Here is a 576,716-nt window from a genome sequence, read left to right on the forward strand (position 1 = left end):
ATTGTAAAAGTACGCAAACAAAAACTCTGTGGCCATATTACAAGGTCTTCGGTGCTCACAAAGACATTCCTTGTATGTTTAATATTTTTTTTAGATCAATACATTTTTGTAATTTCTAATGTTTATTTTATACCCTTGAAGGTCTAAGAGAATCTTTATTACATCATACATTTTCCCGCTATGTACATAAATCAAAATTTTGCGGTCTACCAAAAATCACGGGCTAACATAGGTTTTACCAGCCAAACGAGGAGGCACAAAACCCCAGTGCAAGGCCATCTGCCACCTCGACGACAAGGTGGTCATCATCGAACCACGAAGGAAGAACTAAATATAATTTAAAACTCTTCGAAGCATTTCATATCTAATGCTTCGTTGTACTAAATATTTTGATATAATGGTCTGTCATTTAATCATGTGTTATCTAAGAGTAACTAAATCCATTTTATTTTGCGTAGTATATGTGGTTGTTTGATTTTACATACTGCACGTTGTATTTCTTTTGCAAGTCAACTTACCGGGAAAGTACCTATTTAATCCATAAATACAAAACTAGATCTAGAAATCTTGATATGAATTCTCACCACTTCTTTTCAATATTTTTCTTAAAAGGATAATGAAAGATGCTCACAACGGCTATGAAGGTACCGGAAGGATTGGAGGAAGAAGAATTACTAAATTGCGTTTCGCGGCTTGCAGGAAATGATAACGAACTAGCTGACTAGCTGAATTCCGTAACATAGGGTATGTCATTAAATGCTGACAAAATTCAATTAATAAACAATAGCAAAAAGGTCTATAAAATAGGCATCAGCATTGGAGTTGACAAGGTGACAAGTTTTAGATACCTCGGAGCTGTCGTATCAGATGAGGGAACCAAACCCGAGCTAGTGGCACGACTTGCACAGTCCACAGCAACACTTGCAAAACTACTTATCAGTGAGCCAAACTACTTATCAGTGAGCCAAACTACTTATCACTGAGCCAAACTACTTATCAGTGAGCCAAAATTTCTCTTTAACGAAACTCGACCCTTGCTGCGTCTATGAATGAATACTCGTTCTTTTCTAACATAATAATATTAATAATATAAACAGCTGGGCCGTCCCTGTGCTCCTTTACACGTTCGGTGTGATCAAATGGACTGACACCGACCTACATGACATTGACAGACTCACTAGAAAATTACTAACCAAGTTTCGATGCCTACACCCCAAGTCCTCCACCATAAGGTTATACCTGCCCAGAAAGGATGGGGGTCGTGGATTGCAGAACATCTTCAAATTGTGTAAGATGCAAGTTTTAAAAATACGATCAAAACTGCTCGCCTCCAGCAACAAATTAGTTTCCTTCCTACGGAAATACGACTCCGATGCAACCCCTCTGAACCTACACAATGCTGATGTCAATATCGGTTTGGACGACGCAGGGCATGAGATTCGCCAATGGGAAGAAAAAACACTCCACGGAAAATTTCCGGCTTCATTACATGGGGACAACATCGACAAGGCTGCTTCCTTAACATGGCTCAAAGCAGGTCATCTCTACCCTGAAACAGAAGGCTTTGTTACAGCAATACAGGACAGAGTAATCAGGACAAAAAATTACGAGAAGCATATCCTGAAACTCAATGTTGTCGACAAATGCCGAAAATGTGGAAATGTGGGCGAGTCGATTGAACACATTATGGCAGGATGTCCAGCCCTATCAGAATCAGACTACCTAGGTCGCCATAACCAAGTTGCAAAGTTAATACACCAACACCTGGCTTTGACGTACAAATTGATCGGTAAGGACACTCCCCCTTATTATAAATACTCTCCGCATAGCGTTCTCGAGTCTACTGAACATCTGCTGTACTGGGACAGGCCTATTCTGACCGACAAAACGGTAGATTTCAATCGCCCGGATCTGCTGTTCATCGATAAAAAAGAAAAAACCGCTACCATTATCGATATCACCTTACCACTGTCTCATAATTTGAGAAAAACTGAGATAGAAAAACAAAGAAAATGTGGGAACCTAGGCTTGTAGATTAAGCGTCTATGGAAATTGTCCAAAATAACAATATACCCCATTGTTATATCAACCGAGGGGATAATAACAACTGACCTCACAGACACCTTCAAGGCCCTTAACATTCCAAGGAACATCTTCGTTGCCTGTCAGAGGGCGGTACTGCAGCAGACCTGCCACATCACCAGAAAATTCCTCAGTGGAAACTATTAAAGGGACTACGATGAATTTTGTTTCTCTTTAGCGAAACTCGACCCTGGCAGCGCCAGAGAATGACTACTCGTTCATTTCTAACATAATAATAATAATAATAATAATAATAATAATAGTAACAATAATAATAATAATAATAATAATTATATTATATTATATATGCCCAACCTGCGATCGCGGCTGTGTATCAAGGATTGGCCTCTTTAGTCACACAAAAAGTTGCAAAGGGAAAAGATCGTCTCTCGAGACTTAAAATGCCACAGAAAAAAAATGCCACAGAATAATAATGATAATTATAATAATGATAATAATACTTGTCTTCGAGTCCAAAGATTAATGAGGAATGCAATATTTTCCACGGCTTTGCTCGGCACAGGCATAACAATAGTCCGCCGGTGGTCAATTTAGAGTTTCCATTCGCAACTTACGTCTGTCCTCGGCAGCGGATTTTCTATTGAGCTCAAATGTGAGATGTTGTAAAACCATTGAGCAGTAGGTCGTGTTACTGGAAAGTTTGAAGTTTCTTTATTTTTGTCTTTTGCGAAATGTATCTCATTTTAATCGATATCAATGTCACTCTATTTTTTTTAAAATTGTTATTTACTTGTTGTTTTTACATTTCTTAAGTTAATTCTTTTACTTTTCTTTTTATTTGGTTGTTTTGTGCGTCTATTAGCACTAAAACCTTTTCCTCTCTGCCTTTGAGATTGTTTGTGTAATTGTTTTGTAAGACACTAAATAAAATAATTTGTAAAATACTTTGTTTAACTAATTTTAATTGATTAATTATAAATGTACAATCGAATAGAAAGTACTTTATATAGGTCTTGTCAATGGTAGACAACAACTACATTGCTTTGAATGGAATTAAGATCAGTAAAAAAATATAGAAATGTGTGCATATTTTTGCAATGTGTTTGTTTGAGTGATGGCAGATATATTTAATTTCGCCACTGATATTTTTTTTTTCTTTTTCTATTGACAGTAATACCTATCATTACAACAGTAACACCAACACTACATTGTAGCAGTACATAGACATGCAAATATACTACAAAACATGAATACACATTTTCTTATAAAAATAACAAAACTCAAACAGATTATAATTTCAAAAAATAATTTTATTCATTTAATATCATTTCTGAAACAAAACCACATGTAGTAGATATTTCAATCACCAACACAAACTTTAATAAAGTAAAATATTAACATAGCAGCTGTAATGCATGTAAAAGAGACAATATGACATCATAATCTCTTTTTTTTTCAATTAAAAAATCACAAAAACATAGAACGAAGAAAGAGTGACACAATCAAAAGATAAAAATCATGTGATGAATTTAGACCCTTTAAATTAACTTGTGAAAGATGGCCCCAAAATGTAGAAGTCATTTAAAACAATATGCAGATTTTGCACATTTAAGAGTGTGTGTGTGTATGTGAAAGAAAAGTGTGTAGTCTACGTGTGTAAAACTAGAACTTAAATTGTATAAATATGACAATGACTGAAACACTATATGTGTAGGAGCCACAAAGATTTAGTGTCGATGTGTCTATGTGTCTGTGTTTACATGACAGCATGTATGAGAGACTGTGTAGGTGTCTCTTTGTGTATGGGTATTAAGTGTGTTTATGCCAAAATTTTGAATAAATGAGTTTTGTATCTAAAAATCTATCTTCTGAAATGAAATGTTGTTTTTTTTGGTTCAGAGGGTTAAATATTTATAATATACATGTTCCATGATGTAGTTACATCACAAGATCTTTTTCTTGAAACTCTGAGACTTTAAGAAAAGAAGACAAAGACCTTTTTTTAAAAACTATGACACTTTAACAAACAAAGACAAGACTTTTATCTTGACAATTACAGCAAACCAATGTCTGTAGAGAGATGATACACTCTAGTTGTACTTTCTGACAAAAACAAAGTTAAGAAAAGATGACAGACAGACAGACAGACAAAAAACGGGGAACAATAATGAGAGTTATTTAAAAAAAACACAAAACAAATATACATTTTAAATGTTTTAGTATCTAGAAAACAGACTAAGACAAATATATATAGGCACACACACACATATATACACAGACATACACACACACGCACAATGACTTATTACCTCTAAGTAGTTTGATTCTATGGTCAAAACGTTTTGAGTTGCTCAGTAAATTGATCAGACTCAGAACTGAAAATCTTTTTTTAGGATCAGCTTCCAAAAGACATGACAAAATGTCCTTGAAAAAAATGGTGATAAATTTACACTTTAGAGTTGTACACATGGCCAATTATTCAAGGATTGTATTTTTGTTTCTATTTGTAGATCTAACTATTTCTATCACTTCTTGTTCAAATGTAAAATCTTTGTTGTAGTGATATTTGTTTAAAACAAATGTTCTTCACTACGTATATAAAATTAATGTCGATGTTTTGACTCACCTGTCGATATCTGGAACGTGGAATGTTTGTAAACCTATCGTGAGTAGTGGCTCCTTGGGCTTTATGTCAATCACATCTACCCTGTATAGCATGCACCAGTAGACTACTCCAAGTGAGTACATATCAGACTACAATAGCAAAACAAAAAGAAACAATATATTGTGTGTTGTAGATATTTAATGCTTATCAAAATATTTATAAGCAAGTTTCTAATTTTGTTAAATAGGTCATCAATTTTTTTACTTGTACACATACTACTATGCAGTTTACATTTGTATTGATTGACTTCAACAGCAAGTAAAACATAGTCCTTTAGAGTTGTATTGATTTTTTTAAATATCGTTTTATTTACTGTTCCAATTACAAATGCTAATGTTTATTTTTTTTTTAAATCCTGAAATCTGCTTTGAGAATTTAAAATGTGATGAAATAAAAATTTTTTTTAACAATATAGTAAACACATTTTATAAAGATATCTGGATTTTGGCAATAACATTTGGTGCAGTATATAGTTTTTTAATTTTAATCGTTTAGATTAAATGTATTTATTAATCATGATTGGTAAATATATATCATGACAAAATGCTATTATGCACAAAGCAGTTTCAGAATTCTTCGGTTTTATCCAGTAATTTATTGATTTTATTATGTGTGTATAAAGTAGGCATCATAGTTTAAATAGCATGATGGCTAATGATGTCCGAAATTAACCATAGATTATTATGAAACAATAAGGCAAATAGAGTACTTAGGTAGCTAGAGATTTAAACAAAGTACAGTAGGATAAGACTTGACTGCTGACTCTATAATCATTTAAATTATCTTTAAAAAAAATCCATTAGACTTACATTAAAACAGTTAAATGGCTCTTCGCCCTGCTCAGGAGATATGTGCATGTATGTTCCTTTCTTCCCAGTAACTAAAGGCTCACGTCGCCAGACGTAATCTCCCAAACCAAAATCAGCTATGACCACATTCTTTTGCATAGTGAGTAAAATGTTGTCAGATTTCAGGTCCCTGAGAGCGACTCCTCTGTCGTGAAGAAACTTGATTCCACAGCAAAGCTGCACTAGGCATTCATCTCTCAACTCATGGGTCATCGTTGGCAGTACTTTGGTCAGCGTGCCCTGCTCGTAGAATGGCATCACGAAGCAGAAGTAATTCGGAAATGATGCGACGTTGTCAAGGCACATGATGAAGGGATGTTTGAGTCCTCTGAGTATAATAACTTCAGTCAAGAACTGACGTTCCGCCGAAATACCTTTCTGTGTATTGTCTAAGTAACACATTTTTACAGCCCACTTTCTGTTGGGATCGAGTGTTTTGTGAACTTGTATAAATTTGGTAGGATAACAATCCTTTATAACTTTCTCTATCTCTATCTGAAAATTATACACTTCACAGACATCTTTTTGATACTCTTCCATTTTGAAGACATTTTCTATGCTGTCCGACATTGTGAATAGAATAAGAATCAAAATAAATAAAAAAATAAATAAACTAGAACTGTTTTAACCAAACACAAGTTGTAAATATCGAGACTACAAATGATTTAAATACATGTTGATCATTGAGATTTTCAGAATATTTCAAGTAATGAATATATCCTCCTGACTTATTCGCTAATGAAGCTCCTCCCCTGCGATAATTTGGCGCCTTTCCTTTTTCAAAGTGGAACATGCTTTCATCTCTTATCATTTTGCCCAGCAATGGAATTTAAGTGAATCTATTGTTTGTAGTGGACAGTTTATGTTTACTTAAGGACAGCTGACACGTTTTTATTTAGGCTGGACAAGAATGAAAGCAATAGGAGTGGCCGAGCCGATAGCGCTTTGACGCGCTGTAACTAATGAAGCTATTGTTCGGCTCCTCTGAACACTGCGATAGTCTACGCCGAAAAAATGTCCTGGAAATCTCCGGAAATTATTAAAAATCTTTTGAAAACTCTTACAAATCTCATGAAATATATTGACAAAATTGTCATTTTGGAGTGTCATTCAATATAAAAAACGCCAATCCTACAAGCGATAAGTAAAAACGGCATTATGCATTACCCGTAATTGTCTAATCTGGTGAAAGAAGTTTCTTGCGGCTAAAACTAATGAAGAATTTCTTGAGGTTAACAATTCTCGTAGATAGATTGAAACATTTGATAATTCTTGTTATTGAGAGTGATCTATGTAGGAAACAGAATTATTATGATGTACTGTATGATTGCTACAAGAAAGGCTCGTAAAGTAATTCTGTGAATAATTTTATAAAAATCAGGTTACGCCCTTGCAATAAAAGTAATGATATAATAGATACATATATATATCTTCCTTTGTAGACGAAGATGAGCACATTTCCTATGAACTTGACTATGGCTAGAGAGTTCATCCCTCGCTTTAAAATGCCGCCCTCATTAATAACATGAATATCGTCTGCTACAGTAATACGTGTATTTGTTAATACACTTTTGTAAGATCATTTCTACTTTTAAGATAATTTTAATTTTGATACATTGTAGAAGTAAAACATATGTTTTCTCTGTAAGGTCGATAAGTTTGTATTTTTTTTCTATAAAAATATACATAAATTGTCAAATTTCTAGGAAAATCTTAGCAGTTTAGGAGATCAATGTCTACCACCCTCCAAAAAAAGACAAGTTTTAAAACTAATATATGGAATTCCAATATTTAATATAACAAAATTTTCATTCATACGTTATTTATACCACCCCTCCACATCCCAGTCAAATTTTACTCTTTCCCGCAGACACACAAACTCACACATTGTTTACTTTTAGTTTACTTCAATACTCCGTAAACAAACAAATCATTCGCTTGAACAACAAAGAAATCAACATAATAGAGACCCGGCGTAGACTATCGCGGTGTCCAGAGGAGCCGAACAATTGCTTCATTAGTTGCAGCGCGTTAAAGCGCTATCGGCTCGGCCACTCGTATTGCGGTCATTTTTGTCCAGCATAAATAAAAACGTGTCAGCTGACCTTAAGTAAACATATACTGTCCACTTCAAACAATAGATAAATAACTTAAACATTCTTGTGAAATAAAGGTGTAAGTACAAAGTTCTTCTTCTTAGATAACTCTATTTTTTTACTTTATCTTTCAACGTCGACTTATATAGTTTGTAACATAAATCTCTTGATGCTCGGGACAATACTATCATTTATTTGGCTAATGTCCAGCAAAAGAATCCAAGTTACAGTTCCAAGTGTACTGGTAGACATTCAAAGCACACAGTCGACATAGCTTATCTTATTTTTGTTTAGGCTGTGTAGGAATGTTGACCTAAGGATTGGCCACGTAATACATTTAATGAAGTTATTGTTCAATGGTACAGGACACCATGAATGTCAACGCCAGGTCTCTAACACGTAGATGTTTTTGTCGGTATAGTTCACTGTCTGTTTAAGTCACGGAGCGTCAAAAAGAACCTAAAAAAAAAAGTGTGTGTATGTGTCTGTTTTTGTACGAGGGTGAGGGTTGAGAGTTATGACTGGAGAAAACTGCCCAGTTTCTAGAGTTATAACTTTTTTAAAAATACATATGATTTGAAATTAATACTTTATTCATTAAATGTTTTGGTACTTCCAATTTTTTTACAAGATTTGAATCTTTTTTTTCTCCTTTAATGTTAAAAAAAATTAGTTAGACGACTGATTAAATAACGTACCCAACTATTCCTTTAAAACTATAAAATTGATAATATAATAATATTTCTTTTACAATTGAGAATTATTATTATTGATATTATTCTGGGTAGATGATTGACAGCTTTTCTTTTTCCATGACATGTAGCTAACTACGATGTCATGTAACCAGTACAACATCCAAGTATCTTTTCATTTCACCAACTAATGTCTGATACCCAATAACAATACTAGAATGGAGAGTATAAATATATAAAATGTAGTTTAAACTAGAGTACAAGTTTTACCTTTTTAAAATATGTGAGCTGGGGGGGGGGGGGGGGGTTTTGACAGTCAAATCACTTTTTAATTTGTTCTATTTTTTCTTTAGGTAATAATTGACATAAATTTTTATCTAATGAATTTTTAAAGGGATTAATTAATCAAAGTTCTACTAGCGATCAAACAAAGCTATGTTAAGCTTAAAATAAACATTTTCTATTTCCTTGCACCACGCGTACATTTTACTACTGATACAACTCAACAATGAACAACCGTCTATCAGAATTTCATTATTTTAAAAATCATTACACGTTACTAAAGCCTGTTATTTTGTTTTTTCATTTGATCTTTACTGATTTAACCTTTAACTTAATGCAGTATTAATAATAACTTCAATAGAGAATGTTATTATATATATGTGAAAGTATGTGTCTTTACTATATGGATAAAATCAGGCTCACTTTTTATACTTTGGGGAGGTTTATCGTGTTATTGATTCACTCTAAAGAAAGACAATGATTTGTGATTTAAATGTGTTCTTTAGATGTTTAGACAATAAGCTTTTATTTAGGAGCAAAGAATTATTTTTGTTGCTTGCGTGTCTAGCAATGCATTCTCAATAAATCCTATGACTTAATACAGAGTGTTGTACATTTGTGTTATACTTAGAAGTATTATCATATATTATTGTTAAATGTTTTTTCTAAAATTTATTTTGATTTTAATAGATGTTTGCACAATTTTTTTCTATTGAACATTCAAACTAAAAAAAAAAATTATTTAAAAAAAAACAATAACAACAATAACAAAATAAAACAAAACAAAGATTTTTTTTTAAAGATTTAAAAGACAAAAACTTTATTAGAATAATTGATGATCTGTGGTACAGAGATTATATTATATACAAATTTACAATTAAGTTTCAAGTCCTGGCTATGACGTCACATATTGCTTGAAGCAAAGAGAACAGTCTTTCGTTTGGTCAAAAGGAATCTACCTTGACATTTATATAAAGCGTTGTTCTGCAGAAGACAAAGAAAAATACTTTGCGTTTAAACTTAGAATGGAAATAAAATAAAAAGTAGCAATTTGTTGATATTATAAACAGGTGTCCAAAAAGAATTTAAAGGTTTGAAAAATAATTTGTTAGGTTGATAAAAGATTTAAAAACTTTAAAATATATAAACAGCCTACACAGACACTGGACAGACTAAAACATTGATGACAGACTGATAGAACATTTTTCCATTACCTCTAAGACTGGCTATTCTGTCTGTAAAACGATATTCAGGCTGCTCCAGTACGCAGAGAAGATTGTAACAGGTTAACCTGTCGACAGGGCTCGTGTCCAAAAGATTAGTCAAAACCAGCCTGAAAAAAAAAATAATTGTCAAATTTCAAGGAAAATCGTTACAGCCGTTTTTGAGAACCGTGTCCATCCAGATTGTGCACACTCATTCAGAATGTTCGACTTGAATAAAAGTATTGTAAAAAGCTGTACAACATATTATTCAAAGCAAAACAAGATTGACAGTTTTTAACATTTAAATTTCAACTGACACATGAACAACTCTAAATAAGATTTTTATGTTTACTTATTAATAAAAGTCATAACCAAATATTGAATATGAATGCTTGACTTACCTGTCTATACTAGTATCACATAAAGTATTGACTGATTCCTTCATTTGCTCGCTGCTCTTCAAATCAAAGACATCGACTTTGAAAACCATACACCAGTAGACTACTCCTAGTGCGTACATATCACACTGTAAAGAAAACAATACAGAGAGTATGAGATCATTGCCTTGTCGTTTTGATGGTATATGATATATCAAAGCAACATATTTATAAGGTGAACCAGATCTAGATCAAGATTTTATACAGATCAAGAAATTTTAAATCAAGATAAAACTAGTACAACTTGTTATTATATGCATAGTGTTTTATAATAATTACATTTTATGTACAGCCGAAATGTGGTGCTTAATATTAACAATGTAAAACTAGCTTAGTTCAAAAAAAAATACTGTCCAAAACGGGACATACTTGATCAAATTAAATAAAAAATTATAGACTATATTAAATATTATTTATAAATGAAATCATAAAAAAATTAATAGAATTTGATAGATAAATAGATAAATGGATAGATAGATAAATAGATAGATAGATAGAAAGACAGACAGACAGATAGATAGATAGATAGATAGATAGATAGATAGATAGATAGATAGATAGATAGATAGATAGATAGATAGATAGATAGATAGATAGATAGATAGATAGATAGATAGATAGATAGATAGATAGATAGATAGATAGATAGATAGATAGATAGATAGATAGATAGATAGATAGATAGATAGATATATTAAATATTATTTATAAATAAAATCATAAAAAAAATTAATAGAATTTGATAGATAGATAGATAAATGGATAGATAGATAAATAGATAGATAGATAGATAGATAGATAGACAGATAGATAGATAGATAGATAGATAGATAGATAGATAGATAGATAGACAGACAGACAGACAGATAGATAGATAGATAGATAGATAGATAGATAGATAGATAGATAGATAGATAGATAGATAGATAGATAGATAGATAGATAGATAGATAGATAGATAGATAGATAGATAGATAGATAGATAGATAGATAGATAGATAGATAGATAGCACCGAGCAATATCCGCTGAACTTTTAAAGCTCTGATGAAAACTAATTTTACTTATTACAGCTCGTAGATTTAAAGTAAATAACTTGTGTTTTAAATAGTTCCATCTGAAACGGAATGTTTATTTGATTTAAGCACTTAAGTCTTAAGGAACTTTAAGAAAATATAAAATTTCACTTACTTTAAAAGCGTTAAATTCTTTCTGGATAAACTGTTCTGGGGAAATGTACATATGGGTTCCTTTTATTGTGCTCACTGGCGTATCAATAGTGGGCAAGATTTCCGACAAACCGAAATCAGCAATGACCACCCTCTTTTCCTTTGCTGTGATCAAAACGTTGTCCGTTTTCACGTCTCTATGAGCGATTTTATGTCTATGGAGAAATTTAAGTCCTGCACACAGCTGCACAAGGTATTCATCACTCTTCTCCTGATTCATGGTCGGCAGTGCCTCGGTCAGAGTTCCTGTTTCGTACAATGGCATCACGTATGCGAAGTAACCAGGAAAGATACCCATGGTATCCATTCCCATAACATAAGGATGGTGGATCTTGGTGAGTACTGATATTTCTGCCATGAATTGCCTTGTTGTTATTTGGTCAACATCAGTATTGTCTTTGAAATAAGCTTTAATGACTTTCTTCACGTTGTGGTCTTGTTTGGATCTGACTTGAAAAACTTTGATCGGGTGATGGTCTTGTAGTAGTTTGTCCACCTCGAAGCCATATACATGGCATGCATCTTCTTGGTAGCTTACAAGTCCGTCTTTCTTTTTCTTTGAGTGATACATTGTAGAATAGATCAGAATTGAGCTATCAGACAATAAATGCTGATGTAGATCCCAACAGTACGAAAATAAATCCAAGAAATAGAACACAAACAATGTAGAACCACAACACTTAAAGTTCGCAAAGAGAAATCACTATTTTGATTAAGAGAATGTACTGTTACTTGAACTGTGAAAGTTGATATAGTCAGCCGATGGCTGTAAGCCCCTCCTACATACCTGTGGGTGTTTTAGTAAAATGTTTTGTGATAGGTCGAATTTCTGAAAGCTACAGGTGAGCCACTCCTTCCTAATTGTCTTTGAAGTTTTTGACCTGTGTATGACACTCGCAGATGCCATTGTTCGGGGGTACATACGTCAGCAGACGACCAAGGTTTGGGCAGCTGTACGAATTAGTTACTACGCAAGGATGACCATAATGGCGATTGAAGTGCTGAGTGTCTCTGATAAGAATGTCAACAATCTTTTGTTTTCTCTGTACGCGTTGGGCAACCGCCGCCGTGGACAAAGTCACGGTCAGCCGAAGAAAGAGCAGGGGATTGTGGAGAACAAAGCTGAATGAAGTAAATGTTTGTGTTAGCCTTCTGAGAGTGTGTCAATAGTGTATCACTGCCCTTCCCTCTCTATTTTAAATAACTATTTCAAAGAATAGATAAATGGAAATAGATAGTTACAATGGAGATTTCACGCTTTATTCCAACATTTTAATAGATATATAATTTATAAAATTTGCTATTCGCTATTGAGATAGCATTTGTCCCAAAATGCGTATTTTGTTAGTTTTTGTTCACTCACAACTTGTTTTATTTGTTAGTTTTTGTTCACTCACAACTTTTTATATTATGTAATTATGGACACTGATAAATTTATGAAATATTTACAAATAATATATTCAGATTTTCTAGGGAAATCCCAAAGTTATAAAATTTTAAAAATTGTAAGTCATATAATTGATATTTTTAAGAAAAAACAACAACACATTATTTCTATAGAAATGATGTGTAAATGTATAACGATACAGAAGTATTTGATTTATTTAAATAAACAGGAGTCTAATTGTGATATAATTTTGAAATAATACACTACAATTATTTTAAACCAGATATACTTTAAAGTTTAATATAACTGTTTCTACCGCAGTCACCCACTTGCCTTTTAGAGCTTTATTCTAAGTAAAAACCCTGCCAGCTGCCATTGTCATTCGAAGTCTAGGAGTTAGTCAAAGTCAAGGAGGCATGGACTTGTAAAACAAACAAAATTGATAATCAAGCGCAAACTGCATTTGTTGGTAGTTATTTTTAAGAGATGAAGAATTGCAATTTTAAGTGTTTAATCTCAACACCTCATTAGAAGTGACCGAGCTGATAGTGCTTAGAGCTAAAAGACTAAAAACTGAAACTTGTTTAGCTGCACTGAAAAATGTGATTGTTAAAACCGAGTTTCTATTACCTAGCTCCATCTCTTTGATAAAGCGAATTATTTTTTCTATATGTTAGTAAAGCATTCAAAGGATACGCAAACCGTTTTGTGAATGTTAATCAGGGATGAGGATTAGATGTACATAGATGTGCAAACTGATTTTTTTCCAATGATTTCTACTTATACTTATAAATTGTATTGCTTTCTTTTTTTTTCTATTTTAAAGCCGATAAGTTAATTTTTCTAATAGCAATCTAAAATATTTTTTTTTTAATGATTGGAAGCGAAATATTCGGTGCAGCACTGAACAAGAGCTGACACCAAGCTGAAAATATTGCCATGTGTAAACATTTTTTTAACAAAGCTTAGATTAACTAAATTTTTATGTCTGTCTGTCACTCTGTCAAGATTCTTAACAAAAATAAATGACATGTTTTTATAACTTGTACACAATTTTCAATTGTTAATGACAACACATAAATCAATCAGAAAATTATCTAATTAATTAATTAGTTAATTAATGAATCGTTTAATATAGAAAAGGGGAATAAGTCTTTCAGTATTGAGAGCAACAGCATAATTTTAACGGCGTTTTTCCTTAAATACCCTTTTTATGTATATTTAAAAATAGTTTTCTTTTTTTAAACATATTGACAGTTACAAAAGTAGTTTCAGTGCTACTGTTAAAATTTGAAAACGTTGCACGATCGTTTTATTACCTGCGAAATATTAAACCGTATTTTCAGCTTCAGTGCAATAGCAGACTGATCATATTCGAAACAACGCTTGGTTTTAATTGCATTCTTGCTTTTTTGCAAAGCTCAATGTCTAAATAACGAACTCACACTTTTGTTGTGAAGTAATCGCCTTTTGTGTAAAACAAAGGTGAAATAATCAAAGTTTCTGAAAGGTGCCTAAGGATCCTAACCCTAGCCTCCCCCCCCCCCAAAAAAAAAAAACCCAGTCTGCACCAGGATATGACCCGTGACCCCCGGTTCCGAATCCAGCGCTTTACCACTCAGCTATCGCGCAACCACAATAACAATGATAATAATAATAATATTTCAATAAAAAATATGACCGACAGCAAATTTGTATTTTAAAACCGAACAAGTATGTTGTGAGCATGTTTAACGTAGACAAGTTTGATTTTATTTCTGGTAACAGTACTGTGAATATTGTATTAAGTTTTCTTAAATGTATAAGGATAATTATACTAATTATTTTGTGTTTCCTTATGTGTGTCAGTTGATTTAATGATGTTATTATTGAAAAGAAAATTGTAATCAATCTACTAATTCCATTTTCCGTTTGAATTAGTTTTATATGTATAATTGCAAATTGTTATAATAATAATATTTCATAATAATTGCTTTTGCCTTACTAGTTAATAGTAAGTTAATCATTGTTAAGAGTTAATTGTTTAAATTTCGAAGCATTTAGGAAGACGAGCTATTTTACTAAGGTACTTATATGTTTATGACGCATGTCGATGAAAGCCAGAGGCATCTGGAAGTCAACAATTTAAAGATTATCATCTCTAACGCTGGAGATTGGATAGGTCACACCCTTCGCAAGCCTGCATACAACATAACAAGACAAGCCCTAACCTGGAACCCCTAAGGAAAGTGGAAGAGTGGATGGCCTGGAATACATGGCGCCGCGATTTGGAAGCAGATGCCAAGCAGATGGGCAAGACGTGTTAACAAAATTAGTTGAATTACAATACAATGTTTATATTATGTCGCTACACAGTCAGGTATCTTAGCCAATTCGGTGAAGTGGAAGGGGGTGATTTGCCAATATGTTGGGTATCTTATCTTTTTAAGAACAAATCGGTTGTATTTGCAATGTGGTAAGGGCCTGTAAATTCATATTAAAATATTTTTCAAGTAAAACTTTTTTATAGGATGAATAATGAGCTCCAGATGTTATGAAAAAGCATTTCTACAGTGAAGAATGCAAGAAAACGATACAATGCTCCCCCAGCCCTCCTAGCTTTCAAGAGAAAGGCCTCAAAATGTATGGGTTTTTTTTTTCGCCGAAGGCTGAGAAATAATTCTTTTTTAACATTATAATATATATATATATATATATATATATATATATATATATATTATAAAGTAGAATGTGAGGTGTATGTATGGATGTATGTTACTTATAGACATCAAAACCGCTTGACCAATCTTGATAAAACTAGGCAGGAATGTTCCTTGGGTACCAACTTAGACCGTAGTGTATGTATTGTAGCCCTAAAACAAACTTAAGACCCTCAAAAAAAAGTTGTCCGACTCTATTACAGCTATAGTATTTTATGGATCTAGGCCATGTCTACAATGGTGGCATGAGAAAAGATAGAAAGGATTTAGACCTAGATCTAATTTTAAGAAATACACTTTGCGCAGATAGTTTTTTACTTTGACACATGAAAATACAAAAGAAGATCCATTGATTTCATTATATAATAAAATTAACCTTCAATTTTGTGTTTCAAAAGCATTTTTTACATTAATTAGTTCCTTATATCTGTGATTACAGATTTCCTGACGAACATTCTTTCATTAGACAATACCGTAATGAATCGCGTACTAAATATTAATTCGTTTAATTGTTTACATTATAATCCCATCCCTAGATCTAAAACTCTAATTCAACTCTAAGATGATAAAACTTCTCTTCGCACAGATAGTTTTATACTTTAATACATTAACATATTAATTAAAGTCCATTCATTTCATATTTTGATCAAATAAACATTTAAATTTGGTTTTCTAAAGCTACATTCGTTTACAAAAGCTGCGAAGCCGAGTTGAGATAGGCCTAGATCTATATTCATTCATGAATCGCGTACAAAAAATTATTTCGTTTAATTGTTACTTTATAATCCCATCCCTAGATCTAAAACTCTAATTCAACTCTAAGATGATAGAACTTCTCTTCGTACAGATAGTTTTATACTTTAACACATAAACATATTAATTAAAGTTCATTCACTTTTTATTTTGATCAAATAAACATTCAAATTTGGTTTTCTAAAGCTACATACATTTACGAAAGCCATGAAGCCGAGTTGAGATAGGTCTAGATCTATATTCATTCATGAATCGCGTACTAAAAATTATTTCGTTTAATTGTTCACTTTATAATCCCATTCATTTAACAAAGCTATCGCTCTTTTCGTTTTTAATAGATAAGAATGTATCGACCTCGGGTAAACCCATTTTCGCAAAACTAATTTTATTTTCGTAACGAAAGAGAAATTATGTGAAAGGATTATTAGCTAAGTTTAACATACATCTAAATCCAATCCACTAGATCAGTGATGCCCAACATAAATCGACCTGCGGGCCATTTTAATTTCCGACATTGGTGTCGCGGGCCACATAAAGGAAAGGTACAAAAACGAAATGAAATTGACCTGAAACTATTTGATTAGAAACCCGTGGATCTAGCACTTATATTCATTAATGGGATATTATTATCTCATGCGTCAGAAAACGGTTTCATTTCTCTACTACAAATATGAGCTACAGTGTAGCTAGCTTTACCAACGACTCATATTCTTGACTATTTTTGGTAAATAACATTAACCTTCCAATCTCTAGACGTAGTTTAACTTTTTTTTTTATTCAAATGACGTCAAATTTGTTTTATAATGGCGTTTGTTTAAAAAAAAACAACAAACAGCTACACTTTATTTGCAACTCAACTTATTATCATGTTCTGCCAAAAATGTAAAGGTTGTTTTTTTTTGTGTTTATGATGAATTCTACATTAAGAGTCTCATAAAATCACAAATGTTAGTCATGGTATCAATCATCGGAGAAAAATTGAGGGCCCTAACGTAGAAAAAGAGACATTTTTAAACCTTTTCTTTAGGGGGGTGGGAGGGGTAGCGGATCTTATATACTTTGTGCCGACATTTCGGCGGGCCGGATGGAACCACGTCGCGGGCCGGATCTGGCCCGCGGGCTGTATTTTGGGCATCACTGCACTAGATTATTCAAAAGCATTTTTTACATAAATTAGTTCCTGATATCTGTGACTACAGATTTCCTGGCGAACATTATTTTATTAGACATTACCAATGGTTACACATTAACACATCTCTCTACTGAGTCTATTCCTAGGCCTAGGTCTAAAACTCTTATGGAACTCTAAGATGATAAAACTTCTTTTCGCAAAGATAGTTTTGTGCTTTAACACATAAATATACTAATTATTGTCCATTCATTTCATATTTTAATCAAATTAACATTCAAATTTGTTTTTCTAAAGCATTTTAATACATTCGTTCGCTGTTCGCTAAAGCTGCGTAGCCGTGTTGAGATAGGCCTATATTCATTCATAAAAAAGGTCACGCATGCACAGCACAGAATAAACTCTATAAAAGCCAATGTTTAACTCTAGATTAGTGTAGATTTAGATCTATGTCTACCTCAATATATACTTTATACTTTATACACATGAACATATAAAATTTAGTCTATTCATCTCAAATTTTAATCAAATATATGTAGGCCTACAAGCAAATGTTTTAATTTGAAAAAAAAAAAGATTTAAGCCTATTAGCTATTTTGATTTGATAGCTTCATTCACACTATTTTTATATTGACACATTTGCTTTACTTATTACATTATTATTTCGTTTAATTGTTTACAAAACACTCTCAGTGACTATATCAACAGTAATGCGCAAATAAAGACCCGCGGGTCGCGGGTAACATATGTCTAGTACATATATATTGTTCAAAATTCTTGATTCTTAAAAATTTATCTTTGAAATTCCACAATCAAAGATTTTAAATAAGACGTGTATATTTCAGTAAAGGAAAATGATGAAACCAGTTTTCACTGGCTTGCCTAAAGAAATTAATATAGAGTTGAAGCTAGGTGCTGAAACAAATGTGATACATACATATATTAAACATAAATGAACAGCAGCGCCAGGGACCAAGTTTTTAAGTAGTGAATTAACTGCTACGAAAATAAGGGACTGCACCGACAGAGGCTTAAACCAGTGACCCAGGAAACGGCTACACCGACTAGCGATAACGCACTAAGCGAACTTAACCTCTAGACTATCCGAATGTCCAAATTTTATTCTTCTGGTTTAGAGTCACTTCGCCCGTATGCAAATTACCACCCTCAGTGGTCAAAGGTCACATGCCCAAGCTAGCCCCTACCCCCACCTCGCAGCATCCGTTCACCCACAAGTTGTGGCAAACAAAAATTCTATCTTCCACTCTTCATTAGAAATATTAACAACAAAGTCACAGTGAGTATCATTCAACGAATATAAAAATGTCTTCATTAAAATCCCATATTAATCTCGACACCTTGCCCCTGCTAAGCCAGCGGATACTGCTGTGGTACCAAACAAAGGAATGTTATGTTTCTCAATCTTTAAGTACTTCTCGGAACCCGCCAGTGTTTAAGGAACTAAGCTACCATTAGTTTGATCACTGTGGTCATTGAGTCAATGATATGTTTGATATTAAAAGCAGCTTTTACATGCAAATGTAAGAGTTTATGATTGGGATATTGCTATTTAATTTTATTAACAACTTAATGTTATTCTCAGTCAAAACACGGTTTCATCAGTTGTTAAGCTTGCCATCTTGTTGCATACCAACCCAGGACTTTCAACACAGATCTTCATAGCATTGAATAAATGCTGGCCTGAATTTGCACCTTTGACTAAATGGCATGACATATTGTCTATCACAATAAACTTTGTGTACTTAATTTATCTTAGAATGGCTGTATAGACAACGTTTTTAATCTCCTCATCATAAGAATGAGAAGTTTTAATAATTTATATAGATATTTTAAATTACCTCTTTTTACTATATATGAATTTTAATATGTATACTCTGTGGGCACACATAAATTCTGCAGCTATTCGCGGGCCGCATAAAACGCTACGGTGGGCCTAATGTGGCCTGCTGTTCATATATTGCCCACCTCTGCTTTAGTGTAATCTTATGAGCTTGGATGTTAAATATGTGAATTTAAAGACATTTACAAGTTAAATAACAAATATTGTAACTTATGTTAACTTCAAACACACTGATGTGTACAATCAAAGAAGAACAGATATGCATTGATATTGTCTTTGAGTGGAAATGAGAGAAAATTAAATTGTAGACCATATATTTTTCAGAATGTTTTTTAAAAAACATTTTGAATGTAGAGTTTAATCATTCATTTTTGATTCACAATTTTTGTGTCCTAAATACATAACATCTATTAGAACAACAACAACTAACCAATGACAACATGAAAACTTACTAAGGCAAAATGAAATAAAGAAAAGATATAAGTTTCTTTTATATTTAATTCATTTATTAAACATGTAGAAGCTATCTCAGTCACAGACACATTATTAATGTAAAGATATAATATAACAGTTTTAACACATGTAAAAAATGTAACATGAAATTATTGCATCCATTTTACAACTACAGAATCACACAGAGACAAAACAAAAGAGGGACACATGTAAAACAAACAGACAAAAAGATTTTGTGATGTATTTTGTTCCCCAAAATATAAGATACTGTTGTTGTTGTTTTATAAATGTATTACATTTATCTATGAAATAAGAGAAAGATAATTGTATAGCCTAACATCTTAATCCTGTTAAGTTGGTGTATTATGTGATGTATTTTGTTCCCCCCAAAAATAGACACATTGCTTAGTAAAGAAATTAGTCGCAAAATACGAGTTAAATAAAGATTAAACTTAAAAATTTAAACTCTGTTCAGTTAGAGGATTTAAGTTCTTATGACTTTGACTCATCAAAGACAAATGACTCAAAAGTGTATAATTAGTTTCATTATTTCCCGTGATTCTTATTAGTTTTAACCATAAGTTTAACTAGTCTTTAATTTAAAAAAAATATTTCATTTAGAATTTAAAATACGATTTTAAAAAGACATAATAAACTAATGTTGATGTTCCTCATTTAAAACAATTTAAGGTCTTATATATTCGTAAGAGTGAGTGTGTGTGTGTGTAAAAAATGTGTATGAATGCCAAGATTTAAATATTGTTGCATGTATACAAGTATATCTGAGCCACGCAGTGTATCAACCACTGAGATTTGCTGCACATGTGGAAAACTATGTGTGACAATGTATATGTGCCAATGTATGTGTCGTAAAGTATATGTGTCTATGTTTTTAGCCTGTGTGAAAGCGTGACATATTTCTGAATTTCTATCTAACTATAAATGGTTTCTTTTGGTACAGAAAATTACATATTTTTTGTGTACAAGATGTAGGAAAAGCTATCATCACAAAATCTTTTGAACTCTTTTTGAGACTTTAAAAAGAAAAACATATAACTTTCTCTTGACAATTACAGCAAACCAATGTCTGTAGAGAAAAAATACAATCAAGTAGTACTTTGAGAAAAATAGAAAAGTTTATACAAGAAAACAGACAGACAGATAGACAGAAAAACAGAGAGAAAAAATTTGGAAGAGACAAACAGAAAGATTGTTAATTTTTTTATTTTTTTTTACTTTTGAAATTAGTTTTACATTATATTAACACAAGTGTCCAATATATTTTGGCAATAAACATATAGACAGATTGATTACCTCTAAGCATTTCAATTCTATGTTTAAAACGTATTGAGCGGTTCAATAAATTGATCAGACTCAGGACTGAAAATCGCTTGGTAGGATCAGCTTCCAAAAGACATGACAAAATGTCCCTGAAAATAAGATCATAAAGTTACATTTTATTATTAGAGTTCTACACATGGCAAATATTTCAAATATTTTTTTTTTATTTCTAATTTTCATTATTTCTTAGTCATATTTCTTTTACTATCCATATTTTCTTGTTTAAATGTAAAATCTTTGTAACAGTGACATTGGACATAGAAAATTGTTATTCACTAAGTATACAAAATCAATGTCGATGTTTTGACTCACCTGTCGATATCTGGTAGGAAGAATGTTCGTAAAACTATCGTGAGTAGTGGCTCCTTGGGCTTCAGGTCTATGACATCTACCATGCACAGCATACACCAGTAGACTACTCCAAGTGAGTACATGTCACACTACAATAACAAAACAAAAACATTACTGTATTTATTTAATTCTGACTTAATTATTTTAATTGTTTAAAATATTTCGACGATTATTTTGCACCTATATACACTATTAGTCAGTATAGTTTTGTGTTTTTATAGGTTTAAACAGCTAGAAAATAAACTTGGTTCCATATTTTTTGTATTTTTATTCTTTTTTTCTTTCAAAATGTTCAATCCCCCCCCCCTCTATCTATCTCTATGTGTGTGTGTATGTGTTTTTGTGTGTTTTAAGGTCTATGCAAAAAAAAAAAATAAATCTGTGTTCAGACCTTATGGATTGATTGTGTCATATACAACGCTTTAAAACAATTTAGTGAAGATATTTTATATAGACATCTAGATTGGCAAACGGTCTCTTTGGTTTCAGTACCTAAACATTAGCTTATTAAAGTGGGATTATCTATACGTGTATAAAAATGGCAAAGAATGCTAGTAGATTTAATCATTCAAACTTTTTCATTTATCTGCTTAGGTTTGGTTAAATGTACTTGAACTTTTTTTACATTGTAATTGCATTTCAGTAGAACTTGTTTCACTTTTATTTCCCTTGTGTATTGCGCACAAAAATTATAATAAAATAAAATAGTTTATTAAAAAAAAAAACTTTTGCAGAAAGCAGGATCAGATTTCATCGAATGTCTCTAGCGTTTTTTTCGTGTTTAAATAACGTGTATAAATTTCAGGTTGGATATTTATGCCAGAGTTTAACCCTTTACAACTAGGAAAAAATGATGGAAGTAAACTATTCAGTAGGTAAGAGATTCAAGCGCCATACGTAAAAAAAAAAAAAAAAAAACTGTAATGGTTAAAATTTACTACTAACTCAGTACTCCTAATGACATACTTTTAAAAACTTCAAGTAGACTTACCTTAAAGCAGTCAAAGGTCTTGTTGCCCTGCTCAGGAGATATGTGCATTACTGTTCCTTTTCTCCCGGTAACTAAAGGCTCAGATGGCCAGACGTGGTCTGCTAAACCAAAATCAGCTATGACCACATTCTTTTGATTAGTGAGTAAAATGTTGTCAGATTTCAGGTCCCTGTGAGCGACTCCTCGGTCGTGAAGAAACTTGATTCCACAGCAAAGCTGCACCAGGCATTCATCTCTCAACTCATGCGTCATCGTTGGCAGCGCCTTGGTCAGCGTGCCCTGCTCGTAGAATGGCATGACGAAGCAGAAGTAATTTGGAAATGACGCGACGGTGTCTAAGCACATGATGAAGGGGTGTTTGAGCTCTGCCAGTAGTCCAACTTCTGTCAAGAACTGACGTTCCGCCGAAATACCTTTCTGTGTCTTGTCTTTGTAACACATTTTTACAGCCCACTTTTTGTTGGGATCGAGTCTTTTGTGAACTTGTACAACTTTGGTAGGATAACGATCCTTTAGGACTTTCTCAATCTGCATATCATAGACTTCACATACATCTTTTTGATACTCTTCCATTTTGAAGACTTTTCCTTTACTGGTCAACATCGTGAATAGAAGCAGAGTCGAAATAAATAGAACTATATAACGAACAAGATCCGTTTCAATTAAACACAAGTTGTAAATATTGAGAGAAGAAATGATTTGAACACAAGCTGATCGTACGATGAGATTTTTAGAAGTAACACAAGTGTCTTAAGAAGATTTAAAGTAATGAATATATCCTTCTAATTTTTTTGCCAATGAAGCTCCTCCCCTCAATAATTTGGGACCTTTTCTTTGTCATGTGATTTGTGACAGAAAGTTGTTGTTGCGGTTGAACTGGCTTTCATCTATTTAACGCAGTAAGGAATTTAAGTGAATCTATTGTTTGAAGTAGACATTATATGTTTACTTAAAGACAGCTGACACGTTTTTATTTAGGCTGGACAAGAATGAAAGCAATAGGAGTGGCCGAGCCGATAGCGCTTTGACGCGCTGCAACTAATGAAGCTATTGTTCGGCCACTTCTGACTCCGCGATAGTCTACGCCGGGTCTCTATCATGTTGATTTCTTTGTTGTTGAAGCGAATGATTTGTTTGTGTTTACGGAGTATCAAAGTAAACTAGAAGTGTATGTATGTGTGTTTGTGAGTTAGTAAGGGTTGGAGAGGATAGTCTCAAAAATGTATCAATAAAATATATATAATATTTTTCATTATAATTTTTTTTTATTAGCTTGGATTGGAAATATTTCTTTAGTGGAGTGTGGTAGACATTGATTTCAAAAACGGCTCTAACGATTTTCCTGGAAATTTGATAGTTTATATATATCTTTAAGAAAAAAAAAGCTGATTAATAGTTTAATACCCCCCTTCCGGCTACTCCCATGTAAACAATAATACATTTTATTCTCTATAATTTTTTATTATCACTGCTTAAATTTTTAGTCTTATGTCCTGGGTGTCTCTAAGTTGAGTGATTTTATGTATGGTGTTATAAATATAAGAGTTAATATTACAGAAAGTACTATATACATGATAGTACTATATACATGTTAGTACTGCATATATGATGGAATTTTGGTAACGAAAAAGTAAAGCGCCTTGTTTCTGAACCAGAGTTTTGGATTCGAATCCTGGTGAAGACTGTGAATTGTAAGTTCTGGATCCTTAGTGCGCCTCTGAGTACTCCAAACTCCTGTGGGTACCTGCCATTAGTTGGGGGACACATCAACCTATGTGTCCGCAGTGGACCCCGTACTTTCATAGGACCAGCGCTAATTCTAGGTGTAAAAAGTATTCAATTAAACACTTTTAAAACATATAACAGATTTCCCGCTCCTGCAAATCTCCGGAAATTGCAAAAGTATACAAAAAATGTCCTGGAAATCTCCGGAAATTATTAAAAATCTTTTGAAAACTCTTACAAATCTCATGAAATATATTGACAAAATTGTCATTTTTCAGTGTCATTCAATATGGAAAACGCCAATCCTACACGCGATAAGTAAAAACGGCATTATGAATTACCCGTAATTGTGTAATCTGGTGAAAGAAGCTTTTTGCGCCTCAAACTATTGAAGAATTACTTGAGGTCAACAATTCTCAAAGATACATTAAAACATTTGGTAATTCTTGCTATTGAGCGGGATCTATGTTGGAAACAGAATTATTATGATATACTGTATGACTTTGCTACATGCAAGGCTCGTAAAGTAATTCCGTACGTAGTCAAGAATGAATAAAACGCTTCCCTACCCAAACTTGACCCCGCGAAATTCGTTTCGCATAGTACTCCACAATGGTTAAGTCTGGGCCTGCTTGTTCTCTTTCCATGACTTCTTGGTCACATTGGTCAAGTCCGGCCCTGCTATGGAATGACGGGTCAATACTACTTGTTCCCCCCCCCCCCTCTTTTTATTCTCCTCTTAAATTACGTAGAGTAACTCTAGTCCGACCGACTTGCAAAAATAAAAGACTGATCATTCCTTTACGTTGTGTACAAACTCTTGCGCCATATATATATTTGTCTAGGGTTAATATATTAGGTAGAACTACTGGAATAATTTAACTAGTTGGCTACGACGTGATTTAACCTCTGTTATCAGCAAAGTGTCCCGCTAAATACTCAGAATTTGCAAAGTGTCCCTATAAGGAAAAAGTTTGCGAAACACTAATCTAGGCCTATACGGTTATACATTGTAGCAAAAAGTGTTTTCAATTAATTTTAAATCTTATTTCACACCCCCCCCCCCTTTTCTAATCATTTTTTTACAAATTAAGCCTAATAACTTTTTAATTCACTTTTTAAAACTAGGAAAAACTGAATGAGCAACTAGCACCCCCACCCCAAACATAGAGCTGACTAATTTAAAACGATCTGTTTGCAGGGGAGGGGGAACACACGTAGATACCACGTAAGTACTTTAAAGGCATCAAGCGTAGATTGACAATGACTTCAAAAAAAAATATCGCGTCGATAGAGTGACCCATTACAAACATAACATCTTTTTATCTCAGCTACTCTTTGTCCTTTTTTTGTTGTTGTTGTGTTGTGGTGGACTTCAGCCAGTGTTACATCCAAGTTTTGACAGACCCTGCATCCCACCCCAACCCACCACTGCTACGACCACAGCGAACCGACGCGTTCAAGCAGAACAGTAGCACAATATAAAAAAATATCTTTAATGTACACAATTTTCTAATGCTTGGACGAAATGAAAATCTTCAGGACTAGAACAAAACAAAAAAAAAAAAGGTTAAAACATTCGGCCTACTGTTATCCAATTTCTTTTATTTCTATTACTTTTTTTTAAAATCTACAATATAATTAACATTATTTAGAACTATACTGTTTACTAGATAAGTAAGACTTTGCAATCCATAAGGCTGATGATGTAAAGGTCATCTGTTACTATGTCCGAGGATGTCATGCGGCCTGCACAACGACCAATTTCCTTTACTTACCCCAACTAATGACAGGTACCGATCAGATGTGGGTGGACTTAGAACTAGATATCGTAAAAAAAAAAAAAAAAAAAAAACAAACGTAAAATGCATCTATTCCTATTGTGCGTTAAATATTTTTAGTGGCCCCGAAAGGGGAAAAGACGCTATTAGTTTTTGTGAAATGTCTGTCCGTCTGTCCATCCCGTTTAGATCTCGTGAACTAGAAAAGATAGTGAAAATCCGACATCATAATATTTTAGTCCATTCAAAGTTCTGATGCAACGGCTCCTTTTTTCTTTTCTAAAAGCCAAAAATGTAATTTTTTTAAATCACTTATGCAAGCAGTTTTTTTTTTTATAAAGAATACAGAACTTTTACAACTATTCCCTATTAATAGTAACAAAAACGGGAGACTCTATGGTAGGGGCAATGACTATGTATCCAATATTTTACACATTTATGCAAATGGTTTTACATTTTTTGCCAAAATTTAGTATTTTAGCATTTGTATTGCTAAGTTAAGTAAGTTCTGTCATACTAACTACTACATTTACACACAAAAAAAGGTTATTTAGTATGCATATAAGTTGAACATAATTTAAAACAACAATTAATAAGTAGTTTGTCATATTATCGCGTCCATCACAACTATAGAACACGAAAGTAGAAAAGTAAAGGATGTTTTATTTTACGTATTTATTTTCTTGAGGTTCAGAATAAGAGATTAGCCTCTTTCCAAAACAATTAGATTAATTAGATATTCATTATATGACATCAGTTAGGCCAGGTTCGCATTTAACTTCACATTCACTTATCCTTTGGTCCACCCCTGAGTCCATTCTTCTCTGTCATTTGTCTTTGATAGAATTTCATTCTGATGTTCTTATGGAAATTTTTAATAGCTTGGGTGGACCATGAGTTCCTTTTGGTTCTACATTATTTTATTATTATTATTGTTATTATTATAGCGCTATTTTCATGCTTACAGCATGCTCGGAGCGCTTTTGGTCCAATTCATTTGTGGACCAGTGGGGGGGGGGGTATCTAGGAGTTGGTTTTCCGTGCTGCCTTTAGGCTCAGTAAACACAACTCTGCCCGAGTCGGGTGTCGAACCTCGAGCCCCCCTCTAGGTAGCCAAGCCAAGCCAAGTTCAAGCCTCTCGACCACGCTTCCTACATTATTGCAGAAGCTTTTCGGGGGCATTATATAAGACAGAGAAAAGAAGTGCAAGTTGAGTTTCTAGAGTTGAGTACATTTTGGAGGAAGCTCAGTATAGAGAGTTACAGTCCATTGCCGTGAAATGCAGAAAAGTACATTGAATTACAAAACAAGAAATGTGAATTACACAGAGGTACAGAGAATTACAGGGAAGCACTGTGAATTAGAGAGAAAAGCAGTGAATTAAAGAAAAGTACATTGAATTACTGAGAATTACAGTAAATTAGAGAAGTACAGTGAATTACAGAAAAGTACAGGAAATTACAAAGAAGTAAGTACTGTAAATCACAAAGAAGTATAGTGAATTCTAGAGAAGTCCAGTGAATTACGTTAACCGTTGATTTTTTAAAATCTCTGTATCCTGTGATATCAAGTCGTTAGTCGAACAATAAAACTGTATCTCTAACACTTTTAACACGAGAACGTCTCTTCTTTTTGTATCTTTTTGTAATTGTCGATAGTTTGTAGTTCATAGTTTCTGATATTCTTTCTAAAAATATTGAAACCTGCCTTTTGAACTGCATGACCAAGCCTATTCGTGGACAATTTTGAGTTTGTGTTTCCACACTAACTGTCTTTGTAACATTGTTCTGTATTGCATTTACTATGGAGTTAAATCAAGCGTAGGTATAGTAATTGACTACTGCAAGAGTTCGTGGAACACCTAGTCAGGCCTCGCGGAACACAGTTTTGGTAACACTTTCCTAGACAATATATAAATCAATGTTACTTGATTCGGCGCCTTCACGGAGGTTACGCTTGATACCAACAAGTGAGATTATTTATTCAGTATTCACAGATGTAGTTAAATATATTGAGTTTCGTCTCCTTAAATAATTGTACGCTTTATTTCACTCACAGCCATTATCGGATCAGATTGAAACACTATACAATTATTTATTGTAACTAACAAAACATGAATCAATTGGAAAAAAATAGTTGATTTTATAATTTTTTTTAAATAATTATTTTGTCTTATATCTAAAAATCGAAATAACGTCTACATTCTTAGGAAACAGTTGCAATTGTGGAGTTCTTCCCCTTAGATAAGCCTCTTCTATGGAAATTTTTATTTCGCTTGTTCTTTGTTTTACTTTATCTTTAAACATTGACTCATAAAAGTTGTCATAGAAATCTCTAGATGTTCTGGACAATACTATCATTTATTTGGCTAATGTCCAGCAAAAGAATCAAAGCTACAGTTTGAAGTGGACACTATTGATAGACATTGAAAGCCCACACAGCCGACATATTTTTGTTTGAACTGTTCAAAATATTTGAAATAAAGAGTCTCCGAGCCACGTAATGCATGGAATAAAGTTCTTGTTCAATGGTACAGAACACTATGAAAGTCAACGCCGGCTCTCTAACACGTGGATTATTATGTTGGTGTAGGTGTAGAACACTGTAGATGATTGTCTGTTTAAATTTTAGCGCGTCAATAAAAAACCCAAAAGAAAACAATTGTGTGTGTGTGTATGTATCTGTGTATGTTTCTTTGTGTGAGGGTGAGTGTTGAAAGTTATGACTAGTGAAGACTGCCCAGTTCCTAGCGTCATAACTTTAAAAAAAAATGATTTGAAATAAAACTTTATTATCTAAAACTTTTTATGCTTGCAATTTTCTACAGGCTTTCATTCATTTTGTTTTTGTTTTAATGCTAGATTTAAAAAAAAGATTAATGTACTAAGTTTTGTGTGTGTGTGTTTGTGTGAAGTACTGTAAATCACAAAGAAGTATAGTGTGGGGGGTAATGTGGACATATTCTACTACACTGAAGTAACTTCTTATTTAAATACTTACAAACTATGCATTAAAAAAAACTACTCAGACAACTGATTAAATATCTGTACCAAACTATTCCTCCCAAACTATGAAATTAATAACACAATATTATTACTATTACAATTGAGAACTCATAATTAAATTTTTGTATTATTTCAGAACCTCTGGTCCATTACTATAATTGTAATAATTATTATTATGTATAATATCTTGGGTAGACGATTGACAGCTTGTTTCTATGACAGATAGCTAACTAGGGTGTCATGTAACCAGAACACCATCCAATTACCTATTCACCTCAACAACTAATGGCTGCTACATAATAGCAATAAAGAAAGGGAGAGTATAACCATATTGGTAACTGGAGTACAAGCTTTACATTTTTAAATATGTTAGCGGGGGGAGGGGGTAGTCATTTCACTTTATAATTAGCTAAATATTTTGTTTCTCTTTAAGAATTATTTTACATAATTTTTCATTTAATAATTTTTTAAAGTGATTAATTAATGTCATATAAATGCTAATATATAAAGCTATGTCAGGCTTAAAATAAATATTTATGTATCCTTGCACTATACATCCACACACATTGTGGTGTATTTTACCTATAGTATACTTTACTGATATTGACGTCATTATTACTTTTTCATGTGATCTTTACTGTATCAACCTTTAGTTAATGCAGTATTAATATTAACAGAAAAAAGACATTATGTATGCAAAAGTATGTGTTTTTAGTATTAGCATAAAATCAGGTTCTATTTCCGAGCTTTGAGAAAAATTATTTTATTTTTAAAATATTCATAAATGAATTAAATGTGTTATTTAGTTGTTTAGAAAATAAGCTTTTATTTGGGTGCAAAGAATAATTTTCTTTGTAATCTGTCTAGCAATAATTTGTCAATAAATCATATGTCTTAATACAGTGTTACGTAAATTTGTGTTATACTTACAATTATGAATAAATACTATTGTTAAAAGTTTTTTCTAAACTTTATTGTTATGTTATTAATAGATGTTTATCCAATAAAAAAAAAAATAAACTTTCAAAGTAAAAAAAAGTATTTTAAAGAACAATAACAACAATAACAAAACAAAAGAAAACAAAGAAATTATTAAAATTTTAAGACAAAAACTTTATTAGAATAATTGATGATCTGTAGCACAGGAATTTTATTATATACAAATTACAATTAAGTTTCAAGTCCTGGCTATGACGTCACAGATTACTTCAAGCAAAGAGAACAGTCTTTCGTTTGGACAACAGGAACTGACCTTGACATTTAAATAAAGCGTTGTTCTGCAGAAGACATAGAAAAAAATTTGCGTTTAAACTTAGAATGGAAAAAAAAATTAAAAAGAAGCAAGTTATTGATATTTTGAACAGATATCCAAAGAGAATTTTAAGGTTTGAAAAATAATTTGTTAGGTTGATAAAATTTTTAAAAGCTGCTGACAAACAATGGACAGACTAAACATTGATGACAGACTGATAGAACATTTTTCCATTACCTCTAAGACTGGCTATTCTGTCTGTAAAACGATATTCAGGCTGCTCCAGTACGCAGAGGAGATTGTAACAGGTTAACCTGTCGACAGGGCTCGGGTCCAAAAGATTGGTCAAAACCAGCCTGAAAAAAGAAAGCAAGAAATTAAAAAATTGAAAAAAAGGATATAATAAAAATCACAAATAAATAATAAATATCAGTTTTAAAAGAAATGAAACATATTTTATCCCATCTTTTTTATTCTCACCTCTTTCCACGGGGAAAAACTAATTAAAAAGTTTATAATATTCAAATAATAGACCTGTGGATCTAGACTTAGAAGACGATGTGGAAATAAGTTCTTGAAAATAAATTGAATGAATAAGGTCTATATGCGGGACAACTCGAAAGCGTAAAATATTTTTAAGAAAAGTTTATTTTCTTGTCCTCTTGCCAAATTTAAATTTATTTATTTACTTTAAACATTCATAACACTCAAATGTATCCCAGATTTTCCAAATAGCAAGTATTTTTTTCCCAACGACATATATCCATCGTCAAATTTCTAGGAAAATCATTACAACCGTTTTTTTTTTTACCGTGTCCACCCAGATTGTTCCCACTCATTCAGAATGTTTGACTTAAATAGAAGTATTGTAAAAAGCTGAACATTCAAAGCAAAAAAAAAATGACAATTTTTTACTTTTAAATCTCAACTGACACATGAACATCTCTAAAGATGATTTTAATGTTTACTTATTAATAAAAGTCATAACCAAATATTAAATATGAATGTTTGACTTACCAGTCTATACTAGTATCACACAAAGTATTGACTAATTCCTTCATTTGCTCGGTGCTCTTTAAATCAAAGACATCGACTTTGAAAACCATACACCAGTAGACTACTCCTAGTGCGTACATATCACACTGTAAAGAAAACAATACAGACAGTATGAGATCATTGCCTTGTCTTTTTGATGGTATATCAAAGCAACATATTTATAAAGTGAACCAGATCTTGATCAAGATATTATACAGGTCAAGAAATTTCAAATCAAGATAAAACATGTACAATTTGTTATTATATGCATAGTGTTTTTTAATTATTACATTTTTATGCATAACCGAAAAGGGGTAGCTTAGTTCAAAAAAATTACAGTCCAAAACGAGACATACTTGATCAAATTAAATAAATAAATAATCTACTATATTAAATATTTATAACTAAAATGATAAATAAAATTAATAGAATTAGATAGATAGATACATAGATAGATAGATAGATAAATAGATAGATAGATAGATAGATAGATAGATAGATAGATAGAAAGATAGATAGATAGATAGATAGATAGATAGATAGATAGATAGATAGATAGATAGATAGATAGATAGATAGATAGATAGATAGATAGATAGATAGATAGATAGATAGATAGATAGATAGATAGATAGATAGATAGATAGATAGATAGATAGATAGATAGATAGATAGATAGATAGATAGATAGATAGATAGATAGATAGATAGATAGATAGATAGATAGATAGATAGATAGATAGATAGCAGCGAGCAATATCCGCTGAAGTTTAAAAGCTTTGAAAATTCTACTTATTACAGCTCAAAAATTAAAGGAATTAACTTGTATTTTAAAAAGGTTTCGTCTAAAACCGAATTTTTATATGATTCAAGCAATAAAGTCTTAAGGAACTTTAAGAAAATATAAAATTTCACTTACTTTAAAAGCGTTAAATTCTTTCTGGATAAACTGTTCTGGGGAAATGTACGTATGGGTTCCTTTTATGGTGCTCACTGGTGTATCGATAGTGGGCAAGATTTCAGACAAACCGAAATCAGCAATGACCACACGTTGTCCGTTTTCATGTCTCTGTGAGCGATTTTATGTCTATGGAGAAATTTAAGTCCTGCACACAGCTGCACAAGGTATTCATCACTCTTCTCCTGATTCATGGTCGGCAGTGCCTCGGTCAGAGTTCCTGTTTCGTACAATGGCATCACGTATGCGAAGTAACCAGGAAAGATACCCATGGTATCCATGCCCATAACATAAGGATGGTGAATCTTGGTGAGTACTGAAATTTCTGCCATGAATTGCCTTGTGGTTCTTTGGTCAACATCAGTATTGTCTTTGAAATAAGTTTTAATGACTTTCTTCACGCTTTGGTCTTGTTTGGATCTGACTTGAAAAACTTTGATCGGGTGATTGTCTTGAAGTAGTTTTTCCACCTCGAAACCATATACATGGCATGCATCGTCTTGGTAGCTTAGAAGTCCGTCTTTCTTTTTCTTGGAGTGATACATTGTAGAATAGATCAGAATTGAGCTATCAGACAATAAATGCTGGTGTAGATCCCAACAGTACGAAAATAAATCCAAGAAATAGAACACAAACAATGTAGAACCACAACACTTAAAGTTCGCAAAGAGAGATCACAATTTTGATTAAGAGAATGTACTGTAACTTGAACTGTGAAAGTTGATATAGTCAGCCGATGGCTGTAAGCCCCTCCTACATAGCTGTTTGGTGTTTTGTGATTGGTCGAATTTATGAAAGCTACAGGTGAGCCACTCCTTCCTAATTGTCTTTGAAGTTTTTGACCAGTGTATGACACTCGGAGACACCATTGTTCGGGGGTATATACGTCAGCAGACGACCAAGGTTTGGGCAGCTTTAAGAATTTGTTGCTACGCAAGGATGACCATAATGGCGATTGAGGAGCTGAGTGTCTCTGATAAGAATGTCAACAATCTTTTGTTTTCTCGGTATGTATTAGTCAACCACCGCCGCCGTGGACAACGTCACGGTCAGCTATAGAAAGAGAAGGGGATTGCGGGGAACAAAGCTGAACGAAGTAGATGTTTGTGTAGGCATTATGAGAGTGTGTCAATAGTGTATCACTGCCCTCCCCTCTCCATTTAAAATAACTATTTCAAAGAATAGATAAATGGAAATTCATACTGACAATTTAGATTTCATGCTTTATTCCAAAATTTTAAAAGAATATATAAGTTATAAAATTGACTATTCGCTTTTGAATTTGTCCCAATATATGAATTTTGTTACTTTTTGTTCAGTTAGAGCTAGTTATAATTTCCAAATTACTGACTCTAACAAGTTATTTACATATTCACTAATAATAAATAAAAAGTTGAAAAGGAAATACCAAAGCTGTGAAATTTGAAAGATTATAAGTCATATTAGTTGAACTGATATTCTAAAAAAAATATTTCTATACAATTCATGTGTAAATGTATAAAGATGCAGAAGTATTTGATGTATATAAATAAATAGAATGTGTTTCTAATACAATTTTAAAATAATACTCTACATTTTTTTAAAACAGACATACTTTAAAGTTTAATGTAGCCATGATATATTGCTACCGCAGTCACCCACTTGACCTTTAGACCTTTTTCTAACTGCGAAATCTGGCAGCAATATTATAGGAGTTAGTCAAAGTAAAGGAGGCATGGACTTGAGACATGATTTTTTTCTTTCAAGACTTGTAAAACAAACAGTACTGGCTTTAACACTATTTGTCATCTTCTTTTCAGTCCTACTAACCAGCGCTTTTAAATTCACGGAAGATGGAATATATATCCACAGTAGATCTGATGGAAGGCTTTATAACCTGTCGCGTCTTGAAGCCAAAACGAAAAGACGTCGTATCTTGATTAGGGAGCTGCTGTTCGCCAATGATGCGGCCCTCATATCTCATTCACAAGAAATCTACTGAAGCTAGTGAATGCCTTGACAGATGCTTGTCAAGAGTTTAGCCTTACAGAGCTAGAAATGTGCTGCAGATTACTCATTGATTTTTTAAAACATCTTTTGTATTGTCATTACAAGATTTTTATAAAACCAAACATCTAAATTAGGGTGTAACTAATTTTGAAATATTTGTTTTCAAAATATATTTGTTGTTTTTTTTTAATTAGAATTAAATAGATATACACAAGAAAATAGTTTTGTATATTCAGAAATAATGGAGAGGACAACATTAAAAGCAAAGTTCACAGTTTGGATTCCAAAAGATTATAAGAGACATAACCGTGTTTATTTTTTTATTTTCTCCTTCAGCAAATTCTTTCCCTTAAACTCAATTCTGACTTGATACTAAGAGTTATCCATTTAAGATTCTTATCAACTATCGAGGATGACAAGTGGCATGCAAATAAACTAACAACCCAAACTGCACCAGACTAATGTACCCATAGAGTTGGATGGACTCATCGTAACGTTACTCTCGCTACTAGTAAAAGCAATCTGCAAAAATGTTTTGATATGATGGGAAGCGGAATCACCGCATCACTGAACAGGAGCTGACACCAAGTTGAAAATATTGCTTAGTGCAAACAAAGTTTATATTCACTCACTTCGTCTGTCTATCTGTCTGTCACGATTATTAACAAAACTAAAAAAATATGCATATAATAATACAAATTACATAATTATTTCTTGTTAATAACAACACATAAAACAATAAAAAAAACTAATAAGTTAAATTATTATTTGTAATTGAACTTTTCATATAGAAAATGGTAAACAAATCTTGAAGTATTGTGTGCAATAGAAGAATTTTAGCATTTAATTAATAGATAAGAATTCTTTTATCTATATTTAAAAAAAAAAAATAGTGTGTTTTTTAAGTAAGAAGTCCGACTGTTAACTATTGAAACAACGAATGGTCTTGATTACATTCTAGCTAAGTTAAAAAGCGCAATGTCTCAATAACGAACTCACTCTTTTTTTTATTAATGCAGCGTACATAGCTTGCAGAACTAAGAGAGTCAAGTTTTAGACTGAACGACATATCCTTCCTTCCATGCTTAGAAATTATGTCACATAACAGAAAACACACAATAAAAACTGCACATTTTTAAAAAGGTGAAAATTGTTTAAAATAATTTTCATTATATTTTTTTTTCTATTTAATCGATTCACAAAAACAACAACGATAGTTCCCAAAGATCCCAAAAATAATATAACCCAATCTGTTTCAGTTTATGAACCCTGAACCCCCGATTCGAAATCTAGCGCTTTACATCTTAGCCATCAATTACATTAAAAATAGTTATGAATAGAAACAGAGTCGAAGTATATAGAAATATACAATGAACTAGATCTGTTTCAATTAAACACAAGTTGTAAATATTGAGGGAAGAAATGATTTAAACTCAAGCTGATCACAGGATGAGATTTTCAGATGTAACACAAGTGTCTCAAGAAGCTGAGTATTTCACGTAATGAATATATCCATCTGATTTATTTGTCAATAAAGCTCATTCCTTTGAATAATTTGGCGACTTTTCTTTGTCATGTGATGTGTGACAGAAACTTGTGGATGCCGCGGAACACGTTATCATCTGTTTAACTTTTTGCGCAGGAAGGAATTTCAGTGAATCTCTTGTTTGAAGTGGACAGTATATGTTTACTTAAGGTCAGCCGACACGTTTTTATTTAGGCTGGACAAGAATGACAATAGGAGTGGCCGAGCCGATAGCGCTTTGACGCGCTGCAACTAATGAAGCTTTTGTTCGGCTACATTTGACACCACGATAGTCTACGCCGGGTCTCTGTCATGTTGATTTCTTTGTTGTTCAAGCGAATGATTTGTTTGTGTTACGGAGTATCAAAGTAAACTAGGAGTAAACAATTTGTGAGTGTGTGTGTTTGCGGGAAAGAGTAAAATTTGACTGGGAGGTGGAGGGGTGGTCTAAGTGACGTATCATTGAAAACATTTTTTAATATTTTTGGAATTCCATATATTAGTATAAAAAATGATTTTCTTTGTTGGAGGGTGGTAGACAATGATCTCATAAACTGCTAAAGGTTTCCTATAAATTATTTTGAGGAAAAAAAATCGACCATACATAGAAAACACTAGTTATACTACTACAATTTTAAAAAAAAATTGAATCATCTTGAAAGTAGAAATCTTACAAAAGTATTTTAATAAATACAACGGTATTTGTATTTGATAGAATTTCATTCTGGTGTTCTTTCTGAAAATATTGAGACCTTCCCTTTTACCTACCTGGGTGAACCACATCGGGGACCGATTCTGAGTTTGTGTTTCCACACAAACTTTCTTTGTAACCTTGTTTTAAATTGTCTTACATTTAATTTTCAACGTTTTATTGCTTATAAAATATATTGGACTTTAAATAGTGTATGTCATGAAGTTATCATGCCATCTTGATGAAAGAAAAAAAAAGTTTTTTTTTAAACTATTAAAGAGATGTAACAAGGAAACACGTTGCTTGAGCTGGGTCAACATAAAACTGTTAACCCATTCTTATTAAGTGAAAGTTGTTTTAATATCACAATTCCATAGGTAAAGTACAATGATTGACAATTTTAGTCCTTATTCATAACTATAGAGAGCTATTTTCAGATGAAGATTTTAGTTATAAATGTAAACCTATTGGCAAACAATATATCACTTGCAAGTAGTAAATAGTTGTTTTTTTGTCCATAACATTTGCCAGTGAGGATAGCATCACGTGTAACTTAATAAAAAGCTCTCAACGTACACACGACATGGGCACACACCTTTACTTAATTAACAGTTGAACTTTGATTGAAGGGAAACAATTACTGCAAGAGAGACCGTGCACAATTAAATTCTTTTATTTCTATTATAGTATTAATGATCTTTTAGCTTTACTTCGAAATGACTATATTAATTTTGCAATTTTTTTTGTGATTTAAAAAAAAATACATTTGGCAAAACAATAGAAATGATTTTTTATAATATAAACAAAAACAAAAACATTTACTACCTCAATAGATACAAAAATGTTAATACATTAGTAGTTATAATACTTTAAATATACTGCACAAAAAGTACGCTTTTTTATATTTTTTAATTTTTTAATTTTTTTTTTTTTTAAATTCTTTAATCTTGTCCTTCCATGCTCATTAAGCGAGAAATATATTTGGGTAAGGAGCGGTTAACATTTTCGATAAGCTTTCTCAATGCTTACATAAACATCTTATACTGTCCTTTTGTTCCCCGCAATCTCCTGCTCTTTCTCCGACTGACCAAGGCGGTGTCCACTGCAACTGGTCACTAACTCGTCTCGAGAAAACAAAAGATTGTTGACATTGTCGGTCCTTCAATCAATAATGTGTTCATCCTTGCAAAGCAACAAATTATGACAGCAGCCCAAACCTTGGTCGTCTGCTGACGTATGTACCTCCGAACAATGGCGTCTCCAAGTGTCATCCACTGGTCAAAAACTTCAAAGACAACGAGGATAGTTCGGCGCAACTTCAGCTTTCGGCCAATCACATGACGTAAAATTAAACATTTATAGCTCAAGGATTGTGGGAGGAGCTTACTTGGCTATAAAAATCAAATTTAAAAAATTAACTCTATCATTTATCACTGAGCCTCCTCTTACATCAACTTTGAGATCTCTCTTTGAGAAATACAAGTGTTGGACTTATTATATTTGTGTTCTTATTTCTTTGGGACTTTGTGTTTTCGTATTGTAGGAATTTAATTCATCCTCTATTTTCGGATAGCTGTTTTCTCTAATTCTATTTTAAAATGTATCATCTGGAAAGAAAAACACTGGAACTTCAAAACTACAAGGAAGAAATATGCCAAGTACATCACTTCGAGGTGGGCACACTGCTTCACTACAATTACCCGATCAAAGTTTTTCAAGTCAGATCCAAACTAGACCACAACGTCAAGAAAGTCATCAAAGCTTATTACAAAGACAGCACTTATGATGATAAAAAAATCGTAAAGCATTTCTTATCGGAAGTTGCAGTACTTGCCACGATTCACCATCCTTTTATCATGAGCATGGATTTCATGGGATCCTTTCCTCGGTACTTCGCATACGTGATGCCTTTCTACGAAGAAGGCACTCTTACCAAGGTACTGCCTTCCATGCACCAGGAGATGAGTGATGAATACTTTGTGCAGCTATGTGCAGCAGTTAACTATCTCCATAACAAAAAAGTTGCTCATCGAGACTTGAAAACGGACAACATTTTGATCACAGATAAGAAAGTTGTCATTGCTGATTTTGGCTTATCGGATATCTTGCCCACTGAGGATACAATGGCGACCAAAAGAAAAGGAACTGTCGTGTACATGTCCCCAGAACAGTTTTTAAAGAGGCCATTTGACCCTTTTAAAGTAAGTCATTTTTTTACTATATTTTTAAAGCTCCTTTAGATTGAATTATAATTGTCAAATAAATATTGGCAAACTTTCTTAAACTAATGAACCATAACTTAACTAAATAAATATTCTTTGTCATATTCTTAGTTATAGCCCTTTCCTTTTAAATGGATAGCTTAAAATCTAATATTTAATTAGGTAGAATAATATATATATATAGAGAGAGATAGAAGATTCTGATGTGCGCATGAAAACTTGTTTATATTACACATGTGAAGTAAAACGGAATCGCCCATTAATTTATTGTTAATATAGCATGTCTAGTCTGGTAACCCTTGGAGACTTGAACATGTCCGTGTTTGTTACATTTGGTAATAAATTAGTGAAGATCATTTTGTATACTTTCAGTTATCTTTAAATAAGATGACCGTCATTTTATATATATAATATAATTTCCACAGTTGTTTAATAAAACTCTTAAGTATGAGTATAACGATAAAAAGCTTTTGTCAATTAGTATAAGACACTTCATTAATTAATAGATAATTAACTCTCGCCCCCCCCCCAACAACCCCCTAATCAAGAAAACACACCTAAAATCTAATTGTAGCGATTGTAGATTTTTAAATTAGATTTTAGGTGTTTCCTTGATAAGGGAGTTGTTGGGGTGGAGGGAGAGTTTATTAATTATAAACTATAAAATATATTACATGTATAATTTACTCATGTAAAAAACTAATCCCCATAGTTTATAACTTTATATTATGCTGAAATGTGTTTACAAACCTGGACCCTGAGACGACGAATTATATAATTTTGCCTTAGAAATATTATTGAATTAAAATTACAGTTTAGCGGTAATTAAAATTATATCTATTTGTTTCTTTACAGTGTGACATGTTCGCTCTTGGAGTAGTCTACTGGTGTATGGTTTTCAAAGTGAATGTTTTGAATCAAGACACCATGGAACCAATGATGGAAACAGTCAGAACTAAGTTGTCGCCTACTAGTATAGACAGGTAAGTCAAACAAATATAAGACCTACATACATAAATATATTTAGCATTTTTCCATCGAACCTCATAAAAATTATGCATTATTGCGACATTAATTCTGAAATTTAAAAGAAGCTATTTAATTAAATACATGCAAGTGCATTATTTAAAAATGTGAAGTTATAGCTTTTATATAGCGCTACTTTCATGCTTATAGCATGCTCAGAGCGCTATGACCTAATCTTATTTGTGGACCAGTGGGAGGAGGGGAGTATCTAGGAGAAGGTTTTTCCATACTGCCTTTAGGCGCTCAGTAAACACAATTCTGCTCGAATCAGGTGTCGAACCTCGAGCCACCTTCATAGGTAGCCAAGCCAAATTCCCAAATTCAATACGTGTCCATTTTAATATCTGGTATTGTTTAATAAAATGTTTAGTATAGCTTTATAATGTCGTTTTTTGTTTTAACGTGTTTCAGACTCATTTTGACCAATCTTTTAGAATATCAACCTGAAGAAAGATTGTCCATCTTTGAACTCATCTTCTTGATGGAGGAATCTTGTTTCTCACACAGGATAGCCAAACTTAAAGGTAATATACAAGTATTCTATTCGTATGTCATATTTCTTTTAGTTTCAGTTTTAAAATTGTCGGCCTTGTTCTCAGGCAATATGCTAAGGGAAATAATTATATTCATCAAAAACAATAACTCAGTAAAAAAAAAATACTTAAGTCATCCATGACGCTATCAGTCTATAATATCTAGAGATTAAATATTTTTTTTTTGTATGTTTAAAAATACTTTTTTGTCCAAACGTGATGTTTCAATTTCTTCTTTTTGTTTTGTCGTCTGCAGAGCAACGCTTTATTTAAATGTCAAAGGTCAAGTTCTTTGTTTCTATACAAGAGATTTCTTTGGTGAAAGTCCTGTGTGACATAAAACTACATGTGCATTGTATATAATGAAATATCAAATAACTTGAGATACAATATCCCAATAAAGTATTTTTCTTTAAATTAATTTTATTTTTATTTTTATTTTTTGTTTTTATTTTTCTTCTGTAGATATTTATGTGTCACGTAAAATTAAAATAAAAAAAAATTATAAAAAAAAAATAAGTAGGGAAAAAAGTGACGTAATGCCATTTATTAAAAAAATGAATATAATTTTCAAGAGAACAGAATGTACTTTCTCATTGATATTTGATAATACACCATTTTTTTTTCTATTTTAAACCTAATAAAAAAAATAGTAACTAGTTATAACCATACTGTATAGCTTTTAAAATTCACAAACATGGATAAATTTTTATCTTCAAAGTGTTAATGGAAATGATGCATTTGGTTTCTATAATCAAAATACTTTAATAATGACAAAGACCATCAGAAATATATATATATAATTATTTTAAAATAATATCAAGTACACCAATACACAGACGAACAAAGGGAGACATAATCCAGCTACTTATAATATTGAACAGAAAAAAAAAAGTTTTCTTAGCATTTAATTCCTTTTGAACCTAAACTAAATAATAGGGCCTCATAAGAATATAAGGAATGAGTAAAGTAAAGATGTAACTTTTCCTTTCAGACATTAGCGTCTATAATTAGGTCATCTGTTTCTTTGGCCCACGCTTAACGACCAACCGCCTTTACTTTCATTAATTAAAGCCAAGTACCCATTAATGTTGGGTAGACTCAGGAGCAACCTTAAAATGCAGACATTCAAAATCCCAGACTTTACCAAGATTCGAACCCAGGTCCCTTGTTCGGGAAGGCAGGTACTCAGCCAAAGCCCCTTCCCAATGAAGAGTATGCATTTCCAAAATTTAGGGATTTTCTTATCTTCTTTTTTTTTTTTAATATCATGAGTATAAGGTAAAGAAAATGTTTATCGACATTCAGAGTCCTCGGTTCAGGTTACAGTACAAAGTAAAGATGGCTGCCTGGTCGTGCGGATTTATTGATGGTCCAGGGTTCAAACCCTGAACGCTCCCATCCCCCGTCGTCCTGCGGGAGGTTTCGACTACGAAGTAATTATCTTCAACTCTGAAGGAACATCCGAAACATGTAAAACATTTTACAAGATCTAACAAGCAAGATTTTAAAAAAAAGATAATACCAAAAGAAATTGTATTTAAGGGAAAGAACTGCATAATAATTGTTGAATCTTTTAGTATTGCGATATTTACCTCCCCATTTTATATAAAACAAAATTAATTTAATTAATTAATAGGTTATGTTTTATTGATTTAATATCTACCACAATGAATGTATGTTCCAAGTTTCAACTTGATCCGAGAAAGGAAAGTTGTGAAATAACGTGTACAAGATTTGTATCAGACAGAGTGAGTTATCTAATATTTCTTACAAAAAAATAATTAAAGATTAAGATGAAGGAAAAGAAAAGTAAAAAGACTATATTTTCTTTATAAGGTGTTAAGCAATGATGCCTAACAATTAAAACATATATTTATAGATATCAAAGTCGTGGTTTCTTTCTATAATTCATATCTACTGTCTGATTTGGAATTGCAATTATTGCGTATAACAGTTTTAAAATGTACAGTAGTATCCCATATGGATAAATGGGAAATTTGAAATTGAATTTATTTTTTTCTTAACAAAAATAGTTAAGTAAGTAAAGTTCCCCTTTTTCAGACCTTGCGATCTATAGGGCAGATGATATATTTCTGTGCGAACAATTAACAAGTGTGTCATGTGGCCAGCACAACGATCAACCTCATATATATTTTTCCCCAACGAATTTCAGGTACCCATTAAAGCTGGGTGGTTTCAAATGTGTATTAAATATCCCAAAATTCAAAATCCCAGTCTTTATCGAGATTCGAACTTTTACTACTCAGCCATCTCGCCTCACTAAACAAAAGTCATCTAATCAATTTATTACCAGACAATATTCCATATTACTATATGTCAGCACGATGATAAGGAATTAGTACTTAAAAGGTCTTGGTATTAAACACATACTTTTTAAGCCATCAAAGTTACTGTAAAAAAAAAAAATATTTCTTTGTTTCAAAAACAATATAACGAACACCAACATTGAATTTGAAGGCATCGAGGAATTGAACTCTGCCTCTATTTATAAATATCTTGGAATAAACCAGAATGCCAAGATAAAACATAAGAAATTAAAAGAGGACTTTCTTGGTAAATATAGGCAAAGAGTTAATAAAATCCTCAACACCAAACTGTCTGGCAGTAATCTCATCACAGCAATAAACAGCTGGGCCGTCCCAGTGCTCCTTTACACGTTCGGTGTGATCAAATAGACTGACACCGACCTACATAACATTGACAGACTCACTAGAAAATTACTAACCAAGTTTCGATGCCTACACCCCAAGTACTCCACCATACGGTTATACCTGCCCTGGAAGGATGGGGGTCGTGGATTGCAGAAAATCTTCAAATTGTGTAAGATGCAAGTTTTAAATATACGATCAAAACTGCTCGCCTCCAGCAAATAATTAGTTTCCTTTCTACGCAAATATGACTCCGAAGCAACCCCTCTAAACCTACACAATGCTGATGTCAATGTCGGTTTGGACGACGTAGGGCATGAGATTCGCCAATGGGAAGAAAAAACACTCCACGGAAAATTTTCGGCTTCATTACATGGGGACAACATCGACAAGGCTGCTTCCTTAACATGGCTCAAAGCAGGTCATCTCTACCCTGAAACAGAAGGCTTTGCTACAGCAATACAGGACAGAGTAATCAGGACAAAAAATTACGAGAAGCATATCCTGAAACTCAATGTTGTCGACAAATGCCGAAAATGTGGAAATGTGGGCGAGTCGATTGAACACATTATGGCAGGATGTCCAGCCCTATCAGAATCAGCCTACCTAGGTCGCCAAAACCAAGTTGCAAAGTTAATACACCAACACCTGGCTTTGACGTACAAATTGATCGGTAAGGACACTCCCCCTTATTATAAATACTCTCCGCAAGAGGTTCTCGAGTCTACTGAACATCTGCTGTACTGGGATAGGCCTATTCTGACCGACAAAACGGTAGATTTCAATCGCCCGGATCTGCTGTTCATCGATAAAAAAGAAAAAACCGCTACCATTATCGATATCGCCGTACCACTGTCCCATAATTTAAGAAAAACTGAGATAGAAAAACAAAGAAAATATGGGAACCTAGGCTTGGAGATTAAGCGTCTATGGGAATGGTCCAAAATGACAATATATCCCATTGTTATATCAACCGAGGGGATAATAACAACTGACCTCACAGACACCTTCAAGGCCCTTAACATTCCTAGGAACATCTTTGTTGCCTGTCAGAGGGCGGTACAGCTGCAGACCTGCCACATCACCAGAAAATTCCTCAGTGGAAACTGTTAAAGGGACTACGATGAATTTTGTTTCTCTTTAGCGAAACTCGACCCTGGCAGCGCCAAAGAATGACTACCCGTTCATTTCTAACATAATAATAATAATAATGATAATAATATTTGTCTTTGAGTCCGAAGATTAATGAGGAATGCAATCTTTTTCGCGGCTATGCTCAGCACAGGCATAACAATTGTCCGCCGGTGGTCAATTTAGAGTTTCTATTCGCCACTTACGTCTGTCCTCGGCAGCAGATTTTCTATTGAGCTCAAATGTGAGATGTAAAAGCATTGAGCAGTAGGTCGTGTTACTGGAAAGTTTTAAGTTATTTTATTTTTGTCTTTTGCGAAATGTATCTCATTTTAATCGACATCAATGTCACTCTATTGTTTTTAATTGTTTTTTATTTGTTGTTTTTACATTTCTTTAGTTAATTCTTTTCTTTTTCTTTTTCTTTTGTTGTTTTGTGCGTCTATTAGCACTAAAACCTTTTCGTCTCTGCCTTTGAGATTGTTTGTGTAATTGTTTTGTAAGACACTAAATAAAATAATTTGTAAAATACTTTGTTTAACTAATTTTAATTGATTAATTATAAAAGTACAATCAAATAGAAAGTACTTTATATAGGTCTTGTCAATGGTAGACAACTACTACATTGCTTTGAATGGAATTAAGATCAGTAAAAAATATAGAAATGTGTGCATATTTTCCAATGTATTTGTTTGAGTGATGGCAGATATATTTAATTTCGCCTCTAATGTTTTTTTTTCTTTTTCTATTGACAGTAATACCTATCATTACAACAGTAACACCAACAATACATTGTAGCAGTACATAGACATGCAATTATACTACAAAACATGAATACACATTTTCTTATAAAAATAACAAACCTCAAACAGATTATAATTTCAAAAAATAATTTTATTCATTTAATATCATTTCTGAAACAAAACCACATGTAGTAGATAATTCAATCACCAACACAAACATTAATAAAGTAAAATATGAACATAGCAGCTGTAATGCATGTAAAAGGGTCAACGTAACATTATGGTCTCATTTTTTTTAAATTAAAAAATCACAAAAACATAGAAAGAAAAAAGAGTAACACAATCAAAAGATAAAACGAAACGAAAAAAAAATTGTGTATTTTTTCTTTAAATTAACTTGTGAAACATGGCCCCAAAATGTAGAAGTATTTTAAAACAATATGCAGATTTTGCACATTTAAGAGTGTGTGTGTGTATGTGAAAGAAAAGTGTGTAGTCTACGTGTGTAAAACTAGAACTTAAATTGTATAAATATGACAATGACTGAAACACTATATGTGTAGGAGCCACAAAGATTTAGTGTCGATGTGTCTATGTGTCTGTGTTTATAGGACAGCATGTATGAGAGACTGTGTAGGTGTCTCATTGTGTATGGGTATTAAGTGTGTGTATGCCAAAATTTTGAATAAATGAGTTTTGTGTCTAAAAATCTATCTTCTGAAATGAAATGTTGTTGTTTTTTTTTTGGTTCAGAGGGTTAAATATTTATAATATACATGTTCCATGCTGTAGTTACATCACAAGATCTTTTTCTTGAAACTCTGACACTTTAACAAACAAAGACAAAGACCTTTTTCTTGAAACTCTGAGACTTTAACAAACAAAGACAAAGACCTTTTTCTTGAAACTATGACACTTTAACAAACAAAGACAATACTTTTATCTTGACAATTACAGCAAACCAATGTCTGCAGAGAAAGGATACACTCAAATTGTACTCTCTGACAAAAACAAAGTGAAGAAAAGATGACAGACAGACAGTCAAAAAACGGGGAAAAATAATGAGAGTTAGTTTAAAAAAACACAAAACAAATATACATTTTAAATGTTTTAGTATCTAGAAAACAGACTAAGACAAATATATATAGGCACACACACACACATATATACACAGACATACACACACACGCACAATGACTTATTACCTCTAAGTAGTTTGATTCTATGGTCAAAAAGTTTTGAGTTGCTCAGTAAATTGATCAAACTCAGAACTGATAATCTCTTGATAGGATCAGCTTCCAAAAGACATGACAAAATGTCCCTGAAAAAAATGGTGATAAATTTACACTTTAGAGTTGTACACATAGCAAATTATTCAAGGATTTCATTTTTGTTTCTATTTGTAGATCTAACTATTTCTATCACTTATTGTTTAAATGTAAAATCTTTGTTGTAGTGATATTTGTTTAAAACAAATGTTCTTCACTACGTATATAAAATTAATGTCGATGTTTTGACTCACCTGTCGATATCTGGAACGTGGAATGTTTGGGAAACTATCGTGAGTAGTGGCTCCTTGGACTTCAGGTCTATGACATCTACCCTGTATAGCATGCACTAGTAGACTACTCCAAGTGAGTACATATCACACTACAATAGCAAAACAAAAAGAAACAATATATTGTGTGTTGTAGATATTTAATGCTTATCAAAATATTTATAAGCAAGTTTTTAATTTTATTATTATTTTACTTGCACATATATAACTATGCAGTTTACATTTGTGTTGATTGACTTAAACAGCAAGTAAAACATAGTCCCTTAGAGTTGTATTGATTTTTTTAAATATCGTTTTATTTACTGTTCCAATTACAAATGCTCATGTTTATTTTTTTAAATCCTGAAATCTGCTTTGAGAATTTAAAATGTGATGAAATAAAAATACTTTTTAACAATATAGTAAACACATTTTATAAAGATATCTGGATTCTGGCAATGCCATTTGGTGCAGTATATAGTTTTCTGATTTTAATCGTTTAGATTTAATGTATTTAATAATCATGATTGGTAAATATATATCTTGACAAAATGCTATTATGCACAAAGCAGTTTCAGAATTCTTCGGTTTTATCAAGTAATTTATTGATTTTATTATGTGTGTATAAAGTAGGCATCATAGTTTAAATAGCATGATGGCTAATGATGTCCGAAATTAACCATAGATCATTATGAAATAATTAGGCAAATAGAGTACTTAGGTAGCTAGAGATTTAAACAAAGTACAGTAGGATAAGACTTGACTGCTGACTCTATAATCATTTAAATTATCTTTAAAAAAAGTTTAATTAGACTTACCTTAAAACAGTTAAATGGCTCTTCGCCCTGCTCAGGAGATATATGCATGTATGTTCCTTTCTTCCCAGTAACTAAAGGCTCACGTCGCCAGACGTAATCTCCTAAACCAAAATCAGCAATGACGACATTCTTTTGCATAGTGAGTAAAATGTTGTCAGATTTCAGGTCCCTGTGAGCGACTCCTCTGTCGTGAAGAAACTTGATTCCACAGCAAAGCTGCACTAGGCATTCATCTCTCAACTCATGGGTCATCGTTGGCAGCGCTTTGGTCAGCATGCCATCCTCGTAGAATGGCATCACGAAGCAGAAGTAATAAGGAAATGATGCGACGTTGTCTAGGCCCATGATGAAGGGATGTTTAAGTCCTCTCAGTATAATAACTTCAGTCAAGAAGTGACGTTCAGCCGAAATACATTTATGTGTCTTGTCTTTGTAACACATTTTTACAGCCCACTTTCTGTTGGGATCGAGTGTTTTGTGAACTTGTACAACTTTGGTAGGATAATGATCCTTTATGACTTTCTCTATCTGAAAATTATACACTTCACAGATATCATTTTGATACTCTTCCATTTTGAAGACATTTTTTATGCTGTCCGACATTGCGAATAGAATAAGAATCAAAATAAATAAAAATTAGAATAAACTAGAACTGTTTTAACCAAACACAAGTTGTAAATATCGAGACTACAAATGATTTGAATACATGTTGATCATTGAGATTTTCAAAATATTTCAAAAAATAAATATATCCTCCTGACTTATTCGCTAATGAAGCTCATCCCCTGCGATAATTTGGCGCCTTTCCTTTTTCAAAGTGGAACATGCTTTCATCTCTTATCATTTTGCCCAGCAAAGGAATTTAAGTGAATCTATTGTTTGTAGTGGACAGTTTATGTTTACTTAAGGACAGCTGACACGTTTTTATTTAGGTTGGACAAGAATGAAAGCAATAGGAGTGGCCGAGCCGATAGCGCTTTGACGCGCTATAGCTAATGAAGCTATTGTTCGGCTCCTCTGGACACCGCGATAGTCTACGCCGTGTCCCTATCATGTTGATTTTTTTGTTGTTGAAGCGAAAAATTTTTTTGTGTTTACGGAGTATCAAAGTAAACTAAAAGTGTATGTAGGTGTGAGTTAGTAAAGGGTTGGAGAGGGTAGTCTCAGACATGTATCAATAAAATATATATAATATTTTTCATTATAATTTTTTTATTAGCTTGGATTGGAAATATTTCTTTAGTGGAGTGTGGTAGACATAGATTTCGAAAACGGCTCTAACGATTTTCCTAGAAATTTGACAGTTTACATATATATATATATATATATCTTTAAGAAAAAAAAAGCTGATTAATACCTCCCTTCCGGCTACTCCCATGTAAACAATAATACATTTTATTCTGTATAATTTTTTATTATCACTGCTTAAATTTTTAGTCTTATGTCCTGAAGTGTCTCTAAGTTGAGTGATTTTATCTATGGTGTTATAAATATAAGAGTTAATATTACAGAAAGACCTATATACATGATAGTACTATATACATGTTAGTACTATATACATTATAGTACTATATACATGTTTGTACTATATCCATGTTAGTACTGTATACATGATGGAATTTTGGTTACGGAAATGTAAAGCGCCTGGTTTCTGAACCAGATTTTTGGATCAAATCCTGGTGAAGACTGTGAGTTGTAAGTTCTGGATCCTTAGTGCGCTTCTGAGTCCTCCAAACTCCCGTGGGTACCTGTCATTAGTTGGGGGAAAGGATAGACGGTTGGTATTTGTGCTGGTCACACGACACTCTAGTTATTCCTGTGCTACAGAAACAGATGATCTTTACAACATCTGCCCTATAGACCGAATTGTCTGAAATGGGAAACTTTACTTTTCATAATGTCAGGAATTTAAAACCTTTCTAGAAATCTCTTTCTCGAATGGAGTTCGATGTTGATACCAAAGATGCTGAAGATTGAAAAAAAAATGATTTAAAAAAAATCTCTGTGTACTCATAGTTTTTGTTGAATTATATACCCAAAGAGTCGACCGGTGGCGTAGCATACGCCGCTATTTTCCAGGCCACATCAACCTATGCGTCCGCAATGGGCCCCGCCTTTTCATAGGACCAGCGCTATTTCTAGGTGTATAAAGTATTAAATTAAACCCTTTTAAAACATATAACAGATTTCATGTGCTTCCTGATTTACCAGGAGCTCCTGGAAATCTCCTGAAATTGCAAAATATACGAAAAAATGTCCTGGAAATCTCCGGAAATTATTTAAAATCTTTTGAAAACTCTTACAAAACTCATGAAATATATTGACAAAATTGTCATTTTTCAGTGTCATTCAATATAAAAAACGCCAATCCTACAAGCGATAAGTAAAAACGGCATTATGTTTTACCCGTAATTGTGTAATCTGGTGAAAGAAGCTTCTTGCGTCTCAAACTATTGAAGAATTACTTGAGGTCAACAATTCTCAAAGATACATTGAAACATTTGGTAATTCTTGCTATTGAGCGGGATCTATGTTGGAAACAGAATTATTATGATATACTGTATGACTTTGCTACACGCAAGGCTCGTAAAGTAATTCCGTACGTAGTCAAGAATGAATAAAATGCAAAGACGAATTTTTTTTCTAATACGAACTCTTAAATTTCACTTCTTATCTTCTTCCCTACCCAAACTTGACCCCGCGAAATCCGTTTCGCATAGTACTCCACAATGGTTAAGTCCGGGCCTGCTTGTTCTCTTTCCATGACTTTTTGGTCAGGTCAAGTCTATTGAATGACAGGTCAATACTACTTGTTCCCCCTCCCCTCTTTTTATTCGCCTCTTAAATTACGTAGAGTAACTCTAGTCCGTCCGACTTGCAAAAATAAAAGACTGATGATTCCTTTACGTTGTGTACAAACTCTTGCGCCATATATATATTTGTCTAGGGTTAATATATTAGGAAGAACTACTGGAATAATTTAACTAGTTGGCTACCACGTGATTTAACCTCTGTTATCAGCAAAGTGTCCCGCTAAATACTCAGAATGTGCAAAGTGTCCCTATAAGGAAAAAGTTTGGGAAACACTAATCTAGGCCTATACGGTTATACATTGCAGCAAAAAGTGTTTTTAATTTATTTTAAATCTTATTTCACACCCCCCCCCCCCCAAATCATTTTTTTTATAAATTAAGCCTAATAGCTCTTTAATTCACTTTTTAAAACTAGAACAAACTGAATGAGAAACTAGCGCCCCCCCCCCCCCCCCCAAACATAGAGCTGACTAATTTAAAACGATCTAGTTGCAGGGGAGGGGGAACACACGTACATACCACGTTAGTACTTTAAAGGCATCAAGCATAGATTGACAATGACTTAAAAAAAACAACATGGCGTCAATAGAGTGACCCATTACAAACATGACATCTTTTTATCACAGTCACTCTTTGTTCTTCTCTTTTGTTGTAGAGTTGTGGTGGACTTCAGCAAATTTTACATCCAAGTTTTGACAGACCCTGCATCCCACCCCAACCCACCACTGCTACGACCACATCGAACCGACGCGTTCAAGCAGAACAGTAGCACAATATAAAAAAAAATATCTTTAATGTACACAATTTTCTACTGATTGGACGAAATGAAAATCTTCAGGACTAGAACAAAACAAAAAAAAAAGGTTAAAACATTAGGCCTACTGTTATCCAATTTCTTTTATTTCTATTACTTTTTTTTTAAATCTACGATATAATTAACATTATTTAGAACTATACTGTTTACTAGATAAGTAAGACTTTGCAATCCATAACGCTGATGATGTAAAGGTCATCTGTTACTATGTCCGAGGATGTCATGCGGCCTGCACAACGACCAATTTCCTTTACTTACCCCAACTAATGACAGATACCGATCAGATGTGGGTGGACTTAGAACTAGATATCGTAAAAAAAAAAAAAAAAAAAAAAACGTAAATGCATCTATTCCTATTGTGAGTTAAATATTTTTAGAGGCCCCCGAAAGGGAAAAAGACGCTATTAGTTTTGTGTGAAATGTCCGTCCGTCTGTCCATCCCGTTTAGATCTCGTGAACTAGAAAAGATAGTAAAAATCCGACATCATAATATTTTAGTCCATTCAAAGTTCTGATGCAACGGCTACTTTTTTTCTTTTCTAAAAGCCAAAAATGTAATTTTTTAAATCACTTATGCAAGCAGTTTTTTTTTTTTTTAAATACAGAACTTTTAAAACTATTCACTATTAATAGTAACAAAAACGGGAAACTCTATGGTAGGGGCAATGACTATGTATCCAATATTTTACACATTTATGCAAATAGTTTTACATTTTTTGCCAAAATTTAGTATTTTAGCATTTGTATTGCTAAGTTAAGTAAGTTCTGTCATACTAACTACTACATTTACACACAAAAAAGGTTATTTAGTATGCATATAAGTTGAACATAATTTAAAACAACAATTATTAAGTAGTTTTTCATATTATCGCGTCCATCACAACTATAGAACACTAAAGTAAAGGATGTTTTATTTTACGTATTTATTTTTCTTGAGGTTCAGAATAAGAGATTAGCCTCTTTCCAAAACAATTAGATCAATTAGATATTCATTATATGACATCAGTTAGGCCAGGTTCGCATTTAACTTCACATTCACTTTCATCTATCCTTTGGTCCACCCCTGGGTCCACTTTCTCCATTCTTCTCTGTCATTTGTCTTTGATAGAATTTCATTCTAATGTTCTTATGGAAATTTTTTAAATGCCTGGGTGGCCCATGAGTTCCTTATGGTTCTACATTATTTTATTATTATTATTGTTATTATTATAGCTTTTATATAGCGCTATTTTCATAGCTTACTGCATGCTCGGAGCTCTTTTGGTCCAATTCATTTGTGGACCAATTGGGGGGGGGGGGGGGGGGGAAGGGGGTATCTAGGAGTTCGTTTTCCGTTTAGGCTCAGTAAACACAACTCTGCCCGAGTCGGGTGTCGAACCTCGAGCCCCCATCTAGGTAACAAGCCAAGTTCAAGCGCACTTGGCCTCTCGACCACGTATCCTACATTATTGCAGAAGCTTTTCGGGGGCATTATATAAGACAGAGAAAAGACGTGCAAGTTGAGTTTGTAGAGTTGAGTACATTTTGGGGGGAGCTCAGTATAGAGAGTTACAGTCCATTGCCATGAAATGCAGAAAAGTACATTGAATTACAAAACAAAAAATGTGAATTACACAGAGGTACAGAGAATTACAGGGAAGCACTGTGAATTAGAGAGAAAAGCAGTGAATTAAAGAGAAGTACATTGAATTACTGAGAATTACAGTAAATTAGAGAAGTACATTGAATTACAGAAAAGTACAGGAAATGACAAAGAAGTACAGTAAATTACAAAGAAGTAAGTACTGTAAATCACAAAGAAGTATAGTGAATTATAGAGAAGTCCAGTGAATTACGTTAACCGTTGATTTTTAAAAATCTCCGTATCCTGTGATATCAAATCGTTAGTCGAACAATACAACTGTATCTCTAACACTTTTAACACGAGAACGTCTCTTCTATTTGTATCTTTTTGTAATTGTCGACAGTTTGTAGTTCATAGTTTCTGATATTCTTTCTAAAAATATTGAAACCTGCCTTTTGAACTGCATGACCAAGCCTATTCGTGGACCAATTTTGATTTCGTGTTTCCACACTAACTGTCTTTGTAACATTGTTCTGTATTGCATTTACTATGGAGTTCAATCAAGCGTAGGTATAGTAATTGACTACTGCAAGAGTTCGTGGAACACCCACTCAGGCCTCGCGGAACACAGTTTTGGTAACAACATTCCTAGACAATATATAAATCAATGATACTTGATACGGCGCCTTCACGGAGGTCACGCTTGATACCAACAAGTGAGATTATTTATTCAGTATTCACAGATGTAGTTAAATATATTGAGTTTCGTCTCCTTAAATAATTGTACGCTTTATTTCACTCACAGCCATTATCGGATCAGATTGAAACACTATACAATTATTTATTGTAACTAACAAAACATGAATCAATTGGAAAAAAATAGTTGATTTTTTAATTTTTTTAAAATAATTATTTTGTCTTATAACTAAAAATCGAAATAACGTCTACATTCTTAGGGAACAGTTGCTATTGTGGAGTTCTTCCCCTTAGATAAGCCTCTTCTATGGAAATTTTTATTTCGCTTGTTCTTTGTTTTACTTTATCTTTAAACAATGTCCAACAAAAGAATCAAAGCTACAGTTTGAAGTGGACACTATTGATAGACATTGAAAGCACACACAGCCGACATATTTTTGTTTGAACTGATCAAAATATTTGAAATAAAGAGTCTCCGAGCCACGTAATGCATTGAATAAAGTTCTTGTTCAATGGTACAGAACACTATGAATGTCAACGCCGGCTCTCTAACACGTGGATTATTATGTTGGTGTAGGTGTAGAACACTGTAGATGGTTGTCTGTTTAAATTTTAGCGCGTCAATAAAAAACCCAAAAGAAAACAATTGAGTGTGTATGTATCTGTGTATGTTTCTTTGTGTGAGGGTGAGTGTTGAGAGTTATGACTAGTGAAGACTGCCCAGTTCCTAGCGTCATAACTTTAAAAAAAAAATGCTTTGAAATTTAACTTTATTATCTAAAACTTTTTATGCTTGCAATTTTCTACAGGCTTTCATTCATTTTGTTTCTGTTTTAATGCTAAATTAAAAAAAAAAGATTAATGTACTAAGTTTTGTGTGTGTGTGTTTGTGTGAAGTACTGTAAATCACAAAGAAGTATAGTGTGTGTGTGTGGGGGGGGGTAATGTGGACATATTCAACTACACTGAAGTAACTTCTTATTTAAATACTTACAAACTATGCATTAAAAAAAAAACTACTTAGACAACTGATTAAATAACTGTACCAAACACAATATTATTACTATTACAATTGAGAACTCATAATTAAATTCTTGTATTATTTCAGAACCTCTGGTCCATTACTATAATTGTAATAATTATTATTATGAATAATATCTTGGGTAGACGATTGACAGCTTGTTTCTATGACAGATAACTAACTAGGGTGTCATGTAACCAGTACACCATCCAACTACCTATTCACCTCACCAACTAATGGAACAGGAAAATTTAGCTATTAGGATTAAATGGGGAAAAGATTTAAATATAACAGATTTTAAAGACACTTTTACTAACCTTCATAACAAATACATTGCAACAAAAGCTAAAGAAATATCTTACAGACTTATCTTTGGGATGACTCCATTTTCAAAGAAAAAACCTGGTGTAAAATATTGTAAATTTTGTCAATCTGTTAATGGTGACAATGAAAAGCATTTATATCTAGAATGTTCTTTATTTAGTAATGTTAGAAATACTGTAAGAGATTTATTAGAAGGAAATTGTGAAACCAATGTGAATATTAATTTATCTATTCTCTTAAATAAGTTACCTAAAACTAAACACAAGATGATACATAATTTCAACCTAATAATTGTATCAGAATACAGAAACTTAGTATGGAACAGTAGACTTAAAGCTGTGTACCATAATGCCATTTTTAACCCTAATGATTTAGAAATAATATATAGAAATATAGTTGATTTTAAAATTGAACACTATAAAGGCTAACCCCAAATGTAATTTTACATTGACCCATTGTATGTACATATGTTACATATTAAATTAAGGTATTTATTTATTTATTTATTTATTGTATTCTTGTTCAAGGAATCCTTTATTTTCTATCAATGAATTGGTAGATTCCATTTGTATCATAGATTATCAATTTACAAAGTCTTTTTAAACAATGAAGAAAATAAGTTTGAATGTATGGGTGTGTGGTTTTGTATAAGTAATAACTATTAAAAATTTGCATGTGCATGTATTTAATACATCATTTATTTGCTTTAAAATTATAATTACTAAAAACTACCTATAAACTATTTATTAATTTCTTTTTTCAACAAGAGAGACAATTAGGACTGGAAGATGCAAAGAGGAAATTTCTTTTGGTTACATCCCTTGACCAAATTAATAAATCTTCAAGACAACCCAAACAGGACAGGATTTCATGAAAATGGACCAAATGGACTACTAAATTGTTGAAAAATAAAACAGAAACGGAAAAAAAACAACACTATTACAATAAATAATAATAATAATAAATCTAATCTTAAAATGAGTTATATGCCAAAATGAAATAATTTTTTAAGCTCTTCACACACACACTTACTTTGTGATCTGTACTTAAATAGAAACCAATTTGCTTCATTATATGTACATTTTTGTAACTCTAGCAGACCCCAGAGAATGTCAAAGGATATAGGATAGAGGTCCTTTGTCTTAGGTTCTTAAGGGAAAAATTGTTGCAAAAATAAAAATAAATATAAATATAAATTAAAATGAATGCTAATGACTCATAAGTCTTTAAAAAAAATAATAAAAATTTAGTTTGGCAATACTCATTTTAAGGAACACCTTCAAAATTTTTGTGAATATTTTTTTTTTTTTTTTTTTTTTTTCACCAATTTCTGGACATTTGCTGTCAACATTTTATGGACCGTTGCTGTCACCTATTTCTGGACATTTGCTGTCAACATTTTATGGACCGTTGCCGTCACCTATTTCTGGACCTTTGCTGTCATCATTTAATTGGAACTCTGCTGTCATCATTTTCTGGACCCATTCCTGTCACCATTTTATGGATCTTCGATGCAGCCTACTCCGCGATCATACTGAAAATCCTGGAATATGACTTTGATAAAAATGTCTTTTTTTTTATTTATTTATCTATTTTTTTTTTATTTTTTTTTTTTATTTTTTTAATGAAATTTTCCTTGTGTTAATTATTAATTTAGAATGATGTTTTGTGTTTTTTCTATGAAAAAAAAAAAAAAAAAAAAAAAAAAAGAAGCCCAATAAAGAGGCAAGAGCCCAAAAAAGAGGCAACGCCCAAAAAAGAGGCAAAGAAAAGAGGCAAAAGCCCAAGGATTCCTAGGATGTACTAAGCTAGACAACTGTAGTCAAAAGCTAAAAAGCTGAGGTTTCCTAAAACAGAAAAAAAAAAAGAAAAAGAAAGAAAAAAAGAATAAAAAAAGAAAAAGAAAAAAAAAAAAAAAAAAAAAAGAAAAAAAAAAAAAAAAGAAATAAAAAAAAAAAAAAAAAACTAATGGCTGCTACATAATAGCAATAAAGAAAGGGAGAGTATAACCATATTGGTAACTGGAGTACAAGCTTTACATTTTAAATATGTTAGCTGGGGGGGAGTAGTCATTTCACTTTATAATTAGCTATATATTTTGTTTCTCTTTAAGAATTATTTTACATAATTTTTCATTTAATAATTTTATAAAGTGTATTAGCGTCAAAGCTATGTCAAGCTTAAAATAAATATTTATATATCCTTGCACTATACATCCACAAACATGTCGTCATAGTATTACAATAGTATACTTTACTGATATTGTTATTAATAGGTGTTTATCCAATTTTTAAAAAAATAAACTTTCAAAGTAAAAAAAAGTATTTTAAAGAACAATAACAACAATAACAAAACGAAAGAAAACAAAGAAATTATTAAAATTTTAAGACAAAAACTTTATTAGAATAATTGATGATCTGTAGCACAGGAATTTTATTATATACAAATTACAATTAAGTTTCAAGTCCTGGCTATGACGTCACAGATTACTTCAAGCAAAGAGAACAGTCTTTCGTTTGGACAAAAGGAACTGACCTTGACATTTAAATAAAGCGTTGTTCTGCAGAAGACATAGAAAAAAAAATTGCGTTTAAACTTAGAATGGAAAAAAAAATAAAAAGAAGCAAGTTATTGATATTTTAAACAGGTATCCAAAGAGAATTTTAAGGTTTGATAAATAATTTGTTAGGTTGATAAAATTTTTAAAAGCTGCTGACAGACACTGGACAGACTAAACATTGATGACAGACTGATAGAATATTTTTCCATTACCTCTAAGACTGGCTATTCTGTCTGTAAAACGATATTCAGGCTGCTCCAGTACGCAGAGGAGATTGTAACAGGTTAACCTGTCGACAGGGCTCGGGTCCAAAAGATTGGTCAAAACCAGCCTGAAAAAAGAAAGCAAGAAATTAAAAAATTGAAAAAAAAAAAGGATATAATAAATATCACAAATAAATAATAAATATCAGTTTTAAAAAGAAATGAAACATATTTTATCCCATCTTCGTTCTCACCTCTTTCCACGGGGAAAAACTAATTATAATATTCAAATAATAGACCTGTGGATCTAGTTTTAGAAGACGATGCGGAAATAAGTTCTTGAAAATAAATTGAATGAATAGGGTCTATATGCGGGACCACTCGAAAGCGTAAAATATTTTTAAGAAAAGTTTTTTTTCTTGTCCTCTTGCCAAATTTAAATTTATTTATTTACTTTAAACATTCATAACACTCAAATGTATCCCAGATTTTCCAAATAGCAAGTATTTTTTTCCCAACGACATATATCCATCGTTAAATTTCTAGGAAAATCATTACAACCGTTTTTTTTTTAACCGTGTCCACCCAGATTGTTCCCACTCATTCAGAATGTTTGACTTCAATGGAAGTATTGTAAAAAGCTGAACATTCAAAGCAAAACAAAATTGACAATTTTTTACTTTCGAATCTCAACTGACACATGAACAACTCTAAAGAAGATTTTTATGTTTACTTATTAATAAAAGTCATAACCAAATATTGAATATGAATGTTGGACTTACCAGTCTATACTAGTATCACACAAAGTATTGACTGATTCCTTCATTTGTTCGGTGCTCTTTAAATCAAAGACATCCACTTTGAAAACCATACACCAGTAGACTACTCCAAGTGCGTACATATCACACTGTAAAGAAAACAATACAGAGAGTTTGAGATCATTGCCTTGTCTTTTTGATGGTATATCAAGCAACATATTTATAAAGTGAACCAGATCTTGATGAAGATATTATACAGGTCAAGAAGTTTCAAATCAAGATAAAACATGTAAAATTTGTTATTATATGCATAATGTTTTTTTTAATAATTACATTTTATGTATAGCCAAAATATCGTGCTTAATATTAACAAGGTAAAACTAGCTTAGTTCAAAAAAATTACAGTCCAAAACGAGACATACTTGATCAAATTAAATAAAAAATAAATAATTTGATTCAAGCACTTAACTCTTAAGGAACTTTAAGAAAATATAACATTTCACTTACTTTAATAGCGTTAAATTCTTTCTGGATAAACTGTTCTGGGGAAATGTACATATGGGTTCCTTTTATGGTGCTCACTGGCGTATCAATAGTGGGCAAGATTTCAGACAAACCGAAATCAGCAATGACCACCCTCTTTTCTTTTGCTGTGATCAAAACGTTGTCCGTTTTCACGTCTCTGTGAGCGATTTTATGTCGATGGAGAAATTTAAGTCCAGCACACAGCTGCACAAGATATTCATCACTCTTCTCCTGATTCATGGTCGGCAGCGCCTCGGTCAGAGTTCCTGTTTCGTACAATGGCATCACGTATGCGAAGTAACCAGGAAAGATACCCATGGTATCCATGCCCATAACATAAGGATGGTGGATCTTGGTGAGTACTGAAATTTCTGCCATGAATTGCCTTGTGGTTATTTGGTCAACATCAGTATTGTCTTTGAAATAAGTTTTAATGACTTTCTTGACGTTGTGGTCTTGTTTGGATCTGACTTGAAAAACTTTGATCGGGTGATGGTCTTGAAGTAGTTTTTCCACCTCGAAGCCATATACATGGCATGCATCGTCTTGGTAGCTTAGAAGTCCGTCTTTCTTTTTCTTGGAGTGATACATTGTAGAATAGATCAGAATTGAGCTATCAGACAATAAATGCTGGTGTAGATCCCAACAGTACGAAAATAAATCCAAGAAACAGAACACAAACAATGTAGAACCACAACACTTGAAGTTCGCAAAGAGAAATCACTATTTTGATTAAGAGAATGTACTGTAACTTGAACTGTAAAAGTAGATATAGTCAGCCGATGGCTGTAAGCCCCTCCTACATACCTATGGGTGTTGTAGTAAAAAGTTTTGTGATTGGTCGAATTTCTGAAAGCTACAGGTGAGCCACTCCTTTCTAATTGTCTTTGAAGTTTTTGATCATTGTTAGGGTGTACATACGTCCGCAGACGACCAAGATTTGGGCAGCTGTAAGAATTTGTTGCTATGCAAGGATGACCATAATGGCGATTGAAGTGCGGAGTGTCTCGGATAAGAATGTCAACAACCTTTTGTTTTCTCTGTACGCGTTAGTCAACCGCCGCCGTGGACAACGTCACGGTCAGCTGAAGAAAGAGCAGGGGATTGTGGGGAACAAAGCTGAATAAAGTAGATGTTTGTGTTGGCCTTATGAGAGTGTGTCAATAGTGTATCACTGCCCTTCCCTCTATATTTAAAATAACTATTTCAAAGAATAGATAAATGGAAATAGATAGTTACAATGGAGATATCACGTTTTATTTCAACATTTTAAAAGAATATATAACTTATAAAATTGGCTATTCGCTATTGAACTAGGATTTGTCCCGATAAGCGTATGTTGTGTGTGTGTGTGTACATACTAGTAGTTTTAATTTCCTATTACGGACACTGATAAATTATTGAAATATTCAATAATACTAAAATTTTAAGAAATGCAAGGAATTTCCTAAAATTGTGAAATTTGAAAGCTTATAAGTTCTATAAGTTAAATTCTTTAATGTCTCCACTAGTAAATGTGTTTAACTTTCAGTATTGCAATCTATAGCAAATTAATTTGAAGAGTTATACTATGCATACTCCTATGAAAAAACAATTATAAATAATAATATGTAAATGTATAAAGATAAAGAAATATTAAAACATTTTTTTTATAAATTTAAGTTTGATTGTAATGTGTTATTATATAATAGTAAACTGATTTGCTACAAACTTTTAAACCAGACTTACTTGAAAGTTTAATATAACCATTATGTGGTACTACCGCAATGACCTACTTGCACTCAGAGCTTGTTTCAGTATAATACCAGACAGCCGCCATTTTCAGCCGAACTCCAGGGGTTAGCCAAAGACAAGGAGGCCTGTACTTGAGCCTAAGATAATTTTTGAAGAAATTTGCGAGACTTGTAAAACAAATAAATTGATTATCAAACTCAAGCTGCATGTTTATATAGTTATCTTTAAGAGATGAAGAATTTCAATTCAAAGTGTTTAATTACAACAAGTTATTAGAAGAGACCGAGCTGATAACACACAGAGTGACAGCACCAAAAAATAAAGCTTTTGTTCAGTTGCAATGGACACTGTGATTGAAACGCAGTTTTTTTTTATCTAGCACTTTCTCTTGGATAAAGCGAATTATTTTAATTGTTAGTGGAGCATCAAAAAGAAAAGCAGTTTTGCAAATGTCGAGCAGGGGTGAGAATTGAGTGTCAAGGGAAGTAATTCAAATAATTGACTATTCAGAAAATAAACAATTATGAGATTCAAAAGATTATTAGGGATATAACCGAGTTTTTTTTTTAGTATTGTCTCCATCAGTAAATTATTTCCTTTACACTCAATTACGACTTGATCCTAAGAGCTATACATTTAAAATTCCAAATGATTAGCGAGGGTGACATGTGGCATGCACAATAACCAGCAACCTCTACTGTACCCGTCTAATGTACCCATACAGTTGGAGGGATGCAATGTAGAGTTGGGCATTTGGAAATACAATTTTATTCATCGAGATACAAACAGAAGACCACTCGTTTCCATAGATAAACTCTTTTCCACATTAACTACAAACGCCACAGATATGAATTAGATCCCTGTCCAAACATCTCGCATGTTGGTGGCAGAAAGGGTTTAAACCCGGGGACCATGGACAAATCGCGTACAACTTGAATAAGCATTCGCAGTGGTTTTTCAGTTTATTGGTTAGATGATGTACAGCGTATCTGTTCCTATGGCCAATTGTTACCGAGCAACGAAAAGCCTTTAATTGTTCTCAACTAGATCTAAAGTCAAGTGGACAGAAATATAAGGACAATAGAGTAATAAATATTCTTGTCTTTATATAACTGGAGGACATTGTAGTCAAAACTTTAAATTTCACAAATGGTAAAAATCTTTAAAATTTAAAAAAAACTTAGTTTCACAAATATTTATTAACAAGTTTTACAATAAATGTATACAACCAAAGCATAAGTTCAAATCTGAGATACTGCTCAGCCGAAGTAGAAACCAGGCTGATAACTTTTATGACAACACAAGTTCTTAACAACTCCAACCTTCCCCCCCCCCTCCCCAAATACACAAATACAAAATAAGAGTATAATAATTTTTTTTTTATATAAACAAATTCTCAAACTTCAACAAGCTCATTTTGACTTTTAATGCAATGATTTCTTCTTATATGTATAAATTGTATTGTTCTATCCTGTATATCGTCACATACTAATATATAATAATAATTATTATTATTCTATTACGTTACTTTCGCTAAAAGTAATAGCAATCTACAAAAATTGAAACCCGGGACCCACAGTTCAAATTTCAGCGTTTTACCACTCATCCATCGTGCCGACACAATTCCAATAATAATGTTTCACTGATAAAAGTTGACTGATAGTAGTGCTACTTTCCAAACAGAACAAACAAGTTTTCATGTCTGCTTTTTTATAACTGGTGTCTACCTGGTAAAATTTTAACAATGTGACCCGGAGAATTGTATAATTGTATAAAATATGTATAGCTTTCTTAATAATCAAAGTAAGGTTTTTCATAGCTGTCTATATTAATAACATGTATGCTTTTGTTAAAATAAAATTTAGATTGACAAATATAACAGGTACTAATACTGCAGATGTGAGCATGGTAAACATAGAAAAGTGTAATTCTATTTCTGGTAACATTACAGTGAATATTGTATCGAGTAATCCTACTTCCTCTTTGTATGTTTTAAAATGAAATTAATAGGTTAAATCAAAATATAAAAGATGATGAAGTAGCCCTTTTTAATCCATCAAAAGTGGTTATAAATTCAATTGTATTATGTTGAATATAACAGTTTTCTTGAATCTATAAGAATGATTATGCTTTTTTTTTCTGTTGTTTTTTTTTTTTGTGTGTCAGTAAATTTAAAGGTAGTATTATTGAAAGAACACTGAAATCAACTACTAATTCCATTTTGTGTTTGAAATAATTTTATCATCATTATTGTTAATTGATAAAATAATAATATTTAATAATAATGTCATTTGTCTTACTAGTTAATAGTAATGGAATCATTGTTCAGAATTCATTGTTTAACTTAGTCAGACAAGCTAAATTACTAAGGTACTTATATGTATGATACAAGTGATTTTAGTCTCATGAAACGCAGCGTGTGTTATCTGAAGTTTTATTTTATTTGATTGCGTTACAACATATTAAACACTTATTGAATGAATTTGAATACTTCAATAGTTTAATTCATTTCTTCGTCCGTAAAAAACATTATGTGACTTAAAAGACAGTTATAACTTAAATATTATATATTGTTACTTTCATATTAACTTCAAACACACCGATATGTACAACCAAAGGGGGGAAGAATTAAACTTCGCTGTTGTGTTTAATTATTTCTTTGAGTGAAAATAAGATAACAAAAGACTTTAAACGTGGACCGCCTTCTAGAATTCTGTTTGTTTCAAAGTTGTATCTGAATGTAGACTTTAATTATTCATTGTTTAATTTTTAATTATTTATTTTTAGTTCACAATTTATAGATTTTAAAGGTGAATTTAAAGTTGAGATACTTTGTTTCTAATTCATCGCTAGTATATGAATCAACATATTACAATACAACAACAACAACAACAAAAGAACAACTAAATAAAAAAAAGTATTTAAAAAAATGAAATGAAAAATATATGTGAATTTTAATTATTTTTTAATTCATTTATTTAACATGCAATAGCTATCTTCATTCACAGACACATTTATAATGTAAAGATATAATAAAATAGTTGTAACACATGTAAAAACTTTAACATAAAATTCTTGCATCAATTTTAAAATTAAATAATCACAGAACCAAAAGACACTTTTAAAACACAAACAAAATTTAAAAAAAAGATTATGTGATGTATTTTGTTCCTTAAAAATTTCATCAATTTCTTTTTTTTTTCTTTTTAATAAGCGAGTAAAAGTTGCAAAATACGAGTTAAATGAGGATAAAGTTTTAAAATTTTTATTCTGTTCAGTTGGAAGATTTCAAGTTGTTATGTTTTTGACACACCAAAGACAAATTGTATATCTACTAACAATAAATAGTTTCTTTTGGTACAGAAAATGACAAATTTATAGTGTACAAATTGTAGAAACAGCTATCATGACAAAATCTTTTTTTAACCTCTGAGACTTTAACAAACAATAACATAGAACTTTCTCTTGACAATTACAGCAACCCAATGTCTGTAGAGAAAGGATACACTCAAGTTGTACTTTTAGATAAAAAACGTCTTGAATCGTTCAGTAAATTTATCAGACTCAGGACTGAAAATCTTTTGGTAGGATCAGCTTCCAAAAGACATGACAAAATGTCCCTGAAAAAACAACAACATAAAGTTATATTTAAATATTAAATTTCTAGACATGGCAAATAATTCAAAAATTTCTTTTTTTTTTTCTATTTCTAATTTTATTATTATTTATTATCTTTTATTCACCTGTCGATATCTGGAACATGGAATGTTCGTGAAACTATCGAGAGAAGTGGCTCCTTGGGCTTCAAGTCTATTATATCTACCTTTTATAGCATGCACCAGTAGACTACTCCAACTGAGTACATATCACACTGCAATAACAAAACAAAAACATTACTGCAATTACTTAATGCTGATTTGTCAATTTTATATGAGTCAATTTTCTTATTCTGCTCAGGAGAGATATGCATGAATGTGCCTTTCTTCCCGGTAACTAAAGGCTCAGATGGCCAGACGAGATCTGATAAACCAAAATCAGCTATGACCACATTCTTTTGGTTGGTAATTAAAATGTTGTCAGATTTCAGGTCCCTGTGAGCGACTCCTTTGTCGTGAAGAAACTTGATACCACAGCAAAGCTGCACCAGGCATTCATCTCTCAACGCATGCGTCATCGTTGGCAGCGCCTTAGTCAGCGTGCCCTGCTCGTAGAATGGCATGAGGAAGCAGAAGTAATTCGGAAATGATGCGACGGTGTCTAGGCACTTGATGAAGGGATGTTTGAGCCCTGCCAGTAGTCCAACTTCTTTTAAGAACTGACGTTCCGCCGAAATCCCTTTCTCTGTATCATGTTTGTAATACACTTTTACAGCCCACATTCTGTTGGGATCGAGTCTTTTGTGAACTTGTACAACTTTGGTAGGGTAACGATCCTTTATGACTTTCTCTATCTGCATATCGTAGACTTCACAGGCATCTTTTTGATACTCTTTAATTTTTAAGACTTTTTCTTTACTGGTCAACATTGTGAATAAAAGCAGATACGAAATAACTAGAAATATAGAATGAACTCGATCTGTTTAATTAAACACAAGTTGTAAATATTGAGGGAAAAAAATGATTTGAACACAAGCTGATCACAGTATGAAATTTTCAGAAGTAACACAAAAGTCTCAAGAAGCTGAGTATTTCAAGTAATAAATATATCCTTCTGATTTATTTGCTAATGAAGCTTTTCCCCCTACATAATTTGGCGCCTTTTCTTTGTCATGTGATTTGTGACAGAAAGTTGTCGATGCGGTTGAACATGCTTTCATCTCGTTAACTTTTTGCCCAGCAAAAGAATTTAAGTGAATCTATTGTTTAAAGTGGACAGTATATGTTTACTTAAGGACAGCTGACACGTTTTTATTTAGGCTGGACAAGAATGACGCAATAGGAGTGGCCGAGCCGATAGCGCTGTGACACCGCGATAGTCTACGCCGGGTCTCTATCATGTTGATTTCTTTGTTGTTCAAGCGAATGATTTGTTTGTGTTTACGGAGTATCAAAGTAAACTAGGAATGTGTGTATGTGTGTTTATGTGTTAGTAAAGGTTGAAAAAGGGTTGGAGAGGGTAGTCTCAGACATGTACCAATAAAATATATATAATATTTTTTCCTTGGAATTTTTTTAAAGTACCTTGGATTGGGAATGTTCCTTTGATGGAGTCTGGTAGACATTGATTTCGAAAACGGCTCTAACGATTTTCCTAGAAATTCCATAGTTTATATATATCTTTTAGAAAAAAAAAAGCTTATTGGCCACGCAAAGAAAACTAAACTCTGATTACTCCCATCCCTCGGATCTGCCATGTAAACAATTATACATTTTATTCAGTATAATTTTTTATTATCACTGCTTTAATTTTTAGTCTTCTGTCTTTAAGTATCTATAAGTTGAGTGATTTTATCAATGGTGTTATAAATATAATAGTTTATATTAAATAAAGTACTATATACATGTTAGTACTATATACATGTTACTGATGTTAGTACTATATACATGATGGAATTTTAGTTGCGAAGATGTAGATCACAAATAATTTTCTGAACCGAAGTCTTGGATTCGAATCCTGGTGAAGACTGATATTTTTAGTTTCTGGATTCTTAGTGCGCCTCTGAGTACTCCGAACTACCGTGGGTACCTTTCATTAGTTGGGGGAAAGTAAAAGCGGTAGGTAGCTTTGCTGGCCACATGACACTCTAGTTAATCCTGTGCTACAGAAACAGATGAGCTTTACATCATCTGCCCTATAGACCGCATTGTCTGAAAGGGGCAACTTTACATAATGTCAGGGATTTATATCCTTCCTAGGTTCTTTTTTGAAGAGTTCGATGTTGATACTAAAGATGATGATTCTGATGATAGAAAAAAAAAGCTGATTAAAAACATTCTCTCTGTGTAAAGCATAGGTTTTTGTTGTTGTTGTTGAATTATATACCCATTTATCTAGACCAGTGTCTCCCAAACTGAGTTGCACGAAATCTTCTTATTCCGCGAAGCATGAATAGATGTTGGAAGAACTACTGGAATAATTGAACTAGTAAACTACTACGTATTTTAACCTCTCTAAATACAAAGTGTTCCGATAAATACTCAGAATGTGCAAAGTGTCCCGATAAGCGAAAAGTTTGGGAAACACTAATCTAAGGCTAAACGGTCATACATTGTTGCAAAAAAGTGTTTTCAATTAATTTTAAATCTTATTTCAACCCCCCCCCCCATTTTTTAAATAAATTAAGCCTAAAAGCTCTTCAATTCACTTTTTTAATGAGAAACTAGGTTCCTACCAAACATAGAGCTGACTAATTTAAAATGATCTAGTTGAAGGGGAGGGGGGAGTACACGTAGATACCACGTTAGTACTTGAAAGATATCAAGCGTAGATTGACAATGACTTTAGAAAAAAAAAACATGGAGTCGATAGAGTGACCCATTACAAACATGACATCTTTTTATCTCAGCCACTCTTTGTTCTTATCTTTTGTTGTAGAGTTGTGGTGGACTTCAGCCAGTGTTACATCCAAGTTTTGACAGACCCTGCATCCCACCCCAGCCCACCACTGCTACGACCACAGCAAACCGACGCGTTCAAGCAGAACAGTGACCCACTTGGTTGTAAGTCCATCCCTTCCCAATCCCCCCTCTCTATCCAAGACATTAGAATGTATTTTTTTTCTTGTCAAGTTAAATCTTCTATTCATGCTTGACATTCTATGTATGTTTACATAAGGACTGCTGACATGTTGTTTCTTTATTTATTCTGAAATGTAAACAAAATGTATTAGTAGTGGCCGAGCCGATAGCGTTCTGACGTACTGCACTCAAACAATAATTTTGTTTTTAGTTAAATCTGATATCTGTATAACATCTAGAATAAATTCTAGATTTATGATGCCCAAATTAAGACCCGCGGGCAATATCCGATCCATATCTGTGTCGAATGTGTGTCTCAAACTACTACGTGTATGAAGAAGCCACATAGGATCGATGCCGACAGTGTCGGAAACAGTATATGATCCCAGGGCACAAGAGTGTGGGTACAACTGATCACGGATATATCATGTTTTATTATGCAATCAAGTAATCTTCCGAGGCGGTCCAACACCCTTTGTAAAAGTTTCTTAGTTTTAAATAATTTTACAACTTCTGAAGAATATTAAACTGCCTTTAATGTACAACATTTTCTACTGTTATTATAAAATGAAAATCACCACGTCTAGAAAAAAACAAGAAAACAAAATGTTGAAACTTTACTGCTTTACAATTACTTCTATTTCTATAGTTTGTAATTCTATGATCTAATTGACATTATTTAGAACTGTACTGTAAACTAGATAGGTAAGATATTGCAATCCACAAGGTTGATGACGCAAAGGTCATCTGTTTCTATGTCCGAGGATGTCATGTGGCTTGCAAAATGACCAACTTCCATTACATACCCCAACTATTGTAAGGTACCAATTAGAGGCGGGTGGACTCAGAACTAGATACTTTAAAATAAAAACGTTAAGACATCTATTCTTAGTGCCCATTAATTTTTTTTATAGTTAAAGACTCATAAAAAACAAGGTTACAAAGACAGTTTTTGTGGAAATCGGCCCCCGAAGTGGTCCACCCAGGCAGGCTTCAATATTTTCAGAAAGAACATCCAAATGATATTATATCAAAGACAAATGAGAGATAAGAATGGAGAAAGCAGGTTGACAGATCTTGTGTAGTGCCCCAACGGTCCAGCAGATCAAAGGATAGGTGCAAGTGGATGCAAAGTTAGATGTGAACCTGGCCTAACTAGTTTCCCTTGTGGTCTATAGGGCAGATGATGTAAAGTTCATCTGTTTTTTACAGTTAACGAGGGTGTCATGTAGCCAGCACAACGACCAACCGCCTTTACCTTTCCCCAACTAATGTCAGGTACCCATTAGAACTGGGTGGATTCAGAGGCGCCCAAGGATTCCGAAGTTGAAAATCCCAGTCTCCACCAGGATTCGAACCCGGGACCCTCGTTTCGGAAGTCAAGTGCTTTACCGCTCAGATACCACGCCTCTCCTGACCTAACTGAAGTCTTATAATTAATGTAATTGTTTTGAAAAGGCTCAAACTCTTATTCGACTCCACAAAGAAAAAACCATTAAAACAAAAAACATTTCCGCCAAAAAAAGTTCAAGAAAATGTAGATTACAAGATTACTATTTGTTTTATAGATAGATACTAAATTGATAGATAGATAGATAGACTAGTGTATGTGCGCATTCGAATGTTATGTTTAGAATCACTTAATCTAATCTTTAAGTTATAGTAACTACCTAACAATACTTTAATGTTTTAGGTTTTAGATTTGACTCGTGCGTAAAGTTACATTCCGACATACTAGCTGATTTCAAAACATTGATAGCAATAATCAAATTACTTTTGTTCATTGAACCAAATGCGTGACAAATGTATCTTTTTGTATTTACTCTTTCCTACGTAATATTTAAGTCACTGAACGCTACTCTGAGTGACGCAAGATTCTGCATAAAAGAGCATTACCAGAGTTAATTATAATAAGGTATTTAAATGGTTTTACCTTTACCTTTACCTATCCCTTAGTCTGTCGAACTGTTGGGGCTCCATGCAAGATATGTCAACCGTCTTTCTCCATTCCTCTCTTTTTGCCTTAGTTAGAACCTCTTTCAATGGCAGGCCCGTCCATTCTTTTATGAGAAAGTTATGGGAAGACAACATAAAAGAATGGGCGAGCATTTATTATACGCATGCAAGAAGGTTTTTTATGACAAAGCTTAAATTAATTCCATCTGTCCGTCTGTCTGGTAAAAAGAGTGTACACGTTATTTCTTCCACACCCATTCTCGGATCAAGTTGAAACTTCGCATAATTATTTACTGGCATAGACAAGATATGGATCAATCAAATAAAAAATAATTAATCAGTCAATTATTAGCTTTTTCGTTTGATACCTACAAGGGACACTTCACTATTCACAGATATTGCTAAATTTGTTAGGTTTAGTCCCCTTAAAATAATTAACGCCTTTTCTACCCCCCCCCCCTCCCAAATCCATTCTTGGATTAAGTTGATACTTTAAACAGTTATTTAATGTACCTAACAAAACATGAATAAATAAAAAAATAACTAATTTGTCAATTAATTATTGATAATCAATTATATGTTACATTCCGAATAAGAGAAATTGCTTGTATATGATTGATATAGTTTTAAGATTTTACCCTTTAGTGGTTTTTCTTAAAGGATTTTTTATAAAATTTGCTTGTTTTTAAAATACTTTAGTAATTTCGCTAATTACAATTTACATACAATTTTAAGAATAATGACGAGGGGGGAAAAAACACCAAAACTATAATGATACGGCTGCTAGGCTTTTGCTGGAGTTTGATGTCACTGAGAAACTTATTTAACACCTTGTCTTCTTCCACCCCGCATCCCTGCCCCCCCACACACAAACACTCGGCATTTTGTCCGTCTGCTTCACGTGGCTATAAACAATGCTTTGGTCAGCCCAATCAACAACTATGACAATCAGCGTGGCCAGTAGAACTGAACAATAGAACAATCTGGCGCAGCTCTATCAGGTCTGTCATTTCAAATCAGGTCCCCTATCCTCAACAAAAAATAGAAATAGGCCTATATACTTTAGTAACTTAAACGTTCACCAAGATGGTCACTTCGAACTTTGCTTGACTTTGATTGTAACCCCCCCCCCCCCAACAACCCGATCTGTCGCAGTTCCAGGCAATCTTTAACCTTTGTGACCTTTCTGACCAATCAAACGTAGTAAACGAAAAACTATATAAACTATGGTTTCCAGTAAATCAAAGTTCTGGACAGTATCTACGTTCTGGATAACTACTAAGTGAGAGAAATCTAGTTACTATATAACAATTCTCGTATTTCTAAATTCCTTTCCTCAAGACATTTCGTTACATCTGAACATTTCATCTTGTGATAAATCTGTGTTTCAGCATTTCGGATTTGTGAGTGTAGGAAGTAGTTTTTTACATCCGTTATACTTGATACAGCTTCGAGTCTGAAACGACAATGTTAACACAAAAAGGTAATTCATTCAGAATGAGAGAATATCGTGGAGGCATCTGTGAGGTCTTTGGTGTAGATATTGAGCACGTGCTTCAGAACGAGAAGCTGAAAAAAATTGCGCAAGTGAAAAACAGACAGGATCCCAACATCAAGCGCGTGTTAAAAGTTTGTTACAAAGACGAGACCGAGGAAGGAAATGTGGCCGCAAGTCATTTCTTAACAGAGGTGGTGCTTCTAGCCGGGCTCAAACATCCGTTTATCATGAGCATGGAGGCCGTGGGTTCATTTCCCAAATATTTTGGATTTGTGATGCCATTCTACGAGCAGGGCACACTGACCATGGCGCTGCCAATGATGACGCATGAGTTGAGAGATGAATGGTTGGTGCAGCTTTGCTGTGGAATCAAGTTTCTTCACGACAGAGGAGTCGCTCATAGGGACTTGAAAACTGACAACATTCTACTCACTAGTAAAAATAATGTGGTCATCGCTGATTTCGGTTTAGGGAACTACGCGTCTTCCACTGGACACTTAGTTACCACTATAAAGGGGACATACATGTATATATCCCCTGAACAGTGGATATCACAGAAATTCGATTGCTTTAAAGTAAGTCAACTTTTTTTTATTTTTAAAAAATAACTTAAACATAATTATGTAAGTAATATTTTAGCAAAGATGAATGAAAGTTTAATAGAGTAATATATTGTCTTTTCAATTTATAAATTGTAACTAGAATAAGCAAAAAAAAAAAGATACTTTAAAAAAAAAAAACAAAGCTTATCTAAGAAAAAAAGCGCTAATTACTGCCATTTATCTGAAAATTGTAGGGTTTAGCTCCCTTTCTTCCACATAAAAGAAAATTAATTAATTAATTCTAAATGATTAACTACTTGGTTAATACTTGGATTATTCGTGTATTGTCATGGACTATGAATAGTTGTGTAACATTTCAGTTTGATCTGATAATGGGAAGTTGGAGTAAAAACGTGTCAAAACTGACTCAAAAAACAATATAGGAATTAAACCATATATACATCCACAACTCTCATTAAGCTGCATTTATTCCCCTTTTTTCGATATGTATTATTATGGTATGTAACGTCATCTTTTAAAATAAAATTCTTTAATGTCGAAGGTGTATAAAATTGGTATTTACATTATTTATTGGTACAGCCATGGTACGATATATATATAAACTTTTCGCATGTAAATTATAAGTGAGTCGGATGTGAATGTATATTTTGGTTCTCTATAGTTATAATTTTTGTTGGTGTTATGCACTAATTGTAAGACGAATTTCCTTATGGATTATAAAGATTATTATTATTATTATTATTATTATTAAAATATAAGTGAAAAAAAGAATCTGCTTACTAGAAATGACCTGCCTAACCCTAACCCTAGCTACACAAGTAATAGGATCGATTTAAAGCAAGGAAATAATTTGTTGCATAAGGTTGTATCGAAAGAGAGTGCTTACGAATGTTTCTCTGGTCGCAAACACTGTCTTATATGTAATATAACATACTTCTGCATGTTAAGATTTTTCTTGGCTTAATCTCAATCGTATGTATTAGAGGAAAGTAAATAATGACAAAGTTTAATACAACCTAGTGGATTAAATTATTGGTTGGCTATCTAAAACCAACTCTTATAGAGCCTTCAGGGATACACTAAATGAATCCCACTATTTAATCAACGTTCGAGACAGTTAAGTGGTATTAGTATTACCTTTACCTATCCCTTTAATCTGTTGGACCGTTGGGGCACCATGCAAGATTCGTCGACCGTCCTTCTCCATTCCTAGTAGGGGACATACTTCAATAATTTCATTGAGCCGTAATAAAGATAAGAAAGACTGTGAGTTATTGGAAAGTAATCATTTGAAATAAATACTGGGCAATCGATAGACACACCTGTCTATTTGTAGAAATTAAATTTTAATTTAAAAAAAATTACTAATTATTTAATGAAAAGAAATTACTTTCATTGAACTGAGGGGAAAAAAAGGAAATGATGTTTGTCGATCTGTATTTCAAAAGTATTTTTCTGAAAAGATTCGTACTGTCACGGCCGACGACCACCAGCTTAAGACCGTATTGTACGATCTCTTAGACTATACAATTACCGTAGGACTACCATAGAAGTTAACAACTTAGAAAACGGGATTTGGCGTACGAGGGCAATACGAGGTGTCAACGTGATTCAGTATATATTAATAAAGACCCATTTTTAGATGTGTACCACGCGCCAGGTTTTAGATTGGGAACAAGACCGTAATATACGATATATATAAACTTTTCGCATGTAAATTATAAGTGAGTCGGATGTGAATGTATAATTTGGTTTTCTATAGTTATATTTTTTTTTGGTGTAATGCACAAATTGTAAGACTAATTTCCTTATGGATAATAAAGATTATTATTATTATTATTATTACAATATAAGGAGAAAAAAGAATCTCATAACATAGTCTTAAAACCTGCTTACTAGAAATGAGCTGCCCCCCTAACCAGGGCCGGTCCTACAGATTGCGAGGCCCTATGCGAAACGGATTGTGCGGGACCTAGTCTGGGTAGGGATAAGGAATATAAGTGAAAATTAAGATTTTGTATTAGAAAATAAATTCGTTTTTTCATTTTATTCATACTATAAGTACAAAATCACTGTCAAATTAACTTCATGAGCCAGATAGCAGTTTTCCAGCTAAAAGCCGATAAAAATTCAGATCTGCCTTTTACATATACTATCGACTAGCATCGTATTCGTATACTGTACCAGGCTAACCGTGCGGGACACGACATTTATGTAGCGGCCTCTTGAGGGACGTTGACAGATCGCCGCGGGAGCTTTTTTACATCCCCGCACAGTGCAACAGTGCAATGGAGATGCTCTCGCACCACCTTAGGCACTCCCGCCGGAGCCTTGTTTAGCTACCCTTTGGCCTAGTCGTACCCTCTCACGACCGTTTCCCCCCGGGCGCCACTATGAGGCAGGACAGCAAGCCCGGGAGGCTATATGCCAGTGACTATTAAAGTAAATTAAGTATTTGAACTTCTTGTATTTGTTAAAATTAGCCTTATTATTAGATTTGTATTAATTGAAAGCTGACAATGCCCTTTAGTCTTTAAGCACGCGTAGGATTGGCGTTTTCCATCTTGAATGTCACCCCGAAATGACAATTCTGTTTGTTTTTAGGAGATTTGCGTGAGTTTTCTAAAGACTTTAATAATTTCAGAAGATTTTCGTGCCTTTTTTTCTATATTTTGCAATTTCGGGAGAATTCTAGGAACCCTTTAATAAAAAGTTAAAATGGTTTGATTTAATAATTTACACCTAGAATTCGCGCGGGGCCTATAAAAGTGTGGGGTCCACTGCGGCCGCATAGGTTGCAGTGGCCTAAGATCGGCCCTGGCCCTGACCCTAACTACACAAATAATAGGATCCATTTAAAGCAAAGATAAAAATAATTTAACATTGCATAAGGTTGTATCAAAATCTCAGAAATGATCAAGCTTGTTGCTAAAACAAAACAAATCAATTATAAAATATTCCAATATATAAAGCTAGTCCACAGTAGTAGCTTTCAATGTTAACACATTATACCCTCGAGTAGAATATTAAAAAAAAAAGTATATTACAATTTATTGAACCAATAGTCGGTGAACTAGATGTTAGTATAAAACATTACATTTTTGGTGAGCCAAGTGCTGGTGAACAAGACCTATTGTCTTTTGAATCAATGGTCGTAAATATAACTATCTGTACAGTACTTTTTTGTCGATTTAAAAAAAATAAAGGGGGGGGGGAATTCAAGATTACAAAACAAATCTAGGGATAGTTTGATTTGATTTGAATAAATTTTATAATGTTTTTTTCATTGGTCTTCTAGTGTGACTTGTACGCCCTTGGAGTCGTCTACTGGTGTATGTTTTACAAGACGAATGTCATAGAGCTGCAGCCCAAGGATCCACTTCTAACGATAGTTTCACAAACATTCAACGATCCAGCAATTGACAGGTAAGTGTCATTAAATTGTTAAGATTTACATAATTTTTTTCCCAGCAAACTACATCTCTTATTTGCAGAAGCGAGACGTAGCAATATGAAAATGTAGTATTTGGTTGAATTGAATTCAATGATGCCAGGATGTATGTATTCTAATTTCTAATCAATACGGTGACCAACAGTATGCTGTCCATGGCAATCTTCATGCTCTTAAGATAAATAACAAATTGTAAATTTGAAATATTTTCGGTAGTGTCCAACTGACATGACACAACTTTACAAAATAGAATAATTTAATGATTCAAATACAAATAGTGAATAGATTAAATACACATTATATATCAAACATTAATATACTTTTTAATTCAAATTCAGTACAAGAATTTAAATTTACAATAAACTAAATTATGAAAGTTGAAACTAATGAACTAAATGGAACCTGTTATAAGCTTGTCTCTACTATGTGTAGTTTTCTTCAAACTGAAATGTCTAAATTAGGTAATATACTTCTCTTATTATTTCCCCTTACAATTGTATAGTATTCCGTGTAAAAAAAAAGTCTAATTTCCAAAAGCCAAAGGGTTAAAAACTTCCTGATAACATTTCTGTAGCAGCCATGACGCATTCACCACGCGGTTTGTGGGAACTGTGAGTCAACTTCTGTTTTCCAAGCAGTACAGATAGTGCAATACTTATCTTGATATGTACAAAGAGGTTAAGAGGCCAGATTGTCAGCTTCCGAGACTCCAAATAGTACCAAATACTGCAAGACACATAAACATGTGTAGTCAGTTCTTTACATATAATATAGCTTCAAGATTATTTATAATGTACCACTGTATGTCTGTATCACGTTCAATTGTTTCTTTGATTTATACACATTTATTGTGACTTCATATTATTCAAAATCTTTGTTGGTGGTAGAATGATAAAAATGAGTTTATATCTATTAGTGGTACAAACTACTTTGTTGCTGACTTGATTTCCTAACCGAGGGGGTTTCGAGTAAGAATCTAGTATGAAAATGAAGTCCTGACTTGATCACGAACCAAGGACCTTCCAAGACTTTTCAGCCTAGGTTTCCGTGCTGCCTTTAGGCGCTTAGCAATCACAACTCAGATCAAGTCGGGTTTCGAACAGGTGCCCCATTGATTGGTAGCCAAGGGTTACTAATTATATCGACCATATGACATTCTCGTTTTATTTTTTATTTTCCAAATGAGACAAAAAAAACATTTTTGCTAAAATTTACTTTTGTGTGTGTGTGTGTGTGTGTTTTACATTAATCTAACAAATATCTTTTCGAAACGTAAAATATGATTTTGAAAAAGTTAAAGCAAAATGTGTATATGTGTATATAAAAAGAAGTAACGTCTGTATTTTATAAGATAAGATAAGAGCGAGCAATACGAAATATTTGCATGCACAATTTTATCTGCTTTAATTGTTCTAATCACTTTGGACTTTCTTCGTTTTTAGGGAAATTTTGTTCTGTCTCTTGGAAGAGGACCCTGCAAAGAGATTTTCAGTGCTGAGTTTGATCAATTTACTGAGCGACTCAGAACGTTTTGATCACAGAATTAAACTGCTAAGAGGTAATCAATTCAATCTATCAATTGATCAATAAATCTGTATTTCTTTAGTCTTTGGATATCAATGTAGGAGTATAAGCTATAAATATATTTTTTATTACTTATGATTATCAATGAAACATTTTTCCCCATGTTTGGATATGGCTACAAGGCAGCAGAGGTTTGAATTCAGTTTTCTTTTCCCTAAATGGATAGCCTTCCAAGGCTAACAAGCCGCTTTGCCTGAAGCTTACAGGTTTAGGCACCATTTACTCGCCTTTGTCATTTCTCCATAGCTATAACCCATATCTATAGTTGCTTTCGATTGAAGGAGGCCATACATACAAAAACAGAACCTCTGTAACAATCTGGATATGTTTCTCTTAACACTATTGAAATATATGTCTGATGTCTGAGTTACACTCTGAATATGTTTACTACAAACATTCTAAATGTGTGACTTTGATACAATCTGTATATGTGACTTGTCTCCCCAATACAAAACTGTCTTGACTTTATTCATCAGACTCAGACTTTAATTTTGATTGAAAGCATAACGTTTGTGCTATTCTTCTCCACAGAGATTGGCCTGCTGTAACTGTCAAGATCACGTTCTGCCCATGAATATGACACTGTCTCATTTCGTACACACACACACAAATGTGCTTGTTATCTTCAGTACATTCGATGCATAATTCTTTTATATTTCTAGGTCAGAGAACAAATCGGTTATTTAAAACAAAAAAAATATGTAATTACACATGAATAAACTTATTATACACACTGGGCTTTTTTTCCTCTCTCTCTCTCTCTCTCTCTCTCTCTCTCTCTCTCTCTAAAAAAAAACACATATACACACATAAACACACACTTTCTCCTCACACTTGATGACAGTAAAACTTTGCTTGTCATGTAGACAGTGTTTAAGCATTACACATCTCCAGACAGTTTTGTCTTTTCATTTTGAACTGATATGAAAACCATTCCACGATATTTTCTTCTTCACTGACCCATTTTTATTTAGATTTAACTAACTTTAGAAATAAAAAAATAACAACGTGTATTTAATATCATGTGCACATTTTAATTGCTGTCTACGGTATAGTGGAATCTGTTGTAAGAGCTTGATTCTGATTTAAACATATAGGCATTACTTTAAAAGTTACATTTAAATTATTTATGTTTCAATTTCGTGAAAAAGTGTAGAGTGTTTTGAATGCATTGCAGACTGGTATGTTAACTCTATCCATCCTTATTTATTGTCCATGTTCAGAAGGAATTTTACTTTTCCCATTAGTATTTCACTAGCCTGTTAGGGTTAAACTTCAGTAATGGTTTTCTTTTAACCAGAAAATGTTATAAATCGTATAGATCTAGATAATTGTATGCATTTTTTTTTACATAACACAAATTAAAGTTTACAAACCCAAAAAATTAAGTTATTCTAGTGGGGTCAAATCAAAGATGGTATCGTCAATCAGTAGTATTTGGGTTATTGATTTGTTGATTACAGTTGTGTATTTTAAAAAAACAAAAAGTAATGAATTGTACGTTAGTGAACTGAATGTTAAACAATTTAAGTTAAAGATGTTTAGTTAAAAGAACCTTTTTAAAGACCTGTTACAATAGTAATTATTATAGAACTTAAAGAACTGTAATTAAAAGCACTGTATGCTGAAATATATGTTGTCGATATAGATAGCGTTTAGGTTTCACACTTTTCAGACTTGTTGGCCTTTATGTTATTTAAATTCAATAAACGTGTTCAAAACAATATATTTTTGTTTGTCATTTTTTTTTCTATAATCGTTGTCAAACTGGTTTACAAATTAAAAAAAATAAAATAAATGTTAAAGATACATTCTCAAGTCATTGCTTTAAATTATTAGCAATAATAATAATAATAATAAATGAAGAAGTAGGTATTTGATAATGTGACACTTTTCGAAATGAAAAGAAATACCAGAAGTTAGGCCTACAGAAATATATTGCATCCATTAAATTATTATAAGAGATGATAATTATTATACAAATAGAAATAAATCTTAAAAAATCTTATGAATAATCAAAGAGAAATTGTGTTGAAAAGCAAACTTAGAGGCGGTCCACGATATAGTCATGTTTCGACATTTTAAGCAGTAAATAAAAACAACAACGTTACAAAGACAGTTTGTGTGGAAACACAAACTCAAAATCGGCCCTCGAAGTGGTCACCCAGGTAAAAAGGCATTTTTTCAATAAAACAATATCAGAATGAAATTCTATCAAGGGTAAATGACAGAGAAGAATGGAGAAAGAAGGTTGACCGATCTTGTGTGGTGACCCAACGGTCCAGCAGACCTAGGAATAAAGAAAGTGAATGTGATGTTAGATGTGAACCTGGCCTAACTGATGTATTATAATGATTGTCTAATTGATCTAATTGTTTTGTTAAGGGTCAATCTCTTATTTAAAGCCTCAAGAGAAAAAAAACAACATTTCCGTAAAAAAACAAACAACTCCTTCAGTTAAGAGTTCCATAGCTAAGGAGCAGCTCCGCAGTTCATGCGATAATATAAAAAACTACTGATTAATTTTTGTTTTAAATTATGTTTATTTTATTTGCATACTAAATACAAATTTTCTTTAAAAAAAGGTAAACTTTTTTGTGTGTAAATGTAGTAGTTAGTATGACAGAACTTACTTACAGAACAATACAATTGAAAAAAAAAAAAAAAATTTTTGACAAAAATCTAAAACAATTTGCATTAATGTGTTAAAAATATATTGAGGGCCGCTAAAAAATGGTACAATTCCCGTCCCCGCCCCCTGCCAAGAAAAAAAAATCCTTTTTAAGCGAATGTATAAATCTACTAGACTTTATAATATTCTAATGATAGGCCTTAAGCAGGTTTTTATTTTTCTGCGATATTCCAGAAGCTTTTGGGGGCATTATATAAGCCATAGAGCAGGGGTTCTCAATCTGTGGGTCGCGACCCCCTTAGGGGTCGATTAACGATTTGCTAAGGGTCGCCAAAGACCATCGAAAATATGGATTGTTATAAGTGTGTATGGGGGGGGGGCGCGGCAGAGTGGGGGATTGTAAAAAGGGGTCGCCGAGCATAAAAGGTTAAGAACCGCTGCCATAGAGAGAACGTGCAAGTTAAGTCTATAGAGCTAAGTACAGCTCAGTAATTATGAAAAAATTAATCAATTAGCACTATTTAAATTATGCATTAATTTTTTTACATCACAAAATGTGTGACATTATTTTTATTATCGTATCTTGCGTCAACGGGTCAATTTGATTGAGAGTTATATAATCGTCTAGTGTTCATGTGCTAAAAATTATGAGAATTATTATTATAGTTATAACTGTTTATTTTATATAGAGCTTTTTAAACAAAACAAAATATAGGCTTAAGGTGCTTTGAAAATATATATGTCATGGATGTTCGTGTACGTACAGAGTGTGTAGAATCTAATTTTACTTGTACAGGTAGTTCTCGGGTTACGACAGTCTCGACTTTTTCATGGTTCTTTTTAAATGTAGTGAAGTGTGTCTTGTCTTTAATGTTCTTCTTAAATGTAGTGAAGTGTATGACTAATCTGAACTCAAATGGGAGCGAATTTCTAAACCTTTGCTTCATGTAGAGAAAAAAATTAAAAACTTATGATTTTAATATTGCGGCACAACTAGAATTGTTAAATCCATGGATAGGGGGTCTCTCTGGTGGACATATAGATGGATCAATGTACTAGGGGATCTCTTGGTTATAGATGCACTGATGACCAAAGTAGCCTCCTCTGACTTATAAGTCAGTGTTTCAAAAGAATACATGTTCAGTGTTTGGTTTATCTTCATTACAGTGGCACTGAGAAACTACGATAATGAGAATACAACTGATGAAAAAACTATCGATGAAGACAAAGCAATGGTCAAAGGGTCGCTCTCTGATTTTATCTGGAAACTCGCAGCCACCTTCGTCGCCGTGATAGTGCTCGGCGTTATCGTCATTGCGGTCTGGGACTTGAAGTCATTGAATAGAATGTACAATACTTTTCATTCGTCTAGTCCAGAAAGTAAGCCCAACCAGGAGGATGTCATAGCATCGGAAGTATAGGTATTACATTCAAACGGGTCACAGGAAATAAATTGACGAAAATTAACGCGACAATTAAATATTTCACAGATTTTCTCAAATTTAAACAAAGACACTTGTTTAACTGGACTTCAAATATTATTTCTAATTATAAAACATTGTTGTTTTTTTTTACTTTTTTGTATAATAAATATTTTTTTAACAAAAAACGAACTAATACAATTTTATAAATAAATAAAATAAAAAGTTATCACTTTTATGTAGACCAGTTAAAATTGAGTTTTTATTTATTTCATATAAGAATTCTGAAAAATTTTTATCGACAAATCAATGGTTTTTAAATATGATATTTGCTGTAGGGACAATATGACGAATATAGAGAATTATTGTCTGTCCCTACCTTCGTTTTCTAGCAGTAAATCTGATCAACAACAAAAAAAAAAAAATCAGCTCTGGAAACTTCATATCACTTAAACATTTTCCATTCTGGTTCGTATGCAGCCTTTAGTGATGAAATTTTTTAAGGTTGTTAGTCCGGGTCCCGTTAAAAGTTGAAAGTCTACCACCTCCAACGCCTAAGGCGGATCTTTAAAATTAGGTGACAAGATAAATCAGATCAGCAGCAGACGCTTTGGCTGGCTTAGCCACGTTTATAGAATGTTAGAAGGTCGACTTCCACTGTTTCACAAGACATTCTGTATGGTGATCTAACAGAAGGCAGGAAAGCCGCTGATCGCCCACCTTTACGGTATACGGATGTATGCAAACGCGACATGAAAAAATCAAAATCGACACTAGCAGCTGGGTAAAAGTAGTTCTGGATAGATCCACACGGAGAACGAGCTAAAGGAAGGCTCCTGTTTCAATTATGCGTGTCAACTCGTTGCTTATAATAAGTTAACCTTTGATCCTGTCAATGAAACACATTCTATTCGATTAAAGTATGTGTATCTGATTCTGAAAATTCTAATTGTCGGTACGTAAGTATGATGTTCGCTAAATGTTTGACTAAAAATAAAATATCTTTGTGTATACAATTTATGTATAAAACATGTAAAACATTTTATGTATTAAAATTTCTTATTCCATTTGTCAAGACCAGTTCATGGAAGTACATGTTTATTACAAAGCTAATACCAACTGACTCTGTACATTAATCAGTGGTATTAATTATTTGACACGTTTTTCGAGCCCCTCCCCCTCCCCCCAGCCCGCAATAGGTTTTTGCATTATGTCCGTCTGTCAAACGTTGATTTAAAAAACTAGAGGAGAACTCACAAATCTTATTTCACCATCTGTTGTGGCTGTTAAAGTTAATGTGCAATGGCTACTTTTCTTTGCTTTCTGAATGAGTTTGGACCCTTTTGGGCTTAGACAAACTCAGATCTTAATCACAGACGAATCCATATTAATACAGGGACAGTTTATTGAAATACCCATAAATGGGAAACTTTAACCAATGTTTGAACTAGGAAAGCACGATTCTGATTATAAAAACAGTCTTCAGTTTTATATTCTGCATTAGCAATCATTATACAGAAGTAGCTGAAAGTTTTCCATCTTTTTATTCGGTAAAACCTTGATTCGTTGCAGTAATGAGACTCATCACTAATGGAAGAAACCGACTAGAAATTTGTGCTCGTTGAGATTTGCGTTCGTTACTTACAAACATTTGAGGCGCGGTGGCTGAGCAGTAAAACGTTTGCCTTCTTACCCGGGGCCCGGGTTCAAATCCTGGTGAAGATTTTTTAATTTCGTGATCTTTGGGGGCCTCTTAGTCCACCCAGCTCTAATGGGTACCTGACATTAGTTGGGAAAAAGTAAAGGCGGTTGACCGTTGTGTTGGCCACATGACACCCTTGTTAACCGAGGACCACAGAAACAAATGACCTTTATATCTGCTGCCCCATAGATCGAAAGGTCTGAAATGGACTAATTTGGGGTATATAAAGAGCCCCATGGGTACAAAACGTTTTATAACCTTGTCTTCGAGTCCGAAGATTAACGAGGAGTGCAGTATTTCCGTGGCTACGCAGCCCCAGCTGTGACCTACCAGGGCAAGCATAACATTTGTCCGCCGGTGGTCGATTAAGATTTTCTTTTCGCAGTCTTCGTCTGTCCTCGGCAGAAGATTTTCTTTTGGTCTCATTGTGTATCCTGCGGCCTTCATGAGTGATCTCCAGATGTATCTTTCTGAAGCCACATGCAGACAGGTGCTCTCTTCTATTTCAGCTAAGGCAAGTTGGCTCCTAAGCTGGTCATCCTTCAACGTTTTCGTGTGGCACCTCTGTTACGTCGACCTGCTTTTAGCTCACCAACAAGGACTGCTCATGATTTACGAAATACCACTGACTGATCACGAAATATTACTGACTGATCACGAAATACCACTGACTGATCACGAAATACCACTGACTGATCACGAAATACCACTGACTGATCACGAAATACCACTGACTGATCACGAAATACCACTGACTGATCACGAAATACCACTGACTGATCACGAAATACCACTGACTGATCACGAAATACCACTGACTGATCACGAAATACCACTGACTGATCACGAAATACCACTGACTGATCACGAAAAGATATTGCGTTTTTTTAGAGAAAAAAAATACCAAGAGAATGTAGAAAGGAGAACGGCAATGTGTAAGAAGGATCAACTTTTTTTTTTAGGGGGGGGTATAAGTAAAAGTGCTACTAAAACTAACGGGATCAAACTATGTCGTTGGCGCATTTTGAAGCGGGTCTCTCCAAATCAAGTCAAAAGTTTATGTGGGAGAAATTACGATGCGCAGGTAAAAAAAAATAGAGGTTCCAGAGAGAGAGAGAAAGAGGGAACAGGAGGTGAAATTTCATTGTAACAGTAATTAATTCACACTAATTCACGGGCTAAAAAAAAGTATATTAGGTTGATTGTTAAAATGAGGTCCGTTTATTAAAATTCAAATTGCTTATTATTTTTATTCATGTGCACTTGTGTGACAATTTGAAATGTATGAAGCATAGTAGATGATATTAGGAAGTCTAACAGGAAGGGGTGAAATGTAGCAAACAGGTTGAAGCTCTATGAGAAACGGGAATACTCACAAGATGCGCAATCGAACTTTCTCTATATTTGTATAGGTCTACATCCGGAATTAAAGACTTCAGAAACAAAAGCTATTTATCTAGATCTAGTCTAGGTCTAATTCTAAAATCACTAGATTTATTGACAAGTAGCGTGTTAGATAGATAGATAGATAGATAGATAGATAGACAGATAGATAGATAGATAGATAGATAGATAGATAGATAGATAGATAGATAGATAGATAGATAGATAGATAGATAGATAGATAGATAGATAGATAGATAGATAGATAACCTCTACACTTTGACATATAAATCTACATTGTATGACAGATAGATTTGAACTAAGAAATGATTTCACTGTGGATACTTCAAATACTTTTCTCCGCCTTCCAGTTTCCTATGACAGGTAAGTAGTGATACTGTAAACTAGTGGCTCTAGTCTAGGCATAATTCCTGCTCTGTGAACAATGTTTTGATTAGTGGTATTTGAATAAATCAAGTTCTATATTTGGAAGCGAGAAAATAAAAGGGAGGCTATACTTCATGAACTGGAAACAGACAAACAAAAAATTGAGGCGATTAATAACCAAATAAATGAAAGTAAGTTAAGTAAAGTTTCCATTTCAGACCTTGCGGTCTATGGGGCAGATGATGTTAAGGTCATCTATTTCTATGGCCAACGGTTAACGAGCAGGGTGTCATGTGGCCAGCACAACGACCAACCGCCTTTACCTTCCCCAGGTACCCATCAGAGTTGGGTGGACTCAAGGACGCCCTAAAAATCCCAAAATTGAAAATTCCAGCCTTCAACGAGATTCGAACCAAGGACCTCAGGTTCGGAAGCCGAGTACTTAACCACTCAGCCAGCGCGCTTAAAATAAAGCAGTTCAAAAATATTGCAATAATTACGAAAATAAAGCGGAGTAGAGAATCTAAACGTACTTTGTGTTTCTACTACAAGAACAGGATCATTATTTATTGTTCTACTTTTAGAGTGTAAAAAAACAGATTTTATTAGTTCCATCTACGTGTCTCAATATACAATTCAATGACAATATCTACCAATAGCCAAAGAATGTTGTTTTTTTTTCTAACCGTCTCCTCAATGACATACTGCCCAGAAAAAAAAATACACCCCACCCTTCTCCAAGCAGATAAGGTGTCCATAGCAACACCAGGTGCCGATACAGTTTTGGATCATCAGTCAGGATATAGTCCTGTGTGCTCGAAACTGCTTAAGGATTCCAGGCTCCTGATTTCTCTCAGCGTTGACCCCCGAAGCCTTTCCTTGCTTGGGGTATAGCCGCAAGGAAGAAGATGTACCTTTGATTCTGTTAAAAAAACAACACATTTCGTTAGATTGTATTACATTTATTAATCAAGATAGTTAGGAGTACTATTCATCCTATCATTATGCAGTCCGACAATATGTATAGCCAACTTTTCTCACCCAGAAAGACGTCATCAAACTCCACACTACGTAGAGGACTAAATTACTGGCGGGTAGAAATATTGTTCCGAGAACCTTACATTAGACATGAACTAATTAATATCAACATTTTAAACTTTCCCTGAAGCATTCTATAGAATGTGGAATTCATCTCCTACTTGGCCGGAAATGTTTAGATACACGATAGGATTCTTAGACATTACACGGAATGCCGGTTTTCTACTTTTTCGTAGCTCAATGCCTGTTTGTGAACCCATGCTGTCCTTTTATTAATCAAAAAGAAAATATAAACAGAAATTAAACAAGATTACAAAGAGAGTTTGTGTTTCACACGCAAACTCACATGTACTCCCCCCCCCAAAAAAAAAAAAAAAAGATATAAAAAAGAAGTGTCCGGTGTGTCGACTGAAATAAAGTACATGCCTCTAGCAGTATTAATAAATGAACTGTGTTAATGGTTTTAGAAGTGGTGTTTTTTTTTTAAATGAAAAAAAAAGATTGCATATCTGATTTTACACCCAAAAAAAGTCGCTTTCAGAAGATAAAATATTTTGCACTTTTTACACAAAAACTTTTCCATTAAACAGGAATATCAATACCTTTTTCTAGTTTTTATGATCTAAACGTGACAGACGGACAGACATAAAAACTAGTAGACTGTTTCCAAGGTCGCTAAATGTGTAATGTTTGTTATAGTTCTGTGTTAAAAGGCTACATCTAAAAGCTAAATAAACATATCAAAGGTTAGTTAGATTAATAATAATATGTTTTCGATTCATTTTAAATATGAAAATAAATAAATAATTAATCTTATATCAGAAATGCATTGTAACACTGAACTAGTCTAGTATCCGAGATGGACTGCACAGTAGTTTCCAGATATCCACATTATTTCTTTTTCTTTGACCTGGATTTATTAACCTTCATATTTCTACACTAAAAAACCCAGATCAATGTCCTAAACTCAATCTACCTAGAGGAACTGTAAGAATGAGGAATAAAATCCATGCAAGGTTTACCTGTGACACTGGCCTACAAATATTTGGGGATGAGTTTGCAACATGCATCAACGGAATTTGGAGTGATCCCCCGCCCTTCTGTTTTGGTGAGTTATCATTTCACTAAGTTAGTTATAAAAGTGATTATTAAATCACTACATTTGATATAGGCCCACGAAATGTTAATGCAAAATTAAAGTGTGTTATTTGAACCATAAATAAGTATCAAATAAATATTTTCTTTGAGACCGAACAGTCTATGCTGCAAGAGGATGTCTCGGTAGCCATAGGCAGACGTGAATGACGTGGGCTTCAATAATGAACGTATCTCTTACTTGCTTCCAATAGATGGAGCATTTTAGAAGTGACAATCTTTTACTACTAGTTTACAGAAGGAAGCCTTTCTATTCGCTAAAAAACATCTAAAGTGTTTGCTTCGACTTATGATCTTTACTCATGTACAGATTAGAAGTGGGTTGGTTCAGTTACGCCCAAAATGCCAGAAGCCAAGCTAGAAATCGAATAATAATTTAAGCGCTCAGCAGTATCACTTATTCGGCGGCTCTTTTTTCTAATTCAGCAAACAACTGTACCGCCCCTGTACTGACGGATACCAACATGAGAATCGAGACATATTTCGGCGGTGGACTGCTCCAGTTTAACTGCGCCCCTGGCTTTGTGAGAGACGGCCCTGAAAAGCATTTGTGTGATGGTCAGAAATGGATACCGGAGCCCCAAACCAAGTGCAAAGGTCAGGTGATGTACTAGAAAACAAAATAGTACTGACTTTTTTACTCCTATTATTCAGAAGCCTTTCTACTGGTAAAAAAACAAAAACTTCATTTATTTATGATCGTTACTCTTGTACAGATTAGAAACTGCAGGAAATCAGAAGATACTTCAATTGATCTCTTATAGAGAACTATAAAAAAATAGCCCTAGAGCTATTAGGGCATGGAATGGGTTGCCTGAGCTAGCCAGGAAAACCAGTGACTTGGTAGAATTTAAGTCATTGGTTAATATGCATGACTAAATGCATGACGCGTAGGACGTAATCATCTTCTTGTTTGAAGTAACGTCTTATTATATAACATAAGATAAGAAAAGATATCTTTGCTCAAGATCACTTTAGAAAAATATGATGCACTATGTCATCGCTACATGGAAGGGTAGAGTTGCGGAAAATGGAGGCGAGGGCCGCACAGCTGACTTCATTCAGTTTGTAAAACTGATCTATTAAAAACAGATTCACAACATTGACTTTAATAGTAACTTTATCATGTGTTGTTGTTTTTTCGTTTACCCGCTTGTCATTGTTATGCAAATATCAGCAAATAACTTTATTTCTTGACTAAAAGCCTTTATATAGATCTTTATATAGATACAAATAGGTGTGGCCGTTGTTAGTACATTAGAAGTTCGAATATGATCAACCAGGCCTAACAAATCATGCCATCAACAACTCTTTATTACAGCCAGCCAATCTGTCGTGAATTGCTAGCCCTGCCTGTCACTAAGGTTGGACAGTATACACACAACTGTATGTCTGTTGTCAATATTGTTACGCAATCTAAAATTAACTATGACTGCAGCTATGTGCATGTTTGTTTGCCCCTGTACCAATAAATATAGAAAACTAAAAGTGTTCGTTCACTCATTTTGAACACCATATAGTTAGTAAGTAAAGTTCCCCCTTTCAGACCTTGAGATCTATGGGGGGCAGATGATGTAAAGGTCATCTGTTTATGTGACCCACGGTTAACAAGGGTGTCATGTGGCCAGCACAACGATCAACCGCCTTTACTTTTCACCAACTTATGTCAGGTACCCATTAGAGTTAGGTGAAATCAGAGGCGCCCAAGAATCAAGAAATTGAAAATCCCAGTCTTCATCAGGATTCAAACTCGGAACCCCCGGTTTGGAAGCCAAGCGCTTTACCGCTCAGCCACCTCGCCTCCGAGCACCATGTAGGGAACATCGGGCTTTCAATAGGCACTTTTTTATATGACAGACGAATGAATGTTAAAAACAAAAATGGCGGATGTTTCGTATGTAGACTTGAAAATAAATGCAGCCATTATATTTTTTACAACGTCACCAAAACGTGATGCGGTTAAAGTGTGCCTAGGTTTTATTACCCAATAACACCGTTATTGTCTTCCAGCTGGGATAAATAATAAATGCGACTTTGAGGACGGCCTCTGTGGATGGACGGACGATTATTCAGACGATTTCGATTGGACTAGAACCAAGGGCGACATGCATACAAAACAAACAGGACCCTCATTTGACCATACAAAAGGAGATGAATCGGGTACGTCTTGACCAAAAGTCGCTTAAATAACATTATAACTTTTTAGTCTTTTTTTAAAACCTGGATCTAGAATGTCACGTGTCCTATCCAGCAGAAGTCTCAGTTAACGATGAAACAAAGCATGTTCCTTTTTTTTAAAACCATTTGTAAGCCTCCGTGCACTTAGGCCCCGTCCTGAGATTAAACTCTTATTCCACGGTCCAGGTCTCCTACAGGTAAAGACCCCGCATGCACCAGTTCTATCTGTTCCAAGGCTAGTCGTATCTTGGAATGTGTTTCTGAGCACCTGCAATCGTAGAGGATGTGTTCTACTCTTCCGTCTACCGTGTAACTTTGTCGACATCTGGGATCGTGATTCTCTCGTATCCTGGCGAAGTAGGCTCCTCTGCCAAAATTACCTGATCCTTTTATTTACACTAGACGCGTTGTACAGTTTCAGCAGCATTGTCAGAGTGGTTCTGAAACTTGTCTCCGGTGACATTCTTCGTTGGTTTTATTTTAATGCCACGACGAATGTTTTTTATCTACGACCTCTAAGCAAGCTAAGTTACGTTAACGCCTTATAGTAATTACTTTTTTAAATCCCTTGATGTACATTGAAGCTACTATTAATAAAAAGCTGCAACGTACATTACGCTATGGACATTTCAACGAGCTTATATTCAGTGCCGAATGTAGTATTGGAAATGTCCTAAGCTAATTGAGAAGGATCAATTAGAATGTGTAGTGTGACAAATAGCGTGTGCTGCATTTTGATATTAGCATGGTAGGACTTACCTTAAGGCAACGTAAGCTATAGTTTTGAACCCTCAAAAAATATTTAGTTCTGACATTTAATGTTAGGATTTATAAAGTGACCCATAGGGACTTAATATCTCTAATATTTTGGCTTTTGAAGTCTCAATAGGGCACTGCAAGTCACCAACTTGGTTAAAAAGGTTAGTGATTTATCGAGAGTCAATGCTCATGGAAGAGTTCCTATAGAGATGTATGTATGTAAAATCCACCTGGATTTCTTTAGTACGTGTACATAGAATTATGTATTAACACATAATGAATCTGTTGTAATTAATTTGTAATTCTATTGTCACTGTTCTACTAATCAGGTTATTATATCTACGTAGAGTCGAGTGACCCAAAGAGACAATGGAAAAAGGCCAGATTTCTCTCTCCTTTCTACCCCAAGTCGTTAAAGACGGACAAATGTTTTGAGTTTTACTACCACATGTATGGAGAGAATGTTACTACTGGTAAATATACGCAAGGATAATACACGACAAATACACGAAGGAGGGAATGAGCAATTTAATGCAAATCGTTTTAGTCTTTTTATTTTTGTTTTAAATGGTACAGCAGAAAGACCCCGTTTAATTATTGCCCAACTTCTTATGTATCCCCTGTTACCCTATGCTGAGTATCGTGCCTTAATGTTACTTTTTACAAAGCTTAGATTAACTTACTCCGTCTGTCTGTTTGCTACGAATCTTGTACACGTTATTTCTCCGCCACCCAATCTCGGATGAAGATGAAATCTTGCACAATTATTTTTTTTAACTGACAATACAAGAATCAATTAAAAAAAAAGAACTTATTAGTTAATTATCTATTGGTAATATATTATTTTGTTTGGTATTTCAAACAAGAAAAGAAATACTACTTCACTGAATTTGGAGTATTAGAATTAGTCCTTTTTATTTTAGCTTGTCGTCTGAGTAAACACAAACATCAAAAAGAAACAATAGATACAATACAATCTTCCATGTTCCTAGACTTTTTCTAGCAGAGTGGTTACCGCGTTAGCTTTAGAAGCCTAGGAAGGCTTTAGCCAACAAGTTCGAATATTAGTCTTTTATTTTTAAAATACATTTAAAAAGCCATCACCCAGATACCCTGCTCTTTCTCCCCCTACCCATTTCCAACTGGTCTAGAAAAGTGATAAGATCATAGCATATTGAGAACCTAAAAGCATGAAATTGCGCTAAAAAAAACAAATGGGAAAAAAAATAAACTCTAATTGCACAGATTGTTTGTTTGTTAGTCTAGATATATTACTAATTTCATAACATGGATGATGCAAACTAATTGATACAATTAATATAAACTTTTTTTTTTTTTAAAGTATTTTTGTATTTTGCTTGTTTTATATTTTGCTTGTTTGATATTTGCTTGTTTTTTTTTTTTAATATTGATTAAAAAGTTGCTACATGTAAAAACACTTTCATCATTTGATTTTAAGTACAAAAAAAAAATTTGCATTGTGCTTCTAGTTGTACAAACGGACTGCACAAAGACAATTTCGCCCATTCCCTCTTCCCTTTTCTTTTCCCTAAATGTCAGAACGAAGAAGAAAGGCAAAGAAGGAACAAGAATAGAGAAGAGACTTTTGAATAACACTTTCTTTAAATATTATAAAAATGTTTTATCGATTAGAATGATTTTCTTAAAAACTTCTTCAAAGGTCTATGAAGCATTTGAAATGAAACAAACTCATCAAAGGAAATTATTTTCAAAACAGCAAAAAAGGATTCGTTAAATGTTCGTTATTGTAAAAATACTGAAAGAGTATTTGTGGGAAGCGCGGTCGAGAGGCCAAGTGCGCTTGGCTACCTAGAAGGGGGATCGAGGTTCGACACCCGACTCGGGCAGAGTTGTGTTTACTGAGCGCCCAAAGGCAGCACGGAAAACCAACTCCTATACCCACACACACACACACACACTGGTCTCACAAATGATACCAAAAGCGCTCTGAGCCTGCTATAAGCATGAAAGTAGCGCTATATAAAAACTATAATAATAATAATAATAATTTGCTTTGCATATTGTTTTTTTGTGTTGTCTTATTGTGAATATCATTCTCTTCATTCTATCTGGACAGGTTTCGGAAGCCTTGAAGTGTTTCTAAGACCACAATATGCAAAAACTTCTTCTCTGGGCGTCAGGAACCGAATATTTTATAAGTACGGCAATCAGGGGGACCAGTGGATTAGGGCGTATAGAGTCCTTCCTATACAAAGTAAACCATTTCAGGTAGACGTATTTACGTTCTTATAACTTCACCGTTCATTTGTTTTTGTTTTTTTTTCACTACTGAAGAGTTCTTGTCTTCTTTTCTTCTTTGTAATTGCCTGAGCCTATGGAAACTCCCCTCCAACGACTTGTCCGAAGAAATCCTACCTGATTTAAATTTGTTACATCCCTTTAACTGATGGCTCATATCCCAAAACGCTCAGGTTTAAGGAAAGGCCGAGCACACCGGGGAAACTCCACCATATTCATTCACTGTACCACATTAGTGGAGACACAAGAGCATGAAATTGATGTCGGTCCTGGTAGAGATCATGTTGATAAATAAATGCCGCCTCACTATGTTTTTTATTACAAGTTTCGGATGTTGTTGCTTTTTTAGAAATAAAATTATTAAACTTAGTTCCAACTACCAGCGGCATGGCTTAAGCTCAGAACTATCATAACGACATTCTGAATGTCATATCACTCGACCATGCAGCCATGTTGCGTTAGATTTCAGGATGTAAAGAAAAGGTCAGTTTCATAAACAGCAGTCGTGTCTAAATTTAATTCCCGATCAACTTATAGCAAAAGTTACAATGAATAAAAACTCTACGAAAAAGCTAGTTCACAATTAGGTTTTGCGTATACCTTATATATACGACATAATACAAAAACACACACACAAAGGTGGGTTTTTTAAATCTATTACCTAGTCTGTAATACGCAGCTCCTATCAAGTTAAGCTAGACAATGACTTTATTGACTTAAACTTTTATTCAGATTGTCTTTCAATTCACAATGTCAACAAGTTGGTTTCAGGACACTGCTATTGATGATATACGTATAGACTACTGTTCCAATTGTGAGTAATATTTTTTTTTTATTTACACAATAACAAACAAATATTATAGATAAATATAGAAGTAAAAAAAAAGCGATATACTTAACAATATTAATAATTATAGAAATGTCTTTTTTTCCAATCTATAAAAATAAATATTGTAACAACAATAATAACAATAACTCTATCGAAAATCGAAACCATAGCAATGACAATAGTAGTGTGTGACACTATGGTTTGAATATCTCGAGATACAGGAAATATGTTGTCTGAATGTGAATAGGGGACTTCACTTTGCCAGGGTGTAGTACTGTGTGCCGTAGGCTTCCTAAGGTCGCCGACTCCTGATTTTTTACTCAGGGCCTTTCACATTTGTGGGTATTTCTGAAAGACAGTGTAGTTTTGAATTCAGAGTTTTCCTTCTCCAAGGTTAACGAGCCCCTCCTGCCCGAAAAAAAAACAAGACATAAAGCTTAAAACGCTTCTGTTTGTTAGCAAAGCTAATTATCACTCAGCCACACTAACCCCCAAACCTATATTGATTAATTTATTGTAATTATTCGCACAGAGTAACAAGCAAAACATAAAATCAATCTTTTAAAAAGCAAAACTTATTAGAGGGAAAGAATTGCACTACCATATATCTCAATACTGCAGGAATAAGCTCCCCTTTTTCTATACAAATTGAAATTAATTAATTACCACGAATCGATTAACTAGTTGTTGTTTTTTTTTTACTGATTCATGTATTGTCATCGAATAAGAATTATGATTCATCTTGATCTGAGAATGGGAAGTGGTAGAAAAAAAAACGTGCAGAAAACGTAATAATGGAAATAACTCCACATATACAGCCACATCCCTCAATAAGTAGCATATTTCTCTTTTTCGATACCAAACAAAATAATCAATTACCAATAATTTATTAAATAATTGGTCAATTATTGATTGATTCACACAAAATTGTGTAATATTTCTGTTTGATCCGAGAATTTGAGTAAGAGAAATAAGTTAATAACGCTTAATGTATCATCTAGTGTGATAATGTTTCTCTTTTCCAGTTGCAGCTCCTATAACAGATCATGTGGCAACAGCAGTAACTAATCCCAAACCATCGTCCAACAAGACCGCTCACCCTGAGGAGATTTTCACAACCACTGCCGAGTCACGAGATTATGATGCCTTAAATGTTTCAAAGTCGAATGCAACAAATCAGGCACATGTGACGCTTTCCGGAACGTCTGCAAAGGCTACCACCAATATGTCTTCCTTGGCGCATGTGGCTCTCAGTAACACCAATACATATTTCATCAACAAAGATAACTCGTTTACGCTGAGGACACTGACTTTACTTGGGCTGAAAATAGTAATATCGGCAGTCGTTGGGTCTGTGATTTATATCACAGCAAACGTGTTTTACTCGATACCGAAAAGAAAAAACAGAATGAAAAACGATATGCTGACGCTACCCGAGAAAAGTAACATCAAATAAATTAGTTGTCAAAGAAATAATCGACGAAGAAGCAAACGTTTGGGTGTCATTCTTCAATAAATTATCGTGTTGGAATTAAGAAAATAAACTTGTCGTTTTATTTTTAGCGGCCCCCGTAAGGGGAAAAAGCCGCTATTAGGTTTGTGCAAAATGTCCGTCTGTCCGTCTGTCACACTCAGATCTCGAAAACTAGAAGAGATATGAAAAAGATTATTTCATCATTAAATGCGGCTTCAAAAGTTTAGGTGCAACGGCTACTTTTGGTTTTCTAAAAGCAAACCGTTTAATTTATAAAATTAATTATGCAAGCGATTTTTTCATAAAAAAACACCAATTTTAAAACAATTACGTAAATGTAAGGGAGGCAATGTTACAATATGCTAACAAAGATGGACAAATTTTGTGTATTTTCAGTATCACAAAGTCAAATATATTTTTAAAATGTACAGGAAATGTTTACAACAAATATAAATAATAGTTAAAGATGTTTTTTCTGGTCAACTAGCTGCTAAAATTAAAAGAAAACATTTCTGTTTGTTTATAAAGGCTAATAATGCACTTTGTATGTAAATATCACGCACATTTTTTTAAATGAACTTTTTATGCAGCGATTTTCGTGCAGTAGCGTAACGTCGCAACATGATCAGGTGCTAAACCAATTCCTTAAACTTTTTTTTTTTAAATCAGATTTTATTTTTTTTTTTGTTTAGTGCCCCCATCCGAATAAAAGAAGATTATTTTTGTGCGTTTTGTCTGTTGGTCGGTCTGTCCGTCACGATTAGATTAAAAAAAAACTAGAACTCTAAAAGCTATTGAAAATCTGATTTACCCTTTAATGTTCCTCCCGTAACATCTCAATAGTTTTAAGTATCTAAAAATTGATTGTTCCGGATTTTTTTTTTTTGCAAAACTAATCAACCCCAACAAATGTTTGTTTGCTCTTCTAATTTATATTGCATTCAATTTCCATTTCTAAACGTTGCAAAAACACATTATCATTAATATGTTGTTCCGTTTTTTATGTGACTTATATTTCATTAAGTGTAAAAATGTTCCGGATATTGTTTTATAAAACATGAATTATGCCTAATGATTGTTTGAAATCGCATAATTTACTAATATTACACTTATATTATTTGACAATGCGTCACTATAATTTGGTTATCAATATCAAATTGTTCCGTATTTTCATTCTTAAACAAATTTTAAAAATATCGACAATAGGTTGTTCAGGGCTTTAAAAAAAAGTAATTTACTAGAATTGATTACTGAAAATTACTTTTTAGACATTTAATTTTCTTGCTGAAACATAACATAGAAGTTTTGTAATCGATAAAGAATGTTCTGGATTTTGTTTCTTACAAATCGTCGCCAGAAATTTAAGAATTTATTTAAAAATCTACTAACGCAAAATAATTGTTTTAACTTCTCTCTTCTAATTAATAAACAAATAATCTTCTCATTTACGAAATAATGTTTTTTCGGATTTTTATGAAAAATATTTAAACTCACTACTCTCTTACAGTACATTTAACTTTCTACCTAAAACATTAAAAAATCTAATTATCGTTAATATTATATTCCGATTTTTAAGGAAAACAGAATCCAAACACCAAAGTAAGGTATGAAAATCTCTCCACATGGCTGTAGTACATCTAATTTTTATACGAGACCATCCACAAAATTTAATTAACGGTATTACATTTATCTGAAATTCTCTTTTTCTTTTACTATTTATACAAACATCCGGAACAATCTATTATATAAACTTTTCAATTGTGTTCATACCTAAAAATTATTGCGATGTTTTGAAACGTAAAATAAAGGTTAATCAATTTTTAATAACTTTTAGTTGTTGTTTTTTTTATATCAAGATGACGGACAGACCAACTGACAGACAAAATGCAAAAAACAATGCGGCTTTGATTCTCTTTAAATAAATTCTATTAGAACTGAGTCCACCAATGTATATGAACCCTCGTCAAATATCTCGTGTAAAAAAAAGACATTTTTTTAGGGTACCGGTACTAGCCTATTGTGAGGTAATGGAATTTTTTTTCTTTGACGTCATATGAATGGACTCTTTAATTTAAATGTAATGTTAAAAGAACGCACTTGGTGCACCAATGTCTATGAACACTCGATAAATGGCTCGTATTGATGAAGGTAATTTTAAGTCTAGCTAGGCCGTGTGACGTAGTGTTTTTTTTTTCCTTTGACGTCATATGGAATGAATTCTTTATAAGAAATGCTAAAAGAACGCACTCGGTGCACCAATATCTATGAACACTCGATAAATGGCTCGTAATGATGAAGGCGATTTTTATTCTAGCTAGGCCGTGTGACGTAGTGTTTTTTTTTTCCTTTGACGTCATATGGAATGAATTCTTTAAATGAAATGCTTAAAGAACGCACTCGGTGCACCATTGTCTATGAACACTCGATAAATGGCTCGTATTGATGAATGCGGTTTTTAGTCTAGCTAGGCCGTGTGACGTAGTGTTTTTTCCCTCTGACGTTATATGGAATTAATTCGTAAAATGCAATGAAAAAAGAACTCGGTATAGTAATGTTTATAAGCCTCGTTATGTAACTCGCGTTTAAAAAAGGAATATCTTGATTTAGATCTAATCTAGATTTTTTAAACTAGATCTAGATTTTTATTACAGTATATCTAGATCTGGATTTATATTCTAATTAAAATTATTTTAGAGTCTAAATCTAGAATTTCTAGATGTAGTTTAGACTAAAATAGACTAGATTAAGATGTAGAATTTCAATTTCTAAACTTAAAGTGTAAAAAAAAAAGTGTAGATTTTCATTTCCAAACGTTTTGATCAATATTGCAATGTTTTAATATACTAAAACTAATCTAAATTTTTTTATTTAATTTAAATTTAAATTTACGGCAAATGAATCTTTGAAACATTATTACTTTTGACCATCAAAATTAAATCACCTCTTGAATATTATTTGCGAATATGCAGATCCGACAGGGATCCGACTTCGACGGGGGCCGCCTCTGAGTTTGTGTAACACAAACTCTCTTTGTAATCTTGTTGTTTTTTTTTCGTTTTAAATAAAGCGTAAACTATGAAATTGTAAGAACAATCTCTCTAATCTGCATATGTATAGTCTTTTCATTTGTAGGCATTCATAAGTCAAGAGGAACAGACACTGTCTATACTACACATAGTATCATAGATGACATTAACAATACATGAAATGACTTCTATCTTGTTCTTTGAAAAAGTTCCTTGCGTTGCTAAGCATAGTTTGTGTCTTATTAAGCGAGAAAGTTGTCAAGTCTTTCGCCAACTTTTACTGCAAAATAGAAATATACAAAATCTAGATGATAGTTTTAATATACTATTTTATTAATCTATATTCCTATCAGTGTTTCTCAAATTTTTACTACTAGCGCACAATTGAAGAAATAATATTGTTCGTGTATTTTTTTTGTTCCCACACCTTGTAAGAGACGAGTAGGCATTTCTGAAAAGTATGCATAGATTTTCTGCATAACAAGGCTCGTTGGTTATCGAAAGGAAACTTCATAAAAACGTTTTGCTTCACTGGTTTTTCTTTCTTGAACGATCTCGTAAACTAGAAAAGATAGTGAAAATCCGACATCATAATATTTTAGACCATTCAAAGTTCTGATGCAACGGCTACTTTTTTTCTTTTCTGAAAGCGAAATTCTAATTTTTAAAAAAATCACTTATGGAAGCAGTTTTTTCATAAAAATACACCACTTTTACAACTATTCACTATTAATAGTAACAAACACGGGAGGCTCTTTAGTAGGGGAAATACTTATGCGACATATTTACAACACATTTATGCAAACGGTTTTAGATTTTTTGTAATAAACATTTTTTTTTTACATTTTTACTGCTAAATTAAGTAAGTCCTGTCATACTAACTATTACATTTACAAAAAAAATGTTTACTTTTTTTTAAGAGAAAAAAAATCTATTTAATATGCATATAAGTTGGGCAAAATTTAAAACAACAATTAATAAGTAGGTTTTTATATTATCGCGAGAACTGTCAGTTTCAAAGACTCCAGTAAGACACTAAACTAACGGAATTGTTTTTTCTTTTTAAAGGAAATATTGATTTTTTTTTAGGAATAAGAGTTTGACCCTTTACAAAACAATTAGATCAATTAGATATTATAAGACATCAGTAAGCCAGGTTCACATCTAACTTCACATTCACTTTCTCCAATCCTTTGGTCTGCTGGACCACTGGGGCACCACACAGGATCTGTCAACCTACTTTCTCCATTCTTCTCTGTCATTTGTCTTTGATAGAATTTCATTCTGATGTTTCTTCTGAAAATATAGAAATCTGCCTTTTTACCTGCCTGAGTGTGCCTTTTCAGAAGCCGATTTTAAGTTTGTGTTACCACACAAACTGTCTTTGTAACCTTGTTTAGGTTACCTTTGATATTATTAAGCTTGTTTTTTTTTTTTAATAAATGCAATTTTTACGTACACAAGGATATTTAATGTACTGCTTGTTAAACTTAAACATATTTAGTAAAGGTAAGCTTGAAATTGTATATTTCCTTCTGATTACTCTTTTTAAAAATGTCTCTACTAAAGTATATCTTAAGTGTTAAGAAAAAAAAGGCTCTTTCAATAAACTTACATTTTGTAATTTGTTAAATTTTGTTATTTTTGGATGACAAGTTTGTTGAACACTGGACTACTGTAACGTGACATTAGTGTATTGTTTAGCTGCACTCTCTGTAAACCTGTACTGCAGGCATGTCAAACACGACCGCTTTGCATGTGGCCCGCTTTGCCACCTAAAAAATTATCAAAATAATCTTAAACTATCACGCTGGAAAATAAGAGATGACAAGCTACTTCAATTGTAAAATAGTATTTGTTAAACTGAACAACGAGAGTGAGTCTGCAGTGAAAGCAAGCTACATTTTGTCAAACTTAATTGCAAGCCATAGCAAAGCATTTAGTGAATGTGATTTTATGAAGGCGTGTGTCGTTAAAGCGGAAGAAATCTGTCCAGAAAAGGTGAAAGCATTCAAAGAAATAGCATTCAAGCTAGCTAGTCTAACAACGGATGGCGCACCAACCATTGTGAAATGGTTTTAATGCAAAGCTACTTGCAAAAATAAGAGAGACTAATGCCAATTTTAAAAATGCTCATTTTCAGTGCATCATTCACCAAGAAACATTACGCACAAGGCAATTACAATTCCAACATAAGATAAGACCGGTTTCAGTCGCTATCAATTTTATTCGTGCCCGTGGCTTAAATCATCGCCAATGTTCAATGTTTCTAAATGACATTGGACATGAATTTTGCTGGCTCTCCTGTCATAAAGTATTGAAGAGATTTTTTGCACTGAGTGAGGAAATTGTATTATTTCTGAACATGAAAGGTGAACCTGTTGAACATTTGCAAACTGAGGAATGGGTTCAGGATTTGGCATTATCAGTTGATCATGTGTAACTAGAGCTGATAGAATAGCAGTCAGATTCTTTGTTGAAATCGAAGTATATAGAAGTGGCTGTACCAAAATTTTACTGTTATTTACCTGAACGGTACCTTGAATTGAGGAAATTTGCAGCTAGAATTTTTGCTTTGTTGTAAGCACTGATCTTTTTAGAGAAGCTCTTTTCCATAATGAAAGCTACAAAAACACATCACCGTTCGAGATTATCTGATCAAAATTTGTCATTAGTGATGAAAGTGTCAGTGGCAAATAAACTTCAACCTGACATTAATAAAATGGTATCCCAGACAAGATGTCAAGCATCAGGACAAAGAAAATAATGCGTAATCATAGTAATTTAAATTTTTGATTACCAAATAGAACTACAAATTTAGCAAAATGACAGGTATGCCATTAATTGTTGTATTCTATTGTATTGTTTATAATTTACATAAAACTAGTAGGCTGTTTTGCAACTGATTTTTGACTGCGGCCGTTCAGGTCATAGTAAGTTTTTATGTGGCCCATACACCTTAATGAGTTTGACATTCCTGCTGTACTGTCTCATCGGACAAACTTGTCGAAGGGGAGTAATCTCGAAATAGTTATACACATAAATGCATGTCCTGATTACTTCTCTTTGGTAATGTCTTTAATTTCATTCAGTGTTTGCGTTAGTCGTTTTGTGTTGATAATTGTACACATTTTTTGCAATTTCTACTATAAGCTTACACTTTCTTCATTGGTGAATGTGTGGACTGATATTTAGAAATTTGATAGTTTCTATACATCTTTGGAGAGAAAAAATTACTTCATTGTCAACACTGTTTAAAATTCAGCAGAGATTTATCAATCTGGACTGAAATGTTTGTCAGTAAAGGGTTGAATAAATAAGTAGACATGCATAAACATCTTCAGAACAGTCTTATATTAAAAACCCCATTACACACACACACCCATACATACTTATCAGTGGCGTAGCCAGGGTGGGAGAGGGAGATAATTTTAAAATCCACCCGGGCCCCCACTTGAGGGGGAACCCAATTGAGTGTTTTTATATTAAATATTACGCAAAATGCAAGGGCCCCCAAAAAGAGGTCAAGCCCCCCCGGCCCCCCAATGATGGCGTATTCCTAGCTACGCCCATGATATAAATATACAGTTTGGGATCAGCAGCGTCGCAGGTTCTGCCATGGTGTTCTGTAAACTGCCTAAGGGTGCTCGGCTCCTGATTTTTCCTCGGGGTTAGCTCCTGATTTTTCCTCTGGGTTAACTCCTGAAGCAGAGGTTTGAATTCAGAGTGTTCGTTCTCCTAGATGAGTAGCCAGCTATGGCTAACGAGCCCTTCCTGCCCGAAGGCTTATTTAGACGTCAGTTACTCGCCTTCGCCTCTTCTCATGTTAGTGAAAACAGTTCCGCCGGACTCAATATCTGAGCCACACATAAACGCAAGGAGTTGGACTGGTTGTCAGAGGCTATTTGAAACTCATGTCATTAGTAAGCATTTTATATGTAGGGGAGTTCTTATATCCATTACCACTTCCTGCAATGACAAGCCCTAGTTGACTTAAGCCTCAAAACAAATTCTCCCACTTATGTAGGACGAAAAAAATACCTCTGGCAGCTGAGGTTAGAGTTTAGAGCAGTGATTCCCAAAGTGATTTATATAAACCGCCAGGGGTCTACGAAGACTTCCAAGGGGTCTACGAAAGTGAAAAAATAAATTGGTCTATGAGTTGTCCACGGAGGTCTACGATAAGTCTACGATTTTAACTGTTTACATCTCATTAATGTAATTCTTTTATACACTAATAAATGATTAATCTTTTAAATGTTTATCCTGCTTTTCAAAAGAAAAATTGTATTTAAGTTCCATACTTATTTAAATAGCTTAATTTTGTCTACTTGTGACTAATGTTCAATAAAAAGAAATGTAGACTGTACAGCATGGATAATTTAAAATTGGGACTCATTCCTTTCTTGTCAAACAAGCGGTTGCTTAAGTGCCCTTTTTAAGACGACATGAAACCAATTATGCTGGAGGATCATCTGATACAATTCCACCCTGACAAAATAGATAAAGATCTGAAAAGATAAAGTTCAGAATAGACCCACAAAATTCCACATCATACAGAGCAGTGATTCCCAAAGTGGTCTATATAGACCCGCAGGAGTCTATGACAACTATCAAATGGTCTACGAGAGTGAAAAAATGAAATGGGGGTCTACGAGATCTAAATGGGGGTCTACGATAGTGGATCTCATATAAGCAGGACGAGTCTTTAAACGTGTATTTCTTATTAATGAAATTAAGTCATAAACACATGATTTGTGCCTAATTAATCTTTTGAAATAATCCTGATATTTGAATGAATTTTTTTTTATTTGTTAATGTTAACATTTTAATATCTTAATTCTGTCTTTGTGAAACATTGCCAAATTCATAAAAGAAATGTAGATAGCACGGTGTTGACTATTTGAAATTTGACTTCATTCCTTTCTTCATTGCCTATGTGTCTATTATGCAACAACGTCATGACACTATGAAACCTTCTAAGCTTGAGGAGCATTGGAGACGATAATAATAATGGCAATGTCTTCCATTCCGAAGATAAGTGCAGTGTCTCACAGGACTACGCAAACCCAGTTGCGACATTCATATTTTTAAGTGTTTTGTTTCGACAAAGTCGTTGTCAGTTTTTAAGTTGCTGTTTTTTTTTTCGTCTTCTATTCTAATGTTCTGATAAAGCTGGCCTCTCCACCAACAGACCAAACATTCAACGTTTTCATCCCCTTCCCCCTTGGTGTCGCCCAACGACCCCAGACATACGCTTGAAATTAGTAGACCCTAATGCCACTAGTCGAAGTCGTTCATCTAACGACCTTCAAATTCTAGCACTAGAGACCATTAATGTCTTCAATCCCAGTGCTATTTTCGCATACACTGATGGGTCGGCATCAATAGATTCTGGAAGAGAAGGCTATGGAGCCTACATCGACTTTCTTGGCTCTCACTCAGTCAAAATCTTTCGACCATGAGGTAGTGTTTGCAGCTTTGATGTGGAGACCATGGCAATCTGTGAAGCCTTAAAGTCATTGACTCTCATCTCGGCTAGGGACATTGGAGGGCAATACAGATTGTTGTGGTCACTGACTCAAAATCTGTACTACAAGCTTTGTAAAGCCCTGGACCATGGCCCCCCAATATCGACACTGTCATCATGGCTTCACACAACATAAAGCAGAGCTATGGGACCCCTGTAATAATGCAGTGGGTACCGAGTCACATAGGTGTGACTGACAACACTATTGCAGACTCCTTGGCCCACCAGGGAGGGCAAATTCCACCCACTGAACAGGCTGTAAGTTTTCATCATGCTCTGACTATAATTCAAAAAACAGAAATGGAAAAGTGGTTTGAGTGCTGGGACAAGTCCCAAAAAGCCCGTCAAGTCTGGGAGCGCATGAGGCGCCCTGACCGCACTTCCCGTGGTGGAGGCTACCCAGGCCGAAGCAAGCTATTATAGCACAGTGCAGGACAGGCCACTGTCCTGTTGGCTCATATTTCTCACGACTATGGCCAAATTTCGATTCACGGTGCCCCGCTGCGGGTAAGAAGAGGAAACCGTGCCTCATGTTATGTTTGACTGCCCCAGACTTGCTTATCTCCGCCTCGACAGGTCTGGGAAACCAAAAATTCTCGACCTGTATGGTGACGTGAATGCACTACGCAAGACAGCAGGGTTTCTATCCAGGGCTTTTGAAAGAGAGGATTTAAGCCCCCCAAGCCCTCACTCAAACTGAGTTTGATGATGATGATGATGAATGTTCAGCTCAGGTTTTACGAGACTCTGAATAGGGTCAAACTTTAATGGATAATCAATCCAAAAATGATAATATAGGAAAAACGGATGCAACATTACAAGAACTGCTTGGATTAAGTACTAATGAAGAGCTTAGAGTACAATTTAAAAAATGAAAATCTGCTCTTTTAGATAATACCTGATACTTATCAGACTATCATCACAAAGATTTTTTATTGTTATTCTATCTTCATATCTAGGGGGAAAAAGGTTTCAGCAAGGTTGCCAATCTTCTAATCATAATTCTAAAAAATCTTGACATCACTGTGAAGTTTTGATATTAAACCTAATTAAATTACAGGCTAAATTGGAAATTTATCAAAGCAGCCAACTAATAGGCATATATTTTTTGTTTTGTAAATTCATTTAATAGCTATTACATTTTATTTATCTTCATTTTGAATTATTTCTAAATACACACGACTTAGAAATAAGTGAGGAGAAAAAAAAAACAATTGATGTCGATGAATTTTGAAAAATGTATAATTAGCTAAGCAGGGGGTCTACCGAAAACAGAAAACATGGTAAGGGGTCTATTTGACTAAAATGTTTGGGAACCATTGATATAGAGAAAATGATGGTTTGTGAGCGTCTTACAATATCTCTTTACTTATTGCAAAATACTATAGGTCAAACATTGGTGTTACCAGCCGTTTTACACAAACGTACATCTGATATTAAAAGAATTTTATTTTGGCAACAATACAGTTCAAGTGCACGTCAGTGGGATGAGTTATAAAATTAAAAAGCTTCTAATGGAATTCTTTTCAAACAACATATACAGTCTGGGATCAACAGCGTTGCAGGCCTGCCAGGGTGTAGCGCTGTGTGCTATAAACATCCTAATGGTCGCCATTTCACATTTTTCCTCGGGGTTGACCCACGAAACCTTTCCCAAGTTTGGGTATAGCTACAACGCAGCAGAGGTTTGAGTTCTGTTTTCTTTCTGCAGGGTGTGAGCCCTTCCTGCTCGACGCTTACTGGTTTAGGCTCCAGTTACTTGCCTTCGCCCCTTCCCCTGTTAATGAAAACAATTCCGCAGATTCAATATTTGAACCACACGTGAAAGATCAAGAAATACGTGAGAAAACGCTCTTTGCGAAACCCTTTATAATGATGTTTAAGGCAAACTAATTAACTAATTAATTAATATTTAATATTGGAAGGACTACTTCAAAGAATAACAAATTCAATATCTGTAGCAACGGATGATAAACCTGAAAAAAAAATATTCCTGTGTGTTTGGTGATTTTAATTGGTTTAAACTGGAATTTTTATCATAAAAAAAAAGAAAGATCTCTTTAACTTAATATGTAGTTTTAAATTACATTTTCACTCTTCAACTCACTACAGTTAGAAATTTGTTTAAAAAAAAAAAAGTTTTTGTAGAAAAAATTTGCAAGCTAAACATGGGGTCTACCGAAAACTAGAAAACATGGCAATGGGTCTACGAGACAAAAACGTTTGGGAACCACTGGTTTAGAGCTTTCCTTCTCCTGGGGGAGGGGGGAGGGGGGTAGCCTGGAAAGGATAAAGAGTTCCTAGTGCACAAAGTTTACTGGTCTATGAATAACAGATAAAATAATTTTAAATCCAAAACACTACATAATTGGTGTCCACTTACCGAAAAAATAGTTTTACATCAATAAACCTTTTAAATAAACTTGGCATACTACACCTTGCAGATAATTAAACATCAATAAACCTTTAAAATAAACTTTGCATATTAAACCTTTGCAGATAACCTCAATGATAAATTACATACAACCTTACAGGCAACCTTACTTTCAGGCTAATTATCATTAAATGATGATTAAAGATTAAAAAAACAAATTCTCCATTATTACGAAGGATGTAGCCTCTGTTTGTTTGCTAGAGTTGACTTGACACTGTCAATTTAAACAGCCCCCCATCTCTTGACGTTGCAGGCTGACCTTTACGTTCTAAACGCATGAAAACACTACAGTGCCTAGTGTCCAACTACTTTCAACCAGGACTCTGATTCACTGAGATTGTCTTCAAACTTATCATAAAGTGACTAGAGTGACACCTCCGTCATTGTGTCTATTAAAAGCGTGTTATTGTTTCAACATTTTCTTGTGCGGGACTAGAAAACACATCGCTAATTATTTGTACAGGCTTAATTTTAGCGGATATGACTCTCTTCGAGTAAACAGAAAGGCATCTCTATATTCTTTAAAAAGTACGTGACATGTTAAGTGTATTCTTGCTAATTATAAGGGTTCACATCCTTAAGGCAGGTAGTTCACAGATAAATTTAGATCAGTAGAGAAGAATACAATATTAAATCATATAAAAGATAGCTATGAATTATATTAGTCATTATGCAATAACAAAAAGTAGTTGTGTTAAAATAAAAGTCTTCTATGACGTTTAGAGCAATGCTGCCCATTTGCTTTGGTATTATACTGCTTACAACATTGTGTGTTTACAGCAATCCAATTGGTGAGTCTATTAAATGAATTTAGGTTAGATTTAGCATATTATTGTATATTTGTTTATTTTTAGCGGCCCCGAAAAGGGAATAGCCGTTATTAGTTTTGCGTGGCCTGACTGCGAGTTACATCTTAAAAACTAGAAAAGATATTGAAAATCCGTTGTAATTATTATTCGATACATTAGTAATGCCACTTCTAGTAGTATTGTACAAGAATGACACAACAGTTCACGATAACACATTAGACACACACGCTGACCTGGACACCAACACATTTTGACACATAAGAACAGATCAGTTCACAACACACAACAAGAAACTTAATTACACAACACAACTCTTGTATTTTTTTTTCTGAAAGGGAAAGATTTAATTTGTTAAATTAACTATGCAAGCATATTTCATAAAATTATAGTATTATTACAACTATTCCCTATTAACAGTAAAACAACACCAACAACAACAGGTCAGACTATACTAGGTAGGAATACATTGCAGTAACCGCTCTTTATAAAGTTTCTATCAACTCACTCTGTACTTCTGTCTGGTAAAAGTTTGTACATGTTATTTCTCTCACACCCATTCTAGAATCAAGTTGAAACTTTTCACAACCATTCATTGGCGTAGACAATAGATGAATAAAAAAACACAAATTAACCGTTTAGACCATTAATTAATGGTTATTAGTTATTTTACGCAATGCCAACAAAGGAAATTAATCCTTCAGTACTCACAGATATGGTCAAATATGTAGGGTTTTGTCCGCTTAAATAATTGTACACGTTATTTCTCGCACACACATTGTTGGATCAATGTAAAAATTTAATCAAATTATTTACCTAATAAAACATGAATAAAATAAACTATTAACCATTTAGCCAATTAACTGTTGGTACTTACTACTTATATTTGATATCAAATAGGGGAAATAACTTCCTCGTGAGATAAATCGTTGTAAGTGCGGAGTTCTTCCCTTGTATAAGCTTTGTTGTTTTTTTTTTAATGAATTTCTTATATTTAGCTTTTTTTTCTAAAAATATTGTTACAAATTAAGGAAGCCTTATAAGTCTTACATTACTTACATTGTACATAATTTGTTCACTTTTCTTTAAAAAGAAAAAGAACGCATACAGTATGCATATAAGTGAAATATAATTTATAACAACAATTAATCTAAAGTGTTTAACATTATAGAAAAAGGGTGTATTTAGCTATAAAAATATAAAAAAAATAGTCGACCCACGGCCCACGGCTGAAATTTAGGAGGGCCGGCCTTAGGCCGATGCAACCTATGCGACCGCAGTGGGCTCCGCACTTTCAAAGGACCCGCGCTAATTCTAGTTGTAAATTATTCGATTAAACCATTTTATAACTTATAACAGAATTCCCACAGCCTCCTGATTTACCAGAAGCTTCTGGAAATCTCCTGAAAGTGCAAAATATACCAAAAAGTCCTGGGAATCTTCGAAAATTATTAAAATCTTTTGAAAACTCAAAAAAAAAATATCCTGAAATACATAGACAAAAAATTGTCATTTTGGGGCGTCTATCAAAATGGAAAACTCCAATCCTTTTATGATATACTGTATGACTTCGCTACACGCAAGGCTCGTAATGTAATTCTGTACGTAGTAAAGAATGAATAAAATGCAAAGACGACTTTATTTTCTAATACAAATTCTTAATTTTCACTTATTATCCGTATCCCTACTCAATCTTGGCCCCACCAAATCCGTTTGGCATTGAGCCAGCCCCACAACAGTTGAATCTAGCCCTGCTATTTAGTGACGGGTAGATTACTTGTTCTCCCCACACGCACACACACACACTTTTTATTCGCCGCTAAAACTACGTGGGGTAGAAATAAAAAAGAGTGATCTTTCTATGACTTCTTGGTCACAACGGTTAAGTCCGGCCCTGCTATTTTGCGACGGGTGAAAAATACTTGTTCTCCCCCCCCCCTCTTTTTTTTCCCTAGGGTAACTCTAGTCCGTCCGACTTACAGCAATAAAAGAGTGATCTTTCCATTACATGGTGTCCAAACTCTTGAGCCATGAAGAAATATATATATATCTATATAGATAGATAGATAGATAGATAGATAGATAGATAGATAGATAGATACATCCTTTAAAAAAAATTATCTAAGGGGGAAGAACTCGATCCTTAAAACTATATCTACCAATAATGTACAAGTTGTTTCCCTTATTCAACATCAAAAATTGATATCAGAACTATACTTTTCAGACCCGCCGTGTCGCAAATTAGACTTACCTAATGGTCACTTCAGCTACCGCAGACAAAGATCGAATGCTCCCTATGTTAACTTCACCTGTAAACATGGATTCCAGCTGCTTGGTGCTAATGTAGCCTTGTGTATCAAAGGAGAGTGGACCAACCCTGAACCTAAATGCATTGGTAAGAATTACAGAGAGTGGACCAATCCTGAACCTAAATGCATTTGCAAGTATTACAGAGAGTGGACCAATCCTGAACCTAAATGCATTGGTAAGAATTAGAGAGAGTCGACCAATCCTGAACCTAAATGCATTGGTAAGAATTACAGAGAGTCGACCAATCCTGAACCTAAATGCATTGGTAAGTATTACAGAGAGTGGACCAATCCTGAACCTAAATGCATTGGTAAGAATTAGAGAGAATGGACCAATCCTGAACCTAAATGCATTGGTAAGTATTACAGAGAGTGGACCAATCCTGAACCTAAATGCATTGGTAAGAATTAGAGAGAGTGGACCAATCCTGAACCTAAATGCATTGGTAAGAATTACAGAGAGTGGACCAATCCTGAACCTAAATGCATTGGTAAGTATTACAGAGAGTGGACCAATCCTGAACCTAAATGCATTGGTAAGAATTAGAGAGAGTGGACCAATCCTGAACCTAAATGCATTGGTAAGTATTACAGAGAGTGGACCAATCCTGAACCTAAATGCATTGGTAAGAATTAGAGAGAGTCGACCAATCCTGAACCTAAATGCATTGGTAAGAATTACAGAGAGTCGACCAATCCTGAACCTAAATGCATTGGTAAGTATTGCAGAGAGTGGACCAATCCTGAACCTAAATACATTGGTAAGTATTACAGAAAGTGGACCAATCCTGAACCTAAATGCATTGGTAAGTATTACAGAGAGTGGACCAATCCTGAACCTAAATGCATTGGTAAGTATTACAGAGAGTGGACCAATCATGAACCTAAATGCATTGGTAAGTATTACAGAGAGTGGACCAATCCTGAACCTAAATACATTGGTAAGTATTACAGAGAGTGGACCAATCCTGAACCTAAATACATTGGTGAGTATTACAGAGAGTGGACCAATCCTGAACCTAAATGCATTTTTAAGTATTACAGAAAGTGGACCAATCCTGAACCTAAATACATTGGTAAGTATTACAGAGAGTGGACCATTCCTGAACCTAAATGCATTGGTAAGTATTACAGAGAGTGGACCAATCCTGAACCTAAAGGCATTGGTAAGTATTACAGAGAGTGGACCATTCCTGAACCTAAATGCATTGGTAAGTATTACAGAGAGTGGACCAATCCTGAACCTAAATACATTGGTAAGTATTACAGAGAGTGGACCATTCCTGAACCTAAATGCATTGGTAAGTATTACAGAGAGTGGACCAATCCTGAACCTAAAGGCATTGGTAAGTATTACAGAGAGTGGACCAACCCTGAATACGTACCATTGCCTCTAGGTTCAGGAGATAAATCAGTGTAAATGAGGACGCTCTCACAGTCTGTAAAATATCTTTTGGTCTCCTCTGAGATTTCAACTATATAATCATTTTATTTTGAAGTGGATATACCGTTTGAATGGTTTGTGACGAACACACTTGCCGGGGATTATATTATCAAACTTGACAATTCAATGAAATGAAGAAAGAAACATCTCTCTGTATTTTCTTCGAACTTCTTTAATAACTTCTTCAACTTTCACATCATATTAATTTCTTAATTCAATAACAACTTAACACTTCATAAATAAAACTTAAAGATACATAAAACTTCACTTAGTATAACTTCAACTACTAAAACTTTACTTAATGGACCCGCTAATATCACAAAACTTGTTACTAATCGAAGACTGAGCGAGGACCATCGCTCTACAAGAACTACTACTATGCGAGGACCCCGTCTAACTGACTTTCCCCTTATTTATACTTTCTTTGATCGTACGTTCCAGAATCATGGAACTTTCTCAGATAATTATTTTAGTAACTTTGACCTTCTAGAAGCTGACGTGTGCTATTTTTTCCCTTAACCTCTTTCTTTGATTGGATATCTAAAATTAACTTGTTTACGCTGGACACTTGCACTGGTTTGAACTTGCTTCTAGAAACTGGTCGAAATAGGTCACAGACTCGACTCGTGACATGGTTTAACGATGAAACAAAATCCAACAATTGTGTGGGTAACCAGAAAACATTTGAGATAACTTGCAATCTGTATGTAACTAGAAATATCTGTATAACTATAAATATATAGGAAATTAGAAATATGTTAGATAACTAGAAATGTGAAGGCTTCTAGAAACGTGCAGTTATCTAGAAATGTGAAGGCTTCTAGAAATGTGTAGTTAAGAGTAAATATGAAGGTTTCTAAAAATGTATATCTAGATCAGGCTGGTTACAATCCATTGTCTTTTACCACCTGCCTATCCCTAGCAGAGAAGATATTTGTTGTTGTTGTTGTTTTTTTTGTGACTTTCTAGGGAATTTTTAGTTCTAATGGAAAATTACTTTAGTTTCTCGAAACAGTTTCCCACATCTCTTGAGAACTTGTCGCTTACATTAAGTGGCAATATGCAGAATATACTAATAATTTTAACTCACTTAAAATAGCTAGGTCTCTATAATTGTGTGCAGGTGTTTTGATACTATCAAAAATTTAGTTACTTGTATAATATTAGGGCCGGCCTTAGACTACTGCAACCCATGCGGCCGCAGTGGGCCAGCACTATCATAGGCCCCGCGCTAATTCTAAGTGTAAATTATTAAATTAAAACCATTATAGCTTATAATGTTTCCCTCTGCCTCATGATTTTCCAGGGCCTCTTGAAAATCTGAAATTATTAAAATCTCCTGAAATTATTAAAATCTCCTGAAATTATTAAAATCTCCTGACATTATTAAAATCTCCAGAAATAATTAAAATCTCCTGAAAACTCATAAAAATCTAAAAAAATATCAAAATTGTGAATTTGGGGTGCCAATCGTACGCGCGATTAAAAAAAAATGGTATGTTCAGCTTTTAGCTACTAAGAATATTGCAAAGACAAATGTATTTCTATTTAAAAATCTTAATTTTGACATTATACTTATCCCTCACCAGACTGGGCCCCGCGCTATCCGTTTGAACTGTTAGGGCCGGCCTTGTATATTATTATTATTAATATCTGCTTCAATTTCATTAAGATCACATGTAATTATTAAACATTAAAATGTTTGTTAATTTTTGTATAATGTTTGAGACTCTTCCCTATTTCAAAACTGTTCACCTTCAGCTGCCGGGTGTATCACGCCCAGTGTTGAGCCTCCTCTGTCAATACTGACATTTCATGGCGGTGCCCTGCTACAGTTTGTCTGTGATGTCGGGTTCAGAAGAAAAGGTCACGAAACGGTTTATTGCAACGGAAGTCATTGGAACGAAGAGCCGCCATCATGTGAAGGTTAGATAACTCACTTTGTTTGATGTAGCATTTAAAAATTCACTTGTTAGTCTCCCCTTCATAATCATCATACACGACGTTGCGTTGTCTCTCTCTCTCTCTCTCTCTCTCTCTCTCTCTCTCTCTCTATCTATCTATCTATCTATCTCTCTCTCTCTCTCTCTCTCTCTCTCAGTCTTCTTTCTTGCTCCTTTTATTTTTATTTTTTCATATGTTCTTTCCTGTTACCTATTTTTATTCCGATTTTTTAAGTACATCTTTTGAACGACCACTGTTCTATGCTCAACGATATAGGAGATAGCACAAGAGCTTTTCATGCTAAAGAAAAGGCGGTATAGACAAATGTGAGGGCAATGTAAGGAATCCTATGAAAAAAAAAGTTTGATTTTTTTATTTTTTTTCAAAAGGCAATGAAGTAGAGACAAAAATAAACAAGGAAGCTCTCTCTCTTCCAGTTAAATAATATGAGTTATTTTTAGCTACAAAAAGTGAACAGTTCAGGAATCTGCAGTACTCAAAAGTGAAAACAAATTATTAAATGATCAAAAACTATATTTTTTATCAATAGAATTCTATACACCGAGGGTGCGTGTTGGCTGAGTGATAAAGCGCTTGACTTCTAAACCGAGTAGTCTCAGATTCAAATCACAATGAAGACAGGGATTTTAATTTTCGGGATTTTTAGGACCCTCCTGAGTCCACCCAACTCTAGTGGCTACCTGACATTAGTTGGGGAAAGCAAAGGCGGTTGGTCATTGTGCTAGCCACATGACACCCTCATTAACCGTGGGCCACAGAAACAGATGACCTTTACATCATCTGCCCTATAGATCGCAAAATCTCCAAGGGATATTTTACTTACTCTATACACTGAATACACTTGATATTGTTGAAAAACATCTCTACCCCTCCCATCACAATTTAAATGAGAGTCACACCAGAAAGGAATTAAAGTAATAGAAACCTAGGTATGCAGTCTAAGGAGTAACTGTAGTCTAGAAATGAATCCATTTTAATTTTTAATGTTTTATAATTAATGTTTTATTACCTCTCGTGAATGTTCTTATTTCTACCAGTTAACCAAAGCCATGGATGCAATTTCGAGGACGGACTTTGTGGATGGAGCCGCGACCTAACTGGCAACATCACGTGGATTCGACACAGGGGCAAGACGCCTACTCCAAACACTGGGCCATCTGTAGACCACACGACGAACAAGACTTTTGGTTCGTTCATCACCAATGTTGTTTTACCTTTATCTTTTCCTATCCCTTAGCCTATTGGACCGTTGGGGCACCACGCAAGACTCGTCGACCGTCTTTCTCCATTCCTCTCTGTCTTAATGTTAAATACGCATGTATTCTATCTTTTAATTGTATCGTACTTATCTAAAGGTGTCAGAAACAAAATTTAGTGACTGTAACAGAATTGAGGACAGACATTTAGGTTTTGGTACCTGACCTTAATAACCTGTAGTGGGACCAATCACAACATACTGACAGGCTGGACTAAAAGAGAGTTGTTAATGGTATGATTGTTAATATGTCAGTGTGTAATGCTTTAGGAACATTAAGAAACAGGATATATATAACAGCTTGTAGTTTTTTAATAACGTTAGTTGCTGTTATTTGCTTAACAGTGAGTTTTCTCATTGAGTTCAGAGGCAAGTTGGACGAATGAAGAGAACCTATTATAACCGTCAGCCCATCGAATAAATAAATATACATGGCTCTAATATGACACCCGCCCAAGGCCGATCGCGCTGCTAAGGCTGCCTCTGTTGAGATGCTGGGAGGACCTTTTGATTAGGCCATAAAGTTTTAAATTGCTATTGTTGTTGTTGTTGTTTTTTTAAATTGGTCAGCATGTTCTTTTGGGGTGGGGTCCTGTTTCTATTTCCCTCGTTTATGATGCTGTCTCTGTAGGTGATACCTAGGATCTATCTAAATCAAAGATCATGGACACACGGCGACAAGACTGCACTACAAACAGCGATGTCCTTGCGAATACCGGTATGGACAGTATAGAGGGAATTCTTATGGTCGACAGTTACGCTGGGCAGGGCACGTATCCCGTAGGGGGGACGAACGTATGCCAAAAGCAGTCTTTTTTGGTGAGCTGAAAGGTGGTGACTCAACAGAGGTGCCCGACAGAAACGTTCTAAAGACCAACTTAGGCGCCAACTTGCTTTAACAGACATAGAAGAGAGCACCTGGTGCAGACAGCTGGATGTCAATTAAAAAGGCCGCGGGATACACATTTGACACCAAAAGAAAATCCGCTGCAAAGGACAGACGTAGACGGCGAAATAAAAATCTAAATCGATCACTGTCGGAAAATGGTTTTGCCTACGTTAGATGGGAATTACTGCATTCCTCATTAATCTTTGGACCCGAAGATAAGCCTTATTATTATTATTATATCAAATAATACATGACACAAACATCAGATTGAGACATTTTTATCATTCTATTAAAAAAAAAACAACTCCCGAACTGTTTGCCGTATTTACACAACGCTCGTGCTTGGTCGCGTAAGCTCACTAGCCTATACAAACCATCGTCTTAACATGTTTTTAATTAGTTTTTACTTCTTGTTCTCAGGTTATTACCTGTACATTGAGTCTTCAGTACCAGAACCAAGCGGTAAAGTGGCCAGGATACTGTCGCCCTTGTACTTCGAGCATGAATTAGATGGTCTCTGTCTTGAGTTCTTTTACCACATGTATGGTGACGATGGTGAGTTATTTTATTTACTACTATAGACGATTAACAAGATTTTAACTCGAGTATGGTGATCGAATGGTAAAAGACTTAGCTTTTTGTTCAAAGTTCTCATTATCGTGGATGTTAAAATAACTAATTATATAACTGGTGTAAATTGCGCACTGGCTTCAACAGGCAGCTCCCCCAGTGGCGTAGCTGTGTATATAATGCCCCGTGCGGACAACACCACCAACTGATTACACCTCCGAGTTACCCAATCAGTTTTTATTCTTAAGGTGTTGTGTTTTTTTTTTGTTTTGTTTTTTTCGGAGGGGGGGGGGTGGCAGTATTTTACTTCGGGTCTATCGATAGAGCATGCAACTTTAGAGGAGGTGATTACATTCTCTGGTGACTCTCAGCACCGAAGCATTTCGTTAGTCCTAATTTTCATCTTCCATTAGTGTGTTGTTTTTAGTTTGTTGTTTCCATTTCGGAGGTGAAAAATTATACGTTTGATAGTATCGAGCTTATAGTAGGCCTCAATGTCAGTTTAAGAACTTGTCCATTTTTAGTTTCTTCTTATAAATTACAGATGTTACGTCAAAAAAAAGAAGATAATTACGTTTCTATGCGCATCTATGATTGTTAATCAGATACTTTTGTTTTCTTGGCTGATTCAGGCAACCCATTACATGCTCTAAACGCACTGGGAAGAAGGAGCACTTGTAGGAATATATCCTAGCATTTGGCATAAGAAATGTATCTTTGTGTATAGGGTACCTAGCTTGAAATAAGGAAAAGAATTATATTGTTTTAACAATAACTCTATTCAATTTAGAACTTCATGGAACTTGAATGCTGATTCCCAAAACGGCTCTAGAAAATGAACAGTTGAAGTATAGCGCAGTGAAAAAAATTATTACCTCGTTGGTGACACGGGGAAAACTCCATTTTGTCCGTTATAATTTTTGTAAAAAAAAAAAAGAAATACATTTAAATTTGGCTAGTAGATCTAGATCTTGATCCGAAGTCAGTCTTGAAAGGACTAACCCTTTCTGGAAAGGACTATTGTGTTTGGGAATTTCCGAATGTAAGGTATTGATTCAAGAGGTCAATCAATTAATGTGTTACGTCTTCTAAGTCTAGATGTAAAGGCTTATCTTTGGAATATTATAAAGTGTAGGAGATCTATAGATTCGCTTAACCAAGAGTCTTCCTCAAGGGCCAAGGTGGGAGGGGGCTCGGTAAAAAATGTTCCATTGTTTTTTTTTATCTAAAATTCATTAGTTATCAAGAGAACAACACTCGCCCTAGAAGCTATATAAAGGAGGTATTGTCTTTTTAAAAATATACTATTAATTTTGTCCTTGTTTCTGCGACTGACAGTAAAAAGGTTGTTTGTCATTAATGTTTTACATGTTTCGAATGTTCCTTCAGAATTGAAGCATGCAGGATTTGAGCCCTGCACCATCGATAAGTCCGAACGACAGTCCAGTGCCCAAACTGCACTATAGTATAGACCTATGTTATGCAGACTCCAGGGCTGGCCTTAGGTATAGACAAACTATGTTCTAAAATTGGTGGCTGCCTTGCATAAAATTAAAAAAAAATAAAAATAAAAAAGTTAAGTATCCACTTTTAGATCTATGGGGAGCCTCGCATAGGTCTTTTAAAAAATTCGAGAATAAATTGTTAAGCTTAGAACAAATTTGAAACATAGTACATCCCTATGACTGTATGTTTATTAGTGTAACTGTCTCTAGTACGGAAATTGTGATATACGAATTTCAGTTACTTGTCGATTTAGATATAGATCCAGACGGGCAGGATCTTAATAAATTGCGTAGTTTTATTTTTTCGCTTTTTCTTTTTCTTAAAATTTTTATTTTATTTGTGGCCACCAAATTCACTTCGCCTAGGGCCTCCAATTATCTAAGACCGGCCCTGCTGACACCTTCGTTAAATTGTTGGCTACAGAAGCACTTGAGCTTTGTACCATTCACACTTAATGTCACTCAGAAGCTTGAAGAAACTGTTGTTTATGATGGCGTCCGTCTCAGACTAGATCACATCTACATTTTAACAACATGTTAACAACATTAGCATGACTGAAAAGGAGACGGTCAACAACATAGAGGAATTCGAAGTCGAGAATTTGAAAACTCAACTTTAAAACTAAGTTCGTTAACTTTTTTTTTTTTTTTTTTGATTGTGTAACTAGGCCGAAATTATGCAACACAGGATGAAACGGATTGCGCATGTCGAAACGATATGCTGTGATGTGCAATGTGTCTTGTTGTCTCCCTTTATGCCAGTGTTCATCAACAGACGAAGAGTAACATAAAGAGGAAACTCTTCGAGTTGATATACTTCTTTAATACAAGTAGAAATAGATAAACAACAAGGCCGATTTACAAATACACACTCAGGCTTTATTCAACCATATTAGATAACGAACAGCAACACACACTTCCTAATCCGCTAAGGGACATAAATCTAACTCACCATTACATCATATATCATCCCTTGGTTGATGCTCATTATTTGAAGTATTAAATGATTTGCATAATAACAATGCATTGCATTAATCAGGTGTAAAATTATATATGTTTAAATTATGACTAAAAGTTTAAAATTGCACAAAATCAACCAGACTGGTTGACTTTAGAATAAGCTAGATGTAATTGGGAAGTCTACACTGAATCCTTCCTAGATCCTATTAAAATGAGGGTTTACTCTTAAATGTATTCAAGCATTAATTAAAAGTAAAGTATAGTAAAATTCCCCTTTAAGATCTTTCGATCTATAGGGCAGATGATGGTCAAGTCAACAGTTTCTTTGGCTAACGGTTAACGAGCAGGGTGTCATGTAGCCAGCACAACTACCAACCGCCTTGACTTTCCCCAACTAAAGTCAGTACAGTTTAGAGTAGGGTAGACTCAAAGGCGCCCTAAATTTCCGAAATTCAAATTCGAACTCTGGACCCAGCTCGGAAGCCAAGCTCTAACCCCCTCAGCCACCAGTATATTGTTACGAATCTCACTATCCAGGCTCTCTGCAAACTGCACCATGCACCACCAACTTAAAGAACTTGACAACTCAGGGCTCCAAAGTAACGTAACACTTTAATGGTTGAATAAATAACAGCCAATACTGTACAATTGGCAGCACGTAACACAAGACTGTACAAATATCTCTTCGATAACACCGTACCGCCGGATCAACTCTTGCACTGGCCTCTCCGTCTCGTTCCGGGCTTGCACTGGGTTCAACAGTTCAGGATTGACTTCACACACTAGGCTCGTTGTGTCGGACTCGATCGCAGACCAAGATCAAGACGCCAGTCGTCTCAACTGTACTTGACAGTACTCCGCACTGAACCGTCGTAATGCTCCGTACAGAACCACACCGCTGAACTGTGCTGTAGTCGACCGGACTGTAGTGAACCGGGCTCTGAACCCCTGCCGTGAACCTCCTTTCTGAACCTTCTCTCGTGAACCCGCTTTCTGAACCATCTTGACTGCGTCGCCTCCGCTCTTATATAGGGTCCCTACTGGCCTTCTCGAACCGGACAGAACGCCGCTCGACGTTTCTAGGTGGTCAGATGACTACAACTCTCGTGACGCTCCTGAGCTCTGTTCACGACGTCGATCCTTCCCGGACCGCCGTCGATCCTTCCCGAACCGCCGTGTTGACACTCGTCTCGGCTGATCGTAGTAGCTCGTCACGGTTGACCGCTCGTCTAGCGCTGGCCTGGGGCGATTTGCGTCGGCTGACTACACACACACCACTACCCCTCTCTGTGCCACCACCAAGTTTATAACAATATATTGCATTTATGCATTACATATCTTGTACATGTTGACTAGATGACTAGATATAGATAAGATAAACAAAGCTTATATCAGCTGGCTCTGTCTGTCCGGGTGAAATCTTGAACAACATATTTCTTCCATCTCAGACCAATTTAAAACTCAGCACAATTATTCATTACCGATTACACATGAATCAATGAAAAATATAATTATTTAATTAATCAAATAGTCGTAATTATTAAATTTATTTTGTTTTACTAAGCTAAAGCATGTTAAGCCTTGTGTAAGGGAATTGTGCTAAAACGTGATTATAAAACCGTCTAACTTGGATAGCTCAGTGGCTAACAAGTCGGCCTTCCAACGCGAAGGCTCGAGTTCGAATTTTGATTAAATTATTTTGAAAAAGACAGCACAGGAAGCTTCTCCCAGATAATCCACACACACACACACACACACACACATACACACACACCGTTCATAAGGAACAATCTGTGCATGACACACACAAACAACAACATTATAACTATAGAAAACAAAATACACATTCACACCAGATTCACTTCAAAGTTACATGTGAAAGGTTCATAGTTGAATTATATTTCATGAATTGATCGACAAAGGAAAGTTTGTGTCTGTTTGTTTTTGTAATCGGTGTCTTGTGTTTCCCTTAGAATGGTAAAATCATAGAATCCTTAAGTTTAACTAGTTGTTTTGTTTTGTTTTTTTTCGAAAATCTTCCAAGCTCTCCTATGAATGTTTTTCTCAAACAAGTGCACAAAATGGTTTAAACCGAAATCGATGCAATGTCGATGAATATTTTTTTGTACTGGTTTATTTGTGTTTCATAAGTTATTTTATTATTTGAGATCTCGGAAGTCTGGAGGTTTTTCTATTGCCCGTCAATGGGACGTTCGAAGAGTTGAACGCAAGTCAAAGAGTTTTTCTGGAGAAAGGCAATAAAGGAAATCGCTGGATCCGAGCAGAAGTTACCTTATCAGATCAAACAGAACCTTTCCAGGTGAGTGTGTTTTATCAGTAAATGAGACGTCCCTCATCTTAGAATCCCAACTCGAGCTTTTTTTTTTGGCTGAGCACCTAAAGGCAGGTGGGAAACTTTCTCCGAGATGCTCAAACCCACTAACATGCCCACAAAGATTGGAAGAAAGGGCAATGAGAATGCTAAAGCATGAAAAATACTCTATACAAAAACTTTTTTTGTAACCTGCTGTAGTTCAGGAACTGCTAGATCGGTTCAATATGTAGTGCTATAGGGCGCCATTTACAACATAAAATTAAATAATGGATCTGTTTGTCTTTACTGTCTTCCTACTTTAAAAAAGTAAATGATTAAATGTTTTCCCCTTGCCTAATTGCATCAACCTGATGGTTTGGTTCACACTTTGCCTCTTGTATTTCTTGTTACAGATAGTACTTCAAGCTACGCTGAGTCAAAGTGTTGCCAGTGACATTGCAGTGGATGATCTTCTCTTCGTTAATTGTTCGCAGAGTAAGTTTAAGACACACTTTGTACTGAACAAAAAAATGTAATAGATAAATATTCTTCACACCAAATTTCCACTTTTTATTCACTCCTAGCAACTGTCAGCACAGTGTTTACAACACAATATGAAGTGTCCAGTGATCGTCTAGCGGACTCAACATCTACCTGGGCAGCCACCACTGTGAAGGATCTGGTGCTAGTGGTGACAGAAGGTCAAGACGCAACTCTTGAAGACTCCCCAGCGACTGGTGCTGAAAATGATTCAACTGCTCCATTCACTTCTGAACAAACTGCCACAATTTTTCGAATTAACACTTCAATTACTTCTGGAGTAACGAAGATTTCGTCTTACGAATTTTCTGACTCTAGTTCCACAACTGATAGTTCTAACTCGTTGCAGGAATTGGATGCGCACATTTTATTCACTATTATATTCAGTGTCGTGTCCGTGTTGTTCGTGGGGGTTGTACTCCTCGGCGTTTCAGTATGGAGGTGGGCAAAGTATAAAGATAGCAAGGAAAATGTTTTGAAAATGATGAACTTTGATAGGGTTCGATTACAAAATAAAACTGAAATAGAAGCCCATAAATGATATTCGATTAGGCTAAATGAAAAGTTAAAGTGGTATCGTGAACTAAAAAAAAGTAAGATTTTGATCATTGCCATATTGTGTATATTTTAAGACCAACAGACATTAATCACAACTGGATAATGTTATTTGAGAGTCAATGCTGTCAGCTAATATTGGACTTTTCATGTCTTTAGATATTGAGCATGACTGACGAAGTGAGAGCCAACGTTTAGTTCAAACCGGAGAACCCTAAAAGGATTTGTTGATACAACGTTTTCGTTTATTTCGATTTTAAAACAAGCAAAATACACACAAAAATACTTTTTTTTTATAAAACATAGCTTATATGAAGTGTATCAGTTTGTTTGGATCAGTCACGTGATTAAATTTTGTAATAAGCCTCGGACCACAATCTATACAGGAGACTAATGCAGCTTATACCATCACTTTAGTCAAGTACTATTTCTTTCCATTGGAAAAGGGACTAACTCAGCTTATACCACCACATCAGTCAAGTGCTATTTCTTTCTCTTGTTTGAGATACCAAACAAAGTAATTTATTACTAATAATCAAATAACTAATTGGTTATTTTTTTATATTCTTGTATTGTCAGGTAAAAGAAATAATTCTGCAAAATTTCAGCTTGATCCGAGATTGCGTGTCGAAGAATTAAACTTTTGGACAGACAGACAGAGTCAGTTGATGTAAGCTTTCAAAAATACTCAATATCAGTGTGCATAATGTGTATATTATATCTGTTTTCTAAAGAAATGTCAACATTTATCTTTCTAAATTATGATGGACTTTATGGATGACAACTTCACACCAGATGTTTCAAATATCTAACTTACAGTGAATGTCTCCATAGAATGTGAATTTCTGATCTCTCCAAGTCAGAATTTGAAGATAATTTATTTACGTTATATGATGGTTCTATATGACTTTGCTTATGAGTGAATCAGTTCTAGTATAGAAATATGTGGCGTGGGTAGGTTTTAAAAATAGTAGATGCACTTTCAATGCATACAGCTTCTTGGTCTTCAAACTATACATCATGTCTGGAATTGATTATTTTGAGTCATTAAAAATTCTGTGTTTATAAAAGAGTTAATGCAACGTAAAGTCATTTCTTATACTCTTTAATTGTAATCTTAGAGCCGAGTCAGTGACAAATATTATATGTCTCTGTTGTTGGCCTACAAAGTTAGTTCTTTTTATTTTTTCTTAAAGGACTTCCTCTTTCTCGTAAAAAATAAGTAATTTTTACGATGGATTTAATGCCCTTGTAAAAACTGTAAGTAATTAGCCATGGTACCTTATTCGTAACATTCTTCTCAAAATAAACGAACGAACTGTAACATTTGTTGTTCTTGTTTTTTTTTTTGTTTTTTTTTTTTGTTTGTTTGTTTGTTTGTTTGTTTTAATTATGTTTACAATAGCTTTTGTATAGTGCTTGTTTCAGACTCTAATCTGCCCAGCGCGCTATGATCCAATCTCTTTCTGGACATATAGGACAGAGGTTCTCAAACTTTATTACTGGGAACACATTTATATAGTTAAAATTTGCCCACGGACCCCTAAGTTAAAAAAAAAAAGCTAAATAAATTCATAGTATATAAATTACAATTGTAAACAAAAATATTTCATTGAGAGAGTGTTTATTCAAATTATGACTTTTGTTTACAATAAATTTCATGAAATCAATGATTTGGATGAAGTTTATGAGATTTTAGGAGTGAATTTATATATGTCACGGTGTTTGTAAGTGGTAACTGCAAATCTAAACGAGTAGAAATTTTTAGTCCGTTTCTTTTATTTCTGATGAGTTTCATAAAGGCACCGAATTCCCGTTCTACGAAATAAGAAAAATGTTTGTAATATAACCCCCAATATCTTACCTAATCATTCCTTTAGTATGTTGGACCGTTGGGGCACCATGAAGGATTTGTCGATCGTCTTTCCACATTCCTCTCTTTCTATTGCGTTAGATAGAACCTCTTTCAATGACAGGCCCGTCCATTATTTTATGTTGTCTTCTCATCGCTTTCTCTGTCTATCTCTTCTTCTTTTTCCTGGTACCGTTCCCTGAAGGAAGGTCTTTGTGAGCCCCGAAGACCTTGAAATATGGCCTTACATATTTAGCTTTCGTTTTTTTTTACGATAGTCAGCAGGTCATCGTAGGGTCCAATCGCTGTAGTAACAGTGTCTCTAATCTCTTGGTTTGTGATGCGGTCTTTAAATGTGACACCTAGGATCTTTCTGTAGCATCTCTATCCCATTGCTAGGATCCTCTTCTCTAGTACTGCAGTGAGACTCGCAAGAATATATAAGAATGTGGCCATCGCCAGGGAGCGCATCAGTCTGATTTTTGTTCCGAGGGCTAAGCCTTTGTCTTTCCATATAACCCACAATGAGGATATAAAATTAGAGTCTTAAATTTTTTTTACCAGTATTCTACTAGTCTTGTTCGCACGCTGGCTTATGTTCCTTATTTGTGGATGTCTATAAGATGCTCTTCTATTGGCATGAATTCATCTTTGTTTGAGATCCGACTTTTTCCACAAAGAAAGAGTTCAAGACCCAATCAGGAAATATCGAAGCTGTCATCCATAAGGTTAGGTCGTCATAGAATAGTACACAGCATGACAAAACATATTAAACAGTAGCGATGGCGAGTTGATTATTATTAAAATTATCCGATCGGATAAACTTGCTTTTAGCGAAGAAGTTTTTTTTAATAGTATGTAATTTCCTTCTATCTGCGGACACCCTAATATCGTCTCGTGGACCTTTGGGGTGTCTGCGGACCACAGTTTGAAAACCACTGATGTTGGCGATCTGGGATTAGGTTGCCGTGCTGACTTTAAGCGATCAGAAAAAATTCTGCTCGAGAGGGGATTCAAACACGAGTTCTTTGATTGGTAGCCAAGCGCCAATTTGAGTGACTCAGCCAGACAATATTTACATTGTTGTCAGCCCCCCCCCCCCCCCCCCCCCATGCTTTGTGTGTATCAGATGTGGCAATATATGAAGGTACCGACTAGATCTGCATATTCAAGGGAAACACTGCACTCCTCTTTACCATTCGGACCGATTTTAGTACACTAAAATTAAATATATACAAACAGTAACTAAATCTCTTGTTTGATATATTTCCTCGTATTATAACCTGATGGCCATATTATAGAGCGATTAATTTGATCTTAGTAATTAGTAAATGATTATTAGTTCAAATAGTATGGAACGTTTTACCCCGTCCAATTCCCCCCTACCCAGGAACAAAATCATGGTTAAGCGTATGCAGGGCCGCCGCTACCTATTGTGCAATGTGTGCATTGCACGCAGGCGGCCAAAGGATAGGGGCGGCCAAATCATTTCTTCAAAGTTCTCTCTTTTTTTTTGTAAATATTAGTTTAATTTTTTAAAAATATTTATATTTAATTTTGATAAATTAATTGAATTTATTGCATAGTTCTAATTATTATTGCCCTTGAAAACATAAATAAGCAGCAACGACCTTCGTACTTCAAAGTTATTTCGGAATCAATAAAAAAAAATCACTCGTTCCCACTGTTTTTTCCAGAGATGCCACTCTATTCCTGACCTTGAGTTTTTGCGGTTAGTTTATAATATTTTAATATGTATTGAGTCTTATTTCAGAAATAGACCAGTCTACACATTTAAAAAAAAAAAAAAAAAATAAAGTACGTAGATCTACTACAGATAAATATAAATATTTTTTTTTATTGTCGAATGTATAGTATTTGTATAGTCTTAAATATTCACACTCTCATTTTGAATGAGTTACTAATCTCCAACTAATGAAGCAGAATATTTTTGGGTCATTATAGATCTAGAATAATCTCAATCAAGATCTTCACCTCATTTCCTCACCTATCCATTAGTTGGATGGTTGGGGCACCACACACGATCTGTTGACAGTCTTTCTCCATCCACATTTGTCCTTTGCCTTGGATAGTATATCTTCCAATGTGGTTCGAAATCAACATTTAAATATAGATCTAGATCATTTACTTAATTCTAATATTATCATGTTAAATCTTTTGTTCAAATCAGTGAAAACTTATTTATTTTATAGATACATTACGTCATATTGAATTACTATTATTCCGATTTTACGGCACCCAAATTAATTGTTATTTTTTAATTTGAAAAATGGTGCAGTGATTAATGGAATTCAAGTGAACTGTATTGAGTGGGTATAGTGGCTAACGTTTGCTAATTCGTTATATGTTAAATTGATAGATTGAAGTTTTTTAGTGTTTGTAAGTTAATTTTCATTTCAAATTTACCTCCAATTTTCAAAAAAATGGCAGAACGAAAAAAAAAAACGCTTATCAGGCGCTCAATATCGACAACAAAATCGAAGTAGAAAAAAGTTAAAAGGATCATTAAAAAATTTTTTACATCTTCTAAAAATACTGAAAGTGAAAAACATGGTTCCAATGATTGTGCCAATGTCGTATATCCAGTGCTGAAGTGTCTATTCCGTCATCATCGCGAGGAAAACCAGACAGTGAAAGTTATATACTTCCAGAAGAACAAGTTTTATGGAAGAGGATCAAACATTAATATCACAGACTAGTTCATCTCTATATAAACCTTTGGACAGTCAAGACAATCTAGGGTTCACGTTAATGTCAAATGATCCTAGTAAGTGGTCTGAAAAATGTAATGCTCATAATATTTAATTTTTAATTCAAAATTATACCAATCACATATCCAACATACCATTTCCACGCAATGAAAATGGGTGAAAATTGTCTCCATTTTATTATTATCGACATTTACTGAACAGTGAAAAAGGACACCGTCAATGGCTTCTGTATTCAGAGTCACTTCATTCAGTGTGCTGTGGCCCGTGTCGGTTATTTGAGGAAAACATTAAGATGGCATTGCGTGTACAAAAGGAGTTGGGGGCCATATTTCATTAATTTTGAAAAGACACGAATACAATGCAGATCATATAAAGAACGTTTAAAAAATGTCAGAACTATTACTTGCTCTTGAAAATAAAACAACAATAGATGCAACTAAGCAAAGATTGTATGAAATTGAAAAGCAGCATTGGAAATCTGTTATGAAACGATTTATTCTAGTAATTATCAGTCTCGGCAATGTCTCGGCAATGTCTCACTTTAAGAGGATCCTCCAGTCGTTTATTTGACACGGAAAAAAACAATGGACATTTTTTACAATGAAAACAATTTCCAAATTTGATACTATTATGGCAGAACATCTTCGGCGTAAACATTCCAGCTAGAATTTTTTTATAGAAATTGTAAATTCTTTGATTTAAATTAAAAATAATCAATATGTTAATTGTTTTATTTGATAAGAACTTCTAGTGAAAATGTGTTGATTTTTTTTTTCATGTGAAATATTTACTTTGTGAACCTATAGTTTGATTATTTAAATGATTAGCAACAAGTGTTCAACTGTTAACACTTGCACCTTTACATCCTGCATCTACATACAACTAATAAGAAACTCCAAAGTAAGAAATTTTTTGTTCTAGAAAAAAAACACGGGGCGACCTTTTGCACCCAGGCGGCCACAACCCTGGCGGCGGCCCTGAGCGTATGTGTAAATCTACTCAGAGTATATAAAATTGTAATGAAACGCATATAGATCCAGACTTTGAAGATGGTACGACAAATGTTCATGAATGTCTATTTAATTATTTAAGTCTTTATGGAATAAGTCCTATATGCACAGAAAAAAACAGCTTACGTATCTGTTCAAGATAAAGATTTTAAAGACCAAATTCAATTTGATTGATAATATTTCACAAAATTATTACTGTCAAAATAGAGTTTTATCCTGTACTAGTGATCCATTTCCCAAAGATATGCTTCAACTGTGAAGTTTCCAGGAAAATCGACATCCGTGTCTACCTATTTTCTCAGTTAGCATGAATGTGCAAGCTGAATAGTGGAGTTGTAATAAAGGTCATTTGAAATACTGAAAATTTCATACATTTATTAGGCTTTCTGCGCCTTGGTCAAGTAAGATCTGTCACAATGATAGTATTAATGAATTACATACTTGTGTTGAATAAAAAAAAAACACATTGGCAAAGATAAAACCCTACATAAGACAATTTCATAGAAGACCCAATTTAAAAGAATAAGTTAACTTTATTAAATCGACACCTTGATAAAATTCCAGGCCATACGTAAATAGAGAAGCTTAAATTATGACTTTGTTACCAGCTCACAGATATAAGGGAAGTGGGATATTAAAACTGTCGTCTGATGTTTTTGGACATTTTCACGACTAACTAAACAATGTCAATGACACTAAATTGAACTTCCGCGTTTGTCAACTTAAGAAAAAGGAACTGAGATCTAATGTTCACAATATGTCAATTCCTGAAAGTAGACGGCGAGACGAAAATCTAAATCGACCACCGGCGGACAATGCTCTAGTTGTGGTTAAAAATATAGGTCAAAGCTGGGGCTGCGTAGCCACGGGAAATGCTGCATTCCTCATTAATCTTCGGACTTGAGGATATGCCTTTATTATTATTATTATTATTATCACTATAATATTCGCATTAAATCCCCCTTCTTACCACTTGTTAGGTGCTCATTTTGTTTTGGATTCACATAGTGGAAGTCTAATACTATGTACCTACTAGAATCAGTTAGTGCTATCAACGGAAATAATTAGAAAATGTATGTCTGCAGTACTAAAAAGTGCACAAAAACTTTAATATACCTTTTTAAAAAAGATAATCAACGCCCTATTTTTTTTACACCAGATTCACCAAAAAAGCTAGCGATAGTTTTCCCGCAATGTATGAAAATCCCTTAAAGTCTACACAGCTTAATGCTAAGTCTATGAAATAATTAGATTAGGACAAAAATGAAAATCTTTTTAATTAGAAAAACAACTTTTTGATATGACAATCACCATTCAACACTTCAGACTGTACGGAACCACTCTCTACCAGTCACAAACACATTGTGTTAGGGGGAAAAAAGTTGTTAAGCGAACTTAACCACATGATCACCTAATTGTTACTGAATTGCGCAATAAGGATATCTGCCTGGTCGTGCGGTATGCTAGCTGGACTGTCGTTCGGTCGACTCGATGGTTCCGGGTTCATACCCTTCCCACTTCCATTCCTCGTCGTTCTGAAGGAGGTTAGGAACAGGAAGCAGATTATCTTTAACTCTGAAGGAGGTTAGGAACAAGAAGCAGATTATCTTCAACTCTAAAGGAGGTTAGGAACAGGAAGCAGGTTATCTTCAACTCTGAAGGAGGTTAGGAACAAGAAGCAGATTATCTTCAACTCTGAAGGAACATCCGAAGCATGTCAAACATGGAACAACAAAAAAAAACATTTGTACAAGCAATAAAACACGGGCTTCATCAGTTGTTACACTTGCCATTTTCTTCCTAGCCAACCCAACACTTTTAACACAGTTCTCCATAGCATTGAATAAATACTGGCCTGAAATTGTGTCTTTGACTGAGTATGTTTGGGAATTTACGGCTATTGCAAGAAACAATCTGTATAGAGAAATGCAAAACTAAAACTGGACGAAATTAAGCGAAATCGGTTCAGGCCACGAAGCCTTCGTTACGTACGAATAAACAAAATACTAAATACTTCAATTAACTCGTTATTTCCTTTCAGCAGTCATAGTTATCAACATCTGATACAAGCTGGAAATATAAAAACAACTTCGGATTTACTGTTTATGTGTGTCTGTTTTTAATTCAACGCCAAAACGCTGTGCAGGATTTCCTGTGTTTATATGTATTGTCAGAGAATGAAACTAAAGATGAAAAGAATAAAGCATGAAGGGGTTTTACACTTCAGTTTAATTATATTATACTGTCTTGTGACACGGAACTGATGCGTATAAGAGAAATTCCCAAAAACTATTTTTAAAAGATCTGGAAAATGCAAAACTTATCTGGCAGCTTCCGGAAGTAAATTGGGCATGGTTACTATGATAGCTAGAGAATGTGTATGTCGCAAACTGAAATTTGTGTTTTAATGTAATACTTGCTAATGAGAAACCCTAATACGAATGCATTGCAAGTTATGGTAATAATATAAACAGAAAAAAAATCACTTTTGTTTATTCTTGTTGCAATTGAAAAAAAAAAAGTTTTTTTTTAAATTTAAATTAACACAAAAATATACTTTGTGTCATTTAACTAAAAAAAAAAAAAAGAAAAAAAACGATTCTTAGAAAGAGATAAACCAATATTTTAATGTGTGAGAGAGAGAGAGAAAAAAAGAGAGTGTTAGAAAGAGGGAAAGAGAAAACGAAAGAGAGAGAGCGACTGATAAAGAGTGAGAAAGAGAGAGAGAGAGAAAAAAAAAAGATTTTCATTTGAACAGAACACAGCTACTCTAAGAAATAATTGCTTCGCACAGTAACTAACAATTACATTTTAAAATCTGCTTAGAACTAAAAGCTATGACCTCGTTACAAAGTTCAAAACAAACAGTTGCCAGGAAATATTAATGTAAAAAGTAACAAACATGAAGCAACCCTCCAGAGATCCACTCCTGGAAGTGATTTCTATGACGTGTATTTTTAGTTACCAGTTTGATCTGGCCTATCTCCTCCCCCCCCCCCCCCCAAAAAAAAAATTTCCATTCCACTTCTCTAGATTCCCACGCCAGGAGAACAAGGGAAAGGGGAGATTGGAAAGTCCATGCGCAAGTCCATGCGCGACGATGCCTAATGCACTAAGACAGCGCTTATTTAACTGTGGCCCTCCTACCCCCCTCCCCTTTGCAGGGAAAATTCAGACGAGATTATGTAGGCGGTCTTTTAAGGACAAAAAAACAAATTTGCTGCATTCGCTTTGTAGGTATAAATGAATAGGTAATGATTAATTATCAAAGGACACTATTTCCGATGATTTAAAAAAAAAAATTATAAAGTTAAATGATTTCGTTTAATTTTCTAAATAAGACCTTTCATACTGTTTTCTGGAGAGGCGTCTGTAGGAAGGTCGATTCAAATACTCCAATAAAAAAAATCTATACATTTACCTGCAGTGAAGTAGCTAGAAATTCGCTATCATTTTGGAGCCCGGGGGTTGGGGACTTAACCTCTTTGGGGGTCCCTGCATTTTGCGTAATATTTAATATTAAATATACAAAACAATTTCGAACACTCATTTGGGCTCCCCTCCCCAAATTCTCTCCCCCAAACTAACTACGCTACTGTTTACCTGTCTTTCTTACGTCAGACAGGTCTAATTTCTCCAAAATGACGTACCATCTTTCTTCTGACGTATTATTCGTGATTAAAACAGGCCCGCTACAATAGTTACATTTCTGAATACACGACATGCATGGAAACGCTTGGTGCCCAGAGCCCTGTCTGTTTATTATATTTATTTCCACACGACTCTGACATTTCTATTGCAGGCTAATATAGATTTTTGTTAAAACTAATCTAAAACTCTTGCTTAAATGACTTGAAAGAAAGATTCTCAGTGTACGGGAAGCAACACACTAAATTATCTAGGGCTGGTCAACATAGGTAGAAGTTTTGAAGGGCCGTACCTTGGACATAACTGACCCCTTATGCCTTACTAGAAAAGATAAATCCCAGTGAGATGAAAGGTCCTCTCTCACTATCTGGCTCTTCTAACACACATTCAGATTTTGAGAAAATATACTTTTGTAAAGGATATGGAGAGAGACAGAATCATGTGTAGTGCCCCAACGGTCGAACAAGCCATTAGGCAGGAGATATCGCTCTATTCGATTTAAGAAATGTTCCAAATGTCCATTAACTTTCATTTTAAGGGTGATGTGACAGTTCATGTAACCAAATCCTTCCACTTTTCCCAGTCAGCAAATGTTCTTAGCAGGATATCAAGAGAGAGGCCAGTCTATTCTTATACATTATCCCGCCAGCTTTTTTAAAGACCCTTTCTTCATGCTCCCTCCAATGTACATTAAAGGATTACTTTAAACAAATATTAACACGCTATTTAAAAAAAAATCGAATGCTGCGTTCATATTAAAGCGAGCCGCTTACAAACCAGGGTGTCATAGTTTGCTAACCCTTCCTATGGACTACTTGCCCGATTGTATGATGTACTCTTGCTGAAATTAGTTGAAAGTAAAGTTCGTCTACTAGTTTCAAACATTTCTAAGCTGTCGTTACTAATGCATCGCCCAGAGCGTAGCGAGTAGGACACTACGCCTACACGTAGGCCTATTAGCGTCTACGGAAAGTAACTTCATCACCAACACTTGAGAGCTGCCTTCTGCTTGACCACAATTATCTCCCCTTGATCTTACTCTACTCTTTTGAGAAGTGTTTCCGGTGTCCCGTTAAATACTAACTTCCATAATTTGGTTAAACAGGCCTATAGTTAAATTACTGTAAGACTTCAATTATTTGTTGTCTAACTACTCTTAGATTTCTTGTAGATGCAATAATAATTGTTAGGATAGTTTAGTTTTGATGAGCAACATTCTGCAGGATGGCTTTCTGGTTGTTTAGTAAGCTCTTTAGATTGTCGTTCGCAAGACCGGGTTTACCTATAGGCAACATAAGGCTATAGCTTAGGGCCCGCATTAAATATTCAGCACTAATATTTCTGGATTTATAAAGGAACCCGTGATAGTGTGTATTTTTTTATTGACTGACGTACTGACCTGTAATGTTGGCCACGTTACAGGTCAGTGTTCAGGACTATTAAGACTAATACGCACACTGACACACATACACACATATTTGGTGAAGGGAGAAGGTTGTAGCAGAGGCGGCTTTAAGGGGTGGCGAGTAGGGAAACCTTGGAGGGGGGGGGCACTATCAGCACATCTTACAAATATTTGTGGCTCTAAGATGATACTCGCCCATGGCCCCGCGCTCTGCTAAGGCCGCCTCTAGTTGTTTCCTAATCAAGATATTAGAAGTACTATAATGTGATACCTTTCCTCATTTCTTCCCTGGTATGGAAGTGGAGGAGCCAAATAATTCTAATGTTACTTTGCTCTGTATTCTAATCCGTACTATCCAAACTGTGTGTCCAGGCAAGAGCGTATGTGTGTTTGAGTGTGAATGGATTTGCGTCGTATTGTGCTGTTGTTGTCAAGTGTAAACATAGCCTACTTATAGTGTCAAATACTATTGTGTATTATACTGTAATAGAGAACTGAAGTACGCTTAGGGAAAAAAAGAGAGAAATATACCAACATCTAAAAGTGCAACTGGTAAGTAAAGAAACTTTTGCAGACGAATAAATAAAGAGAAATGTGTGCATGCTTAGAGATCAGTGGCGTAGCTAAGGTGGAGGAATGAGAATGAAAATCACCCCGCGCCCCCACTTGAGGGGGCCCCCAAATCATTGTTTTTTACATTAAATATTACGTAAAACGCCGGGGCCCCCTAAGTGGTCAAGCCCCCGGGCCTCCAAATGATGGTAAAAAAAACTTGGCTACGCCCCTGTTAGAGATTTAAAATAATAGAGAAAAGATTGTAATAGGTTATGGCTGAAATATGAATACTTTTACTCTTATACTGCTCATAACTGCTGTATAGTGAAATACACAAAATTCCCAGTTACAAATTGCGCTTGATAAAACTCTTTTGTTGTCCAGTATATATATTTGTATGTCTAGGACTACTGTGTTTTATATTCTGATAGAAGTACGCTTAGGAAAGGAAACGACTGTATCAACATCTTAAAGTGCAACTGGTAAAGAGAGAGATATTCGCAGGCGAACTAATGGGACGAAATATAATTTCCAATCATTAAAACGAACAGATAACTGAGAAATTAATCTGTTGACATTTCTAAATTGAGTCCATATCTATAGGGCAGATGATGTTAAGGTCATCTCTTTCTTTGGCTAACGGTTGGCGAGCAGGATGTCGTGTGGCCAGCACATTGACCAACCGCCTTTACTTTCCCCAACTAAAATCAGGTAATCATTAGATTCCCAAAAATCTCGAAATTCAAAATCCCTATTTTTAACGAGATTCGAACACAGGGCCGCAGGTTGGAAAGCCAAGCGCTTAACTACTCGGCCAACGCGCCTCCCTAAAGATATTGACCAATACGGTATTCTGGCAGACAGGGACAATAGTCTTTCACTTAGACGTCTAATATTTTTCAGAAAGTCAACATATTGAATAAATCAGTGTTATCAATCCATCAACAGAGCTCGTAGTTGGCAGGAGTTTTATAGTGAAATAGTGAAATAGAGAAATAATAAACAATAACTATGACCTTAACATAGTGTAAAGCGATTGGTTTCCGACCAGGGGGTCCCGGGTTCGAATCCTTGTTAAGAATGGAATTTTTATTTTCTGAATCTTTAGGGTGCCTCTGAGTCCACCCAGTTTTAATGGGTACCTGACATTAGTTGGGTAAAAGTAATGGCGGTTGGTCGTTGTGCTGACCACATGACTCCCTCGTTAATCTACCTCTAGTAAGAATCCACAATGTGAAATACAAAAGAATTGATTTCATTTATACATTTCGGACGCTGCTTCAGAAATAAAGACTTTAACGTCTTAAACCAAACCTCCCGCATGAAGGCAGCTGTTGGGTGCTTGGGACCATGATGGCTGCTAGGTGTTGTGGACGGTCGTTGACTTGTAGCACCAAACTGCTGGTAGACAACTAAACCGCTGTAAGCGTATTGTATTTTAACTTGTAAAACCTGAAATAACTTGAATGACTTCTTTGTGAACAAAACTAAATGTAACTTTTATAATTTAGACAAATGCAGGTCATAGGAGATCAAATAAATGTACTACATTTAAGTAATAATATATTTCAACTAAATCTAAGTCACTTCAGTAACACATCCTTTCAGTCTCACGATCTGGAGTCGTCTCTCCTAATTAAGACCGCTGACGACATGTCACATATCTTGCATCATTCACAGCCAACCGCTAACCTCTTCCCACCGTCACTATAGAAACATACACAAGGACTCCATAACACCTGGTCTCGCAGTATGCGCGCTGGACTTTCGTTCGGTCGTCTCGATGGTCAGGGGTTCATACCCTGCCCGTCCACTCGTGAGACTTGAACTAAGCTGCAGAGTATCTTCAACTCTGAAGGAACATCCGAAACATGTCAAACATTTGACAAACAAAATGTCGTGGTGACTACAAGACTAGGCAGCCATCGTGTTAGATCTAGACGTTGGGTGAAGAGTGTGTTGACACTAATAGATTGTTGGCTCATCCAAACACATGTGTGTCTCGTGTGTCTCGTGTGTCTCAGTATAATGACGTGTCTTGTTGACAAGCCAGCTAGCAGTGTGAGAAAGAGTGAGAGCCTTCACAAGTACTGGACCAAGTGTTGTTGTTTTCTATCTCGGCCATCGGTGGACACTGTACAGAGGGGCAGGGGGGGGGGGAGCTCTCAGTAAGTCATTCGTAATAACCCTCCAGTGCTTAAGACCACTGCAAAAAGACACAAGTCAGCTCTGACCACTCACTTAGTCAATTAGACTCAAGGGTTTGAGCTCACACCGACATGTCTTCGAATAACATCAGTTGACATACGCCCTAAAAAAGTTTAATTACATTTGTTCGGAAAATAATTATTAAAAAATAGAACCATAAAATTGTGTTTACTCTGTAGCGAAACTTAAATTCCTTCACTTCGATATTTCTGTGTAGTTAAAAGGCTACGAATAAGCTAGATCTAAGTTTTTATTTGACCTGGATACAAAGTCAGATAGTAAATGAATATATAACGTTCCTAATCTATTTCATTGTGTTCATAACATCGTCACATATCATTTGATATCTGTGATTCGTCAAACAGACGATCAAAATGAGGCTTATATGGATACACCTCGGGCTTTTGACATTATATTGTTTTGTCTTTGTGGACAGTGCACCAGACAACAAAAGTAAGTTCTTCAATAAAATAAGTCTATAACAGGGGTGGGCAAATTACGACCCGCGGGCCACATGTGGTCCACTGGAGTCTTTAATGCGGCCCGCGGACACCTAAAGAAATCAGATGTTCCCTCAGGTTATACATATTAAAAATGCAAATATTTTCAAAAATAAGTAATTCTAAATATCTATATAAATTTTAGAAAGTTCTGATTCTTATTACTTATGAGAAAGATGCTAATGAAACATGTCTCTATACATGTAATTCTAAAAAGTTTAAAGTAAACGAAGATTATTCTTATTGGCAATATTTCAAAACATTCAGTCAAAGACACAAACTCAAGCCAGTATTAATTCAATGTTCTGAAGAACTGTGTTGAAAGTGTTGGCTTGGAACAAGATGGCATGTGTGACAACGGATGGACCTCGTGCTTTGAGAAAAATAGATCAATATCCCAACCATAAACTCTTAACGGGAATTTTTTCGCAATGCTGCATTGGATATCGAACATATTATTGGCCAAATTGTATCAGTGATCAAACCTATCAGAGCTAAGGGACTTAACCACATGTTGTTCCTAAAAGTAAATAATGATTTGCAAGCTTAACATTCCGATGTTCGGTACCACAGTGGTGTCCGCAGGCCAAGCATGGGAAACACGGTATTGAGATGAATATGGTATCTCAAAGAAGAAATTATATTCCTTGAAAGACATTGACTGTCACTAATATTTCTAATGAAGAATGGAAGAAGGACTTCACTTTTTTCATCGGGAATATTGCAGTGGGTTGCTTCCACAGAAGCTGTATTTCCACACTTTAAAAAACTTTGCTGCTAAGCTTTCACATTATTTGGGTCCACAAACATCTGTGAACAAGTATCTTTTTTGTTTGAAAATAAAGAAGTGTAATCACAGGTCGATGCTGACAGACTGTAATTTGAAAGGAGAACAACTAGTAAACTCGTTCCACAGCTCAGGGACACTATGCAAGAGTGTCAACAGTTAAATACTTCACAATAAGTACAACTTTTCTATGCAGTGTTGTGATGTAAAAAGACCACATCAAAATTTAAAAAAATGTTTTTCGTAAAATTAGTTTCAGAAATGGCTCTTATTGTAATTCCTCAATTGGGAGGAAGTGTAAAAAAAATGTAAATGTATAACACAGTATAAATGTGAATTTAAAGATATTATACACCGTTAGCTAGCGTATTTTTCTGATTTGTAATTACATATTTCATATGCGGCCCCCCATTCCCAATTTTTTTTAATGTGGCCCTCGATGAAAAAAGGTTGTCCACCCCTGGTCTATAACATAAAAGTCTATATATATTTCTAAGTCTAGTGGTGGCTGAGTGGTAGATTGCAAAATCTCTAAACCAAGAGGTCTCCGATTTGAATCTCATTGAAGGCTGGGATTTTGAATTTCGCTATTAGGTCACTTCTGGGTAAACCCAACGTCTGAAGGGGGTACGTTTTATAACTCCTCTATTCAGCTTTTCTTTTTTATGGAGAAAAAAAACTGAGTGCGATTGCAAACTAGATCTAGAAAGAAGTAAAAGTTATTTGACTATGCAGTCTAAAATCCTAAGATGATTGAGGATTGTCGTAACTGAAACTAAAAGGAAATAAAATGTATATCATACATCTTGAATATATAGTCATGTGATTGATTGCCTCTTGTATTTAAAATCTAAGAAATATGGAGACTGCGATAATTCGAAACTTTGAAAACTAAAGATCATTAATTTCTGAGACAGAAGAGCGAGTTCCAAGATTCGTTGCCAATTTTCTTACAGCTTCAAAAAGTGATAGTGATACCTATTAAACGATTTGAAATTTTTGTTTTTTTCCGGTCTTGATATAATATATATATTATATATATATATATATATATATATATATATATATATATATATATATATATATATATATATATATATATATATGTAAGTCCATGGCCTAATTCAATTAACAGTTTACAAAATTAATATACGTACAGGAACACTTTGCGCGCTGTATTTGAAGTCTGGATCTCTAGGCCTAGCATTAGAATTGTAGAAACTCCAGTAGATCGCTAGAAATCCAAACCCTAGACAACAATCTGTTCCTACTTCCACCCATGGCAATCCCAATATAAGGACAGTCTCTCTAAACTTAATATAATCTTTTTGAAAGGTATTTTTTTTTATTTTGCCACTTCACTTTCTTTAATCCATGGGATGGTATAACTGACCTATCTGATACCATATAATGAATATCTAATTGATGTAATTGTTTTGTAAATGGTCTATCTCTTATTCAAAGGCTCAAAAGAAAAAGAAAACATTTTCTAAAAAAAATCCCATTAGTTAAAAAATATTTTTAACAAAAAATCTATAACTGTTTTCATAAATGTGTTAAAAATATAGTAAATAGTCTTCTCCCTTACTAAATAGCCTTTTGTGTTTGTTACTATTAATTGTGAATCGTTGTACAAATGGTGTATTTTGATGAAAAAACTGCTTGCATTGTTGCTGTTTTTTTTAATTAAATTTTTCATTTTTAGAAATGAAAAAAAAGTAGCCGTTGCATCAAATCTTTGATAGGCCTAAAATATCATGATGTTGGATTTTCAATATCTTTTCTAGTTTACGAGATCTAAACAGGATGGATGGACGGACGGAAGGACAGACAGACCACACAAAACTAATAGTGTCTATTCCCCTTTCGGGGGCCGCTAAAAAAACGGCATTATATAAAACCCGTTACTGTAGCATATGGTGAAAGAAGCTTCTCTTGCCTCAATCTAATCAAGTGGACAGCAATTCACGAAGATAGATTGAACAATTTGGCAATTCTTGCTATTTAGTCATTAATTAATTTGATCGTGATTTTGTATTAAGTAAAGAATCAATAAAATGCAAAGATGAATTTATTTTCTAATACAAAAGCTTAATTTCCATTTATAATCCCATATCCGTACCCTGACTGGGCCGCGCGCAAACCGTTTGGCATTGGGGTCAGCAGTTGTTAGGACCGCCTTGCTTAAAGCATGCCTCAACACCGACCTTTGACGTCGCAACCTGTGGGTAGTGGAAACCAATAGCAAAGTATTTGTCTCCCCTGATAACAGGTTGTTACGTGTTCAGGCCTACTAAGACGACTAGTCTAGGTGAGACTACAGCTTCGTTTACTTCTAACTTTTGTTCAGCTTTGAGAGTCTGCACAGTTGTCATGGAAGTCGAGGCTAAACTTAGTTTAGATTTCCCCACTTTTTCCAGAACGATCTGTGTGTGTGGAAATAAAGCGAAACTTCGAGTCAGGTCGTTATGTACGTAACTCTTTTTCAAGCTACAAGAGAAGTCACCAAGAATCTTGGAAATCGCTATTCTGTCTCAAGTAATGATCTTTAATTTTCAAAGTTATTCTAGATAGAAGAGGCTATTAATCACAGAACTACATAATAACGCCAATCTATGATACAAAACTTTTTTTTTTAGTTTCCATGGAGATAACATATGTCGCCGTTTCGACAATATTATATCTCAAGCTTTTTGATTTTAATCATCTTATCTTATATAATACAGACGTTAATTCAAAAAAGAAAATAATTATGTCCTCCGCGTCATGCATTTAGTCATGCATATTAACCAATGATCTAAATTCTGCCAAGTCACTGGTCTTCCTGGCTAGCTCAGGTAACCTGCTCTAATAGCACTAGGGAAGAAGGAGCATTTGTACAAATTTGTCCTAGCATATGGAATTAGGAATTAAATTTTGTTTTTTTTTCCATTTGAAGATTATGGTTCAGTGTTTTATGTATAATAGCTACTTTACTTTTAAGTCTTCTATCCTGAAGGCTTTCTAAATATAGTGTTTTTACAAAAGATGTTACTCTAGTCAAATGTGAATATTTGTTTGTTATGAATCTCACTGCTCTATTTTGTGTCTGTTCCAGTTTCTTAATGTTTTCTTGAATTGAGGTGTCCCAAACGGAGGATGCATATTCTATTATTGGCCTAACCATGGTTAAATAACGTTTTAGTTTTATGTTCTTATTTGATTTATAGAAATTTCTTGTAATGAATGCTTGGTTGGATGGGACGTAACAATTGTACAGCATTATAGTTTTAAAATAATTTATATCATGCATATTGTTTGTTATGTAGGTTAGGTTGAAGAAAAAAACTTGACTTATTCACAAACTAGCACCTTGTTTCAGGACATTAGTGTGCTGTGTTTGTTGATTGGTGCTTCCAGTCTAGACTTACCATATACACATGGCTGGATTGAAGGGAGCTAAGGGATTTTACAAGAAAGAGCGTCTCCACAAAAGAGATAAAAAAATATTTCCGAAATTTCAACCGGTCAAAAACTTACGCGTTTTTTTTTTTCTAACATTTTTTTTCTCATTTTTACGGCTGGAAAAAAAAAGTGATTAGAAAGTGTACGCTTGTAGCATGCTCGCAATACATCTCAGGGTTTAAGATAGAGCGTCTACTTAGAGCCTTACCCTTCGCAGACTCAAAAGTATACACTTTTAAAAACCAATTCTTGCATGTTAATCAATGACTATAAGACTCTCCCAAGTTGTTGGCTTTCCTGGCTGATTCAGGCAACCCATTAGATGTTCTAAAAGTACTAAGGAAGTATTTTTACATATTTGTCCTAGCGTATAGAATAAAAAAAAATTAGCTTTATCTTTGTGTTTTTTCGGAGTATTTTATAAGATTTTGTTTTTTTTTGTGTTTGAAGACTATGTTTTCGTGTTTTATATGTAAGTGCTACTGTACTTGTAAGTCTTCTGTCTTGAAGCTTGAAAAGTCTCTAAATGTAATGATTTTACTCCTAAAGGTTTTAGAAAGTAAACAAATAAAAGCAAACAATTATTTGTTACATTACTTTCAACATATTTCATTTGTTTATTTTTTTTTCATCCAACAGAAAAGACAGAAAAGAAATGTCCAGCATTGTCTCTACCTGGAGGCCGAGTTCGTTACAGAGGTGGCAAGAAATACGCAGCGTTCAATTGCAATCCGACATTTACCCTAGTGGGAAGCCAAGTTTCTGTCTGCACGGAAGGAGAATGGAGCGTACCAGTACCAAAGTGTATAGGTCAGTGAGTTATACTTTATTTATCAGAAGGAAATTAGGAAAATAAATTTTTAAAAAAATTGCTTTGTACTAAACGATGTCTAGAACGAGATCAATCATTGTAGAGGGCCCGAACACCGACCTGCAACGTCATAACCTGTAGGCAGTTTAGACCAATAGCTCGTTGCCATGTCACATATATGTCTGTATAAGTAAGCAGTGTTTCACATTATAGACGTGTAGCAAAGGTATAAAACACAAAGTCATTTAAATTTGACCAGAGAAGGAAAGTTTTTTTTTCTTGAGGACTTGAATGAGAGATTAGCCCTTTACAAGCCCATCAATTAGATAATTATTGAATAACATCAGTTAGGCCAGGTTGGCAATGAGCCATTTCTTCATAACAATCAATCAGTTCAGTGAATACATATGAATATTACCAATGTAATAGTAACACTAATCCTGTGATATCATGTCATCTGTCGGACGAACTGTACAGTAATAGCGGCAACAATTTCTATTCTTTCTTTTTTTTTAAATACAAATTAAACTATTTATTTAGACTATAAGTAGTCTCTATAACAAAAAACCGTTACTTTAGTAATACAAATATTTTTTATTACATTACTTCAAAAAGTAATAAAAACTTTTGAAAGATTTTGTAGTATTATTGCCGTGTCACATGTGCCAATATTACAATTTCTCCCTGTTTTACTATTAATAGTGAATAGTTGTAAAAATGGTGTACTCTTATGAACAAACTGCTTGCATATTTGAGTTTAAAAATTAAACGTTTCGCTTTCAGATTAGAAATATGTAGCCGTTGCATCAGAAATTCGCAAGGTCTAAAAATATCATGATATTGGATTCTCAATATATTTTCTAGTTTCTGAGATCTCAACGGAACGGACAGACCACACAAAAACTAATAGCGGCTATTCTTCTTTCGGGGGCCGCTAAAATGTCATTAAGTCATTAAGTAGGTTGATTTTTTTAATTTTTTTTAAACAATCAGCTTATTTGTTACATTTACTAATGATATACTTTTAGGTTCTACTTGTGATAAACCCCAAGTGGACGCAAACGTCGTGGTCGAGGAGTATTCCAATGGAGGTTGGCTTCACTTTTTCTGTCGTTCTGGATACATTCGTGAAGGTCCAGAAGACATATACTGTATAGGTACGAAGTGGAACAGTGATCCCCCAACGTGCAAGGGTAAGTCCTCAAAATGTCTTTGCATATCTTAATAGATCGCTGTATAATTTGAGGACGATAAAACTTCAAGTTCCCGTTGGGGACACATTTTTTTTTGTAAGCTCGTGTATCGTAAACTAGTAGTTGTTTCTGTACACACCTGTATCCAGGATGTGACGTCATTAAAATAGTCAAACATATTAAAACATTTCAAGAACATAGAAAGTAATTTTGAACAATTTACATTCTACCATTATGCGTGGCAGTTTATCTTTGTATCAAATTCTCTTTGTGAACGTTGTACACTAAGTTTTCAGTCATAGTGACAGTCTAATTCTTCCTTTATATTGAAATTATTTTGTGTTGTAAAAAGAAGAGCTTAGGACGTGTGATTATATATTGCTAAAAAAAAGTGCACAAAAATTATCCTAGCTTATCAGCACTTTTATTTTGTACTCCGGATACACCAAAAAGAAAGCTATTTATGGTTGTTTTTTTCCGCCATGTGTGAAAATCTCCACTCTTCCCGTAAATCGACGCAAGTCATTTAACGAAAGGCAATCCCTCTGAGTGATGTCCACAGTGAAAATGGTGATAGCATGACGGAAACACACACATACAAACAAGTGACATCCTAGAATGGGTTCGATTCGGCCACACATAGAATAGGTTCAAAGGTTCCTTTCTCTTGTAGCTTCTCTACACAGATATCTCTGTCATTGTTTTAAGACTGTCGAAGACTTTTTGAACCTCTTAGGTCATTGAAGCTACTCTGCATCTGCATGTGATGTCTGAACAAACTGTTCTGTCTAGGAGGGATCGAAGCAGATGTTTATTACATCCCTATTACTGTTGGCTCATATCTCAGGGTACTGAGAAGCCGAATGCATAGAAAACACGTGAAACTTCCCCATATTCCTTCTCTGTACCATATCAGCCGTGCGAACGACAAAATAACACCGACAGACTAATTCCGACTAAATAGCACCGACAGACTAACTCCGACTAAATAGCACCGACAGACTAGCTCCGACTAAATAGCACCGACAGACTAACTTCGACTAAATAGCACCGACAGACTAACTCCGACAAAATAGCACCGACAAAATAACACCGACAGACTAACTCCGACTAAATAGCATCGAATGACTAGCTCCGACTAAATAGCACCGACAGACTAACTCCGACTAAATAGTACCGACAGACTAACTCCGACAAAATAGCACCGACAAAATAGCACCGACAGACTATTTCGAAAAAATAGCACCGGCAGACTAACTCCGACAAAATAGCACCGACAGACTAACTCCGACTAAATAGCACCGACAGACTAACTTCGACAAAACAACACCTAAGTCGTAGCGCCATATTGCCAGACTTATTTGTTAAACATAATTGGTACTAAAATATAATAAATAAAGGCCATGGGCATGTTTTGTTTTGTGGAGACCGCTAAATTCTTCGAGATTAATATTTATTTGTCCTTCAGTGAATCATATTTGTAAAGAATGAAAGTATTTAAAATTTTAATCTTTTTCTTTATTTTGGTGTATTTCATATGCATATTTGGTTATAAATAATGTTTCTTATAAATGTGCGCTACTGCACACAGGTTGAGGCCGTGTTAATTTGTGTGTACGTGTGTTTCGATATAATCAAATGCATTTTGAACTATAAATAAATATAATGAAGATTTTCACTTAGTTCATTGACAATTTATTTACAATTTTACTATATTTTTCGAGAGTATTTACAGAAATTGAATGAAAAATAAGGATTTATATGAGCTTTTTTTTTATTAGGCGCTATTCCATATTTGGCGCTATTTTGTCATCGCTATTTAGTAGGCGCTATTTTGTCATCGCTATTTAGTAGGCGCTATTTTGTCATCGCTATTTAGTAGGCGCTATTTTGTCATCTACGATCGCTATTTTGGTCGGTAAACGTATACATATTATTTACATATATCATAGTTTTTATGACTTAAATTACATTAAATCTCCAGAACCAAAAAAAAAAAAATCTCCATTAATCTGTCCATCTGAGCATAAAAACTATTCAAAATGTGACAATACGTCATTAGGATTGTAGTTGATATGAAGTGTTATATAAATGTCAGACATCATGACGCCTAGGTCAAGTCATCACTTGTGGCTTTGTTTCTTCGATTGACTTCCTGTTTTAATTTTGTAAAGGATGTTAAAATACTGTAAAAATCGTACGCGAAAAAAAAACTTCGCATTACGAAAGTTTAATGCAATTTCTATAATGTATTGAATATACACACAAGTCATAACATATTTAGACATATAGAAAATATCCCCAGATGATTTTATTTCATGAGTGGTAATAGAGAATTTAATTACCAAAGATCATATTAAGCCTAATCAAGGTGTTGCTTTTACAGAAAATTCTCTACCAGCTTGAAAATAAGATATTTTTTATGAAATTGACTCCATGGTTAGGGATGACAATTGATATAGTTCTAATATCATGACCTGTAACCCAGCTTTAAGAGTTTCCTGAACCTAGTTGTAATATCATGACCTGTAACCCAGCTTTAAGAGTTTCCTGAACATAGTTGTAATATCATGACCTCTAACCCAGCTTTAAGAGTTTCCTGAACATAGTTCTAATATCATGACCTGTAACCCAGCTTTAAGAGTTTCCTGAACCTAGTTGTAATATCATGACCTGTAACCCAGCTTTAAGAGTTTCCTGAACATAGTTGTAATATCATGACCTCTAACCCAGCTTTAAGAGTTTCCTGAACATAGTTCTAATATCATGACCTCTAACCCAGCTTTAAGAGTTTCCTGAACATAGTTCTAATATCATGACCTGTAACCCAGCTTTAAAAGTTTACTGAAACTAGTTCTAATATCATGACCTGTAACCCAGCTTTAAAAGTTTACTGAAACTAGTTCTAATATCATGACCTGTAACCCAGCTTTAAAAGTTTACTGAAACTAGTTCTAATATCATTACCTGTAACCCAGCTCTAAAATTTTACTGAACCTAGTTGTAATATCATGACCGAGCTTTAAAAGTTTACTGAACCTAGTTGTAATATCATGACCTGTAACCCAGCTATAAAAGTTTCCTGAACCTAGTTGTAATATCATGACCTGTAACCCAGCTTTAAGAGTTTCCTGAACATAGTTGTAATATCATGACCTGTAACCCAGCTATAAAAGTTTCCTGAACCTAGTTGTAATAACATGACCAGCAACCCAGCTTTAAAAGTTTCCTGAACCTAGTTGTAATAACATGACCTGTATCCCAGCTTTAAAATTTCACTGAACCTAGTTGTAATAACATGACCTTTATCCCAGCTTTAAAATTTCACTGAACCTAGTTGTAATAACATGACCTGTATCCCAGCTTTAAAATTTCACTGAACCTAGTTGTAATATCATGACCTGTAACCCAGCTTTAAAATTTCACTGAACCTAGTTGTAATATCATGACATGTATTCCAGCTTGAAAAAGTTGAACTCAGATAAATGAATACGGTGACACTGCATTCATCTCATCGCTGTCCAGCTCTTGTCATGACTATAGGCTAATCCTCCGTATGGCTCCCTGGTCGTTTGGTATGCGCTACGAACTGTTACACCGATGGTCATTGACTCGAATCCTAACCATCGCCATCTTTGCAGCACTGCACGAGGTTTTATCTAAGGGACGTAATTCTAGACTGAATAGACAAACGAGACTTTTAAAACAAAACAAAGATATTTATTCGTGCAAGGGAGACGACTTCATTAAATCTTCTTACTGTCTTGTTTAAAACTATTTTAGAATATTCTCAGATCGAATTAATTTAAATTAATCACCTTTGAACCTTTTTTTTTTCAACCTAGTATCTATAAATAAAACCTTTTATTGTTATTCCAGCCGGTACAAGTAATGGTTGTGATTTTGAAGATGGGCTCTGTGGGTGGAGCCATGATCTTACAGACGATTTTAACTGGGTGATTAACCAAGGAGAAACTCCTACAGCTAATACGGGACCGATGGCAGACCATACTAAAAATGATTCCAGCGGTGAGTTCATATATAGACATCATAAATACTTCAAAATATTCACCGAGTGAGATGTAATGGTAGTTGTGAATGATAGTCATCTTCGCTATAACTTAACAATCTGTACCAAGTACCAAAAAACACTATTTGACTTAGACATTTTGGGCCTTTTAAAAGGTAACCATGGTTCCTTCATGGTCTCTCACTCGACCTTGATGGTGTGATCCAAAAGGAAAGCTTCGCATGGCATTTGGCATCACCCAAGTTGCAGAAGCTGCCGAAGAGAGTATCATTGTTGATGTTCGCGACGCATAAGGGGATCTATTCCAGGTTGTCGTTGAAACTTTAATACAGCAATGCAGCGGGGGTTAGGGGGGGGTAAGGTTCAATTACCTCTAGGTCTTAAGGTGAACGGCATCCGCTTTCACATTTCACAAGTTAGTAAGAGTCGTTTCGCCTGGATAAGTATCTCAGCCACAAGAGCATGTCAGGTTAGAAGCTATCTGAGACGCATGCCGTTAAAAAGTATTTTATAGAAAGTCAGAACTTATCCCCGTTGCCAGCCCCTGGTCGTGACAAACTTTGAAACCTTAAACACTATTTTTGAATGGATGTGTCCTTAAACAGTTGGCCCTATTCCAAATGGTATTTATCATAACATTTTTTGTCTAGCATAGAAATAAGACTTAAATAACCATTTATGTCTACTTTAGAAATAAGGATTAAATGACCTTTGTGTCTAACCTAGAAATAAGGATTAAATGACCTTTGTGTCTAGCCTAGAAATAAGGATTAAATGACCTTTGTGTCTAGCCTAGAAATAAGGATTATATGACCTTTGTGTCTAGCCTAGAAATAAGGATTATATGACCTTTGTGTCTAGCCTAGAAATAAGGATTAAAATGACCTTTTATTTGTCTTACCCAGGTCATTACCTTTTTGTCGAGTCTTCAGCGCCACAGACCACTGGACACAAGGCGAGGTTCCTCTCTCCGTTCTACAACGTGGAGTCTCTGCAAAACAAATGTCTAGAGTTCTACTATCACATGTATGGGGAGGAGGGAGAGAACAGTAAGTTTAGAGGGAGTTAACCTTTCAATGTAACGAGCTCAATTTTTGATGACATTAGTGGATATTATGTTTCCTTTTATGTACTGAGCCGATGTTGGCTTTTTATATCTAGGCGAGGTAATCGTGATTTAAGCATGTTGCTTAAACAAAAGATGATACGCTCTCTTGGACTGTTGACAACCATGCGTTGCACTCATGAACGCTTTATAAAAAAGAAGGCTAATCTCTATTGTGCTATCATGGGATGGTGTTTCTTTAATGCTTCTAATTCATATATGATATAGATTTATAAGGTTAAATCTAGGTGAATGCATTTATACATATGGGACGAAACGTTCTTAATTTCTAAGATACGTCTGTAATAATTATTTTTATTTGAAATATTAAAAAAAAAATATTAAGCAAATTAGACAGTGTGAACTTTGACACGAAAAATAAGGAATAATCAGAACCTGTCTCCTTGCATAGTACACTACAGAGGATTGAATTACATTCTAAATAGTTCTTTTGTATTCTTTTGTATATTAGTGACATCCTGTAATGAGTTGATAATAATTCATTAAATCTTGCATGTTGGTGAGGGTTCCAGGTCAGGGCCGCCTTAAGAATTTTGGGGTCCTATGCGAAATGGATTGCGAGCGACCTAGTCATGGAAAGGTAATAAGTAAAAATTACGATTTTGTATTAAAAAGTAAATTCGTCTTTGCATTACATTTTTATTAAATGAAAGCTGACAAAGCCGTTATCTTTTTATCGCGTGTAGTATTGGCGTTTATTGAATGACACCCCAAAATGACAATTTTGTCTATTTTCTAAGGACATTTTTAAGAGTTTTCAGGAGATTTTAATAATTTCAGGAGATTTCCAGAAGCTCCTGGAAAATCAAGAGGCGGAAGAACCCTATTATAAGTTATCATGGCTTAATTTAATAATTTATGCCTAGAATTTGCGCGGGGCCTATGAAAGTGCGGGGCCCACTGCGGCCGCATAAGTTGCAGTGGCCTAAGGCCGGCCCTGTATTGTGAATATTTATTGACCTCCTTCAGTCATAAGAGGACCTTTAGCTCAACTCGTGGAGAACAAGATGCCGGGAGGGGTGGTCACCCATACAGCACCCCCTTCGCCACGCCACTGTAGGGTTCAAAGGAACGGCAATAGCCAACACAGTTTGACGTCAAGCAGCGTCCCAGGATCTGTTGAGTCTAGCACAGTTTTCGGCATTCTCCCTAAGGGTTACCGTCTCCACAATTTTCCGACAAAATTGACTTTGAAAGCTTTTCCCATGTACGGGTTTAGCCGCAAACTGAGGTTTAAATTCAGAATTTAACGAGCCTTTCTGCTTAAAGCGTTCTTAGTTAGGCGCCAGATTCGTGCCTTTGCTAGTGTTGACAAATGTCGAAGCATGGTGAAACTTTCAAAATTTCTTCTTTTACAGATGTTGGTAGTTTGGAAGTATTTGTAAGACCACAGAAAATACCGACTATTGCACTAGACACTGACCATCAAATATTTTATAAAACTGGGAACCAGAGAGATAGCTGGATAAAAGCTGACGTCATCGTGCCGCAAGTCACAGAACCAGTCCAGGTAATGTCAGCTTGTTGAGTCTATACAATTATCCAGTTGCTTAATTATCTATAGTTATACAGAGTCATAACAGACCTTAAATCTGCATGAATTGTTTTGAGTGACCAACAGGAGAATCATCCATTTCAAATCGAAATGATTTTTTTTATACATTACTTTTAACTTCTTTACTAAACCTACATCGATCGCTGGATGTGTACCATAGTAAATGTGTCTTGTATCAATTATAATTTGTAATTTCTCCATCTTCCCATTTTCGGATAAAGTTGAAACTTTGCACAATTATTTAATGTCGATGACATCACATTAATCAATGAAAAAAAAAACCCAATTAGTTAAGTAAATAGTGGATATTAATATTCTTATTGATAGCGTAAAGGGTAATCAATCGTACAGTGTTAAGATATATATAAACGTACATGTTGAGCTCTTTACTTACAGACAGGCTTTGTTCTTATTTAACTATTATTTGTGTTATTTGTCTTGTTTATGTTTAATTTTAATAGATATTTACGTACTCACCCACCTGTTATTGCCTGGTAGTCCAGACGCCAAATTAATTCAAGACAGTATCGTTCAAATCTAAACTTTTTTATTTTTTATTTATTTATTTATTTTTTTTTTTTGCAATATATCTTATAATCAAAGATTTAAACTTTAGCTTTCAAGAAGGGTTTCTACCTCATACAGTCACCCGTGGCATCGACCCAAAATGTAATTAATTCTATCGTAGGAAGGGTCAGAATGAGTTGCAAGTAAGATCATCAATGTAAACAAACCGTCGTTATTGTTAAATAATTGTTGTTGTTGTTTTTTTTTACTATATTAAAAGCAAGCGCTTACTTTAAATACTCCACAGTTTGTTTTTCAAGCGACAATGAAAAAGAGTTGGCTGAGTGATATCGCAATAGACGATATTGTGATAACAGACTGTAGAAGTAGGTGACTTTTTAAATAATTACGCAGAGATAGATAGATAGATAGATAGATAGATAGATAGATAGATAGATAGATAGATAGATAGATAGATAGATAGATAGATAGATAGATAGATAGATAGATAGATAGATAGATAGATAGATAGATAGATAGATAGATAGATAGATAGATAGATAGATAGATAGATAGATAGATAGATAGATAGATAGATAGATAGATAGATAGATAGATAGATAGATAGATAGATAGATAGATAGATAGATAGATAGATAGATAGATAGATAGATAGATAGATAGATAGATAGATAGATAGATAGATAGATAGATAGATAGATAGATAGATAGATAGATAGATAGATAGATAGATAGATAGATAGATAGATAGATAGATAGATAGATAGATAGATAGATAGATAGATAGATAGATAGATAGATAGATAGATAGATAGATAGATAGATAGATAGATAGATAGATAGATAGATAGATAGATAGATAGATAGATAGATAGATAGATAGATAGATAGATTGATTCTTTCTTTTTCTTTCCCAATCTTGAATTCTTCAGGCAAGGTATCCAACAGTACTGACCTTGTTATTCTCAATGATCCATTAACAACTGTCTATGCGAAAAGCTCGCCAAGACGCACAGCTGTTACATCAGCGTTGACTCAAGCAGTAACCAGACCAACAAGAACAACTCCTAAGGGCACCAGGCCTACAAGGCAGACACCTGTGTCTACTACCAAGCCATCCACAGCAACGACAAAAGCTTTCATTAGCACAACTAGGCCCACCACTTTCAGCACCAAGTCTTCTACCCCAAAGACACTTTCAACCACAGTAAGAACCACAGTATCTACTTTAGCACCCACAACACAGTCGACCACCTTAAAAACCATCACAACGTCTTCTAGTACGCCAAGAACTACCACAATGTCCACCTCAATAACAACAACTTCGATATCCACGACGGAAGTCACAAGTGAAAAGAAAACGTCGTTGTCAGAAATAACATCGGAAGCTGCTTCACCCAAAACGGCTGAGACATCAGGACCAAGGACAGTGTCACCTTCAGGCGAGTTTACTCCAGAGACAGAGAACAGTCTGACCACTGATGTCCCAGGGGACTCCGTGACTTCGAACACCACGGATGCTGGAGAAGCTGACGAAACCGAAAAGGATTACACAGATATGAACGGGCTCAAACCGAGCCAGAACGGCGATGATGACGAAGACGAAGAGGAAGTTGAAAGGACCACTTCTCAACTGGTTGACATGCTAGACAACGAAACGTCGGACGCCGACGACGACCACGACGACGATGAAAAGACGTCGACGACTGAACCATCAGGGAGCAACGCCTCCGCCGGGAAGGTCCACGGAGGAGACGAGGGCTCTGGCATGAAGGAGTTGTTGCCACTGATCATAGGCGTCGTCTCAGCTGTAGTTGTCGGCGCCGTAGTCATAGGCGTCTTAACGTGGCGCTGGGCGAAACATCAGAGGATGAAGCAGCAGAAAGAGGAAGACGATCAAATGAACATAATTACCGAATACGTGGAGACGACACTGAATGTCTAGCGATGTTGTGCCAAATTTTCTAGTTTTCATGTCCTCAAAGTTCCGATATTCAATCGAAAGTAGTCTTATAAAGTACACTAGCCTGATCATTCAAAAATACTCTTCAATGTTGATTGTATTGGAGATTTTCTCGGTAAGGTAAACAAGCCCAAGAAACGCCAAATATAAATCATATGTACACTACTAAATTTCAAAAACTTAACGACGGAAGAACTTACCACATATAATTTTGCGGTGCTAAAAGGTGCACAATAATTATTAGAAACCTTTTTAAAACAAACATAGCTTGTCAGCAGTTCTTTCTTTTTGTATTTTGTTTTTTAGTTTTGCTATCATAGATGAATATCCCTAATAAATTCATTGCCTGTTTGACGGTGGTATAAAATTGGACGCTTTCGGTTTGTCAATATTGTACGCAACTAATTGCTTCCCTTTGATATGTCTATTAATAGACTACTTACTTCTATCATTCTTGATGTTTATCTCTCCACATTATAAGGCAGATACTTGAAAACATAAAATCGGGTATTCAGATCAAGGGACAGAAGTTTATCTCATTTTTAAGGTGCATTGTCGGGTGATTTTCAGGGTATACATTTCAGGAGAGGGTGGGGGGGGGGGAGAGAGAGAGAGAGAGACAAAGCAAAACAAAGTTATCTCCCTTTTAAACTCTATTTTTTTTAAAACTGTGCTGGCTCTAAGAACAGCGTTTGATTGCTGAGCTATGATTAGTATATTGATTTTAAAAAATTGAAACATGTGTTCATTTTATATAATGAATAGTTCTGATTAAGAATGGCATTAATACTTTACATATGGTCTGTATTATTTGTATGAATGAATATAATGACATTGCCTTACGAATATGCGTCTGAAAGTATATTTTGTTTTATTTTATGTATCTAATTGTAATGGACAATGTTGTTGCATTGTTGATGTTATGTAATTATTTTTGTTTCTATATTTTTATACTTGTATAAAACACCTAGATCTATATCTATATAAATTTCGAACTCTGAGGATCTAAATATTGCTTACATAGGTTAGTTTGCTGTACATATAAAACCATTCCAAATGCTGAACATTTCGGATGTAGCAAAGCTTTTATTATGTGTTTTTAATTTTTATCTTATAAATGTTTAACAGCTATAAAAAAAATACTTTAATTTTTTGTCATTATATATAGAGAGAGATATATCAACCTTGCAATTATAGGCTAAAGGTCATGTGTTTCTATGGCCCACTGTTTACGAGGGTGTCATGTGACAAAGGCGCCCTAAAAAATCTGGAAGCCAAGCGCTAAGCCACCTTTCTCTTTCTGAATGTATGAAAGTTGTTATGTTTATTGCTTAGAATATTCTTTGAAGGTGGTTTTGTGTGTGTGTGTGTGTGTTTTAATTCTATCTTGCTTTCTGTAACCATAGCGACCACAACGTTCCTTCTGGGACCATCTTGACATAATCCTCAACGAGCTTTGATTATTCTATATTTTCACTTTGTCGAGGAGATAAAGTTGATTTAGTTGATTGATTGAGTGATGATAAAGGTAATGATATTCATAGAGTTGGATGATTTTCATTAGGAAAGTATTATTACCTTCAATCGTAACAAAAGCGCAGTCGCTAATACGGTAATGTCAAAAAGTCGCAACCAAAATAGCGCGACAAAAATCCCACATTTTAAAAAAGGTTATTTCGATGTGCTGTACCGTACACTTGGAGTGGGAGTTGCCCTTTATCTTTGAATGCTTTTCCCTTTGTATTTTTTTTTTGGTTAACTTCTAAATGAATTTTATTTATTGTAATGTTGACTGTAATGACTGTTACACGTATATATCAATATATTGCAAAATGAAATAATCATTACTTCTTAATTGCACTGACCTTTGATATACCAAAATATTTTTAAAATATAAAAATACTTTATAATTGCTTTCTTTGAGAAATGCTTGTAGTATAATTTCCTAATTTATTATTTTGAATTGCTCTGACCTTTGAAATACTAAAACTATTTTTAAAAGACGAAAATACATTATAATTGCTGTCTTTAAAAAATGCTTCCAGTATGTAGATACAGTTTATTGTTTATTGTTTCTACTTAAGTAATAGAAAGAGTTTCTCAAAGACAAATTTAAATCTGATTAGGTTAATACTTGAAATTGTTATAAATTTCTAGTGTATAACTAATAACTTGTATGCAAATCATATCGCTATTGTTATTATATTTTGCATAATTTTTTTAGATTATTTGCTTTTATCGTCACAACAAGAAATTTAAATCTTACATTTTTTTACAACCACAAATGATTTTAATTTTTTTTTTCATTGCTTCACTCTTAGTTACAAACTTGAAGCCATGGCGATCATCATCATCATCATCAAGATCCATTTGAGTGAGGGCTTGAGAGGCTCAAATCCTCTCTTACAAAAGCCCTGGACAGAAACCCTGCTGTCTTGCGTAGTGCATAAATGTCGCCATACAGGTCGAGAATTTTGGGTTTCCCAGACCTGTCGAGACGGAGATCAGCAAGTCTAGGGCAGTCAAACAGAATATGAGGCACGGTTTCCTCTTCTTCCCCGCAGCGGGGGCACCGTGAATCAAAATTTGGCCATAGCCTCGAGAAATATGAGCCAACAGGACAGTGGCCTGTATTGCACTGTGCTATGATACCTTGCTCAGGCCTGGACAGCCTCCACCACGGGGAAGTGCGGCCAGGGCGCCTCATGCGCTCCCAGACTTGACGGGCTTTTTGGGACTCAAACTCAAACCACTTTTCCATTTCTGTTTTATGTATTATAGCCAGGGCTTGATGAAAGCTTACAGCCTGATCAGTGGGTGGAATTTGCCCTCCCTGGTGAAGCCATGACGATAAATATTACTACCGGTATTCAAAATGCTAAAAAATAAAACTTTAAATATTTTTGCAGGTTGCAACATTCCAATCAGTAGCAGGGGATTGTCTATATATATATATATATATATATAGATATACATTTTTCTTTGAAAATCTTATAAATAATTTATGTAAAAAATTTTGTCGCGATAAAAAAAAAAAAATAGAAATGAAAAAAACAACTTTTTTTTTTGGTTTACATTATATTAGTTTTGGTCTAAAAGAGGAAATAAAGTGTGTTTATCTGAAGTAGTGATTGTTTTTCTGTTATCTGAATATTAGTTAGTTGGTTGGTGAATGTATACTGTAACCAGACTTACATCTCATTAGAATGTTCTCAGAATTTTCAGCATTTGCTTCATGTACAATAATTCTTACATGAAAAAACTAACTAAACTACATTTCTCATACAATATGCAACCTAAACGTGGTTTAAATTACTTTGCCAAAATTAGTTAAATTTTTTTAAAATTAGAATATTAAAATAAAATTCAAAATTAATTTTTTTACTACAATACTTGAACATACGGAGGCGAAAGCGCATGGCTCCTGAACCGAGATCTGGGGTTCGAACCCTGTTGAAGACCGGGATTTTAAATTTCGGGATCTTCGGGGGCCTCTGAGTCCACCGAGCTCTAATGGGTGCCTGACATTAGTTGGGGAAAAGTAAAGGCGGTTGGTCTTTGTGCTGGCCACATGACACCCTCGTTAACCGTAGTCCACAGAAATAGATGACCATTACATCATTTGCCTTACAGACCACAAGGTTTGACAAGGGAACTTTACTTGACTTTACATGAACATACACAGATTAAGGATAATACTATTTTGGTTTGTTTCGGATTATCAACTGTCGACATCGAGCACGTAGCCCAATAACATGACAAAACAGATGACAAAAAGACATGACAGAAATATAGCATATGACATGACAAAAAGTCATTACATATTATGACAAGAGAGATGAAAAAAAAAAGGTGACGACAGAAAGTAATTACACAAAAACATGACAAATAAACATGAGAAATACAAGACCCATAAAGGGCATAAAGATAGGACAGAATTAACGTGACTTCTCCCCCCTCCTCCAAATTAATCACTCAGTCCAGTGGTCCTCGTCTTTTGTATTTAAGTCACGAAGTAAGCCTAAAATTAGTTCAGCAATAATACAACAAACTGTTATACACCCATTTTTTTTAAAGAAGAGATTTTAATTTAACTAGGACAATTTCAAGTGTTTCAAGTCATACATTTCCTCTGCCTGAAACGTTTTCCTCTGCCTCTCCCTCTCTCTCCCTAAAAAAAAAACACCTCCACTTAATTGGACTAGGAAACTCATTACATAGGATGCTATTATCTGTTGTACTCATGCCTAATTTTGTAGAATGGGAGCGCAGTGGCTGAGTGGTTAAACGCTTGGCTTTCAAACATGGGGTTCTGGCTTCTAGGGTGATTCTGGAGGCCCGACTGTTGACGCTGGAACTTTGGTGGCTTTAGCCCTGTCGCGATTTTGGTGTTAGTCTATATAATTAAGATATGAAACTAAACACCGGAATATAGTTAGAAACTATAGCTTTAAACTGTAACTTTATTTACACACAGCATATAATCTTCCAAATGAAACGTTATATACAGGTACATCAACTACTAAAACTAAACTCAGATCTCTAATGACTATGTCTCTAATCATGAAGTCCTTCTGCTATAGTTTTCTCGTACCAGATTAGGAAACGAGCAGGAGCGGGAAATACAACCGTCCGCTCTACAAGACCCACGCCAACTAACTCTCTCTTTTTCAGAGCAAAAAAAAACCCTCTCACGTGAACTACACCGCAACACAGTGGTTACGTCCCCTTGCATCATCAGTGACGCATAACCTCAGTGGTTACGTCTACATGCATCATCGGTTTCTGACCAGTGATGACGTAGGCCGCGCCAACTGCCCCTTTCCCCAGATCACCCCACCCTCGTTGTAGCCTAGGTACTCTGGTCCCGTGACGACAAATTACGTTCTGAATATAGTTTTCTAGATTCGCATATTTCTAACAATTGCGCTAATTGTGAGTTCATGCAAGCGAAGCTTTCTAAACTAAAGTTGAAGAAGAATTACTTGTGATCTGCGACAAATTTACGACTCACTAATTAGTAAATTCTGTTCAGTGAAATTAGTTAGTGGAAAATATTCATTTCGACAAATTTTCAGCAAAAAAAGCATGTAAGATTGATTTGTAGAAATTTGTTGCAAAATTGATTTTTTGTGAATAAGTAATACTTTAACAATGAATACACACTATATTGAAAAACAAAAGGAGAGCATAATAAGGAGCTGCCGCACTGGGCACCTAACACTTTAGCTACGCCACTGCCTACATTATGTTTGGGAATGTATCAAATCAGTACAGATATCTATCCCGATATATCAACAGTATTTTTTGTTTGTTTGTTGTAGTTACATTTGTTTGGTTGTTTGTTGTTTTTTTTTTGTTTTGTTTTTTTGTAAGTACTTAATACTGCTAAAAAGTGGTTTGTCTGAGCTCAATGGAGAGCAAGTCGCTAACAAACTAAAGAGAAAACTTTGACTCAACTATTTGTATTTTACCACAGAAAAATTTATACGTACATTTATATCTGCATAAAGTCCTGATAATTGAAATAGTCTGTGAATAGGTTTGTGAACCCCTGGTATAAATTTTTAATTTTTATTTTAAAATACTGACTGATGTGTTGTTGTTGTTTTTTTAGTGACTTAGTCTCATTTGGCCCACACTTAGATCCGCCACTGATTATTGGGGGTTATTTGCTCATGTAGACAACAATGAAAACTGAGTGAAACATTTGAGGCCGTAGGTCTCTACTTACAAGAACTAGGAAACAAAGAAATGTTTGCCTTCAAAAAAATCAAATTGTTAATGTCCGTTTCCGTTTTATGGTGCTATATTTCTGGAACAGCTTTACATGAGCAGGAACTTAAAAACACGAACCATAAAAAATGTAGGAATAATATAAATAGCAGACGACACTTCGATAGACATATTCAAATTCAATTGATGTTATTATTATTATCGAGTTCAGGCTAATGAGTTTCACTTTTGACAAGGTAACTTGGGTGCGTAGTGATTTAGTTACAAAACTATTAAATTCCTGAAAAAAAAGATAAACCGTTTATTAACTTATTCGAACTTTTCGTAAAGATTTCGCTCATTTGTTCTATTATCTTTTAGCCTACATTTGTGGGAGAATTCCAATGTTAAAGTTACATTCATTAAGCGAATCAGTAGATCTAGATCTAAAAATTAAATTACATGTTACATAGGTTAGGGGTGAAAAAAAAACTTTACTTCTTTTAACTACTTTACAAAACAACGCCTTGATCCAACTTTCTAAAATATTTTCACGACATTTTTTGAAGTGTTAAAAAATCTCCATGTCCAGTCTAGATATAGTAGAAATAAGTCTATGGCACTGACATTTACTCAAGGGAACTCTTCTATCTTGGAGGTGCAGTGACAATAAGCACAACAAATTCAATAATAGCCTTTTGAAAAGTTTTCAATGAGAAATATGTTTTTTCCATCTTTGGAGTCAATTTCACCAGATAACGAATATGTATTTTTGATGTGAAATAATACAAACAGATCAAGAAAGATCGCAAGCTCTGAAATGAGGAATTTTACTTGTATACTAGTTCTATTATAGTCCTCTTATAGGCCTACTATTTCTTTCAGATTTTCACACATTTCAGAGGCAGTTCGTCAAGACAATGTTCGCCTTTTTTATACTGACCTATATGTGTGTGAGTGTTGGCGGCTCTGGCCCAGATGACACAGAAAGTAGGTACTAATTTATTTATAGAGCCCAAAAAAGTGATTGATTACAGCTCTATAGATTTATGAATAATTATCGATTGTGGATATTTTATTAAAAATAGTTTGTAGCCACTCATCAGCTTGCGTGCGTAGCTGTTCAATACGTCTATGGCCGTGCTTGGTCTCGGTACAAGTAATGAAGTCTCTCTACGTATGTTAACTAACTAAGTCTACAACACACTGACCAAGTCGAATATCAACAGATTTATTAAGTGAATAGCATATAATAAAATAATATCACACTTGTGAGTGGTAAGTATCCAATAACCCATCGCTGGATCAACTAGAATACATACGATGATTAAAAGAATCAGTCGATCTATCCACAAGAAGAAAGATACTAATCTCAAACGAGTCACTTCGAGAAATTACTTTCAAGTCCATTAGTTCCAAAACCCAAGTTACCATTTCTACAAAGACTTCAAAAGCAAGTAACTAATAACCCTTCCCATCATCCTCTCAAAATGTTCACGTGACCTAAGATTTGTCAAAAATTCTCTTGTAGAATGATAATATGTGACCAAGATACTGTTACAATTTCTTTCCTACTAAAGCACAGTTCCAATTAACCACTGTGTTATTACCATATTGAAACACCAGTTTTGCGTTAGTGCTCTACTAGAGAAGAGTATACCCACATTTGAGTTCTGAGTTTTCAAATCTAGGTTTCAGTCAAGTATAGAAAGCTATCAGTGTCCATTTATATTAATCCTTATGTACTGTAACCATTTTGTCAGGATAAAATCCAAATATAGGTATAATGAATTGGGTCTGTGACATTACACAACAAAGACACAAAGCTAAAAGTATTCTTACAATTGTTATATTTTGAGAAATCATAATACATACATACATCCATGCATACATACATACATACATACTGTGACGATCACACTTGCCGGGGATTATATTATCAAACTTGATAACTCAATGAAGTGAAGAAACATCTTTGTATTTTCTTCAAAACGTCTTTAATAAGACTTCTTCAACTTTCACATAAAATTAACTTCTCAATTTAACAACAACTTGACTTGATACTTCATAAATAAAACTTAAAGATACACGAAACTTCACTTAGTATAACTTCCACTTCAACCTCAAGTAATATAACTTCAGATAATATTATTTCAACTAATAAAACTTTAATTAAATGGACCCGCTTATATCACAAAACTTAACTAAACCTTTACTAAGAGAGGACTTAAGCGATAACTAAGCGAAGACCCCATCTAACTGACTTTCACTTAATTTATGCCTTTCTTAATCGTACATTCCAGAATCATGGAAACTTCTCCCCTAATTATTTTAGTAACTCTGACCTTCTAGAAGCTGACGTGTGCTATTTTTTTTCCTTAACCTCTTTCTTTGATTGGACACCTAAAATTAACTTGTTTACGCTGGACACTTGCACTGGTTTGACCTCGCTTCTAGAAACTGGTCGAAATAGGTCACAGACTCGACTCGTGACACATACATACATACATACATACATACATACATACATACATACATACATACATACATACATACATACATACATACATATATATATATATACATACATCTAGATAGATAGTTAGGTAAATAGATAGATAGATAGATAGATAGATAGATAGATAGATAGATAGATAGATAGATAGATAGATAGATAGATAGATAGATAGATAGATAGATAGATAGATAGATAGATAGATAGATAGATAGATAGATAGATAGATAGATAGGGCCATGTGTAGGTCCCCATTAATATTGTGTTGCTTTTCGCTTTCCATTGTACAATCAGGTAGCGGCGATGACGCAATACAAACAGGCGTGTTTATAACAACAGAACTCTCAGAGTCACAACATAACCTGACCGTGAACAGTTTACAAACTCCAGAGCCAACCACAGTCATTGATTCAAAGTCTACCACAACATCGAATGATTTAGATTCAATCAAGGTGTCTTTCACCACAGCCATTGATTCAAAGTCTACCACAACATCGAATGATTTAGATTCAATCAAGGTGTCTTTCACCACAGCCATTGATTCAAAGTCTACCACAACATCGAATGATTTAGATTCAATCAAGGTGTCTTTCACCACAGTCAATGATTCAAAGTCTACCACAACATCGAATGATTTAGATTCAATCAAGGTGTCTTTCACCACAGTCATTGATTCAAAGTCTACCACAACATCGAATGATTTAGATTCAATCAAGGTGTCTTTCACCACAGCTATTGATTCAGATGTAAGCAAGTTTTTTCCCATCACAGCGATTGATTCAATTTCAGAGAAAAAATCTACCAACTGCATTGATTTAGAATGTACTACTTCTATAAATTTAACTTCCTATGATAAGTCTTCAAAAACTAGCACAGAAACAATGACTCCTACAGTGAATGACAAAAGTTCCGAGTTCTTAAACTCCACACATCAAACAACAACTGCAGCAGGAGAATCAAAGTCGACCCAAGTCGATGACATTAGCGCTAGTGTGACTTCGGTTGCAACATCGTCCGCAATGGCCAGACACTCATCGGGAAGATCTCTGTATGGAGAAACATCTTACACTACACAAAGTAAGTAAAACACTACTTTCAGCTAGAAATGTAGTCACAAAACTGTCTAAATGACTTTTTTGTTTGGAGGGAAGGGGGTGAGCTTTACCTTTACCTTTTTTTTTGTTATAGCTTTATTTTTAAAAAGAATGCTCCATTGTTTTACAATGTTACGTTTCAAGGCAATTGTTGTTGTTGTTGTGTTTGTTTTTTCTTGACAGTGTTACAAAGAAAGTACAATTACTTGCTCTCTCTCTCTCTCTCTCTCTCTCTCTCTCTCTCTCTCTCTCCCTAAAAAAAAAGTGGTAGAGGGAGGGATAAGTCAAAGTTCTACTAAAATTAACGGGCCCAAAATATGAGAGCGTGTATGTCTCGGGGGCACATTATAAGTGGGTCTTTCCAAATCAAGTCAAAAGTCTATTTTGGAGAAATTACGATGCGCAGGCTAAACAAAACAAAAACAAACGAGGGTTCCAGAGAGCGAAAAGAGAGAGAGAGAGAGAGAGAGAAGGAAAGAGAGCGGGCATGAAACTTAATTGTAACAGGTTTACTAGCTTAAGATGTAAAAATGTGGTCTGTTTATTAAAATTAAAAGAAAAGAAGGGAGTGTTATGGCCATAAAACCAAGAAATAGCCTTGGAACAAATCAACGAATCGATTTCAAATAAATAATAAATAGTAATAAATGCGTACTGCTAGTATTGTATAGTCTTGGAACGAAAGATTAAAGATCTGTGCAGTATTTCACATGACTAAGCAGACCCAGTTGCCACCTTCGTAATAGTGGAATCTATTAGTGTTCTCTTTTCTTTTGTTCTCTGTCGCGCCTTTCTTCCGCAAGGGGTTTCCTTTGGATATGTGTAAGTCTAGAAGACCTTTGTTCCTGCCATTCAAAAAAAAAAATCCTCACCGAATGGTGATGTAGTAGGAAAACATAAAATTTTATGTGTGTAAAAAAATGTAATCTTATGAACTGATCGCGGTAGAAATCGATGTATTGGTCGCTTTTACATAATCTCGATTTTTCAGGTTGTTTTTTTTTTCCTTCGCCGCTAATAATGTATGCTTGGAAATGTTCACGTTTAACATCGTTGTTGTTTTTTAAAGAAAAAAAGTTTTGTTCCATCATTTCTTTACTGAAGGTAAGTTGGCTTTTTTTTTTTTTGCTTTCTTTCGTAACATCGAAATTAAAATAGTAAAACTTTTTAACCTTGGTATTAGCCAATATTGGTCAATGTAAATCTAGTGGCCTAGCAACCATGGCGTTAAAGGGCTCAATGCACCTGGACCCAGTGCCGATAAGAGGCCGACAGAGATTTTGAAAGAAAAAAAAAATGATCTTTCAAACGTATCGATATCTTACATAATTTTACTTAGCATCCATTGTTGATTGATCTTTTTGTTTCTGATAGTGGAGATTTTCAACTTTAGCGAGGAAAAAAAAAACTATAAATAGCTATCTTTTTGGTGTATCCGGTGTACAGAATGAAGTTCGTGTTGATTGGCTGTTTAAAGTCATATGATAGCTTTTTAGCTTTACAGATTACAGAATCACATTTTCTAAACTCCTCCGTTAGTTGCACAAAATAATTTCACTACAGAGAAAGTATTAGACTTTCGGGGGCGCGATGGCTGAGTGGTTAAGCACTCGGCTTCCGAACCTGAGGTCCTGGGTTTGAACCTCGGTGAAGGCTGGGATTTTGAATTTCGGTATTTTTAGTGCGTCCCTGAAGTAAAGGCGCTTGGTTGTTGTGCTGACCACTTAACACCCTGCTCGTTAACCGTTGGCCATAGAAACAGATGATCTTAACATCAACTGCCTCATAGATCGGAAGGTCTGAAAGAGAAACTTTACTTTACTTTTTATTAGACTTTCACTCTAGGACTTAAAAACTGTGTTAAAACAAATGTACAACTAGCTAAGGATAGCAGAGGAGATTTGATGTGAAGCTTCACTACCACGCATTGAGACATTGTTAAAAGTAAAGCTCTGTTTTTTAAGTTGGCAACACTGAAGTTCCGTTGATACTTTTTGTTTATTTTATAGTGAACATCTCCAATGAACTCAGGTAAAAGATAGCACCTGCAGAGGCATGACGTCCTGTCAATGAACTGATACCTACTGTCTGACTTCTTTTGGGTGAATGGGAGAGGTGGGTATTATCGTGAACCTTGAACCCAGCCCCACTGGTACCATGTTACGCTCTTGTACAGGACATTTAAGTAATCAATGTTTACCATATGGAAAAAAAAAAAAAGATTAAAAAGTATAATCTGTTGTAGTGTAGCTTTAATTGAGTGGAGACAAGACACTATATATATATATATGGGAAGCGTGGTCGAGAGGCCAAGTGCGCTTGAACTTGGCTTGTCTTGGCTACCTAGAAGGGGGCTCGAGGTTCGACACCCAACTGGGGCAGAGTTGCGTTTACTGAGCGCCTAAAGGCAGCACGGAAAACAAACTCCTAGATACCCCCTCCCCCCTACAGGTCCACAAATGAGATTGGACCAAAGTGCTCTGAGCATGCTATAAGCATGAAAGTAGCGCTATATAAAAGCTATAATAATAATATATTTATATTAGACTAGAGGTCACTACAGCAATCCTTATGAAAATATATTCGTAAAAGCTGGAGATACTGTTGATCTTTTATTTTTTTTAACGAAATATACATATTATATGTAAATAAGTAAACACATTTTTAAAACATATTAAATAGGGAATTTTAGTAAAGAAATAACAGTCTATGAGAATACCATACGTATGTTAATAATATATACGGATTATTTATTTTTTAAACAATTTTTTAGATTATGTTGCCACCCCCTCTTACTTTCTAGTATGTTGGCCGATTTGATGGGTTGAGGGGCGAATGCGTCGATCTCGCCCCCCATCGACACTAACACTTCGAGTTGGGGGGGGGGCGGTCCATTTTTTAAAAAAATCAAAGTTTTTAGTTTTCTATTGTTATAATGTTTTATTTGGTGAAATGCATAAATTGTAAGAGAAATTTCCTTATGGATAATAAAGATTATTATTATTATGTTAGAAACAAACGAATATTTTCCTTCCTTCGAGTTTAAAGAGAGACACAGTTCATTGCAGTCCCTTTATCAGTGACCACTGAGAAATTTTCTGGTGATGTTGCAGGTCTGTAGCAGCACCGCTCTCTAACAGGCAAAGACAGGCAACGAGAGACTTCTTAGGAATGTTAAGGGCCTTGAAGTTATCTGTGAATTCTGTTGTTATTTTCCCATTTTCCCCTCGGTTGATGTAACAATGGGGTATATTGTTATTTCCATAAACGCTTAATCTCCAGGCCTAGGTTCCCATGTTTTCTTTGTTTTTCTATTTCAGTTTTTCTTAATTTATGAGACAATGGTAAGGCGATGTCAATAATGGTAGCGAATTTTTATTTTGTATCAATGAACAGCAGATCCGGGCGATTAAAATCTACCTGATTTGTCGGTCAAAACAGGCCTATCCCAGTACAGCAGATGTTCAGTAGACTCGAGAACCTCTTATGGCGAGTATTTATAATAAGGTTTATTATTATTATTATTATTATTATTATTAACAGAATTACTTACATATTTATATGATACAAGCCTCTTCATGATATTTTAAGCAATTTTAATATGTCGCCCTCATCTGGTATGTTAGCCGATTTAGAGTGGTGTGGGGGGGGGGGGCGATTACATCTACTGCCCTCCCCATCCAAACCCTTTGAGTCGGGTGGGGGGGTCCAATTTTAATGCAGAAACCATAGTTTGTGAACAGAATTAGTTAAATATGTCTATTTTATATAATTTGTATATTATACATTTAGCACTATAGTACGTTGACCGATGTGGAACAATCGAGATGAGTTTTCAACCCAAATAGTTCTCCTTTCCCTACGTTTACTCAATCTGAGATTTATCTATTGTATAAATACGTGGGGACTATTACTCACAATGTATGCATGAATCCTAACAATACACAAAATTTAGAGTAGAATCTAATCAGTCTACTTAATGTCTCCTCCCTCTTCCGAACTTTTTCTGTTCAGTGCCTTGTATTATAGTTCTCTAGCAAAACGAAGTTACAAACATATGTGTGGAACAAAATTAATCACTTATAAATCAAGCAAAAATTTGGTTCCATTTGCAATTTAGTTAGGGCCTTGAAATTCATATTAGAATATTTCTCAACTTAAAACATTCAAAATGTTCTTAAAAATTAGATATTTTGCTCGCATTAAAACGGTAAAAAAATGCAAAGAGAGTTAAACAATCGTTTTGTGGACGTCTTAAGATGAACAAAAAAAAGGACAACAAGATCTAGAAGAGGTCTGGCTTAACATAACGATAATGATAGACTAAATACGCCTAATAAACATATACTTACACTACTTTTACCTCGAATTCAGTCGAACTTCAGTATCGGCCCTTGCCCCTTGCCACCCCACGTTACTTAATTTTACTTAATGTGACCTGCCTTTTTAAATAGGATGAATTATGACCTTTAGTTGTCAGGAGAATGCGTTTCTGTTGTTGGCGTTCGGGGCGCGCGGAGCGCTGGGGAAGCTTACAGCACTCAACCAGACCCCCTAACTGTCAAGAGAAAGGCCACCAACGTAACTGTCTTTTTTTTTTTCGAAGCCATTAGAAACACTTCTCTAATTGCAATATAGACCAATGTTGTTTTTCTTGTATATATATATATATATATATTGGTATATATATATATATATATATATATATATATATATATATATATATATATATATATATATATATATATATATATATATATATGTTTGTATTTGTGTGTGTATAGGGTTAGGGTTTACTTGGCGTTAGGGTGAGGGTTTGGGGAAAAAATCATACACCCCCTCTCAAAGATCTGGATCACCTGAACTCTTATTGTTTTGTTGTTGTTTTTTTTTAGAATATTAACTACTAAATTTCTTGATCAGTTATAGTTCTAATGATGTGTTTTTCAGCTCGTGAGCAGTACGTGGATAGAATGTGTTGTAAAGACCAGCAGTCAACAAATACCAGTGCTATGACCTATCATTCTAATTCCATCATTGTTTTACGTCGTATATTATTTTATGACAAGTGTCTCTGTTGTTGTTTTGTGTGTGTGTTTCTTTTTTACCCTAACAAAACAGTTGAGTAATTTTACAATGATTTTTTTACTCTCATGTTTGTATTTAATGATGCGTTAATTTAAGAGATGTTTATGTCACGTACGGTTAGTTGGTTTTGATACGTCGTCTTCTTGTCAGTGAATAGTGTCGATTTACATTATTAGCCAGTTCAGAAATAAATACATGTGGTACATGTTACACCACTGTGAAATAATGTTACTTTAACAAACAATAAACATATATGTATATATACATGGTTTTATTCTTATTAAAAAAAAACACCCTGTACATATAATGGAAAAAGTTAGTGTCTATTTACTTTCTTCAATGATGGCTTTGTTATGGTTTAGTGCTTGTTCTTTTTTTTTGTTGTCTAAATATAGATTTAAAAAAAAATAAAGCTTGTCGTCGACTCAAGCAGAAAAAAAGGATGTTTTCACATCTGTAAAAAAAAAAGCGCAAAAGGGAACCGATTAGGGAATCTCATAGAAGCATTAGAGCGATGTGCAGTCAGTAAGAACAATGCATTAGATAAAACAAACAACAAAGTTACCACATCTTATAAAACTATCTTAATAGAAGAAGACCTCAGATGGAAATACATCAAAAGCATTATCATCTTCATCTGTTCTTTGACTTTTAGCGTAGGGGCGCTGTGATAGTTCGAGTCACCGAATCCCTCCATTTTATCCGGTTAGCTCCTGTTTTTAGTAGAATATCAAGAGAGAGGCCGGTCCATTCTTTTACATTGTCCAGTCAGCTTTTTCTTCAAACGATCTTTTTTCGTGCTCCTTGAAGGATGACTTTAAACATAAATAGCCAAATAAAAATAAATTATTGTCAGGACAGATTGCAATGTTCTATACTTAACTGAAGCATGTCTAAGAATTCTAAACGTTTTTGCATGGTAGGGGCGCGGTGGCTGAGTGGTTAAGCGCTCGGCTTCCGAACCTGGGGTCCTGGGTTCGAATCTCGGTGAAGACTGGGATTTTGAATTTCGCGATATTTAGGGCACAAACAAAGAGATTAGAGACAGTGCTACTGCAGCTATTAGACCCCACGATGACCTGCTAACTATTGTAAAAAATAAAAAAGCAAACTAAAACTCTATGGCCATATTACAGGGTCTTTGGGGCTTGCAAATACCTTCCTTCAGAAAACAGTACCAGGAAAAAGAGGAGGAAAGACATAGAAATCGATGGGAAGACAACATAAAAGAACGGACGGGCCTGCCAATGAAAGAGGTTCTATCCAAGCCATAAGATAGTGAGGAATGGTGAAAGACAGTCGACAGATCTTCGTGGTGCCCCAATTGTCCAACAGACTAAGGGATAGGTGGTGAAGGTGAAATTAGGGTACATAGCAAATAATTAGGTACATTGTTCTATGAATTAAAATTTGAGAGACCAAGAGAAATATATATAATATATAAAATATATATATATACGAAGTGTAAATGTATCAATTAGCTTGGATCAGTCATGTAATTCAATTTGTAATAAGATGTAGATAAACAATAAATCTTTGTGAGTAGAAATATTTTACCAACTGTTTTTTGTTTAGCGCAATCGCGTGCTTTTAGCTTTCTCTCGATCCTTTCACTTGTCTGGACCAGTTGGTAAAGGAGGGAGAAAGAAGGTGGTATCTGTGTAAAGGTTACCGTGATCCCTTTTTTTTTTAATAAAAAAAAAAGGTGTAAGACTTCAATTTGAACTGACGAGCTCAACTCTCCTTTAGCCAAAACATTAACCACTGTACCATGGAAATAGGTTTCGTAGTTATCAATAGTTAGTTTCAAAGTTTTAAGTGACGATCTAATTCTCTACTCAAAGTAAAGGGGACTAATTCAATTTATACCACCACATCTGTCAAATACAATTCTTTCCCTTGTTTGATACCAAACAAAATTAATTAATTACGGTAATTATATATAATTAATAAAATTATTTTGTAAAATGTATTCTTGTTTTGTTAGTTACAAGAAATAACTGTACAAAATATAGACTGGATTCGAGAGAGGGTGTGGGTGAAATAATGTGAATAAAAATTGAACCAGACAGACAGACATAGTGAGAGGATATAAGCTTTGTAATAAATAGTGGCACGTGAGTAGCCTAACTAAACTAATCTAATTAATAATGATAATATGAAAAATATACTTACACATGAACAGGAGAATCTTTATACGAAAAAAATTAATACAAACAGATACCAAAACAAAAAGAGTGTGTGTTATCACACGAACCCAAGAGTCGGCCCCTTGAAAAGTTCACCAATCGCCTCGCAATGTAGGTTCAATTAAAGCTTGATTGGTTGCGAAAATTTGAACTGGAGACTAAGATATTTTTCAGGTTAACAGCTGTTTGTAGTTCCTACCGTAATCCCAAGTCCGCTGTAAATAATGAAAGAGGCCAATTCTGTGTTAGGAAATGCAATTTACAATAAAGAATTTGGCGAGTAAACGTTTTGATTCATTTGTTTTATGTAGCGACAATAAAGCCATATTAATTACAAAGAAGAATAAAAGCAGTTGATGTCTTTGGTTAAGGTTACTTAAGGCAGAGGTAACAAAAAATTCCAGTTAATCAACTGAACAGGCGAATGGCCAACAATGATACAATCAAGAGTTGACGATTCAAACATTTGTTCCGATGCTGAAGGAATCCGTCTATGTCCTCTCTGACGCTCACTAAATAATGAATTCAAAGACAACTCCTTAAACCTTAAAGGAGTCCATACTTTACGCACGACATGGTGAAGAGGTGTCCAACAGTAGAAATAAAGGGAAATAATGCTATTGGAAAAGGGGGAATAAATACGTGATTAAATTAAAATAGGCTTATAGACGAAAAGGGAAAAAGAACAAATTATTCTAAATGCTTCACTATAAAAAGCGGAGTTTAATATGCAAGCTGTAGAGCATTGGTCACATTTACATAAATGTTTAACGTTGTACATGCATATTGAGCTACTATTGTTATAACTCTGCCAAGCGCACCGCCATCCAGGCTAGTGCAGAGGTGCGCACTGTTATAGAATTGACTGGAAAGGAGGTCAACATTAGGAAGAAGCGAACGATTTCCGCCCAAGGAGAGAGCCAATATGGAGAGATTGTGCCTAAGATAGATGTTTTGTGTACCTGTGATGTCGTGTGAATAAACGTCTATGTCTCTTTGAGTTGCCTCACTTAAGTTATTACACTATTAAAAGAGAACAAATAATGCATCATATGCATAATATACTATTTAATTAACAAACATTACCACCAGATACCCATGCTAGGCTACGGTTTAAATAGATAGTAGGCTTATTATTCACGGACGACTCTTCCACGCATGAATAAAACGGCCAGCATTACAACGCACACCCACTCCCAACACTATTTTCTAGTCTTCAGATTCTATGTCCCTATTTTGAACTTCAATTTTTGCTTTATCGACATTCACGGCTGGGAAGTACTAGCTCTCTATCCCCTTCATGACGTGAAGCTGTGAGTCTCGGAGTCTCAAGATTTAAAGCAAGAAGAGTGGCCAGGGCGAAAGAGCGCCGAACCAACAAAAAGTTGAGAGAAGAAGCAGGTCTGTCTGCAACTGACCTAACCCACCCATGCCACGAATGCGACGGCTTTTTGAAGCGCGGATTGGACTTCACAGCCTTCTTCGAGTCCATAGGAAATGAGAAATGCGCTCATCTTCGACCACGAAGGAGGAGGTATACATTCTATATTTGACTACATTTATGTGTGTATTTTTTACACACGTCAATATCTGGTGTCATTAAAATAGTTGCATGTTGTTGTTGTTGTTTTTTTGTAGCTGTTTTGATTTTGCCCCTTCGAATTGGCCTTCGTTTCCTAACCATGGCCACGGCTTTACATGTATTTCGTGTCAACAGGTCTTTCAATGTTGTCGAAATTCCTGTATAGGGTAACTAGTTATTTCTACTAGTCGCATATTTCTGGCAAAATGTCATCGAAGAAACTTCGCAAGATGGTTGTAAGCTTTGTTAGCGGACATTAGAATAACTACTCACGGAAGCACAGTTATTCACTCTACTCGACAATACGCTGTCTACATGAATACTTCCGGCAAATAGCGGCGTATGCTACGCTGCGGGTCGACTAGTTTTCTTATATTTTGTTTGTTTGATAAATTTAACAGCTAGGGCTAAGTTAAATGTGAATATGTTAAATCTTCGTATTTTATCGCCCTAGACAAGAGGAGAAATTTATTTTTTGTGTGAATGAGTTGTCAAGACCAAGAATTTTATATTGTGAATTGCTAATAAATGATGTATTCATCTTTAAATAATGTGCTAAATTCAATTTACTAAAATAAGTAATTTGGTGAAAAAAATCAAAATGTATTGACAAAGAAATAATTAAATTACATTTTATAAAACTAAATTGAACAATAAAGTTCTATTAAGAAATGTCAGTGCATAGTCGTCTTAGCATTGAAAATATCAATCAAGGCACACTATGAACAACTTAGACTTTCCATTCACACAATTTCTCCAAAGGAGTTGGTCTGGTGTGAAAATCATAAGCTTCCAGAAAAGCTGATCTTGTTTTATCCATCACATGATCAAGTGGTTTTTTTTTAATATCAAGTGCTCTCTTTGCACAATTTTTGAAATGCCAAATCAAAAGCGTACGACTATTGTATCATTGACGGTTAAAGTCATGTCTGCCTCAGAAGGAGTCTGGTTGTCATCTTGGTTTGTAATTTCTGGTATCAGCGGATCTTTGGAGTCGTTGATTAAGTCAAAAAGATTAGTAGTTATACCAAAGAGTTGATCATTTTTGCCTAAAGTTATTGAAGAGGCCGCCTCCCTGTCAGTCTTCTCTTCCTTTTGGATTTCAACGCACTGATCTTCTAATCCGATGTTAGTTTGTGCTGTGAGTGCGTTTCCATCAGCATCCTTTGTTTCGATGTTTTTATCTTCTAAAGATTTTGTCTGCAATTCTCTTATCTCATCCTTTGCTTTCGAAACATCTTTCATTTCTCCAATCTCATCCTTTGCTTTCGAAACATCTTTCATTTCTCCAATCTCATCCTTTGCTTTCGAAACGTCTTTCTTAGTTTTATCTTTTTTCGATTTACTTTCTTCCTTTTTCTTTTTCTTTTCTTCTTTCTTTCTTCTCTTCTCTTCATTCTCACGTTCTTTCTTTAGTTTCTTCAAATGTTTTTCATTCGCTTTTTTGTCCGTTGGAGCCTTTTGTGCATTGTCTGTAACTATCTCAGATTTTGACGACTCAACATGCTGCCCCTCTTCTTTTGGCATTTCGACGTTTTGGCCATCAGCTTTGGGCAACTGAAAGTCTTGCCCTTCAACACTTGCCAATTTATCGTTTTGTTCCTCAGCTTTGTGAAGCACCGCGTTAAGCCCCTCAGCTTTTTGTACGGCAACATTTTCAACATCATTGCTCTGCTGTCTACTGACACGTTCACTAATTGTATTAGCGGTTTCATCTTTTTGCTCTTGTTCTTTTGAAGTTCCTGCTGTTTCTGAATCTGGATTTTTATTTTTCGCAGACTTTGCGTCTTCCTTTCGGAATAGTTTTTTGAACATTAAAAATTTATGATCATTGGATTTTTTCTGAGTTTCGAGTAGTGGAATTTTATCTTCGGTATTTTTCGAGTCAGTTTTATCTATTTTTTTCTCGTCTTTTTTGTCCTCGACATTTCCATCAGTTGTTGACGTTAACCCAGTCTTTTCCTCCACTTTATTTTCTTGATCACTTTCTTTATCTCTATTATCTTTTGATCCTGATGATAATAAAGCTTCCACGTTTGCGCTGATAGTGGCTGAATCAATTATCTTGGCTTCAGTGTCTGGTGTTATGTTATCGGTTACAATTTCATTAGAGTTCGTTTTAAATTCTTCGTTGGTATTTGCGTCCAAAGTTTTCTTGGCATTATCGTCCTCCCGGTTATCGATCCTTTGCATTTCTTTGCTGCCATTATTTACGTCCTTATCGCTCTTGCTAGTGGCTTCTTCTTTTTCGACACTCTCCTTGTCGAAAGGATTCTCTGGTGGTGGCGAGGTGTCTGGCTTAGGATTGTTTGTGGCTTCTAGATCTGCTTTAAGCGTCGTTTCGACATTTCCCTTATCGGAAGGATTCTCTGGTGGTGGCGAGATATCTGGCTTACTATCGTTGACAAGTATCTCGTTCAGCTCATTCTCGTTCACCTCTTTAACGGCAGAAGAGCTTTGTCTCTTTCTGTTCCACTTTCTAATGCCTATAACCAATATAATAACAGCTATTATCACTGCTAATACAGATCCAATCAGGCCGGCTACGTACGCAGGATGGCGTCCGGGTTTTTCCTTCGACTTAGTTCTAGGGGCCTCGTTATCATTGGTATTGCTGATTTTAATATTATCAACAATAGTATTAGAATCCTCACTATTAGTATTCTCAGTAGTAAATCTTAAAATGTCTATAGTATTAGAATCCTCACTATTAGTATTCTCAGTAGTAAATCTTAAAATGTCTATAGTCGGAACAGGAGTGTTATCAGACGAGGGGTTCTCATCTGGGCCAGTGGTCCCAATGTATGTAGGTTCTGGTCTTTCAGTAACAGTATCATCACCGGACCCTACAAAACTAGAGAAATCTTCCTTCATTGCACTGACCATTGATGTGTCTTTTGTTGTTCTTTCTGTTACCATGGGTGGGGTAGTAATATTATTAATGGCTGTTACTGTGGGCAAAGAGAGTGCTATTATACCGTCAGTCGAAGCAATCTCCAAAGTTGCAGTTTCTGTAGACGACGCCGATGTTTGTGCTGGCTCAGCTGTTGTTGGCTCTTCTGTTGTTGGCTCTGCTGTTGTTGGCTCTGCTGTTGTTGGCTCTGCTGTTGTTGGCTCTGCTGTTGTCGGCTCTGCTGTTGTTGGCTCTGCTGTTATCGGCACTGCTGTTGTTGGCTTTGCTGTAGTTAGCTTTGTTGTGGTTGGCTTTGTTGTTGGTAACTGTCCTTTTGACTGGGTTTTTCTTGTTAATGTTGGCGGTTTCCTTGGCGTCGGCTTAACACCTTTCACTGGAGGACGTGTTGGTACTGAAAAGAAAAAATCAAATTGATTTACTCATTTACCTTTCATGGCAGTGAATAGCGATACACATATTTACAACAGATAAGGAAGTCAATGTCTTTATTCGAGATTTGAATACAAGGACGCAAATTTATAAATAGCAATCTTTTTCGCTGTATCAGGAATATGCAATACAGATTTATAAGCGAAGTATTTGAGTTAACCCTTTAATATGTGAAATCAAATTTCTAAGTTCTTTGCTTACAACAGGAAGTAATTTTAGCGGCCCCCGAAAGGGGAAAAGACGCTATTAATTGTGTGTGGTCTGTCTGTCCGTCAGTAGTATCTCATTAAGAAATGAATCGGATACGAACAGCAAAAGTACACCATTACTCGGTAACAAAAGGCCTACTATTCCTGATTATAACATTGGCCTGGGTCTAGTAATTTTAAGATTAAACGTGTAAAGTCATACGAGTTCTAGTCTAGATATAGACTAGTAGATTCTGTATCAGGATTCTATATCTATTTCAGATCTAGATCTAGACCTAGACTTTGATCTTGAATCTAGATTTAGATCTAGAACTAGATCTAGATCTAGGTACATCAAATGCTAATCATACTTTTAACACACTAGTTGTAACCACAAGTATGGTGAGACGACCAAAACGTGAATGTATTCTTTAATTTTTTTTATTTCATTAGACAAACTAAGACCCCTGATAAAACGTCAGCTTATCTCCTCTCAATCATTTATTCAATCTCTTTTTTTATTCCCCACTGTCTCTTTCTTTCTCTCCAGTTTACCTCTTGACCCACTCTCTCTTTTTCTCCCTCTCTCCTTCCACCTCTCTCTCTATCTCTGCCTCCTACCTTTCAACTCTCTCAATAACTTTCTCTCTCCTTCTTTCTCCTTCCCCTTTTCCCTCTTTCTGTCTCTCTTCCATTCTCTCTCTCTTTCTCTTTTTACCACTCTCTTTCACCTTCCCTCTTTCTCTCTTCCTCTTTCTTTCTCTCTTTCTTTTCATCTCTTTCTCTTCCTTCTTCCTCCCATCTTTCTTTCTATCTCTCTCCCTCTAACATCTCAAATCTCTCTCTCCCTCTCCCTGTCTCTCTAACTGTACAACATAATTGAAGCTTCAATGAGTTATGTCTACTTGTCACTAAGCTTATCTTCCTTAATACTCTCGTCTTATAATACCTTTACAATTGTAGATATTGATATCGTCCAAAGCAATATCTCCAAAAGCTCCTCCAACCGTTGCCTCAAACAGAATCTAAATAAACCAAGAGTGAATAAAGTGATTCATTTAGCGCCTCCAATAAATGTGTATGCTTAATTAGAATGAAAACTAATTAAAATTATAAAATCAACACATCACCAGTCATCAGATTCTAGTCATAAAACAAACAATATAAAGGTTTTGTAATATTGTTATCTTTTTAATTTTTTGAGCATTATTTTTGTAGAGTTGAGCACCAAGACACAATCACATATAGAATTTCCTTACTAATTAGTGAGGTGGTTGTTTGCATTATATCCAAAGACTTTAGAGTAGCCACATTATCCTCGAGACTACGGTAACGATCCACTCTTGTACCTAGTAATAATATGGGCATTGAGCGATTTTTCTTGAAACTAGGTAAACCCAATAGCGACCTGCATATTTTGCTACATCTAATGCAGACAAAGTCGTTGTCAGGTCTATTAAAGTTTTTCTTTTCTTGAGTCTCAAACATGTGTCTCGCAACCGGTTATTGCATTCAGGAGACATCTGCAAACAACTGCTTCACTTGAAAACAGTGAGAGCCAAATGGCGTCTTGGTAGATCAACATATCGATTCCCAGAGAACATCTATTTTACGCCATTCATTTAAAGCTTAACTTTGGCATGCGGTTATTTCCTAAGCGGGTTAGGTGTCCGACCCAGCGCGGCAGTCGAATGGTAATTACTAGTAGTCTTTAAAGTGTACGCTCATTCTGGAGCAGGATTGTTAATGGAAGCTTTCGAGGAGTCTTGGATGCCTTCTTTGGCGCACCCAGGTCTCAGAGCTTTACAGAAGTGCGGAGAGAGTCACATTGATTTGTGTTTGTAGGTGGAGAGATCTCTTCCGTTATACTCTAAGTGGAGGCGATCAGAGCGCTGCTGGCCTGAACTAGACAGTTGTCTACTGCTTTCTTGTTCAGTCAGACTGGTAAGAGGGAGCTCTTGCTGGCCTAGAGTTTAATTAATGACCCTTGGCTCAACTCTTAATGGCTAGTTCAAACAGTGAAACATTGTTGGACTCTGTGCTGTCTGGGTTCACGGGTATGTGAAGTGGTCGAAAAATATAAAGGAGGTTGTCAAACGCATCGATTTGTAGAGCTAAATAAGCTCCTTAGTGGGACATTTGTAACTTGACCTCCAGTATTCTTAGGATGATAGACACACCAAACGAGCTAACATCCTCGGCGATCTCATTGAGCCAATTGAATCTCCTACTCGATGAAGTATAGAGAATCTCAGCCCTTCAATGTTATTATGGAAGAATATGAATCTCTGTGACATTCAGCCCTTCAATTTTATTATGGAAGAATATGAATCTCTGTGACATTCAGCCCTTCAATGTTATTATGGAAGAATATGAATCTCTGTGACATTCAGCCCTTCAATTTTATTATGGAAGAATATGAATCTCTGTGACATTCAGCCCTTCAATGTTATTATGGAAGAATATGAATCTCTGTGACATTCAGCCCTTCGATGTTATTATGGAAGAATATGAATCTCTGTGACATTCAGCCCTTCAATGTTATTATGGTAGAATATGCGTCTTAGGTTAAATACGTCATCGCCGTAATTGCAGACATTGATGTGGATGTTCTCATGTAGACGGCGCCTCATTTTATTCCGCATTACTCCAGAGAATGTAGCGGAAACTGTTGGGACTAGTATAAGTAATAAACCATTTTTTTAAAGTAATATGAGTTTGACCTACAGCAAGATGGGTCTTGAAAGTAAGTTTCACTATTATCGAGCGTATGATTTATTTTGTCATATTATGAATGTACTTACATTATAGGTATATTGCTGTGCTCGTATTTCAGCAAAACCTCGAAACCATGTATCATTATTCAACCCATCACGGTCGAATATAACCAGTGGCTTCCCTTTGGTAGATGTTGGTTTTAAATGGACACGGAGTGCGCCAGCGTTTCCTAGCAACAAAATATTTTTTTAAAATAAAGTAAAAGAAGCTTGTTGTGCATGACAAAAATGTGAAAAGATAAAACTAAATCAATCATCATTTCTCTACATTCAAAATTAATAAAACCAAAATGATATTTCTTTTTATACCAAGATAAATCTAGAAGGGGAACGAGAATGTGTACAAAGGATAAACTTTTTGTTGTTGGTGACGGGGGACGGAGGAAGAGAAGCGGGTAAGTAAAAGTTCTACTAAAATTAAAGGGGCCCAAAATATGAGAGCATGTATCGGGGTGCATTATAAAGCGGGTCTTTCCAAATTTAGTCAAAAGTTGGAGAAATTACGATGCGCTGGTAAAAAAAAAACAAGCAATAGAAAAATAATACTTTTAAAAAACAAAGCTTGTGTAAGAGAAAGAACCGCTAAGTACTGCCATTTATGTGAAAATACATGATTTATCTCCCTTTATGTTACATAAAACTTAATTATTAATTAGCATTTAATGATTAACTAATTGGTAAATATTTTGATTGATTCGTGTATTGACTATGAATAATTATGCAAAATTTCAACTTCATTCAAAAATAGTAAGTGGGGGTGAAAGCGTGTCGAGATTTAATAAGGGGATTAAATCCATATAGATATGCACATCTCTCTTTAAGTAGCATTTATTCCCCTTATTTCGATATCAAACAAAAAATTCACCCAATAACTAATTGTTTAATTTATTTATTTGACTCATGTCTTGTAAGGTTTAATGAATAATTGTGCAAAGTTTTAACGATCCGAGAATGGAAAACGGGAAAAAAACATTTTCAAAATTTTAACTAATAGACAAACAGACAGAATGAGTTGATATAAGCTTTTTAAAAATGGGGGTTCCAGAGAACGAAAGAGAGAGAGAAAAGGAAAACGAGCGGGCCGTGAAATTTCATTGTAACAGTTACACTAACTCACGGGCCTAAATAAGTATGTTAAGTTGATCGTTAAAATGAGGCCTGTTTATTAAAATAAAATTAAAAAAAACAAGGTTACAAAGACAGTTTGTTTGGAAACACAAACTCATAATCGGCTCCCGAAGGGCAGGTAAAAAGGCAGGTTTCAATATTTTCAGAAAGAATATCAGAATATAGTTGCATAATTGATTTTAAAAATTAAATTTTCCGCTTTCGAAAAAAAAAGTAGCCGTTGCATCAGAAGTTTGAAAAGCCTAAAATATCACGACGTCGTATTTTCAATATTTTTTCTAGTTTACGAGATCTAATACTAATAATAAAACTAATAGCGTCTACTCCCCTTTCGGGGGCCGCTAAAAATGAGTTGGGAGAATTGGGGGGAGGGGGCAAGAAAGAGATATCTGGGTGAATTTTACCGTAATCACTTTTTTTAAGGCATTTATTTAAAAAAAAGAGTTGCGGGAACGACCTGAATTCGAACTTATGGCTCACGCCTCCTTAAGCCTACATACTAACCACTCTGCTAGTGAGGTGAATATGAAAATAGAAGATTGTATAGTTATCTATTGGTTGTTTCAAATTTACTTTAAAGAGGACTAATTCAGCTTACATCACCACTCCAGCGAAGTTCAATTTCCCTAGATTGAAATACCAAACAATTAATTTTTTATATACATTCTTGTGTTGTCAGGTAAAATGTAAAAAAAAATGATACAAAATTCAGCTTAAGCCAAGATTGGGTGTGAGAGAACTAAGGTGTACTGAAGGTCAAGGGGCAGAAGATGAAATATGGCTTCTTAGGTTTTGTGATAAATTGCTACTTAGATACAGTGATAATTGACTGCTTAGAAACAGTGATAAATGGCTACTTAGATACAATGATAAATGGCTACTTAGTTACAGTGATAAATGGCTACTTAGTTACAGTGATAAATGGCTACTTAGATATAGTGATAATGAGCTTTACTTACTTCCAAAACTATGATACCAAAATTCCACACACGTGTTTATGCTCTTTAATGGCGGGAAAGTAGGGGACATCAAAACAGCTTTTGAATTACGAAGCATGTCTGTTGTCTCAATGTAGATATAGTGACCTGATAATATACATGTCAACATGCTATTAATTTCTGACACTGGATACAGATCAAAATGTTTTGGTTTAAACACAAGTAAAATGAGACCAAGAAATACAGACAACGCATTATGAACACCTACATGAACAACTACATGAACATCTGAATGAACACCTACATGAACATCTACATGAACATCTACATAAACACCTACACAAACATCTTCATGAACATCTACATGAAATGTGATTTGACGAACATTTCTACATTTGTATTGTAAAATGTTTGTAAAATGTTTTACATGTTTCGGATATTCCTTCAGAGTTGAAGATAATTACTTCCTAGTCCAAACCTCCCGCAGGACGACGGGGGATGGGAGCGGGCAGGGTTTGAACCCGGGACCATCGATAAATCTGAACGACAGTCCAGCGTGCAAACCGCACGACCAGGCAGCCAGTATTTGACATGACTTTTTAAAATGTACCCAGAAAACTGTGGAGATTTTCTTTTAAGGCGGAAAAAAACAACTATAAATAGCTTAGTAATAGCTAGCTTCTTGGTGTAGCCAGAGTAGAGGATAAAAAGAAAGAAAGTGTTAACACGCCTATGTTTTGTAAAAGGTTTATGATCATTTTTTTGCATTTTGGATGCGCGGTGGCTGTGTGGTAAAGCGCTTTGCTTCCAAACCTGGGGTCCCGAGTTCAAATCCTGGTAAAGACTGGGGTTTTTAATTTCGGGATTGATTTTTAAGGCGCCTCTGAGTCTACCCAGCTGACATTAGATGGGGAAAAGTAAAGGTGGTTGGTCGTTGCGCTGTCCACATGACACCTTCGTTAACCGTGGGCCACACACTGGCGGATCCAGGGGGGGGGGGGCGGTAGGGGCGATCGCCCCCCCCCACTCGGCCGACCCCCCCCCCCCACCGGGGGGGGGGGGCGGACGAACTTTAGTATAGGATTCACACAATTTGTATACGAATTTATTACTTATGTTAAAAATATATACTAATTATTTATATTTCAACCTATTTTTACATTATTTCGCCCCCCCCCCTCTAGTATGTTGGCCGATTTGGTGGGGTCGGGAGGGGGCGATGGTATCATTCCCGCCCCCCCCTTAACTTTCGAGTGGGGGGGGCGGTCCAATTTATTGGTAGAAATCCCAGCTTGCTAACAAAATCAATTAAATATCTATATCCTTGTAACTTGTTATTGATATTTTAACCGATCTTTATATTATGTCGTTCCCTGTTTGCCGATTGGTGGGGGGAGGGGACGAATACCTCTTCTGCCCTTCCCACCTAAACCCTTTGAGTGGGGGGGGGCGGTCCATTTTTATTGAGAAATCATAGTTTGTGAACAAAATTAGTTGAATTAATATATAAATTTTATATTATGTCGCTCCCTTTCTGGTATTTTGGCCGATTCGGTGGGATGAGGGGGGGGGCGATTGCATGTACTGCCCTCCCCACTCTAGCCCTCTGAGTGCTGGGGGGGGCGGTCCTATTTTTGTGGAGAATCATAGTTTGTGAATAAAATTAGTTGAATATCTATATAATATAAACTACGTATTGATATGTGACCCATTGTAAATATGTCGTACCACACTCTAATCTCAAATTGTATCATTAGAAAATTTAAATGAAAAAGGGTTGTACCAGGTGGGAGGGGCGATACATGCAATCGCATTTCCCCCATCGGACAAATCAATACTTTTTCTTTTTTGTATTATAGTTAAGAAATTACAAAATTAAAAAAATCTGTCACTAATATAATTTATATATACTATAAATGAAATTCTTATATCGAGTCGCCCCATACCTATTCTATTAATGCCAAATGCAATCTTTAGCAGAAATTAGTAAAGGAGCGAGGATTAATCGTTTTCACTCTACCGCCATTCCCATTTCCAGACAGAGTTTTTGTAATTTCACATGAAGTTATCATAAGTATTTTAAGAAAGACTTTGCATTGGAAAAGTTAGAATTCAAACGAAATTTTTCAGTATAAGAGTCATGATTGAGATGAGTTCTAAACTCAAATAACGTTTTCATAGTCGCCTTTTCCCAACCTTTACTCAATCTGATATTTTTCTAGCTAAATAAATTTGGGACTATAACTCACATGCTAGAGTTTTCTTGAATACTATTTATCGAATAAGTTTTTTTTCGGCGGCGATCCTCAAAGCAAAAATCTAAATACGTGGGGTATCCTATCTTTTCAAGGAACAAATCGGTTTTATTTGCAATGTATTATGGGTCTATAAATTCAAATTAGAATATTTTTCAAGTACAACATTATTCGAAAGGTCGTTTTTTTAAAGTATGAATAATGAGCTTCAGGTCAGGAGAATGCGTTTCTACAGTGAAGAATGCAAGAAAACGCTTTTGGCGTCGGGGCTTCGCCCCGAACTCAATTTATGAGTAATGAGTTGTAGATGTTAGGAGAATACGTTTCTGCAGAGAAGAATGCAAGAAAACGCTTTTGGCGTCGGGGCTTCGCACCGAACTTCATTTATGGGTAATGAGTTGTAGATATCAGGAGAATGCGTTTCTGCAATGAAGAATGCAAGAAAAGCTTTTGGCGTCGGGGCTTCGCCCCGAACTCCATTGATGAATAATGAGCTGTACTTATCAGGAGAATGCGTTTCTGCAGTGAAAAAAGCAAGAAAACGCTTTTGGCGTCGGGGCTTCGCCCCGAACTACATTGTGAAGAATGAGCTGTACTTGTCAGGAGAATGCGTATCTGCAGTCAAAAAATCAAGAAAACGCTTATGGCGTTGGGGCTTCGCCCCGAACTCCATTGATGAATAATGAGCTGTACTTGTCAGGAGAATGCGTTTCTGCAGTGAAAAAAGCAAGAAAACGCTTATGGCGTCGGGGCTTCGCCCCGAACTTCACCAGAGAACCTTATAGCGCTGCCCCAGTTGTTTTGTTTTTCGCCGAAGGTTGAGAAATGCTGCTTTTTTTATTCTCATATTTATATACATACATATATATATATACATATATATGTGTGTGCGTGTGTGTGTGTGTGTGTGCGCGCGCGCGCGCTGTATGCACGTTTGTGCGTAGGGTTAGGGTTTACTGGGCGTTAGGGTTAGGGTTTGGAAAAAAATCGCCCCCCCCCACTCCAAAGTTCTGGATCCGCTAGTGGGGCCACAGAAACAGATTACCCTTACATCATCAGCCCTATAAACCTCATGATCTGAAAGGGGAACATTACTTTACTTTGTTAATTTTAAAAATGTTCTGTTTGTAGCTAAATTTATTTTAAATGAAGTTGGCCGCATTGAAGCTCAATGGGGTTGTTTTTTTTTGTTTTTGTTGTTGTTTTTTTTTGGGGGGGGGGGGGGGGGCTGGCGGTTGAGCGGGATATTTAGTTTATTTTGAAAATTCCCTGTAAAGGAATCACCAAAAACACTTGTGGATAACTAATAGAAAAACTGTTAGTTTTAAAGGTGGAGAGTTTATTAATAAAATTCAAATTTACTATATGGGCATTACTACATGACAATAAAGTATAATCAATAATCAATTGTACAATTTGGTAGAATATATGGACACAAACATTTTTTGGTGTAAGCCTACATTATATAGAAAGTATTGATTAACTATCTTTTTTTTTTTTTTTGAATTTAGCATTTTAGCATTGTAAAATCAAATTTCTAATCATTATTATTGGTAGCAGAAAATTATTTATTTTTAAGCATTTAGTTGGCAACTGTGATCTTTCAAATGGCGTCCATGCTACAGCTTAGTTTATTTATTCTGTGATCTCTCTCAATCTTTCCCTTTTTCTTATTTTATTTTGTTTTAGGTTACCTTATATCTCCCCATCACTTCCCCATATCAGTGGCGTAGCTAGGAATTTGCCATCATTTGGGGCCCGAGGGTTTGACCTCTTTAGGAGCCCCTGCATTTTGACATTCGACATCAGGACATTAGATAATGGCGTAATATTTAATATTTAATGAAAAAAAATTCATTTGGGGGCCCTCCTCAAGTGGCGACCCTTGGGGATTTTCAAATTCTCTCCCATCCCCCCCCCCAAGATAGCTTCGCCTCTGCCCCATTTGACTTGTGCTCTTATTTTCTAAGTTTTCTAGTGCTCAAATAATGAAAACGAATCTTAAAGCATCGAAACTTAAACAAAGCAAACATTACATCGTTTGATTTTGATGGTGAAAACTCCCAAAACCTTTCTTTTAGAAGTCTCGGATAGGGTTAATTGCTTTGATTGCTCTTGTCTTGTGCTATATAAGTCTATTTCGTGGCATAGCGTGCATCTGTGATTGCCAAAGCTCTGAATTACATGACTACACTTTTATAGCTAGCAGGAAAACCATTGACTTGGCAGAATTTAGGTCATTGGTTAAAATGCATGACTAAATGCATGACGCCTAGGACGTAATCATCTTCTTTATTGAAGTAACGTCTGTGTCATATAAGATAAGATAAAACATTAAGTTAATTCAATATTGATTTAAATAAAGAAAAACTCTTATTTGTAGCCTATTAAGTTTGAGGAGTTTTTAGCAGAAAGCGGGGTCCAGGGTTCCAATCCTGGTGAAGACGGGGATTTTTGTTATTTCGGGTTCTTCTGAGTCCGTGCATCTCTTATGGGTACCTATCATGAGCTGTGGAAAGGTAAAGGCGGTTGGTCGTTGTGCTGGGATTTTTAATTTCGGGATTGATTTTTTAAGGCGCATATGAGTCCACTCAGCTGACATTAGATGGGGAAACGTAAAGGCGGTTGGTCATTGCGCTGTCCACATGACACCCTCGGTAACCGTATGCCACAGAAACAGATGATCTTTACATCATCTGCCCTATAGACCACAAGGTCTGAAAAGGGAACTATGAAGTTTGAATAGAAGGGAAAAAAATGTAAGTTACCATTGGGGTTTCCTGTATGATCAGATGAAGGTCCAGTTCCGTCACTTAATGTTTTTCCGGACCATCTTGTCCAATCAAAGTCATCATTGATATCCTGAATCCAGCTACAGAACCCCTTGTCCTCGAAATCACAAGTGAAATTGCGTGTCAAGGTATCATCTGTGCAACAGATTAGTGTCAATAAGAAGTAGTTCAACTCTGGCGAATAATCTAATTAACTCAAATAAATGTTTGTTTTAGTTATCTCATATGGTTATTCTTTTTTTACAGGGACGGATTTACCTATAGGCAACTCAAGCTATAGAAATAATACTTTTTCACTTACAAATACGGCACTGCTATTCCAGAAACAGATAACAGTGAAAGTAATATCCTGCATCCCTTTTTACCAACCTTGTAGCATAATTTAGGATGAATAGAGGAGGATTTTGATTTCAATTTTCTTTTTATCTTTATAATTTTGTACATGAAATAGTTTATTTTAAAATAGCCAAATATAGCCCGCGGCCTGCAGGCCTTAATTAAGGTATTACTGATCTAGTAGACTGGATTTAGATGTATGTCAAACATGGCGAATGTTCCCTTCGCATTTTTAGTTTGCTACAAAAAACAGTAGAGTATGAAAATCTGAAAATCGGCTTACCCGTTTGCTAGACTTATTCATATGTTCAAATATAAATACTGTGAAAACGGATTTACCCGATTTGTTAAAAAGTTTCTCTCTTTAATAGAGATAAATGAGGTATTTTCTTTTATTTTTTGGGCCCTCCATTTGTGGAGGGACATTAAACATACATTAAAGTGTCGGCTATCGAAGCAGGACGTTTTGGCGCCGCCGTTTTGGCCCAGCCGTTTTGGAGCGAAGGTCGTTTTGGCGCGAGCCGTTTGGCGACGGGACGTTTTGGCGCGAAATACATTATGTACGTTTACTGTATTATTTCTTTTAAAAGAATTATTCATATCTATGTTTTGCATGAGTGTTTGTGTTAAGACATAGCCTATTTTTCACGTACTAAATGTAAATGTGTGTTTGTTTTTCACATCATTTTCTTTAATAAACATTTTGGCTCTTGTATGTGTGTCTACTAAGAGGCACACTTTTATTTTCAAAAATTTTTTTTTTAAGATATTACTTTAAAATTAAAAACAAAAATCAAAATCACAATAAAACGATGATAGACTAAAAATTGATTATTTGTTTACATTAACATTGGTTTATTTAATGACTGTATGATATTTCCAGCTATACATACCAAACACTTGCTAATAATAAGTAAAAAATATAATACATGTACCATGTTTCTCAAAATACTTTAAGGTAAGTATACATAGACACCATGGTTATTTGCCTAAGTCGCTGGAATTCAAGGGTTCATTAAAACGTTGTGTGCAAGTCCCTTAAGGTATTCAATGTTCCTTTGTTGAAAAGTTTGTACAATTACATTGATTCTTTTGTCTGTGTCAATATACTTTTTCGTTTAGAAGGCGGCTGGTCTCCCCGGATAAATTGTTCATATATAAGGTCACGGCCTTTCTGGACAGCTCGTATTCCATCAATGAATTTCAATATGGTTGGGTGGCTCATTCCAAACTCGGCTTGTAGTCGCCGATGAGCTGCTTCCGCAAAATTGTTTGTTCGATTATCTCCATTGAGTGTTCTCTGATCGACAGACCTGGTCTTGTCTTCATTTGTTGAACTCTACCTGCGTCAATGCGAGATGTGTCACCCAAATCACCCCTACCCAATTTCTCAAAATATATCTTTTCAAAGTATCTTAGTGTCGTGAATTTGTTTCTATCTATTGTCGCCCAGAGTGTTTGTTTATATTTGTGGATTCACGTTAGAGTTTGTACTGACCACATTCCGTATCTTGATCTTTACTATGTGTGGAGTTATTGTCATTCAGCGTAATAGAGCTTTAGATGTTAACATGGTTTTTGTTATATTAAAGTGTGACACTTAGCTAGTTCGTATATTACACTAATGTCAAATAAAAAAAAATCTTTTGGAAGAAATCCAAAAATGTCATCCAGTGCGATTAGCAGAACTCACATGTAGCATGTCATTACCATTCAGGAATCTGACTTATTATAGGCCTATATTCATGAAATAAGTAAAACCTTTATAATGAAAAAAAAAATTCGCTGAACGGTGTTAGAATTCATACTATAGATACAATATTATGGTAGAGTGAAATAAACATTGTTATAAAAGCTACTTGCTTATTAAATTATCGTCAAATGATTTCTCACGCCAAAACGTCCCGTCGCCAAAACGGCGGCGCCAAAACGTCACGTACCGGTCCGCTATGATCTAACAAAACATTTATACCAAGTTTTATCAAGATTGGTCAAACGGTTTTGATTTCTATGCGGGACACACATACATGCTTACGCCTTACATTAAATTATATATATAGATATTAGATATCGAAGCTGTGCTGTCTAGATTAGATTTTGAAACATCGTCAGAATAGAAAATGTTATCACAATCAAAATCATCCTAATGTTTGATGCTAATGAGGTTTTTCCATGATGGCTACATGTATAAGATCCATGTCTAGGTTTTCTTTATGGCAACTCTTGTTGTCCAGTTTATCACTTTCGTATCATAGCTTCATTGAGTGTGGTTTGCGCTCTGAACTGTCGTGTCAATGATCCTGGATTTAAACCCCGCCCGCCGCCATCTCCCGCAGTCCTGTGGAAGTTTCAAATCTGAAGAAACATAAGAAACGTAAAAAAAAAAACGAAACAGGAGAAACGATTAAATTTACTCAGGTGGAATAAAAATTACAAAATTAGTCAAATTTATTATAATTTTTTAACAAAAGTAAATATACAAAAACTTGAAAGTAATTAAAATTAAAGTTTAACCCACATTTCACACAGTTTGGTCCTACGCCACTCCATCGTGTCCCATCACACAGGACTCGGTCAGCACCAGACAAAATAAAGGTTGGATTGCAGGAAAAACTTTTGATACTTCCTTTCTGTTTTCCTTCAGAGACTCGGACATTTTGATTTATTGGGAGGTTAGGGCAACCACTCTCTGAAATATAGAGTTCACTGTTAACTAGATATATTTATCTAAAGTGGGGCAACTCTGAAATCTAGAGTTTACGTTATCTCGACAAAATAGCGCGAACAAAATAGCGACGACAAAATAGCGCGAACAAAATATCTTTCGGTCATTTTGAAAGAAATACTTTAGATATCGTAAAATATGAACAGAGACAATATTTCTTTATTTTAATGTTATCATTTTTTTCAGTCATTTTGCAGTAGATACTTAAGATATCTTGAAACATAAATATGCAAACAGTAAGCAAAAATTATAACAAGCAGTAGTGAGCAATTTCAAAATATATCATTCATTTACATTCTTTATCTTGTTCTCCAGCATTGTACCTCAGAATCTTGTTCTCAGTGTTCTCTTATTCTCTGAGGAAGTGAGAGATTAACTTGTAGACAATGTGATGACCGTCAACAGACAGTTGAAATGCATGGTGCCATCCCTCCACTGAATTGTTTGTTCGTAGTAGATTGTCCTGGACACGATTTCTAACATTTCATAATGCTATCGGAAATATTGGAGTCACTTTATTAAAATCCAAGAAGATAGAGATCTTAACAAAGATGCTGCCCAGGAGGTTCACTTACATAAATCCGGTACTTTTATACACATCTCATAGAAATCCGCGCTATTTTGTCTTGCGCTATTTTGTCGGGAAATTTCGCGCTATTTTGTCCGCGCTATTTTGTCGGGTCACCAAAGTTTACTGTTAGCTAGCTACATGTCATTGTCACACGGCGAGATACAGATATTTTGTATGTATGCATCTGTTTTACATTATATAGAACCACCATCAACATGCTTAAATAAAATGTTCTCGCATAGGCAATAAGATGCGTAGTCTTTGGGATACATGCTACAACTTATGTCTTACAGCATAATGTAAGATCTGCTAGCTTTTCATTGAGGAAAAGAATGTGATAAGAAGACAGACGGAACACTGTTCAGATATGTATAACTTTGAAATCTCATGAGATCCGGAGTTATTAAATGTCCCAGTAGTATCCAACATCGACGAATATCCTATTGTTCGTTTGGAAGTAACATCAGCAGTAAAAGCCCTGAAAAAGGGAAAATCAACCTTATTTGACAACATTCCGGGTGAATTTTTAAAGGCTGTTGGAGAAACCATGATAAAAGCACTTTTTAAGATTTGCAACAAGATATGGTAGTCAGGAGAATGGACCAAGCCATGGACCTATTCACTCATCATCACTCTTGCAAAGAAAGGCGATGTACAACTCTGTCAAAACTATCGCACTATCAGCCTCATAAGCCATCAAAGCAAAGTCATGTTAAAAATTATGTTGAACTGGCTAAAACCGATAGTAGACTCAATGATATCAGAAGAACAAGCGGGTTTTAGACAAGGTAGCAGCACAACAGACCAAATCCTAAACCTCAGAAAAAGTATGGAATGGGACACTCTGGGCAACAATGAAAAAGTACAACATAAGTAAATACAATAAAGGTTATTCAAAATCTCTAACAGGAGGCTACTAGTGCGGTGAACTTCAACAATAACATTGGCGACTGGATTAAAACCACAGTTGGAGTAAGACAACACCCTACTTTCACCAACTCTTTTCAATATCTTCTTTGAAAGGACAAAGGAAGATGCTCTCGAGGGCTATGAAGGTTCTGTAAGCATTGGAGGAAGAAGAATTACTAACTTGCGCTTTGCTGATGGCATAGATGGGACAAAAGAACTAGGCAGACTGGTATGCTCCCTGGTCATGGTCACATTTTTATATGCCTGCGAATCTTGGGCGCTGACTGCAGAACTAGAGAGGAGGATCCGAGCAATGGAATCAAGATACTAGGATCCTAGATATCACATTTAAAGACAGCGTCCTAAACGAAGACATTAGAGATACTGTTACTACAGCGATTGGTCCCCAGGATGAACTGCTAGGTATTGAAAGAAAAACGCAAACTAAAACTCTATGGTCATATTATAAGGTCTACGGGGCTTGCAAAGACCTTCCTTCGGGAAACAGTACCAGGGAAAAGAAGAAGAGGCAGACAGAGAAAGCGATGGGAAGACAACATAAGAGAATGATCGGAATTTAGTGACTGATTTTTGCTTAGATTCTATTTATTTTAGGTGAGATTTTAATATTTAACCATCACTTGCCCCAGCGCAACCAAGGGGGTTTCGAGCTCAAAACCCTCTACCAGTGGGTTTTGCAGTCAAAACCCCTTCTTCTATGAAACAAAATCGGAAAAAAAAAGAATGCAAACGACAATTCCCAATTTCTAAGGAAAATTTTGATTTTAACCCCCTCCGAAATTTAAGATAAAATCCCCTCTTCAATATAAGACTATCCATACATCAGTCACCAGATTCTATGAGCGTAGCCAAGTGTGCTTTGTGTTTAAAACCCCCCTCCAGTGGGGTTTGTCGTGCGCATCTTGTTTGGTATTTTCTTTTGAGCACCATAAGGTTTCGTAAGTTTCTGTTCCTAAGGATGCGCTATATTGGTGTCATTGTTCTCTTGTTTTGCCTTGAGATGGAGTTCTCTTGTTTTGCCTTGAGATGGAGTTCTCTGTGTGGTGTTCTTCCCCAGTATTGGGGACACAGGCTTGAGACTTTGCTGGAGTCGAGTCTGAGTTATAGGCTTGGTATTAGACTATTGCCCGTGGCGTTGGGTTGGCGTTGTGAGGCCTGATCGACTATGGCACCGAGATTAAGGTGTGCTAAAGTTCCTTTGAATGTAATATGTAATTGCTTTATAAATGCTATTGATAATTATTCGTAATGTATGCTTCATCATAAAATGCTTCATTAAATTGTTAAACGTACAATCTTGTTGTTAAATAATGTACATTGATTTACGTTGTCATTACTATTGTTCACGTTGAACAACTGTTGGTATTCACTACATGTTACATTGAAAAACCTGCTTTCAGTGTTGGCAAGTCACGGCTTCGATGCCGATATCAATTGCTTGGATTTAATTTTTCGAGGTGGGGAACCTGGGAACTCAAGGAACTTATGTATACCCCGGAGTCAACGAGCTGAAATCCCACCCGGACAGGGTTTATAGCATACTAACCACCTCTTCAATATACAAAAGCAAATTACATACTCAAAATTCTATGATCGTAGCCAAAGGGTTTTTGAGTTTATACCCATCTTCAGAGGGATTTGAAGCTAAAAAAATACCTCTTCCATATAAAAAAAAGCAAATTGCACACTCCAAATGCTATGATCGTAGCCAAAGGGGGTTTTTGAGTTTAAACCTCCCTCCAGCGGGGTTTGAAGCTAAAAAATACCTAACCACCTCCTCCTGAGGCCTTTTTTTTTAGTTTAAAATCCCTCCTGAAGGTTTTGAGTTTAGATTCCCCCATACATAGAGTTTTGAGGTTGAAAACCTCTCTCTTCAATTTTATTCTAAAGCAAATTACAAATTTAAAAAAAAAATTCCCCAGATTTTTTAGATTAACCCCTTCTCCTCCAAATGATTTTGACGATAAAACTTCCCATTTTGATAAAAACCTAAAGCAAACCACAGTTCCCTAATTCCAAGCGCCTGGCCATATAGTTTACCAACTTCTACCAGTGGCTGTGCTCCATTAATAAAGTTCAGTGAATAGTCATCTGCCGAAATTGAAAAAGACTAAATGTGGCTCAACAAAGATGGCTAGGACGGAGTTAAGAAGTCAGTTATGGAGATCGGGTCTCAATCAAGGAAATCCTATGCCGAGCTGGGAGTCGAAGACTTAGTAAGATTGTGACAGAGCGTCGCATGAGGTTTGCGGGACATGTTCTCCGACAAAATGAGCTACGTATACTAAGAGTTCCGATGACATGGAGGCCATTACGAGGAAAGTGCAAACAAGGACATCCTAGTACAGCTTGGCGCTACACTTTCATGGAGGTCCTCAGAGCAGGTGGCAAGAGGCTTCAGATATTGCCAGTGACAGATTTTTTGAGTCGTCCAATGAGCCGAACGGCGCGGGAGGATCTAAGTCAGTTAGAGGAGCACATAAGGTTTTTGAAATTAAAACTTTTTAATAGCAGGATAATGTACTGTAGATAAATCAGAATAAGCATTTTGTTGGCTTTTAATACCGGAAATAGTGCTAGGCGGCGGGGCTTCGCCCCAGACCCCCTTGCTGATAATGGTGGGAAGTCTACAATTTTTCCACTAACTCCAGGAAGAGCCTAATCTAGGGTACATAAACGTCTTCCGAAAGAATGAATGGATTAACACACACACGCACACACAGATATGATTTTTTTTTGCCCGGGGAGGGAGAAAAATACCCCCAACCCCCCCCCCCCCCCGAAAAAAAATCCTGGCTACGTCCATGGTATATGCTATTCATTGATATTGTGATAACCCTGCCTTGCATACCGCCATCCAAGTCAGTGCAGAAGGTGCGCTCTAGATCGTGCTCTGACAGAGACTTGACTTAGAAGGAATGCAAGAGAACGGAGTTTAGCCCAAGTCTAAGGCTTATAACGGTAGATGCCAATTACCCTTCCCACCAAGCAGACAGGTCCTTTTCTTTTGGGTGCGTATTTTAGTTGAAAAATTACGTATTATGTAAAAAATAAAACTCACTAAGATAAGTTACATATGCTATATGTTATCTTCTTATGACGCCAGCCCCCTCCGAATCTAATGTAAAATGCAATCATTAGTAAATAAAATAAATGAATAAATACAAAGAGAGGATCCATACCTGCTTATTCGTTTTCATTCTACCACACCCTCCCCTTTTGTGCAGGATGCCGAGCAAATACAACAAGGCCGTGTCAAATCTCAATTTACAACTCTGGTCTACATCGAGATTCGAACCTAGTCTCCATCATTAGGAAGCCAAGCAGTGTATGCCACTCTGCCACATGCTCCACAATAAACTACAACTACATTGTAGTCACTTACTTATACAAGAAGGTACTTCCGGTATCCACACGCCTCGATCTGTGCAGTATATGTATTGCGGACCATACAAAGTATAACCTTTGTTACATGACAATTTTCTTTTGAAGGCTGAGAGTTGTTCCACTTCACCATTTTTAAATTGGCTTAAAGATGGACAGTCTGAAAAACAAAGGATATATATATACGCTCCGGATTTGACCCGCGGAATGCGAACCTTAGTTTGGGTATTACTGATCTTCTAGTGGATTGGATTTAGATTTATATTAAACATTTTCTTTTTTTGCCACGAAAATGAAGGTAGAGTGTGAAAATGAGTTTGGCCGACATATTGATATCAAATATACAATACTGAGTAAACGGGTTTACCCGATTAGTTAAAAAGTTTCATTCTTTAACAGGGATAAATGTAAATTTCTATTTATTTTAGGACTTTCTGGTTGTGGGTGGGACATTAAACAAACACTACAGTTTCCGCCATCATCAAAGGAACATTTATGTCTATGTGAGTCATACATACATAATCCTAACATTCCATACATATATATATATACATAAAAAGAGAGAGAGAGAGAGAATTTATAGAGCGCTGTTAGCAAGCATGATGTAGGCTCAAGGCGCTATGATAACATTACAAACACAATCACGACAGCTAAAATGACAGACTTATCTAAAAAAGTTTTGAACAGATAGGTCTTAATGTTCTTCTTGGAAGAAGTGAAGCATGTTAACTGTCTGAGATGAATAGGGAAACCTTTGGTTCGTGCACTGAAAAAGCCCGCAACCCGTAACTTTTGATTGAGAAACGTGGCACCACTAGACTCGTTGAGTCCATGGAGCGCAGGGCTCTCTGACGGACATATGAAGCGATACGTTCGCTAATGTACAAGGGCATTTCTGTATTGTAGATGCACTTTTGATATATATACATACCTAAGTATGTGTGCAACAATGATGTAATTGGATAGTTAATACGTCCTGGTATTTTCAGAAGATATCAATGCCAAAAAAGAGCACGTTGTGATGAATAGAAAATAAAGGTTTTAATTTTAAATGAACGTCAGACAAGCTGGCAAGTGTCAGAAGTTTGAAATAACTCGGAGGGATTTAACGTTTAGTCGGAGAACCCAAACCTGGAGGATTGATTAGAATGGCATATTCCACAGCAGCACGTGCGAAGCTCGAGACACTATGAAAAGGAATGGGTTGCCAGGAATACCAACGACTTGGCAGAATTTAAGTCATTGATTAACGTACATGACTAGATTGACAAAAATGCGTTGGACGTAATTATGTTCTTTTTGAAGTAACGTCTGTAAGATATGATAAGACAAAGATATAAAGTCGGAGTGATGCTTTCCTTGGTCATGGCGACGTTTATATTTGCTTGCGAATCATGAACGCGTTCTACAGAGATACAGAGGAGGATCCTGGCCATGGAATCGAGATACCATTGAAGCATCCTACAATGACCGAAACACCTCTAAAGAAATTCGAAACAGGATCACGGTGGGCAGTGGCCATTGAGTTACACGATGGCCTGCTGACCACAGGCAGAAAACGCAAACCTAAATACTATGGCCATATCAGACGAAGGGCTTGCAAAAACATCCCTGCATGGAACAGTACTAAGGAGAAAGAAGAGATGGGAGGACAACCTACAAGAGATTCTAGTCCAGGCCCAAGACAGAAATGAATGGAGAAAGACGGTCAGAGATCATATTTGATGTCACAAGTGGGTCAAGTGCGATGACATAAAACTCTGCTTTCTAGAAAAGCACATAGATTTTAATAAAAAAGAAATGGCTCAATGCGTGACGTTGGATATTTCTTTATCAGCACGTCATGAGACAGTACAATTCTACGTAAGGAAACTTTTTTTTCGCTGACAATGCCGGATATAACAGTCTTGTAGAGAATCTAGAATCTAGACCTATCATTGGATCATAAATATTAACCTACAGTGGTAACCTTATAGAACACTATGACAACACGTCTCTGTCATAGGCTTTATTACACAAGAATAACAAGACAGTTCATAATAACACAGTGCACATATACACACACACACACATCTGACCTGGATACCAAGCCAGTTTGACACACCAGTAAAGATCAGTTCACAACACACACAAAAAGAAACATAACTACACACTGCACCTACCTTTTGTAATATTAGCACCAAATGTTGTGTTGAGAAGCAGTGGTGAAAGAAGCAGTAGAATCGAAAAACGATGCATTGCTACCAGTGTCAATTAAAAACACAGTCCACCCCGCATGACAAGCACTCTTACGGTCTGAATACTTTCGTACCAATATGGAAATTATTTTTTAAACTGTTATCCCATATGTTTTTTTAAATGGCAGAATGTTAACAGGATTACACCAAGCATTGCCTATTAACTTATTAAATCAAGTACTTAGCAAGCGGAACTAAAGTGGACGTGGGCAGCAGGGCTTAATCTGCGCACTTTTGTGTGATGCTAAGTGAATTGAGCTTATGGTAACACTTTATGATCATTCTGGCATAAATAGTTTACACTTCAGTTGAATTATATAATTTAAGAAATCAAAGTTTAATTGTCTAAACAATGTTTGCTATATACATATATGAGAGGAGCCTGAAAGTGTGTGTTTTAAACAAGGTTATTTATTTTTGCATACTTTATAAGCTTCCTCATTTCATTTTAAAAGGCCCGTTTTCAAAAATATTGATAGGGAATTAGGTTTATGATCAGGGTACTAACCAGGGCCGGCTTTCATACGCCCCGCACTAATTCTACATTTCCTGAATCTCCCAGAAAAATAGACAAAATTGTCGTTTTGGCGTTGAATATAGAAAACACTAATTCTACGCGCTATATAAAAAGTTATTGTCAACTTTCATTTAGTAAAAATATAATTACAGGGCGAATTTTAACCAAAACCGGAAGTTCCATTACTTTTTTTTTTAGTATAAGAGTTACTGGCATATACATATATATTTAAATCTATCTCGATCTCTTTTTTTTGAAGTTTTTTTTTTAATGTAACAGTGATTTTGTACGTTGTAAAGTATGAATAAAATCGAAAGAAGAATTTATTTCTAATTAAAATCTTAATTTTCATTTATTATCCTTATCCCTACACAAACTGGGCCCCACGCAATCCGTTTCGCAAAGGTACTGACACTATAGAGTATTTTGTGTTACATGTGTATAAAGACAAGTGAAGCTCACCTAGAGACGATACAGAACAAGCATGTTTTGAAAATGTGTTTAGAAAGTAAGCCTCTCCTGCTTTCCAACGTTAGTCTATTTTTTAATTTAATTTATTTTTTTTTGGACGTTAAAATTGTTTATTAGTGAGAAATGTGTATTTTAAATGTTAATTAAGTTATTCTGCTGCAGGACTAAAGACATACAGGCTTGGGAGGTTCTCTCTTTCTCTCTCTCTCTCTCTCTCGTAGTAAACAAAGGTTAGGACTTCTTCAATAGACCATGAATAAGATATTGGTCATTTACCGATCCTTTTGTCCTTAGGCCAGCCATCAATTAAATGATTATACGATCACATCCATTTGGCCCAACTTACACTGAAACAAGTCTTTTACCCATTCTCAGATGAAGTTCAAATTTTCAATAATTCATAGTCGATAATAGTACACGAATCCATCCAAAAATTAATCATTTAGTACAAATTAACTAATTGTGTTTTATATAGCAGAAAGGGAAATTAACTCTGTAATGTTCAGATAAATGGCAATACTTAGCGGTTCCTTCACTTAGATAAGATTTGTTTTTAAAAAGTATTATTTTTTTCTATTGCTTGTTTTTAAACTTTTTTTTAACCATGAATTTATGAGCCGTTATTATGCAAATAACACCATTGACGTCTGGACATATTATGCTTGACATCAACTAAAGAGTAGTCAAATCGTGTAGCTTACCACAAAGCGCCATCTAGGTACTTGTACATTGTACATCGTATCCTATGTAGAATCGCTAAGTGGCTACTCACGAGTCATGGGGTGTAACTCAATTAGCTGCTCTTTCAATGAACCTCTTGAAATTGTTCATCCGACCAGTCATTATTTGCATAGATGTATTTACCACTTCAAAAGCAAAAACCTTCCTCTTTAATAGAATTTTCCAAACAATGATTAAGATGTAAATATGGCACAATGAAAAAGGGGGTGGGGGATTTTAATTAGTGTATTATAATTATAAACAAACTTTAATTCAAATTTTATAAAATTAAGTTGTTTAATATTCATTGATAATAAAAGGACAAAACAAGAAGCCGATGGCTTTTTAGTTCAAACGAGCAAAGTAGAAGAAAAAAAACGTTCCTAATAACAAAACATAAATTGTGATCGAGTCTATTTCCAGATATAAAAACAAGTAAAATAGTTTTAAAAACTTATAAAAAAAACGTAGCTTGTATTGAGAGAAGTAGCATCAATTATTTTGAATCAATCATATAATTGTTTTTGTTTGGCGAATTTTTCATGCTTATATTAGCTCATTGCGTTTTCGTCCAATCACTTTTGTTAGACCGATAGGGAGGGGGGATACTTGACAGAAGGTTTTTGTGCTGTCCTTTCAAAACTTTTTTTTTTTTTTTTTGTAAAGTTGCTCGGTACTAATTCGAACTCAAAGTCTCGAGCCTAAAGATGGAGGGCTGACATGGTAACCACTGAGATATTCCAGTACCTATACAAAAAGAAGGTTTTATAGCTATCTTTTTTAGTTTAAAATTATTAACGAACGACCTATTTGTCTACTCAAGCCCTTATCTTTCTAAAAATAAAATATTAATCACGACAACTGATCAACTTATTGGTAAATTTCCTGATTGATTCCTATGTTATCATTGAAATGGATAATTCAGCAAAGTTTCCACTTGATCCAAGAATGAAAAGTGGGAGAAATAACGTGTACAAGAATACACCCAGACAGACAGAGTGACTTGATGTAACCTAGGTACAACATTCAGACTGGTGGAAGGAAAGACAGAAAGCATAAAACCAGTTGTGGCATTTTTTAAAAAGTTTGGTGAGTAAAAAATCTATTCGTATGAAATTATAAGAGTGGCGACTTCCATTTGCCGTCAAAGTTCCGACCTCAGGTTGAGGACTAGAAACGTCTAGATTTTACTAGTTCATTCAACGATGAAAAGCAGAAAAAAAAATTTCCTCAAAATCTAATTGTGCATGGGATCGAACCAAAATAAAGTGAATCATAGATCTAGGTGTTATTAGTATAAGTTTTCTTCATTAATTATTATTAGAGTGAGAGAGAAAGACAGAGAGAGGGGGGGGGGAGATTTCTGATCTTAGTGGTTAGACTTACTTACTTAGATCCTCCTGCGCCGTTCGGTGCATTAGGCGGCAAGCTGTCTCCACAAAGATCTGTCACTGGCAATGTATGTATCCTCTTCCAACCTGGTGTACACTGCTCTGAGGTCCTCCAGTAGACCAGTGTTCACCCGGTGGGCGATTTAATGAAATTGGGGGAGGGGGGTGGTAGGAGGCGCAGGGAGCCAAAAGGGTGGTAGGAGGCGCTGGGCACAATGGAGGCGGTTGGGGAGAGCTGAGCTTAAAACGGGAATGTAGAGATTAAAGAAGAAATTCAAGTTGCACAGAAACAAAACAGAAAATTTCTTCAAAATGAATGCTGGTCAAGTAAATAATACAAATTATAGTTAGCTTGCTTCTATTTGAAGAACAAAAACAATTTAAGAAATTGAGTTCGGGAATCCCCTTTTTCTATGTTTAAATTCTTACTCCGTTGCTTTAATCGCAGGGTATCTATTATCTTTAGTTCTTGCGTAAACGTTTATGATTTGATAAATAAGCTCAGTAATACGCTTTTTAGATTATAGTTTTTTTTCATCTACTTATGTTCATATATTAATACATAAATACTAATTTAAAAAAAAAAACGCTAAATCTAAAACTAAAAATAGAATAAATTAACCATTTTTTTAAACAATGAAAACATTGACAAAGTCTGTCGTGAGGAAAATACCAGATAAGGAGTATTTAAACGGCTTCACGAACATATAGCAATATCCCAAATTAATTTAAGAATATTCATTCACAATTTAATAACTTTCTACTATTCAAACAATAAAAAAAGGGCAAAAGCAGAATATGTTTTAGTTGCCCCCTAGGAAATTGCTAAAATTGTTAAAAAATTACATGCAACACAAAAAGACTTTTTTTATTTGGTAAGTGATGAAATATTATTTCAGAATTGTGTTGTTAGTAGCTTATTGCGACTTATGGGGGACCATCAGTGATTGGGCTCTATATATGCTTCAAAAGTAATATAGAATAAAGAAAATCCAGATCTAGCTACTATTCACAATGTGAGTGTGATACACAGGCAATATCTTGTTAGAATTTTAGTTAAATCTAATAAAAATTGTATATAAAATACAAACCCCTGCCGAAAATAAGTTCATCTTTTACAATTTTGTTAGAAAAAGGATGAGCAACATGTTCAACTCTTATTATACACTGAGGTTCGCTGATAGCTGGATTTCGAAAGGGAATTGCCTTGCTCGTTTTGTTAAGCTCTTAAATACAGTTTTAGAATTTGTTTTGAGAAATAAGACTATTCATCTTTTTTTGAAGTAGCGTCTGTATTATATAAGATAAGATAAGATAAGATGGACATTCTCATTACTTTGGCTAATTTAAAGCCAGACATTTTATTATTGTCAGACTGCAGAAGGCTCAATACTCCTTTAGCTTAAGTTCATTTTGTAGTGAATACGGCAATAAAGATTTATATAAAAAATAATACAGGCATACAGACAAAGTTCAAGAACCGCAAAACCCATATAGCATTATATATATATATATATATATATATATATATATATATATATATATATATATATATATATATATATATATATATATATATATAAACAAGCGGAAGTGCAAGTATAAAACCTGGCACTAACCTATCAAAATAAAACAATTTTTAAAAATACTATTGGGAGCGCCAGCTCTATATAATATAATATATTATATTATAATTTAGAATATATTATAATATATTTTTTTTTAGAAAATAACTGACGACGTGGCAAGGGTAGCTATGTGTGTGTTTGTGTGTGTGTGTGTGACCGGTCGACACAAGTGACACGAGTCAGCGTACTGTGGGCAGTCAAGCTTGACCAGGGACGAACCTTATGGAAGTTACGGGTGTAAACACTCCGCTTGCAAATCGTCCGTGAGATCTACATCTCATAATGCCGAAAGCACTGGCGAAGTGCCGCAGATTTTTTGAGCCTAAGCATTTCAAAACGATCACCATCTATAATTCTATATATATATATAAATTATCTTCGACGCTCGAGAGTTTGGACGAGTAGAAGAAGTAAAGGAAAGATTACTCTCTTATTTCTGCGGATAGTCACCCCACGAAAAAAAACAAGAGGGGTGAGAACAAGTATTCACCGGTCACTACGGATGGCTGCCTGGTCTCATATATTTATGTAATTCCCAGTTCCCCTTGCATTCGCTTTGTATTATATTTTAATAATGTGATGTTATTTTAATTGTTATATTCTAACTCTACGATATTTTGTTGCAGTAATGTCAAGATACAAGACAGCCTTGTAGACCTTAAATAAAGAAAGGGAATAAGATCTTAATGTTACGTGGCGATTGTTTACTTTTAATTTCATAAATACACTTCACATTAACCTTTCGGTGCAAGGGAGAGAATACATATAACTGAATATATCACAATACATCAAGAGTAAAGGAACCTGGATTAGCCATTTTCCGCGATAACTTCAACATACTAGTCTTCTTTTGCCACACGTCGTATTATCAAGTTCTAATTTTTATTCTATAGGCAGTAACATATATATTTGAATATAAAAAAAAAGATTAGTAAGAAGAAGAATATAATAAAAAGGGGGGAAAACACTTTGAGAGATTTGGAATAAATAGATAAAATAAACAATATCAAAGACAGTTGCAGTTCCCCAAAATCTAAAAAAATGACAGTTCTGCCTCAATAATAAATAGGACAGTTGTAGTGCATTAGTGGCGATGCTAAATAAGACAGTTTTAGTAGCTAAACGGTAGATAAAAGATTGTACAACGGCAAAACAATAATGATTGATATGTCACGTGATAGAAAATTATTTTTAAAACTAATCAACGTCTTTCTTTCAATTTCAGTTTCTCGGTTTTTCAAGCTAGTTGGGGTATTGCATAATGCTGTATTTTTTTTTTTCATCGCGCGTAGGATTGGCGTTTTCCATTTTGAATTACACTTCAAAATGACAAGTTTTTTGTTTATATATTTCAGAAGATTTTTTTTTAGTTTTCAAAAGATTTTAATAATTTCCGGAGATTTTCCAGGAATTTTTCATATTTTGCAATTTCAGGAGATTTCAATGATCTCCTGGTAAATCAGGAGGCTGCGGGAATTCGCGCGAGTCCTGTGATAGTGCGGGGCCCACTGCGGTCGCATAGATTGCAGTGGCCTAAGGTTGGCCCTGCAAAATAGCGGCGTATGCTACGCGCCGGTCGACTAGTAAGCATAATAAAAGGCCTAGACCTTGAGGAACGCGACGCATTTTTCTTGTACCTTTCTCCAATTACAAAAATTTAATATTTAATTTGTAGACCAAAACGTTCTTCAATAAAGCATTGTAACACCATGTATGTGCGCAATGGAACTTATACTGCATACGTGTATTGAGGCTATTGGTACAATAATTATAAAGCATGAAACATTATAGCTGTATTTATGTCCAAAGATCATTGTTTGCTTTTGTTAATCAGACTTTAGTCCTGTAGCTGTCGTGTGGTACTGTATTATTGGCTTTCAATGGCTAATGTTGTTATGATATGATTACAAAGAATGATTTGTTTATAATGTTGACTTCAGATAAAGAAGTTGACACTTTATGCCTGTGGTAAGGCTATTATACTTAAGCCGGACAAAATAGGCTGCGTGTTTGCGTCAGGGGTCCGCTAGTATTATATGGCTTTTAAAGGGTTCTCAGAACTGAAACAGTTTGAGAACCTCAGTGTAAGAATATTATCAATTGCGTGGACAAGTCTTTCATTACACTTAGGGTGTGTATATCTGAAAATGAAATGGACAATTAATGAATTAATAATTTTATATCACTTTATTTCATTAGTAGCCTATGTGGCATTACAATTTAGAAAGTGTGCGGAGCCGGGAAAGGGAACTTGTGGTGGGCACCCCAACTGTTTTTGGTTGCATACTATTTTCGCTCCTCTGTTCTCTGGCATTCTTTCAAGTTGATCTGCCCAACGTAGTCTGTTCTTTTTGTATTTCTATCACTATCGGTGGGTCTTCATACAATTGATATATCTCATGGTTATTGCGTGTCCTCCACCCTGTTTCATCTTGGTTAGCACACATTAGCACCATATATTTTCGTAAGAATTTTTCGTTCCCAAGTATTTAGTAGATTTTCGGTTGTCTTTGTCAGTGTCCAGGTCTCACTTGCATACATTGCTGCTGTTCTAATGTTGCTTGTGTCTATCTTGGTTTTCATTGAAATTATTTTGCTCTTATGTTCCGACCACAGCTAATGCCCAGGCATTTATTTCATTTCCATGAGATGATCCATAGTCGACTGAAGGAGGCCATAGAGAATTATGTAGCCTAAATGGTGGATGCTATAAAATGCTCTGTTGCCTCCTGATATTCTTTCCTTTATTTCTGATGCTAGATCTTTTGTTTTTAAATCAATTGTACTTCCCAGATATTTGAAAGTTTGGACATTTTCGAATTTGTGGTTTTTGATTTTATATATATTTTACCTTTGTTTGATTGTCTGTTGTCATTGTGATGTACTTCGTTTTACTGTCATTGACTTCATTGCCCTCAAGTCCTGCTGGTCGAGGTGCTTCTTCTAGTTCTACTTTGCTTGATGCTAAATAAAAATACGTGTATTTCCACTCCTGTTTTTGTAATTTGTAAAATCAAGTAGTCACCACTCAACACACAAACACCTACACACATGCATTTAAAGTAGACACCACTCAACACACAAACACCTACACACATGCATTTAAAGTAGTCGCCACTCAACACACAAACACCTACACACATGCATTTAAAGTAGTCACCACTCAACACACAAACACCTACACACATGCATTTAAAGTAGTCGCCACTCAACACACAAACACCTACACACATGCATTTAAAGTAGTCGCCACTCAACACACAAACACCTACACACATGCATTTAAAGTAGTCGCCACTCAACACACAAACACCTACACACATGCATTTAAAGAAGTCACCACTCAACATACAAACACCTACATACATGCATTTAAAGTAGTCGCCACTCAACACACAAACACCTACACACATGCATTTAAAGTAGTCGCCACTCAACACACAAACACCTACACACATGCATTTAAAGTAGTCGCCACTCAACACACAAACACCTACACACATGCATTTAAAGTAGTCGCCACTCAACACACAAACACCTACACACATGCATTTAAAGTAGTCGCCACTCAACACACAAACACCTACACACATGCATTTAAAGAAGTCACCACTCAACATACAAACACCTACATACATGCATTTAAAGTAGTCGCCACTCAACACACAAACACCTACACACATGCATTTAAAGTAGTCGCCACTCAACACACAAACACCTACACACATGCATTTAAAGTAGTCGCCACTCAACACACAAACACCTACCCACATGCATTTAAAGTAGTCGCCACTCAACACACAAACACCTACCCACATGCATTTAAAGTAGTCGCCACTCAACACACAAACACCTACACACATGCATTTAAAGTAGTCACCTCTCAACACATAAACACCTACACACATGCATTTAAAGTAGTCACCTCTCAACACATAAACACCTACACACATGCATTTAAAGTTGTCCCCCTCAACACACAAACACCTACCCACATGCATTTAAAGTAGTCGCCACTCAACACACAAACACCTACACACATGCATTTAAAGTAGTCACCTCTCAACACATAAACACCTACACACATGCATTTAAAGTAATCCCCCTCAACACACACACACACACACGCACACCTACACACATAATCTCGTAAACTTAAGCGATTTTTTTTTTGTTATGGCTCATATAATCTAATAGATAAAATACGTTTTTACACCTGTAAGTCTGGTTTATGAATGTAGGCTACGAGAAATGTGATCATTCATAAGTAGGGCAAAGGTTAATTAGTGGCAAAGCAACACGAAAGTTAAAACAACGACTGTAGAAGATTATTACACTAGAGCCTGCTGTGAAAAATACAAAGAATCACACCCAGAGACAATGCACTATACAGGCCACATTACTGTGTCACAGTGTCACGGATTAAGTCTTTGTTCTTTTTTTTTCCATCTCATCATGCACTATAGATCAAAGAATCTACAAGACCTACAAATTATCATCATCATTTGTAATTTAGAGAAGGAAACATTGTGGATTTTAAACATAGATGGCCTACGCTTTGGAAGGCCTATGCATATTTGTTTTTCATAAATAATAGATTTCATGTACGAGATGGTAGTAAAATTAAATTTTAAACAGCACATTTATAGAACATTTCAAAATAATGCATTCTTTTTTTTTTTAAATCTAGTTTTAAAAATGGTTTAATGGCTATGTGACTGTGGCTGAGCGGTAAGGGTTAGGGTTAGGGTTAGGGTTAGGGGGTGCGGGTTCGAATCCTGGTGAAGACTGGAATTTTTAATTTCGGGATCCTTGGGCGTCTCTGAGTCCACCCAGCTCTAATGGATACCTCACATTAGTTGGGGAAAGTAAAGGCGGTTGGTCGTTGTGCTGGCCACATGACACCCTCGTTAACCGTAGGCCACAGAATCTGATGACCTTTATATCATCTACCCTATAGACCACAAGGTCTGAAATGGGAACTTAACTAGATTACTTTTTATGTGACATATTTGCATTATGTGGACTAAACTGGAAAAAAAAAAGTATAGCCTACGTACGCTTTCTGAGACTATGAACGTATCTGTTGCTATTAGCCTATGTTGAGTAGAATGATGACGATAGCGAAAGCAGACTTTGGAACACTTTGTTGTTTTTTTTTTAGATCTAAACGTGCCCGACGGACAGGCAGCTAAAAAAAAAACACTTAAGAGAGTCGCTTTAAAAAAAAAAACAAGTAATATTGTTTAAGAAGAAATATGGTCTCAAGAGATATGATTAGCACACTTCCTGATTGTGTGAAATCAATGCTATGTAATAGGCCTACCGATGACAAAAATGTATAGATCTAGTTATAGCTATTTTTGCTTATATATAAGTAATCCTACAAATATAGGCCTATATTTTTATTTTTATTTTATTGATTTAAGCTCCAAGCACACATTTACTTTCATATAATTTTAAATATAATGCATGTATTTTTCAATGTAAAGGATCATACAAAGTGTCAGGGGAAGCTAGCACATTCCTAATAATAATTTACTGAGCTCTGCACTCCCGTTCCAGTACAACAACCCCCCCCCCTTTTTTTTTTCCCTGTTAAAATCATTTTTATTCGTTTGTCAAAAAAAAAAAAAACACAAAAAATCAAATAGCTTCGCTAAATACATTTTATGCCTATTATTACAGTCTATGTCATTTAATTCAAAGTTACTTTTACGATATAAATCTCCAAAAAGCTAGATTTAGATTCTAGATCTAGAGATCAGGCCAGGCAGTCGTCACTTCATAATGACATTATTTACATAATTGAAAATTTATAGAATCAATCATTACAAAATTAACATTTTGAATTCCTGCTGCTAAATTTATGTTGGGGGGTGACTGTGGGCGTGCATTTTATTTGCATAATTTTACAGTTTAACAAACATAGATCAAGATCTATTTTTTTCTAGTTAAAATAAGAACTTTCTCTATATTAGACATTGTACTTCAATAATTTGGACCACTTTATTACATCTAGTTATCTACCTTACGTAGACTGGTGACTACGTTTCCGGGAATTGGGGATGCAAGTACAATAGGATAGCTTGTTTATTATTTCGATGTACAGTCACTGTTGTGGGCTAGAACTAGATCTCTAGACGCTATATATTAGATCTAGGTGAACTAATTATTTGAAATGGCTATGGGAAAAGGATACAGAGTTTTTCATAAGATTCCACCGGACCGAGAGACACCTTACAGTGTTATTATGGACAGCAAATCGACAGAAGATTCTCTGATGTTTGAATCAGGAGCTGTGGTAATGCTGAGTAAGTTCCCGTTTAACTTATAAGTGAACTTCTATAAAAATGCAGAGTTTAAGAATTAGGATCTTCATATCTAGATGTCTCAAGCTACTAGATGAGTAGATGTTAATGTTAGATGAATGGCATGAATGAATGTAGACTAGAGTAGAGTGAGAGTCTATAACTATAACTATAATAAGTTAGTATAACTGTACTATATAGTATAACTAAACTTAAAACTAGTAGTCTAGTAGGCCTATTTATTACTAGATCTATAATAATATAAGTATAACTATAAGCAAGCTCTATTCTAGGACTCTACTACTAGTAAGTAACTAGTACTAGTAGCAGTGAGTAGTACAATGATGATCATGATGATGATGATAGTGACTGAAGTCACTGAAAGCAAACTTTAAACTTTAAATTTAATCTAGATTAGTCATTAGATCTATATCTAGATCTAATAGATATATGATATATCTTCTTACTTAAGACATTTCAAATTTTAAGTTATTAACTTATCTAGATCTAGAATAATCTAGATTATGATTAGATTAGATTTAGAATCATTAGAGTTGATTTGATTTAGAGTAGGGATACAATAATTTGTATCATCATTAGAACCCAAGATTTGTAATCTATTCTATAATATATATATGTATTATTGAATATAAATATAATAGAGCCTGCGAGATCTAAAGAATATTTCCTCAAAATGCCATTGCTTATGCCGCCAGTTATTTAAAAAAATGCTGTCTGATCATGTTGTTTAATAATACTAAGTCTAGTAGACTATACATAGGACATAGGCAGATGCAATGGCAATAGGGACTTCATTGAGTGTAAAAAAAAATTGTGTACATGCTTTTGGTGTTCCTTCAGAGTTGAAAATAATTTACTTCCTTGTCCAAAGCTCTTGCAAGACGACGGGGGATGAGAGTGGGCATGGTTTGAACTGGGACCATCGATAAGTCCGAATGACAGTCAAGTGTGCAAACCACAGATGTTTAGAAACATTTATATTTAAAATTTAATAAATTAGATCTATAGCTAATTCTTCAAATATCAGGGAAAAAACAACAGGATTATATGATAGGTTTTGTTTTATACCTGGTGCCTACATCATGCCCTCAACAATACTGAAAGTGAACGCAAATATAGATCTAACCAATGCCATGGCATCATTTGCACAGGGACTGCTAGAACTTTGAACACTCCTTTTTTTCATTTTAAATCGATAGACATAGATATCTATTGAAATCTAAACTCTAATTTACAGAGTTCTAGTCCTAACAACGTTCAGAATGTCGGTGTATGGAAGCAGACAGGGCTGAATATCTGACAGCAGTTCAAAGTTCACATCACATGAAAAGGAGTTAGACCTGTTAGGTTTCTAAAAAAAAATATTAAGATGTATACATGTTTATCTGTTTTAAAATATTATTGTTTTCATTTAGCCACTGATGAAGTTGAACCTTTGCGCAAACAGTACACTAAGATTATTGATGCTTATGGATGCTTAGGAGTCTTGTGTATGACAGCAGGTATGTCAGTCTTAATAGAGATATTATATAGAACTTGTAGACTCACTAGATCTTAACTGCTTTTGATCAGTCTTCATGAAATTCAAGCTAAGGATGTTGTTTTCTTGGCTGCTTAGTCCTAGATCTCCATTTCATTGTTTTTCTTTCTTTGAACTTAAAAAGAGTACAAATTTTACTTTCCACCCACAATAGCTCGAAGCAACAAACTCATGAATCTGTAATACTCTGTAATCTTTTTTATTTTGAAAGCTAATCAATAAAGTGTATGTATAGCTTTTTTTTTTTAAATAACTGTTGAATAGAATTATTTTTTAATGTAGTTACTTTTTTTTCACTCTTTGAACTTTAAAAAGAAACAATAAAAATCCTACCCTTCACCAAGCTAGCAAGACACATGGGTCTGTAATATTATTGAGATTGATTTAGTCTGATAAATAAAATGTTTAGATAGCCTTTTTCCTTAACATTTAAGTATTGAGTAAATTTTTTTCGTCCTTATATTTCAGGAAACGATAAAATTCAATATCTTGTGATGGTCAACAGTTGTTTGTCTGTGGGAAAGATAGGAGAATCAGAAGTGTTTAGAATCACTGGTGTATCCTTCATCTCTTTACGAAATGACCCTTCAGATGAAGATAGAATTGGAGAGGTATTTAACTAGATCTATGCATTTTTTCAGATTTACATTTATTAGTATGTGTGTCAGTTATTAACTTTTTACCTCATTTCATTTTGTAGTTGGCTCAAATGTAGCTTTTTGAATAAAATAAATTTAAGAAAGAAGTGTTATTTCCATAAATTATTGATTTAATAATAAAAATAATGTAGAGATTATGTTAAACTTGTTTTCTTATCGTGGGCTCAAAAATAATCCAACTATTTTATTTATTAATTTTGTCTCTTGTCTCTGTCCATGTTTTCACAATGCTGTATAGATGCCTGAAAAGTTCCAACTAGTTCCAGCTATGCTCTTTATTTTCATCCTGAGCCTGTCCTTAATTCCTGTAAACTTCAATCCAGAGAGCCTTTTAAAGCAAGCTTCAGAATTTTCAGACATTCTTTTCTTTTATTTTTTAAAGTGTACACTTTTGTAATCTAGTCTTTTATCTGTGTAACTATTCACTTCAAACAAGTCATTTAGATCCTTTAGATTAGTGTGTCAGTTTTAGAATACTTTCATCATCATGTCCCATCACTTTTGTCCTAGGGGTGCTGTGAAAGTTTGCTTAACCAAATCTCTCCATTTTTCCTGGTCAGCCACTGTTCATTCTTTTAAATTGTCCGACCAGCTTTTCTTTGGGCAACATTTTCTTTTGTGTTCCCTCCACTGTACCTTGAAGGATGACTTTTGAAAGTGAGTCCCGTCTTACAATATGACAAAACCAGCTCAGCTTTCATCTCTTCACAGTATGAAGGAGTTCCTCCTTTTTGCCAGCCAGAGTGTTGACTTTTACTTTTCATGGTATCTGATACCCAGCATTTTACTGTAGCATTCCTTTAGAATGTTAAAATGTGGATTTAATTGGTTAGATTTAGATAATATTTGTCTGTGTAACAAAATATATTTTTTTTTTTACAATCCTTGTTTTCAGATTCGGAAATTGTTGAGTTCTGGCACATTCTATTTCACTTGGTGTGCAACTGGTGTTCCGTGGGATTTGAGTCTTTGTGCTCAGCGCAAACTTCAGGAACATGACACTGACAACAGATTTTTCTGGTGAGAACATGATGCTTTAGGTTATTTTACACATTGATATCTGCATTTATTTACATTAAGCATTTGTTGTATTTTATGTATAGCTCCTAACTTTATGTTGTCTTCTAAATCATAGAAATAAACTATTAAATATATTTTCCATATTTGCATACCATACAATTGATGATTTGAGGAAATGTTTTAGAATATGACTTATGTTATTATATTTCCATCACCCATCCCTTTAGTTTCTGTCACCGAGAAATTTTATTACATTAGACATGTAACATTTTAAAAAATTGAGTCTTCATTCTTCCTTGTAAAAGTCTAAAATCACCACTTGAGTATTTTCTTGAATTCTTTAGGAACCGTATGCTTCATGTACACTTTCAACATTATGGGATTGACTGCTCCAAGTGGCTCATCAAGGTACTTGTTACAATATGAGGGCGAGAGACAAGAGGATTAGATTATCATACTTTTTTTTTTTCTATGATTTGTAAACTAATAAATTTGTCTCAATTGATTTATTAGAAAAAAAAAATTTTGGTGAAAAATAGAAATGACATGAACAAATTCATTTGCCTGAAAATCTTTTTTTTTTCTTTAGTTTATATAACAAATTTTAAAAAATGAAATCTTAAAGATGTCTATCCACTTATTATTATAATTAGGTTTTTTGAAAAAAAATGTTACACCCTAAAAACAATAATTTTGATGATCTTAATAATTTTGATCAGTGTTGACAAAATTAAGCATTCTAACATTTTCTTTTATCCCAATTTTGTAGTCTACCATTACATTCATATTCTCAAAGGACCATTATTAAAAACATAAAAAATGTATTTGAGCATTCTTATGGAGTGTATATGCGTGTTTCTGATGCAACCATGAGGAAAGTAGAGCGAATGTTTTTGTTGTGTTGGCTGAAGATTTAAACCGCGAGGTGGTCTGTCATAATTTAGGTTAAGAAAATGCTGGTATGAAAATGGAAGAGAGAAAAATGAGAGATATGTGGACAGCAGTGGTGTGTATTTTTAGTGAGTTATAACTTATTTAAATTATCATTCGATTTGTGTTTCTACATACTTATTTTTAAGTTGAATCTGTGTATATTTATAAATAAAAGTTATATTCAGTTTTGTTTAATAAGAAGTCTGTTCAAGATTATTTCAAGTTAAACATGAAGAATTTAATATGCTTACATCGGTTTAGTTGTACTATTTACAAACCAATGACCAAGTATTATTCTGGGTCCAATTAGTAGTTATTTAAATTTTTTAATTAACCATTTTTCGAAATTATTAGAAATATTTGTGTAAAATTAAAAAATTGGTTTTTAAATGTTAACTTTAAAAAAAAAATGGGCAGGAGTAAGTCTAGAGTGCAAAGTAATGATATATCTTGATAAAATGCAACCATTCTTTTATACATAGACCATGTGTGGAGGTGTTGAGATACGCACCATTTATGCTGGACACCGCCAGGCCAAAGCCTGCCTTATCTCAAGGCTCAGTTGTGAAAGAGCTGGCACTAGGTTCAATGTGAGAGGCACCAATGATGATGGCAATGTTGCCAACTTTGTGGAAACTGAACAGGTGCTAAAAATGAATACATTGAATAAAAATCATTGTTATGCAGCATTATATATACATACTAGATTAGAGAAAAAAAACTAATTCAGTTACTTTTTAATTATTTTTTTTATTTTCAATTATTACTACAGGTGATATTTTTAGATGAAGAGATTGCATCATTTGTCCAGACGAGGGGCTCAATACCTTTATTCTGGGAACAACCTGGTATACAGGTAATGTTACACATTACTGAGTTCCAAAAATTTTTATGACGCTGTTAATTTTTTTCATTTGATTTACTTTCTTTATTGCCTATGAAATTGTTCTTTGGCTGGACATTTGTTTTCCTGTTTAACTTAGATATTGTTATTTATAGCTAGGACAAATCTAACCAAAAAATTCTTAACAAAATTATCTTGCACACAAGAGGGGAGAACCTAGTAAACACTAACAGACACAAAATAATTATCTTTTTTTGATACCATTGTTTTGGTCCAGAACTATAGAACCATTCTATCATTGAAATTTATTTGTGTAGCCATGAAAATTAATTTTAGCACTCCCTACCTGCACCTTTTTTAGTCAGATTGACAGCTTTTTTATTAACCACTTTAAAAATGTTTTCAATAATCTTTTTTAAAACTACAAGTTTAATATTTTGTGTACATTTAGTTCAGACTTTTTTTTTGTATTTCTAAAGTATTATGTTTTCAAAACAATAGAAGCAAAAAAAGATTTATTATTGAATTGATTTACTTGATGTACCACCCAGGAAGTGTTACTGTAAACTTACCTCTAAAAAGTCAAAACTTATTTATTGTTTGATCTATAGTGGCCCCCGAAAGGGGAATAGACGCTATTCAAAGTTCTGATTCAACAGCTACTTTTTTCTTTACTGAAAGCGAAAAAAAAATAATTTTTTAAATCAATTATGCAAGCAGTTTTTTCATAAAAATTCACCATTTTTACTGCTATTCACTATTAATAGTAACAAACACTAGAGGCTCATTAGTATGGGAGATAACTATTTGCCTATATTTCTAACACACTTATGCAAATGGTTTTAGATTTTTTGTATTATAAGTTGAGTAAGTTCTGTCATACTATTTACTACATATAAAAAAAAATGGTTACTTTTTTTTTTAAAGATGAAAAATATATGTAATATGCAAATAAGTAGAACTTAATTTAAAACAACAATTAATGAATAGTGTTTCATATCACCTGCACTGCAGACCCAATTACACTGAAAGAGAAATGGAATTTTTTTTTTTTTTTGATGCTTTGAATGAGAGATTGGCCCTTTACAAAACAATTAGATCAAGTAGATAATGATTATATAACATCACTTAAGCCAGGTTCATATTTAACGTCACCTATCCCTTGGTCTACTGGACCAATGGGGCACCACACAAGATCTGCTATCCTCCTTTCTCCATTCCTCTTTGCCTTTGATAGAATTTCATTCTGATATTCTTTATGAAAATATTGAAACCTGCTTTTACCTGCCTAGGGGGCCAATTTTGAGTTTTGTTTCCTCACAAACTGTCTTTGTAACCTTGTTTTTTTAGAATTCAAGTCAAATGCTTACCTTACCATATCCTTGCAGAATTAAGCATTAACTTCACCTATCCCATGTCTTGGTTAGGTTGCTGTTAGTTAAAAGTTCAAGTTTTGTTCTAGGTTGGCTCTCACAAAGTTCACATGTCCAGGGGTTATGAAATGGCAGCTCCAGCCTTTGACAGACATTTACGCACCATCAAGCTACAGTATGGGGATCAAGTCCTCATCAACCTATTGGGCAACAAAGAAGGAGAGAAAATGCTGAGTCAGGCTTTTATGGTAGTTGCAATTGTTCTTTAATATTTTGTTCTTTCATAGTTTTAAAACCAATCCCATGGCTAATAGTGAAAAGTTTAGGAAAAATAAAAAGGAATTTTCAGGTGGGGGCGATTCTGAGAAAATTGACCAAAAACTTCTTTTCCTAATGTTTGAAACAAAATTCCATTTAAAGATTTAATAAAGAAAAACATGATATGCAATATCAGTTTACTAATTGATTTCTCATTGATAAAATATTTTTAGATGCAAAACACTGATTTTTTTTGGTTAGGTTAAAGCCACCATTCACTTTATCACTCTATTGCAGCTAGCATGTTGTAAAAAGAGTTTCTAAAACCTTGAAAATAAAAATTAGCCATCACATTTCTAATAATTCTTGAAAGTTAATGCAGTGCATTTATGTAATAAAGCTAATATTTTTTTTAAAAATTGAACTTTTATATTAATTTCATTATTTTTAAAATATAATTTAGCCTTATATTTATTTTTTTATATATGCCAATAACCTTTTTTTTTTTTCACCATAGAATCATCACTCCGCATCCGCGCACAGTCAAGACATCCCCTACTACCATTTCGACTACCACTCTGAAGTGAAAGGCTCCAACCTGAAAAATTTAGAGAAGCTCAAATCTCGAATTATCAAACACCTGCATCAGTTTGAGTTCTTCTGTACCAACGGCAAAGAAGTGTCCCATCACCAGACTGGTACAATTAGGACCAACTGCTTAGATTGTTTGGACAGAACAAATGCTACACAAACAATGATAGGAATGGAGGTGCCCTTATACTCATCTTCATTCTATACTCAGTACTTGATTGTCAACTTTACTTGAAGCTAGCATTTACCTTGAAACATATATACCAAAAGCTTCAAGGAGTTAGAATCAAGCGTGAGCATTAGGAATTTAAAGTTTTAATTGTTGTACATATTTTCTAAATTGTTTTGTTGTTACAGATGCTAATCAAACAACTGGAAGCCCTAGGGCTCTCTGCCAAGCCTCAGATGGTGGGTCGGTTTGAAGAGGTCTACAAACAGATTTGGGTTCACAATGGGGATCATATCAGTCGAATCTACACAGGAACTGGAGCACTGGGTGGTGGACGGTCTAAAGTAAGAATGGTTTTCTGTTTATGTTTTTATTGGGATTTTCTTGTTTTGTCCATACTTTTAATTGTCATATTTAGCTTTTCCGAGTCAAATGTTTTTAAAACTTTTGTTTTTTAGAAAATAAGTATAAAAATATTCAGACCTCTTTTTATTTTTTTTCCCAGTATTCTGATGCATCTCGTACAGCTAGTCGCACCATACAGAATAACTTTCTTGATGGCAGCAAACAAGAAGCTATTGACATTCTTCTGATGGGGAGTTCTTTGCATGGAACATTAGCTGACAGGGCTAGAGCATTACTGGGATCTCGTTACTTGCATGGTATGTGCATATTTTTAAAAAGGGATTAAAAAAACGATTTCCAGGAATCTATGTGATCCTTGTTTAACTTTCTTAGCATTAGACTTAAGTTAATAAAAGTTTTTGTCCCATGTGCCTGAAGTTTCACTACTAACAGTTATCAACTCGCAAAATTGGGACTGCATGCTTATTGAACTCTCATCATCAAGTCAAGCATTGTAAGCCTTTTGCTAAAGGGAAGTGCTTATTTTTGGTTTGAAATGGGTCAGCATTTAAGTGAAAAGCTTTATGAAAATTCAATAATTAAGTTAATTTATTGAGGATATAAAAAAAAAATCCTTTTTTGTACTAATACTCCATGTTTCAATTTCAGTCTCAGAGAGAATCCTGCTCTCCATGACCAGACAGTACAAAAAATACTCCAGGACTGAGACATATCGTGTTTGTGTTGGTACCTACAATGTCAACGGAGGGAAACATTATCGCAGTATAGCCTACAAGCACCAGTCATTAGCTGACTGGCTACTAGATGCTCATAAATCACATCCAAGTTGGTATTTGTTCTTAATGTTTTAAAGTGTTTCTGTACTAGTTGACAACATTTTAATATTTAAATCTAATTATTTACTAAATGTAAACGCATTAAAATAAAAAACTATGTAATAAAAAAAGAAAACTTTTATCAGCTTTTTACTATTTCCTATCAAATTTTCTAGGTAATCAAGGGTTTGAAGCTACTAGTTAGTATACCAAATTAATATTTTCAAGTGATTCTTTATTGTTGATAATCTAGTGTTATATTTTTGTTAGTGTCAATTTGTATTTTTTACTCAAAATTTTTTATATACTTATATTTTTTTGTTAAGTAATTATTTTTGTACTTTGAGATAGAAAAATAAGAAATTTGACTATATAATAATACTTGGCTTTGTCTTCAATTCTGAAGATTAAGGATGATAAAGTGCAGTGTTTCACATGAATACACAAACCAAATCTGATGTAGACAAAGCTGTTCATCTTCTACAGGGCTTTTCTTTCTGTCTTAAAAAAAATGATACAAAAATAATGACTCAATTTTATAGTTTCGTTGTAATTTAAAAAAAAAAATATTACCAGCCTTTTACTATCTCATATAGAATTTCAAGGTTTTGAAATTACTAGTTTACTAAATTTCAACTGCTCTGCTCTAGAGAGCTTCATGAATGTTGTTTTTTTAAATTACAGATGTTTTGGTAGATCATGTAGATTATGATAGACCAGTTGATATTTTTGCTGTTGGTTTTGAAGAAATAGTGGACTTAAATGCTAGCAACATAATGAGTGCCAGGTGAGTAATTCTTTTTAAAATATTTAGATCATCTTTTTAAATAATTAATTTGAAGTTGTACATTTAGGTCATCTTTTTAAATCATTAATTCAAAGCTGTATATTTACTGGGTTTCTGCGGCCTCCTGAAATTCCAGGATGTCCTGGAATTTCAGAAAAAAATCAAAAAGTCCTGGAAATCTGGAATTTTAAAATATCTCCTGGAATTTTGCCAATCGGGGAAAAAAAAATTTGGCACCATTGCAGCGGAAATAAATTCAAAATTAGCGTTTCTGCGTTTGCGCAGAATGTGTTTATTGCTCATTGACAAGAGATAGATGGAATCTATTTATAGTATTGTTATCGGGTTAATTTTCATCCAAATTGGAACTGCGTTACATATCTTTTCAGACTTCATTTTCTGCTTTATTTTCCGCCCTTATTCCTTATATTTTCATTGGCCTTCATTATCAGATCATATTACTTCTGTGCACTGGCAATTTAATAAATAGATCTAGTCTAGTGACCTAGGTCTGTGTCCTAAATCTAGATCTAAAGATAGATTCTAGATGTAATCTTAGTTTCTTATTGTTATTGTGTGTGGCACTGTGTTCAATCTAACCTAGACTAGAAAGAATCAGATATCTAAACTAGTTAAGACTTGATTGTTTGATCATTGGACTGTTCTTGAATACTAGAATTAGATCTAGATTCTAGATCTATTCACTATTCTATAACCTTTTCCATTTTGTATTAAAATGCCTAGATACGAGACATCATAAACATCGTTAATGCACTGTGCCAGACTTTGGCTTGAAAAAGATGTAGATCTTGATCTAGAATCTAACTAGATTTCTAGATCTACAAATCTTGGCTTTAGAAATGGTCCGTCAGTGACACTAAACCTTTAATTAGTCATTATAAAAAAAAAAATTATCATTTCAAACATGGGTGAAGCAGCACTTAAATCGCATCTGAAATCCGATAGCACAAGCTAGAGTCTGTTAAATCAGATGGCTGCCGTATTTGTCAACAGGGTGCCACAGTCACAGTGACTGTCACTTGTCCTACACCGACAGCTAAGCCAGTAATCCAACAAATTACTGCTAAGAAGGTAATCAACACAAAGTCCTTTGAGCACCTCAAAGGCTGTTAGCCAAAATTGAAAGCTTCATCTCATTTGCAAAGGTTTTGCAAGCTTTTCTAAAAAAAAGTATTAATCAGATGCACTATTGTTGGTTGCCCTTTAATGCTTTATGGCCCAAGACTTCTTAATAATGCGTCAGTCATTTAAGCAAAGATTTATGACACCAGCTGTTTTCAAAGAATGTACTTCTGTTGCAGCACTGGTTATTGTAGATTTGACAGACACCAAAAATCTTCTAAATTAATACTAAAGCCAGCACTAGTGATGTTTTAAATTTCTAGATGGAAAGTAGAAAGTTTCTGCTGTCAACAGTTCTCAAACTCGCTGAAAAATCTCCATTGAAGAATGCTATTCTCCAGAGGTTAAAATGTCAGAAGCCCAAATACCCTTAGCATGATTTTGATTGCTCCTTAAATGATTTATATGACACTTTGAGCATCTTGGTTCTGTTTGTCCATATCAGTGCAGATGACTGTGATAGCATTAAATCTGAATTTACACAATGGAACAATTCCATTTTAACCACAAGTTCTGCTGCCTCCCAGTTCTTCAGTGTCACCTCTGATAGACTGGATACTTTTTTTAGCCAGCTTGTGAACACTGAATTTTCTAAACTCTGGACAGTGATGACAGCAATGTATACCCATGAGTATGGTCATTTAATTTAATTATTAAACCTAAATTACATCAACTTTGACTATTGTTATATAATATTTTTAAAATTTCTCCTGGAAAAGTCCTGGAATTTCATATTGACTTTGGTGCAGAAACCCTGATATTTAGGTCATCTTTATAAATAAGTATTTTAAAGCTGTATATTTAGGTCATCTTTATAAAAAAGTATTTCAAAGCTGTATATTAAGGTCATCATTTTTCTAATCAACTAAAGTCTTAGTTCAGTAGCTGCTAGCATACTATAGTCTGCTTACATTTCTGCAGTACCACGAATGCTAGAGAGTGGCAGAAGGAAGTTATCAAGACCATATCCAGGGACCATAAGTATGTGATAGTCACCAGCATCCAGCTGGTTGGTGTAGTTCTCTACGTATTTGTTCGGCCTCACCTAGCACCATTTATCAGGTAAACCATTTTATATTTATTTGGTCTTTTAATTTATATTTATTGACATTAAATTCTTAGATACCCTTCCCCCCCCCCCCAGAAGCACATTAAAAATCAAATCAAGGGCTATTTTGCCCTTACTTGCATAGTGGAAAGTAGCTGGCAGCAAATGGCTTCTTAATGAGAGCTCTCAGGAGGATCGAACAGGCATTAGAGATCCAAGGGAGAGCCCTTGCTGACTATGGGCGCAGAAGACAAAAAGGAAAAAAGTGGACAGCTGCTTTGCCTTGATTAGATTCTGCAAAATATGCATGTCACAACAGGGTTGTTTTATGGTGAAATACTGCACTCATCCTGGTCGTGCGGTTTGCGCGCTGGACAGTCGTTCGGATTTATCGACAGTCGAGGGTTCAAACCCTGCCCGCTCCCATCCCCCGTTGTCCTGCGGGAGGTTTGGACTAGGTAGTAAACTATCTTCAACTCTGAAGGAACATCCGAAATATGTAAAACATTTTACAACAAACATTTTACAATTGAAGAAAGTACCTTATTATTAAATTCTTAGGTGATGTCTTTTTTTTTTGTAATGGTGATTCAAGACTTGTGACAGTTTTCAGTTGCAACTATTTTTATTATACATTCAAATTTCAATATGATTGCTATGTTAACTTGGCTATTTTATGAACTTTTATTTTTTATTACATTACAGATAATAATATGCCATATTGTCATTGAGTTGCAAATTATAATTCATGAATACTTCTATCAATTTGACTCTTTGATACAGCTTTAGCTTAAGTTCAATAATGTAGTAACATTATGTCCTATTATCCAAGACTTCAAATAAGTTACAAATAATTTTGCACTTCACAATTTTTATTTATTTAATTATTCATTCGCTCTTATTGCATTTCAGGGATGTGGCTGTAGAGAAAGTCAAGACAGGCCTGGGTGGTGCTGCTGGCAATAAAGGTGGCGTGGCTGTAAGGTTCCTCCTGAACAGCACCTCTCTGTGCTTCGTCTGTGCGCACTTGGCTGCTGGCCAGTCACAAGTGAATGAGCGCAATGCCGACTACACAGAAATAACACGAAAGATGTCATTCCCGATGGTAAGGTTTCTCACAAGACGATCAGATTTACTATGGGTCTTTATAATTGTTTGGTTTAACTTATTTATTAAACTTAACTTATTAAACATCAAGCATAGTCTTGTTAATAAAGTTGTTTAAAGTATACATTTGTTCAATTTTTTTTATGCCTTTTGTATTTAAAAGAAACAAAGTAATCTCATTCTTTTTTTCTTTTTTTTTTTTGGACTTGATTGGTGAAAGTCAAATTCATTAGTAAACACTAATGGGTTAACTATCACATAGCATCTTTTTAAAAAGTTCTTCAAGCTCATTTGTTTTAGTTTTCTTTTTCTAGTAAATCTTACTTGATTAATAGTTTTTAATCTGAATTATAAAAAACCAGACATTTTTATACTGGTCAGTTATAAATCTTTTTTCCTTTTTTAAAAAAAAACTCTCTTGCATATCTTATAATCATAATTGAAATTATTAAAGCAAATAAGATATAGGGTTTTGATGTTGAGCTCTGAAATAAAATTATCTTTGAAAATTCGAATTTTTGTCATTGGTTGAAAAATTATTTCTGGTGCCATTTTTTCAAGTCTGCATCAAACTAATAACTTACAACAGATTTATTTTTTGAATTTTTGCAGGAACTTTGCCGTGTGGGTATTTTAAACCTTTAGCCCATAAGCATGTTTCATCTTACTTGAATGTCATTTCTCTTCCTGAATTCTCTCAACAAGTTTAAACTACAGGACTAGCTTTTTTTTTTAAACTGAAGTGTTTTTTTTTATAACCGTGCCTCCACTTCCTATTCTTAGAAAGTTATTTTCAGCCCCAGTCACACTAATAGAAATAAGTGTGAAGGTCCGTTAAGTAAAATTAAGGTCCGTTAAGTAAAATTGAGTCATTTAAAAATTCACTGGTCTAACTCCTTTACTTTTTGAGGTGGGGAGGTGCACCATTTCTTTTTCAAAAGTCACCCTTAACATGTATTTTAATGAGTATCCTCTAATGTGGATAAAAAAAACAATAATATGTTGCATTACAAGAATCAATATTGTGTGTTTTAGCATGTTGGTGTTTGTTGGTTAATCATATTGGCACATAAACTTGAGATCAATATGTTAAATGTTAATGATATGGTACTATTTTTATTTTGAATGAACAAATTAACATTTCAAGTATTAAAATAACAAAATAACTTGTAGATAATGCTAGGGAGGGAAGCACCCAGACACATATTTGACACATATTTGTTTTTATTTGAATAGTTTTGAAAAAAAAAGATTTCTTTCTAAATGAAAAATTTGTTGAAATATTCGTACTTAGTAAGACTTTCATCAAAAATAAAAATTTTCTCTTAGATACCAAGAATATTTTTTGGTCTGCAAATATTTCAAAGGCTTCTCACATAGCTCATTGTCTGGGAAATATTTTTCCTCTAAATTTCCAAGGGAGATTTAGAAATGTTTTCTGTTCATTCTGATCAAATATAAAGAGTTGAGGGTTAGAGTTTATCTCTATATTCTTTACTGATCTGTGAGAAATAGTTGTAGTTCATCTTTGCACTATCCAGCTGGTGCATGCATGTTGAAATAAACATTTGTGTTTGTCTGCATGGGATTGTGGATATTCATTGGAAACACTTATTTACTAATTGCCTGAGAGATACACTAAACTTGACTAGAAAACTGTGAGCTAAAGTGATGGAATCAGTTACATACGTATGAACAAAAGCATGGTTCTTAATTAAATGTTATAACTCTTAGGCTCCATAGTTAATCTAATTGGTCTACATATGTATTGCAATTTTGTGTTAGTTTAGTTGTTGTTTTTTTCTTAAAAGTTCAAAAAAAAAAATAATAATGCAGCGCTTTTAGAATGTTAAGTTTCAAGTTTGAAGGCATCAGACGAAAGTATTGATTACCAATAATACTTACTAGTTCTGTCAGGTTGAGAGAAATTAAGATGATATTCAGGTCAAAGTTTAAAATAAGTTGCAAAATGTAATAAATTTTTGACCTGATGATGATGACCTGCTAAGTGATGTGGAAGTCAGCACCATGAGAATTAGTCAAGTGTCTTTGTTTTTGAAGGTTGTTTAGATTTCATTAATGTGAGGAAAATATAATTTTTGCACTGACTCTTTAAGAGTAGGTCCTCCAGGGTGGCAAAGTTTCTTTGTAAAGCATCTACATCTCAAAATAGTTCTCAGTTGTTTTGGGTAAACTTTCAAAAGTGAGCTAAATGTTGTTTTTTTTATTTCACATACATTAATTAGACCTCAAAAATAAACTTCAATTTTTTTTTTTTAACATTGGTTCATTTTGTTATAGATTAGATTAGATTTTTAGAACTGAAAACCACTTTATAGGTCATCATGTCATAACTAGCCTAACTTTTACTGATTTACATGTACACTAGTTTCTCTGAAAATTATTTAAGAAAAAAAAAAGAAAATGAAAAACATTGCATGCTTCAAGACAAAAGAACAAAAGTTGTAAAATTGAGTCTAATTGAAAAAAATTGTTACAGCAGTTAATTGTTTTTTTATGTGTTTGTTTTTAACCTAGTTTATGGACTACCCAAAAAAGGTAAGGGAGAGAAGGAAGGTTAATCTTGATTAGAACTCTAGCATTCTTTCCCTTGCATTATATTAATTGCCTATGCCTTTTCATTTAGGTGCTTTATTAATTTAACGTTATTTCAGCAGAAAGTGACCCACACAGTATACTATAACATTCACTGAGCTTATATGATGTGTTTGGCTATCCACACAATATTATTTAACAATCATTGAGCTTATTTGATGTTTTTATATATTATAGATTATACCGGTACCGTTTTTTATCCTTCTAGATTTAAGTTGGTGACAGGCTCCTTAGGTGTGCATCACCAAATGTGAAATAGAGCTTTATTTTTTTTTCTTAAATTTAACTTTATCTATAGATTTTACTAACATGATTTCTAGAGAGCTAATTATTTTCTTGACATTTCATGCACTTAGTATAGATTGCAATTTACTGCGGGATTTTTTTTAAAGCACTTGGTGAAAGATTCCACTATATGAGCCTGTTTTAATCCAGTCATTCTTATGTGTTTAAGTACAATCTAATGCTGTAGCTTTATCTAAATTCTCTTAGCCTTACATGACACTTGTTATATTCTCAAAGCCATACATGACACTTTATTCTCAAAGCCGTACCTGACACTTGTTATATTCTCTAAGCCTTACATGACACTTGTTATATTCTCTAAGCCTTACATGACACTTGTTGTAATCTCTAAGCCTTTCCTGACACTTGTTATATTCTCTAAGCCTTGCATAACACTTTTTATATTATCAAAGCGTTAAGTGACACTTGTTATAATCTCTAAGCCTTATGAGCACTTAATATAATCTCTACATGTTACTTATGACCAATGGTCATGTTGATTTCTGCGATCACATATTCATTGTTTCTAGCACTTCATCAAACTCATTTTTCTTTCCATTATTATTAACATAAATAACTACATTTTTGTTTTATTAATTTAACCCATAATGTATTTTCTCAATGAATAAATACAGGAGAAGGAGACGTCCTACCTTCCAATACCCATGTCCCTAACCAGGAGGACAAATTATCTGTTTGTTAGCATATATAACAATGGTTTTCCTGTTGTGTATATTCGTGAATATCACAAATAGATCAATAGATTGAATGACAATCAAATGGTTTTATGATGGCTACATACAAAATTACATTGGCTTGATTTAGAAAAGATTTACTGTAGCAGTCAAATGCAATTTCAGGAACTTCTGGCTTGAGCTTTTTATTAGTTTCATTTTCTTTTAGTGAAAATATGACAGTCAATCATTTAGAATTTTGGCAGAAAAATCAAAACTAGTGATATTTGCTTCATATGTAAATATCCGTTAGTGACCTTTTAGGAAGTTTGGGCTGTGCATTTGATTATATAGTTTTATAAAGTTCAAAAACTATCTTTTGCTTTGTATCTATTAATGTAAGTGGACTATTAAATATTTTTTTCTTAGACCTTTATGCTGCTTATGTTGCATTGTCCAATGGTCTCTTATAAAATCATCTACTTCCACTATTCAAGCATTTTTAAATTTTGTAATATTCTAAACCAAGCAATCAATCAAACCAATTTATCATTCAAATGTCCCAGCCAGCAATCCTTCATGTTAAAGGTGAAATCCATGTGCCTGCCTCATTATATCCCATAGATGTGAACTTTTGAGTAACATATTGTGGATGTAAATCATACCATCTTGACAAGACCATTGGAGAGGGAGGTTTAAACTTCATTGGAGTTAGGTGTCTATGAATGGGAAAAAACATTTACAATGAAAAAACTTAGCTTCCAGATGAATAGATGGTAGATTAAACAAAAGGTATTCATTTATATTTTGTATTGAAAAACAAAAAAAGAAGAATGTTGTTACAGTTTTATATTTTGATTAGAAGAAAAGCAATATATACAAGTAAGAGGAAAGGAAGGGGGAAACAGCATTTCTAAATTCTACAATGTTTTTGTAATGCTTGTATTTTTTATATGAAAAATAAACTTTCATAAAAATCCAAAAGAAATAGAGGAGCCAGAGAACTAAGAATCAGTAATAGTCAATGCTAGTTTATTTTATGTTTTAAACTGAATTTATTCTTAGGTTCCATCATTTTTTTTGTTTTTAACCCCGCTTTTTTTTTTTTTTTTCGATTTAATTTTTCTTAAGTAATTCATTTTTTTATTTGAGTTTAAATTTCAGTTTAAATATTTGTTTCAGTCTTCATTGTTTGATTTGAACAAAGTTAATTTTGTGTAGTTTTGACTCTTTTTCTTTTTTCTTTTAAGTTTTTAAAAAAGTTTAAAGCAGTTTCAAAGCATGAAGCTTTATCACTGGTCATTTCATTTCTGCAGACAAAATATATCTTCTATTTAAATTTTAGATACTTAAACCATTTTTGTTTTAAAGTGCATGTATCAGCTCAAGATTGAAGAGATTCAGACTTATCTTTAGGCCCTTGCCATTCCTTTGACTTACTTTTTTTTCTTTTTATTCAACTGTTTTAGGGTAGGACAATACTGAGCCACGACTGTGTGTTTTGGTGTGGCGACTTCAATTATCGCATTGACCTAAGCAACGAGGAGGTGAAGTCTCTGGTGGCAAGTCAGAACTGGGGTGCACTGCAGGGCATGGACCAGCTTAATATCCAAAGATCTATAAATAATGTAAGCTGTGTGATTCAATGCTGGCATTTTATCTTATGCTGTCTACTACAGTATTAAAAGAAACAAAATATATGTTTTTATATGTGCCTTTTTTTTTAATCATTCATCTTTTTTATTTTATTAGATCTTTTAGTCAACTATTATTATTTGAGGAGATGGTTGCATAATCAATGCAATTTTCCTGTTTATAATCTATTTACACTGTTAGATGCTATGATACATAAGGAGTTTTGTTTAATATCCGGGCTATCTTTCCTAAGCAGGTACAATTCTTGCCTCCCCATTTATTCGCTTATATCGAGTTAATACTACTTTCTTTGTGCATTCACACATAAACTCATTCATACAGACACAATTCATTTATTTTATATAACATCTCAACACCCACCTTGAGTACTTGCTTTTAGGGAAATATGCTTTTCAACACAAATTTTCTATAAAAAAGTTAAAAAGTAAATTTCCCCTTTCAGACCTTCTGATCTATGGGGCAGATGATGTAAAGGTCATCTGTTTCTGTGTCCCACAGTTAAGGAGGATGTCATGTGGCCAGAACAATGAGCAACCGTCTTTACTTTTCTCTAACTAATGTCAGGCACCAATTAGAGCTGGGTGGAATCAGATGTGCCTTTAAGATAGTAAAAATCCCAGCCTTCACCAGGATTCTGACCTGGGACCCCCCGTTCTGAAGCCAAGGGCTTTACCTCTCTGCCACTGCACCTCCAAACATATTCTGTTCAAAATAAATTCAATGTATTAGGTATGCAGTTGTGGGTGTGGTGGTGTTTTTTCTTCAAATTATCATGAAATGGGGAGAAGTTTAATTGTATTTTTTTAGTCAAGAAAATCATTTGCTTTTTTTTTTTTTTTTTTAGTGCTTCCATGGATTTAATGAAGGGAGCTTGGACTTTGCCCCCACCTATAAATATGACACATTTAGTGATGACTATGATACTAGTGAGAAGGGGCGCACGCCAGCATGGACTGACAGGGTGCTATGGAAAGTCAAAACTGTCAAGAATCCTGAAAGTCAGTTGTATTCATACTTTTAGATGATTATTATATATCTCAAATCAATAGTTTAAACTTTTATCCAGCAACTCTGGATTGATCAGTGTTGTACTTCTTTCTTCATACCAATTAGATGAAGAAATTGACTTGACCCTTGCACAGGTACGACTGTTATTGTATACTAGAGCTGAACTGAGAACTTCTGACCACAGGTAATTTTTTTTCCTTTATAATTCTATTTTTCCATTTTTTTGGGATACTTATCTGCTAGGTTGTTATATTAGGCAGCAATATAGCATTCAAAAGGAGGAATAAAAATACATACTGCATTGAAAGGCAAAATATTTATTAGGCCTATAATCTTACATCTAATGAGTTTAAATGGCTCCTTTGGTCTCAAAAGACAGTGGATGTTCCCAGATAAATTACTGGCTTTGTCTTTTTTTGAGTCTGGACAGAAGCTGATGTGACTAAACTAGACGATTCTTGAGCACCAAACGTGTCCACAGTTCATGCTTCTGTTATAGATCTATCTGATAGGGTAGCCTTCTTCCTCTTGTCTAGGGCACCCTTGCTGTAAGTTAGGGTCATAATAGCATGCACAGTCTGTCTCTATGCTGTCCGATCTTGGACAATTTCTTCCCACATAATTTCATGGAAGTGTGTAGTCCTGAGGTAGTCTTTTTGTGTCAAAAGAGTATAAAATCTGCAAATTTGCCAATTTCAAAACTTTCTGATTGGAGACTTGATCGCTCCAGCGAGCTGTGGAGTAGGCAGTGCATGTGAAAACTGTTCAATCTATGCTCTTAATGCATGCATGTTGACCAGCTCTCACTACCATAAAGAAGAGTGCTCACTACACAGGCATTGTAGACTAACATTTTGGTTGATGTGATCAATCTTTTTGACTCCTCATCAATGTATAGAGATTTTAAAAGACATTTCTTGAAGTTCAGCTTTGTGAACCCTATTTGACTAATCTTAGTGGTATTTTTTTTTTTTTTAAGTTAACATTAATAAAAAGACATTTTACTATCACAAAGTAATTTTCAAAAACAAATATTGGATGAAATACATTATATTTTGTTCTTTGTTTGTTTGTTTGTTTTTTAGCATTTTACAGTAGAATTAAAATTTAAACTAGCATTTACAGAATGAGAAAAATGTATGAAATAGCAAAACAAATCAAGGAGATACATTTACATTCAATCAATCCTGCATATGAGCTGTAAACAATTTGTAATGAAACCAATCCATTTCTTGTCTGCTGTAAAAATAGCGGATGGGTTATGTAATTAAGACTATCTCAAACCCATTGTAGCTGTTGTTTTTTTTGTCAACATAGTTTTGTTCACTGTTACAAACCAGTGGTTTCTAGATATTGTTATATAGTTTTGTTCACTGTTACAGACCAGTGGTGTCTAGATATGGTTATATAATTTTATAAACTGTACAGACCAGTGGTTGCTAGATATGGTTATAAAGTTTTGTCAAATGTTACACACAATTGGTTGCTAGATGTGGCTGTTAGTGAACATAGTTTTGTCTCAACTGTTACAGACCAGTGGTTGCTGTGTTTGATGTGGACACTGTGTTTGTGGAAGAGGATAAAAAGAATGCGGTGCTGAACAAAGTTGTGGAGGAGCAGGGCCCTCCTGATGGTACAGTAATTATCTCAACTCTGAATGGCCAGGAGCTCTCGGACGAGGTGGTCAATGCTGTTGTTGAAAAGTTCAACGAAGTTGGTGATATTGTTATAGTCAGGTAACATCCCCATTTACTTTAAATGTTATAATCTGTCAACTAAATCTTTTTTTTTACTATTAAAAATGTTTGAATATGTGGGTAGGATATTTTTAATAAAAATATTAGTTTAAACTTTTGTAATAAAATAGAATGTTTTATGACTAGTTAAGTATATATGTATTGTGGTGTACTGGAAATAATGTTAAAACATAAGACACTTGTACATCAAAAGAGCAAGCTCAGTATTTATCTGTGTGTCTGAACAGTGTTTTATGACCAACACACTGACCTCTTTCTCTCTATAACAGTCCTGAAAAAACAAATTGAATAACTAAATGGATTTGGAGCCTGGTGGCTGAGTGGATAAGTGCTTGGCTTCCAAACATAGGATCCTAGGTTCGAATCTTGGTGAAGACTGGGATTTTGAGCTTCAGGAGTTTTAGGGCACCTTTGAGTCCACCCAACTCTATTGGGTACCTGACTTAAGTTGGGGAAAGTAAAGGCAGTTAGTCTTTGTTCTGGCCACATGACACCCTGCTCATTAATCATTCACCAAAGAACCTTAACATAACCTGCCATATAGACTGCATGGTCTGAAAGGGGAGCTTTTTATTTTGGGTTCAGCCTCTATTTTTAGGTTACTGTTTTGCACTTTTGTAGTATTTATACAAATTTGTTTTCAAATACTTCCAAATTTAAAATACTTTCAATATCAATAACAGGTTTGTTGGTATGGATATGTGGATACTGTACCAGCAAGGAGTATATGCATTAGAGGCACTGCAGTTTGATCAACAAGAAGTAAGTTTTCTCTTGATTGATTTATGTTTGGGTCTTTGCAATTCATGTATCATCAAATCCAATTCATTGAACAACCATTTATTAATCAGACAAGCCACTTATCCTATTCAATTACATCTGGTAAATTGGACCACCAGTTAATCAGACTAGCCACTTATCCGGTCGAATTCTTAAGAACCAAAACCAATCCTATACAATTATATCTGGTAAATTGGACAAGTCAGTTATTATGACGAAAGCAATCAAATCACAATGTGGTCCAATAAATCAGATTTGACTGTAGTTGATGCAAGAGAGACAGTATAAACTTGTGAATGCAATTTGCTTTAGAGTTTAAAAGTTTGACATTTAAAGTAGTATGAGTCAATGAAGTTATTCAGATATGTGAGAGGAAGGGGTGAAAAATAAGAGACCAAACAATGCTACATTAGTTCTATATTTAGTTTCCAGATAATCAATTTGGAACCGTCTTCTTTGGCCATAAGTTCACTTATTATAACATACTGCAGGTGCTAATCATATGAGTTTTATAAATGATTAATCTAGCAAAAGTTAAGAACTTGTGATCTTTATATATTTTTTTCCTCAGTTTGCTGGTGTGAAGATCAGAGTCTCTCTTAAAACTACAGACTGGAAAGCTGAAATAGAAAAGGAATTGAACTTGTGTTCTAGCAATACAGGAGCTTTGTATAATCAGTTCACCAACACATTGTTAGGAGATGACTTCAGTGTACCCTCCATGGAGTTTGATATTGGTGAAGGTAAAAAGCTTTCTAATCCATGATTTTAGTTCTAAAGTAGCAATATTATTAAATTACACAAAAACAAAAAAACAAATTCACTGATTTTAATTTCATAAAAATTATTAGTGTGAAGTGGTAAAACACTTGGCTTCTGAACTGAAGGTCTCAAGATTGAATCGCCCATGGTGACAGCTATTTGAACTTCATGATTTTTAGAAAGCCAACTCTAATGGGTATTTTGGGGGTATATAGGTGGTTAGTTGTTATGCTGACCACACCAAACCCCTGTAAACTGTCAACCTTTCATAGTCCTTTTGATTAGTGGAGCATAGGGCAGCAACAGCACAACACCTCTGCTGTTGTAGTTTTTGTAGGATTGTATTTTTTAAAGGGTGAGGCTAGCAATCCTCCACCTTTTCCCAGCCTTGGGACGGACAAGATGCTTCTCAAATGTTGTCTCTTGGCGGAGTTTTCAATGAGTACCTTTACTTTTTTTTTATCAATAATTTGTCCACTCTACACTTTCATACAACTAAATTATTTTATTAACTACAAGTCTTTATTTAGATCTAGATCTACATGTTCATAACACATAACTTATTCAAATCATAATAACCAGACATCCTCATAAATCATGTTAATTAACACCCATTCCAATTGGTCAGCATGTCAACACTGGTCTACATGTATGAATCACTGGTCACTGAAGGCTGTCAGTCAACATATAATAACATAATGGGTTGGTCAGACTGTCACTAATGCTCTTACAATAATATTAAGTCTGGAGAAGAAGCTTTTTGTTAATGCTTCGAGTACCTCAAGTGACCAGCTGTTTAATTTCTCCTATATACCTAAATAATCATGGGAAATCCCTTATTTCTCACTCTTCCCCCACAAAATTTACCCTATTCTCAACTATAAACATAATTTACATTCCTACAGTGAACCTTCACTCTTTCACTCTATAGATTGTAAAACAATCACTATTTTGAGTCCTTTTTCCTTTATAATGTCCTTGAATAAATAATACATCATTCAACATTCTCTCCAACAGATGATGATGAATCAGAAGATGCAGAAGTTGAAAATGCTTTGCAGGGTTTGACCTCAACACCACCATCATCATCTTCATCCAGTACTCCAACAGGTAAAATTATTTTTTGTATATTTTTACAAATTTTACTTTTTTTTTTGGTCTTTTTTGCTTTGAATAGTCCATATATATTTTTTTTTAAATAATAGTCAAAACATGCAAAAATACAAACAAACTCAAATTTAGTTGATCTATAAACTCTGTAAATCCAAAATTAAATAAGTCTTCAAATAAATGTAGACATTTGATTTCTTTAATTCAATTGTATAAAATATTTTGCTAAATATACTGCATTGTAATATTAAGGGAAAAGAAGTCCTGCAGTTCCTCAGGGAGATATACCTGGTGGTCCACCTACCAATCCTCCAAGGCCTGTCAGACCAGCCATGCCATCTCCCAGTCCTAACAGCTCATCCAACAGCTGGTCTTCAGGTCAAATGGTGACCCAGGAAGTTGTCCAGCCTCTCAGGGCCTCACCTTTACCAGAAGTTAGTTCTATATTTTGTTTTTTCTTAATATATTATTTTCTTATGCTAATGATTGTGACTTCTGCCAAACTCTTTCTTTTCCTAGGAATAAAAAAGTTTTGTTTTTTTTTAAACATAAATAATTAATTATATATTAGTCTTATAAAACTAGAAAGGATTAAAGCCTATGTTCAACTAATTCCTACTAGTTTTAAGATTATAGATCAACAAAGTGTTTCATTTATTGAGAGACATTATCAAAGCAAAATTCCATTCCTATATTATTTACCCTGCTAGCTGGCCAAAGAAACAGATGACCTTAACACCATCTGCCCTATAGATTGCAACGTCTGAAAGGGGAACTGTACTTTACTTAGGTTAATAAAGATTATGTACTTGCAGATCTGCACACAGTCACTTAGCAGCAATATAGACTTTTCAAGAGCAACAAATAGAGAAACAAATGTCAATGATGTCATTTGAAAACTGAAAATGATCTTCACAATAATATATACATATAATAGCAGCACTAGAATGTACAATAATATTTTATTTCTCCTATAAACTATAATTGAGAAATCAATAACATTATTTAATATTATTTAATAGCATAACGATTTTAAAAACATTTTAGTATATCAGTACATGTAAAAAAAAAAAAAAAAAAAAATGTCTATGAGACCTAGAATGTAAAGTTCACCTGCTTCTGTTGCCACTTTTGGGGGGGGGGGGGGGGTATATTAAAATTAAATGAACAAAGATAGGACTTCTACACAAATTATTTTGTCCTCAACAATATTATAGTATATTATAAAGTACTACTAGACTATCATTCAAGTAACCTGTATTTTCCCAACTGATCTAGACAAGTTATAGCAGTATTGAGAAAGCTAAAAGCATGAAATAGTGCTAAACTAAAGCAATTGGTAAAAATATTTCTAATTGTACAGATTTATTGTTGTTGGTCTAGATCTATTACAAATTTAATTACATGACCGATCCAAATCTAAATCTTATTATCTTTATTTATTATGCTAGCCAAAACAGCCACCTGCTCGACCAAGCGCCCCACCTGCTAAGCCTCCCCCTCCCCAGAGACCACCAGGTGGACCACCTCGTCCAGTAGCTACACAGTCTGGGTCATCCCAGCCTATGGTATCAGGTAAGTATATTTATTTCTTGTCAGCATAACTCAGCATCCAAGAAAAGCAAAAGGACAGTGCAAATGTTTTAAAAATTATATACATACACATTATATACATAAAATAACAATTATATAAACAACAAACAATTATACATTTATATATAAATTAGAGCAAATAATGTAAAGATAACCTGTTTCTGTGGCTGATGGTTAACGAGGGTGTCATGTGGCCAGCACAATTACCAACCGCCTTTACTTTCCTCAACTAAAGTCAGGTACCCATTAGAGTAGGGTGAACTCAAAGGTACCCTAGAATCACAAAATTCAAAATACCAGTCTTCACTGAGATTTGAACCTGAGACCCCCCCAACACACACACCCACACAGTTAAAAAACCAAGCAACTTAGCCACCATGCTCCTTGTATGTTTTGTTGTAACAAAAATCCTTTTGCTGTCTTTGTTCTTCTAAGGGATGAAGTAAAAGCGTGTTTTCTTGCATATACATTGTATGAAATATGGTTTACCTAGGCAGATGTTTGCATGGTAGGTATTTTATAATGCATTCAATAAAGAGGGAAATTGATTTTATTTTACAGGAACTTATGATAGACAAATAGCTAGTCAACAACCTAAAACCAGACAAATTTTACGACCTGCACCCATAGATAAATCCAAGCTCAAAAAACCTGCCAACAAGGTAACAGTCTTTTTCTTGAATAGGATTTGGTTTTACATTAAATATTATATACACTTTTTATTGTATTACCTATCTGTAATTCTTTATAAATTAAAATTATTGGCTGAAAACATCCTCCATTTTCAGTTGTTGTTTTTTTTTGGAAGTGGTTACATTTAAGTGCTGAAGTTCTAGTAAAAACCTCAGATTTTTTTTTCTAAGAGTTACTTAGATCACCCGTTCTAATACCCATGTATACTTTTTTAAAGTATTTTTCACTTGACACATGCTTCATTAATTGTTCTCAACATAGATAAACTAATAATGATTTAATTTCTATAGCACTGTTAACAATCATAAAGTAGGCTCAGGGCGCTATCTTAACAAAACAGACATAAACATGAGAGTTCAAATGACAACCTAATCGAAAAAAAAAAATTTGTGGGTAGAATGTTCTTCTTGAATGTATTGAAGCATGTTGTTTGTCTAAACATAATGGGGAGTGAGTTCCAAACCTTTTGTCCATGATTTGAAAAAGCCAGCAAACCTAACTTTTGAGGGTGAAGTGTTGCACAACAAGACCCATTTAGTCCATGGAGGGTAGGGCTCTCTAAGGCACAAATGGAGTGATCGATCAGTTCATTAAGTTTCCATTGCATTTCTTTATTACATAAAGAAAAAAAAAGTAAAGTTCCCCTTTCAGTCCTTGTGGCCTATAGGGCAGATGATGCAGATCTGTTGCTTTGGCCTACGGGTTATGAGGGTGTCATGTGGCCAGCACAATGAGCAACCGCCTTTACTTTTCCCCAATTAATGTCAGGTACCCAATAGAGCTGGGTGGACCTGAAATAAAAAAATCCCAGTCTTCACCAGGATTTGAATCCGGACCCTGCATCAGAAGCCAAGCGCTTTACCGCTTATCACTGCACCTCCTATTTGTTTTATGATGATGACTTAAGTGTAGATTCCTGCATTTAAAGGAAGCCAGTGAAGTGTACCGTACTTAAATACAGTTTCAACCTCAAATCTCTTGACTTGTTTGTTGACTTGTATTTTGTTTTAGATTGCCCAGATTGGGTTTCCAACCAATGTAACTCATCATGGTCATGCATCAAGTATAGAAGAAGCCCAAGCTCTCATACAGAAATTACTTGTCAACAACATGGATCAGGATGATACATGCCTTCCTGCTGCTCTGGTTCCATCCAAGTCTGAGACTAACCTCAGTTCAGGTAAAATTTTACATTCACTTAAATTTGTTTATTTGTTTTAAGTTGTTGTACAACCCATTGCATAAACTTTAGGGCTAGATGCAGAGGCAATATAGTAGATTTTTCAAACAGTAGCTGTCAAAAATGGAATAGTTACGATTTTGAAACCAGCTCAAAATATTATTAATTTTACTGAAATCTTGAATACAGCCGTAAAGTAGAACATTATCTTGTCTTTAACACCAACCTTGAACAGGGTCAAAAATTTAATATATGAAGAATAAAGAATAATAAATGATTATATTAAAAAATCAATATATACTGCAGGGGGATGGTGCCCAGAGTTTTTTGGTTTGGAGGTCATGATTTTCTGACAAACTTATTACTGCGAAAAAAATTTAATCCAGTGGAGCTGAACATCTGTCATCTCATTATGTAGTGGATAACATTTTCTGCCCTGTGTCATGGCCTCCTTGTTCTTAGTTATGTCACACTGCTGCAGACAGTCAAGACATTTATATAAGTAAAAAAAAATGGGTTGTCTTTAGCATACTCAAACTTTATTTTAGATTTTTTTGAGGAATAAAGAAGCAATAAAAAAAAAATTCACATTGGATAAACTTTGAAAAAAATTTTAATTAAATTTAAATCAAGCTTATTGGTAGTTATTCACGCATTGTAAAATCTATTTCTGTTCACAATTAGTATTAATTTTTTTTAAAGGATGGAATCAACTGGGTGCTCCAAAATCTGTTGCTAGGAGTAAAACATCTCAAGATATTGGTGAATCTGCAGCATCTGAATTAGCACCTCCTCAAGCACTTCCCAGGAAACAAAGCCTTGATCGAGATGCACCAGTGGAGGCAGCAGGGGGATCAGCTCCTTTGGCTAAGCCTAGACCTGCCCCTCGGCGAGAAGTGCAGAGCATGGCTTGTACAAGTGATGCTTCACCCAGCGAAACTCCACCATCCCCAGCAAAACGGCCAGGCAGTGTAATGGTCCTGCCCCCACCTCCAGCGTCAGCTCGGCCAGCCCCTCCTCCTCCAGCAAGACCCACCTCTACATCCAACACTAATCCTGTACCCCCAGCTCGTCCAACTAGGCAGTTGGACAAGGTCTCTCCTACTCACAGTAGTAAAAACTCTCCAATGCATGACATATCTGACGGGAATACTCACCTCCTTGACAGAGACAATAGCCTGATTGAAGGAGACACCTCTGAGCCAGATCCATTTGACACCACATACGCACGAATAGCTCCTCGACCTAGCCCTGTTGGTACTGATTTGAATGATCCATTTGACACAAGCAGGGTGAATCGAATCACTCAAGCTAATCCCATTGACAATGCTTTTGAAAATGCTTTTTCTAAAAATGAATATGATCCCTTTGATACAAGGCATGTACATAGTAGTGGTCAGCCTAGCATGGCCAACTGGGCAACACCCTTCTCAGCTTTTTCTCCAGAGAGTGACTTCCAGGCCCCTAACATGAGTCCACCCCCACTCCCCTCCACTCTGACTGTGTCATTCAAACCCCAACTCTCCATTCCAGAAGGGGTACCACCTCCTCCACCACGAGACATCCCTGGTGTTCCTCCACCAGTGCCCAATAGGTCCACTGTTGTGCCACCTCCAGTACCTAAGAGACCAGTATGATAATATTATTAATTTGCTTATAATAAAACCAACTAGTCATCTAGTTCTATAGTACTAACCTAATTGTGGGTTAAGTGTAATATCATTTGAAAGGTATCACTTTCTATTGTTTTTTTTTTAATTACACATTTAGATTGTTAATGTGATTTTTGAAAATGTGAAACATATATGAAATATTAAAGAGTATGAAATAGATGTTATATCAAACTGTAAGATTTGAAATAGTGTTGAAATGTTCAGTAGATTTCTCTAAATGGTTTCTAATGGACTCTGAGGTAGACAAGTGTCATTAAATGGTCTTTCCTTTTACTTCATCAAAAATTGTTTTTTTTTTAATCATTATATTGAATATATAATTGTTTTAATGGTTCAAGTATTACTCAAAATGCAGTGAAATTTCAGTGTTGGTATAGTGAATTTATCACCAGTGACTAGGTTGACATAATACTGAACAATATAATAAAAATGAATCTGCCAATGTTATTTTTAAAGTCAGATTGTCTCTCAATTGTTTTTTTATTTTTCTTACAAAGCTTATATCAACTCACTCTGTCTGTCTTTGTCAGTTTGGTAAAAAATGTGTATGTGTTATTTCTCTGACATTCAATCTCAGATAACGCTGAAACTTTGCACAATTATTTCTTATAAATGCCAATAATAGAATAAGTTTAAAGAAAAAACAATTAGTTAATTATCTATTAGTAATTAATTATTTTGTTTGGTATCTTGAACAATGGAAAGAAATTGTACTTGCCAGAAATGGTGGTATAAGCTGAATATAGGTCGCTGCTCTAAACTGAAACAACATTATATAACTATACAATCTTCTCTAGTCATAAGTATCTCATTAGAGTGGTTAGCACATCTGCCTAAGGAGGCATTGGCCATGCATTTGAATTCAGGTCGTTCCCCTTTTTTTTTTTCACTGGCAATGCATTTAAAAACCAACTACGGCAAAATCCATCCTTTCTTTCTTCCCTCCCACCATTGTCCAGTCTGGTTCAGATAAGTGATAGGATCTTAGGGTAATGAGAAAGCTAAAAGCATGAAATAGTGCTAAACAAAAACAATTGATAAAAATTGTATTAACCGCACAGATTTATTGTTGTTGGTCTAGATCTATTATATCATTCAACAAACTTAACTCATTGTCTGTGGTTTTGGTTATGTTCTTTAGATTACTAAATATGCAGCTGTCTGTGTCATCATTTTATACAGGGCATCAGTTAGCTTTGTTCATTTTATGAAATGTGAAACATTTATCATTTAAAAAATCATGAATATTTTCAATGCATCTATTCCTTTTTGACATTTTTATTGCAGGCACACAAAAGAGTTAATAAACAATATAATTGAAATATCGATATTTGATAGGGCTAGACAGAAATCTAAAAGCTCCACTTTAGCCCAGCATTTTGGTCTTATATGACAATGGACATAAACAATTTGCCATAATTCCATGAATAGTCTTATATATTTTGTTCTCTTTTGTTGTATAATGCTTATGAAATAGTAATACTCTAAGGGCTCTGATAATGCCCATGTACCTGCTTGAACATTATACTGTAAATATAACATTTTCACTATTCTATTTATTTTTTTTTATTTCTGCTGTTGCAATAATATATTTGTTTTACTCAATTATTATTACATGAATTGAATACTGTGTAGCCAAATTAGTATCTTAATCTACATATCCATTTAAATATTCCTGTCAATTTTTAACCTTATTACATTTTATTTCCCTTGTACTAGAACTGTTAGTTTTAAATGACTAGTCAGACTCCATCTGCATCAGTATATAAATTGCATACTTCTGTTATATCAGTAACAAATGAAAACTTGACTATTTAGCTCAAAATTTTTTAATGAAGAGGTTAAATAATGCTAGTCTAAATAGCTACACTTTCATCCCAAATAACTCATAATTTTGGGCTTGTACAACTATTGCCATCATCAGCACTTACTTCAGTAGTTAAGTTTTGAATGTTAATGTGATGAGTTTAATGATTCTTTTTTTTTTATTGCAAATCACATGGATTGTGCTAAGCATATTTAGATAGAAAATATTGTTTTTTCTTTCCAAAGCTTTTTTTCTCTTCATATTTGTTTATTGTAATGTTTCTATTGATGTTATAATTTTTTTTCTTGTCAAACTGTGATGAAATCATTGATCATTATGTGATACAGGAATGTTATAATTTGATCAATCTTATGTGTATGTGTATAGTGGTATTAAATTTGTTTACTGGGATGCTTACCCTGTAATTCTTTATAGTCTTAATGCTTCATTGGTTAACTGTTATCCTGTTATATATTTCTGTATCCAGATTGGAGGGTAGCTAACACCTATGGAATATATGAACAAATATTTAATGTACTAAACTTTTTGTATCCATCATGATCATGCTGTTGTTTCTTTTAACCTAGTAATTTATCTTGGAATGTGATGTAGAAAATTTGAATCCTGGGTTCTCTTTATGGTTGGGAGCTTTTTTTTTTATAATTCTACAATTCTTTGTACAACTTCTATGTGAAGCAAGTAAATATGGTTGGTAATTGATAATGCTACTCTAAGGATCAATTCTATTTGGTACAGTTTTCACAATTTGGAGATTTAGGTTGCAATAAAAAAGGCAATAATAACCAGGTTTAATGCATTACTTCACTGTAAAAAAAAAATAAGCATCCTGCCAATTTTTTATTATTTTATTTTCCAAAATTATGAACAAATTACATAAAGATAAACATCTTTCTTGCACTTGTAATTCACTTTATTAATACATCCAATAAAGATGTACATCTCCTGACCACTTCTTACAAAAAGAAAGATCCTTCTATGTTTTTATACTAAGTTGTTTTTTTTATTTAAACATTTCCTCAAACTGTTTCTGCCGTCATTCATTCCATTTATTGTTCTATGTTTTTAATAACCTTCTTAAGGTACAATAGAATATTTTTCTGCATATTAGTTGTCATTGAATAATATGGTAGAATTTAATGTTTTTTTATAAACATTACAATAATATAAATAAGAAAACCAAACTTTTTCAATTTAAGAAATACCGAAACACTATCTTGTCTAAGGTTTTTTTTTTATATTTTAGATTATTGGTTTTGCTTTTAGAAAATGCTAATAACTCACAATCTCTTCTCCCCTTATCATTTTGTAGTGGGGTTTTTTTTTTTTCAGTATTCTTGAGGTTAAGAAGAAAAAGTTTTGCAAAATTTCTGAGCACCATGTTTTATCCCCCCCCCCCCCCCCCCTTGTTTTTTTTTTTTTCAAGAGTTGGTGTACAGGGTCAGATCAGAGAGAATAGTTTAAACAATGCTTGATGAATGCTCGCGAGAGTTGTGTTTTTTTTTTTCAAGAGTTGGTGTACAGTGTCAGATGAGAGAGAAGAGTTTAAACAATGCTTGATGAGTGCTCATGAGAGTTGTGTTTTTTTTTTATGTTTAACTTACTAAATCTGACTATCTTAGTAAAAATGAAATAACTGTATAAATTGTTGACATGCTAGCAAGCACATCAGATTGATTGTGGCCTCTTTAGTCTCAAGATGTAAAATGCCACAGAAATAAAATATAATTTTCATATTCTTATACACCGGAAACTTAATATTACTGTAAACAAAGGGATCAACTTTACATAATCTTTTATTTTGCCAGTATAATCTTTCTGCTAAAAATTTAGAGACAACCAAAGACAAAAACTTTGTAAGCTTGATACCTGTGACCCATAAATTTGACACTGCCCTTATACAATTAGCAATGACCCTTAGTTTGGAAACTGCTATAAAACATTACAACTGTCTCTTTTTTTTTTTTTTTAAATTTTTGAATGGAAACATACTGACAAAAATGTAATGTTTATGTTAATGAACTGTTTCTAGTTTGATGTCAAGTAGATCTAGCATCAATGTCAGTGTAATGAAGTTCTATAACTCTGGCTGTTATGATAATGATTGGACTCGTTATTGTTGTCATTTGAAGCAGTGTAGTTTAAAAAATAGTTAATGGATGTTTACAAGGCTATTAATGACATAGAATATTGAACAATAAAATAATTAATGGTTAATTGTTGAAAGGAAACTGTCAAGTGTTTTGTTTGTTTTTCTTCATTCCCTCTACTATCTGGTTAGCTAGTTTCTTTCTTTGTTTTAATATTATTTTGAAAAATGATGTCAGTCTGGCACTGCCTGGATCATAAATAATTGAAGGGAAATAAAATTCATTGCAGTCTTCTTAGCAGTGTTCATTGAGGAATGTCATGATGATTTGGCAAGTCTGCAGCTTAAGGAATGTCATGATGATTTGGCCAGTCTGCAGCTTAAGGAATTGTATGATGATTTGGCAAGTCTGCAGCTTAAGGAATTGTATGATGATTTGGCCAGTCTGCAGCTTAAGGAATTGTATGATGATTTGGCAAGTCTGCAGCTTTAGGAATGTCATGATGATTTGGCAAGTCTGCAGCTTTAGGAATTGTATGATGATTTGGCCAGTCTGCAGCTTAAGGAATTGTATGATGATTTGGCAAGTCTGCAGCTTTAGGAATTGTATGATGATTTGGCAAGTCTGCAGCTTTAGGAATTGTATGATGATTTGGCAAGTCTGCAGCTTAAGGAATTGTATGATAATTTGGCAAGTCTGCAGCTTAAGGAATTGTATGATGATTTGGCAAGTCTGCAGCTTAAGGAATCGTATGATGATTTGGCAAGTCTGCAGCTTAAGGAATTGTATGATGATTTGGCCAGTCTGCAGCTTAAGGAATTGTATGATAATTTGGCAAGTCTGCAGCTTTAGGAATGTCATGATGATTTGGCAAGTCTGCAGCTTAAGGAATGTCATGATGATTTGGCAAGTCTGCAGCTTAAGGAATGTCATGATGATTTGGCAAGTCTGCAGCTTAAGGAATTGTATGATGATTTGGCAAGTCTGCAGCTTTAGGAATGTCATGATGATTTGGCAAGTACCCTCTGACAAGCAATAAGAATCTTTCTTGGTGTATTAAGGGCCTGGAAGATAACTATATAATACCACAATTGGGTACATTATTTTACTGCCATATTATTTAATTAGCCAATGGTTTTACAAAACTAAGGTATTTTATATACATACAAATGTGTTTGTTTACAAGCTTTCATAAACGGTGCACTTACTGTTGTGTGTGAGAAAGAAGAGTCAGGTCATCTGCAAAGTCCGTGTTTTTTTTTTCAGGCCCTCCATAGTGCCTCAGTAGTCTTCAGAGGGTATGTCTGTCCACGCTGGTGAACGTCTTCTCAAAGTGTTATAAAACTGGCGTAGAGATGAGAGTTCCATTCTTTTTTCCCATATCTTGCAGAAGAGAGGGTTGAGTAGCTTCACATTGGTATCAATGTCTGCCTTTAGTGCTTCAACTGGGATGCTGTCAGGTCCTGTAGATTTGCCGTTCTTCAACTGATTGATTGCGCTGCACCCTTAGTGGGTGCATTGCATTTGATAGTCATGTCTGGTTGGTTTGCAGTAGCTACTGGCAATGCTCGATCCACCTCTTCATCTGCCCTTCTTTATTTGCTATCACTTCTCCATTTTTACTATTCCTTTTTGCTTAGCAAATTTTCTTTTTGATGTCAGAGTACAGTTTTTAAGTGTTGTTATGAAGGGCTTCTGCTTTTGTTTCCAGTGCTTCAATGTAGCCCGCCTGTCTGCTCTGACGCTACGCTTGACATTTTCATCTGCTTTTGCATATTCTTTTTGTGCTTTTGCTGCTATTGTTTTACTGTTGTTCACGCCTGATTTCTTATCTCTTCTTTCATCGATCTTCTGAAGAGTTTCTGCTGAAATCCACTCCTTGAGGGTGTTTGATTTGGAACCCATTATTTCTTGGCATCTGAAGGTCTCTGTTTCTTTCTGCCACGTCTGTTGTCTCCTCTTCTAGTAGCTGGAGCTTGTTTGATAGAGTGACCTTGAACTCTTCCTGTTTTTTCCAGTCTTTCAGCGCATGGATATTGTAATGTTGGCGTTGGCTGGATCATCCTTTCCAACTCTTCTTCAACTTCAGCTTCACTCGGGCGACCAGAAGATGATCTGAAGCAACATCTGCTCCTCGTTTGGTGCGTACATCCTAAAAAGAGCGACGGAACGTCTTCACAATACTTAGTAATTCTCTGTTGACAGGTCTGGTGATTTGCTTTGTGTATTCGTTTGTGTTGGAAGACAGTTCCTTCAATCACCTAGTTGATTGTGGCACACGTTTGTGTGGGAAGACAGTTCCTTCAATCACCTAGTTGATTGTGGCACACGTTTGTGTGAGAAGACAGTTCCTTCAATCACCTAGTTGATTGTGGCACACGTTTGTGTGGGAAGACAGTTCCTTCAATCACCTTGTTGATTGTGGCACACGTTTGTGTGGGAAGACAGTTCCTTCAATCACCTAGTTGATTGTGGCACACGTTTGTGTGGGAAGACAGTTCCTTCAATCACCTAGTTGATTGTGGCACACGTTTGTGTGGGAAGACAGTTCCTTCAATCACCTAGTTGATTGTGGCACACGTTTGTGTGGGAAGACAGTTCCTTCAATCACCTAGTTGATTGTGGCACACGTTTGTGTGGGAAGACAGTTCCTTCAATCACCTAGTTGATTGTGGCACACGTTTGTGTGGGAAGACAGTTCCTTCAATCACCTAGTTGATTGTGGCACACGTTTGTGTGGGAAGACAGTTCCTTCAATCACCTAGTTGATTGTGGCACACGTTTGTGTGGGAAGACAGTTCCTTCAATCACCTAGTTGATTGTGGCACACGTTTGTGTGGGAAGACAGTTCCTTCAATCACCTAGTTGATTGTGGCACACGTTTGTGTGGGAAGACAGTTCCTTCAATCACCTAGTCTATTGTGGCACATGTTTGTGTGGGAAGACAGTTCCTTCAATCACCTAGTTGATTGTGGCACACGTTTGTGTGGAAAGACAGTTCCTTCAATCACCTAGTCTATTGTGGCACACGTTTGTGTGGGAAGACAGTTCCTTCAATCACCTAGTCTATTGTGGCACACGTTTGTGTGGGAAGACAGTTCCTTCAATCACCTAGTTGATTGTGACACACGTTTGTGTGGGAAGACAGTTCTTTCAATCACCTAGTTGATTGTGGCACATGTTTGTGTGGGAAGACAGTTCCTTCAATCACCTAGTTGATTGTGGCACACGTTTGTGTGGGAAGACAGTTCCTTCAATCACCTAGTTGATTGTGGCACACGTTTGCGAATGTCTTTCCATTATCCTTCATCTCGCCTAGTCTCTGCTTTCCTATGATCTCCTAATATTCTCTGTTGTTATATCCAACCTTAGCGTAGAAGTCGCCCATTATGATGAGGATGTTCTTCTCGGGTCTGTTGTAAAAAAAATGTCTTTATCCTCCTTTTCATTTTCATTGGTTGGGGCGTAGCATTGGATAATATCTAAGTTAATTCTCTTATTCTTTGTGTGTAACGAGGCTGTTATTAACCAGGCTCTGAGAACCCAAATAAGTGCTCTCTGAGTCCGCTTGGACAGCATCTGGGCTACTCCCTGGGTGAATAACCTGCTCTCATGCTCAGAGATTAAACTTAGCTCTCCTGAAGTCAGTCGCTTCTGCCCGAAACCAGTCCATCTTGACTCACTGATTCCTAAGATGATGAAGATATTGAGCTTGAGCTTGTCATCTATGCTGCCACTTGCACTGTATCACCACTGTCATACATGATTGGACGTTCCTTGTATCGATGGTGGGTTCCTGGTGGAGACGATAGTCTTTGGCATGTGGGATTCCAGATGACTCAGGTTCTCTCTGAAATGCGTCACAACACCTTCCCGCCGGAGTTACATCTTTTCTCAGGTCCGTGACTTCTGTTGATTTGCTTTTTAGTGTTTCTGTAGCTTGTGGTTTTTCCACAGGTTAGCCCTACGCCCAACCCTCCTCCTTTTTCATCTTGGGATCGTCCTAGGCAGAGTTACTTTATTAATAAGGGTCACTAGAATTCACGGGTTAAACGCGTGTGTGTGGAAATAAGATGACTGCCTAGTCGAATGGTATGCGCTCATGATAGTTTCGGGTTCGAACCCTGTTCCTCGCTATCCCTCGTCATACCGCTGGAGGTTTGGACTATGATGTATTACTCTTCAATTCTGAAGAAATAGCTGAAACATGTAGCCTTCTATTGCCCCTCACCATATAGAAATGAGATGAAGAGCTGGATGTTAGCTACGATGTCAGCCTCTAGCAGATCCCCCCCTCTCCACGCAGTTGATGTTTCCAAAGGAACGGTGTGGGCACTAGCGGATCCAGAACTTTGGAGTGGGGGGGGCGATTTTTTTCCAAACCCTAACCCCAACGCCCAGTAAACCCTAACCCTATGCATAAATGTGCGTACAGCACACACACACACACACACACACACATATATATATATATATATATATATATATATATATATATATATATATATATATATATATATATATATAGCATTTCTCATCCTTCGGCGAAAAACAAAACAACTGGGGCAGGGCCATAAGGTTCTCTTGTGTTCGCCCCGACGCCAAAAGCGTTTTCTTGCTTTTTTCACTGCAGAAACGTATTCTCCTGACAACTACAGCTCATTATTCATCAATGGAGTTCGGGGCGAAGCCCCGACGCCAAAAGCGTTTTCTTGCATTCTTCACTGCAGAAACGCATTCTCCTGACAAGTACAGCTCATTATCCATCAATGGAGTTCGGGGCGAAGCCCCGACGCCCAAAAACGTTTTCTTGCTTTTTTCACTGCAGAAACGTATTCTCCTGACATCTACAGCTCATTATTCATCAATGGAGTTTGGCGCGAAGCCCCGACGCCAAAAGCGTTTTCTTGCATTCTTCACTGCAGAAACGCATTCTCCTGACAAGTACAGCTCATTATTCATCAATGGAGTTCGGGGCGAAGCCCCGACGCCAAAAGCGTTTTCTTGCTTTTTTTCACTGTAGAAACGTATTCTCCTGACATCTACAGCTCATTATTCATCAATGGAGTTTGGCGCGAAGCCCCGACGCCAAAAGCGATTTCTTGCATTCTTCACTGCAGAAACGCATTCTCCTGACAAGTACAGCTCATTATTCATCAACGGAGTTCGGGGCGAAGCCCCGACGCCCAAAAACGTTTTCTTGCTTTTTTCACTGCAGAAACGTATTCTCCTGACATCTACAGCTCATTATTCATCAATGGAGTTTGGCGCGAAGAACCGACGCCAAAAGCGATTTCTTGCATTCTTCACTGCAGAAACGCATTCTCCTGACAAGTACAGCTCATTATTCATCAACGGAGTTCGGGGCAAAGCCCCGACGCCCAAAAACGTTTTCTTGCTTTTTTCACTGCAGAAACGTATTCTCCTGACATCTACAGCTCATTATTCATCAATGGAGTTTGGCGCGAAGCCCCGACGCCAAAAGCGTTTTCTTGCATTCTTCACTGCAGAAACGCATTCTCCTGACAAGTACAGCTCATTATTCATCAATGGAGTTCGGGGCGAAGCCCCGACGCCAAAAGCGTTTTCTTGCTTTTTTTCACTGTAGAAACGTATTCTCCTGACATCTACAGCTCATTATTCATCAATTGAGTTTGGCGCGAAGCCCCGACGCCAAAAGCGATTTCTTGCATTCTTCACTGCAGAAACGCATTCTCCTGACAAGTACAGCTCATTATCCATCAATGGAGTTCGGGGCGAAGCCCCGACGCCAAAAGCGTTTTCTTGCTTTTTTTCACTGTAGAAACGTATTCTCCTGACATCTACAGCTCATTATTCATCAATGGAGTTTGGCGCGAAGCCCCGACGCCAAAAGCGATTTCTTGCATTCTTCACTGCAGAAACGCATTCTCCTGACAAGTACAGCTCATTATCCATCAATGGAGTTCGGGGCGAAGCCCCGACGCCAAAAGCGTTTTCTTGCTTTTTTTCACTGTAGAAACGTATTCTCCTGACATCTACAGCTCATTATTCATCAATGGAGTTTGGCGCGAAGCCCCGACGCCAAAAGCGATTTCTTGCATTCTTCACTGCAGAAACGCATTCTCCTGACAAGTACAGCTCATTATCCATCAATGGAGTTCGGGGCGAAGCCCCGACGCCAAAAGCGTTTTCTTGCTTTTTTTCACTGTAGAAACGTATTCTTCTGACATCTACAGCTCATTATTCATCAATGGAGTTCGGGGCGAAGCCCCGACGCCAAACGCGTTTTCTTGCATTCTTTACTGCAGAAACACATTCTCCTGACCTAAGGCTCATTATTCATACTATTTAAAAAGGACCTTTCGAATAATGTTGTACTTTAAAAATATTCTAATATGAATTTATAGGTCCATAATACATTGCAAATAAAACCGATTTGTTCCTTGAAAAGATAGGATACCCCACATACTTAGATTTTTGCTTTGACGATCGCCGCCGAAAAAAAAAATTATTCGATAAATAGTATTCAAGTAGATTATGAAATTAATTGTGAGTTATAGTCACAAATTTATTTAACTAGAAAAATATCCGATTGAGTAAATGTTGGGAAAAGGCGACTAAGAAAAGATTATCTGGGTTTAGAACTCATCTCAATCATGACTCTTATACTGAAAAATTTTGTTTGAAATCTAACTTTTCCAATGCAAAGTCTTTCTTAAAATAATTATGATAAATTCATGGGAAATTACATAAACTTTGTCTGGAAAGGGAAGGGGCGGTAGAATGAAAATGATTAATCCTCGCTCCTTTTATAATTTCTGCTAAAGATTGCATTTGGCATTAAAGAATAGGGGTGGGCGACTCGATATAAGAATTTAATTTATAGTATATATAAATTATATTTGTGACAGATTTTTTTAATTTTGTAATTTCTTAACTATAATACAAAAAGAAAAAGTATTGATTTGTCCGATGGGGGAAATGCGATTGCATGTATCGCCCCTCCCACCTGGTACAACCCTTTTTCATTTAAATTTACTAATGATACAATTTGAGATTAGAGTGTGGTACGACATAATATACAATAGGTCACATATCAATACGTAGTTTATATTATATCGATATTAAACTAATTTTGTTCACAAACTATGATTCTCCACAAAAATAGGACCGCCCCCCCCCCCAGCACTCAGAGGGCTAGAGTGGGGAGGGCAGTACATGCAATCGCCCCCCCTCACCCCATCGAATCGGCAAAAATACCAGAAAGGGAGCGACATATTATAAAATTTATATATTTATTCAACTAATTTTGTTCACAAACTATGATTTCTCTATAAAAACGGACCGCCCCCCCCCACTCAAAGGGTTTAGATGGGAAGGGCAGTAGAGGTATTCGCCCCCCCCCCTACACCAATCGGCAACAGGGAACGACATAATATAAAGATTGGCTATAATATCAATAACAAATCTTAGAAATATAGATATTTAATTGATTTTGTTAGCAAGCTGTGATTTCTACTAATAAATTGGACCGCCCCCCCCCCGCCCCCCACTCGAAAGTTTATTGGGGGGGGGTGCGGGATTGATACCATCGCCCCCTCCCGACCCCACCAAATCGGCCGACACACTGGGGGGGGCGAAATAATCTAAAAATAGGTTGAAATATAAATAATTAGTATATATTTTTTACATAAGTAATAAATTCGTATACAAATTGTGTGAATCCTATACTAAAGTTCGCCCGCCCCCCCCCCCGAAGGGGGGGGCGACCGAGTGGGGGGGGCGATCGCCCCTACCGCCCCCCCCCCTGGATCCGCCAGTGGGTGTGGGCAGATACAGTTTGGGTTCAGCGGCGTCGTAGTTTCTACCAGGGGATAAAACTGTGCTGTAAGCTGCTAAGGGTCACCGGCTTCTGATTTTTTCCTCGGAATTGATTCCCGGTACCTACGTCATATTCTGGTATAGCCGAGGTTTGAATTTGGAGTTTCCTTCTCGTATAATGGGTGGGTAGGTATCCGAGGTTACCGAGCTCCTCCTGCCTGAAGCTTACGGGGTTAGGGGCCTAATGCTCGTCTTTGCCCCTTCTTCTGTAAGTGATAACAGTTCTGCGGGACCCAATATCTGAGCCAAAAGTGAAGCTCAGGAGTTGGGCGTACGCCTACTGGTTGTCAGAGGCTATATAGAGACGCACGTCATATATTGGAAGCATTTTTTACGTAGTGGAGTGCTTATATCCAATGTCACTTCATGCGCGCGCAATTATAACCATAACGACAGGGTTTATGAAGCTCTTAAATTGATATTCAGAATTGATTTTTATTTATGCTCCTGATACATGTAGGCCTAATTTAAACCAACACATGCACCACTACAACACTAGCCTACACATGGTCGGGTAGGCTATTCCGGTTAGGCCTAGGTCTTCAAAATGTCTAAGTATGTCTCAGTTTTGGTAAGCCTTAACGGAACCCTTGACGTGCGGCTGCTAAAGCATTCGATCTTCTAATAAACTAATTCAATAAGTGTTTTCAATTTCTGCTTCTGATTAGGAGCAATTTAAAGGATGGGCCTTCAAGATTTTTGTGCTGGCCAGGTTACATTATTTTAGATTTACAGTGTATATAATAGATTAGAGAGATCTACTTATTTGTCGTGGAAGTGTTATGCGTTTGAGACTGTCGTCGCGATGGCCCGGAGTTCGAAACTTGCCCGCAGTCATCTACTGCCAGCCATAATATGTCTTGCAAGAGGAAGAAAGGAATTTAAAAAATTAAAAGGCACTCAACGACAACTGAAAATTATAGATCTATGGCAAATTTTACCAAAACGTTCTTTATTTGAAGCCACTTTTGAAAAAAAAAAAGGCTATGAGTGTGAGTAAAGTAGAAATACATTTTCTTCTTATTGGACTAAAATATAATAATATGGCTTGTTTTCGAGTCCGAAGATTAGTGAGGAAGTAGTGAGGATCTCGAGTGCAGTATTTCCCCTGGCTGCGCAACCCCAGCTGTGACCTACATATTTTGACACTCTCAGGGCAAACATAACCATTGTCCGCAGGTGAACTAAAATATAATTTACATGTAGGCTAATTTATTTTAGCCTTTTTGTATGGGGCTATTGTTTTTTTGCATTAGGCCAAGCACGCCTATCTGGCACAAGAATTAACTGGCAAGTATGCGGTGCTGTAAGTCGCCATATTGAATACCATTAGATACCTATTAACTATTACTAAGTATTACATAGTCTATGTTATTGAAAGAGTACTTGCAAATTCTGTCTGCTACTGTAGACCTACGAATTGCAATAACATCATCAAGAAAGACAATCTTAAGCGTGTAAGTTACCGCAATTCTCTAGACGATCTAGATTCTAGGTCTCGTCATGATTTAGATATCTAATAATCTTTAACTTTAATCTAGACTAGATTATTCTTATTATTCTACTGAGTCTGAGTTTATCTTAAACTTAAAAGAAAATTGTCTTGCAATTCAATGCAAGTTCAGCAGTAACTTGAGTAAGGTCTGTTTCACATGTTTTGGATGCTCAGTATACTAATACTGGATACTCCAACTCCAGGGATGGTGCCTTAGTCCTTAGTTTCGCCATCCATTAAATTAGTTACAGACAGAGTACTTACTAATTACTAGTACTTGTACTAGATCATTAGTAGATCTACTTTTCTACTACCTAGACTGCATAGACTGGCTAGGGCTCAGTTGACAGTGAGTAGATCTACTCTAGATCTAGAGTCAAGAGGTTTGAGAAGCATAAAATTATTAATATCTTTAACTTTATAAGTAAATCATAAATTATGATTATAAATACTATTTATACAGATAAGATAAATCAATATAACTTTAATTTAATGTTACTAAATTTGCAATTATTTTCATTTTGATATTATCCTGAACTGAGTACCGTACTGTTGACTGTGACTGTCTCTAGTCTACTAACTACTACTAGCTCTAGAGTCTAGAAGTAGAAGTCTAGGAGTACTAACTAGTCTAGGAGTATATTGTCTCTATATTTATAATTTTTTTTTACTTAAATTCCTTAATAAAAATTTAAGCTTCAAAAGTAGCTATCTATCTCTGCAGACTCAGCTTAGAACTAGATCTACTCTTTGTACTCGACTACAAGGATAAATTTGGTGTGGTTGAAAATTTCTTATCAAGTTCTTTTTACTCAAATTTAAGAAAGCTTAGAAATTTTGATCATACTATACTACCTAATATAGTTTTTGTTTACAAAGGTGACTTTTTTTGCAGCAGTTCGTCTTTAGCAAAAAAACAATGTTAGATGTAGAAGTCCATGTCATGCACAACATTTTCTATCATAACTTCCTTTTTATCTCCATAGTTCAACCACTCAATATGTCAAGGAATGCTCCTATGAGAGACTGGAGCTTGGACTGTAAGGTTTATGTAGGTGATTTGGGCTATGGATGTGCTAAGCAAGAACTAGAAGAAAAATTCTCTAAATATGGTCAGCTGCGTAATGTTTGGGTTGCCCGCAAGCCTCCAGGCTTTGCATTTGTAGAATTTGAGGACAGTAGGGATGCAGAAGATGCAGTTAGGGCATTAGATGGATCGTAAGTTTAATAGTTTTTGTGTTGTTGTTTTTTTTTTAGTAAAATAAGATGAAAACATTTAGTCTTTTGTTTATCAGCTGCACAGCACATTTAGAGGGATTCACTGTTGGCTTAGGGGACTTGGAAACTTTCTAAATTTCCACTAGGCTTTGTCCCCTTTGTTTTTATTTATAATCCAAAAAAAGATTACTAAACCTAAAATCTTAATTGTGATAGAAGAAATGACTTCTGAATACCACTTTTTTGGAGGCCTCTTTACATTAATAGAGACCTCCTTACAATACCAGAAGAGAAAAACAAATGAAGAAAATAAAATGCATCAATCAACTTATAAGCATAGTAATAACTCTAAATGGACCTAAATTAGAAATAAACCCAAATCTCTATTAATTTCTCATTACTAATCCTAAGAGTACTATTAACCTAAACCTAACTCAGTTTCTAACACTATAGCTTAAACCAGACATCTTTATTTTTGTATGAAAATCTTTTTTTTTTTTTCTTTCTTGAATAGCAAAATTAATGGTCGCCGTGTGAGAGTAGAAATGTCCTCAGGACGCTCTAGATGGAGTAATAGAGGCGGGCCAGGTAGAGGTGGAGGCAGGCAACAACAGAATGATAACTATAGAGGAGGGGGAGGAGGCGGAGGTGGAAGAAGGTCAAGGTAGGAAGATTTTTATATATGAGCATGAGTTTATGTTGTGCTTAAAGTATTCTAGTTTTTCATCAATCCTTAAATAATAATTTGTTTTTATCCTTATTGAACATAGAACAAAATTATATGAAAACATTTTTATTTCAAAACAAAATTCAAGAACCTCGTTTTTGGTATTAAAAACTAAAATGTTTATTAATTAGATTCTGTATATATTGTAAACAGATGCTTTTTGTTTGCTTTGCTATTGCATCTTGTGTTTTAAGTAGTGTTGCAGTGTCTGCGATTCCTTTGTACATATATATTTTTTGTATTTTGATCTTATTTTAAACCCTGTGTTTAAATAACACCTTAGTATAATAACCAATATCCTTCAAAATGATCAGATATTTTTTCATTGTCTGCTACTTATTATTGAGCACACAATCAGACAACTGCATTTATAGTTATCAGCTGTTTAAGGTAGTATGTCAATCAACTCAGAAACCAATTTAAAACTAGTTTTATTTTAGGCTAGAATTATAGGAAAAAATGGTTATAAGTTTTGTGAAGCAAAATATTTGTCATTATTGTATTGGTAAATTTGTTTGAAGGTTTCAATAACCAAATGGATTTTTTTTTGTTTTGTATGTTGTCTGTAAGAATAATATATTTTTTTCATGATTTATCAAAAATTATGATATTTTTTTTCTTTGCTCTCAAACCTTTTAACTAAAATGTTTTTAAAAAGTTATTAAAGCTATTTATTAACTATTTCTTTATCAACGGTGAATGTTTGTGAGTATACTGTATGAGATAATTTGTGTAATAAATTTATTTCTTCTCTGGCCAAAATGTTTCAGGGTCATCACCATCAGCTGGGTACACCACTGCCAGCCCCACCACCACCACTACTAGCACCAACTTCCTTCACCACTACTACTACTACTACCACCTACATCATCAACTCAGCCAACTCCACCGTCGGGGGCTCCAACTCCACAAAAAAACAAACAACTCCGTAGCTGCTGTCAGCATCCCCAACTAAAAAGCAAATTATGCCATCAGCCTTTGCACCGCCAGCCGACAAAAGTATATTGCAGAATCCACATTTTATTGCTCTGGAATCAGCAGATATATTTCATCAAAACTGCCTTTGACATGCCCCAGTTTTCTAAATAGCATTTTTTTTTAAAGTGAAAAGTTCTTATTCATAGCAGAGATGTAATATTTACCTTTCACTCAAATGCTGTTAAAGATTTTATTTGATAATTTTTATATATTTATATTTTTCAATATTAAAAAAAAAATTAAACTAATAAAAAAAAATTACTTCAAAAATAGACAAAAAATTAAAATAAAAAAAAATTACACTTGTGGGCAGTAAGTTGAATCAATTGTGGCATGTTTAATCAACTTTAACCTCAACTGGGTCTTCGGGGAGCGCTGCCTTTCCACTACCACAGTACCTCATCTTCATTTTAATCAACCAACAACTGATCTTCGTATGGTATCTTCGTTGTACAATGGTATGATCACATTGTTAGTTTTTTTATGTATATATATATTTTATTTATTTGATTAATATCTCTAATTGCACTGCTTCTTTAAATTAATGTTTATGTAATTTTTTTAAAATATATATTTTATGGAGATGGGTACATCCATTTAGACTTCTAATCCATATCTATTTCAGTTTTAAAAAATGGTGATAATAATTGAATGTTTATATAGTCTTTAAATTCTATGTTTTGATGCAGTCTTAATACTTCAAGCTGCTACTATTTAATGTTACATGAAAAAGTTCATGTGTGTCAGGGGCCTTAGTAATAAACTTAGTGTAACTTTTGCCAATAAAATATGAATTTGTTGCTAATGGGTTGGACAGTAATGAAAAAAAAAAAATTTTTTTAATCTGATTGTTAAAGGGCAGCAGCTTAGCTTGTTAAGACTTAATTGATGGTGTAAAATAACTGCAGGACTGGAGTTGATGAATACCTGCTGTGAAACCAGTTTTTTTTTTTTTTTATGTATTATTATTTCCTCTGTGACCATGTCTTTCTATACTAATGTTCCAATTAAAAGCTGAACTGTCTCTTCTTACATATTTCATCACTTTCTGTTTTTTTGGGGGAAAAGAATCATTACCAGGTATTTCATCAGTTATCATTTATTTATACACTTTGTGCCTATTTTAATGCATCTACTTATCTTAACTCTTTGTTCTATATTTCTTACTACTAGAACCTAACCAGTTTATCAATTTTCAGCCTAAGTCCCAGCAGAGAATTATTTACTAAATTGTGTATTCATCTGCTGGTGTTTAAGTGAAAACATGTCAATATGTTTTAATCTCAACAGATCTTTCTCACCTCGTAGACATTCTCGCAGTCATAGTGCATCAGCTTCACCGAGAAGAAGAAGCAGGAGCAGGTAGGTCATTTAAATTATTTGATGTTTAATTCTATTAGGAAGTCCTTCCACCTTTTATTTTTTTTTATAGTTAAGGGTAAAAAAAAATGTTTTTTAAAAGTTGAAACCAAGATATATCAAAAGACAGCTAGAAAGTAATTTTAGAGTTGAGTTCTGAGCTTTCATTTAAAACATCTGGATATCATTAGAAGACACCCACATTGTAGAATTCACATACAACATATTCATCTAATTTATCATTTTTGTGCTTGCAGGAGCTAGACAAGAAGTTCTATTTCTCAACATTGTCCATGTGTGCTAGTGCTGGCATCTGATTACCTCCATCCAGTATTTTTTTTTTTTTTTAAAAGGAATGTTCAAAAAGTACACTAAATATTCTCATAAACAAATTTTCAGGAGTTGAGAGCTTTCATCATTATCATAATATATAGTTTCTATCTCCTCCCCCCCTCCCAACCAAAACATGTAATTTATACAATTTTGAAGTATTTTTATAAAAATGTAATTTATTTATTTCAATCAAAAAGGTAAATGTCTAGTTAGGTCTCCCTTGTTTCAAACTCCACATTCATTTTCCCAGTATAGTTGTAAGAAGTCAATGAATCACAATTTTCTATTGACCATCCTGTGAATGTATTCCTAATGTGACACTGTTTGGACACTTGTGCTTGAGTTTTTTGAAGCTGTTGTGAAAGTACCTATTCATCTCAATAATTTTTAATAACTCTATTGAGGGCATTTATTATTATTCACTGTGTATATATTTATCTATGTCCATATCATGTTAAACATGTTATCTGTGTTGAATTCAAAAGTGCAAACAAAATAACATAACTTAATGAGATAAATTTTTTTTTTTAATTATTATTCAAGGTAAATATTGTGACTTAACATGTCTTGTCATTTTAGTTTGAACCTATCAAACTTTATTTTAACTACATGTTCGGTTGTTAAATTAAATGCAGTTTTAGACTTGAAACATTTGACATTATCAACCATTAATTCAAACACTACTTTTTATAATTTTTCAAACACATCCATTACTAGCTTTTTTAAAATTATTATTATTTATATTAATTTTTTTTCTCCTTAAAACAAATATGTCATTGATATAATTAATGTAAAATTGAAATAAATTGTGCTGAATTTTTCTTTTAATTTGTCTGTATTTTTTTGTGGATAGTTGTAAAGAGTTCACTAAACGTAAACAAACCCTCTTTAAATAAAAGTAGTGAATGCAATGTTACTAAAAATCAGTACTGGTAGTATATGTAGTTTTGTTAACTTTACCAATTATTAGTGTAGTATGCACAAATTTAATCACATAACCCATGGATGGGCAAATTGCCACATGTGACCTGCAAACACCTACAGAAATCGAGTGTTCACACAATATATACATAAAATATTGAAATATATTTAAAAAATAATAATTCTAAATATCTATATAAATTATTGAAAGATTATTTCTACATGCCATTATAAAAGTTTAAAGTAAACGAAGATTATTCTTATTGGCAATATTTCGAAACAGACTCAGGTCAGTAATTATTCAATGCTATGAAGAACTGTTTGAAAGTGTTAGTTTGGCTTGGAACAAGATGGCAAGTGTAACAACTGATGGAGCCCGTGTTGTGACTGAGAAAAACAGTTGCTGTTTTTTGTTTAAATAAAAAACAATATCCCAACCATTAACTGGAAAGTTTGCACAAAGCTGCATAAAATATAAAAAATATTGAAGGTAAACATCTCGCAAACTTATCAGAACTAGGAGTCTTAACCACAGGCAGTTCCGAGAGGTTCTTGAAGATCGGCGACAAAACATACCACAGCACAATCCGCTGGCTAAGCTTGGGCAAGATATTGAGAAGCATATGGAATCTTAAATAAGAAATTATGTACCTTGAAAGACATTGACTGTGACTTTGTTACAAATATTTCTATTGAGTGAAAGATAAGACTTCATTTTTTCATCCAAAATATTACAATGGGTTGTTTGCATATGAAATTTATTTGCATGTTAAATCTTTTCAAAACAAAAGTGTTATGGGAGTTCTATGGGTGCCAGAAGCTTTATTTCCACAATTAAAAAACTTTGCTGCTAAGCTATCACATTATTTGGATACACATACATCTGTAAACATGTATTTTTTTTAGGGGAAAATAAACAAATGTAAGAAGAGGTCGATGCTGATAGACTGTAATTTGACAGCAGTCGCAATGATAACAAATAGTAAACTAGTTCCACAGTTTAGGAACATTATGCACGAGTGTAAACAGTTAAGTACTTCACATTAAGTACAATTGTACATTTGTGTACGTGATGTAAAAAGACAACAGAAAAATTAAAAAAAAAAAAAAAGTTGGTTTCAGAAATTGCAAACTTGTAATTCCTCAATTGGGCATGTAAAAAAATGAAAAGTGGATGTATAAATCTGAATCAAAAGACCACCCCTGACATAACCTAATTATCAAGTCTGTAAAAAAAAACAGCAACACTGGTTAGAAATATATTCCTTTATTCTTTCAACTTGACAATAGATAATTATATCACAGCTTGTCTTGTATATTATTAACATTTGTAAAACTTACAAATACTATTTTAATAAAGTTATTGACCGAAAAAAAAAAGCAATTATCATTATATCTAATTAAATTTATGAACATTTGGAGGTCTTACACATTACAATGTTAAAATAGCACTTTGTTTTCAAGAAATACTTCAATTATTTTTTTCATAATAAACACTTTTGTTAAAACAAAAGATCTGCATTAAAGTTTTGTATCGTAATATATGCACATAGACAAACTTACAATAGTAAATCTGCTTGTAAAATGTTAATGAATCACTGTGCTGTACTGTTGAAAAAAGCAGTCTTTTTATTATTGGCAGTAGTAGGTACAAATAACTCAAAAAATCTTAGACCAACATTTATTTCCTTCTGACTTGTTGCCTGCTAAACAAAGATCTTTGTCCTTGACGAGAAAGGGAAAGTAGATGGCTTGCTGGCATTGACCCTGTGTCCTGATGGTCCTGGCAAATGATCAAGGATATTTTGCTAGGAATGGTTTCTGAGAATACAATAAATGAATTTTTATTAGCAGTGTTATACACTTTACCTGTAATTGTAATTTTTTAAAATTTTCATGACAATAAAAAACATGGCACATTTTTATTGATGAACATGAGAACCTATTGGAAGGCTACTAAAATCTGCTGCAGCAGATGACAATTCTGATGTACATATCCAAGTTTTATGGCAGCCAACTTAAAAGCTTATTACAAATTCCTGGTAATGTTGAGAACCTTCATAAACTAAAAGAACATTTTTAAAAACATCATTTAAAACAAAAGCAGAAAAGTAAAACCAAATATAATTTAAGACTTTTTTTAAAGAATTATTAGAAACAAGTATAATGAATGTCCCCCAGCAGTCCTACAGACTTACGGATAGTCTGGTAATGTAATAGCCATTATGAAATTCTTAGGAAAGATAGATCAAATTTTCAAAATAACACTAGCAGCAGTGGCGTAGCTAGGAATTTGTCATCAAATTGGGGGGGGGGGTGCATTTTGCATAATATTTAATGTAAAAAAAACATTTGGGGGCCCAGGTGGATTTTCAAATTCCCCCACCCTAGCTACACCTCTGAGTAGCAAAAGGTACTTATCTAAAAGAAAAAAATGAGTTAGGTTTTTGAAAAATACATATTCAATAACAATTGTAAAATGATTTTCACCTAAAGAGCTTGAAGTTTGTGGAAATGATATTTATAAGTGTTTTAAAGATTTCAGTATTTTTAAACAATTTGAAGAAAATTCTATACAGTATTAACAATAGTTTTAATGGAACTGCTTCAATTTCTTGAAATAAAAGTGCTAGATTTAAGTAAAAAAAAATATTGAGTACCGGTACCAGTCTGGCATAAATCATTTGGTGTGTAGGTGTCATTATTAACTGAAATCATACATTTGAGTTAAGTTATGAAACACCAGGTTGAAAAGAAAAAAACAAAAGAGCTGGAAAGTAAAAGGGACATAAACACAACATTAGGAGAAAAATGAAATACATCTATTGGTTGTTTCTAGATAGTAACAATCTTTACTCTCTAATAAAATGTAGACAAAGCTCAAATTGAGAACAAACAGTAATAATCATTTAGAATGAGTGTATATACTTTATATAGTATTGATGGCAATGTAAAATTGTTGAAGATGGTGCATTCAATATTAAATCTTGCATAGTTTTAAAATTGTCCACCATTATAATTTATGAAGTACTTTTATGTTTTCATAGGCAAAACAATAACACCTTATGATAGGAAAAGTTAAAATTGAATAATAAAAAAAAAATTTAAATGTTGAATTATTAGAAATCACTGTCTTGGTCAGCAGAACATGGATACAACAAATAGGATGCATATCTCATTATTGACACTATCGATTCTCTAAATTAAACAGTAGTCCCATTAATTTACTATTTATGTTGTAGATGCTAATGTAAATATTATAAAGCTATCCATTCAAGTACAACCTTTGTAGGCATTGATAGAGTACAATTTACACAATTATTATTAGCAATATTTCTGTCATCTACTCATTAATCTACACATGTTTACTCAGCACTAACAACCTGTTATCAAATTTGGTGAGCACTATTTCATGCCAGGTCTTAGACAAAGAAAGTGAAAAAGCCATTGGCCTCATCTCTGGGAGAAAAGTTTGCCAAATGAAAAATGGTTGCTTCCTTTACCACCAAAGCAAATGCTGCCTTAACCAGCATTACATGTGAATGAGCATGTCTCTACAATATAGGGATGGTCACATGAAAAAGTGCTCTACGAGATGAACCACTATGACTGAAGGAGGCCTACATTGATCTTCATGCCTGCTCTTACTTTTAATGTACAAATGCTATGAGCTGCAAGATGTTACTTTGCTGTGGCCATCACAATGACTATCTTTACTTTCCCCAACTAATGTTGGGTATCCATTAGAGATGGGTGGACTTAAAAATCCTTAAATGTAAAATCCGAGTATTCACAGCAACTCAAACCCCTTGAGACCTTTAATTCAGAAGCCAAGTGCTTTACAGAGGTGTGGTGGCTGAGTGGTAAGGCCCTTTGCTTCTGAACTGGGGTTCAAATCCTGATGAGGACTGGGAATTCTAATTAAAGGATCTTCTGGAGCCTCTGAGTCTACCCAGCTCTAATGTGTACCTGACATTAGTTGGGGAAAAGTAAAGGCAGTTGGTTGTTGTGCTGGCAGCATGACACCCTCGTTAACCGTAGGCCACAGAAACAGATGACCTTTACATCATCTGCCCTACAGGTCTGAAAGGGGAACTTTACTTAACGAGCGCTTTACAACTCAGCCACTCCTCCCCCTTTCTACAAGACAATTATTATTGAAATTTTTTAGGCTTAACAATTTTATTTTGTTGTATTGATGTTCCACACTACAGGTTTACCAGACAACAATGGTGTTATGGAACACAACTAAACCTTACTTTTTATAACTCTTTATATTACAGCGATAATAGAGACAAGTTCCAAAAAAAAAAGGATTTTGTAAAGAGAAAAATGTGTCTAAACAACAGAGGTTATATAAAGTACAGGAATACAAATGAACGTTTTTCATTGCAAAATGTTTATAAGTTATCAAAATGAAGATTTCTTTAATGTAACCAAATAAGCAAGTAAACAGTGACTATAATTGGAAAGAAAAATGGTTTGGAATGACAGACCAAGTGCATCTGATGTGCAGTAAATTAAATAAGAGGCAATGACTGACCAAGATGGTTATTACTGTGATATAGAATTGAATTTTCTCTGCAGACTTCATAAATGAAATGTCAGGAAAGGATAATAGATTTATTTTCAAGAAGATAAATGCCATCTATAGTTGAACAGGATATGCTAATTTAAATGAGTAATTGTAGGTTTTTAAAACCTAGGGTTAGGGTTATAGTTAACTGTTATATCTTAATGAGATAACCTGTTTTTATTCTTGAGTTAATGATCACACATTTAATTACAAATCTTATCCATCTTGTTATCTAAGGTTTCACTAACCAATATGTTTTGGTTATTGGAAAGTGAAACAAACATCAAAGTTTTAGTTCAAACAAAAGATTTCAAATAAAAGAAAGAAAAAACAACAAACAAACTTGCTAGCTGTAAGTATTCAATAGTGAACACAAAGGCATAATACCAATTACAGAGATTAAATAGATCAAAACAAACAAAAAGTGCATCTTGATTACAAAGAGTGAAATAATCAAACTGTTCTGGTTCAGGGTCTTCCCAAAGCAAATAAATGTCTTACCGATGACCTGGCGTGAACTAGATTTAGCAGACCTTGAACGTGATGGCTATGCATGAAATGATAACAGGTAGAGATTTAATAGGGAAAAACAAAACATGTACAGTGAATTACTTTTCCTAAAGTTTCTCTAGTTCAGTGCAGGAAGGTTTAGAACCTATAGGTTTTAAATAATTAAGAAATGAATTTATTACTTAATTTTATTTTACTTTTAGATTGGTGTATTGAATCTCTTATACCTATAGAAGAAGAGAAATAATATTTTTTTGCTGTATTTAATAATTTTTTTTTTTGCTGTTTTTATATTTTTTTGCTGTATTTATCTTAGAGACAAGTTTTCAGATTATAGAACAGATAGCTTTCCTTTCCAACAGGCATTTAAAAAAAAATATATTGTTTCTTCTTTAAACTGTGTAGTGTAGAAAATAAAAAGTTGTAAACAAATGAACATTGCTGGACTTTTTAATTAGATATTTCTGTACCAAAGAATACTTTTTTTAAAATATCACCTTAATACCTATCAGGCAATTCATTTGATATAGGGCCAGAACAATATTGTCAGTGTGATGAATGAGTTTGTGAACTATAGTTACTTGAATAGAAAACAAAGATCTAGTATAACATCTTCCAACGACAATGAAGATACAGTGAAATTAGAGCAAACTTTTGTGTAGACTCAGCAGAAAGAATTTTAATAATTATTTTTTAAAGTCTTATTGGTAATTCATTTGTTAAAATAATCTAATATTATAATTCGCAAAAACAAGTGCATAAACTTATTTGTTTTAAAATACAAAAGTATGGTTACATTTTTTTAATTACACGATACTGTGTTCTAATTCAATTTTAAAGTTTTCTTTGTTAGAAAAACATTTTTTTAAATGGACACTTTAGCTGAAAAAAAATACAATTTTTCATTTCGTTTTCACATTAAGTTTATAAATAATTTACTTTATATTTTGTTGCAAAAACTATTTGATGGCTATTTTTCCTTTGAGAAATTTAAACTTTCAAAGCCAAAACCAAACCAACAAAACAAGGGTGACACATTTTTCAACACTTCAATCACTTCAATCATATGTGCATGTGAACTGAAACATGTGTGTGTGTGAAAACATTCAAGAAATGTTTAGCTTTGGAAATAGCCCCCTTAAAAGAAGAAGATAATTTAACTATATTACCTCTGTGTTATCACCAAGTTCTCCTTCCTGGGTTTCTCTGACATCTAAATAGTTAACTAAGCTCCTAGATGTGTTTACGCCACCATTTTCTGGATGTTGTCCATCACCTTTAAAGACCAAGTTGTGCTTGTTCAGTCGAACTCCTTTAGCAATGGGGCTGTAGCTAGTGAGAAGGCTGGATGGGTTCAGCTGTCGGTGTGAAGCCCCATCATCAGGATCCTCGAGAACTGGCCTGGACATTTTTTGCGGCACACTCCCAAATGTTGGATGAGTAATGCGATCCACATTACCACTGCTATTGTTTACCTGGCTGGTGCTATGTCTGCCTTGTGCTGGGACTCTGTTATTGGATGACTGCATGGAAGTCAGGCTGGAATGTCGTTTTAAACTTCTAGACCTAGAGAGCTCTTCCTGAGCATCTTTGCTCTTACCATTCACTAAACTCAATTTAATTTCTCCACTTATTTTTACAGAATCTAAGGGACTGAACTTAGTTATCTCTTCAAGTTTTGCGTGATTAAAACTGTCAGTCACCAAATGAGGTGAAGGCAACACTGAAGGAAACAAGTTTTTCTCAGAGCTTGTTTTCTTAGTTTCTGAAATGCTGCTAGAACTGTGTGACATAAGCTCACTCCCTGATGAAGATAATAACTGTGCACTAGCTGTTGGGGTTCTCTCTGAAAATTGTGTATTTTCTCTAAACTGTTTGTCTTTAAAATCCACAATGGACATTTTGGAGGCTTCTCTAGATTTAAGTTGTTTTTTCTGGGAAAAAAATAAATCAAGTCACCTAGGTGAATTTGTCCTCAGGAATGACTTATTCTTATTTTTTTTTTAAAAAAAGGCTGTGTCTTTATCTGATATATACAGCAAAATGTATCTTTTTATAAAAAAAAACAACAACATATGCTTTTGATATGCCACAGGATAGGGATAAAAGCTTGGCAAGTCTGGTAACACCACTCATCAAAAATATCAAGCAGGAGAGGAAAAAACATAGCTGGCAACTTTGCAATAAAGGCTACAAGATATTGTAAATGAAAAAAAAAAGACTGTTTTAAAGCAAATAGCAAAGTCAGGTACCGGGTATTAATTAATTTTTTTGACAGTTTAAGAAAAAACAATAAAATAAGCTTGAAAAACCTGAATACAAAGAAATGTGTGTGATTCTTGCATATACTTACCGGTACTTCCATAATATTTTAAACATTGTATTACATTTCCAAGTACCGGTACATCAAAGTAATACCAGTACAGATATCTAATAACATTCTTGAAAAATCAATGTTAATTTTATAGTTTATTTAGACTTATTAGATTTTTTATTTTATATAACTTTTAAAAAACAAATCATAGGCTATTTATGTGCAGATGTATTTAGACTATTTATCAATTATAAGGATCAAATAAAAACATAATATTTTAAACATTGTATTACATTTCCAAGTACCGGTACATCAAAGTAATACCAGTACAGATATCTAATAACATTCTTGAAAAATCAATGTTAATTTTATAGTTTATTTAGACTTATTAGATTTTTTATTTTATATAACTTTTAAAAAACAAATCATAGGCTATTTATGTGCAGATGTATTTAGACTATTTATCAATTATAAGGATCAAATAAAAACTGCTGATAAATTTAAGGACCAAACAATTCAAATATAAAAATGTTAAATTATTAAGTTTTGAGCCATCACTAAAAAAAATACATTTCTTAAGCAAATAATAGTTTGTTTTTTTTTTAAATTAGGGATTAATGTTTAGTTTTCAAGTTGCCACTTGATTGAATGAGTAAAAGCAGTGGAGATTGAATTGAAACAGTGGGTTCCTGAATTAAAGCATTGAGAGCTTAAACTGAAGCAGTGGGAGTTTGAATTAAAGCAGTGGGAGCTTGAACTGAAGCAGTGGGAGCTTAAATTAAAGCAGTGGGACCTTGAACTGAAGCAGTGGGAGCTTGAATTAAAGCAGTGGGAGCTTGAAAAAACAAATCAAACTGACCTCCAAGTCTTGCTGAATTTCATTGGTTAGATCTTTGATTTCTTCACTTGTGTCCTTAATAAGCTTTTGAATGTAATCCCTGAAAAGAAGATGTAGTACTACTACTGTTATTCAACTTTTGCACAATACAGGAGAGGATGTCATGGCTTGGATTATTCATACAGGTAGTACCGTAGTATTAATTCCATACAAATTCTAGTACTAGCTTTTAACTACTACCATATCCTACATTTTATTTACAGGCTCCAATGATATACTCTGATTTATAAGAGTATAAAATGGTTTATAAGATAATAATAATAATAAATGTCTTCTCCTTTGAAGGAATGTCTGTAATTTATTAAATAAGACAAAATTATTAATTGCCTATAGTATTTTAACTAATTGGTTAATTTTTTTTATTGTTTCTAGTGTTGTCAGGTAAAAGAAATAATTGTGCAAAATTTTAGCTTGATCCAAGATTGGGTGTGGGAGAAAAAATCATGTACAAACTTTTTACCAGATAGACAGAGATAGTTTATAGAAGCTTTGTAAAACTGTTTCTATCACACAGATTTATGTCTAGTTCAATCATACATATAATTAATACACTTAATCTTAATATAGGCTTTGTTTGTTAAAAAATTATGCTCTATATTTTTCTTTTGCCCTATAGTTGTCCTCTCCTAAACAAGAACATAATTCAATATTAAAACAACATCTGATTTGTGATAGACATTTGTCTGATTACGGATAATAATATGGCTACAGGGTTCAACTTTTTGCATTAATGGTAATAAATCAGTAAAGTTACCTTCAAAAACTCAAGGTCCATAAGGGATCAGACTTTATAGACTTTCAGAAAAGCATCAAAATGTTTTAGCCCTTGTTAACTTTGTTCCATACACATTGTATAAATATAATTTTAAAACCAAGCTGGTACACACTCACCCTGCATTGCTCACACCTTCAGCAGACAAATCAGTGTTAGTAGAAGTCAATGCTTTTTTAATATCTTGCACATTGGTTATCTCTGTAGACTTCATGCGTCCATTTTTGGCTGATTTTGCACTAATTTTGGGGATCACCATTTCAGCTGAATATTTGAATGAAAAATTAAATTCAATTAAAATTAAATAAAGAAATGTCCCTCAGTATATTCTTTTTTGTTTCTTTTTGTGGGTGATTTTTGGACAAGTCAAATTAAAAAAGTAAATACCATTTTAAAAGAAACAACCTTAAGACATGGGGGAAATTTCTTGTTCATTTTACTCTAATAGTAATTATGTGCGCAGAACAGGCCATTTTTTTTTCAGCTGTGGCCTACAATGTTCATATTTAAGGTCATTTGTGGTGAATTTATTGATAGTATACCATTTTAAGTATAATTTTAAAGTTTAATGACCAATTTTAAAAAGTTATTTTTAGTTTACATTCACAATTTTTTTCATTTCTATGTCAAGCATTCTTTTAAATAAATGAAATCTTTCATTATGTTGCTAGTGCAATAATTTTCCATTCAGTTAGCCAAATGATTTCTAAATGCCAATTCCAAATTGAAATATGTGAGTTGTGAGTTACATTTTTTTGTTCTGCAAGGTTGTCATTGCCGAAAGTGGTGATCGATATAAGCACTCCAATACCTATAAATGCTTCCTAATGGCTTGCATCTCAAATATCTTCTGACAACCAATCCAACATCTGGCCTTCATGTGTGACTCAAATATAGAGTCTAGCAGAACTGCTTTCACTAACAGAAGAAGGAGCAAAGGCAAGTAACTGGCACCTAAACCAGTAAACTTCAAGCATGGGAGAAGGAGAAGGAAAACTCTAAAATTCAAACCTCTGCCCCCTTGCAGTCATGTGAAAGGCTTTGGGAGTCAACCCAGAAGAAAAATCAGGAGCCAGCGACACTTAGGCTGTTTGCAGCACTTGGTGCTACACCCTGGCAGAGCTGACCCCAAATGGTATCTATCCATTCCTTTGAATACATCAGATGGAGAGTCGAGAACTGATGTGTGGGCAACATTGTTTCAACTACAGCTAATGCTCAGGCATTCATCTCATCATTCATGAGATGATCTATAGTCACTTTGTGACTGAAGGAGGCCATAAAGAGTTACATTTTAATTTTTTTTTCTGAGGATTATTCATAAACATCCACATTCAAAACAAAGTACTTCTATTTTACAGTTAAAATTAATCTAATAAAAAAACAAAAATTCAAAAGAACGATTCCTGAGAGGCTCCCCTCCTAATTTTTTCCTCAAGGTTGATGACTTCTGAAACCTTAACACTGCATTGCAGCATAGGGTTTGAAATCAGTCCTTTCTAGATGAATTGCCTTACTTACTTCAGCCCAAGCTCCCAGTTTTAGAGGCACCAGGTACCCACCTTCACTTGTCAGTATGAGCAATATCACCAGGCTTAGTGTCAAAGCCACATGAGCAGGACAGGTACTGAACTTGTATGTTAGAGGCCATTTGAGAAGCATGCCATTTAGAAGTATTTTACAGAAAATAGAAGCTTATCCCAATTGAAACCCATTGCAATAACAAACTTAAAATTAAAGACAGATGGTAGCTTTAACAGGTGTCCTTCACATTATTGTTGAACAGCTAATAAATGAACTAGCTTTTAATCAAGTAGTTAAAAGTTGAAAATCACCTTTAACATCTAGTGCAATATTCAAATTAAGTGTCCTATGTTCTGTTGATAGTAGTTTCCTAGACTCAGCGGAGCTAGGTGTTCCTTCTTCCGCAGAATTGTGTTTAGTAGTTTCCATACAGTTTTCTTCATCATCTCTCATAGCTGATAAATAATTAGAAAAGAAAAAAAATTGAAGATTATTTTAAGCTACTTGCCTTCAATATCTGATAGAGTTCAAGGTTTTAAATTTAAATGACAGCTTGTGTATTGTGTTGTTAAATTGTGTGTGCTTATATTGATACTGAGTTGTCCCCCAAAATATCTGTTTTTAATGACAGATCTGGCCCTATAATGGTTTATTGGCATTATTGAGGGCTATAAGTATTTGTTTATTTTCTTAACTTAAAAGTTTATGAAAATAAGTATTTGATACAAAGGAAATAATAATTGATAAAGATTAATAGTGAGGGTGGCTGTAATAACTGAAGCACAGAGGAATAGGTCAGCTAGATAAATCATAATTAAATAATGAGAAATAGAAATATTGTTATAACTGTAGTGGCGACGCAGGTAACGTTAACCATGTGTGCGATCAGCTGACACATGCATCACAGGCCAGCATATTGATAGTGTTCAAGGGACTATGCACGGGCCTCTGCAAAAGTGGTGGTATGAACATTACAAGTGAATATCACGTGATATGGTCATGTGATAATTTCTATCATTTTCAAGAAGGTCTTGATAGATCTGATAAAAGATAGAAAGAACGAGTGTGTCAGAGTAAGTCAGTACAGTACTGTTGGTCCACAGCAAAGTTAGTCCAGTACAATGAGTCTCAAGTGAAACAGTACAAGTCGAGGATGAGACAGAGACCAGTACAATTTATTATGATAGTACAGATTTCTGCAGAGTGAAGCATTTGTAGCCAGCGTATCATGTTGCTAATAATACAGTATTGGCTGCGGATTTATATTTATTAAAGTATCCATTTCTTTGAAGCCCATGTTGCCCAATTGTTGACTGTGTTGCAGAGAGAACTGATAGTGAGAGGCGTAGTAATATTTTCACATATTTACATTTTCTGCTTTTTCTTCCACTTTTTTCTCTAAAACTTTTTCCAGACTTCTTAGGAGCTGAAAATAAAATTACATTTATAAAATCAACTTTTAAAATTTGTAAAGCGTAAAGTCAATAATCAAAATTCTTTAAATTAATCTTCATATTTTTAGTACATTATATTATTTGTATTGTACATTTATAACCAATAGCATTAAATTAAAAAGAAAAAAAAAAAAGATAGTGTGGCAATGTCGTTGTGCTGGCAACATAACACCCTTTTACCCTTATTAAGAAAAAAAATATTTTTTTATATATTTACTGTAGAAACTGTTATACTTTAGTTCAATTTTCTTTTATGAATAAATATTTGAATAGACCCATCATTTTGAACTAACTTAAACATTTCTCTCAATATTTCTTTTTTAAATAAGGATCAAAATTTTTCTTTTGTTTTTCTATTTGTATGCTTTATTTGTTTTATAAATTTTTTTTATTCTAGCTGAAACCAGCGTGGAAGACATTTTGAAATCTAGCCTGACCCACTCGAAAGAAACAGATGATCTAAACATAATCTGCCCTATAGATCACATGATCTGAAAGGGGAACTTTACTTTTACGGCAATGTCGCAAATTGTGTTTTGACATCTTATAGCAGATGGCCCTTAAACTTGTAGCATCTCATCACTAGTGACAGCTAAGTGAATGAGATTAATATAAAGACAGCTAAGATTATTATAAACTATGAAAATCTTATTCCACTGAAGATTTTTATTAAGCTCCTCATGACTGGAAAGCTATTATAGCACAGTGCAGTATGGGCCACATATTTTGCATGAATCAGGTCAAACTTTGACTCACTGTGCCCCTGACGCACTGATGAAAGGGAAACAGTGTCTCATATTCTTTTCAACTGCACCAAATTTGCTTTACTCCATCTCGACAAGTCTGGGAAGCCACATGCCCCTGGTTTGTTTGGTGATATGAACATTCCACACAACAGCAGGGTTGTCCAGGGCTTTTGCAAGAAAAGTTTTGAGCCTCTCAGGCCCTCACCCCAATGGAGTTTGTGGATGAAGATAATTAAAAAGCAAACATGAACAGCTAAATGAAGTTATTATTCCAATACCTTGTGGAGTTTGTTGTGATGTGGTTATGTCACTACCAACATCAGATGACTGTAACTGTACAACCTTTACTGGTGTTACACTTGAGACAGTGGCTTGAGATGTCTGATCTGATGAAGCTGAAAAAAATAAATATAAGTGTCACGGTCAATGGATCTTTAATACTAGAGTAAAAAATGTCATTCTATTATGATCACTGAAGATCTTTGATGATGATAGATGTCACGATGAACAAGCTCTTGAAGTAGTAATGATCTTGAATGAACTTTTGCCTCTTAAATAAAGATACTGTAACTGTGATGCAGAGGATTAGAAGATGTCAGCTGTCTAGAAGAATTACTGTGACTTGCTAAGGACTATGTTATATCTAGATCTAAATGTAATCTAGAAATGAATAGGCGAAAATCCTTCTCAGTTCAAATACAGAAACTTTTAATTTAAAACTTGAAACAGCAAAATGTATAATAATTACATGAATAAACTGTAACTTAGATAAAAATATTCAAATGATTTCTACTGGATTTTAAACGATCTACACAGTATGAGAATCGGCTCGAGACTTAATAACAATAAACGTCTTGCTTAGATGAAGATCTACCTACGACTGAGGAATTAATAAATTAACTTTTGTTCCTTTGTTCACAACATAGCGTCTCTCCTCCCACATCCGGTGGCGCTTCCAATCAAACTTTAGCTTACCGACACGTGAGAAGCACGTCTTTTGTTTGAGTAACGCTTGTCAAAACGTCACTGGAGTTTCCAAGCTTGACATAAAACCTTGAACTAAGTTATTATTTAAATAATTATTAAATAAAATAATATGTTTGACAAATGATACGTGACAATAAGTAAAAGTTTATTATATGAATATTTTTGTTCTATTGTTTCTAGATTTTAAAAGCTGAAAACTCTCAAACATTTTCTTCGATACAGAATTTGATAAGCAATTGAATAATGGTTTATTGAAAGATATGATGATATTAAGCTCAAAGTATTTTTAAAAATCTTTTTTTTAATGCAAAGAGATCTACAAGATTATCTGTAGCAAGGTGTGAGGATTGATGAAATGTGAGATCTTCTCCTAATAAAGTTGCTATCACTCCATAATTTTTACTTCCGTGTGTTATTTAATTCTTATTTAATCCTGGAGCTGTTCATTAACTCAAAAAAAAACAAAAAAAAAAAACTTTTTTTTTTAAATTCCAATCAAATGTAAACAATATTTTGTGTGGTTTTCATAGCTGGAAACTTTAAAAAGTGTGCAGTTGTGGCCAACTTAACGAAGGTGTCATAATCTATTACAAATGCCTAGAAGCCTATTTTAGTTTAGTAGAAACACTTAGAAAAGTTAGTATTTTAGTTTATGTTTATGATGTTTATGCTTAGAAAATTTGATCTTCTAACATTTTTTCAATCATTATTAAATTGGAACTTATTCATAATGATACTCTCATAATTTCTTTAAAAAGGGGATTACTAAAAGTTGTCCATAAAGGGCTTCATGAGTCTAATTATAAAATGATATAATGGCATAGCATTTGATTCCAAAGATTAAGGATAAGTGCATTATTTCACAAAACCAAAGTAACCCAGTTGTTGATATTTTGGGGTTTTGGCACATTGACACAATTTAGGCCATGTCGTGCCCATAATCCCTCAAGGATTATTACCCCTTTGTAATGGTGTAATGCAAAAATTGTAAGACAAAGTTTTGTATGGACAATAAAGATTATTATTATTATAAATGTTACACAGCCAAGTGATTAAAAAATAAACCAATTAACAGCTAAATAGTAAAAATGTATCTAATCCAATAAAAAGCTGTTGTAAATATTATATATTCACAATTACTTTGCCCTATCACAAATCAAACCCGGTTGTTTGTGCATAAGATAAAGGGAAATAATAAAGTAATCTTCACCAGCTCTAGAGGCCTCAGAGATCTCATCGAAAGGGTTTGGATGTGTTTTGATTGAGCTCATCCTATCATGTGACAAGGTTTCTGTTTGACGCTGCTGAGCTGCAGACACTTCTAGAAGGTGGGGTTTATGTTTCCTGCGGGCCAGACTGCTAGATGCCGAGTGGGTCAGGCTAGATTTCAAAATGTCTTCCACGCTGGTTTCAGCTAGAATAAAAAAAATATTATAAAACAATAAAGCATACAAATAGAAAAACATAAAAGAAAAATTTTGATCCTAATTTAAAAAAGAAATATTGAGAGAAATGTTTAAGTTAGTTCAAAATGATGGGTCTATTCAAATATTTATTCATAAAAGAAAATTGAACTAAAGTATAACAGTTACTACAGTAAATACATAAAAAACATTTTTTTTCTTAATAAGGGTAAATGGTATGTAAAATATATATTGCTAAACTTCAACTTATATCATTTATTATATCAATTTTATTATTTTAGAGTAAAAATGTAAAGTAGAACAAAAATCTAAATATTTAGATGGGCTCTAACAAATCTAATACAAGGTTTATAGGATATACCTATATACCTGTAAATAAAATATAAGTAAATTAAATATAAATATTTATATGTAACTGTAACTAGCACATTTTTAATATGTTTATAATTGCAGAAGTTCAATAATCATAAAAAAAAATAACTGAGGCATTACCAAAATATATAATAAGTTACAAAGGCACAAAATAATCAACAATTTTTTTTTAATTAATATTTTTCCTACTAAGCTTTAAAAATCAAGAGAGAAGGAAACAATAAATCAAAGAAAATAGAAATAAAAATATGTGTAAGGTATAGATCTATAGGGAAACAAATTAGCTTATAAAGTATAGCCTACTTTATGGCTAAATGTAACAGCTACTTAATTTACATTACCTTTTTTATTTTAAAATTATTCATAAATAAAATCTATGGGGTTTTTTTATACCTTAAATCTCTATACATGAAGTTTTACAAATTTATTCACTCATATAAAATTCATGAATAATTAATTGTGCCACTAAAATAGTATAATGGTTACTGATATATTTGATGTTCTCATCTTAAAGTTGGATGATCTAACTAAGCTTTTTCACAAATGTTGGTAATTTTATTTTCAAATGATATTACAAATACCTAAGAAGTTTAAAAAGGAAAAAAAAAAAGAAAAGAATCAAAACAACTGTTGTAAACCAATGCAAAGCTTACATGAAGCGACCTCTCTTCTCCCAAATATACGGGAGATCTTAAACGGTGAATCATCACCTACATTTTGAATAGACAGAATAAGAGAAAAAAAAATGTGCAATGAAATATACCTAAAAAATAGTGTTTAAGAGACTGATGTTAATAAATTATCATATTAAAGTGCTCTTAATTCAATATAGCTTGAAAGTTATTGCATGAAAACAATAGCAAGTGTTCATTGCAAGCCACTTAAATACTAATCTTCTAAAAGTTCATGGAATCCAATTACTGTTCATGAGTTAGAACAAACAAAATGTGGGAAAAAAATTAAGGCTACTGAAACTGAAATAGTTAGTAAAAAATATTTTTATTTCATTGCTATTTTAATAAAAAAAAAATAGAAAGAAATAGAAACCTAATATAACTTTATGTCCCAAAATTAATGTTTATATTACATTATATAATAGTTTCAATACATAGAACACACATATTAATGTTTTCAATATTTAAAATACACATTAAGTCATGCATATAAAAGTAATTGATAAGCATGTTACATAATTAGCCAGCGTATATAATAACAATATTAGTAAATAGGGGAAGACATTATTATTTTCCATTGTTAGAAGTTAAAAGCACCTCATTATATAATTACAGGAAGTTAGTGGCAAGGCTATACACATTTGCATTCAATAATGTTTCTAAGATCTTCTGCTGGAAGGAATTATATAGTAATGGAATCTAGAAATGATTACAAATGATGGATAACTGGGTGGAAAAAAGATTCGTCCGCAAAGAGTCTACCTCTCCTGGCATAAATTCTAGATGCCTCTTCTTGTAGCCACTTAGGTGTAATTCTATGCAAATCCAGTTCACGAAACACTGACTGGAATCTGGCTGAGTCTGTCAATGCTAGATTTAAAATGAACATTGAACATATAGATATAAAGGCTACACAACTTTTTTTAAGAATTATGAGACTCTTCAATAATAAAACTAAATAATTTGTACTTTTTAATACTAACAAAATAAAAATAAATTAAGCTGTAATGCTTTTTTTTTCCAAAAGGTTAAAAAAAAATTAAGAACAAATAAATTAATAAAAGATTGATTACTATGCACACATACATATTATGAACTTAATATAGTACAACAATATTAGTCACCCAAATATATTATACAAAATATGTTAATTTATGAGAAAAAGACTTGTACAACGAAGCAGTTTGATGATAAATATGGGTTACAGGACTAGGACATTGTCTTCAACAAAAACAAATATCTAAGAAAAGCTGTTATAGATTTAATATTAACCATTTTAGGGTATAACAAAAAAAAACAATTGTATACAGACTTCTCATTTACTAATCTATAAAGTTCTAGCATACCTAAAACTAATCATGACTTCTATGAGAGTTATGAAGAAAAATTCAATGAACAATTTATCAATAAGGAACAGTAAAATGTTACAATTAAATATTAATTACAACTACTTAAGCATAATTTAAAATGAAAAGAAGAGTTAACATTATTAATTAGGCTTATTTTAACAAAAGGATTTATCTAAAACCATAGAAGTATCTAACTAGATACTATGCATGAGTCCAGGTGATTGTAGCATCAATGGTCACATCTAAAGAAAATATTCATATTGAGCCACGCCAGCAAATTATAAGCCATCACAAATTACCTTCACCATTTGACTGTGGCACTTCTGACCCAGCAGCCTGAGAAGGACGAGGCTGGCTGGGCTCAGGATGAGGATGACTATTCAGAAACTCAGAATTTTTCCCAGAGTAGCGAAAGTGTATAACTAAAAGTATAGTGAGCAAGTAAAGAAAAGAAAATATAATAAATAATTCCAGATTTTTTAGAATTTTAATATAAAAAAATGACTTCAGAATAAATAAAAAAATAATAATTCTAGTTTGTAGGCTATTTAGTTTTCAAACAGCTTTTGGTGTTTTTTTAATTAAAGCAATTAACCTAAAATTATTCATTTTATTATTTGTCATATTAACTAAGTACAGTGGGAAGAAGCTAAAGCAAATGTAATATTTTGAATAAAAGAATAATCAAGTTAAAAAAAATGATCCTTTTAATCTTACAAAGAAAGCAACATGATATTGTAGTAAACATTAAAGCAACTTAGCTTAATTACCTAAGGTTATAATAAATATGAAGTGATATTTAGCCTTAAAATATCTATAGACTATCCACGCCTGCCGCCAGGGGAGGACAAACATGACTCTCATTCAGGGTTCTAACTGAAGGAGACCCCATCACACTTTTTTAATGCATCTTTTAGAAATATTGGAAGTTTTTTGCCTAAACGCACCCAGTTGTTAGGGGTCCAAATATTTCAGGCAGGAGGCATGGGTTATCTAATGTTAACACACAGTGGTAGACATTTTTTTCTATTACAGCACAAAGAGTCATTAACTAACAGTGCGTAAGGATACTTCTGAGAATGTTTCTTTCCTTCAATACAATCAATAAATATTTTAGAATGATGAATGATGTAAAGGAAAAAAAAATTCACTTGGTAAGCTTAGATACATTTCGCAAGTGTGTGTGTGTATGGGGGGGGAGGGGGGGAGAGGCTTTTAGACATTTCACTTGAGTAAAAAAAAATAATTTCATGCATATAGTCTGGATCAAAGCATAGTTGAACAAATAGCTTACTATCTAGTCTAAGAAAAAAAAGTTTTTTAAATGAATACACGTTAGTCTCTTTTTTTTTTTTTATGATTTTAAGACATTACATTCAAAACAAAAGAATCTTATTTTATTTATAGGTATAATTTTTTAAAAAGTGAAACTTTTTACTATAGGCCAAATATAAAATTGAATTAATGCTGTTAATAATTAGAAATAGATGAGAGATACAGCAGATTGTTTTTAAATAAGCAGCAAATGTTAATTTTTTAAATTAAATATTATATATTTTATGATTTAAGGAATAGGGCACAAGTTAGAGTGCAGAGCATAATTCACAGGATCTTAAACCTATTCTTAGTGAAGGTATACATATATATACTACAATGGTGAATACAAACAATCACTAAGACATTACTTCATACACTTTCTAATAAGCATTCTCGAGATGTGGTAAGGAAGCTTAGAGTCTAAGAGTCAACAGTGGGGGGTGGATGGAAGTGCATATGAACGTTTGCACTGATTTGTTACCTGGTTCAGAAGACCAAATATCAGTGGTAGCCATTGCAATTTTAGATGGCTGCCTGGTCATTACTGTCATTGGCTTAGGTGATTCTGCACCAAACACAGTGCCTGAACACAATTTAATTAGAAAAGTTTTTGAACAACAAAAATTTCTATGCATTAAAGTTTTAAATAGGTAGAAGACAGTTGAAGTGTAAGAAAGAATTTCAAGATAGGACTAACACCAAGTTTTAGTGGGCTAGAACCAAACAAAAGGTGAAGACAATACCACACTTCATTAATGTTGTGAACATGTCCTCTTAAGGTTAAACAAACATTGAGAAGTATCAATAATGTCACCACATATCCTTTAAACAAGTTTCTGTATTGTATTTTTTTTTTAAATATATTTAACAAGCTTAAAAGTCTCAAATATACCCAGCATAATAAGCTTGTTTAATCATAGTTGCCATGCTAATTGGTAAGTTTTTCTGGCTGCATTACCTATTAAAAACTGGAATTCATTAGGATGTTCTTATTTATATACTTCATTAAAACATTTTCATTTTCACTTCATCAACTACACATGCTTTTTTTTTCACCCATCAACATAGCTCATTTATTAAACCTTGCACACTATTGTTTTTTTTTCATTGTCTAATTAGGTCAGAGATTTTTATTTGTCTCTGGAACTTTCAGCTTTTATAATGATATTTCTCTTTGAGGTGATATGTTTATTTTGAAGTGAAAATAAGAGATTTTTAAGAAATTAAATTATAATGGTGCATATTATGTAGACACATGAAATTATATTTTAAAAAGCAAATGTATTTCGTCCGTAAGTTTTAACTTTGTGTCAGATTATATTGTAGATAACTGATTTAGTGATGTGAGGAAACGGTTATAACACAAAGCAATCAAATTACGTTTATCACTTTTGAGATCAGCTTCTTCACTAGCAGCCATTGTAATAAGCTCATTATCCAATTCACCTGAGCAATTAGAGAAAAAAAACAAGAGCATGTGATACAATGCTAAAGAAATGGTCAACCATCTCAGTAACTCCAGGAAGAAGAAAAACAGATTTACATATTTGGACCTCCACTAAACCATTTCTTTACAGGCTTTGTAATTTTTTAAAATTATTATACTAACACTAAATAATAATAATTTAATTTATAGAGTGCTGTTAAAAAAACATAATGTAGGCTCAAGGCACTGAGATAACATGACAAACATAAACACAAGAACTAGAATGACAAAGTGATCTAAAACAAATTTTGAACAGATATGTCTTAATGTTTTTCTTCAATGCAATGAAGCGTGTTGTCTGTCTGAGATCAATGGGGAGTGAGTTCCAAACCTTTGGTTCGTGCACTGAAAAACTGTAAGTTTTAGGGACAAACGTGGCACCACTAGAAATGTTGAGTCCATGGTGCGCAGGGCTCTCTGAGGGACATATAGAGTGATCAGTTTGCTAAGGTACAAGGACATTTCTTTATTGTAGATGCACTGATGACAATGTGCTATTTAAGCATACTGTATAGTACTTTAGATTGTATAGTACTGCAGCTTAGATAGTAATGAAACTTGGATAGATGGAAGAGCTTATAAAAAAAAATAGCTATATATGTTAAGAAAAAATTTTAAAAAAGAAAAATAGTATTTTTTTTTTTACTTTAAGCTACAATATAAAACTTTAAAGAGAAAAAAAATCTGGAAAAAAATCCTATAAAGAAAGAAAATTGCAAATAGTCAAAAATAAGAAATATGTTAGTAATTTACATACAAATGATGCAAATGAAATTCTATATTAGTACCACATAATTATGTAACACTTGGTTTCATAAATTATATGTTGTTAACATGCAAGTAGAATAACAATATTATTACAACATAGTAGTATTATTATTATGGAAATAAACCTTTGTTTATGATTATGACAAAATTAGGATTCATCCAATTTATTAAAATGCTGGAAAGTCTTTTTTTTTATAATGTTGATTTATCATAAGCTGGATATTACTTTATTATAAAACATAACATTTAATATAACCTGGTCTTAAGCAAAAGTAATAAATAGATTCTTTACTTTTCTTAAAATATGTTTTGTTGTTTCCCTTAAACAGTTGATGAAATAAAATTAAGTCCTCATCCAAGGAAATGAAAAAAAAAAGAGGAGGTATTTTTGGAAATATGGTCATACCTTTCATATAGTTATTATCCAGCTTTACAAATGCTGTGATCACAAACAGTCAAATTAGTTTTAGCATGTTATGAGCTGCCTCAAAATCATCCATTCAATTTTATCGGAACAATTATACTAGCATCCCCTTTCAATTTTATTTAAAAATTCATATTTGATAGGCCTAGGACTGACCATTCAGTTTTATTCAAGACTGCATATTACACTATACTAACACTATAGTTCGACCACTTTTGTCATCCAGGGGGCTGAGACTGCATAATAACTAGATCTGTGACAGACAATTAATATCCTAAACATCATGGAGCAAATTTATTTCATATACATTATATCTTAGAATTGGAAATGGGGTGGTGAAGTGGTAAAGCCCTTAGCTTTCAAACTGAAGGGTCCAAGGCTCAAATCCTGATGAAGCCTGGGATTTTTAATTTTGGGATCTTTAGGGTGCCTCTGTGTCCACCAAGCTCTAATGTATACCAGACATTAGTTTGGGAAAAGTAAAGATGGTTGGTCAATGTGCTGGCCACATGACTATTTCGTTAACTGTGGGCCACAGAAACAGATGATCTTTACAATATCTGCCCTATAGAGCGCAAGGTCTGAAGGGAAACCTTACTTACTCTTTTACTAAATATCAGTATTGATCACAATTTTCAACTTAATCAGAATTGTGGGACTGCAAGTATCTCATTCCCTCACTGTACTGAACTAGTTGTCCTTACATTAGTTTAATTTATCTTAGTCCTCTTAATATTAAGCTTTTCAAACATCAAAGTTCAACCAATTTTGAGGATCCTATTTTTATATTCTTTACTGAATTGTATCAAGTCTCTAGTGTAATATCAAATTTACAAGTAATATTTCACGCAGAAAGCAATTTTACATTTCTCATAAATGGAACCACAGAATAAAATTTTAAAATGCTCTAATTCTATTTGTTGACAAAGCCTGCAATTAAACACCCTGTAATTTTTAGTCTGAGAAAATCTTAAAAAAATATAGTTTTCTTAAGACAACTGAAAAAAAAAAAGGCTTGCAAGTGATTAGCATTGACTTGCAAGATGCATACAGGACTGTCTCAGTAAGCAAGGTTATGACAAGATCTAAACATAAGTCATCATTAAATATCAAGAAATTACCTGGATCTGTGACTATAGGAATGTTATTGTTGATGTATGCAGCAGTCAAAGCTTCAAGGTATTCATGCTGGGTAGAAACAAATATTCTAGTTTAATTGGGCATGATACACTATTTTAAAACAGTAAAATAAATAGAAAAAAAAAGGGAATCTTAAGTGAATATATTTTTCTTTCCTTACTTTCTTCTGTTGCTTCTCTTCAAATCTTTCCTGTACAAACACTGGAATACCAGAGTTGGTGCGATCATCTAGAGACCGGGCTCTTTTTGGTATATTGGTTGAGTACTTCATTGCCTAGGAAATAAAAACTTTATATGCAAGAGAAATTTACATTTTCCCCAATTGGGTTTACATAGAAAATTAAATTGTTTATTCTTATAAAAAAAAATGTGAAAATGCCCCTTTAAGATGGAGTAAGTCAATTTAGATCTTAGACTAATTGAAGCTACAAACAAAAACCTGTCTCAAGGGTGTTGTGTATAATTTATTTATAGGATACATTTTTCCCCCACCCACATTTATTGTGGTATGTCATGTGGTTACTCTGACCTGTTTCTAGGCTAATTGCTAGCAAGGGTGACATGTGGACAGCATAACTTTCCTCTAATGGGATAAGCAACCTATTTTACTGAGTATGCCTGGGACTTAGCACCTGTATCAAACTGAAAAAACTCCAGATCAGCAGCCACAATTTATATCAATTGACCATACCATAGCACCACCAAATAAATTCAGAAAATGTGTCAATGGTTTCATAAAAAAAAAAAACATATCCTCTTAAAAACTATCAAATGTTACATGCACATCTTAGTGTAAATGTGGAATGCAAGTTGAAAGGAGAGAAGAACCAAAAATGGAGAAATATAAACAAAATAGTGTTTACAGTGTTAATGAAGATTAAATTATTTATAAACTATGATTTTGTCATTTTAATGTTGGTGTATCACTAAAGAGTTTCTTCACATAATAAGACATAACATCAATCATGGAAAACAATGAAAAAGTATATTCTTTTGTGCATTGTAACTAATAAAAATTATGGCTTAAAATAAACTGAAAAAAAAAATAAAAAAATAATCATGTAGTGTTTTTGACTTATTTAGTGACACAGAGAAGTTGATATAAATTATTTTAAAATGATGTGTAACACTAGTAAAACTCTACCATTGTTATTTTTATCAAGTCTTCATTCATTGTGTTTAGAGAAAAAGAATTTTACCTTTCCATTGTCTGGTTTCAATGGTTTTACTTGATTATTCCTCATTTTTTTGTCCTCTTGCTAAAAAGTAATTAACAGTTAATGCATGTAATAAAGAAAGATTAGCTCTATCATCAAAAAAAAAAAAAAGAAAATATTAACAAAATTAATTTATATCACATAAGATCAATGAGTCACAATGAGTCTTGAGCTTTGCTTCCTGAGCAAGTCCTCTGTAGTCTTATTTAACCCATGGGTGACACTTTTATAATGAGATCAGTTGAGCCACATATAACAGAAATGAGTTGCAAATATTCCAAAACCAGAGTTATATTGATTTTAAGCTAAACAATCACTTTAAAGATGGAAGTAACTCAATTCAAAAGCCAAAATAAGAATTAAAAAAAAAAAACTCTGAATGACTGACGTCTTTGAAAAAAAAAGTCTTCATTTTTAAAGTAATGACATTTTTTATAAAACATAAATTCTAAGACATAAAAGTAAAACATTCACAATTTAGAAGCTAAATAAATTCTAAGAAACAATAATTTCTGAAAACATAAAAATAAAGCATTCAAAATTTAGAAGTTAAATAAGTTCCAAGAAACAATAAAATCAAAAAACATACAACTGGGGTTGTTTTTCTGGCTTCTTCTTTGTGCAGTTTCTCTCTTTCTCTTTTACTGCGTAACTTCTTTTTTTTAGGCTGCAAATACAGTCACATGGCAATACTACTTTATTTTTAGATTGAAAAATTTTACTTTGAGGTTGTTTTTTTGCAGGATATAGAAAAAAATAACGCACCTTATTATAAGTGTGATGATTGCCATGAAATACAGCAATCTAGAAAACTATCGTTCTGAGTTTTACGAATGTCTTGAAAGTTGTCTTTAAACTATTTTCAAATTTGTGTAAAAAATTTGTGTAAACATATTTTAAGCTTTTGCCAAAGTGATGCAGCATTGGCGTTTAAAAGAAATAAATTCAGTTGACTCTTGATAATCTGACTCTCTTAAATCCAATACATGTGGTGTCCACATCAATGATGTGCACATCAGCTGCACATGCATGTTTTAATGTTGAAAGACATTCAAGAAAAAGTCAAGCCAGATTGTTTGCACAGAAAGAAACAAAATATTTTCACAGATGTAATTAATGTATACTGTAGTACATATATATTTTTTTAATGTAGATTGTAATTTGGTACATTATGTAAAAGCTGAAATCATTTGTTTTGTATTTTTTAGAAAAATAAATTTTCTTTTTAATCTATTTTTTATTTGAAAATTTTTAAGTATAAGAAAGTATCTTATTTCATCATAACATCTAGAATTTTCTTAGCATATATGGTTACATTTTTATAAGTACACAGCTATCCTTTGGTAATATGAAATTTTAGCCGATTCGACACCCCTCCAGTCCTGTAGCTGTTAAACTATCAAGAGTCAACTGTAACTAGCTTCATTATCATTTTAAATATATGAATGAAACCTAATGTCACACATTTTCATAGATATATAGTGTACAAGAGCAAAGAAAAACAATTTCAAATATTCTACAATGTGAGTCTGATAGAGTTCGGAATATGATTACAATATTTTACTTTTTAAACCTAGTGACACTAATAATCCAGATTAATCCTGAAATTCTTTGAAATATAAAATCACTGCACAACAATGAAATACGTAATGATACATATTTTAATTACTCAAACTCGAAGTGCAGCATTATCATTCACACAAAGTAATCCAAATTTAAATGCACAATAAAGAGGAATTCCATAATAAATCGACACAATGAAATAACACAGAGTGAATAATTTATCAACAACTGAACTATAGAACTGAGCTGAACTCAATTGAAATGACTGTGCTCAACTAAATCATTTCCAAATTTATACTCTAATTAACTTTGATCTAGAAAGATCTAGAATCACAAATCTTACAGACTCTGAATAACTAAAACTTTAATGATCTCCCTTGAAATCGTTAGCTCTCTTCATAATCCTGAATTAGAGAATATTCCATCTTAAGCCCCTTGCTTATAACTGTGGAAAATACTTAATTCAATAGGAAATAAATATCAGAGACTATTAAATCATTGGACATAAAAGTTGTTGCTTCTATGAGTATTACTGCAAAGTAACAATTACTATTTTATGATTCTACACATATGAGCTGCACCCAGCCTAAGAGATGTTCTGATTCCAAGCATGAAATACTCGAGAGGAACAGGCTACAGAAGATTTCCCAGTTTCTGAATGGAAAATGGAATAGAGAGTTTGACACAGATTCACATAGTCCCAGCATGCCAACTGGAAGAGGACAAGTCTTAACTTATTTATCATGGAATTTTTTTTAAGAAAACTTTTTGTTCCAACTTTTAGATTTCACTTATCTTAAAGATTAATTAAAGATTAATTAAAGATCACTTCTAAACTTTTTTTAATGTTAGAAAATGTGTTGTTGTTTTTTTTACCTTAGGAGCAGTGAACTGTAGATGTACAGGGGGCCCATCAGATATAGAACTGTCAGAACCATCATCACTGGTAGATAAAGATCATACAAGCTGAGCATTTTAATTTTTAATATATAATTATTTAAGCATACTACTGGCTAATTACATGTGTATCAAAGGGAAATTACTGTTAAGCCAAAATGGATAGATAACATGTTTTAATCATTGGCCAAGTCTTACAAGGTACTAACTAACTACAGTTTTGTCTTATTGTGCATGACTAGCTGCAAGAAATAGTTTAAGAAAGTTGAAACAATGAAAATAGTGGTAAGTTAAGGGACTTTTGCTATTGTATTATTTGTTTGTTATATAAAAATAAAGTTCCTCATTCAGACCTTGTGATCTATAGAGCAGATGATGTAAAAGTCATCTGTTTCTATGGCCCATGGTTAATGAGGGTGTCATGTGGCCAGCACAACAACCAATAAAATGTACTTTTCCCCAACTAATGTCAGGTACCCATTAGAGCTGGGTGGAGTCAAGAGGCGCCCAAAGATCCCGAAATTCATCCCAGTCTTCACCACAATTCAAACCCGGGACCTGAACAGAAACAAAAATCTTAAACTACTTATCCTCTAGATAGGATAGTGCAATTAATACTGCATATAAACCTTGATTCTGTGTCAGTGGACATGTCAACCTCTGGGAAGTCCTCCACTTGTAAACCTTTCTCAGCCATTTTAGCCAAGACCATCATGTGGTGTTTCTGTTTCAATTCAAAGAGAATTTGGTCGCACTGTAAAACAAAAACAATGAAACAAAGTGCATGATACATTGTACTTGTTCCAGTAATTAAATTTAAGTTCTTAATGTTTATATCGAAATTAATTTAGAAATGAAAAGTAACGACACTTGTGTTTTTAAAGAAAATTTTCCTTTTATAAGTAAAAAAGACATACAAGACTAAATATTTTCAATGTAAACATGACATCAATGTAATTAATTACAGAAAAAAAATAAACATGTAAACATTTTTAAAAAAATAGTTTGAATAGAATGTTTGCTAGATATTGAAAATTATGAAATATTAACTGAATGTGCATTGTTAATAAGTGCAGACACTCAAACCTAGTTGTTCAATCTTAAGTGACTTAAGTCAATGTTTATCTTTTGTGTGACTCTCCTTAATAAAATGTGTTCTATTGCAAGTCTGCTAAGAACTTGAGACAATTTAAATGTCAAGGATGTGAGGTATCAATTTTGGGTGTTCAGCTTTTGTCCTAATTTCTTATTCTTATTATTTCTATTTTATTCTTTTAATTATTCACACACTAGTAATAATAATTTTATTTTTAAATTATAACACTAAATCATTTAGAATACATTTTAAATGTTCCATCCTGTAATTAAAAAAAATAGTTTTCCTAACACAATTGGGTCTTACTATCCCATTTTAGATTACCAATTGTGTTTTGGAACTTATTTTTTAGCTTAAAGTAGAAAAAAGATATAATTGATCTATTTTTTAAAAAATGCAACAACCAAGACAACTTCAAAATTCAAGTTGGCAAGAAACTTTCCAAGGTAAAATTGACAAGTTGAAATTACAAGATGTAATTATTTTTTTAGTTTTACTGCACAATAAAACCTTCATAGATGTCTGATTCTTTAATGAATTTTGTCATTATACCGAATAATTAAAACTGTAAGTAACTAAAGAAAGCACTTCAAAATAACCCAAGCATGCAAATAAATCATGTCAATATTGAAAGTCACTTATCTAAAAAATAAATTATGTAGGATAAAGTTAACAGTATATAAAGCTTTTAAAAAACATGTCTTAGAAACATATTGAATTTACCACTTTAAATAATGAGTACATGTAGATTCTTACAAAAAAGTAATTGATCCTTATCTTTATGACACTTTCATAATGCATTCTCATTAGAAAGGAAATGTAGATATTTTCAACAGACTGAACTAGATCTAGACATTTTCTCTGCATATTAATGGTGTTGGTAGATTCATGTAAGTCAACACTTTCAATATTTACACAAGAGGCTGTCTTCCTTGATGTAGATCTATCAGGATTATCTAATTATCAATTGGTGGTTTTTTTTTCTTGTGTAGGCTAGAAAATAGCTCCATCTATATATATTTAAAAAGAATCTTTTTTTTTTGCTAAAATTATCTATCTTAGCTTCTGTGACAAAGGAGAACAGAAGTGAATATAGAAAACAAAAAAGACTATTTAGACTAGACGCTACTGCTAAAACCAAGAATTAATGTGATAATGATATTTCAATTTTGTATGAACAATGGGTTAGATTAAAATATTTCACAGATGGAGACTAACCTATATAATATACGCATTCAAAAAAATCTAATGCTACACAAGACATTTTTTTTTTCAAGAGAGGCTTAACATGAAGGAAACTAGGAGTAGACTAGTAAATCTAGTGGATGAGTGCATAAGTGGAGGACTTTCTTAATTCATTGAACAAAAATCTGAAATGCTAACAATGTATTTTCAAAAAAAAGTATCTAAAGGTAATTTTAACAGCCAAATAAAAACATTTGTCAGTTGCAGTATATTAAATAAAATTTAAAGTAAATTAATAAAAAAAAATAGCAATAAAAGCAAAAAAAAAGTTATTTCCAAAATTTCACTTACAATTTTTCATTTCACATCTACAATTTTTTTCTAAGCAAAATTAATGTAAACGATAAATCAATAGCTGCCACAATTGCTTTCCATTTGACAGTGTGAAATAAATGAGTGAAAACATGCAAAACTATGAGACACACTAAGAAGGGGTTGTGAACATGTTCATCTAAAAACATCCTAGTCACAATGACAAGACTCAACAATAAAAGTATTAGGTTAGTGAATTACCAATTTTTTAACAGTCATCCAAGTCAGGATATGTTAAGACAAAAATACAAAATGAATAAGTAAAAAATAGAAACTACAAAACATAGAAATGTTAAATTTAACTGTATGATTTATGCAAACATTACATTTTAGCTGAAGTTTACTTTATGAAGTGAGGGATATACTCAAAAGTTTCACAAAAATTTTTTTTATAGACTGACTCTATATATATATCTACTATGCTGCCCTTTACCAAAAAAAGAATGCTATATGATGTTTAGATTGTAGTAAGAATAAACCAAACAGCCATCAATTTTTTTCTCCACCTGACAAGTCAAGACCCTTTATACTGGGAAGGAATCAATCCTAAATACTAAACCATAAATCTTTTAACCCATTTTCCAACAGTTAAGGTCACTTTTTAATAATATTAATAATATAGTATACTACTGTGTTATATTCGCAAGATAAATCAATTCCCTAATTACATAACTATTGGAACATTCTGATCACTAAAAAAAATGTATGAATGTTATAAAGTCCCAAATGTTAAACTAGCATTATTTCGTTAGTTAGATTAACTTTAACTCAACATGTAATATTATATTAGTTTACAAATCACAGAGATGTTAGGACAACTGAGAGACACAACAGGATTCCAAAGATATTGTACCTTGGTCATGTCAGGATCACAGTAATCTAAGAGTGTATCACAGAAGTGGTAGCCCATCATTTCAAAGTCTCTCTGGTTAAAATGAAAGCCCTTCTTCTTGCCCAGACTAGAGCCACAAAATGTAGCCTGTAAGAAATGTTTTTAAATAATAGAAATTTTATGTTTTAAAGAATTGTGTCAACAACTTGAAGATCTACTGAAATAGGAAAGTATAACAGAGAGAGAAAGTGAAAGATTTTGTGTTGACTAACTTCCATAGTGTAGCTATTCATAATGCCCATGTTCCACATCACAACCCTTCCTGTGCCTTCTTTGCTTTTTTGAACTTTGAACTTACAGGAATCATAACAGAACTGAAAGACAAAAAAAAATATATAATGTAGATTTTCAATAGTTCTACAGTGATTAAGTTCCATCAATAAGATTCTAATGTAGTTTCATAAGACATTATTTATAGTAAATACGAGATTGTTTGGTAATTATGTTTTAAAATTTAGCTTTTGATAGATTTGATTGAAATTTTTGATTAAAAAAAAAAGATATGCTAAAATGAAAAATTTCTTCTTCCAGCATTTCTCAAATCAAAGGCTCACTAATGACCTTCTCAGGTGTGTTTCTGTTGAGCATGGACGGGAAAATTCTTTCATGAAATCTTTTGTTAGACCTGTGAGGTTGTTCACATCCATAGATAAACACATTCTGTCTTCTACTGTGCCCATGCAAGTCGCAATAAACAATAACGTCTCGCTCAAGTAGAAGTCTAGAAATAAAAAAAAGTATTAAAGCTGTTATAAGTATTTATCACCAAAGCAAAGTTAATATACTACAAAGATTTAAAGCCTAATCAAGTTGAGTGCATTTTGCAAACCCTCATAAATAAGGAGAGAAAATAGCAGCAGTTTTAGAACTTAGTTTACATTACCAAAAAAAAAAAGATAACAATTGAATATAGAAATGGGTCTATGTAAAATTGCATGGGATAATTTAAAAAACAACACCAAACTTTTACTAGTCTTTTTTACACATTGCCTAGCAAATGTCTATTTTTGTTATATTTGGGTTTCCAATTGTAAGCAGGTTTTAGGATCTTAGAAGGAAATAAACTAAGTCTTTCTAAGTATTAGTTAAGTGAGTATACTGTTACAGTATGATCTTGTTTCTAATCTGATAAACTTTCTATCAGTGATTTATCCCTTGCTACTCTTGGTGTTTTATTGGCATATCAGAAATATTAATCTTCTACATGTCTGCAATATTCAAGGCCATTTTTGATTTACCTAACAAGATTTTAAATATCTTACTTTCTAATCATTTGTTTGGTGTGAAACACAGAGGGGTAAGCATCTTTTAAAGCTGTTTTATAGTTTCTGTTGAGATCACGACCAGTCAGAGAACATCTGTAGTTGCCAACAATGACGCCATCTGGATTCAACATTGGAACCACTTTGAAGATGAATGAGTCTCTGAGAAGCTTAAAGAGAGATTGAATTAATTAAATAAAGATTGTTGAACACAATGTGTGTATAGATATTACTGCACATTAACTGTTTTAGTTGAGCTTAATATTATAATTGGGGCTGAAGGGTTAAGCGCTTAGCTTCCAAACCTGAGGTTCGAATCTCGGTGAAGAATTGGATTTAGAATTTCAGGATTTTTAGGGCGCACCTGAGTCCAACCAACACTAATGGGTACCTGAATTTAGCTGGGGAAAGTAGAGGAAGTTGGTCTTTATGTTGGACACATGACACCCAAAGAAACAGATGACTTTAACATCATCTGGCCTCTAGATTGCAAGGTATGAAAGGGGAAACTTTACTTTACTATTATAATGACCATTTTTGAATGACCATAAGACTATAATAAATTAGAAATCAATCAAATTGCTAAAATACAGCACCTAAATTAAACAATGCTATATTCTAGTTCTTAACTCTAAAAAAAAAAATGGTAAATGGTAATCAATTCTAAATAATATACCCAGTAGCCTAAAAAGAAATTGGACTAGTTCTTATACAAACAACAGTGCACAAAAGGAACAATTCTTATAACCTATTTACACAATAGTTGTCTATCATTAATGCTATACAGCTAGTTTCATGCTAATCTATGGCTTCCAACTAATTTTGTAAAAAAAAATTTAACAGCTTACCTTAGCATCTGGAGAGCTACTTGTGACAAAATCCAAAAATCCTTTTAACATCCAGCTAGAGTTACTTTCACCTGGGTGAACTCTTGAGGTCACGACTACTGCCTTTTTGTGCTGAAATCAACTTGTTTATATTAGTTCTAGTAAATGAAATTTTAAGCAACTTTTCTTTTAAAAGGAAATTTTTTAAAAGTCAATTGATGAGTAAGTGACCCTCAAATCTCAATAGGAAAAAAGTTGAAAGCTGTTGTTATAATACCTTCATATCTTCAGGATTCTGGGAAGCAGAAGTAATAGTTATGACATAAACAAGGTTCCCAGCTAGTGTTCTACACAAGACTCTCTGCTTACAGATTCTTGATTTGATAGGATCATTGGTCAGGTCCAGTAGATAGTTCTAATCAAGTAATTAGAAGTTAAAAAAAAAACATTTAAGCAGATTAAATAGATATAATTTAAAATTCTAAATGACTATTAGTTAAGCAAAGAGTGAAGAATGTTGAGACTGTTAAGCTAAAGATTCTGGAATGTATATGTAATAAAGATTGAATTTTCAAATATCCGAGAGTTCACACAGTTCTAATGTTGTAGGTATCTGTTAGGAAGAGTAAAGTATTTTGTCATGCATTGGTATAAATACAAATTCTCTAGGATTTTACACAAAAGTTTAAATTACTTTGAACCCAGTGAAAATGTTTTCTTTTCCTGATTTGTGGATGTGTTTTCCTCAATGTATAAATAAGTTTTCCTCAATGTGTAAATGTGTTTTCCCAAAACTGGACATGTGTCATTAAGCGTTTTCTTTGTCCACCTTGTGATTCCTTCTCTTTCCCTAATTAGCCATAAAAATTCATTTAGGGATGCAGGAGTCTTCTATACTGCAGAATTGGGACTGCATAAGGATTGTGTGGATGCTTTGCAGGCCTGCTCTTTGAAGGATTCCAGTATCAGGTAATTTTTCTTACCATTTAACCTGATAGAGCATCATGGCATCGCACTGTGAAAACTGGTAGCCAATTGCAGAGGCAAGAAAATAGCACTGGCAGAAGAAAAGCATCAGAGAAAAACGCAAGTCCAATGACACTAGCTCCAGCTGGAATAATCTGCCCAGTGTGCAACCAAACATTTCAGGCTCACATAGGACTCACCAGCCACATGAGGAGGCACAAAACCCTAGTGCAAAACCCTCAGTTTCTTGGATGACAAAAGTGGTCATCATCAAAGCACAATGGTCATGGTCATATGTGTGTCATAAACTTTGACTCACTTGTAGGTCTGTGTAGGTGTAAGGGTAGCAATGAGAGAAGTACACTGTGTCTCTGTCATGTTTGAATTGGATGGTCCATGTCATGGAGTAGTAGTAGCGCTCTCCTTTGCCCATTTCATATCTACAGAAATATTAATTTTGAGGTCAGTGAAACTTTATTTTAAAAAAAGGTTTAAAATAGAACTCAGAAAATCTAGAGGACTTGAAGCGAAGCATTTGAAAGTAGATTTGTCACTTTGATTATCTTAAAATCAATTTCTAGCTTGATGCATAGGAATGAAATAATTTATCTACATCTGAATCAATTAAAAGATTAATATTTGAAAGCCAAAGAAAATATTTGGGGTTACACAAGCATTAAAGAAAAACAAAATGTAGATCCATGCAAACAAGAAAAGAGAAACTGTTGATTGAAAAGTAGGCTGATAGATACACAGTTAGACTTAATACACACAGAAATGTTTTCAATGGGGTACAAGAAAATCTGGCTAGATAGAGAGTATGAACCAGCTTGCCCTTTGACATTACATAGGGGAATTATATTAATGGAGTTTTAAATATATACTGTATACAGAATGCAGAAGCATTGATAAGCTATATATTAAAAAAAACAACTTATAATAATTTTTGTGCACTTCTTGAGCTTTAACTTTTTTACTTCTAGTATAAAGCAATTTTTATCATTCAGTTGATCTTTCAGCTAGCAGAAGGTAATGATAACTAAACAATGCCAAATGTATTATTCATACTCTTATGAAGACATTATTCAGGGAAAACCTATTTTTCATAGCTTTTGTAACATTTACATGTTCATTTTATAAAATACTATCATATTATTGAACTATAAAATAACAAGAAGCATATAAAATATATTTTTAAAAAAATCTTTTTCACTATTTTTTTGTGGAGTATTAATAATATTCAAAATATCAATTTGAAAAAAAAAAGTATTTAAAAAAACAACCCATGATGAAGTGTGTGGATTTCTTTTACTGAATTAAAATGTTGACTATTTACCTGAGATTATTTTTGTAATACTTGATATTATTGCCAGCCCTGATCCATCCAACTTTATTCAGTTCTGCTTCTTTTTCACTGTACATAACTGGTTTCATGCCATCATTATAGAGACTGTCAGACTAAGAGTAGAGAATACAACTGTAAATATTTTATTTAATTTTGTAGCACAGTGAGGAATAGGAGCATAGTGGCAAAGTGATTTGAAGTGCTCTGAAACTGAGGGTGTTGAATTTGAATCCTTGTAGATGCTGTAATTTTTAATTTATGATTTCAGGGTGTTTCAGAGTCTAATTACTTCTAATGAGTCCTGGTACTAAATGGTGAAATAACATGTGATTGGTCAACCACTTCAACATTGTGGTCAACTTCTTTAACATTCTATCACTGAAGCAGAAGAGTTTTACCTTATCTGCCACAATTTAATTATTTGGCCAACGAAAGTTAAATGTAAAAAACACTTAGAAAGCCTAGATTACTTGATAATCAATAATTCTATGTATTTATCTGCAAATAGCTTTGGCATGAGTATTTGGCAATGACTAATAAGGTTCTAGGTGAGCAAGCGCAAGAGTTAAAGATCTTAGTTTGAATTTTGGTTAAGCTGGTTGAGGCTGTAAACTTCTGCACACAAGAAATTGCTTTGAAGAATATGATAGTTGGTCATTTTGCTATCCACACAAACACCATTAAACCAAAATCATTATTTTCATTAAATATAAAATCACACAAAGGCAACTATAGTCAATGCATCACCAACAAAAAAAATGCAGTTAGCTATAACAGTTGTCCTAGTGTGAAGATATGAAAAAAAAAGACTTACTTTCATAAAGTTAACTATAGTAAACCTGTACTCCACATCAGCCCTTGTGTTAGACACTCTGAAGTAAAACCACTGAGTGTGTTTGTTGGTATATAGGTCATGGCGAAGCCAGAGCTCATAATCTCTTTCTCCTCTGTAAAAGAATCACAACACTTTAAAAAAACATAGAATAGAGTGAAGAAAAAAATGCATTAATTTTGCATTTGTAATTGTGTTCATGAAGAGTTTGTTATTCTAGCATATGTCTAGCAAAAGGAGAATTTGTTCTCCTTTTTGGAGTCCTCTGTCCAACTGGCATTGGCCTAAAGTGTGAAAAAGTCTGGCTTTCATTCAGTTGTTTACTGCAATTGCATTTCATCAATTAGATTCAATGCTTCATATGTTCTGGTTTGAATGAGCTCAAAACATAACAGCATAAAGATGATAATTATGACAATCTCCTTCATAAACTGGCACAAGTACATTTTATGCTGTTTAAAAAAATGTTAATAATAGCTCATCTATAATTGTGTATTCCCTGTCAATGCTAACAATGGACATTAGGGTGATATAGACATCTCAACTGACTCAGTGAGATGCCTTTGTTTCACAAAAAAGAAGAATAAAAAATTAGAAGAAAATATCATGCAGAGTTCCAGACTGAAGCCTATGTTTTTGCCAATGTGATAAGTCACATTCTTTGAAAAATATGATACTTAATATAAAGTAGTTTTAGTCTTTGATTTACTGATATAAAATACAGAAGATCAACATTACTAAATTTTAAAACAAACTCACACTTGTACAGCCTTGCCTAAGTTACCACTTTCAAACCTTGACTCAAAAATTAATGTGGTGTCATTCTCAGACTCAAGACTGATGCTGCACTGGTCACATCCATTTCGAGATCCACCAACTCGAGACTTCATAAACTGAAGGAGAGATTTAATAATAATAATAATAATAATAATCTTTATTGTCCGAATGGAAATTTGTCTTACAATTTGTGCATTACACCAAAAAAAAACATTATAACTATTTAACCCTTATAATACTTTTCAGAAATTAATTACCAGTACTATGAGAGTTCTGATAAATTATGACCTACTATTATAAAATCTATCAACAAAATAATATACAGAAAACATAAATATTGTAGTGCCAACTTACAAAACTGGAATTTGCTTCATAAGAGAAGACAACTTTGCCTCCATTGGCTTCACCTCTGACCATTGGGCACTTTTCAAAGCCAGCTGAATAATAGCAATATATTAGATGGTTTTGAGGCTATAACACACCGCAACATAGAGAATGTAACATTAAAATAAACAAAATAGTGCTAAGTGATACAAATTTCTCTCAATGAGATTTATGTATAAAATCGTGCTTACTTTGTTTGTAAAATGGTTCAGGCTCTGTGGGTATTGTTTGTATGTGTTTGATTCTCTCGTTGATGACTTGCAGGTCAGCAGGCCTGCGATGTAACAACCCAATAAAAAATGAAGATCATTATTCAGTCTCTTGACTGTTATAAATTATGTAACTTCCAATTATCTGGATATGTCCTATCCTAAAATATCCTATGTAAAATATCTACACTGAAACTGTTCTAGGCATCTATATTATTAAATATTAAATTATTAAAATATCCTATGTAAAATATCTACACTGAAACTGTTCTAGGCATCTATATTATTATTTTTTGTGTATGTTTCTTCATTTCATGTATGGTTTTAGAAAAAAATTGGACTTCTATTGATTTAAATTACTTTCTTTAAAAGAACAGAAAAGACTTCAACATTTGTCAAAACATCAAAACACCTTATAAAAAGTTCAAATTTTAATAATGACTCAAGTATAGATAATCTTTTAGTTCATTAAAATGTTTAAATGTTATTGCTTCAAACTGTCAGAGAGACATTACAGCCCTAAGCAAAACTTGTTTGAAAAAACAATGAGAACTTATGTGTACGAATATTGAGAATTCTTGAGACAATTTGACTAACAGACAATTGGTTAAAAACTGAGAGTTATTTATACAAAGATCTTTGAACTTAACAAAATAAAAAGCAACATTTCTTAATAAAATCAATAATGCAATGTGCCACACATTCAGACGAAGAATTAAGATAAAGGGGGAATAAGTATAAATTATAGTATTCAACATACCATCTAGCAGCTTGCTGTGGGCCAAGCTCTTTATTTAAAGCATACAAACTTCTGGGTTCTCTGAGTCGTGGCACCTAAAAAAACAAAAATTTTGGGTCTACATTCTATTTTGCGAAAACCATCATTTGAATTTAAATGGAAATATAGCATGTCCTTTTATATACAACTATATTTGTATGCAATTAAAATACAAATCAATAGTTAGGTCAATAGCTAAGTCAATACATTCAGATACAGGTAGAAAGTGCAAGTGTGTAGACATCTAGATTTATGTCTTAGTCAAGAATTACATAAACTAAGCCTGCAAAAAGACATCACTATTACTTTTTAAGTATCTAATGTACAAATCTTGACCCATTTGAGGTAGATTTTCATACAGTGAAAAATGTGAATAGGTAAAATATGGTCTGAGTATGTGACGTACAGTAAGAAAACAATCTATAACAGTTTTTTGTGACTGATATTAATAAAGTTATATAAAGGTCTCACATCTTTTATTAAATCATTTGTATTTGAGGTTAACAGAAACAAAAAGTTACTAACAAATACAGCAATCAATTCCAAAATATATTTGTTACCATTTTTCCTGACTCTCCACAGCTGTATATAAGCTGTGTAGTTTTCAGCAGATCCTCTTGAAGTTTGCTGTCTGAAACACAAAAAAAAAGCAAAAAGACAGTGGTTTATTTACTATTGTTTATAGTTAACAATTAAATTCATACTTATAATCTCATGGACAAATTGAAAGACATCAAAATCAAAACATAAATATTTTTTTGCTGGCTATAATTTTTTTGTTTTTAACAAATCATCTAGAAAAGGCAAAGACATTAAACCAACGCTCCTTTCTCTACCAGTGATAAGCTGAAATTAACAAAGCAGTCAAGCTCAAAACTACTCAATATTAATCCCCATCTTCTTATTAAGAGGTAATTTAAAATGTTTTTCAGACATGTTTAGAAAATAAAGGACATGACCTCATTCAATCATAATTTTTTAAAATAAATAATTGTTAATAAAATATGAAGCACTGAAAAATATATACACACGTAAAACAGTATAAAATGTAAAACATTTAAAACTTAATTACACTATGAACTCCAACACTATAAATGCAAATATATATAAGACTAAGATAGTATAACCAACAAAAAAAAAGTCTAACTATATCTATGCTAAGTAAAGCACTTAATAACCTTTCACACCATTAACTAATACTCCATCACAGCACCTTCACACTAAGCCAAACAGTATCAATGACTGCCAGCAGGAAATCTGGCAATACATGATCAATAAATGTGATTTCCCTGAACATGACTTCCTTCAAACAACTTGGCTAATGTTCCAGACTCAAAATCAATTTTATACGATTGGCAACCAAGGTATTTTTTGTTTTGGCCTAACAATATTAATGCTGCAAGTGAGGGTATTTGTCTGAGTCAATGAGCCAATGTTTGAGGTTTAGACAAAAAACTAGAGCCAGAAAAACAAAACAGTGGTACAAGCTGGCAATCGATAACACTGAGTTATGAGCATCTAAAAAAAAGTTGTAATGGATAACAATTTGAAGTTTTGAAAGGAGACTAGTTGGACATAGTAGGATATAAGCAACACAAGTATTTAAAATGGTAAGTATGCAAAGTAGTTAGTGTGAACCATGTTTTGTATTTAGATGATGGGTGCAAAAAGCACACGTCAGCCAAATCTCATTTCTCTTTTAGTTATTTCCAAAATATACTGTTTATATATAAAGAATATGAATACAAACATTGTGCTTTTCAGTACTAACACTAACAAGGATATTGTTAGATTAAAGTGGGAATGTATAATACTTTTAGCATGTGTATGTATTAAAATCTATTGCAATTTTTCAATAATAGGCCCATTAAGTAGACTAGTAGGGATTAGAATAGCCGATTTAAGATTCCTTTTTTTAAAGGCTTTAGCTTGTTTATCTTAGTTTAGAATCTGAAATGCCCCATAAACATTTTAAATGTTTACTTACTAATTAATTAATTTTAACTACCGAGTAACAAAAATTGCAATTAATTTTTCTAATTCAAATTAACAAAAAAAAAAACCAAAATAAATTTGACTTTACTAAATGTAATATTGACAAATTCGATTTATATGCTTAATTATAGAAATTGGTTTCATAAGGTTACTTGATTTTCTTGCAAAGAATAAGAAAAACACTAAAAAAAACTTTTTTCTCCTGGGTTCCATATTTGTTTTTTTAAGTCCCATTGGGCTGTAGTTTAGGCCTATGTGTTGGTATGTTTTTCAACATTCAATTAAAAACTAACTGCTGTTGAAACTGCATGTCGAAATAATCAAAGACTTAAGGATCAACATTTTTGAAAATTAACATATTTAATATGGAATATGAGTAATATCATTAACCAGGACCTTAGATGTAAATGTCAAACATATGTGTTAATGTATCTCACAGTACCTGCATCATGATATAAGTCCAAATCTTCTTTGACTGTAGCATCACAAGTCTGACTGGTGGAAGAAAATTTCTCTAATAGAGATTTCACCCACTCTGGTTTTTTTTCATATTTAGGCTTCAAAATGTAAGCTGCGTATTCATAATCCAGCCAGCTGGAGTCAGAGGATGAGGATGATGATGAATACACAGTTGTGCTGTCACTATCACTACTACTGGTTGCAATGCTGGTTGTTGACTCTGTTTCTTGAGAGCTTGTTAATGACCCACTCATGTCTGTACTGCGCCTGCTGGCTGAGTTTGAGTCAGGAGCCGAGTTGCTAACTGAAGTGGTGTAACGGCTTATACTTTTATCTGAGCCACTAGTGGGTTTGGTAGAAATGGAACAAGAAAGCCTGCCACTAGGGCTGCTGCTTCTGCTTGATTTCAGATAACTAGTGGGTGCAGACAAGCTAGGAAGAGTGCTGGTCTCTTTACTACAAGAGCTGGTGGTGACAGTACTACTTTCTGAAGTTTCATATGAAGTTACACTGCATGATGTAGCACTGTGGTTTCTTGATGGCAAGCTATCACTCCTAGTCACTTGTTTCCTGTCACCACGCTCACTTAGCCTACATCTGCTACTAGAGATACTTTCCACATCAAGTGTACGAGAGTTCCTGCTAACACCTTTCTCATTGCTGTCACTACTTGTACCATGCCTGCTGCTTCTACTACTAGATGTAGCCAAGCTATTCGCTGTGCTGGAAGCAGGTCTACTGTCATTTGTGTTTCTTGAACTGCTTCTGCTATCAAGCATAATGATGTCAGATAAGCTGCTGACAGAGTGAAGTGTTGAGTCCCCCTCTTCTGTCTCCTCAGATCTCTTACAAGGCTGGGCACTTGAAGTAATTCTGGTGCATTTGTTATTTTCCAATGTGTCAATGCTGTGTAAACTCCCAGTTATGTTTTCATGATCAAAACCAGAGGAATCAACACTGTCACAAGAAACCAATGAAGCAGAGTCATCACTGGTATTAAAGTCAGAACTGCTACTCCATGATCCTTTCACTCCAGTGTTTCTTTGAGAATGAGTTAAACCTTTTTCAACTGTCCTTACTCTCACACTTTCACCCAGCATAGGGTCTAAATCAAGTCTGGTAGATACAGTACCTACTGATATTGATTGCTCTAAATTGTAATCATGTATTCTTCCTGCCCATCTCTTTCTAAGACATCTAACATTAGCCTTGCCTGGACTGTTTTCTAATTCAACACAATTAAGCCCACTCCTCCAAGACTCATTACTTATGAATGAGCTACCTGCTTTGGAATCTTTACCAACATCTTCGGAATTATTTCTTGAGATGACTTCAGATTTTGTAGGCATATTGATTTCTGAATGACAACTGTGAGGCAAGGAATGTCTTATTGAATTATTTTTCTTCTTCCCATTGGTATCAACTTTAAACAAATGCTTTATATAACAATCACTAAGGTCCACAGAGTCTGAGCTCCATTCTTCACTGCCATCTTCATTGATGTATTTATTCCTAGTTTCATGTAAGGATTCTTTTTGGAAAGATGAGTTACTGTTGGAGATATTGCTACATTCTTTAATAACAAAATCCATTTTAAATGGTTCTTCAGCAATTTTATGTTTTTCATCTAAACCAACATTCTTTAAATCAATTGGCTTAGATTGCAAATCTGGCAACCTGCTTTCCATTTTATTTTATGTCCAAGAATCTTTTCTTATTTAAACTTAAGTGTATGAGATTTTCTTAACACTATTGTTGATTTCTTTCATTTTCCAACAGTCTTATCTTATAAATTACAGATTTTCCTTCACAAAATGTGTTAATATAGTCTTGCATGTAAATTAGAGATTTAAACTCTGAGAAATTTATCACCAAAAAGAATTTTCATAAACTTAAAAAAATTTAAACAAACTAATAATAAAGAAATGAAAATACACTTATCTACTTATCATCACAGACTTCCATAATACTTCAATAAGATGCACAGATTTAATAAAGTAAACTAAACAACAAAATCATAAAGGAACTGATCCTGTTTCTGATATGATTTCATGGAGCACTCACAAATACATTTTTTTTCTGCTCATGTATAATTATAGATCATATGAATCTAAAAAAAAAAAGAACTAATATTTAGCGTCTGCTAGAAGGAAAGTGGTCAATCCTGACATGTTCAATAAATCAATATATAATTCCTGGCTTCTTATTTCAGTATTACCTAGGAATCAATTAATCAATGAGCAATCAAATACTTTTATTCTCATGCCATATAAAAGTTGTTTTTTTCCTGCACATGTATGTCACAAAACTAAATGTATATATGCTATTCAATTCTTTTCATTTTTGTCAATAATTAATTTTCTAAATGAATATATGTTTTAAAAAGTTGTCTAGAACAATTTATTTCATAAAATTTAACCTAGAGTGCTCAGTTCTAGTTTTCTTATTATTTCAAATTTTAAAAAGTCTTTTTGTGATCATTTTAAAGAAATATTATTTTTTCTCAATTAAAAAATAATCAAAATATAATAATTTCTTTGATTTCAGAATTTCATGCACACAAAAAATTGTAGTAACTATCTCCTTTCATTTAAATGTTGATAAAAGTTTTTTAATTAGTGGGAATAAAATACTGAATTTTAGAAAAGATTTTAAAAGGAAACAAATCCTCCTAAATTTACAAAAAATAACTACATTAATCACCCTCATAATTTTCTGTTGTGGCCAACTACATTAATCAAAATACAATTTTCCATTAAGGCTAACTACATAATTCACCATGAAATTTTCTATTATGGCTAACTACAATAATCACCAGAAATTTTCTATTATGGCTAACTACAATAATCACAAAAATATGTTCTGTTATGGCTAATTACAATAATCACCATGAAATGTTCTGTTGGGGTAACTACATTTATTACCTTGAGAACCCCTGTAATGGATCACCAATAAATGCTCAAGTTGAGCTTTTATTATTTATAAATAAGGAAGAAAAAAGAATTTAGCGCCTCAAGCACAGAGAACGATTATGGATTTAGGAAATGCACTCCATTTGCAAAGCAGTGTTAAAGGGTCAAACTGGCCCTGCAGGCATATTATAGATATTCATGTCATTATTATTTCTTTTTTCATGTGACTGCCTACTTAGGATTATTTCTTCTTAACATATACAATGTTTATATACAAATTTGTAGACTGTGGCCTAAATTATTGTTAAGCAAAAAATAAATAAATAATCTTTTGAAAAATTGCTATTTTAAGTATTAGTAGCTACACTAAAAATAAAAGTGTTTAAGAAAGCCTTTAACCTTAAGAATATTAGTGAAGAAAAAATTCTTAAAACAGGAAAATATTATTAGATTACTTTATAATATTTGTTTTAAATTATTCCTAATTTAAGAGTAATTATTCATAATTTGAGTGTAATTAAGTAATGATGACTAGATGGAAGGTATTTAAAGGAATTTGTTTAGCCTGTAATACTTAAGGTTTCAAGGTAGAACAGGAAACTTAAATAAATAGAGTCATTAAATGTAAATAAAATCTTTCAAAATGAATAAAAGAAATTGAATATTAGAAATAATATTAGAAATAAATTTTGAAGTTATTTTTTAACATAATCTAGTGCAGTGTTTCCCAAAGTGGGGTACACATACCCCCATGGGTACGGGGAGAGTTTGAAGAGGGTATGCATTAACTATGTTTGTCCTTTTAATTGATGCAAATTTTTGCTGTTTATAACATAACATTTATTTCTATTTTTTTATGAACAATTATATTTTTCGTTTATTATTCTTGACAATTATTCTCTTTTTTTGGGGGGAGGGGGGGGGGGGGTATGCATATCTTTAAAGTTTGGGAAACACTGATCTAGTAAAATCTGCATTTACGATACCAATCAAGCATTTTATTTTTAACACATTCATGCAAACGGTTGTAGATTTTTTGTCAAAAATTATTTTTTTTATATTTGTATTGTTAAGTTGTGTAAGTTCTGTTATACTAAGTACTATACACACAAAAAAATGTTTATTATTTTTTTAAAGAGAAAAAATCTATTTAGTATGCATATAAGTCAGACATAATTTAAAACAGCAATTAATAAGTAGTTTTTCATACTATCGCATGAACTGCTGTGCTACGGTTACTATAGAACGCCATTTTTTTTAAAATTTATTTTTTTACGGAAATGTTTTATTCTTGAGGAATAAGAGATTAGCTCTTTACAAAACAAATAGATCAATTAGATATTCATTATAAGACATCAGTTAGGCCAGATTCACATATAACTTCACATTCACTTTCACCTATCCTTTGGTCTGCTGGACCGCTGGGGTCTGTTAACCTTTTTTTCTCCATTATTTTCTGTCATTTGTCTTTGATAGAACTACATTCTAATAATATTGAAACCTGCCTTTTTACCTGCCTGAGTGGACCACTTTGGGGGCGGATTTTCAGTTTGTGTTTCCACACAAACTGTCTTTGTAACCTTGTTTATATCCTGTATTGATGGTGGTGATTTTGATGGGGTTCTGCAGTTAACTTTTTGGCAACTGCCAATTAATGGGATTGTTGTCAACTAGTTTGACTTGGTAGCTTAGGTCAAGGAATTTTTTTTTAAATATTTTTTTCCTATTAAGTTTAGACATTGTATAGAATTACAAAGATAATAAGAAATAATCAGTAATTTAGTACTAACCACAAGCCTTGTCATCATCTGTATCAGAATCTGAATCTTCAGAACTTTCACTACTCATGGTATAGCCATAGTTTTTTTCCCACTCTTCATAGTGTTTAAAGTGATGTTTATAATTTTGATTTCTCCCTTTAGGTAAATATAAAGTGAAAACAATCAATAGAAAAAAAGATTACTTAAAAAAAACAAAAACAAAGCTTATCTGAGGGAAAGAATCTCTCATTTCTGCCATTTATCTGAGTGTTTAAGCTTAGCCAGAATTTTAATAATATTAATAATAATCTTTAATATCCATAATGAAATTTGTTCAATAATTTGTGCATCACACCAAATAAAACATTATAACAATAGAGAACCAAAATATACATTCATACCAGATATTTGAATAGTATTTCATGATTTGATGGCCTGGGGAACAAAAGAGTTTTTGTGCCTATTTGTTTTTGCTGTGTTTTGTATTTCTTTTGTGATGGTAAATACACAAAATCCTGACCCAAGGGCTGAGTTTTTATTTCTAAAATCTTTTTAGCTTTCTTACGAATGTTTTTCTCAAACAGCTGCCCAAATGGGTTTTTTTTTTTTTTTTTTTTGCCCATGATGCATTTTTCCTCTGATGCATTCCAACAACTTTCCTTCTATTTAAGGTTTTGAATATAATGGGATGGTGGCTTTTTCTGTGATGGTCCGTTCTTAGTTTTTTTATTGTGGCACTTTACGTCTCGAGAGACGATCTTTTCCCTTTGCAACTTCTTATGTGGCTAAAGAGGTCAATCCTTGATACACAGCTGCAGTTGCAGATTGGGCATATGAAATCACCAGGCACAGTTGCATTTTCAGCCTTCTTTCTGCTTCTGTTGTGTATGGCATCTGCAATCCGAGACCCTTCTCTTATGCTCTCTCTCCATGTGGATCTATCCAGTGCCACTTTTTCCCAGCTGCTAGTGTCGATTTTAAATAGCTTCATGTCGCGTTTGCATGCATCTGTATATCGTAAAAGTGGGCCACCAGCGGCCCTCCTGCCATTCTTAGTTTACAGATGCCTAATCACTAGCCCCTGCCACCCAAAATAAATTAAAAATAAAGTTACTGATTTCAGATCTTATGATCTATGATGGTGGATGATGTAAAGCTTATCAGTTTCTATGCAGTTAAGGAAGGAGTCACAAGGGCAACAAAATGACCAACCACCATTTACTTCCCTACATATTTCAGTCATATATCAGTCTTTACACAAATTTGAACTTGGACCCCCCTCAGTTTGGAAGCAAAGAGTTTTATCAGCTGGATACCAGCTGGATACCATGCTAATAAGGAGGGCATTCTTTCATTTTTTTAGCCCCAGTGACATACTGACCATAGTATTTAATATATTATTGTTATGTTTCAGCCTTTTGAACTATTTGTAACCCAAGGTAGCAAAACTAATAATGATTCATTTTTTCCCACTCTGTTCTGATATCCGAATTTTCAGTTCCTTTAAGGAGGAAAATAGTAAAAGAGCTTGAATCTCTTCTATATTTATATATGCTAAATTCTGTTAAAACAGGCATAGAGTAACATCAATGTTATGATGTTGTGTTGGCATTCATCTGCTTATCAAGTATTTTATATTAAAGTACAGAAAAACCATTCTGCCACCATGAGGCTGACTGACAATCTTTGATTTTATAAACGTTAACATACTTGAAATGTACTAATTCACCTAAAATCATAGCAAACATTCAAAATGTGTGTGCGGATTCTCTAATGAAAAATAAAATTTAGATGGCTATACTAAGCACATCTGAGCTGAGATCATTGTTAGATATAAATTTAATGATGAGAACTTATATTTGCTTCTTTTAAAGAGCTTTACTTAAGTTTAGTGAACACTGAGTATGAAACTGAATTAAGCTTATAATATATTTCAAGTTAAATTTAATAACATACAATGTAATGATAAGCACTTAAAAATTTGTTTCTTCTAAAAAGCTTTATTTTATTTTTACTGAACACTGAACATGATATGAATGATGCATGAGCATATTCCTTAAATAAAAATGAACTGAGCTTTTAATATATTTGTAAAATGATTAGTGATTAAATATAATTTACATTTTATTTTTTCTATAAATAATAATCAGTTTGACTGTTACACTGCTGTTATAAAATTTAAATGTTTTACCACTATTAATGTTTGAATGTTTAACTGCTATAATAAATTTTGAATGTTGTAATGCTATTGTAAAGTTTAAATGTTTTATTGCTATTAAAAAAGTTTTAATGTTTCACTGCTATTATAAAGTTTGAATGTTTTACTGCTATAATAAAATTTGAATGTTTCTAGACATACCTAACATTCCACATTATGCAGGATCTCCTGCAAAATGATCAAAAAATCATTCACAGACAATTTCTTTACCAACAAATTGTTAACCTGACATATCATTCACTGACAACTGGCTCACAGAACACTTGTTCACTGGCAACTGGTTCACTGATAATTGGTTTGCAACAAATGGTTCACATGACAAATCATCAGATGATTGATTAGTTGGTGAACAAAATGTCTGAGAACGATTTGTCATGGAACCTGATTTAACATATACAGAGGCATTAATCATTAAGATCCACTCACCAGTGTAATAGCCATAATGCTGTAAATGTTTCTTCATGAAACTTTCATATGGATTCTAAAACAGAATGGCAATGATAAGGTTCAGTTCAAAACTTACATAAACTACAAGATAAACTACTGCAGTATAATGTATTTATGTTATAATGCAGTCTATCATCTAAGTGCCATTAAAACATGTATGGACTAGCCAGGAAAAATTACATTTACATGATTTCTAACGCAAACAAACGTGAATGACAAGATGGTGGTCTTTTATTATGATTGCTCTTAAGGATCTTTACTGGAGAATGGCGGCTACAGCAGTGAAGATGCTCAGTTTGAATAATAAAGGCTGGGATTTTCAATCTGCATGTATACAATGCACTAATGAGCAGTTATGATTCTGCTAGGTTTGGATAATCATGCTGACCACAATGCACCTTTTCTAGGTGCTGGCCACAGAAGAAGAACACTATTGACATTGCTACCTTATTAATCAACTGAAAACTTTTTGAAATACAACAAAAATTACTACAATATAAATAAGCAGCTTACTATTCCATAGTAATCATCATCACAAAGATCTTCTCCAGGCATCATGGTCTCTTTGTTGTTGTATTTGCCCTCACTAAAATATTTGAAATCAAACTTTTAAAACATTTAATTAGAAAATAGGCTTTAGGATAATACTATAACAATTTTTGATGTATGTAGCCCTTCTTAGACTTCTGATTTTCTATTATTTTTCATTCAATTTGTTCAATTTAGAACTTAGAACTGCTTTTTAAAATAGTAAATTAAGCCCATCTTTTGATTGTAGTAATGAGATGTAATAACTAATTAATATATAGATTTTGTAAATTATAACACCAGTATAAACTACTGATCTCAGAAAAGGAATTTCAACTACCTTAACTAATATCGCTGCTGGCCCAAGGATATTATAGCTCTTTGAAGAATAAACTTTATGGAGAATTAATTGCCTGATCTGGAAACCACTGTACAGCTCATTGCCATTTTTTGACCCCCTTCAAATATGCTTAAAAAAATAATGATTTCAATGAACAATAGAAAGACAAATTAATCTAAATTAAATCTCAATCCCCTGGTATTGTTGAAACCATATATATATTTAAAATATTTATAGAATGAACAAAAAAAGATTTAATAAACAATATGTGTTGGTGACAAAGGTTATTAAGTCTACAACTTATTCAGAATATATTTCTATCTTCAACCTTTTATGAGCTTTTTTACAGTAGACTTATAGTCAATAATAGAATATACATCCTCTGTTTGGGACCCTTCAACTCAAGAAAACATTAAGAAACTGGAACAGACACAAAATAGAGCAGTGAGATTCATAACAAACGAATATCCACATTTTACTACAGTAACACCTTTAGTAAAATCACTAAATTTAGAAAGCCATCAGGATAGAAGACTTAAAAGTAAAGAAGCAATAATACAAAAAACACTGAACCATATTCTTTAAATACAAAAACAAAACCTAATTAAATACTAAGAAAGACACACAAATAAAGGCACATTCCTCATTCCATATGCTAGGACAAATTTGTACAAATGCTCTTTCTTCCCTAGTGCTATTAGAGCATGCCTGAGACAGCCAGGAAAACCAATAACTTGGCAGAATTTAAGTCATTGGTTAACATGCATGACTAGATTGACCTAGGAACACGCTTAGGATGTAATCATCTTCTTTTCTGAACAAACTTCTGTATTTTATAAGATAAGATGACTAAAGTTAAAATATTTGAGAAATTATTCTAAAATGGTAGTAATATAAACCTAAAATATTTATGGCTCATCAGCTTATTGGGAACTTGTCTGCCACACTCTGGACATACAATGGCAAGACAAAGTAAAAGAAGTTTAAAATGAACAGTTTGCTTGCCATTCTCAAAGATCTCCCTGGCGTGAGCAGAATACCCACATTTATGCTGTATCATGGTGAAATGGCAAAAGGAAACAGCAAACTCATTGACCACTTTCATATTTATTGAGATTTTGTTTAAGAGATTTAGAGGCAAATAACATTATCAGCATCTAGGAATATTTAGAATAATATTGTTCTGAATTCCTTGCTATTAACAGAGATGGCACTGAGATAAGAAGTTCTCAGAAAAATAGTACTGGTAGTTAAGTTACATACATTGAGAGTTTAAAAAATGCAGGTATTAAATTATGTTGCCTCTGTAAACAGACTGAGTACTTATGTAAATAGGCTACAGTTTATAAGTTTAAAAAAATGTAAGCCGGATGCAAGGTTCGGACTATCAGAGAAGATATATAATTTTTAATATGGTCTCTAAAGAGACTGAGTCTAAAGACAATACAAATTCAAGTCAAACTGCTAAACATTATTCTACAAAATAGATTTAAATTTAGTAGTAGATTGACTCCATCTAGTAAAACATCATTAATGATAAAATCTATCTGGACAGTGAGCATAATTAGATAATTGTTCATAATATAATTAAAACAATAGATATATATCTAGATCTAGAAACTAGATTTATGATCTAGAATCTAGACTAGATCTATCTACAATAATATAGAAAAGAAAAAAAAAAGTGTCAATGTCTGAAATGACGGAATGTCTGTGATAAAGACGATTAGGTTAAGACTATTAAGAGTTTCGACATACAGTCAATGCTATTAATTTTGTTCTTTCTAAATTTACATTCAGGACTATATTTGTAGACCATGTTTGATTCAATTTAAAGAACGCATACATGTTACACACATACATATTTTTTATACTAATATACTATTAAAATTATTATTATTGTTATTCATTCAGCTACCATACCAGGCGGACAACAAATAAAAACGCTTTGTGTTATTCCGCCAACAAAAAATGTTTTAAAATGTTGTTTACATTAAAGGCTGATTACTGCATCAACAAATTATTTATTATTCAGATATTAAATACAGTTTATTTTTAAAAAAGAATATATTTAAAAAAAATAACTATTTTTGCAGATCTAAAACGAATTATTAGTGCATGAATATATTTTTAATACTAGGTTTCTATGTTTGTCATCCAGCACAAAATTCTTTTTTTCTCAATGTATATGATAATTATACATTTTAATAAAAAATAATTTAAAACATTTCAAAATAATAATTTATATATTCCTAAATCATTGAGACTCCCTTATAGTGGAAAATTACTTTTTTATTTTACTTATTTTTAAGCAAGCACGATTTCTATTAGTGCATTTTAATCTGCGCTGTTGTTGCAACTAAATGCTTCCGGTCTTTTTATTTTATTCTTGGTCGTAGGCACTACAGAAAAATGGTATGTTGTGAAATCGTTTTATATCATGGGAATTATTGCTGATCCGTTTAAATAAACAACATATATTTCAATTTATTACATTTTGATTATTTAAAAAAATTAATATGTGTAAACCATTCATCTTCTTATATTATAAACGTCAATTAGATTTCGAACTGAAAGTAGACTTGTGTTTACATTTTTTACTAAAAATTTGATACCGTAATGTCTGTCAGTGTGCTATTCGTTGAACTTGGAGATCTAGATTTCTAATTTGAACTCATATTAGTTCGATATATGTAAAACAGAAATCATGCTTATTCGTTAATAACTTGATGTATTGATCCATAAGACTTATGATAAGACTATACTATGATAGTATGATAAGACAAATGCCTTAAGTTTAAGTAAGAAGTTTAAGAAATTTAGTTCAATGTACTATGTAAGGAGATGAAATAAAAAATTAATCTTTGAAAAAACCATTTTTCGTTAGTACATCATTAAAATACTTTGAAAGAACTTTCCAATGGTGTTTAAATTATGACTATCAATAGTATCATGTATGTTTAATAGTTAGAAAGTTATATTTTTTTTTTGTCTCGTTTTGGCTTAACATTGGTTGACATGGTCGTCATGGAACAAGTAAAAGTAAAATGTCATCATGAGAGCGTCTCGCTCGCTAAACCATCGATAACACAAGTTAAAAACTTCTCACATTTCATTCATAAGTGTTGCAAATTTGCAAGTGAAGCCAATGCCAAAAAAAGTCGAAAATGCAATCTCAACATTATCAGTCATTTTTTACTTCTGCACTTCCGGGTTTTTTCGCCTAACTATTCAATGTTGAATGTAAAGTTTATGGATGTGAAATAAAAAAAATTATCTTTGAAAAAACAATTTTTCGATAGTACATCATTAAAATACTTTGAAAGAACTTTCCAATGGTGTATAAATTATGAATGTAAGTTAAACAGTTAGACAGTTGTTTTGTTTTTTTTTGCATTTTGACCCAACATTGGTTGACATGGAACAATGAAGATGAGAGGGTCTAGCTGGCTCAGCCGGCGAGACACACACCCCACTCAAAAAGTTAATACAGACCTACCTAACATGGCATTATGCACAATTTTTTAAATTATGTTCAATTGTGGAATAAGGAAATGATTGATTTAGAGCAGTTGTTCCCAAACTTTTTTGTCTCGTAGACCCTTGCCATGTTTTTAATTTTTCAGTAGACCCCCCAGCATTTTTTTGAAAATTCATTAACTTCAGATGTGCTTTTCTCACTGATTACTATGCGATATATATTTATTGATGACATTCAAAGCAAAATAAAATTTAATTAGGTACTTTGATAAAAATTTCAGACTCAATATATTGTATTGAAACTAATATAGTTAGTTAGAGCTTTTGGAACCGAGTTTATTGATACCTAATTTATGTTTCTAAGTTGATTAGAACAGAAGTTATAGCAATTTTAGTGGCGAAAATTTTGCCTATATTATTTTTTTTTAATTGTGACCGAAAAAGGAAAATTTCACATTAAAAATGCTGTAACTTATTTACTATTTGAGTTATTTGCATGTAATTTTCACCAGAAATACATGATTATGTCCTGATATTTATTTCAATTTCAAACAAGTGGTAGACTGTGACATAATGTTCTTATTCGTTTTTAAAGTGAGGTTACTTGTAAAAAAAGAAACGGTCGACAAGAAGTACTTTTTCACATTTAGAAGACTCTAACTTTTAAACCTTAAGAGATAATTGAATACAATTTTAAACAGAGATGCTTTATTATCTGTTGATACTTATTTTACTTTTAAATTATAGATAGAAGTCCAAGAAAATATTTTACACTTTATGATGTGACACAACATGTAAAAAAAAAATGACAGAAAAAGTACTTTTTTTTTCATTAATAGGCTGTATTTTGTTAACTTTCAGAGCTATATAAATAAAATTTTCAACACAAATGCATGAAATTAATTGTGTTGTTCCTTTTATTATTTTGAAACCTGAGATTTGTGTTAACACAAAACTTTTTTTGTTATAGATCTGTGGCGTCAGTAAGTAAATGTAATACGTCACCAGGTCGAAAATAATTTTCCAATATATGATTTTTTTTGCTTGCGCCCAATGATGGTGTCAGAATATGTAAAAGTATTTATAACATCCCTGTCTGTTGCTGTCACATTAGTGTGTATGACAATCATGTCACATCGCAGCCTCCTTTAGTTATGCCCATCGCCAATGATGTTCTCTGTGGAGAAAAAAAAATAAAGCTCTTAGTCATGATTGAAGCTTCATTTAACACCATATCAACATAAATGTCATAAACAACTTTAATTTTAAAAGAATATTTTTAGGACTTGATCCTGTATAAAAATCTATGTTATGTCTCTGTATCTAGCAAAGAAATCTTATCTAGAATTTACTTATTTAGATTTGATTGATCAGTGATCTCTCATTGATTTGATCTAACTCTAGATCTAGAATCTAGTAATGAATACTATTGACTTTTTATTTGTCTACTCATCTAGATTTGCTTAGAATCACTATATTTACTTAGTATTATATATTAAAAGTGAAATAATTTAATTAAAATTCATAGATCTAGATAGATTGTGGAAAACAATTACGATAATGCAACTAGATCAAGATTTATAATTATTTTTTAATTATCTGCCATTATCGCGACAAATATTATTATTATTTTTTTTTAAATCCTTTCAAAACTTAAGTAGTGAGTAAATATCATTATAAAGATATTATTTATGAAGTTTTAAATCATCGATGATCAAAGAAAATGAAGGATTATGATGGATTTCAAAAGGGAATGTGAAATACAAAAAGGATGCAGCCATTGATAAACATAGTATCTATCACTTCCTGTCTAGTAATGGCGGCCGGTTTCACTTTAAAAAATTAGACCTAGCCCAGTCCGTTGGCATTTGCCACTAAACAGGAGCACTTATTGCAATAAACTTTATTAAACTAATTAGATTTAATATTAAACTAACCCAAATAACTAAATTTAAATGTAGAATGAGCTTAATAAAAAAGAATTTGGTGGTCAACTTACCAGTATGCTCAACACGATGGATCTCCATGAAAACAATAGAATTTATGGCGATGTAGATCTAAAGAATTAATAAATATCCTGTCCTTGCGCGATAAAAAAGCTTTGATTATCCTTTTGAGCATGGATTTTGAAAACAATATCAGAATGGAACACAATGCCTATTGTCCTGGGCTTATATACTGACGCCGGTAAACTACCAGTTCCGGAAACCAAAAAAAATCTAGCACAACCGGAAAATCAAAGTACCTAATTTAATATGCATTACAAGAATTAACAAAACAACAACAAAAAAAACACCTATTGGTGGGCAGCTTTGATAATAAAATGTCAATCTTGGGCTTCAATTTAGTCCGGGCTAACATTCTATCTTCTCGATTAGATGATGTCTGACTGATTTAAATTTGGAAAGTAAGAAAATTTCTCATTGTCATTGTATGCTTCATGCTTTCGTGTTGATCAAATTTAGGTTATCACATTGTAGCTGCAAGTTAACCTCATTCAATTTATGAAACAAGTTTGTGAAATAGACTATGTCCGATTCCCGTTTAATTTCTTTAAAATAGGATCTTAGCAACCAAGAACTCAAAAAAAAATAGTGTCAAAGATAAGCCTTTCGAAAACTATCATACTTCAGTGTGAAGGAGCAATTGATCAAAATTTCAGGCAAAAAGCAATTCTTTATGAATTTCTTGATTCATAACAAAAATATAATAATACCACTACATTATCAAGCAAGGTTAACTAGTCCAGCTTTTAAAAAAAGTAAATCGTAATAACACGGTAACCATTCATTGTCCAAAACTCATTACACCTTTGAACTGTATTGTTGCTTAGAGGAATTTTTAATGATATCAGATATAGGATTGTGTAAAACAGATTGTAAAACCTCTTCAATGGTTGGCGAAGTCAATATTTTGCTTATAGTGTGCAGTTTTTTAAAGTTTGATATAAGCCTAAGTAAATATATTGTAAGACGCTCACAAACCTATTCTCTTCTATGATGGTTAATCAACATTTCTCTACTGTGGCTTAATTCTGAATTTAAAAGTTTTCAAAAGTATTTCAAATCTTAATCTATTTTATTTCATGTTGACTTTTCTCGATGTTCCAGCTTCGATGGTTTCATAGCAACATATCTTCAAACTTTGTTACATAAAAATAAAGAACAAATGCAATAGTTGTTCAACAATGAAAGAACGAAGCCAAATTTTTAATAACCAACAATTTACGGTCAACATTTTATTTTATAGACTCGGCCATGTAAATTATTACTTTCATGTAGACACAATTAAGGTATTTAAAATAATACGTTAAAATTTTTAAATAAAAAAAAATCATTCCACTAAAAGGTTTGAAATTCAAAGGATTAAATAAGGTACAAATCATGTGTGAACGAGTCAATTTCATGAATGGTCATGCTTCAATAAGATCCGCCTTCGTAGACCCCGTTAACAGGCATAGACCCCCAATTTATTTTTTCACTTCCGTAGACCACTTGGAAGTTCTCGTAGACCCCTGGGGGTCTATATAGACCACTTAGGGAATCACTGATTTAGAGCTATATATTTTTGTATTGGGTAGTGTAGTCTGGTTATTTTTATTTTCTGACACTGATTTCTTTTGTAACTTATTTTTTCAGGGTGCCCACAAAACTTTCCGTATCAAAACCAAGTTGGCACGTAAAATGAAACAGAACAGACCTATTCCTCAGTGGGTCAGAATGAAGACTGGAAATACAATTAGGTAGGCTCTTTTTACATGGGATGTACTCATCCACTGCTTAGCTTTTAACAATTCTCGTTTGGAAGTTGTTGATTAATCATTTAATTTTACAAGTTATATTGTACTTTTTTTTTTAATTGGCTCTATGAATTATAAGTTGGAGAGGTGGACAAACTAGAAAGCTTGCACTTTTATATTATTTAGACAAGCTAGGTGATGGGGATAGCCATAATTTTTTTTTTTTTGGTAGACCAAACTTGTCGTGTTATAAGTTACAGGAAAAAAATGATCTACCCACTTTCTTGGAATTTTCTACATAGTTAACTTGTTCAGTTTCAATACTTTCTTTTTTAAATCTCCTTAGCATTGTGGGTTTTGGGGGGGGGGGCATTTACATCAAAGTTGTAGCATATTGAAACTTACTCCAGCCAGTCCAGCTCTAATTAAAGTATAAGAGATCATTTTACCATTCCTCTCTTCAAGTCAGATCTTGGTGGAATGTGATCTCAAAACGGCTTAACATATTTCCCACAAATTTAACAGTTGATGAATATCGATTAAAAAGAAAAGCAGACCTGCCTACCGTTACGCAAAATCTCCCAAAAATGACCGTCAGTATGCAAATACGCATTGAACCCGTCGCGTTACGCATTTCGTATCCTTTGGTTTTTTTTCTCTCTTGACTAGCTTACGAGCGGTCACGGAGGTCACGCTAAGCCGTCCTGTTGGGGGGGGCAGAAGAGGTGGGGGAACACATTGTGTCCAGATCTATACGTTCTTACGTTGGTTGGTTCTTAAAAGCAATTAGATTTAGTCTAGAAATGAAGAACGCGAGAGTGAGGGAGTGGCGGGTTGGTACCAGGTTGGTACCGTCAGTTAGCTGATACACCAACGTGACTTTTTTTTTTTTTTTTTTGTAAGTTCATTATAGATCTAGTAGAAATTAATTATGATGAATCCCTGATTGTCGTATTCATTTGTATAGAAAAAAATATCGAAGTGCTATCGATTCAAAACACATTGAGTGACATTGTAGATATCTAGTCTAGATCTAGATCTGGATTCTAGATCTAGAATCTAGATAACTTGTTATACAGGAGTAGATCTAGCAAGTCTAGCTAGTCATTACGTTATGTCATGATTCTCTACATTACTCTACATTGTAGACTACAATCTAGATCCAATTTAGTTGTAGTATGATTTAGATTGACTAGATCTAGATCGATAACATCTACTAAACCATCTAGTCTAGATCTAGACTAGATTCTTAGTCTTAGTATAGAAAAGATCAAGGATGAAGGTAGGCCTACGAAAGTTTGGAGTAGACCTACATTTGTAGCGGATCCACGGCATCGGTAACACTCTTGAGCCCAGGTCTAGAGTAGATTATATTCATTATATAGATTATAGACATAGATCCAGATCTAGTCTAGATATCATCTCTATTGTCGTATTGATTTAGATTGTAGATATAGATCTAATCATGACATCTAGATCCAATATTATATATACACACACACACTCACATATATATATATATGACAAAATAGTGGATCGCGTAAGTCACAGTAAGTGTTACGCATTCAGGTGCCAAAATACGCATTTTGACCATCAGCGTTACGCATTTGGACTTTTTTTGGTAGGCAGGTCTGGAAAAGGAATTACTAGTTCCTTGGCCACATTGGGCAAACTCTAGTTTGGCAGTTATAATTTTTCAAAGATTTAAAAAAAAAAAAAGGAAATTTGGCTAGATAGAAAACTAGATCTAGATCCAACTAAGGATTTGAAAGGACTGCTGCTTTAGTGAATTTCTTAATGTAAGGCTTCATTGATACGAGAGCTTAGTAAATTTGTGTTCATGAAAATTGTGCACAATGTCATCTTATTTTATTTTTTTTAAGTTGTATAATGCAAGTACCGGTATTGTTTTTTTAGTAATAGCTAACACTATAATGTACTGGAAAAGGTAATTTTATGTCTCGTCATCATGGCCCAATTATGAAGTACATGTAGAAAACTTTCATTTCAATTGACTTTTATATTTATATACTACACCATGGAGAGTGAATGTTTATTTATTGTAATGGCTTTTTAATGTGCAAAGTTTTAAGTATGAACATTTTTATAAAACAGTTTCAGTGAGAATTCATCAATGACCTGGTTAAAGGAAATTATTTTGAAATACAAAAAAAAAAACAGATTATTAAGACAAACCCCCTTCCCAACGGAATTTATTCAAATATTTTAAGGTGGTTTTAGGTTGCCAATTTTAAGCTTAATTTCTGGCTCTTGAAATGCCCATATAGGGTGTAGCTTAGGTTCAGTTGAAACAGTGTTTCTTTTATTTTGTTATAATTTTAGTAGCATGTTTAAAAACTTTTTTTTCTCTTCCTAGGTACAATGCTAAAAGGCGCCACTGGAGACGTACAAAGCTCAAGATGTAAAAGCTGTCTTTTTTGTGTCTACTTGTGTTTGTGCTGCTGGTGTTGAAAAGCCATTCATCTGTCAAATAAAATGCCTATAATTATTATCAGTGTTTTTTTTTTTATATATATATATATACATATGGTACATGTGTGTGTGTATATATATATTTATATTTGGTTATTTTTATTTGTGTCTATTGTTATATACTGGGTATGGATCAGTAGAGTAGAATGTGAGGACTTTCTGTTTGTAGCATAACTTGAATTCAAATGTTACCTATATTCTATCTATATGGCTACCTACTTCAGGTTTTCTTTTTGGAATGTGATAATGTATGTTTTCTCTGGCAACCTATATATATATAGTATTTATATTACAAAATCTGTATAGTCTCTATATGGTGTTAGAATGTTTCAATTGTGTAACTAAATTAGGGCTCGATAGCTGAGTGGTTAAGCACTAGGCTTACGAACCTGTGGTTCTGTGTTTGATGATTGCATAATATATAGAACAATTAAAAACAACACAAGATACAGAAATAGCATCTTTCCACCCAGAAAAATGTCAGTTGCTGGTACCGTGAAATGGGGTGACTTTGCCTACTCTATACCGGTACTTAAAATGTGAAAAGTTTCTATAATGATTTTCTAGAGTAGTTTCCCTTCTGTTTTTATATGTATATGAAAGAATATAGGTTAGTGCTTAGTAAACACACTTCCTTTTTCCTGTAGAAAGCTAAACAAGCCTTACACACGTTTTGAAACCAAAGGTTTTCAGGACCAACATTTTCAGCTATTTTTGGTGAGTTAGAACTTTAGTTTGGATCTAATTTAATAATTACATGTATTTTTTTTAATAGTAAATTGGTTTATAATTATGTGGGTAAACTTTAATTAAACAATTTCTTAATAGATTTTATGCTTAAGGCAGTGGCAAAGTCACCCCCTGATATGTGGTTGTTTTTTTTCTTCAGATAATCATGCCACGGATATATAAGAGGAAGCTGGGCTCACGAAAATATAAGGACTATGAGGAAGAAACATTACTAAAAGCTATAGAAGACTGTAAAAAACCAGGAATGAGTATTGCTGAAGTAGCAAAGATATATAAAATCCCTCATAGAACTCTGAGAAATAAAGTTGGTGGTCAGCATAGTAAGTCTCATGGTGGACAATGCGCATTGCCAAGTGTGCTAGAGGATGTTCTTGTAAAACATCTGTCAACTTGTGCTGACTATGGGATGCCTCTTGAATGGAGAGATATCAAGAGCTTGGTGAAAGGCATTCTTGAAATGGAAAACATTGTAATTAAAAAATTTACAGACAACACCCCAGGAGATGATTGGGTGAGAGGTTTTTTGTCGCGCCACGAAGACTTGATAACTCAGAGAACTTGCCAAAATATCAAGCGTCAAAGAGCTGCATTAAGCCACGATGATATCAATGTTTATTTTGAACACCTGAGGAAGTCTCTAGAGGGTGTTAGTGCTGAAAACATATTAAACTACGATGAAACAAATTTGACAGATGACCCAGGTCAGAAAAAGTGTATCTTTAGAAGAGGGATCAAGCATCCAGAAAGAGCCATAAATTTTTCTAAGGGCAATATAACTGTTATGTTTGCAGGATCAGCAGCTGGAGAGTTTCTACCCCCATATGTCATCTATAAATCTGAACATCTGTGGCACTCATGGTGTGAAGGCGGTCCACCTGGAACAAGATACGGTCGAAGCAAAAGCGGCTGGATGGACAGTGTCAATTTCGAAGAATGGTTTTTGACCATTGCTGTACCATGGGCCAGAAGAAAGCTGGGACGTAAAGTAGTGATTGGAGATAATCTCAGCTCACATATCAGTCACTTGGTCTTGAAGAAATGTGAAGAGCACAATATTGGTTTCATCTTGCTTCCCCCAAATTCAACTGACAAATGCCAGCCCCTGGATGTATCATTTTTCGCTCCTCTGAAAAGAGAATGGCGAAGATTGCTGGAATCTCATAAAGTGAAACATCCTTCGTCTACTTCACTTGACAAGAAAATTTTTCCTGCAATGCTTGGCTCTCTCATAGATGGAATGGGGATGAGGTGTGCGCAAAACTTAATGTCAGGATTCAGAGCCTGTGGCATTCATCCACTTGATCCACATCAAGTGTAAAAAAAAAATCCCTGCCGCAGAAGTCCTCACCGAACAAAGTGTTTCAGAAGTAGTTCTTAACTATTTACAAAACAGTAAATTTTCTCCTAATGCCTATAGAGGGAGAAGTACTGGTAACACAAGAAAAAAGTTACATGTTCCACCAGGCAAATCTATAAGTGTGGAAGAACTTGATGCAAATTCAGATACCGGTACCAGGAGGCAACAATCTACACCATCAGTTGAACCAGTAACACAAGTAGTGGTACCTGTAGATGGCATTCAAGGTACCAGTACTGGTACTGGCAATGATTCATCACATGCCAGTAGTGAAGAAATCATTACTGATTCAGATGATGAGTGGCTACCTCCCAGGCAAAAAAAAAAGTGTTCGAAAAATATTTTCGAAGTTGATTTTTCATGTTAAAAATAAATTTTGGTATTAAATCATTAAAATTTCTGTTTTTTATATTTAAATTGTTGTCATAATCATATAAAATGTTTTTCTGTATAAATTGTTATCTATTGACTTTCTAAAATACATTTATTAAGAAAATAAAATTGGAAGGCAAAGTCACCCCATTTTACCATTTTGGAAAAAATGTCATTCAAGCCTTAAAAAAGGTATTTTCCATATACCGTACTATACAGACTTTATTTAATGGTTTCATTTAAGTACAGGCATCCACTCTGTAGGAAAACAAGTTTACAGCAGTTTAAGTGTACTTTAAATATGTGAAAATTAAGTTTGAAGTTGAAAAGTGTGCAAAGTCACCCCGTTTCACGGTATTAAGAGTATTGTATCAGTAACAAAAAAAATAATTAATTCCATTTATCTTATTAATGGTAAACCAGTAACATTTTTTAAAAAAGGCAAAATACAGGTACTTCTGTTATAATAAATATTTTTAAAAACTCAGAATCCCCATACTAACCCTAACACCTATATTTAAAATCACAATTTAGAAAGCCTTCAGGAGAGGACTCAAAAGTTAAGTAGCAATTATACAAATAACTCGAATCATCAAATACTAAACCTAATAAAATACCGGTACTAAGAAAGACAAAAGTAAAGGCACATTCCATTCTAGGACAAATGTGTACAAATACTCCTTCTTCCCTAGTGCTATTAGAGCATGGAAGATGTACCTGAGCTAGCCAGGAAAACCTGTGACTTAGCAGAATTTAAATCATTGGTTAATATGTACGACGCGTTGGACGTAATCATCTTTTTTGAATTAACGTCTGTATTACATAAGAATCTTGGGGAAGACTGGGATTTTGAACTTCGGGAAAGTTGTCCTCATCTGCCCTATAGATCGCAAGGTCTGAAAGGGGAACTATTTTAACTAAATTTAAATGTTATATTTTGTATATATATACATCATGGGCGTAGCCAGGATTTTCTTCTCTTCCCCCCCCCCCCCCCCGCGCAAATATATGTACGTGTGTGTGTACATCATTAATCTTTATTACATTTTGACCCTTCATTCTTTCGGAAGACGATTATTGTTCCCTACAATAGGTTCTTCCTGGGGTTAGTGGAAAAAATTGTAGACTCCCAGTCATTGCCAGCAAGGGGGTCTGGGGGAGCGCTATGAGCGAAGCTCCACCGCCAAGCACCATTATCCTGCTATTAAAAGTTTTATTTCGGAAATCTTATTTGCTATTCTTACTGACTTAAATCCTCCCGCGTCGTTCGGTGCATTGGGCGACAAGCTGCTCACTGGCAATGTTTGAAGCCTCTTCCCACCTGCTCTGAGGACCTCCATGAAAGTGTCGCGCCAAGTTGCACTAGCATGTCACTGTTTGCGCTTTTCTCGTAGGCATAATGGCTTGTCGGAGAAGTCTTTTTCAATTTCGGCAGATGACTATTCATTGCACTTTATAATCGATCTCAGCCACTGCCTCAAATCCAAATCCACTGGTTGTAATTTGGAATTAGGTGACTGTTGTTTGCTTTAGATTTTATATCGAAAAGGGAAGTTTTATCGTCAAAATCATTTGTTGGGGTGTTTTAAACTAAGAGTTTTTTTTTTAACAAATTCAAAATCATAGAATTTGATGACTGTAGTTTGCTTTAGAATATCTCAAAATTCTCTGTATGAGAGTATTTAAACTCAAAACCATCTGGAGGCGTTTTAAACTTTTTTAAAAAAGCCCTCTGGAGGAGGGGGTTTAAACTCAAACCCCCCTTAGGCTTGGCTACGCTTGTAGAATTTTGAGTATGTAACTTGCTTTTTTTAAAATGTTGAATAGGTATTTTTTAGCTTGAAAACCCGCTGAAAGGGGTTTAAACTCAAAACCCCATTTGGCTACGATCATAGCATTTTGAGTGTGTACTTTTCTTTTTTTTTTTAATATATATATTGAATAGGTATTTTTTAGCTTCAAACCCTGCTAAAAGGGGGTTTAATCTCAAAACCCCTTTGGTTACGCTCATATAATTTTTAGTGCGTGCTTTGCTTTTTTTTAATATTGAAGGGGTATTTTTTAGCTTTAAACTCCGCTGAATGGGGTAGGGGGTTTAAACTCAAAACCCCTTGGCTGCGCTGGGCAAGTGATGGTTTAGTATTAGAATCTCAACTAAAATAAACAAAATCAAAGCAAAAAATCAGTCACTAAATTCCGATCTGTGTGGGGGGGGGGAATTTTATTTCGGGGGTTCCCCGGCTACGCCCATGATATACATACTATAGTTCTAAAAGTCCACAGAATATGTAACCTTACATCCTGTCGTGCAAGGAATATTTAGTCAGAAATACATTATTCAATCTTTATTCGAATGGCTTAAATTGCGATCAATTTTTAGCTGTTTAATGCATAATTACTTTCTAAAGTTTCTTGCAAAATCGCAACATTTGACTTCTGGTTTTGGGGTTCAGGTAGCCACTCTGATCCGAACTCATCTTTCTAACCAGCTGCTTTTCTTTCTTTATTGCCAGCCGCAGCTCGATCTTTCTTTTTGCTGTTTTTGTTCTCACTCTTTTTACAGCTTGTCATAAAGTGTCTACATGTTGACTCTGGCTTGATTATCGGAAAAAAATGCTTGGTGCCCCGGTTGACTCGATAAACGAGACCAATAGATAACTAAGGTAGCGGCAAACTTGTATTTCCCACTTTAGAAGGTAGTAAAAGGTTGAATAACACAGCATAATTTCCGTCTAAAAGTCTAACAAAGGAAACATGTTTTTGTGATTTTAATAAATAAACATTGTAAAATATGCAAAGCTATTTTTAAAATGTCATAGACAATGGAATTTCAAAAACAATTAACTAATTTTACATTTGTGCAAAAATCGATGAAATAGGTAATCTGCTTACTGTATTTGTTAAAAAAATGAATTTCTATTGGGAAATGTGGATAAAGTTGATACCGGGGGAGGGGGGGGGACACCCTGAGCAAACCGCACCGGGTGACACCGACCCCAGTGACGCCACTGCCAACTCATAAAAAAAAAAAACTACATCTCTGCTCAAAAAGTAACTAGCTGCGAGTCTGGATGATGTTAACCTGTTAAAGATGTACGTAGGCTACGTACATTTACGTATTTCTGACGTCATACGGAAACCATTCTGGATGTGCAGAAAGACACCATATACTAATTATTATTGAATATAAACAGGCGCAGTGGACAACGGCATAGTCTGCATGAAAAAATATGCAGGTTGCAACTGGGTTTGCGTTGTTATGTGAAACACTCATCCTCAATCTTCGGAATCGAAGACATTGCCATTATTATTGAATATAAAATGAAACTAATAGTATATTCCTTATCTTAAAAAGAAACAAAAAAAAAACATAACGATACTGGTATAAAAAAAAAGAAAACATCTGAGTACCCTATTGGGTACGAAAAGACCTGCCCCGCCGCCGCTTATGTTAACAAAATTGTGTAACGTCTCCGCTAAACTAATTCAGCCGGTTATCGTACTTACCGTGTGTGTGTGTGTGGGGGGGGGAAGGATTGTTAAAAGAGTTGGTTTTGTGCGGGCCCCATAAAACATCGACACTATAAATTGAACTCATTGTGTCCTATAAGACAGCTGTTTGTTTCTTACAATATTCGATCTAAAACTTGTTTGAAATTAGATTGCTACCTGTTTTTTTCTGGTAAATAAATAATTGCTTTGTATCCCAGGTAGGCCTAACAGATGTTTAAGTTAAAACATCTGCTTTGACTGAATAAGGCCTAAGAGCTTTTGGCAGTGTGGCATTTTGATCTGTACGCTAGATCTAATTATTTTGAAACTGTGTTCAGAAAATTTTGAATGGGTGAGCTTGAGACTAATTTTCAACCAAATCTGTCGGACGATGAAGGCGTTACCGTAAGCAGTTTACTTTGACTATTTTTCCACTTCAGAAGCAATTTTATACAATTAAAAGAGTTTACCCCCCCCCCTTTTTTTTTCGGAGATTTTTAAGTTTAACCCCCCCCCCTCCCAATGGTTTGGACGATAAAACTTCCCTTTCCGATTTAAAATCTAAAGCAAATTCCATGAGTGTAGCCAAGAAGGGTTACAAATTTCTACCATTCGCTGGCTCGACGATACGGAAGTGCCTACTTGACCCAGTGGTAACAAAGCAGAGTCATCCCACACGGCTACTACAAGCAGCCAGAAAGACTATCGCATCATAACCAGCCGGAGTGACCACCATCTACACCAGTGGTTCCCAAACTTTTTTGTCTCGTAGACCCCCTAACATGTTTTCTGGTTTTCGGTAGACCCCCTGCTTAACTATTATTTTAATTTTGTAAATGTAACAACTTAATTTTTTTTTACTGTTTTTTAAACTGTATTTATGTGAATAAAAGTAAAACAAATTATTATGAAGCACACGTTAATTGGTATATATACAAATTAAAACGAAGCAAAATAAAATTTAATAAGTTTTACATGAAAGTATGAAGCAAAAAAAAATTGTACAAAGCACATGAGTGGGAAGGATGGGCCTGATGCTTTGATACCAACATATCAATGTTGGGCTTCCATTTCGTTAGGCTTAATCTTCAATCTCCTCTGTTAGTGATGTCCAGTTTGTTTCTTGTATTTAGTAGAAGATTGGTAACAGTGCTGAACCCTCTTTCCATAAGATAGGAAGATGGAAAAGCAATTAGAAAATTTCTGACGATATTCCATAATATGGGATACGTATCGGGTATATCTTTTGGAAGCCAAAAGAGCTGATATCCTTTTTTAAATTGTACTTTCAGTTCTTCGTTAGTACTTATTCCTAGAAGTTCTTCTTGCAATGCTACATCATCCTCTTCTATAATATCAACATATGGATCAATAATCCACTGAGGTATTACCATATTCAGAATATCCTCAAATCTAATTTGAAAATCAGAATATAGGGAATTCAAATGCTCAACATAAATGAAAATGTCCTCCTGACATTTTGTGTTCTAAATTTGGAAATTGGGAAAATTCGCCACGACCAATGTTTTGCTTCATTAATTATATTCTTGCAAGAAATGCTGAGATCATGGACTTTGTTTTGATCAAATTCAGGTTATCCCCTTCTAGCTGCAAGTTAACTTCATTAAATTTCTGAAATAAGTCTGTCAAATAGGCAATGTCCGATTTCCGCTTAATTAAATTTTGTTTTAAAAATTGAATCTTTATCATGCAAGAACTCTGAAACAGTGTCAAAAAGAGAAAAAAATCTAGTCAGACATAAGCCTTTCGACAACCACCGAACTTCAGAGTGAAGGAGCAGTTGGTGAAAGTTCTCGTCATTTTCTTCACACAATTGAGCAAATAATCGAGTATTCAAAGCGTTGGCTCGGATTCGATTAACAGCAGTAATGACAAACTGAAGAGATTCATGCAATCTGACACTGAGATTTTTAGCAACTAAATGTTGTCTATGGATAACGCAGTGTATTGCTAACACACCGGGTACATTTTCTTTTAAAAAGCTCACAAATCCTCGGCAGCGTCCAACCATTGCAGGTGCTCCATCTGTTGCTACTGATATTATATTTCCTAAAGGGATCTCTTTTTCTTTAAAGTAGTCCTTCAAAACTTTCAGTATTGATTCGCCTTTTGTGTCAATGGCCAAAGTTTTTGCAAATAGAAGTTCTTCGTGGATTTCTTGATCCATAATAAAACGAACATATGCCAACAATAATGCTTCATTACTAGGCAAGGTTGACTCGTCCAGCTGTATAGAGAAGCATGTAGTTTGCAAATATTTACACAAGAAGTTTTCAGTGTCATGACTCATTTCATCTATTCGTCTTTGAACTGTGTTGTTACTTAAAGTAATTGTTTTAATGATATCAGAAGCATGCTTGTGTAAAACAGTTTGTAAGACTTCTGCAACGGCTGGCAAAATCAATTTTTCACCTACAGTGTGAGGTTTTCCGGATTTTGCTATCAGTAAAGAAATATTGTAAGATGCTCGTAAACCATCATCTTCTCTTTGTGATATCGAAGTGAACATTTTGTCCACTGTAGGTCTAGTCTGAGATCTATCTTTAAGTGTTTGAAAATACTTAAAGTCTTTATCGATTTTGTCTGGGTGGCATCGTTTCAAATGATCGTTTCAAATGATTCTCCAGTTTAGATGGTTTCATAGCGTCATTACACAAAATTTTGTTACATAAAAGGCACATAGGTAATAGCTTGCTGCATGAGGAAGGAATGAAGCCAAATTTCAAATATTCAATACTATACTGTCTACATTTCTTTCTAGATTCGACCATGTTAAATATCAGTCACCTGTAGACATAATTAGGATATTTTAAAACCCTAACCCTCGCACAAGAGGATTTCACCAGGATTGAAAGTTAAAGAATTAGCTAAGGTAGGCGTACAAATAAAGTATCAAGGTAGGCGTACAAATAAAGTATCATGTGTGTTGGAAATAAAAGAAAATAAAAGTGAGGTTCTGCAGTTGTCAGGAAATAACTATCCCATCCATGAGAGCAGATGTATAGCATCGTATTATTCATTCTAAGAAATCAATGCACATAAAATAAAACTAATAACATCATAAAAAATATTTCTTTTATTATAGTGAAAAATAATCCTAATAGGATAAGCATCAATGTTTTACCATGCTAACGTCTGCATTATTTTAAGTTTCAACATCACTGCCATGTATGGCAATCTAAACATAAACAAATAAAATATACTTTAAAAAATAGTAACGTTCAATGCAGTACCAAGATCATCGCCAACAAACAAAGCGCACACTTGGACAATTAGTCAAGGAAAAAAAGACATTGATAGGTAAGCTATACAGATTTTAAGCAAAAAACAACCACTTCTGTTTCATGATTGTAATCTATGAACATCTCAAAGAAGATATAAGACACTGATCACAAAAATAAAAATAGACATAAAAACTCATTCAACAAAATTTTACATGTAATGCTAAAGTAAAGAGAAACTGTTGTAGGAATGTATAGTTTGTGCAATATCCTACAAATTGTTTGCTCTTATAATGTATTGTAATGTGTAAGGCACAATTGTAAAACAAATTTCCTAACGGATAATACAGATTATTATAATATATTATTACTATTATCATGTTTCAAATAGAATCTTGAAGTCTTGAAATGGTTTACTCAACAGAGCTCAATAACCTTCAAATGCCACATTTAGTTGCATTCCACTCTCCAGTTGAACTAAATAATCACTATCTCTACCATCAGACTCAAACAGCTGGTAATCACTTACCACAATCCTTTTTCTACAATTAAAACATTAGTACTAAGTCTTATTGACATTTTATTTATTCAAATCTAATTATATCCACTCTGTCGTTCTCTTAGGTCAGAATTAGTAAATGTTAAAAAAATAAAAAAATTAGCAGTGCATTCGTCAACGAAACAATTAAAAATCGGCGATTGCAGGCATAGCCCGGTGACTATAATTGTGTAATGGTTTTAAATGAAATCCATTATCGTAGACCCCCAAAAGCATCTCATAGACCCCCAATTTCTTTTTTAATTTCCGTGGACCCCCTGGAGGTCGTCGTAGACCCCTGGGGGTCCATATAGACCACTTTGGGAATCACTGATCTACACGGACGGCTCTGTGCAGACGCTCGAGGGCACTGTGAAAGCTGGGTATGGGGCGGTAGTCCGACTCTCTGGCACCCCCGAAAGAGACAAGCTTACGGGACACTGTCAGGGGAAAAGCAGCCTCGAGGCTGAATTGGAAGCAATGTTCCAGGCACTGGATTGGGTGGAAACGAAGGTACGTAACGGGGCTGCGTCAGCCAACGACATACTCCATATTCACGGATTCGATGTCCGCACTAGAGGCCTTAGTGGGGATAGAAGAAGGTGTCAGAAGGGTATGGGACGTCCTCACGGTCGGGGGCGTCTCCTACGATTCGGAGTGAGCATTACTTTACGATGGCTGGGATTCTTCGGATAAGGGCAGTGAGCTCCACATGGCAATGAGTAGACCAGACAAAAGAGATGCGTGGTGGCAACTTAATCGTGCGGAACAGACGGTCCTAGCCCAGTTCCGAGTCGGACACTGTCCAATCGGAGCTTACTTCGACGGTGGAGGGAAAATTACGACACAAGGTGTCGCTACTGCATGGAGGACGATGAGACAATATAACACATTCTTTAAGAATGCAGAGTTCTGCACGAAGGATGATTGGGACAAGGATTGGATAGAGAGATAACTGGTACATGTCCGACACAGAGGCTGTCCTTGTACGGGGACAAGACGACCTTAAAACTCACTGCTAGCTTCCTCCACGTGCTCTAAGGGAGTAATTCCCAGCATGGTTCGTTACTAATGGGGTTTCTGATTCGGTCCCCAGCCAGCAAAGCTAATTGTTCAGGCCCGGGTTGAGTTAGGGGCCCGCACGGGGAAGCCGATAGTAGTCCTGGGCCCATTCATACCCCCCCCCCTAGATGAATGGGGCCTTTAAGTAGCAGGGAATGAAGAGATTCACCCTTTCGCTTAACAGCTCGGCGTCGGCTGGCGGCCTGACTTTTGCGTAATACAGTTAAGGTCCCACCTGTCACGTGTTAATTACGTTTATTTAACTGACAGATCTTGATGCTATAAACGTGTGACATATGTGGGTTCGGAGGTGCCTTGATTATAGTTCAAACACTTTAGTAATCAATGAAGTAACAAAGTGCTGATATGTTTTCTTGAGTTTTAATTATTTAAAACTTGAACTTGAAACAATAAATGTATGTACAAAGATATATAAAACAGATACAGGATTCAGTGAAAATGATCAATGAGTAAATATTTACTTTAAAAACTAGCGACTTCTAAGTCTAACTTTCTAGATCTCTCTCTCGTCTCAAGCTAACACTCCGCCTTTTATATCTTTCTTTAGATTAAAGAACCGTGACATCTCAATACCCATCCTTGACCCGTTTACATTTAATTTTCCTTTTAATTGTTTTTGTAATTTAACCTACGTTAATTATGTTTCCCTGCTGTAGCCTTGAACTAAGCTTTAATCGGCGTCTTTCTGGCATTAAAGCGTGAGTGAGCTGACCTGATTTGAGATAGGTACAATGTCCTATTTTTGTAAACAATGAGGTGTCACTAGGAACTGTGTTTGTAATTTTTAAGCTATGTTAATTTTGTTTCCCTGCTGTAGTCTTGAGCTAAGTTTTAATCGGCATCTTTCTGGCATTTAACCGTGGGTACGCTGACCTGATTTGAGATAGGTACAATGTCCTCATTTTCTAAACAACGAGGTGTCACTAGGGACTAGACACCACCACCTACCCCCTTCTCGTCCTACTGGCAACGAGTGCCCTTCCCGCCTCGCTCTAATCTCGGACGAGACATTTCATTATAAACACACAATAAACCCATTAAATGTTTAATTATTTTGTTTATATAAACTTTTATTGCTCCGTTTTTATTTGTACATTTAAATATTTTGTTTTATTGTATATAAAGCTATGAAATAAAAACAAGTGTTTCATCTGTCTCTCGTGTGTAATGATTCTTTTGATTTAATATTTTATTTACATATTTAATGAAAACGATTGTAGCCTTTTTCGAACTGAATATTTTAGTATTTTAAATTTATCATAAAAATTTTCTACGTACTATACACCCTATAACATACACGCTGCATACAATAAAGCTCGGCCGCTCGTTTTTTTTTTTTTTGTTTTTTTTTTTATTACTTAGCCTGATCGGGGCCCCTTTAGAAGTCCCCTAAAACAAACGGGGCCCCTGACTAGGTATTTGCCCCTTTGAATCGTCGCTCGGTGTTGGCTGCTGGTAAGTTTTTACGCGATTCAGGTAAAGTCCAGCCGTCTCTCTCCCCTCCCCCCCCCCCTACTGAAAAGGAATGCCCCCCCCCCCCCCCCGTCTAGCTGTTATCTCAGTGGGCACAGAAAGTTATTACGTAACATAATACGAGGGGAGGTAAAAGAAAAACATGACCTTGATGTTGGCTCGGATAGACTCCTCTAGATTATTAACCCATTAACTACCAAAACTTTATTACTGCATTAAATATACATTTTCTATTAAATATCAATTTCTATTGGTCAAACTAAGACACTGCAAATAGAATTTTTGAAAAATTCCATATAGTAACGATTCTGTGAGATGTACACTGGCAGTGTACGTAGCAGGAAGTGGCCCGTGAGGAACATTATATAAAAAAAATATTTTTTTTTTTTTTACAATCTTTAAGTGAAAACAGATTAGTTAATAACATTGAAAACACACAAATTGAGCATTTTAATGCAAAAAAAAAAGTATATTTTAATGCTTTTTTTACTAAAAAATTATAACAATATAGTAAAAAAATAGGCATCAAATGTACAACATTATCTGGTAGGCCTACTAACCAGTAGCCTACTATCCAGATATATTTTTAACAACAAATAATAATACAATAGTGAGATATTCAAAGATCATGTCCATGAGCAAAGATTTTATTAATACAAACAATATTGCTGTTTTTAATTATTTTATTTTCATAAAAATGTGTCTAGGTTCCTATGTTTTACTGCTTCTTTCTTTCTTTGCATTTACAGTTTTACAAATGCTGAAATCGAAATTGTGATGAGTTTATTTTATATTATACTTTATTAAATAAGTTGGATTGTAATTTTTAACTATAACATTTCATAACATTTTATGTTTATAAGTCAAAAAGTAGTTCAAAACGTGTCTACTATAACGACATAGAGGCCTATATGATATATGTGCGTGTTTGTTTGCGCCGCGTGTGTATGAACTCTGCATATATTCTAAGCCAATTTAAATTTTCTAGATCTAATATAGTACGTGACACTTCAAAAACAAATATAAAAAACTGGTCCATTGTCTAGCCCCAAGATTTTTCCAGAGCGCAAATCAGTGGGGCCCAGATGAAGCCCTGGTGGAACCCTCATAGGGCATAGATTGAGGGGCCTGAAAGATCACGAAGGAGGAGCTTTATATATGGTGGAGAGGGAGAAAAATATCCCATCGCCGAAAAGAAAAAATCCTGGCTACGCCTATGAAAGACAACATCAAATAATAGACGGGCCTGCCATCGAAAAGACTGGTTAAAGCAAAAGACATGTCGGAATGGAAAGAAACGGTGACGCCTCCAAATATAGATCTAGTGTCCGTCCAGATTCGTACACAATATCATTGAATTACAAGGCAATGAAAAAGCAGACATGATGGTCATATAGACATAATGGTCATATAGACATAATGGTCATATAGACATAATGGTCATATTGACATAATGGTCATATAGACATAATGGTCATATAGACATAATGGTCATAGAGACATAATGGTCATATAGACATAATGGTCATATAGACATAATGGTCATATTGACATAATGGTCATATAGACATAATGGTCATATAGACATAATGGTCATATTGACATAATGGTCATATAGACATAATGGTCATATAGACATAATGGTCATATAGACATAATGGTCATATTGACATAATGGTCATATAGACATAATGGTCATATAGACATAATGGTCATATTGACATAATGGTCATATAGACATAATGGTCATATAGACATAATGGTCATATAGACATAATGGTCATATTGACATAATGGTCATATAGACATAATGGTCATATAGACATAATGGTCATAGAGACATAATGGTCTTAAAGAAATAATGGTCATAGAGACATAATGGTCATATTGACATAATGGTCTTATAGGCATAATGGTCATAGAGACATAATGGTCATATAGACATAATGGTCATAGAGACATAATGGTCATATAGACATAATGGTCGTGTATTGATAAATGAAAAAAACAAATGAAAATCCCTTTTTTACCCAGAAGAAAATATGAAAATAATAGAGTGTAGAATAAATGAATATTGGACCAGTTCACATCCCAATTACAAGAAAAAGGACGCCTATTAGGCTATAAGCTATCTCGACATGACCAACGCATAATTTTCCGGACATAACAAAATGAGACAACAAATATCGGGACAAGCAAGACCTGCCCTCGTGGAGCATCACAAGAGAATGCTGACCATGTTCTTCAAAGCTGCATAATATATCAAGAGGCTCGAACAAGACTCTGGCCCCAAAACCTTCCTTTAATCCCATGCATAAATATCGTAAAATGAATTTTTAGAAGAAATATTATTTTCTTGTCATTCGAAATCTTTGTCCTTCTTTTCATTTTAAATTCTTTCAATTTATTTTGTTTCAAAAATAAAATGTTTAAAAATATTATTGGAGTCTGTGAGAACCTTTTCGTTATCATTCTAGCCAGATCAATAGTATAAATTGGCGTGTCAAGGTGGAGGGGAGGCTATCATGTCTTGGGCACCACCAACTGAGGGCCGCCAAAAGGTCTCCAATAAGATTTCCCTAAAATTTTAAATCTTAAGAAAATCGAGTTCTGATATATGTATTTTTAATAAACATTTTCACACACTATATTTATTTCGTTCTTCGTCTGTCTTGCAATTAAATTTTTGATATTTTTAGTTCTACAGGAGACTTCTGTTAACGACATTTCTAATGTTACCCCCATAGAATTAGCCCTATACTATAATTCCATGGTTACCCCATCACTAGAAACAATGCGCTGTGTTTATCACAATGCAACGATGTGGATACAAAAAAATATAATCGTGATTTCCAATAAAACATATTCACAAATCCGATTCTAGATTAGGGCTACAATTCCTTGAAGAGTATATGAGCGAAGCAATAAATGAGACGCAATACTGGAAATTTACAAAGCGTATGACTAACATAAATGATATATGAATCTTAATAATCATGCATGCTAAACCAGTTAGGCCTACACTACTAGCGGATCCAGAACTTTTAACATATTGGTAGGCCTATTATATGCATGTGCACACTAGCGCGTCATTGAAATATCAGTATCATAGACTTATATATATTATATCTGTTAATTAAGATTGATGTTCACAGTCAGCAATAAACAAACAATCACAATTAGTGTCATGGCCGAGAACAATACTTTATTATATTGAACGCGTGCACCTTTGCGCACCATATCAACAATATCTAGACTGGACATGGAGATCTTTTAACACTACAAAAAATGTGAACATTTATTTAAAAAGTTGAATCAATGCGTTATTTTGTAAAATAGTAGTATGAAGTTAGGTTGTTGTTGTTTTTTAACCCTAACCTATGTAACATATAATTTAATGTTTAGATCTAGATCTAGTAATTGAACATCAAATATCACACAAGAGTATTTTCGTCTCATAATTATTATTTTGCAATTTTTAGATACATAATCTAGGTAATCAATCTATTTAAATGTACATAAGATGATAAAAATCAGCAGACATGAATTATTTCGATCTATGATTTTTGAAACATTAACTCAATGGAAACCAACAGGAAATAGCTTTGTTTCATACTATATATTTGCGTAAATCTATATATATAATTTTTTCATATGATATAAGAGTTTGGACACGCAAGCAAGATCACTCTTTTATTTCTGCAAGTCGGACGAACTAGAGTTACGCCAGGAAAAAAAAGAGGGGTGGGGGTGAACAAGTAGTAAATGGCAGGGTCGGACCGTTGTGACCAAGAAAGATCACTCTTTTTTATTTCTACCTCACGTAGCGGCTAAAAAAAGAGGGGGGGGGGGAGAGAACAAGTAACCTACTCTGTATTCACCCGTCACTAAATAGCAGGGCCGGACTTAAACATTGTGGGACCCTATGTGAAACGGAATTCGCGGGGCCCAGTTTCGGTAGGGATACGGATTATAAGTGAAACTTAAGAGTTTATATTAGAAAATTCATTCGTCTTTGCATTCTATTCATCCTTTACTACGTACAGAATTACTTTACGAGCCTTGCGTGTAGCGAAGTCATACAGTATATCAAAAAATTCTATTCCCTATTTAGATCACACTCAATAGCAAGAATGGGTACCTGACATTAGTTGGGGAAAAGTAAAGGCGGTTGGTCGTTGTGCTGGCCACATGAAACCCTTGTTAACCGTAGGCCACAGAATCAGATGACCTTTACATCATCTGCCCTATAGACCACAAGGTCTGAAAGGGGAACTTAACTTTTTTACTTCCCTTACAGCTTGAAAAAGAGTTACGCACATAAAAATCTATATATATAGGTCTGTGAATCGATCAATCGCGGATAAGATTTTGTTTCCGATTTCCAGTCTAGATATAATTTATGTCTATGATCAGTATATTTTATTTCCTCTCATGTTGAATACGTCTATACAGTTGCGTAGCTAGGGTGTTTGATGCCTAGTGCGGCATCTCCTCATGATGCCCCCCTTCCCCCGATATAAAACAACGAAAATACGTTATTATACGTTAACAAAATATACTATAAATAAATGTTAGCAGGTCAGGAGGCACTAGACCTTTTTCTGCTAAACAGATTTTATTTTTTAACCGGTAGGTTGATGGTAACTCTACCGTGTGGGTCCGATCTGTGCACTCCGGTCTGCGACCAAAGGGCGGCCTTCGCCTGGGCGATCAGACAGCACAATTAAACTAAACTAGCTAACTAAAAGGAAAACAGCCAACTTTAATTTATAAAATAAACTATATACACTTTATTTACATTGACACAAAAAAACAGTAATAAAACAAATATACCCACTACAAAACAATAAACCACTCAAATAACCTAAATTACCCCAACACTAAACAGTAAGTTACTAGCGGCAGAAAAGCAGACAGGCACAACAGGAATTATAGCCTGCAATTACAAAAATAAACAAACATAAAAAATATATAAAATAATCATTATAATATTAATGGAAATACTTTTAGAAACATAAGATAATAAAACATTGTATAGAACAGCAACAAGGAGATCATTAGAGATGGCTCGGGGGAAGGGGGGGGGGGGTTTGTGACGCTATCCAGATTAATGGACCTTCCGGTTCCATCATAGACAATGGCTAACTAATTAGCCTGTGATGCACGGCACTAATCCGTTTACATCTAAACTTAATAAAACACATCTGAAAACAATAAATCTTAATTAGAAATAACTAAAGTAAAACAAACAATTCCTCAACTTACAGGCAGTCCACACAGAACAACACTAAATAAAAACTTTCTAAATCACTGTTTGGTCACACAGACCAGCTAATCAACCACTGACCAGCGGTCAACACCGGAAAAAGGGACAAGACACTACATCATCCATTCTATTTATAGAGCCAGGTCATGACTCGTACCAACTAACTTCTAAAGTAAAAGAGCTGGCGGGAGACAGGCATGCACTCAGCACTAGCCTATAAAAGTAATTAAAATAAAATATACAAAATAGATAAAAATAGCTCAAACAGCGCCAGCTCACATTCACCCCCGCTCAAAACTTTTGCGTCCCCGCAAAACAATAATACTACAAAATTACAGTGCTATCACAATACACAAATTCAACATCTACAGCAAGTTCTAAAAACCCGTAAAACAATACCACTATCCATTTCAGACAACCTAACTCTCTGGACTACCTACTCATGCACACTCTGAAAATTCCATGTTGCAAAACAGGCAACAGGACACAATTATTCTGCCAATAAAATACTAAAGTGAGAATCGTCACATAAATGCATAAATCAAAGACATAGCAAGAAAAAAAGAAATACAGTGCATCAAAATATAGAAATAAAAAAATATTATATACATTATATTTTACATACATATATTCAAAGAATCTTCAATTGACATCAGACATAGACAATGCAAAACATGTCTGGTCAGCAAATCTCAGTACAAGTATGCCACCCAGGCTAAGAGGAAACAAAACCACACAGGTTTGAAGGGGAAACGAAACCACACAGGCTTAAAGGGAATTGAAACCACAAAGGTTTGGCAGACCTAGTCACACAGACTTATCAAAACTATTCAGATTTCTACAAGGTCACACAGACCAACACAGAGCTACAGCCACAGGCTCAAATACATTCTCGGCGAACATAATGCATAAATATTATCAGTAGCAAATTTAGAAATAAAAACTCAAATGAAAAAAATACATCAAAGACATAGCAATATACACAGTATAACAAATGATAGAAATTTAAGAATTTTCGACTCCACACAGTTTCGAATAAATGTTTGAGCTAGGTTCTCAATATTTTCCAGTTTGTCTTTCGTACCGGTACATGTAGTGGTTAAGGCCTTTAGAGACGCCCATGTGCCAAATGAATCTGAACATACTTCTGGGATTACAGATAAATTTTTGCACGGCTGTATTAAAATTGGGCATTCTACGTCCACAGAGGCAGGTGCAAGACTGCCTTCTTGGTCAGAGTCGGTAACTTGATTTTCTGAGGTTACGGTATTTAACATATCTTCACCTCCAGTGGAATCGACTGCATTCACCATCGGTATGACCTTGGGTTCCACTGTTGGTAACGTCACTGTCTTGACAATGAAAACCGTAGATGGTTGTGATGGACTCTCTTCTGGTTGTTTAGGGGCAACCTGGATTATGTCAATGTTATCTTTGGGACAACTACTGGTCAGATGTCTCCAGCTTCCGCAATTTTGACAACCTAAAGGTCGCTGAGCAGAGTGAGACTGACCCTTAATTTGCATGCGTGTCTTCTGGGACTTGCAGTCTCTGGCTAGATGGCCTGGCATACCACAGGAGTAACACCTCCTGGATTTTCTCAGTGGTCTCCGGGTGCGAATACCACCAGACCTGAAATGCGATGACAATTTGGCTGTCAGTTGATCCACTTGGTGGGATAAATTGGCCAACTGTTGACAAACATTGTTGCTGGTGTGGACCCCTTCTTCAGTCCACCTCATGGCTGTCTCTCTCAGGGCAACAAAAGACGTTTCGGGGTGCTCCCAGAGCTTTTCCCGCAGAAGGCGCCTTAGCAAATCATCACTTAGGTGGTTCACAAAGTGTTCTCTGAGAATTACATCCTCATGCACAAACACTTGCTTGGATTGCAGCTTGCCTGCTAGTGCAACATATGCAGCTTGCAGACGAATGGTATAGGATTGCACCGTTTCTCTGGGTTGCTGCCGTACTCCTATGAATTCCTCCATTACTACGGAGATGTTTCTTCTGTCTCCATACTCAGACCTAAGAATATCGACAATCTCTTCTGGACTGTCCCAGGAAACCTGAGGATGACACCTCAGTTCATCTTTCACAGACTCTCCCAAGTGTGCATATAGGAGGTCACACTTGTCCTCTGGTCGTTGGAGATGTTGAAGTCGCCAACACCTCTCAATGCTTTGGAGGAAATCCTCCAATTCTCCAACTGGGCCGTCTCCATTGAACTTCCGGAGTGTTGCATCAGCACGAGGCACCATGATTACTGTCGTAGACTGCTGCATGCTTCCTGCTGCTACTGCTCCCTAACAATGCTGACCTAGTCCCCTAACACTAGTAGCCTCTACTGACCTAAAAGACCAACCTAATACCCATATCTAAAAATACTATACAACTCTAAATGCCAAAACCGACAAGCTCCTAGACACACATCCTATAAAAACTCACTTCTAAGCCTTACATCTTAACTACCAAAAAAACAACAACTCATTACTGACCACAGCAAGAAAAATTAAACAAAACTCCTACAGCAAATTAAACTATCCATCTACCAACAACTTCCTATCAACCTACAACAAATTAAATTTCTTAACACTGCTGCCAAGTCCTAAAACCAATACTAACTTAATCGATCCTAGCAATGCCTAACGAAAGCCTAAAGAAACCTAACAACAACCTAATCTCAAAAACAATGTGCGTCTGATCACTCAAGCACAGATCCCACTTCTGACACCAGTTTTCTGTTAGCAGGTCAGGAGGCACTAGACCTTTTTCTGCTAAACAGATTTTATTTTTTAACCGGTAGGTTGATGGTAACTCTACCGTGTGGGTCCGATCTGTGCACTCCGGTCTGCGACCAAAGGGCGGCCTTCGCCTGGGCGATCAGACAGCACAATTAAACTAAACTAGCTAACTAAAAGGAAAACAGCCAACTTTAATTTATAAAATAAACTATATACACTTTATTTACATTGACACAAAAAAACAGTAATAAAACAAATATACCCACTACAAAACAATAAACCACTCAAATAACCTAAATTACCCCAACACTAAACAGTAAGTTACTAGCGGCAGAAAAGCAGACAGGCACAACAGGAATTATAGCCTGCAATTACAAAAATAAACAAACATAAAAAATATATAAAATAATCATTATAATATTAATGGAAATACTTTTAGAAACATAAGATAATAAAACATTGTATAGAACAGCAACAAGGAGATCATTAGAGATGGCTCGGGGGAAGGGGGGGGGGGGTTTGTGACGCTATCCAGATTAATGGACCTTCCGGTTCCATCATAGACAATGGCTAACTAATTAGCCTGTGATGCACGGCACTAATCCGTTTACATCTAAACTTAATAAAACACATCTGAAAACAATAAATCTTAATTAGAAATAACTAAAGTAAAACAAACAATTCCTCAACTTACAGGCAGTCCACACAGAACAACACTAAATAAAAACTTTCTAAATCACTGTTTGGTCACACAGACCAGCTAATCAACCACTGACCAGCGGTCAACACCGGAAAAAGGGACAAGACACTACATCATCCATTCTATTTATAGAGCCAGGTCATGACTCGTACCAACTAACTTCTAAAGTAAAAGAGCTGGCGGGAGACAGGCATGCACTCAGCACTAGCCTATAAAAGTAATTAAAATAAAATATACAAAATAGATAAAAATAGCTCAAACAGCGCCAGCTCACATAAATATTACGAGTTTTTTTTTGGTCGCAAAACTATCAATACTTTTATGGAAATCTGTTTTCCACCAATTGCCTAGTTAGTGAAAAGCATCAATTAAAGCATCAAGTATTAATTCTTGATCAACTTAATTAAGTCTGAAAAACTTCGCTCGCATATAGCCATACTTGCCGCAATTGTCAGAAATATGCAAAACTCTGATTATGCTACCTGAAGAGAATCTTGGAAATCATTCTTTTTTTCTCAAAGTAGAATCTGGCATTCAATAGTCATCACGAATATTTAGACAATATTTAGAACTGAATCATCTAGTCGCATTCTAGCTGATATTTTTTTTTTTAAACTCAAGATTTGAAACAGGTCCCTGTTAGAGAAGTTCAAAGACTTTTGAAGAAATTGCGACAAACTGTTGACGCCTCTTTCGCTCCAGACGAAATTTGTTTTTGTCATTGTTGCTATGAGCACTATCGAGATTGATTTCAATCTGAGGATTTAATAGTTGGGATAGAGACAAAATTCATATTCACCTACCACATTATGATATGATCATATTGGGTGATTATTTCTTGAACTATCACGTCCAAGGAAGAATAAATCTCAATCCGTAGCTCGCTCTAATGTGTTTATACAGAATCTTCACATTTTTGGCTTGGCTTCTTTTGGCCAATACGTCTTTCATGTTCTGCACTAACCCCAAAATCAGAGTACTTGCTTTCGCTAAAGGTATTAATGGCTTCAGCTATCGATATTTTTAATGTTTTCCATTTAAGTGTGCAGTCTCGAATTGACGATCAGTGTTTTTGAAGGTAGACTTAGACGTTTATTTCAGTTAATTCAGGGTCCAAGAATCCAAAATAAGTGAGAAAATTAAGACTGCATAACAACTAAAAATCCATCTACTTAAGACATTTTGTCTTTACAATTCTTCTTCAACTCGTTTGTGATGCCAATTTCTGCTTTGAGAGAAAATATATCCAAGCTTCTTTTTATTATCAGATTTTTACCTTTAGGACCCTTTGATCCCTGCCATCAACCATTTCTCCGTCTGAGCTAGCACTATGAGAGCAAGATATTATCAATTTTGAGCAACGTCCATAATATTAACAGAGTGGCAAAATAAAATTTTTTTTAAACCAAATACACTAGTTTATGTTTGTTCATGTATGTACAAGGTGTGCAGTTTTTACTGAGAAATTTTGTGCTCAGTTTAATGCCACTCATCACTTCATGCCCCATGCGGCCCGCACCATCCGCACATGGCTAGCTACGCCACTGATTCTATATTATAATAAAAGTTATATTTAGTTTTGTTCACACAGAAATTATTCAAGTTATTTCAAGTCTTATAAGTTAAAATATAATACGCCTACAGCGCGGCTACCAAAGTCGCATCTTAGTTATGTTTTAGTAGCCTAATGTTTTAAGTGGATGAAACATTATCATGCGAAGGAGATATAAAGTAATATAGAACACTTGTTAAAAGTCTGAGTATGTAACATTACCTAATAAATTTGAATGACATTCACGTTTTCATACACCTATAGGAAGCAATTTTTTTATTAAAGGAGTCCACGTTAAGATTATAACGTGATTGTAAGCTTTAACTGCAAAATCTTATTCTGTCAGGAACAAGAAAAATATAAAAATACTTAAAAAAAAAGGAAAAAAAAAAGACAATTACTCAGTTATTCAAGTTGTAGATCGATTATGTTGCTTTTATAGTGAATACCAGATTTTAAAAAATCTGGTTAAGTGAATGTATAAATCTACAAGACTATATAATATTCTAATCATAATTTACCGCCCAGGCTTCCCCCCCCCCCCCCCCCCAGCAATGGAAAGGTCACTCTATCTCTGACAGTAATGTCTCTGGACCGCAGCTGTGCATCAAGGATCGGCGTCTTTAGTCACACAAGAAGTTGCAAAGGGAAAAGATCGTCTCTGGAGACGTAAAATGCCACAGAATCATAATCACCTAAAAGACGGTTATATGAACATAAATTTATTAAACTCTTGAATGAATTGCGTCTAAATATAGAAATACCCGAAGACGTATATTTTGTTCAAGATAAAGATTTTCTACATCTCTAGCCAAATTTAAATTATTTTCTATTAATGCTTTGAAAAAATTAAATCGGTCAAACTAGAGTTTTCCCAATGTGGCCAACGATACACACCAACTGTTGAATTTCTAGGAAAATCGTTAGAGGCGTTTTCCATCCAGAATGTTCCACTCCGAAAGTGTGACTTGAATAGAGGTATTGTAAAGAGTAAATAATTTTTCGAATGGACCTCATTCATCAATCGTAAACAAATAACATTTAGCCACGAGATAATATAGATAAAACAATGAAAATTACGTATCACGTGACAGCCTTTATGGATTGCGTAATTTGCATACAAGATATAGAGAACCAGCTATTAGCGCTTTCACAAACAGATCATGCTCTTACTTACATGTAGGCCTGTGTATTTAAAAAAGGATGATGTATTTTATTTAAAAAAAAAACGACTAGCATAATTAATAAACAAGATTACAAAGACAGTTTGTGTGGAAACACAAACTCAAAATCGGCCCCCGAAGTGGTCCACCCAGGCAGGCTTCAATATTTTCAGAAAGAACATCCAAATGAAATTATATCAAAGACAAATGAGAGATAAGAATGGAGAAAGAAGGTTGACAAATCTTGTGTAGTGCCCAAACGGTACAGCAGATCAAATGATAGGTGCAAGTGAATGCAAAGTTAGATGTGAACCTGGCCTAACTAGTTCCCCTTTCAGACCTTGTGGTCTATAGGGTAGATGATGTAAAGTTCATCTGCTTTTGTGGCCTACGGTTAACGAGGGTGTCATGTAGCCAGCACAACGACCAACCGCCTTTACTTTTCCCCAACTAATATCAGGTACCCATTGGAGCTGCGTGGACTCAGAGACACCTAAGGATTCCGAAGTTGAAAATCCCAGTCTTCACCAAGATTCGAACCCGGGGCCCCCGGTTCGGAAGCCAAGCGCTTTACCGCTCAGCTACCGCGCCACTCTTGGCCTAACTTAAGTCTTATAATAGATGTATTTGTTTTGAAAAGGATCAATCTCTTATCGAATGCTCGAAAAAAAAAAGGATATTTCCGCAATAAAACAAAATTGTTCACGAAAATGACGTTTACAAGATTACTATTCTTTTAAATTTAGGTCTAACTGATAATGCATACTAATTAGCTTTTTCTCTTAAAAAAACTGCTTTCATAACTGATTTTAAAAATTAGATTTTTTTCGCTTTCAGAAAAAAAAAAAAGTAGCCGTTGCATCAGAACTTTGAATGGTCTAAAATATTGTGATGTCGGATTTTCAATATTTTTTCTAGTTTACGAGATCTAAACGGGACGGACGGACAGACGGACAGACATTTCGCACAAAACTAATAGCGTCTTTTCCCCTTTCGGGGGCCGCTAAAAATTAAAAAGTTTGCTGCCAGAAGGCAAAAAGTAGCCGTTGCACAGTTGCACCTAAACGTGTCAAACTACAAAATATGGTGATATCAGATTTTAAATAGATTTTTTAGCGTTTGAAGTATAAACGTGACCGACAGACGAGCAACATAAAACTAACAGCGGTTCTTCCCCGTACTAAACCCGCTAAAAAAAAAAGTTTCGTATGAACAGTCATATTTAACCAGCCTTCATAAAGGAGCACGTCAAATAAAATCTTATCTTTTAGCCATTTTTGAGTGAGTGTGTGAGCTTGAACTGGAAGATATGAATGTTTGAATTCGATTGGTAATTACAAAGAACACTTTGCGCCAAACCTAAATTGTATATTTACTTTGGGACTGTATTTTGGAGGAAGGGAATTAAACCCAAGAGAGAAGTTTAAATCTCGTTAGCCTATTTCCGATTCGTGCAAAAATTAAGATAACTCATTAGTACCGTATTTAGACTTTACAAAGGCCATAGTCTATATGAAATATGGGGCCTTTTGGAGCCCTATGTATCCAGATATTAGGCCTAGGCCTATGTGTCAATGCTAAATATTTCTTGAGGGCTCTAAAAATGTAACTGACGTTGCGTATACCTATAGGTAGATGGGGTCTGTAAATGATTAGGGTATATTTCATTATCGGGGTGATTTACGACATATATCATTAAAGAGGTGCCGAAACTATTTATTGCTCACTCGAAACGATCCATTTTGCAATTTTTTTTAAGGATTGCTATTGGCTTTATGGTAATTGCCCATGGTCAGGGCAGCCGTGAATCGTTGTATTGCCCACATTTCTGTCTTAACATAACAACATTTTTTCACTTGATTGAAAGTTTGGCTGATAGCATCGGGTGTCATTCGTGTATTAATGAAGGTTTTCTGCTCAAACGTGCCATAGTGCAATGCAGTGCACCCTTTCATGATAGACAAAAGCGAATATTTCAAAAATGTTGAGGTCCCAATTTTTAAGAAACATATAGATTCTCTAGTTATTCTTAAGTGATACTGGACTGGAGATTCGGCTATTCACTTTTAATATGCACAGCTGCATTTCATTATAAGGACGAGAACGTAAGATATAATGAATGTGATCTTATTTTGGTTTAAGCTGCAAAGCACGCGTTAACAGAATTTTAACTAAATGTGTAATCCGCTACTGCAAATAGGTTCAAACAATGAAGTAGCCTACAAACAGAAGTGGCCTTAAGGCAGCGGTTCTCAACCTTTTAAGCTCGGCGACCCCTTTTTACTATCCCCCACTCTGCCGCGACCCCCCCCCCCCATAACATACGCAGCAATAGAAGAATACACTTAATACAATCCATATTTTCGATGGTCTTAGGCGACCCCTGACAAATCGTCAATCGACCCCTCAAGCGGTGGCGACCCACGGGTTGAGAACCCCTGCCTTAAGGGGTGGTGAATGTCGGAATGGGGCAACCGCCCAAGGCCCCGCGTCTTGGGGGGGGGGGTATCTTTCGTCACCATCAGCCCATCGTACAAACATTCGTGGCCTTGCTATAACACTCGTCCAGGGCCACTTGCAAAGGCCGCCTCTGCAACAAAACTAAAATTGATCAAAAATAGCTTAATCTCTTCAAAACCCGTAAGGGGGAAGGCAGTAAATTGGAGGAGTGTTTGATAATCTTTTTCCCACTCCGGAGGGAGCCAAAAAAGTCAAAGATGTGGGCTGCAAAAGGCGAGCAGAGTAGAGAATTAAAATACTGAATAAGTATTCGAATGTAATTGAAATCAACGTCTTTATAATTAAGTTACTATTATAATGTTCATTTATATTAATTTTATTTAGATCTACTACATTGCTCTAAGTTTCGCGAGCTGCATCTTAGTTGAGAGGATGAAGAGAATGAATAGTTTCAAGAATTGCTTTGATTGAAATTAGATCTTTCGTTATGGAGTCATTAAATAGTAGGCCCTAAGCTTCAAACCAATTTGCGTTAAAAGATTTTACGAGAATACAATTGCTTTGTAAATTGACTATTTCGTAACCACAGCTGTTGCTAAATATAGTAATAGCATTTTTATTTAGGCCTACAATCTATCTATACCTACCTACCTACCTAAACCTATATCTACCTCCTTATTACCTACCAATCTAATATTTATGTTATATAGGCCTATTACAGATGTTACTTCAAAAAATATTAGCCTCTATCTCAGTATCTTTCTGGGTATTTAATTAGGTTTTGTTTTTCTATTTGTAAACTATATAATAAGGTTCATTGTTTTATGTATTATAGCTACTTTACTTTTTATTATTTTCTCACTATAAGTGTTATAAATATAACTTCTCTATTTTGTATTTTTTCTAATATCTTTATGTTTTCTTGGGTTGTCGAGGGATCCCAAACAGAAGATGCATTTTAGTTTAATGCTCTTGTTTTATTTCTGTATTATTAAGAATTTACACACATGACATAATTAAATATATTTTTTAAAGAATGTTTTGAAATGATCTTGCTGCTGAGTGTGAAAGTTCCTCTACTTAGAAGATGAAACAACACGAATAGCTTATTGTAGGCCTAATAATTAGGCCCTAATTGGCTTACGTAGAATCTATGCTTATTTTAATTTTTAACACTGAAAATAATGTCTTCTACTTCTACTCATGAGTATTGATAAAAATACGGATTAACAGCTACAAATTAAATACAACAGATTTTTTTACCCTTTTAAAAAATAAAAAGGTGCCTTCGCGAACCCGTTTTAACACCACAAGCGCCCTCCCATTGTAGGGCGCACTTTACAGTTTGAGAAACGCATAATTATCGCAGTATTTGTTTTTTGCTTCCATAGAAAATATAAGGGTTGGTGATAAACTCCGACACGCGTTGTTTTCAGTATTTCTGAGCTTTGAAATTTTACACTAGATTTGGGTATTGAAGCTTTTAAAAACTGCTATTTGTTTTATGCTGTCTCTGCTTGTTATGATCGGATCTCTTACACGAAAGGCGATATTGTAAACATTGAACATCACATGACAAAATTACCTTTAACTTTTAAAAAATTAAGATTGAATTTTTTAATTACTTTTGTAGAGCGCATAGGCTATTTCATGCTAAGACGTAGGCCTACTCGGTGCACTCGAATCTCTTCCAAGTATCTTCTGCATTCAGCTCGAGTCAGGATTCGAACTATAGACCCTATTTCCTTTGATAAGTAGCCAGGGCCTGTCGTAGCCGTTGCGGGGCCCTATGCGAAACGGATTGCGCGAGGCCTAGTCTGGGTAGAGAAAAGCATTATGTCAACATTAAGATTTTGTATTAGAAGATACATTAGTCTTAATTTTAATGAAATGAAAGCTGACAATGCCTTTTTTTTTATCGCGCGTAGGATAATTGGCACCCCAAAATGAAAAATTTTGTCTATTGTAAATTTTAAATTTTCGGAACTTTTTGGTTTATTTTGCAATTGTATGAGATTTCCACTAGCCCCTGGAAAATTAGGAAGCCGCGCAAATCCTGTTATTATATATAAGTTATAATGTTTTAATTTAATAATTTACACCTAGAATTAGCGCGGGGCCTATGAAAGTGAGTGCGGGCCCACTGCGACCGCTATATAAGTCCGGCCCTGTAAGTAGCCAAGTGATTTAATGTAGCTAATACTCAGCCAAAATCACTACTATTGCCATAGGAAGACGGTTACAAACTTCTCTTAAAAGGGACGTGTCATAACGTGATTTCCAGATACCAGATATGTGAAGTGGCCAAGTGGTGAAGTTGGGCTGAGTAGGCCTATGTTTTATTAGGTGACTTCTAAAACATGACTTCTGTTTATGCCGAGGTTTAATTATTGTAAGAACACAAGAAGCCGCAGATTCAACGTTCAATTAACGTTCTATGACGACCATCTCTTATTTGTTTTAGTGTGGGACAGTAGACGCCGAATGTTGAACACATTGGTGTCTGAGAGGAATCTGACGTAGATATGCCTTCGTACAGTCTCTGCTTCAATTTAACCAACATTGCGCCAAAGAAGATAGACTAGCTCCAAAGTAGAGCAAGTACGCAAGACCGTGAGGACAAAGGCTTTGTCTGCATTAGTTGTGTAAAATATAGGCCTAAACGTCGCAAATGGGTTAGCGTAGTCATGTGAAACAGTGCATTTGGGATAGAAGGCATTAATATTGTCATTAAATTAAAATTTTATTAAATATATTTTTATAAATTACAGACGTTACTTCCTACACGTATCCATGTGTTGATATAGGGCCTACTGTTGATATAGAATATAATATAGATCTATATATTATCTAGATTTAGATCAAGTATGGATTTATTCATTTAGAATATAAAGAAAAAATAAAGAAAAAGTCTGGGTATATTGTAGAGTAAAATATACATTAACATCTAGATTCTGAGTATTTTTTTTCAAACACAAAATGAATGAAAACAAGATCTATATATATATACGTCTTGGTCCTGATATTTTGTAATAACGCCCCTTTCCTTGAGTTCCCCAGTAATGTGTGTAGACTCTAATAAGGTAAATTGCTTCTGTTGTCACTATTGAGCGTCATGTGATTTTATTAACTATTTAGAATCTAGATGTAGATCTAGATTAGATCTGGATTATTTGAGCTAGTCTAGATCTATACCTAGACTATTTAGTAGTATTAGTTGATCTATACATCTAGAATCTAGATCTAGTCTAGAGTCTAGACTCTAGTAGAAAAAAAAAGTAGAGAAAATTTAAATTTTCTTTTTCAATCACAAATCAACTAAACTAATCAAGTAAAAAAAAAAAAAAACTTTTACTTTACTTTATAAACTTTATTTATGTTATTACATACTGATACTGTCTGATACACTGATAGTCATACTACTTTTACTAGAATCTAAATTCTAAATGATACTGTCTAATAACTAGAGTTTACTAGAGTCTAGATCTAGACTAGATGATAGATGACAATACTTACACTAAGTTACACTAGACTAGATTCTAGTTACTGAGTGTAGTTATACTGACAATGACAATAGACTCGATAGTCAATGACAATAGTAATAGATCTAGTTACTAATTGATCTAGTATTATTAGTATCTGCCTAATCTGGTCAATAGACTTATAACTTATATAGTTATACTGTACTATATACAGTTATACAGTAACTGTAGTCAGTGTAGTGACTTTCTGACTTTGTCTTTGTCATACTCATAGTGACAATAGTGTTGATAGTGATAGATTATAGATGCATACTATTCATAGATTCTAGATCTAGATCTAGTATTTCTAGTCGACTAGTAGATATACTACATTACTACATATATACTCATATAGTAATTTTTTAGTAAGTAGACTGAATGAAGACTATTAATATTACTCTAACTTAACTCAAGTTAACTGTAACTGTACATTCACATTGTTATTGAAGTCTAGATCTAGACTAGATCCAGATTATCAAGATAAGAATCTAGATTCGATTAGATTATTATTAGATATAGAAGAGTATAGGATAATAAAATAATAATTATTTTATCTAGATCTAGAATCATATCTGTTGTAGACAGTAGGCTGTAGCACAGTGACTCAGCAGCCAAATGCATTTGTAAATGATTTGTAGCTTACAATGAGGGCAATGCCCTATATTTTTACAAAGCTTATATTATATACACTCACTGTGTCTGCCTTTCTAGTAAAATGTTTGTGTAACAATATTTCTTCCACACCCGCTCTAAGATCAAGCTGAAACAAGCTTATCTGTTTGTGAAGTGGCGTCAATAAGGCATGCTTTCCAGCCTGAAAAACTTCTGGAGGACTATCATCTCCATCGGGTGCTTTCCCATGTACAAGCATGTCAATGGTCTTGCTCAATTCCTTTTCAGGGGGCACATCATCCAAAATTAAGTCACCTGACTGCTCTAAATGTCTTAATTAGGCTTAGTTTATAATCACAAGTTTTGAGAATGAAAATTTTGTTGTAACATATAAACCCTCTAAAGAAGTCGTATCCTCTATTGAGTGTAGCTTGGCTCACTATTGGTCCCCACTCAGTATCCAACTTTTACCTGTGGCTCCCAGAATCTGTAGCATGCGCAGTGGCCACACCTCGGAAACGGCTTTGACTGGCTGGCTAAACCAGGTAGAGGGTATCTGTCACACAGTACACAGAGGTTCTATCAAACCTAGCAGGTGAAGTTTGGACTTGGCGGCCTGTGCAAAACTTCACAAAACTAGACAAGTCAGACAGAAAGCACAGTGCTGTGGAGCACTCTAGAGCAGGATAAGCAAAAAAGCAAAGTTCCCCTTTCAGACCTTGTGGTCTATAGGGCAGATGATGTAAAGGTCATCTGTTTTTGTGGCCTATGGTTAACAAGGGTATCATGTGGCCAGCACAACAACCAACCACCTTTGCTTTTCCCCAACTAACGTCAGGTACACATTAGAGCTGGGTGGACTCAAAGGCGCCCGAAGATCCGGAAATTAAAAATCACAGTCTTCACCAGGATTTGAACCCTGGTCCCCGGTTCGGAAGCCAAGTGCTTTACTGCTCAGCCACCGTGCCTCCAGAGCAGGATAAGACACACAGAAAGTCTATGGTCATCCACTGCACCGGAACTTGTCCCCAGATGTCATGACCAAATCTTACTTCTGGAAAAACATGGGCTTTAGGACGAGAGAGTGAGGATGACGTGTTTCTTGAATCCTTCTCATTTAAATCAAAATTTTCAATGCAAATCACTTAGTCATGCCCCCCAAAAAAGCACCTCAGCCCCATGGATGACAAAAGTGGTCATCATCGAACCATGATGGACGAACTATATATAGTTTGTGCAGATGCATGTCAATCTAATTAGGATGTAATACTTTTTTTTTTTTTTTTTTTTTTTTTTAAAGCTAAAAAAAAGATACATACTGTAATAATTGTATTCTTTTACAATAGCATGCCTTATCATCACAAGTGTGACTGGAATTAGCCACTGTTCAGAATTATGGCCAAAACAGGTGGCCTAACTCACATTTTAGCTGAGCTGTCACCCCTAGATGAGTTGACTGTACTAGTGACCAGATCAACAAGGTTAAAGGTATAAAGTAGACAATTATGAATGAAAGAATTTTCATTTGATGAATGAAGTTATGAACAAGAGTTAACTCTCTGTTTTGACTCTGGGCTCTAAGCTCTCTCTCCTATTTTCAGTTTTTACTAAGCTTATATCCACACTTTGTCTGTCTGGTAAAAAATTTGTACACATTATTTCTCCCACACCCAGTCTCAGATTAAGCTGAAATTTTGCACAATTATTTCTTTTTACATGACAACACAAGAATCAATAAAAAGAAAATTAACCAATTACTATTGGTAATTAACTATTTTGTTTGGTATCTTGAACAAGGGAAAGAAATCATATTTGACAGATGTGGTGGTATAAGGTGAATCGGTCCCCTTGAAGACTCTTGAGCCCTGAGTGAACTTTTTTTTTCTGCATTTAAAAAACAATTATGTAAACATTTACCAAGATACTCCCCCTCCTTTTTCCAACTGGTCCAGACGTGATAGGATTATAGCACATTAAGAAATCTAAAAGCTATACAATAACAATTGCTAAAAATATTTCTAATCACACAGATGTATTATGTTGAAGTCGGCCAGAAATATAATTACATGACTGATCCAAACTAATTGATACAATTACACTTACTATAAGCTTTGTTTTTTAAAAAAAGCTAATTTTAATGTTTTTCTTGTTCCATTTTAATTTGCTGTTACGAGGTTGAACCAGAAGATAATGATGCTGGAATAATTTATTTTTTTAACCTTTATGGTCTTTGAAATTTTTATCTGTTAATGATCTCATCACATAAATCCTTGATGTGTGGTTGAGTGACACAAACCACTTGGCTACCTATCAAGGGTGCTTGAGTTCAAATCTTGACTCAGACTGAGTTGTGTTAACTGAATACCTAAAGGCAGCATGGATTGGAACATAGTGCACTGACCATGCCATAAGCATGAAAGTAGTGCTATAAAAAAAATCTTATGGTTGGAAGTGGATCACTTTGGCTGTTTCCTGTAAAAAATTTCTTTTGTTCTTTGAATTAATCAAAGATAGGATATTCGATCCAGTATTATAAAAAAATTGAATCATTTTCTTGTTTTTAAAATCATATTTGATCTAATTGTAGAGCATGTCTTTCATGCGATAGCATACTCAGTATACTCTGTTCTGATCTCTTTTGTAGACATTGGGGGAAGGGGTATCTGGAAGAAAGTAGTGCTATAAAAAAAATCAAGTCTGGATTTGAGCTCAAGCTTCTTTGATAGGTAGCCAAGCGAAGTCTGCCACTAAGCTGCACATCACATTTAAGAATAATAATCTGCCATAGAATAAAGCTTTGACATTTACTTACTAACATGATTTTGGTCTGGGTGCTAAATATTCCTTATCATGCTTGACTGATATTTTAACAAGTCTGTAAATAAATATGTACAGAAAAATAATGTCGTAAGCAATGATGTCTTTCCTGAATCTTATTTTTTTTTTTTACAATTTTTAAAACTTCAAAATAAAAAAAAAATCTCCACAAAGATAAGCTTGACTTGTGTTTGTATGTATATCTAGATGATACATTGCTTATAGCAAATTTGTTAAAGAAAGTCTTATAGATTCCTTTAATGTCCAAAAAAAAAAAAGTGCATGAAGTTGATTGTAGATAATGTTTATTCCTTCCTTTAATTTCAGTATACCTGTGTCACAGTGTCCAGGAAGTACATCGCTCTGGGCTCCAATACAGGAGGAGTTTACATATTCAGTAGAGACACTTTGAAGTATTTACAAGTGGTGTTTGCAGACACTGTAAGTTGCCTACGATATCTTTAAAGTCACAATGCATACCTACATCATCCACAAATTGTGGAATTGTTCATATGCCAAAGATTATTTTGAGGTCATTTGATCAGGGTTTTACTTGCAGGTATAGTGTAACCCCACCTTATCAATGCATCCCAGAACAATTGACAGTTTTTCAAAGTGAATAATTATGGACATAATTTCTTTACTAAAGGAATTAATTTTCATTTATATCGTCTCAAGGGGTTTGGTGTCAGAGTGATTAATGCTTGGGATAAGCACTAGCTTGGGGAGAGGGGGGGTTCAAAAGGAGGTCAGTTGTCCTAGCTAACTGTTTTTACAATTGTAAACAGTTTTCAGATCTCAAGGTCTGAAAAATGTACATGTACCTTACATTATCTTTAATAAAAAATAATAATTAAAGAATCTATATCCTGGAAATCATCACATGAACAATGTTGTCCTACAGAGATTACATTCAAATAAAATCAAATTTAATTATTTTTATTTTCTTCAATGAGAATAACCACTACTGCACAATTCTAGTGTTTTATGTATTTATGTTTCATTCAATGTTGTTATCTGCTATTAAAATTACGTTGTATTAATTTATTGTAAGGAGTCAAGCCAAGTTGTTTGTGTAAGCTTGTCACCATCTGATCAACACATTGGATTTGCTCTCAGGTAAAAAAAATTTTTTTAGATAATATTTTAACTGCAAGTTAAACTTAAAGAATATATTGTTTCCAAATTTAGAGCTGTTAATTTAATAAGGTTTCTAATACTCCCTATGAGATTTTTATGTAGGCAAGTCTGCATATACATAAAATCTAAATGTTAGTTGATATGGTTTAACCAGTTAGTGGCAGCATTCTTATGAACGATGGTAATGCTTTGGGGGAGATTGGAAAATAATTACAGAAAAGGGTTAGGGTTAATGAAATGTTATTAGGTTTTGTCTATAATGTTTACATGTTCCCTTTTACCCCTTTTGATCTTTGGGGCATGTAAATCTCATCTTTTCTATGGCTGACAGTTAATGAGGTTGTCATGTGACTCGCACATTGACCAACCACTTTTAATTTTCCCAACAATTTCAGGCACTTAGAGTAATGTGAACTGGGGAGTGTCCTAAAATCCAGAAGTTAAATATTCTAGTCTTTGATAGGATTTGAACTCGCAGGCACCTTGGTTTGGAAAACAACACTGCCACCTCATCCAAAAAATATTATAAATTAATGCTAGAAATTTGCTAGAAATGATATACAGATATTAATTGATTTTTTGGGAGGCTTAATCTTAACTATATTTGAAGCTGTGAGAGTTTTGATGATAGATGGTCATAATGTGGTTCACATTGGGATGTAGTTATTGCTAAGAGTGAATCAAGTTTTTCAACAGTTCAATTTATTTCTGACTCTGTATTTTCTTAGTTTTGTTGGTGGTTGGTATTTGAGTGGAAGGTGTTGTTGACCAAGTTGTAAGTCTGTTTACTTGAAATATTATTAATTACAGTCCCAAGTTCTTAATTGTCTGAACCAACAACAGAACAAATAGAATAAAATTAAATAAGTTAATCCGGCCTTTTAGAACACAAAGCTTTATTACATAATGAAGGGCACAGTCCACGCCGTCAGATCACTACAATGGATCTTACATTCGTCTGTTATTCTGTCTCTAACCTATTTCCATTCTAGCTTTTTTAAAGTACTGTCAGGTAACTCTAAAAATACCCAATCAAACCCAACTTGTGCGCATGTTAATATTGAGTCATTACAGTTTCATTATTTAAAAAAATAAGCTTATGAGAAATATATGAAAGGGGAAACATTGCACACATTCTCTAAACATGCAATATTAAATATGGAGAACTGGATGTTGACAAGCCTTGAAGAATTTCAACTTTGAACATTCAGAAATAATTGCTTGAGATGATTTTTTATATTGTAGTTCTGTTATTTCAAGCTGCAGGTTTGGTTTCACTGCTTACCAGCCTACATTAAAAGTCATATTGAATATTTTAAAATCTTTTTCATTGTGCTGAAGTCTTGAAGTCTTTTTTTATTTTCTCATGTTTCTTATGTTCAGGCTTATTGAATATGTCTAAATTCTTCTTGTTTGCTCTGAACGCCTGAAATCTTATTACATATCTTATCATCTCTTATAGATTACAGACGTTACTTCAAAAAAGAAGATAATATGTCCTACGCATTTTATGTGTATATCTAGTCATGCATGTTAAATTGACATAAACATTAGCCATGAAGCTCCTTCAAGTTGTCTAAGCCTCCTTAACATTTAATAAATTCAATCCTGGTAAAAAGAGACAAATAATTTTTAGTTTATTGATATCCTTATTTAATTACTTTATTTTCTTGTATCTCAACATTTAATGTGTTCATATTATATAGAGAAGAACAACTCATATTCAAACTTGAATTTTTACATAGCCAGTATAATAGTTCTATATAATTATTATTAAAAATAAATGTGTGATGGGCTGTATTGAACCTTTCCCCAGGCCAGAGTTGGCAGGAAGGTCATAGTTGTCTATAGATATATAATATAATGAATAAAATGTGGAGGAGCAAGATTTTGTGTGTTTCTGATCAACATCAAAACTGAATGAATAAATTAAATATAGATGAAAAACTCAAATCTTTTTCTTTACCAATGTGTCAGGGTTCAATTATATATATTGTTACGAATCTCACTATCCAGGCTCTCTGCAAACTGCACCATACACCACCAACTTAAAGAACTTGACAAGTCAGGGCTCCAAAATAACGTAAAGGTTTAATGTACATAAATAACAGCCAATACTGTACAATTGGCAGCACGTAGAACAGTACTAATAGCTCTGCGATAACAAATATCTCTCCGATAACACCGTTCCGCCGTATCAAGTCTTGCACTGGCCTCTCCGTCTCGTTCCGGGCTTGCACTGGGTTCAACAGTTCGGGACTGACTTCACACACTTGGGCTCGTTGTGTCGGACTCGATCACAGACCAAGATCAAGACGCCGTTCGTCTCAACTGTACTTGACAGTACTCCGCACTGAACCGTCGTAATGCTCCGTACAGAACCACACCGTTGAACTGTGCTGTAGTCGACCGTGTTCTGAACTCCTGTCGTGAACCCGCTTTCTGAACCGTCTTGACTGCGACACCTCCGCTCTTTAAATAGGGTCCCTACTGGCCTTCTAGAACCGGACAGAACGTCGCTCGACCATTCTGGGACGCTCCTGAGCTCTGTTCACGACGCCGATCCTACTCGAACCTTCATGTTGTTAACTCGTCTCGGCCGATCGTCGTAACTCGTCACGGTTGACCGCTCGTCTAGCGCTGGCCTGGGGCGATTTGCGTCGGCTGACTACACTCACACCACTACCCCCATCTGTGCCACCACCAGGTTTATAACACTGCCCCCTCCTTAGATCTGTCCGTCCCGGGCAGATTCAACCTCCTGACATTGGCTGTGAAATTTCATCGCTGTAGGTGGGGGTCGATCAGTGGCAGTTGGCTTGCCTCTTGAGCTTGATGGAGCCATCCATGTTGCAGTCAGCAATGGTCGCTTCCTTCTTCTCCTCCAATTGGCCTTCACCTGGTTGCATGGACGTCTTGCGTGCATCGCCATCCACGTTGAATTCAGAAAACGTTTTCTTCTTCTCCTCCAGTTAGCCTTCATCTGGTTGCATCGATGTCGTTGTCGCATCGTCATCCATGTTGCACTCAACAAAAGTAGTCTTCTTCTTCTCCGCCAGTTGGTCTTCATGTGGCTGCAGTTATTTCTTGGCAGAATCACCATGCACATTGGACTACGCAAACGCCGCCTTCTTCTTTTCCTCCAGTTGATCGTCCTCTTGTTGCAGTGACGTTGTGGTTGCATCGCTCTCTTGTCGGTCGGTACTGAGGACAGCCACTTGACACATGGAGAGGTATAGGATGTAAGGGCAGGGATTACCAAGATTGTTGACCAAAGAGGTGGCTTCATAGGGCTTTGCGAAGAAGGACTGGGATAGGCTTCAAATCCACAGGACAGGGAATTGTGGGACAGGTCATCATCTCCAGCCTTGTCTGGAGGGCATGCTTGTGGGGCAGGTTGGTAACACTCCTCGTGCAATGGTCCCTCGTCTTCGGCTTCAGGCTCCATTCGGCTTTCTTCACCACCATCAGGACCTCTCTCTCTCGTCTCTGTATCGGGACAATCGCCTGTTGGTTTCAGACCTGGTCGATGACTTTCATCGTGCGAATGTCCATCAACTTCAATGTCAAGCTTCCTTGGATTCTCACCACCATCAGGACTTTCATCTCCAGTCTTGGCAGCTGGACCAACGTCTGTTAGGTCCGGACCTGGCTGGTATCTCTCGACTTGCATATGTCTTTCAACGGCTCCGTCAGGTTTCAATGGGTTCTCATGATCACCACCAAGGCTTTTCTCACTGGTTTTATCATCTGGACAAACATCAGTATTGGTGATTCTCTCCTCCACAGCAGGTATGCGTTGGTTCAAAGCCACTAACTCGGTTTTGATTCCCGAGACAATGACATCTATCTTGGCATCTACCTTGGTGTCCATGGCATCTATCTTGGAATTGATGTTTCCTAGCATTGAGCTCAAGAGTTCCTCCATATCTGGTTCTACTTGAAAAAGATACGTGTCTGGATCTTCCTCTTCTCCCATTATGTCTTCCCGGAGGCGTGCTTGTAAGGTTTCTTTGTTTCCACTTGTCTTCAGCCCTCGATCACGTAGCTCTCGCTTCAGTTCTTTCAATTCGAGTTCGTACAGCAGTTTCAGACGAGCCATAGTAGATCCGTTCCTATCCGATACGATCCGATCCCACTTCTGACACCAGTGTTACGAATCTCACTATCCAGGCTCTCTGCAAACTGCACCATACACCACCAACTTAAAGAACTTGACAAGTCAGGGCTCCAAAATAACGTAAAGGTTTAATGTACATAAATAACAGCCAATACTGTACAATTGGCAGCACGTAGAACAGTACTAATAGCTCTGCGATAACAAATATCTCTCCGATAACACCGTTCCGCCGTATCAAGTCTTGCACTGGCCTCTCCGTCTCGTTCCGGGCTTGCACTGGGTTCAACAGTTCGGGACTGACTTCACACACTTGGGCTCGTTGTGTCGGACTCGATCACAGACCAAGATCAAGACGCCGTTCGTCTCAACTGTACTTGACAGTACTCCGCACTGAACCGTCGTAATGCTCCGTACAGAACCACACCGTTGAACTGTGCTGTAGTCGACCGTGTTCTGAACTCCTGTCGTGAACCCGCTTTCTGAACCGTCTTGACTGCGACACCTCCGCTCTTTAAATAGGGTCCCTACTGGCCTTCTAGAACCGGACAGAACGTCGCTCGACCATTCTGGGACGCTCCTGAGCTCTGTTCACGACGCCGATCCTACTCGAACCTTCATGTTGTTAACTCGTCTCGGCCGATCGTCGTAACTCGTCACGGTTGACCGCTCGTCTAGCGCTGGCCTGGGGCGATTTGCGTCGGCTGACTACACTCACACCACTACCCCCATCTGTGCCACCACCAGGTTTATAACAATATATATGCTTCTTGTTATAGTGTTTCTTGACTTGGTTCCTGTGGCTCACTAGGGGTTTCTTGAATATTAATACTTGCTTGATACTTTCTTGGTTACTCAATTATAATTCATCAATACTTGCTACACTCAAATACGAACACTTAATATACATCAACTCTAACTCCTTATAATCATGAATATCGATAATATTTTAATACTTAATAGAGCACACAATTATATCACTCTTATGAAATAGTAATACACAAAACACCAGTCCATCAACTTATAAGTATATAAATGCATAAATACCAGTCCAGGAAGTAAACGTCCAACCTTCCTGGACCGGGAGCAAGACCTTACTGACCTAACACACTCTCTCACACATTCAACGAAGACTCAATCACTCAGTTCACAACACGTGCAACCTTTTTGCATTCATAACAAGGGGATATAACAATCATACCAAAATATCAAACTAACATTCATTCTTGCCATACCTCCCCCTGACACAATGAAAAACTGAAAATAGAAAATAAAATAAATATTGCTTAAAAAAATGATCTTTGTTTTGTTCCATTCAATAGTAAGTTTTGTCACAAACTTGATTTTGAATGTTAAGTGCAAAACAAATTTGTTTCTGCTTTAATCTTTGAAATAAACTCTTTGTGAAAAAAATAATTTTGTAATATATTTTTAGTCAAATTTTTCTCAGCTACAGCTGTCTTTTACATGACTTTTGACAAAATAACTTTTTTTTTTTAATACCAACTTCAAAGACGATTGAAATAGCATCTGTGCTATATACAGCATTTAAAACTCACTTATGGTTTTGAAGTCTACCATTTTGAAGACTATCAACAGACACAGATTTAATACATTGTTTTAAAATATTTTACAGATAGTATATTTTTTCCACTTTGTTTAGCACTGGTCAGGTGGCAGTATATGAGTTGAATATAGAGAAAAGGACCAAACCAGAGAGAGTGCGCCTCACACAGGAACATGTGGGTAATGTGGTCAAATGTTTTGCCTGGGATTCTTTAAGTTCCAAGTTGTTCGTAGGTGATGATGCTGGGAAACTATCTATTGTGTTTGTTCCGTCAATTAAGGTATTTTAAACAGTTTTTCTATTTTGTATTTTTTTTTGTGCAGTTACATTCTTCAAAATACTCATGAAAGCAGCTTTTAATTTTCTCATGTGCCTACAAAGTTCTTTGAAAATCTCAGAATGTCTTGAAAATTTCAGGATTTTTAAATTACTTGACATTTTTTCCTTGAAACATTTTTTGGTTGTCAAATTTTATAGACATTCTAAATATCAACATTTTCTCTTCAAGCTTAGAACAGTTCATTCCAATTTTCTTTTCGTTGCCTAAATCAGATACAGTTCTTTCTTCCTAAAGATACTATAGCATAACTAGCTATTGATAGAATTATACTTAAGAATAATACTTATTTCCTTCTGTTTTTTTTAATATATTTTGAAATCAGAAAAAGGAAAAGCTTTTTCTAATTTTATTTTCAGCAAAACATATATTCTAATGCTTAGTATTGACTTCTTTGTCTAGGGTAAAACATTGTTTTCTGGACCTTCTGAAGTTATTGCTTACCTAAATGTCTCCATTTACCAGATGGAATGGTGGAATGACAAATTGCTGGTCTCAACATTCACCCATACCCATCTCTTTGATAATATCAGGTAAAATGTAGTAAAAACAAATCCTGACTACTTTCATTAATTAATCAAATGAGATAACAACACAATTTTAAATTGCAATATAGAATCACAGAATTATATTGGTTAAGCTAAACATAATATTAGTTAAATGAACTGTTTTATGTTATCTTTCTACTAGATTGGGTTCCTTGTATATTATTTACTAAGCCTAGTATGGAGTACATAGATCTAGAATAGAACTTCCCTATGTAGTTCCATTCAATTAGTTTATTCCAGTCATGACATTATAATTCTTTTTTTCCCCAAGTTTTGAATAGATTAATTCAACACTTGCTATATCTATGACAGGAGGTTACGCTGAGAAATGTTTGAGCTTTACAAGAATATGTGGCAGGGAGGGGGGGGGGGGAGGAGAGGGGTTAATCATATTTCTGTATTGTCAGAAAAGTATCCTTGAGAGGGCTTCTTGAAAAGCACCTCCTGGAGGCAATGTGTAGCAGTTTTGTGGAAGACTTTTAAAACTGATCATCTTTGCCTCTACCACGAAATGTGCACCATCAACAAGTGGTTTGACTCTTTCACTCTCTTTGGATCTATTTTAGCATAACATTACATATCTCTTCTTAAGCACACCACTTATATTAAACAATTGCGTATCTCTTCTTAAGAATTGCCTATATTTAGACTGAATTGGTCAAGGAATAAATCATTAAGATTGAGAGCAAGATATAAAAATAATTAAAGTCCAATCATGAAAGTGTCAGGGGCAGGTAATATGCAATGCTTCTGCTATTTCATTTTTTTTTTTTTTAACTTTTATAAAGATTTTTTTCTCTTAATATTCAGTGTTCTCATAAATTTATAAAGTGATTTTCACAAAAGTATAATAAAGGAATACCTTATCTTTTTACAATAGCTACAGCAAGCCAGAATTCCATAATGGTTAAACAATTTTAAAATCATATATCAACTTTACATTATGGCTAAAAGGCATACTAGATTTAGTAGTGTAAATCAGTTTGACAATGAAATGCAGATATAGTTGGTGAAAAGAATATTTTGAATTATTAAGGCTTCTAACAAATATTAAAAGTCTATGTTAGGATTTAAGAACTTTTATCAAAGTTGTTACAGAACCCCATAGTGTTTAGTAGCGGCCTCGAAAGAGGAAATGACACTATTAGCTTTGTATGGTCTGTCTGTCTGGCTGTCCTGTTCTAGATCTCTTAAACTAGAAAAGATATTGAAAATCCGACATCATGATATTTTAGACCATTCAAAGTTCTGATGCAACAGCTACTTTTTTCTTTTCTGAAAGCGCAAAATTTAATTTTTAAAATCAACTATGCAAGCAGTTTTTCATAAAAATACACCATTTTTACCACTATTCACTATTAATAGTAACAAACACAGGAGGCTATTTAGTAATGGATATAAATATCTACCATATTTTCAACACATTTATGCAAATGGTTTTCGATTTTTTTGTCAAAACCATTTTTTTTTTTACAAATGTATTGCTAAGTTAATTAAGTTCTGTCATACTAACTACTACATTTACATATAAAAATTTTAACTGTAGTGTGACTATTCAGAGCCAAGAAACTTAACTAAAGGAATTTTTTATTTTTTTTATGTAATTATTATTATTATTTTTTTTTTAAAGCTTTGAATAAGAGTTTGACAATTTAAAAAACAATTAGATAAATTAGATAATCATTATATGATAGTTAGGCCAGGTTCACATCTAACTTCACCTTCACTTTCACCTATCCCTTGTCTGCTGGACCGTTGGGACACCCCACAAAATTGGTCAACCTTCTTTCTCCATTCTTCTCTGTCATTTGCCTTTGATAGAATTTCATTGTGATATTCTTTCTGAAAATATTGAAACCTGCCTTTTTACCCGCCTGTGTGGACCACTTTGGGGACCCATTTTGAGTTGTTTCCACACAAACTGTCTTTGTAAGTGTAACTTTGTGTTATATTTTACTTTCAACTAAGTCAAGTTGATTACTCTTTTTTTTAAAATAGTTTTTTTTTCTTTTTCATGATATATAAATAATAGTTTCTTTTTTTTTAAAATCTTATTTCAGGCATAACTACAGTACCATTGGAACAAAATCAAGGTTGATTAATTAGTTGATATCAAACTTACTAATCTACTATACATTGTCATTGATTAATTAGTTGATATCAAACTTACTAATCTACTATGCATTGTCAACTCTGTAAATCATTATTACTCATTAACATCCAAGTTATCTTAATGAATTTATCTTGTTTTAAATGTATGCCTTATTTTGAGTCCTGAATATTAGTATTAATTGTTGGCATTTTAAGAAGTTAAAATTCTAACCTAATTAAATTTTTTTACAAATTCAGAGAAGGAGATTTTGGATCTTGTTTCTTTTTTGAACCAAGCACACAAGTTCCAGTCATTTATTGTGCAAGACCAGGCTCTCGAATGTGGGAGGTAATTAAATTGTCACTTTACTTTATCTTGCAGCTCATTAAATATTAATGTTAATGCAAGTTTAAGCTGGTATGCAATATTTATTGAAACAGTTTCTTGGTAAAATTTTTTTACAAAACTTATATCAACATGATATTTCTCCCACACCCATTCTCAGATCAAATTGAAACTTAACACAATTATTTGTTGACCTAAAAAGACATGAGTCCATCAAAAAATTAACCGATTAGTTTATTAACTATTGGTATTTTTCTTTGGTATTGAAAAATAGAAATAAATGCTACTTATTGAGAGATATTGCTGTATATATGAAGCTATTTCCCTTATAATGTTTTGTTCACATTTTCTTCTCTGATCAAGTTGAAATTTTGCACAATTATTCATAGTTAATGAGAATAAATGAATAAAAAGAAATTTTATTGTATAAACTAGTGGTAATTAATTAATTTTGATTTATGTATAAAAAGCAAGTTTATTCCTGCAGTGTTGAGATATTGTAGTGATTTTGCAGTTTATTCCCTTAGATAATTTTTTTTTTTTAAATTTTGCTTATTTATAAATCTGATCTTTCAGGTTGATTTTGCTGGGAAGGTCCTGCACACTCACCAGTTCAAGCAACTGTTAGCTTCTCCTCCCATCCCTGTTATTCAGCTAGTGTAGGTTTTAAATTTGTGTTTATTAGTTAATGTAAAATTATGTAGCTTTGCTTGATTTGTTTGAGCAACAAAGCTAAACCACTGCTTTAGATAATGAAAGTTTACAAATAAACACTTGAATTTTAAAATATGGAGGCTGTTTTTAATAAGTATTTATTTTACTTTAAAAAAAATATTTTTTTTTACTGATACAAACATGAGAAAATGTTCCATATTTCAGAAATGATCAAGTAGATGGGATTGCTAATGTTAAAAGTGCTTCTCAGTCTGTGAATTTCTTTAAGATGTTCAGAATTGGGTAAATGTTTTTAAAAATTGTAGCACATATCTTTTTTTTGTGGTATCTTTAAAACTACTATAAAAATGTAGAACATTATCTAAAATTTTTTTATTGCAAGCATTATTTTCAATATCTTGCCTACTTTTTAAATTTGATATTTTGGGTACTTCTTATATCTTACCTACTTACATTATTTTGCCTACTTTTAAAATTGTATATCTTGTATACTTTCTATATCTTGCCTACTTTTAAAATTTTATATCTTGTATACTTTCTATATCTTGCCTACTTTTAAAAATTTTATATCTTGTGTACTTTCTATATCTTGCCTACTTTTTAAATTTGATATCTTGTATTCTTTCTGTATCTTGCCAATTGACAATATCTTGCTTACTTTTTTAAGTTTGGTATCTTGTCTACTTTTCCATGTCTTGTTTATTATGTTGTCTAATTTTCATAGCAGCCTATTTTTTATATTTTGTTCCCTTTGTATTTGTAGACAATTTATTGTGACATGGAGCGTTAAAGGTATCTATGTGTTTGACCCTATCAATGTCAAGGTTGTTGTTTGGACTGAAAGTGTCAAAGGTAATAGCACAATGTATATCTTTATGATGATGCAAGGTTTTCAAATCATTTACATGCCCCATTTACCAAAGAAAAATGTTTGTGTAGTTAATACATATTGTACATCTAATATATAAAGTAGAATAAAATGAGTATGTATGTGTGTATGTCCCGCATAGAAATCAAAATCGTTTGACCAATCTTGATAAAACTTGGCATACATGTTCAGTAGATCATGGCAGAGACCATAATTTATGTTTAATGTTCCTTCCACAAATGGAAGGCCCTTTAAAATAAGTCTAAATTTCTCTCTATTAAAGGACAAAACATTTAACAAATTGGATAAACCCTTTTTCTCTGTATTTTATATTTCATATCATCATTTTGGCTAAACTGGTAAACTTATTTTCACACTCTACTTTCATTTTCTTGGCAAAATATTTTTAAAAAAATTATATGGAAACATTCGCCATGTTTGACATAGATCTAAATCCAGTAGAATATAGTAATACCCAAAAAAAGGCCTGCAGGCTGCGGGTCATTTCCAACTAGTATTCTTACATATAAAAAAAAAGGTAACAGTAAATTAGCTTAATTCTTTTTTTTCTTTTTTTTTTTGACAGGAATTAAAGATTTATGTGTTGTTAACAATGACCTATATATATTTTTGGATATCAGTCGCATACAGAAACTAACCCTGTTACCTATATATCAACTTTTTACCATTCTGTCCACTCGTAAGAAGTGGGCATTAATGTCCAGCCTTCTTCTTAGTGCTGATCAGATCAGCATACGACCTGCCATTATGAAACGTGTGAAGCAAGATCTCTTGCAGACCCTTATTGCTGGTGAGTAGGATACATTTGTGCTTTAAATGCAAGTTAATCTTCCATTTAATTATTTAGGCATGGAATATTTCCTTTGTTAGCTCATGTTAGGCCAGTAACAGTCATGTGCCAGATTGAAGAAAATCTATATGTCCTGAATAAAATCAAACTGTTTGACCAATCTTGATAAAACATAAAATGTTCCTTAGATCAGGTGAAGACTAGTGTATGTTTAATGTCCCTTCCATAACTGGAGGGCTCTAAAAACAGACAAAAAGTACCTAATTGTATCTCTATTAAAGTACACAACTTTTTAACAAATCGGGTAAACCCATTTCCAGAGTATTTTATATTTGATAAATTAATGCCCCCAGGCATCAGTTAATATTTATACATAATAATATAATATGCACATAATTTTATTAAACATTATTCTTTGTTTTTTTCATAGGGCTCAAAGAAGAAGGTACAGCAGACAAAGCCGAGAAAGTTTTGGCATCTATGGAAGATTTAAGTGAAAGTTCTATTGATTCCCTTGGTCTTTTTGATGACTTTATGGACTCTGCGGAGGTATTAGGTCATACATACTTACCCTCTGGAATGGTGGTGGTTAGTGAAGGTGTTCAAATCAGGGGCATGTCACCCAAATCTGTGGACCTTTCTCCTGACTCATTAACAAAAAGTGATGACCGAACAGAGCCTTTGAGATCAAATGAAGAGTTTGGGGTTTTGTATACAGAAAGTGTAGAATCTCTGAGCACAGGTAGAGAAAGTGATGTTATATACAATAATGGACATGAGGGAAACAATTCTCTTTACCAGAAGAGTGATATTATTGAAACAGACAGTGATGTGACTGGGGAACCTAATGGAAATCGTAGAAGTGTTTCAGTCAACAGTGTAGGAAGCGAGTCTGATGACATTGTCAGCCTTACAAAAATGATCAGGCTTGACAGCAATGATAATGTCAAAAGTCTTGCTGAACTCCTGGAGAATAATAACTTATCCAACCATGAAGTGCCAACTGCTGAAGTTAAAGATGTGCCAGTTGTGAAGCTTGATGTTGCAACAACATCAGAATTCAATGATGTTCTAACTGCAGAACTTGAAAATGTTCCAAATTCAGAAATTGCAAAACAGGACAAGATCTGTGAGTCACTGACTGATGACTCCAGTACATTAGAGAGCAATGAAACATTTATAAGTCCTAGTTATAATGAAAACTCTGATATCATTCAGGATGCTGTCAAGAACACCAATAATGAGGCAGTGAATGATGAGCTAAATGCTAAATCCAACATTGTGGATGGGCGCCAAGGTCTCAATATTTCATTTCCTCTCTCGGGGACTCAAATTGAATTGGCCAGTGAAACTGAAGCCTTGACTGTTAACATTGATTCCACTGTCAAAGCTCATTCAATAGATGCTGCTGATCTGAACATAATCATAGATAATGAACAATTACTAAAAGTGGTTCACGACAGTACAGAAGATTCTATAAAACAGAATCAGACTACAGAGGCTTTGCTTTCTCCTTGTAGTTATGAAACAACATTGGCAGATGTATCTTTAGAAAGCCATGTTCAGCCGAATCAACAAGAATCTGTTCTCATTGAGAAAAACAAAAGTAGAACATCTGTCCCCATCAAAGACAATCTGCAAGAAACCAAGACAAATACATCAGTAAAAGAGAAATCTAAATTATCAAACAGATATGCACACGTTGATTTATTTTCTGGTGAGTAATTTCATGTATTTCCTTTAAGTAGAATAGACTAACTTTACAACTATTTGATATTTTCAATAACATTTTGCCAAAAAAGTGTTTTTGCAATTATATTAGCTTTTTTTTTTTCCATTGTGGAAGACATTGAACTTGTGTTTACAAAGTGTTCCATCAAGTGGGCAGTATCTATAGTTGCTGTGCAGTTTGAATGGTTCTGAGCATTTACCTCCAATACTACACATGATTTAAGCATGCCTATTTCTATCGCAGATCAGCTTCATTCTTTCACATGTAAAGGCTTCTCTTGAGTGTGGCTGCAGCCTTTGACGTGTAAAGGTCTCTCTTGAGTTTGCTGCAGCCTTTGACATGTAAAGGATTCTTTTAGTGGCAGTCTTGACTCATGTAGGTCTCTTCAGTCAGTTATGACTGGTTCTTTGTAGTCAAGTGTACTCATCCCCATTCGTTTAACACTTCACTATTTGCTACAGCTACTCACATCTTATTTTCCTGTTTTGCCATCCGAATCTACCATGCTTAATTCCAACATAGATTTTGGTGTCTGCTTGCTACCTTAGGGGGCTTAAACATGAATTCTGATGAATTCTGAGACTTTAACTTAAGCTTAGCTTGCTGGGCACCCAAGGCAGAATGGAAACATTCTACATGATACCCCCTTCCCACAAAAGAAGTAGGACCAGAGCATACTGAGCATGAAACAGTAGCATGGACCAGAACATACTGAGCGTGAAACAGTAGCATGGACCAGAGAATACTGAGCGTGAAACAGTAGCATGGACCAGAGCATACTGAGCGTGAAACAGTAGCATGGACCAGAACATACTGAGAGTGAAACAGTAGCATGGACCAGAGCATACTGAGCATGAAACAGTTGCATGGACCAGAGCATACTGAGTGTGAAACAGTAGCATGGACCAGAGCATACTGAGCATGAAACAGTAGCATGGACCAGAGCATACTGAGCATGAAACAGTTGCATGGACCAGAGCATACTGAGCGTGAAACAGTTGCATGGACCAGAACATATTGAGAGTGAAACAGTAGCATGGACCAGAGCATACTGAGCATGAAACAGTAGCATGGACCAGAACATACTGAGAGTGAAACAGTAGCATGGACCAGAGCATACTGAGCGTGAAACAGTTGCATGGACCAGAACATACTGAGAGTGAAACAGTAGCATGGACCAGAGCATACTGAGCATGAAACAGTAGCATGGACCAGAGCATACTGAGCATGAAACAGTTGCATGGACCAGAGCATACTGAGCGTGAAACAGTTGCATGGACCAGAACATACTGAGAGTGAAACAGTAGCATGGACCAGAGCATACTGAGCATGAAACAGTAGCATGGACCAGAGCATACTGAGTGTGAAACAGTAGCATGGACCAGAGCATACTGAGAGTGAAACAGTAGCATGGACCAGAGCATACTGAGCATGAAACAGTTGCATGGACCAGAGCATACTGAGCATGAAACAGTTGCATGGACCAGAGCATACTGAGCATGAAACAATAGCATGGACCAGAGCATACTGAGCATGAAACAGTGGCATGGACCAGAGCATACTGAGCATGAAACAGTGGCATGGACCAGAGCATACTGAGCATGAAACAGTAGCATGGACCAGAGCATACTGAGCATGAAACAGTAGCATGGACCAGAGCATACTGAGTGTGAAACAGTAGCATTGACCAGAGCATACTGAGCATGAAACAGTAGCATGGACCAGAGCATACTGAGCATGAAACAGTAGCATGGACCAGATCATACTGAGCGTGAAACAATAGCATGGACCAGAGCATACTGAGCATGAAACAATAGCATGGACCAGAGCATACTGAGCATGAAACAATAGCATGGACCAGAGCATACTGAGCATGAAACAATAGCATGGACCAGAGCATACTGAGCATGAAACAGTAGCATGGACCAGAGCATACTGAGCATGAAACAGTAGCATGGACCAGAGCATACTGAGCATGAAACAGTAGCATGGACCAGAGCATACTGAGCGTGAAACAATAGCATGGACCAGAGCATACTGAGCATGAAACAATAGCATGGACCAGAGCATACTGAGCATGAAACAATAGCATGGACCAGAGCATACTGAGCATGAAACAGTAGCATGGACCAGAACATACTGAGCATGAAACAGTAGCATGGACCAGAGCATACTGAGCATGAAACAATAGCATGGACCAGAGCATACTGAGCATGAAACAGTAGCATGGACCAGAACATACTGAGCATGAAACAGTTGCATGGACCAGAGCATACTGAGTGTGAAACAGTAGCATGGACCAGAACATACTGAGCATGAAACAGTAGCATGGACCAGAACATACTGAGCATGAAACAGTAGCATGGACCAGAACATACTGAGCATGAAACAGTAGCATGGACCAGAGCATACTGAGCATGAAACAATAGCATGGACCAGAGCATACTGAGCATGAAACAGTAGCATGGACCAGAACATACTGAGCATGAAACAGTTGCATGGACCAGAGCATACTGAGCATGAAACAGTAGCATGGACCAGAGCATACTGAGCATGAAACAATAGCATGGACCACAGCATACTGAGCATGAAACAGTTGCATGGACCAGAGCATACTGAGCATGAAACAGTTGCATGGACCAGAGCATACTGAGCATGAAACAATAGCATGGACCAGAGCATACTGAGCATGAAACAGTAGCATGGACCAGAGCATACTGAGCGTGAAACAATAGCATGGACCAGAGCATACTGAGCATGAAACAGTAGCATGGACCAGAGCATACTGAGAGTGAAACAATAGCATGGACCAGAGCATACTGAGCGTGAAACAATAGCATGGACCAGAGCATACTGAGCGTGAAACAATAGCATGGACCAGAGCATACTGAGCGTGAAACAATAGCATGGACCAGAGCATACTGAGCGTGAAACAATAGCATGGACCAGAGCATACTGAGCGTGAAACAGTGGCATGGAGAAATACTTTAAAGAAAAACACTTAAATTTTTTAATTTTCATTTTCATTTGTTATTTCAAAAAAGAACAACAAAAAACAACAACCTAAAATACAGATATATATATATATATATAAAAGCTTCAATATTTCAATAATCTCTAGAGTGGAAAAAAATCTTATACCCAGTAAAATAATTAGTATCACTGGGATTTAACAAAATATACATGGAATGGTTGTCAAATGCATTGTTTTTAAAATGTTTTAAGTTGATGAAACTCTCATGTCACAATGGATTATTGTTTCTTGGCTATTTTTAGACATGCTGGGTCTTTCTTTAAAGTATGTTTAGCATACTTAAATAGCTGTAGTTTTAAATAAACTTCAAAAAGAAAATATGAAGAAATTACAGCCAGAAATTTACTTCCTCTATCAAAGGATACATTTTCTTTGACCTTTCTAGATGTAGACAGGATTAGGTTTCCCTGTAGTCTATGAGCTTATTTAACTTCTCTTTCCTCTTCCTATTCTCACTGGTTCTGTTTTGATAAGCTAAGAACATACTCTTATCAAAGGCTAAAACTTTTTTTTGTAAACTGCTAACTGCAGTCAAACAGTGACTCATCTTTAATGAACTGTATCTTTCTGATTCTGTGCACTAAACAAAAATTCATTCATTGCTGTTTTTTTAAGGCACGGACAATTTAATAGCCCAGCCAGTCAGAACTGGAAGAAAGAAAAGGAAAGCATTGTCAGAAAGAAAAGTCCGATCTTCATCATTAGGTTAGTTCTCTTTGTCAAAAAACAATATAAAACTTTTTGTTTTTACAATATTTATTAGCACTAATGCATTAGATTTTGGACATAGAATTACAAAATGTAAGTGAAAGATAAAAATCTATTTTCACAAAGCTTATATCAACTCACACTGTCTGTCTGTTTGGTAAAATATTTATACATTTCTCCCACACCTAATCTCGGATCAAACTGAAATTTTGCACAATTATTTCTTTAACCTGACAATGCAAGAATCAATTAAAAAAATTAACCAATTAATGAATTAGTTAATTAACTATGGGTAATTTATTATTATTTTTTTGGTATCTCAGACTTGACTGAAGTGGTGGTATAAGCTGAATTAGTTCCCTTTATAGGTCGTCATCTTAATCTTAGTGAACACAACATGAAAAAATAAGACAAGACTATAGAAACAATAGATAACTATACAATCTTTCATGTTCATAACCTCTCCGCTGGCATAGTGGTTACAGTTTTGGGCTTGAGAAGCCTGAGAAGGCTTGAGCCATGAGTTTGAATTCCTCCTTACAAATTTAATTACATGGCTGATCTTAACTAATTAATACAACTATGCTTAATATAAGCTTTGTTTTTGTTTTTTTAAGTTTTTTTTTAATTTTTGCAACTGGATTATATTATTCTAAGTGATTACCCTCATTTAAGTATTGTAAGTGTTTTGTCCTAATTTAGATATTACAAGTTTTAAAAATATTTTAATTGTTTTATCCTATTTCAAATATTTTAAGTATTGTCCTAATATAAATACATGTATTATAAGCATGGGCGTAGCCAGGGTTAGGGGGGGATCGGAATTTAGTGAATGATTTTTTGCTTTGATTTTGTTTATTTTAGGTGATATTTTAATACTAAACCATCAATTGCCCCAGCACAACCAATGGGGTTTTGAGTTTAAAACCCCTTACCAGGGGGTTTTGAGTTTAAAACCCCCTACCAGGGGGATTCGAGTTTAAAAACCCCTACCAGGGGTTTTGAGTTTAAAACCCCCTACTAGGGGTTTTGACTTTTAAACCCCCTACTTGGGGTTTTTGCAGTTAACCCCCCCATCTTCTATAAAACAAAACAAAACAAATGCAAACGAAAATCCCCTAATTCCAAGAGCACAGTTAAGGGAGATTTTGATTGTAAAACCCCCTCCAAAATTTATGATAAACCCCCTCTTCAATATAAAAAAAAGTTAATTACGCACTCAAAATGTTATGAGCGTAGCTAAATGGGTTTTGACTTAGTTTTTAGTTTAAACCCCACTTCAGCGGGGTTTGAAGGTAAAAAATACCTCTTTAATAATAAAAACAAAGCAAATTATACACTCAAAATGTTTTGAGTGTAGTCAAAGGGGTTTTGAGTTTAAACTCCCCTCCAGTGGAGTTTGAAGCTAAAAAGTACCTCTTCAATATAAATAAAAGCAAATTACTCACACTTAAATCTATGAACGCAGCCTAAGGGGTTTTGAGTTTAAACCCCCCGCCAGGGGGGTTTGAGGCTAAAAAATACATCTTCAGTTTAAGAAAAAAAGCAAATTACGCACTGAAAATGCTATGAGCGTTGCCAACAGGGGTTTTGAGTTTAAACCTCCATTCAGAGGGGTTTAATGCTAAAAATACCTCTTCAATATAAAAAAAAAGCAAATTACACACTAAAATTATTTCAGCGTTGCCAATCCAATTGGGGGTTCTGAGTTTAAACCCCTCTTCTACAGATGGCGTTTGTTTAAAGTTTAAAACCCCTCCAGATGGTTTTGAGTTTAAGATCCCCCTACAGAGCATTTTGAGGTGGAAAACCCCCAACAGATGATTTTGACGATAAAACTTCTCTTTTCGTTATAAAATCTAAAGCAAACTACAGTCACTTAATTCCAAGAGCGTATTCAAGAGTGGTTACACATTTTTACCAGTGGCAGGGCTCCCTTAATAAACTGCAGTGAATAGTCATCTGCCGAAATTGAAAAACACTAAATGTGGCTCAACAAAGATGGCTAAGACAGATTTTAGAAGTCAGTTATAGAGATCGGGTTTAAATCAAGGAAATCCTATGGAACTGGGACCCTTTAGTAAGATTGTGAGAGAGCGACGCAAAATGAATTACGCATAAGAAGAGTTGCAATGATATCCTAGTACAACTTGACGCCACTCATTCATTGAGGTCCTCATGGCAGGTGGGAAGAGGCTTCAGACATTACCAGTGACAGATTTTTATGGAAACAGCTCCCCCCCCTCCCCCCCCCCCCCCCCCCCCGAAAAAAAATCCTGGCTACGCCCATGATTATAAGTATTTTGTCCTAATTGAAATATTTTAAGTATTTTGTCCTAATTTAAATACAGCTATTTTAAGTATTTTGTCCTAATTTAAATACCAGTATTGTAAGTGTTTTGTCCAAATTTAAATATTACAAGTGTTTTGTCCTAATTAAAATATTTTAAGTATTTTGTCCTATTTTAAATACTGGTATTGTAAGTATTTTGTCCTAATTTAAACATTTTAAGTGTTTTGTCCTAATTTAAATATTCTAAGTATTTTATCCTAATTAAATTTAAATATTGTAAGTGTTTTGTACTAATTTAAATATTCTAAGTGTTAAATCCTATTGACTAGCCTAGTCCAACTTTTCCTTGACTCAGTGTAGTAAAAAAAACAACTTTATATACTACTTCTTTCATATAAAATTGTGAAAGTGTTTCTATTCAAATGTGCTTCTTGAAGTACATTGTGCTGATCTGGAGGCAAGGTGGACGAGGGGTAAAGTGCTTGGTTTCAGAACGGGGTTCCTGAATTTGAATCCTTGTGAAGACTGGGATTTTAAATTTGGCACGTCTGAGTCCACCACCTCTAATGACAATAGTTGGGTAAAAGTAAAGGCGGTTGATCGTTGTGCTAGCCACGTAACACTCTCATTTACCGTGGGCCACAGAAACAGATGACCTTTACATCATCTTCCCTATAAGATCACAAGGTCTGAAAGGGGAACTGCGCTGATCTAAAAATAGGCTAGCTAAGGCTGTTGGATATATTACAGCCTAAGAACTTTGTTTTTCAACAGGTTATCAGAGAGGTACAGTTTCTCTAGGGGATGAGCAAGATGAGCTGCAGGAGAACAATTTAGATACAATTTCTATTGGCACTATCAGCAGTCTTGATGAAGATGATGATGATGTCATCCTACCAGGGGGCATGACTCCTGACTCCCTTTCCTCAGCGGGAGATGTCTCCTCCGAACAAGGAAACACCAAATCATCGTTGGAGTATTCCATCTCACCACCACTTTTTAAAGGTTGGTAAGATTTTTTAAAAAAATCTAAACACTGAATAAAGAAGGAAATTTCATTTTATTATATATGTAATATAAATAAATAAATATATATATTATCATGTTTTTTTAAAGTCATTGTTATCACTGCTATTAATAAAGTCCTTTAACAATTAAATATTATGTTATAGAATTGTAAACATTATATGTGCGTTGACATAGTATTATAATATTACACATGAGGCTGGTTACTATTAGTGTGTCATGAATGCGTAGACTGCTGGGTTCGTGCTTCCTGGAGTCACACTTGATGCGTGACAGACACAGACATTACAGATCGACTCAAGTTCTCTTTGGCAGACAAATATAATGTTTATTTAATGACGATACTGGCAGTTACATCAAGACTTCCGATGTGAAACATAATTACATCCGCATAACAGCGGTATTGAATGTCCAAGATGATTAGTAACAGAATAAATCACAAGTAACGTCCGCATCACAGCGGGTAACATTAATACATCAATAATACATATCCAACTCTCATTGTAGAGAAAAACTAATAGGAATATACTTAGTGTTCAATGGCTTCAACTGTCCAAAAGATACTTCTTAACTCAAAATTACTACTTGACTCTCTAAGTCACTAATGCCCGTTCTGGACCAAAAGATACTACTTGACTGGCTTGTCCAAAGGATACCACTTGACTCTCTAAGTCACTAATGCCCGTACTGGACCAAAAGATACTACTTGACTAAGTCACTAATGCCCGTACTGGACCAAAAGATACTACTTGACTGGCTTGTCCAAAGGATACCACTTGACTCCCTTACTTGACTGACTGACTGAACCCATAGTCAATTTTATTCATTCTACTTGTATTAAAATAACATTGGAAATTTTTATTGAAAACTGTATATTATTGTTGTAAATCTAAGGCAGGCAACGCAATGGAGTTCTACAATAAATAAATAAGTGTGTTTATTTACCAGGACAAACACATAATAACCTTCTGCATTCGAAGAGTCTTGTTACTAATTATACCAGTCCTTTCACCAGCAACCTGAATACGGACCAACGACAGCCTTCCCCGCTTCACTCCAGGTCCCTACTACAGTCTTCTGGAGGCGCAAAAGATGGCTCCTTGGTTTTTAACAATTTAGACACTTCACAATCACTTGATACTCTGGTCTTCTTTTTCTGGTTCAATAGTGCACTCGTACGCACGACAGGCACTCAAAGCTTAAATGATCCTTAAATTTTAAGTGTGTTGAGTTGCCTTCGTTTATTTTAAATATTTCTCAAGAGTTTTGTTAGATGGGATGTGTACCTGAGAGGCATAAACCACTTAGCTACCCATCAATGGGGCTTGAGTTCGAAAATCATCTCAAGCTTTGTTTAAAGTTACCCTTTCAGACCTTGCGATCTATAGAGTAGATGATGTAAAGGTCATCTGTTTCTGTGGTCCACGGTTAACTGTACATAAAATTGTTTTCAAAAATCTTGTCAAATGGCCCCACTTTTTAAGCAGTAGTAGTAAAATCCACATTGCTTTATCAACTTTTAAATTTTATTAACTTTGTGTAGTGTTCTAACTTAGTTTAGTGTTCTAACGTAGTCTAGTGTTCTTACTTAGTGTAGTTTTCTAACTTAGTGCTTTTATTGTTTTTCTTCACCAGATAAACCTATCAGGAAAAGCTCTGCACCATTTCCATTCTCAAATGAAAAGATAGAGGCCATTCCACCACTAATTGATCGTCTGGCTGCAGCTCGTGGCACTTATTTGAGTGATGAGAGTCCCCCTAGTCTAAGCCCACTGTCTGGGTCAGGAGAACATAACTCTTCAGTTATTGTTGGATCACCCAGAGCATCATTGTCTGCCTTTACTGATAGGTCAGTTTTGATGCTTAACTACTATTAAAACACTTTCTTTTGTATGACAGAGACTCAATTTTGTTAAAGCAAGTTGGATGATTATGCAGTTAATATAAAAGAAACAAGTACATGTTTTAAACCATAACACCTTATATCAGGGCTGGCGAACCTTTTTCAGTCCGAGTGCCAATTAATTTTAATTTAAAAACAATCAAGATTGTTGCGTGCCCAGTAGGTCTACTAGTGACGCCGCTATACAAAAGAAGTGCTACAACCAGTAAGTCAACTGCATGTATAAAAACAGCTTAGTAACAATATTACTTGTTTATTCAATTTTATTATCCTGACCTACAGATTTGAAGTCTTAGGGCAGGTCACTCAGTGCGACTTCTGCTGTTGTGTGGTAGACGATAACAGTTTGATATCTGGTGTATACCGTGTATTCTTCAAAGTTACACACGCCGCACTTAGTTCATCGGTCAAGCAACATCTGGCATCTGATTTAATATAATTCATTGTAGAAAATAAAGATTCGCATGAGTAAGTAGACGAGAAAATTGACAGAATGGATGTTGCTACTTTTATCAGAGAATGGAAAGTTTTAGGCAGGTCATTCCAAACTTGAAGAATCTCATTTTCTGCTAATATCTGAGGTTCTAATGATCCATATAACCGTTCACGTTCAATTAATTCAAGTCGTATTCGTAAGTCAATAAATTTGTCTCCAAATTGCGCTGGACTGAAACTCAACAAGTTGCATTTCAAAGTCGTGTAATCCCATCCAAGAAAACATGGTCAAATCCAGAGTTTTGAAATCTACTGTATCTGGATATTTTATAAATTTGGAGTTGTACTCGAATTTTCGAAATTGTTCAAAACGCAGTGAAAATTGTTCAGCAGTTGTGTCAATTATCTCTAAAAACAATCTTTTCTGATAATCTTTGCCGGTAGTATCATGAACTTTTATATCATCATAAAATTTCTTCAGTTTGTTAAAATATTTTAATTCTTCCTTCTCTATGTCACGTTTGTAAATCTTCAACTTTTTCTCAAATGCTGTCAAGATGTCAAATGCCTGGTCGACAGATTTTCCGAAACCTTGCAACTTCGTATTAAGTTCATTTAAATGGAATGAAAAATCGGTAAAAAAAAACACATTAGTCTGATAAGTCAGTCAACATTTGTCAATTCTGAGCAATTTTGTTTGTTATCATCCATAAAGATTCGAATTTCAAGGCATTCCACAAACCGTTCCAGAACGTAACCTCGGCTTAGCTTCATTTAGCAGCTGTTCAAATTTTCTCTTATTCAAAGTACGGGCAGTAATGAAGTTTACGTTTTTTTTGTGACACATTTCATAATGTCTTCAAGTTCCTTTAAGCCATTTTTTTAAACATAGGGCTTGTTGGTGCACAATGCAGTGAAAAGTTATTAGTGGATGTCCAACATGTCCTGTAAACAAAGTAACGAAACCTGCATCTTTTCCAGTCATACTTGGAGCACCATCAGTTGTAACAGAAACTATCTTTTTGAGATCTACACCTGCATTTCTGAGTTCAGTCACAACATTTGACATATATCTGCACCTGTTGTTGTCGTTGGTAAAGTTGCTAATTTTATTAGTTCTTCGTGTATTTCTTTTCCTTTGCTATATTTGGCAATGATGGCCAGTCTAGCGGACGATGTCACATCAATACTTTCATCAAGGCTAATAGAATAGGCTTGACATGCATTAATATCCTTCTTTACTTGTTCTTGAATATTAACGTGCAATTTCATAACTCTCGCTTTAACCGTGTTTCGGCTTATTGGCTAATCCTTTATTCTCTAAATGATTTTATCCTTGTTTTGAAAGTCTTCAAACAAATAAGACGCACATTCTAACATTGCTTCCTTGATATAATCACCGTCACTTAAAGGTTTTCAATGCTTAGCTATAATTTTTGAAACTTCAAAACTTGCAGCCACTAAGTTAGAAGAACTTTTTAACAAAGTTTACAAAAGAACTGGATTGTGAAATCGCTTTTTTTTTAACTCACGCGATATATGTTCTTTTTGCTCATCCTCGCTTTTGCCTCAAAGCCAGCTGTGATTGGACTCATAATGACGTTTTACTGATGATGTCCGACAAACAACACTTTCCAAACACATGGCACATAAGGCCTTGTTTTCTATGTGATTCATTCCATATCTTTCAGTCCACCACTCTTGAAAAGGTCTGCCACTTCCTTCTTCTTCATTTAAGTTTTCTTTTTTTTATTTTTGAGAATGACATGTTATGGTAATTATTCTGATAAAAATTTATTGATGGCAACTCTAGCAATCGATGTAAGACCGACACGTTTTCAGTATCAACAAAATGGCGGAAGCTAAGGAGATCTCGTTCAAATACGAGATTTGTCTTGAAAAATTTTTATTATGCCCTATGCTGCCCAAATGAAACACAGTCATATGAAAAAATTATATGGAATATGATCCACTAGCGCTTCTTCCATATTATTTACAGTTCTCGGAAATAATTGAACGTTTTTAATTATGGTAATTTGAGATATCCATGATTTTTCCAAAAAACACATTTCTTAATATCATCGTCGTCGCGTGCCACACAAAATCGTTTCGCGTGCCATCTTGGGCACGCGTGTCATAGGTTTGCCAGCCCTGCCTTATATGCATTATCTGCATTATATTTCAGGCTAAAATATTATATCACACACTAATCTGAGTGTACCCCATATATAGCACATTAACGTGCACACAATATAAGTAACTTATTGAAGCCTAGCTTTAAAGTTATGCTGGTATTTAGAATTTAGCAATAGTTGCCCTTTGAGACCTAAATTTTGATGAAGCAAGTGATTAAAATTACCTCATTCTGTTGAGTTTATTTGCCTGTATGACTAAATCACCTATACTTTCAGCAAAACTTAACTGTGAGAATTTCTATACAGCTTGACACATGTATTCATGGAGCATAATGATATTTCAACCATCAGAGTCAACAGTTATTTCAGATAATCTACTTGAAAATACTTCTCATTAGGCTAAATTTTTATGAGCTGAATTGTAAGCTTTAGCCACTAGGTTTGAATTATCACTATTTACAACAGTGTAGATTAATACTAAACTACTTATAAACTTGTAATGATGCGAGTAAAAAAAAAATAATTCCAAACTCCAGCAATCATAAGAAAGAATAAGTTCCTAAAAAATCAACAGCAAAATCACCTCTAAGAATTCAATTAATCCTAACCACTAACATAATTCCTTGTCATCCCTAAAATTCAAAACATTTGGTTGATATATCATGCATACTTTTCACATTCATAATAATAATAATTATAGCTTTTATATAGCGCTACTTTCATGCTCAGAGCTCTATGATCCTATCTCAGATCATGGGAATACAATAAACATTGGAATGTAACTCTTTAATACATAAATGACAACAAAAACATGCATTTAGTCTCACACTAATGCTTAATCTTGGACTTGCACCCCATGAAACATGAGAACCCACTATGCAAATAACAATGAGTTTGTTTTTTTAACAATATTGTTCTCCTAGACCCTTGGGTCATTACTGGCAAAAATTGTATGCTATTCTTTCTAAAGCAAAAACACACACATATCAAAGCTGTGATTCCCGAACCACAGCCCCTTCTATCCTCAGTACCTAATAAATCCTTAGAAGTAATGCAGCCCATTACATATGTGTCAGAAGTTGAATAGGCTCCCTGGCCCAAATAGTTTGGGTATTGCTGTACTCGAGTAACAACACTGTATGAGGGAATGTCATTAAATTTTTTTTATAAATGTTAGTAGTTCAACACCTGAACTACTTGCCAGAATTGCACACTTGCAAAACTGAAACAATTTGGAAAGACCAAGCCATAGTCCTCAATATGAAAATCAGATGGATGCGCTCGTGACCACATTCTTGTATGCTTGGGAATCAGGGACACTAACTGCAGAACTAGTGAGGAGAATCCTAGTTATGGAATTGAGATGCTTTAGAAGGATCCTAGGTATCACTATAAAGACAGCATCACACAGAGATTAGAAACAGTATCACAATGGCAATTGGACCCCACTGTCAAAAAACACAAACTGAAACTTTGTGGCCATATCACAAGATCCTTGGGGCCATATATGAAAAGAAGAAGAGGCAGACAGAGAAATCAATGGGAAGACAACATAAGAGAGATTGAAAGAGATTCTATCCAAGGCAATAGACAGAGAAGAAAGGAGAAAGATGGTGAACAGTTCATATGTAGTGAGGTGAAGGTGAATGCTGGGTTATATGACTGTACTTAATGCACTGTAGTAAATAACTATCAATCTTTGTATGCAGAATACTTATAACAAAAATGATTGTTTCTAATATTACCTACCTATCTTTTTTAATGTGCTTAGTAATCAAGGTTATAATAAAGCTCATTTTTTTTATTCAATCCATAAATAAAATACTTTTTTTTTTTACAATGCATTGTTCTGTAAAAATTGAATGATTAAAATTACTGTTTCACTTAGTAGTAAATATCAAACACATGTTTTTAGATGACAGAATGTTGCTAAATATGTAGTTCAAAACTGGGACTGCATGAAATGCAATGCAATACACTCAAAGACAAGCCTTATTATTATGTCAATTAAAAACCATTATCCAACATGCCACACTTTTCTTCTTACTTTCAGCCTATCACACTTCAAGAGCCATACAAAGTCCTTCATCAAAACAATCAAAGAGAAAAATATCTTGATGTCCAAGTCAAGTAGTTCACCAATGTTGTCAGCACTCACCAACCTTCAGGCAAGTTTAATCTTTAGTCTTGATAAGAAGGCTCAAGGTCTTACTAAACCATCTTGAACTCTGAACCTTGAACCATTTCTTGGGGCTGTAATACCCCCAGTAGCTAGACATAATCAATAAAAAAAAATTTAGGTTAGAATTTTGTAAAGTGAAACAGACATTAATTTAGGAGAAACTTATTCAAACTCATCTGGTAAGATTTACTCTCTTCACCCTATTTTTTTTCAAATACAATATGACCCAATTGATTACAATTTTATTTGTTTATAAACACTAACCTATATATCTAATATTTAATTAACATTTTTAATGTGAAATAATTTTATGTATATTATTTTGAGATTATTAATGTGTATGATAAATTATTTTTTTTGTCATCATGCTTACAAAAATTAGTATTTTTAAAATTAAATTAATAAAGAAGGAAAATATTTGTGAAAAGATTAAATCTAATTTTACCATTACTTAAACATATTCCCCCCGTCCCCCCATTAATCCAATTTTACTAAGTAACTAAACTATGTCAGAATATAATAATATAAATAAAAAATATTTATTTACAAAATACAAGTATCAGTTTAGCTCAGAAATTTACAGTAGTTTATGGAATAAAATTTTACTAAAGATGCTTTTAAAAATATTGTTTTTTCTACATCCGTTAACAAATATTAAACAAGGTTACAAAGAAAGTCTGTGTGGAAACACAAACTCAGAATTGGCCCCCAAAAATAGTCTGTGTGGAAACACAAACTCAGAATTGGCCCCCGACATGGTCCACTCAGACAGGTAAAAAGCCAGGTTTCAATATTTTCAGCATAAATATCAGAAGCTAAGCAAATTATTAACATCATTACATCCCTATCTTTGCCGATATAGAAAGAAGAGTGTGTACACATCGAAAGCATTCCCATAATATAGTATTCTTAGACTGACTGATGATACCACAGGATATGGAGATGTATTAATGTTGTTATTATACTCTTAATATTTATATACATTCATTAAACTGATTGTTGTACAGTTGTACAGATATGATTCAATGTGAATCTTGCCTAACTGGTGTTATTGAATGATTGTTTTGTAAAGGGCTAGTCTTTCATTCTAGGGTCTCAAGGAAGAAACTTTTCCCTTTGGTTCAATGTCTCAAGTGTGTTGCCGGTACATCACACTCTATTTATATCATATGAAACATTTGTTAATCCTTTGATACTTGTTTTACCTCCCCTTAAGTCCCTATTCCCCCTATGGAGTGTCAGTCTAAGGTAAGGTACGCGAGACCGATATATAAACTGGCGTGGCATGGCTTTTTTTTTTATATTCATAACAATAAATTGGGCTGGAGGGTTCAAAAGGCTAAATGTTGTTTTAAATTGTATTCTACATATGAATGTTCTAAATGCATTCTTTCTCTTTTAAAACAAAAGTAACACTTTATTTATAATGTAAGTAGCTTGTATAACAGAAAACACCTAATTTAGCAACAAAAATATTTTTTTATAACAATTGAATAGAAATGTTTTTCCATTTGAAACTGTCATAGTCCTCATATTGACAAATTAATTAATGATAATCACTTATTTTTGTCTAGCAGAGTTCACCAGCCAGCCACATTCAGAACGTAACTCATGACACTTTAAATGCAATGGTTCAACCAGACAATGCTTCTCAGATATTAGAGAAAAGCAGCCTGAAACCTGAAGATGAAGTGGCTGCATCCCTTGACCTAGCTGCCCTAACCAGGGTTGCTCGAGATGTGAAGAAAAAGCTATCAGAGCCAGCTACACTGCTAAAGCCCAAGCTAACCCTTCGCATTCTCAATGAATGGGCTAGGGAACTCAATGGTCTCTTGCTCGAGTATCACAGAGGATTGTTTGAAAAGAAGCAGAGAGATATTCCTTCACCAAGCAACGACACGTCAAACATTAAAAGTCAAAGAGTTGAACTAAAAGAGTCAGATGAATCCTCAGACGAGCGCATGTTTGAATTGTCAAGTTCTGTCGAGATAGATGATAATAGCCAAAAAGAATCTGAAGCCAGAATTTCTCAAACCTCTACTACAGATATAAAAACTAGTGAATTGAAAAAGTTGGCCACTACAAACATTGAGCCCAGCTACTGGGCTGGCATCAATCACTCAAAAGACCCCTTCCATTTAACCTCAGAAGATCTCGAAACGATCAAGTCACTAACTACTCTGTGTTTCACCACTGGGGCCACTGGCAGCATCCTGAACTTTTTCAGCTTATCAGATAAAGCCAGCGTGTACGAACTGGTCAAAAGTATTCTCCCACAGCATGTTCTTTCATCTCTTACACACACATCAACTACACACTTTGCACCTCATCGTCCGTCATCTTTCAACAGCTCTGAAACTTCTCAAGATAGACGTAACTCACAGGCATCTGAGATCAGATTACAAGAAGACATCAGGGCTGAAAACTTAAATCAATGTGACAGTGAGACTCGTTCAAATAGCAGTTGTGATAATGTAGTAGACCAAATGTCACTAACTCTAGACAGTGGATTAGTGACTAATAGTGTCTGTGATAATGTGCAATCTATTCAGGAGCATGTGTATCAAAATGTGACTATCCAGCATGACTTATCATTAGCCCTATTTACACGGCTTTACTTTTTCGCTTTAGACTATGACAGGATCAAATTGGAGTTGAACAAGCATAGGGAAAAACTGTTTCTGACATGGATCAGTGCCCTTCACTGTTCATTAGGTAAATATTTATATTTTATTTGTTTTTATTCTTGGAAAATTGTAGCTACACAAAATATGAATATTGTTTTAAAAATGTAATTACATTGATGGTTCCAATAATTGTAATTGCCATCCCCTTCCACTCACTTTTCAGTCTTCAATCCCAGTTGTATGACTGACAAAAGACAATAAGGCGACAATGATTAGGTTCCTGGAGCAAGCGTTTCAGCTTTAAATGTTAGTTCAAATAACTATAGCATATCTATTGCTCAATATATATTTTGTCAGTAGTATAATTTGTATAATTTGCTAACTTAAAAAAAAATGTCCACACAGACCACTGGACATGTTGAGGGAAGAAAAACACAATTCATATCTCAGTCATTAACATTTGTATTATTTTATTACTGTCTGCATTCATCCTCTCTTCCTAGCCTTCTTCATAACATTTCAACTCTGTAGCATTGTGAAAATTTTGTTTCATTACATTGATATTAAATGCTGGTGAATTGGTCAACAATACACATTGGAGACCAAAAAGAAATCTACTGTCCAGTACAGATGTAGATGTTGAACAGAGAGCAGAAACCAACCAGCGGGCAGTCTGTGATTTGGCAAAATATGTAGATCCTAGCCAAGAAGGCGTAGCCATGTGAAATTAGCACTGCTCCTTAATCTTTTTTTTTTCTTTTTTTCAGTCATGAGAGCTGAACAGATTACTGAGTAAATTCATAGTCTCTCTTGATAAAATGCATAGACGTTCCTATGCAAAATTATTTTCGTAATTTATTGCTTGAATACTACAAAAGATTTTCACTTATGCTTTGACAATATTCTGTTATTATCGAATTACTAAAAAAAAAATTTGATAATTTTTTTTTTGGTGTGCAGATGTAGGTCAGGGTGACATTGTCAGCAGCTTGCTGTTGGATAAACAGATCAACTCAGCCTTAGATTACCTTAGATCTGGTATACTCCCTCGACAATCAGCATATCTGGGACACATCTACAGGTAAGTCATTCACAAACTATTGTTGTTGTTTTTTTCTGCTGTTGTTTCTTTCAAAACATCTTTAAATAAATAATTCATGTTTAAATTAAAATTGATTTCTCAGCCTCTTAATCTCCATGCTGTTTGTCAGCTCATGTTTTTTTTCCAAATGATCTTCTTCTTTCATCTTATTCAACTATATAAACATTATTTTTTTACACATTTTTTTCATTGATCTTTTGAGTACCCCTACTTACTTGCTCATTACTCCTAGGAAATGGCTTTGTTCAATTGAAGAAATATATGTGTAGTTATAAGAATCTCAAGATAAAACTAACACAAATACATAAAATACCTATAGATAGGTTTTACTGTGCTACAATGAAACACTGAATGATACTTTTGTTAAAACAACAATAAATGGCTGGGATGTTGTGAACACAGAAAAATATCAAATATCCAAATTATTCTACCAAAAGCCTAGTATTTCTTCCCCCCCCCCTTTTTTTTGCACAAGTTATAATTAGGCGTATAGTGCTCTGATCTTGCATGCAGACAACTCTGTAGGTTATTCTTAGGCGTCCTTTGGGTCTGACTAACTCTGCAAGCATAGAGGGTGACCTTAGGAATTCTTCCATCTGGCTTGCAAACCTTAAAGAAAGCAAAAGAAATGAAGTGGCCTTAGACAAAACAATGAGAAAGAAAGCTTCCCTATCAGAAAGCCTAGGTGCATTCACAAGTACAAAACTGTGGCTAAATCTGCCACTCAAGAATCGGCTTGTCTAGTCACACCATATTCTGCCAGCACTTAAAGAAAATAAATGAAACCATTGAATCATCTGCGTACATTTATAGTCTTTTGAGACTGAAGAAGCCATATATTATATATATATATAATTAGACCAAAACCTAATTTTACTGTTTACTCTTTTGATCAAGTTCTTAATCAGACTGAAACAAAATTTTCTTCTCTGTTCTTTGCACATGTTTTTTTTTTATTTAATAAATGACACCAATAGCAAAAACAAATGCATAATAGTTTGTTCCCTTGGCAACTAAATCATTGGATAAAATCAGACATTCTGATTTAAACTTCACATGTAATGTAAATGAAACTGGTATTAACATATATTTAACTATCATGTTTTTTTTATTTGTAATGTACATTTGTATGATAAATTTCAGCAATGATAAAGATTATTGATATTATTATTATGTTAAACCATGAGTACATTTGTGATAGATAATGCTGTGTAAATAAGCAATGTCTTTCTTTAAGTTATATTCATCAATTGCTCCATTGCTTCAGATGCTATATAATATATTTCAGTTTAGCACTAATCTGCCATAGTATGCTTTCAGACTGTTTGACATGGCGCCATCTAAAACTAGTGAATTCTGTGGTGAAGTCAACAAGAAGGTGTCCTACACAGATCTTTTAAACCTTTGTACTCTGTGTAATAAGCCACCTGGTGATTTCATTATGAAGTACATAAAGCAGCAGATGTCAAGTCTGACTCACTATCACAGGTGAAAACGTTATAATGTAGATCTTCTATTGTAATATAATTCAAATGCATACCTGGCCTGCTGCTATTGTTACAAGTCTTTGGCTTGCTTCACCCTCCCTTTTCTATTAGACCTTTCTAATTGTTTTTCTTTGAGCCCATTTCATGCCAGGAAATATTTGTATTAATAATCACATCTTTAAAATCAAATTAATTCTCAATTAGTTGAATATTCCCTAATGTCAAGTCTATCTCAGCCTTGAACAGTGTATGGGCTACGATTTCCCCTTTCAGTATATCTTTGTTGTTTAAATTTACTAAAGATCTTAATTCTTTCTCCTTCACTGTGTCAACAGGAAAGCTGCCTTCCTTCAGATTTGTGAGGACAGAGACCTCAGGTACTTGTTGCTAGAGAGCTTGCTGCCACAACTGTCACATGATGTACCACAAGCAGACAGCAGCGAAATGTAAGCCAAAACTTTTAACATCAATTTTTACTTTAAAACCTTTTTCTTGTGTAACAGGGTTTTAGGGCTAGTCTTCCTAGTCAGACAAGTAGTTCTGTGCTGGTGCATTCTCCAGTATAACAATCTAAGCAATGGGATGTCTGTCAATTAAGTAGTTCTGTTATGAGGAATTCTGCTAATTAATTCTTTTAGCACTTCAGTTACACAACTTAAATCTCATGTAGAGAAAAAAAAAATATTCATAAATGAATGTCTTAGTTTTTGTGTTTTTATTTATTTATCTGTTAAGTTTTTATATCTCTTTTATCCCACCATGCAAGTGTTCACTTTTGTTTTAAAATTTTGTACAGTGTGGCCAGTCAAGTTATTGCAGTGCTTCCATTTGATTGGCTGAATTTACTGTTGCCTTTTATACATTCTGATGATGAAATAGAAGACATTGTAAATCTTTCAATTAGAATCAGGTCAGAACTAAACCATTTGTTTTATGTGCTAGTTATAACAAACTAATAAAATTTTTGTTACATTATCATTTACCATTGTCACTGTATACATATACTTACAAATAAAGTTTCAGCTTTAGATGAATAATTTCTTACATTTTGTTGGCCTACGGTGTGATGTTAAAAATGTACTGCTCATTCAATTTTTTGTTTTTTTTTTGCTTCTGTTATGAGGTCATCACATTGACCTTTTTAAATAATAAAATATCAAAGTTTAGACATTTTTTTTTAAATTCATTAAATCACCTATAACATATTTGTCCTTTTCCTCTTCAGCTATTGGCCAGTCACCATAAAGCTGCTTACTAAATCTAACCAATGGGAGCGGCTGTTAAAAATCATTGTTGACATTGGAGAAATAAAATTCTTGAAAGGAAAGCATGGTGAAGGTACATTTTTTTTTACTTAGAAATTTCTTTTAGTTTGAATGCAATTAGAATCAATTGTTGCTTCCTGTCACATACCTTTCTTGTCAAAAACTTTAAATGTCACACAAGTTTTATGTTACACTTTTTTTTCCAAAATTACTTAGTCAATAAACCATGGTAATGTGTACATTATTATAGTCATTTTTTGGCACTTTTTTTTAAAGTTAAATTAAAACAAACAAACAAAACATGTATGTCAGACAATCAGCTGGTCATCAGGCTTGTTTTTTAAAGTCCACGGACTACTTTAAGTCCTGGCGTCTAATGCTTGATATTCATAATGCATATCATGGCTAATATTGAGTAGATACTTGACTCTCCCTAATTATTACATAAAATGTGGTTACAAATCAAGACACTTAACAAGATAGTAAGATTCGAAATTAACAGAAAAAGTACCTCAACAGTAATTTTTCTTTACAATATATTGTTCATCCATTGTGATTCAATGATGACCAATTTTGTTATCTAGGGAGCTAAGGGCTTTGCATTGGGGTTTTGTGCCTCCTCATGTTCCTGGTGAGACCTGTGTGAGACCAGAATGTGGTTGCACACTGGACAGGTTATTCCAGCTGGAGCTAGTGTCATTAGCCATAAAGAATTCTTATAGGGATGTCTTCCATTCTGCAGACTTGGCTACTAGCGCAGTATGTCTTTGTGGTCTCTCAGAGTTGTCATTATCATATGCATTTACGGTAAGAGGAACTATCCTGGTCTTTTTCTTTGAGTTTCAACCCCTTGCATATGGTTCCCGCCAGCTTTGGTAGGCTGGCTAGGGTAGTTAAGAGCAGAGCAGGCAATTTTCAGTGCACCTTTTCTAGCTCTGTCCTCATGCTATGGAGGTGAGCAGTGCATGCCTAAATAGGGCTGTTCAGTCACTCAGATGGCTGACAGACTCCACTACTACTCTGTGTCAGTGGTGAATGACCATATGGCTTGAGCTGTCTGTGTGCAGGATTACAGCAAACCTTCCAGTGTGCCCATGCCTACCTCTTCACTGTTGCCTGTCACCACAGGGCTTTGATTTTTTTGGTGGGGGAAGGATGACTAAGTGACTTGCGCTGAGAATTTTGATTTAAGTGAGGAGGATCCGTGCAACACATCAACCTCACTTTCTTGCCACATAAAGCCCATCCTTTTCCAGAAGCAAGATTGTGTCCAGGGATGAGTTATTGTGCAGTGGATTACCAGAGACTTTCCTGTGTCTTGTTGAAACCATTTCTGGAGTGTGGCCAATGCATATGTTAAGCTACTGGGAGCCACAGGTGAGAGGTGGGTACTGAGTGGGGACCAAAAGTGAGCCAAGCTTCACTCAGTAGAGGTTATGGCTGTCTTGTCACAAGAGGTGCCCCCCCTCCTAGAAACCTCCATACAACCCTTTACCTAAATATTTGCCTTAAGTACTTTTCTCTTAATCAAAATTAGTTACTGGACTATGAAATATAGTTAAAGTTCATATACATCAGGCTCATAAAATTATTGTACCCTCATATCCATTAAAACAGGCTATATTTAAGTACTTAGTACTTTAGCTATAAACTCAATATGATGGACTAAATTAATAAAATGGGTGAAAGGTGCTGCTCAGCTCTCCCTATGGAGATAGCTTTGCAGGTTTTGTAAGACATCCAGCCTGTGCTAGTTGTTTTTTTTTATAGTGGAATGTGGATTGTACAGATGAAAACCAGAAAGAACTACTAATTACATTTTAGTATAGAAACAACTTTGAAATAAAGAAAAGATTTTTTTTTTAAGTCCATCATTACATTAAATTAGATGTAAAATCATATATACTGTATCAAAAAAATATATGACTCCATTGTGAGACATATTTTGCATGATACAAAATAACCGATCAAATATAAACAAGATATTTTTATTTTTTCAGATGCTTATATACCTCAAACTCTAGACCAGTGGAGGTACCTTTTGAAAGTCTATGTCGCCAAACAAACAAAAGAAACACTAACCAATCAAATGCAACCTTCCAAAGCAGAAGTGAAGAGCCTTAACACAAATGATAGTTCAAACTCTGAGAATCTTCCATTAGATGGTGCTAATGTTGTAGGTGAAAATTCAGATGATAACAGTGAAGCAGCAAACACAGGAACAAATTATGAGTCATTTAGCAGGTCAGATAGCTGCCAGTGGGAAGCAATAACGTGGAGCTCATTAGGTTACCGCCTCCTGAGTAACATAGGTGGTGCTTTGACTCTTGATCTGCTGATGGAGCACCTCCATGATCAACAAATGGCGCAAGACTGTCTGAGTACAGAGTTCCTTTATGCCTGTTTGATGGACTACAAGATAAGGTTACAGCAAGAGTAAGTAGAAATTTAAAAGTACAGAAATTTAACAAGTAATATACAAAGAGTTGTTTTTTTTAAAAGACAATGCCTCCTTTTTGAAGCTGATGACTTTGCTCTTGATAACTAATAAAATAAATAAACATAAAAAAGGAACATTTCTTTACCCCACACCTATTCCATTGATCCCCCCTCCCCAAAAAAATAAATTCTGGTTACACCTATGTATAAATCTTCTAGTGCGGTGATATAGATCCAGACTTGGTTACATTTTAAGAGAATAGTATAAACTAGATTATACCAGATCAAGCTAGAGATATGGTACAGAAGCTAGTTAGTTTGGTTATATAAGTATTGATGTATTTGATTATTTGCAGACGATTGCATAATATATAGAACAATAAAAACAACACAAGACACAGATATTTTACAAAGAGAATTAGATGAATTACAGAAATGGGAATCAAATTGGAGCATGTCTTTCCACCCAGAAAAATGTCAGTTGTTAAGAGTAACAAAAAAACTAAAACAAATTAATTCCGCTTATCTTATTCATGGCAAACCAGTAACACAGACTAAAAACGCAAAATACCTAGGTGTTATAATAAATGAAAAACTGTCATGGAATCCACACATTGATGAAACTACAAAAAAATCAAACAAAGCATTAGGATTTATTAATAGAAATTTCTATAAATCAAATAAGAACATAAAACTAAAATGCTATTTAACCTTGGTTAGGCCAATAATAGAATATGCATCCTCCGTTTGGGACCCCTCAACTCAAGAAAACATTAAAAAACTGGAACAGACACAAAATAGAGCAGTGAGATTCATAACAAACGAATATTCACATTTGACTAGAGTAACACCTTTAGTAAAATCACTAAATTTAGAAAGCCTTCAGGACAGAAGGCTCAAAAGTAAAGTAGCAATCATACATAAAACACTGAACCATAATCTTCAAATACAAAAACAAAATTTAATAAAATACTCTGAAAGACACAAAGATAAAGGCACATTCCTCGTCCCATATGCTAGGACAAATTTGTACAAACACTCCTTCTTCCCTAGTGCTATTAGAGCATGGAATGGGTTGCCTGAGCTAGCCAGGAAAACCAGTGACTTGGCAGAATTTAAGTCATTGGTTAATATGCATGACTAAATGCATGACGCGTAGGACGTAATCATCTTCTTTTTTGAAGTAACGTCTGTATTATATAAGATTAAGAAGATTAATGAAATATTGTATTAGTATTAATATGTGAGACGGTTCACAAAATGTTTATTTAGCTCTTTACTGCATGTATGAGGGAATTTCCACTGACGTGGGATCAAAATATAGATCTCCAGACCAAATTGAATTTAAAGATGATTATATTTTGAAAAATTATAACAGTCAAACCAGAATTTTCCCTGTTTGTTTAATTAGCAATTTTTTTTCCCAATGATACACATAAACTGTCAAATTTCTAGAAAAATTGTTTGAGCCATTTTCAAGATTGTGCAGGTTTTTGGTTCCACACTTGAAGAGTTTGCAAGCTATAAAGAGCAATTGTTAAAGAAAATATTTGCTTTTCAAGTTTCATGTAAATAATAATAATGTAATAATATTAGATCCTAGCACCACACTTCCTGCAGATTGACAGGAAATGGTGGAGGACAGGGTTCGTGTCTGGGACCATTGAGTTAAAAGTGCTTACCACATAACCAGGCAGCCATTATGTATATAATTAGAGCAATAAATGTATTAAAAAACAGTTGTTCTTTCACCTGTGTTCAACTGTTAAATGGAAGTTTATTTTTTTACCTCTGCTTGTGCATAGTTTACTTGAGATAGAGGTTTACAACATATGTTTTGATTTCAAACCAACCGAAAGGTTTTCATTTTTGTTTGTTTACTGAATTTTGTGTGTGTGTGTTAAGGAAAAACTTGTGGCCCCAAAAATTCTTTAATTTGTAAAAGTTAGAAAAATAAAACGATTTTTCTGTTACTTATGAATGTTTATAATTAAATTGTTGTTTATTTTCTTCAGTTGATAATCTTATCCTTATAATTTCATTTTTTCCCCCTATTTTTCAAAAGCATTTCTTTCAAGATATGTTTATAGGTTAGTTGTAATATAGAGTTTCATGGCCAGTAATATACTATACATTATCTGGTCATTACACTGACCTATATTTCTTAAACCTACTTTTTTACCCTCTCCAATAACCACAGTTGGGTAGAACATAAATAAAATCCTAAATAAATAACCTTAACCAAGTGTGCCAACCAACCTTAACCAAAATTTATTTTTGCAGCCACGTGGTTCATGAAATGTTGGAAAAATTATCAGCCTACATGTGGACCAAGAAGCCTGGATTTGTGCCGCCTTCTGTAAGTATCTTCATAGTTTTATTTTTAAAAGTTCACATTCCTTATGTAATAGAGTATTATTACAGATAACTTACTCATTGTACCTCATTGTACTTTGACTTTGGTGAATATTGTGAACTAGTCAAACTATTACTAGAGATGGATGGCAATAAAAAATGATAATAAAATCCACCTCTGCATAATCTCTTTTCCCATGAGTAAACCAAGGAGCAATATCATCATTCTAGATAAAATACAGCCGTACTCATCACTGGTGTTGTTAAGTCTTTTTTTACTTCATTACAAGTTGTGAAGACTGGCCATTGAAGGTTGGAGCTGAAAGAAGATCCCTGCAGTAAATCTAGAAAAGTTGTTGAGTTATATGGTGCCAGAAGAAAGAAAATGAGTATATCACATAGTACAAAAGAATTAACTCCTCAATACTGTGAAATGACACTAGCTGGGAAAGTTTGCCCTTACTGTTTGACTATTATTCGGCTGATCTATATCCTTGATGCAACTGTTTGAAATCTTGTAGATGTGGCTGCCAGAAGAAAAATTGGTTGAATACTCTGAAAATTTTTACTTGCCTGTCTTTAGATGCATGAATATTAATAACTTTCTACAGGGATAAGTGGAGCTCTTCTGTTGCAAACACTGTTAGAGTAGCTCCATGAAACAGGCTTTATTTATTTAAATTCAGGCATATATTTAATTGTAACAGCATATTTTTTTTAGAAAGAAAGAATATTCACTCCTTAAATCAATGTCTATTTTTCTTTTTAGGTTTTCTATGCTATCAATAGAGAAAAAACATTGGTTGAGAAAGGGGGAGATGACACTGTGGCACTGCATAGTTTAGTAAGTTGAGTCATAAAATTGATCAAATAGAAGAGCATACATTATTAGACAGTGTGATTATGAAGCATTTGTCCACATGAAGAAGGAATAAAGAGCTTCTTTTTATGTATGTGGTGCATCTGGGAATAACATAACATCTACAGCAGATATGTCAAATGTCAGTTCTTTCAAAACATCAATGGGGCTCATTTTCGTAAATTCGGTCAAGTAAAATCAAAAGCTGCAGTTTTCAGTTATAATTGAATAATTAAAAAAAAAAAAAGTTTAGCATATCGCATTTGATCAATTAAGAAGTGATTTTGGTAAAGTGAAAAAGAATATGAAAAAGATAACAAAAGGTGGGTCCATTGATAACCATTACAGGTCAAAGGTCAGGTTGTGATATAGTTAAATGCACCATGTGTGTAAAATTCAGATCTCATTTCATTTCCTATTATAATTGTTAATATTAGGAACATTAGGAAACTTTCTTCTGTGGCTATCTAAAACTGTGAACTACAAACCATCCCAAACACAATTGTATCTTCCTTCATGCTAATCTTACATTCAAATCTTAATTGGAATTTTACAGTTAGACAGACAGATGGACAAATTGATTTTCATTTGCAGCCTAAGCTGATCATATATAACCATTAAATAAATAAAACACACTTCCTATGAAATATTACTTTTAAAAATGTTAAATGTATGTGTATACAATATGCATGCTTATACTCATGAAAAAATCTAAGTATCTGATGCACTAAATATAGCATTTATATTTTTTTTTTTACATTCTTTTGATCTATATAAATATAAATATTTTTTTTATGACGGTATGCACCAGAACGGCGTACCAGCACCTTTTTGAAAAAATTATTACTTTTCTTGTATTTTAACGTTTATTATTAATTTTTAGTAGTTAAAAGTTAGGCAATCAACTACTGAGTACAGGCACCTAATCACTGTGTACCAGCACCTATTTTTTTTTTACAAAAAAAGCACTGTATATATATATATATATATATATATATATATATATATATATATATATATATATATATATATATATATATATATATATATATATATATATATATATATATATATATATATATATATATATATATACACAGAGGACATAAAATTAAAAAGTTCGTTTTTTTTTTATTATATCCATATGTCCAATTGTATATGTACTATATAAGACTTTTAAAATCTTGTAATACATTTTTTTATAGTTCAGTCATGTGCAATCCCTGGATTCTCATAAATTGATGTCAGAACATCTAGGAGGTCACTGGGGTGTGGATGTAGATATTTCTAGGTAATGTTGTTTTTTTCTTCTTCTAAGACAAAGCTTTCTGTTGATTGAGTTGTCCATTTATTCATACATTTCTAATTAACTGAATATCAGAGAACATGTTGTCCCATACATTGCCGTTGCTTGGCAAGAAAATCCTATAACCTAACACAACTCTAAATTAAGTGAAGAACTGAAGAGTGTTTAGCTTCAGAACAGAGTATTACTGAGTAAGAGAAAGTCAAGTCCTCTTGTTATTGTGATATCTCTAGATAAGTGTGTTAACATTTCTTTCTTGAACTTTACGTCATTTAACCCATAACTTAAAATAAATGTTGTATGATTAGGCTGGTGTAATACTACCAATGTAGTGTGAGAGCTACAATATTTTAGTAAAAAATATTGAGCAGTATTGTTAATTTTATAGCCATCATCCTTAAGGACAGTGCCTCCGAAGCTAATTGGATCTTTATTTTTTGTTCATGTCTTTATTGGATATTATTTTTGAAGTAAGCTCTTAAAATTGTTATGAATCATTGTTAAATTATCGATAAATAATTTAAGCAATTTTAACCTTATCAATAAAATTATTTTTTTTCCCATTTGTTGTAACAGCCCTTGCCTTGTGTGCAATGTGCCTTTGAAGTATGTTATGTCCCTTTCAGAACAAGGCGTTATTGTCTTTCCTTGCAGTAAGAAGATAGTAATTTACATATAGTATAGTTTAAAAGTAATATTTATTTTACAGATACAAAAGATTTTTAGATTGAAATTTATTGAGAATTTCTAACACTTTCATAGTTATGAGTGAATATTGAGAATCCTTTGTTTATTTAAATATTTAGCTTTTCAAAAAAAATTAAATAACTACCATGTACATTTTAGATCTGTCATTTTGCTCTCTAATTATGAATCTATCTATAGTATTTTGCGTAGCTTTATAATACTGTTCAGTTTTGTGATTCTTATTTTTCTTTAGGTGTATTAATTACTTCATATTTGTCTTTCAGCTCATGCCTTTCACAGATGCTGCATCAAAAGTCCAGTTTGTCCTATACTCCACTGACCAATACCACCTATCTTTTTTTTTTTGTGTCGTGCCTTTATTACACCTGGTCATGTGGTATGCCCACTGAACTGTAATTTGGTTGTCTCAATGATCTTGAGTTCTTATCCTGCCTGCTGCTATCCCCCATTGTCCTGCTGGAGGTTTGAGCTAGGATGTAGACTATGTTCAAATCTGAAGGAACATCAGAAACATGTAAAATAATCTGCATTTGAAATGTGACACATTTCTTATTCCATATGCTAGGACAAATTCATACAAATGCCCCTGTGGAACTGGTTGCATGAATCAGCCAGGAAAACCTATGACTTCAAGTGAGTTCAAGTCTTTGATTAACATGCAGGACTATATTAACACGTGGACATGCATGGGATGTAGTTATCTTCTCTTTTGAAGGAGCATCTGTAATTTATACAATAAAATAAGTGACTTATAAACAGCATATTTTATAATTTAGATTGAAATAGTTTATTTATTGTTTAATAACGATGGAATCAAACACTCATCAAGCAGAACTATTAATGATATTGTATTTGTTTTAATGTTGCTCAGTGAAGGAGCTATATGCTTAAAAGGTATTTTGTTATGGGGAATAAATGTATTTTAATCTTGAATGTATTTTATAATAGCATATGCTTTAGAATTGAATGGTTTTTGTTGGTCAATCAATTCAAAAATGAGCTTAAATGATATTATATTATGGGCATCAATGTGCAATAGGTTTAAAAGTTGTGATAAATGATAACTTCAATATTTGTTGTATTTTTATTGTCTCTTTAAATCATGTATACTTTTTATGCATTCAGATTTTATCACTAAATATTTGATAGATAAACTTGAGGAAAAAAGCTGAAAGCAAAAACATTTTGGTAATAAAATAAAAAAAAAGATGCTACTTGAAAAATATTTTGTGTGATATAAAAAAAAAGCAACTATGTTATAAAGTGTCCGTCGAGACACAGACTATGAAAAATCTGCAGCTTTCTGGTAATCTTTCATAAAGAGAAAATAGATTTTTAGCCCCCTAAAAAGTTAAATTTTAAGTTTGATAGGATCCCTCTATTAGACCTTCATTGTTATCTGAAATACACTTTGGAGGAATCTGCTTTCATTCATTATACATATTTGTTTTCCCTTGTTTTCCTTATATTATTATTAGCTAAGTTGTTGTTGCTAAATAGATATGTTCAACTATCAAAAGTTCCTTTAAATTAAGTTGCTAAACATTATTGTTGTTTTTTTAAAAGTGTTTTGATTTCATTTCTGTCTAAAATGAAAATCAGTTTCATTTATTTGTGTTTCAAAATATATTATTGATGTTGTGTGTTGTTTAAATTAGAGAGTATCTTTCTATTATGTTGTAATATTATAAGAAAAGGTTACAAGTGTTAGTAAAATATATTTTTTCATCACTCTTGACTTATTTTTTTTTAAAATACTTGAGACAGAATTTTTTTTTTAAAGTTGCTAAAAATCTCAGTAAATACAAATGTGAAGCTAATTGCTGAAACAATGAATACTGCATATAGTTTACATATATAAATGAAGTAACAAAATTTATAATGAGAGAAAATGGTGAATTTAATGTAACAAAATATTGGAGAATCACTGGTTCATGCCCTGGCCAGTGCAATCCCTTATATTATATTAAATTCACAACTTCCTCTCATTAAAATTTGGTCCCTAGTGCTGCCTTTATTTATGTAATATTTAAAAATCTTAGGCATTGTGTTGAACATTTTTAATTAATATCAGAACTGTAGTTATTTACTGCTAGTTATGCCAAAAGATTTGGAAATATTTATTTATTCAACTATCTACTAATGTGTTTTGCATTTCATGATGGTCTTTATGTTCTAACTAAACAGAGTCTTTAATTTTAATTCTTCTTCTATTCAAGATTTATCTGTTAAATCAGTACCTTGCAAATTGTTCCTAATGAGCCTTACCAATTTACTGAATTGCTTAAATCTTTTCATTACTGCAATTGATGCCTCACCTTAGTTTGTTAAACCGTTGGGGCACCATACAAGCTCAGGGTGGCTGCCTGGTTATGCAGTTTTCGCGCTGGACTGAATTTATCTATGGTCTAGGGTTCAAACCCTGCCCGCTCCTATCCCCAGTTGTCCTGCGGGAGGTTTGGACTAGGAAGTAAACTATCTTCAACTCTGAAGGAACATCCGAAACCCATAAAACATTTGACGTCTTTCTCCATTCCTCTCTGTCTTTTGCATTGGATAGAGTTTCTTTCAATGACAGGCCTGTCCATTTGTCTTCCCATTGCTTTCTCTGCCTCTTCTTTTTCCTGGTACTGTTCCCTTAAGTGAAAAGTCACAATATTTTCAGGAGTGACCTCTATTATTATTATTATTTTTTTATTTTTTTATTTCTTACTTAATAAATAATCACCTTATTTTTTCAAACCTTTAAAAGTTTATTTTTGAATGATCTAAATGTAATTAAAAAAAAATTTTCTGTAAATTTAGATAGATTTCTTAAGTTAAATATTTATGTTATAGAATGTTAACATTGGGTACCTAACTTTTATTGAAGCGATCCTCCTAGCCTTGTACTGATTTACTTGAAGAGATTCCAGATTTGGAGGTACCCCACCAAGTGATGAAGTAAGATTTGCTTGCCATCTATATAAGGAGTCCAGATTTTTTAAAAAATATTTCATTCCACCTTGCTTTATGACCTAAAAATTCATTAGTTATTTTTTAGACAACTTTCCTTATATTAATAGAATTCTTTTTCTTTACTTGAAAGTGTAAGATTTTTTTTATAAAAAAAAAAAAAGATTGTTACAAAGATTTTTTTATCATGTATTATTTTCTTTTGTTAAAGATTGTCCAGATGAAACTATTTTAAATTGGGCTTTTTACTTGTTTTTGTTATTGAAGTCCACTTGTCATCAGAGCATTAAGTTGGTTGAGTGAATCACTCAGCATTTGTGAACTGGTTCCCCTTCCTTCTTGTACTCTTGCACAATAATCATCAGTCTTTCATTTTGATACATGTTTATTTTCCAAAGTTTATACTTGCCTATTCTTTTTGAGAAAACAAATCATATTACATTTATTTCATTCGTGCCTTATCTACAGCAACTGTTTTGTAACTTGATTTTGTCTGTTATTAGACTGCTAATTTAGCTTTCTGAAACTGTACAATTGTTTAACCTTGCAATAAAATTTCCAGCAGCAGTTGATACAGTAGTGCTATTAATATTCTTTCCTCTTGAGCACCTAAGGCAAGGTGAAGCCTGAAGTTTCTTTCCATGCCTATGTTTTATTTAGCGATGTTAATTTTAGAATGGCTGCCTGGTTGTGTGGTATGCACTTTCAACACAATGGTCCCAAGTTTGAACCCTGCCAGCCAGGATGTAATAATCTTTCATTTCGGAAGAAAAGTTTGAAACTTGTAAAACAAATATAAACATTATAAACTTTTATACATTTATATTACTGCATTGAATTTGAATAAAAATATTTTTATCATTTTGTGCCATTGTCTATTTTTTTGGCTAATATAATGATACCTTTACATCATCTGCCCTATAGATTGCAAGGTCTGATAGAGGTATATATTAACTACTGGTATAGAATTATTACTGTAGACAAATAGAAATCCTCATGTCTAGAATTGTAGTGTTTGGTAGCCATAGAATAGATTACACAGCAATCTCCATCTTTCTTGTTGCTTCTAGCATTCACCATCTTTAATGATAGCACCCACCAAACAGCATGCACAAGTACCAATCCATTATTCTTAAAATTCTACTTTACAAAAATTTTCTTTTATATGTTAAGACAGCTGATAGTTATTCTTCAATGCTCTGATTTCCACAAAGAAACTAATGGTAGGAATGGTGTAAATAAGTTATAACTCAATATTGCCAGAAATGCAAACATTTTTAATATTTAAAAAGTTTATTATTTTCTCGATGGCTAGTTTTCATTTGTCACATGTAATGATAAAATGCTTTCATTCGACACATATGTATTATTAAAAGTTTAAATATTAATACATATAAAATACCTTTCTTTTTGCAGGTTCATCCAATAGAAACAAGGAGAGCAGTTTTATGCTCTCTAATTTATTGCCTAATTTTATTTTATGTAATACAAAATTATATTTTTTACTTGAAAAATAAAAATGATAATCCAAACTCAATGAAAAACAAAAAGACTGAAAAAACTTTCAAGACTTTATTAACCCATCAAAGGTTCTAGTCGAGTCTGCTCCACCACCACCAGCACCACACTACTGGCCAACAAGACACACAGCGGCAAACAATAAAATACAAAACTTGACTGGGCATTGCATAATCATAGAGAACCTTTTTTTTTAATGACTCAAGTGATATGCATTTTAAACAATAGACAAACTTTTGTTAACATCTGAAAAAGAAGAGTATCATTCATAAAATACATGGCTTTTAGGCTTCTTAACAATGTCAACTCTACCAATTACAAAAATAAAAATAATTCGTTGTCATATAGGATTTTTTTTCTTTCCATAGTCATAGCATTTAACTTTAATTTGACTACAAAATATAACAGTTCAGCAGTCTTGTTTAAATGTCAAATATTTCTTTTTAATTCCATCAATGTAATCAATGAAAAATTTTTGTTTGATACAAATTAAAATGAGTATTATGAGATGTAAAAGAAACCAACATCTTAACCTTGTGACAATGGATCCTTTAGATCAAATGGAACTGTCTAGTAAAAAGTATAAATGTGTTAGTAAAATCAATTATCAATATCGAGAGTAATATCAAGCAACAATAATTTTTATGTGTTTTAAACTTTAAAAAACTAAAAGAAGTGCAGAACAGTAGTCAGTGGTGTAGTTTGGGATTTGGTAGCCCGGGGGATTGACCTCTTAAGGGGCCCCTGCATTTTGACATGTGATAATAGTGTAATATTTAATGTAAAAACTAATTTCGGACACTCATTTAAGAGCCCCCCTCAAGTGGGGGCCAGGGGGGATTTTCCCTAGCTACACCACTGACAGTATTAATAATATTAACATAGAGTTAACATTGTTTCTAGTCCCAGACCATAGTTTAAACTGTTATACAGCTACAAGAAATATACTAGCCACTACAGGACCTGAATGACATTTTACATTCATACAATGCTAAGCACACCTGATGTCAACAAGTTCCTGTTTAACCATATTCAATTATTTTAAGAGGAAGAAGAAAAAAAATGCTAGACCTCTACAGCCAAGTGTACTTCATAAGTTAAGGCCCCTGCCACCTTCAATACCTTAGAACAGCGGTTCTCAACCTTTTAGGCTCGGCGACCCCTTTTTACAACCCCCCCCCTCAGCACACACACACAGCAATAGAAGAACAGACAATAGCAATTCATTTTTCGATGGTCTTAGGCGACCCCTGGGAAATTGTCAATCGACCCCCAAAGGGGTTGCGACCCACAGGTTGAGAACCCCTGCCTTAGAACATGAAAAGTTATATGTAAAAAAAAAAAAAAAAAAAAAAAAAAAAAAAACAACTTTCAAGGTCAAGTAAAAGTTTGATGAAATTAATAATATTGATATATATTGTTTTTTTTTAAATACACCATGAAACTGTTTGCCTTCAGGTCAAACTAAATACAGAGAGACAACAATTACTCCACGTAGTGTAATGCTTCTTGCCACTGTAAAGAGGTGGTTCAGGAGAAAATATATGGCTCATATAAATGAAACCTTTTTTTTTTTAATAATGACATACAACACACATATAAAATCTAATATAAATATTAACTTTTGTAATACTAGTTCATAACACTGTTTGGATTTATATGAAAAGACATTCTTAGGTTACTTCTCCCTAGAATAGCATCAAGATTAGTCTGTACTTTTAGTTAGTTAAATTCATATGATGACAAGTTCAGTAGTTGAACTGGACCATGCTTATCAACACCAGACATTTTAAATGAATGATAATATAGCTAGTAACCAACTAAAAAAATCTTATGATAGTATTATTACATCTTCTGTTTTGAAGGTAGATCTGTAATTTGTAAGAAAAGGTACTAATAAATAAACTGTAAAAAAAAAATGTTACTATTTCAAAAAAACAAACAATGACACATGCTTGTTGAGTCCTAAAAGCAATAAAAGAACTGTGAGGCTAGTAATGTATTGTGACACAAGTAAAAAAAAAACACAGAAAAAAAAAAAAGGGGGAAGTGCTAACTTTTCAATCTGAATAATAATATAAACAAGGACAAAGTGTTTTTCTACAGTGTTCATCATACCAGTTAGTTTCACACTCCAGCATTAATATATATATATATAATTATAAAATCATTTGTGAGATAATTGACAATCTGGATAACACATGAGACAAAACACAATTCAAAAGTTGGTTACAGATGATTGTGTATATATACAATGATATACATATTAAACTGCTTTATTGCTTCATTTAAAAAAAAAACCCAATTCAAACTGCTCACATGCAATCATCAATAAGTGTTAGTGCACTTAAAAAAAATAATTTGACATGACCTATATAGTATAGTAATGAGTTTTTGATGTGTCCAACAACAGAGCATGAAATAAAAAGGTGACATTTAGCAAGGAGGCAGAAAACAAAACAATGAGCTAAGTTTTGATTGAAATGATCAAGCAAGAAACACTTATTTAGGAAAAAAACACATTTTCATAGAAATTAGCAATGCTCATTTTTTTAAGGTCTGTGATAAAATCTCAAGTTTTCAGACCACTATACTTTCCTGCTCAACGTTGACTAGCAGCAACTGAAGGAGAGTTTCAAAGTATTAAACTCTAATGGGATATTTTATTTCCCTTGAAAAATTATAAAATAATAGTGACTAGGACATCAAATTCAGCTTACCAACTTTTGTATTTTACAAAGATTGTTTTTGATTATCCAAATAATAAAAAAAAATAATTATTAACAATTTTTAAACTTCAAAACTTAAGAGCCTCCTGTAATTGAATCGCTTTTATAAAATTAAAAATATGTTCACTTTATATTTCGAATATTTATCAACCTGTGTGATACAATAGAGAGAAATTGGTGGCAGAGGTCTGAAGACAGATGAATTATGGGAATACAAACAGGACATATTTTTATATCAGAAAAATGTTGAAAAATGACTTAAATATTTAAAATGTAAATTGGTTAAAGTATTTATATAAAAATTAAATTGTACAAACATATAATGAAAACAAATGGCACATTTTGTATTTAAAATCAATTAAAAATTTGTTAAACAAAGCAACTCGTCAAATAAAATTATTATTTATGTATAGCACACAATATTGTCTCTAAGCTATTAAAGCAAGCTCAAAGGACTCTGGACGAAGTCTTGCTTCCACCTGGATTTGAACTCCAGCGTCCTCGACTTAACTGTTGAAATAACTGATTAATTAAAATTTCCATTGAAAAGAAGAGACCTGTTACTATGGCACCCCTTTCAAATACATTTTCAATCTAACTGAAATGCATGACTGTAACAATAACATTCAGATCATGATCAGATAACAACGTGTAACAAAATGATTAGTTTATGTCAATCATTATTTAGCAATAGATTACAAAACCATAAACATTGAAAAGATTAGTTTTAAGTAAGAGATTGAACACAAATAAACAAAAGTTTGAAGGAATAAATAAGTAGTGCTCTAAAAATTAAAATTGTTACAAAGATCAATGCACCAGAAAATCTGATGTTAAATTACAGTGAGCTTAGTACAAATTGTTCCTTTCATGCAAAGTGTTGCCTTTAGTATGCAGAAGCCATATTTTAAACTGTTATACAGTACCTACAACAAAGTTAGTAGTTAGCAGAAATATGTTGAATGTAGATTAGTTAGAATTTTTAATGAGTTAATAAACACGGTAGATTGATAAAAATAGATGTAAATATTCATGAAAAAAAAATACTTTCAAGATCTACATCTTTACCCTTCCAACCCAGCTGTACATTATTTTTTAAAATGCATTTTGATAAATGAGCAGTGAAATAAAACCTTTACTAGACTTTACTAGATTTCTTTTTGGTTGAAACCAAAATGTATACTAATATATGCTTCTAGCGCAAGTAAAGTATACAAGTATAATTTGACTAGTTGATAAGGTCTAGGCTCTCACCTGAAAGACTTCGATTTCTAAATGTTCATTGACATAAAAAAATACTTTTTCCCCACAAAGAACAAATGGGATCACTCAAAGTGTAGGACAGATTTAAAAAAAATGATCATAAAATAATTATAATATCAATAAAGAAATATAATAAGTATTGTATAATGATATTCATTTTTTTTTCACCCCTTTATGAAAACAAACCAAAAATAGCACACAAAAATAAAAAATACTGTAACAGGGAGTGAAGTTTGAATAATCATTTCTAGCAATAGTAAGCATTTATATGATCATCAGAGATTACAATTTTAAAAGAGAATTATATTTTAAATTTTAAGACCTTTTTTTTTTTAGCAATCTTGAAATAAAAAAAAAAAAAAGAGATTTATAATAAATAAACACAAAACATTTCTTCCTTTGTGAATTAAGATCAATACGCTTTGAAGCTTAATATGTATTTAGAGTATTTTAAAGCTCTTTGTTAAGCTTCCCAACAAGCCTATGAAGATTAAATAATTGTTTTTTTCCATTTTCTTTTTTTTTAAGTTTTAAGAAGGTTGCACAATTGCATTGGGCCAAGTCTTTAAGCAGTTTCTAAATACATCAGTATTCTTTACTCAAGATTGTATTTTTAAAAGCTCTCCTTCAGAAGTGTCTTAAATTACAATGTGTTAATTCATCTCTATAATCTCTATAGTGCTGACAAGCTGAATATGAAGCTATAAATTATTATTTAAAATACTGCCATTGGAAAATATACAGAGGCCCAAAGATTCAATAATATAAATATTTAGAGCACTACTCTTATGTAGACCAATACTGGACCCTAACATATTATATAACATTAGTTAGTGATATTGACCATACTTATAATGAATAAATATTACAGCACTCACACTGAACAAAAAAAAATGCCAGCACCCACGCTAATAGGTTCTTTCACACTACTCTTATTTCTGAAATGTGTGACCATGCAGAGACAACTTGTTTGACAACCTCCTGTGCCATGTACCAATCAATACTGGTTTACATTTACATAAACTTTCTATTCCAACTTTTACATGATTTAGAAAGAGTTATAACCTCTTTACAACCTGGGGTTATTATATTTGATATCCGGTCATAGCTAATAGAAAGTCTAATGACAACAAGGAGAAAAAACTTGTTAAATAATTGAAATACAAGACATTTTGAAAACAAATATCCATGATATATGGCATATTTGCAAACAGAAATGTCATATCAAATAATTATTTTCTTATAATTTTCTTTTAAATAAAAAGTAATAGAAATTACAAGCCTATGTGAATTTTTTACAATTTAGGGGACACAACAAATTTTGTTCACAAAAATTCTGTAACTGATCATAGACACAACTGTCATGTCTATCTATAGTTGACAATGGCTCGTCATTTACTCCTTTTTGTCTTTTTTAGCAACAAATGGTACTGACACTGTTGGTAAGGGAAGTTTGCTGGCTACTGCTGAACCTGCATCAATTGTTTTATGCGCAACAACTGAACCGACGTCAATTGTCTTTCCAGCCACCCACTTGACTCCACCAACTCCATAGCCCACAGCACCTGATACTGCCCCTGTGGCTGTGCTGTAGATGCCACTCGACATTCTCCATAAAAATCCACCAGAGGGCTGAGTAGAAGCTATGAAAAACAAAATAGTATGTTTATAAAATACAAAATTAAGTTAATTAAAATGTTTAACAAAACAACAATGCAAAACTTAAAAAAAAAAAATTCCCACAGAGCCACAGCTTTCCCATACGTCAGTGGCTTTTCATAATACATTTCAAAAAGTGGTTTGGTGATGGCAGAACAGAAATCTTTGAATGGTAATTGCTGTGTAAATATGTTCATTCAAAATGAATCCAGCATGATAATTGGTAATAGAATTCTTCTTCAAGCCAGATTTTAGCTGCAGAGCTGTAAGCTCTTTCAATGTCTTGCCAAGGAAAAATAGTGTGCTTTTTTTCCCCAGGTGTTCTGCACTGCTACACAGCATGTTGTTTATGGTGAGTTGTTGTGACAAGAGGCTCTGCCTATGATAAATCAAATTGGAAAATTCAAAGATGGTATTATTGACAGTTTCCTAAAGGTGGGCACAGTGTCTACATAGGGGTAGATGTATGGGGTTTATTCTGTTAAGGTGAAAATTTAACGGTATGCATCCAGTTCTTAGTTTTAAGATTGCTCTTTATGGTGGGGGAATTGATACTTTTCTGTTTCTTTGGCATGGTCATTTCTTTTAATAGCATAAAAAAAGTACTGAATTGTTAAAAAGTTCTCCGCTGAATAAAACTCATTACCAAAAAAAATAAAAATTATTGTTCTAAATTACAATTTTTACGACTAATTGGACAAAATTTCTGTGTCAACAAAGACAACTATCATTCATACCATTTGTTTATCTCTGGCATCATTCATTCACATCACTTCACCATACAGGAACTACAGGAAAAGTATATTATACACACAGGATAAACTGAAATCTTCATACTATGACAAAAACATTTCAATACAAATAAACAATATTTTTACTAACATCTGGATATTTTGTTAATTTGACTTACCAGTGACTGAGTCATCAGTCTTTTTATTAGAAGAGGAATATGAGTTGTGGGATACTTCTGTATCACCCATTGTAACACACTGAATTGAAAAAATAGATATTAAAAAGAAAGAAAATTAATATTTACAACCTAAAGCTTTTACTGAGACACTGAAGTTGGTAATAACTAAACATTTTAAAAATATTTTCTAGTAATAGCAATAAGTCAGTGTTTTCTAAAAAAATTTTAGACTTATAGACAAATCACCAGTGTGAGTGTATTGTCATAAGTCTAGAATTCTAAAGAGATTAGAATTTAGATGGCTGCCTCAGTAACTGGTCGACTGAAAACCAGTGTTGAGTGAAAACTGTCTGTAGATCTATCTAGAGTCTAGTGACTAGTAAAAAAGTAACAAAACAGAGAGTCTATATTCCTGACAGATCTAGATCTCAAACCTAAATCTAGATAGATCTAGATATACTTATACTATATAACTATATATGAATCATATGTGTATGATATAGTCAATATAGAATCTAGATTAGCAGATTAGAATTTCAATTTAGTTTAGATTTTAGATCATATATGATAATGATATGATCTAGATTAATCTAGAATATAGATTTTTATAATGGCAATAGACTGAATAGTTAAATTTAAATACTAAATAGAGATATTAATCATCTAATTAATGATATTATTATTGACTTTCTAAAATTAAATCTAAATTAGTATAGATCTATCTAGAATTTATTAATTAGTTAGACTCTAATAATAATAAATAATGATTAATTAATAATGAAATAACTTTTCGTTGTTGTGATCTTCAGTTCAAGACTCATGACTTCAATATAGATCTAGATCTAAATAATCTTTCAAAATCAACTGAGATGAGTCTATGACTATGTCCTAATAAGACAATAAGTCTATGTCCTAGACTATGACTATAGTCTAGCTAGATCCAGTGACAGTCTATATTATATAGATATATAATATATGTCTAAAATGTGCATTTAAATTATTAATTTAATCATCTTTTACATAGACTACTTAAAAGTTAAGATCGTCTCTCGAGACGACAGACATAAAATTAAAATAATGGTATTAGTATATAATTAAAATGCCAGACAGACACTGAGACAGACATACTTAAATTAAAACAGTTGAGTATGAGTATCACAAATCACAGGGCCAGCACTTGCTTTTTTTCGAAACACAATCGTACAAATTGTACACAAACAGATGCTAAATAAAAGAGACTAACAGATAGCTCTAAAGAATTAATAAGCAAAAAGTGCCACGTTCTAGATCGTACACAGCTGTGTTGATATGCAAGATTGTGACCTAGATTTTTCTATAAACAACTTTATTATGATTGGTTGATTAAAATATGGAATAACTTTTTTATAGAAAAGATATAGACTCTCTAAATGTGAGTATATTTTTAAAAAAAAATGCTAGATATATAGATATCTAATTTATACATAGATGTTAAAATAAATGTTGATTTTACATTTTTAGTTATATAGTTGTATATTTAATATGAAAAAGAAATCTTCATTCTAGTTTTTAATATAATAATTTTATAAAAGTTTTGATCTGTTTAGTTTTCGTTTAGTTTTTTAAAACTTTGTTTACCTTTTTAGCCTACTCATTTGATATTGTCTCTTTAAGTGATGATGTAAACATCCGGGAAAAGATGGCAGTATCGGAAAATGGGAAGTGTTCAGAGAAACAGAATATGTTTTATTCATGTAAAGGCTGTAATTATACACGTGAATCTCAAGTAATGTTCAAAGAATATTCATGGTGTTTCTTTAAATCTAAAACTTTTAGTTTCAATATTAATAAATTTATAATTTTCACTGGTACTTCGCTTGTTATACTTTCTCTTGGCTTAGTTCTAGGGTTGTTTTGTGCATTCCCTAAACCTTTTTTGACTTACCTGCTGACAAATTTGGGAGTTCACATAGATCTAGGGAACAGTAACATAGGTTTTTTCAGTAAAAATAAAATTGGATTTTTCTCAGAAAAGCTGTATATTGGCTCTCGAAGGACTTATACTGAAGTCTACAATTGTCCAGATATTGACCCAAGTGAAAGTGTGGATAATCTTAATCATAAAGCTTTACATTCTTGTGACAGTGATAATGTTAAGAATTGTGGATTTCAATCTCAGAATTCTGACACATTTTATGACACATCTGTAAGTGTGAGGTATAAACAGAGATTTACAGCAAGTAAAGGTAGGTTTAGTCTTTACATTATAATAATAAATTATTAGCATTACTCACTCAACGCACTGGGTATGCCAGTCTATTTGTTCCCATGCTTTGTATTTGTGTTGCTAATTATGGCTGGAACGTCCCATCTTTTTTTTTTATAGTATCAATTAACAGGCAACATTTAATGTTTCCCCTGACATACTTTTGGCCAGTGAATTATTGTATCACCTACCTTCTCTCTCTCTCTTTTTGAGTCTCTCTCTCTCTGGAACCATTTTGTTTTTACTGTTATCCGATCGTAACTTCTCTGACATAAATGTTTGACTTAATTTGGAATGAGAATCTTTAATGCCCCCCACCCTAACACACACACATGCTTTTGGCCAATGAATTTTAATATCAGTAATCAGTTCTACTTATTCACTCCCCCCTTCACACACACACACACACACACACACAATTGCTTTCACACTTTTCAGAAATTTTTAATGACAACCTCTAACTTTTTAGCATATTTAGATATCACAAACATTTCTTTAAACCATCAATTTCAGGCCTAGCGGGGAAAAAAATGCATTTTCCGAAAGCTTCATTTGAATGTCCCCTTCCCATTCCTCTCACTACATTGTCTTTACAATTTTAGCATTGTGTCCTCTAAAAGAAGGAAATATTAAATTGATTGTTTAATATACAATGTCTACAAAAGCAAGTTTTGTATCATTGAAATCTATGCACAAAAAGTTTTTATAATGCTTAAAAACAGAGAGAAGTTTAATCTTGTACATTTCGATATGTCAGCTCTAAAAAATAAATATTGGGTCAAAATAGCAAATTAGAAATTTAACCACTGTGGATTTGATCGTGAAAATGGCTTATTAAAGTTGTTCTTGACCTAAGTCAGTAATAACAGGTTAACTTTTCATATTTTTTCATCCTTGGCAAGTAGAAGTAGTGATGGGTGTCAAGAATTTGATATCAGCTCTTGATGGCTATATGTCTAGGATGATTCTTACTGATGTAATTTAAGTGATAAAACACACACATCACAGATGACTATGGATTAAAGACCACAATATTCAATAATGATATAAATCATGATCTCTGGACACAAATTTGCATACGAAAAATAAATATTTAATTAACAACTAAAGTTACATATAATACGACAGTATAATATATAAAAAAAACAACAAAGAAGTTATAAATTAAAATACTATTATAAAGTTTAACTCATGTTATTCTAGAATTAAAATTTAATAATCACATAGACATTGATGCTTGGCTTTGATGTAGGTCACGATGAACTCTCTCTTTCTCTTGTCTCTCTCGCTCTCTAGTCTCTGCACGGATCCTGGAACCCAACGTCACAGTCCACTCAATACTAGAGTGATATCCCCTTGCGTAGCAGGCAAGGATACACCATATATAGATCTACCGTCTCTGACCATCACCCCGTGCTCTAAAAGAATGTGCACCTATAATGCTGTCTCTAATCAGTCACAAACAACTAGCACTTGACTTCTTCTAACATCAGTTTGCTCCAACACCAAGCCGTGGTTATCTCGTCTGCCTTTTTTTCGCTCTAACTGTTACTGTCTTTATAGACCCTAAAGTTATGTCTAATTAATTATCTAATGATCATGTTATCACCCAGACTATTATCACAACATTTTCCCCTAGATAAACATAAGGCTCTGCTACATGTCCCACCGGTATCCCTGTCCCCAATTGTTTGCTAAATGACAGCTTGATCCGTGAGAGACCGTTTTACCATGCTTACACAAATAAAATAACTATTCTGCCACACACCTCTGACAATGGGTGAGTCAGTGAGTGTGTTAGGGCTTTTAGGCATATATATATATATATATATATATATATATATATATATATATATAAAATGTTAATCTTCTTGAAGTAACATAAAATTATGATCTGTAACTATGGATCTAGACTCTATCTAATCTATATATATAATATTATAATTAAATATTATAAGAACATATATATATAGATATATATATTATATGTACTTGTAAATATGATAACTTACTTTTATAAAATGTATTTATAAAGTATAAAGATCCTAGGGTAAAGACTAGTAGATCTATAGTTTGATAACTCAAATTTGACTTGCCTATGGATATCCAGTTAGGAATATGTTTACATTTATCATTTAATATTATAATCAAATGGACACTTTTTGTTTTTCAATTTTGAGATCACTTTTGTTTTTAAGCTTGACTACAAGAAAATATAATTTATAGATTTATTGATTAGTTCACAAGCATTAATTTAATTCTATAGGAATAGGCTTAAGCCTTGAATTTAGGCTAAAGGGAGTGAACAGTAGTACTAGTTACAGTAAAGTGTTTACTATCAAGAAGGATAAAGTTACAGTAAAGTGTTTACTATCAACAAGGATAAAAAAAAGGTTATGACCTGGGGAATTGTATATAAATTGAATTTTGGATCAGCTCTAATTTCTGTTTTATTGAGAAGACGTTCTTACAACCCATTTGTATGGTTTTTAGTTTCCCCAAACCATGAGTTTAGACATGAAAACATGGGTCTTTTTAGTTTTTCAGATGATCAGATGCATAGAGAATTGAAATACTGTGCATTAACTACATTTTGACCATATATACAAAGCCCAGGCTGTGGTCCCATCCTTTGAGTTGAGTTATGGTTATTTTATTGACTCAACATAGCCATTCATTAAAAAAACAAATGATTAGAGTTCAGTCAATCTTTTGGCCCCAAAAATTATGCAATATTGATTGAATTTTTGGAACATTAGCAGAAAGTGAATGATTGACAAATCTGCATTTAAAAGTTTTCTCATTCTCCTTATCTCTTCATGGTTTTAAGATTGTACTTTATTATTGACACAGCCTTACTTTTTTTCTTCTTATAGATGTCAAAAGAGAAGCAGTTGCAGCTATGAACATTGCTCTAGATCTGCAAAACAGAGGTAAAACTGACAAAGCCATGAAAGTATTTCAGCATGCCTTGGCCTTAGACCCATCACACTCAGATATTTTGACAGCTTTTGGGGAGTTTTTAGAATGGCACATTCATGATATAGTCAAAGCAGATCATATGTATCATATAGCTCTTGAAAACAGTCCTGAACACAGTAGAGCCTTGCAAAACCGCCAACGTACAGGTAATAACAAGCTTCTCGGTATAAATATTGTTACTAATTACAGTGGATGTATTTTTGTAGACAGTCATAAATTGCCCATACCATTTAATAAAGTATTTAAACAATTGATCAAATTATTATGCTTTGAAAATTAAACGTCTTTATGCTTAAACAAATACATGGATAAAAGTTTTTGAGATAATCAGGTTATTAACAAAAAACAAAGTAAAAGTGGAGAAAAAGTATGAGGGAATAAATCAGTTTGTCTACATAAACACATTTTTAGTTTAATTACATAGACCAACATATTATCAAATATAAATTTTCTTTTTAAAGAATAATTTTGTTTCTAATTACCTTTATAACTTACAAAATTTCTACAGTTTAAGAAATTTAGACATGAAAATATGCACAAATTCAAACCTTTCTTTTAATTTAATAAACATAAAAACAAAAATTATATATCTTTTTTATGTCTCTTTTACTTTGTTCAATTTAATTTTTTATTTAATTTATTTCATTTTTTTTACTTTGTCACTGAAAAAGGTCCCATTGTTGAAGAGATTGATCAAGCTCGTTTTAACAGGGTCGACCAAAAGAGAGCCCAACTCTACAGGATACCTCACAACCACCCTGGCTTACGTAGGGCCAAGAGAGAGGCTTATTTTGCCCATATATACCACACTAATGCCATTGAGGGAAACACCTTGACCCTTGCACAGACCCGGTCTATAGTAGAGACCCGGCTGGCAGTAGGAGGGAAAAGTCTGAGGGAACAGAATGAAGTCTTGGGCTTGGACTCTGCTCTAAGCTATATCAACAGGTAAAATATCTAGGATGGGCCTTATAATCATTTTTTTCATGTATTCTACTTTATGTTGCTGAGATTGGGTGACCAGTCAGCTGATCTAGATCTTGTGGTTTCCAATTAGAAATTTTTGGAATTTCATTATGGGCTATAGGCTCTTGATATTTCTGTACCAAATTCTTTTGTTCAATCTAATCTTCTCACAGCATTCTTTTTTTAGAATTGTCAGCAACAGATATAAGTTCGTATGACTTTTGTTTCTAACTAGGTTAAAAAAAAACATGCCTATTAGACAATTTTTCTGACGCACACATAATCATGTTTAATTTTTGTTAATCCTTTACATCTTTAAATCTCTTTAATATTTACTATGCTTTTATTTCTCTGTATTTAACTTTAAATAGCACTCTAGTTGGCCATGTTGGACGTTTAACCTTACAAGACATTTTAGACATCCACACTAGAGTTTTGGGGTATGTGGATCCAACAGAAGCTGGAAGGTTCCGCACAAGTCAGGTAAAGCGTGGGCTCATGTAAATGATATCATCTTACTAAATTAAAATTGTATTGCCTGGCTGGCTCTAGCAACCATGGTTCTAAAATTATTTATTATTTTCTGTCTGATTTCTGTAACTTTCTTGTTAATATCATAACAAATGAAATGACAGCAACAATGAACAGTCACTCTGGTCTGGTCTCAAATGATGTATTGTTATCATCTAGAAATTTTTCAATAAAATAAGCACATGTTTCAAGTGAAGCATTGACTACTTTATCAGGATGAAGGTTGAAAAACACACAGACACACACAAAAGTAAATAGATATCAGATATTGCTATATATAGGGAAAGATTGGTTTGTTTTATATGTTTCAGATGTTCTTTCAGGTTTGAAAATCATTACATCCTAGACCTAACCTCCTGCAGGATGGCAAAGGATGGTGGTGGCAGGATTTGAACCTGGGACCATCAAGGCAACACTCCTGAGTGCATACCACACCACCAGGCAGATGATATAAAGCTCAGCTGTTTATATGGCTGACATTCATGGAGGTGACCATCACCATGACCAAACATCTTTACTTCCCCCAATGAATGTCAGGTACCTAGAGTTGGGTAGACGCTTGGCATCCTAAAAATCCCATAGTTCAAAATCCCAGTCTTCAACTGGACCTGAACTTGTTACTTACTTTAACACTTGACCACCTCGCCCCACTATTTTCTTTTATTTAAAATTCTGTGGCAACAGATTAAAAGTGTTGAAAAAATAATATTGTACAATGTTGAATCTTTTTCAGAATAACAATATAAAATATTTATATTTCAACTTTGCAGGTTTATGTTGGAGATTTCACTCCTCCAGCAGCTAGAGAGTTGAAAAGTCACATGAGTCAACTTGTTGAATGGCTGAATTCAGAGGAAGCCTTAGCTCTTCATCCAATTGAGTTTGCGTCTCTGGCTCACTACAGGCTCGTTGCCATACACCCTTTTTATGATGGGAATGGCCGTACATCACGCCTACTCATGAACCTTATTTTAATGCAGGCAGGGTTTCCTCCTGTATCTATTGAGGTGGATGACCGCCTGACCTACTATGAGACCCTTCAGCAAGCTAATGATGGTGACATCAGACCTTTTATACGCTTCATTGCTAAGTGCGCAGAACGAACGCTTGATGAATATTTGTCTGTGACTTCTGAGGAGTCTGTCATTCTGCCTTCAGCACTCCGTAGAAAAAAGTTTGACACAAGTGAACGCATTATCTATTCAGATGTTGATTTTGAAGATGACAGTGCACAATCTGGAAAAGTGACGGAAGAAAAAAATAATGTGGAACAGCAAAGTTTTTCAGAGGAAACCAAAAAACAGAATTATTTTGATGATCTTTCTTGATAATGGCCCCAAGATTATTTGTTATCTTGTTTGATTTTTAACCACACACACACACACACAAAAGTATTTTGTAACTGTTTTTAATAAGCTGATAATTAATTAGAGGAGCTACCTTTGGAAAAAAAAGATTATTTTAATTATTGCAAATTTCATTTTATGCCCCGCAGGTGAAATAAAAGTTTTCAGATCCTTTCTTTTACATTGGAGAAAAATAAGCATTCATGTTTGATAACTGTTCTTATCTCATGATATCAGCAGTTTTAGTTTCACTGCAATGGGGCCAGAAAGGATTGACTTGAAAAAATATCTTTTTTGTTGTTTTTTTTCAAGTAGACATCATTGTTTTTTGTCTTGTTTTTTTTTTTTTTTTTGGTTGTCCTCAGTATAAAATAGCTAGTCAGTTATTTATAATTTTTTAAATATTGAACATCTTCAGTACCAGTAAGTTTTTTGTTTTATGAATAAAAGCAAATGCTAGCTAAATTAATAAAATGATTTTAATTTGTAAGTAAATTAAAATGATTCTATTTTGAAAATGGGTAAGACTTTATATATTAGTTTTGTCCAAACATGGAAATAATTTTTGTTTTCAGATAACCTTGTAAATTTCTTTTTTTAGTTCATTTTGTGTGGAATAAATAAAAATGTGTCTATTGCAAAGCTCTATTTTATTTTAGTTTATGATTCAGTTATTGAAAAAAATACAAAGTAATTTGTTAGCTATGAAACTTTTAAAAACTATTACTTGTTATAATTTATTTTGCACTTGTCAAGAGATTTTTTCTTTTAATCTCTCAAATTGTAAACATGGGAGATATGAACTTTTCTAAAAGTATCACAATTTTACTGTGTTCATTATGAGCTTTAAAATAAATTGGCTGTAGATAAGAAGTAAAAAGTTTAGCATCTTTTACTTATTTAAGTACAGTCGAATCTGGATAATTGGACCAATCGAATGTAACTGTTTTGGTCTTAATAACCGGCTGGTCCGATTAACATGACTTCATTGTATAATAGGTTGCTTTGATTACTTTAGGATTCAGTCCAAATAATTCCTGGTCCGATTAACTTGTGGTTCGATTAACCAGATTCGAATGTATATCCCCCTTTTTTTTTTTTTTATTGTGTACTGGTCTTTCATTTTTTTTTGTTGCAACATATTTTCCAGTGGATCACAATCGGAAAAAGTTTGAAAGTTGTACATGACAGTTGGTACATTTATGAAAAATCAGAAGAAAATAATTTATTAAGTTCTTATTTCATAGGTACATTAAAAAAAATTTTTTTAGCAATTTAATTACACATAAAAAAAATACCATCTAATTTATTTTGAAAAGTCTGAAAAAAACATTGAGACTTTTGTATCTTAAGTTAAAAGCAACAATGACTAGGAATTTGTAATGTTTCTTGGTTCACCATCACCAGTTTTCAAAAGATTGATTGCCAGTTATTTAGGGTGTAGTACTGAGTGTCCCTCAATATTTATCTCTAATGTAGGCCTACCTTGTTTTTTGGAAGTTTTGTTCGTCTTGTAAATTGTGATAACTGCTGATATATTTCTATCTACTAGATAGAATTGAGTTGTTAAAACTTTTGTTCTATTTCACCCTTTCTCTTCTGACTAGATTCTTACTCTTTACTACACTTATTACTAAATGAAACGCATAACACAGATGGTTTTTCACCTAGATCCAGTTTTAAGTCAGTCATTTTCATCATCTGAAGAGTTTTTTTTGCTACAGGTTTTCCATGTTTATTAGATTAAGGTGCTGTCTATTGAAGGGGAATGAGTTGTAAAGGTGCTGTCTATTGAAGGGGAATGAGTTGTAAATCTGTTGTAACCCATTATTATATATTGTATACATGTTTAAAACAAAATTTATATCCACAAACTACTTTTAATCCTTTGTACAAGCAAACACTTCCATTACATATGTGCCTACGTTAATGCTTAACGTTAACCTTTAATGAATGAAAAGTTAATCATAATATCCTAAACTAAAAGTACTCTTTCTGCCTAAATTTTCATTGTAATATAAACTTGAAAAATAAAAAAAGATTGCTTGAAACAAGAGATAAACTAAGTTTCTTTAAATGACAATGATAATAGGCTTGGATATTATGTGCTAGCCAAACTTCTTCTTTAATACTGCCATGTTACAATTGAAGACTTAGGCACTAGATTCAGCTAGGATTTATTCTGTTCCTTTCAATATAGTGGTTTACGATGGAATAAATATGTTACTTGTAGAGAATTCATTAATTTATAGTGAACCAGGAAATAATCAAATAATCAATAAATAATCAAAGAACATGGCTTACTTTAGCTATAAATGAAAAGATATTTAAAACTTTGAAGCATAAAAGGGAGTTCAGGAAAGTAAATTTTAGCTTGACAATGTATTGGCTACACTTTTTTACCAAATTCAGAACTTTGCAATGTTAGCATGTATTGTTAATCTTTGCAATTTTAGCATGTATTGTAATTCTTTGTTGCGAATTTACCATGCATTGTAATTCTCAAAGATAAAAATGACACTTTATTTATAGTTCTAAAAGATGTCATGTAATGCTTGTAGGTTTCAGATGTACATTTAATATTTTAGATTTATCACTGTTATTCATGTTTCTCTCTGCACAAATGTGTTAGAATTCAATGGTGAGCTTCCCTAACCAGGATTTGTTGTGCAAATATCTCATACAGCTGTAACCTCCCCTGAGCACAGTGAAGCTGTATAAGTGCTTGTGTATTATATAATTAAAGCATGTACATAATTAACTTCCAGTGTTCAATGCTGTTATTAGTAACTTTACTGTGAAAGCTTATCCAACCTTAAGTTATCGCCCTTGAGAAGGACCTGATAAATGGTGTGACAAAACTTTATGGTACCCTAGCTATCATCTCTCAGTTAGGAATTTATATGCTTTTAAACTATATCTGGTCTCCTAAACTGTTGGCATCAGAAACAGGTGAGCCTAACATCATCTGTCCAACAGATTGCTAGGTGTCAAAAGAAATTAAGTAACCATTTGACAAAAAAAAAAGTATAATTATTATGGAATTTAAATCATGTGAATGATAACAGACAATAAAGTATAGAAAATTAAAGCCCTTATTAATCATGTGTATATTCTATATGTATTTTATGTTCTAAGCAGAAATCCATCTTCTTTAAATAAATAAATAAAGATATATATATATATCTTCTTATACTATAAAGCAGAAAATAAGGCGTATGTATGTATGTCCCTCTTAGAAATCAATATCGTTTGGCCACTCTTTATAAAACTAAGCATAAATTTTCCTTAGATCGTGGCGGAGACCCTAGTCTATGTTTAATGTCTGTAGTACCATTACCGGAGGGCCCTAAAAATAGACAAAAGGTACCTAATTGTATCTCTATTAAAAAACCTAACTTTTTAACAAATCGGGTAAACCCATTTTCACACTCTACTTTTGATTTAGTGGCAAAATTTTATAAAATGTGAAGGGAACATTCTCCATGTTTTAAACATAGATCTAAATTCAAACCATTAAATCAGTAATACCAAAACTAAGCCCTGCAGCCCGCGGGTCATATGCGGCTAGTATATATATATATTATTTATATATAATATAGGCACTCTTTATTTATATCTTAATTACCAAAACTTATTAGTTTTAAACTGTTATTCATGAAATTCTATAGAAAAGCAAAAAAAAAGAAACAAATTTGTAAACCTTTTGTTTAATCTTGTGTAAAATTAACTTAATTATTTTGTGACAACATGTCTTCTCTTCATCAAAACTCTAATTTTCTTCGTGTCAATAATTTGACCATTTATTTATTAATTCTGTTTGTCATCACATTTTAGAAATAAAGATGGTTCTAAAGATATTTACTTTTGGTTGAAATTACTGCTTACAAATTTATAAGTGTTTCATTTTAAAAAAAGTTTTTCACTTACCTAAATAAAAAAAGACTTTCAGAAAGAACATCCTTCTTTTAATTTGAGTGAATTGATCAGTTTAGTTGATGTAAAAAAAATTTTTTTGTTTTACCTTTTTTTTTCTAACTTAAAATTACTGAAATTAATTTAAAAAAAAAATAATTAATTATTAAAATTACAAATATACATACATCTTTTTTAATAGACATTTCTTAGGTGTCTTTTAGATATTTTTATTTCTTTGGATCAGAGTTAATATTAGATTTGAGTATTAGGGGCTCAATCATAAGTCATTTAGCTTTAGTCACTATCTATTGAATATAAATTTTAATTTAATTTAGTAGTACAGTTTTAAATCTTTTTAGTTTAAGCTTAAAGCATGTCTTTTGAAGTTACATTTCTTTAAATGTATCACATTTTAGCCATATGCTTTAATAAGTTAACTTTGTCATCTGAATCATGTTCTTTAAAGCAGCGTTCCCTTTTAAAGTGTTAATGCATGTTTGTTTCTGTCATTTGATATTATAAATATAATGCTCATAACCATCACAGTTAACACAATGTTATCAATTGTAGAAAACACAATTTTTTTGGCCACTCACAAATGGTCTTGTTCTGTTTTCTTATGACATGTATATGCATCTGGAGTTATGCTTAGATTGTTGTTTGCAAATCAAGGGCTGTACATTTACTTTACCTTTGTCTCCACCTAATTTGTGATTGTTGAGACTAGGTCTCATGAAACTCTAGGTGAATGAAAGCCTCCCTTCACTGGCCTGAAATGAAAGCAATCTTTCTGGTTTCTTTCAGAGGCTTATATTCTTATGGAACAATGTGTGGATTTTGATGCATATAAATCCTATAGTTTATTTATTAGATTTTATTTTGGTCAATGGTCTGTTTGATGTGAAATCAATCTCATCATTGGATAAAGATTCAATTTCTAATGTAAATGGGGATTAATGTTGGCATGAGGATTTGCTATTGCTGTATAGTAGGGAAGGGAATTTTATGTAAACAATTTGTTTGGAATAACTTACTGGCATTTTCTTGTTATTTTCTTTTACTTTTATTTGACCACCTTGAAATGTTATAGACTTTGTTGTTTTTTTAGATTATTGAAATCTTTCATATTAAAATTTCATTTCATCTCTGAGCATAATTGAAAGAGAGGCTAATGCTATACTTGAACTATTTTAGTTGAACAAAGTATTGTATGTATTTTACGCCACTAGAACCCTGTTCCAAATGTTTTGGTACCACTGAACAGAGCTGTACATTGCGCATAACTTATAGAGAAAATAATCTTATCACTCTGAGAGTTTAATTGACTGTTTGCTAGATAGCCAAGTTGTTTTTTGTCTCTCAGCCTCAGATCCAATACTCAGAGATTAACAATTAAATCAATAATTAAATGTGGCACCTATCATTCATGTTAATAGTTCAAATATCAGAGGTATGTGCTTATCCCGAACTGTAATAAGCCTTATCTCTTTTTTTTTTTTTTGATATTTGCTATTAACATATTGTATCTATGTTTAGCTATTTACATACATTGAACTTGCCTCTCCTGAAATAAAGCTCAGTGCCCACAAGCATTGTCTCATTTCTTTCACCTGCATTCTTTGTTAACTCATATTTCAACACAAATCTATTTATTAAGTTATTAAATATCTGTGATCTTTTGTACAGAGTGTTTCAAATTGGTTATCAACATGTATAGCAAGAATGTGCTGGTTCTTGCCAAGCAGAGCCATCAATTGATGTTTTGTAAATAACTTTTTTTTTCTCTACTTTAGAATTTAAAGAAAAAAAATATTATTGTTATTTATTTATTTATTTTTTTCACATTTGTTTTATTTTTAAAGCTACATCCTTTTAGAAATGTCAAATGTTTTGTAGTACTTTATCACAAATAATTAAAATTGAAGCTGAAATAGAACCATCTTTATACTTGGTAAAACATTTTTTGATTCTGTTTTCTTTTATTTTATTTTCTTACATTGACATTTTATTCAGACAGAGTTTGTAACTTTATTAATACTTGTTGAATATTATTTGGTAGACTTCTATAAACAACTTGCAGTGTGTAGGCCAAAGAACTCAAGTGGTTTTGAAAATATGCACCAGTAGTGTCAAATGTGCAGGACAAGGGGAAATGTGCCTCATTTTCTGTCCCAGAAAATGATAGCACACAACTTCTGCATCTGTTCCTTATCCCTCTATCCCTTTGACTAGAATGATCTTCATCATGCACCGATAAACTACCAGAGTACTCTCATTGACATGAGTGGTCTCCATCAAACAACCAACTCTCATTTAAAAAGTTTGTGTCTCATTCGGCCATTTTTAACTTCAAGTCTCAAAACATTGAAATCTTGAATGACTTCTTTGTGATGCAGTCTTTTAATGTTAAGTTACTTCAAAATTAACTTTTTTCCAGTCAAGCTTATGTTTGTAACTGAGACAAGTGAAAAGTTCTGCCAATCTTGTCGTTTCAAGTCATTAACTATGACTATTCTTCATTTCCTAGAATAAAGTATTTCAGAAGCTGAATTAGTTGAGGAAAACATTAGACTAAAATGTCGGCCTGGTCAAGTGATGTGCGATATGGATTGCCATCTTGATGGTCCTGGCTCAAACCCTGCCCACAACCATGTTTAGGAAAACATTTGACTAAAATAGCTGCCTGGTCAAGTGATATGCTATCTGGACTGCCATCTCGATGGTCCTGGGCTCAAATGCTGCCCATCACTATATACTGCCATCTTGAAAAATGATTAGTATATAAAGAAATAATCTTCAATTCTGAAATAACACCTAAGGCATGTAAAACTGAAACAAAATATAATTTCAGTTCCTAATTAATATTTACTGTTTTAGTACATCTTTTGTTTGGTTTCTGTTCATTGAAAAATATACACATTTATAAGTAGTATTTTTTTTTTAAATTTAATTTTACAATGTTATAAAATAGAAATAAAGTTGTTTTCTTGTATTTTGATCATGCTACACTGTTAGGAATAGACAGATGCTGTTATGCAAAAGTAATGGAAAATTATACTCAAATAAATAATAAAACAACACAAGATATAGTGTAAATATATAACATGGTGAGTTATGTTTTTGTTGTTCAAATGTTTTAGCCAAAACAACAAACTTTGTGTGCATTGAACAGTGCTTACGTTTGTTGCCCAATCTGGGTTTTAAGCCAGAAATCGTATTCTTGTAATGCATTAGACTAAATGCATACACTTGCCATTGCTTTAATTCCAGTTAAACATTTTAATTTCAGATATTTTTTTAGCTAATCGTTTCTAATTTTTTTTTCTCTTTATGACTCAATGCTACTTGCCAGATTAGGGTTTCCTAAGACTAATTTTTTGGACATAGCACTCAATATACAAAGATGATTAGCTACTCTTAAAGCTGAAAATTCCTGCGGGGAGCCTTCACTAAATTCCATTTAGGTGTTTAGTCATGGGACAGACTCCCTTCTACTTGATGCCACGTGACTCCAAATGGTCAAGAAAGAAACAGAATCTTTGCTTTGTGGTTGTCTGTGATAAAGGCATTTGTTGTTTGGATCATTCTTTTTTTTTTTAATGAAGTGTTCTTTTACTCCTAGCTTTAAGCATCCGAAAATCAAAGTTCATAAACCTATAGGAATTCATTGTGTTTGAGTTTCATGGGAGGACTGCCATTTCATTTCACGAAACTGTCACATTCCTGAGACATCATGGTGGACTTATTGGACTGGTTTCTTTGTTGAATTTCCAGTCCAAGAGTCATGAGGAACTCAGTTTCCACTCCAAGAGTCATGAGGTAATTGTTTAATTTTTTGTATTGATTCATGTCTTGTCTATGCCAATGATAGCAAAGTCTCAACTTGATCCGAGAATGGGTGTGCTAGAAATAACGTGTACACATTTTTAGAGGAAAGATAGACAGAAATAATGAGTTGACTACTTGACACACGTTTGGTATAAAAAGGCAGTTATGATTGTATTATTCTTAGATCTAAATTACTATCTAAATTCTGTTAGTTGTTAAAATAATATTGTAACTTTGTATTATCTGTGCATATATATAAACAGATTTATTAAAGCATATTTTTTAATCTAAAAAGGAGTGTACTAGATAGCCTTAGAAATAAAATGTCACGTTAGTTTGAATTCTCTCATTCATCAAAGGGTTCCTCACAAAATAGGGTGGGCTTGCAGGGGAGCTAACATCAGGTACTCTCTGACGATAGTTTGAAATTTCGTTTCGCTCCCTTGGCCCGTCCGACGAAGAGACAACTTTCTCGCTGTTCACAAACATCTGTCAACAAATAGAAAACCTGTTTTTATTTGGCAGCAGTCAACCTGGCCAGGAGAGTTCGGAATGTGTATGCTTAAAGTATATTGCTCTTAATATAATATACTTTCGTGAATATTCATTTTAAGGAATGCCATTTTTTTTTAATTTTACAAAATTAAAATCTATGCTGACGAACTGTTACACTTTCTATGTTTTATTTATGAAGTCCTACTGTGTTTTATAGATCAGGGGCACAGAAATGCACCCAGAGATCTATTTCGATTTAGATCATAAATTCTGAACGCTGCTAAATGTGGATAAAGTCTTATAAGTGCGATGAAAGGGAAATAAAAACTCGTCATCGTATACATCGTGCGGGTGAAAGGAAGTTGGACTAAAAAATAGTGCCTTCTCATTTGAAGCTCTGTTATAGAAAGTTTTAAAAGTAAAATTATCTTATTTTATATATTACAGATGTTACTTCAAAATGCGGTCGCATAGGCTGAAGTAGCCTAAGACCGGCCCTGCAAAATAGCGTTGTATGCTACGCCGCGGGTCGACTAGTTATTATTACATTGTTACATTATTACATTTCGAGTCCATAGGAAATGAGAAATGTGCTCATCTTCGACTACGAAGGAGGAGCTATATATCTATATATTACATTGTTAAAACTAATAGGGGTCTAGCTATTCAATGGATCGATTGTTATCAAAATATGGCTAGTTGTGACCTGACCTAACGAGATGCCATTGAATGATCATCTAATTAAAAGGTTCATGTTGGGTCAAATGAGGCAGAGACTGCACAAAGGCATCTACGTCAGGTTTCGCCACCTTGGCAATGTGTTCAATCTTCGACGTCTACGGAAAGACAGAACTCATGTTCCAGGAGTCACCCAATAAAATCCACCCATCCCCAAAGATCACAGTAAACTGACACCCCTTTAACGAGATAGACCACTTCACATATCTAGGAAGTATAGTATCAAATGACGCATCGCTTTTAAGGGAAGTTGACAATCGACTGGCCTGGGCCAACAGTGCTTTTGGACGACTCCAGATGAGAGTTTGGTGGAATAAATCGCTCCGACGGCCTACCATAATCAGTGTTTAACAAGCAATGGTTCTCTCAACCCTTCCATATGGATCAACGTGATCTACTACACAGAAAGCAACTGAGACTTCTTTGACGCTTTCACCAAAAGTGATTGCGCTCCATCATAGACAAACGGTGGCAAGACCGCACTACTAATAGCGATGTTGTTGCGAATGCCGGTATGGACAGTACAGAGGGCTGTTGGGGTTTCAGAACGAGGCAGCCGGAGATCAGTAGAAACGGCCGCTGGATACACATTGGAGACCAGACGTAGACGGTGAAAAGTGAATCTAATTCTAAATCGACCACCTGCGGACAATAGTTATGTCTGCGCTGAGTGCGGCAAAATATGTAGGTCGCAACTGGGGCAGCGTAGCCAAGGTGAAATACTGCATTCCTCATTAATCTTTTGGGCTCGAAGACACGCCTTATACGGACAAAGGGTCTGATGAACACATCATTCATGGAAAAGTCCTTATCTTAGGTTTTGGGTCGAGTGTACTCATTTTTCGTTGTTAGTAGAATCATTTGTAATAAATACCACTAAAGTTTTCACATTAATTCTTGTTTGCGTACGATTTTATTTATACACAAAGCATTCTTTCTTTTTTACAAAAAGAATTAAACATAGATTTCATATTATGAGTATCTCATACGATGTTCATACTATTAATACTATTAATAGTAAATATTTATAAAAAAATGGAGTACTTTTATGTAGAAAAAAAAGGTTTAAATATTTATTTTTTAAAAATATAAAGATTCACTTTCCGAAGATTCTGTAGGTAGTCGTTGCAATTAAACTTTGCAAGCTCTAAAATTTCAAATAGAATTTAAGAATATTTTTCTGGTGTTTGAGATCTAAACGTGACAGCCGGAAAACCGGCCGACCGGACAGACCTTTTAGAATATACTAATCATATAAACATACACACACAACACATACACGACGATAAATTTAGCCTTGATTTTGGTAGGTATTAAAAAAAAAACAACAACACTAACCTGGTAATCTGTTTTAAATCGAGGCTGCTCCCAAGGCCAAGGACGTCTAACCAGAGGTTCCGGCTGTCTGTTTGTTTTGGCCTCAGATATCCATTGAGGATGAATGATGTAGTTTGATTTGGTCTGGAAAGAATTCTTTCAAGAGACAAAGACAAAATGAAATTATTTCATCAGACGAACCTTAGAGTACATATTAAGTCAGAGAACAACCTGCTGATACAATGAATACGTAAGAGAATACAGACATATTTAGGTTTTATATTGATGAAACTATCAACAAATCCAACAAAGGGTTTATTAAAAGAAATTTCCATAAATCAAATAAGAACATAAAACTAAAATGTTATTTAACCTTGGTTAGCCCAATAATAGAATATGCATCCTCCGTTTGGGACCTCTCAACTAAAGAAAACATTAAGAAACTGGAACAGACACAAAATCACTGCCTGGTATGGCAATCTGAGCATTAAAAATAAGCTTAATAGAATCCTTAATGCTGCTGGTAAAATCATTGGCAAAAAACAAACCCCATTTGGGCAGTTGTTTGAGACAAACATCTATGAAAAAGCTAACAAGATCCTCGAAATAAAGAATCACCCTTTGTGTCAGGATTTTGTGATTTTACCATCACAAAAGAGATACAAGACACCGATAGCAAAGACAGACACAAACACTCTTTTGTTCCCCTGGCAATCAAATCATTAAATAAGAACAATCTGATATAAACTTTGTCACATGTAAATTATGAGTGCGTCTGGTGTGAATGTACACTTTGGTTTCTTATAGTTATAATGTTTTTTTGTTTGGTGTAATGCACAAATTGTAAGACAAATTTCCATACGGACAATAAAGCCTTCAGGACAGAAGACTCAAAAGTCAAGTAGCAATTATACATAAAACACTGAACCATAATCTTCAAATACAAAAACAAAATTTAATAAAATACTCTGAAAGACACAAAGATAAAAGCACAACTCTTGTCCCATATGCTAGGACAAATTTGTACAAATACTCCTTCCCTAGTGCTATTAGAGCATGGAATGGGTTGCCTGAGCTAGCCAGGAAAACCAGTAACTTGGCAGAATTTAAGTCATTGGTTAATATGCATGACTAAATGCATGAAGCGTAGGACGTAATCATCTTCTTTTTTTTGAAGTAACGTCTGTATTATATAAGATAAGATAAGATAAGATAGCGCTACTTTCATACTTATAGCATGCTCACAGCGCTATCTCATTTGTGGACCAGTGGGTGGAGGGAGTATCTGGGAGGTTTTTCCGTGCTGCCTTTAGTCGCTCAGTAAACACGGGTCGAACCTCAAGCCCGCTTAATGGGTAGCCAAGCCAAGTTCAAGGCTACTTAGCCTCTCCATCACGTATCCAAGTAGGCCTTCATTCCCTGGTAATATTTTGAGTTTCAAATAGTTCTACTGGAAAATTAGACAGCCAGCGAAAGATGAAATCTCTTCTTGGTTTTTACCAACATAAAACATTTGTGGGATGTCTATTTGTTAGATGCCAATCGGGTTGTTATCTCCGACGTAGGATAATCCAGATTCTAATTTTATAGATTTTGATTTTCCAACATCTTCAACAAGTCAGCATTTTCCCCCCCACAAATTAATTGCTATACTTGACAGACGGGCGTTGTCTACCAGAGTTTTAGAATAGACCGAGATCTATATTCCATTTTCTCAGGAGCCCTGGCATCTTTCAATTTGCTGCTTGAAAGGGGGAGCGAAAGGGACCATAGGATGATAAAGTGATATCACCCCGACCTTTTTAAGACATGCTTCGTCTACCACTGGTATGAACTGGACTCGGCTGGTTTACGTTCATTCAGGGAACAAAGGAACAGAAAATTGAATTCTTATTGTTCCGCACGCATGAACATATTCAAAGACCTTACTAGACATTTTTGCACTTGGTTTTAGCATCAATCGAAAGTTTTAAGCTGTCATCAAAACAAATAGGAATGACTTATTCGTTTTTTAATCTTACAATGCTGAAAGTTCGACAACCTCAGTCACAAGTGAGCCATGTCGAGAGGATGAACTGGATCACACGTGCTGAAGCCGCCGCTCGGGTGCATCCTACCTTACAAACTGTGACATCACAGCCTCCCCCCCCCCTCCGTCAAGCAGCGATATTTCAATAAAAAACGCAGTGCGATGTCACGGTTCAATGACCTCAGCAGGCTCAGTGAAGCACAATCACTAAGAAGTAAGGCATGCTTTCAAATATATTAAGTCTCACTGCCAGCGGGGAAAGAAAGGTGTGGGGTGGGGTGGGGGAGGATATTGGGATGTAGCCTCAGTCCCTTTAAGTTGGGGCTCTAAGAGTAGGATTTCGACCCCCCCCCTTCCGCATCTCTTTTCCCCCCTATTTTTTTTTTTACAATACCTCTATTCAAGTCAGGATTTCATAGAACCAGGAACCAGCCTTGACGCTGATCTTAAAAATGGCTCTAACGATTTTCCTAGAAATTTAACAGTTGATGTACATAGCTTTGGAATAAATTACAAGCTCATTGGTCACACAGGGAAAAATCTATTTTGATGGTCATAATTTTTCAAATTAAAAAAATAAAAATAAATGTAAATTTGGCTTGATTGGGACGTAGATCTAGATTCAACATCGATTTTGAAATGACAATCACGTTCTTGAAATGACAATCGCGTTCTTGAAATGACAATCGCGTTCTTGAAATGACTATTGCGTGCTAAATCTAGATTTAAAGGCATACATCTATATCATTTAAGATTATTCATTAAAAACAGTTGTTTATTTAAGTTGCTCTAAATTTATTGATAGATTATCTAAGCTTTGCTTATATTTTTGCATAAATGCAATATATATTACTTCTAGATCTAGAAGTAGATCTAGACTAGATCTTTAGAAAAAGATCTAAATAATAAATGTGACAATAAATAGTTTTATCTTATAGGCCTACAATGCCCGCTGGCCTAATTGGTGGAATTGTTGAATCAAGAAGCTGACGATGCCAACATCACCAGCTCGATACCTCAAATTGAGGTAAAAAAAAAATCAATATTTTGTTTTTACAGTTGTATATTGAGGCAGGGCCGCCGCGAGGGTTGTGGCCGCCTGCGTGCGAAATAAAAAAAATGCCACCCCCTCCCCCTTTTTTTTTTTAGAAAAAAAAAATTCCTTTAAGACTGAGCTGGACACTGTTCCAAAAGTGCCCTTTGATTTAAATGTATTTTTTTTTTTGTAGAACATTCCATTTTTTTCATTTCATATTCGCACCGTTGTTGTACCCCTCAAGTACAACTATGAAATATGAATCATGCACTAGGAACAATGTCGGATTTTGCGTACATTCAGAAATCTGACTTTTTGGTTCTTTGTGATCAACATTAAAAACTGATCTCGTCCTGACCACTCACTTATGCTCCTGTATTTGCGACTATTATAATTGATGAGCTGCGGCGGGTATATCACAATGAACAGTGTAAATCAGTGGTTCCCAAACTTTTTAATCTCGTAGACCCCTTGCCACGTTTTCTGCTTTTCGGTAGACCCCCTGCCAGTGGCGTAGCAAGGTACCCGTGGGCACGGGTTCAAGAACATCTTGATGGGCCCCCTCCAGCCAATAAGACAAATTTGGTGTGTGACAAAAATGAGTAATCTAAATGCAAAGACATTCCAATGTAAAGATCGTACCTTTTTAAAACAAATAAGTTATTCGAATGGATGGTTTTAAGGTCATACGATGTGAAAGAGTGGGCATTGGCATCGTATTGGTTTCAAAATCAACCACCGCAAGAAAACAAAGAAACAAACAAACTTCAAATGGATGGTTTTGAGGTCATACGATGAGAATGTATGGGCATTGGCATCGTATTGGTTTCAAAATCAACCACCGCAAGAAAACAAAGAAACAAAAAACTTCGAATGGATGGTTTTGAGGTCATACGATGAGAATGTTTGGGCATTGGCATCGTATTGGTTTCAAAATCAACCACCGCTGGAATCCGCTATCGGAATAATTTAAATAGCCACTCGCTGAACCTCTAAGAAAACATTTAACATCTATATTTCATTTAGTATGGGGATCCAACCCAGGACTTGTGTGACAGGCTCGAGCTAAATGGGAGATGGCATAAACACGGCTTGGTGTTGGACCAAATTGGTGTTGGAAATCAAGTGCCAGTGCTTCTTGTGACTGAATTAGAGACATTATTATAAGCGCACATTCTTAAAAGAACGGGATAAAACGATATTATTAATTAATATCTATTCGTTATAAGACACATTAGGAAGTAATATGTAAGTATGTAGTTTAAATATTGGACTGTTAGTGTTTAGTTAAATTTTAATTTAGGTGATAGCCAGATGTATACAACGTAACCACTGCCTCCTACATAAGTAAATATATCACCATTACTGCGATGACTATAGGACGTAACCACTGCCTGCTACACTAGTAAATATCACACCATTACTGCGATGACTATAGGACGTAACCACTGCCTGCTACACTAGTAAATATCACACCAGTACTGCTAGGACGATAGGATGTAAACACTGCCTGCTACACAAGTAAATATCACACCAGTACTGCGAGGACTATAGGACGTAACCACTGCCTGCTACACAAGTAAATATCACACCAGTACTGCTAGGACTATAGGACGTAACCACTGCCTGCTACACAAGTAAATATTACACCAGTACTGCTAGGACTATAGGACGTAACCACTGCCTGCTACACAAGTAAATATCACACCAGTACTGCGAGGACTATAGGACGTAACCACTGCCTGCTACACAAGTAAATATCACACCAGTACTGCGAGGACTATAGGACGTAACCACTGCCTGCTACACAAGTAAATATCACACCAGTACTGCGAGGACTATAGGACGTAACCACTGCCTGCTACACAAGTAAATATCACACCAGTACTGCGAGGACTATAGGACGTAACCACTGCCTGCTACACAAGTAAATATCACACCAGTACTGCTAGGACTATAGGACGTAACCACTGCCTGCTACACAAGTAAATATCACACCAGTACTGCGAGGACTATAGGACGTAACCACTGCCTGCTACACAAGTAAATATCACACCAGTACTGCTAGGACTATAGGACGTAACCACTGCCTGCTACACAAGTAAATATCACACTAGTACTCCGGGTTCAAGAACATCTTGATGGGCTCCTCTCCAGCCAATAAGACAAATTTAGTGTGTGACAAAAAATGTGTAAACTAAATGTAAAGACATTCCAATGTAAAGATCGTACCTTTTTCTTAAAAAAAAAAGGAATTATGTCATAACGTTTGATTCGGTTAGGACTGCATATAAGTAATAGTGTCTTAAAAGTCAATGTTTTTACAACTTCTTAACAGAGTTAAACTACTTAAAAGTGTTTCAAATAAACAAACAAATGTTCTTCCTAAGTTCTAATGTGTGCTCCAACTGGCCTTGAGAGGCATGGGCCCAAGCGTAATGAGCTCCTTCGCGCCATGTTTGCTACGCCACAGCTGTGGGCCCCTGTTGCTTGTGGGCCTGGGTTCATTGAACCCCTTCGCGCCATGGATGGTACGCCACTGCCCCCTGCTTAACTTATATTGCATTTTTGCAAATTCATCAAATCCATTTTTTAAACTAATTTCTAACTGTAGTGAGTGTAAGAATGAAAAATAGAGATTCATCTTGTTTTATTCATAAAATTCAAATTTAAACCAATTAAAATAACAATTAATATTTTTTACTGGAATTACCAAAACACACTGGAAATGTTGTCTTTTTTGCACGTCTATTATCCGTTGCTATGGATATTATGTTTCATATAGGAATTTGTTGTTCTATGATGTAATCATCAAACATTAAAAATTAATTAATCAATTAATTAATTTGCCTTATGTATCATTGTAAAAGTTTTCGCAAAGCGCAGTTTCTCGTGTATTTCTTGATCTTTCACGTGTGTCTCAAATATTGGATATACAGAACTGTTTTCACTAACAGGAGAAGGGGCGAAGGTGAGTAACCGGTACCTAAGCCAGTAACTTTGAGCAGGAAGGGCTCATTAGCCTTGACTTGCTGCCCACCTAGCAAAAGGAAAACTTAATTCAAACCTCTGCTGCGTGCAACTTTACCCAAACACTGCAAACGTTTCGTGGGTCAACCCTGTTAAAAATAAGGAGCCGGCGACCCTAAACCAGTTTGAAGCACACAGCACTACATTTTGTCAGAGCCTGTGATATCGCTGATCCAAAACACTGTACGTATGTCGTTTACAAAGAATTACATAAGAAGCCTTTAATTTTATAACTCATGCCACCAATGTGCCATTGATTTGTATTGTTGCTTAAAGAAATTGTTTTAATAATATCAGATGTAGGTTTGTGTAAAACAGTTTTTAAAACTACAACGGCTGATAAAATCAATGTTTTACCTATGGTGTTTTCCGGTTTTTTGCTATAAGTAAAGAGATATTGTAAGTCGCCTACAAACCATCATCTTCTCTATATGATGTCGAAGAAGGATTTTGTGGGTCTAATCTGAACTTTATCTTTGAGTGTTCGAAAGATTTTCAAACCTTTATCTATTTTGTCAGGGTGGCATCGTCTCAAACGATCCTCCAGCGTAATTGGTTTCATTTCGTCATAAAACCGCTTATTTGACAAGGAAAGAATGAATCCCAATTTTAAATAATCAAAGCTGTTTAACATTAGTTACATGTAGACAAAATTAAGCTAGTGAAATAAGTATTGAAATTAAATGCCACAATTTTTCGTTTGAATAGCATGATACATATTTAAAGCATTAACTAAGGTACAAATCATAGATTAGTTTAGTAAATAATTACATTAGTGGGATGTGAAAATTAAAGTCGCAACATGATTAAATGAAATTTATTCTCGTAGACCCCCGTAGACATCTCATAGACCCCCAATTTATTTTTTCACTTTCGTAGACCCCTTGGAAGTCTTCGTAGACCCCTGGGGGTCTATATAGACCACTTTGGGAATCACTGGTGTAAATGATTATGATCTATATACAATTTCTCGATAACTTTGACTGCTCAACAGTGTCAGGATAGGTTAACTTGTTTGATATTGTAAATAAAAGCATAAGCCAAAAAAAAAAAAAAAAAAAGCTCGAAATACAAAATCTGTTGAGGTGGAAATGTTTCAATGTTCCGTATACTGTCATAGTAATGATCACGATTGTATTTCGTAGAGATGTGCATTGTAACCACAATCATCTGACATACACGGGTTCAGAGTTGCCTGCAAATTTATCCAACAAAGGAAGCAACTCAGCGCTGAATATTTTTCTAGAGTCTAATACAAAGTAAATAATCCAAAGTACAAGTCACTTATACAATGACCTGAAATAAAATATAGTAAGGCAGTGTTTCTCACATTCCCGGGGGGGGGGGCTATTCCCTAGATAACAACATTGAGAAGCTGGAACCCAGAGGAGCGATGTAAGCTTCCACACTGAGGTCCGTGAGATTTTTAAAGAATGTAATAAAAAAGAAAGGACATTTAGTCACAATTTTTAGATTTTATTTTTCATTAATATTAATTTAACATTGCAAAGATGTCATGAAAGTTCACTAAAACTTTTTTGTTTCGGAAATTGTTTTGCCTACATAATTTGTAAGCGTAGTAAAAAGTTTTTCCTGGAGATAGAATTGAAGATGCGACAGGTTTCCGCTCAAGTCAGCAAGGGATCTGAACATTTTGTCGCCTCCGCCCCCCCCCCCCCCCCCCCCAATGTTGTTGGTCGGTTGTTGGCTTGTAACTCCAGACAGCTAGTATAACTGAGTCAATGAATGTATAACTGAGTCAATGAATGCGCTATATACTTTTTTTTAATTAAAAAAAACAACATATAAATAACTTGAACAAACTTCTTTGTGAACAAAAACTCAATAGAACTGTTTTAGTATTCACGATTGAACTTGAGGTGAAGTAGGCCTATAGATCTAATAGTAATGAAATAAACTGATATTCAAACACAATCTAGCTCACAACAAAAAAAAAGTCTTTACTCTTTCATGTCCGTCTCACATTTGCACTAGACACGTTAATTTCATCATTGTCACTGCACAACCACCAATCAACCGCTTAATCTCTTCTCACCGCCGCCTAGGAAACACACACACTCCATAACACCCCTTTTTGTCAGAATGTTGCGCCCTCCCCCTCCCTATGAGATGAAGTTGCACCCCCCACCCTTTTTTAGTGAAAATGTTTTTAAAATTGACTTTTTAATTACCGGTGATTACCGGTAATAGATCTACTTACAAGGCGGGCTATTCGACTCAAAACAAATATTAAAAACTACATGCGAAAATTCAAGGCCAGAAATGATGCGCTTATATAAAAATCCGTGGAAATCCCTCGCACGCTGTTCTATTTTTGTGTGTGTTCTAGTTTCCAAAATAATTTCTTATGTACGAAAATCGTTTAGGCCTATATTTTCAAAGGATAATGGAACAATTAGAATTATATAAAATAAATAATTAAGTAATTTTTAAAAACTAAATTTAAAAAAAAGTAACCTTGGAATAATGATTTGGCCACCCCCTAAAGTCGGCCGCCTGCGTTCAATGCACACATTGCCCAATAGGTAGCGGCTTAAATGTATTTTAAAAGAGAGACTGAGAGAGAGAGAAAGAGAGAGACTGAGAGAATGAGAAACGCGCATGAAAGAACAATAGAAGTGACCTATTTTTCAGTGATCTACACACCAAACTCATCTGAAACAAACCGTCCTGGTGGTGAATATGCAAAACTGCAGGCGTGACATCACTTGTGTTCAAAGCACAGTTCCACACCGCCGACGATCACACACACGCACATTCATCGCAAAAGAATAAATAAAAACAGATCAGAAACACGTTATCGAATAGCAGACGTGACCTCTACAAGTAAGCCACGTCTGTCACGCTATAATATCACATCACTCATTACAGAACGAGTCAACTCAGTCACTGATTTACATTTGAAAGGAAGTCAAAAGAGGACGAGACTGGCAATGGCTTTGTTAAAATATCGCTCAGTTTTAAAAGCTCAGTATCAAAAAAACATTTTTTTTAACAAAAAGTTTGTCAATATAGTTGGTAACTTACGATGGAACTTACCGCCATACCGACACTTTCTTTTATTTTTTTCCCCAGTAGGAAAGTAGGGCAAAGGTTCATAACCAACAAGTGGGTTTTTTTTTTTTTCAAAGCTTATATCAACTCACTATGTCCGTCTGGCTGTCTGGTAAAAAGTGTGTACATGTTATTTCTCCCACACCCACTCTCGGATCATGCAGAAACTTCGCACAATTATTCATTGACATAGACAAGAATCAAATTTGAGAAAAGGCTAAATGTGGCTCAACAAAAATGGCTGAGACGGAGTTTGGGAGTCAGTTACACAGATCGGGTCTCAAACAAGGAAATCCTTTGCCGAACTGGGAGTCGAACACTAACTGGCAATTCTTTATTTTGTTTAGTAGCAACTAGGGAAACTAATTTTTCAGTATTCACAGATATGGCTAAATGTGTTGGGTTTAGTCCCATTAAATATTTGTTAACGCTATTTCTCCCTCACGCATTCTCCGATCAAGTTGATACTTTAAGCAATTATTTATTGTACCTCAGAAAATATGAATCAATAAACAAAAAATACTCAATTAGTCAATTAATTATTTGTTAATAAATTATTTTGTTTGATATCGAATAAGAGAAATAGCTTCTACATAATTGATATATATAGTTTTAAGGACGGAGCCCTTTAGATAAGCTTTTTTTTTCAAAGGATTTTTTATATTTTGCTTGTTTAATTCTTTCATTTTGTTTCTTTCTAAATAATAGTCATGACGTCATTTTGGAGAAATCCTCTCTATTGGTTGGCCAGGGATCGTACACTTTGGTATGTTACCACTCAACCACCGCACCTCCTGCGGCACAAAGAAATTTCCAATTATTTTGTTGGAAACAGCGGTTTCAAATTCAATACAACGAACTTGACCTTGTTTATTTCATGTAATTAATTTCAAATTCTACTAAATTTTCCAGTTTTCATTTATTTTCTACCTTTTTCTTTAGGTTCCATTGCCTCGCTCCCGTCACACCCGACCACCCCCACAGTATTTCTTCATATCGCTTAAATTTTTTTTTTAAAGACTTTTAAATGCGACACTTTTCTGTTGGCTGTTTATCTTGGAGCTGATAACATTGCACCATTAAAGTAACGGTAATCAAATACAAACACTTTCAGTAGATTATAATAATAAAATATAGTTTAAAAAAACTAAAAAAAGAATATATAATGTATACTTACGGGACTTGCCTCACATTTGAGCCAGACATCTTCAAAGAACTTTTGCAGACTGTCTGGAACTCTCATACACTAGTCATGCCTGTCTGTGCCTTACAACCATTTAGTCCTAATGACAGTCGTCTGTCTACATAATATAGCACCTGTGCCTGGAGCTGCATGCCGCCCTCTCGTGACTTCGATCGTTAAAGACTCTTGAATAATAGAGTTAAAATGGATCATTGGCGACCCACGACACCTACTCAATTAGAATGTAAGGGTCTCCAAATCTGTGAGCCAATGACATCTGTAACACCAACTCAATTAGAATGTAAGGGTCTCCAAATGTGTGAGCCAATGACATCTGTAACACCAACTCAATTAGAATGTAAGGGTCTCCAAATGTGTGAGCCAATGACATATATAACACCAAATAAACAACAAATGGTGTAAGTTTCGTAAACAAAAAGGCCAGGTTATTCCTGCAGGTCTGGATTTAGGCCTAGAGCTGTCTTAAGTTTGTGCACTGCACAAGATTTCAAGGCTAAGGGGGCTTTATATTTTACTACTGATGCTAATACATACCACGTAACAACAGATCTATAACTGGAGAAAAAGGGGTATGGTCAGGGCCGGCCTTAGGCCACTGCAACCAATGTGGCCGCAGTGGGTCCCGCACTTTCATAGGCCCCGCGCTAGGTGTAAATTATTAAATTAATCCATTATAACTTATAACAGGGTTCTCGCGAATTTCCTGGAAATTGCAAAATATACGAAAAAGTACTGGAAATTTCCAGAAAATATTAAAATCTCCTAAAAACTCATAAAACTCTACTAGAAAATAAACAAAATTGTCAATTTGTGATGTCATTCAATATGGAAAGCGCCGATCCTACTCGGGAAAAAAAAAGGGGGGGGGGGAATTGCCAACTTTCATTGAATAAAAGTGTAAAACAAATTTATTTTCTTATACAAAATCGTATTTTTTACTTAGGCCTATTATCCTTATTTCTACCCAAACTGGGTCCCGCGTATTCCGTTTCGCATAGGGTCCGCAACATTTAGGGCCGGTCCTGGGTATGGTATATGGTATAGGCCTATTTGCATTAGGACTCAAAATTCAAAAGTGCCTTTTAATAAATCGTATTACCATTTGACTATATCTTTGAAATAAAAGTATATGTTAAAGACGTGATTCATTCAAAGACGAAACCTCACTTAATTGAAGCCCACTTTGCAACATTTTTCTGTTTGTTAACGGAAAAAAAAATAGTATACAAAAAGTATGATTTATATATATATATATATTTAATTTCGTATATAGCATCTTTCGTGATATAGCATGCTCACTGTGCTATGGTCTAATCTCTTTTATGGACCTGTTGGGGGGAAGGGGGAGTATCTGGGAGAAGTTTTCCGTGCTGCCTTTAGGCGCTCAACTAAACTGCTCGAATCAGAGTTTTGAACTCGAGACACATCAATAAGTAACCGGCTCATGACTCATCTCACCTGTAAGCGATTGAACAAAAATGCTCTAGCTACTAATGTTTAGCATTTGTAAGACATTGTGTATATAATATCAAGAGGCCCGAACAAGACTCTGGCCCCAAAACCCTCTTATAGAAGCAAAACTATACGAAAACTGCCACTGCGCTGTTCATCTCAGATATACTGATCTGAACCCTCCGACATGTAAAATAAGAAGGAAGAAGAAGGAGACATTGTCTTCTATATCCTTACACAACAAACATTTCTCTGTATTTCGGCATCAGCATGTTATTAGGCAATATAGCCGGAGAATAAAATGTGTGTGTTGTGTGTAAGCCCTTAACGAATGATTGAGAACCCTTTGCGACATGCGCCAGTGTTTTGTTTGGCGGAGTTATTCTTCAATGATAGGATCTATAGGCACTCAATTAAAATTTAAAACTTGCTGATCCGGGCTTCGACGTAAACTGAAATCAATACAAAATTTGTTTTCAAAAGTGAAGCACAGCACTCGTTACACTGGTGCCACTAAAACGTATGTGTAAAATGTATTCTGTACAGATGTGCTCTACGAATTAAAAGTGCACAAGTTGTGTCTACGTAAAGAATGCTAGTAGTTCTGATGCTTAGTGTTTATAGATATAACATGAATTGAAATAATTAAAACGATTTGTCTTATAATTATAGTTTCAATTACGGCTTACGTTGTCATAATCCTGATTCGTTTTTACAAAGATTATAGCAACTCACTCTGTCTGTCTGTCTGTCCGTCGGGTACACATTTTAAACATGTTTTTTCCCCTCCCACTTTCCATTGAAACTTTGCACGATCATTCATTGTTCCAAACAGAACACGAATCCAGCAAACAATTAATTAATCAGTTAAGTAAACAGTGGTAATAAATTTATTTTACTTGATATCGAAAAAGGGAAATAAATATTACAGTATTGAGACATGTACCTGTAAACGAGGCGTTCTTCCCCTTATTTTTTTGTTGTTGAGTTTTGGACGTTCCTTAAAACGTGAAGATTATAACGTCCTAGTCTAAAGTCCAAAGCTCCAGCATGACCGCTGGGGGATTGAAACGGGATAGGTTCAAACTCTGGACAGTCGTGACAGCAGGCTAAATCGCATCCCACACGACCAGGAGGCCTTCCATGGGCATTAAAAGAGTTTCATTAGGCCTAGAGACGAAGTCGGACAGTAGAAATGATTTGTTCTGGTAACCTTTCTAGCATTTGATATAATGTCACAACAAATATGTCAGCTGGTGTAGCGCTTGCGTTTTTATACAGCCATCAATGTTAATTTCTATGAAAAGATATACTCAGTCATATAGAAAAGAATATTATTTTTCTTATAATGCACTATACAAACTTATCCTATAAGACTTAGTACTCGAACTCTAAACCTCTTGCTCATGTTAATCTTATGTTTTACAGACGTTACTTCAAAAAAAAAAAAGAAGATTATTACGTCCTAGTCATTTCATGTGTCAATCTAGTCATGCATGTTAGTCAATGACTTAAAACCTGCCAAGTCCTTGGTTTTCCTGGCTGATTCAAGCAACCCATTCATTCTTTAATAGCACTAGGGAAGAAGGAGGACTTGTACGAATTAGTTCTAGCGTATGAAGACTTCAAAACGCTTTGCTATCTAGGTCATTACGACAGATGTGAAATCTGTAAATGTGCTTTAGTATTACAGTCGAATTCGATAAATCGGACCAGCTGTTATTTTGAACTATCGATGCCATATTGTCAGGCAGAACATGTTTAGGTAATCGGAGTAAGGATCAAAATGATTGCATGCTGATGTGGTCTCATTAACGGATCATGTTTGTTTAACTTAGGAGACCGTCTGTATTGCCTTCTATGCTTGCCTTGCGAATGACACAGTGTAAAAAGAAAAACCTAGAAACAACATAGATCATTATATTTCAGAAAGAAATTCGGTGGGGATTGCATGTGTGTGTGTGTGTGTGTGTGCTACATATCCCTGGAATCACCTCGTCAGCTGGTTATTCGGTCTAATGAATCACGTCTGGGTAGTCAGACCCAACTGCGTTTAGTATTAGCCCTCCCCACCTCGACGTCCTCCTCACTTCCCCCATTGGTTTACTACCCCCTACCCCCACCCCTTCGCCCCCCAGGCTTAACCATGTCTGTCTCGTAATAGACGAACTAAAGTGTCTTGACTAGTAGGTCATTTTTATGCCTGTTTAGGGTATATCTGTCGCCCTAGCTACACATTTGTAAGAAGGCTTACAATAGAAAAGTGTGGCGCCCAAACATATATAGGTAGGGGGGAGGAGGGAGTAATTAAAAAGATGTCATAAAAAATGTAACTGATTTTCCATGTTGTATTTAGCAGTTTCTTATTGTATCTTATCTTATAAATTAAGGTCGTCCCTTGTGTTAAACCGAGACCAATCGTTATAGAAGACCTGAACACTGGCCTGCATCGTCACAGACTGTGGGCAGTTTAGACCAATAGCTCGTTGCAACGCCACGGGTCTGTAACAAATGGTCTCGGTTAAGCCCAGTCAATGGCAGTCATAGAAAGTATTTGTTCACCACCTGACCCCTTTCGCTCTCTAATGGCCTCCTTCAGTCGCTGCTGTGGCATCATAGAAATGAGATGAATGCCTGGGCATTAGCCATGGTAGGAACGATGTCATAAACACAGCAGTTTTCCCCCTTTTGCAGTGTTCTTAAAAGAATGAGATGCTCTTGATTAACTTAATAATAACAAGGATACATACTCTCCGCCCAAATAGGCTCCCAAAGCATGGCTATTAATCTATTTTGTAATAAGAATAATAATTTTAAATATTTCGTGTATGTCGTATAGAATACAGAATTTTAATCTTTGTTATTCCAGAGAGTGACTATTCGTTCATTTTGTTTGATTGCTATGTATTTTCCAGACGCTCCTTAAGAATTAAGGATTATTACATCCTAGCCGAAATTTCCTGCAGGACAGGCGTTGGCTACAGATAAGATTCGATCCATTGAGACGACAATCCAGAGCGCATACCGCACTTTCAGTCAGCAACAAACAATTGCAAGAGTTTTTATACATATTCCGTACAATGCACGTCAATAATATAATGAAATATTTTTTTAAATATATAAATTAAATACTAAACTATTTTGCCCGGTCTATTCTACAAGTGAAACACTCGGAAGTTACCTCCCTTAAGAACAAAAAAATCTAAAAATATCTGACCGACTTTACTTATTCCACACAAGTGATCTCGCAGTGTTCCCGGTGTCATGTTGTGGAACTCTTCTCTTGTAGACCATTTATTTAAAATGAAACCTTGAGAAGTACTTTTGTGTCTAAAATGAATGTAGATCTAATATCCATACGGTCCAAATAAAATGGATGGAAGCGTGAAGCAAGTCTGGGAAGTGATATTCCGAGTGACGTCAATAGACCCAACGACTGAATGACTCTATGCCCTAGTGCTAGCCAAATACGTAAAAACTTCTTTGCTTCTGTCCCCATGTTATATTGAAACGAAAGTGTGTCTGGAATGATGTAAAGCATGGGCGTAGCCAGGATTTTTTTTCGGGGGGGGGGGGGGAGAAATGCCCCCCGAAAAAAATATATTTGTATGTATGTATGTGTGTGTGTACATAATCTTTATTACATTCTTTCGGAACACGTTTATTGTGCCCTAGAATAGGTTCTTCCTGGAGTTAGTGGAAAAATTGTTGACTCACAGTCATCACTAACAAGGGAGCCTGGGGGGGGGGGAGCGCTAGGAGCTTCCCCAGCGCGGGGCTGAGTCCCGCCGCCACGCACTATTTCTGGTTTTGAATGCCAACGAAATACATATTCTGAGGTATCAACAGTGCATTTTCCTGCTATTAAAAAGTCTTATTTCGAAAACCTAGTGTACTATTCTTACTGACTTAGACCCTTCCGCGCCGTTCGGCGCATTTGCCGTCAAGCTGTTTCCACAAAAATCTGTCACTGGTAAGGTCTGAAGCCTCTTCCCACCTGTTCTGAGGACCTCCATGAATGTGTGGCGCCATGAATGTGTGGCGCCAAGTTGTACTAGTTGTCATCCCAACTCTTATTATGCGTAATTTATATTGTCGGAAAACATGCAAACCTCATGCGACGCTCTGTCACAATCTTACTAAGGGGTCGACTCCCAGTTCGGCATAGGATTTCCTTGATTATACCCGATCTCTATAACTGACTCCTAAAATCTGTCTTATCCATCTTTGTTGAGCCACATTTAGTGTTTCTCAATTTCGGCAGATGACTATTCACTGCACTTTATTAATGGAGCCACGCCACTGGTAGAAATGTGTAACCTCTCTTGAATACGCTCTTGGAATTAGGTGACTATAGTTTGATTTAGATTTTATATCGAAAAGGGAAGTTTTATCGTCAAAATCATCTGTTGGGGTTTTAAACTAAAAAATCTCAGGACTTAGTTTTTTTTTTTTGTTTGTTTTTTTTTTAAATTCAAAACCCCATTTAGCTACGATCACAGAATTTGGTAGTAACTGTAGTATGCTTTAGAATAATATTGAAGTTAGAGGTTTTCCACCTCAAAACGCTCTGTAGGGGGATTTTAAACTCAAAACCATCTGGAGGAGAGGAGTTTAAACTCAAAACCCCTAATTTGCTTGGCTACGCTCAAATAATTTTAGTGTGGAATTTGCTTTTTTATATTGAAGAGGTATTTTTTAGCATAAAACCCTTCTGAAGGGGGATTTAAACTCAAAACCCATTTTGGCAACGCTCATAGCATTTTGAGTGCGTAATTTGCTTTTTTTTACATTGAAGATGTATTTTTTAGCTTCAAACCCGCTTGCGAGGGGTTTAAACTCAAAACCCCATTGGATACGCTCATAGATTTTAGAGTGTGTAATTTACTTTTTTTAAAATTTTTATTGAAGATGTATTTTTTTAGCTTCAAACTCCACTGGAGGGGAGTTTAAACTTAAAACTGAGTCAAAACCCAATTAGCTACGCGCATAATTTGCTTTTTTTTCATATTGAAGATGGGGGTTTATCGTAAATTTTGGAGGGCGTTTTAAAATCAAAATCTTCCTTTCCTTAACTGTGCTCTTGGAATTTGGGGATTGTCGTTTGCATTTTTTTTGTTTTGTTTTATAGAAGAGGGGGATTTAACTGCAAAAAATCCTGATAGGGTGTTTTAAACTCAACCCCCCCCCCCACCGGTAGGGGGTTTTAAACTCAAAACCCATTTGGCTACGCTCATAACATTTTGAGTGCATAATTTGCTTTTTTTTCATATTGAAGAGGGGGTTTATCGTAAATTTTGGAGGGGGTTTTAAAATAAAAATCTTCCTTAACTGTGCTCTTGGAATTTGGGGATTGTCTTTTGCATTTTTTTTTGTTTTGTTTTATAGAAGAGGGGGATTTAACTGTAAAAACCCCTGGTAGGGGGTTTTAAACTCAAAACCCCCTTTTGGAGGGTTTTAAACTCAAAACCCCCAGATAGTGGTTTTAAACTCAAAACCCCCTTGGCTGCGCTGTGGCAAGTGATGGTTTAGTATTAAAATCTCACCTAAAATAAACAAAATCAAAGTAAAAAATCAGTCACTAAAGTCCGTCTCACCCCCCCCACCCACCGCACGGATTTCATTTCGGGGGAAGGGTTTGAATCCCGAAAACCCCCCTGGCTACGCCCATGATGTAAAGCTTCCTTTCTTCCCATACAAAAACATAATCTTTAGATACACAACTTTAAAAAAAATTTACTATGTGGAGTGTTTCATTGACACGTTAGTTTAAAACTGAAGATTATTTACACCAGTGATGCCCAACCTAATTCGACCTGCGGGCCATTTTACTTTCCGACACTCATGTCGCGGGCCACATAACCGAAAAGTTACAAAACCGAAATTGACCTGAAACTAATTTTATGAGAAAGCCGTGGATCTAGTTCTTTCATTAATTAGTGGGATATTTTCATACACATCGGAGAATGGCTTCATGTCTCTACTTCAAATGTGAGCCACATTGCGGAGCTAGATCTAGCTCTACCACCGACTCATTTTCTTGTCTCTTTTTTTGTAAATATTTCCATCAATTGGCCACATTTGTTTCATAATGCCGTTTATATGTTTTTGTTTTTTTAAACAGCCACACTTTCTTTATAAAACAAATATGTTGGCTTATTATCATGTTCCATAAAAAGTTAACGTCAGATCTTACATTCAATTGTTAAAGGTCGTCGTACCAACCCATCAGAGACAAATTGAGGGCCCTAACACGGGCAAATATACACAAAGCTTTTTTTTTTTGGGGGGGGGGGGGGAAGGGGGGGAATTTCTACACTTTGTGCCGACGTTTTGGCGGGCCGGATTGAACCAAGTCGCGGGCCGGATCTGGCCCGCGGACCGTTTTTTGGGGATCACTGATTTACACCCTAGCCCAAACGTTTTACAAGACGGCAGGGGATGACGTCAATCAGTGTTCGAACTTGGGATCATCGTGATTACAATTCGAATCACAGGTGGTAAAATATGTAGGTCACAGCTGGGGCTGCGCCGTCACGGGAAATACTGCATTCCTCACTAATCTTCGGACTCAGAAGACAAGCATTTTTATTATTATTATTATTATTATAAGACATCAGTTAGGCCAGGTTCACATTTAGCTTCACATTCACTTCCAGCCATCCTTTGGTCTGCCTGACCGCTGGAGCACCACACTTCTTCTTCTTCTTCTTCTTGAAACTGTCAGGTAGAGTTGATCCTTCGGCTCTTGGAACTCTAAGCCAGCAAAAGAGAACAAGAGCTCCCTCTCACCAGCCTGAATGAGAAGAGTGTACACACTTAAACTGTCAACCTTCTTTCTCCATTCTTCTCTGCCATTTGTCTTTGATAGAATTTCATTCTGATATTCGTTCTGAAAATATTGAAACCTGCCTTTTTACCTGGCTGGGTGGACCACTTCGGGGGCCTATTTTGAGTTTGTGTTTCCACACAAACTGTCTTTGTAACCTTGTTGAGAATCATTTTAGATCATACAATTATGAATAATGACATGCATTATAGGGATTTTTCTTCTTTGAAGCTGTAATGCAATTTAAATCCCTAATTTTTAAAAGATTTGATATCACTAACCATTTTACAGAATAAAGCTTTTAAATAACTTCAAAGAGAACATAGGCTGATTAATCCAGGTTAGTCATATTTAATTAGAAGCTTACGTAAAGCCCACCAAAGATCATAAAGCAATGCATTAGTCGCTGTCACTCACGTGCATTCGCATCAAAAGCATGGCCAGAGAAAAAAAAAGAAAGGAGTGTGTGCATATATAAAACCCTGTAGCTGTGTATATAAATGTATCCAACTAGTGATAAATGAAATGCGGCCCCTAGGGACACGTCTGGCTCAGTCCACTGTAGCTACACGGGCACACGAGTGTCGCCCCTAGTGTTTAACATTTCACCAATGGTACACACACATCTTTCCAGACACGTGTACCGCCTCTGTCCTGGCGAGTTTAAAAAAAAAGGCATTTTATTCTCTTTTTAGCATTCGATCTATCCCGTTCAAAGAGTTGTGATTAAATATTGTTTAAAATTCGGCGTTGATATTTTAGTTCAGCATTCAAAGCGGACTCCGATTTATGTTTTTTTTTTTTTTTTTTAGCTTTTAAAGTGTTGGGTGGCAGACTCAAGCCAGGAACTTGTTTTCTAAGAGATGGATTAGCGGTTCTAGAAATGTTTGGATCCTTTGGTGTTCTTTTTCAGTGGAGATTTTTCGATTTGCTAAATGTTACGCCTTGTATAAGCAAAGACATAGTCATCAGGTAGCACCAGGTGGCACCGGATCTTTGAGGACTTTAATCCTGTCCTAGAAGGTAGGTGTTAATGTATTTTTTTAAATTCAGAAAGTTTGCGTGTAGACAGATAAGCATTGAGACAAGATTCTACAATAATTAACAGACATTCCTAAAATAAAAAAAAAAAAGTATTCTGACCTATATAAACTATGTTTTATTCTTACAGATAAAGCTACTTAGGGATTTAAGCTCACGAAATCATTGTCTTGCCTAGCTAATCGGACAAATCATAATTTCTACTCTTATGCAATTTTCTTTAAGGATAGCCCATTGAATGTGTTGATTCTAGCTTATGGATGAGAACAAGGATTTTTTTCATTTTTTTTTCTTTCTAGGTTTTTCAGTATCTTATCTACTTATCTTATAAATTACAGATAATGGCGTCCTACTAGTAGCCACGTGTTAGCCAAGACGTGTATATTAATAACTTAAACTCTTCTAAATCATATTTATTACTGACTGATTCAGGCAACCCGTTCTATCTTTGATGCAATGGGGAAGATGAAGCACTTGTCCTAGCATATTGAATAAGAAATGTGCCTATATCTTTTTTTTAGCGGCCCCTGAAAGTGGAAAAGGCGCTCTTAGTTTTGTGTGGAATGTCTGTCTGTCTGTCCGTCCGTCCCGTTTAGATCTCGTAAACTAGAAAAGATAGTGAAAATCCGACATCATAATGTTGTAGATCATTCAAATTTCTGATGCAACGACTATTTTTTTCTTTTCTGAAAGCGAAAAATCTATTTTTTTAAATCACTTATGCAAGCAGTTTTTTTTTAATAAAAATACACCACTTTTACAACTATTCACTAATAATAGTAACAAACACGGGAGGCTCTTTAGTAGAGGAGACGACTATTAACCATATTTTAATTATTTTTAACACATTTATGCAAATGGTTTTAGATTATTTGTTCAAAAATTTTTAATTTTTTTTACATTTGTATTGCTACGTTATGTAATTTCTGTCATTTAATTACAACAATTACAAAAAAAAATATATGTTTACTTTTATTAAAGAGAAAAAATCTATTTAAGTTGAACATAATTTAAAACAACAATTAATAAGTAGTTGTTCACATTATCGCGTGAACTGCAGTACGGCAACATGACTCTGGAACACTTAAACCAAAGGAAACTTTTTTTTTTCACGAAATGTTTGTTTTTTTCTTGAAGATTTGAATAAGAGATTACTCTTTACAAAACAATTAGCTCAATTAGATATTCATTATAAGACATCAGTTAGGCCAGGTTCACATCTAACTTCACATTCACTTTACCTATCCATTGGTCTGCTGGACCGCTGGGGCACCACACAAGATAAGTCAACCTTCTTTCTCTATTGTTCTCTGTCATTTGTCTTTGATAGAATTTCATTCTGATGTTCTTTCTGAAAATATTGAAACCTTCCTTTTTACCTGCCTGGGTGGACCACTTCGGGGGCCGATTTTGAGTTTGTGTTTCTACAGAAACTGTCTTTGTAACCTTGTTTCTAATTATTTTTAGTAATCCTCAAAAGGGTGGAAAAACGTTATTAGTCGTCTGCCACGTTTAGATTTTATAAACTAGAAAAAGATGAAAATCTAATTTCAAAATATTTTGCATCTTACATAGTTCTGCTGTAACAGCCGCTTTTCACAAAGCTTATATCATTTCACTCTGTCTGTCTGTTTGCCTGTCTGTCTGTCTGGTAAAAAGATTGAGAATGTTTTTTCTCCCATTTCCCTATCTGGGATCAAGTTAAAACTTTGCACAGCTATTCACTGAACCTGACAAGACATGAAACAATAAAAAAACAACAACAATTAGTTAATTAATTGTTGGTATTATTTTGTAATAGATCGAAAAAAGGGGAAATAAAGGATACTTAATGAGAGATGTGAATATATACATTGATTTAAAACGCTTAATACGTTTTGACATGTTTTGTTTCTTCCACTTCCCATTCTCGGATCAAGTGGAAATTTTGTATAATTATTCATAGACGATGAAAATACATTTTATTTTATTTGTTTTATATAGCAGAAAATGTGGTCATGGCAGTAATTAACGGTTATTTCCCTTAGATAAGCTTTGCTTTTATCTTCTGAAAGCAAACCGTTTTAGTTTTTTTTTATATATAAAAATAAATTATTTTTAGCATTATGCATCTTAGCGCAACATAGGTAAACAACTTCTTTGTATATTGTAATAACATTTATACAATTGGTCTTGTTATTTTCCATACTAATGCTATATTTATATTACTAAATTATGTTAATTATTTTATTCGACCATTTAACGAATACGAAATACTTTTTTATTGTTTTTATAGGTAAGAATGCACTTCGTATGTACACAATTTAAGTAAATTTGAAAAACACGCTTTAATAAGCAGTATTTCACATACTTAGAAACTTCATCTGCTCCTTAGACTTTTGGACCATTGGATCTGTTGACCATCTCTCACCATTCCCAGGCTATGTCTATTCATTAACCCTGTTCCCTACGTTTCTTTTTTCTGTCCCTCCTTTTCCATGGAACTGTTACCTGCAGAAAGGTCTTTGCGAGCTCTGTGGATCTTGTTATATGGCCATATGCTGCGTACAGTGTTGGTTTGCGTCAGAAGGAATTCGGTTGTGTTATTGTATTTTTACATTATGCTCGAAATTATGATTCAATGTTTTTATGTATTAATGCTACTTTAAATTTTGGTCTTCTGTCCTGGACTGTCTAAGTTAAGTGATTTTACTGATGGTAGCCTACTACTAATATATAATTAACTATTCAATAAATCTCAGGCTCAATTTTACGCTCTTCTAGCTTCTGTATGTTCTCAAGAGTCCCAAACAGACGACGCATATTGTAATATTTGCCTCACCAAGATAAATAGCATTTTAGTTTTATGTTCTTGGTTGATTTTGTTTTTATACTTGTATACATAGAAGTAAAATATTGTTTCGTTTCTTTATGCAATAAAAAAAAGACTTTCGTGTGAGCGTGAATGGGCTGAGACTGTTTCCACTTCTTGTGTCTTCCAAAGATTCCTCAAGTTTCGTTACTTTTGAAGCCTTTCCCATGTTTGGGTACAACCACAAGGCAGCAGAGGTATGGATTAAGAGTTTTCCTTGTTGGTAGTCAGCCAAGGCAAACTATCCCCTCCTGTCCGAAGCTTATTGGGGATTACAGTTTATGGGCCAAACGTGAAGGCCAGGAGTTGAACTGGTTATTAGAGAGTATTTGAGACGCATGTCATTGGAGGTAGTGGATATCTTATATCTATTACCACTTCCATTAATAACAGTCTTACGGAACCACTGAATTGTCTTACATTATCACACATATTAAAGACTTGTCTTCGAGTCAGAACGAGAGTGCAGTGTAATTCACATATTTTGCCTCATCGAACAAAAGCGGTCTTTGGAAGTGGCAACTGACCTTCCTTAAGCTCTTGTTGAGTGGCCTGCTCTTACACCTCTAAATACACTGCTGATTCTTTTTCTAGTTTTAAGAATAAACAATTTACACTTGTGCCAAGGGAAAGTTATAGTTGATGGCCATTTTTGACGGAAATTTTTTTCCTGCTCAATGCGCATATTACTTTTAATAGTTCCTAAATAGCCTTGGCCTTGACACGAAGGTCACGCAGCGTTATTTCGTAAACAAACTCTAAACAAGACACGAGGGGCGTAACCTGGCTTCCATAAGTTAAACTAGAACGCCAATTCATGTAAATCAACAAGACTCGTTCTGGTACTCTTCAGGACGAGGTTGGACGTCACGTCACGTCTATTTTGGGATCAGGATAAAAAGAAACTTCCACTTTTGTTGTCGACACTGCCACCTGAAAGCATCTTCTATATGAGTGCACGGTACTGCTTAACAACAGGCTAGACAATGCGCGGGAACTTGTGAGTGACCTGGCTAGTTCGCTTGGAGAGCTGGCTATATACTGGAGACAAGGAAACTCTTCAGAAAAACAGCCGCCTACCTTGACCGTGTTAGCAGAGACTTCCGTATTTTCACGCACATAACCCGCGGGTTATACACGTTTTTACCAACGGATGCCAGCTGTACAGCGGTGCAGGGGTTCGTAAAATTTACTTAACACATGAACACAGCATAAAGGAAACTATAGACACACCGGTGGGTCTTTACACCTCCTTTAGTTCGCTGTGTAGTTGTGAAATGTCCATAGAAGAAAAGCGGCCTTTGGAGGTGGCAACTGCCCTTACTTAAGCTCTTATCGATTGGTGTGCTCTTACAACTCTAAATCCACTGGTGCTTTTGTGAACATCTTCATTATAAACCTCAAGAAAACAAATAGAACCGATGCGGAAGAGAAATCTTTGAAATATCAGTAAGTGCGGAGTAAATGGCGGTGCGGGTTGTATAAAGTGTGACGGTTGTTTGATTCAAATCGGATGGATTCATTTTTTAGTCAGAGCTGAAAGACGTAGAATATACTTTTAGTAAAATGAACCAAGTTGATGAATATTACATGCTGATGGATCTTGTACAATTCCTGATTAAGAGGAAATGGTGACGAAAAGAAGATACAGACATAGTGTGAGAGGCTGGGCAAGAGACACTGGGGGAGATACAGACATAGTGTGAGAGGCTGGGCAAGAGACACTGGGGGAGATACAGACATAGTCAGAGAGACTGGGCAAGAGACACTGGGGAAGATACAGACATAGCTACTGGGCAAGAGACACTGGGGAAGATACAGACATAGCCACTGGGCAAGAGACACTGGGGAAGATACAGACATAGCCACTGGGCAAGAGACACTAGGGAAGATACAGACATAGCCACTGGGCAAGAAACACTGAGGAAGATACAGACATAGCCACTGGGCAAGAGACACTGGGGAAGATACAGACATAGTCAGAGAGACTGGGCAAGAGACACTGGGGAAGATACAGACATAGCTACTGGGCAAGAGACACTGAGGAAGATACAGACATAGCCACTGGGCAAGAGACACTGAGGAAGATACAGACATAGTCAGAGAGACTGGGCAAGAGACACTGGGGAAGATACAGACATAGCTACTGGGCAAGAGACACTGGGGAAGATACAGACATAGTCAGAGAGACTGGGCAAGAGACACTGGGGAAGATACAGACATAGCCACTGGGCAAGAGACACTGAGGAAGATACAGACATAGCCACTGGGCAAGAGACACTAGGGAAGATACAGACATAGCCACTGGGCAAGAGACACTGAGGAAGATACAGACATAGCCACTGGGCAAGAGACACTGAGGAAGATACAGACATAGCCACTGGGCAAGAGACACTGGGGAAGAATGAAGAAAAGCGACAGAAATGTAAAAAGAAATAGCGTGGAATTGATGGATTACTTTCTTTATTATGGTAGGGATGGAAGATTGGAGTGAAGGGCTGAACTCTGATGTTTTGTAAATACTGTTAATTAAACAATCAATAAACCAGATTAATGTAGTTTATTTGAAATAAAGCTCAGGAAGAGGTTTAAACCACCCCTACAGACAAATCAAAGTTCTTTACTAAAAACTAGCAAAAAGAACTTTAAGGCCGATACCCATAATTTCGAAACATTTCGAACAAGCCAATTTAAAAAAATAATAACTATATTGTACTTTTTAGATAGACTCATGAAATTGCACTAAAAGTCTCCTATGAGAGAGGGGACCATCCTCAACTATTGTTTAGGTCAACATAATAAGTCCTGTCTTTGAGTCCGAAGAATAAGAAAGTGTGCAGTATTTTACAATACAACGCAGACCCTGATGTAACCTAGATATCTTTTCACTTCTAACTCAGATAAATCCTTTGTCGGATGATGTACTGTTTCATTCCTATTTAATATTAGTCATAGCTAATCACGATTAGATTGCTATTCAGTATTCTTTAGAAAATAAAAGAATTACAAACAAAAGGGAACGAAGCGCTGTGATCAATAACCAGTTTCGGTTCACAAGTTATTTGTTTGTATAGACATTGAGATAGAGAGAGAGAGAGAGAGAGGAGAGAGAGAGAGAGAGAGAGAGAGAGTAGGACTATTGGCTCACCACCACTCTGGTCTCACATCTGTGATCAGTTATTATTATGATTATGAATAATCAACGCTGAATGACTTTACCATCCACGCAGACGCTCAAATGTCGTCTGATATTTATTGCACATGAATCATTTGTTATTTTTAGTAACTTGCACCGTGACGGGGAGTACATGTTATCACACAAGTCTATAATCTATTACGTTGAGTGGTGGGGGGTTGAGCCTAAAGTTAGCGAAACTTGAAGGGAATTGAAAAAAAATGTAAATAAAAATAAATAAATAAACAAAACAAAGCTTATCTAAGGGGAGAGAACTCCGAACGTGTAACTAAATCTCTCAATAATGTAGAAGTTATTTCCATTATTCGATATCAAACAAAATAAATAATTATCAATAATTAATCGAATAATTGGTTAATTGTAACAGACGTTCACTTGCTTACGACTAGATCTAACTCAGAAAGATTTGTTTTCGTTCCTGCCAGTAGAAGAGAGCCTTATCATTGGCACAGAGCCTCGAGAGATATGTAGTCTCGACTCTAAAGACAATGAATGATCTCGAATGCTGATCCAGAATGTAGTTCTATAATGGAGTGTTTCTAATGTTATCTATGTTATAGAGTGTAATGCAAGAATACTTTTCTATAAGGCAGGAATAGAGTGCACGGCTACTTTCATTCAGTTTCAATTATTCCCAGCCACTTTATATTCGTCCTTGTTGATTGTTGTCTAGGGCCCTGGATTTAAGCCCAAGGCCTTACCATCAATTGGGGCCACAACCAGGGGCGGACTGGCTATATGGGCATTCAGGCAAATGCCCTGTAGGCCGGGTAGGGCCACATAAAGTGCCGCATGGATGCCATTATGTATTAAATTGTTAAAGGTTTTATAATATTCTTTTACAAACGGGGCCCTCTGAAATTTCTACAGTGTAATAGTAATTAAATCTAACAAATTTTCCGAAATAATGAAATAGCCTACATCCGTGGACAGTGCTACTAGTAGTAGACTTCATCCTTTTAGGGGCTACACACTAATCGATTAAAAAGCAACATAAGGACTATATTTTTTATTGACATATAGAGATCAATGTATGCATGTGAACAGTTATCGATGCTCTAACTAATACAATGATTTTGAGGACAGTATACCTATAATTGTATGTCCATCAAATGATATGTAATGTATTGGCCAGATTTTGACACCCAGTTCGCCTCTGGCCACCACACAATAAGAAATATTCAATTTAATAATAACAATGACTTAATCCAGTGCACTCCCAGTGAAGTATATAGCGCAACATCACCTCTCCACCGATTTCGGTTCTGAGCAGCTGTCTTCATCTGCTCCCATGTCATTGAAGTATCCTCAGCTTTACTGACCTCTTGCAGGTTTGCTTGGGTCTGCCCAATTTTCTCTTTCCTTGTGGATTCCAATCAAGTGCCTGACTTGCAACGTTGGTAGCTGGTTTTCCAAGGGCAGGTTCTATCCAGCATATTAAATATTTTTTATAGGAATATGATTAAATTTACACATTTCTTTCTTCAAAAATATTATATTCTTTTATATGTACTTATTTGATATTGTTACAAATGAACAGTGATAGGTAGAGGTTAACGTATGATCCTGGCGAGATGACACAGCAGCGAGTGTTCTCTGGAATCTACATGTATAAACAAAGACAGGATGTGACGTGTCCTCACGTGTTGTTCCAGGGGACAAACAGATCTAAGAAGGGGGCAGTTCCTAATGAACAGTGACAGATAGAGGTCACTACGTGTGACCCCGACTTGATGACACTGTAGCGAGTGTTCTCTGAAATCTACATGTATAAATAGAGACAGGATGTGACGTTTCCTCACGTGTTATTCCAGAAGATACAAGCAGTGTTTGTGCAACTTTGGAGAAGCGATTAGGGACTCTATATAAGCCAGAGAGTTAATGTGAAAGTCAGTCGTGAGTGAGTCGTGAATGAGCCGTTACAGTCGATACAGACGATATAAGATGTGTGCGGTTCTAGTGGAAGAGAAATGTGTACGACTCGATGCAAGTTAACTAGGGTAGAGTTAACTGGAGTGGACTACCGTCGTTAAAGTCTATACAGTGAACTACAGTGGACTTGAGCCGTTACAGTCGATACAGTCGATGTAAGACGTGTGCGGCTCTGATTCGGTAGACTTGAGTACGACCTGGTTCAGTTTTTGGGAGACCTGGAGCGACACTGGGAAGTGTGTCGTTGGTCTGTTCTGTGGAATACGGCTCGATGCAAGTTGAGAAGAGATGAATTGCAACGAAGTGAAGAGATGAATTGCAACGAAGTATAGCTAACTGTAAACTGACAGATATTGTACAGTCTTCTACGCTACATGTTACAGTGACGAATTGTTAGGGTTAATAGTCAATAAAGTTATATAAAGCTGAAAGTTTAGTGGTCAAGTTCTTTGCAGTGTTTTTATTTGTGTGCCTACTAGTACATTAGCCAGAAGATTCAGAAATACGTAACAATATTATAATTTAGTGCATTTTAATTGAAGTATTTTTTTAAAATCCTGCTCAGGGTCTCCACTTTTTAACATCCGACCTTTCATCCGTCCATTGTATTGGTATAAAGCAGCAGTTAGACATTAAATATACTATTTCGAGGTGTTGATATGAACATAACAAAATAAAATAGTGCAGCCCAACTGAAGAGTCGATTGACGTCTTGACACACCTGCAGGTTCCACCTGGAAAATAAGCGGAAAAAAAAACGAATCCAAGTTACAAGTGTAAAAACATAAAGGAAGCTAAAATGACGTCATAGGTCAAATGTCAAGGCGAACCACTGAGAAAAATCCATTAGTGAACGGACTCTACTTACATGTAAACTGTTCTGTGTTTGACAGAAAGTGTCAACTGTTCTGTGTTTGACAGAAAGTGTCAACTGTTCTGTGTTTGACAGAAAGTGCCCACTGTTCTGTGTTTGACAGAAAGTGCCCACTGTTCTGTGTTTGACAGAAAGTGTCAACTGTTCTGTGTTTGACAGAAAGTGTCAACTGTTCTGTGTTTGACAGAAAGTGTCAACTGTTCTGTGTTTGACAGAAAGTGTCAACTGTTCTGTGTTTGACAGAAAGTGTCCAACTGCTCTGTGTTTGACAGAAAGTGTCAACTGTTCTGTGTTTGACAGAAAGTGTCCAACTGCTCTGTGTTTGACAGAAAGTGTCAACTGTTCTTTGTTTGACAGAAAGTGTCAACTGTTCTGTGTTTGACAGAAAGTGTCCACTGTTCTGTGTTTGACAGAAAGTGTCCAACTGTTCTGTGTTTTTGACAGAAAGTGTCCAACTGTTCTGTGTTTGACAGAAAGTGTCAACTGTTCTGTGTTTGACAGAAAGTGTCAACTGTTCTGTGTTTGACAGAAAGTGTCCAACTGTTCTGTGTTTGACAGAAAGTGTCAACTGTTCTGTGTTTGACAGAAAGTGTCCAACTGTTCTGTGTTTGACAGAAAGTGTCAACTGTTCTGTGTTTGACAGAAAGTGTCAACTGTTCTGTGTTTGACAGAAAGTGTCCAACTGTTCTGTGTTTGACAGAAAGTGTCCACTGCTCTGTGTTTGACAGAAAGTGTCAACTGTTCTGTGTTTGACAGAAAGTGTCAACTGTTCTGTGTTTGACAGAAAGTGTCAACTGTTCTGTGTTTGACAGAAAGTGTCAACTGTTCTGTGTTTGACAGAAAGTGTCCAACTGTTCTGTGTTTGACAGAAAGTGTCAACTGTTCTGTGTTTGACAGAAAGTGTCCAACTGTTCTGTGTTTGACAGAAAGTGTCAACTGTTCTGTGTTTGACAGAAAGTGTCAACTGTTCTGTGTTTGACAGAAAGTGTCCAACTGTTCTGTGTTTGACAGAAAGTGTCCACTGCTCTGTGTTTGACAGAAAGTGTCAACTGTTCTGTGTTTGACAGAAAGTGTCAACTGTTCTGTGTTTGACAGAAAGTGTCAACTGTTCTGTGTTTGACAGAAAGTGTCAACTGTTCTGTGTTTGACAGAAAGTGTCAACTGTTCTGTGTTTGACAGAAAGTGTCAACTGTTCTGTGTTTGACAGAAAGTGTCAACTGTTCTGTGTTTGACAGAAAGACTGTGTCGAGCGATATTTGAGGATGGTAGACAAGAGTGTTTTTACTTTGACAAACACTAGCTCCAAAACAGGCACATTGGCAGCATCTGAAATATTTTTTTAAAATAAATAAACAAAATAACTACGTTCAGCGGCCTCAACAAAACAACTGACGTAAAACATCAAACTGTCCTCTGTTATGTAAACACAGAGACTATTGGGATTGTTTTACATGAAGAAAAGCTAAGTATTAAAGCTTGTCAAAGGGAAAGAACAGCAAAAATGTTTACCATATGCTTCAGGAATAAGCTCCCTTATTCTATATATATTAAAAAATTAATTAGTTACCAATAATTGCTTCATTAATTTTTTTTTTAATTGATTCACATATTGTCATAAACAATGAATAATTATACAAAATTTTAACTTTACTCGAGAATGGGAAGTGGGAGAGAAAACGTGCACAAAACGTAAAATGACCTAAATATCTTATATCAGATTGGACACAACACAAAAATGTGAAAATTTTGTAAAGAGTTGAAACAAGGCGTTGTTTTGTAAAGTGCCCACACATAGTATAGCATGTTTTTTCAACCCTATGTAACATATAGATCTAGATCTAGTAATTGAACACCGAAAAAAGGGCACTCTCGTCTCACAATGATTATTTTGCAATTTTTAGATACATAATCTAGAAAGATCTAGGTAATCAATCTATTTAAATATAGGCCTAAAGATCATTACTTTTCTAAGACAGATAAGATTGAGTTTCCTAGATTTGGGGCGACTTCCCTTACAGCTTGTAAAAAGAGTTACGCACATAAAATTATATTTATATAGGTCTGGGAATCGATCAATCGCGGATAACAATTTGTTTCCGATTTCCAATCTATTATGTCTATGGATATAACTCTACAATCTACATGTACAGTCACATCTCTCAGTAAGTAGCATTTATTTACCTTTTTGATATCAAACAAAATAATTAATTACCAATGATTAATTAACTAATTGTTTGTTTTGTTAGGTACAACAAATAATTGTGTAAGATTTCAACTTGTTCCGAGAAAGGGTGTGGGGGAAATAACGTGTAGAACAATCCTACTAAACCAGTGATTACCAAAGTGGTCTATATAGACCCCCAGGGGTCTACGAAGACTTCCTAGGGATCTACGAGACCAAAAAATTTGGGATCCACTGTACTCAACAGACAGAGTAAGCTGATATAAGCTTTGTAAAAAGCAGTTTTAAAAGGAAAAATGCTTTTGTGTATCAAAAGCCATATATGTGCCAATTAATACATAATTTGAACATAATAAAATAGTTGAACTGTAGTACGTATGCCGCTACGCTAATGGGTAGCCTGAGAACTACGACAATATTCAATAGAAGAAATCTACATCTATTTATAGAAGATAGTTTATATATTTTTTAAGGATTTAATTTGCTAGACAAGAATGCAAGAGTGATGAAAGAGGCAACCATGCAAGCAATTTTGCATACCCAATACCAGATCCCAGCCACCACTTTTATCACAATTTCTCCCAACAATATTAAGAAGTTAAAATTCAATTTATAATAACTATCAGATTGATAATATTAAAAAAAACGAAGAGTAATCACGTGTTTCAGTTTCCACAGGCTCAAATTTCACAATGTACGTTTCATGATTTATAAATAATTTTATAATATTCCTATTCCAAAACTGATGTTTCAACTTACAAATATCACAAAACAGATGAGAATCGATAACACAGTGAAAGTACAGTCGCATTTATACCAATGATAGTGATGTAGAAAGGAAGCTGCCCTATCAGTTAGCTCCAAAACAGATACATATACATGCACCAACTGTGGCAAACTCTGCCGCTAAAGAACTAGCTTGATTGGTCACACCAGATTCTGCCCCATCTCAAGACGAAACTAAAACCAGTGACTTTTCTTGGCGCATTTATTGATTTCTAAGACAGAAGGAGACATACATTTAGTGATGCAGCAATAATATATCCCTGCAGGGACTGACATTCTTGCAAAGGCTTAATTGCTAGATATGTTGTAGACTTTGCAAAACTGGCGTTAGGGGTCTGCCAACAGGTGCTACCACCTGAGTACAATGAATAATTGTGCAAACTTTCAATTTGATCAGAAAGTGGGAGAAAAACATGTACCAGACAGACAGACAGACAGACTGAAAGAGTGAGTTGATATAATCCTTGTAATAAACTTTCCGGATGAAACTACTATTAGAAGCTAATAAGCGATCCTTTTTATAAGCGTCAAATTACGGTCAAATACAGTTAAATTACAGATGACGAATGGACCTCATTCACCAATCGTAAACAAACCACATTTAGCCACGTGGTTCTCCATCTCTTCTATACAAATACGTAATACACACAGACTGTCACGTGACAGTTGTTTTCGTTGTTTTATCAATATTATCACATGGCTAAATGTTGTTTATTTACGATTGGTGAATGAGGTCCATTCTAGGTAAATCTAGTTATATTCATTTTTTTAAAGCGTGAATGACGTCATTTATTTAAAAAGAAATCCTCTTTGGATCATAAAACATATTGTTTTGTTCCCTTTGTGCTTACTTCATTGTACCCATTTGTCACATTCCACGTTTTATGATATTGTGAATTTTTGCACTTTGAGAAATGTATAAAATTTTTAATGATCGTGCATATGAACTTTTGTAGTCGGTTGAACAGTTTTTAGTTCGAGGTAAATAAGGGTATAGATCTAGATGTAATAGTAGAGCGTGGAATGTATTGTAGTTGGGCTTATTTTAGATAATAAAGGTCAGATGTCACCCAAAGGACATTTTAAAACAAGGTTAGAAAGACAGTTTGTGTGGAAACAAAAACTCAAAATCGGCCCCCGAAGTTGTCCACCCAGGCAGGTAAAAAGGCAGGTTTCAATATTTTCAGAAAGAACATCAGAATGAAATTCTATCAAAGGCAAATGACAGAGAAGAATGGAGAAAGAAGGTTGACAGATTCTGGTGAAGACTGGGATTTTTAATTTCGGGATCTTTAGGGGCCCTCTAAGTCCACCCAGCTCTAATGAGTACATAAAGCAAAGTAAAGGCGGTTGGCAGTTGTGATGACCACATGACACCCTCGCTAACGGTGGGCCACAAAACAGATGACCTTTACTTCATCTGCCCTACAGATCGCAAAGTCTGAAAGGGTAATTTCATACATATAATTATTATTAAAAGCATTAAGTCAGAGGTTCTCAAAAATTTTTGTTAACTCGAGGACCCTTTTAAATGAAAGAAAAAAATACCTATATAAATGTAAAGTACAAAGATTACAAATGTAAAAAAAATAAATTTTGAATGAATATTTATTGTGATTATAACTTTTGTTAAAATATAATTTAAAAAATTAGCCCGATGACGTAGATGAGTTTGATGAGTTTTTAATGAGACTATTGGTGTCCAGCTAAATGTTTGTAATTATATTTTGATTATATGTTGATATTATGGCACATCGGGACAATATATATACCATGTTTTGCCCTTAGTTTGTTAAGGATTTTTTCTTTTTAGTAAAGACAGCAGGAACTTCAAAAGGAACGCCAGTTATTAAGTTTCTCAGCGATAGTCCGTTTCTTGTATTAGTGATGAAGTTCATTACTGCAATAAACCCACGTTTTACCCAAAAAGAAGACGCCAAAGCAGTCAACATCTTCTTTACCCATAATGCTGGATATAAAATATTTTTTTTTATTTTTTATATTGGTTTAAGTTCCTCGTTTAAGAATTTCACTAAGCTGCTCCTGTATTTGTATGGATTCATCTGTGATTGGTGTCTGAGTTTGTCTACGTGCTAAATGGTTCAATACTCAGTGAAGAATGACTTCAAAACTTTGGTTTAAGTCGTCATAGACTAGTAGTTATAGTACGTAATAGAAATATTAAATAGTAGTGCGTAGCCAGTTGATTATTATTCAAATTATCCGATCGGATAAACTGGCCTTTAGAGAAGTAGTTATTTGAATTGTATACAATTTTCAGCTTTCTGCGTACCCCCTGCGGCCGTCTCGAGGACCCCTGGGTGTCTTCGAACCACAGTTTGAGAATCTCTACATTAAGTGTTTCAGTTAAATGTTTAAAAACATGTCCATATCTCTTGCACAAAACAAAAATAAAAACAACCATTTTTGTTGTCTTTTTAACTTCAAGCAGTTCTACCCATAAGTTCTGGGAGGTTCTAACATAGTACGGTCTTCACTAGAATGGGTTCTAACATAGTACGGCCTTCACTAAAATGGGTTCTAACATAGTACAGTCTTCACTAGAATGGGTTCTAACATAGTACAGCCTTCACTAGAATGGGTTCTAACATAGTACGGTCTTCACTAGAATGGGTTCTAACATAGTACGGTCTTCACTAGAATGGGTTCTAACATAGTACGGTCTTCACTAGAATGGGTTCTAACATAGTACGGTCTTCACTAAAATGGGTTCTAACATAGTACGGTCTTCACTAGAATGGGTTCTAACATAGTACGGTCTTCACTAGAATGGGTTCTAACATAGTACGGTCTTCACTAGAATGGGTTCTAACATAGTACGGCCTTCGCTAAGTTCTAAGTAATATTAAAGTCAAATCACCACAAGATTGCACAAACGGTGTTAATTTCTATTTAAAAAAACATTAAAGAATGGACGGGCCTGTAACTGAAAGAGCTTCAATTCAAAGTAAAAGGCAGAGGAATGGAGAAAGACAATCGACCTAAGGGATAGGTAAACGTGAAGGTGACTTCTTATTCCAAACCTCCTACGGGACGGCAGTGGATAGGGTTTGAACTTGAGACCATCGCGAAACTAGCCCCAAGGGCCTACTACATGACCAGGTCGAAATATATTACAGTTCGTCATGGTATGTATAATGTAGGCTATAACTGTCTCCTGGTTCCAGGTTGTCGAGACTTATTGCAAGGAGTAAAGATGTTTGAATTGCTATGGGCATCAAATGCTGAAACTTTTCAAATACCCATACAATGTAGTTAACAGATAAGTTTTACAGACTTAAGGGGGCGGGGAGCTAGCAATGTGACTATTACCCACCAGTAGTTAGTTAAGTTAGTTTCCTGTAAACCACGACCGCTCTCTACGTTTGGCTGTGTATGTGTTGGTTTCTTCTATACTAAATGAACATAATGAGGTCAGTTTGGACCAAAAGTGGACAAGATAATTAGTCCCAACGCTATCAAGATTTACTGGCTATAGTCATGGCGAGACTCAAGAATCGCCGGATGTTCACCATTTCACGGACACACAAAATGGTTGTATGTGCTAGTAGGACTCGGGACAACATTGACAGTACAACAGTTTACCGGGAAAAAGAAAGATGTAAAGGAGGGATCGTTTTATTGGTTATTAGAGAGAGAGAGAGATAGAGAGAGAGGGGTACTTATCAAGTATATTGCTCTTTCTGTCTCGATGGACAATGAATGCGCCCAGATGAATCAGTGGTTTTAGTTTTTTCTAGAGTTAGGGTCAGAATCTGGTGTGACTAATCAAGCCAATAGTGGAGCGGCAACGTTTGCCTCAGTTTTTACATGTGGTGGCAGCGGGCTGGGTTTTTTTTGCTAGCTAGTTAAGCAAAAAAAAAATGAATTAAAGTATAAAAAAAACAAACTTAACGTAAGTAGTCCAGCAGCCCTTGCCGTAATAACAACTAGATAACAGCAATAATGTTTACACCTGTGATGTTACAGTTTTCATTGCAGCCTGGATGTTGTGGATAGGCAGATGTGACAATATGTGTCGCCTGTTGGAAAAAGGGGTGGAGGAATGTCAATCGAAAAATTTACGAAGGAATTATTTCTATCTGGTCATTATACACTGAATGCTGCTATAAGAACAGGCGCAAATATCGATGAAGACAGCATGCAAACGACATTAACAGAGAATTCACATTTCACGTAGGCTCCAGCCACCATTGTCCCAGTACACCGTTGAATCTTCCGCCTCACTCCAGCCACCATTGTCCCAATATACCGTTGAATCTTCCGCCTCACTCCAGCCACCATTGTCCCAGTATACCGTTGAATCTTCCGCCTCACTCTAGCCACCATTGTCCCAGTATACCGTTGAATCTTCCGCCTCACTCCAGCCACCATTGTCCCAGTATACCGTTGAATCTTCCGCCTCACTCTAGCCACCATTGTCCCAATATACCGTTGAATCTTCCGCCTCACTCCAGCCACCATTGTCCCAGTACACCGTTGAATCTTCCGCCTCACTCCAGCCACCATTGTCCCAATATACCGTTGAATCTTCCGCCTCACTCCAGCCACCATTGTCCCAGTATACCGTTGAATCTTCCGCCTCACTCTAGCCACCATTGTCCCAGTATACCGTTGAATCTTCCGCCTCACTCCAGCCACCATTGTCCCAGTATACCGTTGAATCTTCCGCCTCACTCTAGCCACCATTGTCCCAGTATACCGTTGAATCTTCCGCCTCACTCTAGCCACCATTGTCCCAGTATACCGTTGAATCTTCCGCCTCACTCCAGCCACCATTGTCCCAGTATACCGTTGAATCTTCCGCCTCACTCCAGCCACCATTGTCCCAGTATACCGTTGAATCTTCCGCCTCACTCCAGCCACCATTGTCCCAGTACACCATTGAATCTTCCGCCTCACTCTAGCCACCATTGTCCCAGTACACCATTGAATCTTCGCCTCACTCTAGCCACACGAAGAAGAACAAAAATGCAAACCTAATCCCTTGTTGGCCCCTTAGATGGTCTTCATCGAAATCTTCATCGAAATCTTTGACCAAACTATTAGTACAATTAGTAGTATTACGGAGTGGTCTGTTAATAAAAATTAATTGATTACGAGTTTCATTACAACACAATTAAGAAAGAGATCTGTGATTTAAAAAAACACACAAAAAAAAAAAAAATTACTGTCTCAACATATTTGACCTGTTAGCGCAATGTCGAGAGGCTGGATGACATTTTAGTTCCTTCTTTCACTGAATAGACATTTAACAATTTAAAAATGAAATTCTTTGACATAATTGAAACAAAATTTGTGTAATAAAAGAGCTTGAACGCATCTACAAAACATAAGACACGAAGCATATATGGGCGATTATCATACCTGGCGCGAAAGCTATAAATAGCCAGCTTTTTGGTGTATCCGGTGTACAGAATCAAGAAAGTGTTGCCAAGCTAGGTTTTGTTTTTTAAAATGTAGGCCCTATAGTATAATGTGTGTGCACTTTCTAGCTCTGCAGAATAAGAGATCGTTGATAGGAACATCAACTGCAAGGATTTAGATCTCAATTCTTTTGTATGCAGTTGGCAACAGTGAAGATAGCGTCCTTCACATTGTTTTGTGAAAATCTCCATTATTCTGTTAACCTTAACTATGTATATTATGTGCTGCTAATTGTCATTTTTTTTACTGTCTTCTTCTTTGTTTGATGACGTGATGTATTTCCGCTTGGAGTTTGTTCTCCTCCCCCCTCCTTCATCGTTTCCTCCCCTCCCCTCCACGCTCGATGATCAGATCGCTTTTCATAACGACTTCCTAGAGGCGGCCGCCGCCGGGATATATCCTGTCAACCATATTGATGGCAGCTCATTCAGAGCACACCTGCCCAGGGTAGACCCGGCGACATGTCTAGGTGCACTTTACGTATCGCGATCGAACTCTCGGACACAATAAAACCATTATTTAACTTGACCACTACGTTGTTTCTCAGTGGTCGTTTTCAACTGCATTTAAAAACATCATTGGATTGGGTTCTATAATGTTTAGAATACAATGGTAAAATGGGGTAATTTGTTTTTAGTTCATCGGTTTGCGGTTTGAGCTTTAACGCAAGAAAATGAGGTAGGGTTTAGGTTTTTCAAGGCTTTTTGGGGGGAGGGGAGGGTATAATTAACGTAAAATAAACACAGACGCACAACACACATACACAGACAGACAGACGGACAAAAACACAGATAGATAGATACATAGATACATAGTTACATAGATACATACATATATACATACAAAGATAGATGATATTGGATTGAAAGAAGGAAAAAAAGAGAAATATAAAAATCGGTCTTTGTTTATCATCCACCTAACCATTGTACCATCAGTGAACCATGCATGTTGTGTTGTGTGCTAGAAACGAGTAAAATCCTCTCTAGTTACTGGGTGCTACACAATGTGCCAGAAGTGAAACCTTGAACCCCAAATTACTTATTAGAATGGGTAGCAAGAGCTCACAGCTTCAAGTAATTGCCCTTCTTTTACACTAAAACCTTGAGCTGGACCTCGGGGCGAGAGGTCTGAAGAATTCGAACTCGTAAAACACTCTTTTATAGCTTGACCTCTTCCACTAAATATTGTTTATCTTGATGATATGTGGGTCACTTTGATTTGATCACACTAACTCGGCCACTCTACCTGTTGACTAAATGAATCATACTTCATGTTCATGACTGCCATACTTGCCCCCCCCCCCTCCTCAACGTAGCTTAAATTCTTTGTCTCTTGAGGACTTACATATTGACGCGTCTTAATGAACTTTTCTTATTTGCTTTGTTTATCTCTTTCTCTCTCTCACTCTGTCTGTCTGGTAAAAAGTTTGAACACATTTTTACTCCCACACCCATTCTCGGATCAAGTTCAAAATTTGCAGAAATATTCATTGGCAAAGACAATAGATGAATAAAAAAAATTGCCAATTAGTCAATTAATTACTAATTATTAATTATTTTGTTTGAAACCAACAAGGGAAACAATATTCACAGATATGTTTAAATATGTTGGGTATTGTCCCCTTAAATAATTGTACACGTTACACCAGGGGTTCTCAACCTGTGGGTCGCGACCCCCTTGGGGATCGATTGACGATTTGCCAGGGGAAAATATGTATTGTTATTGTCTATTCTTCTATTGCTGTATGTGTGTGTAATGGGGGGGGGGGGTCGCGGCAGAGTGGGAGATTGTAAAAAGGGTCGCCGAGCTTAAAAGGTTGAGAACCGCTTGGTTACACCTTAACGTAAACAGGGTGTCCACTCCTGCCAACTAACAAATGATGCTATTGTTTGTTTGAGGTCTGTTGTCAGAGTCTCTGAAGTTCTTTCAGAAATGAAGATTATTTCGTCCTAGCTGAAAACTCCTGGATGGTTGCCCTTGTCTCAGTGTCGTTCTCTCGATCGTGTCAATGTGACCCAGAGGGACGCTAGCCATTACATTTGTCACCCATTAGAGCTGTTGGCACTAATAGCTGGACTAATAGCCTCAAAGCATTAGTGACGCCTCAGAGGCTCCACTCCTGATTTGTCATCGATGTTATTATTAAAGAACCTTTGTAGTTTTAATAAAATGAAACCATATTGCTTTATTGAGTGAGTGTGTTATGTAAATAAACTTTCGGGCTCCCCAATTCTTTAAAAAATTGTCCCGAAGTAATGAAAACTCCGGAGGAAAAAAATAAAAACCTACAAGTCAAGCATGTATGATGATTTGATTTGCAGATGTAGCGGCGTAGCTTAAATAAAAACAAGAGTTGGGATAATAAAATATACCAGAGAACGAACGATCGTGTTTGGCATCAAACACATTGCCACCTGCAAATTACTTAAAGTTTTTGAGTCAGTTTAAAAAAATTAAAGTTTTCTCTACACTCAGATATGAACAAGATGAAGAGGCATGTAGCCGCATACGCCCATGTATTGATAGACGTCTTAAAGTGCACCGTGCGTCCTTTCATTTCTCTGTTTATGTCTTGATCTTATGATTCCCCCCCCCCCCACGTCCTCTGGCTGCGATGTGAATTGCATGTCTTCCGATCAACATGTCAATGTGTGCACGTGACAAGCCGCCATTGTCAGTCACCTGCTAGTCGGGGGCTACTTAAACAACCAGACCAGACGTCAGTGTTTGCGTAGGGGAGGTGCTCGCCTCATGCCTTTGCGTTCGTCTCTTCTGATTCCTACTGCAAAGTATGCTGTCATCCTGAAAACAAAGTGATTCAGTGGTTCAGTTTGAGACTGTGGTACCTAATATTGGCCATTATAGTCAACGCCATATCCGGTTGTGTAAAAAAGGTAAAGTAAAGTAAAAGTTCCCCTTTCAGACCTTGCGATCTAGATAATGATTTAAAGGTCACCACGGTTAACGAGGGTGTCATGTGGCCAGCACAACGACCAATCGCCTTTACTTTTCCCCGACTATTGTCAGGTACCCATTAGAGCTGAGTGGACTCCAAAGATCCCGATATTAAAAATCCCAGTCTTCATCAGGATTCGAATCCGGAAACCCCGGTTCAGAAGCCAAGCGATTTACCGCTCAGCCACATCGCCTCCTTCCCGTTGTGAAGCTGGTCTTTTAATTCTCAGTAAAAATGATCTGATTTGTAAAACACGCTGTATATTTTTTTACACATCCTGTTCCAAAATTGACTAGCTATGTAGTACAATGACCCTTAAATGCAAATAAAAAATCTGACGACGAGGAATGATAGTAAAACAAATTAATTGCCTACCAGTTTATCAGTCGCAGTCTTGTGGATGTTGTCACATAGCATCCCACTAAAGCTCTCTACTCCTTACCGTCAGAAGTCACCTGGCATAGTCATCTAGGAACAGGCTCGTGCATCTCCTTTAAGAATGTCCACCAAGATTTTGTTTTTACATGCATATTAGACTACAGTTTGGACCGAGGAGTTAAAGCTTGTTAATCTAAATTGTAATAGTTTTAATTTTAGATTCGTTTCAATTTTACATTCGTTAGTATAAAAGAGTTTACTTCTACAATTTCTATCGAATTAAAGTATACAATTAAGTTTCTATACATAATTTCCTATCGCTTGTTACGACACCCAAAGTGACCCAAACAATTAGAATATGTTAATAACATTTGGTTCTTTATTCAATTGTAAAATTGTTGAATAGCGTCTCATTTTGAGCAGAAACCCAAAATTTTCGATACACAATTGAATAACGCAACGTTTGGTCCACGAGGCCATTTTCTAGCTACTGTGTTCAGTGTTACAAGTGGAGAGCGCTGTAATCGGTAGCTTTTGGGATTTACTCGATACATTTTAAGCACAGTAATTAATTCTTTCTTTATCATTTCATTTTTAAGATTCGGTTTACAATAGTTTATATTCTTTAAACCAGTGTTTCCCAAATTTGTTTCCTCGGCAAACTTCGCCACACATTCTGTGTATTTAGCGGAACACTTTGCTTGTTTCTTTTTTCAGAGAAGTTAATTCTGGTGGTGGCTTACAGTAGTTCGTGAAACACCTATTCAGGCCTCGCGAAACACAAGAGTTCCTGGGGAACACAGTTTGGGAAACACTGGTTTAAATAATAATAAAATAACAATTAAAAAAGAAGAGTAAGCAATGTGAAGAAATTCGGTGGCGATGTGATAGAAACTTGTGAAAAAAGGAAGCAAAGAAAACGAGCAAAATAGGAAGAAAATCTGGGGCTACTTTATACAATGTCAAGGACGCCATATTGAAAGGTCACTTTTGCCAACTAATTAAACAAAAGTTTCTTTGTTCTACAGGCGAAAGAGCTCAGAAACTTGATTCTGGATAGAACGATCTCGAACATTATTTTTCTTTGACTTTTTAAAATACACAGTTTATCAAAACTTCCTTTCATTTGTACAAAAAAAAAAAAAAAAACGACAGCACCAAATTAATAGCTATTGATAGTCTGATGGGAATTCCCGTGAGTTGTGTTTGATCAGTATGTTCTGGCTACAGAAGAAAAAAATTGTAAACAGATGGCTATGAAATTGTGTTACCTTTAATACATCTGCTGTAAAAGCTTTAAGGCTCTTAACAGAAAAATGGAATATTTTTATTAGAGATTATTCGCCCTAATAAAAAAGGTTCAAGGGTTAATCCTTTACCGAGCGATATTTGTGTTTGTGTAGAATCCCTATAATGTAAATACTGTATGATGCTAGGGATGGTATCTGAAATAGAGTTGAACCGTTTTCCTTTGGTTTCATTGTTCTCATGTCCCTAGCGTCTTTATTCGTATTTCACATCGACCACAGGTAGCCGCGTCACAGGTCTGTGTTCAGGCCTACTGGGATGATTGGCCTCGATTCAATAGGTGATGATTGTTTCATGAGTGATTTTTACAAAGCTTATATCGACTCACTCTGTCTAGTAAAAGGTTTGAAAAACACGTTATTTCTCCCACGCCCATTCTCGGATCAAGCTGAAACTTTGCACAATTATTCATTGACATAGAAAAGACATGAATCAATAAAAAAAAAAGTAACCACTTAAAGAATTAATTACTGGTAATTTATTTTTTTTGTTTAATAGCAACAAGGGAAAATAGTACTTCAGTATTCACAGATATTCAAGTTGTTGGGTTTAGTCCCCTAAAATAACCATTAACGCTATTTCTGCCTTACGCCCCGATCATGTTGATACTTTAAATAATTATTTACTGTACCTAACAAAACATAAAGCAATAAACAAAAAAAAAATAATCAAATTATCCAATTAATCATTGATGATTAGTTATTTTGTTTGATATCGAATAAGGGAAATAACTTGTACATTATTGGTAGATTTAGTTTTCAGGATGGAGTTCTTCACCCTTTTGATAAGCTTTGCTGTTTTTTTTTTAAAGAATTTTGTTATATTTTTCTTCTTTTTTACTTACAATGTATAAGATTAAGTTAAAATTGAAGGAGAAAGAAGACGAGAAGGATGAGCTCTATTTTATGCCTCAGAGATAATGTGCCTAAATGATCTTCACTATTTAATAAGTACAAAAAGCAAAGATATTGTTGTAACTGTAAGGCAGGCAACTCAACGAAAGTTGGGAGGTAATAATAAATGATGTATTTATTATAAGCTATCAACAAATAGTTAGACTTGGACTTCCCCTACCAAGTCATAGGGAGTAATGCCTTAAGTTCTAAGAGTCCTACTTAATACTACAACAGACCATCGACACACTTCCCAGTGTCGCTCCAGGTCTCCCAAACAGTTCACTAGTATCACACAGGACAGCACTTAGCCCCAGACTGTTCAGACTCCCTTAACTTCAGCCGGATCTACAACAACCCTTCTTCATGTAAAATCAACATCTCTCGTACTACTTGTGTTGAATGGTGCTCTGGAGCGGAGTTACAACACTATTTATTCATTAGTCTCATACCGATGTTTTATTTGTAAGATGTTTCGGATGTTACTTCAGAACTGAATATAATAACATCCTAGCCAAAACCTCCCGCAGAGCGACTGGGATGTCATCGGGCTGAGTTCGAACCCTGGACCACCAAACGATAGTCCAGAGCGCATACCACACGAATGCCAACCATAAAAAGCTAAACAAATTAATTATGCCGATATGTGAATTCAATGTTTCTAGGTTGCAGTAGGCATTCCTTCTACAACATTCCTAGTTCACCAAACTAACCGCAATGTTGATATAATTACTGGGCAATTTCCTTTTTTGTAAAATGTGCGTAATTTTTTTTTACATATTTCGGATGTTCCTTCAGAGCTGAAGATAATCTACTGTCTAGCCCAAACCTCCCGCAGGACGACGGGGGATGGCAGCGGTCAGGGCATGAACCCAGCACCATCGAGACGACCGAACGACAGTAACGCAGAAATAACGCCCGACCAGGCAGCCTTTCAATTGAAGGTAAAGGTACTAAAAAAAGGAAGCATGCCACCGGCTTTAATTGCAGATCTAGTTCTAGTTCTAGATGTAGTGTTGCTCGTATGACGAGGGAAATCTATTTCCGGTTGTGTCACTCGAGAAAGTTCGCGATTTAATCAGCATCAAGGTCAGCGTTTGTTTTACATCGTGTCAAAGTGACCTAGTCGCCTGATCCAATCGAACAACAACATTAAAAGAAAGACATTCAGAAAGTATGTTAACGTTTTTACAAAGCTTATATTAATTCACTTTATTCCATTTCCTATACCTGGATCAAGTTGAAACTTTGTAAAATTATTGATTGTCTCTAGCAAAACATGAATTTAAAAAATCAACTAATTAATTCATTTATTAGTTGTAATTAATTAGTTTTGTTTGATATAGAAAAAGGAAATAAATCTTACAGTAGTGAGATAGTAAATCTTTAAAAGTACAGCTCTTTCATTTATATAAGCTTTGCTTTTTTTTTATGAATTTTTTAAATTTTGCTTTTTATAAGTACTTAAATACCTCAGTGGCTAACGCGTCGGCCTACCATCTTGGAGACAGGTTTAGGCGCCAGTTACTCGCTTTCTCGATGGTGTTAACGGGTCTCCCGGGTACAGTATCTGAGCCACAAAGTTGCACTTGATTGTGAGACGGATGTCGATGGAAGCATTTAGTAGTTATTGTGTGGTGTTTATTTTCTCCACAACTTCCGGCATTGGATTTTCTTACCCCCCCCCCTCCCACGTATGTATAAGTCATGTCAAATACTTGATGTCAACAAAGCATGCATGCGGTGACTGTCACTTGTGCTAGGGTTTCGTTCAAAATGAGATGACATTGGATAAGAAAGTTTAATGGTGACAATGCAACCACAAAGCCACAAAAAAAACAACAGCAAACGTAGAGTTGATTTGTTATATTTGTTAACGCGAATGATGAACGACTTTTAGAAAGAATCAGAACTTCAGTCTTTGGTGATGTGGATAACTAAAACCAGATGCAAACTTAAAACAATCTTTTAATCAAGATTAAAATTGAAACTTTGGTTGTAAAGGTAAGTCATTCGCTTGGCACAATACCGACGATTCTAGCGGGTACAGGGATTAAAAAAAAAGAGAACTTAAGAAACATTTCAAGACATACAAAATAGATGAATTTAAACTCGGTGATACATTGAGGCTAAGGGTACAAGGCTAGGTGTAGTTGGAAGACAGGGAATGAAGGAACGAATGCTGGTACACCGTGGTTCTTTGATGATAATAATAATAATAATATTACGAAGAAAACGAGACTACTAATCACTTATTGTACTGGGATAGGCCTGACTGACTAAACGGGAGATTTTAATCTCCCTCATCTGCTGTTTATTGATAAAAAAGAAAAAAAAACGTTATCATTATTGACATCGCCGTACCACTGTCTCATATTATAAGAAATGCAGGAATGAAAAAAAAAATGGGAACCTAGTCTTGGAGAGTATGCGATTATGAAAGTTATCTAAAACAACAATATACCCCATTGTTATATTAACTGAGGGGCTAATGACAACTGACCTCACAGATACCTTGATGGCCCTTAACATTCCTAAGAATATTCTCGTTGCCTGTCAGAGGGCGGTACTGCTGCAGACCGGCCACATCACCAGAAAATTCCTCAGTGGAAACTGATAAATGGACTGCAATGAATTTATTCTCTTTATTACTCGACCCTGGCAGCGCCAGAGAATGAATTCTCGTTCCTTTCTAACATAATAATAACAATAATTTGTATTTGTGAGCAGGTCAGGAGGCGCTGAGTGAGGACCTTTTCTCTGCTCAACATTAAATTTTATAACAGTAGGCAGATGTTAGCGCTACTGGGTGGGCTCAGTCTGTGACACCTCAGTCTACGACCAAGGGGATAGAGTCGCCTAAGCAACCAGACATACTAACCTAAACTAAATGAAAGCACCAACGAAACTTTAATTAGAATTAAATAAGATAAAATGAAACTTTATTTACATAAACAAAAAAAATCAATAATAAAATATAATATATACACTAACCACTACGACTGAACCCAGCAACTAACTAAAACCCTCTAAATCTACGCCACTACCAACACCAACAAACTAACCAAACAAACTTTCTAACTAAATCACTACAACTACTACACTAGACCTAGATCTACACTAACACACTACAATAAACTAGTCTAGATCTACAATATGCTACAACCAACCCATAACACTAACACTAAAACAAGAACACCTTAGTACCTTACTATTCACTAAGAACAGAATTAGCCACTAGGTCTAAGCCCTAAGCCGACTAAGGCAACAACACTACAGAAATGACAGAAACAAAATAACACTAGATTCCCTAGATCTACAGTAACAGCAGCAATAACAATATATAGCAGTTATATTCAGCAGAGTAATAGCAGCATGTATTTTAGCAGATATTTTCAGCAGTAATAATAGCCTGCAATACATAAATGCAAAACTATAAATACAAAATCATATATTTTATTAGATCTAGAACACTCCGCCATGTTTTAAAACATGTTCAAAATAAAAACTGCCAACTAGAAAATAAAACTAAATAAAAATATATCTAGCATATTTACACATTGTGTGACATAGATCTAGTAAAAGAAAATATAAAATAGTTATACACTTACAGACCGTCCCATGTACAGAAATATAGCAATGATTAAATTATCATATGCCAGATCACTAAGATCATCAACTGTCACAAAGACAGAGATATACTTTACTGACCGCTGGTCAACTGTACACACACCTTTTTTGAGACAGCATGTAAGGTACATCACTTTTTATACTATCCCGCACTAACCCATATAACAAAAAAGCGGAAGTACAAATATTAATTCTGGCACTAGCCTATAAAAAATAGAATACATAAAAATAGCTCTAGCCTATAAAAATACACACAAAAAATAGCTCTGGGAGCTCAAGCTCACAAATTATCCATGAGTAAATTACCAAATTTGTCTTACAATTTGTGCATTAAAAATACATTTTAACTATAGAAACAAAATACAACATCACAATAGTTTCACTGTAACGTTACACGTGAAGTGTTTACATCAGATAGGTCAATTCCTATTCAATGATTGGATTGCCAGGGGAACAATCAAGTTTTGTGTCTGTTTTTGTAATCAGTGTCTTGTATCTCCTTTGTGATGGTAAAATCTCTAAATCTTGGCTCAGATTTTTTTTTCTTTTAATAATCTTTTTAGCTTCCTTGCAAATCTTTCTCTTGAACAGTTGTCTGAATTAAGATATCCAGACTAACAGCAAAACGAGTCAAGTTTGACTTGTTTTTTCCTGTGACATTTCATTGTGGTTTAGAATTTCACACTCGCAAAGTGGATAATTGAAAAGTGGATGAGAATATTTGACAGCATCAATCATAGACATTTACTTTGACACTATTAAGACAATTTTAACACTTGTCACGCTGGTGGTGTGGTCTTATCACGTCGGTGGTGTGGTCTTGTCACTTTGCTGTGATCCCAGATCTAGTCACACTTTTACTTGCTGCGGGTCTTTAAGTGTAGATTACAAAACATAATTTCAAATGAAACTTAATTAAATTGAATTCAATGATTTCTATAATACTCAGAAATTCTATCAATTAGAAACAAAATGTTTTGAGTAAGATTAGAGACTTAAAAGTGTAATATTTGAATGGTAAGGATGGGTAAGGAAGAAGATAATTTTGCTTTTTTATTAGCAACAATCAATTCTTATGTTGTCTTGATACTGGACAAACATCAATTATAATATTAAATGAAGTATATTTCACTAAGACCCTAAATAAAATGTTTTCTTATTACTGTATTTTTGAATTTCCTCTATTGAGAATGTCTTATTAAATACTTTTAATGTTATTTTATTTTTACATGATTCTTTCAAGTATTTTTATCGCTAATCAGACATTTGCATTTGATGTCTATGTTCAATCATTCTTTTTTTTTTTTAAATTGTCTTTGAAATTAAATTTGGAAGTAATTATTTTAAAATTAACTTCTTTGAAGTTACAATAATGTTAATGGTCGTCATTTGTATGAATGTTTAAAAAAATAAGTTAAACGATAGAATATCAAATACATACACAATGCATAGACTTTGTAATTTGTTATTCAAAATGTAACATGACCAAGACAGTCCATTTTCCTGAACATTAATTTATTTAACTCTTGAATCAATTATTGTTCAGGAAAATTTTGCGCATCGTCTTCTAAGTCTAGATCCTAGATCTAAATGCTTACCATCGTTGATTTTACCCAATTCAATTCAATGAAGTTTTGGTTTTATAGACAATAATTCGTGTTATATAAAAAGAGCATGCATTCTCATATAATTCTATATCAAAAGTCACGTTTTCTGATTACAAACAAAAATGTTATTGAACTTTAATCATAACAGTGTAGAATTTACAAAGGTGAAAAACAAACAGTTCTATCAGAACGTAGAAAAATAATTACGGAGGTAAAGAGTTAAACATTTTTTTCCTACATTTTCTAATGATTAAAATTCGATATTTTAATTTGGTTTAACTACAAAACGCGTCTGCTAGAAGTATTTTTTTTCTCTCTAGCTTCATCCATAGATCTATAAATAAAGTGAAGGTTGACATTTCCGGGATAACTGACAACCCTCTTTGTTGTTCTTTCAGCGCAACGTAATGGTACTAAAAATAGTCATACAGAGGAAAGAGAGGTAAGGCAAGGTAAACAATGTTTTGGTATAAATTTGTCTATTTTTTCCTGATTCTAATTTAACTTCTTTTATAAGCCTTTTTTAAAAATAATATTGATCGATGTTTTAATAAATTGACGAAACATATTATCACTACACTATTGAGGCTATATATATGCATATATTTACATAAATTTTTTTCTCTCTCTCATAATTATATAAATTAAGTTCTTATGTACACAGAACCAATTACTTAATAATATATCATTTTGTAAATAAAATTTCGCTTAACCGTATTAGCGACATATGCATACTATTGTATCTCCAAACAGCTTATTACAAAACTATCGAATAAAGCTTGGATACTTTTTTTTAAACTAAATTAATTCATGCTTTTTAAAATGACCAAACTCACACCGTCTGTCTGTCTGGCTGGTCAGTATCTTTTACACGTTATTTCTCTCACTTCTCATTCTCGGACCAACATAAAACTTTTCATAATTATTCATTGTCAATGACAACACACGAACCAAGCAAATAATTAAACAGTTAATCAATTAGTAGTTATTGGTAATTAATCAATTTTTCTTTACATGGAGAATGTACTAAGCTAACGGGACATAAGCCTTACAGTAATGGCAGTGATTGAACAGTGTTCTCTCCCCCCAAAGCGCGAATGGGGCTCTTTGTCAATAAGTAAGGTAGCAAACGCGTTAAAGTCGCAAGACCAGGGGAGTAAATTTGTGTACAGTTATGTTTGATTCGAAATAACTGAAACACTTTCACTCATTATACGCGATTTTTAAAAAAACACTTTTTGTTTGTTTGTTGACAAATATATACAGCATGCTGGGTCGAGAGGCTAAGTACGACACCCGACTCGAGCAGAGGTGTGTTTCCTGAGCGCCTAAAGGCAGCACGGAAGACCTTCTCCCAGATTCCCCCACATCCTACAGGTCCAAAAATGAGATTGGGCCATAGCACTCTGAACATGCTATAAGCATGAAAGTAGCGCTATATAAAAGCTATAATTTATTTGTTTTCCCCCTCTATCTGTGTCTCTTTTATCTCTTTCTCATATTCTTCTTTTATCTCGATTTCTCTTGTTCTCCGTAGTTTGTGTTTCGCTGATTTAATGTGTATACGTCAAGATGTACATTTCTTCTTCAACAAAAAAAAAAACTCTCTAGACGACTGACATTGATCTATGCACTTGGTGTCGTCTATACATTCGTTGCTGTTGTTGTTGTTCTTTAGTTTTTCGATATTCCAGCGTCACTTGTATAGTTTCCAGTTAAAAACAAAACGATAAAAGAAGCCTGACACTTTGATGAACCAAGTCTTTTTTTCTGTTCTGTTAAAGAGAAGATGGAATTGACCAGCTTCAGTTTATTAGCTTCAATTACAGGGAGAAGTGGGTCTGCATTACGATCTGAGTTCCCCCAGCAGAGAGAGTTTGTTCACTTCAAAGCAAGTTTGAGCTTTTATGTTGTTTTTTTTAAAGATCGCCTTTAACTATCTATCTATCTATCTATCTATCTATCTATCTATCTATCTATCTATCTATCTATCTATCTATCTATCTATCTATCTATCTATCTTATCTATCTTATCTATCTATCTATCTATCTATCTATCTATCTATCTATCTATCTATCTATCTATCTATCTATCTATCTATCTATCTATCTATCTATCTATCTATCTATCCTTCTATCTGTTTATTTATTTATTCATTCATCTATAACTCTCTCTCTGTTAAACTATCTAACAAACTATTTATCCATACATTAATCTTTCTCTCTCTCTCTCTCTCTCTCTCTCTCTCTTGTCTCTCTGTTTGTCTATCTTTTGTCAATCTGTAATGTTATGCAAGTCAATGAAATCTTTGACTCAATCGTATCAGTTTGGATTGTTTCGTCTAGACCAGTGTTTCTCAATCCCTGAAATGCCCGACCCCTATGAATAAACATTGGCCTGACCCGGTTATGGGGAAAATATCGATAAAGTCCCACTTTGATTTCTGAGGCGCAAATAGAGTGGATGAAAAATAAAATGTAATAAAACGAAACAAAACTGGTTTAGAGTTGGAAGTAAGAGGAAGGGACAATACCATGTCTAACTATTGAGTACTTTGTTTTGGACAATACAATGTCTAACTATTGAGTACTTTGTTTTGGACAATACAATGTCTAACTATTGAGTACTTTGGTTGGGACAATACAATGTCTAACTATTGAGTACTTTGGTTGGGACAATACCATGTCTAACTATTGAGTACTTTGTTTGGGACAATACCATGTCTAACTATTGAGTAATTTGGTTGGGACAATACAATGTATAACTATTGAGTACTTTGGTTGGGACAATACCATGTCTAACTATTGAGTACTTTGGTTGGGACAATACAATGTCTAACTATTGAGTACTTTGGTTGGGACAATACATTGTCTAACTATTGAGTACTTTGGTTGGGACAATACCATGTCTAACTATTGAGTACTTTGTTCGGGACAATACCATGTCTAACTATTGAGTACTTTGTTTGGGACAATACAATGTCTAACTATTGAGTACTTTGTTTAGGACAATACCATGTCTAACTATTGAGTACTTTGGTTGGGACAATACAATGTCTAACTATTGAGTACTTTGGTTGGGACAATACAATGTCTAACTATTGAGTACTTTGGTTGGGACAATACAATGTCTAACTATTGAGTACTTTGGTTGGGAGAAACTTTAAGAAAAAGCATCGGATTTTTAAAAAATGTTTACTTTCTCTCTGTCTGTTTCTCTCTCTAATTCTCTCTCTCCAAGACGAATAGGGAGAGAAAAATAGAAATAAAGGAGAGAGAAAGAATATATAGAGAAATTTTGAGCGAAAAAAAAAGTAACTTATCGAAAGAGAGATAAAGAGAGAGATGGAGAGAGAGAAAGACAGAGAAGCAGATATAGTGAGAAAGAGTGAAAGAAAGCCCTATATAAAACCAGATATTATATATCAGTACTATTTATTTCTTGGGGGTCTTTAGCTATTGCTCATATTGCATAGAGGTAAATCTGACTATTGCCGAAACATATGTAGATGTGATAGAAGTTTAACTGATTTGATTTTCTCCTTCGTTACATTAGTTAGTACCAACTACACATTAATATGTTATACTATATACGGCACTTGAATCGTTATGCACAAATGGCAAATGTTTCAGAAGAAAGAGATAGACGTCCCACCTTCGATACAGGCTGTAGTGGCATCAGGTTTTCAATAGCCCTGGTACGCTACATTGCCTCAACGCGACATCCGGGTAAAAACGGAAGCGATTTGGCGAAATGGGTAGCAACACAAGACTCCTGTGGAAATGTCTCAGGGTGTGCGGGAGCTTTCGCATTGCGAGGTGCGGAGTTGTAAGAGAGATTCCACGACCTTGTCTAAATCCAGGCGCCGTTCCTCAAGGGACTGTCCTGCACGGATAGCTTGAAAATTTATTGGGAAAATTGCGAAAGGTAGCGGTGTGCTCATGCCTTTGGCCACGTATTCTAGTCCGTAGGTCCGGAGTGTCGACCCATTGGAAATAGCAGTGCTAATATGGACATTGACTTGAACCTGTTTCCGACAGAGCGCTTTGTTCAATCAGACTCACAAGCCTAGAGTCTCAAGACTTTCGGCTAAACTCTTTGCACAATAAACTCTTTGCACAATACAACCGTTTTCAATAGCGCGTTTCTCTTAGTTTGATTTTACCTATATAGTTTTGATGTAAATACTAAATAGTTGTAAAAACACCTAATACACAGAGAAGACTCTACTTTAGTAGAAAAATCCGCTAATCTTTTTTTTTGGTATGCATGACCATCATATCCTTTCTCTCTCTCTCTCTCTCTCACTCTCTCTCACTTTCTCTCTCTCTCTCTCTCTCTCTCTCTCTCTCTCTCACTCTCTCTTTCTCTCACTCTCTCTCTCTCTCTCACTCTCCCTCTCTCTCGTTTTCTTTCCCTCTCACTGTCTCTCCAGACATTCTCCTGAATGAAAACGGTTTTCGCACGCGATAGAAACATCACACTGGTTGATTTGACTAGCTCGCAACCCCCCTTCCCCTTCCCCATCAATGTTCCACCTCTCCGTACCCGCTCCTCCCCTACCTCGCTCCAGGCAGCGCCTGCAAGTTCTGGAGAAGAGTACGCGTAAGTGTTAAGTCATTGAAACGTCTCATCCACTGTGAAGCAATACACAAATTTGACTATGGAACTGTGAAACTCAGACAACGCACATTCGTGCTCTAACCCAGGTGGCCCGCTAGAGATGTGCTCGACAGGGGAATTTACTCAGCAGTATGTCGATTTGCTAACATTCATGATCAGTTGACCATGACGCTGGATGCGTGTTTATCTGGTTAATGGATACGTGGTTTATCCTTGCAGGGTGACGGACATTGTCACAACGCGGAGTTCACTGGACATGTAAGAATAGGTCAGTTATTTTATGTATCATGTGACTATCATACGACTATCCTTTAATACTCAAATATTTGATCTATAAGTCTTACATGCAGATAAATTCTGAAGGACCCTATACATACTATTACACAGTTTGTCATTTTATAATAATGTTATCTATCTATCTATCTATCTATCTATCTATCTATCTATCTATCTATCTGTCTGTCTGTCTGTCTGTCTGTCTGTCTGTCTGTCTGTCTATCTATCTATCTATCTATCTATCTATCTGTCTGTCTATCTATCTATCTATCTTCTTCTCTTCTATGTAAATGTTCGTATGAAATAAATGGATATATAATGGGCCTACTTTAATATTTTTTTTTCAAAATATCTGTTTTTAAATTTGACCAATCCACTTTTATTAAAAATATAAAATAAGAAAAGTTGCTAGTGACGATGTTTATTTAAACTATTAAAGTCTATGTTATATTTAATTCAAACGTTTAGAATGGCATGAACGCTATATTTTAACATTATAACAATTTGTATTCAATACAGAAATCGTTCTTTTACCCTAAAGTTTTTTCGCTTCAAGTAAATAATTATCAGTTGTGAGAATCCTATTTGTTTAATATTAGCCATCTACTTTTAGAGATATCATTTCTCTGCTGTTTGCAATATAACTGACATTTTCATTCACTTTTAATTGTACTATCCAACTTATTTTTATTTTTATCCTTGGTATCCGTGTATGACCTACTGCTGGTAAATAATTAAATAAACTCTCTAAATGTAAAGTTTCGGCAAGTCTCTCTAAGATTCATTGCCTAGCTTTTTAAGTTAAAAATAAATATGAGAAATTATCAGTAAATGTTTATTCTAACCAGGAAGTTAATTCTGCTAATCTTTATTGTTCAAAACTTGAACGGACGAATGGACAGACATACAGATAAGGGAACAGGGAACATCTTTCTACCTTCCATTCAACAATGATGTGAAGATTACTATTTAAAAAGCCACACTATTGACATTTCTCATAACTGTTGCTAGTTTTTGTTTTGTGACATTCTAGAAATGTACGTCAAATAATTTCCTTACAGTTATCTCCTTGCCGTTTGACTTAGTGTGTGTAACTGTGTCTGTGTGTGTGTGTGTGTGAAAGAGAGAGAGAATGAGAGAGAGAGATTGATAGAGACTGATTAAGAGCAATTTGTACTAATTATTTATTTTGTTAACTGGAAAATAGATTTAACCCGTTAGAACAATTTCAGTCTCTTTGTTATTTGACTGTAATGGACAACTAAACAATTTCAGTCTCTTTGTTATTTGACTGTAATGGACAACTAAACAATTTCAGTCTCTTTGTTATTTGACTGTAATGGACAACTAAACTATTTCAATTTCTTTGTTCTTGGTCTGTATTGGACAATTAAACTATTTCAGTCTCTTTGTTCTTGGTCTGTATTGAACAACTAAACTATTTCAGTCTCTTTGTTCTTGGTCTGTATTGAACAACTAAACTATTTCAGTCTCTTTGTTCTTCGTCTGTATTGAACAACTAAACTATTTCAGTCTCTTTGTTCTTGGTCTGTATTGGACAATTAAACTATTTCAGTCTCTTTGTTCTTGGTCTGTATTGAACAACTAAACTATTTCAGTCTCTTTGTTCTTCGTCTGTATTGAACAACTAAACTATTTCAGTCTCTTTGTTCTTGGTCTGTATTGAACAACTAAACTATTTCAGTCTCTTTGTTCTTCGTCTGTATTGAACAACTAAACTATTTCAGTCTCTTTGTTCTTGGTCTGTATTGGACAATTAAACTATTTCAGTCTCTTTGTTCTTGGTCTGTATTGAACAACTAAACTATTTCAGTCTCTTTGTTCTTCGTCTGTATTGAACAACTAAACTATTTCAGTCTCTTTGTTCTTGGTCTGTATTGGACAATTAAACTATTTCAGTCTCTTTGTTCTTGGTCTGTATTGAACAACTAAACTATTTCAGTCACCTCATTGTGGCCAATAGTTTTGTTTCCACTTCCTCTGTAACAGCTACAACGGGTCCACTAGATCAACTCTACATTAAGAAAAATGTTGGCAGGTGAATGAATCGGGTTGGTTTCTTATTTTGAGTTTCTGTATGTAGCGCTAGAAATAGAAGATTAGAAAGCAAGGTTTTATGTTTCAAATCAGCTCCACCTTCCACGAGTAATGTCTATATCTGGGATCTTATGACTTACTAGCTGGGAGAATAAAAGTCTGTGCATGTTCTTTTTATCTATCTATCTATCTATCTATCTATCTATCTATCTATCTATCTATCTATCTATCTATCTATCTATCTATCTATCTATCTATCTATCTATCTATCTATCTATCTATCTATCTATCTATCTATCTATCTATCTATCTATCTATCTATCTATCTATCTATCTATCTATCTATCTATCTATCTATCTATCTATCTATCTATCTATCTATCTATCTATCTATCTATCTATCTATCTATCTATCTATCTATCTATCTATCTATCTATCTATCTATCTATCTATCTATCTATCTATCTATCTATCTATCTATCTATCTATCTATCTATCTATCTATCTATCTATCTATCTATCTATCTATCTATCTATCTATCTATCTATCTATCTATCTTCTCTCTCTCTCTTTTAAGGTGATCCACAGGACCCAATAACTGAGCCACATTGAAGGTCAGGAGTTGGACTGGTTGTCAGTGTCTATTTGAGATGCATGCCATTGGAAGCATTATATCTATCAATCATTAAACAAAACATCAACAACACAAAGATTATCTAAAGGAGAAGAACTTGGTCCTTATAAAAAAGATCTATCGATAATTTACAAGTTATTTCCCATATTTGGTAATAAATAAAATAATTAATTACCAATAATTAATATAACTGATTGGGTAATTTTTAATAACGTATTCATGTTTTGTTACATACAATAAATAATTATTTAAAGTATCAACTTGATCTGAGAATGCGTGAGGGAGAAATAGCGTTAACAACTATTTAAGGGGACTAAACCCAACAAATGTAGCTATATATGTGAATACTAAAGGATTAGTTTTCCTTGTTGTATCAATTAAAATATGTAACTACCAGTAATTATTTGACTAATTGGTTACTTTTTATTTCCATGCCAATGAATAATTGAACGAAGTATCAACTTGATCCGAGAATGGTTATGGAAGAAATAACGTGTACACACTTTTTAACAGACATACATACAAACAGACAGACAGACGGACGGACAGAGTAAGTTGTTATAAGCTTTGTAAATATAAAAAAAATTGTTTTAAAGAAATTAAAAAAAAATGTGTATTGAGATTCGTTGAGAAGTCTCTAGAACTCTAGTTAACAGCCTGGTCGTGCGGAATGCGCACTGGACTGTCGTTCGGTCGTCTCGATGGTACCGAGTTCAAACCATGCCCGCTACCATCCTCCGTAAATCTTGCTGGAGGTTTGGACTTCGAAGTAAATTATCTTCAACTCTGAAGGAACATCCGAAAGCAATAGAATAAGTAGTACTTTTTAAATACAAAGCTAATCTAAGGGAAGGAACGCTAAGTACTGCCATTTATCTGAACATTACGGGATTTATCTCCCTTTTTTGTTACATAAAACAAAATTAATTAATTAGTACTTAATGAATAACTAATTGGTTAATTTTTGGATTGATTCGTGTTTAGTCATCGACTATGAATAATGCAAAATTTTAACTTGATCCGAGAATGAGTGGGAAGAGACATAAGTGTCTGAACGTACAAAAGGGACTAATTCCATATATATATGTATATCCATATCTCTCATCAAGTAGCATGTATTCCCCTTATTTTGAAATCAAACAAAATAATTAATCACCAACAATTATTTAACTAATTGTTGTTGTTTTTTAAATTGATTTATGTCTTGTCAGGCTTAATGAATAATTATTGAAAGTTTTAACTTTCTCCCAGAATGGAAAAGAAAATGTTCAAACCTTTAACCACACAGACAGACAGATAGACAGACAGAGTTGATAAAAGCTTTGTAAAAACAAGAAATGAAATAGAGCAGAAACTATTTTCTATTACAAACCCGTGGATCTAGTCATTAGATCTGTATCTAAATGCTTAATCGCAAAGTGCTACTCACGTTGATACCAATTAAACACGACCCAAGATGCCACGTGTAGCACTCACATGATGCTAAGGACACGGCCAGCTTACGACGGTATCGGAAATTTCCAAGAACCAACTCATATCGCGAAAACATAAGCGTTGTTTTGTCTGACTCGAAAAAAAAAATATTTATTATGAATTTTTTGAATAGCATAGAGTAAAAATCCATTGAAGAAATATTGAGAGCCCTCAACGTAGAAAACAGACATTTCCACCTCTCCCATTTTTTTTTCACTGATACTTTCTCCAGGGTTCGGGCAGAGACACGTGACAGGCCGGATATGACCTGCGGCCAGTATTTGTATTTTGTTGGCATTTCTGATGTATAACAATCCACTCTCATAAAAATAGGGGAGAATACTTGCTGCTACTATGAATGTCAAAAGAACAGACCCTTAATACATAAAACGTTTGACATAAAGAGAATGCATTCAGAATCAAAAGAAGAAAATATAATATACCTAGCCAACTAGACCAAAAAAAAATTAATTAAAGTATTAAATTTAACTCTATTTTATAGTTTAAAATTACACACCGACGAATTGCTGAATATTCCGATACCCGTACTGCGCTACGGGTGTTATGGTATATATACAAAATTTATATTTAACCATAAAATGTTCCCTGTGTTAATCTCATCAACGCTCACCCCCCCCCCCCCCATATTTATTTTTCATTCCGCAAATTCTATAAAGACCCCAGAGTGTAGTAATGTTATCGACACACACACACACACGCGCGATCATAAATCGCCTATTCTATCTTTTACCAAAAAAATAAATAAATATCTATTTATTTGTTTTTTTTATGAAGTACTGGCCGTGTGCCCTACTAGTATGAGAGCATGCAATATTTCAGTAAGTCTATCAATCAGCTGGGACCAGGATTCTTATATTGTAAGAGATATTTGAGTGTACGTTGTATCTCCCCTACAGCGAGAGTCCCTCAGCCATAGTGAATAAACAGAGTACTCCGCAAAGTGTAACGTACTTCAGTAAGAGAGAAAGAGATTTAGACACTTTACAATCATTGACATAGTACTTTGGTTCTTTACTTTACAATCATTGACATAGTACTTTGGTTCTTTACTTTACAATCATTTACATAGTACTTTGGTTCTTTACTTTACAATCATTGACATAGTACTTTGGTTCTTTACTTTACAATCATTTACATAGTACTTTGGTTCTTTACTTTACAATCATTTACATAGTACTTTGGTTCTCTGTTTCTTGTTTTCTTTCTCTTTAATTCGTTTGTACCAGTGTTCTCTTATTCTCTCTGTCTCTCTCTCTGTCTCTCTCTCTCCGTCTGTTATATTGATCCTTGCTTGAATAAAGTTGTTTTTTCTAATTACCTTGTTCGTTGATTGTCAGGCGTTGTCTCGGAAGAGAGTCTTAGCGTTACTATTCTTCCCAAAAAATGCTGAACTTTTATTAAGTTTATAGAAATGCAGTCTGGGCTTCTATGTGATTGAAGATTTTGTCAGTATCCATTAATAATCCTGTAGCAAGACAACTGGGGTGAATCTTTCCTGTAGTCGCTATGGAATAGTGCACATTTACAAAATAGTGGTTTTAACAACATTTCCCTAGGATAGAGAGAGAGAGGGAGGTATATATCTGTGGGATGATTGAAGGTCCAACAGACATCGTATAATCTGTTGTTACAGAAGTACGGTGTGAACCGTTAGTAAATTGTAGCTTTTACTTTCTTTTTGTTGTTTTCCAGTCTGTGAATGAGCGTTGTGTTTCCTTTTATTTTGTTGTTTTCCAGTCTGTGAATGAGCGTTGTGTTTCCTTGTATTTTGTTGTTTTCCAGTCTGTGAATGAGCGTTGTGTTTCCTTTTATTTTGTTGTTTTCCAGTCTGTGAATGAGCGTTGTGTTTCCTTTTATTTTGTTGTTTTCCAGTCTGTGAATGAGCGTTGTGTTTCCTTTTATTTTGTTGTTTTCCAGTCTGTAAATGAGCGTTGTGTTTCCTTTTATTTTGTTGTTTTCCAGTCTGTGAATGAGCGTTGTGTTTCCTTTTATTTTGTTGTTTTCCAGTCTGTGAATGAGCGTTGTGTTTCCTTGTATTTTGTTGTTTTCCAGTCTGTGAATGAGCGTTGTGTGTTTTCTTTTATTTTGTTGTTTTCCAGTCTGTGAATGAGCGTTGTGTTTCCTTTTATTTTGTTGTTTTCCAGTCTGTAAATGAGCGTTGTGTTTCCTTTTATTTTGTTCCTCCATTTTTCTAATTTCTACTTTTTCATCATTTTGTTTCTCCTGGATTCGGAAAGTCAGCAATTATTTTTTAATAAACACATCTTTGTTTTCCATTTATAGACGTCTCATAGGTTTTAATTTTTTTGATTTTTTTTTTTACAAAAGTCGCCGCCTCACTTTTGTTACCCACTGATTTCGAAGCTTAGATCAACTCACCCTGTCTGCTAATTATCTTGTATTTCGTTATTTATCCCGTTTCCCATTCTCGGATCAAGTTGAAGCTTTATACAATTATTCATCATAGACAGGCGAGTAACTGCTGCTTAAACCAGTAAGCTTCGGGCAGAAGAGGTTCGTTAGTCATGGCTGGCTGCCCATCTAGGAGAAGGAAAACTGAATTCAAACCTCTGCTGCTTTAACGCTATACCCAAACATGGGAACGGCTTCGGAAGTCAACCCTGAGGGAAACTAAGGAGCCGTCGACCCGTAGGCAGTGAGTGCAGTAACCCCAAGCTGTATCAGCACTTGCCGTTCCTTTGGATACATCAGGAGAGGAGAGGGGGGGGGGACCACTGTGTAGGCGACATCGTTTCGACCACAGCTTATGCCCAGGCATTTATCTCTTTTCCGTGAGATGATCCATAGTCACTTCTCGACTGAAGGAAGCCATAACACGATAACACATAAATCTATCTAAAAATTAACCAAATAGTTAATTAGTAATGATTAATTAACTTTTGTTTTATACAGAATAGGGGGATAATTCTAGCAGTTTTGAGAGATATAGCGTTGCTTTTAAAAAATATTTTTTTTAATTTATTTTTTTTCTTAATTAATTCTACATTTGTTATGGAAAGGGAAGTCTCCATAAGGAAGATTTTATTTATATTTTTTATATTTGTTAGTGTTTAAATAGGACTAATCTCGCAAGGAACGAAAAACTTTATAGATGATCCGATTCCTCATTGTTATTGACTAGAAAGGGGAGGGGAAGGAGAAAACAACACCGGGGCGCGCTGATCACTATGGTTTCATTAAATTGATGACTGAATGACCTCCATGTTATGTCAGCTCACAGACCACTCCCCAGGTCTTATCCGTTGTCTGACAGTTCTGTTCTGCCCCAGATCTTTCTGCAGGGAAAACATGCATTTTGCAGTCAATATGATCGGATGACCTGTTTGTTTTGTTGTGACAGCATTTATCATCCATATCTTTTTTTTCTTCTGTTTTTATTTGCTTTCTCTGCGTTGTCCATGAATAACGTTTTGTTTTGTTAAACAATAAAAGTTATGGATTAATGTAGCGAGAGGGTTTAATATAGCAAACATCGTGAAGTGAAGCTGCCCTCATTCATTTAATGTATAAGCACTAAATTATAACTTACAAATGCTTAAACACAACCTGATAATATACCCAGATAGACACAGAGATAAAGGCACTTTTCTTCATTTGTATGCTAGTACAGATTTGTTTTGTGTAAGTTAGTATAAGTTCCCTTTCTTCCCAAATGCGATTAGCCCATGGAACGGTATATATATATATATATATATATATATATATATATATATATATATATATATATATATATATATTACATGCACATGTGATCGGAGCAATAACAATTACGCCCACACAGCAGCTGATGTATCCAAAGGAACGGAGAGTGCCGATAGAGTTTGAGGTCAACGGTGTCTCATGCTTACGGTGTAGCCAGCTCCTGGTGTTTCCTTAGAGTTTACTCCCGAAGCCTTTCTCTTGTTTGGATGAGAAGGCAGCAGATGTTTGAATTCAGAGTTTTTATTTCTCTAGGGTGGGAAACCAGCCAAGGTCAACGAGCCCCTCCTGCCCGATGCTTATTGGTTTAGGCGCCAGTTACTCGTCTTGGCCCCTTCTTCTGCTCCTGAAAACAGTTCCGTCGGACATTACATATATACTCTTACTTAGCTCTATCACTGAATGAAAATACGTATATTTCAAAGTCTGGGAACATTATTATCCGATTTCGTGCCTTAGACTTTGAGCAACATATGTAGAGGTATTTGTTATTTTCTTCTTTAGTTCTTTTAAAACATCTTCTGCCGCCATTTCTGTAACATGCTCGCTCAATTTCCCCCACCCCCTGGGACAGCTATATCCAGTATAGGAAATGGCAGTTCTAGAACAAGACAGTATTTGATTTTTGTTTCATTGAGGGTACCACTGGTCATTTTTATGCTAAGTTATCCACCCCCGCCGCCAACCGACACGCCGTCCCTTCACTTCCGTTCTCCGAGTCATCTTGGCTGTTGATCAACTGTTCCTGGAGGGAAAAAAAAGGGGGGGGGACATTTCGTGCAGTTGACAGCGATGACGCATTACCAATAGAAAAGTTGGCTATGATACTGCAGACAGTTGCGCTGAGAGGGTAAGGGGGCGCTCACGTTCATTCTCATCGGGTGACAAATGAATATTAGCAGCCCCCCCCCCCAGGAGTATTTGATAGATAGCTGATTTTGTGTTTGGTTATTGAGCAATGTGGGGTCAGCATAATTGGGCTTGTGTAGGTGTCGAAATGAGCAATTAATTTAGCTTCTGCTCAGCTTTCTGCTTGTCCGTTTTGTCCTTCAGTTTGTCTGTCTCTTAGTTCTACCATTTAACTATCAACGTAAACATCAGTTCATTCGCGAGTTCATGTAATTGAATTAAAAAAAAAATCAATCTATAGTATCCGCCGGCTTTGTCCGTTGATTTGTTTATTTTGCCATGGGCCTTCTCATTGTTCTTACTTTCTTACTTATAACAATATAATGATATAAAGATAAGCGTTCACCCATACAGGGCCGGCCCTAGGGCCACTGCAACCTATGGGGCCGTAGTGGGCCCTGCACTTTCATAGGCCCCGCGCTAATAATAGGTGTAAATTATTAAATTTAACGATAATAACTTATAACATTGTTACCGCAGCCTCCTGATTTTCCAGGAGCTCCTGGAAATCTCCTGAAATTATTAAAATCTACTGAAAAGTCATAAAAATCTCCAAAAAAATAGACAAAATTGTTCTTAAAGGCATATTCTACCCAATAAAATCAAAACCCTGGCAGAAATTTTAGCGTATCTGTCCACTAATGAAAGCTACACTGCTTTCCCAAGCTACTTTGTTGAACTCAGAACATTTTTATAATACCCGTAACTGTGGCATCTGGTGAAAGCTTCTCGCACCTCAAACTAATCAAGAATTTCATGAGGTCTACAATTCACGAAGAAAGATTGAACAATATGGCAATACTTGCAATTGATCGTAATCTATATAGGAAACTGAAATTTGATTATATGACTTTGCTACACGTAAGGCTCCTGATTGGATCCTGATTTGGTGCTTAGTAAAGAATGAATAAAACGTGACGGCGATTTTATTATCAAATACAAAATCTTAATTTTCACTTATTATCCTTATCCCTACCCAGACTGGGTCCTGCGCAATCCGTTTCGCATAGGGCCCAGCAATTTTTTGGGCAGGCCCTGCCCCCATACATTCCTTTGACTAGCTTATTCTAGTAGGCCTATCTATTACGTTTAATTGGACCAGCCCGTAAATTCCTTTGACTAGCTTATTCTAGTAGACCTATCTATTACGTTTAATTGGACCAGCCCGTACATTTGAGTATCAGTTCTCCCCCCCCTCCCCCCCCCAAACCAACTCTCCTCCTTCACAAATAGGGTCTAGTGTTGTTTACACTGTCTGATTATTGTCTAGTGTTGTTTACACTGTCTGACTATTGTCTAGTGTTATTTACACTGTCTGACTATTGTCTAGTGTTATTTACACTGTCTGATTATTGTCTATTGTTGTTTACACTGTCTGACTATTGTCTAGTGTTGTTTACACTGTCTGACTATAATCTAGTGTTGTTTACACTGTCTGACTATTGTCTAGTGTTATTTACACTGTCTGACTATTGTCTAGTGTTATTTACACTGTCTGACTATTGTCTATTGTTGTTTACACTGTCTTACTATTTTCTAGTGTTGTTTACACTGTCTGACTATTGTCTAGTGTTGTTTACACTGTCTGACTATTGTCTAGTGTTGATTACACTGTCTGACTATTGTCTAGTGTTGTTTACACTGTCTGACTATGGTCTAGTGTTGTTTACACTGTCTGACTATTGTCTAGTGTTGTTTACACTGTCTGACTATTGTCTAGTGTTGTTTACACTGTCTGACTATGGTCTAGTGTTGTTTACACTGTCTGACTATGGTCTAGTGTTGTTTACACTGTCTGACTATTGTCTAGTGTTATTTACACTGTCTGACTATGGTCTAGTGTTGTTTACACTGTCTGACTATGGTCTAGTTTTATTTACACTGTCTGACTATGGTCTAGTGTTGTTTACACTGTCTGACTATGGTCTAGTGTTGTTTACACTGTCTGACTATGGTCTAGTGTTATTTACACTGTCTGACTATGGTCTAGTGTTGTTTACACTGTCTGACTATGGTCTAGTGTTATTTACACTGTCTGACTATGGTCTAGTGTTATTTACACTGTCTAACTATTGTCTAGTGTTGTTTACACTGTCTGACTCTGGTCTAGTGTTATTTACACTGTCTGACTATGGTCTAGTGTTGTTTACACTGTCTGACTATGGTCTAGTGTTATTTACACTGTCTGACTATGGTCTAGTGTTATTTACACTGTCTAACTATTGTCTAGTGTTGTTTACACTGTCTGACTCTGGTCTAGTGTTATTTACACTGTCTGACTATGGTCTAGTGTTGTTTACACTGTCTGACTATGGTCTAGTGTTGTTTACACTGTCTGACTATGGTCTAGTGTTGTTTACACTGTCTGACTATGGTCTAGTGTTATTTACACTGTCTGACTATGGTCTAGTGTTGTTTACACTGTCTGACTATGGTCTAGTGTTATTTACACTGTCTGACTATGGTCTAGTGTTGTTTACACTGTCTGACTATTGTCTAGTGTTATTTACACTGTCTGACTATGGTCTAGTGTTGTTTACACTGTCTGACTATGGTCTAGTGTTGTTTACACTGTCTGACTTTTGATCTGCTTTTAAGCTCATGTTCGAAATATTTCATAAGCATTCTGATATTTTTGTGGCCAGGGCCCTTTTTATTACATCCTGCTAATGCTTACATAATACTTTAGCCGCACCCCCCCTTTTTTTTTATTTTTTTTTTTCACTTAAATAAAAATGTCCGTATTTCAAGACATCCCCCCTCCCCCCCAAAAAAAAATAAAATAAATAAAATTGGCCGGTGTATTCTTGTATATGTTACGTTTAATAGGAATGGCCCGCTTAAATTGTCATTTTAAACCCATTCACTTCTGGTCTGTGAATTCTATATCACGTTCTCTCTCTTTCTTTCTCCCTCCCCCCCAACCACACGCCTTAGAAAATAGTCCTACATAATTCTCTGAGTATTTTTTGACTTTTTATCGAAATAGTTGAAAGGCTCTCTGATGCCTTCAAACACTATCAATTTTTTTTTTAATCAGTGTCAAAAATGATCTTAGGATCGAGGTTATAAATTTCGTTCCGAATCATAAAAATAAATTGCAATGAAAAACGCCACTCAAAAAATAGTAGGCTACAAAGTGAGCTGAGTGTTATGTATATATATATATATATGAAGAAACTACGCATAAAAAGTAAAGTGCTTAAAAACGAAGTATAATCTTGTACGTTTCAATATGTCGGCATTTAAAAAGCATGTTGGGTAGATATTGCGAATAAAAAAATCGTTTTTGGTAAATTTAACTGCTGCGGTTTCGATCAAGAAAATATCTTAGTTGTCCTAGATCCAAGGTAAGTGAGAACAGGTGAAACTTTTTTAGACTTTCGTTTACGGCAATTGGCAACATTTGTGATAGGTGAGCGAGTGAGGACTTATATATATATATATATATATATATGTAAGTGTGCGTGTGTGATTTAATTGCAAATGGAACGAATATTAGTGTTTCAAAATCTTGTCTATATAAAGTTAGCTTTTCGCTTTCAGGTATCTTCTCTACCATCCTATCTCCAATACACACCGCAAACAAACGTGTACTTACAGATAGAGAGTTTCTCTTGCTACAGAGCATGTATTAGTTGTTTTAGTGACAAGAAGAAGCTCTTTTTTATTAGCTTTGATTATTGTCAATCTCTATACTCCTGCAATAATAAACAACTAGTCTCTAGAAAACAGCTTGCTATCTTCTATGTGCTGATTAAAAAAACAACGTTCCTATGTCAGGACTAGCGCTAGTATTTCGCTATTTTCCATAATGTAACAACCTTTCTCTCTGCACTTTTCACTCGAACTTTTCCGCCAGTGCTTCGTCCGTCGTCGCGTATTTCCGGAAATCGTATAAAGAAGCATTGTAGTGGTGAATACATCTCTTTACACACCACTTAGGGCAATATAATAAAGCTATTCAGCAAAAAAAAAAAAAAAAAGAAAAAAAAAAAGGGGGGGGGGGTCTTATTGATTTCATTAGCGGTTAGCGATGTTTACTAGAAATTTGCCCTCCCGGAATAGGGAACAGAAAAAATCTAGCGAGTCGGACAGCGCAATATTAGTCAACATTTATCAAGAGGGCCTAATGCACTTTTGGAAAGAGTTCCATAGATTTGCGGAAATAATGGTGAAAAGTGAATAGGCTCAAGCTTATTTTGAAGCATTGTAATTATATGACTGGAGTCTGAAATAATATATGAAGATTTCCTGGTGCAGGACTAACTTATTGTAGAGGTAGAAGCTTTGAAAAAAAAAATGAATTGGTATATATACCAGTCACACAGACTAAAACCTCAAAATACATAGGTGTAAAAATAAATGGAAAGTTATGATGGAATCCCCATATTGATAAAATTATTAAAAAGTCAAGCAAAACATTAGGGTTTATTAAAAGAATTTTTACAAATCAAAGAAGAACATAAAACTAAAATGTTATTTAACTTTAGTTTGGCCAATATTAGAATATGCATCCCTCAACTCAATAAAACTTTAAGAAACTAGACCAAATACAAAATAGAGCAGTGAGATTTATAACAAACGAATATCCGAATTTGATTAAAGTTACACCTTTAGTAAAATCAATTAACTTAGAGACACTTCAGGACAGAACAATAAAAAGTAAAGTAACTATAATACATGAAACACTTAACCATAATTTACAAATAGAAAAACAAAACCTAATGAAATACTCAGATTGACATGAAGATAGAGGCATATTTCTTATTCCATACGCTAGAACAAATTCGCACAAGTGCTCCTTCTTCCCTAGTGTCATTAGAAAATGGAATGGGCTGCCTGAATCAGCCAGGAATACGAACAAACTTGGCAGAGTTTAAGTCATTGATTAACATGCATGACTAGATTGACACATGAAATGCTTGGGACGTAATTATCTTCGTTTTTGAAGTGACGTCTTAATAAATAAGATACGAAGATTATACGGTATAAGGTACATATCTAGTCAATGTGAGACTGTTGACAATTTCTTTTTTTTTTCGCTTTCTTGTACCGAACATTTTTTTGTGATTTTTGTTAACACAAGGGAATACTATTGTTAAGACAAGGGAATAGTTTCGCTAACACAAGGGAATACTATTGTTAAGACAAGGGAATAGTTTCGTTAACACAAGGAAATACTATTGTTAAGACAAGGGAATAGTTTCGTTAACACAAGGGAATACTATTGTTAACACAAGGGAATAGTTTCGTTAACACAAGGGAATACTATTGTTAACACAAGGGAATAGTTTCGTTAACACAAGGGAATACTATTGTTAAGACAAATGAATAGTTTCGTTAACACAAGGGAATACTATTGTTAAGACAAGGGAATAGTTTCGTTAACACAAGGGAATACTATTGTTAAGACAAATGAATAGTTTCGTTAACACAAGGGAATACTATTGTTAAGACAAGGGAATAGTTTCGTTAATGCGTGGGAATAGTTTAATTAATACAAGGGAATAGTTTTTATCTTTTTCAACGGTCACTTGAGGTATTTTTTAAAATCATGTTCACAGCTAAGGACGATACAATATAACATGTGACGGGACCCTGTGTTTTCTAAACGGTCAACTTGACCTATAGCATTACTAGAGATGATGATTATATAAATGTTAAACTTTGTGCTATGTTCCACTTGTGCCCCCCTACACCCCAACGTATTGGTCTTTAATTTTAAAAATCCCTTTGCATAATATCCATTCCATTTAAAAACCAAAACCTATTTTCTATAATAAACTTAGGGACGTATTTACCAATGTAGAGGAATACAATATACTATGCAATATACTATAATACTATAATAAACGAAACACCTATTGTTCTCAAAGTTTCACAATATCATCACATATAGTGTATATTGAATACAAACGTTCGCGTGTAAGTTTATAAGCTGTCTTTTCCGATTTATATTGTTAGCTTACAATTTCTTTATTAATGTAAGATGGAAGGACAAAATATGGAGAAAAAAAAAAGAATAATTTATTTTGAGCAAAATAATTGCTTATGGATAGTTAAGTTGATAGAGCCTCGGGCTATTAATGCAAATGTCGTGAGTTCGATTCCACATACTGGCCTTTTTTTTCAATGATAACTAAAATGTGAAAGCTTAGTTTGTTATCCTATTCGAACATAAAATAAAAATTAATATTTTACAAATACTTCTACTTTCCAGGTCTTCAGGGCGAGGTGAAGATTAAGACATGGACGTAAAGAAAATGATCTCCCTTGTCGTCTTGCTGCTGGTCGCTCTACACTGTTGTACAGGTCATAATACGGACCATATCCACATACTGCTTCTGGCACCAAGGTAATACGGATGTTAGGTGCTGTACGGTCCTAGTGATCCTAGATCCGAATCTAGTAGTACTAACACCACAGCGTAATGCGAGTCCTTTTCAATAGAGGGGAGATATAATTTTCTATTTAAGAGCAACGAAAGGTTTGATTGCATTAACTCCTTCTCTCCTAACTGACGATACCAGCGTTGATTCCACCAGAATGTGGTAAATAATTACGGAGAGAAAGAGTTAACTTGCTTTGTAAAATAGGCACGAATAATTCTTCTTATATAATGAAACAATAAAAAAAAACAATATAATTGGAAAGTAATTCTTCTGGACTTAAATAACCTTTTTTTTTTTTAAAGATATTTTAATATAATTGGTGAGCGGGATCTTGAATAACAACGTCACTAAACATTTAATTTCCTGATCGTGTGGTATGTGCTTCACACAGTCGCTCCTGTGGTCCAGGGGTCGGAATCCTGCCTCGGCCTTTTCTTGCCGTCCTCTTGGTGGTTTGGGCTAGGGTGTAGGAATCTTCATTTCTTCAGGGACTTCCAAAACTTACAAAACAAACAAACAAAAACTTCTGTTGTTGTTAGCAACAAGTGACGCGTCCTCGGACGGGTATGAAACTCTTGTGTGACAAGCTGCTTCTTACGTAAACAAGAAGGAATAGAGACAAGTAGGCCTGCATAGCTTTGTATACATATCACAAAGGGCCCAAACAAAGTAAATTATTGAGACGCTTGGTTATAACATTCAGTTATGCTCGGGGATTTTTGTCTGGACGGAAAAATTTCACGTGCATCTGAGGATTTAGAAATCATGATGAAACAAGCGATATGATCAATCACTTTTAAACCGTAATCAGGATGAAATCATGAGAAAAATAGGGAGTGCACACCATCAGGTTTTCCCAGATCAGTCGAATTCTCATCAGATCTATGTTTAATTACCTCTGGTCGTAGACAAGAGTCAACTTTTACATTTGTGACGAATTTTTAATAAGTCTAATGGGAAACATAAATGGAGCGTATTTTTTTTTATTAAACAAGAAATTTTAAAATGTGTATATTACTCTGTTAGCTCCCCTTTTGCTCTGTCTACTTCTACCCTGTAATGGACGAACAGAAATGAATTACCCCAAAACACACATTAAACAGTGATATATCTAGCAGGAACTTATCCAGCACTTCAAGTGATGTCGTCCAGAGCTATTTGGTCATGTTCCCTAGGTGCCCATCAACAGATACAACGGAGAATAAACGATTTGCGCAATTTACTCCTCGCGCCCGGTACATTGCAAGGTGACGAATTTCAGTGATCTCGTTAAAATCAGAAGCGCGCTCATTTTTATTATGTCCCGGTTTTACAAGCATGACAACTTGCTGGTCCATTATTAAAATGTGTCTAGTCATGTCGCACAACCCAACTTCAATATCGGCTGGCGACAGAAGGAGCTCTTATAAATAAAATATAAAAAATATAAAAATCATTAAAAAAAATATGAATATTTAGTTTACTTTGTAGTAACCCTTTTCAGACCTTGCAATCTACAGGGAAGAGGATGTCAATGTCATCTGTTTCCTTGGCCCATGTTTAACGAGGGAGTCATGTGGTCAGCACAACGACCTACCACCTTTACTTTTCACCAACTAATGTCAGGTACCCATAAGAGCTGCTTCCCAAAATTAGAAATCCCAGTCTTCACCAGAATTCGAACTCGAGATCCCTCGGTTCGGAAGCCAAGCGCTTTACCACTCCGCCATCTCACCTCCTAGTTTAGTATATTATTTGAATATAAACTAGAATATTAAAAAAAAATTATCTTAATTACTTTTTTCTCTTGTTTCAGAAACTCGTCCCAAGAATTCTCAATGGCCTCCAGTATTGGTCCGTTTGCGTTGGCCATTGAAAATGTAACCAACCTGGGACTACTGCACAACTATGCAGTCAAGTAAGTACTTACTTTGATGTAAATACTCACAAGACCGAGAACACTATATAACTTGTTTCCCATTCATTACAAACAATACTGCTATTTATTTCAAAGAAAAATGTGTATAGTAAATTACTTACATTTTAATTATTTTTTTCTTAGCATAAACAAACAAGTTAGTCTTATGGGTTAGCCTATGCCCAGAGGCGTAGTGAACATCACAAAGAAATATAGACTTAGGCTGTGTGTGGCGCCCCGCCTCTGCCTATGCCCTATAACAATTCCAATTCCATAAGTTGACCATCTTGGAGTAAGCTACCTGGCTGTGTGATATGCATCCTTTTTTATTGTCAATCTAATATTATGAATTAAAAAAAATACTTACAAAACGTATACCAGCTCACTCTGTCTGTCTGCCTGGTAGGATTCTTTTACAGGTTTTTTTTTCTCCCACTTCCCATTCTCTTTGTAAACTTAAAATGTGTACAATTATTTATACTCGATGACAATACGCGAATCGCTAGTGCTATTAGAGGATGGAATGGGTTGCCTGAGTCAGCCAGGAAAACCGGTGACTTGGCAGAATTTAAGTCATCGGTTAACATGCATGACTAGATGCATGACGCGTAGGACGTAATCATCTTCTTTTTTGAAGTAACGTCTGTATTTTATAAGAATCAATAAAAAAGATTAACCAATTACTGTGATAGAAAGTGTATGTGTTTTGAGTGGCTGGTAGTGCAGTGTGTGTGCCTGTGTATGAAATGACCAGTGGACCTTGAGTGTACATGGTTGAGTGAACAGCAGTGTGTCAGGACTGTGTGTAAAAGGAGGTCAGTTTAGAGAACAAGTGGCTGGAGTAAAGAACATAAATAGAGACTAATAAAAGCATTGTGTTTCTTGAAGCTCATGTTGTTTTAGTGTGTCTAGTACAATTATTGGTAAGTAATTAATTTTATTGTTTATAAAAAGGGGGAGATAAACCTTGTAGTAGTGAGAGATATAGCAATGATGTTTTTATTTTCAAACATTTTGCTTGTTAGAAGTGTTTTTTTTTTATTGTCCAATAGTCGTAAAGAAATACAATGTACATTATAAGGAAACATGTGTTCATATGGCATAGAGAAATGTGTCAGTGAATAAATAACAAGTAAAACCGACTTCATAAAAGATATTGAAGTAATTTTCCATCTGTTTTAACATTTAGCATAACCTGGGAAGATTCTGCTTGTGATCCGAAATACGCCACCGGTAACCTTGTGGCCACCATGCTGATTCACAACATCGATGTCATCTTCGGACCACCCTGCACTAAAGGTAAGCTTTTCTTTTACAGTTCCTCCATTCAAGTCACTCCTTCGTGGAACCAGGACAGCTGATCTCAGAAACGACTCTAATAATTTTCCTTGAAATGTAACAGTTGATGTATATCGCTGAGAAAAGAATTACTAGCTCGTTGCAGTCGTTGGCCACACGGAGTAAACTAATTAATTCAATAAATTTAAATTTGGCTAGAAATCTATATCTAGGATTCTAGGTCTAGATTCAAGATCGGTTTTGAAAGGACTATCGCTTTCTTGAAAGTACCATCGCGTTCGGGAATAGCCGAAGGTAAGGCGTTATTGATTCATGAAAATTTTGCGCATTGTCTTTTAATTCTAGACTATTCTTAGATCTAAATGCTTATCGTCAGATCTATACATTCGCTTAACCAGGATTCTTTCTCGGTGAGAAAGGGGGGGGGGGGAGGGGCGGGGTAGGAAAATGTTCCATTCATAAATTTTTTAAAGAGAAAAACAAATCGCTCTAAAAGTTAAATTAAGGAGGTATTGTCTTTTTTAAAAAGTATTTTGACGTTTTTCTTTTATCCTTTACAGTATACAGTATCGTATACATCAGTTGTTGTTTAAGACATAGTCCTGGTTAAGCGAATGTATAAATCTACTAGACCTTTATACTATTCTAATGACAAACATTTAGATCTAGACTTAGAAGACGATGTGCAAAATGTTCCTGAACATTAATTTATTAAAACGTACCTTCTGGGCCAAGGGTGGAACCTGGAAAACGGATTTCGAAAACGGCTCTAATGATTTTCCTAGAAATTTGACTGTTGATGTATATCGTTGGTATAAGAATTACTAGCTCGTTGGCCACGCGGAGAAAAATCTAGTTTGACCATTATAATTGTTCAAAGTATTCAATAATTAATTTAAATTTGGCTAGAGGGCTTACAGAAATAAACGTATTTTGGATGCACTGTTACGTTGTCATATTGTTATATTAATTGCTTGGACGGGGTGAGAAACAGAGGCAGCTTGGCTTGTAAGATCCGAAATAAAACGGGATTTCAGAGGCGGTCTCCTCCAAACGATATTAGCGTTACGTTGGTTGGCTTTAATATAAGCTGTTTGATTTTAGCGCTGAGCTGAATGAAAAATCAGATGGCATGAACAGAATACAAGTTAAAACAAGCAAAATCTAAAAAAAAAAATCCTTTAACAAAACAAAGCTTATCTATAGGAAAGAACTCCGCACTTACACATGTCTTAACTCTTTCTCTCCGTAATTATTTACCACATTCTGGTGGAATCAACGCTGGTATCGTCAGTTAGGTGAGAAATAGTTAATACAAAATCAAACACAATAATAATTCTTGTTTGTTAATTTTTGAATAGAATATTGTAGGTACAATAAATAATTGTTTCAAGTTTCAACTTGATCCGAGAATGATTGTGAGAGAAATATCATTTTTAATTATGTAAGGGGACGAAACCCTACATATTTAGCCGTATATGTGAATACTGAAGGATTTATCTCCCTTGTTGGTATAAAAAAAATACTAGTAATTAATTGACTATTTGGTTAATTTTCTTTTACTGATTCATGTCTTGTCTATGCCAATGAATAGTTGTGCAAAGTTTCAACTTAATCCGAGAATGGGTGCGGGAAAAATAACATGAATAGACTTTTCACCAGACAGACAGAGTTGCTATAAGCTTTTTAAAAAAGTGTGGAATGGGTTACGATGTAAAAAAAAAGTGATATAGAAATATTATTTGGTTCCCACCCAGAACACATTTTTCAAAAGAGGCAGGCCATGCCTTTGACAACAGTAAACTAGCTGGATTGATGAAACATGTGTTGCTGTCTTGTCTGTTCAGACTTTGATTTATCTCGTATGTATTTACAGCTATGACCCCGGTGGCAGACTTGGCTTCCTTCTTCGACATCCCGATCTACAGCTGGGTGTCCAATAACTTAGTGGACAAGTCAGTCAAGACGACCTTGATGAGAGCAATAGCCCCACTGTCGTCATTAGGTAAATCTTTTTTTTTTCTATTTATTGAGTCCAATAGTTATTAAGTCGATCATATCAACTCACTCTGTCTGTATGTCTGTCTGGTACAAATTTTGTTATTACAAAGTTTATATTAAATTTCTCTGTCTATATAAATTACACACGTTCCTACTTAACAGAAGATAATTACATAATACGCGAATCAATATATGCTAATCAGTCATGCATTTCATTTAGAGACTTAACCTCTGCTAAGTCATTGGTTTTCCTGACTGATTCAGGCAACCCTTTACGTTTTCTAATGGCACTATGAAAGAGGGAGCAATTATAATAATTTGTTTTAGCGTATGAAATAAGAAATGTGACATTATCTTTGTGTTTTTATAAGTATTTAATTAGTTTGTGTGTTTTTATTAGTGATTTATGTTTCAGTGTTTTATGTATTATTGCTACTTTTTTTGTATTCTTCTGTCCTGAAGTGCTACTAAATATAGTGCTTTTTACTAATGGCGTTATTAAGTCAAATACAAACATTTTTTTGTTATAACTATCACGCCTCTATTTTGTGTCTGTTCTATTTTCTTTAAGTTCTCTTGAGCTGACGGGTCTCAGACAGAGGAGGCATAGTCTAATATTAGTATAACCAAGGTTAATAGCAATCCTGATTGATTTGTAAACAAACTAAAAAATCGATTGTTTGTACTTAGACATAATGCATCTTTATTAAGACGATTAGTTGTAAAATGAAATAATTCGTATTTTAAAAAGCTACCGCATATTTCAACCAGATATTTGTTTCAAATAGTCTGATTAACGGTTGTCAATATTACAATCATACTTGAAGCCGGGGATTCTCATTTTTCTGAAAGTGTTCCACACGTTTCACTCTGTCTCTGTGGCATTTTACATCTCAGGAGTAAGCTCCTTCCCTTCTTGTGTGACTTGAGACTTGAGAGGCCAATCCTTGATACACAGCTGCGGTCACAGGTTGGGCATCTGTAATCACCACGTTTTAATAGATTACGGAATATTTACAGTTTTTTTTTTTACAAAGTAGAGGTAGTGATCTTTTTATGGTATGAATTTATCGTAGGTATAATCTTAAGTATTGTCGCGTCCTCAATCCATGGGCTTCATGGCTCCACAATTTCCAGAAAAGATCGACCATCGTCTTTCTATAGAAGATTGGAAGGTCTCTGTTCATGCCAGTGTTGACATTCATTAAACAAAAATCACATTCAAACTGGTGACACGTTATAGCTCTTTTTAACTTTTGGGGATGGCTTGATACCTCACCAGTCTGACTTAGACGCTAACTACTTTATGTTACAATAATAGAGTAAACACGAGTCTTACGTTTTCATGGGGGAAATGTGGAAAAAGAAATATTACAGTAACACGACGAACACAAGTATTTGTTAGCTTCTTATTTCTTGTAGATAAATATTTAAAATTGATTTCAATAGTTAATAAAATGATCTTTCTGAATGATCTTTCTGAAATGTTAACAAATTGTGGTTTCACGCAGCTCGAGTTAATTTGCGAAATTTCAGTTTGATGAGATATTGAAACAATTTCTGGCTATGATTAAAGTGTGAGTTAATCCTGGGAATTGAACAGTGGCACACGTTTTCATCAGTAGTTCTTGTAATAGCGTGTTTGCTTGCAAAATGTTTGACATGTTTCGGATGTTCTTTCAAATTTGATGATGATCTTCTTCTTAGTCCAAACCTCCCGCTGGACGACTGGAGATGTCAGCTGTCAGGGTATGTACCGGGACTATTGCGACGATCGAACGAAAGTCTATCGCGGATACCGCACGACCAGGCAGCCATTCTGCTTGACTTGTTAAACTCAGCTGACCCAGACGGAGTAGACGATGATTCAAGTGATCACAGTCACGTGATTGTAATGGCTGTGTTTGAACTTAATGCTCGCAGTCATTGTTGACATCACGTGACACTACATTGTCTCATTATTGGTACCCCACTGTTTCTATGCTACTCTCCCTGTTGCAGTGGCGTAGCAACCATGGCGCAAAGGGGTTCATTGCGCCCGGGCCCATGACCACTAGGGGCCCAAAAGGGGTTATGAAGAGAATGAGTTGACATACGAGTTTAATTGCATCAATTATCACATTAGCTTAATTAAATCATGTTCATTGGTCTTAAATTCTATTTCTGGTGTCCGAGTTAAATAACAAATCCATGTAAATCTAATTACTGTAGAATGTAATCTATTAAAGGAAGGTAACTCTTAAATCGTCCTTACAGCGGTTCATTTAAATCTGACGTATTCGATTTTTTATTTCATAATAATAACAATAACTTTTTGTAAGTCTACACATTGTGGAAAGTGATCTAGATCTATATGATGCATACTATTTGCTTTTGCTTTGGTCCAAGTGTTATTTATTTCTTTAGTACTACAATGCCTATCAACTAGTTAAAATACTTAAAGTAATTGTATGAGTTAATAGAAGATGTAAAGTATTTATTAGGTTGTTGCTTTTAGGCATATTTCTTTAACATGACTACATGAAATCAAAGTAATACACTTATAACCCACATATAGACAATATGTCTTCCAAATACGGGAAGTATCAAACATTTGTTCATGGAAACCGAGCGAGAGATCGAAATCGACTTTCTACTCAGTAGATTGAACATTAATGTCTTAACAAAGTTGCTTTAAAAACCCTTGTCTTCTAACTAGACGAAGGTGATGTAAAATAGGACCATTGCGCTGTGAGAAGTCTTGAAATTCCCATACCCGTGACGACCAATACATATTCAGAATTTCTGAAGATTCAGCATGTGACTCGGAGTCACGAAATATAGTGACGCAGTGGGACAGACGAATGACGTTATAGAATACGAGTACATTATATTAGAAGACTATGGCTAGGCCTTGTAGAAAGATGTATTGTGAATAGACTGCTAATGAAAACAACGGACAGAGAAACAAGACGATCATCCCCATCTTTAAATAAACATCAGTTAAAGTCTTCACAAGTTGTATCAAATATGTTCTAGTTAATTGTTATGTCCCTTGGATTTTTTGGACTCGCATTAGACTTAGTGAAGTAGTGTAAAACTAGTCACACACAATCCAAGACAAGACAGATTCAAAGCTTGAGGAAATTGTTCTCTTTTAACCCGTATGGAACAGGTGTACCTTATGTAGTGTCTGGCGTATAAGTTTGTTTTCATTGACATTCATCTCATTAGATACAGTAGAGCCCAGTTTGGGTTCAGTCACACTTTAAGAGTGGGCCCAACTTCACATTCCTGACCCGGGCCCACGGGTGCCTTGCTACGCCACTGCTCCGCTGTAGTATGAAAGTGTTCTGTGAAATTTAGCAGACGACAGGAACTTAAAAACATTGGTTGCAAAATACTTCTGACATTTTGAAAAAACAAACAAACAACAAACAGACCTCTGACAAAATGTAGAAAATTGAGTCTGAGACACTGATTATGTAGTTAAATTGACTTCATTCGAATGACTCATTGTCAAAAATCATTCTTCAAGGTACAGTGGTACGAAAAAGGGTCGTTCAGAAAAAAAACAACAACAAAAAAACGCTTTTCTAAGAACAGCTGCTGACGGGGAAAAGTGAAGGGATTTTGTTACGTGAACTGTCACAGCAACCCTACGACAAAAGTGAAGGGATTTTGTTACGTGAACTGTCACAGCAACCCTACGACAAAAGTGAAGGGATTTTGTTACGTGAACTGTCACAGCAACCCTACGACAAAAGTGAAGGGATTTTGTTACGTGAACTGTCACAGCAACCCTACGACAAAAGTGAAGGGACAGATGAGATGAGATGAATTCCACATCTGTAAATCTCGGGATAAAGAAAATTAAAAAAATAATTAATTTCCTTCTACTAAAAAACGAAACAATTAAAACTTTAAAAACATATTTTTTCTCCAGTTAATTGATTGATTAAAAATAAATTTAATGAAGAACGAAATAAAAACAAAACAAAACAAAACAACTTCTTTATTCGTTTGTAATGTAATTTTTCTCGTTTCGTCATTCGCTTTGAATACACCGGTACAATAAATGAATATCTTCAAATGTAATTTTTGTTTTTAAGGTCCTCGAGGAGGCGTTGTGTGTTCTTTTAAAATTTATTTTAGTAAAGCTGCCTCAAAAAATACAAAATAAAAAAAAATGCTTAAAAAAAAATTGAGGCTTTTACAAGGGAAAGAATTGCTCAATTGCTGCCGTATATCTCAACATTGCAATATGTATTTCCCTTCAAACATTACATAACATTACATCACCATAAAATTACAGCACTTAACTCTTCGTTATTTTTAGTTTAATTAAAGGCAATCAGACTCACTTATATTAAATCCTGCCTAGACGTTAGCTCACGCTTTCTTACTAAGATAAGGCTGAAGGTGGAAGTTGGAAGAGACAAGATTGGATGTTGGTTACATTAGAAGACACAAGTCATAAGCTCAAGTCAAAAATGACATCATTTATTCAAGCCTCATGGTTGGATAGCTAATTTGTTAAGTTGATAGAGCATCACGCTAATATAGCGAATGTCGTTGATTCAATCCCCATATTTGCCCATTTTTTTTCTCTCTTTTTTAAAATGACAAATGAAATATAAATGTTCAGTTTACTATATTATTTGAACTTAAAGTAAGGATGTTTTTTTTATTTTATTATATCACTTGCTTATACAACCTTGACGAAAGTTGGACAGAAGCGAAACCCATTTAAAAGTCTTTTCAAATAGCATACAATCTAATTCACCTGTCATCAAGATCAAATTCAAAACTTTTCACTCCTGAAATCGATGGCCAAACGTATCGTGCAGTGTCTAAATGAGCTGAAATGTAACTGTGGAATTCAAGGGAATATTTTTTGTCTGTACCTACATCTTAAGTTCTTCCTAAGAAATAAATCCTAGACCAAACATTTCAATATTGGCCTCACAGTGCATGCTTTGTTGTAGAACGAGGTTGGTAAGTACAACCAATAATGCATGGCACTGTTGACACAGCACTAGCGGGGTTGGAGGTAGGGGTATTTTCAATAAATCTTGCCTATGGTGTATCCGTTGTACAAAGTACGGAATTATATTTTAAAAGGCAAATTTTGTATTGTGTGCACTTTGAGCCCTACAAAATGAAAGCTTCAAGTACTATGTACTATTTAGTAGTCTTTTAGTGTAGCGTTCTTGACAATGTTTAGTTTGTCTATGTACTCCAGAATCTCTCCCTATCTTTTTTTTTTACGAAGCTTATATCAACTCACTCTGTCTATCCGTCCGTCTGTCTGGTAAAAAGTGTCTACACGTTATTTCTCCTGCAACTATTATCGGATCAAGTTGAAACTTTGCACAATTATTCATTGGCATAGACAAGACATGAATCAATTTAAAAAGTAACCAATTAGTCAATTAATTATCGGTAATTAATTATTTGTTTGATACCAACAAGGGTTATCTAATCCTTCTGTAAATTTGTTGGATTTAGTCACCTTAAATAATTGTTAACGCTATTAGTCCCTCACGCATTCTCCGATCAAGTTGAATACCCGACAAAACATAAATCAATAAAAAAAAAATAAATGGTAATTGATTATTTTGAGATCGAATAAGGGAAATAACTCGTACATTATGATAGATATAGTTTTTAAGGGCGGTTTTCTTTCCCTTTTGATAAGCTTTTTTTTTCTAAATAAAGGATTTTTATATTTTGCTTCTTTTCCCATTGTCTTTCGATTTTCTAATAATGTTCCATTATATTTCAACTATATATCTTCATTTCGCTTTCCTTTCTTTTTCGCTATCATATTGTATTTTATTTCATGAAAACATAAACCGGATCTTAAAAATTAAAATGTATAAGACACAGGAAATCACTGTGATTAATTTTTGTAGGAAAATCCCACTTTAAGCTTCCAAATACTTTGTGTCAGTTTCAGAAGAATCCTTTTAAACCAGTTCTAGTTCGTTATTTCTCCTGGTACACTATGTCCTACCCAATGTTCATCAGATCTGTCAGTCTTATAATATTTATATCAATCATAACCCTGATTGCTCTACGTTCATACCCACAGGTGACCTGCTGATATTCTTCTGCGAAAAGGTCAGGTGGTACCGGGTCAGCATGATCTCCACCGTCGGCGAGTTGACCGAAGGGATGTCGTCCTTCTACAAGGAGGCCATGGACAGACAGGACATCACCTTGGTCCGAGAGTTCAATAGAGTTAAAGTGGCGGTCAACAAGACGCAGATCGAGAAAATGTTTATCACTTTGAAAGCTGAGACTAGAAGTAAGCTAGTAAAAAGTTGGCAGCAAATTAAGTAGTTATAAATAGATAGAGTCGTGGAAGAAGGTCGAAAGGGGAGGTAATGCAAACATTAAAATCACTTGGTGGAAAGGGGAAATAATATAAACATTAAATTGCTTTGTAGGAAAAAGGATGGGGAGTAAGGGACTCCTGTTTATATTTGTGTTATAGCTGGCCGTGTTGAGCACTATGATCTTTGTATGGTGTTATATTAATTACAATTGTTATATAACAAACGTACTTAGGTTTTCCCTGCAACACTTATCTATGTTGAATACGTATTAATTTATCCGACAGGGAGCAAAAATAGCTCTCGTGTCTACAGCTCTCAGCGGACAATGTTGCCGCATGACCTTCACTCCAATACTTTTCTATTTCACGTAATGACATAGACTATTTACTACTGGGGAAAAGACATACTCCCTTAGCTGAAGTAAAATTCTCCCGTTGTTCTGCTCAAATGGTATCACAATACTTCCGAAGTGCAAAACAAATTTACATTGCCAACTGAGGCCAGGTTACGATTTTGCACTTGTGATCCATTTGGCTCTTCCCTTTCCCCGATCAACCCTAAGGGTATATGTATCACACACGCTATCTCATTCATTAAGATCCCAGCTATGACACGCCCGTTCCTTTCTTTAGTTATAATCCTAGTGGTGCCAAGGGATGAAGTCCGCCGTTACCTGATCGTGGCAGACGAGTTGGAGATGACCAACGGCGAGTACCAGTTCCTGTACACAGAGCACAGCGTGGCAGACAAAGAGTTTCTGGAGACCCTTCAGAGCACAGACTTCTGGAAGAAAGGAGACGGGGATGACGAGAAGGCCTTGAAAGGCTTTCACAATCTGTTATATGTAAGTCTAATTCATGGTTCACAATCTGTTATATGTAAGTCTAATTCATGGTTCACAATCTGTTATATGTAAGTCTAATTCATGGTTCACAATCTGTTATACGTAAGTCTAATTCATGGTTCACAATCTGTTATATGTAAGTCTAATTCATGGTTCAAAATCTGTTATATTTAAGTCTAATTCATGGTTCACAATCTGTTATACGTAAGTCTAATTCAATTCATGGTTCACAATCTGTTATATGTAAGTCTAATTCATGGTTCACACTCTGTTATATGTAAGTCTAATTCATGGTTCACAATCTGTTATACATAAGTCTCATTCATGGTTTACATTCTGCTATACTAAAGTCCGATTCAAGTTCCACAATATGTAAGCTAAAGTCAACTTTGCCAGTTTATTATAAGGAAGTACAATTCAACTTCTCGATTATGTTCTATTTTAATCTGGTTCCTTTTTCTTTGCAATCATTGGTGGTCATACTAAACAAATAAGAGAAGCTAGTTTAAAAGCTACTTCAATAACTCTCTTTCTCTCTGTTCATATAAAGATTTATTTGTCTTTATCCTTTGAAGAGTTAGGAGCAGCACTACAGATTCCACCATCACCCATAGCCTCTATGTTTGTCTGCATATCTGCAATGTGTTCACCTAGCTTCCCCTCGTTTGTTTTATCTCACACAAGCTGCAGCGGTTGAACGTAACAATGCGCTTACATTTTTTGATGTTACAGTTTACATATCACTATGTTTTGGAATGGTCTTTAAACACAAGTGCCTCTATTGAAGCTGCCAACAGACGCTTTGGTTCGAATCCAAAGTTTCCAAAGCCTATAGAGGTAATGAAAATCGATTTTTTTTTCGCTAAAATATTGACTAGTATTTATTTATCTGTTGGAACGAACATGAAAATGTAACTTTGTAAAATTTTAGTTTCACTTACGATGAAGTATTTGATGAGCTCTGTGGTTTTGTTTGTCTGTTGCCATATATTGTTAATTTTGACCGATTATTATGAAGTGTGTATGTGTGTTTCTATGGTGACGGTGGGAAGAAGTTAGCGATTGGTTGTGCATGATGATACATAGGTGGCATTGTCGTCACTAGGTCTTCGTTAGGGGAGACGCCCCAGAACGTGAGACTGAAAGGTTGTGTTATTGTGGTGAGCTAGATTTTTGTTAAAGAATATTAGTACTAAAGTCTACTACAGTTATTTTATCTCATTTAAAGTAGATTTTGTTTATCTTATAAATAAAGTGTTATTTAGTTTGTTCACAAAATGAAGTTATTTAAGTTATTTGAGTACACCAACAACGGTTTAGTTGTCTACCAGAAGTTTGGTGCCACAAGACAACGACCGGAACATTACGCACGAGTGTAAACAGTTAAATATTTCACATTAAATAGGCCTACACAAAAAATTGTTTTTCTCAAAGGTCGAGCTCCATTAGCTGTTACACTTGCCATGTTGTTCCAAACATACCTAACCCTTAACACAGTTCTTCATAGCAATAAATAAATACTGGCCTGAGGTTGTGTCTTTTACAGAGTGCATTGAAGTATAGCCAATAAGAATAATCTTCGCTTACTTAAAACGTTTTTGTAATGAGACAAGTTTCAATAATTTACACAGATATTTATACTTATTTTTAATATATTTGCATTTTTATATGTATATACTGTGGGCACAACTGATTTCTGTAGGTGTCCGCGGGCCGCATAAAACACATGCGGCCCGCCGTCCGTAATATGCCCACCCCTGCCTTACACAATGCACTTCATGTTAATATCAAGTAGGACTGAGGTAATAAATAGAATGTATTTAAGTTACATTGAGAAACCTCTAATGTGTTATAGGACTTTACTGTGTAACTCCACAGCCTGACAAGTACTCTCGCTTTCTGTACGATGCTGTCTATCTGTTTGCGTTGGCCTTCAATGAAACATACTGGAACAACTTGTCCTTCACAGGTCAAAACATTTACAACGCCAGTAAAAATAAAATATTTCAAGGTAAGATATCTTATAGTTATCCCCAAAACTACGGCCCGCTGACCATCAGGCCCGATGTGCGATGCTATCGGGCCCCTCGAAGCTGTTGCACACAGTGCATAATGAAACCGCAATGGGCCGGTCTATTGGACTCAGCGATTCTTTGTTCTGATGTGGCCCGTGATATGAAATGTTTAAGTCCTATAGGCCGACCAAAAGTTCAGGCCTCACTGTAACCGAGTGTTTCTATCCTACAGCGTCTGCAACACTCGTTAAATAAAAGTAAACTAAAGGTGCCTCTTTCAGACCTGGGGTGGGGGGGGGGCAGATGTTTCTATGACCGACGGTCAACAAAGACAACAAAGACCAACATCCACAACGTATGTCAGGTACTCGTTAGACTTGGGAGGACTCATGGGGGTTTCCTAAAATTCACGAAGCTCAAAACCCTAGTCTTCATCGGGGATTCAAACTTGATTACCCCTCGGTTAGGACGCCTAGCGCTTGACCACTCGGCCATCACGACCCTAACATTCATTAAAGGCGAGGAAAAGAGTGAAACCGAATATAAAATGGTATCTGAATGTAAACGGCTTTTATTCACTTTGAGACGCCGCTTTTCCACGATGAGTTGTCATGTGCTTTAGGGAAAGACCAGAAAAAAAATGAAATACTTTTTCATAGTTTTTTTTTTTTAAAGTGTTAAACAAAAATCAGTAACGCCTCTCAGCAGAAGTAAGATAACATTGTAAAGCTGTCCAGGAGTGAAGACCTGTAGAATCAGTGAAATAATGAAAGTTCTGTCGAATCCGGTTAATCGGGATTATCGGGCCACACCGGGATGCGATCGTTTTAAACCTAAAAGACGGTTTGATTAACAGGTGTCAATAGTATAATAGGATTCGTTTAGTACTTTAAAAATTGGTCGGAATAAGAGGCTGTTCCGATTAGTGGGTCGACTGTATAGCGACCCGTGAAGCTCTGTGACAGAATGACGCTTACTTTCATATTATGGAAATGATAAACATCTGTGAAATAGTAGGTAAATATATATTGAATAGTGAAGATCAGTGAAGTGGTGATGATAATTAGAATAATTAAGATGTGTGAAATAGAATGAGAAGTAGTGAATTTAGTGGAGAGATGTAAAGCTAAATTTTTCTATAAATAAAAGCTTTACATCATCATTAATTTGAATAAAAGCACATCGCGCGGCAACGTTCTTAAATACATTTGCATACATTAATGTGATACGTGACCGAAACTTTGTGGCTTTTTACAAAGCTTATATTATTTAAGCTGTCTGTCTGTCTGGTAAAAAGTGTGTTCACATTTTTTCTCTGACACCCATTTTCGTATCAAGTTGAAATTTTGCACAATTATTTATTGCATAGACAAGACATGAATCAATATAAAAAAAATACTCAATTAGTCAATTAATTACTGGAAATCTTCTATTATTTTGTTTTATATCGAATACGGGAAATAGCTTGTACATTATTGGTAGATATAGTTTTAAGGAGGAGTTCTTCCCCTTTTAGATAAGCTTTGCTTTTTTTAAAGGATTTATTATAATTTGCTTGTTTTGTTTTGAAAGGGCAAACTGGCAGATTTCTAACAAATAACAAAGCCGACAGACAGTCCAGCTTTTTGATCTGGGACATGAATAAGAAGAACGTATTTCAACAAGCTGTCATTACCAGATATTCTGTCAATGGTCAGGTAAATTAAACATATTTTTTACAAATCTGATCTCAACTCAGTCAGTCTGTCTGTCTGGTACAATTTTTGTACACTTTATTTCTTCCCATGCCCATTCTCAAGTTGAAACAGAACACAATTATTTACACAATTATTTATTCTTTTTAACAAAACATGAATCAATATAATATATTAACAAACTAGATAATGAATTAATTATTGGTAACTCATTATTTCATTTGATATCGAATAATAGGAATAAATGTTACTTATTGGGATATGTAGCTGTAAATGTGCAGTTCTTTCTTATAGAAGCTTTGTATACGGTTTTTCTCCCACTTCTCATTCTCGGATCAAGTTAAAATTTCGCATAATTATTCATAGTCCGTAATAATAAGCTACATGACTCAATCAAAAAATGTTTTTTAATTTTGTTTTGAATAGAAAAAGGGAGCATATTCCTTTAGTATTTAGATATATGGCAGTGACTATGTGGTAGGTTCGCTTATATAAGCTTTTTTTTTTTTTTGCATCTTGCCTATTGCGCTATTTGGCATGCATGCCCTTTAATTTATCATGTCCTTTTTCGATGATTCCCCTAAATTTGGTAGAGGACACTAAACAGAAAGGAAACTGCATGAAATCTAATGTATTTATCTTGGGTGTATTCAATCTAATTGGGCCATCTGTGGACAATGGTTATGTCTACATTGGCTGTGGCAAAATATGTAGGTCGCTGGGACTGTCTAACCACGTGAAATATTGCACTCCTCATTAATATCCCGACTTGAAGACAAGCCTTATAGGACTAAGTCGTTGAGTATAAAATAAGTTTTTTTAATTGTTCATCAGATCACGTGGGACATGAAAGCCCCCATCCTGTGGGGTAACGGTAAGCAATATAATGATTCCAACAGTTCCAGTGACTTCATTCCACTAGACAGTCCACGCTGTGGTTTTAACAGTGAGCTGTGCGTTCCAGGTAAGCAAATAAACAACTTACTTATCTTCTTTCTCCAGTGAACTCCCAGGGGAGCATAGGGTCGCCCCCACACCTCTTCGCTGAACTTCAGCTTTCTTCCTCTGCAACCTTGTCATTTCAGTATCCTAAGCTTCACTGATTGTGAGGTGGGGTTTCAATGTCTTTCTCAAGGGGTAGACATAAGTTCAGCGCTTTCCCGGCACCCCGTTCACTGAACAGTGTAACCCAAAGTAAAGAGTACTAGCATATAAACTACGAAAAAATAAACAATGAATAAATGTCATCGAACTGAAACATTATTGATTAAACAACAGTTGTTCAAAACGAACAATATTTCATAATACATAATTGTACATTAACAAGATACTTCCATGTGAATCAATTTCATGTTGGTTAACATTACATTAATAATTGTTCAAATAACACACCAATAACACACCTTCCACACGCACACTCCATCTCGGCGCCCCATAGATCAGCTGCTTCATACACCACAAACAATGCTAGCTAAAGACACGGCTCCATGGGCGAGAAGGTGACACTCTTTCCCATACCCCCAAGCCTAACACACTGAAACGAAAGAAAACCAAGATCTAGTGATGCCGCTACAATAAAGAACTTTTCATTAGCGACACCCGTACCGAAAGATCAGCTTACTTACTAAAACTATGTACTTACGTACTGTTAAAACGGGGAAACAGAAAACCAGCTCACAAAAAAAAGCTCCCTCCACTGCGGGAACTAAGGGTGACTTACATATTGAATGAGGTTGCTTGTAAGAGTACCCCATGTTACATGATAATGGGGATTGATTCTAAAAGAGCACCCCATTCTACATAAAAAAATTATAAATTAATTTACCTATTAGCTAAAAAGATTCAATTAGTCTTATAGCTAGATTTAGGTATTTTATATCAGCGTTAACTATTTCTCTCCGTAATTATTTTCCCACCTTTTGAAGGAATACTACACTCTGGGGTTACAGGCTTCAGGCTGACACAGCCACTTTTAGCCAAAAAAACAACAACAAACAAACAAAAGGGTCATGTTGAACTATAAGCTTCAGGGAAACCTATGAGCCTACATAGAATCATAGAATCCCACTTATAAACATCCATTCGGTAAAGGGGGGTTCGAGTTTAAAAACCCCTACCAGGGGGGTTCGAGTTTAAAAACCCCTACCAGGGGGGGTTCGAGTTTAAAACCCCTACCAGAGCGGTTCGAGTTTAAAAACCCCTACTAGGGGTTTTAAGTTTTAAACCCCCTACCAGGGGTTTTGAGTTTTAAACCCCCTACCTGGGGTTTTTGCAGTTAACTCCCCCTCTTCTATAAAACAAAACAAAAAAAAAAATGCAAACGAAAACCCCCTAATTCCAAGAGCACAGTTAAGGAAGATTTTGATTTTAAAACCCCGTCTAAAATTTACGATAAATCCCCTCTTTAATATAAAAAAAAGCTAATTACGCACTCAAAATGTTATGAGCGTAGCTAAATGGGTTTTGACTCAGTTTTGAGTTTAAAGGTTTGAAGGTAAAAAATACCTCTTTAATAATAAAAAAAAAGCAAATTATACACTAAAAATGTTATGAGTGTAGTCTATGGGGTTTTGAGTTTGAACTCCCCTCCAGTGGAGTTTGAAGCTAAAAAGTACCTCTTCAATATAAATAAAAGAAAATTACTCACTCTAAAATCTATGATCGTAGTCAAAGGGGTTTTGAGTTTAAACCCCCCGCCATCTTCAGTGTAAGAAAAAAAAGCAAATTACGCACTCAAAATGCTATGAGCGTTGCCGAAAGGGGTTTTGAGTTTAAACCCCCATTCAGAGGGGTTTGGTGCTAAAAATACATCTTCAATATACAAAAAAAAGCAAAGTACACACTAAAATTATTTGAGCGTAGCCAAGCCAATCGGGGGTTTTAAGTTTCTTCTACAGATGGCTTTTTTTTAAAGTTTAAAACCCCTCCAGATGGTTTTGAGTCTTAGATCCCCCTACAGAGCATTTTGAGGTGGAAAACCCCCAACAAAAGATTTTGACGATAAAACTTCTCTTTTCGATATAAAATCTAAAGCAAACTACAGTCACTTAATTCCTAGAGCGTGGCAGGGCTCCATTAATAAACTGCAGTGAATAGTCATCTACCGAAATCGAAAAACACTAAATGTAGCTCAACAAAGATGGCTAAGACAGATTTTAGGAGTCAGTTATAGAGATGGGATCTAAATCAAGGAAATCCTATGCCGAACTGGGAGTCGACCCTTTAGTAAGATAGTGAGAGAACGACGCATGAGGTTTGCGGGACATGTTCTCCGACAAAATGAATTACGCATAAGAAGAGTTGCAATGATATCCTAGTACAACTTGACGCCACTCATTCATGAGGTCCTCATGGTAGGTGGGAAGAGGCTTCAAACATTACCAGTGACAAATTTTTATGGAAACTGCTTGGTGGCAAATGCTCCGAACGGCGTGGGAGGGTCTAAGTCAGTAAGAATAGCACATTAGGTTTTTGAAATATCTTATCTTATCTTATATAATACAGACGTTACTTCAAAAAAGAAGATGATTACGTCCTACGCGTCATGCATTTAGTCATGCATATTAACCAATGACTTAAATTCTGCCAAGTCACTGGTTTTCCTGGCTAGCTCAGGCAACCCATTCCATGCTCTAATAGCACTAGGGAAGAAGGAGTATTTGTACAAATTTGTCCTAGCATATGGGACGAGGAATGTGCCTTTATCATTGTGTCTTTCAGAGTATTTTATTAAATTTTGTTTTTGTATTTGAAGATTATGGTTCAGTGTTTTATGTATTATTGCTACTTTACTTTTGAGCCTTCTGTCCTGAAGGCTTTCTAAATTTAGTGATTTTACTAAAGGTGTTACTCTAGTCAAATGTGAATATTCGTTTGTTATGAATCGCACTGCTCTATTTTGTGTCTGTTCTAGTTTCTTAATGTTTTCTTGAGTTGAGGGGTCCCAAACAGAGGATGCATATTCTATTATTGGCCTAACCAAGGATAAATAACATTTTAGTTTTATGTTCTTATTTGATTTATAGAAATTTCTTTTAATAAATCCTAATGCTTTGTTTGATTTTTTTGTAGTTTCATCAATATGTGGATTCCATGACAGTTTTTCATTTATTATAACACCTAGGTTTTTTGCGTTTTTAGTCTGTGTTACTGGTTTGCCATGAATAAGATAAGTGGAATTAATTTGTTTTAGTTTTTTTGTTACTCTTAACAACTGACATTTTTCTGGGTGGAAAGACATGCTCCAATTTGATTCCCATTTCTGTAATTCATCTAATTCTCTTTGTAAAATATCTGTGTCTTGTGTTGTTTTTATTGTTCTATATATTATGCAATCGTCTGCAAATAATCTGACTTTTGTTCCTGAAGTAATGCAATTTGGTAAATCATTTATGTAAATTAAAAACAGTAGTGGACCCAAGACTGTTCCTTGAGGTACACCTGAGTTACTGTTATCGGTGTTGATTTAGAACCATTTATTATTACAGTTTGTTCTCTCCCTATCAGAAAGTCTTTAATCCACTGATGCAATGGACCAGTAATGCCGGAATATTTAAATTTTTTAAGCAAACTATGGTGGTGAACTTTGTCAAAAGCCTAAAACTTTTTAATAGCATTAAAATGGACTGTAGATACCTCAGAATATGCATTTTGTTGGCTTTCAATACCAGAAATAGTGCTTGGCGGCGGGGCCTTGCCCCGCGCTGGGGAGCTCCTGGCGCTCCCCCAGACCCCCTTGCTATTAATGGCGGTGAGTCAACAATTTTATGGAAACAGCTTGATGGCAAATGCGCCGAACGACGAGGGAGGGTCTAAGTCAGTAAGAATAGCACATTAGGTTTTTGAAATAGAACTTTTTAATAGCAGGAAAATCCACTGTAGATACCTCAGAATATGCATTTTGTTGGTTTTCAATTTCAGAAATAGTGCTTGGCGGCGCTCCCCCAGACCCTTTGCTGGTAATGTCGGGGAATCTACATTTTTTTCACTAACTCATGGAAGAACCTATTCTAGGGCACAATAAACGTCTTCCGAAAGAATGAAGGGTCAGAATGTAATAAAGATTATGTACACACACACACACACATCGGGGGGGGGAGGTGAGAAAAAAATTCACCCCCCCCTAAACCCCCCCCCCGAAAAAAAATCCTGGCTACGCCCATGCATCAGGGTAAAGATATACTGCCTGGAAATCCTTTGAGGCTATATCTACTAGTTAATCCTAAAATACAAAATACAATAATGATTAAAAATATACTTAGCCCAAAGATCTCCAGAGCAGGGCACAATTTTCCCGAGTACCCCAAGACACGACCAATAACTAACACAAACAATGTATACAGTTCACAACACAGTTCCAGTGGTCAAGCTGGTAACTCAGGAGCAAAGGACAACTAAACACGGTCTACATGCATTATATAAACTTCTTAAGGGGAATCATTCCTGTCTTTACAATTAATCAAACATAGTTATTTCACCCTATTACGTCACATTGACGTAAACATACATATACACAATATTCTAGACAACAAAACGTGCCTAATCCAAACTACTTCCTATACATTTAACACAACTATCAAACACACACAAAAAAAAAAAACCCAACAAAAAACAACTTCACGCACGCATGACACTGATTTCCTTTTTCCTTGCGAATTTCAATGAAGTCAATTGCACGTCTTTTTTTCTTCTTTATGATTGGGGAGGGAGCTAGTTTTGAGAATGAAAGAAAGCCTCTTAATAAGGCAAGTTAAATGGTTACCCATGGACTCTTCTGAAACAGGTCTTGTGGAAACTGTAACTATGTTACTAAAAGAAAATGCAGCTGGGTCAGCTCGCCGGATTGTAGGCTTAGATCTAAGCTTCATGTCATGTCATATTTACATAACTGTATCGCTGCTTTTACTGTCATTGTTACCATAGCAAACAATATTGACCATCACTAATTAACAAATATGACTATAGCTTACCGATCATCTGATAATAGGTCGATAATAGGTCTACTACTTTGTTAAAATGTTTATAAATGCATGATGTCAAACATACACATTTCTTCTTTAAATTCCAATCTTTCATGAATGAATGAACTTTTGGGACCTTTTAATGTTGGGCTTTAAGAACACTTACGCAGCCAAGGTACTCGACTAAAGCGGTAGTGTGTGTGTATATATGTATGTGTGCGTGAAGGGATGTAATTACTCATTGACCACTTAACTATTTAATGCCGAATTTATTTATTATTATTTTAGAATTATAATCTTAGCATGTGGGTAAAGTGTTTTATATTCATGCTGTATATGAAGTAACCGATAAACTATTTACGTTTTAATTTGTCTCTGTATTTGTAATTTTTTTTGTCAGCTGCATTCATTTGTACAAACAGAGAAAGAGATAACTCACCTCCCCCCCCCTCCCATAAAAAACAGTAATTTGTTTGCTGCGGTCATAAACTGCAGTCATCAATCAATGTAACAGAGCAGCTGGAATTGAAGCTCATATCAAACTATTAAGTTAATTGCATTTGTGTTTCTGTGACCTCTCCATTCCGCCACGACAATGTGATTGCTTTCTTGTTAAGGATCTCTATTTAAATACATGTATTCCCAACTGGTGAACATGACAAGGTCATCAAGGGCGCCGTGTAGTTAGAAATGATGTCTTGACTTAAGCATCCATTTTATTTGCTTAATTTGTCTAATCATTATCATTTCGTAGTGAGAAGTATCTGGCCAGAGGATCAGACGATATTACCTGGCCAGACTGCATTGGGCTTTTTGGAATCGAGAAGATTCATGAGAATAGCCAAAGACTGCTCAAATTCTGCACGTACCATAAGCTTTGCATTATTAACACATACTTCAAGACAACATCGCAGCATTGTGTCTCATGGAGGCATCGTAGGTCTGGGCACTGGCACCAACAGGAAAAGAGATATTGGCAGTAAATTCTAACGCCTTGCTACCAAAAAGGGGACTGTGATACTGATCACGCATTAGTGCCCTGCTGGTTAAGACTGCTGCCCACTTAGATCCACACGTGACAGGGAAAAAGATAACCTCGCCCGAATACCTCATATATCCCGATCTATCCCGATCTTCTCAGTAACTGATGTAGAAAAAAGTTAAATGTTTATTCGTGATGCAATGTACCAGATGCACCTGTTTCAAGGCTATCTGATTGGACAGCTTCCTTTTACATTCTTTCATTCGCTTGTCCAATTATCTTATGTTATCTTTTCTTATTGCATCTTAAAGGCTCAATTAAAACCTACGAAAGTTTTAACGTTATTTTCATGTACTGATTATATCTTCCCTGCATTGTTTTGTATTTGATCAAAGACTTAAAAAAAAAGAACTTTGATTTGGTGGTGCATAGTTTCAGAAATGAACGCTACTTCAAACAGTAGGCTCGTGAGCTCTTGTCTAGTAACATCGTCGGTGGTCTGTGTGGGTGTTGTTGACCTCCCGCCCCCTAACTAGTTCTGGTGTTTCCATTGTGTTTAAAAGTTTTAAACGTGGTTGGGAAATAAATAATAAGTTAATAGTGCACGAGTTTGTGACTGAAGAGTTTAGTGATAATTATAAACATTTGATCAATTACTTACTGGGCTATATGGTCCATACAATTTCATTTCGATTGAAATAAAAACCAAATAGCAAGTTGGGAATAGGCTTACTATATTGACAGAACACAATCATTATAATTCAAAATCACTACTTTTATATTTTAATCGTAACTGTAACTGTAGTACTAGGTATTATTTATAATGGATAATAGCTGTTAGCTAATACATTTACATTTTACAATATTTTTACATTATTATAATTAGTAGGTACAAATCTTAAGATATCATGAGAGTTTTACGTTAGATAGGTGGCGGGGGATTTAAGAAGACTAAAAGAGTTTATTAAGTTTGAGATCGGGCTTGAGGAGTGCACCAAAAAAAAACAACATAAACATAACCACATTGGCATCATGTAGTCCTACTGCTTGTTTTAAGTACGCAATCCTCTAACTGAGAAAAACAACTCTATATCTCTGTAGCATGTTTTACCAATACTATTTCTCCCTATTAAGGTAGGCGAAACAGTTGAAGCATAGCCCACTCTTTGAATTACAATATATAGATTATAGGCTACATACATTTAGCTCCTCCTTCGCGATCAAAGATGAGCACATTTCTCATATCCTATGATTTCGAAGATGACTGTAAAGTCCAATCCTCATTTTGAAAAGCCGGCTGCATACGTGTCAGTAGTAGGTTTGGTCAGTTGCAGATAGGCCTGCTTCTTCTGTCAGCTTTTTTGTTGGTTCGGCGCTCTTTCACGCTGGCCACTCTTCTTGCTTCAAATCTCGAGACTCCGAGACTCACAGCTTTACGCCATGAGGAGCGATCGAGAGCTAGTGCTACCCAGCCATGAATGTCAAAATCACATTCCTCGAACTACATATAAACTGGGGAAGTAAAGCTTTATAGCTTTATCCAAACATTTTGTCAAGTTTGTTTTTTTGTTGGAGAGAGTTAAAATATCAAAATATTTTTTTTTAAATGTTACTTAAATTTATATAAAAATATTTTAATTAGCGCCATTAATGATAAAAAAGCTTCAGTAGATTCAATGGTCAGACTGTACAGGACGACTAAACATCAAACGAAAACTTGTACCACACTTTGTGCAGTCCACTAATTGACCTACGTACTTTTTTCCACGTCTCCCCTCCTCCCCTAACAACCAATAGCCCTAGCGATCTGTCAATAACAGCCCCTGACCTTGACAAATTCAAATCTCGAGCGCCTTCTTCATCTCGACTTTTTGACCTTCTTACTAATAAGAAAAGCGGCCACGGACGTAGAAAAAAAACTCCTTGATAAAAAGGGAAAAAAGAATTGCTTAAAAAGTATCGACGAGAACAAGTAATCAAACGTTGAAACGAAACAAAATGTTAATTTCATGCTACAGTAAACATCGCGACATAAATGATACTGTGTTTATTGTGTTTGGCCTAATAAAAGGGACACAATTGATGTCTACGTTGAAAAGGAGGGAGGGAAGAAAGAATGAATGAGATGACACCAATCCCGATTTGTTTGGCGTGGCAGGGGAAGTGGGCACAAAACTATAGCTTTCCATTAATCAGGGAGCCACGATACAATGAACTGGGACTTTTACAAAAAATAGATTAAAAGTAGCATTAAGTATTTCTAAGCTTGAGTAAAACATAAGAAATTCATACTTTATACATTATACTTTATACTTCATACTTTATACTATGTTGATTTTTTACGCATTCACATAAAACTAATCAATAAATGATCATTGATCTACTTGCTGTGTTGTGAGGATATCGATTCAGATTTAAAAACAAATGCGCCAACTGATCAATAAACATTCTGGAATATTGATTGAATGATATAATAGATACTGACCAGCAGAAAGATAGAAGTTTAGGAACATATATTCGACTGCTTTACAAATGGTCAGTCGGGTAGAACTATTGCTTGACCAAGAAATCAAAAGTCAATAATTGTTTGTATGACTCACGACAGTGACTAGAGCACAACAACGTGTTAGAACCTGATCATCATTTTGCTTGACTTGTGCATGATAGTCTGCGCTCACCGGCCGGCGCGTCATCGATCTCTGGATACTAAGCTCTGGTGTAGGTTTTAGTCTCTGGTGAGTTCTGGAAACTACTCAAAGTTGTGTGAGTACTTAATACATGTAGATCTAGTAATAACCGATCCTGCATGGTGTAGGATAGTTTACCTTAACCTGATGTTTGACTAGGCTGTTTTATAGTTTTATTGTTACTGCATATTAAGCATCATTGTCAGCTTGCTGTACGCTCAGTTTATGTGGGTTCCAGCCAGCAAGGGACGTGGGTTAGCGTGTGTGAAATGTTTAATGCATTAAGGTGTTCCAAATTGATGTTATTTGTATAAGACGACTAATAGTCTAATACTATTTACATGGAAGAGTCAAATATTTACACCGGATAGGAGGTGTATGTTTTAATATAATAATATCATTCTTCGTAATGTCTATGTATGTATATAGCCTATGTTTCTTATACCTAGTGGCGAATAGAAAGATCATTCCGAATTTCTCATGTTATTAATAAATTAATTTCAGTAGACATTTCATGCTATGCCTCAACAAGTATTAAAGCCTATACTCATTCTACAGACATCTCAATACTCTGTACAATGTCTTTGCAAAGTAGATTATATATATATATATATAAATCTTTTTTTTCCCACACGATTTTCTCCCTTCCCTCTTATTCCTTAAGCCTTTATGCCAATGTAGGTAAATGACAGACACATCAAAGAAAAAAAAATGATTCTGCAACATGAATTAATTTTACAAAAATGAAATGTAATGAATTGATTAGCGGTAGAGATCTTGGCAAAACTTAACCTGGGATTAACTCTTTTAAGTACACCTACCACGTTATTTTTCCTAATATGGAGTGACAGTTAAATCTAGATGCCAAGAACACTCTCTGGGCAAATGTGGCTTCAAGTTCATAATACTGCCAAACAGATTTAATTAAGTTAGATATCATATTAGTCTTCATGTCTAGAATATATCTTTTTTTGTAAGTTAAATAATATTTTTTCCTTACTTGTTTTAATTTTCTAGACAATTTAGTTGAGGTTGTAGCTCCTCCTATCGTCGTCTCAATCATGTTGGCTGCTATTATCATATTTCTCATCATATATAGGTAGGTACAAAGTTTACTGGCGGGAAAACGAGATTTTAAATTAATTGACAGTTACTCTGCAAATAACTATCATGATAATTATAAATTTATAAAAATAATTAAACTAAAACTGGTTTCTATATCTTTTAAGAACAATCACACTAGAGCGACAATATTTTGTGGCTGCGACTAAACTAGGTAATCATTTTTAAACAAGGGAAAATTACGAATCATTATGAAATTTAGAATGTAGGCCATATGTAAATCTACTCGTTTCATTATTCTCAACATGTTGTATTCATATATTTACGATGATTACAAAATATGTGTCTCAAGTTTGTTTGCGCTTTTAATTGCATATAATTGGTGAATAAAATAGTTATTTCTTATTTGTGATAACCAATCCTTTAGGTCTACGTTCGTCCAACAGGGTTTTCCGTTTTCTATTGTATATTCAGGGTCGCCTTTGGGAAATTAGAGGCTCTAGGCCAGCGGTTCTCAACCTTTTTAGCTCGGCGACCCCTTTTTACTATTCACCACCATGCGGCGACCCCCAACCGTAAATATTCTAAAGTATCAGCGCTTTCGATAATGTTATAAAAATCGTAATCCATAGTTCTGTTGGTCTAAGGCGACCCCTGCAAAATCGTCTTTCGACCTCCATGGGGGTCGCGACCCACAGCTTGAGAACCCCTGCTCTAGGCGAAGTGAATTTGGTGACCCCAAATGAAATAGAAAAATAAAAAGCAAAGAAAAAAAATACAATTACGCGTTACAGCCTCAAATTAACAATTCGACATTTTCACCACAAAAGGAAGCAACAAAAAGCGTCTTCTAACATGGGTAGTCTAAAAAGTAGATCTAAACATTCGCAAATAAACCATAGAAGAGACTTACAGCTAAGCTAGTAGACAGTGCCGTAGAAGAGACTTACAGCTAAGCTAGTAGACAGAGCCGTAGAAGAGACTTACAGCTAAGCTAGTAGACAGTGCCTTAGAAGAGACTTACAGCTAAGCTAGTAGACAGAGCCGTAGAAGAGACTTACAGCTAAGCTAGTAGACAGTGCCGTAGAAGAGCCGTAGAGCTATGCTATGTTTGAGATTTGATCCAAGTTTCTCTCTTTTTTTTTTAGCCCTCTGCCCCAGGAGGCCGCCTAATTTCCCCATGCCTAAGGCCGGCCCTAGTATATTTCTATTTAAGTCTAGATTAATATGATTCTATAACACAATTATCAGGTGGTGGAAGAAAGAGAGAGAACTGTACGAGACGATGTGGAAAGTCAAGTATACAGATTTAAACTTCAATATTGCCAGAGGTCCCATATCTCAAACGGTAGGTGCCATACAAAGTTTAATCGTTTTTAACTTAGCCACTGTGCCTGTTACGATGCTTTGTCTAAGTTAAGGCTCGCTAACATTGGATATGTCTAAGGCGCGTGTCTGTGTTGAAACATAATGAGTTTATTAATGTAATAAATTACAGCGGTATTTTTTTTTTTTTTGCATTGTCTTCACTGCTTCTGAGCAAAATGCATTTATTTCTTCGTCGTCATAGACCACATCCCTCCCTAAGAGCTTTCTGTGGCTCAAAGGCCAATTCATGACATTAGCCTGCTCCATCATCCCTTTCTAAGTCGTTGATTTTACGCTCTTATCTTCTTATCTTATATAATACAGACGTTACTTCAAAAAAGAAGATGATTACGTCCTACGCGTCATGCATTTAGTCATGCATATTAACCAATGACTTAAATTCTGCCAAGTCACTGGTTTTCCTGGCTAGCTCAGGCAACCCATTCCATGTTCTAATAGCACTAGGGAAGAAGGAGCATTTGTACAAGTTTGTCCTAGCATATGGGACGAGGAATGTGCCTTTATCTTTGTGTCTTTCAGAGTATTTTATTAAATTTTGTTTTTGTATTTGAAGATTATGGTTCAGTGTTTTATGCTCTCTTGTGTAATGGTGGAGTGAGTGTGTTTGTGTGTGTGGGCAAAGAATCGAACAATGAGAAAAGATAGGCTACTCCAGTGGGGTCTATACTTTACAACACTTTGTGTTTCAGAGTATACCCTTAAAAATGTCATTAAACCATGGAACTAAGATGAATATTTTGCACATTTGTTTAATAAAAAGTTAAACTTTTATTCAATCAAAAGGTATTTGAAGCATAAAATTCTACATATTACATACTGGAAGATACCGAACTTGTATCGACAGTCATCCCCAACCATTACCCCTCCAATAAAACCCCTAAATATTGTGATATATCGGTTTGAGAACCCCTTTTTTATTTATTTACTTATTTTAGTATATAGAAATGGTGAGAATCTTGGGGTCTATTTCCAATGAAGATCTATTAGACTAAGGGGAAAAGTAAGTCCAAGCAAGATTATCACATTGACATTTTTATAAGTCGTCTAACAATGAGCGCTTGATAGAAATCAATATACAATCGCATGAAAGTATGTGATTCTTCTCACTGTGTTAATAAGGTTGTGCCAATGTTAAATCTTCACGGTTTCCTAACATTATATTGTAAAAGTATTTTACTGGGCCAAGGCCTAATCATTAAGCAGGTCTTCCTTTTTCTTTGCTCAACTTGAATAGAGGTTTGAATCCGGAATGTGTGTGCTAGAAGATAGGTTTGAATCCAGAATGTGTGTGCTGGAATCCTGTCATAAGAGAGGTTGCGTGATTACAAAACAACACATAACGTTATAAAAACTCTTCGTTGCTCAATGGCGAAAACGAGATCCCCTCCTCCCCCTCCACTGTATTGATGCGCCACTAATGTTGGCTAATTAATGCATTCATGTCACATGTTTTATTTGCTTCTACTTCCCAGGCTATATCAACTCTGGGCAGCAAGCAATCTCTTAATGAGTCCGACAACAGGTCCGAATATTCCACCGGAAACGTTTCCGGCTATTCCAACATGAGGACAGACAATATGCTCATGATAAGCCAAATGTTCACATTGGTAAAAAAAAAAAAATCTTTTTGAATAATGACATCTGTTTTACAAAACATGTTTCTGTACGTCTCTCTAGCTTGTTTACTGCTTGGAGAAGAGATGAGGCTGGTGTGTAGAGGTCTAAACAAAAAGTTATTAGTATAAAAAAAGGGTTAATAAAACACAAACTATATGAAGCTTATATGAACTAAACGAAGCATACTTGAACTATATTAAGCCTACATGAAGCCTACATGAAATATATGAAGAGTACATGAATTATATGAAGCCTACATAAAGTACATGAATCTTACATGAGCTATATGAAGCCTACATGAACTACACAAAGCCTACATGAAATGTATTAAGACTACATAATTTATATGAACCTACATGAAGCCTACATGAACTATAAAAACCCACATGAACTATATGAAGCTTGTTTAAATGTAGGCTAATTCATTACAGATCATATTATTTTAACTACACTTACTAATATTAAGGTAGCCTTTATATATTAAATTTAGGCTTAACAAGTAAGTAGAACTACGGATTCATGTTTCTTTTGGTGGATAGATAAACCTATTCTTTGTCACAAGGGGCATAATTTTAGTTTAATGGGATAAATTCAGTGCATTTTAAATTAAACTGTGATGGCTATAGTGTTCACCAAATCAAATTTCTAATAACAGATGAAAATAAACATATAGTTCAGAATATTTAGCATAATTTTAATGTTCTATAAATATTTATATTTGCTTTTATAAATATAGATTTTTTTTTTTTAATGTTGTTATGACTATCAGTTATCAGCTTTCTTGTCTTTTTTAAAAATTATTTTAATATGTTTTTTAATTTTATATCTAGTGTCTAGTGGATGCAAAGATGAATATGTTTATTTTATGTTATAAATTATTATTATTCAACACTACCATATTTTTTTTTTGCTATAACATAACAGTAGATAACACATTTTCTCATGTATTAATTTCTATTTTTTGACATATTCACTTTATTGCACCAAACTTTGTGACCAAAAAAATGTCACTTTTCATTCCACTCATTCTTAGATATAGGGTACTCTAATTTCTTGTTGCTGATAATACTGGAAAGAAACCAAAATTCACAATATATTTTTATTTTACAGGTAGCTAGACTGAATGGTGACCAGGTGGCTGTCAAGAAAGTCAGAAAAAAATCTATTAGGGAGGACAAACTGTTACTTAAAGAAATGAAAATAGTAAGAGTTGGCAAGTTTAGAAAAAAAAAGAAAAAGAATGTTTGATTAGCTAGATCTATATAGTATCTGCAGGGGCTGCCTATCTAGGTTATTTAAAATTTTTATTTTTTATTTTTTTTGTAATGTGATTTTGTTTTTTAGTTTCTTAAATTTTTAAGTAAGAGAGTGATGGAGCCTCCAGATATGCTATCGGAAAGCGTAGTCTTAATACATTGTATGTTTTAAGAGAGCTCAATATCTATTGGTGATAGTAAGTGTTGTGCACGCCTGAAGTTTTCTTTTTGTGTATAATAGTTGTGTTTTAATGTATAGGAAGTAGTTTGTATTAGGTGCGTTTTGTTTTGTAGAATATAGTGTATGTGTGTGTTTATGTCATCCTTAGTTTCCGCAGGAGAGAGAGCTTTTGTGTTGGCTGATTGTCTGTTTCCCCGTTTTTTAAGGATGCGTTAGTACGTAGGTTTATTATGTAGGCTGATCTTTCGGTACGGGTGTCGCTATTGAAAAGTTCTTTGTTGTAGCAGCATTGCTAGTTCTAGGTTTCTTCCGTTTCAGGGTGTTAGGCTTGGGGCTATGGGAAAGAGTGTTGCCTTTCCACCCTTGGAGCCATATCTTTAACTATTGTTGTTGTAGGTGTATGAAGTTTGTGTTCTGTAGGGCGCCAAGATGGAGTGTGTAAGATCTGTTATTGTTATTTGAACAATTATTAATGTCCTAATCACCACCATGAAATTTATACATATGAAAACATCTTGTTACTTTACAATTATCATATTATGTATTATTAAACATTGTTTGTTTTGATCTATTGTTGTTTGATCGATGATTTAGTTCGATCTTATCTTCGATGAGATTTATTTGTTGTTCAATTTACTTCGCTGTTCATATGATAGCTTTCTTTGTTTGGGTTCACACTGTTCAGGTGGGGGAAACCGAAATAGTAATGAACTGTATACTTTACATTATATACATCTCATTAGTTCAATGGGGAAAAGGAAAAAAAAGAGATCTAAATTTGTGTCTATTTTTTTAGGGTCTTTTTATTTAATCTTTGCTACATAGATGTAGGCCTATATTAGATCTAAGTAACATGGTCATAATATATATACTATATATCTACATTATATGTTACTATTTATTTTTATATTTTTCTGTATTAGATGAAATCTTTAAAACATACCAATCTGGCAACATTCCATGGTGCCTGTACAGAAGCCCCTAATATTTGTGTGTTATGGGAATATTGCAGCAAAGGAAGTTTAGAAGATATTTTACACAACACAGATATCAAACTGGAGTCAATGTTTCAATTCTCTATAGCACTAGATATATGCACGGTGAGTAAACAAAGTACACATATTTCTTAAAACTATTTGAAAAAAAAAAAGCCTTTACTTCTTAGATTTAAATTTAACTATGAAACTTCCTGTGCCAGGTTTAATTTCAATTGTAGACTAGATTTAATATCTTTTATCATGTTTGAACTTTGCATACTAATTACTTTTATCATGTTTTAACATTACATACTTTATTGAATCTTTGAAGGATATAGATCTAGATCTACTAATTTAGAAATAGGCCTAATTTGTTTATAATATATTAAACTTAAATAAGTCTCCTGTAATTATTACTTAACATTAATAGATAAATCTTGACATTTCAGTCTGAGATTCTCTAATTCAACAATTTAATTAGTTCTTCATGCTTGATGTACGTAATCACTAGAAGTGTGATTATCGCAATGTAAATACAATTAGTAAGTTATAATTTCATTGTTCAGGGTTTAAATTATCTCCACACAAGTGAGCTGGGACAGCATGGCCATCTGAAAACATCCAACTGTGTGGTAGATAGCAGATGGGTAGCCAAACTTACTGACTTTGGCCTGCAGAGGTTTAAAAAGGGAGAAAAGCCAGCAGAAGACACAAGTAATGATAAATATTATACAGGCAAGTTAAATCTCATTCTAGCATCTAAATAGTTTGAATAGTAATGTGTTTTTTTACTTTGATTATGAAACAAACAAGGTATTCGGTTTTGTTCATTATATTCTGTCAGTTTTGCAACATTCTTATTAATTACCAGAATTTCATAAAATTCTCTGTTTGAACAGCATTTTCCTACTAACAAATATCATTGTTTGACTGTTGTCCTCTTTTTTTTTAATTAAATGTTAGAACTTTGAGATTTTAAAACTATATATATCCATTATATGTATAGCATGTGAAAAACCTAAGTCCTCATTAATCTTCAGACTCAAAGACAAGCTGCATATATATATATATATTAGACTAGCTATTGAAAGTGGCGCTTAATGTTCTAGCTTGACAAATTGCTAATATTTAAATGAAAAAAAAAAAAAAGAATTTCTGAGAAAAAAATTCTTTCAAACTTTCAAGCTATGAACTATCCATATTTATTTTCATCCTTAAGTATGTCAGTATTTTTAAGACAGAAATCATTATTTTGATTAATTTGCCTTTCAGATCTGTTTTGGACTGCTCCAGAAGTTCTGAGATGCATATTAAACAACATGAAACATCTTGAAACCAAAGAGGCAGATATTTACTCTCTTGGCATTGTCCTGAAACAGCTGTTATGTAAAAACACAGCCTACAGTGAGGAGCTGAACACAATGACTGCTAAGGGTATCACACACTGTCTGAACTATAGTAATATAAATAAACCTGGATTTCAGATTTTTCACCTGGTAAAATTGTGCATCAGAAACATGTGATACAATTAACTGTGCTGTTGTACAGTTGTATTTTTGTGAAAGGAAACTAGAGATATAATTAAAAGCAGTGAATGATGTTAGAATGAATAATTAGATTGGAAAAATATTAACAGAGCTTTGTTTAATCAATGATAGAAGTTAGAGGATATGTTCTTACTCCACTTAAAAAAATTGAGCTGTTTTAGTCCTGAGTAACAGAAGAGTTATAAAATAAAGTTGTTCACATTGTTAAGAATTGCATTCTCAATGATTATATATAATTATATATTATATATGATTCTTACTGATTATATAAAGGCCTATACTTTTTCTGGAAAAAAATTATGAATTGTAAATTTGTGTCACATGATTCTTTTGTGATAATTTACCCAGCAACTCAGTTGACTATTACCTTAACCCTTTCAACACATAATTATATAATTTTTTTTGTTTTTGAGAGTTTTTTTTTTTTTTTTTTTTTTTTACAAAATATTACTTTTGAGCATATACATATTGGTTGTTAGTTAAAAAATTGATGTATATTAGTATTGCATACTTTTGTTTGGATGTTACCTTTGAGACACATATCCAAAAATGTTTAAGAGAAGCAAGTTTCATTTTTTAGGGTCAGGGGCAGCCTAACAGGGTGGTGAGTGGGGCAACAGCTACAGGATCTAAAACTTAGGCCGCACAATAAAGAGAATCTTTTGTCACCATCAGCCACTCATGCAAGTATTAGAGGCCACAATAGGACTGTAATGATACTCCCCTATGACCCTGCACATTGCTAAGGCCACTTTTGTTAGGGTGGTTGGTGAATGACAATTTCACTTCTATTGTTTAGAATGATTTATACATGCTACAGTCTTTTTGTTTTTTTAAACTTGAGCTTTGGATTCAGTTATTTAATTTTTCTTTTTTATTTTTATTAGAGATTCAGTTAGCATTAAATATATGTCTCTTGTGTCTAAGAATATATAAGAATGAATTTGTATTCAGACAGAAATGTGCAGTTCAAACATTTGTTCATTATTTTCAGAGATCATTCTTCAGGTTGCCAACTGCAACAAAGACAGCATCTTGTTGAGGCCTTTCATAAACAGTGAATTTCCAGAGCACCAAGCTGTGATGATGTCCTTTGTTAGTTTGATCAGATGCTGCTGGTCTGAAAACCCTACAGAACGTCCAACTGTAAAGAGAGTTTTAAATACCATGAAGCGGCTCAGCCCATTAAAGTATGACATCATTATAGTGTTTGAATTTTTATTTAAATGAAAATTATATATATATATGTATATATATATATATATATATATATATATATATATATATATATATATATATATATATATATATATATATATATATATATATATATATATATATTGACAGTATTAATGAAATTTTAAAATAGATGAAAAGTAAAGAAAATATTTTTGACATTAAAATTCTACTAATCTTTCATGCAATAGGGTTTAAATGTTTAAGCCGTTAAACTTTATTTTCTTTTTAAAGTAAATTCTAGGAAAATTCAATATTAATTGTTTGTGTTTTATTTCAGAATGACTGGAGTACTAGACAACATGTTAGCACTAATGGAAAGATATTCTACAAGACTGGAAGATCTTGTGTCAGAAAGAACTATTCAATTAGAAGAAGAAAAAAGAAAGACAGAAACTTTATTATACAGAATGTTGCCCAGGTAAAAGAGCCAATGATATGTAAGCTTTAAGTCATCTCATTATTTAATAGTTCCAAGGTGAATAGTGTGAAGGAATTGTTGCTTCATATTTTGACCTGGTTTTAAACTAAAATTCATTAATATCTTTTGTTAATTTAATGTGATAAATAACTTGTATTTGATACATTATTCCTATTAATGATGTGTTTTCAAACACAATATTAACCAATTAGGAAAAAGGGACAAAATGTTTATTTTAGTGCATTAATTTTTATTCATATTAAGTTAACAAAAAAGATGTGTCTGTATTTCATTCGAAAAAAAAACAACACTGTTCATAAGCTCATTTCAAACAGTTAATGATGAGTTTAAAAATCTACTGTAATAATATTGTTAGATTTTTAAACCACTAATTTTTTTTGATTTTTTTTCATATAGCATTTACTATTTTTAATGAACTGATCTCTTACAAGAATTAAATAAGCATTTAAGCAGCTCAGCCTTGGGACATATCTTAATTATGGCCTTAGCTTTTACATTTTGACAAATATTTCATCAACTGAATTTTATTTCTAATATATTACCTACTGTTGATATATGATTGTTGTTTCTATTTGAAATAGAAAGGTGGCAGATGATCTCAAAGCTGGCCAACATGTGCAGGCTGAAGCCTTTCAAGATGTCACAATCTATTTCTCAGACATTGTTGGTTTTACTACTCTGGCAGGGGAGAGTACACCAATGGAGGTAACTCCAAAAGTAGAATGGATAGCTTAGAGATTACTCATCTAGTTTGCCCAATCTAGATATAACATTAAAGAATGGAGCAAGAAAAACATAAAAAATACAAAACAATATTTTCTAGTTTTCCAAGCAAATTTCAAATACATTCTTTTTACTTCAAAAATTATAAGTCAAAATAGAGTTTTCCTAGTGTGGCTAACAAATTAGTCTCTTTTTCAATTCCCAATGTTATATATCTTCACATTTCTAATAAAATCATTAGAGATGTTTTTGAGATCCAGTGCCACCCAAAAGTTGTATTGTAAAAAGTAAAAAAAATATTCATTAAAAGATAGTGAAACAAAATGAAAAAAAAAAATTTCATGGTTAGTGTTCTTTTTCTTTTGTCTTATAAAAGAAGATTATTACACTATAGCCTAAACCTTCATTAGAAGGACAGTGTGTGATGACTTCAACTTCAAACATGGTCATGAGTTATTCTGATTTTTTTCTTTCTTTCTACTATTAGACATTTTTATTTAACTGACACCCCATTGCCCAAACATGTTTTATTTGCTGTAATGCACAAATTGTAAGACACATTTCCTTATGGATAATAAAGATTATTATTATTATTGACCTACATTTTTCACAATTTTAAGAGGAATTTATCATTTTAGAATTAAATTCTCTCTGATTTTTTGTTTTCATTTCTTGTATCATTTTAAAGGCTGTCAGCTCCTTTTGTATTATTAAAAATATTTCAAATTCACATTTTATATGAAATAAAAATATATAACCAGCATTTGATGACTTTATTCTTTCCAGATTGTAGAAATGTTGAATCTTCTTTACAGCCAGTTTGATAATATTATTCAAAACTTTAATGTGTATAAAGTAAGTCTTTTGTTCATACTGTTTTAAATGCTGTAAAAAAAAAAATTCTTGTCCTGGTTAAGTGTTTTTAAAAGAAGTGACATTGTTCACGATTTTTTTTTGTTTATTAATACAATATTAATATATATTATTTATCTATATGTATGTGTAATATTTTAATCAGGTAGAAACAATTGGTGATGCCTACATGACAGTATGTGGATGTCCAGAACCAAATTCAGAACACGCCCCAGTAATGGCTGACATGTCCTTAGCTCTCCTAGACTCAGTCATACATTTTGTGATACCCCATCGTCCCAATAATCAGCTAAGGATAAGAATTGGTGAGTTTTTGTTGAACCAGTGTATGTTAAAGAATAATTATTTCAAAAATTCATCAAAATAAAAAGCAAAAATAAGTCTTAAGCATTCTACCTTCAAATTTTGATATTTCAAAATAATAGACTTTGAAATATTAGTTGCACCACTGCTTTAAAATTGTTTCAACATTTTAGAATTCATAAAAATGTCAAATACCAGGTTTAAACTCTGGACCAGTAGTAGCAGGAGTAGTAGGCAATACCATGCCTCGCTACTGTCTCTTTGGCAACACAGTCAACCTAGCTTCAAGAATGGAATCTCAAGGAATGCGTAAGTCTTTTTAAAAAAAAAATTGTTGGTCTTTTAGGAATAGTATGAGCTAATTTAAAAAAACAAGCAAAATTTAGAAAAATACTTTTTTAAAAACAAAGGTTATATGTGGAAAAGAACTGCACATTTACTCCCATATCTCTCAGTACTGTCAGATTCATTATCTTTTTTTTATATATTTATAAATAATTAATTGCCATTTAATTAATGTATAGTTAATTTTTTTTATTGATTTGTGTTTTGTTAGGAACAATGAATAATTGTGCAAAGTTTCAACCTGATCTGAGAATGGGAAGTGGGAAAAATAACTTGTTCAAAATTTTTACCAGACAGACAGATTGAGTAAGCTTTGTAAAAATCAACAAATATTAATGTAGCAATCAGGGTTACTTTAATCGCTTATTAGTTGAAGACATACTTCTAAATTCTGTGAAAATAATGATTACCTTCCATGGTATGTATTTTTGTCTGTGTGTTTGGAGGGAATGGGGTGGGGCTTAGGTGGGGCTAGATGGCAATGTCAGAACATGCTAGTCTAAACCAGTGATACATGCCTCAAACAGACTCATTATCTGTGTCATGTAGATCTTATAGGCTGTAAAAACTTTATAAATATAGTTTGGAAATAGCAAATGTGTTAAACTCTATATAGTTAGTAAAATAACACTTTATATACATTTTATATTGGATTAAAATGTAGTTTTTCAAAATTATTGGTACAGTTCAATACCCAATTTTATATTTTTTTTAAATTTACTTTATCATTTTTTTATATTTTTTTTTAACATATCTCCCTCTAGAAAGTAACTATTCATTTTAAATTGTTTGTTTAGTTTTGAATAGCTTTCAGTGCATATATTTAAATTAATACAAAAAAGAAAATAAATAGCTTATAAAACTAGTAAAAGGCCTATATATTTGTATATATTAATAATTGGTATGTATTTTTTTCTTGACTTTGCAGCTCAATGTATTCAAATAAGTTACTTCACATATGAGCTGTTGAAAAAATATCCAGATTTTATAATGGTTCCTAGAGGCTTAGTAGAAATTAAGGTAAACAAATGCATTGTATTAATAAGCTTATTAAAACTTTGAATAGCATTTTTAAACTCACTCTAAACCTTTGTACAATATTAAGATAAACTCATAATATTTAAGTAATTTTTTAAATAAAAAACAAGTTAGTGCAAGAAAATTATTAAATATTCTAAATTGGATTTGTTTTCTCTCAATTCAACTCATTTAGACTTGCATTAGAGTAGACAGTAAGTGTCATTATATCCAAATCTAAAATAATTAAATCCCTATTCCTTCATCTGTCTTTTTTTTTTTGGAACAAACACTCTGACCCTTTTGACGTTCATTTCTTTCCACTCTATTTCATTTATCCCAGTGTCTTGCCCCCAATGAAACTCAATAATTTTTTAATTAACTCTGTTTTATAAAAAAAAATTTCCTGGTGATATGTCAGTGAGAATAATCAATACAATTTCTATCAATTTAGTGTTGAGGTCATGCCACTGAAATGTAGTTCTTCAAATGTTGTTGTAATGGAATAATAACTACTAGAATACCAATACCATGGCTTTATTCTACATGATTGCAGTAGACAGTGAACGAGCACAACACCTCTCACACGACATTGCTTAACTACTATGAACACACACATACACTGGACATGACCTTCTGACACGCTGGACAGATGCAGAAAATAAACAACTCAGTTACACTACAGTTGTCACGGGGTCATTATTTGTTTTACTTTATGTTGTATTTTGCTTGATAATAAATAGTAGGTTTTAATATATCTTCTTAAAAAAATGTTTTTTTTACTGTGCTTAAGGGTAAAGGTAAAATGCCGACATATTGGCTTAAAGGCCGATGCTCTACCATGCAACTCCACCTGGAGACAGATGACATTTCCAGGCTGGCCAATGGTGTAAGCCCCATCCCTCCCAAGGAAGACAATGACAAGCCAAACATTGGTGCTAGCAGCATCGCCTTTCAGTCTCAAGGTACTCCAGAAAATAGTCTTACAAACTTAAGATGATGGTGGCAAACACAAACTTAAGACAATAAATTGATCACTGGCTATAAATAGTATGAGTCCCTTAGTGTAAGTTATCAAACAACAATTTCTTATGAGTGTTGTCATCAAATTGGTTTGCAGATTTTGATGTTTTTTTCTTTCCCTTACATAATTAAAAATAAAGCCTTTTGTTGCTGGGAATGTCTTTATTGCAATCTTTATAACTATATTTTTTTTCTTATTATTTAAAAGCATAGCTAATGCTTTTATTTGTGTTTTTTTTATTTTTTGGTAGCTATATAATTTTTATAATTGCGCATTTTGTGTTTAGATTATAATAGAAATATTTAGGGTACTTGAAAACTATATATATTTTGCACTAGTTTTGGTTCAACAATCATTGTAGCTTTTTAGTGCATGGCTGCATATATCACTATCAATATTCAAGGTAAACTTGGATGTAATTTTAGTGTTTATGTATATAAAATTTAAGTAACCTTATCAAAACCTATACAAATTTATATATTTTGTGTTTACTAATGTGTCAGATATTTATTATTTTAAGTTAAAATATATAATTAATTAAAATAGACCATTAAACTTATGTAGTTTTAAAAATATATAATACAGGTAGTCTTTGACTTACAATGGTGTTCTGTTCCTACATGGCATCGTAAACCGAATTTCGACATAAGTCGGATCATACATTCATACAGAGTACTGTAGCATAATAACAGTACTGTTCTGTACTGCAAACACTTAGCCTATCTATACACCTATTCTAATACATAATTATCAATAGAAACAGTAAAATATTGTGCAGAAAAGTAATTTTAATAATGAAATACGGTACTGTGACTCCTCTGGCAACCCTAGTGTACCTTTCTATGTTGGGATCCTCAGCCTCAAACCTTGACAACCCTTCCTCTATCAGCGTCATAACCATGAAATGACGTAAGGTGAGACCATCGTAATCCGAGGACTACCTGTATCTATGACTAATATTTAATAAGACATCAGGGCTTTTTAAATTAAAGAAAATAGAGTTTCTAAATGCATCCAATCTTTGTCTCTGCAATTATTTTCCTTTACAATGAATCAGCTTTCTTTAATTGCTAGCTTTTAGAGTAACCTCAATTTAAAACTTAATAAATAAAAAATAAATATAATAAATGCTTTGATTTGTCTACTTCATTTATTAGAAAATTTACATTTAATTGTAAAAGAAATAAATGGCATGGGTTGAAAATAAAGATGTTAATACATTTTAATTAAAATAGAAATTTAAGACTAATATTATGTGATAATGCCATTCATATCTGTGAGAAATAAACATAGTTTTGAGAAAAAATACATATTTAAATTGATAGTTTGAAATAATCCTTGCAAATTCTATTACTTTTTGTAGTATAAACTCTAAGCTTAAAGAAGATAAAATTGCAAAAGATATTGATGATAGCATCATCAGTCTGTCCTGACCGTCAATTTACTTTGATGATAGAATCATATATTAGAAGACAAAGAGTAAAGCATGCAGATTCTGTCTATATTTTCTAGTAAATACATTTTATAAGGTGTTAATCAATTTCTCTGCAGAAAACAGAACAGCCAACCAGATTCAGCCAACAAGTCATGAAAACAATCCAGTATTGCCTGTTGCAGCTCAGCTGAATGACTGTACACCACCTCACATAACAACTTTGGATAAGGTTAACAATAGCACTGAGCAATGGTCTCCCATGTCCTGCCACAAGAAACTCTGGGATAGTGACACCCAGCAAACATCACAAAAAATTGTGGATGATGCTAGAAACAGTGACCAGTTCTGGGCAGACCAATTCAGAAACAAAATGAGCTCTACAGGAAAATTGGATGGCTCAAACAGTAAACAATGTTCATCTTCTTCAGCTTCCCATGATGCACCCATTAAAGGGGAAACTTTGACTAAAAACTATTCCGTTCTAAGTTTTGAAAGCAACAACAGTTTCACCAAGTTCTCACCCTATGAAAGATCTTTAGACTATGAAAGTGACATTTTTGAGCTGTCCCCTCACAGCTTTAATTCACTCAATACTGCAAGTCCACTATCCCTGAACGAGTTGCCTTTTAGAACCTACACTTCATCGTGTAATTTGCCAACAAGTTTGACAAACCACCACACAAACCCCCATAAGTCTCATGAGCATTCAACAAAGATACATTCAAAACCTATCTCACACTATCACTTCAACCCAGGAAAAGTCAGTGCTAGCCAAAACTCACCTTTAGCTAATTTGTTCTCAACACATAATGTGAATTCCAACATGGAAAGTAAGCACAGAAAACAAGATTCAGAAAAAAAAGCATTGGTATCTAAATCTGATTCTGGAAATGATAAGCATGTGACACATTCACCAAGAGATGATCTATCCAATCGAACTGTTGTTATGTACTCCCCAACAACAAGCCCTAGCAAAAAAAGTCCAATTCGTTATATTGCTGCAAAAGAACAGACTTTAAAAAATCACATTACCAAATCAGATTGTACCAATGGGTTTGACTTGGAAGACTCCGACAGTGGGGAAAGTGTTGACTTGGCTAAAACCTTCAACTCAGTCGATGCTAAGAATTCCAAGTCTAAAAAGGAGTCACACTCCCCACCTCGGCACACCCCCCAAATACAATGCCACAGCCCAACAAAGAAACCCCTAGATAGGCTGGGTCATCATTCCTCTGACAAAAACCGGTTATTAAATATGCATTGGACTGACAATTTGCAGTCTACAACCTGTGACATTTGAACTTTATCATGCCTTCTCTTATTGGTGTCTTTTTTTTTTTACACTATTGCTTTAATTTCAAAATGACTTTAAGGCAATGCTTTCATTTATAACCATCATACACATTAAAATATTAAAGATTTCTGTAAATGTTGATTAAATTTCAAATAATTTCATGCTTTATTTAATATCATTCCATTTATAATAAATTTGTGTATATATTTAGTGCATATTTCATAGTCCTATTGATATTTTCATAAAGGCCTTGAAAAATCCAAAATAATACAAATTATGACAACCTATTTGTTGATAGACTTTGTTGTTTTAAAAATTTTCTTTTTCTGTGATCTACAATTGTTTATACCATCCTTTGTATATGAGCTGATATAATGTAAAGTCTTTTTGTTTTTATAAATAAATGATGAGATTTTGTATATAATATTATCTCTAATGGATTCACTGGCACACAGCAGTGAAATGAAATTTAAAAAAAAAAAATAGAAATTTCAGTATTTCATATGCCCAAAGTGATAGATACTCATGTTCTAAGATTTAAATTGTGAAAGAAGTTCTGTTGTGATTGAATATGAAATATTCTTAGCACAGTTTGATATAAAAGGAAGTGGATAGAGGTAGACAAGAGAAAAGAGTGAAAAACTGAAAGTGATTAAGTCACACTTATCATGAAATGTAGGTCCATATGTTTTCCATCTAACAAAGTGATACAGCTATGTTTTTTAAAAATGTATTTCCTAATTATTAAGCTGCATATCTGGATCTAAATATTGGATACAACAACTGGTAGTCGAGAGTTAGTAGGCCCTATTTTAAAAAAAAAAGCAAAAAACATTTTCCCACATGCTGAAAACATAATTAAAATTGTATTTTACCATGTAAAGAAAAGTCACCACTTCATCAGAAAAAAAGAAGAAATGTTTTAAAAATTTTCATTTAAGTGCACTAAACAGTGAACATTTGATGACTGCCTGCCCTTTAGAACTGTCATCACAATGGCACTGAGTTTGAATCCTGTTCTTTGCTTTAGCTTGCCATCCTGCAGGAGGATGGGGCTAGGAAGTACCAATCCAATCGTTTTTACTTCAGTAATTAGGGAACATAAAATAGATTTAAATATAGTGTTGATCATTTAATAGCTATAAAAACTATGTGCTCTACACTTTGGTGGACAAACTACATGTAATGGTTTCCCTTTTTTATTGCTGATAAAGCATTATGTATAGATGTTTTACTTTCTAAATCAAAAGTTTTTGTTTTTTTTCTTTTTGAGCCTCCAATTTTCCTCTGTGCTATGAAAGTCAACAATAGGAGACAAAAAAAGACTTAGTGTATAGTTTAATTTCAGTAGCATTTAGAGTGTATGGAATGTTGAAGTGCTGTGACTGTAAAACAAAATGTGTTGATTGTACTTAAGCAATCAGTCATGTGAAAAATCAGTCATATGAGAAGTGTTTTTTTTTTCTACTGTTGAGATGAATCTTGTTGAAAAGAGCCAAGAAATTGTTAGTTCTATTGGTGTTGTTTTACTACAGAGAGGGAGTGTCTGCCAATACAACTTACCTAAACATTCTTTACTGCACAACCACTGTAGTAATCTGGGCTCATTTTGGACGGACACATTGATTTGGGCAGGCAGAACAAGGCATACACACCAAAGGATTTGTATTCTAATAACAAAATGATGTATAACTTAATTTGTTCATTTTTATAACTTCATAGAATCCTAACAGTGTTAGAAACAGTCCAGTATAATTTGTAGATATAAAATGACTAGATGCATGATGTGTAGGACGTAATCATGTTATTTTTGAAGTTAGGCCTGTATTATTTAAGATATGAAGATAAAATCCAGTCTCCTGAATTTGCATGAAGAATAAGGAACTTAACCAAAAGTAAACGGAAAAATTTGATGATATAAAGTTCAAATTGTTCAAAATTTTAAAAACCTAAATTTGAAATTGTAGGCCATTAAAGTTGACATTCTTCTACAGTCTGAACATTTTAAAGACTTAAAAACAAAAAAAAATTGAAAAGTAGAAATTTGACATGAGACTAAAACAAACTTTTAAACTGTGGCTCCTCTGACTATCATTGTAAATGTTCATTTGCATTAAAATTCAGGAAATTAATGAGCGCACCCTTCAAAACTTGAAGATTAATGGGATAGGTAATGTAAGATTGATCTAATTCCTTGGCTAACTTGATATCCTTGACTAAAACATTAAAAGATTTTTTTCAACAAGTACCTGAGCTGGGAAGATTTCCAGTGAAACATTCAGTTTCTTCTAATCTATGGAGTTGATTATAACATATGCTAATCCCTTCTTTTAACTTCTAATGAACCAATAAGAGCCTTTTTTTTGCCAAAGTGGAATTTATTATGTTATTCCTTTTTTTCTGCTTTTCTATATGTGATGCACTTTTCAAATTACTGTCAAACCTCAGCCTGAGCTCAGTTTGTTTAATATATCTGGTGTTTGGCATAATTAATTATATTAAGGTCAAATTAGACTGATTATTTTGGATTTAAAAACAGAACTTAAGAAGACTTTGTGTTGTTTGAAGCAGAAGGCTTATTTTTTTTCAGCAGAATCTAGTAATTCCATGATTACGCATACATGTTATTAATGTTACATTTTTCAACATTTGTCCTTGTGTGTATAAGTATTTGCATAGCTAAAGTTATTTACATAATGTCTATATTTCTACACCATATGGCCCAATTTGTTATATAACAGAATAAAAGACAGTATGGTGCTTTAATATACATTGTTTGTCAATTAAAAGAGTTTAATATATATATTTTTTTTTTATCATGGGGTGCAGTGGTTGAATGGTTAAGTGCTTGGCTTCCAAACCTGTCTTCCTGGGTTTTGAATCTGGGAGAAGTCTGAGATTTTGAATTTTGGGATTTTAGGGCACCCTTGAGTCCACCCAAGTCTAATGAGTACCTGATTTTAGTTGAAGAAAGTAAAGGCAGTTGGTTGTTGTGCTGGCCACATGACACCCAGCTTGTTAACCATTGACCAAAGAAACAGATGACCTTAACATCATCTGTCATATAAATTGCAAGGTCTGAAAGGGGAATTCTACTTTGACCTCTTAATCAGACATCCTCAGTTTTCAGTGAAAGTTAAGGTAAGTACTAAAAAAGAACAGAGAAAGATGTATTATTATTATATATTTATTAGATGAAAGAAAGAGAAAATTAAAAAATGACAAAAAAAAAATTAATTTAGTTGGAATGACTTTTAATTTAAAAAAAAGAGAACAATCTGATTTATCTAAATTCTGAATTTTTAGAATCAGAAAAAAGTATCCCACAAATGCACCAAACCTTAGAAGACCAACATTTTCATTGAGACAAATCTTACAATGTACAAAGCAGCTGTTGAACTTACCATTAAGATATACTCTAGCTGCAAAATAAATGTTGCTTTATAATAGTATCTTTCCATTTCACATATATACATATTATTTGAAAATATAATACAATGCTATAACAGTTGTAAATCTGGAGCTCAAAAAAATAATTTATATGTAAATACAAAGCTAGCACATTTTCATCAATTGTTTTGTAAAACCTTATGCTAATGTTAAAAGAAATAAATGTATATATGGTTCTAAATTATGAGGTGATACCAACAACCACTTAATTCATACTGTAATTTAATACTGACTAAGCCAATTTAAAAAAAAAAGAGAAGGGAATAAAACATCACCTGGAGATCCTTAAGTTGACCAAGAAAGTGTCGCACATTAGGAATAGCCTACAAAACACCTCGTTATTTATCCCTCTGACATGACGGATAGCTATAACAAGAGTGACAGATAACATGGGCACTTTCCCCTTTCCCACTATCATGCATGCAAATAATGCTCACAAAATTTCATAAATGACTGCTTACTAAAGCTAGTACAACAACCACAGTACAACAACCACTATTACTGTCTTCACCAGAAAAACAGGCATTCTATTGAGTTGAATGGAATAGCACAAGTCATCACATTGGAGTAAAAATAAACACATATGGTTTCATTTAAACGACAATGCTTAACAACTATTCATTGGAATTAAAGACTTTACAATTTAAGGCCACCCCACTCCCACTACACAACTGAAAATGAAACCTTCACCACACAGAGTACAGGCCATGAGTTTTCCCACACATCTTCAGTATGTGAAACATAATTATAAATAAGATATCCAATATGATAAATGGTAACAAAAAATAAATATAGAACATTTCTTTGAACACTTTGCTACTTAAAAAAAAAAAAACTATGTTGTGACAAGGTCAAATGAGGTATTTATATCATAAAGTTGCCTAAATCTTGTTGACACATGTATTAAAATCATTGGTATGACTGCATATGATGGATTCTGGGACACTTCAATAAGTGGGGTAAGCATCAGTATAATATGAACATAAAATGCCCTTAAAAGTTAAATCTCATAACATCAAGATAATTGAATATCTATGTTGGTAATAGATCAAGATTAAAAAAAAGACATTATAGTTGAAATATTTGATTACAAAAGATTGGATTTTTTTAAACTGTACAATTCAAACACACTTTTGAATACCAGTTCCACATAAAAAAAAAAAAGTGGTTAAAGAAAACACACAAAAAAGAGATAACAGGTCAAACTTAAAAGAAAGACTCTTTTCCCCAAAAATGTACAAACTATCTAAGTACATAGGAGGTAAAATATAGGCTTACATTTCTTCACAATACACCCCCCAAAAAATCAACACATGACTAGGGAGGTGTTTGTTTCTCTCCTTAAAATACTATACAAGAAATATCTGGCCATAATAACAATTACATATTAGACACAGTTATAACATGGATTTGTATATAATGCAGCATTTAGATTTCAACATGAAAGCATTGATTGCTCAAGCATTTTAATCTCAATTACAAGTAATCCCAATACTTGGTAGAATATATGAAAATAAAAAGTAGTTGCTAAAAACAGTTTTCTACCTCTCTCAAAAAAAAAAAAATTCTATTTAAATAGATTTACTTTACTAAATGGTATACAATGAATAGAAATATGAATTACATCTGAGCAAATAATGGATGAAAATATCAATTATATCTGAGCAAATATAGTTTTGTATTGATAGCCTTTACTTAATGGATGAGATAATAAGAAATAATATAAAAAATTGTTAAGAATAAACAGTTCAGCTGAAACGTAATTCTTTTTTCATTCCCTTCCTTATTTAAAGTGTATGTAAGCTTAAATGAAATGCACAGTTAGACTATCTGGTATTAGGAAAACTAAAGCATCTTTTGAAACAACTCTCAGAGGTATGTACTGGTATTGCAAATAATAGAGAGAATAGTTTTTACTATCACTTATGAAGTCACCCCAATAAAACATCTAACACATGCATCATTAATTTATCTCTTCTAAATCTGTCAGAATGTGCATCAGAAAACTCAGGCGTGTCACTAACAGAAGATGGATCATCCACACCTGCATCAAAGCCAAGGAAGCCAACCTTCCCCCCATGACCGGAGTTCTGAATGAACAGGGCAACAGATTTGCACAATTTATCACTGTTCAAGTAAAAAGCTTTCAGCTGGATGGAAGTTGGGGATCCAGATTTATGGCAGTCCTGTGAATGATCACCATCACCATTGTTTATGCATAATGAATTTATAGTGTCCACACTGATCTCGAGGCCCACTGTCTGGCCACTTTCATACAGAAGGGCTTTTTCATCTTCATAAAACTGGAAGCATGTGCAACATGTAGGGAAGAGGATGGGCTTGGAAGACAAGGCCAAAGCTGTTGAGTTATTATCCAACATACAATCACTGCTGAGATTATTAACACCATTTTGTGGTGTTTGCTTCTCATTGGATTCAAGATTTGTCTCAATATGTAGACGAACAAGACTAAGGTTTGTTTCTGAGATAAAAGAATCTAGTTGAATTTCTTTCATGTGTACACCTTTAAAAGAAATAAAAACACATATCTGAAAATAATTAAAATTAATTATGGATTTAAAAAATGTGACATTATCTTTGGGTCTTTCAGAGTATTTTAAGATATTATTTTCAAGTATTTGTAAGCTATTATTGAGTGTTTTATGTTTTATTGCTATTTTAACTTAAATTTTTAGCGGCCCCCAAAAGGGGAAAAGACACAATTAGTTTTTTGTGTGAAATGTCTGTCCATCTGTCCCGTTTAGATATAAACTAGAAAAGATAGTGACAATCCGACATCTCAATATTTTAGACCATTCAAAGTTCTGATTCAATGGCTACTTTTTTTTTCTGAAAGCCGAAAATCTAATTTTTTTAATCACTTATGCAAGCAGTTTTTTCATAAAAATACACCACTTTTACATTAACTATTAAACACTCAAACACTTGTGGCTCTTTATTAGGGGAGATGACCGTTTTCCATATTTTTATCACATTTATGCAAACAGTTCTAGATTTTTTGTCAAAAATTTTTGTTTTTATATTTGTATTGTTAAGTTCTGTAAGTTCTGTTATACTAAGTACTATATTTACACACAAACAAATGTTTACTATTGTTTAAAGAGAAAAAAATCTATTTAGTATGCATTATAAGTTAGATATAATTTAAAATGAATAGTAATCTTGTAAATAGCATTTTCTTTTTTTTTAGGATTTGACGAAGCAACGGAGACTTTTCAAAACAATTAGATCAATAATAAGACAGGGGAGGTGCGGTGGCTGAGCGGTTAAGTGCTTGGCTTCTGAACTGGGGGTCCCAGGTTCGAATCCTGGTGAAGACTGGGATTTTCAACTTCGGAATCTTTGGGCGCCTCTGAGTCCACCCAGCTTTAATGGGTACCTGATATTAGTTAGGGAAAAGTAAAGGCGGTTGGTCGTTGTGCTGGCTACATGACACCCTCGTTAACCGTAGGCCACAAAAACAGATAAACTTTACATCATCTGCCCAATAGACCACAAGGTCTGAAAGTGGAACTAGTTAGGCCAGGTTCACATCTAACTTTACATTCACTTTCACTGCTGGACTGTTGGGGCACTACACAATATCTGTCAACCTTCTTTTTCCATTCTTATCTGTCATTTGTCTTTGATATAATTTCATTCGGATGTTCTTTCTGAAAATATTGAAGCCTGCCTGGGTGGACCACTTCGGGGGCCGATTTTGAGTTTGTGTTTCCACACAAACTGTCTTTGTAACCTTGTTTTTCTTAGTTTTATTTTAATTTTCTGTTGTTTTTTTGTAACTATTAATAATTTTTAATTCCTGAATTAATTCAATTTGATAGGTCGATTATGTAATTTATGAAACAGAAGTGACCCTAAGACTACTTAGATGTTGATTTGCAGCTACTTATGATTCCAGTTCGCTCTGCCTTTTAGGGAATCCCTGAACCATTGGTGTAATAGACTAGAAATGCCAATGCATTTTATCTTTTTAAAAAAAGCTAGATTGGGAAACTTGGTCTAATGCCATACTGAAGTGTAATAGGAGTTGTTAAGTTTTACCTGATCAAATTTCAGTGTCATAAATCTATGTTTTGTGAAGTTAGGACATTATCATTTTATGTTTATTGAGGTGATTTATTATGTCACTAGATATTATGTGAATGCTAGCATTTTACATTTGATGATAGCAGGGCCACCAAGGGCCTCTGATTGGTCGGGGGCTTCAAGCATGACTCAAGGAAATTAAAAAAAAATAAATTGTGAAGCATAGATCAAATCTCAAACATAGCAGAACTCTATGGCTCTAGGTCACTAGCCAAGCTCTAAGTCTCTACTATGATTCAAATTTATTAGCAAATGTTTAGATCTACTTATATATATATCTAAATATGTTATAACAGAGGTTCTCAAACTTTGTTCTGCAAACCCTGAGATGATCGAAGGGGTTCCACAGAAAGATGAAAATTGTAATTAATTAAAATAAAATAACTACTTGGATAAAAGCAAGCTCATCTGATCTTATAATTTGAATAATAATAAACTCGCTCATCATTACCATTTTATAAACTATTATGTAATATTTTACATTGACTTAAGCCAAAGATTTTACATTCTTCACTTAGATATTCCCAACTGGGACACGGTGGCTGAGTGGTTAAGCATTTGGTTTGTGAGCCTGGGGTCCTGGGTTCAAATCTCAGTGAAATGTGAAATTTTGAATTTCTGGATTTTTAGGGTGCCCCTGAAACCACCCAACTCTAATGGGCCACATGAAAGCCTTCTCATTAATCATTCGCCAAAGTAATAGATGACATAACATCATCTGCCCCATAGATCGTAAGGTCTGAAAGGAGAAACTTTTTTTTTTATATTCCCCACTAGGTATTGAACTCTTTTGTGCATGGAAAAACTCATATTCCAATCATAGATGAATCCATACTAATACAGAAGTAGCTTATTCAAATATCCACAACGGAGAAACTTAAACCAATGTCTAAACAAGGATACCCCAAATTCTGGCTTCAAAAACATATTTCAAATTTATATCCTGCAAGTATGGGTCATTGTACAGAAGTTGTTGACTGCTTTCCCATCTTCTTAATTGATAAAAATTATTGTCATAATCAACCTCATTACAAATAAAAGAAACCAACTAGAAATTTGTGTGTGATGAGCCTGGCATAAATACACCCATAAAATTTCATCAACCTCACCCAAATTATTAATTTTTTACATTTCAAACAAAAGCAATAATATCAATAAACACTCCTGTAGCTTTTTTCACTTAGGGGTCAGTGGGCAAGTTTTGATTATACAAAGGGATACCCAGTTTTAAAAAGTTTTAGAACCTCTGTGTTAGAAGACCATTGTTTCTTCCTTTTGATCAAATGTCGAAACATTATTTCTAGTATGGGGTTTTTTATTGTCCATACACAAAAAAAATAAAATAATAAGATTAAAAAATTACTTTAACTTACCCAAATGTTTAGCCAAAAATAAAGAAGCAAATCCATTGGATAATACAGAACCACCAGACTTAAGGTATATACTAATATTCTCCCCAAGCAACTCAGGTTCATGAGTCTGTTCAGCAATGACTAGCAAAGAACAACTCTTCATCCATGCATCTATTAGAGAATAACAAACAGTGAGTGCAGTTCAACGCTTCATCAAATACAAAAAAATGACTAATTTGACAACCATTAGAAATGTAAAAACAATTTTTAGGGGCTCAGTATTCCATTTGTCTTTATTTCTAGGGAACATAATACTGAGTCATGTACTAAGTGCTTCATACTGTTGTACTAAGATTCATTGTTCAAAACTAGCCCAATCCAATACCCTGCTGTTCAGCAGGAGATTAGGGTTAGCGATGTAGTAATCTTAAAACTTAAAAGCAAATCAAAGCATAAAGGAGATTTTGGCATAAGGATATAAAAGCCAATTTTCTTGATGGGTTTTCTGTAACTGTAAGATATGATTTCTTGAGTTTTGATGAAGGTGTTACTACTTTAACTACAACTGCTTTTTAATAATATAACATAAAATACTTATTAATAATCATAATTCCATTTTAGAATAGCAGAAATATTTCAAAATTAGAAACAAGTATATTAAGGAACCTGATTCATATAATCTTAGCAGATCTTAAATGTAAATGCAAAAAAAAAAACATAAAATAGTACAAAAAAAAAAACAACAACATAGAAAAACAACAAAATCCTAAAAAAAAATAAATTAATCCATAAAACAATTTTAGAAATTTCATATATTTACTGCAGAAAAAGATTATAAAAATACCTGATGTTGTAATTGCACTTTCTGGCACTAAACACACCACAAACTTAGATGTGTCAAGTATGGACATAAACCACCTGGAAAGATGACTAGCTGACATATTATGTGGTCCAGAAGTTACAACAAGAATTTTCTTCAAAACTTTGGGCCTAACTGAAAAATTTTGTGAATTGCCAGTCATTGTTTTTCCCGTGCTATTATCTGAAATAAAAATTAGTTGATTTTCAAAATGTCCACTTGTTAAAATTTAAAGATATTTAATTGAAATTATATTGACATATTTTCATTTATGTTGCTAACAATGTGTAAGAAAGTGGCTTTCTATAGAATACCTAGGATATCATTAAATTCAAAAGGAAAAAAAAAGACAATAGGAAAGAGGGTAATATAGTTTGTTAAGCCTCAAAGCTTAACTTGAGTTGTGTTTGCCTGGTTCATGGTAATATAGAACTGACTTTATCAAATTAACAGGCTCTGAGATATTTGGAACTAGCTCTAATCAAGACCACTCTTCAGTGTTGGTCACAAAGATTTGCACTAAGTGGAGAATGCTCATGACCATAAATAAACTATATGCGTTGCTTGTCACGCTTCGACTCACTAGTCGGCTAGTTGAGATGGATCAGTAATGTGAGCTGAAAGTAACGTGTGTGTGACTCAGAGAGAAGGTTTGAAGAAAAGGTAAAAAAAAAGTCTTTTTAGGAGACTGTGACATAAAAAAAAGGAAAAGGAAAACAAAGCTAGCAATCAGGATCATTGTTCATTAGTCAACCTTTGATAATCAGAATTTGATTCACTATGCTTTATTTAACAATAATATTATTTGTCAAATTAATCTACTACTCATTTAATTAATACAAGTGACTTTACATTTTATGTAAATTTGTTGATTCCTGTAGCAACTGTTTAATTAAATTGGGAAGCGTGGTCAAGAGGCTAAGTGCACTTGAACTTGGCTTGTCTTAGCTACCTAGAAGGGGACTCGAGGTTCGACACCCGACTTGGGCAGAGTTGCGTTTACTGGCAGCAAGGAAAACCAACTCCTAGATACCCCCTCACCCCACTGGTCCACAAATGAGATTGGACCAAAGTGCTCTGAGCATGCTATAAGCATGAAAGTAGCGCTATATAAAAGCTAAAATAATAATTGAGTGTAAAGATATATTAAACTTAATAAAAAATATTTGCTTCTTAAGTGTGTTTATATACACCTCCAAACCCAAAGATGTTTCGATAGTTTGAAAGGCAGAGTATAACTGATTGTGTGTAGAACACAACTCTCAAAACAAAGTCATTACATTGCTGCTTCCTGAAATTGGATTTTCAATAAAATCATATTCAAGAATATTATGGGACAATTTAATGTGGACAATCAAGGAATTAAAAGAACACCCAGAAGTGATAACGTGATTAAAGAACAAACATACATAAAAAAAAACATATGCATTTTTTTAAAATAACTTAATAAATAATTGTAAAAATCTCATTAATTAGAATTATAAGTATCAAACCTAAAAACATGATGTCCCAGTTATTGCAGATTTCAATAAAGTCTGCATCTATTGCTGCACCCCCAGATAAACATGACACAACAATTTTGCTATGTTCGCGAAACAGATTCACAGCTTTAAAATTTGACAACAAATCTTCTCTTGGGCAGGACAACCTCTTCTCCAAGATTAAGCAAACATCAGCAAAAAACTGTTCTCTGTTAAGAAACCAAAAATAAAAAAATAAAACTTAAAACAATGAAATATCTCTTTCACAAATGTTTAAACTAAAAAATTAGAATGAAAAGAATTTTATATTTGTTTTCATCCATTACCTGCTTACTGCTTGACCATCTTTCTCACAGAGTAAACTAGTTGCAATACTGTTCAACTCAGCACTGCGTCTAACATCAGCATTTACATTTATTCCCATACCGAGAATAAGAAGGCTATTGTGGCTACCTAAAATGCATGAAATTATTTTGAAATTAATACAACGTTTGACTAATTGGATTAAAACAAAAAAAAATCTTTAGCTAATAACAGAAAGTATCTATTTTTCATTTTACCCTTTTCATTCCAGTTGGATGCAACCATTGACTAAAACTAACCCATTCACACATTTTAAACTTCTTGCGTCCTCAATCTTGGCAAAGCTTCAAGTTTCTCCATTGTTATGACCTTGTCCTTTCTCTACTTATTGAATGAAATGCCTTTTCAAAAAGGTTTATTTACCCCTACCCTTACTGACTTTTAAAGAGGATTTTTTAATTATGTAAGAAATGTTACATTAACTTCATAGCGCAATATGGACAATCAAGATTTTATATGGACAGCCAGCAGTAATAAAGGGATTAAAAGAACAAAAATACTTATAAAAAAAATATAAGCATAAATCATTTTAAAAAATTATTTCTGTGGTCGATGGAGCAGATGATAAAAAGCTCATTTGTTTGAATGTCTGACAGTAATGAGGAGGTCATGTGGCCAGCCCAACAACTGATTTTCTTTAATTTCCCCTACTAATGTCCCCATTAGAGTTGGTGGACTAAGGAACATTATAAAATAAACTACATTCAAAATCAAAGTCTTTAGCAGGAGTCATAACCCCTCAGTTCAGAAGTCAAGTTCTATATCCCTTAGCCACCTTGCCCCTTCTTTTAAGCTGGATATATTTAAAATGTAAATGTAACGCCAGTATCCTTTATTTCATAAGGCCATTAGGCTGAGAGACCAAGGGAAAAATAATGTTATTATGCTTCAGATTGTTAAAATGTTTTTTTATTGTGTTCAAATTCAGCAAAACATGTCAACTAATTGCTTCATTCTTTCACATTTCTTTATAGAGTCCTACACAGTTTGTCATTGGATGCTCTAGCAATATAATAATGGGGATTATTGTTGACAAATTGGTATCTGAAATTATAACTACTTTTTTTTAAATTGCTAATTATTTCAATTTCAGCCCTATAGGTTTCAATAACTGAAAACATAGCTATTTACAAGAGGGATAGACAAAGAAATATTTTTAAATTCTGAGAAAAAAACCCAGACTCAATCAAAAGAACAAGAATCCTAACCAACAGGCCACTTTTTTTCTATCATAAAAAAGAATCTCACACATCAAGAGCAGCATGTCCAGCAATCATTCAAACCATACTCAACAAGACAGTCAGGTTAATTTCCATTTTAAAGTTTAACTGCATAAAAACAATGCTTTTTAAAATGTCAAACCTGGTATGTCGTATCTACCATCTTCTGCCAAGAAACCAGCTAACTTGTGACCTTTAACCCAAATGTCATTTGGCCACTTTGAAACAGCTTGAGTAACACCATATTTCTTTACAGTCTCTAGTACAGCTAAACAAGCCGCAACTTCAAGATCAAATCTACCTTCATGTGTCTGACAAAAATAAAAAGATCAAGTTTGTCAGTAGCATGTACAGTTAGATGAATGTATTTAATTTTTCTTGTTGTGGTTCAGGTATGAAAGAAATACATATGAATGTGAACAGTATGCATGATATGTGAACTGCATATTTTGATTTTATGTATGACAATGGTATGAATGTGAACAGTATGCATGATATGTGGACTGCATATTTTGATTTTATGTATGACAAGGGACTTTTGTAAGTTAGTTGAAGTTGAAGTTAGTTGTTTTCTCAGACTGGAAGAAGACAGGTGTATAAGTGTCATTGAGTTTTCCTAGATATGTATTAAACTTGCTCTTTACTGGATAGCTGGAGTTTTGGGGATTTATTTTGTGAAGTGTCTTTATATTAAGCAGTGCTAATTATTAATGACCTTTCTAGATACCCTAAAACAGTGTTAATACTTTTAAAAAAGTTATTACTCTTATATAACGCTACTTTCATGCTTATAGCATGCTCAGAGCGCTATGGTCCAATCTCATTTGTGGACTGGTGGGGGAGGGGGTATCTTTGAGAAGGTTTTCTGTGCTGCCTTTAGGCGCTCAGTAAACATAAATCTGCTTAGTCAGGTGTCAACCTCGAGCCCCCATCATAGGTAGCCAAGCCAAGTTCAAGCTTACTTAGCGTCTCGACCACGCTTCCCACAATATGACAATAATGTTGAAGAAAGAGACTTGTTTTATAAAAAGATAATTTAATTACTTTAAAGTACAGAGTTCAAACCTAAATAAGTCTACAAAAGTGCCTAAATCTCATCAGCTAAAAGCTATTGAGAAGAAGAAACCTAAATAATTATTAAATGCTTTAAAGATAATGCTTTAAAGGTTCATTTAAAAAATTAATAATTTTAGACTATATATCATTATTTCTCACTATTTGAACTTTTTTATGAGCTTTATTATAACTGTAAGCAGGATGGTCCTGAAATAGCCTGAAGAAAAATCTTCCGTAACTTATGTCAAGTAGCATTAAAGATGGAGAGACTCAATAATATTCTAAAATCCAAGTCTTCATAGAGATACAAACTCATGAAGCTCAGAAGCCAAGTGCTTTATCACTCAGCAGCCATGCTCCTCCTTTTTAGTACGCCATAGCTAAACTGTGAGTAAATACCAGCAGCATTTATTTCGTTAAATTCGGCTAGGACAAACAAATTTGATCACATCTTTTATTTGAGATAACGTTTTCACGAATACATAAACTGCTAATTCATTAGCATAAGTTTGAAACAAGTTCAGTGTAACACCTGCAGAATATAGTAAGTTAACCAGCCTTTTTCTAAATGGTTTATAATTATGATAACATCTAATTATGTTATATTTAAGTCGGTATCATCTGTTTCTTGTAAAACTTTCCTAATGTAAAGACCAAACATCTATAAGCACATCAGTAATACCAAAAAAAAAAAAAAGTAACAAATTCAAAGAATAGAGGGATGCTAAATTATAAGGACATGTTACTACATTTTACATAAATTGACATCTTTAAAATCAAAATCACCTAGAATTTAAAATGAAACCTACTTTATATGTTGCTGGCAGGTGTAAAATGAATGAGACATATATATTCCCAGTGTTGGAAGCATCCCATGTATGATCTTTAGCGCCTCGTGCTTTTGTTTGCCTCTCGGATAAGACAGCTGTGCCATGAGGATACTCATTACCTGAAGAAATAAATGTGTAAATAGTCTCCAGCAATAAAAACATTCTATACTACTAGTATTAAAATTAATTTAAAAAAAAAGTAAAGTTCCTCTTTCAGATCATGCTGACTATAGGGAAGATGAAGTATAAAGTAGGTCATATGTTTCTGTGGCCCACAGTTAATGAAGGTGTCATGTAGCCAGCACAATGACCAACCACCTTTACATTTCCCCAACAAAAGTCAGGTACCAATTAGAGCTGGGTGGACTCAGACATGCCCTATTGATCCTGAAATTAAAAATTCCAGTCTTTACCAGAATTGCAACCCAGGACCATCAATTCAGAAGCAAAGTGCTCTACTACTCAGCTACCATGCCTCCATACTAACACTAATACTATTATTAATTGTAAGATAGAATCACATTTTAACTATCAAATTTACAAAACCATAAAAATTAATAGGTCAAATAGTTTCGAATATTTACTTCTAAAATAGAAACAGACACCAACAACTAGGGCAACTGGCCCCTGCTCTTTGCTATCGCTCATACATTATAACATAAACAATTTCATACTGAATACACATACACAACTGACATACACTATCAATAACATATTAAAAATTAGCATTTACATTGTCTTTTTCAAGTGGGGCATATCTGCCAAAAGATGATAAATGTGAACCTATTCCTTAGCAATAAAAAAATATCCATATCATTTTCTTTGAATCCTTTTCTATGTATCCAGAGGAATTCAATGTTTGTTGTTAAAAAGTCTGTAAATGTCCCCAGATGTCCTGAACTAATTATGTTACAAGAAATGGATAGGCTTTAAGGCAAGAAAGTATGGTTGATGTGTTGTTTAAAGTGGAAGGAAGCTATAGCTGCAACCCTGAACACAGGCAGCTCAGACTATATGGTCATTCACCAGTGACACTAAGCAGCAGTGGAATCCCTCAGCTACCTGACGGACTGAGCAGCCCTAATTAGGAGCATAGCCAAGCCTAATTAAGTCGGTTGAATACTCAAGGCAGGATACAATGTGACTTGATTAATTTTCAGACAGCTCTGGCTTGATAATTTCAAACCTTTACCTCAAGAGATTTTTAGTCTTAGATTCCTACCCAGCAAAAACAGCAGATATCTGACATAGTACAAATGTTATTTACATAGCATTGTAAAAGATATTACAAGGAGAGATTAGCCAGATGTAAGGTAAGGTTTCTAATTTAAGTACAATCAACAATCATTAAAAGATTTAAAAACTTTGGTCCTGTTTTTTTTTTCACAAAAACTTCTTAACCCAAATACTATCCATGGGCTATATTTTAAAACAATATACTTATTACTACTGCTGCTTGGTTGAGTGGTATGCACACTGGAGTGTCATTCGGATGGTCTGGAATTTTCCTGGATTCATACCCTGCCTGCTTCCATCCCCATTTGTCCTTCGGGAGGTTTAGGCTAGGATGAAATTATTTTCAAATCTAAAGAAACATCAGAGACATTTAAAACGTTTTGCTGTAGTTTTTTTATTAGTCCATTTGTAATCATATTTCAAAATCTACAATCCATAAAATTCCAAGGTATGAGAGCATTTATTTAAAAAGATATGTAAGAAAAACACAGATCTATTTTCTTTGCAAAATTTAAATCTAAATATCTAAATAAGTTATTAAAGAAAGAAAGTAAATTAACTGGATGTAAAAAAAAAAATTTTTTTCATAACTTTAAAACTTAAAACATTTTTTTAGCTCATAAATAAACTTATTCTTCTATTTGCTTCAGGAAAAGAAAGTTTTATTCAGACTCAGAAAATGATGAGATTTTTTTTTTTTTAGCGATATAAGCCTAAAGTAAAAACTAAAATGATCTTAGTCTTGTTAATGTAAATAAACATAAGACTTAACAACTTTGCATTGAAAACAACTTTCATTTTGTGATTATTGATTATATTATCAATTGTGATTATATTATAAGAGTTTTTATTCTGTGTAACTGGTTTACCATGAATAAGATAAGACTTAGGTCCTACCAAAGAAGGAGTGGTGGTTGATTGGTAAAGCACTTGGTTTCCCAACCAGAGGATCCGGGGTTTGAATCCAGATGAAGATTGGGATTTTTAATTTTGGAATCTTTAGGGTGCCTCTGAATCCACCAAGCTCTTATGGGTACCTAACATTAGTTGGACAAAAGTAAAGGCGGTTGATCACATGACACAGTAGTTAACTGTGAGCCACAGAAATAGATGACCTTCACATCATCTGACTCATAGATCTCAAGATCTGATAATTCCAAGCCATTCAGCACATAGGGCGGCAAGCTCTCTCCACCCAAATAATACTCACAATTTTTAGGTCTTCTTAGAAGATGTGATGCCATACTATACATGGACTTCCTTGTTTTCACTTTCCTCTTTTCAGCTAACATGACTTGGAAAACATGTTTTATCTTGTCCCATGAATATTATACACTGGTTGGTCCCCATTTCACAAAGGGACAAGTGCCAATGCAGGAGAGGACTTCTTTATGATCTTGGTATGTCATTCCTAGGATCCTTCTCAGCCATCAGTGCTGAAACATGTTTAGTCTCTTTTTAACCTTAATGTGTGACTCCCATGGCTCATGACCATGGGTGACCATTAGGATGAGGATGTGGATCTTGGTCTCCAGGCTGATTTGTTTGTCTAGATAGGCATAAATTATTGAATGCCCCCTATAATTCCCTGTATGAGTTGCAACATCCTATGCATCCTATCCTACACTGCCTAAATAGGTGAATTGCTCTAGTTGTTCAAGATATGCCCAATGTTGATGAGGGCACTTGTTCACCTGTAGCCAATACACATAACTTTGGTTTTATCAAGTTTTATCCATAGATGAGTGCACCGTTATCGAGGCTCTCTGTCATCATTGAATTGCATTCTCTAGTTCACAAAGTCCAGGTTCATCTGACAGTTTGGTTCATGCCAAGAGGTACTGGATGCAGCCTGGTTTATTTTTCTTTTGACAAAGTCGATGGCTAGTAGAAAGAGAAATATGGATAAGATACGCATCTCGATATCAAGGAATCGTTTTTTCCATCATGTGTTCTAAAACAATAGCTTGATTTGCTATAGAGATGTCGAAGACTATGGACAAAATTTTGTGTGATGCAATATTGTCTTGCTATTTTCCAGAGTGATTCAAGATGGATGCTATCAAAGTATACTTTTTAAAAAATCTACAGAACATAGCACCAGCCTTTTTTAGTATTCCAGGCTTTGCTCAATGATGATTCACAGTATGAAAATCTTTTGAGTGCATGATCTGCCTTTTTGGAAGCCTGACTGCTCTTCTCTGAGCCTTTTCTTTGGAAGTTGAAGCCATCATAGCAGTACATTACTGAACACTTTACCCAGAACAGAGAGGAGGGTTATGCCTCTCATTAACTTAAAAATAAAAAAAAAACACAATATGATAAAATGCTCAAAAAGACACATGGATAAAGGCCAATGTCTTACTTCATTGCTAGAAAGACAAATTCTCCTTAATTTCATTAGAGCTGCCTAAATCAGCCAGGATAACCAATGACTTAGTAAAGTTTAAGTATCAAATTATAATGTATTACTGAATTAACACATATATATAATAAAATACTGTTTGTCTTCGAGTCCGAAGATTAGTAAGGAGTGCAGCATTTCCCGTGACTGCACAGCCCCAGCTGTGACCTACATATTTTGCACATCCAGGGCAAGCATAACCATCATCCACAAGAGGTTGATTTAGATTTTCTTTTCGCTGTCTGCGTTTGTCCTCCGCAGCGGATTTTCTTTTGGTCTCAAATGTGTATCCTGCGGCCTTCGTGAGTGACCTCCAGCTGTCTCTTTCTGAGGCCACATGCAACCAGGTGCTCTCTTCTATGTCAGCCAAGGAAATTTTATGCCTAAGCTGGTCTTTGAAGCGTTTCCGTGGGGCGCCTCTGTTACCTTGACCACCTTTTAGCTCACCAAAAAAGACTGCCTTTGGCATATGTTCGTCTTCCATATGGGATACGTGCCCTACCCAGCATAACTGCCGGACCATAAGAAGTCCCTTTATACTGTCCATACCGGCATTCGCAAGGACATCACTGTTTGCAGTGCGGTCTTGCCACCGTATGTCCATGATGGAGTGCAAGCATCTTTGGTGCTCAAGAAGTCTTAGTTGTTTTCTGTATAGTGTCCATGTCTCAGAGCCATATAGAAGGGTTGAGAGAACCACCGCCTGTCAGACATTTTTTTTTGTAGGCAGGCGGAGCGATTTGTTCCGCCAAACTCTCGCCTGAAGGCATCCAAAAGGCTACTGGCCCAGGCCAGACGGTTATCAACTTCCCTTGAAAGTGAGGTGTTATTTGACACTATACTACCTAGATATGTGAAGTAGTCTACCACATTAAGGGGCTGTCCGTTTATGGTGATCCTTGGGGCTGAGTATGTATTATTGGGTGACTTCTGGAACATGACTTCTGTTTTCCCGAAGTTTATAGATAGACCGAAAGAGGCAGCAGCGTATGCAAATTCGTTTACCGCGTACTGGAGATCATGTTTTTGTATGGTATATATATATATATATATATATATATATATATATATATATATATATAGAGAGAGAGAGAGAGAGAGAGAGAGAGAGAGAGCCTGTCCAGTGTGCAGCCAAATAATCCAGAAAGAGTGAGACAGATAGAAAGGGAGAATGAGAAATAAGAGCTGGAGACATACATCACACTTAGACAGAGAGATAGAAAGACAGATCGACAGAGAAAGAAAAAGAGAAAGGAGATATATTTATATACACACAGAGAAAAAGACAAGACACAGAAACAGACTTACAGAGTCAGAGAGAGGTGAGATGGAGTAAGAGACACAGAGGGAGAGACAGAGACACAGAAGAGGGAGAGACAGAGACACAGATTGAGAAACTGACTGCTTTCTAAAATTAATACATAGCTTAGCTAGCTAGATCTGACAAAGTTATTTTAATTCTTTAGTTTTAACAAAGATCGGACTTAGTTTTTTTGGTCAGGCTAGGAAAACAAGATATCTTGAAAATACTCCATCTATTCAAATCTATTGGTCAGGCTAGGAAAACAAGATATAGATCTACTAGGGCCTATTGAAAATACTCCATGACGCTAACCTTCATGATTACCAAAATTATTTTATAGTATTATACTTGGAGACATTATGATTGTAGACTGTATTTTATTAGTATTAGACTATTAGTATTAGTATAATTTTAGATCTCTAGACTGTCACTCTAGAAAATAATTATAATTACTTATTACTTACCATTGTGAGCCAGACGTCTTGCATCGTCCATTGTTGAGCCTGTTACTTCTTCATAAATAAGTTTTTGTCCCATTTTGGACGCCAATAAAAGTCTTTTAAATTTGGTTGAATCAAATTTTGCCATTGTCATTTAACAGAATCGCAGCATCTACTCAAGCTACAGTCTACTCTAGATCTATTTATATATATAGATCTCTAGATTGAGACTTTAGTCTATTCGCTTTGTTTACAATTCAAAGAAAAGTAGGTTAGGCCGTTCGCATTTTTTGTTTTTTTGCATCAACAGTGACCTATTTTGGGGTCAGCGTTGTTCGTTTCTTGGTTTCTTTTGTGAGGAATCAGCTGTAAATGTAGTTCGTTTTTCGCTTTCAAATTAAAATTCTGTTTTTATACAAATCCGCGGGAAATGGCTTTTTCATTCATCCTTCTCCTTCACATAGTCTAGATATCTATGACTAGATTAGATTCTAGACTAGATATTGTTCTAGAAAATATTCTAGATCGAGATTGTTGTTTAGGCTATCAATCTAGAATCTATATACTCTAAATCTAAACGACTAGTCTAGGTCTAGTATGTCATTTATAGTATAATTATATAATATTTTTAATAATATAATTCTAAATTAGATCTATAAAATTATTATTATATGAATATTAGTCTAATAATAAAATAATAGTAATAATAAGACTAATAATTATATAATTGTGACTTAATTGTCTAAATTTGTTTTTTTTTTTTTTTTGAGAATAAATGGGCAAATGTTTTGGAGTGAGTTTGATACATTGAATGAAGTTAAATGCCTAGATCTAGACCAGTGGTCTTCAATGGGGGCGATATTGCCCCCTAGTAGAGGGGGCGCTGAGAGCCAAAGGGGCAGTAGGGGGGCGCTGGGCACAAAATAGGGCGGTAAGGGGGTGCTGGGCATAAAGGTGGAAAGAAGAAACTAAAGGTGCTCTAAAACAAAACAAATTAAAAAATTCTTCAACATTAAAGCTGGGAAACTGAATATATATAGACAAATTATAGTTTTAAACTTGCTTCTAATTTAAGAACAGAAACAGCGTTAGAAATTGAGTTCGGGAATCCCATTTTCTATTTTTAAATTCATACTCTTTTGCTCGGGGAGTATTTATATATTGTCCTTGGATCTCGCGCGTCTAAACGTTTAAGATTTGATAAACAAACTAGGTAATACGCCTTTTAGATTATAGTTTATTTTATCTACATATGTTAATATATTGATATGTAAATGTTAATTGCAAAAAACATTAAAGGTAACATTTAATAGAATAATTTAACTTTTTAAAAACAAAAGCATTGATAAAATGTTGTTACAAAAAATCACTGGTATGTCATGTAATATTTCCTTGAGATTTAGTGAATTGCCACTAGAAAAAAAGTAAGTTCTACTTTGATGGCATTTTCAGATGAGGTTATGAAACCAAATAATTTAAGAATATTCATGAACAATTATAAAAATCTACAATTAAAACAATATTAAAAACAAAAAAAAAACGGCAAAGCAGGATATGTTTTAATGGCTTATTAGAAAAATGCATAGCTTTTTAAAAATACTTGTGATATTGTTGAAAAATTGATTAAAATTAAATTTATTTTAAAACAAATGTAACACAAAAAGACTTTTTTACTGTTAGAGATGAAATATTTTTCAAAATTGTCTCGTTATGTAGCTTATGACGAAGTTATGAGGACATAAAGGAAACCATCAGTGGTTGGATGCGACAATGACTTCATAAGTAATATAGAATAAAGAACAAATCTATTCACATTGTGAGTTATGATACACAAGAAAAGTTTAGCCCGCAATTTTATTTCTATTTGAATCTAATCATAAAACTGTAAATAAAATACAAGCCCATGCCGAAAATAAGCGCATCTTTCAACAGTTTTATGAAACAAATGATGAAAAAGATGTAAGAAATTGTTTTACATGGTAGGCATCTAACACCAACTTCCAACTGCTAGGAAAGAGATTGACTTTTATTGATAATATCATTTTCTCTTTTATCGAGATATTAAATCTATTTTAAAGAGTTTTACAATCTCACATCACTTGTTTGTTGACAAATTAATTAGTGCCAAGGACACCTATATCTATTCCATTTACATAACAATTCTATGAAGAAATTAAGATTCGCTTCTAAAATTAAATATATATATATAAATATAAATGACAATTATTAAACATCTGTTACCTACGTTCAAAGTGAGTTGCATGAAAAAATAAATTTACAAAACTATGTCTTCAGTAAAAAGAATCTAAACATAGGAGGCACACAGTGGCGTAGCTAGGGTGGGGGGAGGGGGGGAAATTGAAAATCCCCCAAATTAGTGCTTTTTTAATTAATTAAATTAAATATTACGCAAAATGCAGCGGCCCCCAGAGATGTCAAGCCCCCTGGCCCCCAAACGATGGAAATTCCTAGCTACGCCCCTGGAGGCACAACAGAGATGTGGCTGCATTTAAATGTTTCAGTTAAATTCCAAAACTGTGGTCGAAATTGGAATTATGTTTTAGCTTTTCAGTAAACATACATGGTTAACCTAGATTAAGTGCGTAACAAAGTTAATGAATAAGGAAAGAAATAGACTAGATGTAGCGACTAGAGGAAACCTTCGCCTTGCCTTGGCAAATTTAAAGCTTAAAATTTCTAATATTGTCAGACTGAAGGAGGCACAAGGTTACCATTAGCTTAATTTCATTTTGTAGTGAATTCAGCAATACTGCAATAGTAATATTTATATTAAAAAATAAAACTAAATTGACAATTAAACCTAAAAACAGTAGGCCCAAATATTCTTAGGATTTGAAAGAAAGTCTTTACAATTAATTTTTGTGTGTAATCACTGCAAATGATTTGACATAATTTTTGCATAATGATAATATTGGCTGTTTTTGCCTTTCATTCCGAAGATTACGGCTGAGTCCAGTGTTTCACATAACTACGCAAACCAAACTGCGACCTACATATTTTCCCGAATTTTATGCAGACAAAGCTGTTGTATCAAATGTTTGTCCCGCTGTTTTTGTAAGAGCTCTCGAATTGTTTCTCTCAGAGGCTATCTGCTGCCAGGTACTTTCCTCTATGCCAGTGAGAGAGAAATGGCGCATGAATAAATCTTTATAGCGCTCACGGGGAAGGGGGGCACATCAAGGCTCGACAGTCATAGACCAAGGAGTTCACAACAATCGCCTTTGGCATGCGGTCGTCTCCCAAGCGGGAAAAGTGTTATATTGACAGCATAAAAATTAATAAATAGATGATATTTTGTTCAAATTTGCTTTCTCACGCTTCTTCATAACTATTTTTCTTAGAGGGGGGCGGGGGCGGTAGGCCAAAAAAGGTTGAAGACCACTGATCTAGACCTACTAGATCAGCAGTTCTCAACCTTTTTAGCTCCGCTACCCCCCCCCCCCCCCCCCCTCTAATACAATTTTCACCAGGGGTCCGGGGACGACCCCCATCTGGCCCAACCGTAAAAAAATTTTTGTCATAGGTTTAGGACTAGGTAAATCATTTATGTGATTTAGCTAACCTAATGATATAAAAATAAAATGATTATCGAAATGTATATATATAACTAATATCCACGAGCATGAGCCATAATGTTAATTTAATTGTTACAAACATCTGTAAATGTATTCTATTTATTTAATTTAGTGTAAAAATATTGGGATTTACTTTTTTAAAAAGCAGATTTTATGATTTTTGTTTATTTACTTTTTATTGCGTGTTTATAATATTCACATTACATACATATTTTATAATTTAAAAGTATTAAATCATGGAAAATGTTGAGACCTGTAGTATATTCTAAGATATTCTTCAAACATGTCAAAGTTAGTGCGAAGGTTGAGCCAACTTGAGCTGATTTTAATTTCACTAGTTTAGGAATTCACATCAAGCTTGTTTCTGTATTTAGACTTGATCACTGACAGGCAGAAAAAAAAACATGTTTCACAAAGATACAGTGTTGGAAATGGAAGAGGAAGTCTAGAAAAAATTTCATATAGAATAGAATGGCTGCAAACACTTGATCCATTAATCTTTGAACTCGAAGAAATAGTTTCAGCAAAGGAAAATGACAAAGCCTGTTTTTACTTGCTTGCCTCAAGAAATGGGAAAGCCTTGTTAGATAAAGGATAAACATGCACTAGCAATTTAGCCAGCAGAAACAAGTGCCCCAACTTTATGTTTGTGATTTTTTATTTTCTAACCCACAATAAGTTTATATTTTATTCAGCTTTGTGAAAACTTTCAATCAAAGTTTATGGTTCAGATATTCCTTATTAAATTAAAAAAAAAAATGTTTTTCTCAGTCAAAGATCGAGCTCCATCAGTTGTTATTACTAGCCACCTGAGACTGAGTGTATTGAAGTATAGCCAATAAGAATAAACTTCGTTTACTTGAAACTTTTTATAATTAGACAGTTTCAATAATTTATAGAGAATATTTAGGAATATTTTAATATATATTTACAATTTTATATAATATGTGTATACTGTGGGTACACCTAATCTCTGTAGGAGTCTGCGGGCCCTATAAAGCACTCTGGCGGGCCACATGTGGCCCACATGTCGTAATTTGCCCACCCCTGATCTAGATCTATATTATATCTAAGATATACTATAAATATTATATTATACATATATATATATTATTAATTATATAATACATGTAATATATAGGTCTAAAATTGTAATTTAGATCTATTAAATTAGTATCATTCTAGTATCATTCTAAAATCAAGATGCCCCCTACACCATCAGCCACTCCCAGGCCCACAGTAGCTTATGTTGTTGATTTAACATTTGATTTTAGCTGTATGTAGATTGGTGTCTTGATCTAGAATTTGAATAATTAGATATCTATATAGAATAGATTTCAATAGCTCAAGATAAGGTGACTACAAGACATTCTTCATTTCTGGTGTAGATACCCTATATCTATAGACCTACATTATATCTAAGCATCTTATTAGAATAATTATATCTATTTAAGTTGTTGAATCTAGATTACATTTCCATATTTCATAGCATAAAAATATCTACATCTTTATATATAATCTATATATATCAGTTATATATCATGATATATATATATATATATGTATACATATTATTGTATAATTATAATCAATACACAATTAATTAATGATTGTAAACACTACTTTTTTTTCTCAGGACTTTTTCTGCTGAGTAGTAGATAGGAAACTCAATTAGAATTCTGACATCAGACAACCAACATTGGATTATTAGATGAATTGAAAATTTTTTTAAAAAATGTACAAAAGAGGTGGAAAAACTGGTCAGCCTCCAGCGAAGAAGTCTAAGTAAGAGATATTCTGCTTTTGTTGGGGTATATTATATACTATATAGATCTAGAATGTCTACTATACCCATGTTCCACAGGGTGGGGAAACCATTCAGTCACATTTTGAAAGCCTTCTTGTATGAATAAGATCAAAGAACAGATAGAGATAAAATTACTAAAGTAGATTTTTTTTTTTTTACAAAGCTTATATCAACTCTGTCTGGGTGGAATCTTGTACATGTAATTTCTTCACTTCACTTGAAAATCTGCACAAATATTCATTGTTGATGACAAAACACAAATCAATGACAAAAAACAACCAACTAGTTAATCATTTTATCATGATTAATTAAAAGAAAAAGTAAAGTTCCCCTTTCACAGTTTTCAATCTATCTGGCTGATGATGTAAAGGTCATCTGTTTCTATAGCACACAATTAATGAGGGTATCATGTGGCCAGCACAATGACCAACCCCCTTTACTTTTCGCCAACTAATGTCATTTACATAAAGATCCTGAAATTAAAAATACCAGAATTCAAACCTGGGACTCTCTCAGTTTGGAAGCCAAACGCTTTAACACTCAGCCACTGTAAGTGAATTAAATCGACCAATCAGTGCTCAGTGCAGGGGATGAAATCAATGCTGTCCAGTTAGTTTTGGTTAATTTTATTGTAAATTGGTACCTTAAACTTAAAGTCTTACAGAAGTTGGAAAGAGAAAATTGTTTCATAGGATTTCAATTACCCAGCTATATAAAGCCTGTCTCCACCATCAAGATTTTCCACACTTCATATTATTAAATCTCTACATACTAAACTTATTAATAAATATTCTTTTAACAACACTCAAATTATCAAATTTATTCTGTCCAGAAATTTCAACGATGATTTCCCCTCTACCTTTGAAGATGACCTTGCTCTCATGGATTCTTTGGAGGCAGACAGAAACGACAGTGAACCCATGGAGGTCACCGAGGATGGCCCAGAGTATCAAGCTACTTCAGCTAAATGGGCTCGCCCTCCACTGCCTGATATAGATAGCTCTAAGGATAAGATTGTTTTTCAACAAATTGATTTAGACTACTATGTTGGCAAGTGCAACTAGGCTTTTGTTACAATTCATAATAAATAATTAAATCACAATGAAGCTATTATAAGTATTAAACAAAACCTGTATAATAGAGGTTGATAAGAAAATAAAAAAGTTCTTCAAAGTATTTATTACATGTTTACCTTTACCTATCCCTTAGTCTGTTGGACCGTTGAGGCACCAGGCAAGACTTTTCGACCGTCTTTCTCCATTCCTCTCTTTTTTTTGCCTTGTTTAGAACCTCTCTCAATGGCAGGCCCATCCATTCTTTCAGAGTATTTTATTAAATTTTGTATTTGAAGATTATGGTTCAGTGTTTTATGTATAGTTGCTACTTTACTTTTGAGTCTTCTGTCCTGAAGGCTTTCTAAATTTAGTGATTTTACTTAAGGTGTTACTCTGGTTAAGTGTGAATATTTGTTTGTTATGAATATTAATGATTTTAGCCTTTCTGTTTTTTTTAAGGTAGCCATGTACAAGGCATGCCTGGAGCAACTGTAGGGCCTACACCTATCATCAGGATGTATGGGATCACGATGGAAGGTAACAGTGTGATGGCCCACATCCATGGCTTTGCTCCATACTTTTATATTCCTGCCCAGCCTGGGTTTCGCAAAGAAGACTGTGAAAAATTTCTGGTAAAAATAATTAATTAAATCCATATGTTGGTGTTTCAAGAATACTATTAAACAAAATAAATTTAACTAAACTAAGTTTAATTTTAATAGCTTTTAATTAGCTTTTTAAGTCCATTTATCAAGGGAATTTGGGTGTCTAGCAGTAAAACATTGCTTTAACCCACTCAGCACCCTAATCCATGAAAAAACTCACTCATTACAGCAAGTAACTTTATTAATAAGCTAAAAGCATATATATGTTTGTAAAAAATGTTTCGTATATTCCTTCAGAGTTGAAGATAATTTATTCCTAGTCCAAACCTCCCCCAGGATGACAGGGGATGGGGCAGGATTTGAACCCGGGACCATCGATAAGTCAGTATGACAGTCCAGCACCCAAACTGCACATGCAGCCATCTTATACAGACTCTGTTGTTACGTGTTTCTTGCGTATTACTCTTTCAAATATAAACAACTAGACATTAACTAACTAGGCTATTAACAGCTCTAATTAGTTTCTGTCCCGCCATGTATTTTTCCCCTTGTGGGTCTCTTAGACAGTATACACACAGCTGTTTGTCTATCATCAACATTATTATAGTGTTGATACTATGCTGTTTCCTAGTGTACATTTATTAAAGGGCACATACACAAACATTTATCAAAAGCTTATCAAATGTGATTACCTGAGTGTTTGGGGGGGGGATGTTTTTTCTTGAAAAAAATGTTTTATCTGTAATGTTTCAATACTAATTTAAACACCACTTTTGCTTGAAAGTAAAAAAAAAAAATTTTTTTTTTTTTCAGGAACATTTAAACACAATAGTGAGAAAAGATTTGAGGTCAAATAAAGAAGGCATTGTGCAAGCAGTCCTAGCAGTCGAGTGTGTAGAAAGAGAAAGTAAGAAATTGCATTATCAGCACTAGAGTTTAAAAATCTTTTCATTAAAATAAAGATAGAAACTAAATTTATGCTCTTGTTCTGAACAAACCATGAAGAGTTCTTTTTACTTCAAAGTTTAAAAAAATACTGGTAAGGCTCTATCACATCATAGTGCATTTGGTCCATAAACACAGCATTCTATCAGAAAAATATTAATTTGGTTAAATTGTATTAGTTGTTTTATTTTCAAAACACCTCGAACCAACTTAATAAATTTTATTGTTCTTAAAATAACTGAGCCAAATAATTTAGACTAGTTTTAATAAAAATGCTTTGTTTTAAAAATCAAATAGAGTTTATATTTTATTAGAAGTATAAATGTATTCTGAAAAAATTTAAAGAACAAAGGTTTAATGTAGATGCAAAGTTTAATCAAGCTAACAAATTGTCCTCCTGGTTATAAGTAATAAATTTATTAAGTCTGGTGAATTTAGATCAAATATATTGGACTGTTTGATCAAACGTAGATGTAGTTTCAAATATTAATTACTGACTAATTTAGATATGTGTTCTCATTTAGATATGTGTTCTCTCTTTTTTTGTGTGTCCACTCCAGGTATCTATGGATACCATGGCAATAAGAAAAGCCTCTTTCTCAAGATTACTGTGGCTATTCCTAGACTGATTGCACCATGTAAGAGGCTGCTGGAACAAGGTATTCAAATACCTGGATACTCTCATCATGGATTTCAAACATATGAAAGCAATATTGATTTTGAAATTAGGTAAAGTTCATGTCTCATCAAAACTTATTGTTTAATCCCTCTCTACTATCAAAAGGTGCTGAGGGCAGAAAACTGAACTTGGGAAGGAAAGATTTTATTTTTATTATATAAGTTTTAAGTCAGCACATTTTCTTAAGTGAAAATATGGTTTAACAAATAGGTAATTTTTGCAAAGGATATCAATATGGAGTCTGTTTTTGTGCCAGGAGAGTGGGAACTTTGTTATTAGTAAGATTCTGAACATATTTAGAAATTCATAGCACAGGGCCATGGGGTTAAAGAACAAGTCATTTTTGAGGAAAACAACTATTAAAATTTTAAGTAATTTGAAGCATAAAAATTGTCTTAATTATAGAGAGTTCCCTGATTTGGAAACCACTGCGCAGATCTTCTCACATATTGGTCTAGTCATCTGAACGCTCCAGCATCAAAATGAGAATGAAGTAGAAGTCTTAATTTTGTTTAGAATCTTTTGACTCAGTTGAAAACAAGCTCAATAGTGAAACTAACTAAATAGACTTCAGAAATGCACAATTAAAACTAAACTTCGCCATATTTAAAAGTTTTGTATTTGATGGAAATCTTGCAAGTCTTATCATTTCTTTTGAAATAAATTTGCTTTTTTATGTCATGATTGTATACAAAAGATACACAAAACCTTGCTGGTCAAAAGTTAAAAACAAGGTTTTCATCAGCTATAAACAAAAACAACCAGAAATAGGCTATTAGTTATCATATCTGTCTGGTGTTGTTGCCTCACTATCGAGGCAGAAAAGAAATGAGCTGGTGTTCTTCTTCCTTTCATTTTACATATTGGAGGATTCACATTGTCAGGGGTTCAAAATTTATATATACTGCTGCTAGCTGCTGCTTGTCTCTTGTCTTGTTGTGTTTCTTAACTTGGCTCACTAGGGGTTTCTTGAATACTAAATAATACTTGCTTGATACTTTCTTGGTTACTCAATTTATAATTCATCAATACTTGCTTAACTCAAATACGAACACTTAATATACATCAACTCTAACTCCTTATATTCATGAATATTGATAATACTTTAATACTTAATAAAGCACACAATTATATCACTCTTATGAAATAGTAATACACAAAACACCAGTCCATCAACTTATAAATATATAAATGCACAAATAACAGTCCAGGAAGTAAACGTCCAACCTTCCTGGACCGGGAGCAAGACCTTACTGATCTAACATATTCTCTCACACATTCAACGAAGATTTAATTACTCAGTTCACAACACGTGCAACACTTCACATTCATAACAAGGGGATATAACAATCATACCAAAATATCAAAGTAACATTCATTCTGGCCATACCTCTCCCTGACACAGATCAGTGATACTATGTCTTAGATGAACTGCACAGTGGTTTCCAGATTAGGCAGTTCTCCGTATAGTTTTTCTTCTATAGGAAGGTTTTGGGGCCAGAGTCTTGTTCTGGTCCCCTGATATAGTATGCAGCTTTGAAGGACATAGTCATCATTCTCTGGTGATGCTCCACAAGGGCAGGTTTCGCTCGTCCCGACTCTCAGCTTCTGAAACATATGTGGTCTCGTTCTGTTGTGTCCAGTTCTGAGTTGAAAAATTATGCGTTGGTCATGTCGAAATAGCCTATAATAGGCGTCCTTTTTCTTGTAATTGGGATGTGAGCTGGTCCAATTCTCATTTATTCTACACTCTTATTATTTTCATCATTTCTTAGCTGGTGTAAATGGTAAAAAGTAGAGGAAATAAGGAAGAGGTGGTTGGACTAAGATGCATGGGTGTGATGGGGGGGGGGGGGGGAAGGGGAGGGGAGGGTCCTTCTTGATAGCGGACAACAAAAAAATATTAATATAATTGATTTATGGTCATGGACAATTTATTATCTCTAGGTTCATGGTGGACGCCAGTGTGGTAGGCTGCAACTGGATTGAATTGCCCGCTGACAAATACTCTATCAGAGATAAACACAAGGCTGTGCAACACACATCTGACTTGGTGATAGCCTCACGTTGCCAGCTAGAAGTGGACATTGCTTGGACAGATCTCATTTCTCACCAGACTGAGGGAGAGTGGTCCAAGGTGGCACCATTTAGAATTTTAAGCTTTGATATTGAATGTGCTGGAAGAAAAGGTGATTATGATTGAAAATACCCACACATTGTTAGAGTTGGAATCAAGTTAACAGAATTAATGCAGTTAATTACTCTTGTGTCATCAGGTATATTTCCTGAACCTAACAAAGATCCTGTCATTCAGATTGCCAACATGGTGGTGCTACAGGGTGAATCTGAGCCTTTTATTCGTAATGTTTTCACACTGAAGTCCTGTGCACCTGTTGTGGGCTCACAGGTGTTATCATATGAAACAGAAACTGAATTACTACAGGTGAGTTCATGCAAAGTCTTTCAAAGCCCATTATGTAGTAATCTTCATGTCAACAAGTTTTTTTTTTTATAAAGGTTTGTGGCTTTTAGATGATGTATTCTATTACAAAGTAAAAACTGAACAGAGAAACAGCCTACAAACGTTGAAGTAAAACCAGGATGAATAGAAATAGTAGAAATATTGTAAAATGGAAATTATATTGTTTCACTAGACATATTTTTCTTTATTTGTGAAATAGAAATGGGCTTCCTTCTTCAGAGAGGTGGACCCAGACATTATTACTGGTTACAACATTCAGAACTTTGATTTTCCTTATCTTATCAACAGAGCAAATCATTTGAAGGTACTTGTAACAAAATATCACATTTATTTTCAATGTAAAATTTAATTTTGAGCACTTTTTGTTTTTCTTTTAATATCTGAATGCTAGCTTTAATTACACATTTTTTCTGTCAAACAGGTGAAAGATTTCTCTTTCTTGGGCCGTATTAAAAATATTTTGTCTGTGATCAAAGACTTGTCAATCCAGAGCAAGCAGATGGGAAGGAGAGAGAACAAAATGATTAACATGGAAGGACGTGTGCAATTTGACTTGCTCCAGGTAATTAGGTTTATGCATGTGAAGAAAATAATGCTATCAATATGAACATGAATTGATTCCTTATGCTTTGTTTGGAAACATATGTTGCTTCCATTGAGCTCTGTGGTTAATGTTAATAAGTTTACAATTGTTTCTGTTGAAAGCAAAAGTTATGTATGGGGAACAACATTTACCTTTGAACTCGATATATATTTTTAAAAAATATATAATTTATATATGAACTAAAGACCGCATCATGAATGAAGAGATAAGAAACCGGATTAATACAGCAATTGAACCCCGCGATGAACTACTAACCTGTCAAAAAAACTCAAACTCTATGTTGACACAACAAGGTCCTCAGGGCTGGCAAAGATATTTGCTTCAGGGAACATTACCAAGAAGACAAAAATTTTCAGAGTTAGATGGACTGTAATGCTATACTATCAAGTGAAAATGGAACTTAAAGCAAACATTAACATAAAAGTCTTCTTGCTTTGCTTTCATACACACTTTAGAATACTCAGTCATCCAATTGGGGGGCATATATTTTAGCTGTCATGGAAAAAAAAGCATTTAATAACTTGTATTAATTTTTCTTTCTAGATATTACTCAGAGATTACAAGTTGAGATCCTACACTCTAAATGCTGTGAGTTTTCATTTCTTACAAGAGCAAAAAGAAGATGTACAACATTCCATTATCACAGATCTGCAGGTAAAAATAGGAGCTTAGTATTCTTTTTGTGCAACATTTTTTTAAAATGTAGATGAGCTATTTCCTACTCACTAATCTTGACACCATTGAGATTCTGAAAAATTTTCTTAGCTCTGATTTTAAAATATATTTTGATTTAAAATAAATGTAATATACTATACAAAATATTTCTGGACTTAAAATTCAAATTCAATATTTCATTTAGAATGGCAGTGACCAGACACGTCGTAGGTTAGCTGTCTATTGCCTTAAGGATGCCATTTTACCTTTGCGTCTGCTAGACAAACTAATGTGCGTCATCAACTATATGGAAATGGCTCGCGTCACTGGTGTCCCATTACCATTCTTGCTGTCTCGCGGTCAGCAGGTCAAGGTGATGTCACAGATATTAAGAAAGGTTTGATTTTCTTAAACATTATTATAAGGTAAAAAAAAACTTATGTGTTGACTTTTTTTTTTGTATGACTTGTTTTTAAAATGTAATAGTTTTTAAAATACTAACCTTTTTAAAAATGAACCATGAAATTGTAATAATTCTACCACTCTTCTCAAAATATTACTTTGTTAGGCTAAAGAACAACATTTGGTCCTGCCTGCGCAGAAAGTCGAAACTGGTGATGAGTATGAAGGGGCCACTGTCATTGAACCAATTAAAGGGTGCATTTCTTTTGGCTATTTTGTTATTAATTTGGGAAATTCAGCTTAGAAGATATTTCTTTTCAAATCTATAATAGGTTTTAAATAAATAAATTATGACTGTTCTAAAATTATATCATCAGGGATAATTTTTTTTATCTCAAGTTATTGTATTTTTGTTATTCTCAGCTACTATGACGTGCCTATTGCAACATTAGATTTTGCCTCTCTGTATCCATCAATAATGATGGCTCACAATTTGTGTTATACCTCACTACTAAATGAATCGACCATCAAAAAGTAAGCTTCTTTCTTTTTTAGCTTAAACTTTTAACATTCTTAATTTAAAAAAAAATAACCTTCGTTAAATATATTTTTATTGTAAATTGTGAAAAACTTGATCATAGCCTACACATTGACTTGAAAGTTGACAAATCTGCATTGCAAATAGTGAAAAAAAAAGATAATAATATCATATAAACTCCATATCTATAAAAATTTATTTAGAATTTAAACATTTTTTGATTTAGCGAAAACAAAAGAAAAATTTTTTTTTTTTTTTTTTCAATCGTTTCAAAGCATTGCACTTTGAACATTTATTATTAAATTAAAATAATGAACCACTAAAGCAGTTACCGATCATACATCTGTTTCCAACAATACAGTTGACCTTTGAATGTACACTAAATACATTCTCAAATTCATCTACGATATACATCAATGATGTACTTTTTTTATGGATGAAAAATTTAGCTTTTTATTAGTATAAACAATTTCTAATAGCGTTTTAATCTTTGCTCTTTATTGTCTTTAATGTTTATTTTTCATTCTAATTTTCTTTGTTAACTTTTGCAGTTTAAATCTAGCTTCTGATGAATATATCAAAACACCATCGGGCAACTTATTTTGTAAGGCTTCTCTCAGGAAAGGTGTACTGCCAGAGATCTTAGAACATTTGCTAGCAGCAAGACAGAAGTAAGTACAATGTTATTACAAAGCTTGTATTAACTCACTCTGTCTGCCTGGTAAAATGTTTGTACTCATTATTTCTTCCACACCCAATCTTAGATCAAGTTGAAATTTTGTACCAGAAAAAAAAAGAATCATTAAAAAAAAACCAACAAATAAATAGTTATTTTAACTCTTGGTAATTAATTATTTTGTTTGATATTGATCAAAGGAAAGAAATTGTACTTGACAAGCTTAACATTGCCCAGATACTCCCTTCTTTCTCCCCTGTCCCATTTCCCAACTGGTCCAGATAAAGAGACAGAATTGAAAAAGCTAAAAGCTTAAAATTGCATGAAGCAAAATCAAATGATAATAATAATTTTAATTGCAGATTTATATTGTTTTTCTAGATCTGTTACAAATTTAATTACATGACTGATCTAAACTAATTGATACAATTACATTTTTATAAAAGCTTTTTTTAAAAAAAAAAAAAGTATTTTTATGTTTACATTTATGTCTTTCATTTAGTTTTCACTTCAAAAATATATTTTTACTATTCTTAGAGATTTGAAAAGAAGCTTTCTTTCTGTAGCATTGCTTTCTGTTTCATTTCAGAGCTAAAAACGATCTAAAAAATGAGACTGACCCTTTCAAAAAAAAAGTTCTGGATGGTCGTCAGCTTGCCTTAAAGATCAGTGCCAACTCTGTTTATGGTTTCACTGGTGCTCAAGTTGGGAAACTTCCTTGCTTAGAGATCTCCTCGGTCAGTGACTTTGTTGCAGTTTTCAATAGTTTCTTTTATCCTTCTTTCTTCTACCCACACACATTATTTCCTTTTTAAACCCTCTAAAAAATATCTGAGGTTATTGCCTCATCACTACAATTACTCACCATTCTTAATATAGTATGAAGATGGAAATAACATGTAAGTTTATTACTGACAGAAATAATAAAAGAACATTGGCTCAAAGCATACAAGTGGATGAAATAAATAAATATATTTTGAGAAACATTTTTTTTAGAAAAAAAAACAAGAGAAATTATAAGAAAAAAAAAATTCTTATTTTCTATTTAGCAAGAAGTCGTCTTTTGAAATTGTTTGTTATATATTCCTTAAGAAGATAGTACAGCACAGCATTAGTTTTGAAGATATTGAGCTTTATTCATTAGAAAAGAATAGAGCAAACTTTTCTAAGGTTGGCTGTATGTTACCACATGAATTGTGCATCCATTGTTCAAAAACCTGTTAAATGAACTTTTTAATCTTTTGGCAAGTAGTGGTGACAGTTTGAATTTCCTGCTCCTGTGATGATGGCTATCTGAATGACACTAAATTGTCTTAAGTTACATTGAGGAAAAAAACAAACATTATTTTAGTCACTGGATTATTTTAAATGTTATAGATCATTTTGTGTATTTTAATTTCAGATTAGGTCAAGGCTATATAAAAATTACTATAGCAAAAAATTTTACTTTTCATAGATCCTTATGCAGAAAGAGATGTTTGAAAAATGTATAGAAATAAATAGAATTTTTCTCATTTCCAATTAAAAAAAAGAATTAAATTCTTGACAAAGAATATTTTCATATTATTTTCAATTTAGCAAGAAGTTATCTTTTTAGACTTTTTTTTACCAAAGTGTGTTGCTTTTTCACATTCATACATTCTATATTACCATCATATGAAACTAAAAATAATTGTAACTTTTTAAAAAAAAAAATCTTTCTCAATTTTTTAAAAAATCGCACAGTGTATTACTTTTTAAATATTATGGCTAAATTAATCACAGTAAGCAATCTATTTATGCTACTATTTTTGAGGAAATATATTAATTGTCATAGTAACAAAATAAAAGTTTTAGAAAGTTGTATTCAATTATTTTTTTTTTTTTTTTTTTTACTGAAGCAAGGAGAAAATACTCATGAACATCTTATTTTTAAATATTTTTTAAAATTTTACTCTATTCAGATTTATTTCTGTTGAAGACTTAAATATACATTTTAATTGCTGGAAAAAACTCTTAGTAATTTTAAGTAAATAAAAACGCATCAAAAGAAAAAATAAAATTGTTTCCATAAAGGCTTTCATAAGCAATTCAAAAAAGTCTCTTAAAAACTAAAGATAACAATTTCTTCTTGTAGAGAAGCAAAATTTTCAGTTTCCGTTTGTTTATTGTAAACTCTCACCTGTAGAAGTTTATTTTTCAATATTCTGATATGTTTTTTAGAGTGTGACAGCTTTTGGTCGCACCATGATAGAAAATACCAAGAATCATGTTGAAGAGACTTACACAAGAGCCAATGGCTATGAACATGATGCCAAGGTAGAATTATTTATTGAATCTTTAAACTAATCAAACTTTTGTGGCATTTTCAGATAATGTCTTTTTTTTTTTAAGAACATAGATTTTTTTTTTAATAGGTAAAAGGTAAAAGCCCCATTTAGTTTTCTGTCTTTTCATTTGTCATTCATTATAAATTATAGCTTTTATATAGCGCTACTTTCATGCATATAACATGCTCAGAGCGCTATGGTCCATATCTCATTTGTGGGGTGAAGGGGTATCTGGGAGAAGGTTTTTCCGTGCTGCTTTTAGGTGCTCAGTAAACACAACTCTGCTTGAGTCGGGAGTTGAACCTCGAGCCCCCTTCACGGGTAGCCAAGCCAAGTTCAAACCTGCTTAGCCTCTCAACCACGCTTCCCACATTCTATCCCATGAACTAAAAGGGCTCTTGAATATTTCATAGTATTGTGTTATACTGAAAATAGGTCTGAATGAATATTTTGGTGTTCCTAATGAGAACCATTCTGCTATTAAAATTGAGCATTCAAAATTTGTACTTTCACATACACCATTTCTAAAATAAGATTTTACAAGTCTTATAATAGTCTCAGATTTCCAATGAGGGAGAGATACTAAATAGTTATGGGTTTTGCAAATAGAAATAGTCACACTCACTCTATATTTATTTTTAACATTTGTCACTGAAAGTATTTTATATTTAAAAACAAAAGTTAAATATGTAGATGTTTAGAGCTAATGATGGTCTTCTGCTGGTATGAACTTTTTTTTGTAAAGATTAATGGCTTCCTAATTTACTTAATTCAAGTTCACTGCTGTTAAATCTATTTATATATAATGTGTGAGTATAATTGATCTGAGTGGCTTCCTATAATTTGTGCAACACAAGCTCCTTTTGCATCTGTTTAGCTATCATGTAATATTTTTAGGTCATCTATGGAGACACAGATTCAGTGATGTGTAAATTTGGTGTCACTACTGTGGAAGCAGCCATGAAACTTGGCAAAGAGGCAGCAGAATTCATCTCTACAAAATTTGTTAGTCCTATAAAACTGGAGTTTGAAAAGGTATATTACTCTTCATTTATGAAATGGTGTATCCTAAAATCTGTATGTTTAGGCTTGTGGGGAGGGGGTAGAAGACATTCTAAGACTTTCATTAAATTAATCCCATTTCATGAACATTTTGGTTATGATTTCTGTTTCAGTAATGAGGCATTTGAGGCTAGCTTTATCTGGAATATCCATGGCTTAGCCAGTAATGAGCTCTCTGCCATACACCTAGCTTTAAAAAATGTATATGAGTCGAGAAAGTAATTTAAGGAATGATATAAGCATACCTAATATCCTCATTTATAATAAATGTTTTCATATTGTATTTTAGAGAATTAAACATAGTTAGGGAGGGGCTAGGCTATAAATCATTTTTTGTTTGAAATCTTTAGGAACAGTCTAGAAATAGGTAGCTAATCACAGCATCACCCCCAACAATGACAACACTTTGAGCCCTCAAAAACAGAAACAGTCCAAATGAATGTGTTATTTCTATTTTAAAAAAAACAAAAAACTAGTGTTGTTGCTTAGTCGTTGATTTGTAGTTCCAAACAACTAATACAGCTAAACCAATGTAGGCATACTATTTTTTTTAATATACAACTTAAAGTAAACTTAAACAAAATTAAATAAAACTTACAGTAACGTTTGTCAACAATATATACAGATTATCTTGAAAGTATACGTATGTAGCAGCAAGTGAAATAATTAAAACAAAACTCACCATACTCACTCACTCGCGATAGCTGCACAGTTAAGCGCTTGGCTTCAAAACCTGTGGTCCTGGGTTCAAATCTCAGGGCACTCCTGAGTCCACCCAACTCTAATAGGTGCTGGGTATATAAGGGTTTGGGCTTTTTTTTTTTTTTTTTACCTATTTTGTGATTTGTGCTGTGTATACACGTGTACGCTGCTGCTTCAGCCAGATCAAAGTACAGAGTTGACTTGGTAGAACGGGCCGAGGAAGAGAAAAGAAAGAACCTAAAAAGGAAAAGGGATAATCAGTTCAAAGAACTTGAGGCTATGAAAGCCAAAAAAGCCAGGTTGGAAAGAGATGTTACAAGCCTCACTGACCTGCAGACAAGCTGGCAGAAAAGGCAGAGAACACCAATAGCCACAAATTTCTTATAGAGTCAAATGCTTTGCGTCATTCTGCAAAGCTTAAGAAGGAGAAGATAGAAAAACTCATATTGGAAATTGACACCAAAGTGAGAGAGATCAGTGGACTTTAAAAAACCCCTGAAAAACAACAGAGACTTTTAAATATGAAAATATATTGTAAAAAGTAATGTAAGGAATGGCTATTCAAGATACATTTTGTGGTAGGCCTAACACTGATACTAGTTTATAATGTATTTTTGCTTGTTATGCATATCTTGAGTATGTTAATTTTATTTAGTTCTCTAATCTAAATTATTCCAACCTGGGCTAATTATTTTTTTATAAATTTTTTGCGCAAATTTTATGTCCTGGAGTTTTAAAATTTCTCCTGGAATTTCATATTGACTTTGGTGCAGAAACCCTGAATGACTCACAATCTACTATTCAGGAATTGACTAGTTACATCCTGCCTAACTTTATCTAGATAAATCACTATATAGTGACACATTTTAACATCACAATCACATTACAATGAATCCTGAGGCACTAAGAAATCATTGGAAAGGGTCGACAAATTATCAAAGGTGGAGGAGTCATCCATGAAACAACTGTGATAATCAATAAATCACAGCATTGTCTAGTTGATGTTAACCAGCAAATCATAAAGAATAGTAGGTCAGCTAATGGGTACAATGAAGCATTGGGTAGTAGTCATGCCAAACAAATAGGACAATGTCAACTTCCTTCTCCTCCCAAAGAACACTATTATCTCATAACAAAATATTTTCATCTGAATAGAATATACCCCACACATGTACTCCTCTGCAGGCATTGCTCCAACTCTTTCAAAACTGTCATTAGCCTCCTCTTACATTGTCCGAAATTATTCAACCTCAAACAAACCTATTATTTCAATTAACCAAGTTCAACCAATACCCTACATGGCCATGTGGGACAACTGAAAAGAACAGCATACTACTTTTCCATGGCCTACAGCTCAGATGCAAAACTGGCTAAAAGACAATGATTTGTTTTGTTAAGTCATAAACATGATTGTTTAGATAAGTAGTTTTATTCACATTTCCATAAAGGTCTGTGTTTCACATCAGTCCCATTGTCATCTCTAGCTACCTTTCAGAGGACATTTAACTCTCCGTAATTATTTTCCACATTCCGATGGAATTATTCATTTTGCTAATTTCTGTTTCACTACCCTTTTATGATTCAATAACTTTTGGGTATGTAATCAGGAAAAGTTATATTAGGCCTATAAGTATAGAAGAATGCATGCTCTTTTTATATTACACAAAGTAATGTTTATATAAAACACCAAAATTTAATTTAATGGGGTCAAATCAATGTTGGTATAGTCAGTTCGGAGAGAAAGAGTTAAGCTAAAGATTGTGATGTTTTCTGTATAAAAGAAAACATTTAAAATTTTAAAATCTACCTGGGTTTTGCATTATGGTTTACATCATTGACTACAGTATTTCTGTTTTAGGTGTACTTTCCTTATTTACTGATCAATAAGAAACGTTATGCTGGACTATTCTGGACCAACCCAAAGAAACATGACAAGATGGACTGTAAAGGTATAGAGACTGTCAGGAGAGACAATGCTCCCATTGTGGCTCACCTCATCAACACATGTCTCAAGCTTCTGCTCATAGAGAGGTAATGAAACATAGACATAGACTGCCAGTAAAACTAGTGTACTTTAGTCTGAAATTATTCACAGCAGCTCAGAAAATAGATATACAATTTTTAAATTTTATTGACCTTTCAGATCTAGATCTTCACATTAATCTCTTTAATTCCCAACCTTTGCACACCTCTTCTAATCTGAAATATTTTCCCCAATGGTACATAAACAAAAATATAAAAAAAAAACAGCACAGAAACAGCAAGACAAAAATGTAAAGGATACCTTTAATATCCATGTAAATTTGAAATATTCCAAATTGATGTCCTTTTTTTTTTAAAGCACCACATAAATTGGTACATCCTATTAACTTTATATTACTAAAGCAAACATGGCTCTGAAACAATTGAAAACATCCATAAATAAAATCAATTTGCATGCTCATTAACTTAATATAATCAGGCTCAAAATATAGCCTTGTACCAGCCTCACAATTATTGTACAAAAGGAGCATGAAATGGAATAGTTGAAAATTAGCCTGCACAGTCCCTAAAGCTTTGGTATAGTAAAAAAATAAAATATCTATTAACATTAAAATGGTGCTGCCAGCATACATACGACTTGCAGAAATATGGTTCAGAAAGAGTTGTCAGGAATAGCAGCTGTAATATTTTATCTACTATTACTCAAACCTTGATAACCTGTTAAGAATTCAAAAAAAAAATTACTTAGCCTTGAACTGAATTTCTTGGCTTACGCTTGTAATTTTTTTTTTTTTTTTTTTAAATTGATTTTAAACTTTAGCTCAAAATTTTTTTATTTTTGTTTGTTTGTTTGTTTGTTTTTTCATAGAAACCCTCAAGGTGCAATAGAGTACACTCAACAAGTAATCTCTGATCTACTATGTAACCGTATAGACATCTCTCAATTAGTCATTACAAAAGAGCTTACCAAAACTGATGAGGAATATGCTGGCAAGCAGGCTCATGTGGAGCTGGCTTCCAGGTAGTGTACAAACAAATGGCAGCTCTGCGGGGTTTACAAAATTTATTTTACTCATAAACATAGCATAAAGGAAGCTATGGACATACTGGTGGGTCTTTATACCTTTTATAGTTCGCTGTAATGTGAAATGTACATTGGAAAGCTTTATGAATATCTCATTATAAACTTAAGAAAACAAATATTACTGATAGGGCAGAGAATCTTTATTATACTTGTAGTCAATTGTGATAAGTTGCACATGCTGGGTGTATAAGGGTTCGGGGTTTTTTTTTTGTTTTTTTTTTCTTTTACTTATTTTGTGCTGTGTATATGTGTGTGCAGAGTTTACGCTTGATAATGCTGTAACAAAAGTTTAGATTTTTTATATTTTCTTATTTGTCTTGAAAAACCTTAACATACCTTAATCCTCACAACTAAATTATTTTTTAATTGCCTAATTAAAAGTCACTAAGACTCAAGCATATTACTTTTTTATCATCATATATTTCTTTTTGTTTTAAAGTCATTAATTTCTTGTTGTCGTATACTTGTTTAATCTCATGGAAGTTTTATTTATTCATTTTTTATTTACTTCTTAAAGAGCACCTAAACAACCAGTCAGCTTACATATGAATGTGGTAAAAATGTTTAAATCTAGTTTCAAAAAGGAAATAAATTGTGTTTCAGAATGCAGAAACGAGACCCTGGCAGTGCCCCTAAACTTGGTGACCGTGTTCCTTATGTTATCATTGCAGCACCTAAAGGGACAGCAGCTTATCTGAAATCTGAAGTAGGTAAAACTTATAACCAGATCTAGACAATAAATCTGCTTATTTGATTGAGTGCTGAGACAATTATCCTAAAGACTAAGACTGCTTTATTGATCCTTATTGGTAATTTGCTGTGATTAAAGAATCCTGAAGACTGTTTTCTTTTATTTATTTTTTTAAAGTTGCTTTTGGATAGCACATCTTTCCCACAATGAGAATGCTCAGTGTGCTCTGGTCTAATCTCTTGTGGACCCGTTGAAGAAGGGGGCGTCTGAGAGGTTTCTGCCTTTATACACTCAGCAAACACTATTCAGCTTGAGTTGAAATTTTAACTCGAGCCCCCTTTATAGGTTTTTGCCATTAACCCCTACATCCCATTCTCAAGCTATCCACTCAGCTCTAATGACCTGAAGAGATGTGTTGGGCAATGTAAAGAACTACTGGCCCTTTTTTCATTTGACAACCTTGTCCATCCTAACCTAACAGTTACTTGCAAACATTTCATTACCTGTCGCCAGCATCTATATTTACTGGAAGGTAACATAACGTTTATGTGGTGATAAGGACCAATAAAATTGTAATCAAATCATTAAAGATTTCTTCTTGGTGAAAACATTAGGCAATTTTTATATTTTGTACCGGGTATGGAGCTAATTTCTTATTTTTGATAATTAGATTTATGATAGTTCTAATAAAAGTTATGTTTTGCAGGACCCTATCTATGTGTTAGAAAACAATATTCCGATTGACACTCAGTATTATCTGGAGAACCAGCTTTCTAAACCTTTACTCAGGATTTTTGAACCAATTCTGGGAGAGAATAAAGCAGCTTCAGTTTTACTAAGTAAGTTCTTTTGTGTGATTATTCAATATGTATAGATTTTATAACAAATTATATGTCTAGAATAGATTAAAGGAAAACAAATATACTAAATATGTTGACCAGTAAGCAAGTTTGAATGGTCCAGTATGAAGGATCAAAAGTCAATGGCTAAATTTGTTAAATATCACTGAATGATTCATTTAACAACAGCTCTCTGCTGAACATATTCACATGAAGTTTTACATGTGGGTTCCTTTTACCTCTCAGTTGATCTCTAAGAAACTGTTTAGACATTTGCAGTCTGAATGCTGCAATCCATGAAAGGATTCTATTGAACCTTTGTATTTAATTTTTGGTATTTCCCCTAAAGGCCATTCTCAGTATATACAGCCTGTAAATAAGGAGAGAAAGAGCAGATCTTGATGTAAATGAACACTTGATCTAGAATTAAAAATCAAAAGAATTGTCCTATTGAAAGTAAGGGCCTATTAAAGATGTATGTGTTTAGGGGTGGGAAGGATATTTTGTCTAATACAGTTCATGGCGGTGGATTTGATCCCCATGAACTTTAAATAATGGGCAAATAAGTTGACTACGAAGATCTGATTTGTGAAATTGTGACTCTATGATATTTACATTAGATTTTTACAAATGATTAAATTTTTACTACCTTAACTATCTTAACTGTGAATAGACCTTGTTTTTAATGATTTAACTGTATGGAATTTAGCTCTTGTAAAGGAGAGTAATCCTTGAAGGATTATGGGTACGATATGGCCTAAATTGTGACAAAAACTCAAACTCAAAATAAATTGAAATGCATAAAAGGTGTGTCACTAAATAAAACTCCATTGTAAAGTCTAACAGATTCTAGAATTCACTGGCTAAAAAAGTATGTTAGGGGATCATTTGAAGGACATTGTAGTTCAAGTGCAAAAAAAAAAAGGAGGGGGTCAGAGGCTCAGCCAAATTCAGATTCAACTTTAAAAAGGAAAATAGTGTGCATATCAGAGTGTATTAGTAACATTTTGGTATTCTATTGGGTCTAGCTCCATTTATTTCAGTTAACATTACCAATTTTCTACAAGATTAATGTTCATTCCATTTAAATGAGTTTGTTGTAATGCTATTGCATTGTTTTTTTTACTTAGATCAACAATAGGATTTACATTTGCTCTGTGGATTAAGTTTAAAGGGATTAAACATTCAGACAATTATGACACATTTACCAATGCTGGTGTTGATTGCTGAGAGACACAATATCCATCAGCACATGAGCAAGGAGACTTTCTTATCTAGTTTTTGGATTTCCTTTTAGCTGTCACTACTTTTCTTTTTTGCATTCTAGACTATTTCTGGTATTTAACAAGTGTCCTCTAACATTTTTTTTTGTGTTGTCTTGTATGCTTAGTTTCCTAAAAAAAACCTAGAACAAATAAAAATGTCTTTCTATACAACTAGGTAGTTTTAGCTTTTTATTAATTATTTTTTTGTCTCTCTATTTTCTCCAGAGGGAGAGCACACAAGAACAAAAACTGTAGTGATGTCTAAAGTTGGTGGGTTATCTGCCTTCACAAAGAAGAAAAGCACTTGTATTGGATGCAAGGTTCCTCTGAATGATACAGGTAACGCATTGTGTTTATCCATCTATCTTTCTAGCCCTTTATCTTGTTTCTCATAATTGCGACTCATTTAGGCTTTCCACAAAAAACTTTATTTTTTACTTTTTTAATCTGCCTTTTTCCTATTTTCTAGTATGTTGTTTGCTTTCATGTTTCCCTTTTATTGTTTGTTTAGTGCAATTTCTAGAAACTCTGACTCAATCCTTAAAATCTCTCATCCATCACTATTGTTTTTTTCAATCATTATAGAAATTATTTACTTTACTTTTAATCTATAATTTAAATAAATTAGATGTCCTTTTATTAATAGAGAATTATTTTATTTTTTCAAGTCCTAATGGTTTTATTAGCATCCATTAAATGAATTCTCTGCTGATTATGTCAGGAGCTGTCTGCAGCCACTGCAAGCCTAAAGAGTCTGAACTCTACCAGAAAGAGATTTGTCAGGTGCAGGTACTGGAGGAGAGATTTTCACGTCTGTGGACCCAGTGTCAAAGATGCCAGGGAAGCTTACATGAAGATGTTTTGTGTACCAAGTGAGTAATGAGTACTTCTTTTTTAATATCCTTAAGTGCTTGTAAAAGATACTTGGGAGCCATATTATTAGCTAAAGATCTTTTCCATATTATCAAAGTAGAAGAAAATTGAAAACACTTTAGAAATATGATACTTGTTTATTTCACGGCTTGTAGCTTGTAAGTGTTTCACTAGATCTATATCCTGCTTAATTTGTCAACAAGCAATGAAAAATGCTTTATTATTATAAAGCAGCTAACTTTTTTTAAACTATACTTAAAGGTTTACATAAATAGTTTCATAATAAAAAGTTATGTTAAGGGTGTTTTATTTTAATATAACTTCTTTCTATAACAACTGTTGTGTCAAGTCTATCTAGTGATTGGTGAATCCAGCATTACTAGATAACTATTATTGTTCATTAATTTGTGTCTAGTCAATTTTTTTATGGTTTGTTTAAAAATGGAATATAGGAAACATCAGTTTGATAGTCAATCTAATTTAATACAGTTGAATCCAGTTAACTGGAAAAGCATTAATCAAGCCAGAATCCTAATCAAATCAAAACAGAATCCTGAAAAAAAACAGAAAATGTTTATTTTATAGAAAAGAATCTTATGCAATTTGATCGTAATGACCAGAATGAACAGTTTTTCAATTATTTTGGATTTATTTGCTTTAGATTATTTTTATGTAAGACTGGAAACATTTTCCTATTTGGTTTCTTGAAGAAATGCATTTTTTTTTTCATATTATTGATTCTCCCAAAAAAATATCAACTATTAAAACAATATGTTTTCTCTTCTTTAGCCGAGACTGTCCCATTTTCTATATGCGGAAAAAGATTCAGAAAGATCTGCAAGAACAGGATGCACTTCTAGCCAGATTTCAAGTTTCTTGGTGAATGTGATGTGTAGCTTTGTAAATCTAACATGACACAGCATCCATCTCTAACAGCACAATCTTTTACCTGTGTACAACTTTTAAAGGATGTTAGACATTGAGGATAATACATATACATGTAGATACATCATTTGGATAAATCTATCCTGTACAGATATCTTGTTGACTGGACTTGTACATGTCATAATGTAACTCAGCCATAAAATCTATGTTTCAGAATAAATATGATAATTGCTTCAAATTCTTATGTGTGTCAAAGTGATTGTTTTGAAAAAAGGAAAAATAACTTTTCTGTATGTATATTGAATTGTCATTTTCAAATGTCCATTCATGCATTGTCCTGAACTAAATAAATATTGTGTGGAAGGTTTGTGCAGTTTATGTGATTATTTTGTTGACATCATGATGTACTATGAAAACCTGGTAACATATTAATGTTATGTTTGATTTCCTAGTTATCTACACAAATGCATCTCACACTTAAGCTGAAGAAGAAAATACAGAAACTGAACAAACAGAATATTAATAATTGATTCTGTATGCATTGAAATGCAAATAAGGATTTTAGAAACCAGTGTATGGTGTATGCCATTTGTGACCTTTTTTGTTACAATTAATTGTAGTTTTATTAATTATGGAAGTGAAATGTGAACTAATTCATTATATCTGATGGTCATTAAAAAAAATCCAACAAATGGACACTGGTAACAGCTTTCTTTGTTTTATTTATGGAAAGGGTTTGCTAAAATATGAAATAATCATGATTATACATATGCATTAGTTTTTACCGTTTAAACAGGTGGGCTTGATGTTCTGTTGTGTATGCAGACAGTTGAACTAGGTTTCCCAGTTATTGAGAACGCAGTACTTGGCCTTGTGAGTAAAGTTACTAAAAAAAAAATTGCCCTTTCAGTCCTTGCGATCTATAGGGCAGAGTGATGTGAAGGTCATCTGTTTCTTTGACCAATGGTTAACAAGGAGCAATACCATCCTCCTTTGCTTTCCAAAATTAAAGTCAGGTACCCGTAAAAGCTTTCCAAAATTAAAGTCAGGTACCCGTTAAAGTTGGATGGACTCGATTAAAAATCCAGATATTCAAAATATAATTGACAAATAGCATTCTGCTGTGTACTGGTACCTTTGAGCTTTATATAGTCTTTTTTTTCTTTTCTAATTTCTATGAATTAAATTCTGCGTTTCAAAATAGGTCATGTAATAGGGCTTGCAAAAAAAAAAAAAATTTAACTTTATTTTTGATGGTAAAGGAATTATGTGTACATTTTCTATCTATTTAATAAAATATTAAAAGTAATACTAGTTTACAATAGAAATGTACTATGTACTGTAAAAAAAAAAAAAGATTTATTATCAAATAAAATGCAACATTTTCTTATTGAAAAATCTTTAGAGTAGTTAAGAGTTATCTATGTCGTTGTACAATGTGTAATGTGAAAATTAAAAAACGAAAGGTCATTCCTCTTTTGTGTCTTCATCCTAGTATTTCTAAATTTAGAATGGTTAAGGTCCAATATAGTATGAATTAAAAGTGGTCATTCTTTTTACAAATAATGTTTTAAAAAATATAAAATGTTTTCATTCAGATAAAGTTCAACATTTTAAAGCAGTTTACACAATACTGAATAAAAATTGTAGATTTATCTGAGAGAAATTTAATTCAAAGTACGAGATAATGTTACCAATAGGGAAATCTTTTCGCGCACAGGTATTCGCCGTCTAAGGGAAGTGGCGACTGATCGTCGATTGACATTTGTGAGACAAGACGAAACAAGTTTACTAAAGTCAGCATTAACATAAAAGCTGAAAAGAGGAACGCAAAAACATGGCCGTCTACGTCTAACATGGCGTCACACCTTATTTTATCTTATCTTATATAATACAGACGGTACTTCAAAAAAGAAGATGTTTACGTCCTACGCGTCACGCATTTAGTCATGCATATTAACCAATGACCTAAATTCTGCCAAGTCACTGGTTTTCCTGGCTAGCTTAGGCAACCCATTCTATGCTCTAATAGCACCAGGGAAGAAGGAGCATTTGTACAAATTTGTCTAGCATATAGAACGAGGAATGTGCCTTTATCTTTGTGGCTTTTACGACCGAAATAACTTTTACGGACTTTTCACAGCTGTGTGGGGAATATTTTCGTTAAATCTACCGTAAATCTAGATCTAAGTCACTAAAATTTGCGGACTCTTTAAGAATTCCTGAATTTTTAGGACACCGGCTGAGAAGTGACTGATTTCTGTGGAGATAGCTTGCAGCCCTTTGCGTCGAATGACGCACGAGGGGCTTAAGTTCATGTGTTTCTTAACATTTAAAAAAAAAATGCTAAGTTCGCCACTCAACTGGTCAGATAAGATGTTGGAGGGAGCGCCTTAAGCTCACTCAGAGTTTTCCGAGGCGAATCCATGGGCGCCAACTGTTTTTCAACATTTCTGAGATTCAGAAACTATTTCTCTTGGCGTCTACAACGCATTTTCTCATAATAGGAAGATTACAAGTCAAATAGAATTATATTAAGAACTAAGATGGCTTGGACATGTTGATAATAAACTGTGAGAGACATTCGAGGTAGTAATTTTCATTTTTAAAAGTTGCATTTTGGAAAAGTGCATTTTTCTCACATGAGTGACACCCCCTGGTGGGTGTCACCCGGTGCGACCCACATCTCCCTAGTTACGCCACTGCATCTACCGTGTCTATGTGCACAATTCAAATTATGGTGTGATTGGTTTATGTCATTTGTTGTTGTCATGGATGTCCTAGTTACTGTTCAATGATTGATATTGTTCAATATTTTCCCCCTGGGATTATTTGTGGTTATACGGAAATGGTAAACCCTCCCCCCACCCCCCACGCCATCTTCGGGAGCCAGGCTAGATATAGGGCCAACGTGATGGGTTAGATAAAGGTATTGGTAGTTGGTTTGATGATTGTAATTTGGGGTATCTAGACAGTATAGAACCAAAACAGCTGAATATAGGAGAAACACTGAAAACGCGATAGTGTCAATGAAGTGACATTACATAGAGGATTGTTTGTTAGCAAGCTCGAGAGAGAGGCTGCTTTGGCGCTACAGACAAGACGACACCTTAACCATTTGACAAGAAATCTTTGCTGTATCTGAAAGAGACGATATTCTTTGACGTTTACTAAAAAGACTGCAGCTTTCTTGGACTTATTTTATCTTTTAAATTACAGACGTTCATTGTGTTGACGATTGCGATTCTTCCCCTTAGATAAGATTTGTTTTTCTTAATTATTTTAAAAATAATTTGATTGTTCTTAAATATATTCCCGACTGTACACTGAAAGGAAGTTAGAGTCCACTTGACATTAACATGGATACTGGACAATATGTGTAAGAAAATATGATTATTGTGCTGACCACACAGTTCCTTTCAAATAATCCTGTGAACTTTACAAATAGAGAACAACAACATGCGTTTTGTTTTAAAGTTTGTTTTATTGAAAGGCAATATTTGTTTCGTGGTCTCTCCTTCCTTCAACAGCTGTAAGTTAAGTTTTAAGATTGAGACGTGGAGGTTAGGATAAAATTTGGTCTATTGATTGACATCTCTCGTACACAGCAAACTGAAAAAGAAACAAACATTAAAAATTTTTTTTTTTTTAAAATACAATACCTTCATTATTAAACTTCAAATATAATAAAATAATAATTAAAAAAGGCAATTAAAACTTTTGGGGTTCAATTCGGATATCGAGCCCGTGACACCAACAGATGCAAAAAGATTAAATTTACTGATTCGGCATGTGAGGCAGTTATATTTATGCCATCATTTATTGGTAGGGCTATGTTCATTATATAGCACTACACTTAAAGTTCTGATTTAGAACTTTTGCGATCTAGTCTAGATCTACTTCTAGAGCAAGAATCTAGAAGTAATCTATATTATTATTACATTTACGTAAAAATATAGGCAACGCTTATAAACTTCAATATAATTGAAGAAATTTTAAATTTACTGTTATCGCATAATTACGGTAATATAGCTGATTAGCTTTAGCTTTAGACCTAGATATAGTCTGCAGCAAAATTTTCATTTATTTACTGTGTGAGGCCCAGTCTATTTTTATTATGGTAATAGAATAAATGTTAACTATGGAGTAGAGTGTCTATCACAACGATCAACTGTCTAAGGCCCAGTCTGTTTGTTTAATGGTAATAGAATAAGTCTTACTTCGTCGATGACACCAAGGAAGTGGTAATTAGGTCCCCTGCCGAGCTGGATACCACATTTGTTCATGGCGATATGAGCTAAAGTGACAAAAGGAAAAAAAAAACAAGTAACCAGTTATTAATTACATTAATAACTAATAATAAAACCTAATTTTCCCAATTGTCTTGAAGACTTAATAGGTCTTGGGAATTAGCTAAGGGCTCGAGGACTTGGTTAGGTCATGAGAATTTGATTATGACGTGAGTTCTTTTAAAAAAAGTTAATTACGTCCTACTCGTATTCGAAGTGTTGATTAGTGGTTAGTCATGAGGATTCGGTTAGTCATGAGAATTTGATTAAGTCATGAGGACTTGGCTAATAAGCCACGAGAATTTGGTTAGGTTTACTTTCTCTACATCAAGGGTCTTTGATAAATCATGGTAGAGCTTTCATAAATTTACAGGCCCTATGAGCGCATATTAAAGAGCGTTTCAAGGAATAGTGCCTTCATTGATACGTATTTAATTAATGCTACTTTGTTTTCGAGAATTAAAAAAAATAGAAATGACTGAGTTTACTAAATTTAACTCTAGCATACCTCCTGAAGCTTTATTCACTCTTGTCAAGTTGACTGTTTGAAGACGTGTATAAGAGATAGGAGTTAATTCTCTAACAACTCCATAGACAGAATCGTCTCCATAGATGACAATCAATTCAAGCAGTGTGTTGGAATTCTGAGGACACACACAAATAATAATGTTTATTATATTCAAGGCTTTGCAGGAGTTGGCAAATATATTTAAAAAAAAATAGTTGCCAACTTTTAATGGAAAAAGAAAGATAAGGTGAAAGGAAATTCTCATTTTTGGCGGTACAAATAGAGTTAAGTTTTGAGAAATAACCAAACGAGAAGCTATTGGAAAAAAACAAAACTGGATAAGAAAAATACAAAATTGAAATTGTGTGTTCTAAACACGAAGGAAGAGGATGTTAGGTCGAGAGACATTAACCACTTGACTACCTATCAAAGGGGCTGAATTGTATTTCCTGAGCGTCTTAAGGTAGCACGGAAACCTCCTTCCTGTTACCCTCCCCATCACTGGTCCACACAAGAGATCATAGCACACACAGAGCATTTCATCAACATGAAAGATACGCCACATGTTATATGTGTATGCAAAGAATTGAATATGTTGTAAGTATTTGTTGTTCATTGCTGTGTAAAAAAAAACCAAACTTCTTGGCATGTCTCTGAATTCAAACAAAGAACAGCAGCATAGATTAACTATATTTGTGTGTGTGTGTGGCAGAATCGTTTTTCATTTAGAGTTAGGCTTAAAACATTAATTAACTAAGATCATCTCTAAATGCAACGATGGAATCGGATGGTTAATACGACTCAGATGTCGGCACCGGGTGACACCCGTTAGGGGGATGACATCCAAGTGAAAAAAATTTTTTAAAGTATGTGTCAGTGGCTAAATATTGGAACATGTTATTCACAATTGTAAATAGATCTATATACGTTTTTAAAAATATTTCGGCTAAACATATTTTAATTTTTTAATGAAATTTTGCAAATAGTCCAAAACTTTACATCATACTTTATATCAAAAGCATATATGAAACCTTACTTTTAGCTGTATATTAGCTGCGTGTATATAAATACTTAAATACTGCTTTTATTTTCAACAATGTTTTTATCGAATCTATTGAAATAGTAGCTAGCATCGTAATATCAGAATGCCAACTAATAGTCACTGTTCCACAAATGACCGACATTCTTCAAGCATATAATATTATCGAAATCTCACATATAATTAATGTAACATTTGTAGAATTGGCAAGTCAATAAGTGGCAATTGAGATTTCTGAAGATTATGAAATTTCTGATGTTGAATGTAAAAGAAACTCTAGCCAAGATGAAGAAAATGTTACAATGAATCAGCCTAATGACATAGACTTCAATATTTTAGGAGATAGTTTCTTTTTGTCGTGTGCCAATTTCACAAAAGGAAAAGTACACTAGTTGTTTAAATAATGGTTTTGATGCTTCCTATTGGGGATGATTTAGTCACTTAATAGCAAGAAATTGTATGTTTTTTGTTGTCAACTATTTTCAACTAATTCAATAGAAATGAAATTCAAATTAGTAACTTAATAAAAAGTGGTGGAAATAAAGTTCCAAATTGGAATATCAAAAGACGCATGGAGAATAGTCATCAGAATTGAAAAATCGGAAAACAAGGGCATCCGGCTACAAATACAATTGACAAGGAAGTCGTTGCTATGATTGATGTAAAGTAGAAAAACAATTGGGAGGGGGGGTTCAGATCAGTAATCTTATATCTGAGATAAACCACACAGTGGTTTCCAGATCAGGCAGTTCTCCGCATAGCTTTTCTTCTATAGGAGGGTTTTGGGGCCAGAGTTTTGTTCGGGCCTCTTGAAATAGTATGCAGCTTTGAAGGACATGGTCAGCATTCTTCTGGTGATGCTCAGACTTTTAGCTTCCAAACATAAGTTGTCTCATTCTGTTGTGTCTGGTTCTGAGTCCAAAAAATTATGCGTCGGTCATGTCGAGATATTCTATAATAGGGCGTCGTTTTTCTTGTACTTGGGACGTGAGCTGGTCCAATTCTCAGTTATTTATCTTTAATGAATATAGAATTTCCATAAGATGATGGAAATGTTGTGTGAATAAAACCCATAACTGAAAGTGTATCTATAATGTTGAAAAGTATATATATATATTTTTTTAAGAGTTAAAATTACTGTAAGCACATTTGTATTTTGTTTGACAGCACACCTGACATAGTGCACACCTGACATAGTGCACACTGATCAGATTAATAAGTTATGAGATTTTAAGAGAGAAAAAAGCTGATGAAGTTTACTTAGTTATATTAGTTTAAATGCTTAGAAAGGGGGTTAGCTTGAATGTATGATATGTCGAGCTCAGGGAATTAAAAAATGCAGCTTCGGTGTATGGAGCCATAAAGAAGTACAGGAAATTATGAGAACCAACAGAAGCGCTATTTAATAGATGTGTATAACATTCACTTAATCTATATCGTCAACATCCTTTGCAAAAAAAAAAACAACTACTTGCCTAAAACTTTTGGCATAATGGCAATCGTTCTATTCGTTCTAATATTATAGCCTTTAGAGATGCAGCTTAAGATCTATAGCCAGATGTCTTTTATTTTACTTATCTTTGCTTTATTTTTTTTTCGGGGAGATGTACTAGAAGGCCAAAGATACATAGGAGTAGGTCTATCTTTTAAACTATTGACAAAGTGGTGGCTAATTAAACTTTTTCTTTACCAAAAGCATAACTCGTTCAACAAAGGAAAAGATGACACTTTCACAACGGGCACATTTATTAAAAATGAAATCTTTAAAGAAATTAATTGTAAGGGATTGAAATGTTTTCAAGTTTGAAATCCAGAAAAAAAAAACATTGTAGGCCTAATTAAAGGTCGCATTGTTGCAAAATTGAACTATAGATAAATTGTCATTTATAGTTGTTTAACAATCAATTAATGTAGTTAATTATAAATTATGTGCATTATGGCTCAACAGACAAAAAAAGGACATCTTTTGAGGAGTGTTGGGGGTGACACATTGAACTGACCTCACCGGGTGACACCCACCCTAGTGACGCCACTGGCATAGGGACGATTGTAAACAATTAAGTGTAAGTTTACACTTGAGTTTTCAGATCGGAACAAAAACTAAATTTTCTACTTTTTGCTTTGCTAAAGAAAATCAAAGGATCACTCTACCTGCTTGCGTATGACTGCGTTAGTTGGCACTGTGGTTCCTAGAGCTGTTTGAAAGAAGACACTGACCACTTGTTCCCCCACACTTGTCAAGGTCACGGTGAACTTGATTGTTTCTGGACACAGCAAGCAGAAATTGTTGGACAGGATGTCGTACGTCAGGCCGATTTGCGGATTCTGGGACAAACACACACACAATAAGAAGCTTAGGGAACACACACTTATTTGATTATATGCATTCCATCTGCAGGGTGTTTGACCCTAATATATTATAATTTATTCACAGTCGACACAGTCAAGACTGTTGACTTTCTACAACTCTGAAAGGAACGCTGGCTTTGAAAAATATTGGACACATTCCGTACTGCTATTCGTGCGCTGCCCCCCCCCCCCTTCACCAACAGGACTACCTCTTCCAACTACCAACTAAACAATGAATAAAATAACGTAATATTTTTTTTTTCGCTTACTTTAATATACTTGGTGAAAAGATACTTCAGAATTTCTGAATTTCAATTAAAACCCACATTTCTTTGTACATAGGTCCTACTTTTTTTTTTTAAAGAATTTCTACGATCATGAGTTGGATGGTCAAGGTATATTGATTTGCATCTAATGGAAAGATGAGATAGTGAAAAAAAATAGTCTTGGTGTCTTTTAAAATTACCATAAAGATTACAAGTTTTCAAAAAAAAAAAAAAAACATTTTTAAAAAACTTTTAAAGTTATGAAGTTTATAAATATTTCGTTGTGATATTTTTTGCCACATTTTTTATCACCATAAAGTCTAATACAATAAACTTACTAAACATACTTTAGCTGCATGTGTCTCGAATGTCCATCAGTTTCTTTTCTATTTTTTTTACAAAACTTATATCAACTCACTCTGTTTGGGTGTCTGTCTGGTAACAAGTTTGAACATGTTTTTTTCTCCCATTTCCCATTCACGGATCAAGTTGAAACTTTGCACAATTATTCACTGATCATGACAAGACATAAATCAATAAAAAAATACTAACCAAATAGTGAATTAATTATTGGATATTAATTATTTTGTTTGATATCGAAATATGGGAATTAAATGCTACTTAATGAAAAATATGGTTGTATATATATGGATTTGATCCTCTTATTACGTTTTGACACGTTTTCTCGCCCACGTCCCATTCTCGAATCAGTGGAAATTTTGCTGAATTATTCATAGTCGATGACAATACACGAATCAATCCAAAAATTAACCAGTTAGTAAATCAATTAGTACTAATTAATTAATTTTGTTTTATACAGCAGAAAGGGAGCTTAACCTTGCCATTTTCAGATTAAATGGCAGTAATTAGCGGTTCTTTCTCTTAGAAAAGTTTTTTTTTTAAACAGTAATCTTTTTTTTTATATGGCTTGTTTACTTTGTCGAATTACGCACTGTAGAATGCATCCCCAACTTGGAATGCGCTAAAAGTTTGGTGTTACGCTGTTCCCACAGACCCAGCTTTAAATACTGTTTTTTTCGTTTGTGATAATATATAGATGGGTTGTGTTAGATTCAGACAATGAAAGAATAATACAGTATTTCCAGTGACTAGACAGGCTCAGTTGTAATCTGCACGTTTTTCTTCTTATAACAGACTGAGTATTACAGATTTCATGACAC

The 576,716-nt window shown here is 34.3% G+C and overlaps 27 protein-coding genes and 1 long non-coding RNA gene across 85 annotated transcripts in view; 13 read left to right on the plus strand and 15 right to left on the minus strand.

Moving 5' to 3' along the window:
* Positions 1–3,981: 3,981 nt before the first annotated feature.
* LOC129928556 (uncharacterized) lies at positions 3,982–6,126 on the minus strand. The gene is made up of 3 exons (XM_056043196.1): positions 5,518–6,126; positions 4,670–4,797; positions 3,982–4,060 (listed from the first exon to the last, which is right to left on the minus strand). Exons 1-3 carry the CDS (start codon positions 6,124–6,126, stop codon positions 3,982–3,984), a joined length of 816 nt encoding a protein of 271 aa, XP_055899171.1.
* A 3,652-nt stretch (positions 6,127–9,778) lies between these two features.
* LOC129928557 (uncharacterized) lies at positions 9,779–12,066 on the minus strand. The gene is made up of 3 exons (XM_056043197.1): positions 11,458–12,066; positions 10,233–10,357; positions 9,779–9,959 (listed from the first exon to the last, which is right to left on the minus strand). Exons 1-3 carry the CDS (start codon positions 12,064–12,066, stop codon positions 9,779–9,781), a joined length of 915 nt encoding a protein of 304 aa, XP_055899172.1.
* An 8,781-nt stretch (positions 12,067–20,847) lies between these two features.
* On the minus strand, positions 20,848–23,063 carry LOC106079757 (calcium-dependent protein kinase 1-like). The gene is made up of 4 exons (XM_056043198.1): positions 22,461–23,063; positions 21,431–21,558; positions 21,092–21,207; positions 20,848–20,864 (listed from the first exon to the last, which is right to left on the minus strand). Exons 1-4 carry the CDS (start codon positions 23,061–23,063, stop codon positions 20,848–20,850), a joined length of 864 nt encoding a protein of 287 aa, XP_055899173.1.
* Positions 23,064–30,419: 7,356 nt separating this feature from the next.
* On the minus strand, positions 30,420–32,761 carry LOC129928558 (serine/threonine-protein kinase NIM1-like). Its single transcript, XM_056043199.1, has 3 exons — positions 32,288–32,761; positions 31,241–31,365; positions 30,420–30,579 (listed from the first exon to the last, which is right to left on the minus strand). Exons 1-3 carry the CDS (start codon positions 32,759–32,761, stop codon positions 30,420–30,422), a joined length of 759 nt encoding a protein of 252 aa, XP_055899174.1.
* A 5,258-nt stretch (positions 32,762–38,019) lies between these two features.
* On the plus strand, positions 38,020–40,686 carry LOC129928559 (uncharacterized). The gene is made up of 4 exons (XM_056043200.1): positions 38,020–38,622; positions 39,499–39,626; positions 40,081–40,215; positions 40,668–40,686. Exons 1-4 carry the CDS (start codon positions 38,020–38,022, stop codon positions 40,684–40,686), a joined length of 885 nt encoding a protein of 294 aa, XP_055899175.1.
* A 4,859-nt stretch (positions 40,687–45,545) lies between these two features.
* On the minus strand, positions 45,546–47,706 carry LOC106070376 (uncharacterized). The gene is made up of 3 exons (XM_056043201.1): positions 47,104–47,706; positions 45,954–46,095; positions 45,546–45,619 (listed from the first exon to the last, which is right to left on the minus strand). The coding sequence occupies exons 1-3, from the start codon at positions 47,704–47,706 to the stop codon at positions 45,546–45,548; spliced, it is 819 nt and encodes a 272-aa protein (XP_055899176.1).
* Positions 47,707–57,066: 9,360 nt separating this feature from the next.
* On the minus strand, positions 57,067–58,972 carry LOC129928560 (uncharacterized). The gene is made up of 3 exons (XM_056043202.1): positions 58,364–58,972; positions 57,881–58,005; positions 57,067–57,226 (listed from the first exon to the last, which is right to left on the minus strand). The coding sequence occupies exons 1-3, from the start codon at positions 58,970–58,972 to the stop codon at positions 57,067–57,069; spliced, it is 894 nt and encodes a 297-aa protein (XP_055899177.1).
* A 4,707-nt stretch (positions 58,973–63,679) lies between these two features.
* LOC106053225 (uncharacterized) lies at positions 63,680–64,640 on the minus strand. Its single transcript, XM_056043203.1, has 2 exons — positions 64,022–64,640; positions 63,680–63,735 (listed from the first exon to the last, which is right to left on the minus strand). Exons 1-2 carry the CDS (start codon positions 64,638–64,640, stop codon positions 63,680–63,682), a joined length of 675 nt encoding a protein of 224 aa, XP_055899178.1.
* Positions 64,641–70,245: 5,605 nt separating this feature from the next.
* LOC106069154 (uncharacterized) lies at positions 70,246–79,897 on the plus strand. The gene is made up of 4 exons (XM_056043204.1): positions 70,246–70,821; positions 74,108–74,235; positions 75,703–75,818; positions 79,644–79,897. The coding sequence occupies exons 1-4, from the start codon at positions 70,246–70,248 to the stop codon at positions 79,895–79,897; spliced, it is 1,074 nt and encodes a 357-aa protein (XP_055899179.1).
* Positions 79,898–82,982: 3,085 nt separating this feature from the next.
* LOC106068438 (MAM and LDL-receptor class A domain-containing protein 1-like) lies at positions 82,983–95,608 on the plus strand. Of its 3 annotated transcripts, none has more exons than XM_056042962.1 (9): positions 82,983–83,070; positions 83,295–83,366; positions 85,360–85,515; positions 85,989–86,159; positions 87,573–87,722; positions 88,829–88,972; positions 90,598–90,749; positions 91,512–91,593; positions 92,634–95,605. In XM_056042962.1, the coding sequence occupies exons 2-9, from the start codon at positions 83,309–83,311 to the stop codon at positions 93,062–93,064; spliced, it is 1,344 nt and encodes a 447-aa protein (XP_055898937.1). In that variant the 5' UTR covers positions 82,983–83,070; positions 83,295–83,308; the 3' UTR covers positions 93,065–95,605. The 3 variants fall into 3 exon arrangements, with proteins under 3 accessions (XP_055898937.1, XP_055898936.1, XP_055898938.1); XM_056042961.1 differs by having other exon boundaries at positions 83,002–83,103; positions 83,291–83,366; XM_056042963.1 differs by having other exon boundaries at positions 83,012–83,366; positions 88,847–88,972; positions 92,634–95,608.
* Positions 95,609–104,358: 8,750 nt separating this feature from the next.
* Positions 104,359–120,493, plus strand: LOC106068439 (MAM and LDL-receptor class A domain-containing protein 1-like). The gene is made up of 8 exons (XM_013227795.2): positions 104,359–104,863; positions 107,103–107,273; positions 110,393–110,557; positions 111,634–111,783; positions 113,161–113,295; positions 117,944–118,095; positions 118,503–118,584; positions 118,674–120,493. The coding sequence occupies exons 1-8, from the start codon at positions 104,785–104,787 to the stop codon at positions 119,168–119,170; spliced, it is 1,431 nt and encodes a 476-aa protein (XP_013083249.2). The 5' UTR covers positions 104,359–104,784; the 3' UTR covers positions 119,171–120,493.
* A 12,042-nt stretch (positions 120,494–132,535) lies between these two features.
* Positions 132,536–151,655, plus strand: LOC106053954 (zonadhesin-like). The gene is made up of 8 exons (XM_056044105.1): positions 132,536–133,047; positions 137,965–138,135; positions 139,165–139,329; positions 143,209–143,358; positions 144,265–144,408; positions 145,844–145,995; positions 146,855–146,933; positions 147,501–151,655. The coding sequence occupies exons 1-8, from the start codon at positions 132,969–132,971 to the stop codon at positions 148,511–148,513; spliced, it is 1,953 nt and encodes a 650-aa protein (XP_055900080.1). The 5' UTR covers positions 132,536–132,968; the 3' UTR covers positions 148,514–151,655.
* A 2,749-nt stretch (positions 151,656–154,404) lies between these two features.
* LOC129928590 (serine-rich adhesin for platelets-like) lies at positions 154,405–163,233 on the plus strand. 6 transcript variants are annotated; one of them, XR_008780031.1, is made up of 6 exons: positions 154,405–154,503; positions 155,132–155,236; positions 157,056–157,838; positions 158,847–159,970; positions 161,176–161,362; positions 162,806–163,233. XR_008780031.1 is itself a non-coding variant. In XM_056043269.1 (3 exons), exons 1-3 carry the CDS (start codon positions 154,483–154,485, stop codon positions 157,844–157,846), a joined length of 900 nt encoding a protein of 299 aa, XP_055899244.1. In that variant the 5' UTR covers positions 154,467–154,482; the 3' UTR covers positions 157,847–158,092. The 6 variants fall into 6 exon arrangements, 1 of the variants encoding a protein (XP_055899244.1); XR_008780032.1 differs by having other exon boundaries at positions 154,450–154,512; XR_008780028.1 differs by having other exon boundaries at positions 154,467–154,503; positions 155,149–155,236.
* A 4,063-nt stretch (positions 163,234–167,296) lies between these two features.
* On the minus strand, positions 167,297–190,561 carry LOC106077749 (WASH complex subunit 2-like). The gene is made up of 8 exons (XM_056043268.1): positions 190,244–190,561; positions 188,083–188,241; positions 182,990–183,160; positions 180,112–180,270; positions 175,110–175,235; positions 173,050–173,192; positions 171,195–171,270; positions 167,297–170,019 (listed from the first exon to the last, which is right to left on the minus strand). Exons 1-8 carry the CDS (start codon positions 190,317–190,319, stop codon positions 167,600–167,602), a joined length of 3,330 nt encoding a protein of 1,109 aa, XP_055899243.1. The 5' UTR covers positions 190,320–190,561; the 3' UTR covers positions 167,297–167,599.
* Positions 190,562–201,107: 10,546 nt separating this feature from the next.
* Positions 201,108–233,873, plus strand: LOC106069556 (synaptojanin-1-like). 2 transcript variants are annotated; one of them, XM_056044237.1, is made up of 28 exons: positions 201,108–201,359; positions 202,793–202,879; positions 203,386–203,528; positions 204,472–204,596; positions 204,941–205,004; positions 206,012–206,173; positions 206,302–206,385; positions 207,836–207,994; positions 208,522–208,773; positions 208,953–209,108; positions 209,270–209,426; positions 209,779–209,955; positions 210,630–210,732; positions 212,797–212,937; positions 213,836–214,028; positions 216,569–216,589; positions 219,075–219,233; positions 220,106–220,259; positions 220,375–220,453; positions 221,802–222,005; positions 222,710–222,788; positions 223,378–223,549; positions 224,586–224,678; positions 224,931–225,112; positions 226,130–226,253; positions 226,833–226,933; positions 227,976–228,144; positions 228,847–233,873. In XM_056044237.1, exons 1-28 carry the CDS (start codon positions 201,227–201,229, stop codon positions 229,779–229,781), a joined length of 4,608 nt encoding a protein of 1,535 aa, XP_055900212.1. In that variant the 5' UTR covers positions 201,108–201,226; the 3' UTR covers positions 229,782–233,873. The 2 variants fall into 2 exon arrangements, with proteins under 2 accessions (XP_055900212.1, XP_055900213.1); XM_056044238.1 differs by lacking the exon at positions 216,569–216,589.
* Positions 233,874–242,768: 8,895 nt separating this feature from the next.
* Positions 242,769–248,527, plus strand: LOC106064885 (RNA-binding protein 1-like). 3 transcript variants are annotated; one of them, XR_008780081.1, is made up of 6 exons: positions 242,769–242,901; positions 244,077–244,308; positions 244,823–244,972; positions 245,806–246,471; positions 247,304–247,375; positions 247,630–248,527. XR_008780081.1 is itself a non-coding variant. In XM_056043526.1 (5 exons), exons 1-5 carry the CDS (start codon positions 242,892–242,894, stop codon positions 247,634–247,636), a joined length of 471 nt encoding a protein of 156 aa, XP_055899501.1. In that variant the 5' UTR covers positions 242,780–242,891; the 3' UTR covers positions 247,637–248,527. The 3 variants fall into 3 exon arrangements, 2 of the variants coding, with proteins under 2 accessions (XP_055899501.1, XP_013078977.1); XM_056043526.1 differs by lacking the exon at positions 245,806–246,471 and having other exon boundaries at positions 242,780–242,901; XM_013223523.2 differs by lacking the exons at positions 242,769–242,901; positions 245,806–246,471 and adding an exon at positions 242,908–243,052.
* A 1,345-nt stretch (positions 248,528–249,872) lies between these two features.
* LOC106064887 (cytosolic carboxypeptidase 2-like) lies at positions 249,873–298,761 on the minus strand. Of its 40 annotated transcripts, none has more exons than XM_056043490.1 (40): positions 298,546–298,700; positions 296,623–296,751; positions 296,268–296,340; positions 295,734–295,788; positions 293,120–293,245; positions 286,524–286,594; positions 285,946–286,019; positions 285,168–285,250; positions 284,947–285,029; positions 284,575–284,708; positions 283,798–283,930; positions 282,975–283,096; positions 281,958–282,078; positions 280,950–281,087; positions 280,694–280,804; positions 279,846–280,015; positions 279,145–279,304; positions 278,796–278,897; positions 278,545–278,670; positions 275,668–275,762; positions 275,018–275,084; positions 273,168–273,245; positions 272,561–272,620; positions 271,522–271,635; positions 271,343–271,409; positions 270,204–270,236; positions 268,924–268,989; positions 268,025–268,126; positions 266,526–266,648; positions 265,640–265,747; positions 264,857–264,913; positions 263,618–263,821; positions 261,699–261,815; positions 260,590–260,646; positions 259,532–259,675; positions 257,816–257,960; positions 256,886–256,964; positions 254,882–255,646; positions 253,704–253,749; positions 249,874–250,447 (listed from the first exon to the last, which is right to left on the minus strand). In XM_056043490.1, exons 3-40 carry the CDS (start codon positions 296,310–296,312, stop codon positions 250,308–250,310), a joined length of 4,521 nt encoding a protein of 1,506 aa, XP_055899465.1. In that variant the 5' UTR covers positions 296,313–296,340; positions 296,623–296,751; positions 298,546–298,700; the 3' UTR covers positions 249,874–250,307. The 40 variants fall into 40 exon arrangements, with proteins under 40 accessions (XP_055899499.1, XP_055899465.1, XP_055899498.1 ...); XM_056043484.1 differs by having other exon boundaries at positions 249,875–250,447; positions 275,668–275,792; positions 298,615–298,761; XM_056043483.1 differs by having other exon boundaries at positions 249,875–250,447; positions 275,668–275,792.
* Positions 298,762–300,345: 1,584 nt separating this feature from the next.
* Positions 300,346–302,343, minus strand: LOC129928630 (uncharacterized). Its single transcript, XR_008780082.1, has 2 exons — positions 302,102–302,343; positions 300,346–301,279 (listed from the first exon to the last, which is right to left on the minus strand). It is a non-coding gene; the product is annotated as an uncharacterized LOC129928630 (long non-coding RNA).
* Positions 302,344–306,282: 3,939 nt separating this feature from the next.
* Positions 306,283–308,991, plus strand: LOC129928629 (uncharacterized). The gene is made up of 2 exons (XM_056043525.1): positions 306,283–307,051; positions 307,224–308,991. Exon 2 carries the CDS (start codon positions 307,230–307,232, stop codon positions 308,400–308,402), a length of 1,173 nt encoding a protein of 390 aa, XP_055899500.1. The 5' UTR covers positions 306,283–307,051; positions 307,224–307,229; the 3' UTR covers positions 308,403–308,991.
* Positions 308,992–313,329: 4,338 nt separating this feature from the next.
* LOC129921597 (protein FAM200C-like) lies at positions 313,330–317,141 on the minus strand. The gene is given in 2 exon segments (XM_056043141.1): positions 313,330–314,937; positions 314,939–317,141. Coding segments are annotated over 2 exon segments (1,119 nt in total). The 5' UTR covers positions 315,098–317,141; the 3' UTR covers positions 313,330–313,977.
* Positions 317,142–318,723: 1,582 nt separating this feature from the next.
* Positions 318,724–327,621, minus strand: LOC129928825 (uncharacterized). 2 transcript variants are annotated; one of them, XR_008780321.1, is made up of 2 exons: positions 323,910–327,621; positions 318,724–323,580 (listed from the first exon to the last, which is right to left on the minus strand). XR_008780321.1 is itself a non-coding variant. In XM_056045091.1 (2 exons), the coding sequence occupies exon 2, from the start codon at positions 326,190–326,192 to the stop codon at positions 324,873–324,875; it is 1,320 nt and encodes a 439-aa protein (XP_055901066.1). In that variant the 5' UTR covers positions 326,193–327,016; positions 327,346–327,621; the 3' UTR covers positions 318,724–324,872. The 2 variants fall into 2 exon arrangements, 1 of the variants encoding a protein (XP_055901066.1); XM_056045091.1 differs by having other exon boundaries at positions 318,724–327,016; positions 327,346–327,621.
* A 7,942-nt stretch (positions 327,622–335,563) lies between these two features.
* LOC106053592 (uncharacterized) lies at positions 335,564–382,621 on the plus strand. 3 transcript variants are annotated; one of them, XM_013209172.2, is made up of 29 exons: positions 335,564–335,609; positions 338,006–338,147; positions 339,804–339,917; positions 340,531–340,595; positions 346,397–346,580; positions 347,040–347,170; positions 349,246–349,278; positions 349,535–349,625; positions 350,199–350,281; positions 350,502–350,579; positions 351,061–351,149; positions 351,752–351,976; positions 352,407–353,693; positions 357,358–357,447; positions 360,518–360,748; positions 362,405–362,618; positions 367,296–367,410; positions 369,002–370,139; positions 371,012–371,132; positions 372,474–372,641; positions 372,976–373,086; positions 373,437–373,550; positions 373,866–373,978; positions 375,906–376,341; positions 378,628–378,703; positions 379,469–379,543; positions 380,764–380,849; positions 381,441–381,517; positions 381,836–382,621. In XM_013209172.2, exons 2-29 carry the CDS (start codon positions 338,055–338,057, stop codon positions 381,889–381,891), a joined length of 5,694 nt encoding a protein of 1,897 aa, XP_013064626.2. In that variant the 5' UTR covers positions 335,564–335,609; positions 338,006–338,054; the 3' UTR covers positions 381,892–382,621. The 3 variants fall into 3 exon arrangements, with proteins under 3 accessions (XP_013064626.2, XP_013064627.2, XP_055899503.1); XM_013209173.2 differs by lacking the exon at positions 335,564–335,609 and adding an exon at positions 335,738–335,857; XM_056043528.1 differs by lacking the exon at positions 335,564–335,609 and adding an exon at positions 336,188–336,412.
* An 11,632-nt stretch (positions 382,622–394,253) lies between these two features.
* On the plus strand, positions 394,254–403,167 carry LOC106077521 (protein adenylyltransferase FICD-like). Its single transcript, XM_056044037.1, has 5 exons — positions 394,254–394,831; positions 397,728–397,979; positions 398,505–398,781; positions 399,171–399,282; positions 400,101–403,167. The coding sequence occupies exons 1-5, from the start codon at positions 394,285–394,287 to the stop codon at positions 400,656–400,658; spliced, it is 1,746 nt and encodes a 581-aa protein (XP_055900012.1). The 5' UTR covers positions 394,254–394,284; the 3' UTR covers positions 400,659–403,167.
* A 4,372-nt stretch (positions 403,168–407,539) lies between these two features.
* On the minus strand, positions 407,540–421,494 carry LOC106077519 (uncharacterized). The gene is made up of 3 exons (XM_013238254.2): positions 421,320–421,494; positions 410,994–411,128; positions 407,540–408,911 (listed from the first exon to the last, which is right to left on the minus strand). Exons 1-3 carry the CDS (start codon positions 421,383–421,385, stop codon positions 408,735–408,737), a joined length of 378 nt encoding a protein of 125 aa, XP_013093708.2. The 5' UTR covers positions 421,386–421,494; the 3' UTR covers positions 407,540–408,734.
* Positions 421,495–430,152: 8,658 nt separating this feature from the next.
* Positions 430,153–524,010, plus strand: LOC106066187 (atrial natriuretic peptide receptor 1-like). Of its 4 annotated transcripts, none has more exons than XR_008780126.1 (28): positions 430,153–430,650; positions 459,030–459,151; positions 478,650–478,784; positions 480,617–480,718; positions 481,908–482,017; positions 483,894–484,022; positions 490,095–490,310; positions 490,974–491,185; positions 491,918–492,022; positions 493,064–493,196; positions 494,773–494,897; positions 495,729–495,858; positions 505,541–505,622; positions 506,837–506,933; positions 508,447–508,581; positions 509,702–509,794; positions 510,952–511,128; positions 511,572–511,740; positions 512,278–512,439; positions 513,547–513,742; positions 514,069–514,209; positions 514,812–514,935; positions 515,740–515,808; positions 515,972–516,131; positions 516,328–516,438; positions 517,403–517,494; positions 518,285–518,557; positions 520,067–520,205. XR_008780126.1 is itself a non-coding variant. In XM_056043903.1 (28 exons), the coding sequence occupies exons 3-28, from the start codon at positions 478,678–478,680 to the stop codon at positions 521,248–521,250; spliced, it is 4,533 nt and encodes a 1,510-aa protein (XP_055899878.1). In that variant the 5' UTR covers positions 430,153–430,650; positions 459,030–459,151; positions 478,650–478,677; the 3' UTR covers positions 521,251–524,010. The 4 variants fall into 4 exon arrangements, 3 of the variants coding, with proteins under 3 accessions (XP_055899878.1, XP_055899879.1, XP_055899880.1); XM_056043903.1 differs by having other exon boundaries at positions 518,285–518,456; positions 520,067–524,010; XM_056043904.1 differs by lacking the exons at positions 430,153–430,650; positions 459,030–459,151 and adding an exon at positions 463,288–463,601 and having other exon boundaries at positions 518,285–518,456; positions 520,067–524,010.
* Positions 524,011–524,415: 405 nt separating this feature from the next.
* Positions 524,416–541,640, minus strand: LOC106066185 (uncharacterized). Of its 2 annotated transcripts, none has more exons than XM_056043906.1 (8): positions 541,373–541,640; positions 535,945–536,084; positions 534,222–534,390; positions 532,823–532,949; positions 532,509–532,705; positions 531,001–531,198; positions 530,178–530,327; positions 524,416–527,218 (listed from the first exon to the last, which is right to left on the minus strand). In XM_056043906.1, exons 1-8 carry the CDS (start codon positions 541,500–541,502, stop codon positions 526,626–526,628), a joined length of 1,704 nt encoding a protein of 567 aa, XP_055899881.1. In that variant the 5' UTR covers positions 541,503–541,640; the 3' UTR covers positions 524,416–526,625. The 2 variants fall into 2 exon arrangements, with proteins under 2 accessions (XP_055899881.1, XP_055899882.1); XM_056043907.1 differs by lacking the exon at positions 541,373–541,640 and adding an exon at positions 538,412–539,552.
* Positions 541,641–541,825: 185 nt separating this feature from the next.
* Positions 541,826–567,326, plus strand: LOC106073353 (DNA polymerase delta catalytic subunit-like). Of its 2 annotated transcripts, none has more exons than XM_056044804.1 (25): positions 541,826–541,943; positions 546,581–546,729; positions 547,584–547,805; positions 548,270–548,438; positions 549,225–549,318; positions 549,917–550,085; positions 551,983–552,224; positions 552,312–552,478; positions 552,717–552,821; positions 552,939–553,079; positions 553,665–553,775; positions 553,981–554,172; positions 554,344–554,432; positions 554,601–554,711; positions 555,267–555,386; positions 555,981–556,128; positions 557,594–557,689; positions 558,598–558,735; positions 561,323–561,495; positions 562,316–562,468; positions 563,135–563,237; positions 563,929–564,061; positions 565,552–565,665; positions 566,048–566,198; positions 566,989–567,326. In XM_056044804.1, the coding sequence occupies exons 2-25, from the start codon at positions 546,680–546,682 to the stop codon at positions 567,080–567,082; spliced, it is 3,285 nt and encodes a 1,094-aa protein (XP_055900779.1). In that variant the 5' UTR covers positions 541,826–541,943; positions 546,581–546,679; the 3' UTR covers positions 567,083–567,326. The 2 variants fall into 2 exon arrangements, with proteins under 2 accessions (XP_055900779.1, XP_055900780.1); XM_056044805.1 differs by having other exon boundaries at positions 541,826–541,938.
* A 3,222-nt stretch (positions 567,327–570,548) lies between these two features.
* Positions 570,549–576,716, minus strand: part of LOC106076475 (uncharacterized) — a 20,635-nt gene continuing 14,467 nt past the window's right edge. Inside the window, exons 13-16 of the mRNA XM_013237317.2 lie at positions 575,072–575,245; positions 571,882–572,017; positions 571,305–571,381; positions 570,549–570,696 (exon numbers count right to left, since the gene is read on the minus strand). Coding sequence (XP_013092771.2) covers positions 570,649–570,696; positions 571,305–571,381; positions 571,882–572,017; positions 575,072–575,245 — 435 coding nt within the window. The 3' untranslated portion in view covers positions 570,549–570,648. The remainder of the gene's footprint in view (positions 570,697–571,304; positions 571,382–571,881; positions 572,018–575,071; positions 575,246–576,716) is intronic.

Source organism: Biomphalaria glabrata, chromosome 10, assembly GCF_947242115.1.
Source record: "Biomphalaria glabrata chromosome 10, xgBioGlab47.1, whole genome shotgun sequence".
Classification (NCBI taxonomy): Eukaryota; Metazoa; Mollusca; class Gastropoda; family Planorbidae; genus Biomphalaria; species Biomphalaria glabrata.

Excerpts from the sequence above, each read along its gene's own strand:
- LOC129928556 (XM_056043196.1), bottom strand. The coding sequence starts at position 6,126 with ATGTCGGACAGCATAGAAAATGTCTTCAAAATGGAAGAGTATCAAAAA. Across the intron at positions 4,798-5,517 it reads AGCCATTTAACTGTTTTAAT|TCTGATATGTACTCACTTGG; the intron begins GTAAGTCTAATG and ends TTGCTATTGTAG. Across the intron at positions 4,061-4,669 it reads CACGTTCCAGATATCGACAG|TGTCATAGTTTTTAAAAAAA; the intron begins GTGAGTCAAAAC and ends TGTTTGTTAAAG.
- LOC129928557 (XM_056043197.1), bottom strand. The coding sequence starts at position 12,066 with ATGTATCACTCAAAGAAAAAGAAAGACGGACTTGTAAGCTACCAAGAA. Across the intron at positions 10,358-11,457 it reads AAGAATTTAACGCTTTTAAA|TGTGATATGTACGCACTAGG; the intron begins GTAAGTGAAATT and ends TTTTCTTTACAG. Across the intron at positions 9,960-10,232 it reads TGTGATACTAGTATAGACAG|GCTGGTTTTGACTAATCTTT; the intron begins GTAAGTCAAGCA and ends TTTTTTTTTCAG.
- LOC106079757 (XM_056043198.1), bottom strand. The coding sequence starts at position 23,063 with ATGTTGACCAGTAAAGGAAAAGTCTTCAAAATGGAAGAGTATCAAAAA. Across the intron at positions 21,559-22,460 it reads AGACCTTTGACTGCTTTAAG|TGTGACATGTACTCACTTGG; the intron begins GTAAGTCTACTT and ends TTGTTATTGTAG. Across the intron at positions 21,208-21,430 it reads TTCCTACCAGATATCGACAG|GGACATTTTGTCATGTCTTT; the intron begins GTGAGTCAAAAC and ends TCTTATTTTCAG.
- LOC129928558 (XM_056043199.1), bottom strand. The coding sequence starts at position 32,761 with ATGTATCACTCCAAGAAAAAGAAAGACGGACTTCTAAGCTACCAAGAC. Across the intron at positions 31,366-32,287 it reads TGTGGTCATTGCTGATTTCG|TGTGATATGTACGCACTAGG; the intron begins GTTTGTCTGAAA and ends TTTTCTTTACAG. Across the intron at positions 30,580-31,240 it reads TGTGATACTAGTATAGACTG|GCTGGTTTTGACCAATCTTT; the intron begins GTAAGTCAAACA and ends TTCTTTTTTCAG.
- LOC129928559 (XM_056043200.1), top strand. The coding sequence starts at position 38,020 with ATGTATCATCTGGAAAGAAAAACACTGGAACTTCAAAACTACAAGGAA. Across the intron at positions 38,623-39,498 it reads GGCCATTTGACCCTTTTAAA|TGTGACATGTTCGCTCTTGG; the intron begins GTAAGTCATTTT and ends GTTTCTTTACAG. Across the intron at positions 39,627-40,080 it reads TCGCCTACTAGTATAGACAG|ACTCATTTTGACCAATCTTT; the intron begins GTAAGTCAAACA and ends AACGTGTTTCAG.
- LOC106070376 (XM_056043201.1), bottom strand. The coding sequence starts at position 47,706 with ATGTCGGACAGCATAAAAAATGTCTTCAAAATGGAAGAGTATCAAAAT. Across the intron at positions 46,096-47,103 it reads AGCCATTTAACTGTTTTAAG|TGTAAATTTATCACCATTTT; the intron begins GTAAGTCTAATT and ends ACAACTCTAAAG. Across the intron at positions 45,620-45,953 it reads TAGAATCAAACTACTTAGAG|TCTCAGAGTTTCAAGAAAAA; the intron begins GTAATAAGTCAT and ends TGTTTGTTAAAG.
- LOC129928560 (XM_056043202.1), bottom strand. The coding sequence starts at position 58,972 with ATGTATCACTCCAAGAAAAAGAAAGACGGACTTCTAAGCTACCAAGAC. Across the intron at positions 58,006-58,363 it reads AAGAATTTAACGCTATTAAA|TGTGATATGTACGCACTTGG; the intron begins GTAAGTGAAATG and ends TTTTCTTTACAG. Across the intron at positions 57,227-57,880 it reads TGTGATACTAGTATAGACTG|GCTGGTTTTGACCAATCTTT; the intron begins GTAAGTCCAACA and ends TTCTTTTTTCAG.
- LOC106053225 (XM_056043203.1), bottom strand. The coding sequence starts at position 64,640 with ATGTTGACCAGTAAAGAAAAAGTCTTAAAAATTAAAGAGTATCAAAAA. Across the intron at positions 63,736-64,021 it reads AATTGACAAATCAGCATTAA|GGACATTTTGTCATGTCTTT; the intron begins GTAATTGCAGTA and ends TTGTTTTTTCAG.
- LOC106069154 (XM_056043204.1), top strand. The coding sequence starts at position 70,246 with ATGAGAGAATATCGTGGAGGCATCTGTGAGGTCTTTGGTGTAGATATT. Across the intron at positions 70,822-74,107 it reads AGAAATTCGATTGCTTTAAA|TGTGACTTGTACGCCCTTGG; the intron begins GTAAGTCAACTT and ends TTGGTCTTCTAG. Across the intron at positions 74,236-75,702 it reads AACGATCCAGCAATTGACAG|GGAAATTTTGTTCTGTCTCT; the intron begins GTAAGTGTCATT and ends CTTCGTTTTTAG.
- LOC106068438 (XM_056042962.1), top strand. The coding sequence starts at position 83,309 with ATGATTTCACTGTGGATACTTCAAATACTTTTCTCCGCCTTCCAGTTT. Across the intron at positions 83,367-85,359 it reads CTTCCAGTTTCCTATGACAG|ATCAATGTCCTAAACTCAAT; the intron begins GTAAGTAGTGAT and ends TAAAAAACCCAG. Across the intron at positions 91,594-92,633 it reads TATAGACTACTGTTCCAATT|TTGCAGCTCCTATAACAGAT; the intron begins GTGAGTAATATT and ends TCTCTTTTCCAG.
- LOC106068439 (XM_013227795.2), top strand. The coding sequence starts at position 104,785 with ATGACGTTTAGAGCAATGCTGCCCATTTGCTTTGGTATTATACTGCTT. Across the intron at positions 110,558-111,633 it reads AGAGCCGCCATCATGTGAAG|TTAACCAAAGCCATGGATGC; the intron begins GTTAGATAACTC and ends TATTTCTACCAG. Across the intron at positions 118,096-118,502 it reads ATCAAACAGAACCTTTCCAG|ATAGTACTTCAAGCTACGCT; the intron begins GTGAGTGTGTTT and ends TTCTTGTTACAG.
- LOC106053954 (XM_056044105.1), top strand. The coding sequence starts at position 132,969 with ATGAGGCTTATATGGATACACCTCGGGCTTTTGACATTATATTGTTTT. Across the intron at positions 133,048-137,964 it reads CAGTGCACCAGACAACAAAA|AAAAGACAGAAAAGAAATGT; the intron begins GTAAGTTCTTCA and ends TTCATCCAACAG. Across the intron at positions 146,934-147,500 it reads TGTGATAACAGACTGTAGAA|GCAAGGTATCCAACAGTACT; the intron begins GTAGGTGACTTT and ends TGAATTCTTCAG.
- LOC129928590 (XM_056043269.1), top strand. The coding sequence starts at position 154,483 with ATGAGTTTCACTTTTGACAAG. Across the intron at positions 154,504-155,148 it reads TGAGTTTCACTTTTGACAAG|AGGCAGTTCGTCAAGACAAT; the intron begins GTAACTTGGGTG and ends CACACATTTCAG. Across the intron at positions 155,237-157,055 it reads TGGCCCAGATGACACAGAAA|GTAGCGGCGATGACGCAATA; the intron begins GTAGGTACTAAT and ends TTGTACAATCAG.
- LOC106077749 (XM_056043268.1), bottom strand. The coding sequence starts at position 190,319 with ATGCATCGTTTTTCGATTCTACTGCTTCTTTCACCACTGCTTCTCAAC. Across the intron at positions 175,236-180,111 it reads TCATACAGGAAACCCCAATG|GTCACTATATCTACATTGAG; the intron begins GTAACTTACATT and ends GTATATTATCAG. Across the intron at positions 173,193-175,109 it reads TTGGTATCATAGTTTTGGAA|GAAACGCTGGCGCACTCCGT; the intron begins GTAAGTAAAGCT and ends TTTTGTTGCTAG.
- LOC106069556 (XM_056044237.1), top strand. The coding sequence starts at position 201,227 with ATGGCTATGGGAAAAGGATACAGAGTTTTTCATAAGATTCCACCGGAC. Across the intron at positions 212,938-213,835 it reads CACCTAGCACCATTTATCAG|GGATGTGGCTGTAGAGAAAG; the intron begins GTAAACCATTTT and ends ATTGCATTTCAG. Across the intron at positions 220,454-221,801 it reads CTGAGAACTTCTGACCACAG|ACCAGTGGTTGCTGTGTTTG; the intron begins GTAATTTTTTTT and ends CAACTGTTACAG.
- LOC106064885 (XM_056043526.1), top strand. Across the intron at positions 244,309-244,822 it reads GTTAGGGCATTAGATGGATC|CAAAATTAATGGTCGCCGTG; the intron begins GTAAGTTTAATA and ends TTTCTTGAATAG. Across the intron at positions 244,973-247,303 it reads GGAGGTGGAAGAAGGTCAAG|ATCTTTCTCACCTCGTAGAC; the intron begins GTAGGAAGATTT and ends TAATCTCAACAG.
- LOC106064887 (XM_056043488.1), bottom strand. The coding sequence starts at position 296,312 with ATGATGCCTGGAGAAGATCTTTGTGATGATGATTACTATGGAATA. Across the intron at positions 295,789-296,267 it reads ATGATGATTACTATGGAATA|AATCCATATGAAAGTTTCAT; the intron begins GTAAGCTGCTTA and ends ATTCTGTTTTAG. Across the intron at positions 275,085-275,667 it reads TCCACTGACACAGAATCAAG|TGATGATGGTTCTGACAGTT; the intron begins GTTTATATGCAG and ends TTTATCTACCAG.
- LOC129928629 (XM_056043525.1), top strand. The coding sequence starts at position 307,230 with ATGCCACGGATATATAAGAGGAAGCTGGGCTCACGAAAATATAAGGAC.
- LOC129928825 (XM_056045091.1), bottom strand. The coding sequence starts at position 326,192 with ATGCAGCAGTCTACGACAGTAATCATGGTGCCTCGTGCTGATGCAACA.
- LOC106053592 (XM_013209172.2), top strand. The coding sequence starts at position 338,055 with ATGGCCAAAACAGGTGGCCTAACTCACATTTTAGCTGAGCTGTCACCC. Across the intron at positions 346,581-347,039 it reads TGTTTGTTCCGTCAATTAAG|GGTAAAACATTGTTTTCTGG; the intron begins GTATTTTAAACA and ends TTCTTTGTCTAG. Across the intron at positions 347,171-349,245 it reads CATCTCTTTGATAATATCAG|GCATAACTACAGTACCATTG; the intron begins GTAAAATGTAGT and ends ATCTTATTTCAG.
- LOC106077521 (XM_056044037.1), top strand. The coding sequence starts at position 394,285 with ATGGCAGTATCGGAAAATGGGAAGTGTTCAGAGAAACAGAATATGTTT. Across the intron at positions 394,832-397,727 it reads GAGATTTACAGCAAGTAAAG|ATGTCAAAAGAGAAGCAGTT; the intron begins GTAGGTTTAGTC and ends TTCTTCTTATAG. Across the intron at positions 398,782-399,170 it reads GCTCTAAGCTATATCAACAG|CACTCTAGTTGGCCATGTTG; the intron begins GTAAAATATCTA and ends AACTTTAAATAG.
- LOC106077519 (XM_013238254.2), bottom strand. The coding sequence starts at position 421,385 with ATGAGAGTTCCAGACAGTCTGCAAAAGTTCTTTGAAGATGTCTGGCTC. Across the intron at positions 411,129-421,319 it reads TCAAATGTGAGGCAAGTCCC|AATTCTTTCCAGACCAAATC; the intron begins GTAAGTATACAT and ends GTCTCTTGAAAG. Across the intron at positions 408,912-410,993 it reads GATTTAAAACAGATTACCAG|ATGTTTGTGAACAGCGAGAA; the intron begins GTTAGTGTTGTT and ends ATTTGTTGACAG.
- LOC106066187 (XM_056043903.1), top strand. The coding sequence starts at position 478,678 with ATGGACGTAAAGAAAATGATCTCCCTTGTCGTCTTGCTGCTGGTCGCT. Across the intron at positions 493,197-494,772 it reads TAAAAATAAAATATTTCAAG|GGCAAACTGGCAGATTTCTA; the intron begins GTAAGATATCTT and ends TTGTTTTGAAAG. Across the intron at positions 514,936-515,739 it reads GGGAGAGTACACCAATGGAG|ATTGTAGAAATGTTGAATCT; the intron begins GTAACTCCAAAA and ends TATTCTTTCCAG.
- LOC106066185 (XM_056043906.1), bottom strand. The coding sequence starts at position 541,502 with ATGACAATGGCAAAATTTGATTCAACCAAATTTAAAAGACTTTTATTG. Across the intron at positions 534,391-535,944 it reads ACCTGCCAGCAACATATAAA|ACACATGAAGGTAGATTTGA; the intron begins GTAGGTTTCATT and ends TATTTTTGTCAG. Across the intron at positions 530,328-531,000 it reads AAGTGCAATTACAACATCAG|ATGCATGGATGAAGAGTTGT; the intron begins GTATTTTTATAA and ends ATTCTCTAATAG.
- LOC106073353 (XM_056044804.1), top strand. The coding sequence starts at position 546,680 with ATGTACAAAAGAGGTGGAAAAACTGGTCAGCCTCCAGCGAAGAAGTCT. Across the intron at positions 553,776-553,980 it reads CCATTATCACAGATCTGCAG|AATGGCAGTGACCAGACACG; the intron begins GTAAAAATAGGA and ends TATTTCATTTAG. Across the intron at positions 558,736-561,322 it reads TAAAACTGGAGTTTGAAAAG|GTGTACTTTCCTTATTTACT; the intron begins GTATATTACTCT and ends TTTCTGTTTTAG.